The 568,609-nt window shown below is 43.8% G+C and overlaps 2 protein-coding genes and 1 long non-coding RNA gene across 4 annotated transcripts; 2 read left to right on the top strand and 1 right to left on the bottom strand.

Annotated features, from left to right (window-relative positions):
* Positions 1-216,708: 216,708 nt before the first annotated feature.
* ERICH1 (glutamate rich 1) lies at positions 216,709-298,033 on the bottom strand. 2 transcript variants are annotated; one of them, XM_069726919.1, is made up of 7 exons: positions 297,881-298,033; positions 265,522-265,662; positions 255,267-255,389; positions 237,832-238,179; positions 226,646-226,840; positions 220,877-220,952; positions 216,709-218,430 (listed from the first exon to the last, which is right to left on the bottom strand). In XM_069726919.1, exons 1-7 carry the CDS (start codon positions 297,900-297,902, stop codon positions 218,256-218,258), a joined length of 1,080 nt encoding a protein of 359 aa, XP_069583020.1. In that variant the 5' UTR covers positions 297,903-298,033; the 3' UTR covers positions 216,709-218,255. The 2 variants fall into 2 exon arrangements, with proteins under 2 accessions (XP_069583020.1, XP_069583021.1); XM_069726920.1 differs by lacking the exon at positions 216,709-218,430 and having other exon boundaries at positions 220,291-220,952.
* Positions 298,034-298,238: 205 nt separating this feature from the next.
* On the top strand, positions 298,239-453,271 carry LOC138637988 (uncharacterized). The gene is made up of 3 exons (XR_011312430.1): positions 298,239-298,430; positions 405,703-405,810; positions 453,140-453,271. It is a non-coding gene; the product is annotated as an uncharacterized lncRNA (long non-coding RNA).
* On the top strand, positions 338,464-340,381 carry LOC138637987 (uncharacterized). The gene is made up of 2 exons (XM_069726922.1): positions 338,464-339,034; positions 339,376-340,381. Exons 1-2 carry the CDS (start codon positions 338,868-338,870, stop codon positions 340,256-340,258), a joined length of 1,050 nt encoding a protein of 349 aa, XP_069583023.1. The 5' UTR covers positions 338,464-338,867; the 3' UTR covers positions 340,259-340,381.
* Positions 453,272-568,609: the final 115,338 nt, after the last annotated feature.

The raw sequence follows: 568,609 nt of genomic DNA, 5'->3' as shown, positions 1-568,609 counted from the left end.
GGTCTAATTTGTCCACTAGACTCTTTCCTAGAAGGATTTTGGCTTACTCATGTATATTTTGGCAAACTGTGGTCTAGCTTTTTTTAAGTCTCTGTGAGAGCAGTGGGGTCCTCCTGAGTCCTCTGCCATAGCATTTTATTCAAAAGTCAATGGATAGTTTTCACTGACACTGAGGCACCCTGGGCCTGCAGGACAGCGTGCATTTCTTTGGAACTTGATTGGGGCTGCTTATCCACCATCTGGACTATCCTGCATTACAACCTTTCATCAATATTTATCCGCCGTTCACATCCTGGGAAATTAGCTATAGTGTAATGGATTGTAAACTTCTTGATTATGTTGCGCAACGTGGACAAAGGAACATCAAGATCTCTGGAGATGGACTTGTAACCTTGAGATTGTTGATATTTTTCAACAATTTTGGTTCTCAAGTCCTCAGTTCTCTTCTCTTTCTGTTCTCCATGCTTAGTGTGGCACACATAGACACACAATGCAAGGATTGAGTCAACCTCTCCCCTTTTTATCTGGTTTCAAGTATGATTTTCATATTGCCCACACCTGTTACTTGCCACAGGTGAGTTTGAACAAGCATCGCATGCTTGAAACAAAGTTATTTACTCACAATTTTTTGGAAAGGTGTCACGAATTTTCTCCTGCCCATTTTGGGGGTTTTGTGTGAAATTAAGTCCAATTTGCTTTTTTTCTCTATTGTTTTGTTGTTCCAATACACACAAAGGAAATAAACACGTGTATAACAAAATATTTGCAATCATTTTCTGGAACAATTTCAAGGGTGCCAAGACTGTATTTGGTACAAATCAAAAACAGGTAAAAAAACTGCCAATAACTTGAAAAAAAAGCTGGAGAACAGTAAAGAATTTAGGGGCTGATTAATTGAACGTGACATTTTGCACAGCAGTCTTAATTCATTAATCTTCAGTTAGCAGCCGCGCCAAAATACTCTATTAGTCGCGCGCACCTCACTGTGGCAGTTGTAGGCAACGCCGCGTCTCGCGATGCACTGAGGAGGGAGTGGCGCCTCAACTAGGAATCTGCGGGAAACGCAGTTACCGACCTCCCATACTTGCGGAAAAGTGACAAAAACAATCCCGCTTGGGATCCAATGGACCCCACACGACTAACCGAAGGTTCAGAGGCGCACGTGTAAGATACGCCTGCACTTTTCCTGAATGTGACGGACCGCCATTGCCATGCCCACCCCGCCCTCTCCTCAGCTCCACTCAGTTTTGCAGAGCTGCCTAAAATTGGGGCGTAAATGCCAAGAGTCACCCATGTTTGGCACGCCGCCAACATTTGGCAACTTTTCTATGCGTTTTACTCTGGTTTTCTGGTGTAAATTCTTTGATGAATCTGGGCCATAGTGTTTTTTATATGCGCCATGTCCCAAACATCACTTTTGATATCACAACCCTGTTCTGTGTAGTTCACGTGTACCGCTTCTGTATCTCAGAACAACTATTACAGAACACATAAAAAGAGTTAACCCTTTACAAAGCGAACAAATAAGCATGAAAAACTGTTTTCACTTTGAATTGTGATTTGTGGGTTTTGCTGAAATACAGATGATAAAGAATGGAACAAATTCACAAGTGTGAAGTATGCAAAAATGGAAAATGCATGTTTAAATTTGGGCCACTGACTTCTATGGGCTAAAAATGGCCTGATAAAATGTGATGAAAACATGATGCAGGAATAAAATAGTGGAATAAAATATCTATTTTTTTCCAACTAAACATAGATGGAATCAGACTCAGACTGGCCCACTGGAGATCAGGAGAATCCTCTGGTGGGCCCTTATGCAGGAGTGGGCACCACCCTCTTATATGAGCAGTACTGGGCACTATGTTCTCGAATCACTGTACACTGATAAAGGCAGCATCTTATTCATTTAACAATCTATCCAATTTATTGCTATAAACATTTGTGACTAAGGATAAAGTCGTATTTGCATGTAGCTGAAAAGTGGGGCCATGGAGTTGAAGTTACTGGTGGGCCCTTGGCGCCCCTGTCCGACACTGGATGGAGTTGATAACTAGTATACGGGTGACTGAGCCGAGGCTGCATTGCAGCCATGTAATAGTATCAGCATTCCTGACCTTTCATAGCTCTATTATACTAAACTTAGCTCACCATAGGGTGTCTGTAACCGGCTTACAGCTTCATGTACACGGCAGAGCCATCTGCACAGCCCCAGACAAAGCCCCAAATCTCCGTGCTTCCGTATGGCACCATAATCTCTCCTAGAAGCATTGCGTCGGTATTACAGCTGCTAATGGAACATGTCAGATGTTTTTCCCACAATTTATGGATGACTAACAGAAGCAAAAAAAACAACTGAATGCATGGTCCAAAAATACTTTCTACAATATACTGACCTGATAATCTGCATACGATGAGTTTGCATTACAATGGGTGAAATCCACTGCAAATATCGGCAACAGATGAATTGCCGGCTCTGTCTATCTATCTAGCTATCTATTATATATATATATATATATATATATATATATATATATATATATATATATATACACACACATATATATACACAGTACAGACAAAAAGTTTGGACACACCTTCTCATTTAAAGATTTTTCTGTATTTTCATGACTATGAAAATTGTACATTCACACTGATGAAGGCATCAAAACTATGAATTAACACGTGGAATTATATACTTAACAAAAAAAGTGTGAAACAACTGAAATTATGTATTATATTCTAGTTCAAAGTAGCCACCTTTTGCTTTGATGACTGCTTTGCACAATCTTGGCATTCTCTTGATGAGCTTCAAGAGGTAGTCACCGGAAATGGTCTTCCAACAATCTTGAAGGAGTTCCCAGAGATGCTTAGCACTTGTTGGCCCATTTGCCTTCATTTTTTCGGTCCAGCTCACCCCAAACAATCTCGATTGGGTTCAGGTCTGGTGACTGTGGAGGCCAGGTCATCTGGTGTAGCACCCCATCATTCTCCTTCTTGGTCAGATAGCCCTTACAGAGCCTAGAGGTGTGTTTGGGGTCATTGTCCTGTTGAAAAATAAATGATGATCCAACTAAACGCAAATCGGATGGAATACCATGCCTCTGCAAGATGCTGTGGTAGCCATGCTGGTTCAGTAGGCCTTCAATTTTATTATTATTTATTTATATAGCACCATTGATTCCATGGTGCTGTACATGAGAAGGGTTTACATACAAATTACAGATATCACTTACAGTAAGCAAACTAACAATTACAGACTGATACAGAGGGGCGAGGACCCTGCCCTTGCGGGATTACATTCTACAGGATGGTGGGGATGGAGACAATAGGTTGAGGGTTGTAGGAGCTCCGGCGTTGGTGAGGCTGTAGAATCGGAAGTGGTGAGGCAGCAGCGGGGTCAGTGCAGGCTGTAGGCTTTCCTGAAGAGGTGGGTTTTCGGGTTCCGTCTGAAGGATCCGAATGTGGTTGATAGTCGGATGTGTTGGGGCAGAGAATTCCAGAGGATGGGGGATATTCTGGAGAAGTCTTGGAGGCGGTTGGGTGAGGAGCCGATGAGTGTGGAGGAGAGAAGGAGGTCTTGGGAGGACCGGAGATTACGTGAGGGAAGATATCGGGAGATTAGTTCAGAGATATATGAAGGAGACAGGTTGTGGATGGCCTTGTAGGTCAGTATTAGTAGTTTGAACTGGATACGCTGAGGGAATGTGTTGTGAATTCCGCTCTTGGGCTCCCTCCGGTGGTTGTAAGTGGCACTTTTGTGAGTTCTGCTCTTGGACTCCCTCTTGTGGTTTCTAGTGGTATGGCTGCTCCTTGGAGTTGGCTGTCTTCAGCTGCCTCCACTTATCGTCCGCTATTTAAGTCTGGCTCTTTCTTCAGCCTGTGCCACTTGTCAATGTTTCCTGGCTGGATTCACATCTCTGCTTGGATTCTCCTGGTTTCCTGACCAGTTCTGCAAAGATAAGTTCTGGCTTTGCTCATTTCAGTCCACTTGTTGTGGACTTATTGTTCTGTGCATTCTATATTTGTCCAGCTTGTCAGTATGGATTTTTTCTGTTAGCTGGAAGCTCTGGGAAGCAGATTTACCCTCCACACCTTTAGTCAGGTGTGGAGATTTTGTAAACTCTGTGTGGATTGTTTTGTAGTTTTTATACTGACCGCACAGTATCCTTTCCTGTCCTATCTATCAAGCTAGACTGGCCTCCTATGCTAAAATCTGATTTCATTTCTGCGTATGTTATTTTCCCCTCCTCTCACCGTCAATATTTGTGGGGGGCTATCTTTCCTTTGGGGATTTTCTCTGAGGCAAGATAGGTTTCCTGTTTCCATCTTTAGGGGAAGTTAGATCTTAGGCTGTGCCGAGGGGTCTAGGGAGTGTCAGGTACCCCCCACGGCTATTTTTAGTTGCGCTGCTAGGTTCAGGGTTTGCGGTCAGTACAGATACCACCTCCTTCAGAGCTTGTCTCATGTTGTTCCTAAACCACCAGATCATAACAGTACAAGTGGCCAAAAATGAATTAAATGTATCTCAAAAGAAGGAAAAGAAAGTTCTGAACCATTTTTTTTTCTGTGCTTTGGTTTGTCTTTTTTTTTTCCTCTTGATATCTGGGTGGTTCAGGATATATGTTTTGGCATGGATGTTCAGGGTTTGTTTTCTCGTGTGGATCAACTTGCTGCAAGAGTACAGAGAATCCAGGACTATGTTGTCCAGACTCCGGCTTTAGAACCCAGAATTCCTACTCCTGATTTGTTTTTTGGGGACAGATCCAAGTTTTTGAACTTTAAAAATAACTGCAAATTGATTTTTGCTTTGAAACCCCGTTCTTCTGGTGATCCCATTCAGCAGGTGAAAATCATAATATCCTTGCTGTGTGGTGACCCTCAAGACTGGGCTTTTTCTCTTGAAACAGGGGATCCGGCATTATTGAATGTAGATGCATTTTTTCAAGCACTCGGATTATTGTATGATGAACCTAATTCTGTGGATCATGCAGAAAAAACCCTGTTGGCCTTGTGTCAAGGTCAGGAAGCGGCAGAGTTATACTGCCAGAAATTTAGAAAATGGTCTGTGCTCACTAAATGGAATGAAGAGGCTCTGGCTGCTATTTTCAGAAAAGGTCTTTCTGAAACCCTTAAAGATGTTATGGTGGGCTTTCCTACGCCTGCCGGTTTGAGCGAATCTATGTCTCTAGCCATTCAGATTGATCGGCGTCTGCGCGAGCGCAAAGCTGTGCACCATATGGCAGTATCCTCTGAGCATAGTCCTGAACCTATGCAATGTGATAGGATTTTGACTAGAACAGAACGGCAGGAATTCAGACGTCAGAATAGGCTGTGTTTTTACTGTGGTGATTCGGCTCATGTTATCACTGATTGCCCTAAGCGTACTAAGAGAGTTGCTAAGTCTGTTACCATTAGTACTATACAGCCTAAATTTCTCTTATCTGTGACCCTGATTTGCTCATTGTCGTCCTTTTCTGTCATGGCATTTGTGGATTCAGGCGCTGCCCTGAACTTAATGGACTTAGAATTCGCCAGGCGCTGTGGTTTTTCCTTGCAGCCTTTGCAGAGCCCTATTCCTTTAAGGGGCATTGATGCTACACCCTTGGCCAAGGATAAACCTCAGTACTGGACACAGATGACTATGTACATGGCTCCTGCACATCAGGAAGATTGCAGTTTTCTGGTGTTGCATAACCTGCATGATGTTGTTGTGCTGGGATTTCCATGGTTACAGGAACATAATCCGGTGCTGGATTGGAAAACTATGTCGGTGACTAGTTGGGGTTGTCGAGGAGTACATAGTGACGTTCCTTTGATGTCAATTTCCTCTTCCCCCTCTTCTGAGGTCCCTGAGTTTTTGTCGGATTTCCAGGATGTATTTGATGAGCCCAAGTCCAGTTCCCTTCCTCCACATAGGGACTGTGATTGTGCTATTAACTTGATTCCTGGTTGTAAGTTCCTTAAGGGCCGACTTTTCAATCTGTCTGTGCCAGAGCATGCCGCCATGCAGAGCTATGTTAAGGAATCTTTGGAGAAAGGGCATATTCGGCCCTCTTCGTCACCATTGGGAGCGGGTTTCTTTTTTGTTGCTAAGAAGGATGGCTCCTTGAGACCCTGTATTGATTATCGTCTTCTTAATAAGATCACGGTCAAATTCCAATACCCCTTGCCTTTGCTTACTGATTTGTTTGCTCAGATTAAGGGGGCTAGTTGGTTTACTAAGATTGACCTCCGAGGGGCATATAATCTTGTTCGTATTAAACAGGGTGACGAATGGAAAACTGCATTTAATACGCCCGAAGGCCATTTTGAATACCTTGTGATGCCATTTGGGCTCTCTAATGCTCCATCTGTGTTCCAGTCTTTCATGCATGATATTTTCCGCAATTATCTTGATAAATTCATGGTCATATATTTGGATGATATTTTGATTTTTTCCAATGATTGGGAGTCTCATGTGAAGCAGGTCAGGATGGTGTTCCAGATCTTTCGTGATAATGCTTTATTTGTGAAGGGGTCTAAGTGCCTATTCGGAGTTCAGAAGGTCTCTTTTTTGGGTTTTATTTTTTCTCCCTCGTCTATAGAAATGGATCCTGTTAAGGTCCAAGCTATTCATGACTGGATCTAACCCACATCTGTGAAGGGACTTCAAAAATTCTTGGGCTTTGCTAATTTCTATCGCCGTTTCATTGCCAACTTTTCCAGTGTGGTTAAGCCCCTTACTGATTTGACGAAGAAAGGCGCTGATGTGACGAATTGGTCCTCTGAGGCTGTTGAGGCCTTTCAGGAGCTTAAACGCCGATTTACTTCTGCCCCTGTGTTGCGTCAACCGGATGTTTCTCTTCCTTTTCAGGTTGAGGTCGACGCTTCTGAGATTGGGGCAGGGGCCGTTTTGTCTCAGAGGGAGTCTGATGGTTCTTTGATGAAACCGTGTGCTTTTTTTTCCAGAAAGTTTTCGCCTGCGGAACGCAATTATGATGTCGGCAATCGAGAGTTGTTGGCTATGAAGTGGGCGTTTGAGGAGTGGCGACATTGGCTTGAGGGAGCTAAACACCGTGTTGTGGTCCTGACCGATCACAAGAATCTGATTTACCTCGAGTCGGCCAAGCGGCTGAATCCTAGACAGGCTCGATGGTCTCTGTTTTTCTCCCATTTTGATTTTGTGGTCTCGTATCTTCCGGGATCTAAGAATGTTAAGGCTGATGCCCTCTCTAGGAGTTTTTCGCCTGATTCTCCTGGATTCCTGAGGCGGTTGGCATTCTTAAGGAGGGGGTGATTCTTTCTGCTATCTCCCCTGATTTGCGGCGGGTGCTTCAGGAATTTCAGGCTGATAGGCCTGACCGCTGTCCAGTGGGGAAGCTGTTTGTTCCTGATAGATGGACAAGTAAGGTAATTTCTGAGGTTCATTGTTCAGTGTTGGCTGGTCATCCTGGGATTTTTGGTACCAGAGATTTGGTTGCTAGGTCCTTTTGGTGGCCTTCCTTGTCTCGCGATGTGCGTGCTTTTGTGCAGTCCTGTGGGACTTGCGCCCGGGCCAAGCCTTGCTGTTCCCGCGCTAGTGGGTTGCTTTTGCCTTTGCCAGTCACTGAGAGGCCCTGGACGCATATTTCCATGGATTTTATTTCGGATCTTCCTGTTTCCCAGAAGATGTCTGTTATCTTGGTTGTTTGTGACCGGTTCTCTAAAATGGTCCATCTGGTACCTTTGCCTAAGTTGCCTTCCTCCTCTGATCTGGTTCCATTGTTTTTTCAGCATGTGGTTCGTTTGCATGGCATTCTCGAGAATATTTTGTCTGACAGAGGTTCTCAGTTTGTCTCTAGATTTTGGCGGGCCTTTTGTGCTAGGATGGGCATTGATTTATCTTTTTCTTTGGCGTTTCATCCTCAGACTAATGGCCAAACTGAGCGAACTAATCAGACCTTGGAGACCTATTTGAGATGCTTTGTGTCTGCTGATCAGGATGATTGGGTGTCTTTCTTGCCGTTGGCCGAGTTTGCCCTTAATAATCAGGTTAGTTCGGCTACTTTGGTTTCACCTTTCTTTTGTAATTTTGGTTTTCATCCTCGTTTTTCTTCTGGGCAGGATGAGCCTTCTGATTGTCCTGGTGTTAATTCTGTGGTGGACAGGCTGCAGCAGATTTGGACTCATGTGGTGGACAATTTGACGTTGTCTCAGGAAAGGGCTCAACGTTTTGCTAACCGCCGTCGGCGTGTTGGTCCCCGGCTTCGTGTGGGGGATTTGGTTTGGTTGTCTTCTCGTCATGTTCCTATGAAGTTTTCTTCTCCTAAGTTTAAGCCTCGGTTTATTGGTCCTTATAAAATTTCTGAAATTATTAATCTGGTGTCTTTTCGTTTGGCTCTTCCTGCCTCTTTTGCCATTCATGATGTTTTCCATAGATCTTTGTTGCGGAGATATGTGGTGCCCGTTGTTCCCTCGGTTGACCCTCCTGCCCCGGTGTTGGTTGAGGGAGAGTTGGAATATGAGGTTGAGAAGATTTTGGATTCTCGTTTTTCGAGGCGGAAGCTTCAGTATCTTGTCAAGTGGAAGGGTTATGGCCAGGAGGATAATTCTTGGGTTGTTGCCTCCGATGTCCATGCTACCGATTTGGTTCGTGCTTTTCACTTGGCTCATCCTGATCGGCCTGGGGGCTCTGGTGAGGGTTCGGTGACCCCTCCTCATGGGGGGGGGGTACTGTTGTGAATTCCGCTCTTGGGCTCCCTCCGGTGGTTGTAAGTGGCACTTTTGTGAGTTCTGCTCTTGGGCTCCCTCTTGTGGTTTCTAGTGGTATGGCTGCTCCTTGGAGTTAGCTGTCTTCAGCTACCTCCACTTATCGTCCGCTATTTAAGTCTGGCTCTTTCTTCAGCCTGTGCCACTTGTCAATGTTTCCTGGCTGGATTCACATCTCTGCTTGGATTCTCCTGGTTTCCTGACCAGTTCTGCAAAGATAAGTTCTGGCTTTGCTCATTTCAGTCCACTTCTTGTGGACTTATTGTTCTGTGCATTCTATATTTGTCCAGCTTGTCAGTATGGATTTTTTCTGTTAGCTGGAAGCTCTGGGAAGCAGATTTACCCTCCACACCTTTAGTCAGGTGTGGAGATTTTGTAAACTCTGTGTGGATTGTTTTGTAGTTTTTATACTGACCACACAGTATCCTTTCCTGTCCTATCTATCAAGCTAGACTGGCCTCCTATGCTAAAATATGATTTCATTTCTGCGTATGTTATTTTCCCCTCCTCTCACCGTCAATATTTGTGGGGGGCTATCTTTCCTTTGGGGATTTTCTCTGAGGCAAGATAGGTTTCCTGTTTCCATCTTTAGGGGAAGTTAGATCTTAGGCTGTGCCGAGGGGTCTAGGGAGCGTCAGGTACCCCCCACGGCTATTTTTAGTTGCGCTGCTAGGTTCAGGGTTTGCGGTCAGTATAGATACCACCTCCTTCAGAGCTTGTCTCATGTTGTTCCTAAACCACCAGATCATAACAGGAATGGGAGCCAGTGAAAAGATTTTGAATAAATCCCCAACAGTGTCACCAGCAAAGCACCCCCACACCATCACACCTTTTCCTCCATGCTTCACGGTGGGAACCAGGCATGTAGAGTCCCATCCGTTCACCTTTTCTGCGTCGCACAAAGACATGGTAGTTGGAACCAAAGATCTCAAATTTGGACTCATCAGACCAAAGCACAGATTTCCACTGGTCTAATGTCAATTCCTTGTGTTTTTTAGCCCAAACAAGTCTCTTCTGCTTGTTGCCTGTCCTTAGCAGTGGTTTCCTAGCAGCTGTTTTACAATGAAGGCCTGCTGCACAAAGTCTCCTCTTATCAGTTGTTTTAGAGATGTGTCTGCTGCTAGAACTCTGTGTGGTATTGGCCTGGTCTCTAATCTAAGCTGCTGTTAACCTGCGATTTCTGAGGCTGGTGACTCGGATAAACTTATCCTCAGAAGCAGAGGTGACTCTTGGTCTTCCTTTCCTGGGGCGGTACTCATGTGAGCCAGTTTCTTTGTAGCGCTTGATGGTTTTTGCCACTGCACTTGGGGACACTTTCAAAGTTTTCCCAACTTTTCGGACTGACCGACCTTCATTTCTTAACCCCTTCACAACCTTGCCCTTTTTCCGTTTTTGCGTTCTCTTTTTTCACTCCCCTTGTTCCCAGAGCCATAACTTTTTTATTTTTCTGTCAATATGGCCATGTGAGGGCTTGTTTTTGTGAGATAAGTTGCACTTTTCAAAGACATCATTGGTTTTAGCATGTCGTGTACTAGAAAACGGGAAAAAAATTCCAAGTGCGGTAAAATTGCAAAAAAAGTGCAATCCCACACTTGCTTTTTGTTTGGCTTTTTTGCAGGTTCACTAAATGCTAAAACTGACCTGCCATTTTGATTCTCCAGGTCATTACGAGTTCATAGACACCAAAAATGTCTAGGTTACATTTTATCTAAGTGGTAAAAAAAAAATTCCAAACCTTGCTAAAAAAAATTGTGCAATTTTCCGTTAGCTGTAGCGTCTCCATTTTTTGTGATCTGGGGGTCAGGTGAGGGCTTATTTTTTGCGTGCCGAGCTGGCGTTTTTAATTATGCCGCTTTTGTGCAGATACGTTCTTTTGATCGCCCGTTATTACATTTTAATTCAATGTCGCGGCTACCAAAAAAACGTAATTCTGACGTTTCGAATTTTGTTCTCGCTACGCCGTTTGGCAATCAGGTTAATCCTTTTTTTATTGATAGATCGGGTGATTCTAAATGTGACGATACCAAATATGTGTATGTTTGATTTTTTTTTTTATTGTTTTATTTTGAATGGGGCGAAAGGGGGTTGATTTAAACATTTATATATTTTTTATTTTTTTCATATTTTTTAAAACTTTTTTTTACTTTTGCCATGCTTCAGTAGCCTCCATGGGAGGCTAGAAGCTGGCAGAACTGGATCAGCTCTGCTACATAGCAGCGATCTTGAGATCGCTGCTATGTAGCTGAAATGCAGGCTTGCTATGAGCGCCGACCACAGGGGGGCGCTCACAGCAGGCCGGCATCAGTAACCATAGAGGTCTCAAGGACCTCTATGGTTACCATCCTGATGCATCGCCAACCCACGATCATGTGACGGGGTTGGCGATGTGATCATTTCCAGCCGCGCGGCCGGAAGCAGTAGTTAAATGCCGCTGTCAGCGTTTGACAGCGGCATTTAACTGGTTAATAGCAGCGGGTGAATCGCGATTTCACCCACCGCTATTGCGGGCACATCTCAGCTGTTCAAAACAGCTGACATGTCCCGGCTTTGAGGTGGGCTCAGCGCCGAAGCCCACATCAAAGCAGGGGACCCGACCTCCACAGTAATAGTATGGCGGAGGTCGGGAAGGGGTTAAAGTAATTATGGCCACTCGTTTTTCTTTAATTGCTTTTTTCTTGCCATAAGGCCTGTCCCAGACGTCCAGATAATTCCGGTACCGGAAAAATCGGTACCAGAGTTATCCGTGTCCGTGTGCTCACATGGCACATCAGTGTGGCACACATGCGGCAGCCGTGTGCCGTCCGTGTGCCGACTGGGTACCACACGCACCGTGCAGGAGACAGCGCTACAGTAAGCGTTGTCCCCTGCTTTGGGTGCTGAATCCAGAATTCATTCCTTCTTCTCAGCAGCGTTCGCTGGAGCAAAGGAATGAAAAATCATTTATTTTGTTTTGGTTTTGTTTTATTTCCCCTATCGGAGGTGGAGCCGCATATTCATCACTGTTATAAGCGGCACCACGTGACCGCTCATACAGGAAGAGCTGCGACGCTGAGAGGAAGCATTGAGGGAGCTGGGTAATTATTTTAATGCCAGCGGGCGGGCGCACAGGGGGAGGGAGGGGGGAAATTACCAGGAGCTTTATTTTAACAACAAAAAAAATGTAAAAAAATGATTTTTCATTCCTTTGCTCCAGCGAACGCTGCTGGAGAGAAGAAATGAATGGGGCTTCAGCACCACAAGCTGGGGGGACAGCGCTTACTGTAGCGCTGTCTCCTGCACGGCACACGGACTGCACACGGAGAGCATCCGTGTGCGGTACGTGTTTTACACGGACCCATTGACTTTAATGGGTCCGTGTGATCCGTGCGCTCCCACGAACACTGACATGTCTCCGTGTCTATCAAACGGACACACAGTCCGTGAAAACACGCTGACAAGTACAGAGAAACATTGATTTTAATGTGTCTACATGAGTTAGTGTCTCCGGTACATGAGGAAACTGTCACCTCACGTACCGGATCCACTGACGTGTGAAATCGGCCTAATACAAATTCTAATAGTCTATTCAGTAAGATTATCAGCTGTGTATCCACCAGACTTCTGCACAACACAACTGATGGTCCCAACCCCATTTATAGGGCAAGAAATCCCACTTATTAACCCTGACAGGGCACACCTGTGAAGTCAAAACCATTCCCGGTGACTACAACTCATCAAGAGAATGCCAAGAGTGTGCAAAGCAGTCTTCAAAGCAAAAGGTGGCTACTTTGAAGAACCTAGAATATAAGACATAATTTCACTTATTTCACACTTTTTTGTTAAGTATATAATTCCACATGTGTTAATTCATAGTTTTGATGCCTTCAGCGTGAATGTACAATTTTCATAATCATGAAAATACAGAAAAATCTTTAAATATATAAATAGGGTATAGTGTACAGGTAATACGAATATTTCCTTTGCAAATGAGACGATTGCCTTATGTAAAAGCTCATGTTAAAATCGCATTGCAATCGGATAGCAATCGCACTGAATTCGGATGCAAATTTAGTGTTTAGTGGGCCAAAAAAGCATGCTTTACCTTCCTTAGGTTTTTGCACCAAGAACGCAGCAAAAACTGATACCTGTGTTTTTTTGCTGCATTTTTGCACTTACCCATTGTTTTCTATGCGTGAAAAAACGCTGCAAATACGCTGAAAAAAATGTTGAAAGAAGTGACATTCTGCAGTGTTCCAAATCAGTCAGGAAAATAAAATCTATGTGTGGGTATGAGATTTCTGAAATCTCATAGACTTTGCTGGTACTGTAAAAATCAGTAAATCAGCAAAAAAGCTAAAGAAACACTGCAAAAATGCAATGTGTGAACATAGCCTATGTCATACTTACCTTTTATATTAATACCATTCTGCTATTTTCCCCAGTTATAATCACTTTTTGTTTTAGGGTATGTGCTGATGATCCGGAACTGGCAGCGCTTTGGATGCAGCGAATGTTCACTGCGTCCAAATCGCTGCCGTCTATTGAACGCAGGTAAATTTCGCATGTGATCATTAAACCCGTGCGGAATCACCACATCCATTATATTCTTTTGATGTAATTTCTCTGAGACTAGTGTCTCCGCAAGAGAAGTTGACAGGCTGCGGTCTGGAGAGAAGTGCCGCATGTCAGTTTTCCCGAGTGTCTCTGGACGCATAGCGGGCCTGGGATTTCTTGAAATCCCATAATAACTGGATGCTGCACAAGTACACAGCGTCCAACCCACAGCGATTACTGATCGTGTGCCCATACCCATATACACTATGTTCCAAATTATTATGCAGATGACATTTTTTCTCGGATTTTCCTAAATGGTCGGTGCAAATGACAGTCAGTCTAATAAAAGTCATCACCCGCTAGATTATACATCGAATTTAATTGAAGAAACCTCCCAATGATAACAGTATAATCTCCAAAATGAATAAAAACTCAAAATGCACTGTTCCAAATTATTAGGCACAGTAGAATTTCTATACATTTGATATGTTTTAAAGAACTGAAAATGCTCATTTGTGGAATTTGCAGCATTAGGTCACATTCACTGAACAAAAAAGCTACTTAACTCCAAACATCCTAACAGGCCAAGTTACATGTTAACATAGGAGCCTTCTTTGATATCACCTTCACAGTTCTTGAGTTTTTGGAGAGTTTTTGCTTGTACGTCTTTGCATGAAGTCAGAATAGCTTCACAGAGCTGCACTTTTGATGTGAACTGCCTCCCACCCTCATAGATCTTGTGCTGGATGATACTCCAAAGGTTCTCTATAGCAGGGGTCCCCAACTCCAGTCCTCAAGGCCCACCAACAGGTCATGTTTTCAGGATTTCCTTTGCATTGCACAGGTGATGCAATTATTACCTGGGCAAGACTAAGGAAATCCTGAAAACATGACATGTTGGTGGGCCTTGAGGACTGGAGTTGGGGACTCCTGCTCTATAGGGTTGAGGTCAGGGGAAGATGGTGGCCACACCATGAGTTTATCTCCTTTTATGCCCATAGCAGCCAATGACTCAGAGGTATTCTTTGCAGCATGAGATGGTGCATTGTCATGCATGAAGATGATTTTGCTCCTGAAGGCACGTTTCTGCTTTTAGACCATGGAAGAAAGTTGTCAGAAATGCTATTTACTTTCCAGATGTCATTTTCACATCTTCAGGAACCTTAAAGGGCCCCACCAGCTGTTTCCCCATGATTCCGTCCCAAAACATGATTTCTCCACCTCCTTGCTGACGTCGCAGCCTTGTTGCGACATGGTGGCCATCCACCAACCATCCACTACTACATCCATCTGGACCATCCAGGGTTGCTTGACACTCATTAGTAAACAAGACTGTTTGAAAATTAGTCTTCATGTATGTCTGGGCCCACTGCAACCGTTTCTGCTCATGAACACTGTTTAGGGGTGGCCGAATAGTAGGTTTATGCGCCACAGCAAGCCTGTGAGGGATCCTACACCTTGAGGTTCCAGGGACTCCAGGGGCACCAGCAGCTTCAAATAACTGTTTGCTGCATTGTAATGGTATTTTGGCAGCTGCTCTCTTAATCCAATTAATTTGTCTGGCAGAAACCTTCCTCATTATGCCTTTATCTGCATGAACTCTGTCTGTGCTGTGTCTCAGATCTCTTCACAGTATGATGATCACAAAGTTTTTGTTTAATTTTTTCATACCATGTCCAAGGCATTGCACTATTTAATGCTTTTCAGCAGCAGAGAGATCCTTTTTATTTCTCATATTGCTTGAAAACTTTGGCCTGCTTAATAATGTGGAACATCATTTTTAAGTAGTTTTCCTTTAATTTGAATCACCTGGAAAACTAATTATCACATGTGTTAAAGATTGATTTCAGCTATCTATTGAGCCCTGAGACACAATACCATCCATAAGTTTATTTGAAAAACAAAACGATTAAATCTTTATGACACTTAAATCCAATTTGCATAATAATTTGGAACACAGTGTACATGTGCTCTGTTTTATTCATTGTATATACCATTGTGATGTGTGTGCAGCTGTCTAAAGCAGTGCAACAATTATCATAACCATGTATTCAATAAAGGTTTTTTACTTTGATTACAATGGCATGAGTGATGACTAAACATTTTGGGGTTTTTTGGCATTGTTTTTTTTCCGAATGGTCTCTTCTCCTCCATATAGTCTATAGGTACAACTATTTTTCATATTAACGTTACCACATATATTATATGCCTCACCCAAGATTTTTCTCTGACACCAAATTTGTAGCTAGGCTAAGCATTTATTAACCAAGTTACACACATTAGATAGATTAGGGTAAGCAGAAAGCAATGTGCCTCTGCAGACTCCCTTTTCTATTGTCTGTGTAATGATACTTCTTGGATCCACAGTGGATTTGAAGGGTAAGTGCACACATCAGGATTTCTTGCAGAAATTTTCCTGACAAAAAACGGACATTTCTGCCAGAAATCCGCATGCGTTTTTTTTCGCGTTTTTTTCATGCGTTTTTTTACGTTTTTTTCGCATTTTTGGTGCGTTTTTTCCCAAATGCATAGAATAGCGGGAAAAAAGCAGAAAATCCGCAAAATTAATGAACATGCTGCTTTTTTTACTGCGATGCGTTTTTTTCGCGGAAAAAAACCCATCATGTGCACAAAACATGCAGAATGCATTCTAAATGATAGGATGCATAATGTATGCATTTTTAATGAGTTTTTATAGCATTTTTACCGCGAAAAAACCTGAACGTGTGCACATAGCCGAAGCCTCGGATGCTTGAACTTAAAGGAAATCTGTCACCCCATTTTTGGCCTGTTGAGGACAGAGCAAAGTACTGCAGTGCGCAGGCGCTGGGCCTCTCTGACCTTTCTGGCACCTGCACACTGCAGTACTTTGCTCTGCCCTCAACAGGGCAGATAAAGTACGCCTGCGCAGGACCTGCGACAGGAAGCAAAGAAGAGGACAACATTGTATGAAGATGGGAGGCGCTGGACCCGGACCGCGACACCCATCGGACCGAACCAGGACCGCCCCTGGGTGAGTGTAATCTAACTTTCTTTCAGGTTACATCGGGGGCTTGTCTACAGCATTACAGAATGCTGTAGATAAGCCCCTGATGGCGGTGACCACAGCTTATTGGCCAAAAATGGGGTGACAGATTCCCTTTAAAGGAACATAGGCAAAAGAGCCGCCCACTTCTTTACCAGACTTAAATAAGGTCAGTAAAGGCACAGATGATTGGCCTCGGGGAGACCAAAACATCCAACACCGCGGAGACACCATCACGTGTTTCTCAACGCAGTGATTCCAGAACACTGCCCCCATCCCTTATGGGAAATATGCAGATGCAGGTAAAGAAGCTGCGGAGACACCATCACGTGTTTCTCGACGCAAGCAGTGAATAGCCAGGCCTTTCCCCGGGAAGGAACAACCACGGGAAGGGCAGCATCCTATGAAGGAAAGCCACCTATGCCAAGCATGGTATCCATCCACAGACAGCTGTTTCAGGGTTTTTGCCCCTCATCAGTGTGGAGTAGGAATCTGGCTATTAGGAGCAGTGCCTAGTAAAAAGGCTATAAAGGCACAGATGATTGGCCTCGGGGAGACCAAAACATCCAACACCGCGGAGACACCATCACGTGTTTCTCAACGCAGTGATTCCAGAACACTGCCCCCATCCCTTATGGCAAATATGCAGATGCAGGTAAAGAAGCTGCGGAGACACCATCACGTGTTTCTCGACGCAAGCAGTGAATAGCCAGGCCTTTCCCTGGGAAGGAACAACCACGGGAAGGGCAGCATCCTATGAAGGAAAGCCACCTATGCCAAGCATGGTATCCATCCACAGACAGCTGTTTCAGGGTTTTTGCCCCTCATCAGTGTGGAGTAGGAATCTGGCTATTAGGAGCAGTGCCTAGTAAAAAGGCTATAAAGGCACAGATGATTGGCCTCGGGGAGACCAAAACATCCAACACCGCGGAGACACCATCACGTGTTTCTCAACGCAGTGATTCCAGAACACTGCCCCCATCCCTTATGGGAAATATGCAGATGCAGGTAAAGAAGCTGCGGAGACACCATCACGTGTTTCTCGACGCAAGCAGTGAATAGCCAGGCCTTTCCCCGGGAAGGAACAACCACGGGAAGGGCAGCATCCTATGAAGGAAAGCCACCTATGCCAAGCATGGTATCCATCCACAGACAGCTGTTTCAGGGTTTTTGCCCCTCATCAGTGTGGAGTAGGAATCTGGCTATTAGGAGCAGTGCCTAGTAAAAAGGCTATAAAGGCACAGATGATTGGCCTCGGGAGACCAAAACATCCAACACCGCGGAGACACCATCACGTGTTTCTCAACGCAGTGATTCGAGAACACTGCCCCCATCCCTTATGGGAAATACCCTGAAACAGCTGTCTGTGGATGGATACCATGCTTGGCATAGGTGGCTTTCCTTCATAGGATGCTGCCCTTCCCGTGGTTGTTCCTTCCCGGGGAAAGGCCTGGCTATTCACTGCTTGCGTCGAGAAACACGTGATGGTGTCTCCGCAGCTTCTTTACCTTAAATAAGGTCAGTGTCCTGCCTGCTCACCACCATCTATGTTCCTTTCTCATGTGATATATGGAGTTCCTGTGGTTCAGTTTCACAGGGCACTCTATATGCCACCACATGGTACTGTAAGGGTATATGCACACGTCAGAATTTCTTGCAGGAAATTCCTGAAGAAAACCAGACATTTTCTGCCAGAAAACCGCATGCGTTTTTTTCTCGTTTTTACCACTTTTTTTTCCGGAGCTTCCCAATGCGTTATATAGCGGGAAAAACCCGCAAAATTAATGAAGATGCTGCGTTTTTTACCGCAATGTGTTTTTTTTATGGAAAAAAACACATCATGTACACAAAAATTGCAGAATGCATTCTAAATGATAGGATGCATATGTATGCGTTTTTTATGCGTTTTTATCACGAAAAAAATGCAATGTGTGCACACAGCCTTAAGGTACCTGAGGTGGTAGCCGTGGGTGATTGTCATAAGTCTGACACCCTGGCACGTTGCAGAAAAAAGTGTTGCTATTCGAACCTTCACCTTCAGACCAGTCCTGTTCCACTCTTCACCACATCCATTAGACTTCAAGACAAGGACAACAGTGGCATTGATAAAAACGAGGCACTCTTTACTTGGCAACACACTTAGGCCAGTTTCACACGTCAGTGGCTCTGGTACGTGAGGTGACAGTTTCCTCACGTACCGGAGACACTGACTCACACAGACACATTAAAATCAATGTGTCTCTGCACATGTCAGCGTGTTTTCACGGACCGCGTGTCCGTTTGGAAAACACGGAGACATGTCAGTGTTCGTGGGAGCGCACGTATTTACACGGACCCATTAAAGTCAATGGGTCCGTGTAAAACACGTACCGCACACGGATGTTGTCCGTGTGCAGTCCGTGTGCTGTGCAGGAGACCGCTCTACAGTAAGCGCTGTCCCCCAGCGTGGTGCTGAAGCCGCTATTCATTTCTTCTCTCCAGCATAGTTCGCTGGAGAGAAGATATGAAAAATCTTCTTTTTCTTTTTTTTTTGTGTTTAAAAAAAAGATCCCTGTCCCAAACCCCCCTCCCACCCCCTGTGCGACCCCCCCCTGCTGTTAATAAAATACTTACCCGGCTCCCTCGCTGCTTCCTGTCCTCGCCGCAGCTTCTCCTGTATGAGCGGTCACGTGGTTCCGCCCATTACAGTGATGAATATGCGGATTATGTACTCTGCCTGCTCCCAAAATGCATTTAGGGGGTTAAAGTGGGGGAAGGGATGTGGGACCGGTCCTGACACTAAGAGCTGGGTGTCAGCTGTAGGGGTCAGCTGACACCTGGCGGTGATTGTGCGTGCACAGTCCGTGTGAGCGCAAAATCAATGGAACATAGCCATACATCCCATGTCTATAAGGCACAGGTCACAGGGACATATGGATATGTCTCAGGTGGGAAAGAGATTAAGTACACAAGGCAGCAGGCAGTAAACTTTACAACTTCTTCTGTTTCATACAAAGGTACCTTCTGCTGGGGAAGACCCTTCTCTATAGGGCCTCCCACATCTGGCCAACACTGTCTTAATTCTTCCTTTAATTCTCTCACTAATGAGTTTCACCTACTTGCCAGCTAAACTGAATCTCAGTTGCCTCTAAAGCTCTTTTTAATCAATAGATCTTGGAATAATAATAATTTCCACAATTGGATGTGTTTAAATAAAATGTTCCTGTGCCAAGATAATCTTATAAATGTGCCTTTGCTATGTACTATGAGATGGCCATGTCCTGCGTCCGTGCAGGAATATGGTTTGATCATACCACAGCTCCTGGTCTGGGGAGGACGCAAAGGGGTATACAGACTGTCACGGGGTCCTTCTCCGGTACCACACAATCAACAGAGCCAGCGAAGAGTGAATAATCCCAAAACCTTTATTTAGGCAAAAACACAAAAGGTCCATATACGATCCACCACACAAAGGATAAAATAGTCCAGAACATGAATGCAGTTCAGTAACAGGATAAAAGTCCAACAATCCAGCAGACAGAGGATAGCATAGTCCATATACTCTTCTTTCTCTCTGAGATGCTGTGAACACATCATCATTCCACACAGGACTGACTTCCCAGCTCATGTCCTCCCCAGCCCTGTCCTTATGTCCAGGGGTAGTCAGACAGGTTGGGGTGGTTTTCAGGCCTCCCAGACCTGACAAAGGTGCCTTGGGGATTAAGGCACTACTGGGGGTCATTGTTTCAACAAGCTAGTTCAAGATGTCATTAGCATATTAGCAAACAGGATTATTCACTGACCCTGTAAGAAGACAACAATACAGTACTGTGGGGGCTGATATCAGATGGCAACCACAGCCATTCATCAATTAGCAAATAACTCATCCTACAAGAGAACACCATGAAAATAAGTAAAATAGAAATATACACAAAAATGATACCCACATAGCATATCACACCATCACACAGACATTACAGCAAGGGGTGACAAATAATTCTTTCTGTGAGGTAAAATATTGTTTAAAATAGGCAGGGAAATGTTTTACCTCACAAAGAGAATCAGCTGTAGTCCCCTGTTAGCCCCAGTCTGTGATATATATGTGACTCATGGGGAATTATAGGACTTTAGGTTTCAAGTATATTAATATTTGTACTAATTGTCATGGTTTGGACAGGGTTAATGCCCTGCCCTCTCAGGGATAATTGTTCTGGCCTCCTTTTGGATCTGGGAGGGATATTTATACCCAGGCTGGACTAGGATTCTCTGCCAGTTATACAGTCTGTTCTGGCTGTGTGCCTGACCCCCTGGTGTGCATGTGCATTCTGTGTTGTTTGCTCTCTGTGCCTTATCAGATCTGTTTAATGCTCTCAGCTTCCCTGCTTTGTGTTTCTATCCATTTGCTTACTCAGCTTTCTGACCTCTGGCTTCCACCTGACTATCCTTCTGTCTCATGCTCTGGTACCTCGCTTATTCCCTGGTTATTGACCTTGGCACATTTGACTACTCTCCGGCGCCGCTCGTCTCCTTGCACCCTGGCGCCTGGCTCCGCCCCTGGTCATTCCCCCTCAGTCACATGGTTCAGATCCTGCTTGCTACCCGGTGAGTTCTCCGATGTTCTGTTCTGGGCTCCCTTACTGCAGAGAGTAACCTCCCAGCAGTAATTACACCCGGTAGCCTTGACACTAATGTCTAACAACTGATTCCTTTTGTCTGAGCTTCAAGGGTTAATGAAATCATGGGAGAAACTGTACAGGTTGCTGGGCAGAAGTTACTTACCTGGAAACAGCTTTTCCAACAAATTATAGACCAATGGACTTGAAGGTTGCAGCAGGAACGCGTGTCATGTATTTAATGCCTGACAGAGTGCCTGTACTTTAACTATAAGGCTGGTGTCACACTTGTGAGTGCAATGCGAGAAACTTGTGCCAGTCTCTCGCATCAATTCCCAGTACTGCCACTGGCACTCGGGACCGGAGTGTGCGGCTGCATGTATTTCTATGTAGCTGAACGCTCTGGTCCGAACCGCCGGCGGCAGTGCCGGGTATTGAGGCGAGAGACTTGCACGAGTTTCTTGCATTGCACTTTTAAGTGTGACAGCGGCCTTAAAGGGAACCTGTCACCCCCAAAATCGAAGGTGAGCTAAGCCCACTGGCCTCAGGGGCTTATCTACAGTATTCTGGAATGCTGTAGATAAGCCCCCGATGTAACCTGAAAGATGAGAAAAAGAGGTTAGATTATACTCACCTGGGCAGGCGGTCCGATCCGATGGGCGTCGTGGTCCGGTCCGGGGCCTCCCATCTTCTTACGATGATGTCCTCTTCTTGTCTTCACGCTGTTGCTCCGGCGCAGGCGTACTTTGTCTGCCCTGTTGAGGGCAGAGCAAAGTACTGCAGTGCGCAAATGCCGGGCCTCTCTGACCTCTCCCAGCGCCTCTGGTTAGCAGCAATACTAATCATAGCCCTGCTGCCACAGGAAGAGCGAGAATGATCAGTGCAGGATGCCGCGCAAAAAAAAAGAAAAGCGCAAAAAAATGCACCAAAAATACAATTGGGATTGGGGGTGGAGGGGAGAACTGGAACAAGGATTGGTCACACAGCAGCCAGCACACAGGAAGGAGACAGATCGCAGGAGGATCGCACTGGCCACCAATGATACTGTCTTTCTCAGGTAGCACAGGAGACTATACAACCGCTCTGCAATTCACCTCTCAGGTAACGATGGCATGCAGAGTGGTAATCTTTTTTTAGATTAATCACTTTGGTGTGATTATTCAGTAACTACTGTTAGCCAATCTGCAACAAAGGGGTTAATCAGCCGAGGTGACTGCATCCTTTGTGAATGCTGTGATTAGTGCTATTTCAGACAGCACCAATCACAGCATGTCACATTGATTTTTTTTCTTCAAACTTTATTGTGACATCGCTGTGATTGGCTGCTCAGAATTGACCAGCAATCCCTGACGAGGGTTGGCCGTACAACACCCCAGGGCGATGTGCAGCGATGGCCTGCTGTCAGAGACAGCAGCCATCTTAATTTGGTTACTGCGCAATGTAGCGGCATGACTGGAAATAACGGCACCATATATGTACAGTACTTCACTTTGCAGGAATGCAGCTCCCATAGCGCAGCACATATACGACGCATGTCGGGAAGGGGATAAAGCAGGACACCAACAAGAGACAAAAACTGCATACAAAAACATATCTATTTTACATCAGATGTGGGTAAAAAAATACACTCCACTCCTGGTTTTGGTTTACAAATACTGAGGTAAAAAACTCAAGAAATACTGAAAGTGTAAATGTGGCCTAAGTCTACGTTCACATTAGCATTGTGCGGTGCTGCGTCGGGCGCAGCCGTGGCGACGAATGCGTCATGCGCCCCTATATTTAACATGGGGGGGCGCATGGACATGCGTTGTCTTGCGTTTTGTGACGCATGCGTCATTTTGGCGCAAGTGTCAGGGCGCACAGGGCGCTGCATGATGCATTTTTTTCTGTGCCAAAAATCAAGCAAAAATGAACGCATGCGTCGCAAAAAGCTGCGTTTTGCATGCGTTTTTGCATGCGTTGTGCGTTGCAGCACCGCACAACGCAAATGTGAACTTAGCCTAAGGGTGAATTTTGTTACAGATTTTGTTGCAGAAATGTTTGCAACTTAAAATGTGTTCCATATCCCTGAATGGGATTGTCTAAATTGATAAATGGGCCAGTTGCAGAACTTTCTGTGAATTCATCATTGCACTTCAGGGTGTCCTGGCTGCTACATATGGACTAACCCAGTACAGTGCCCACACATGTAGGAGTATTTGCCACACGGCAACAACTGCTACTGTTTACTGTAATATGGCGCAGTTTAATCTTGAGAAGTGTGTGGCCGTCACCCTCAGGAAAACCACAAGTGTTGTCTGTTGTCATCAGACGTGCGGCACAACTGCTGTGTACGGGTAAGAGATGATTTTATTTAATAATGCTGACGTCTGATTACTTGTTCCATGATATCATGTATTTGTGCACAGTTCTACTTCCCAGAGGCCCAGCAAGGTTTTACCGATTTGTCAACTGCAACATTGTAAATCAGGCTTTATTGGTATTAAGCTGTTTAATGACCCAGAACCTTTTATTTGGGAGATCAAACTCTGTAAATGAGGCGTCTCGGTGAGACTGTGGTACCAGCAACAGAAAGTGAAGTAGCAAAGCCAAATATAGAAATATCCTATACTGGAAGTAATGGCAAAGTGTACAGTACAACTGAAATGGAGCAAATGGTGGTAAACCTATTATGGAATAGGACCAGAGGCCACACATGATATACAGTGGCATGTAAAAATGTGGGCACCCCTGGTCAAAATGACTTATTGTGGACAAGTTAAGCAAGTTGAAGATGAAATGATCTCTAAAAGGCCTAACATTAAAGATTAGTGATGAGCAAATATACTCGTTACTCGAGCTTTCCCGAGCACGCTCGGGTGTCATCCGAGTATTTTTAGTGCTCGGAGATTTAGTTTTCATCACCGAAGCTGAATGATTTACATCTCTTAGCCAGCTCGATTACATGTGGGGATTCCCTAGCAATCAGGCAACCCCCACTTGTACTTATGCTGGCTAATAGATGTAAACCATTCAGCTGCGGCGATGAAAACTAAAAGCACAAAGCCACCAGTCATACGGGTTTGTCCTATCCTATCCAGGGGACAGAGAGAGACATAACATCTACAACAGTTGTGAGAACCTTATGAGAAGCTTAGCAGTAAGGGACTACAATATTGCAGCGCTAGAGGAAGGCTACTGATTTCCACCTGGACAGGGGAACTCTGGACTTGCCTCCAAACCGGCCGAACTCTGCCTGCCCTGTGATCTGGTGCTCTGGACTGTGGATGCTGAAGTCTTCAGTAAAGGTAAAGAGACTGCAACCTTGTGTCCTCGTTCTTCTCTGTGCCTCTCACCATCCACCATCTTACACACTGGGAAGCCCTGGGGACATACTTCACCTGTGGGAAGGTATACCATCTAGCTGCCATAACATCACCTCAGAGGACCCCTTAAAGCAGCGTCGGTCACCCTGACCTAATACCACAGGTGGCGTCACAAACACAAACTTTATCCCTTAAAGACCTTTCCCTTTTACACGGACGTCCCAGGGCCACGGACCGGGTTAGCCACCGTGACATCCCCCTGTGAACCACAGGACCCAGTACCGAGTACCCCACGGCCCCATGGGGGGCGATCCAAGTATATTCGCTCATCACTATTAAAGATGACACATTTACTTTGTATTTTAGGCAAAACAATGTATAAACTGCATATTTTCATCTTTTACAATTTAAAAATTACCAAAAGGAAAATGAGTCGATGCCCATTTAAGCACCCTGCATGGTTAGTATCTATATATTCACAGATAATTGCTCAACAATTACTTAATCCCATCTAGCACTGGGCACTGTATCACTAAATGTCATAACATCTCACTATCAGGGTGACCAAACATTAACAGATCTCCACAGTGGTACTTGAATAAAATCAATGTTTATTAAACCAAATTTAAAATGTAATTTACATATTACAAGAAGGGTACATGATCCAAAAAGAGAGGGACTAAACTTCCATAGGATTTTTCTCAACCAGTGGCTAAATAAGTGATGCCTTATAATTATTAACTACCAATAGATTACCCACATTGCTAGCAGGTTTGTGTATGAGCTGTAACTATCAGTACACAAAGCCTTAGCTAAAGTGTCTCTAATCACTACTACTGTATAAGGGTAAGAAAAATCTCATTCCTATAGACAATCTAGAGTATAACAAACTATGGTTGTGAAAATCATTAGGTAAGTAAATGAAGCGTCTCCCGAAGAAGCAGTGCGAAACACGCATCGAGGCAGAGGGACGCCAAGGTTTTTTCACGTGGCCATCTGTGAGGTAACTCATTCATTTACTTACCTAATCCTTGTCCTTGTCGCATAGCATCCTTAGCACCGGAACCTGCCGCTTGCACTGCCGAGGACAGGACGACACGTCGGAGGGTGAGAATAACAATTTTTTTTATTATTATTATTTGTAACAGTAGATCTTTTTACTATTGATGCTGCATACGCATCATCAATAGTAAAAAGTTGGTCACACAGGGTTAATAGCTGTGTAACCGGAGTGCGTTACACCGCGCTCTGGTAACACTGGCATTAACCCTGTGTGAGCGCTGACTGGAGGGGAGTACGGAGCAGGCACTGACTGCGGGGGGGAAGGAGCGGCCATGTTTTCGCCGGACTGCGCCCATTGCTGATTGGTCATGGCAATGGTCGTGGGCGTTTTGCCACGACCAATCAGCGACTTGGATTTCCATGACAGAGGCCGCGACCAATAAATATCCGTGACAGAAAGACAGACAGACAGATGGAAGTGACTCTTAGACAATTATATAGTAGACTAGATTGTGGCCCGATTCTAAGGCATCGGGTATTCTAGAATATGCATGTCCCCGTAGTATATGGACAATGATGATTCCAGAATTCGCGGCAGACTGTGCCCGTCGCTGATTGGTCGAGGCAACCTTTATGACATCATCGTCGCCATGGCAACCATTATGACATCTACGTCGATACTGTGCCCGTCGCTGATTGGTCGAGGCGAATTCAGAGACGCGGGATTTCCAGGACAGACAGACGGAAAAACCCTTAGACAATTATATATATAGATTACTGATTTGTATTCTGTATTTCAAGCCTCATACACTTGTTAAACTAGCCAAAGCATGTACTTGTGGGTGTCTAGTTAGGTATTTCTTTATTAAACATTTTGGCTTAGTCCTTGCAACTCCTGTAATACAAACATCAATGCAATTATTTTCATTGATACTCTTCCAGAAGCTCATCTAATACTACCTGGCATTTCATCTGTGTGTTATCATGAGCCTCTCTGTGTGCATGTTTGTTGTCAATATTTTTCTTGAATGTTGCAGAACATGTACAAGGTAACCATGATCAAACCTGAATAAGTAACCTAACACCATGAATATCCTGCAGAACATGGCTTTCAGATTCACATCTGGATCTCAGCCAGTTAGTGACGGCCTTCTGACGTTTTCCAGGATAGAAGTGAGAATTAATCATACTTAATGAAATACTGTACCTAATCCTTGATTTACTAAAGTGCCTCCACTGATGATTAGAACAAGTTGAGACATGGAGTAGGACCTATTATTGTTGTCTTTAAAGGAACCTACCACATTATTCATGCTGCCAAACCACCGACAACATGAATCAGACTGGCTCCCCTTTGACAAACATCTGTGGTTTACCGTGAAACCCAGGAGCGTTTCAGAGAACACCATAGTTGAAATCGGTGATGATGAAGAGGTGGCTAGTCATATAGTGATGTCCCCACCAGCCTATCCCTGCCCACTCAGGTAGACTGACAGATCTTTCCTTATGTGTTTCTACAGGTATAGGTCTGTCAATTTAGTTGAGTGCACAGCCAGAAGCCGGCGGGTCATAACTCTACAACCAGACACCTCGTTCCCAATCCTATTCAAACTTTTTCTTTCTGAAATTCGGTGGCGTTTCAGAGTACAACACTGTAATGCAGGAGCCAGTCTCCGATTCATGCTGCCCATGGTTTGGGGAGCATAAATTATGTGACAGGTTCCCTTTCAAACTGAATCTGGAGGCTCGATCATAGCTCCTTAAAGTAAGGGTTTATGCACACAACCAATTTTTGTTACCCATGATTATCATGGGTAGTACTCATACCCATGATATTCTATGGGGCTGTGCACGTCTTATTTTTTTTTCCTTCAACTGAGTGGTCTGCAGGAAAAATCTGTAACGTGTCCAATGCAAGTCTATGGGTCCATGAAAAAAAACCGATATCTGAGTGTGGTGCGATTTTCACAGATTGACGGAAAGGATAAGATAGAGAACGTTTTTTATTTTTCTCTCCATGTCCAAGAGAAACTGATGTCACACTGATCAAACTCTGATCAAAGTCTGAGCAGAACAATCAAACCATTTTTCCTGGATGAGGAGAAAACGGTCATGTGACCCTACCCTAAGGGAAGAGTCAGACGGCTGTATAGCTCTGGCAGGTATTGCAACGCGATGATTGGGCTAGCCATTGACTCTCCCGACCCGAGCATGACTGATTTATTTCTACGCAGCTTTCGCTCTCAGGTCGGGAGAGACGACGGCAGACAAAGCAACGCAATCCCGATCCTCGTCTGACTCTTCCCTAAAAAGCATAAATCTACTTGTGTTAGTTATGTTTGAAAAATGTTTGAAAAATCTAACTTTTCCCTCTTTGGAGTACAATTACATAGGGGCCATGATTGAAATGGGAGAATTCCAGGATTAAAATCCATGACAAATGTGCAACAGAAGATCATATTCACATGCTGAGGACTCCGCAGGCCGTGCATGTGACTAAGGGATTTCTATGACCCATTTACATGCTCCAGAAAAAAATCTGTATGGATTCAAGGACATGCCACAGATTTTATAGTCTGCTAAATATTTATTGTTCACAGGAATTTCACACTGAACAACCACAGATTTCCTCCATTAAACCTCAAATACAAGACAGAAATCTAAGTTTTTCCTAAAAATCTGCAATGGATTTGCTTAGCACAATGTGCACTGATATACTTACAGGTATACATAGGAATTACTTTAAAGGAGTTGACCGATCTTCTGCCAAAAGTCTGCAGTCACTTTATATGGCTGATTCCTCTTCTGCATCCTAAAGGTACCTTCACACATAACGATATCGTTAACGATATCGTTGCTATTTGTGACGTAGCAACGATATCGTTAATGAAATCGTTATGTGTGACAGCGACCAACGATCAGGCCCCTGCTGGGAGATCGTTGGTCGCTGAATAAAGTCCAGAACTTTATTTCGTCGCTGGACTCCTGCTGACATCGCTGGATCGGCGTGTGTGACACCGATCCAGCGATGTCTTCACTGGTAACCAGGGTAAACATCGGGTAACTAAGCGCAGGGCCGCGCTTAGTAACCCGATGTTTACCCTGGTTACCATGCTAAAAGTAAAAAAAAACAAACACTACATACTTACCTACCGCTGTCTGTCCTCCAGCGCTGTGCTCTGCTCTCCTCCTGTACTGTCTGTGAGCGTCGGTCAGCCGGAAAGCAGAGCGGTGACGTCACCGCTCTGCTTTCCGGCTCCCAGACAGTACAGGAGGAGAGCAGAGAAGCAGAGCGCAGCGCTGGAGGACAGACAGCGGTAGGTAAGTATGTAGTGTTTGTTTTTTTTTACTTTTAGCATGGTAACCAGGGTAAACATCGGGTTACTAAGCGCGGCCCTGCGCTTAGTTACCCGATGTTTACCCTGGTTACCGGCATTGTTGGTCGCTGGAGAGCGGTCTGTGTGACAGCTCTCCAACGACCAAACAGCGACGCTGCAGCGATCCGGATCGTTGTCGGTATCGCTGCAGCGTCGCTTAATGTGAAGGGGCCTTAAGGTACTGTCACACTAGACGATATCGCTAGCGATCCGTGACGTTGCAGCGTCCTCGCTAGCGATATCGTCCAGTGTGACAGGCAGCAGCGATCAGGCCCCTGCTGGGAGATCGCTGGTCGGGGAAGAAAGTCCAGAACTTTATTTCGTCGCTGGACTCCCCGTAGACATCGCTGAATCGGCGTGTGTGACACCGATTCAGCGATGTCTTCGCTGGTAACCAGGGTAAACATCGGGTAACTAAGCGCAGGGCCGCGCTTAGTAACCCGATGTTTACCCTGGTTACCATCCTAAAAAGTAAAAAAACAAACAGTACATACTTACCTACAGCCGTCTGTCTTCCAGCGCTGTGCTCTGCTCTCCTCCTGCTCTGGCTGTGAGTGTCGGCCAGCCGGAAAGCAGAGCGGTGACGTCACCGCTCTGCTTTCTGGCTGCCCGGCGCTCACAGCCAGACCAGAGAAGCAGAGCGCCGAGGACAGACAGCGATAGGTAAGTATGTAGCGTTTGTTTTTTTACTTTTTAGGATGGTAAGCAGGGTAAACAGCGGGTTACTAAGCGCGGCCCTGCGCTTAGTTACCCGATGTTTACCCTGGTTACCGGGGACCTCGGGATCGTTGGTCGCTGGAGAGCTGTCTGTGTGACAGCTCTCCAGCGACCAAACAGCGACGCTGCAGCGATCCGGATCGTTGTCGGTATCGCTGCAGCGTCGCTATGTGTGACGGTACCTTTACAGCATGGACACCGCACGCAGTCAGGATTCTCCATTATTGCTGCCTAGAGTGGGCGGTCGTGTGACCATAACCATGTGTTTTGCTTACTGCCAGCTTGACCGGACTCATTTAACTTGTATCAAGAGGGAACAAGAACGTCTAGTTGGCATGTTCATGTATGTATGTAAATTGCATATTTGCTGTCACATGACCCACCGCTCTTGGCATAGCACTGTGAGGATTCAGAAGTCTGCCGTCACATATAGTGACTTTTACAGAAGGCCGGAACACCCCTTTAACTCTGCAGCAAAAAACATTTAACGTATCCAAGATGGTAACACTCCTTTAAGGTAGGACAACCCCCAGAATACCTAACTGAAATCCTATGCTACTTTGCCCCTTTTTCTTAAAGTGGTTGTCCGGGACTTTAACCTTAGGACAAGGTCATCAATGTCTGATCGGTGAGGGTGTGATACTCAACACCCCCGTTAGTTAGCTGCTTAGTTACAGACCTGTACAGTATAGCTCCATCGGTTGGCCAGGTAATGCACATCTGCCCCGTATTCACATCGATAGGCGGTGGGTGCACATTACCCTGCGGCAGCCACTGAGCAGTTCTTACCGCTGTTGACATCAGGAACAGCTGATCGGTGGAGGTGCCGATTAAGCATTTATGGTCTATCTTCAGAATAGGTAATCGATCTTAAAGTCCCTGACAACCCCTTTAATATATGGGTACAAATAATACAAATTACTGTATATGAACATTATTTAAGGGAACGTATCATAAAAAAGTGATGATGCTACTTTTTAAAGCCAAAGAAAAGAACATTTGTACTTGTTTTTGCAAACTCAGATTCCCTACTGAAAAGTGTGAATTTCCCCATCGCCTAAATGAATCCATTCCTAATTTCCTGCCCAGCTTTTATCTCTCAGCCCCGTCTGTTTTTCTCACAGTAGAGGTTGTATCTTGTCTATTAGGACAAATGCTCAACATGTTGGATTAATCCAGTCACATATAGCCTACAGGGTTTAGGAGGGAGCAAATGTCTCTGATGCCGACCTCCAGGCTGATTTTTTTTTTTTTTTTGTGCTTGCTTTTCAAAGGGGAGCGCTCGGTGGAATGGATTGTAGTTAATCTATGCAGGGCTTAAAATTCCTGTGACCCATATCCACATGCACTTGTTAGCGTGGTAATAAAATATTAAACCAATACTTAACCAATGCATGAAACCTGGTAACATTATAACAGAATAATGACAAAAAAATTGATTAAAAACTAGAGTAACATTTGGAAAAATGTAATACTGAAGATATTTAAATGCACCTATCCAGCAGGGCTTTTTTATTGCAGGTCTGGAGTGGTGCTTCTAATCTAAGTTCTCTGTCCTTAAGGTACCGTCACATTTAGCGACGCTGCAGCGATATAGACAACGATGCCGATCGCTGCAGCATCGCTGTTTAGATCGTTGTGTGGTCGCTGGAGAGCTGTCACACAGACAGCTCTCCAGCGACCAACGATGCCGAAGTCCCCGGGTAACCAGGGTAAACATCGGGTTACTAAGCGCAGGGCCGCGCTTAGTAACCCGATGTTTACCCTGGTTACCACTGTAAAAGTAAAAAAAAAAAAACAGTACATACTTACATTCCGGTGTCTGTCACGTCCCCTGGTGTCAACTTCCCTGCACTGTGTCAGCACCGGCTAGCCGTAAAGCAGAGCGGTGATGTCACCGCTGTGCTCTGCTTTACGGCCAGCTGGCGCTGACAGTCAGTGCGGGAAGCTGACGCCGGGGGACGTGACAGACACCGGAATGTGAGTATGTACTGTTTGTTTATTTTTAACTTTTACAATGGTAACCAGGGTAAACATCAGGTTACTAAGCGCGGCCCTTAAAGCTCATTTGCCATTTATCAGCCCAAGCTTCTAGTTTACATAAATCATCCTGTAATATAAAATTGTCCTCCTCTGTATTGATTACCCTGCAGAGTTTAGTGTCATCAGCAAATACTGAAATTCTACTCTGAATGCCCCCTACAAGGTCATGAATAAATATGTTAAAAAGAAGAGGGCCCAATACTGACCCCTGTGGTACCCCACTGCTAACCGCTACCCAGTCCGAGTGTGCTCCATTAATAACCACCCTTTGTTTCCTATCCCTGAGCCAGCTCTCAACCCACTTGCACATATTTTCCCCTATCCCCATTATTCTCATTTTATGTATCAACCTTTTGTGTGGCACCGTGTCAAAAGCTTTTGAAAAGTCCATATACACTACATCCACTGGGTTCCCTTGGTCCAATCCGGAACTTACCTCTTCATAGAAACTGATCAAATTAGTCTGACATGAACGGTCCCTAGTAAACCCGTGCTGATACTGGGTCATGAGGTTATTCCTCTTCAGATACTCCAGTATAGCATCCCTTAGAATGCCCTCCAGGATTTTACCCACAGTAGAGGTTAAGCTTACTGGCCTATAATTTCCCAGTTCAGTTTTTGTTCCCTTTTTGAATATTGGCACCACATTTGCTATACGCCAGTCCTGTGGCACAGACCCTGTTATTATTGAGTCTTTAAAGATTAAAAATAATGGTCTATCAATGACTGTACTTAATTCCTGCAGTACTCGAGGGTGTATCTCATCCGGGCCCGGAGATTTGTCAATTTTAGTGATTTTTAGACGCCGCCGCACTTCCTGCTGGGTTAAGCATGTGACATTTAATTGGGAATTTTTATCACTAGACATTTTGTCTGCCATGGGATTTTCTTGTGTAAATACTGATGAAAAAAAGTCATTTAGCATATTGGCTTTTTCCTCATCCTCATCCACCATCTCACCCAGACTATTTTTAAGGGGGCCAACACTATTATTTTTTAGTTTCTTACTATTTATGTAGTTAAAGAATATTTTAGGATTATTTTTACTCTCTCTGGCAATGAGTCTCTCTGTCTCAATCTTTGCTGCCTTGATTTGCTTTTTACAGAATTTATTTAATTTTCTGTATTTATTTAATGCCTCCTTACTACCTACTTCCTTTAATTCTCTAAATGCTTTCTTTTTGTCACTTATTGCGCCCCTTACAGCTCTATTTAGCCATATTGGTTTCCTCCTATTTCTAGTATGTTTATTCCCATACGGTATATACTGTGCACAGGTCCTATCCAGGATGCTAATAAACGTCTCCCATTTTCTTTGTGTATTTTTGTGTCTCAGGATATCATCCCAGTTAATTGCACCAAGATCCTCTCTCATCCGTTGGAAATTTGCCCTCCTGAAGTTTAGTGTCCTTGTAACCCCTCTACTACACATCTTTTTAAAGGATACATGAAAACTTATTATTTTGTGAACGCTATTTCACAAGTGACCCCCAACCCTTATATTTGATATGCGGTCTGGCCTGTTGGTTAATATTAGGTCTAGCAGTGCCCCCTTTCTTGTTGGGTCCTGAACCAGTTGTGAAAGGTAATTGTCTCTCATAGTTGTCAAAAACCGATTACCTTTGCTGGAACTGCAGGTTTCTGTTCCCCAATCTATTTCAGGGTAGTTGAAGTCCCCCATAATAATGACTTCTCCTTGAGTCGCAGCTTCATCTATTTGCTTTACGAGGATATTCTCCATTGCTTCCATTATTTTTGGAGATTTATAACAAACCCTTATCAGTAATTTATTATTTTTCCCCCTCCCCTTATCTCCACCCACAGGGATTCTACATTTTCATTAAATTCACCTATATTATCGCGCAGGATGGGTTTTAAGGACGATTTTACATATAGACACACCCCTCCCCCTCGCTTATCTGTACGGTCATTTCTGAACAGGCTATAGCCCTGCAAGTTAATAGCCCAGTCATGGCTCTCATCCAGCCACGTTTCAGATATCCCCACCATGTCATAATTATGCTCCAACAACATTAGTTCTAATTCGTCCATTTTGTTGGCGAGGCTTCTGGCATTAGTATACATGCAATTTATGTTCCTCTCTGTACTTCTATTTCTTAAATTATTAACTGTTCTGACCCCACCCCCATGCCACCGCCACCCCCAACTTCCTTATTTGTGCCCCGGTCTATGTCTGCACTATCTTCCCCTCCTATAAAATGAATACCCTCCCCCCCAATTCCTAGTTTAAACACTCCTCCAACCTTCTAGCCATTCTCTCCCCCAGCACAGCTGCACCATCCCCATTGAGGTGCAGCCCGTCCCTAGCGTAGAGCCTGTAGCCAACTGAGAAGTCGGCCCAGTTCTGAAGGAACCCAAACCCCTCTTTCCTACACCAATTCTTGAGCCACTTATTAACCTCCCTAATCTCCCATTGCCTCTCTGGCGTGGCACGTGGTACCGGCAGTATTTCGGAAAATACCACGTTGGAGGTCCTTGCTTTCAGCTTGCAGCCTAATTCCCTGAAATCATCTTTAAGGACCTTCCACCTACCTCTAACTTTGTCATTAGTGCCAATGTGCACCATGACCGCTGGGTCCTCACCAGCCCCTCCCAATAATCTGTCCACCCGATCAGCGATGTGTCGGACTCGAGCGCCAGGTAGGCAGCACACCGTCCGACGATCCCTGTCTTTGTGACAGATTGCCCTATCTGTTCCCCTAATAATTGAGTCGCCCACTACCAGCACCTGTCTGGCCTGCCCTGCTCTCCTATTTCCCTCCTTACTGGAGCAGTCACTCCTCCGGCTTTCAGAGGACATGCCTGGCTGCAGCAGTGCTACCCCTGTACTGGCACCCCCCTCATCTGCCAGCTTAGCAAACTTATTGGGGTGTGCCAGGTCAGGACTAGCCTCCCTGGCACTCTTCCCTCTACCCCGCTTCCTAACTGTCACCCAGCTAGCTACTCCACCATCCTGCAGCTCCATCCTACCATCCCCCCCTCATCTGTCCCATTGAGCGTCTGCTCCGTGAGCAGAAGACTGCTCTCCATATTGTCTATGGATCTCAGTGTTGCCAGCTGCACATTTAGAGTCAGAATCTGGGTTTCCAAATGCACAACGTGCTCACATCTCGCACAGCAGTATGCACCCTCGATCGGCTGCTCAAGGACTGCATACATGTGGCAAGATGTGCACTGGATGGCATTAACAAGAGTGGAGCACATTTCCTAATGGGGATTGCACCAGACAGAACAGTTCAATAAAAAAAATAAAAAATAAATACAAAGTATTAATAAAAATCAGACAGCAATTCAGTAATTCCTCCCTTGGAAACTCCCTGACTCCAAAGTCACTGAATCACAAGTCACACTTACCGCCGTCCACACTTACGCTCAGGCCACACTCAGCTCGCTCACACTCGCTATGCTGAAGATTTAAAGATTTTTTTTTTTTCTCTCCCTTAAAGGGACTCTGTCACCTGAATTTGGGGGGACTGGTTTTGGGTCATATGGGCGGAGTTTTCGGGGGTTTGATTCACCCTTTCCTTACCCGCTGGCTGCATGCTGGCTGCAATATTGGATTGAAGTTCATTCTCTGTCCTCCATAGTGCACGCCTGCGCAAAGCAATCTTGCCTTGTGCAGGCGTGTACTATAGAGGAAAGAGAATGAACTTCAATCCAATATTGCAGCCAGCATGCAGCCAGCGGGTAAGGAAAGGGTGAATCAAACACCCGAAAACTCCGCCCATATGACCCAAAACCAGTCCCGCCAAATTCAGGTGACAGGTTCCCTTTAACGGCAATCCACCTTGCTGTCCAAATGCACTTCCAAAAAGTGAAGAAACAGCTTTTCTGATGGATCCAGGAAAAAATGGATGAAATGTGTGGCCGTCAGGCGCAATCCGGCGCTTATACAACTCTATGAGAAAAAAAGGATCCGGCGGAAAAAAAAACGGATATGTTTTTTTCAAAACTCATGGGCAGCCCAATCTACAGACCTGAACCCCATTGAGTACCTCTGGAATGTAATCAAGAGGATGATGGATAGTCACAAGCCATCAAACAAAGAAGAACTGCTTACATTTTTGCACCAGAAGCATGGTGAAAGACTGGTGGAAATCATGCCAAGACGCATGAAAGCTGTGATTAAAAATCATGGTTATTCCACATAATATTGATTTCTGAACTCTTCCTGAGTTAAAACATTAGTATTGTTGTTTCTAAGTGAACTTGTTTTCTTTGCATTATTTGAGGTCTGAAATCACTGTTTGTTTGTTTTTTAATTTTGACCATTTTTCTTTTTCAGAAAAAAAAATACAAAATGTATTGCTTGGAAATTCAGAGACTCGTTGTCAGAAGTTTATAGAATAAAAGAACAATTTACATTTTACTAAAAAATATACCTATAAAGAGAAAAATTAGACAAACTGAACATTTTGCAGTGGTCTTTTAATTTAAAAAAAAACAAGACTATATCACCGCGCTACTCCATACATGTGTAAAGCCAAATTGTGAAGATGTTAAATATGCAAATGAAGAGAAACTTACTGCGGTTATGCCAAAAGGAGGAATCTGATGAGTGGCACTTAGTTTAGTGAGGTGATGATCCCATCAATTGGTGGGAGAGGGTATGATCTCCCCTATGAGAAGAAAAAGGGAGTTTTGCTGTCACCCACAAGACTTTTAACATGAACAGTAAAGAGTACTGATGTGTTCGTAGTTCGTAGTGCTTACTGAATTGCCTTGAGGTGGTGTGACCGCTAGAAGATCAATAGTGGTGGATAGTTGGTGGTGAATCCTTTTATAATGCGTGAATATGCTGTTATTCAGATGTGGATATAGTATCCTGTTAGGTTGCCACTAGTAACAGCACAATAGATATTCGTATGTTGATCCTGGGTGTGGGGACGACAAGTGGTGTCCCTGCGTCCAGAAGACTAACCACTGACGAAGAGGGCTGCTGTGCCTCGAAACGCGTTGGTTTCTTGTTCCTTCTACGCGCCCGTCCTCTCAATCGGTGACGTCATTCCGAAACCCCACCCATCCCTTTTCTGCCGCATACACAGCGTGCTTCCGGCCGGGGCACCTGTGATCATTGTCGGCGTCCAGTGCAGTGGTTCCCGCACACCGACTGCGGTCACCCTCTGCAGCACAGCGGTTAGACTTTCGGACGCAGGCACACCACTTGTCATCCCCACACCCAGGATCAACACAGTGAGTATCGCCTTAAAGGGACACTGTCACCTGAATTTGGAGGGAACAATCTTCAGCCATGGAGGCGGGGTTTTTGTGTGTTTGATTCACCCTTTCCTTACCCGCTGGCTACATGCTGGCTGCAATATTGGATTGAAGTTCATTCTCTGTCCTCCATAGTACACGCCTGCGCAAGGCAAGATTGCACCTTGTGCAGGCGTGTACTACGGAGGACAGAGAATGAACTTCAATCCAATATTGCAGCCAGCATGCAGCCAGCGGGTAAGGAAAGGGTGAATCAAAAACACAAAAACCCCGCCTCCATGGCTGAAGATTTTTCCCTCCAAATTCAGGTGACAGTGTCCCTTTAAACCTGATTAAGCACACTATGTTACTGCCATCAAACCCTGTTAGATCCTCCCACGGACTATTAACCACTGAGTCCACCATATTTTATACAGACAATTCACTACGAATACATATTGTGCTGTTACTAGTGGTAACACAGAAGAGCTGACAGATCCTCTATAATACTACACTGCACAGAAGAGCTGACAGATCCTCTATATTCTACACCACACAGAAGAGCTGACAGATCCTCTATATACTACACCACACAGAAGAGCTGACAGATCCTCTATATACTACACTGCACAGAAGAGCTGACATATTCTCTATATACTACACCACACAGAAGAGCTGACAGATCTGTTATGATTTGGTAATTCAGTACCACAATGGACATAGAAGTCAGAGCACATACAGTGACCTGACAATAACCCAAAAACATAGAACGAGCTCTGAGACGTGGGAACTCTGCTGACCGCAATCCCTAATCCTCTCCAACAACACTAGAGGCAGCCGTGGATTGCGCCTAACGCTCCCTATGCAACTCGGCACAGCCTGAGAAACTAGCTAGCCTGAAGATAGAAAAAAAAGCCTACCTTGCATCAGAAAAATACCCCAAAGGAAAAGGCAGCCCCCCACATATAATGACTGTGAGTTAAGATGAAAAGACAAATGTAGAGATGAAATAGAATTAGCAACGTGAGGCCCGACTTTCTGAACAGAGCGAGGATAGGAAAGGTAACTTTGCGGTCAACACAAAACCCTACAAACAACCACACAAAGGGGGCAAAAAGACCCTCCGTACCGACTAACGGCACGGAGGTACACCCTCTGCGTCCCAGAGCTTCCAGCAAGCAAGAAAGACCAAATAAACAAGCTGGACAGAAAAAACAGCAAACAAAAATAACACAAGAGCAACTTAGCTATGCAGAGCAGCAGGCCATAGGAACGATCCAGGAGGAAGCTAGTCCAATACTAGAACATTGACTGGAGGCCAGGATCAAAGCACTAGGTGGAGTTAAATAGAGCAGCACCTAACGACTTCACCACATCACCTGAGGAAGGAAACTCAGAAGCCGCAGTACCACTTTCCTCCACCAACGGAAGATCATAGAGAGAATCAGCCGAAGTACCACTTGTGACCACAGGAGGGAGCTCTGCCACAGAATTCACAACAGTACCCCCCCCTTGAGGAGGGGTCACCGAACCCTCACCAGAGCCCCCAGGACGACCAGGATGAGCCATATGAAAGGCACGAACAAGATCGGGAGCATGGACATCAGAGGCAAAGACCCAGGAATTATCTTCCTGAGCATAACCCTTCCACTTAACCAGATACTGGAGTTTCCGTCTTGAAACACGAGAATCCAAAATCTTCTCCACAATATACTCCAACTCCCCCTCCACCAAAACCGGGGCAGGAGGATCAACAGATGGAACCATAGGTGCCACGTATCTCCGCAACAATGACCTATGGAATACGTTATGGATGGAAAAAGAATCTGGAAGGGTCAAACGAAAAGACACAGGATTAAGAACCTCAGAAATCCTATACGGACCAATGAAACGAGGTTTAAACTTAGGAGAGGAAACCTTCATAGGAATATGACGAGAAGACAACCAAACCAAATCCCCAACACGAAGTCGGGGACCCACACAGCGTCTGCGATTATCAAAACGTTGAGCCTTCTCCTGGGACAAGGTCAAATTGTCCACTACATGAGTCCAAATCTGCTGCAACCTGTCCACCACAGTATCCACACCAGGACAGTCCGAAGACTCAACCTGCCCTGGAGAGAAACGAGGATGGAACCCAGAGTTGCAGAAAAATGGCGAAACCAAGGTAGCCGAGCTGGCCCGATTATTAAGGGCGATCTCAGCGAAAGGCAAAAAGGACACCCAGTCATCCTGATCAGCAGAAACAAAGCATCTCAGATATGTTTCCAAGGTCTGATTGGTTCGTTCGGTCTGGCCATTAGTCTGAGGATAGAAAGCCGATGAAAAAGACAAGTCAATGCCCATCCTAGCACAAAAGGCTCGCCAAAACCTCGAAACAAACTGGGAACCTCTGTCAGAAACGATATTCTCTGGAATGCCATGTAAACGAACCACATGCTGGAAGAACAATGGCACCAAGTCAGAGGAGGAAGGTAATTTAGACAAGGGTACCAAATGGACCATCTTAGAGAAGCGATCACAAACTACCCAAATGACTGACATTTTTTGAGAGACGTGAAGATCGGAAATAAAATCCATAGAGATATGTGTCCAAGGCCTCTTCGGGACCGGCAAGGGCAAAAGCAACCCACTGGCACGAGAACAGCAGGGCTTAGCCCGAGCACAAATCCCACAGGACTGCACAAAAGAACGCACATCCCGCGACAGAGATGGCCACCAAAAGGATCTAGCCACTAACTCTCTGGTACCAAAGATTCCAGGATGACCAGCCAACACCGAACAATGAACCTCAGAGATAACTTTATTCGTCCACCTATCAGGGACAAACAGTTTCTCCGCTGGGCAACGATCAGGTTTATTAGCCTGAAATTTTTGCAGCACCCGCCGCAAATCAGGGGAGATGGCAGACACAGTTACTCCCTCTTTGAGAATACCCGCCGGCTCAGACAAACCCGGAGAGTCGGGCACAAAACTCCTAGACAGGGCATCCGCCTTCACATTTTTAGAGCCCGGAAGGTACGAAATCACAAAGTCAAAACGGGCGAAAAACAGCGACCAACGAGCCTGTCTAGGATTCAACCGCTTGGCAGACTCGAGATAAGTCAAGTTCTTATGATCACTCAAGACCACCACGCGATGCTTAGCTCCCTCATGCCAATGACGCCACTCCTCGAATGCCCACTTCATGGCCAGCAACTCTCGATTGCCAACATCATAATTTCGCTCAGCAGGCGAAAACTTCCAGGAAAAGAAGGCGCATGGTTTCATCACCGAGCAATCAGAACTTCTCTGCGACAAAACAGCCCCCGCTCCAATCTCAGAAGCATCAACCTCGACCTGGAACGGAAGCGAAACATCTGGCTGACACAACACAGGGGCAGAAGAAAAATGACACTTCAACTCTTGAAAAGCTTCCACAGCAGCAGAAAACCAATTGACCACATCAGCACCCTTCTTGGTCAAATCGGTCAATGGTTTAGCAATACTAGAAAAATTGCAGATGAAGCGACGATAAAAATTAGCAAAGCCCAGGAACTTTTGCAGACTTTTCAGAGATGTCGGCTGAGTCCAATCATGGATGGCCTGGACCTTAACAGGGTCCATCTCGATAGTAGAAGGGGAAAAAATGAACCCCAAAAATGAAACCTTCTGAACACCAAAGAGACACTTTGATCCCTTCACAGACAAAGAATTAGCACGCAGGACCTGAAACACCGTTCTGACCTGCTTCACATGAGACTCCCAATCATCCGAGAAGACCAAAATATCATCCAAGTATACAATCAGGAATTTATCCAGGTACTCTCGGAAGATGTCATGCATAAAGGACTGAAACACTGATGGAGCATTGGCAAGTCCGAATGGCATTACTAGGTACTCAAAATGGCCCTCAGGCATATTAAATGCAGTTTTCCATTCATCGCCTCGCTTAATACGCACAAGATTATATGCGCCACGAAGATCTATCTTGGTGAGCCAACTAGCCCCCTTAATCCGAGCAAACAAATCAGATTACAGCGGCAAGGGGTACTGAAATTTAACTGTGATCTTATTTAGAAGGCGGTAATCTATACAAGGTCTCAGCGAACCATCCTTCTTGGCCACAAAAAAGAACCCCGCTCCCAACGGCGACGATGACGGGCGAATATGCCCCTTCTCCAAGGACTCCTTCATGTAACTCCGCATAGCGGCGTGCTCAGGCACAGATAAATTAAACAGTCGACCTTTTGGGAATTTACTACCAGGAATCAAATCGATAGCACAATCACAATCCCTATGCGGAGGTAGGGTATCGGACTTGGGCTCATCAAATACATCCCGGTAATCAGACAAGAATTCTGGGACCTCAGAAGGGGTGGATGATGAAATAGACAGAAATGGGACATCACCATGTACCCCCTGACAACCCCAGCTGGACACAGACATGGATTTCCAATCTAATACTGGATTATGGACTTGCAGCCACGGCAACCCTAACACGACCACATCATGCAGATTATGCAACACCAGAAAGCGAATAACCTCCTGATGTGCAGGAGCCATGCACATGGTCAGCTGGGTCCAATACTGAGGCTTATTCTTGGCCAAAGGCGTAGCATCAATTCCTCTCAATGGAATAGGACACTGCAAGGGCTCCAAGAAAAACCCACTACGCCTAGCATACTCCAAGTCCATCAAATTCAGGGCAGCGCCTGAATCCACAAATGCCATGACAGAATAAGATGACAAAGAGCAGATCAAGGTAACGGACAAAAGAAATTTTGACTGTACCGTACCAATGGAGGCAGACCTAGCGAACCGCTTAGTGCGCTTAGGACAATCAGAGATAGCATGAGTGGAATCACCACAGTAGAAACACAGCCCATTCTGATGTCTGTGTTCTTCCCGTTCAACTCTGGTCAAAGTCCTATCATACTGCATAGGCTCAGGTTTATGCTCAGATAATACTGCCAAATGGTGCACAGATTTACGCTCACGCAAGCGTCGGCCGATCTGAATGGCCAAAGACATAGACTCATTCAGACCAGCAGGCATAGGAAATCCCACCATGACATCCTTAAGGGCTTCAGAGAGACCCTTTCTGAAAATAGCTGCGAGCGCACCTTCATTCCATTGAGTGAGCACGGACCACTTTCTAAATTTCTGACAATATACCTCTATCTCATCCTGACCCTGACACAGAGTCAGTAAATTTTTTTCTGCCTGATCCACTGAATTAGGTTCATCGTACAGCAATCCGAGCGCCAGGAAAAACGCATCAATATTACATCATGCAGGATCTCCTGGCCCAAGAGAAAATGCCCAGTCCTGAGGGTCGCCACGTAAAAAAGAAATAATGATCCTGACTTGTTGAACTGGGTCACCAGAGGAGCGAGGTTTCAAAGCCAGAAATAGTTTACAATTATTTTTGAAACTCAGAAATTTAGTTCTATCTCAAAAAAACAAATCAGGGATAGGAATTCTTGGTTCTAACATAGAATTCTGAACCACAAAGTCTTGAATATTTTGTACTCTTGCCGTGAGCTGATCCACACATGAAGACAGACCTTTAATGTCCATCGCTACACCTGTGTCCTGAACCACCCAAATGTCTAGGGGAAAAAAAAGGCAAAACACAGTGCGGAGAAAAAAAAAATGGTCTCAGAACTTCTTTTTTCCCTCTATTGAGAATCATTAGTACTTTTGGCCTCCAGTACTGTTATGATTTGGTAATTCAGTACCACAATGGACATAGAAGTCAGAGCACATACAGTGACCTGACAATAACCCAAAAACATAGAACGAGCTCTGAGACGTGGGAACTCTGCTGACCGCAATCCCTAATCCTCTCCAACAACACTAGAGGCAGCCGTGGATTGCGCCTAACGCTCCCTATGCAACTCGGCACAGCCTGAGAAACTAGCTAGCCTGAAGATAGAAAAAAAAGCCTACCTTGCCTCAGAGAAATACCCCAAAGGAAAAGGCAGCCCCCCACATATAATGACTGTGAGTTAAGATGAAAAGACAAACGTAGAGATGAAATAGAATTAGCAAAGTGAGGCCCGACTTTCTGAACAGAGCGAGGATAGGAAAGGTAACTTTGCGGTCAACACAAAACCCTACAAACAACCACGCCATGGGGGCAAAAAGACCCTCCGTACCGACTAACGGCACGGAGGTACACCCTCTGCATCCCAGAGCTTCCAGCAAGCAAGAAAAACCAAACAAGCTGGACAGAAAAAACAGCAAACAAAAATAACACAAGAGCAACTTAGCTATGCAGAGCAGCAGGCCACAGGAACGATCCAGGAGGAAGCTAGTCCAATACTAGAACATTGACTGTAGGCCAGGATCAAAGCACTAGGTGGAGTTAAATAGAGCAGCACCTAACGACTTCACCACATCACCTGAGGAAGGAAACTCAGAAGCCGCAGTACCACTTTCCTCCACCAACGGAAGCTCATAGAGAGAATCAGCCGAAGTACCACTTGTGACCACAGGAGGGAGCTCTGCCACAGAATTCACAACACAGATCCTCTATATACTACACCACACAGAAGAGCTGACAGATCCTCTATATACTACACCGCACAGAAGAGCTGACAGATCCTCTATGTACTACACCACACAGGAGAGCTGACAGATCCTCTATATACTACACTGCACAGAAGAGCTGACAGATCCTCTATATACTACACTGCACAGAAGAGCTGACAGATCCTCTATATACTACACCACACAGAAGAGCTGACAGATCCTCTATATACTACACTGCACAGAAGAGCTCCTAGATTCTCTATATACCACACTATATGGGGGAGCTGACAGATCCTCTATATCAGTGTTCCCCAACTCCGGTCCTCAAGAGCCACCAACAGGTCATGTTTTCAGGATTTCCTTAGTATTGCTCAGGTGATGGAATTATTGCCTGTGCACGTGATGCAATTATCACCTGTGCAATACTAAGGAAATCCTGAAAACATGACCTGTTGGTGGCTCTTGAGGACCGGAGTTGGGGAACACTGCTCTATATACTACACCACAAAGGAGAGCTGACAGATCCACTATATACTACACTATATGGGAGAGCTGACAGATCCTCTATATACTACACCACATAGGAGAGCTGACAGATGCTCTATATCCTACCCCACACGGGAGAGCTGACACATTCTCTATATACTACACTATATGGGAGAGCAGAGCTGACAGATCCTCAATATACTACACCGCATAGAAGAGCTGACAGATCCTCTATATACTACACCACACAGAAGAGCTGACAGATCCTCTATATACTACACCACACGGGAGAGCTGACAGATCCTTTATATACTACACCACAAAGGAGAGCTGACAGATCCTCTATATACTACACCACACGGGAGAGCTGACAGATCCTCTATATACTACACTACACAGGAGAGCTGACAGATCCTCTATATACTACACCACACAGGAGAGCTGACAGATCCTCTATATACTACACCACACAGGAGAGCTGACAGATCCTCTATATACTACACCACACAGGAGAGCTGACAGATCCTCTATATACTACACCACACTGGAGAGCTGACAAATCCTCTATATACTACACCACACAGGAGAGCTGACAGATCCTCTATATACTACACCACACAGGAGAGCTGACAGATCTTCTATATACTGCACCACACAGGAGAGCTGACAGATCCTCTATATACTACACCACACGGGAGAGCTGACAGATCCTTTATATACTACACCACAAAGGAGAGCTGACAGATCCTCTATATACTACACCACACGGGAGAGCTGACAGATCCTCTATATACTACACCACACAGGAGAGCTGACAGATCCTCTATATACTACACCACACAGGAGAGCTGACAGATCCTCTATATACTACACTACACAGGAGAGCTGACAGATCCTCTATATACTACACCACACAGGAGAGCTGACAGATCCTCTATACACTACACCACACAGGAGAGCTGACAGATCCTCTATATACTACACCACACAGGAGAGCTGACAGATCCTCTATATACTACACCACACAGGAGAGCTGACAGATTCTCTATATCCTACACTATACGGGAGAGCTGACAGATCCTCTATATACTACACCACACAGGAGAGTTGACAGATCCACTATATACTACACTTAAAATTATTTTTTTATTGGATCTATAGGTTCCACAACGGGAAGAAGCCAAACAGGACATTGAAAACGAGCAACTAATTCACCTTGTGCAAGAGTGAGTACCGTTGTGGACACCCGTGATCTTCAGCACTCTGACATTGCTGTGATTTGACGACTCTTGGAAGAAGTGGCCAGATCGCTACTGCATGATTGGGACCGTGCCACCCCACATACCAGAAATGATTTTGGTAAGTATTGCAATGTGGTGTGACATGCCAGTGAAACTGTAAATGTAGGTGCATTGTTTTACAATAAATTTTTTCCTTTTTTCCCCCTTCACAGAGAAGACAATAAGAGTGCGTTGGCGCTCGATGAAGGATCGCTTCAACAATGACATGAGACAGGAGAACCAGGATAAAAGTGGTGCTGCTCAAAGGATTCTCAGAAAATACAAATACCACCTTAACCTTCCTTTTCTAAGGCCTTCTCTTGCCAGGCGAATGGGAGTATCTTTTGTGTTGTCTTACTATTATTTAACCTTTTTTTTTTATTTTTTTACTAATGTTTTTCTTTTTTTTTCACCACCGAACCTGGTGCAGCACCACACAACCTGGAATGTCTTCTGTTGGAGCGGACCCTCATCGACCAGCTAACGAACAGGCACAATCCCAATCATCCACCAGCGATGTGTAAGCATTTTATGAGTTCAGCTAGAACGGCTTATTTTAACCCCTTTCTGCCATTGGACGTAATATTCCATCCATGTGGGGTGGGCCTTAATTCCCAAGGACGGAATATTACGTCCAGCGCGATCGGCCGCGCTCACGAGGGGAGCGCGGCCGATCGCGGCCGGGTGTCAGCTGCTTATTGCAGCTGACATCCGACACTATGTGCCAGGAGCGGTCACGGACCGCCCCCGGCACATTAACCCCTGGCACACCGCGATCAAAGATGATCGCGATGTGCCGGCGGTGCAGGGAAGCATCGCGCAGGGAGGGGGCTCCCTGTGGGCTTCCCTGAGACCCCCGCAGCAACGCGATGTGATCGCGTTGCTCCGGGGGTCTCTTACCTCCTCCCTGCAGCAAGTCCCGGATCCAAGATGGCCGCGGATCCGGGTCCTGCAGGGAGGGAGGTGGCTTACCAAGTGCCTGCTCAGAGCAGGCACTTGGTAACGCTGCAGCGCTGTTTGACAGATCGGTGATCTGTCAGAGTGCTGTGCAAACTGGCAGATCACCGATCTGTATTGTCCCCCCCTGGGACAAAGTAAAAAAGTTTAAAAAAAAAATTCCAAGTGTGTAAAAAAAAAAAAAAATCCTAAATAATGAAAAAAAAATATATATTATTCCAATAAATACATTTCTTTATCTAAATAAAAAAAACAAACAATAAAAGTACACATATTTAGTATCGCCGCATCCGTAACAACCCGACCTATAAAACTGGCCCACTAGTTAACCCCTTCAGTAAATACCGTAAGAAAAAAAAAACGAGGCAAAAAACAACGCTTTATTATCGTACTGCCGAACAAAAAGTGGAATAACACGCGATCAAAAAAACAAGCTGCCATACAGCAACATCAGCAAAAAAATAAAAAAGTTATAGTCCTCAGAATAAAGCGATGCAAAAATAATTATTTTTTCTATAAATAGTTTTTATCGTATAAAAGCGCCAAAACATAAAAAAATGATATAAATGAGGTGTCGCTGTAATCGTACTGATCCGAAGAATAAAACTGCTTTATCAATTTTACCAAACGCGGAACGGTATAAACGCCTCCCCCAAAAGAAATTCATGAATAGCTGGTTTTTGGTCATTCTGCCTCACAAAATTCAGAATAAAAAGCGATCAAAAAATGTCACGTGCCCGAAAATGTTACCAATAAAAACTTCAACTCGTCCCGCAAAAAACAAGACTTCACATGACTCTGTGGACTCAAATATGGAAAAATTATAGCTCTCAAAATGTGGTAACGCAAAAAATATTTTTTGCAATAAAAAGCATCTTTCAGTGTGTGACGGCTGCCAATCATAAAAATCCGCTAAAATACCCGCTATAAAAGTAAATCAACCCCCCCCTTCATCACCCCCTTAGTTAGGGAAAAATAAAAAAAAATTTTTATTTCCATTTTCCCATTAGGGTTAGGGCTAGGGTTAGGGCTAGGGTTAGGGCTAGGGTTAGGGTTAGGGCTAGGGTTAGGGCTAGGGTTAGGGCTAGGGTTATGGTTAGGGTTAGGGTTAGGGCTAGGGTTAGGGTTGGGGCTAGGGTTGGGGCTAGGGTTAGGGTTAAGGCTACAGTTAGGGTTGGGGCTAAAGTTAGGGTTAGGGTTTGGGTTACATTTGCGGTTGGGATTAGGATTAGGGGTGTGTCTGGGTTAGAGGTGTGGTTAGGGTTACCGTTGGGATTAGGGTTAGGGGTGTGTTTGGATTAGGGTTTCAGTTATAATTGGGGGGTTTCCACTGTTTAGACACATCAGGGGCTCTCCAAACGCGACATGGCGACCGATCTCAATTCCATCCAATTCTGCATTGAAAAAGTAAAACAGTGCTCCTTCCCTTCCGAGCTCTCCCATGTGCCCAAACAGGAGTTTACCCCAACATATGGGGTATCAGCGTACTCAGGACAAATTGGACAACAACTTTTGGGGTCCAATTTCTCCTGTTACCCTTGGGAAAATACAAAACTGGGGCCTAAAAAATAATTTTTGTGGGAAAAAAAGAGATTTTTTATTTTCATGGCTCTGCGTTATAAACTGTAGTGAAACACTTGGGGGCTCAAAGTTCTCACAATACATCTAGAAAAGTTCGTGGGGGGGGTCTAGTTTCCAATATGGGGTCACTTGTGGGGGGTTTCTACTGTTTAGGTATATTAGGGGCTCTGGAAACGCAATGTGACGCCTGCAGACCATTCCATCTAAGTCTGCATTCCAAATGGCGCTCCTTCCCTTCCGAGCCCTCCCATGCGCCCAAACGCTGGTTCCCTCCCACATATGGGGTATCAACGCACTCAGGAGAAATTGGACAACAACTTTTGGGGTCCAATTTCTCCTTTTACCCTCGAGAAAATACAAAACTGGGGGCTAAAAAATAATTTTGAGGGGAAATTTTTTTTTTATTTTCACGGCTCTGCGTTATAAACTGTAGTGAAATACTTGGGGGCTCAAAGTTCTCACAACACATCTAGATAAGTTCCTTGGGGGGTCTAGTTTCCAATATGGGGTCACTTGTGGGGGGTTTCTACTGTTTAGGTACATTAGGGGCTCTGCAAACACAATGTGACGCCTGCAGACCATTCCATCTAAGTCTGTATTCCAAATGGCGCTCCTTCCCTTCCAAGCCCTCCCATGCGCCCAAACGCTGGTTCTCCCCCACATATAGGGTATCAGCGCACTCAGGACAAATTGCACAACAACTTTTGGGGTCCAATTTCTCCTGTTACCCTCGGGAAAATACAAAACTGGGGGCTAAAAAATTATTTTTGTGGGAAAAAATTTTTGTTTTATTTTTACGGCTCTGCATTATAAACTTCTGTGAAGCTCTTATTGGGTCAAAGTGCTCACCACCATCTAGATAAGTTCCTTCGGGGGTCTACTTTTCAAAATGGTGTCACTTGTGGGGGGTTTCAATGTTTAGGCACATCAGTGGCTCTCCAAACGCAACATGGCGTCCCATCTCAATTCCTGTCAATTTTGCATTGAAAGGTCAAACGGCGCTCCTTCCCTTCCGAGCTCTCCCATGCGCCCAAACAATGGTTTACCCCCACATATGGGGTATCAGAGTACTCAGGACAAATTGTGCCACAACTTTTGTGGTCCAATTTCTTCCTTTACCATTGGGAAAATAAAAAATTGGGGGCAAAAAGATAATTTTTGTGAAAAAAAATGATTTTTTATTTTTACGGTTCTGCATTATAAACTTCTGTGAAGCACTTGGTGGGTCAAAGTGCTCACCACACCTCTAGATAAGTTCCTTAGGTGGTCTACTTTCCAAAATGGTGTCACTTGTGGGGGGTTTCAATGTTTAGGCACATCAGTGGCTCTCCAAACGCAACATGGCGTCCCATCTCAATTCCAGTCAATTTTGCATTGAAAAGTCAAATGGCGCTCCTTCCTTTCCGAGCTCTTCCATGCGCCCAAACTGTGGTTAACCCCTACATATGGGGTATCAACGTACTCAGGACAAATTGTACAACAACGTTTAGGGTCCATTTTCTCCTGTAACCCTTGGTAAAATAAAACAAATTGGAGCGGAAGTAAATTTTTTGTGAAAAAAAATTAAATGTTAATTTTTATTTAAACATTCCAAAAATTCCTGTGAAGCACCTGAAGGGTTAATAAACTTCTTGAATGTGGTTTTGAGAACCTTGAGGGGTGCAGTTTTTAGAATGGTGTCACACTTGGGTATTTTCTATCATATAGACCCCTCAAAATGACTTCAAATGAGATGTGGTCCCTAAAATAAAATGGTGTTGTACAAATGAGAAATTGCTGGTCAACTTTTAACCCTTATAACTCCCTAACAAAAATTTTGGTTCCAAAATTGTGCTGATGTAAAGTAGACATGTGGGAAATGTTACTTATTAAGTATTTTGTGTGACATATCTCTGTGATTTAATTGCATAAAAATTCAAAGTTGGAAAATTGCGAAATTTTCAAAATTTTCGCCAAATTTCCGTTTTTTTCACAAATAAACGCAGGTAATATCAAAGAAATGTTACCACTATCATGAAGTACAATATGTCACGAGAAAACAATGTCAGAATCACCGGGATCCGTTGAAGCATTCCAGAGTTATAACCTCATAAAGGGACAGTGGTCAGAATTGTAAAAATTGGCCCGGTCATTAACGTGAAAACCACCCTTGAGGGTAAAGGGGTTAATATTAGGCATGAACATTTTCCAAAAGGATAATATAGCCATTCTGCCATGGATTTTCAAAATAAGTAAAACCAGCCTCATCAAGTCTAACATATCTGCTTATTAATGCATGCGATTTTTATTGTGCAATCTGGTGATAGATCCCCTTTAACTAAACCTTATCCTCTAAACTGTACAGAGGGTGTCAGGATCTCCTGAGTACTAGGTTACTGTCATTTAACTTAAAGGGGTTTTTCAGGACTTTTATACTGATGGTCAGTTTAGCACATCTGTCCGGCACTGGGAACAGCTGATTGTGGGGGTGCTGGATGTTGCACCCCCATCGATCATACAGTGATAACATATTTTAAGGTACCGTCACATTTAGCGATGCTGCAGCGATATAGACAACGATGCCGATCGCTGCAGTGTCGCTGTTTGGTCGCTGGAGAGCTGTCACACAGACAGCTTTCCAGCGACCAACGATGCCGAAGTCCCCGGGTAACCAGGGTAAACATCGGGTTACTAAGCGCAAGGCCGCGCTTAGTAACCCGATGTTTACCCTGGTTACCATTGTAAAAGTTAAAAAAACAAACACTACATACTTACATTCCGGTGTCTGTTACGTCCCCCAGGTGTCAGCTTCCCACACTGACTGTCAGCGCCGGCCGTAAAGCAGAGCACAGCGGTTAACTTTTACAATGGTGACCAGGGTAAACATCGGGTTACTAAGCACGGCCCTGCGCTTAGTAACCCAATATTTACCCTGGTTACCAGTGAACACATCGCTGGATCGGCGTCACACACGCCGATTCAGCGATGACAGCGGGTGATCAGCGACCAAAAAGAAGGTCCTGATCATTCCCCAGCGACCAACGATCTCCCAGCAGGGGCCTGATCGTTGGTCGCTGTCACGCATAACGATTTCGTTAACGATATCGTTGCTACGTCACAAAAAGCAACGATATCGTTAACAAAATCGTTATGTGTGAAGGTACCTTTAGCTGGCCCTGAGTCTTGGTAAAATAACACCATGTTATCTCAATGTGATTGCATTGTTTCTCTATCAGAAACAAGTACAGAGATCATGTGACCTTTGCATGTAACTTTGTCAGATTGTAGACCTATCCTTAAGGCCACGTTCACATATTCAGTATTTGATCAGCATTTTACCTCAGTATTTGTAAGCTAAAATCAGGAAAACATGTCACCACTTCTTTATTTATCACCCACTCCTGGTTTTAGCTTAACCCCTTTCTGCCATTAGACGTACTATTGCGTCCATGTGGGGTTGGCTTTACTTCCCAAGGACGCAATAGTACGTCATATGCGATCGGCAGCGCTCACGGGGTGAGCGCCGCCGATCGCGGCCGGGTGTCAGCTGCCTATCGCAGCTGACATCCGGCACTATGTGCCAGGAGCGGTCAAAGACCGCCCCCGGCACATTAACCCCCGGCACACCGCGATCAAAGATGATCGCGATGTGCCGGCGGTGCAGGGAAGCACCGCGCAGGGAGGGGGCTCCCTGCGGGCTTCCCTGAGCCCCCCGCAGCAACGCGATGTGATCGCGTTGCTGCGAGGGTCTCACCTCCCTCCCTGCTCCCTCCAGCCCCGGATCCAAGATGGCCGCGGATCCGGGTCCTGCAGGGAGGGAGGTGGCTTCACAGAGCCTGCTCAGAGCAGGCACTGTGAAGCCTGCAGTGCTGCAAGTCAGATCGGTGATCTGACAGAGTGCTGTGCAAACTGTCAGATCACCGATCTGTGATGTCCCCCCCTGGGACAAAGTAAAAAAGTAAAAAAAAATTTTTTCAAATGTGTAAAAAAAAATTTAAAAAAATATTCCAAAATAATGAAAAAAAAAAAAATATTATTCCCATAAATACATTTCTTTATCTAAATAAAAAAACCAAAACAATAAAAGTACACATATTTAGTATCGCCGCGTCCGTAATGGCCCGACCTATAAAACTGGCCCACTAGTTAACCCCTTCAGTAAACACCGTAAGAAAAAAAAAAAAAAACCGAGGCAAAAAACAACGCTTTATTATCATACCGCCGAACAAAAAGTGGAATAACACGCGATCAAAAAGATGGATATAAATAACCATGGTACCGCTGAAAGCGTCATCTTGTCCCGCAAAAAACGAGCCACCATACAGCATCATCAGCAAAAACATAAAAAAGTTATAGTCCTGACTCCTGAGAATAAAGCGATGCAAAAATAATTTTTTTTTCCGTAAAATAGTTTTTATCGTATAAAAGTGCCAAAACATAAAAAAATGATATAAATGAGGTGTCGCTGTAATCGTACTGACCCGAAGAATAAAACTGCTTTATCAATTTTACCAAACGCGGAACGGTATAAACGCCTCCCCCAAAAGAAATTCATGAATAGCTGGTTTTTGGTCATTCTTCCTCACAAAAATCGGAATAAAAAGCGATCAAAAAATGTCACGTGCCTGAAAATGTTACCAATAAAAACTTCAACTCGTCCCGCAAAAAACAAGACCTTACATGACTCTGTGGACCAAAATATGGAAAAATTATAGCTCTCAAAATGTGGTAACGCAAAAAATATTTTTTGCAATAAAAAGCGTCTTTCAGTGTGTGACGGCTGCTAATCATAAAAATCTGCTAAAAAACCCGCTATAAAAGTAAATCAAACCCCCCTTCATCACCCCCTTAGTTAGGGAAAAATTAAAAAAATGTATTTATATCCATTTTCCCGTTAGGGCTAGGGTTAGGGCTAGGGTTAGGGCTAGGGTTAGGGCTAGGGTTAGGGCTAGGGTTAGGGTTAGGGTTAGGGTTAGGGTTGGGGCTACATTTAGGGTTGGGGCTACAGTTAGGGTTGGGGCTAGTTTTAGGGCTAGGGTTAGGGTTAGGGCTAGGGTTAGGGTTGGGGCTACAGTTAGGGTTGGGGCTAAAGTTAGGGTTAGGGTTTAGATTACATTTACAGTTGGGAATAGGGTTGGGATTAGGGGTGTGTCAGGGTTAGGAGTGTGGTTAGGGTTACCATTGGAATTAGGGTTAGGGGTGTGTTTGGATTAGGGCTTCAGTTATAATTGGAGGGTTTCCACTGTTTAGGCACATCATGGGCTCTCCAAACACGACATGGCGTCCGATCTCAATTCCAGCCAATTCTGCGTTGAAAAAGTAAAACAGTGCTCCTTCCCTTCCGAGCTCTCCCGTGTGCCCAAACAGGGGTTTGCCCCAACATATGGGGTATCAGCGTACTCAGGACAAATAGGACAACAACTTTTGGGGTCCAATTTCTCCTGTTACCCTTGGGAAAAAACAAACTAGGGGCTAAAAAATTTTTGTGGGAAAAAAAAAAGATTTTTTATTTTCACGGCTCTGCGTTATAAACTGTAGTGAAACACTTGGGGGTTCAAAGTTCTCCCAACACATCTAGATGAGTTCCCTGGGGGGTCTAGTTTCCTATATGGGGTCACTTGTGGGGGGTTTCTACTGTTTAGGTACATTAGGGGCTCTGCAAACGCAATGTGACGCCTGCATTCTATTCCATCTAAGTCTGCATTCCAAATGGCACTCCTTCCCTTCCGAGCCCTCCCATGCGACCAAACGGTGGTTCCCTCAACATATGGGGTATCAGCGTACTCAGGACAAATTGGACAACAACTTTTGGGGTCGAATTTCTCCTCTTACCCTCGGGAAATTACAAAACTGGGGGCTAAATAATAATTTTTGTGGGAAAAAATGTTTGTTTTATTTTTACGGCTCTGCATTATAAACTTCTGTGAAGCCCTTGGTGGGTCAAAGCGCTCACCACACATCTAGATAAGTTCCTTAGGGGGTCTAATTTCCAAAATGGTGTCACTTGTGGGGGGTTTCAATGTTTAGGCACATCAGTGGCTCTCCAAACGCAACATGGCGTCCCATCTCAATTCCTGTCAATTTTGCATTGAAAAGTCAAACGGCGCTCCTTCCCTTCTGAGCTCTCCCATGCGCCCAAACAGTGGTTTACCCCCACATATGGGGTATTAGCGTACTCAGCACAAATTGTACAACAACTTTTGGGGTCCAATTTCTTCTCTTACCCTTGGGAAAATAAAAAATTGGGGGCGAAAAGATAATTTTTGTGGAAAAATATGATTTTTTATTTTTACGGTTCTGCATTATAAAGTTCTGTGAAGCACTTGGTGGGTCAAAGTGCTCACCACACCTCTAGATAAGTTCCTTAGGGGGTCTACTTTCCAAAATGGTGTCACTTGTGGGGGGTTTCAATGTTTAGGCACATCAGGGGCTCTCCAAACGCAACATGGTGTCCCATCTCGATTCCAGTCAATTTTGCATTGAAAAGTCAAATGGCGCTCCTTCGCTTCCGAGCTCTGTCATGCGCCCAAACAGTGGTTTACCCCCACATATGGGGTATCGGTGTACTCAGGACAAATTGTACAACAACTTTTGCGGTCCATTTTCTCCTGTTACCCTTGGTAAAATAAAACAAATTGGAGCTGAATTAAATTTTTTGTGAAAAAAAGTTAAATGTTCATTTTTATTTAAACATTCCAAAAATTCCTGTGAAGCACCAGAAGGGTTAATAAACTTCTTGAATATGGTTTTGAGCACCATGAGGGGTGCAGTTTTTAGAATGGTGTCACACTTGGGTATTTTCTATCATATAGACCCCTCAAAATGACTTCAAATGAGATGTGGTCCCTAAAAAAAAATGGTGTTGTAAAAATGAGAAATTGCTGGTCAACTTTTAACCCTTATAACTCCCTAACAAAAAAAAATTTTGGTTCCAAAATTGTGCTGATGTAAAGTAAACATGTGGGAAATGTTACTTATTAAGTATTTTGTGGGACATATATCTGTGATTTAATTGCATAAAAATTCAAAGTTGGAAAATTGCGAAATTTTCATAATTTTCGCCAAATTTCCATTTTTTTCACAAATAAACGCAAGTACTATCAAAGAATTTTTACCATTGTCATGAAGTACAATATGTCACGAGAAAACAATGTCAGAATCACTGGAATCCGTTGAAGCGTTCCAGAGTTATAACCTCATAAAGGGACAGTGGTCAGAATTGTAAAAATTGGCCCGGTCATTAACGTGCAAACCACCCTTGGGGGTAAAGGGGTTAAATATACTGATGTAAAATACTGACCAAATACTGAACGTGTGAACATGACCTAAAGGGAATATGTCAGCAGGTTTTAATACAGGTCCCTTGACGAAGCGAGGGTGGAACGCACGTTGGGGCGCCGGGACCACACCTTAGAGAAGCTTTTGTTCAATCAAATATGTAAGTATCTTACTTAGGTCTATGCCTTTTTTGTGAACACTTGTTCCCCTATAATACTGATGTTTTAGGCACAGACTAGCATTTGTTTGTTGTGTAATTTTTTTTTTAAACAATTGATGTACTAAGCATTCATGTGTGGTCATCTATTGTGTGAATCTGCTTTTTAATATTTTCTTTAATTTTAATAATTCTAATAAACATTTTGTTTTATGAGACCTGTGCACCATGTGTTTTTCTGTTGTTGGTATTCATTATATAGGTGGGTTTCAAGGGATAATGTTTTTCATTATATAGCTCCTGTATGTTGGTTTAAATCTGAGAACAGCATAATGTAGGAGCAGAGACACTGATTCCAGTGATGTGTCATTTACTGGGCTCCTTGCTGTAATTTTTATAAAATCAGTGTGGTATCAGCAGGAGATTATCACTAGAGGACTAGTTGGCTTGTTGGCTTAGTAGCTTTTGGCCAATTTTGTGTGTACATATAATGCTGCTAATCAATGTTGTGGACAAGGTTATACAGTGGCATGTAATAGTTTTGGCACCCCTTATCAAAATTACTGCTATTGTAAACAGTTAAACAAGTTGAATATGAAATGATCTCTAAAGTGCTAAAGTTAGATAAAGATGACACATTTCCTTTGAATTTTAGGGAAATTTTTTTTTAATCTGTTACATTTTAAAAATTACAAAAAGGAAAATAGGTCGATGCAAAAGTTTGGGAATCGTGCATGGTTAGTACCTAGTTGCACCCTCTTTTGAAAGTATCACAACTTGTAAACGCTTTTTGTACCCAGACAAGAGTCTTTCAATTCTTGTTGGAGGGATTTTCATCTATTCTTTCTTGGAAAATTCTTTCATTTCTGTGAGATTCCTGGATCGTCTTGCACGTACTGCAATTTTGAGATCTAGCTACAGATTTTAAATGATGTTCAGATCAGGGGACAGTGAGGGCCATTGTAAAACCTTCAGCTTGTGCCTTATGGTGTAGTCTATTGTGGATTTTGATGTGTATTTAGATCATTATCCATTTGTAGAAGCCATCCTCTTTTCAACTTCAGCTTTTTTACAGATGATATGTTTGCATCAAGAATTTGTTGAAATTTCTTTGAATCCATTCTCCCCTCTATGCATGAAATGTTCCAAGTGCCATTGGCTGCAACACAACCCCAAAGTATGATTGATCCATCCCCATGGTTAATGGTTGGCAAGATGTTCTTTTTCTGAAATTCTGTGCCCTTTTTTTCTCCACACATACCTTTGATCATTGTTGCCAAAGAGTTCTATTTTAACCTCATCGGTCCACAGAGTTTATTTCCAAAATGCATCAGGATTGTTTAGATATTCTGATGCTGAATTTTATGGTGGGGATGCAGGAGAGGTTTTGTTCTGATGAGTCTTCCATGAAGGCCATATTTGTGCAGGTGTCTCTGACCAGTAGAACAATGTACCACAACTCCAGAGTCTGGTAAATCTTTCTGAAGGTCTTTTGCAGTCAAATGGGGGTTCTGATTTGCCTCTCTAGCAATCATACAAGCAGCTCTCACTGAAATTTTGTTTGTTCTTCCATACCTTATCTTGACCTCTATTGTTCTTGTTAACTGCCATTTCTTAATCACATTTAGAACTGATGAAACGGCAACTTGAAAATGGTTTGCTAACTTCTTATAGCCTTTTCCTGCTTTCTAGACCTCCACCATTTTCATTTTCAGAGTGCTAGACAGCTGCTTAGTAAAACCCATGGTTACTGCTTTTTGGCACAAGATTAGAGGAGGCTGGGTGTTTATAAAGCTGGCAAATTTGCATCACCTGGCCTTTCCTAACAATGATAGTGAACAAGCCATAACCCTAATGAGCTAATTAAGATCTGAAACCTTGTTCAAAGTTATTTGACCACACAGATCTCCAAGGGTGCTCAAACGTTTGCATTACCCATTTTCCTTTTTGCAATTTTTAAAATGCAAATAGTGACAACATATACAATGGGGGAATAAGTATTTGATCCCTTGCTGATTTTGTAAGATTGTCCACTGTCAAAGACATGAACAGTCTATAATTTTAAGGGTAGGTTAATTTTAACATTGAGAGACAGAATATCAAAAATAAAATCCAGAAAATCACATTGTATAAATTATATTAATTTATTTGCATTTTGCAGTGAGAAATAAGTATTTGATCCCTCTGGCAAACAAGACTTAATACTTGGTGGTAAAACCCTTGTTGGCAAGCACGGCAGTCAGTTTATTGTACTTGATGATGAGGTTTGCGCACACGTCAAGTGAAATTTTGGTACCCTCCTCTTTGCAGATCATCTCTAAATAATTAACCCCTTAGTGACAGAGCCAATTTGGTACTTAATGACCGAGCCAATTTTTGCAATTCTGACCACTGTCACTTTATGAGGTTATAACTCTGGAACGCTTCAACAGATCCCGCTGATTCTGAGACTGTTTTTTCGTGACATATTGCACTTCATGTTAGTGGTAACATTTCTTCGATATTACTTGCGATTATTTATGAAAAAAACGGAAATATGGCAAAAAAATTTAAAATTTTGCAATTTTCAAATTTTGTATTTTTATGCCCTTAAATCAGAGAGATATGTCACAAAAGATAGTTAATAAATAACATTTCCCACATGTCTACTTTACATCAGCACAATTTTGGAAACAAAATTTTTTTTTGTTAGGGAGTTATAAGGGTTAAAAGTTGACCAGCAATTTCTCATTTTAACAACACCTTTTTTTTTAGGGACCACATCACATTTGAAGTCATTTTGAGGGGTCTATATGATAGAAAATAACCAAGTGTGACACCATTCTAAAAACTACACCCCTCAAGGTTCTCAAAACCACATTCAAGAAGTTTATTAACCCTTTACGTGCTTCACAGGAACTGAAACAATGTGGAAGGAAAAAATGAACATTTAACTTTTTTTTGCAAACATTTTAATTCAGAACCATTTTTTTTATTTTCACAAGTGTAAAAACAGAAATGTAACCATAAATTTTGTTATGCAATTTCTCCTGAATACGCCAATACCCCATATGTGGGGGTAAACCACTGTTTGGGCGCACCGCAGAACTTGGAAGTGAAGGAGCGCCGTTTGACTTTTTCAATGCAGAATTGGCTGGAATTGAGATTGGACGCCATGTCGCGTTTGGAGAGCCCCTGATGTGCCTAAACAGTGGAAACCCCCACAAGTGATACCATTTTGGAAACTAGACCCCTTAAGGAACTTATTTAGATGTGTGGTGAGCACTTTGAACCCCCATGTGCTTCACAGAAGTTTATAACGTTGAGCCGTGAAAATTAAAAAATCGCATTTTTTCTACAAAAATGATCTTTTTGCCCCCAAATTTTTATTTTCACAAGGGTAACAGGAGAAATTAGACCACAGAAGTTGTAGTGCAATTTCTCCTGAGTACGTTGATACCCAATATGTGGGGGTAAACCACTGTTTGGGCGCACTGCAGAGCTTGGAAGAGAAGGAGTGCCGTTTTACTTTTTCAATGTAGAATTGTCTGGAATTGAGATTGGAAGCCATGTCGCGTTTGGAGAGCCCCTGATGTGCCTAAACAGTGGAAACCCCCCACAAGTGACCCCATTTTGGAAACTAGACCCCCCATGGAACTTATCTAGATGTGTGGTGAGAACTTTGAATGCCCAAGTGCTTCACAAAAGTTTAGAATGCAGAGTCGTGAAAATAAAAAATATTTTTTTTTTCCACAAAAAAGATTTTTTAGCCCCCAAGTTTTTATTTTCACAAGGGTAACAAGAGAAATCGGACCCTAAAAGTTGTTGTCCAATTTGTCCTGAGTAGGCTGGTTTGGGCGCACGGCAGAGCTCGGAAGGAAGGAGCGCCGTTTTGGAATGCAGACTTAGATAGAATGGTCTGTGGGCGTTATGTTGCATTTGCAGAGCCCCTGATGTACCTAAACAGTAGTAACCCCCCACAAGTGACCCCATTTTGGAAACTAGACCCCCCAAGGAACTTATCTAGATGTGTGGTGAGAACTGTGAATGCCCAAGTGCTTCACAGAAGTTTAGAATGCAGAGTCGTGAAAATAAAAAAAATATTTTTTTTTTCCACAAAAAAGATATTTTAGCCCCCAAGTTTTTATTTTCACAAGGGTAACAGGAGAAATTGGACCCCAAAAGTTGTTGTCCAATTTATTCCAAGTACGCTGATGCCCCATATGTGGGGGTAACCCACTGTTTGGGCGCACGGCAGAGCTCAGAAGGGAGCACAATTTGACTTTTTGAGCGCAAAATTGGCTGTCGCGTTTGGAGACCTCCTGATGTAACTAAACAGTGGAAACCCCCTAATTCTAGCTCCAACCCTAACCCCAACACACCCCTAACCCTAATCCCAACCCGATCCATAATCCTAATCACTAACCCTAACGATAATCACAACCCTTACCCCAAAACAACCCTAATGTCAACCCTAACCATAACCCTAATCAAAACCCTAAATCCAACACAACCCTAATCCTAATCTCAACCCTAACCTCAAACCTAACCCTAATCCCAATACACCCCTAATCACAACCCTAACCTTAACCCTAATCCCAAACCTAACCCTAATCCCAAGCGTAACCCTAATGCCAACCCTAACCCTAATACCAACTCTAATCCAAACCCTAACCCTAATCCCAAATCTAACCCTAACTTTAGCCCCAACCCTAGCCCTAACTTTAGCCCCAACCCTAACCCTAAAGCTACTTTCACACTTGCGTCGTTTGGCATCCGTCGCAATCCGTCGCTTTAGATTTGTATTGCCGACGGATCGTGACGGATGCCCACACGTCGCGTCCATCGTGCACTGGATCAGTTGTGTTTTGGCGGACCGTCGGCACAAAAAACGTTCAATGTAACGTTTTTTTGTATGTCGCGTCTGCCATTTCTGACCGCACATGCGTGGCCGTAACTCCGCCCCCTCCTCCCCAGGACATAGATTGGGCAGCGGATGCGTTGAAAAACTACATCCGCTGCCCACGTTGTGCACAATTTTCACAACGTGCGTCGGTATGTCGGGCCGACGCATTGCGACGGCCCCGTACCGACGTAAGTGTGAAAGAACCCTAACCCTGAATTTAGCCCCAACCCTAACCCTAGCCCTAACCCTAGCCTTAGCCCTAACCCTAGCCCTAACCCTAGCCCTAACCCTAACCCTAGCCCTAACCCTAGCCCTAACCCTAACCCTAGCCCTAGCCCTAACCCTAACCCTAGCCCTAGCCCTAATCCTAACCCTAACCCTAGCCCTAATCCTAGCCCTAACCCTAGCCCTAACCCTAACCCTAGCCCTAACCCTAACCCTAGCCCTAACCCTAGCCCTAGCCCTAATTTTAGCTCCAACTGCTGTTCTCCTGCCGGCCGGCAGATGGAGACAGATGGCGGGCGCACTGCGCATGCGCCCGCCATTTTCTTTTGCCGGCGGCCAGGAGGAGCAGCAAGAAGACCCAGGGACACAGGTGAGTATGGCAGGGTCCCCGAATCCCCCTACTTCTCTGTCCTCTGATGTGCGATCACATCAGAGGACAGAGAATTACACTTTGACTTTTTTTTTTTTGCGGTCGCTGGTAAACAGTTAATTTCCGGCGATCGCAAAACAGGGGTCGGTAAAACCGACCCCGATCATGCTCTTTGGGGTCTCGGCTACCCCCAGCAGCCGAGACCCCAAAGATTCTCCCGGGGCCGGCCGGCGGGCGCATTTTGAAGATGGCGGCGCCCACCGGGAGCCACGAGGTGAGTATCAGGGGGCTATCTGGGACCCCCTTTCTCTGTCCTCTGATGTGCGATCACATCGGAGGACAGAGAAATTAAAAAGAGATCGCGTTTTTTTTTTTTTTGCGATCGCAAATGCGGGGTCGGTAAAAAAAACCCCGAATCATGTTCTCTCGGGTCTCGGCTACCCCCGGCAGCCGAGACCCCGGAGAAAATCCGACTCTGGGGGTTGCTATTCACTTTTTAATTAATTAACTAATTAATTAATTAATTAACGGCGCTGTGGTTTAAGTACCCTTAGCGGCCGCCGTTAAAAGGCGTATCGGCGGGTGCTAAGGGGTTAAGATTCTGAGGTTGTTGCTTTGCAATTTGGAGGTTCAACTCTTTCCATAAGTTTTCATTGGACTAAGGTCTGGTGACTGGCTAGGCCACTCCATGACCTTAATGTGCTTCTTTTTGAGCCACTCTTTTGTTGCCTTGGCTGTATGTTTTGGGTCATTGTCTTGCTGGAAGACCCAGCCACAACCCATTTTTAATGTCCTGGTGGAGGGAAGGAGGTTGTTACTTAGGATTTTACAGCTCATGGCTCCATTCATTCTCCCATTGATGCGGTGAAGAAGTCCTGTGCCCTTAGCAGAGAAACACCCCCTAAACATAATATTTCTCCTCCGTGCTTGACAGTAGGGATGGTGTTCTTTGGGTCACAGGCAGTATTTCTCTTCCTCCAAACACAGTGAGTTGAGTTCATGCCAAAGAGCTCATTTTTTGTCTCATCTGACCACAGCACCTTTTCCCAATCACTCACAGAATCATCATGTTGGCAAACTTCAGACGGGCCTGTACATGTGCCTACTTGAGCAGGGGGACCTTGTGGGCACTGCAGGATTTTAAACCTTTACGCCGTAATGTGTTACCAATGGTTTTTTTGGTGACTGTGGTCCTAGCTTCCTTGAGATCATTAACAAGTTCCCTCTTTGTAGTTTTAGGCTGATCCCTCACCTTCCTGATGATTAAGGATACCCCACGAGGTGAGATTTTGCATGGTGCCCCAGATCGATGTCGATTGACAGTCATTTTGTATTTCTTCCATTTTGTTACTATTGTATCAACAATTGTCTCCTTCACACCCAGTGTCTTACTTATGGTTTTGCAGCCCATTCCGGCTTTGTACAGGTCTATGATCTTGTCCCTGACATCCCTAGAAAGCTCTTTGGTCTTGCCCATGATATAGAGGTTAGAGTCTGACTGATTGAGTCTGTGGACAGGAGTCTTTTATAAAGGTGACTATGTAAGACAGATGTCTTTAATGCAGGTTTTGAGTTGATTAGGAACTGGTCTGTAGGAGCCAGGACTCTTAATGGTTGGTAGTGGATCAAATACGTATTTCTCACTGCAAAATGCAAATAAATTTACATAATTTATACAACGCGATTTTTGTTATGGATTTTATTTTTGATACTCTCAATCTCTCGATCTCGATCTCTCAATGTTAAAATTAATCTACCCTTAAAGTTATAGACTGTTCATGTCTTTGTCAGTGGGCAAACTTACAAAATCAGCAAGGGATCAAATACTTATTTCCCTCACTGTATATTTTTGGCCTAAAATTCAAAGGAAATGTGTCATCTTTAACTTAAGACCTTAAAGAGTTGATTTAATTTTTAACTTGCTTAACTGTTCACAATAACAGTAATTTTGACTTTTTACATGCCACTGTATAGATCTCAGTTTTTAGAGAACTGGTAGATCTGCAGCAGAGAAAACAGTGATTGGTTTAAAACTACAGCAAAGCAGCCTAGGATGTTATACATCCCTGGAATCAAGGTCTATGGCCCTGCAGTGTGCTGCTCTCAGGTTAGGCTGGTGACAAATTGCCTTTAAGAAAATTATACACACTAAATGCAATAGTTGACTCATTTGAGACAATTTGGGCTCCTTCCACGCTCTTTCCCATTACCTTCCCTTCTGTCCATGTCATTTGTCATTAGTTGTTTGCAGCTTTTGCCAAATCTGTTTTTAAAATGTGGAAATTATTTTGTAGCCTAAAATTTAACAGAAGCATCCACACCACTTTTCCTTTATGATCTTGAGTTATCTGTCATATTTTATTTCAGGATATTTCTGAATTGTCTTTAAATTCTGCCAGGAGTAAACGTGTCAGTGATGGGAGTAGATTGGGGTAATCTAGGGCTGTGTTCTTCTTTAAAAGAATGCTATATTTCAGAAAATAACATACGTTTGTGAAACAGGAGCCGATCTCTGATCTAAATTGCCCGCTCTTGGGGCAGTAAGAATCTTGAAAGAGGGATTATATGAATATTGCCTAAAAAACAGTTCTACAACTTATGTATTGTATATTAATAAATGTCAACCTGCCCCAAGCTGAGCGGCCATTTTCCTGAAGCCGAGTTCGCATCTCGGCTGCAGGAAAATGGCCGCCGCGATCTCCATCTGCGCACGCGTGGCATCCCGCGGCCATTTTCCTGAAGCCCCGGGAAGCCGAGAAGAACCATCTGCGCACGCGCGGCCTCACAAAGATGGCTGCGCCCACCGATAAACGGCTGAATAGCGCAGATCGCGCTATTTTCCTTGAAGCTGCGCACTGGATTCGCCTGTTGGGCATGCGCACACCACTACGCCACCAACGGAGATCTGGGGGAGAAACAGCGCTGTCACCACGCCCATATGACCTGACCAGCGTGAGTGACAGCCCAAAACGGCGACTTTACAAAGGTATTTCGGCAGCATAGGTGGGGAATAAAGGCTCCAAAATACACTAATGTAAAGCCCAGCTCTGCCCCTACTAAACGCTATTTTTAGCTCTTCTTGAAAAAACGGGGTGACAGGTTCCCTTTAAGATAAAACACCCTAATGCATTGCCAGTGTTTTTATTTTACATGTAGGTACACGAAAAGTTGTTTCCCACATTGGAGAATATGATGTTTGTTCTTTTTTTAATCTTACATATTTAATACTACAATTGGAATCCATTTTTATACTACAGTCACCATAACGTTCTTATTCTGTACTAGCTGCTGGTAGATCACAACTGTAAGTACACATTTGATTTTCTTCTCCACTTAGCAGCACTTGATGTACAGTTCCTTGTTGATTGAGATTTATTATGCATGTCTGACTACCTCTTTCATCTTGTTACTGTAATGAATATTTCTGATTACTGCTAAAACGCGATATTTGTTGCACAGTAATAGTCGCTGAGGTCATGGTGGTGAGAAAATGTAATAGTTAAGTGAGTTAAAAGCTCTGCAGAATTCAAACCTCTGGAGGGTCTGCTCTTTTACACATTGATGAAATTATATTAAAAAGGTTGTATACCACTGGTGGGATGCCTAAAGTCTTCAACCTGTTGTGGAGCTGTAAACAGTTTTGGAGCAGCTGAAGGGTTGCTGTGCTGTATACTATTTTCTATCTTTTCTAAAGTGTCTAGTAGCTACATGTGCAAATGCAAATATTATGTTACTTTCTTGACACCCAAAAAATTGAGTTCATGGCAGTGGAGTGGTTGGCTACTTTTCCAAATGCTTAATCCAGCTTGCCTGTGAAAGGATTTAGGATGCAAACTGTCCCGTGCCTGCAGTTTGTTTTAAAAACAAACAAACTGGGTTTCGCTCGCCCTCCCCGGGTTTAGCACTGAGTCTCCACTTCTGCTCCTTGAGCCTGTTATTGTCCACAGCACTGACATCACATCAACAGTGTTGCATAGGGCTGCCACCAGGAATTTCTCGGCAAAATTTTCAGGCCCCCTTGAGACTTCACCCAGGCTCCACCCCATCTCCACCTCCACCCCTTGAACCTTGCACAGTCTTACCACCGTCTCTTGGAAAAACTCCACTTCTGCACCAATCTTTACCAATCACACATTAAAAGTTCCCATCGAACACCATATGACATACATAACTATCAGCTTTTGTTTTGGTCAAAAGATTTATTAAGCATAAGTGTTGGCGCCATCAACAGTAAACAGAGATTGGTAGTGTCTGCAGGGTATTTTACAGATGGTAAAAATCACAACATGCAGCTATAATTTACACCAAAAAGTGAATGCCTACTCGGCTTCACAGTTTATCACTGTTTGTGCATCAGTTACATTTTTTAATACTAGTAAAATGTGTATGAAATTATTGTTTGTCATTTACTTGTTACATGTAATAAGTTCTTTCTCTTTATATTTCGTGCTTTTGAAAAGTGGCCTTATTTTCTGATGTCGGAAATATTCTGAAACTCTAGGACGCAAAAGGATTACAACATACTATAAAGATAATTGTGTTTATAAACAAATATGAATTTCAAAAAACTGAACGTCACTTCCAAACATAGACTCAGTGTGAACAGGTGCTGAACCCAGTCGCCAACTCGTATACAGTCAAGTAAATAAGGCAGCACACTGCAGCGCTAAAACATGCAAACATGAAACACGAAAATTGAACTGCATTACTGCACTAGAATTATGAAAAAATGAGAGCGTTTAGTGCATAAATTGGCCAATTCATGTGTACTTGGTAGCCACTTTACGGCATCTCTCTTATACCAGGTCCTACGCTTGCCTTACCTCGCTGAGAATAAACGTCTCCATCTGAATGGGTACATGTGAAACCTCTTCTTAGACTAAACTTCTCTCTCTCTGTGGAGGGGTAATGGACCTGCTGCGATTAAAACACCTGTGGCTAAGAGACAGAGTGCTCAGTCAGAAGTCTAGTGAATACAAATTTCAAATAACTGACCGTCACATCCAAACTAGACTAAGTGTGAAAGTGTAGGACCTGGTATAAGAGAGATGCCCTAATGTGGCTACCAGGTACACATGAATTGGCCAATTTATGCACTAAACGCTCATTTTTTCACATTTCTAGTGCAGTAATGCAGTTCAATTTTCATGTTTCATATTTGCATGTTTTAGTCATTTTTTCTGATCACATGACCGTATAGGTGGTACACCATATCTACACTTTAGTTCATCATTACCAACACATTTTATAATTTATCACATTTTTGTCATCATTACTTATTACTTTTTTTTCCACATATTATCACATTAATTGTATTTGCATACACATTATATTTCTATATTATTTAATACACATTGTGTTCATAAATAATAATTATTTTTTTATTATTTTTTACTTTTTTCACATATATTTTTATCACATCAATTGTGGTTGCATACACATCATATTTTAATTTTTGGCTCTTATTATATATTCATCATACCCTCTTACACTTTGGATTGTCTTTTGTATCCCCTCACATAGTTGTTTTGTATTAATTTCTTTCACTAGTATACACAGTTATTTATTTTTCATATTTTTTAGCTTTTACTTTTATTTATTTTTTCATTTTTTCTGTTATTTTATTATATATATTTTCCATTCATATTATTTTATTCACATTACGCCACCAATTATATATCATTTATAGGTATGACCATATATGGACATGTGTTTAATTATTATTATTGGATCTCATTAAGTTAGACGCAGAAGTAGGCGGAGCTAGCGGCGGAGGTGCAGCCGAGGGCGGGGCTTCACGGAGGAAGTCCGCAGCCCTCCACAGATCAGGAAAACGCTAGTGTGAAACAAGCCTTAGTGAGAACTGGCACCCTGCGGCAATGCCCACGATTGGTACTAGCACCGGTCGCGGACATTTAACCCCTCTGATGACGCTGTCAATAGGGACAGTGATATCGATGGGCAACGCAGATGGCCATTTCTATAGTGATGACAGCATGCCTGATTTTCAGGTGCATGTCTCCAGAATCATGAGCTGGGCACTACCATGTACAGGGCACTACAACATACTAGTGACTACAAGGTACTGGGCACTACAATGGCAGTTTGCAATTTTCACTCTGCAACATCCACTACAGCTTGATTCTGGAAAACACAAGTGAAGTCAAAATCATCACTACACCTGTAGATAAATTCTCAAAGGGTACAATGTACAAATGTGGGTCACTTGAGGGAGGATTCTGCTCTTCTAGCACTTAAGGGCTCTGTATATGGAGTCTTCAAAGTATTCTAGGAAAATCTGCACTCCAGGAGGCAAATAGCACCCTCCTGAGTCTCGCTGTGTGGCTATACAGCCACATATTGGGTATTTCTACATTGAATTTGAATTGTGAGACAAATTTTGGTGCCATTTTTACCCATTTCCCAATGTGAAAATGTAAAATCTGGGGCTAATACTAAATTTTGGTGGTAAAAATATAATTATGTTTTCAACACTGCCCATTGGTATAGAATTCTGTGACACACCTAAGATGTCAATATGATCACTGCACACCTATATGAATTCATTGAGAGGTGTAGTTTGTAATACGGGATCACCTCTGGGAGGTTCTGCTATTTTGGCAGTTCAGGGGCTCTATCAATGGGACATGGCACCCTCAAACCAGTCCAGCAAAATGTGAACTCCAATATCATGCTTCTTCCCTTCTGAGCTTTGCATTGTGCCTCAAAAGTAGTTTTTGACCACATATGTTGTATCGGTGTACTCAGGAGAAATTGCACAGCAAATTTTGGGATCCATTTTCTCTTACTATACTTGTGAAAATAAAAACATTGGGGCATAAAACAACATCTTTTTTGTAAAAATATTTTTCTTTCCTTTTTCACAGATCAATGTTGTAAAATTCTGTGACTCACTTGGGGGTTCAAGGTGCTCACCACATGTCTACATAAATTCCTTTAGAGGTCTAGTTTAAAAAATGTAGTCACTAGTGGGCTTTTTTCACTGCGTAGTCACATCAGGGTCTCTCCAAAAATGACATGACACCAGCAGACCATTCCATCAAAGTCACTTCTTCCTTCCTGAGCTCTGCCGTGCACCTAAACAGTAGTTTTTCTCCATATACGGGGTATCATTGTGCTCAGGAGAAATTGCATAACAAATATTACAGTGCATTTTCTCCTGCTACCCTTGTGAAAATAAAAAATGGGGCTAAAAAACATTGTTGTAAGAAAAGTGTGATTTTTTTATTTTCACGTCTCAATGTTATAAACTTTTGTGAAGCACCTGGGGTTCAAGGTGCTCATGACACATCTAGATAAGCTTGTTGAAGGGTCTAGTATCCAAAATGAGGTCACTTATGTTGGGTTTCCCATCTTTATGCACATCAGGGGCTCTTCAAATGCAACATGGCATCCACTAATAATTTCAGCAAATTTGCATTCAAAAAGTCAAATGGTGCTCTTTCCCTTCCAAACCTTTCCATACGCCCAAACAGTAGTTTTCCCCCACATATTGGGTATCAGCGCACTCAGGAGAAATTGCACAACAAATTTTGATGTTCATTTTCTTCTGCTACCCTTGCAAAAATAAAAAATTTGAGTCTAAAGTAACATTTTTGTGAAAAAAATTAAATGTTCATTATTTCCTTCACATTGCTTCAGTTCCTGTTAATCACCTGAAGGTTTAATAAACTTTTTGAATGTGGTCTTAAGCACATTGGGTGGGGGGGGGGGGGGTGCAGATTTTAGAATGGTGTCACTTTTGGGTATTTTCTGTCATATAGACCCTTCAAAGTCACTTCAAATGTGATGTCCTTAAAAAGAATGTTTTTGTGAATTTTGTTGTAAAAATGAGAAATTGATAACCAACCTTTATAACTTCCTAACAAAAAAAATTATGTTTAAAAAATGTGTTGATGTAAAGTATACATGTGGGAAATGTTAGTTATTAATTATTAACTATTTTGCGTGATATTCCTGATATAACGGCATAAAAATTAAAAGTTTGAAAATTGCTAAATTTTCAATAAATTTCCAATTTTTTTCACAAATTAATGCATATCATATCAAGCCAAATAAATTTTAGGACTATATTGAAGTACAATATGTCATGAAAAAACAGTCTCAGAATCAGTGAGATCCGATGAAGCGTTCCACATCCCCTAGGCAGGGGAGGAAGCAAAATAGATTTTATGGACATTACAGCATGGAATAAAAACTGATTCTCTTTGTGAGATGAAGCATTTCCTTGCCTGTTTTTAAAAAAAATATTATACATCAAAGAAAGAATTATCTGCTATTCTGCGCCATAATGACTGCATACTCCTTTGCTTCCTCCCCTGCCCAGGAGATGTGGTATGATCAAACCATGTTTCTGAGCAGTCAGACGCAGTCATTACACAGTACACAACAGGGGCATGTTTATAAGATTATCTCAGCACAGGAACTTTTTTTAACCCCTTAATCACATATGACGTACTATCCCGTCGAGGTGACCTGGGACTTAATTCCCAGCGAAGGGATAGTATGTCATATGCGATCGGCCGTGCTCACGGGGGGAGCGCAGCCGATCGCAGCGGGTGTCAGCTGACTATCGCAGCTGACATCCGGCACTATGTGCCAGGAGCGGTCACGGACCGCCCCCGGCACATTAACCCCCGGCACACTGTGATCAAACATGATCGCAATGTTCCAGCAGCATAGGGAAGCAGCACGCAGGGAGGGGGCTCCCTGCGTTCTTCCCCGAGACCCTTGAAGCAACGCGATGTGATCGCGTTGCTCCGAGGGTCTCCTACCTTCTTCTCGCAGCAGGCCCCGGAACCAAAATGGCTGCGGGGCTGCATCCGGCTCCTGCAGGGAGGTGGCTCACCAGCGCCTGCTCAGAGCAAGCGCTGGCAAGCCTGCAGCCCTGCTTGTCAGATCGCTGATCTGACATAGTGCACATTAAAGTGTCAGATCAGCGATCTGACCCTATAACATAACGCCCCCCCCCCCCCCCCCCTGGGGTAATGTTGTAAAGTAAAAAAAAAATATTCACATCTGTAAAAAAAATAATAAATTCCTAAATAAAGAAAAAATATATATATATTGTTCCCATAAATACATTTCTTTAAATAATAAAAAAACAGTAAAAGTACACATATTTAGTATTGCCGCGTCCGTAACGACCCCACCCATCTTTAAAACTGTCCCGCTAGTTAACCCCTTCATTGAACGTGGTAAAAAAAAAAGCGAGGCAAAAAAAAAAACGCTTTATCATACCGCCGAACAAAAAGTGGAATAACACGCGATAAAAAACAGATATAAATAACCATGGTACCGCTGAAAACGTCATCTTGTCCCGCAAAAAGCGAACCACCATAAAGCATCATCAGCGAAAAAATAAAAAAGTTATAGTCCTCAGAATTAGGGTTGAGCGAAACGGATCGTTCATTTTCAAAAGTCACCGACTTTTGGCAAAGTCGGGTTTCATGAAACCCGACCCGACCCCTGTGAGGGGTCGGCCATGCGGTACGCGACTTTCGCGCCAAAGTCGCGTTTCAATGACGCGAAAAGCGCCATTTCTCAGCCAATGAAGGTGGACGCAGAGTGTGGGCAGCGTGATGACATAGGTCCTGGTCCCCACCATCTTAGAGAAGGGCATTGCAGTGATTGGCTTGCTGTCTGCGGCGTCACAGGGACTATAAAGGGGCGTTCCCGCCGACCGCCATCTTACTGCTGCTGATCTGAGCCTAGGGAGAGGTTGCTGCCACTTCTTCAGAAGCAGGGATAGTGTTAGGCAGGGTCCATTAACCACCAAACTGCTTGTGCTGTAGCGATTTCCACTGTCCAACACCACCTTTGTTTGCAGGGACAGTGGAAGCTACATTTTTTTTCCTCAGCGCTGTAGCTCATTGGGCTGCCCTAGAAGGCTCCCTGATAGCTGCATTGCTGTGTGTACGCCGCTGTGCAAACCAACTGCTTTTTTCAAAGCACAAATCCTGTTGTTCCTTCCTTTCTGCACAGCTATCTTGTTTGTTTGTCCACACTTTTTATTTAATTTGTGCATCAGTCCACTCCTTATTGCTGCCTGCCATACCTTGCTGAGATTACTGCAGGGAGATAGTAATTGTAGGACAGTCCTTGTGTTTTTTTTTTTTTTTTTTTAATTCTCCCTAAAAAAAAAAACTGTGGGAGATTAAGATTGGCATTTCTGCTCGAGTGCCATCCCTGTGTGTGCCATCTCACATAGTGGGCCATAGAAAGCCTAATTTTTTTTTCTGTTTTTTTTTTTTGTGGGGTTTCTAAATTCTCCCTGAAAAAAAAAAAACAGTGGGAGATTAATATTGGCCTTTGGGCTTGTGTGCCAGTCCTGAGCGTGCCATCTCTCTCTCAAATAGTGGGCCATAGAAAGCCTATTTTTTTTATTTTTATTGGTTTTATAAATTCTCCCTGAAAAAAAAAAAAAAAAAACAGTGGGAGATTAATATTGCCCTTTGGGCTTGTGTGCCAGTCCTGAGCGTGCCATCTCTCTGTCAAATAGTGGGCCATAGAAAGCCTATTTATTATTTTTTCATTGGTTTTATAAATTCTCCCTGAAAAAAAAAAAAAACAGTGGGAGATTAATATTGGCCTTTGGGCTTGTGTGCCAGTCCTGAGCGTGCCATCTCTCTCTCTCAGATAGTGGGCCATAGAAAGCCTATTTGTTTTTTTTGTTTTTTATTTGTTTTCTAAATTCTTCCTGAAAAAATAAAAACAAACAGTGGGAGATTAATATTGACATTTGTGCTTGAGTGACAGTCCTGCGTGTGGCATCTCTCTCATTTGGTGTCACCAAAAACAGAGTGTGTAACATTGTGCCTGCTTTTCCTTGCGATCTCACCCACCTGTAAAGGGGTATCTAAATCATACTGAAGTTATAGCTCACCGTGTAAGTTGTTTGACAGCAACAAATACCGTTAGTTTGGTTACGTTTTTAAAACAATGAGGAAATCTGGTGGAAGAGGTCGTGGCTGGGGGTGTTCATTGTCAGCTGGTAATGAGGGTAGTGGTAGTGGTGGAGCATCAGGTGGTCGTGGGAAAAAAAATATTGCACCTAAGTCTGGAGCTGTGGAGCCAGGTTCGTCGTCTGGCTACACAAGGCCTCGAACGCTCCCTTTTCTGGGAGTAGGAAAACCGCTTTTAAAGCCGGAGCAGCAAGAGCAAGTTTTAGCTTACCTTGCTGACTCAGCCTCTAGCTCTTTTGAAACTGGTAAATGTAAAAGCAGCGCGTCGTTAGTGGATGTTCACGGTCAGGGACAAGTCGCTTCCTTGTCCTCTTCAGAAAAAACAACAACAGAGAAGGATGCAGCAGGCGACAATGGGTTACTCCATGGAGCTCTTTACACATACCGTCCCTGGCTTAGAAAGTGAAGCAGTTAACAGGCCATGCCCATTACAAGTTGAATCTGACATGGAGTGCACTGATGCACAGCCACAGCCAGACTACTATGCTGGTCCTTTGACTCAGACCACAACATTGCCCTCGCAGGGTACTGATTCAGAATCAGACCCTGATGAGACTATGTTGCCCTGTCACGAACACTCTACCACTGACTTACACGGTGACACAGACGGAGTTGTGCACGAGCTAGAAGAGGAGGTTATAGATGACCCAGTTGTTGACCCCGATTGGCAGCCATTGGGGGAACAGGGTGCAGGCGGCAGTAGTTCTGAAGCGGAGGAGGAGGGGCCGCAGCAGGCATCAACATCGCAACAGGTTCCATCTGCCGGGCCCGTATCTGGCCCAAAACGCGTGGCAAAGTCAAAACCTGTTGGAGGACAGCGTGGCCATCCGGTTAAAGCTCAGTCTGCAATGCCTGAAAAGGTATCCGATGCTAGAAAGAGTGCAGTCTGGCATTTTTTTAAACAACATCCAATTGATCAGCGCAAAGTCATCTGTCAAAAATGTTCAACTACCTTAAGCAGAGGTCAGAATCTGAAAAGTCTCAATACAAGTTGCATGCATAGACATTTAACCACCATGCATTTGCAAGCCTGGACTAACTACCAAACGTCCCTTAAGGTTGTAGCACCCTCGGCCAATGAAGCTAGTCAGCAACGCAACATCCCTTCCGGCAGTGTAGGGCCACCATTTTCCGCACCACCTGCAGTATCTGTGCAGGTTTCTTTGCCAGGCCAAAGCAGTCAGGGTCAGGGAATCACCAGTTTCGTAGTAGGAAACACTGCATCTAGGGCACCGGCGGCAACAATACCATCTCCCACCGTCTCTCAGTCTGCCATGTCCACCGGCACCCCCGCTAGTTCCACGATCTCCAGCTCTCCAGTCCAGCTCACCCTACATGAGACTCTCGTTAGAAAAAGGAAGTACTTAGCCTCGCATCCGCATACACAGGGTTTGAACGCCCACATAGCTAGACTAATCTCGTTAGAGATGATGCCCTACCGGTTAGTTGAAAGCAAAGCTTTCAAAGCCCTGATGGACTACGCTGTACCACGCTACGAGCTACCCAGTCGACACTTCTTTTCCAGAAAAGCCATCCCAGCCCTCCACCAGCATGTTAAAGAGCGCATCGTCCATGCACTCAGGCAATCTGTGAGCACAAAGGTGCACCTGACAACAGATGCATGGACCAGTAGGCATGGCCAGGGACGTTACGTGTCCATCACGGCACACTGGGTGAATGTTGTGGATGCAGGGTCCACAGGAGACAGCAATTTTGGGACAGTTCTGCCTAGCCCACGGTCTAGGAAACAGTTGGCTGTAGCCGTTCGCACCCCCTCCTCCTCGTCCTCCTGCAGAAGCGAGAGCTCGTCCACAGACCGCAGTCGCACAACCACTCCATCCACAGCTGCCACTGTTGCACACCAGGTCTCCCATTATGGGGCAGCTACTGGCAAGCGTCAGCAGGCTGTATTGGCTATGAAGTGTTTGGGCGACAACAGACACACCGCGGAAGTTCTGTCCGAGTTCTTGCAGAAAGAAACGCAGTCATGGCTGGGCACTGTAGATCTTGAGGCAGGCAAGGTAGTGAGTGATAACGGAAGGAATTTCATGGCTGCCATCTCCCTTTCCCAACTGAAACACATTCCTTGCCTGGCTCACACCTTAAACCTGGTGGTGCAGTGCTTCCTGAAAACTTATCCGGGGTTATCCGACCTGCTCCTCAAAGTGCGTGGACTTTGCTCACATATCCGCCGTTCGCCCGTACACTCCAGCCGTATGCAGACCTATCAGCGGTCTTTGAACCTTCCCCACCAGACTGTGCGAATAGAGGCGGGCTGTTATGTTTTTGTGGGAGGATACACATACACGGGCAGGCAGTAGGATGGCAGACATGGAGTTGTCAGGTGTGCAATGGTCGAAGATACAAGACATGTGTCAAGTCCTTCAGTGTTTTGAGGAATGCACACGGCTGGTTAGTGCAGACAACGCCATAATAAGCATGAGCATCCCCCTAATGCGTCTGCTGATGCAAAGTTTGACGCACATAAAGGATCAGGCATCTGCAGCAGAGGAAGAGGAAAGCCTTGATGACAGTCAGCCATTGTCTGGCCAGGGCAGTGTACAGGACGAGGTAGTGGGCGAAGAGGAGGAGGAGGATGAGGAGGATGATGGGGATGATTATATTTTTAATGAGGAAGCTTTTCCGGGGCCACTGGAAATTGCTGGCGTGACAAGGCCGGGTTCTGGTTTTTTGAGGGACACAAGTGACGTAGATTTGTCTGAAACTGCCCCTCAACCAAGCACAACCGCAGATTTGACAACTGGAACTTTGGCCCACATGGCGGATTATGCCTTACGTAGCCTCAAAAGGGACACACGCATTACTAAAATGATGAACGATGACGATTACTGGTTGGCCTGCCTCCTTGATCCTCGCTATAAAGGCAAATTGCAAAATATAATGCCACATGAGAACTTGGAACTAATATTAGCAACCAAACAATCAACTCTTGTTGACCGTTTGCTTAAGGCATTCCCAGCACACAGCGCCCGTGATCGTTCTCACACGCTCTGCAGGGGCCAGCAGACCAGAGGTGTTAGAGGGGCAGAAATCAGAAGTGGCGTTGGACAGAGGGGTTTTCTGTCCAGGTTGTGGAGTGATTTTGCTATGACCGCAGACAGGACAGGTACTGCAGCATCAATTCAAAGTGACAGGAGACAACATTTGTCCAGTGTGGTTACTAACTATTTTTCATCCCTTATCGACGTTCTCCCTCAACCGTCATTCCCATTTGATTACTGGGCATCCAAATTAGACACCTGGCCAGAATTTGCAGAATATGCATTGCAGGAGCTTGCTTGCCTGGCAGCTAGTGTCCTATTAAAAAGAGTATTCAGTGCTGCAGGTTCAATATTAACCAAAAAAAGGACTCGTCTGGCTACCCAAAATGTAGATGATCTAACCTTCATTAAAATGAACCACAACTGGATTTCGAAATCTTTTGCCCCACCTTGCCCGGCCGACACCTAGCTTTCCTATGAAAAGGTCTTGCCTGTGGACTATTCTGAATGACTTTTCCAATCTCGTAATTTGCAGCACCTGATTGTCCAGCATACGACATGTTTACACCTCCCTAAATGGCCAAACTCCCCACACGGGGCCATGGTATCGCCACTTGGCGCCAGCACCTGTGAGAGTGCTGTTTGTCTGAAGAGGTGGGTGTGCCCGCTTTTGGTCGACGGCGCTGCCACTGGGTCCCTCATAGTACAATAAAGTGTCTCTGGCGGTGGTGGTGCGCACCCAACGTCAGACACACTGTTGTAACATGAGGGGCCCTGGGCCTGTACCGCCGGCCACAAGAGAGTTCCCCCACCCCCAGCTCAAACATTGCTAAACCACTTGCACAATTATCTCTCACAGTTCCACCAAAGTTTAGTCTATGCGCTGACATCCGTAAATTCCTGCCACTGACAATACCATTGTGTTGACATGTATGATGGTACTTAACATAGTCAGGGGCAGTGTCCTATATTTACCCAAGTAAATACTTTGTGCCGAATTACTAGGTCTGAAACTACGCAGAGGAGCCCACCCCAGTACCGAATGATTGCACCCTTTGGTGGTTTTGGTTTGTTGTCATGCGAGAGATTAACATGTATTTATTGTTTGGGACTACTAACTGGCAGACACTCATTACAATCGGCCTCCGCTGACAACACCAATGCTGCCCGTGTACCCCTGGAACCAATTTAAAATTGCCTACAGCCATGTGTTATTATTTTAGGCCTTCGATGCCTGTCTGCGGTCACTCCTTCCACTAGGCATCCACTGACCACACCACTGCTGCCCGTGTACCCCTGGAACCAATTTAAAATTGCCTACAGCCATGTGTTATTATTTTAGGCCTTCGATGCCTGTCTGCGGTCCCTTCTTTCTACTACTCCTCCACTGACCAGACCAATGCTGCCCGTGTACCCCTGGAACCAATTATAAAGTGCCTACAGCCCAATTTTTTTATGTTAGGCCTTCGAAGCCTGTCTGCGGTCCCTCCTTCCACTAGGCCTCCACTGACCTGTCTACTGCTGCCCGTGTACCCCTGGAACCAATTATAAAGTGCCTACAGCCCAATTTTTTTATGTTAGGCCTTCGAAGCCTGTCTGCGGTCCCTTATTTCTACTACACCTCCACTGCCCAGACCAATGCTGCCCGTGTACCCCTGGAACCAATTAAAAAGTGCCTACAGCCCAATTTTTTTTATGTTAGGCCTTCGAAGCCTGTCTGCGGTCCCTCCTTCCACTAGGCCTCCACTGATCTGTCTACTGCTGCCCGTGTACCCCTGGAACCAATTATAAAGTGCCTACAGCCCAATTTTATTATGTTAGGCCTTCGAAGCCTGTCTGCGGTCCGTTCTTTCTACTAATCCTCCACTGACCAGACCACTGCTGCCCGTGTACCCCTGGAACCAATTATAAAGTGCCTCCAGCCCAATTTTATTATGTTAGGCCTTCGAAGCCTGTCTGCGGTCCGTTCTTTCTACTACTCCTCCACTGACCAGACCAATGCTGCCCGTGTACCCCTGGAACCAATTATAAAGTGCCTACAGCCCAATTTTTTACATGTCCATTACGGCGCACTGGGTTAATGTTGTAGATGCATGGTCCACAGGGGACAGCCTACTAAGTCTGTCTGCAGTCCCAAATAGAAACTGTCCTCCGCTTACCACACCAATGCTGCCTGTGTACCCCTGGAACATTTTATAAACTCCATTGACCAAAATTTTGGGTTTAAAGCCTACTACCAGTGTCTGCCGCTCCAAGGTGTTCTCCGGGTTGCCTTTTCTGAGCTTTGATCTTCAGGCTCTCGTTTAGTAGTTTTTTTTAAATCTAACTGCAGTGGGGCTAGTACTTGGTTTGGGGCCTACCACCAGTGTCTGCCGCTCCAAGGTGTTCTCCGGGTTGCCTTTTCTGAGCTTTGATCTTCAGGCTCTCGTTTAGTAGTTTTTTTAAATCTAACTGCAGTGGGGCTAGTACTTGGGTTGGGGCCTACTACCAGTGTCTGCCGCTCCAAGGTGTTCTCCGGGTTGCCTTTTCTGAGCTTTGATCTTCAGGCTCTCGTTTAGTATTTTTTGGTAAATCTAACTGCAGTGGGGCTAGTTCTTGGGTTGGGGCCTACTACCAGTGTCTGCCGCTCCAAGGTGTTCTCCAGGTTGCCTCTCCATTGCTTCAATCTTCTGGCTCTCGTTCAGTAGTTGTTAATGTTAGACTGCATTTGGCCTACTAGTTGGGTTGGGGCCTACTATTGGTGTCTGCCGCTCCTTGCTGTTCTCCTCCACTGAACAAAGCTGTGCCGCCTGTTTACTACTGTTGCCAATTTCGAACTGCATTTAGACTAATTACTGATTTGGGCCTACTCTCTGTGTCAGCCTCTCATTACAGTTGTCCTCCACTGAACAAAGCAATGCCCCCTGGTTAGTCCTCTTACCAATTTTGAACTGCATTTAAACCACTTTATTCTTTGGGCCTATATCTGTGTTTCCTCCTCATCCTGCCCATTGCCCAGCCATTGATAGATGAGTCTGCTGGTATATTGACCCATAACGCAACATTCCCCGTGCACGCTACACAGCAAGATTGTGACCCTGCTGAAAGTCAGGTTCCTTTTCCCGCATACCATACCACCTTACACGGGGACAAAGAGGAAGGTGCAGATGAAAGTGCAGGTTCCTTCATCAGGTGGAGGGAGGAATACTCGTTGGTGACGTCACTGGCACAGGGCCCCTCATAGTACGCAAAAGTGTCGCTGCCGGTGGGAGGCGCCCCCGCCGTGCAAACACACCGCCGTACTTTGAGGGGCCCTGTGCCAGTGCCAATGCCAACGAGTGGGCCCCCCCTGCTTGCTCAGGATCACAGCACTTGCAAAGTTGAAATACTTACCTTACCTTAACTATTATTATAAGGGAAATTAAGATTGACAAGCTTCATTAAGAAGAATGCATGGTTTTGCCATTAAAATGGGCACTCTAGGTGTTTTCCTGGCCCCCACTCACTGCCGACTATGCTGCCCCATTGACTTGCATTGGGTTTCGTGTTTCGGTCAATTCCGACTTTACGTCATAATCGGCCGATTTCACTCGACCCGACTATTGAGATAGTCGGGTTTTGTGAAACCCGACTCAACTCTAAAAAAGTCAAGGTCGCTCAACCCTACTCAGAATAAAGCGATGCAAAAATAATAATTTTTTTCTATAAAATAGTTTTTATCGTATAAAAGCGACAAGACATAAAACCAGATATAAATGAGGTATCGCTGTAATCGTACTGACCCAAACAATAAAACTGCTTTATCAATTTTACCAAACGTGGAATGGTATAAATGCCCCAACAAAAAGAAATTCATGAATAGCTGGTTTTTGGTTATTCTGCCTCACAAAAATCGGAATAAAAAGCGATCAAAAAATGTCACGTGCCTGAAAATGTTACCAATAAAAACGTCAACTAGTCCCGCAAAAACAAGACCTCATGTGACTCTGTGGACCAAAATATGGAAAAATTATAGCTCTCTAAATGTGGAGACGCAAAAACTATTTTTTGCAATAAAAAGCGTCTTTTAGTCTGTGACGGATGTCAATCATAAAAATCCGCTAAAAAAAACGCTATAAAAGTAAGTCAAACCCTCCTTCATCACCCCCTTAGTTAGGGAAAAATAATAAAATTAAAAAAAATGTATTTATTTCCATTTTCCCATTAGAGTTAGGGCTAGGGTTAGGATTAGGGCTAGGGTTAGGTTTAGGGCTAGGGTTAGGGTTAAGGCTAGGGTTGGCGCTAGGGTTAGAGCTAGGTTTGGGGCTAGGGTTAGGGTTGGGGCTAGGGTTAGGGTTTCAGTTAGAATTGGGGGTTTCCAATGTTTAGGCACATCAGGGGCTCTCCAAATGCGACATGGCGTCCGATCTCAATTCCAGCCAATTCTGCTTTGAAATAGTAAAACAGTGCTCCTTCCCTTCCGAGCTCTCCCGTGCACCCAAACAGGGGTTTACCCCAACATATTGGGTATCAGCGTACTCAGGACAAATTGGACAACAACTTTTGGGGTCCAATTTCTCTTGTTACCCTTGGGAAAATAAAAATTTGGGGGGCTAAAAAAATACATTTTTGTGGGAAACAATGATTTTTATTTTCACGGCTCTGCGTTATAAACTGTAGTGAAACACTTGGGGATTCAAAGTTCTCACAACACATCTAGATAAGTTGCTTGGGGGGTCTAGTTTCCAATATGGGGTCATTTGTGGGGGGTTTCTACTGTTTAGCTACATCAGGGGCTCTGCAAATGCAACATAACGCCTGCAGACAATCTATCTAAGTCTGCATTCCAAATGGCACTCCTTCCCTTCCGAGCTCTGCCATGCACCCAAACAGTGGTTCCCCTCCACATATGGGGTATCAGCGTACTCAGGACAAGTTGGACAACAACTTTTGTGGTCCAATTTCTTCTCTTACCCTTGGTAAAATAAAAAATTGGGGGCGAAAAGATCATTTTTGTGAAAAAATATGATTTTTTATTTTTACGGCCCTGCATTATAAACTTCTGTGAAGCACTTGGTGGGTCAAAGTGCTCACCATACATCTAGATAAGTTACTTACGTGGTCTACTTTCCAAAATGGTGTCACTTGTGGGGGTTTCAATGTTTAGGCACATCAGGGGCTCTCCAAACGCAACATGGCGTCTCATCTCAATTCCAGTCAATTTTGCATTGAAAAGTCAAATAGCGCTCCTGCCTTTCCGAGCTCTGCCATGCGCCCAAACAGTGGTTTGCCCCCACATATGGGGTATCGATGTACTCAGGACAAATTGTACAACAACCTTTGGGGTCCATTTTCTCCTGTTACCCTTGGTAAAATAAATCAAATTGGAGCTGAAGTAAATTTTGTGTGAAAAAAGTTAAATGTTCATTTGTATTTAAACATTCCAAAAATTCCTGTGAAACACTTGAAGGGTTAATAAACTTCTTGAATGTGGTTTTGAGCACTTTGAGGGATGCAGTTTTTAGAATGGTGTCACACTTGGCTATTTTTTATCATATAGACCCCACAAAATGACTTCAAATGAGATGTGGTCCCCCAAAAAAATGGTGTTGTAAAAATGAGAAATTGCTGGTGAATAGACCCCACACAATGACTTCAAATGAGACGTGGTCCCTAAAAAAAATGATGTTGTAAAAATGAGAAATTGCTGGTCAACTTTTAACCCTTATAACTCCCTAAATTTGTTACAAAATTGTGCTGATGTAAAGTAGACATGTGGGAAATGTTAGTTATTAAGTATTTTGTGTGACATATCTCTGTGATTTAAGGGCATAAAATTTCAAATTTGGAAAATTGCAAAATTTTCAAAATTTTCGCCAATTTTTTATTTTTTTCACAAATAAACGCAGGTAAGAGCAAAGAAATTTTACCACTATCATGAAGCACAATATGTCACGAGAAAAGAGTGTCAGAATCATCAGGATCCGTTGAAGTGTTCCAGATTTATAACCTCATAAAGGGACAGTGGTCAGAATTCTAAAAGTTGGCCCGGTCATTAACGTGCAAACCACCCTTGGGGCTTAAGGGGTTAAACACATACAATTGTGTAAATTATTTTTCTTCCAAGATCTATTGATTAGTGATGGGGGAATCATACTTTGGGGGGGATTTTCTGCAAAAGGAACATGATAATTGCACCGTATTGAAGGGTGGATGGATGGGGTCATGTATCGTGAGATTTATGCCAACAACCTCCTTCCCTCAGTAAGAGCATTGAAGATGGGTCGTAGTGAGGGTCTTCCAGCATGACAATGGTATGAAACACAGAGTCAGGGCAACTAAAGAGGGGCTCTGTAAGAAGCATTTCAATGTCCTGGAGTGGCCTAGCCCGCCAGTCTAAAGGCCATAACCAAACAGAAAATCTTTGGGGGCAGCTGAAACTCAATGTTGCCCAACGACAGCCCCGAAATCTGTAAGGTCTGGAGAAGATCTGTATGGAGGAGTGGGCGAAAATCCCTGCTGCAGTGTGCAAACTTGGTCAAGAACTAGAAGAAACGTCTGACCTCTGTAATTGCAAACAAAGTTTTCTGTACCAAATATAAAATTCTGTTTTTATATTGTATCAAATACTTATTTATGAAGTAAAATGTAAATTAATTGCATAAAAATCATGTAATGTGATTTTCTGGCTTTATTTTTAGATTCTGTCTCTCACAGTTGAAGTGTACATGCGATAAAAATTACAGACCTCTCCAATCTTTGTAGGTGGGAAAACTTGTAAAATCGGCAGTGTATCAAATATTTATTTTCCCCACTGTATATATAATTAGAAAAACAATAAAAAAAACATTTTTTTTTAACATTAGCTCTGGCTTTTAAGAAAGCTAGACTGAAGTTTGACTTTCGTCTGTCTTACAATATTAACGGCAATGTGAGACTTCCTGATTCTGAGTTTTGCAAGGGTAGACTGAGAGGGATCTGTGCTGCTGTCTTAATTTGTGCTGGATGCAATTATGTAAAAAGAGATGTAGGATGGATTCATGTCTATTGTCTAAAAGCGAGAGGAGGTGAGAAACAGCGAGGTAAAATCTGTTACAACCTTCTCAGTGTTTACATTCTATGACTGATTCTGTACACAATGAAGTGAGATACTCAAATTAACCTTTAACACACAGCTATGTCCCCTTCTTGCAGATTTAACCCTTTAGAAGCAGCTGAATTCTCATCCGTTATCTAAACTGCATGATGAACAGGTAATTTTTTTAAATTGCTGGTAAATAGCAATATTCTGCAAAGTAAATTTGGTCTGATAAATGTACTCCCGTTTTGCATTTCAGAATTCATTGGTGACTTAAAGAGATTCCACAGACATATTATATTTTTGATCTATCTTTGTGATAGATCATTAATATTAGATTGGTGGGGGTCTGATACACAACACCCATATGATCCGCTATTATTAGCTCTAGCAGCTGGACGTAAACTTGAATGGGAGCTGTTCTGAAGTACTTTTCAGCAGCGACTACATATTGAGCAGCATTGCCCGATGCTGTTCCATATAATGGTTACATCCAGCCATTGCCTTAGCTTCTAGCAGGGGTGCAGATGTATAGACCAGTAAAAATTATGAAATATATCAAATCCTTCCATACAGGTACGGACTGGGGATGAAATTCAGCCCTGGCATTTGAAATCACACAGGCCCTTGGTGTCCTCGTCCCCAATAACCAGATGGGATATATTACTAACATTACCCTGGATGGAGGAAAGAAAGATTTACTACAAGACCAATATTTCTAATTATGCCCACGGCATGCTGACGTAAGTGACCGGCTTTGTGCTCCGTAACAACTGTTACAGTATGGGTGTCTTGAGAACATTGATTCTGTTAACAACGTAGGACACAAGGCAGCCCACAACCAGACCGGCCCTTCTGGCATTTGCCAGAATTGCCAAATGACCAGTCCGGCCCTGCTTCCATATCTGAGAACAATGTTTCACTTTCCTCCTCTATACACTCAGCTCCCCTACCCACCCACAGTGGTCGCTTTCCAGAGAAGAAAATTTTGTCAGATTTTTCAGTCACTCTGATAAAAGTAAAAGTAGAAAAAGCCACTCGTAACACTATTGTAACTAATAGGTCCTCTTTAAAATGTTTGTCAGCTGTTATAAATAATAAATAAGTTATAAATAATAAAAATAATAAAGCAGAACACTGCACCGTTAGTACAAATATTATTTTAATTTTTAGCATTGTTTTCTATTAAACTCTACAGATTAGGGCCCAGTCAAGCATATTTTTTATTTTTCTAGCACTCACAGGTTTTTAAAATCTTCACTAATTTTAGTATTAAAGGGGTGCTCCAAAGTCCAAATTCATTTTCCTCCTTTATTGCTATCTATTTAATGCCAGAATTCCTTATCCATCCCCCTCTTTACACTTAGGGTATGTGCACACGATGCAGATTTAGTTCAGATCTGCAGCGTTTTTTTCTGCAGCAGAAACGCTGCAGAACTGCACTGTGATTTACAGTACAATGTAAATCAATGTGAAAAAAAAAGCTGTGCACATGGAGCAGAAAAATCTGCGCAGAAATGCTGCAGATTTCAAAGAAGTGCGTATCACTTCTTGTGTGCAGTTCTGCAGCGTTTCTGCACCCCTCCATTAATAGAAATCCGCAGTGGTAAAATCTGCACAAAAACTGCACAAAATCCGCATCAATTCCGCACAAAAAAACATACTAAGGCCGGCTTCACACTTGCGAGTTTTACGGACATAAGAGCGCAGAAACTACGTCCGTAAAACTCGCAAAAAATACGGCACAATTATTCTCTATGCCCCTGCTCCTATCTGCCGTATTTTACTGATCAGTAATGGGATATGGGGTAATGAAGGGTTAATGCCACCTTGCTATTGTAAGGTGACATTAAGCCTAATTAATAATGGAGAGCCTGGGAGCTTTCTAGGTAAGTTCCCACGATCTATGAACATCCAGCAGAGAGCGCCTCACCGCAAATGAAGCTAAATATAGCTCATTGATCTATATTTAGACTCATTCCCCGGGGTTTTGCAGCGAGGAGTAGCATTTGATTAGCAAAGCTCCTTGCTGCAAAATGTTTTAACCCCTTCAGAAGGATTTACATCATTGGACGTTACAGATCTGCGGAGGGTAAGTATGTTGTTGGTTTATTATGTTTTTTCTTTCACAGAACGAGGGTCTTCAGTGACTGGATTGGGCGTAGAATAAAATACTCCAACAACCATTGTTTTTATTTCATTAAAATAATTTTAAATAATGTGTTTGTGTTTTATTTAACCCTTTACTACAATTGGATTAATAATGGATAGGTGTCATAATTGACGCCTCTCCATTATTAATTAGGCTTAATGTCACCTTACAATAGCAAGGTGGCATTAACCCTTCATTACCCCATATCCCACCGCTACACGGGAATGGGAAGAGAGTGGCCAAGTGCCAGAATAGGCGCATCTTCCAGATGTGCCTTTTCTGGGGTGGCTGGGGGCAGATATTTTTAGCCAGGGGGGGGCCAATAACCATGGACCCTCTCCAGGCTATTAATATCTGCCCTCAGTCACTGGCTTTACTACTCTGGCGGAGAAAATTGCGCAGGAGCCCACGCCAATTTTTTCCGCCATTTAACCCTTTATTTTAAGAGCTAGAACGGCCAAATTTTGCAGATACACACTACTGACATTAGTAGTGTGGAATCTGCAAAAAAATGGAGAGAAGACATGGTTTACTGTATGTAAACCATGTCTCAAATCATGTCGGGTTTTAGGAAGGAGAAAGAAAAAGCCGGTAATTGAATTACCGGCTTTCAAGCTGTATAGCGCTGGAAAAAATAGTAATATATATACATATATGTGTCTACTGACATATATACAGTGGGGCAAAAAAGTATTTAGTCAGTCAGCAATAGTGCAAGTTCCACCACTTAAAAAGATGAGAGGCATCTAATTTACATCATAGGTAGACCTCAACTATGGGAGACAAACTGAGAAAAAAAATCCAGAAAATCACATTGTCTGTTTTTTTAACATTTTATTTGCATATTATGGTGGAAAATAAGTATTTGGTCAGAAACAAACAATCAAGATTTCTGGCTCTCACAGACCTGTAACTTCTTCTTTAAGAGTCTCCTCTTTCCTCCACTCATTACCTGTAGTAATGGCACCTGTTTAAACTTGTTATCAGTATAAAAAGACACCTGTGCACACCCTCAAACAGTCTGACTCCAAACTCCACTATGGTGAAGACCAAAGAGCTGTCAAAGGACACCAGAAACAAAATTGTAGCCCTGCACCAGGCTGGGAAGACTGAATCTGCAATAGCCAACCAGCTTGGAGTGAAGAAATCAACAGTGGAGCAATAATTAGAAAATGGAAGACATACAAGGCCACTGATAATCTCCCTCGATCTGGGGCTCCACGCAAAATCCCACCCCGTGGGGTCAGAATGATCACAAGAACGGTGAGCAAAAATCCCAGAACCACGCGGGGGGACCTAGTGAATGAACTGCAGAGAGCTGGGACCAATGTAACAAGGCCTACCATAAGTAACACACTACGCCACCATGGACTCAGATCCTGCAGTGCCAGACGTGTCCCACTGCTTAAGCCAGTACATGTCCGGGCCCGTCTGAAGTTTGCTAGAGAGCATTTGGATGATCCAGAGGAGTTTTGGGAGAATGTCCTATGGTCTGATGAAACCAAACTGGAACTGTTTGGTAGAAACACAACTTGTCGTGTTTGGAGGAAAAAGAATACTGAGTTGCATCTATCAAACACCATACCTACTGTAAAGCATGGTGGTGGAAACATCATGCTTTGGGGCTGTTTCTCTGCAAAGGGGCCAGGACGACTGATCCGGGTACATGAAAGAATGAATGGGGCCATGTATCGTGAGATTTTGAGTGCAAACCTCCTTCCATCAGCAAGGGCATTGAAGATGAAACGTGGCTGGGTCTTTCAACATGACAATGATCCAAAGCACAACGCCAGGGCAACGAAGGAGTGGCTTCGTAAGAAGCATTTCAAGGTCCTGGAGTGGCCTAGCCAGTCTCCAGATCTCAACCCTATAGAAAACCTTTGGAGGGAGTTGAAAGTCCGTGTTGCCAAGCGAAAAGCCAAAAACATCACTGCTCTAGAGGAGATCTGCATGGAGGAATGGGCCAACATACCAACAACAGTGTGTGGCAACCTTGTGAAGACTTACAGAAAACGTTTGACCTCTGTCATTGCCAACAAAGGATATATTACAAAGTATTGAGATGAAATTTTGTTTCTGACCAAATACTTATTTTCCACCATAATATGCAAATAAAATGTTAAAAAAACAGACAATGTGATTTTCTGGATTTTTTTTTCTCAGTTTGTCTCCCATAGTTGAGGTCTACCTATGATGTAAATTACAGACGCCTCTCATCTTTTTAAGTGGTGGAACTTGCACTATTGCTGACTGACTAAATACTTTTTTGCCCCACTGTATATATATATATATATATATATATATATATATATATATATATATATATATATATATATATATATAGACAGTATATATATATTTTTTTTTTCTTTTTGGGACACATGGATCATTTCTATAGCGGTATGTTGGTTTTGCAAGCCTGCGAGAAAACCACGCAGTACGGATGCCATACGGATTACATACGGAGGATGCCATGCGCAAAAAACGCTGACACACCCTGCCTACGGAGGAGCTACGGACCACTATTTTCGGGACATTTCAGCGTATTACGGCCGTAATATACGGACCGTATTTTCATACGCTGAGTGTGAAGCCGGCCTAAAACTGCATAAAAACGCATCAAAAACGCACCTGTGGATTCTGCCAGGAGATGCAGATTTAGTGCAGAAAATTCTGCACTACATTTCCTACGTGTGCACATAGCCTAATTGCTTTTTTTTTTTTTCCCCTTCTTCCTTTTTGATGACGCTTCATTTGAGGATCCCTGTCTCTACAAGCCAGGTATTTTAACAAGATAGAAACAGAGGGCACTGCCCTATCTTAACCACGGGATCACCCTAAGGCACGTCAGCAAGACATATGAACATGAGAGAAAGAAACATGACATACAAATGGGAATCGCCTTAAGAAATAAATGTTTATTGAAACTGACACAAGCCATGCAATTAAAAAAAAATGTAAAGGGAACCTGTCACCAGTTTTGTGAAATAGCAGCTAAAAATATCACCTTATTCAACATCTGCTATGCATTCCCTAAATCCTTATATAACCTCCTGACTCACCTTCTATACTCTCAAAACCTTTTTTTAATTTCTCCCGTGCTGTATGGTAATCATCTCAGTCCGGTCTGATGGGTGTGGTTTGGGGCCTATGCATCCCTCCCCCCGGCTTCTGCTCGACGTTCTCCTGACATGGATAATGATCTACATCACCATGCAACATATCGTGCCTGCTCAGAAATATTGCCTTTTGCACCTGCGCCGTATGCTTTGCCCAACTGTGGGGAAAGCTGAAAAAACAGAAGCGCGCATGCGCTGGCAAAAGTAGTTCCGGTACATGAGTTGGAAGTACGTGTGTCGGCGCATGACAGCCCTGTTTTTCAGCTTTGCCCGCAGTTGGGCAAAGCATACTGCGCATGTGCGAAACGCAATATTTCTGAACAGGTGCGAGATGTCGCACGGCGCAAGAGGCATCATCCATAAAGTACGATGGTGGGCAACAGCCAATGGGAGTGATGTAGAGGCCCGAAACCATGCTCATTGGACCGGACTGAGAAGATTACCATACAGCGTGGGAGGTTTTTCCGGGAGTATAGAAGGGGAGTGAAGGGGGTTATATAAAGATTTATAGAATGCGTAGCAGACACTGAATAAGGTGATATTTTAGCTGCTATATCACAAAACTGGTGACAAGTTCCCTTTAAAGGGCACAAAAGGCACAAGATATAAGATTTGCGCTTGTGTTGCCAGCTCGTTGCTGCTCATCTGAGCTGGCAAAAGAGTGCGCTGTCATTGTGCACATCGTGCAGGAACTAGCCCAGCCCATGAAACGAAGGCCACTGCTGACGCTTCCTTTCAGGATGAGGGCTGGACTGCGGCTGTGACCTCATTCTCTGCCCCCTGATTATGCTTCACTTGAGTATCCCAGCATGCACTGGAATTCTCAAATGAAGCCTCATCAAAAAGGAAGTAGGAAAAAAAAGAAACCCAGTTAGATAGTGTAGATAGGGAGATGTTTATTAGAAAATAGGTTATGGCATTAAATATATAGAGATCCTTTTTTATGACTTTTTCTTGGCATTGCATGTATACTATTAGTCTGCCTGAAGCTACACTACGTCACCATGCTACACATATAAGAACTGTTAATCTATTTCCACTAATTATAGCATAACAAAAAATGTCAGTGTTATTGAGGAACTGCATTCCTGCAGTGTTCTGAGGGCAAGGTCAATGTCATCATGTATGCTTCAGTAACCACTTATCCTGCCTCTTTATAAAGGCAGAGGGTCAAAATTACAGTGAGCTTTAATCCTAACAAAAATGAAATATGGGTGGAGGACATCATTAGAGCCCAGTAAATATATATTAGAAGAGGCTGCCTAAAATGGCATCCAAGATTTAGAACTTACTTTAGGTATAACGCAGAGCCTTTCTTCTTCCCGTAGACACCTTCATCCAAGGAGATAAAGTCTGTGATGCAGCCTCAGACATATGCTGTATAATGAATGAAACACTGGCCACCGTTATCCGATCTCAGCCGGATGACATGTTTCTGGAGTGATGGTAATAAGGATAATAATTAATTCATACTGGGAAACGCAGCAGTGCATGCATACAGACCATTTGTTCTGGGTCTGTTAGAGCTGTTAGGCTCAGCTCATCCTGCAGCTGACAGACTGCAATCTCATGCTTTCTAGGCTTCTAGTGCTGAAGATCTGCAGAGGCCTGTACTGAGCATCTGCAGTCCAAGTGCTCAAAAAGAGGTTAAATACACCTAATACCCACTTCCCCTTAACAATCTACAAAGGCAAAAACAGACACATTGATCGCAAAGATTAAAACATAAGGATGATTAAATATGTGTCATTTAAGCAGCTGTAGAGGAAAGGGTTTAGAATCAGAAAGTAAAAATAATTGAAATCTATTGCAAGGGTACATTCCTCATCAGAAGAAATATTGTAAATAAAATGAGCAGGTGAAATCCTAAGGCCGGTTTCACACGTCAGTGGCTCCGGTACGTGAGGTGACAGTTTCCTCACGTACCAGAGCCACTGACACACGTAGACACATTCAAGTCAGTGCATCTGTGCAGATGTCATTGATTTTTTGCGGACAGTGTCTCCGTGTGCCAAACACAGAGATATGTCAGTGTTTGTGGGAGCGCATGGATTACACGGACCCATTAAAGTCAATGGGTCCGTGTAAAACATGTACCGCACACGGACGTTGTCCGTGTGCAGTCTGTATGCCGTGCAGGAGACAGCGCTACAGTAAGCGCTGTCCCCCCCACATGGTGCTGAAGCCGCGATTCATATCTTCTCTGCAGCAGCGTTTGCTGTAGAGAAGATATGAATAATGATTTTTTTTTTGTTTCTCTTGTTTAACATAAAGATCCATGTCCCCATTCCCCTCCCACCCCCTGTGAGCCCGCCCGCTGTTATTAAAATACTCACCCGACTCCCTCGCTGGCGCTGCTTCCTGTCCTGGCCGCACCTTCTACTGTATGAGCGGTCATGTGGGGCTGCTCTTTTACAGTAATGAATATGCGGCTCCACCCCTATGGGTGATTTATTCAGTATTTAACCCCTTTACCCCCAAGGGTGGTTTGCACGTTAATGACCGGGCCAATTTTTACAATTCTGACCACTGTCCCTTTATGAGGTTATAACTCTGGAACGCTTCAACGGATCCAAGTAATTCTGACACTGTTTTCTCGTGACATATTGTACTTCATAATAGTGGTAAAATTTCTTTGATATTACCTGCGTTTATTTGTGAAAAAAATGGATATTTGGGGAAAATTTTGAAAGTTTCGCAATTTTCCAACTTTGAAGTAACATTTCCCACATGTCTACTTTACATCAGCACAATTTTGGAGCCAAAATTTTTTTTTGTTAGGGAGTTATAAGGGTTAAAAGTTGACCAGCAATTTCTCCTTTTTACACCATTTTTTTTAGGGACCACATCTCATTTGAAGTCATTTTGAGGGGTCCATATGATAGAAAATACCCAAGTGTGACACCATTCTAAAAACTGCACCCCTCAAGGTGCTCAAAACCATATCCAAGAAGTTTATTAACCCTTCTGGTGCTTCACACGAATTTTTGGAATGTTTAAATAAAAATGAACATTTAACTTTTTTCACAAAAAATTTACTTCAGCTCCAATTTGTTTTATTTTACCAAGGGTAACAGGAGAAAATGGACCCCAAAAGTTGTTGTACAATTTGTCCTGAGTACACCGATACCCAATATGTGGGGATAAACCACTGTTTGGGCGCATGACAGAGCTCGGAAGCGAAGGAGCGCCATTTGACTTTTCAATGCAAAATTGACTGGAATCGAGATGGGACACCATGTTACGTTTGGAGAGCCCCTGATGTGCCTAAACATTGAAACCCCCCCACAAGTGACACCATTTTGGAAAGTAGACCCCCTAAGGAACTTATCTAGAGGTGTGGTGAGCACTTTGACCCACCAAGTGCTTTACAGAAGTTTATAATGCAGAACCGTAAAAATAAAAAATCATATTTTTTCACAAAAATTATCTTTTCGCCCCCAATTTTTTATTTTCCCAAGGGTAAGAGAAGAAATTGGACCCGAAAAGTTGTTGTACAATTTGTCCTGAGTACGGTGATACCCCATATGTGGGGGTAAACCACTGTTTGGGCGCATGGGAGAGCTCGGAAGGGAAGGAGCACCGTTTGACTTTTCAATGCAAAATTGACAGGAATTGAGATGGGACGCCATGTTGCGTTTCGAGAGCCACTGATGTGCTTAAACATTGAAACTCCCCTGTTGTGAATTCTGTGGCAGAGCTCCCTCCTGTGGTCACAAGTGGTACTTCGGCTGATTCTCTCTGTGAGCTTCCGTTGGTGGAGGAGAGTGGTACTGCGGCTTCTGAGTTTCCTTCCTCAGGTGATGTGGTGAAGTCGTTAGGTGCTGCTCTATTTAACTCCACCTAGTGCTTTGATCCTGGCCTCCAGTCAATGTTCTAGTATTGGACCTGTTTCCTCCTGGATCGTTCCTGTGGCCTGCTGCTCTGCATAGCTAAGTTCCGCTTTGTTATTTTGTTTGCTGCTTTTTTCTGTCCAGCTTGCTTATTTGTTTTTTTCTTGCTTGCTGGAAGCTCTGGGACGCAGAGGGTGTACCTCCGTGCCGTTAGTTCGGTACGGAGGGTCTTTTTGCCCCTTTGCGTGGTTGTTTGTAGGGTTTTGTGTTGACCGCAAAGTTACCTTTCCTATCCTCGCTCTGTTTAGTAAGTCGGGCCTCACTTTGCTAAATCTATTTCATCTCTACGTTTGTCTTTTCATCTTAACTCACAGTCATTATATGTGGAAGATGCCTTTTCCTTTGGGGTATTTCTCTGAGGCAAGGTAGGCTTATTTTCTATCTTCAGGCTAGCTAGTTTCTCAGGCTGTGCCGAGTTGCATAGGGAGCGTTAGGCGCAATCCACGGCTGCCTCTAGTGTGGTTGGAGAGGATTAGGGATTGCGGTCAGCAGAGTTCCCACGTCTCAGAGCTCGTTCTATGGTTTTTGGGTTATTGTCAGAGCACTGTATGTGCTCTGACTTCTATGTCCATTGTGGTACTGAATTACTTCATCATAACAGTACTGGAGGCCCAAAGTACTAATGATTCTCAATAGAGGGAAAAAAGAAGTTCTGAGACCATTTTTTTTTCTCTGCACTGTGTTTTGCCTTTTTTTTCCCCTAGACATTTAGGTGGTTCAGTACACAGGTGTAGCGATGGACATTAAAGGTCTGTCTTCATGTGTGGATCAGCTCTCGGCAAGAGTACAAAAGATTCAAGACACTATTGATCAGAAATCTATGTTAGAACCAAGAATTCCTATTCCTGATTTGTTTTTTGGAGATAGAACTACATTTCTGAGTTTCAAAAATAATTGTAAACTATTTCTGGCCTTGAAACCTCGCTCCTCTGGTGACCCAGTTCAACAAGTTTTGATCATTATTTCTTTTTTACGTGGCGACCCTCAGGACTGAGCATTTTCTCTTGCGCCAGGAGATCCTGCATTAAATAATATCGATGCGTTTTTCCTGGCGCTCGGATTGCTGTACGATGAACCTAATTCAGTGGATCAGGCAGAGAAGAATTTGCTGGCTCTGTGTCAGGCTCAGGATGATATAGAGGTATATTGTCAGAAATTTAGAAAGTGGTCCGTACTCACTCAGTGGAATGAAGGTGCGCTCGCAGCTATTTTCAGAAAGGGTCTCTCTGAAGCCCTTAAGGATGTCATGGTGGGATTTCCTATGCCTGCTGGTCTGAATGAGTCTATGTCTTTGGCTATTCAGATCGGTCGACGCTTGCGTGAGCGTAAATCTGTGCACCATTTGGCGGTATTATCTGAGCATAAATCTGAGCCTATGCAGTGCGATAGGACTTTGACCAGAGTTGAACGGCAAGAACACAGACGTCAGAATGGGCTGTGTTTCTACTGTGGTGATTCCACTCATGCTATCTCTGATTGTCCTAAGCGCACTAAGCGGTTCGCTAGGTCTGCCACCATTGGTACGGTACAGTCAAAATTTCTTTTGTCCGTTACCTTGATCTGCTCTTTGTCATCTTATTCTGTCATGGCATTTGTGGATTCAGGCGCTGCCCTGAATTTGATGGACTTGGAGTATGCTAGGCGTTGTGGGTTTTTCTTGGAGCCCTTGCAGTGTTCTATTCCATTGAGAGGAATTGATGCTACGCCTTTGGCCAAGAATAAGCCTCAGTACTGTACCCAGCTGACCATGTGCATGGCTCCTGCACATCAGGAGGTTATTCGCTTTCTGGTGTTGCATAATCTGCATGATGTGGTCGTGTTGGGGTTGCCATGGCTACAAGTCCATAATCCAGTATTAGATTGGAAATCCATGTCTTTGTCCAGCTGGGGTTGTCAGGGGGTAAATGGTGATGTCCCATTTCTGTCTATTTCGTCATCCACCCCTTCTGACGTTCCAGAGTTCTTGTCTGATTACCGGGATGTATTTGATGAGCCCAAGTCCGATACCCTACCTCCGCATAGGGATTGTGATTGTGCTATCGATTTGATTCCTGGTAGTAAATTCCCAAAAGGTCGACTGTTTAATTTATCTGTGCCTGAGCACGCCGCTATGCGGAGTTACGTGAAGAAGTCCTTGGAGAAGGGGCATATTCGCCCGTCATCGTCGCCATTAGGAGCAGGGTTCTTTTTTGTGGCCAAGAAGGATGGTTCGCTGAGACCTTGTATAGATTACCGCCTTCTAAATAAGATCACGGTTAAATTTCAGTACCCCTTGCCGTTGTTATCTGACTTGTTTGCTCGGATTAAGGGGGCTAGTTGGTTCACCAAGATAGATCTTCGTGGTGCGTATAATCTTGTGCGTATTAAGCGAGGCGATGAATGGAAAACTGCATTTAATACGCCCGAGGGCCATTTTGAGTATCTAGTAATGCCGTTCGGACTTGCCAATGCTCCATCAGTGTTTCAGTCCTTTATGCATGACATCTTCCGAGAGTACCTGGATAAATTCCTGATTGTGTACTTGGATGACATTTTCATCTTCTCGGATGATTGGGAGTCTCATGTGAAGCAGGTCAGAACGGTGTTTCAGGTCCTGCGTGCTAATTCTTTGTTTGTGAAGGGATCAAAGTGTCTCTTTGGTGTTCAGAAGGTTTCATTTTTGGGGTTCATCTTTTCCCCTTCTACTATCGAGATGGACCCTGTTAAGGTCCAAGCCATCCATGATTGGACTCAGCCGACATCTCTGAAAAGTCTGCACAAGTTCCTGGGTTTTGCTAATTTTTATCGTCGCTTCATCTGCAATTTTTCTAGTATTGCTAAACCATTGACCGATTTGACCAAGAAGGGTGCTGATGTGGTCAATTGGTCTTCTGCTGCTGTGGAAGCTTTTCAAGAGTTGAAGCGTCGTTTTTCTTCTGCCCCTGTGTTGTGTCAACCAGATGTTTCGCTTCCATTCCAGGTCGAGGTTGATGCTTCTGAGATTGGAGCAGGGGCTGTTTTGTCGCAGAGAAGTTCTGATTGCTCGGTGATGAAACCATGCGCCTTCTTTTCCAGGAAGTTTTCGCCTGCTGAGCGAAATTATGATGTTGGCAATCGAGAGTTGCTGGCCATGAAGTGGGCATTCGAGGAGTGGCGTCATTGGCTTGAAGGAGCTAAGCATCGCGTGGTGGTCTTGACTGATCATAAGAACTTGACTTATCTCGAGTCTGCCAAGCGGTTGAATCCTAGACAGGCTCGTTGGTCGCTGTTTTTTGCCCGTTTTGACTTTGTGATTTCGTAACTTCCGGGCTCTAAAAATGTGAAGGCGGATGCTCTGTCTAGGAGTTTTGTGCCCGACTCTCCGGGTTTATCTGAGCCGGCGGGTATTCTCAAAGAGGGAGTAATTGTTTCTGCCATCTCCCCTGACTTGCGGCGGGTGCTGCAAAAATTTCAGGCTAATAAACCTGATCGTTGCCCAGCGGAGAAACTGTTTGTCCCTGATAGGTGGACGAATAAAGTTATCTCTGAGGTTCATTGTTCGGTGTTGGCTGGTCATCCTGGAATCTTTGGTACCAGAGAGTTAGTGGCTAGATCCTTTTGGTGGCCATCTCTGTCGCGGGATGTGCGTTCTTTTGTGCAGTCCTGTGGGATTTGTGCTCGGGCTAAGCCCTGCTGTTCTCGTGCCAGTGGGTTGCTTTTGCCCTTGCCGGTCCCGAAGAGGCCTTGGACACATATCTCTATGGATTTTATTTCAGATCTTCCCGTCTCACAAAACATGTCAGTCATTTGGGTGGTTTGTGATCGCTTCTCTAAGATGGTCCATTTGGTACCCTTGTCTAAATTACCTTCCTCCTCTGATTTGGTGCCATTGTTCTTCCAGCATGTGGTTCGTTTACATGGCATTCCAGAGAATATCGTTTCTGACAGAGGTTCCCAGTTTGTTTCGAGGTTTTGGCGAGCTTTTTGTGCTAGGATGGGCATTGACTGGTCTTTTTCCTCGGCTTTCCATCCTCAGACTAATGGCCAGACCGAACGAACCAATCAGACCTTGGAAACATATCTGAGATGCTTTGTTTCTGCTGATCAGGATGACTGGGTGTCCTTTTTGCCTTTGGCTGAGTTCGCCCTTAATAATCGGGCCAGCTCGGCTACCTTGGTTTCGCCGTTTTTCTGCAACTCTGGGTTCCATCCTCGTTTCTCTTCAGGGCAGGTTGAGTCTTCGGACTGTCCTGGTGTGGATACTGTGGTGGACAGGTTGCAGCAGATTTGGACTCATGTAGTGGACAATTTGACCTTGTCCCAGGAGAAGGCTCAACGTTTCGCTAATCGCAGACGCTGTGTGGGTCCCCGACTTCGTGTTGGGGATTTGGTTTGGTTATCTTCTCGTCATTCCTATGAAGGTTTCCTCTCCTAAGTTTAAACCTCGTTTCATTGGCCCGTATAGTATTTCTGAGGTTCTTAATCCTGTGTCTTTTCGTCTGACCCTTCCAGATTCTTTTTCCATTCATAACGTATTCCATAGGTCATTGTTGCGGAGATACGTGGCACCTATGGTTCCATCTGTTGATCCTCCTGCCCCGGTTTTGGTGGAGGGGGAGTTGGAGTATATTGTGGAGAAGATTTTGGATTCTCGTGTTTCAAGACGGAAACTCCAGTATCTGGTTAAGTGGAAGGGTTATGCTCAGGAAGATAATTCCTGGGTCTTTGCCTCTGATGTCCATGCTCCCGATCTTGTTCGTGCCTTTCATATGGCTCATCCTGGTCATCCTGGGGGCTCTGGTGAGGGTTCGGTGACCCCTCCTCAAGGGGGGGTACTGTTGTGAATTCTGTGGCAGAGCTCCCTCCTGTGGTCACAAGTGGTACTTCGGCTGATTCTCTCTGTGAGCTTCCGTTGGTGGAGGAGAGTGGTACTGCGGCTTCTGAGTTTCCTTCCTCAGGTGATGTGGTGAAGTCGTTAGGTGCTGCTCTATTTAACTCCACCTAGTGCTTTGATCCTGGCCTCCAGTCAATGTTCTAGTATTGGACCTGTTTCCTCCTGGATCGTTCCTGTGGCCTGCTGCTCTGCATAGCTAAGTTCCGCTTTGTTATTTTGTTTGCTGCTTTTTTCTGTCCAGCTTGCTTATTTGTTTTTTTCTTGCTTGCTGGAAGCTCTGGGACGCAGAGGGTGTACCTCCGTGCCGTTAGTTCGGTACGGAGGGTCTTTTTGCCCCTTTGCGTGGTTGTTTGTAGGGTTTTGTGTTGACCGCAAAGTTCCCTTTCCTATCCTCGCTCTGTTTAGTAAGTCGGGCCTCACTTTGCTAAATCTATTTCATCTCTACGTTTGTCTTTTCATCTTAACTCACAGTCATTATATGTGGAAGCTGCCTTTTCCTTTGGGGTATTTCTCTGAGGCAAGGTAGGCTTATTTTCTATCTTCAGGCTAGCTAGTTTCTCAGGCTGTGCCGAGTTGCATAGGGAGCGTTAGGCGCAATCCACGGCTGCCTCTAGTGTGGTTGGAGACGATTAGGGATTGCGGTCAGCAGAGTTCCCACGTCTCAGAGCTCGTTCTATGGTTTTTGGGTTATTGTCAGATCACTGTATGTGCTCTGACTTCTATGTCCATTGTGGTACTGAATTACTTCATCATAACACCCCCCACAAGTGACACCATTTTGGAAAGTAGACCCCCTAAGGAACTTATCTAGAGGTGTGGTGAGCACTTTGACCCACCAAGTGCTTCACCGAAGTTTATAATGCAGAGCCGTAAAAAGAAAACAAAAAATTTTTCCCACAAAAATTATATTTTAGCCCCAAGTTTTGTATTTTCCCGAGGGCAACAGGAGAAATTGGACCCCAAAATTTGTTCTCCAATTTGTCCTGAGTGCGCTGATACCCCATATGTGGGGGAACCACTGTTTGGGTGCATGGGAGGGCTCAGAAGGAGAGGAGCGCCATTTGGAATGCAGACTTAGATGGAATGGTCTGCAGGTGTCACATTGCGTTTGCAGAGCCCCTAATGTACCTAAACAGTAGAAACCCCCCACAAGTGACACTATTTTGGAAAGTATACCCCCTAAGGAACTCATCTAGATGTGTTGTGAGAGCTTCGAACCCCCAAGCGTTTCACTACAGTTTATAACGCAGAGCCGTGAAAATAAAAAATCTTTTTTTTTCCCACAAAAATTATATTTTAGCCCCCAGTTTTGTATTTTCCCAAGGGTAACAGGAGAAATTGGACCCCAAAAGTTGTTGTCCTATTTGTCCTGAGTACGCCGATACCCCATATGTTGGAGTAAACCCCTGTTTGGGCTTACGGGACAGCTCGGAAGGGAAGGAGCACTGTTTTACTTTTTCAACGCAGAATTGGCTGGAATTGAGATCGGACGCCATGTCGCGTTTGGAGAGCCCCTGTTTTCCCTAAACAGTGGAAACTCCCCAATTATAACTGAAACCCTAATCCAAACATACCCCTAACCCTAACCCCAACAGTAACCCTAACCACACCCCTAACCCTGACACACCCCTAACCCTAATCCCAACCCTATTCCCAACCGTAAATGTAATCTAAACCCTAACCGTAACTTTAGCCCCAACCCTAATTGTAGCCTTAGCCCTAGGCCCAACCCTAGCCCTAACCCTAACCCTAGCCCTAACCATAGACCTAACCCTAGCCCTAACCCTAGCCCTAACCCTAGCCCTAACCCTAACCCCAACCCTAGCCCTAACCCTAACCCTAGCCCTAACCCTAACCCTAGCCCTAATGGGAAAATGGAAATAAATACATTTTTTTAATTTTTCCCTAACTAAGGGGGTGATGAAGGCGGGTTTGATTTACTTTTATTGTGGGTTTTTTAGCGGATTTTTATGATTGGCAGCCGTCACGCACTGAAAGACGCTTTTTATTGCAAAAAATATTTTTTGCGTTACCACATTTTGAGAGCTATAATTTTTCCATATTTGGGTCCACAGAGTCATGTGAGGTCTTGTTTTTTGCGGGACGAGTTGACGTTTTTATTGGTAACATTTTCAGGGACGTGACATTTTTTTATCGCTTTTTATTCCGATTTTTGTGAGGCAGAATGACCAAAAGCCAGCTACTCATGAATTTCTTTTGGGGGAGGCGTTTATACCGTTTCGCGTTTGGTAAAATTGATGAAGCAGTTTTATTCTTCGGGTCATTACGACTACAGCGATACCTCATTTATATTTTTTATGTTTTGGTGCTTTTATACGATAAAAACTATTTTATAGAAAAAATAATTATTTTTGCATCGCTTTATTCTCAGGACTATAACTTTTTTATTTTTTGCTGATGAGGCTGTATGGTGGCTTGTTTTTTGCGGGACAAGATGACGTTTTCAGCGGTACCACTGTTCTTTATATCTGTCCTTTTGATCGCGTGTTATTCAACTTTTTGTTCAGCGGTATGATAATAAAACGTTGTTTTTTGCCTCGTTTTTTTTTTTTCTTACGGTGTTTACTGAAGGGGTTAACTAGTGGGCCAGTTTTATAGGTCGGGTCGTTACGGACGCGGCGATACTAAATATGTGTACTTTTATTGTTTTGTTTTTTTTATTTAGATAAAGAAATGTATTTATGGGAATAATATATATATTTTTTTCATTATTTAGGAATTTTCTTTTCTAATTTTTTTTTACACATTTGGAAAAAATTTTTTTACTTTGTCCCGGGGGGGACATCACAGATCGTTGATCTGACAGTTTGCACAGCACTCTGTCAGATCAGCGATCTGAGTTAGAGCACTGCAGGCTTACCAAGCGCCTGCTCTGAGCAGGCACTTGGTAAGCCACCTCCCTCCCTGCAGGACCTGGATGCTGTGGCCATATTGGATCCGGTCCTGCTGCAGGGACGGAGGTAGGAGACCCTCGCAGCAACACGATCACATCGCGTTGCTGCGGGGGTCTCAGGTAAGCCCGCAGGGAGCCCCCTCCCTGCGCGATGCTTCCCTGCACCGCCGGCACACCGTGATCATGTTTGATCACGGTGTACCGGGGGTTAATGTTCCGGGGGCGGTCCGTGACCGCTCATGGCACATAGTGCCGGTTGTCAGCTGCGATAGGCAGCTGACACCCGGCCACGATCGGCCGCGCTCCCTGTTATGATCCGGTGACCTTGGAGCAGCATGAAAACTTTCACTGGAGTAGGTGGTAACTATACTGACCGCAAATCCTGATCTTAACACCGCAACTAGAAGTAGCCGTGGGGTGTACCTAACAAACCCTAGACACCTCGTCACAGCCGGAGGACTAGATACCCCTATAGATGGAAATAGGAATACTACCTTGCCTCAGAGCAGAACCCCAAAGGATAGGCAGCCCCCCACAAATATTGGCTGTGAATAGGAGAGGAAAGACAAACACAGGCAGAAAACAGGATTTAGCACAAGAGGCCACTCTAGCTAAAATAGGAAAGGACAGAACAGTGTACTGTGCGGTCAGTATTAAAACCCTTCCAAAAATATCCACAGCAGATCATACAAAAAATTCCTCCATCTAACTAAAGATGTGGAACGTATATCAGCAACTCCAGAGACTCCTACACTCAGAGCAGGAATACAATCAAAAAACAAGCACACAGCTTGTGTGCCATAGAAAAAGAAACAGACACTTATCTTTGCTGAATTGGCAGCTAAGCAGGAGAAGCCAGACAGAGATCCAACACTTCCCAAGAAACATTGACAACTGGAAAGGACTAATGAGTCCTGCAAACCTAAATACCTCAGTCAGAATTGCAATCAGCAGATACACCTGTCCAGGACTGCAGGCCAGGGACAACTGCATTACCACCTACAACCACCGGAGGGAGCCCAAAAGCAGAATTCACAACAGTACCCCCCCCCCTTGAGGAGGGGTCACCGAACCCTTACCAGAGTCCCCAGGCCGATCAGGATGAGCCAGATTAAAGGCAGGAACCAAATCAGCGGCATGGACATCAGAGGCAAAAACCCAAGAATTATCCTCCTGGCCATAACCCTTCCATTTGACAAGGTACTGAAGCTTCTGCCTCGAAAAACGGGAATCCAAAATCTTCTCAACAACATATTCCAACTCCCCATCAACCAACACAGGGGCCGGAGGATCAACAGAGGGAACAACGGGCTCCACATATTTCTGCAATAAAGATCTATGGAAGACATTATGGATCGCAAAAGAGGCCGGAAGCGCCAGTCGAAAAGACGCCGGATTAATAATCTCAGAAATCCTATAAGGACCAATAAACAGAGGCTTAAACTTAGGAGAAGAAACCGTCATAGGAACATGACGGGAAGACAACCAGACCAGATCCCTAACCCGAAGCCGGGAACCAACACACCGACGACGATTAGCAAAACGTTGAGCCTCCTCCTGAGACAACACCAAATTGTCCACCACATGAGCCCAAATCTGCTGCAACCTGTCAACCACGGAATCCACACCAGGACAGTCAGAAGGCTCAACCTGCCCAGAAGAAAAACGAGGATGAAAACCAAAATTACAAAAGAAAGGCGAAACCAAAGTAGCCGAACTAGCCCGATTATTAAGGGCAAACTCGGCCAATGGCAAGAAAGCCACCCAATCATCCTGATCAGCAGACACAAAGCATCTCAAATAAGTCTCCAAAGTCTGATTAGTTCGCTCGGTCTGACCATTTGTCTGAGGATGAAACGCAGAACAAAAAGACAAATCAATGCCCAGCCTAGCACAAAAGGCCCACCAAAACCTAGAAACAAACTGGGAACCTCTGTCGGACACAATATTCTCCGGAATACCATGCAAACGGACCACATGCTGAAAAAACAACGGAACCAAATCCGAAGAGGAAGGCAATTTAGGCAAAGGCACCAAATGAACCATCTTAGAGAACCGGTCACAAACAACCCAGATAACCGACATCCTCTGGGAAACCGGAAGATCGGAAATAAAATCCATAGAAATATGCATCCAGGGCCTCTCAGGGACCGGCAATGGCAAAAGCAACCCACTAGCACGGGAACAACAAGGCTTGGCCCGCGCACAAGTCCCACAGGACTGCACAAAAGAACGCACATCACGCGACAAAGAAGGCCACCAAAAGGACCTACCATCCAAGTCTCTGGTACCAATAATGCCAGGATGACCAGCCAACACGGAACAATAAACCTCAGAAATCACTCTACTAGTCCATCTGTCAGGAACAAACAGTTTCCCCACTGGACAGCGGTCAGGTTTGTCAGCCTGAAATTCCTGAAGAACCCATCGTAAATCAGGGGAAATGGCAGAAAGGACCACCCCTTCTTTCAGAATACCGACCGGTTCTAAGACCTCAGGAGAATCAGGCAAAAAACTCCTAGAGAGGGCATCAGCCTTAATGTTCTTGGAACCCGGAAGGTACGAGACCACGAAATCAAAACGGGAAAAAAACAAGGACCATCGAGCCTGTCTAGGATTCAGCCGTTTGGCAGACTCGAGGTAAATCAAATTCTTATGATCGGTCAAGACCACAATACGGTGCTTAGCTCCCTCAAGCTAATGTCGCCACTCCTCAAACGCCCACTTTATAGCCAACAACTCCCGATTGCCGACATCATAATTGTGTTCAGCAGGCAAAAACTTACAGGAAAAGAAGGCACACGGTTTCATTAAGGAACCAACAGGATCCCCCTGAGACAAAATGGCCCCTGCCCCAATCTCAGAAGCGTCAACCTCAACCTGAAACGGAAGAGAAACATCTGGTTGGCGCAACACTGGAACAGAAGTAAATTGACGTTTAAGCTCCTGAAAGGCAGAGACAGCCGCAGAGGACCAATTCGCTACATCAGCGCCTTTCTTCGTCAAATCGGTCAAGGGTTTAACCATGCTGGAAAAATTAGCAATGAAACGGCGATAAAAATTAGCAAAACCCAAAAATTTCTGAAGGCTCTTCACGGATGTGGGCTGAATCCAATCATGAATGGCCTGAACCTTAACCGGATCCATCTCTATAGACAAGGGAGAAAAAATAAAGCCCAAAAAAGAAACCTTCTGCACCCCAAAGAGACACTTAGACCCTTTCACAAACAGGGCATTGTCACGAAGGATCTGAAATACCATCCTGACCTGTTGCACATGAGACTCCCAATCATCGGAAAAAATCAAAATATCGTCCAAATATACAATCAAGAACTTATCAATATAAGTCCGGAAAATATCATGCATGAAGGACTGAAAAACAGATGGAGCATTAGTGAGCCCGAATGGCATCACAAGGTATTCAAAATGGCCTTTGGGCGTGTTAAACGCAGTTTTCCATTCATCACCCTGTTTAATACGAACAAGATTATATGCCCCCCGAAGGTCAATCTTCGTAAACCAACTAGCTCCCTTAATCCTAGCAAACAAATCGGTAAGCAAAGGTTAAGGGTATTGAATCTTGACCGTGATTTTATTCAAGAGGCGATAATCAATACAGGGTCTCAAGGAACCATCTTTTTTAGCAACAAAAAAGAACCCCGCTCCCAACGGTGAAGAAGATGGCCGAATATGCCCTTTCTCCAAAGACTCCTTAATATAGCTCCGCATGGCGGTATGTTCAGGCACAGACAGGTTGAAAAGTCGACCCTTAGGAAACTTACAGCCTGGAATCAAGTCAATAGCACAATCGCAGTCCCTGTGCGGTGGGAGGAAACTGGACTTGGGCTCATCGAATACATCCTGAAAATCAGACAAAAACTCTGGAATTTCAGAAGAGGAAGAAGAGGAGATTGACATCAAAGGAACATCATTATGAACCCCCTGACAACCCCAACTAGTCACAGACATGGACTTCCAATCCAACACAGGATTATGTACCTGCAACCACGGAAAACCCAGCACGATAGCATCATGCAAATTATGCAACACCAGAAATCGACAATCTTCCTGATGGGCTGGCGCAATGCGCATGGTCACCTGTGTCCAAAACTGGGGCTTATTTTTAGCCAAGGATGTAGCATCAATGCCCCTTAAAGGAATAGGGTTCTGCAAAGGCTGCAAGGGAAAACCACAACGACTGGCAAACTCAAAGTCCATTAAGTTCAAGGCGGCGCCTGAATCCACAAACGCCATGACAGAAAACGATGACAATGAGCAGATCAAGGACACAGATAACAGAAATTTAGGTTGTACAGTACTGATGGTAAATGAACTAGCGATCCTCTTTGTCCGCTTAGGGCAGACTGAAATGACATGAGAAGCGTCGCCACAATAATAACACAACCTATTCTGACATCTGAATCCTTGTCGTTCCGTTCTAGACAGAATCCTATCACACTGCATTGGCTCAGGAACAGGGCCGGCTCCAGGTTTTCGAGGGCCCCGGGCGAAAGAGTCTCAGTGGCCCCCCCCCTTTAACACATACCCCGATTTATGATGCACAGATACGGCAGAGAAATGTATAGTACAATGCCAGATTTCACTTCTTACATGAGTGACAGCTATTGTAAATTCTGCAGTGTATATATACAGGACAGGAGGAGTGGTACTGTGCAGTGTATATATACAGGAGGAAAGGTACTGTGCAGTGTATATATACAGGGGGAGAGGTGCTGTGCAGTGTATATATACAGGGGGAGAGGTGCTGTGCAGTGTACATATACAGGGGGAGAGGTGCTGTGCAGTGTATATATACAGGGGGAGAGGTGCTGTGCAGTGTCGTGAGCAGGGCGTTGTTGTATCAGAAAATCTTTTGTTTTGAGTTTTTCTATGAAACAAAGACTTTTCTACATAAACAATGTTGTTTGGTTTTGCGGCCCCAACAGATCTGTGCTACAAAGTAACAGGCGGCTCAGGCATTAATGAGGGACCTGATGCTGAATCCTTTCCACAAACCCTAATGACCCAATTAGTGCCCCGTCATTAGAACCTCATTAAACACCTCCCTGTCCTGAGTAGTCATGTACAGTATGGGGGGATCCTGCAGCCCACCCCCTGACTGCTCCATACCATACACTGCCCTCTGTCGCGCTCACTATTATCCTGTGCATTTCTCCTTCATCGTTACCCCATGTTACCCTTGTCACCCCCCACTACAGAGTAGCAGGGCAGCCAATGTCACCCCCTCCCGGACCCTAATGGCAGTAGGAAATGTCTGCTCCTCTATTGGGTTGGAACCTGATTTAATGAAGGAATAATGTGGATTTGTTGCCGGTGGCTGCAGGGGAAGGGTTAAGTGATGCCATGTCCTTGGTGGGAGCAGTGGCAGCTGCTGGGACTTGGACAGAGACAACCAATGTTGCTGTGATTGCACAATGTGACCTGGAGGAGAGAAGCTGAGACTCCGGAGCAGAAATCACCCACATGCCAGCACTGGGCAGAGTCCCTCCAGTCACCAGCCTGGGGCCACGGGGCCCCAACGTACAGCCCACAGCTCAATTTTATCCATGGCAGCAGCTCCCCTTCCTCCTGGCATCTGGTTAACCCCATTTATGCGGGTCGGATTGTTATCGTTAAGGTTTAGCAATAACCTTCATACAGATGGGAAGGGGTTAAGCTTCTTCCTACCCCACTGGTGCAGGTTCGGGTGGGGCATGCATGTATTCTGGGAGAGCTGGGTGGCTGCAGGTTGCAGGCTGCACCCCACCAGCTGCTCCTCCAGACATCACCCACATTTTTAGGCAGCGGAGACAGACAGCAGCAGACTGAGCCACAAGTCCATCTGCATTCACTGCTGGATACCATAGTACTCACTCAGTCACTGGTAGGAGCTCCGGAATCTGCCTGATAAACTTCAGCAGCATGCAGCCAGCCAGGGGCCAGAGCAGGAGAAAGTGCTCTCTCCACCCACAATGTCACATTGGCTGCCTTCTCTTAACCCCTATGTGTGCCTGCCTGGCTGCACTGACTGAGTGAGAAGATGCTTGTGTCAGAGCTGGCACATAGGGGTTAAGAGAATGCAGCCAGCAGTGACTTTGTGGGCGGAGAGAGCATGTTATCTCCTGCTCTGCTCTCCCAGCTGTATCTATGACAGCATGAGTGGGCCCCCCCCCTCTCCCCAGGGCCCCGGCATTTGCCCAGGTGCGCCGGGTGCTGACGCCGGCCCTGCTCAGGAATCTGCTCTGAGGACAACGCCACAGCGTGCACAGTTCTGCGCTCCCGCAAGCGCCGGTCAATCTGAGTGGCCAGAGACATAGAATCACTCAGACCGGAAGGCGTGGGAAACCCCACCATAACATCTTTAACGGATTCAGAAAGACCCTTTCTGAAAATTGCCACCAAAGCATCATTATTCCATTTAGTCAACACAGACCATTTTCTGAATTTCTGACAATACAATTCTGCCGCCTCTTGACCCTGAGACAGGGCCAACAAGGTATTCTCAGCTTGATCCACAGAATTAGGTTCATCATATAATAATCCTAAAGTCTGAAAAAAGGAGTCTACATTAAGCAAAGCCGGATTCTCAGATTCCAGGGAAAAACGCCCAATCCTGCGGATCGCCACGCAGCAGGGAGATGACGATTTTAACCTGCTGAATGGAATCACCGGAGGATCGAGGTCTCAAAGCAAAAAACAGTTTACAGTTGTTTTTAAAACTCAAAAATTTGGACCTGTCACCAAAAAACAAATCAGGAGTAGGAATCTTCGGTTCTAAAACAGGAGTCTGAACAATATAATCAGAAATACCCTGTACCCTAGCAGCAAGCTGGTCTACACGAGAAGCTAATTCCTGAACATTCATGCTTGCACCAGGCTCCTCAGCCACCCAGAGATAAAGAGGGAAGAGAAGATAAAGCAGACTGAAGAAAAAAAAATGGCTCAACACCTTTCTTCCCTTCTTCTGAGATGCATTTAACTCATTATGGGCCAGTTGTACTGTTATGATCCGGTGACCTTGGAGCAGCATGAAAACTTTCACTGGAGTAGGTGGTAACTATACTGACCGCAAATCCTGATCTTAACAACGCAACTAGAAGTAGCCGTGGGGTGTACCTAACAAACCCTAGACACCTCGTCACAGCCGGAGGACTAGATACCCCTATAGATGGAAATAGGAATACTACCTTGCCTCAGAGCAGAACCCCAAAGGATAGGCAGCCCCCAACAAATATTGGCTGTGAGTAGGAGAGGAAAGACAAACACAGGCAGAAAACAGGATTTAGCACAAGAGGCCACTCTAGCTAAAATAGGAAAGGACAGAACAGTGTACTGTGCGGTCAGTATTAAAACCCTTCCAAAAATATCCACAGCAGATCATACAAAAAATTCCTCCATCTAACTAAAGATGTGGAACGTATATCAGCAACTCCAGAGACTCCTACACTCAGAGCAGGAATACAATCAAAAAACAAGTACACAGCTTGTGTGCCATAGAAAAAGAAACAGACACTTATCTTTGCTGAATTGGCAGCTAAGCAGGAGAAGCGAGACAGAGATCCAACACTTCCCAAGAAACATTGACAACTGGCAAGGACTAATGAGTCCTGCAAACCTAAATACCCCAGTCAGAATTGCAATCAGCAGATACACCTGTCCAGGACTGCAGGCCAGGGACAACTGCATTACCACCTACAACCACCGGAGGGAGCCCAAAAGCAGAATTCACAACAGCTCCCCCCCCATGAGTGCGACCGATCGCGTATGACGTACTATCCCGTCGGTGGTCATGCGGGCCCACCCCACCTCGACGGGATAGTACGTCAGATGTCAGAAAAGGGTTAATATGAACACCTTGCGCAGAAATGCAAACACTTACAGTTGTGGCCAAAAGTATTGATACCCCTGCAATTCTGTCAGAAATAAACGTGGACATATGAAAATTAAATGTGCTAATAACATCAAATGTCTAATGGCAATTGTAAGAAGCCTTACAAACCAAAGCTATGAAATAGAGTCTCTAATGTCAGCCACAGATTATGATGACATGGCTGGATGACAAATGGCTGGATGAGAAATGTGGAGTGGTACACGGTGTTCAGAAAGGGCACAAAAGATACAAAAGGAGAAACGGGTTAGTATTATTGTGAAATACAATTTAAAGGGGTGGCCCGAAATTATAATATCTATTATAGATAAATGTCTGTCTATATACTGTGTAAGGTAGTGACTCGGGTCACAGGTAGGGGTCGCTGTGTATTCTCCCCAGGCTGTGCATGGAGATGGATGAAGTCCATAGGTGTGCATGGGAGTCACGGATTTCCGGTTTGGGTTTTCCATGTGGCTGAAGGCTACAGGTTTGTGTGTTAAAAACTTTGCAGTAAGGGGTATTGGTGTGTCAGGTGTGAGGTGCAACGTCAGTGTCAGTCTGGTGAGTGCTGGTGTGCAGAGCAGAGGCCTGCAGAGCGCTGGCTGAGTGCATGGAGGCACAGGCCAGCGGAGCCAGCAACCAGGGCAGCTGAATAGCCTGGCACCCGCAGCGTATACAGCAGTGCAAGTTGTCGATGGTAACTGGTCTCGGATGTGGACAGTCCTGTGCCCGGAGGTGGATGTCCTGTGCCCGAAAGAGTCGGATGTGGACAGTCCTGTGCCCAGAGGTGGGTGTCCTGTGACCGAAAGAGGACTGGCATGGGTAACGATTGCAAAGAGGTGGACATGGTGCCCGGCTGCTATTCGGAATATATCCTGGGCTGTGTATGGCTGTGTGAGTAGAGAGACAGCGATGCAGGACACACACGGGAACTAGTCAGAGGAGTGCTGGCGTGTGTAGTGTCTGCAACATGTAAAGCTGTGTGTTTGCAGACTTTAATATGGCATGCGGTCGCCCAGGGAAAAATGGACAAAGGGAAGTCCAGCCTGTTTAGGGACTGCAATCTAAAGCCAAATGATCTGTAGTGCTATGAAACAGGCACTGAGACAAGATGCAACTATGTGTATTGAACTTTGATGTCATGTACTATAAAATGCTATGCATCTTTATGTGTGAAGTGTTTGAACTTTGTGGGTCTTTGCCTCTTCACTGCGTACGATGCTACCGCAGCATGACAACTGTCATAGTCTCAACTCTTTTCTAATATACTCTAACTAAAAATTCTCTATCGTTCCCTCACTACACAGTTTTATTTTTTTACCTACGGTACTTTCTCTCTGATGACGTTTCATTTGAGAACCCCAAGTGCATGCTGGGAAACTCAAATGTGAAAAAATTAACCCAAACCAATACCATAAAAATACAATTATTAATCAAAATTCTTTATCAAAAAATACCTTTAGACAAAACAGGACTTTTAACCCCTTCATGACCGTGGGATTTTTCGTTTTTCCGTTTTCGTTTTTCACTCCCCTCCTTCCCAGAGCCATAACTTTTATATTTTTCCGTCAATTTGGCCATGTGAGGGCTTATTTTTTGCGGGACGAGTTGTAATTTTGAACGACATCATTGGTTTTAGCATGTCGTGTACTAGAAAACGGGAAAAAAATTCCAAGTGCGGTGAAATTGCAAAAAAAGTGCAGTCCCACACTTGTTTTTTGTTTGGCTTTTTTGCTAGGTTCACTAAATGCTAAAACTGACTTGACATTATGATTCTCCAGGTCAATACGAGTTCATAGACACCTAACATGACTAGGTTATTTTTTATCTAAGTGGTGAAAAAAATTTCCAAACTTTGCTAAAAAAAAAAAAAAAATTGCGCCATTTTCCGATACTCGTAGCGTCTCTATTTTTCGTGATCTGGGGTCGGTTGAGGGCTTATTTTTTGCGTGCTGAGATGATGTTTTTAATGATAACATTTCGGTGCAGAGACGTTCTTTTGATCGCCCGTTATTGCATTTTATTGCAATGTCGCGGCGACCAAAAAAACGTAATTCTGGTGTTTCGAATTTTTTTCCCGCTACGCTGTTTAGCGATCAGGTTAATGCTTTTTTTTAATTGATAGATCGGGCGATTCTGAGCGCGGCGATACCAAATATGTGTAGATTTGATATTTTTTTATTGATTTATTTTGATTGGGGCGAAAGGGGGGTGATTTAAACTTTTATATTTTTTTTATTTTTTTTACATTTTTTTCAACTTTTTTTTTTTACTTTTGCCATGCTTCAATAGCCTCCATGGGAGGCTAGAAGCAGGCACAACTCGATCGCCTCTGCTACATAGCAGCGATCTGCTGATCGCAGCTATGTAGCAGAAATGGAGGTGTGCTGTGAGCGCCGACCACAGGGTGGCGCTCACAGCCACCGGCGATCAGTAACCATAGAGGTCTCAAGGACCTCTATGGTTACAATGGAGACACATCGCCGACCCCCGATCATGTGACGGGGGTTGGCGATGACGTAATTTCCGGCCGCCCGGCCGGAAGCGGTAGTTAAATGCCGCTGTCTGCGTTTGACAGCGGTATTTAACTAGTTAATAGGTGCGGGCAGATCGCGATTCTGCCCGCGCCTATTATGGGCACATGTCAGCTGTTCAAAACAGCTGACATGTCCCGGCTTTGATGCGGGCTCACCGCGGAGCCCTGCATCAAAGCAGGGGATCTGACCTTGGACGTACTATCCCGTCCAAGGTCAGAAAGGGGTTAAAAGTATCCACAACACCCAACAGCTTGAATAAAGTGTGGGTCCATAAAAAACCTAGCCAGATTTTTAAATATGGATGGGGGCATATATAAGTGTGTTATCACCCTACTTTTCCCTCTTTTCTCCCTACCTGTCTGTGGAGGTTAACACCCTCTTGGACGCAATATGGCGCCCCCGCTCCTCGACGGCTGGCCCTACCAACCCTAAGAGTCCCTCACCATGTGTCAAACCCTTAAATCCAACAATATAATTCAAAGCCTCCAATGGCTAGAGACCAGGGCCCAATGCCAACAAAAATCAATGCTAGGTACAGATCACCAATGGGTAAAGCAATCTTATATGGTCTGACAGTCATATACAGCAGTCCTACTCTAATGGCTGTTACACCCTAATGAATCCCTAAAAAAGCATCCCTACCTGCCAGCGGAGGTTGCACCCTCTTGAACGCAATATGGCGCCCCCGCTCCACGGTGGCTTACCCTAGTGACCCTACTAGATCCCTCAAATTACACAGGGGCACTACAGGGGAGGGTGCCTAAGGGACTACATTAGTGAACCATAACCACGGACCCCCCATGACCATCAGACCATAACAACAATGAAAATCAAAAAAGAAACCAGGGGTGGTGCAATGTATTGAAAAAAAGCATACAAAGGACACTTGATAGAAATCTTGGAATCAACCAATATGGGTATTCTCTCAGACCCCCCAACAAAAGCATGCCAGATACATAGTTATTACAGCATATTCTTAATTCAATGTGTCTCAATGTGTCGTCGAGGAGCGGGGGCGCCATATTGCGTCCAAGAGGGTGTCAACCTCCGCAGACAGGTAGGGAGAAAGGAGGGATAAGTAGGGTGATATCACACTTATATATGCCCCCATCCATATTTAAAAATCTGGCTAGGATTTTTATGGACCCACACTTTATTCAAGCTGTTGGGTGTTGTGGATGCTTTTAAAAGTCCTGTTTTGTCTAAAGGTATTTTTTGATAAAGAATTTAGATTAATAAAAATTGTATTTTTATGGTATTAGTTTGATTTAATTTTTTGCGTTTGATACTAATCCTAATCATCTGACAGTGTACTTTCTCAAAACTCAAATGTGTCATCATCAGAGAGCAGAGGCTACAGTCACTGCCGCAACCTCTGTCTTCACCCTGAAATGAATCATCATCAGTGTCGTCTGTTTCAGGGGCCATGGGCTGGGCTACTGAGCATGCATCAGTTGTCAATTTCAACGTATTTCAGTAGGATCTTGTTACTGAGCAATATTCTTTTTAATGACAGGGCGCTAACTTGTCGGCTTTGATGAGAAGTGACGAGCTGACAATAGCGTGCACTGTCTGTGCGCATCGTAAGGAGAAGACCCAGAGACCAGCCCTGCCCACAACAAGTGAACTTAGTGATCTTGGAAAATCAGAAATCACTGTGATAAACCAGACTCTATGGCAGAATGGGGAACCTGCAACCATTTGCCCCAAATTTTGTGAAAAAGGTGAGGCTGGTGAAAGTACAGCCATTTCTTATGCATTAATGAGCACAATCCATTCAATTATGATTGGGGACTGTGCCACCAGCCACTTCCTCACCACCACCTTCTTTCCATAATATAGAGATTCTGTAAAAGAAGGTATGCATGTATCTTGACTCAATCTTTCCAAATTAATATGTAAAAAAACTACTGGAATATAAATTGGTGATATATATAAACTCACAGAAAAAAACATGGGTCCCATATAATGCTCAATTGCAGTCAAATTTGACTAGATGTATAAACCCATATATAAAAAGGACTAGTAGGTGTATACTCCCAAAATATGTATAAACACAGAGAGAAATGGAGTTCCATACACAATTTTGATAAAAAGTAAACTTTATTGAAACATATAAAAGACGTACAACAATATAAATGAAGAAAGGACAAAAAAACCTAGTTGGAAGACAAGTAAAGCCTCAGCACAACAATAAATATATGTGTATATTCACACCCAGGTACAAAGTATATACTGCTCAGTAATCATCATATAGCACCCAGTGAGTAGAACAACGTGTGTATCGGAGATCACTGAATGCCTGCATATAAACATGCACCCAGTAAGTAAATCAACGTATTAATAGGGGATCACTGAATGCCTACATGTAAACGTGTGCCCTAGTTATTGTCATGGTGACTAGGTACACAGAGGGAAACCGAGCAGTCTAACTTAATCTAATAAAAAGTTTTCTTACCCATGGTGGAAAAAAGTAAGGTGCCGAGGTACCAAGTCAACCCCCCTGACGCGCGTTTCGCGTAGGCTTGTTCACAAAGAGGGTAGTAAAGGGATATAAATTGGTGTGACCTGGGATATAAATTGGTGTTCATGCAGTGCTTAAGCGCACGTTCACACTAGCCACTGAACAGAAAAAAACAAAGATGGAAGCATAATGATTAAATACCCTGCAATAAATAAATAGCATAGTGCATGAAAACAATATACGGTATTTAATCTTTATGTTTCTGTCTTTGTTTTTTTCTGTCTCTGTCTCTGTTTTTCAGTCTCCTGATTCTGGAGGAGCTGCTCTCTCCTTCTGTCTGGCAGAGACTGATCATTAGGCCGGAGTCACACTAGACCGTAATACGGACGAGTGCAATGCGATAAAAAATCACATAACACTCGGCCCAATGTTAATCTCCTATTATCTGTTGTTTTCTCGGCCGTATTCAGGATCCGAGTGAAATCGCAGTATGCTGCGATTGTCAGCGTATCTCGGCCGAGAATCGTCAATGCAAGTCTATGGGTACAAGAAAAAAATGGATTACACACAGACCATCAGTGTGACTTGCGAGAAATACGCAGCGGTGTTCTACAGAAAAGCCCGCAATTCATTGCGGTGTACAGTAAAATCACACTGACAGATTAGAATAGAACATATAAAATTAATGTATCCACATAGTATAGCTTAAAAGTCAGTAATTCAATTGCCGGCTTTTGCTATCTCCTTATCAAACCCGACAGGATATGAGACATGGTTTACATACAGTAAACCATTTCATATCCCTTATTTTTTTTACATATTCCTCACTAGTAATGTTAGAAGTGTATGTGTGCAAAATTTGGGGGCTCTAGCTCAGGGGTGTCAAACTGCATTCCTCGAGGGCTGCAAACAGGTCATGTTTTCAGGATTTCCTTGTACTGCACAGGTGATAATTTAATCACCTACACAAATAATGAGTTGGTGATTAAATTATCACCTGTGCAGTACAAGGAAATCCTGAAAACATGACCTGTTTGCAGCCCTCGAGGAATGCAGTTTGACACCCCTGCTCTAGCTGTTAAAATAAAGGGTTAAATCACGGAAAAAACTGGTGTGGGCTCCCGCGCAATTTTCTCCGCCAGAGTGGGAAAGCCAGTGACTGAGGGCAGATATTAATAGCCTGGAGAGGGTCCATGGCTATTGGACCCCCCTAGCTAAAAACATCTGCCCAAGCAACCCCAGAAAAGGCACATCTGTAAGATGCGCCTATTCTGGCACTTAGACTCTCTCTTCCCACTCCCCTGTAGCGGTGGGATATGTGGTAATAAGGGGTTAATTGTTGTGAATTCTGTTGTCGAACTCCCTCCTGTGGTCGTGAATGGTACTTCGGTGAGTTCTGTCTATGGGCTCCCTCTGGTGGCTATGAGTGAAGCTGCTGCTTCTGAGGTTCCTTACACAGGTGACGTGGTTTGTTAACTCCTCTCAGATCGTTACTCCATGCCAGCTGTCAATGTTTTTGCATTCGTTCAGTTCGCTCCTGGATCTCTCTGGTGACCTGCTTTCTCCTGCAGAAGCCAAGTTCATTATAGTCTTATTTTGTTCTCTGTTTTCTTGTCCAGCTGGTTATCATGATTTTGTCTTGCTAGCTGGAAGCTCTGGGATGCAGAGTGGTCCCTCCGCACCGTGAGTCAGTGCGGAGGTCTTTTTTGCACACTCTGCGTGGTCTTTTGTAGGTTTTTGTGCTGATCGCAAAGTTACCTTCCCTATCCTCTGTCTATTTAGTAAGTCTGGCCTCCCTTTGCTGAAACCTGTTTCATTTCTGCGTTTGTGACTTTCATCTTTACTCACAGTCAATATATGTGGGGGGCTTCCTTTACCTTTGGGGAATTTCTCTGAGGCAAGATGGGCTTTATTTTCTATCTCTAGGGCTAGATAGTTCTTAGGCTGTGACGAGGTGCCTAGGTCTGGTCAGGAGCGCTCCACGGCTATTTCTAGTGTGTGCGATAGGATTAGGGCTTGCGGTCAGCAGAGCTCCCACATCCCAGAGCTCGTCCTGTATGAGGTTTAACTATCAGGTCATTCCTGGTGCTCCTAACCACCAGGTCATAACAGTACAGCTGGCCCAAAGTATTAATGCATCTCAATAGAGGGATAAGAGAAGTTCTGAGACCATTTTTTTTTCTTTGCACTGTGTTTTGTCCTTCTTTTCCCCTAGACCTTTGGGTGGTTCAGGACACAGGTGTAGAAATGGACATTCAAGGTCTGTCCTCTTGTGTGGATCATCTCACTGCAAGGGTACAAAACATTCAAGATTTTGTGTTTCAGAATCCTATGTTAGAGCCTAGAATTCCTATTCCTGACTTATTTTCTGGGGATAGATCTAGGTTCTTGAATTTCAAAAATAATTGTAAACTGTTTCTAGCTTTGAAACCCCGCTCCTCTGGTGACCCCGTTCAACAGGTAAAAATCATTATTTCTTTGTTACGTGGTGACCTTCAAGACTGGGCATTTTGCCTTGCGCCAGGAGATCCTGCATTGCGTGATGTTGATGCATTTTTTCTGGCGCTTGGATTGCTTTATGATGAACCAAATTCAGTGAATCAGGCAGAGAAAATCTTGCTGGCTTTGTGTCAGGGTCAGGATGAAGCGGAGGTGTACTGTCAGAAGTTTAGAAAGTGGTCTGTGCTTACTCAGTGGAATGAATGTGCCCTGGCGGCAATTTTCAGAAAGGGTCTTTCTGAAGCCCTTAAGGATGTCATGGTGGGATTTCCCACACCTGCTGGTCTGAATGAGTCTATGTCTTTGGCCATTCAGATCGTTCGGCGCATGCGTGAGCGCAAAGCTGTGCACCATATGGCGGTATTCTCTGAGCATAGGCCTGAGCCTATGCAGTGTGATAAGACTTTGACCAGAGCTGAACGGCAAGAACACAGACGTCGGAATGGGCTGTGTTTTTACTGTGGTGAATCAACTCATGCTATCTCCGATTGTCCTAGATGCACTAAGCAGTTCGCTAGGTCTGCCACCATTGGTTCGGTACAGTCTAAATTTCTTTAGTCCGTTACTCTGATTTGTTCTCTGTCGTCCTACTCTGTAATGGCATTTGTGGATTCAGGCGCTGCCCTGAATTTGATGGACTTGGAGTTTGCCAGGCGCTGTGGTTTTTTCTTGGAGCCCTTGCAGTATCCTTTTCCATTGAGAGGAATTGATGCTATGCTTTTGGCCAAGAATAAGCCTCAGTACTGGACTCAATTGACCATGTGCATGGCTCCTGCACATCAGGAGGATATTCGCTTTTTGGTGTTGCATAATCTGCATGATGTGGTCGTTTTGGGGTTGCCATGGCTACAGGTCCATAATCCAGTGTTGGATTGGAAATCTATGTCTGTGTCCAGCTGGGGTTGTCAGGGGGTACATGGTGATGTTCCATTGCTGTCAATTTCGCCATCCACTCCTTCTGAAGATCCTGAGTTTTTATCAGATTACCGGGATGTATTTGAAGAGCCCAAATCTGGTGCCCTACCTCCTCATAGGGATTGCGACTGTGCTATTAATTTGATTCCTGGTAGTAAGTTTCCTAAGGGCCGTCTGTTTAATTTATCTGTGCCAGAGCACGCCGCTATGCGGAGTTATATAAAGGAATCCTTGGAGAAGGGTCATATTCGTCCGTCGTCGTCACCATTGGGAGCAGGGTTCTTTTTTGTGGCCAAGAAGGATGGTTCTTTGAGACCTTGTATTGATTACCACCTTCTTAATAAGATCACAGTCAAATTTCAGTATCCTTTGCCGCTGCTGTCTGATTTATTTGCTCGGATTAAGGGGGCTAGTTGGTTCACCAACATAGATCTTTGTGGTGCGTATAATCTTGTGCGAATTAAACAGGGTGATGAATGGAAAACGGCATTTAATACGCCCGAGGGCCATTTTGAGTACCTGGTTATGCCATTCGGGCTTTCTAATGCTCCATCTGTGTTTCAGTCCTTTATGCATGACATCTTCCGAGAGTACCTGGATAGATTCATGATTGTATATTTGGATGACATTTTGGTCTTTTCGGATGATTGGGAGTCTCATGTGAAGCAGGTCAGAATGGTGTTCCAGGTCCTTCGTGCGAATTCCTTGTTTGTGAAGGGGTCAAAGTGTCTCTTTGGAGTTCAGAAGGTTTCATTTTTGGGTTTCATTTTTTCCCCTTCTACTATTGAGATGGACCCTGTTAAAGTTCAGGCCATTTACGATTGGACTCAGCCGACATCTGTGAAGAGCTTACAGAAGTTCATGGGCTTTGCTAATTTTTATCGTCGCTTCATCGCTAATTTTTCCAGTATTGCTAAACCGTTGACTGATTTGACCAAGAAAGGTGCTGATGTGGTCAATTGGTCCTCTGCGGCTGTAGAGGCTTTTCAGGAGTTGAAGCGTCGTTTTGCTTCTGCCCCTGTGTTGTGCCAGCCAGATGTTTCGCTCCCTTTTCAGGTTGAGGTTGATGCTTCTGAAATTGGAGCAGGGGCTGTTTTGTCGCAAAGAAGTTCTGATGGCTCGGTGATGAAACCCTGTGCCTTCTTTTCTAGAAAATTCTCGCCTGCTGAGCGCAATTATGATGTGGGCAATCGGGAGTTGTTGGTTATGAAGTGGGCATTCGAGGAGTGGCGACATTGGCTTGAAGAAGCTAAACATCGTGTGGTGGTCTTGACGGATCACAAGAATTTAACTTATCTCGAGTCTGCCAAGCGGTTGAATCCTAGACAGGCTCGATGGTTGCTCTTTTTCTCCCGTTTTGATTTTATGGTTTCATACCTTCCGGGATCTAAGAATGTGAAGGCTGACGCCCTGTCAAGGAGTTTGTGCCTGACTCTCCGGGTGTTCCGGAGCCGGCGGGTATTCTTAAAGAATGGGTAATTTTGTCTGCCATTTCCCCTGATTTGCGGCGTGTGCTGCAAAAGTTTCAGGCTGATAGACCTGACCGTTGTCCTACGGAGAAACTGTTTGTCCCTGATAGATGGACTAGTAGAGTTATCTCTGAGATTCATTGTTCAGTGTTGGCTGGTCATCCTGGAATCTTTGGTACCAGAGATTTGGTGGCTAGATCCTTTTAGTGGCCTTCTTTGTCACGGGATCTGCGTTCTTTTGTGCAGTCCTGTGGGACTTGTGCTCGGGCTAAACCCTGCTGTTCTCGTGCCAGTGGGTTGCTTTTGCCCTTGCCGATCCCAAAGAGGCCCTGGACGCATATTTCCATGGATTTTATTTCTGATCTCCCTGTTTCTCAAAAGATGTCAGTCATTTGGGTGGTTTGTGATCGCTTCTCTAAGATGGTCCATTTGGTGCCCTTGTCTAAATTGCCTTCCTCCTCTGATTTGGTGCCATTGTTTTTCCAGCATGTGGTTCCAGAGAACATCGTCTCGGACAGAGGTTCCCAGTTTGTTTCGAGGTTTTGGCGGTCCTTTTGCGCTAAGATGGGCATTGATTTGTCTTTTTCTTCGGCTTTCCATCCTCAGACTAATGGTCAAACCGAACGAACTAAATCAGACTTTGGAGACATATCTGAGATGCTTTGTTTCTGCTGATCAGGATGATTGGGTGTCCTTCTTGCCTTTGGCTGAGTTCGCCCTTAATAATCGGGCCAGCTCAGCTACTTTAGTTTCTCCTTTTTTCTGTAATTCTGGTTTCCATCCTCGTTTCTCTTCAGGGCAGGTTGAGTCTTCGGACTGTCCTGGTGTGGATGCGGTGGTGGACAGGTTGCAGCAGATTTGGACTCATGTGGTGGACAATTTGACATTGTCTCAGGAGAAGGCTCAACGCTTCGCTAACCGCCGGCGTTGTGTTGGTCCCCGACTTCGTGTTGGGGATTTGGTTTGGTTGTCATCTCGTCATGTTCCTATGAAGGTTTCCTCTCCTAAGTTTAAGCCTCGTTTCATTGGGCCATACAAGATTTCTGAAGTTCTTAATCCTGTGTCATTTCGTTTGGACCTTCCAGCTTCTTTTACCATCCATAATGTGTTCCATAGGTTGTTGTTGCGGAGATACGTGGCGCCTATGGTTCCCTCCATTGATCCTCCTGCCCCGGTGTTGGTCGAGGGGGAGTTGGAGTATGTGGTGGAGAAGATTTTGGATTCTCGTGTTTCGAGACGGAAACTCCAGTACCTGGTCAAGTGGAAGGGTTATGGTCAGGAAGATAATTCCTGGGTTTTTGCCTCTGATGTTCATGCTGCCAATCTGGTTCGTGCCTTTCATTTGGCTCATCCTGATCGGCCTGGGGGCTCTGGTGAGGGTTCGGTGACCCCTCATCAAGGGGGGGGTACTGTTGTGAATTCTGTTGTCGAACTACCTCCTGTGGTCGTGAATGGTACTTTGGTGAGTTCTGTCTATGGGCTCCCTCTGGTGGCTATGAGTGAAGCTGCTGCTTCTGAGGTTCCTTACACAGGTGACGTGGTTTGTCCTTTGGTTGGCTGCTCTATTTAACTCCTCTCAGATCGTTACTCCATGCCAGCTGTCAATGTTTTTGCATTCGTTCAGTTCGCTCCTGGATCTCTCTGGTGACGTGCTTTCTCCTGCAGAAGCTAAGTTCATTATAGTCTTATTTTGTTCTCTGTTTTCTTGTCCAGCTGGTTATCATGATTTTGTCTTGCTAGCTGGAAGCTCTGGGATGCAGAGTGGTCCCTCCGCACCGTGAGTCGGTGCGGAGGTCTTTTTTGCACACTCTGCGTGGTCTTTTGTAGGTTTTTGTGCTGATCGCAAAGTTACCTTTCCTATCCTCTGTCTATTTAGTAAGTCTGGCCTCCCTTTGCTGAAACCTGTTTCATTTCTGCATTTGTGACTTTCATCTTTACTCACAGTCAATATATGTGGGGGGCTTCCTTTACCTTTGGGGAATTTCTCTGAGGCAAGATAGGCTTTATTTTCTATCTCTAGGGCTAGATAGTTCTTAGGCTGTGACGAGGTGCCTAGGTCTGGTCAGGAGCGCTCCACGGCTATTTCTAGTGTGTGCGATAGGATTAGGGCTTGCGGTCAGCAGAGCTCCCACATTCCAGAGCTCGTCCTGTATGAGGTTTAACTATCAGGTCATTCCTGGTGCTCCTAACCACCAGGTCATAACAGTTAATGTCACCTTGCTATTGTAAGATGACATTAAGCCAGGTTAATAATGGAGAGGTGTCAATAAGACACCTATCCATTATTAATCCAATAGTAGTAAATAGTTAATAAAACACACACACATTAGGAAAAAATGTTTTATTGAAATAAAGACACAGGGTGTTGTAATAGTTTATTAAACGCTCAATCCAATTGAAGACCCTTGTCACCTGAAACAAAGTTAAAATAAAAAAAACAACAATATCCCATAGCTCTCCGGCGTTACAGTCATGTCCTATGCTGTACTGTAAATCCATCAGAAGGGGTTAAATAATTTTACAAGCAGAAGCTCTGCTAATGCAGCTGTGCTCCTGCCTGTAAAAAGTGGGGAATGAAAGGAAAGCAGAGGAAGGTAGCTACCTAGACTTGCGGTGCTGCGCCCCCTGCTGGCATAAACTCATATGAACTCGAGCGTGAGAAAATATTCTGAAAAATTCCCACGCTCGAGTTCATATGAGTTTATACCAGCAGGGGGCGCAGCACCGCAAGTCTAGGTAGCTACGTTCCCCTGCTTTCCTTTCATTCCCCACTTTTTACAGGCAGGAGCACAGCTGCATTAGCAGAGCTTCTGCTTGTAAAATTATTTAACCCCTTCTGTTGGATTTACATCGTGGGACTTGACTGTAACGCTGGAGAGGTATGAGATATTGTAGATTTTTTATTTTAACTTTGTTTCAGGTGACAAGGGTCTTCAATTAGATTGAGCGTTTAATAAACTATTACAACACCATGCATCTTTATTTCATTAAAATACTTTATTCCTAATGTGTGTGTGTGTGTTTTTTTAACCCTTTATGAACATAGGATTAATAATGGATAGGTGTCTTATTGACACCTCTCCATTATTAACCTCGCTTAATGTCACCTTACAATAGCAAGGTGACATTAACCCTTTATTACCCCATATCCCACAGCGACACGGGAGTGGGAAGAGAGAGGCTAAGTGCCAGAATAAGTGCATCTTACAGATGTGCCTTTTCTGGGGTGGCTGGGGGCAGATGTTTTTAGCCGGTGGGGACCAATAACCATGGACCCTCTCCAGGCTATTAATATCTGCCCTCAGTCACTGGCTTTCCCACTCTTGTGGAGAAAACTGCGCGGGAGCCCACACCAGTTTTTTCCGTGATTTAACCCTTTATTTTAACAGCCCAAAATTTTGCACACATACACTTCTAACATTACTAGTGAGGAATATGTAAAAAAAATAAGGGATATGAAATGGTTTACTGTATGTAAACCATGTCTCATATCCTGTCGGGTTTAATAAGGAGATAGCAAAAGCCGGCAATTGAATTACTGGCTTTTCAGCTATCTAGCGCTGTATGAAATATAAATAAATCTATAATATAAGGCTGGGAGCATCACTCTGTCCGAAGCCTTCATAGACTGCGCAAGCGCCGGCGCAGTCTGGACCCCACAGAGTGACGCTCCCAGGAGATCGCGGTATGCGTAAACACTGAACGCACACCGCGATCTCCAACGGAGAGGCAAAGACGCGCCAGGAGGGTAATTATAAGCTATATTCACCTGTCTGTCCCATTCCAGCGCTGCGTGCGACTCCGTGTTCCGGGTCCTCTGCCTGTGACGTTCACAGTTCAGAGGGCACGATGACGCGCTTAATGCGCGCCGCCCTCTGACTGAACAGTCACAGCCAGAGGACCCGGAAGAAGCGGCACGCAGCGCTGGATCAGGGCCAGGTGAATATAGCAAGTGTCGGGGGCCTGAGCTAGCGGCGACTCTGGCACCTGGCCCCCACAGCGCGCCGGTGTCCCCGCCTGCTCAGGCTTCCCAGCACTCGGCGCCCAGCGACGATAGGTGAGTATGTTATTTTTTTTATATATATATCGCAGCAGCATACGGGGCATATAATACTATGGAGCATCTTATGGGGGCCATCAACATTTATGGAGCAGTAACGGGGCATACAATACAATGGAGCATCTTATTGGGGCCATAAACCTTTATGGAGAAGTGTACGGAGCATATACTATGGAGCATCTTATGGGGGCCATCAACCTTTATGGAGCAGTATACGGGGCATATATTATGGAGCATCTTATGGGGGCCATCAACTTTTATGGAGCAGTGTACGGGGCATATACTATGGAGCATCTTATGGGGCCATCAACCATAATGGAGCAGTGTACGAGGGCATATACTATGGAGCATCTTATGGGGGCCATCAACCTTTATGGAGCAGTGTACGGGGACATATACTATGGAGCATCTTATGGGGGCCATAAACCTTTATGGAGCAGTGTACAGGGCATATACTATGGAGCATCTTATGGGGCCATCAACCATAATGGAGCAGTGTACGAGGGCATATACTATGGAGCATCTTATGGGGGCCATCAACCTTTATGGAGCAGTGTACGGGGACATATACTATGGAGCATCTTATGGGGGCCATAAACCTTTATGGAGCAGGGTACGGGGCATATACTATGGAGCATCTTATGGGGGCCATAAACCTTTATGGAGCAGTGTACGGGGCATATGGATGGGAGCAGCAAATTACAGAATGGTGGCGCAGGATGGGAGCAGCACATGATAGAACGGGGGCGCAGGATGGGAGCAGCACATGACAGAACGGGGGCGCAGGATGGGAGCAGCACATGACAGAATAGGGCAGCACATGACAGAACGGGGGTGCAGGTTGGAAGCAGCACATGACAGAACGGCGGCGCAGGATGGGAGCAGCACATGACAGCATGGGGGCGCAGGATGGGTGCAGCACATGTCAGAATGGAGGCGCAGGATGGGTGCAGCACATGTCAGAATGGGGGCACAGGATGGGAGCAGCGCATGTCAGAATGGGGGCGCAGGATGGGAGCAGCGCATGACAGGATGGGGGCGCAGGATGTAGCAGCACATGACAGGATGGGGGCGCAGGATGGAGCAGCACATGACAGGATGGGGACGCAGGATGGAGCAGCACATGACAGGATGGGGGAGCAAGATGGAGCAGCACATGACACGATGGAGACCATATACCAATATAAATGCTCGCCACCCGGGCATAGAACGGGTTCAATAGCTAGTAAATATATATATATATATATATATGTGTCTCACTGATGCATATATATATATACTGTATCCATTCTATGTCCATTTTGCAAGCCGGCGAGAAAATCTCGCTGTACGGATGCCATACAGATGCCATACGGATGACACACGGATAAAATCTTTGGAGAAAAATCGCATCCTCACATTGAATACGGATCACTGTTCAGGAAATTTTCTGCGTATCTCGGCCATCAAAAACGGACCGTATTTTTATACATTGTGTGTAACTCCGGCCTAACCGCCAGTCTCTGCCAGATCCTCACCCTCATGCTCCAGCCTCCCGCTGCAGCACACAGTGCAAGGCAGCAGGGGAATGACTCAGCTGGTTGGATCAATCAGGAAGGAAAAGGCTTCTACATACTAGTTAGCAACAGTTCACTCAGAAAACTTATCGTGTCCAAGGTCTCCTCAGCCACAGATGTCCCACTGAGCGTTGTAGTCCTTGGTGACAGCTGACAAAATGTCCTCAGATGGGGATCCTCAGCTCCCGGTCCAGCTTCTGGCAGCAACGGGCGGTCTCTGGTTTCACCCATTTGGCCCTTAGTCCATGAACTCGTGCAGCCAAATTCACAGGGTGACCGCAGTGCCGGGTCCCGTACACAGCCCACGTTTCTATGCACGCGTCCGTCCCTAAACTTAACTGAGCCTACGGGTGTGTCTCTGCTCACAGTTCTCATGCCGTGTACGCAGGAGGTCAACTGCAGCCCTTTGCGACTCTGCTCCCCAGAGACCGGAGCACGCTGTGCACGCACCCCGTCTGCCTCAGTCTCTGCCGGCGGGAACACTGTCACTTCACACACTTTTTGCTCTGTTTTTGGCTTAATCGCGCCCCCTCCTCGCGGGTAATGTGAACAGTCTGGTGCTTTATTCCTTCCCCCGGGCAACATGGTACGCAGCCTCAACAGTTCCGGACCCAGCTCAGTACAGATATCCACAGCCCGGTCTTTCTCCTTACAAGTATAATGTGCTGTGTGCATCCATCTCTCCCTCATCCATCAATCCTTCTCTCCCTCATCCATCCCTCCCTCATCCATCCATCCCTTCCTCCCTCATCCATCCAGCCAGCCATCCATCCCTCTCTCATCCACCCCTCATACCTCCCTCATCCATCCAACTCTCCTTCATCCATCCATCCATCCATCCATCCCTCACCCATCACTCTATCCCTCCCTCCATCCATAAATTCATCCATCCTTTGACACACACATTGATAAACACATCACTATAGACTGAAGTTCTGCAGCAGCTGAGGTGTACGTGGTGTATGTGGTATATATGTAGATACTGTATATACAGTGGGGCAAAAAAGTATTTAGTCAGTCAGCAATAGTGCAAGTTCCACCACTTAAAAAGATGAGAGGCGTCTGTAATTTACATCATAGGTAGACCTCAACTATGGGAGACAAACTGAGAAAAAAAAATCCAGAAAATCACATTGTCTGTTTTTTTAACATTTTGTTTGCATATTATGGTGGAAAATAAGTATTTGGTCAGAAACAAAATTTCATCTCAATACTTTGTAACATATCCTTTGTTGGCAATGACAGAGGTCAAACGTTTTCTGTAAAGGTACCTTCACACATAACGATATCGTTAACGATATCGTTGCTATTTGTGACGTAGCAACGATATCGTTAATGAAATCGCTATGTGTGACAGCGACCAACGATCAGGCCCCTGCTGGGAGATCGTTGGTCGCTGAATAAAGTCCAGAACTTTATTTCGTCCCTGGACTCCTGCTGACATCGCTGGATCGGCGTGTGTGACACCGATCCAGCTATGTCTTCACTGGTAACCAGGGTAAACATCGGGTAACTAAGCGCAGGGCCGCGCTTAGTAACCCGATGTTTACCCTGGATACCATGCTAAAAGTAAAAAAAAACAAACACTACATACTTACCTACCACTGTCTGTCCTCCAGTGCTGTGCTCTGCTCTCCTCCTGTACTGTCTGTGAGCCGGAAAGCAGAGCGGTGACGTCACCACTCTGCTTTCCGGCTCCCAGACAGTACAGGAGGAGAGCAGAGAAGCAGAGCGCAGCGCTGGAGGACAGACGGCTGTAGGTAAGTATCTAGCGTTTGTTTTTTTTTACTTTTAGCATGGTAACCAGGGTAAACATCGGGTTACTAAGCGCGGCCCTGCGCTTAGTTACCCGATGTTTACCCTGGTTACCGGCATCGTTGGTCGCTGGAGAGCGGTCTGTGTGACAGCTCTCCAGCGACCAAACAGCGACGCTGCAGCGATCCGGATCATTGTCGGTATCGCTGCAGCGTCGCTTAATGTGAAGGGGCCTTAAGTCTTCACAAGGTTGCCACACACTGTTGTTGGTATATTGGCCCATTCCTCCATGCAGATCTCCTCTAGAGCAGTAATGTTTTTGGCTTTTCGCTTGGCAACACGGACTTTCAACTCCCTCCAAAGGTTTTCTATAGGGTTGAGATCTGGAGACTGGCTAGGCCACTCCAGGACCTTGAAATGCTTTTTACGAAGCCACTCCTTCGTTGCCCTGGCGGTGTGCTTTGGATCATTGTCATGTTGAAAGACCCAGCCACGTTTCATCTTCAATGCCCTTGCTGATGGAAGGAGGTTTGCACTCAAAATCTCACGATACATGGCTCCATTCATTCTTTCATGTACCCGGATCAGTCGTCCTGGCCCCTTTGCAGAGAAACAGCCCCAAAGCATGATGTTTCCACCACCATGCTTTACAGTAGGTATGGTGTTTGATGGATGCAACTCAGTATTCTTTTTCCTCCAAACACGACAAGTTGTGTTTCTACCAAACAGTTCCAGTTTGGTTTCATCAGACCATAGGACAAACTCCTCTGGATCATCCAAATGCTCTCTAGCAAACTTCAGATGGGCCCGGACATGTACTGGCTTAAGCAGTGGGACACGTCTGGCACTGCAGGATCTGAGTCCATGGTGGTGTAGTGTGTTACTTATGGTAGGCCTTGTTACATTGGTCCCAGCTCTCTGCAGTTCATTCACTAGGTCCCCTCGCGTGGTTCTGGGATTTTTGCTCACCGTTCTTGTGATCATTCTGACCCCACGGGGTGGGATTTTGCGTGGAGCCCCAGATCAAGGGAGGTTATCAGTGGTCTTGTATGTCTTCCATTTTCTAATTATTGCTCCACTGTTGATTTCTTCACTCCAAGCTGGTTGGCTATTGCAGATTCAGTGTTCCCAGCCTGGTGCAGGGCTACAATTTTGTTTCTGGTGTCCTTTGACAGCTCTTTGGTCTTCACGATAGTGGAGTTTGGAGTCAGACTGTTTGAGGGTGTGCACAGGTGTCTTTTTATACTGATAAGTTTAAACAGGTGCCATTACTACAGGTAATGAGTGGAGGAAAGAGGAGACTCTTAAAGAAGTTACAGGTCTGTGAGAGCCAGAAATCTTGATTGTTTGTTTCTGACCAAATACTTATTTTCCACCATAATGTGCAAAAAAAAAATGATAAAAAAACAGACAATGTGATTTTCTGTTTTTTTTTCTCAGTTTGTCTCCCATAGTTGAGGTCTACCTATGATGTAAATTACAGACGCCTCTCATCTTTTTAAGTGGTGGAACTTGCACTATTGCTGACTGACTAAATACTTTTTTGCCCCACTGTATATGTACACACACCTCGTTATAAACTCTTCACCTCACAGTACTCATGTGTCAGGGGTAATGTGGGGACATGTGAAGCTCTATCACCACTGTGGATGTAATGTGGGAACATGTGAAGCTCTACCACCACTGTGGATGTGATATGGGGGACGTGAAGCTCTATCACCGCTGTGGATGTGATGTGAGGACATGTGAAGCTCTATCACCACTGTGGATGTGATGTGGGGACATGTGAAGCTCTATCACCACTGTGGATGTGATATGGGGACATGTGATGCTCTATTACCACTGTGGATGTGATGTGACGACATGTGAAGCTCTATCACCACTGTGGATGTGATGTGGGGACATGTGATGCGCTATCACCACTGTGGATGTGCTGTGGGGACATGTGAAGCTCTATCACCACTGTGGATGCGATGTGGAGACATGTGAAGCGCTATCACCACTGTGGATGTGATGTGGAGACATGTGATGCTCTATCACCACTGTGGATGTGATGTGGGGACATGTGAAGCTCTATCACCACTGTGGATGTGATGTGGGGACATGTGACGCTCTATCACCACTGTGGATGTAATGTGGGGACATGTGAAGCTCTATCACTACTGTGGATATGATGTGGGGACATGTGAAGCTCTATCACCACTGTGGAAGTGATGTGGGGACATGTGAAGCTCTATCACAACTCTGGATGTGATGTGGGGCATGTGAAGCTCTATCACCACTGTGGATGTGATGTGGGGACATGTGATGCGCTATCACCACTGTGGATGTGATGTGGAGACATGTGATGCTCTATCACCACTGTGGATGTGATGTGGGGACATGTGAAGCTCTATCACCACTGTGGATGTGATGTGGGGACATGTGAAGCTCTGTTGTGAATTCCGCTCTTGGGCTCCCTCTGGTGGTTGTAAGTGGCACTTTTGTGAGTTCTGCTCTTGGGCTCCCTCTTGTGGTTTCTAGTGGTATGGCTGCTTCTTGGAGTTAGCTGTCATCAGCTGCCTCCACTTATCGTCCGCTATTTAAGTCTGGCTCTTTCTTCAGCCTGTGCCACTTGTCAATGTTTCCTGGCTGGATTCACATCTCTGCTTGGATTCTCCTGGTTTCCTGACCAGTTCTGCAAAGATAAGTTTTGGCTTTGCTCATTTCAGTCCACATGTTGTGGACTTATTGTTCTGTGCATTCTATATTTGTCAAGCTTGTCAGTATGGATTTTTTCTGTTAGCTGGAAGCTCTGGGAAGCAGATTTACCCTCCACACCTTTAGTCAGGTGTGGAGATTTTGTAAACTCTGTGCGGATTGTTTTGTAGTTTTTATACTGACCGCACAGTATCCTTTCCTGTCCTATCTATCAAGCTAGACTGGCCTCCTATGCTAAAATCTGATTTAATTTCTGCATATGTTATTTTCCCCTCCTCTCACCGTCAATATTTGTGGGGGGCTTTCTTTCCTTTGGGGATTTTCTCTAAGGCAAGATAGGTTTCCTGTTTCCATCTTTAGGCGAAGTTAGATCTTAGGCTGTGCCGAGGGGTCTAGGGAGCGTCAGGTACCCCCCACAGCTATTTTTAGTTGCGCTGCTAGGTTCAGGGTTTGCGGTCAGTACAGATACCACCTCCTTCAGAGCTTGTCTCATGTTGTTCCTAAACCACTAGATCATAACAAAGCTCTATCACCACTGTGGATGTGATGTGGGGACATGTGAAGCTCTATCACCACTGTGGATGTGATGTGGGGACATGTGAAGCTCTATCACCACTGTGGATGTGATGTGGGGCATGTGACGCTCTATTACCACTGTGGATGTGATGTGGGGCCATGTGAAGCTATCACCACTGTGGATGTGATGTGGGGACATGTGAAGCTCTATCACCACTGTGGATGTGATGTGGGGCCATGTGAAGCTCTATCACCACTGTGGATGTGATGTGGGGACATGTGAAGCTATATCACCACTGTGGATGTGATGTGGGGACATGTGAAGCTCTATCACCACTGTGGATGTGATGTGGGGACATGTGAAGCGCTATCATCACTGTGGATGTGATGTGGGGATATGTGACGCTCTATTACCACTGTGGATGTGATGTGGGGACATGTGAAGCTATCACCACTGTGGATGTGATGTGGGGACATGTGAAGCTCTATCACCACTGTGGATGTGATGTGGGGACATGTGAAGCTCTATCACCACTGTTGATGTGATGTGGGGACATGTGAAGGTCTATCACCACTGTGGATGTGATGTGGGGACATGTGAAGCTCTATCACCACTGTGGAAGTGATGTGGAGATATGTGAAGCTCTATCACCACTCTAGATTTGATGTGGGGACATGTGACACTCTATTACCACTGTGGAAGTGATGTGGAGACATGTGAAGCTCTATCACCAGTGTGGATGTGATGTGGAGACATGTGAAGCTCTATCACCACTCTGGATGTGATGTGGGGACATGTGACACTATTACCACTGTGGATGTGATGTGGGGACATGTGAAGAACTATCACCACTGTGGATGTGATGTGGGGACATGTGAAGCTCTATCACCACTGTGGATGTGATGTGGGGACATGTGAAGCTCTATCACCACTGTGGATGTGATGTGGGGATATGTGACGCTCTATTACCACTGTGGATGTGATGTGGGGACATGTGAAGCTCTATCACCACTGTGGATGTGATGTGAGGACATGTGACGCTCTATCACCACTGTGGATGTGATGTGGGGGCATGTGAAGCTCTATCACCACTGTGGATGTGATGTGGGGATATGTGACCATCTATTACCACTGTGGATGTGATGTGGGGACATGTGAAGCTATCACCACTGTGGATGTGATGTGGGGACATGTGAAGCTCTATCACCACTGTGGAAGTGATGTGGAGATCTGTGAAGCTCTGTCACCACTGTGGATGTGATGTGGAGACACGTGAAGCTCTGTCACCACTGTGGATGTGATGTGGGGACATGTGATGCTCTATCACCACTGTGGATGTGATGTGGAGACATGTGAAGCTCTATCACCACTCTGGATGTGATGTGGGGACATGTGATGCTCTATCACCACTGTGGATGTGATGTGGAGACACGTGAAGCTCTGTCACCACTGTGGATGTGATGTGGGGACATGTGAAGCTCTATCACCACTCTGGATGTGATGTGGGGACATGTGATGCTCTATCACCACTGTGGATGTGCTGTGAAGTTGTTTCTATTCCCCTTCGGACCGGGACGTTGAGGTCAACGGTTGTAGACGCCTTACTCCTGAAAAAAGACCTTTCATACACCTATTGAATATAGTGGATACATCAGAATGCTTATTCATATGGCTATTCATGTTTTCATGGGAATGGATGGGTCCACCTGTCAAACCGGGAGTTAGAGTGGTGATTATGGTTAATATGTATAGGAACTGTTGAATCTAGATGTATTTGTATAGTATGGTTTCCTCATGTATGGGAACCTATCATTTCTCTGACCCCTCCTGTGTTGACTCTTAAAAAAAACATGTATTTATACCAGTTCTATATCATTTTTTCTAATTTGATAGTGTATGTTTGATCATTGTTGTATTTGGGAACCTATTCACTCCCATTAAGGCTATGGATAATTGGGCACGGTAGATATCAGGTGACAATATTGTGACAGGCATGCTAACAATATATGTATTTCTTCCAAGATTGTCGACATATATGTATGATTGATAACGTATGCAATATAAGGTATGCCAGCATAGTCACAGCACGTGCCATGATATAAAGTCGAATATATTGTCAGGAGTTAGCTTAAAATATGTATATACTGTATACTAACCAAATGTGTGTTCTTATGATCATCATATTGGCGCTAGTTCACACCTTACATTTATCTCCTCCGGTGACAGCGCGGCGGGCCTGTTCACATTTACGCCTTGCCCCGTGACTCTGGGCTGCTTTAGGCATCTAAATGGGTCGGAGGTTGCCATGGTGCTTGCATCAGGCTCCTCCTATGAATGATGCCGATGCTGCCTGGAGTCCTGGGTTGCCATGGCAGTGAATGTGTCACTTCCGGTCCACGGCCCTGCCACTTCCGGTCCGGCAGATATTTATATCTCCGATGCTATTCATTTGTCATGCCCCCTGACGAAGGACATCCGAGACGCGCGTCGGGTGACGCCAGCCCTTCAAGCACATTTGTTTCACTCACTTGAGGTAATTATCTACATCTTGGCACTTACCATTTGATATTCACAATAAGGCAGCTTCTTTGCTTTACCCCACATAAGTGATCCCATTGGATTCTGCTTAGTGTAACTCTGCACCCTTATATTGTAATATTGTTGGATAAATAAGACAGATGCACAACATGGGGTGGGTGATTTTATTGAATTAAATTATGCTTGATTGATTATTTTTGTCTATCTGCCTGTTTGCTCCTTGGGCTGGGGCATCGATTCCAACAGCTGCACGTGTTTTATGGCTGCATTTCATGTTTTCTGTCCCTATCATTAACTTGTGGATTATTTGAGAATCTAATAAAGTACTATCTTTTACTATGGACTTATTGGGTCGCATTTTTTGATTGTGGTTCCCACATTCTCCCCCTCTGTCTATGTTTAGGAGCGATCAGTCCATAATTGTGGTCCAGTTATTGTCACAGCGACAAGAGACAATTGGGAAATAAGACAGAATTGGTATATAGGTTTTTTGACATGTTGTTGCTGCTGTTTTCCTGAGTATTTGTCATATGTGCTGTGAAGTGCAGTGATTTTGCTGCTTTCCACAAAAACACCGCTCTGTTTTTTCCAATACTGTAGTGATGACAGAGGTCAGTGCTGCGGCAGATAACTGACAGCCAAAGAGTATGCAGAGGGCGGGGCTAGACACAATCTGGGCGGTGCCAGCTCAGGCTGTGAGGTTAGATAATAAAGCACAGGGGGCTTTCAAGATTGGTAGCGCCACAGGGAATGAAGTGAAATTCAGGCGGAACGAAAGACAGAAGCAAAAAACAAAATGTATAGGGTTGGTGTATATCACAATACAGCACAGATTAGCTTAAAAGAAAAAATATGATTTGGGGTCTGACAACCTCTTTAATAATCTAATCACTTGCTCCCAAAAAAATATCCATGGGTAGCTCCAAATGATGTGGAAGAAAGTGCCAAGCGTTGAATGACATGTAGGGCATCCATTTAATTAATCAGGTCTAAACCTAGTTAGTCGAGAAGTAGTATAATGCGTCCTATTTAGGATGAACTTTATAATTGTATAAAATGTTTGTTGTGAGTCAAAGAAACTAAATTGGGTGAGGTTATTGCCCCCTACCACTCCTCTTCTGTAGCTTGTCTCACATTTGCTTTCCACTTCACCCTTAAGCGAACAAGGGGATTCTACTACTCCCTCTTCCTTGATTGACAGCTCTGTCTTTAAAGAGCCTAACAAGGGTGTAGTTAGATGGAAAACGAGTATGTGGAAAGCTGTAAGTAAATGTTTGGCCCCGCTATGGGTGCACCATGCATTTTTCATTTGTCTTCACCAATGAACTTCCAGTGTCAGGTATCATTTAGCAAGGCTTCAAACAAAATTCACTATCCAGTATATCTAACTTAGCACAAGAAGAATGCATGCATCTGAGTAAATTAAATATTGATAGAGCCATTCTACCAGATGGCATTCTTCCATGATTAATGATGGACTTGAGATCAGTAATTGACAGACCATTGTATCTCATCTTCTTTGACTCTCTTGAAATAGAGTCCATAAGATTGGAGAACAGCCAATGTGGTACAATCTTCAAGAAGGGTAAGAAGCTGGATCCAAGCAACTGCAGTCTCATAAGTTTAACGTCAGTAATGTACAACATTTTTTATGGCATTACCCGTAAAAGTATATAACATGAAAACAAGTTGTTTCAAGCATGTGATGCTCGTTCAAAGTCACCTGTGGCAAGTAACAGGTGTGGGCTATATGAAAATCACACGTGAAACCAGATAAAAAGAGAAGTTAACTCAATAATTGCATTGTGTATCTGTGTGTCCACTCTAAGCATGGAGAACAGAAAAAGTAGAAGAGAACTGCCTGAGGACTTGTGAACCAAAATTGTTGAAAAATATCAACAATATCAAGGTTAGAAGTCCATCTCCAGAGATCTTAGTGTTTATTTGCCATGGGGTGCAACATAATCAAGAAGTTTACAACCCACGGCACTGTAGCTATTCTCCCTGGACGTGGACGGCAGACAAAATTTGATTAACGGTTGCAATGCGGGATAGACCAAATTGTGGATTAGCTGCCCCTATCAAGTTCCAAAGAAATTCAAGCTGTCTTGCAGGCTTAGGGTGCATCAGTTTCAGTGCAAACTATGCGGACAACATTTGAATGAAATGAAACACTATGGCGCTAAAAAAGCTAGACTGCAGTTTGCCAAAATGTACGTGATTAAGTCAAAATCCCTCTGGGAGAGCATCTTGTGGACAAATGAGACCAAGATAGAGCTTTTTGGCAAATCACATCATTCGACTGTTTACCGAAAACAGAATGAGGCCTACAAAGAAAAGAACACAGTACCTACAGTCAAATATGGTGGAGGGTCAAATAAGTTTTAGGGTTGTTTTGCTGCCCCTGGTACTGGGTGCCTTGACTGTGTGTAAGGGATTATGAAATCTAAATATTACCAAAGGATTTTGGGTCATTGTGTAGTGCCCAGGGTCATAGGTCATGGGTCTTTCAGCAGGACAATAGCGAAAACATACTTCAAGAAGGACCCAGAAATGGATGGAAACAAAGGTCTATAAAGAGTTCTAAAGTGGCCAGCTATAAGTCCAGATCTAAATCCTATTGAACATCTTAAACATTGAACAATCTTCACCCACCTCTCACACTTCCACAGACTGTGGCACCATTCAACCTTCAAATCCTGAAGTAGTAAGAAACAAAGGAAAAACTTTGAAATGTTTCAACTTGTTTGCCCTCCTAGAATCTAGTCGCCTTTTTGAGACTTGTAAGAATTAAGGTTTGAGACCCTTCTACCATAGCTTCTGTACATGACAACAAGGTACAAAAGGCAGGGTTGTAGCAGTGTCAACCAGGTGGCTGTGCCTAATTCAGCCAAAAGGTCCTCTGTGAGATAAGAAGAAACCCTTATTATTAATGTACATGGTATGTGCTTGAGGAGCCCTGTTTCGCATTGCAACTAGAATTCATGTCAATTTGCAGAATCTGGTACATTGGCCGTAACAGTAATCTGTGGCAACTGAATGTGAAACCTGGGAATGGCCTCTTCTCACCTGATGGCATCCCCACCTCTTCTTTTGATTAGTACATGTGACATTGTCAAGCTGGCTAATTAAAAAGAGGAGCCACAATTGTCAGGAGCAAAAACCAAAAGCAGTGAACTGGAATATATAATTAAATAAACAACAGTGCATGAACATAATATAGGGTGCTTGGTTAACATAATGTTGATTAAAAAAAAGTAAAAGCCATTCCACCACGTCACGGTGACCCTATTCGGGACAGTACTAACCTCTAGTATTAAAACCTTACTACGTGTCTAATGATGTAAAAGGTTGGCCTCCATTTTATGTGAGTTGAGCACTATGTTTATAAAGCTCCTCACTGCAGGGTGTCCATTAGTTGGGGTCTTGGTTTTTCTCAGCACTTATCCATATTTACCTTATTAGAAACATAGTAAAGTTTCAATACCAGAAGTTAGGACCATCCCAAAGAGGGTCACCGTGACGTGGTGGGATGGTTTTTACGTTTTTTTAACAAAATTATTTTAACCAATTACCCTTTATTATTTTCATGCACTATTTCTATTTATTTATTTACTCCAAGGTATTTTCTCATTTTGTTTGACAATGAGACAATTGCCAGGAGGTAGTAGGTAGTTCTCATGGCTCTTATCAAGTGACGACAGATTAATGATGTGGTCGATGGACTGGGTTCTGTGAATAGATTCGTAGCAACTCTAATTTTGGTATATGGGCTTCAAACAATGTTTCTGTATGTAGAAGCATTATATACCTACCTATCATTATCTATGGGTGAAGACATAAGTTTGCATACACCTTATACACATTCATTAATACCGAGATTTTCACAATTCTTGACATTTAATCCTAGTACACGTTACCTCTCTGAGGTCAACAATATTTAAAAAATGTGAAATGTATTTCAGTTTTCATCACAATTCCAGTGGGTCAGAAGGTTAGAATTTGGTAGCATTGTTGTTAAAGGAAATTTGTCATCAACAAATGACCTAATGTTTGACCCCTTCCAACCAGGCAATTTTACATTTTTTTTTGCATTTTAATTTTTTCCTCTGCTTCCAAGAGCCAAGAGTTTTTTTTATAGCTTTAGCCACATAGCTGTATGAGGGTTAACTTTTGCAGGTCGAGTTGTAGTTTGGAATGGTAGTATTAATTCTACTATTCAATATATTGGAATAACAGAAAAAAATCCATGTGTGGTGAAATTGAGCACAAAAAATTAATTTCACAATTGTTTTCTAGGTTTTGTTTTTCTGGTGTTCATTGTAGGGTAAAAACAGCAACATGATTCTCCACGTGAGTGCAAGTACAGGGATACCATACTTGTGTATGTCTTTTTTGCATACTTGAGAAATAAATGTGCCCTGTAGCATAGCAAGGTTGCCTGCTGCTACCAACTACCATGATGGATATCTGCTCAGTGCACTGAGTTTATGGACTGTATGATATATTGTCGCCAGGTTATGAGACTGTCTACATGCAGGCCAACATTGCACTTTATTATGTATGAAGACTTCATCTAATACACTATTTGCAAAGCCGAGTCTCCTTATTTATAGATGTATCTCCTCTCTCTCTCTATAGATAGATAGATAAAAACAGGATCCACCATTCATTCCTTCACAATGACCTCTTTACATGCTTCGACACCAAAGCTGTGTGAGGGCTTATTTTTTATGGGAGAAGTTGTACTTTTGAATGAAACCGTTCATTTCATCATGTGATGCACTAGAAAGCTGAAAAAAAAAATCCAAGTGCGGTGGTATGGCAAAAAAAGTGCAATTTCCCAATTGTTGTTTTACATTTACCATATGGTAAAACTATATTATATTACTCTATGGTAAAACTGACCTGGCTATATGATTCTACCAGTCAGTACAATTACGCAGATACCAAACATGCATATTTTCTTTTATTTATCTGGTGAGAAGAAGCAAAAAGGTTGCTTTTGTCGCCTTTTTCCGAGGCCCGTAACGTTTTTAATTTTCGGGATTCGGAGCTGTGTGATGGCTCATTTTTTGCACCCATACTATTTTGAGGTAGATAAGATGTTTTGATCACCCACCTCTTATTGCATTTTATTGTAATGTTGCAGTGGCCCCAAATTTTATTATGGCGTTTACATTTTTTTTCTCGTTGCGGAGTTTACCGATCAGATTAATTCGTTTTATATTTTGATAGATCGGACTTCTATGACTGCTGCAATACCAAATGTGTATTTTTTTGTAATTGTTTCATTTTAAAGAGTAGAAAGGCATGGGGGTTGTAATGTCCACACAGTGTAAGGAATTTAAGAGGGAGTAAGCTTTAACTGTATTTTATTCTTCTCTTTTCCTCCAGCACACAGCATAACAGCAGCATAAGATTTCCTCCTCAGGCCAGGACTGAAACTGAAACTACTCTCAACTCCCGCCCTCGCTTTCTTAAAGAGACAGATCTAATTCTTATACATTACATCATCCCCTTTATATATATATATATATATATTGTAGCATGGCTAAAGGGTTTGTAGTCGATGGGAGGTATGTGCCACATAAATGCCTGGTTGCTGTAATGTAGCCCGGAGTATTCCTTTCTTGCACATAATCTTGTATATGTGTTTCAGGACCTGTGGTAATGTCAGACCACATGGCTAATCATGTGATGGGTTACTGGGTGGGGTTAGCTCTTTATAAGACTGGCTAATCCTTTACACAGGAGATATGTGTGGAGGTGAAACCCTCCTGAGTGTGTTACGGCTTCAGGACTGAGCCGGATGAACTGGACACTTGCTTTTCTTTGCCTGAACCAAAGGCCCATTTTGCTTTCTGTTATTTGCCACATGGTTTATGAAGCAATAAACCCAGTGAACTTTAAAGGAACACGTCTCCTGAGTGTCAGCCGTCGCAGCTGAGTGAGTGAAATCCTTACAATTGGTGGAGACGTGCGAGCAGCGTTCCCAGCGGAGACGTGAGTTTATTTTTGAATGTCCTGGGTCAAGGCTGTTGCAAGCCAGCAAGCATTGCCGGAGAAAATGGAGGACCTGCTGAAACACTTGGTCCAGATGCAGTCACAGCAGGAGAAAAGGCAGAGCCAGCAGGAGCAAAGGCAGCAAGAGACCAACAGGCTGTTGATGCAGCAGATACAACAGAGCCAGCAGGAGCAACGGCAGAGTCAGCAGGAGCAACGGCAGCAGATGCAGCAGAGCCAGCAGGAGCATCAGCAGCAGATGCAGCTTCTGGCAACCGCCATCCAGGGCAAGGCGAGCGCCCCAACCCCAGGTTTGGCTGATGACACCCACGTCCGGAAGACGGTAAGACGCGCATTGCAGAAAATGACTCCCGGGGATGATGTTGAGGCCTTCCTGACGGTGTTTGAGAGGGTCGCTGAGAGGGAAAAACTTCCGCCAGAGCAGTGGGCAGAGGTACTTGCGCCATACCTGACGGGAGAACCCCAGAAGGCGTACTATGATTTGACCTTGCAGGATGCCAAAGAGTATCACAAATTGAAAGCCGAGATTCTCGCACGTTTGGGGGTGACACTGACTGTCAGGGCACAGCGAGTTCACTCCTGGGGCTATCACCGGGACAAACCACCTCGTTCCCAAATGTTTGATCTGTTGCACCTGGTCCAGAAATGGCTACAGCCAGAATCCTCTGCGCCTGCACAGATGGTAGAACGGGTGATGATGGATCGGTTTGTCCATTCCCTCCCGAGGTCTATACAGTCTTGGGTTGCCCAGGGTGATCCCCAGAATGCCGACGAGCTGATCGGACTGGTTGAGAGATACCAAGGGTTGGAAGGCTCCTTCGGGAGGCAGCCCATGCCGTACTGGGGGTCCCAGAAGGCAGCTGAGTCCCAAAAAGGGGTGGTGCGTCCAAGGTCACAAAGGGCGGGGAAGGTGGTGCGCAAGGTCCCCACGGGTGATATTATTTGTTGGAGGTGCCACAAGCCAGGACATATAGCTGCCCGTTGTTCCCAAACCACTGAGCAGATGGACTGCAGCATGGGACGCCGTTGTTCATACTATGCGTATCCAGCCTGTAGCGTGAACTCTCCATCCAACGAGGGACCTCAAGCGTGTCCCGTAAAGGTGAACGGTCGAGCAGTAACGGCACTATTAGACTCGGGGAGCCTAGTGACCCTGGTGAGGGCCACTTTTCCTCTCCACCTGCTCCCAGGAAAGAAGGTCGGAGTGCGGTGCATACATGGTGATGCAAAGGACTACCCTATGGCCAGGGTGGACATTGAAACGGCATGTGGCACTGAGTCCCACATAGTCGGTGTGGTTCAGGACTTGTTGCACCCTATAATTATTGGCCGGGATTTCTGTTTGTTTTGGGATTTGTGGGGAAATGGTTCTGAGCTGCCTGGCAGGGAACCAGTGAACCCTGGAAGGGTATCGCCACACCCAGAGGCAGACAGTTTTCCTTTTTGTGTTCTGGTTGGGGATGAGGAGGAAGTATCCCCTACATCTGACATTCTGGAGTTAGAAGTTACCGGTGAAAATTTTGGGACTGCCCAACATAGGGACCCCACTCTGAGGGAAGCCTTTAATAATGTCACAGTTATTGACGGGGTGGTACAGGAGCCGGGGGCAGACACAAGATTTCCCCATTTTCTGTTGAGGGGGGAGTTGTTGTACCGTGTCACGAAAATACGGGAGGAGTTGGTAGAGCAGTTGATAGTGCCGGGTCCGTATAGACGGAAAGTGTTGGACATGGCCCATTCACACATCTTGGGTGGACACCTGGGGGTGGAAAAGACGCAGGAACGGGTTGTGCAGAGGTTCTATTGGCCTGGGTGTCACCGGGAAATAGTGAACTATTGCAGGTCCTGCCCTACATGTCAGCTAACTGCTCCTACTCCTCATTTCCGGAACCCCCTTGTGCCACTGCCCATTATTGAGGTACCGTTCGAGAGAATTGCCATGGACTTGGTCGGTCCCTTAGTTAAATCAGCTCGGGGCCATCAGTATATATTAGTCATCCTGGACTATGCCACACGCTATCCTGAGGCAATTCCCTTGAGAAATTCTTCCTCAAAAAGCATAGCCCGCGAGTTGGTCCATGTCTTTTCCCGGACAGGTCTGCCAAAGGAGATCCTGACTGACCAGGGTACACCTTTCATGAGCAAGGTGATGAGGGAGTTATGCAAAGCCCTGAAGATCTCCCAGTTGAGGACCTCGGTGTACCATCCCCAGTCAGATGGCCTTGTTGAGAGGTTTAACAAGACACTAAAGAGCATGCTGAGAAAAGCTATAGAGAAAGACGGTAGAGACTGGGATTGTCTCTTACCCTATCTGATGTTTTCCATTCGTGAAGTTCCACAGGCCTCCACAGGGTTCTCACCGTTTGAGCTTCTATATGGCCGACATCCACGAGGACTCCTGGATATAGCCAATGAAACCTGGGAAGCCGAAGTCACGCCCCACAGAAGCGTCATTGAGCATGTGGCCCTGATGCAGCAGAGGATTGCAAATGTGATGCCTATCGTGAAAGAACACCTTCTCCAAGCACAAGAAGCTCAAGCCAGGGTCTACAACCGGTCTGCAAGAGTGAGGCAGTTCAATCCGGGAGACCGAGTTCTTGTGTTAGTTCCAACGGTGGAAAGCAAGTTCTTGGCCAAATGGCAAGGGCCATATGAGGTTGTCGAGAAACTTGGTGAGGTAAATTATAAAATTCACCAACCAGGAAGACGGAAACCATTCCAAGTTTACCATGTCAACCTCATCAAGCCATGGCAAGATAGAGAGCCGACAGCAACTCCGTCATTGTTAAGCAACCCAGAAGGTGAGGTTGGAGCGGTTACTATAGCAGATACGCTATCAAAGACCCAGAAACAGCAGTGCCGGGAGTTACTCCAGAAAAACAGGGACCTGTTTTCAGAATTGCCAGGATACACGAAGGTCATAGAGCACGAGGTCCTAACAGAGCCACATGTGCGGGTGAATGTGAAACCTTATCGTATTCCCGAGGCTCGTCGAGAAGTTATCTCCAAGGAAGTGGAGCGTATGTTGAGGCTTGGGGTCATTGAGGAATCCAAGAGCGGTTGGTCGAGCCCAATTGTCCTGGTCCCAAAACCTGATGGAGAGTGGAGGTTTTGCAACGACTATCGGAAGTTGAATGAAGTCTCCAAGTTCGACGCTTATCCCATGCCCCGTATTGATGAGCTCATCGAAAGGCTTGGGCACGCCAGATATATATCCACCTTGGATTTGACAAAGGGGTATTGGCAGATCCCCATGGCACTTGAAGCCAAGGAGAAGACGGCCTTTTCGACACCTGATGGATGCTTCCAATATGCCCGGATGCCGTTTGGCCTACAGGGAGCTCCGGCGACCTTCCAGAGGGCTATGGATAGAGTCCTTGCACCCCATAAGGCCTACGCTGCTGCGTACCTAGATGATATCGTCATCTTTAGCCCGGACTGGGAGAGTCATCTGGAGAAAGTCCAAGCGGTGTTGGATGCTATAAGAGAGGCCGGATTTACTATAAACCCGAAGAAGTGCGCCTTGGGTAAAGAAGAAGCTAAGTACCTTGGATACATAGTGGGTCATGGAGAAATAAAACCCCAAATCAATAAAGTGGAGGCAATCCAAACATGGCCAAAACCAGTTTCCAAGAAACAAGTTAAAGCCTTCCTGGGAATCGTGGGATATTACAGGAGGTTCATCCCAAACTTCGCCACGATGGCTGCGCCTCTGACTGACCTGCTAAAAGGGACAAAATCAGTAATGGTTAAGTGGTCCGAAGAAACAGAGTCAGCCTTCCAAGAAATGAAAAACGCTTTGTGTAAGCAACCCGTTCTGATGGCCCCAAACTTCAAGAAAGAGTTTATTCTTCAGACAGATGCCTCAGATGTTGGGGTGGGAGCAGTCCTTTCCCAAGAACTACATGGGGAGGAGCATCCTGTTCTCTATCTGAGTAGGAAGCTGTCCTCATCTGAAAAGAACTACTCAGTTGTTGAGAAGGAGTGCTTGGCCATAAAATGGGCAGTGGACACATTGCGGTACTATCTGCTGGGACGTAAATTTAGACTGGTATCTGACCATGCCCCACTTAGGTGGATGAGAGAAACGAAAGGAAGAAATGCTAGAGTCACCCGTTGGTTCTTAGCCCTGCAGGACTTCAGTTTCCATGTGGAACATAGGGCCGGAAAGCTGCACGGTAATGCGGATGCCCTATCGAGAATCCCTTGTTTAGTGGGGGAAAGTGCCAAGCCCCACGGCTTTAGGCAGAGGGGGGAGGTATGTAGCATGGCTAAAGGGTTTGTAGTCGATGGGAGGTATGTGCCACATAAATTCCTGGTTGCTGTAATGTAGCCCGGAGTATTCCTTTCTTGCACATAATCTTGTATATGTGTTTCAGGACCTGTGGTAATGTCAGACCACATGGCTAATCATGTGATGGGTTACTGGGTGGGGTTAGCTCTTTATAAGACTGGCTAATCCTTTACACAGGAGATATGTGTGGAGGTGAAACCCTCCTGAGTGTGTTACGGCTTCAGGACTGAGCCGGATGAACTGGACACTTGCTTTTCTTTGCCTGAACCAAAGGCCCATTTTGCTTTCTGTTATTTGCCACATGGTTTATGAAGCAATAAACCCAGTGAACTTTAAAGGAACACGTCTCCTGAGTGTCAGCCGTCGCAGCTGAGTGAGTGAAATCCTTACTATATATATATATATATATATATATATATATATATATATATATATATATATATATATATATATTTTAACAACCTAAAACAAATATTGACAATGTAACAACACGAAAATGTCCAAGAAAAACCATATGTCTGTATTGTCTTATTCCCCCTTTTTTTAAACTATATCTCTTCAATAAGTCTCAATGGAGCCCTTCTTTCCCGTGTAGGGTAATGTCTGGGTTCATTGGGGGTGTCCAGTGCTGACGGATAAGTCACCTCTTGTTGGTCCTCTCCACCGTCGGGTATCAAATCTTCCACTGGTGGGAGTTCATTACCATTGTTCTGCGGTATGATTTTAAAATGTGAGGAATTTCGAGTGATGGAGTGTCCGTCTCGCTCAGCCGTGACCATACTGTCTTTTCTCTCAGTAACATTATATTTTGCAGGACTATATACAGCTGAGGTTTTGTTGGTTGATTTTTGACGCACAACAACCATATCACCTCTTTTGATGGCACATGGCTGTGCCCGTCGCCTTCTGTCTGCATAATGTTTCATGGCTTGCTTGTTAAAGAAATCCGTTGATCGCACTGAAGAGTCATTTGGTAAGGGATGACTGGTCACATCAGGGATCCGTGTACGAAGAGTTCTGCTGAACATTAGATGAGATGGCGCAGCATTAGTGGTGGAATGTGGCGTGTTGCGGTAATTGCGCAGGAATTTGTATAGTGACTGTTTCAGTGGGGTGTGCTCCAGGCTAGCTGCCTTGATTCGTTTCCCCATGGTGCGCATGAAACGTTCTACGATTCCATTAGCTTGCGGCCAGCAAGGTGTGATTTTTCTGTGGCTGAACCCCAAGTATTCAGAAAACTGTGCAAACACATGTCCATTGAATGGAGGTCCATTATCTGTTTTGACCACTCTTGGAATGCCATATGCAGAGAATATGTCGTCCAGTTCTGGTATGACACTATTAGCAGACGTTGAAGAGATGAATAAAATGACAGGGTATCTAGAATATTCATCAATTGTTACTAGAATGTATTGGCCATTTGGTAATGGTCCATATACAGTGGGGCAAAAAAGTATTTAGTCAGTCAGCAATAGTGCAAGTTCCACCACTTAAAAAGATGAGAGGCGTCTGTAATTTACATCATAGGTAGACCTCAACTATGGGAGACAAACTGAGAAATAAAAATCCAGAAAATCACATTGTCTGTTTTTTTAACATTTTATTTGCATATTATGGTGGAAAATAAGTATTTGGTCAGAAACAAACAATCAAGATTTCTGGCTCTCACAGACCTGTAACCTCTTCTTTAAGAGTCTCCTCTTTCCTCCACTCATTACCTGTAGTAATGGCACCTGTTTAAACTTGTTATCAGTATAAAAAGACACCTGTGCACAACCTCAAACAGTCTGACTCCAAACTCCACTATGGTGAAGACCAAAGAGCTGTCAAAGGACACCAGAAACAAAATTGTAGCCCTGCACCAGGCTGGGAAGACTGAATCTGCAATAGCCAACCAGCTTGGAGTGAAGAAATCAACAGTGGGAGCAATAATTAGAAAATGGAAGACATACAATACCACTGATAATCTCCCTCTATCTGGGGCTCCACGCAAAATCCCACCCCGTGGGGTCAGAATAATCACAAGAACGGTGAGCAAAAATCCCAGAACCACGCGGGGGGACCTAGTGAATGAACTGCAAAGAGCTGGGACCAATGTAACAAGGCCTACCATAAGTAACACACTACGCCACCATGGACTCAGATCCTGCAGTGCCAGACGTGCTTAAGCCAGTACATGTCCGGGCCCGTCTGAAGTTTGCTAGAGAGCATTTGGATGATCCAGAGGAGTTTTGGGAGAATGTCCTATGGTCTGATGAAACCAAACTGGAACTGTTTGGTAGAAACACAACTTGTCGTGTTTGGAGGAAAAAGAATACTGAGTTGCATCCATCAAACACCATACCTACTGTAAAGCATGGTGGTGGAAACATCATGCTTTGGGGCTGTTTCTCTGCAAAGGGTCCAGGACGACTGATCCGGGTACATGAAAGAATGAATGGGGCCATGTATCGTGAGATTTTGAGTGCAAACCTCCTTCCATCAGCAAGGGCATTGAAGATGAAACATGGCTGGGTCTTTCAACATGACAATGATCCAAAGCACACCGCCAGGGCAACGAAGGAGTGGCTTCGTAAGAAGCATTTCAAGGTCCTGGAGTGGCCTAGCCAGTCTCCAGATCTCAACCCTATAGAAAACCTTTGGAGGGAGTTGAAAGTCCGTGTTGCCAAGCGAAAAGCCAAAGACATCACTGCTCTAGAGGAGATCTGCATGGAGGAATGGGCCAACATACCAACAACAGTGTGTGGCAACCTTGTGAAGACTTACAGAAAACGTTTGACCTCTGTCATTGCCAACAAAGGACATATTACAAAGTATTGAGATGAAATTTTGTTTCTGACCAAATACTTATTTTCCACCATAATATGCAAATAAAATGTTAAAAAAACAGACAATGTGATTTTCTGGATTTTTTTTTCTCAGTTTGTCTCCCATAGTTGAGGTCTACCTATGATGTAAATTACAGACGCCTCTCATCTTTTTAAGTGGTGGAACTTGCACTATTGCTGACTGACTAAATACTTTTTTGCCCCACTGTATGTCGACTGCCACTTCCTCCCATACAGCAGTGGGCAACGGAGACATTTGTAATGGCTCTAGAGTTGATGATGGAGTAATTAATTGACAAGTGGAGCAATGTCCAATCTTCTCTTCCACCAATTTATCCATATTTGGGAACCACACTTTTTCTCTGAGTAACTTTTTTGTGCCAACAATTCCTAGATGACCTTCGTGTGCTATCTGTATGACTAGGTTGCGCAAGGCCTTAGGTACAACCAGTTTGGTACCACGAAGGATGAGTTGATCTTCAGTGACTGAATTCCTCACGTACATTTGAAAATAGTTTTAACTCTTTCAGATCAATCCCATCTTCAGGAAATTTTTTCTTTTGAATTTCATGCCACCTTCTATTTTGGATAATTTGTATTAAAGGGAACCTGTCACCCCGTTTTTTGAGATTGAGATATAAATACTGTTAAATAGGGCCTGTGCTGTGCGTTACTATAGTGTATGTAGTGTACCCTGATTCCCCATGTATGCCGAGAAATACATTACCAAAGTCGGCGTTTTCGCCTGTCAATCAGGCTGGTCTGGTCAGGTGGGCGTGTTCACAGCGTTCTTTTCTTCCCCAGGTTTCCGTTGGTGGCGTAGTGGTGTGCGCATGTCCAAGGTCCGGATTCCCTGTGCCCACGTGAAGACACAGCGCGCGATCTGCGCTGTCATTCCTTTCATCGGTGCGGGCGGCCATCTTCCTGGGGCCGCGCGTGCGCAGATGTAGTGCTCTGCTGCACGGGGCTTCAGGAAAATGGCCGCGGGATGCCGCGCGTGCGCAGAAGAGATCGCGGCGGCCATTTTCCCAAAGACGAGTTTGCATCTCGGCTTTGGGAAAATGGCCGCCGCGATCTCTTCTGCGCACGCGCGGCATCCCGCGGCCATTTTCCTGAAGCCCCGTGCAGCAGAGCACTACATCTGCGCACGCGCGGCCCCAGGAAGATGGCCGCCCGCACCGATGAAAGGAATGACAGCGCAGATCGCGCGCTGTGTCTTCACGTGGGCACAGGGAATCCGGACCTTGGACATGCGCACACCACTACGCCACCAACGGAAACCTGGGGAAGAAAAGAACGCTGTGAACACGCCCACCTGACCAGACCAGCCTGATTGACAGGCGAAAACGCCGACTTTGGTAATGTATTTCTCAGCATACATGGGGAATCAGGGTACACTACATACACCATAGTAACGCACAGCACAGGCCCTATTTAACAGTATTTATATCTCAATCTCAAAAAACGGGGTGACAGGTTCCCTTTAAGGCACAGAGTGTCTTGTCACTTGTTGTCGTATTCACAAACTGATCAACATAAAGTGCTTTTGGCACGGCGTGAGCTGCAACAAAGTGGATGTATTCTTCAATGGAGGAATGCACAGGTAAATCATCATTCGTGGGATGTCTTGAGAGATAATCAGCCGGATTGCTGTATTTTCCAGGTTTGTGAACAATTTTGCAATTATAGTCCTGTAGACGTAGACCCCATCGTTCAATCCGTGCTGGCATTTTAGCTCAGGGATTTCCAAAAATTGTAAGGAGAGCTTGATGATCTGTGACAATAGTGAAGGGAGCACCATAGAGAAATAAGTGAAAGTGTTCACATCCCCAGACGACTGCCAAGCTTTCTTTTTCAGGTTGTGAATACTTTCTATCAGTGCTTGTTAAGCTTTTACTTGCATAAGAAATGATGTGGGGACTTTGATTGTCATCCTTGTATTGTGCTAAAATTGCACCCAGTCCCATGGGACTAGCATCCACAATCAGTTCGGTTCGAAGAGCTGGATCAAAATAGGCCATGGTGGTTGTTGAGCAGAGTTTATTTTTGATTGTTTCAAAAGAGGCCTGACAGTCTTGGGACCATTGAAAAACGCAATTTTGTTCCGTAAGTTCCCTTAATGGAGTGCTGATTGTCGAAAAATTTGGAATATATCTAGCACAGTAACTTGCCATTCCAAGAAAAGAGCGCACTTCACTGGCATCCTGTGGAATTGAAGCTGCTCTGATGGATTCCACTTTCTTGGGATCAGGTCGTACTCCTTCCGCCGAGAAAATGTGACCATAGAACTCCAATGAATTTTTATCAAATTCGCATTTTTCTTTGTTTAAAGTGAGTCCAGCAGAGAGCAGACATTCAAAGATAGCATATAGAGCACGATTATGTTCAGCTTGAGTTTTCCCAAAAACCAGTATGTCATCACTGTAATTAAAGGCATTTGGAATATCTTGAATGACGCTCCTTATCGTATCTTGAAAAATTTCTGCTACTGAGCAGACCCCAAACGTCAATCTTTTGTATCTTCTGAGACCCACATGGGTGGAAAATGTTGTTAAGTATCTTGATTCTGGACTCAATTCTAATTGATGATAGCCCTTATTGAGGTCGAGCTTTGAAAAAACAGTTGCTCCATTTAATAAATAATGTCATCAATTGTGGGTGAGATGTGTCTTTCCCTTTGAATAGCAGTGTTGGGCAGGCGCATGTCAACACACAGTCTTACCTGCTCTGGAGTCTTTGGTTTTGGAACTACCACAAGTGGAGAGACCCAAGGAGTGGGACCAGAAACAGTTTCAATGACATCATCATCCATGAGTAATTGGAGTTCCTTTTCTACCTTCTTTCTCAGGTGAAATGGAATATGCCTGTGAGCCTGGGCTACTGGACGGACACTGTCATCCACATGAAGATGCACTTGAGAGTCCTTTAATTTTCCTAATCCACTAAATAGGGAGGGAAAACTATTCACCAGGTCCGCAGGGTCAGTTATGGTATAAACAATCTGGATGAGTCCTAGCTTCAAGGCAGTGTGATAGCTGAGAAGACAGCCTCCTGATCCTTGTAATGTGTGAAAAGTGGTTTTCTGCCTATTTTCTTTATAGCTAAGTTCAGCATCAAATTGTCCCATTGTAACTAGAGGTGTTTTAGATCCATATGGGAAGATTTTAGTATTCACTTGCTGTAAGACTGGCTTTGTGTTCAACTGTTCATAAGTATTGCTGTCTATGATATCCACCGAAGCTCCTGTATCTATTGTAAAGGTGATATCCGTGTTGCAGATGGGGAGTGTAATACATGGAGATTGCACTGAGCCAGTGGCAGACGTCGTGAACACATAGTTCTCAGCCACAGACACTTCTCCTATATCCTGATTTACCATTTTTATATTTGCAGGCTTTGTCATTGGCTGAGGAGACTTGTTGGGCGCTGATTTGCAGACAACTGCAAAATGGTTCCCTTTTCCACATTTACTGCAAGTTTGTCCTATAGCTGGACATTTGTTCATGTGGTGAGGGAAATCTTGTCCACATCTATAACATTTCTTCTGTTGCGGGGCCTGCTTGCCTTGTGCACTGTTATGTTTGAGATTATGCACATGTAAATGATCCCCACTCTCCATTGCACTTGCCTGATGATCTGCTATCTCTATAGCATGGGCCATCTTGAGTAAATCATGCAGAGAGAGATCCTGCTGCAGAGCTTTACGCCTTATGGTATTAGACGAGCAGGTGACAATTACTTGAGTTTGGATTTCATCATCTACGTCAGTAAATGCACACCCATGTACTAGTTCTTTTAGCCGGGTGACATAGGTGTCTATGGATTCTTCTGGAAGCTGCTTAGCAATCCTGAACTTATATCTTTCATATCTGATGTTTTGTTTAGGGTTGAAGTAGTCAGTGAGAGCTTTGGAGCATTTGCTGTACGTGTCTGTCTCCGCTGCTGGTAATGTGCTGTATATGTCATAGACTCCTGTGCCCGCACAATGCAGGAACACGGCTCTTTTTCTCTTCTCCTCTTTTATATCTATTGCTTCCAGGAAATTCTCAAATCGATTTAACCATTTTCTCCAGTTATGAGAGAGATTAGTGACATCAGTCATATCAAACTGTGGGAACATGTGCAAGTATTCAGCCATGTTGGAGTCTCTCAGTGGCGCTGGCGTGTGAAGCAGTAAAGCAGGGGTCAGTACTCACAGTAGCAGGTGATTCCATCCCATCCTCGTCGCCAGTTGTAATGTCCACACAGTGTAAGGAATTTAAGAGGGAGTAAGCTTTAACTGTATTTTATTCTTCTCTTTTCCTCCAGCACACAGCATAACAGCAGCATAAGATTTCCTCCTCAGGCCAGGACTGAAACTGAAACTACTCTCAACTCCCGCCCTCGCTTTCTTAAAGAGACAGATCTAATTCTTATACATTACAGGGGTGATTTGAACTTTTGTGTTTTCAAAAATATGAAAAAATAAAACATTTTTTTCACTTTATACTGCATGTGCAAGTCCCCTTAGGAGACTTGAAGCTGCAATCATGCGATCGCTTGAACTATACATAGCAGTGTATTAGTACTGCTACTGGTGTTTCTCACAAAATTAGAATATAATCAAAAAGTTAATTTATTTCAGTTCTCCAATACAAAAAGTGAAACTCCTATATTAGATAGAGTCATTACAAACAGAGTGATCCATTTCAAGTGTTTATTTCTGTTTATGTTGATGATTATGGCTTACAGCCAATGAAAACCCAAAAGTTATTATTTCAGTAAATTAGAATACTTTATAACACCAGCTTGAAAAATGATTTTAAAATCCGAAATGTTTGCCTACTGAAATGTATGTTCAGTAAATGCACTCAATATTTGGTCAGGGCTCCTTTGGCATCAATTACTGCATCAATGCAGCGCAGCATGGAGGCGATCAGTCTGTGGCAGTGCTGAGGTGTTATGGAAGCCCAGGCAGCTTTGATAGCAGCCTTCAGCTTGTCTGCATTGTTGGGTCTGGTGCCTCATGTATCTCTCATGATTAAATCAGCCATCATCTACTGAAAAAGATGCAGGCTTGGTTTGCACAGTCTACTATGCATTCTACTATGTCTGAGTTTCCACCTCCAGAGGGTATTCACAGCACAAAATGATGCACACCATAATACATGTTCGCTTCGTCGGCACCATTATAGGCTATGACCCTGTCGGTGCATACGCCGGAATCTCGTTTTGTGGGGGATTTGGACATAACCCCAATGGGACCACCGAACGTGTGAAAGCACTCTAAGGTGTAACACATATTCTAGCTTGTCTCCATATGTGTCCCCCCCACCTTGTACTTTTGCTGCCTTCAGTTTGAATCACATTCCAATAAGAGCAAGGAAGACCATTACATGTACAGGAGTGCACAAGCCTGTGACTGGAACTGTGTATGTACACGTACAGTATATACCATATATATGTACAGTGCCTTGCGAAAGTATTCGGCTACCTGGAACCTTTCAACCTTTTCCCACATGTCATGCTTCAAACCTAAAGATACCAAATGTAAATTTTTGGTGAAGAGTCAACAACAAGTGGAACACAATTGTGAAGTTGAACGAAATTTATTGCTTATTTTAAATTTTTGTGGAAATTCAAAAACTGAAAAGTGGGGTGTGCAATATTATTCGGCCCCTTTAACTTAATACTTTGTTGCGCCACCTTGTGCTGCGATTACAGCTGCAAGTCACTTGGGGTATGTCTCTATCAGTTTTGTACATGGAGAGTCTGAAATTCTTGCCCATTCTTCCTTGGCAAACAGCTTGAGCTCAGTGAGGTTTGATGGAGATCGTTTGTGAACAGCAGTTTTCAGCCCTTTCCACAGATTCTCGATTGGATTGAGGTCTGGATTTTGACTTGGCCATTCTAACACCTGGATACGTTTATTTGGGAACCATTCCATTGTAGATTTTGCTTTATGTTTAGGATTATTGTCTTGTTGGAAGACAAATCTCCGTCCCATTCTCAGGTCTTTTGCAGACTCCAACAGGTTTTCTTCAAGAATGGTCCTGTATTTGGTTCCATCCATCCTCCCATCAATTTTAACCATCTTCCCTGTCCCTGCTGAAGAAAAGCAGGCCCAAACCATGATGCTGCTACCACCATGTTTGACAGTGGGGATGGTGTGTTCAGAGTGATGAGCTGTGTTGCCTTTACGCCAAACATATTGTTTGGCATTGCTGCCAAAACGTTCGATTTTGGTTTCATCTGACTAGAGCACCTTCTTCCACATGTTTGGTGTGTCTCCCAGGTGGCTTGTTGCAAACTTTAAATGACACTTTTTATGGATATCTTTGAGAAATGGCTTTCTTCTTGCCACTATTCCATAAAGGTCAGATTTGTGCAGTGTACGACTGATTGTTGTCTTATGGACAGACTGTCCCACCGCAGCTGTAGATCTCTGCAGTTCATCCAGAGTGATCATGGACCTCTTGGCTGCATCTCTGATCAGTCTTCTCCTTGTTTGAGATGAAAGTTTAGAGGGACGGCCGGGTCTTGGTAGATTTGTAGTGGTATGATACTCCTTCCATTTCAATATGATCGCTTGCACAGTGCTCCTTGGGATGTTTAAAGTTTTGGAAATCATTGTGTATCCAAATACAGCTTTAAGCTTCTCCACAACAGTATCACGGCCCTGCCTGTTGTGTTCCTTGGTCTTCATGATGCTCTCTGTGCTTCAAATAGAACCCTGAGACTATCACAGGGCAGGTGCATTTATACGAAGACTTGATTACACACAGGTGGATTATATTTATCATCATTAGGCATTTAGGATAACATTGGATCATTCAGAGATCCACAATGAACTTCTGGAATGAGTTTGCTGACTGAAAGTAAAGGGGCCGAATAATATTGCACGCCCCACTTTTCAGTTTTTGAATTTCCCAAAAAAATTAAAATAACCAATAAATTTCATTCAACTTCACAATTGTGTTCCACTTGTTGTTGATTCTTCACCAAAAATGTACATTTGGTATTTTTATGTTTGAAGCATGATATGTGGGAAAAGGTTGAAAAGTTCCAGGGAGCCAAATACTTTTGCAAGGCACTGTATATAGTACTTTCAGGAGCATGGAATCTGCTGCAAAAACTAGGAACAAAAAACCTGACCGCAGTAAACTCTGCAGAGACAAGCAATGTAATGAATGGGGTTTTTCTTACACTTTGGGTCAAATAGCGTTTGGTGATGCATAAATGGACATCATCCAAGAAAAAATTATGTGCAGTGTGTCCTAGGTGGCGTTTTTTGGGGGGCACAATTTTCCTTATCTGTCTAGGGCACTAAAATGTTTTGTTCCGGCCTTGGTTGTAAGCTCTGTTTTATGCAGATTCAAGTTTTATCATACCTTCTTGTATTATATTCAGTCCAAAAGGACAGTAGAGGTTTGTTGTTGGGGAATAATTTTCACTATATCTATACAGTAGTCCAACAGTGAGCAAAAGAATCAAGCACAAAAACTAGGTAAATGAATAATACTTAGCTGTGTGGACTTGGTGCCACCTAGTGGTCCACATTACTTTTTTGTACCAATTTATAGATCATTTTTTACCTTTTATCTGTGAAATGTTAGTTTGATTTTCTGCAATATGTGACAGCAAAAGTTACCTTAGAATACTCTGGCAGAAGTGCTTTAACCCTTTTACCCCCGAAGGTGGTTTGCACGTTAATGATAGGGCCAATTTTCACAATTCTGACCTGTGTCACTTTTTGAGGTAATAACTCTGGAATCTTTCAACAGATCCTGATGATTCGGAGATTATTTTTTTTCGTGACATATTATACTTCATAATAGTGGTAACATTTCTGTGATATGACTTGCATTTATTTGTGAAAAAAATGGAAGTTTGGTGAAAATTTCAAGACACTTTTTATTGCAAGAATTAGTTTTCGCATCACCACATTTTGAGAGCCATAATTTTTCCATATTTTGGTCCACAGAGTCATGTGAGGTCTTGTTTTTTGCTGGACGAGTTTACGTTTTTATTGGTACCATTTTTAAGCACATGACATTTTTTTTAATCAATTTCTATTCCGATTTTTTCGAGACAGAAAGACTAGTAATTCAGAATTTTTTTTTCTTGGGGGGGGGGGGGGAGGTTATGCTGTTCTGTGTGTGGTAAAATTGGTAAGGCAATTTTATTCTTTGGGTCAGTATGATTACAGCGATACTTCATTTATATTTTTTTATGTTTTGGCGCTTTCACGCAATAAAAACTATTTTATAGACAAAATAATCATTTTTTATTCGCTTTATTCTGAGAGCTAACACTTTTTTATTTTTCTGGTGATAGAGCTGTATCATGGTTTGTTTTTTGCCGGACAAGATTACGTTTTCAGAGGTACCATGTTTATTTTTATCCGACTTTTTGATCGCATTTTATTTCACTTTTTGTTCGGCAGTGTGATGATAAAGCGTTGCTTTTTGCCTTGTTTTTTTATATGTTTTTATGGTGTTTACTACACGGATTAACTAATGGGACTGTTTTATAGGTAGAGTCATTGCGGACGTGGCGATACCAAATATGTTTTCTTTTGTTTTTTTTTTTCATTCAAATATTTAGTTATGAATACAGTATCTTGATTTTTTTATTATTAATTTTTTTTTTTTTACAATTAGTTTTAACTTTTTTACTTTGTCCCACTATGGGACTATCATTTTTTGCAGCATGATTGCTTCTACAGCATAGTGATTTACAGTGGGGCAAAAAAGTATTTAGTCAGTCAGCAATAGTGCAAGTTCCACCACTTAAAAAGATGAGAGGCGCCTGTAATTTACATCATAGGTAGACCTCAACTATGGGAGACAAACAGAAAAAAAAATCCAGAAAATCACATTGTCTGTTTTTTTAACATTTTATTTGCATATTATGGTGAAAAATAAGTATTTGGTCAGAAACAAAATTTCATCTCAATACTTTGTAATATATCCTTTATTGGCAATGACAGAGGTCAAACGTTTTCTGTAAGTCTTCACAAGGTTGCCACACACTGTTGTTGGTATGTTGGCCCATTCCTCCATGCAGATCTCCTCTAGAGCAGTGATGTTTTTGGCTTTTCGCTTGGCAACACGGACATTCAACTCCCTCCAAAGGTTTTCTATAGGGTTGAGATCTGGAGACTGGCTAGGCCACTCCAGGACCTTGAAATGCTTCTTACGAAGCCACTCCTTCGTTGCCCTGGCGGTGTGCTTTGGATCATTGTCATGTTGAAAGACCCAGCCACGTTTCATCTTCAATGCCCTTGCTGATGGAAGGAGGTTTGCACTCAAAATCTCACGATACATGGCCTCATTCATTCTTTCATGTACCCGGATTAGTCGTCCTGGCCCCTTTGCAGAGAAACAGCCCCAAAGCATGATGTTTCCACCACCATGCTTTACAGTAGGTATGGTGTTTGATGGATGCAACTCAGTATTCATTTTCCTCCCAACACGACAAGTTGTGTTTCTACCAAACAGTTCCAGTTTGGTTTCATCAGACCATAGGACATTCTCCCAAAACTCCTCTGGATCATCCAAATGCTCTCTAGCAAACTTCAGACGGGCCCGGACATGTACTAGCTTAAGCAGTGGGATACGTCTGGCACTGCAGGATCTGAGTCCATGGTGGTGTAGTGTGTTACTTATGATAGGCCTTGTTACATTGGTCCCAGCTCTCTGCAGTTCATTCACTAGGTCCCCCCGCGTGGTCCTTGGATTTTTGCTCACCGTTCTTGTGATCATTCTGACCCCACGGGGTGGGATTTTGTGTGGAGCCCCAGATCGAGGGAGATTATCAGTGGTCTTGTATGTCTTCCATTTTCTAATTATTGCTCCCACTGTTGATTTCTTCACTCCAAGCTGGTTGGCTATTGCAGATTCAGTCTTCCCAGTCTGGTGCAGGGCTACAATTTTGTTTCTGGTGTCCTTTGACAGCTCTTTGGTCTTCACCATAGTGGAGTTTGGAGTCAGACTGTTTGAGGGTGTGCACAGGTGTCTTTTTATACTGATAACAAGTTTAAACAGGTGCCATTACTACAGGTAATGAGTGGAGGAAAGAGGAGACTCTTAAAGAAGAAGTTACAGGTCTGTGAGAGCCACAAATCTTGATTGTTTGTTTCTGACCAATATTTAGAATTGAGAGTCCTCAGTGGTTGATACCTTTTAATGGCTAACTGAAAAGATGGTAACAAATTGCAAGCTTTCGAGACTACACAGGTCTCTTCATCAGGCAAAGACTAAAACAAATTCTGAAGAATCACATATTTATGCACAACATAGTATAGGGAAAAAAAAAAAAGAGGGGAAAAAAACCATGTATAAGCCAGGTGACATGAAGCAGAATTACCATGGGTGATAAATTCTGCTTCATGTCACCTGGCTTATACATGGTTTTTTTTCCCCTTTTTTTTTTTTTTCCCTATACTACGTTGTGCATAAATATGTGATTCTTCAGAATTTGTTTTAGTCTTTGCCTGATGAAGAGACCTGTGTAGTCTCGAAAGCTTGCAATTTGTTACCATCTTTTCAGTTAGCCATTAAAAGGTATCAACCACTGAGGACTCTCAATTCTAAATATTTTTCTATCCACTGGCTAACACGGTACCAAGATATATTTCTTTCCTGTTTCTGACCAAATACTTATTTTCCACCATAATATGCAAATAAAATGTTAAAAAAACAGACAATGTGATTTTCTGGATTTTTTTTTCTCAGTTTGTCTCCCATAGTTGGGGTCTACCTATGATGTAAATTACAGACGCCTCTCATCTTTTTAAGTGGTGGAACTTGCACTATTGCTGACTGACTAAATACTTTTTTGCCCCACTGTAGCAGCATCCCCATGCTGTAGAAACTGTCAACTCTGCACTGACAGGGAACGTTGCTGATCATGCACTGCACATGATCAGCAAGTTTCCTAGCTGTGTTGACCCGGACGACATCGGGTCACCATGGCAACGATCGGGACACTGCGTCACACTGCAGGGTCTCCGATCCAAAGGCAGAGAGGCTACCAGTCCTCTGCCGGCTCTCGGAATACTGCAATCTCACTGGATTGCATCATTTGGGGGGTTTAAGTGCTGGTAGTGGTGCGTGACCACTCCTGACACTTAGTGCCGGATGTCACCTGTCAGAATCAGCTGACTCCCGGTGGTGATCACCTGCACACCACCCGTGTGCACGGGCAATCGTATGGACGTAATAATTTGTCCATGGTCAAATAGGCCCATGTCACATGGACGGATTATTACGTCCGATGTCAGAAAGGGGTTAATAGAAGTAACATAGTCATAATTATATTTAACTAGTTGTACAGTAAATCTGTATTTGTTCATTTATCTATGTGGATTTTAAATGATATATTTTTTAAGGGACAGATAGTTATTTTTTTATCCAGTATATTTTAATAAGAGAAGATTGACTTTGTGTCACATTTCATGAATTTCAAAGGTCTCAGCGAAATTTGCTAATCATTTTGCATGAATCTCAAAAAAATTTCATCAGCCAGATCGCAGGCTCACTTGACATTCAGTTCGGCCTACCCCATAATGCCTTGCATCACATGGTGTACCGCAGCCAATCAGGTCGGACTATGACCTGCACTATAGTGGATAAATCAGGGAAAACAATGGCCATTTAAGGGTTTTACAGCCTAGGGATAATAGGTCAGGGAGCACAACCCATCATTACAGAAAGAATGGAAAGGCCTAAATAAAAGTGTAGCGTATTACTGCAGCTCTGAGCAACATAGAAAATAGGAACAGTAGTCTCTGTTTGTGAGTTATAATATACATACAGTATCTACATGATAGGGAGGTGCAGTAGCTGAAGAGTCTGTGTGACTGCGAATTGGTTGATTTGTAATATACTGCCGTACAGTACCTTAATAGCACAATTTTTTTTAATGCTGATGCACTACAAGCACAAATGTTATTAAAGGGAATCTGTCACCACTTTTTTGGGATATCATGTAAAAATATCATTCAATTTATTGTCACCTATGCATTATACCAGTACTTTTGATACCAATTTACTCCCCACCTATGATCCATAAGTACCATTTATAATCCTTCCGTGGTGTAAATCTGCTCAGTTTGGTCCGATGGGCGGGGCTAATTGTCAGTCTCTCCCCTCTCCTGGCTTGTTCTACACATTTCTTTTGGTTAATTATTGCGTTCGCATAGAGTTACCGCGCGTGCGCATTCAAATGATATCTCTGACGCATGCGCAGTATGCTTTGCCCTACTGTGGCCAAAGCAAAAAATCAGTATTGCGCATGCGCCGGCATACTCCATTACGTTCTATGGCCCTGAAGTAATGCAATGAAATTGTGTGTTCCCTCACGCCAGAGACCTGTCAAAAGCCCTGCACATTACACCGGAAAAATCAGAAAGTGAATCTGAGGACTTTCCGATTCTTCCGGTGTAATGTGCAGGGCTTTTGACAGGTTTCAATCGTGAGGGAACACACAATTGCGTTGCATTACATCCGGGCCATAGAACGTAATAGAGTATGCGGGGCATGCGCAATACTGTTTTTATGCTTTGCCTACAGTAGGGCAAAGCATAATGCGCACGCGTGAGAGGACATTTGAATGTGCATGCATGGTAACTCTACGCGAACTGTGATATTCACAGAAAATAAAACGTACAGCAAGCCGAGGAGGGGGTGTGGAGATGGACAATAAGCCCCGCCCATTGAACCAGACCAAGCAGATTTACATGCACGGCGGAAGGAATATAAACAGTATTTATGGATCAAAGGTGGGGAGTCAAGGGGTATCAAAAGTACAGGTATAATGCATAGGTGAGATTAAATTGAATGATATTTTTACATGATATCACAAAAAAGTGATGACAGATTCTCTTTAACATTGCATCTATTTGCTTATACTGTATTTAATTTATAATATAACATAAGTAATTTTCATTTGAATGTCTCATTGTATTTTTTACCCTATGACATAAATCTACTATATAATTGTCTAAGGGTCACTTCCGTCTGTCTGTCTTTCTGTCTGTCTGTCACAGATATTCATTGGTCGCGGCCTCTGTCTGTCATGGAAATCCAAGTCGCTGATTGGTCGTGGCAAAAACACCCACGACTATTGCCATGACCAATTAGCGACGGCCACAGTCCAGCGGCAAAATGGCCGCTCTTTCCTCCCTGCAGTCAGTGCCCGCTCCATACTCCTCTCCAGTCAGCCCTCACACAGGGTTAATGCCAACGTTACTGGAGCGCGGTGTAACGCACTCCGGTAATGCAGCTATTAACCCTGTGTGACCAACGTTTTACTATTGATGCTGTGCATGCAGCATCAATAGTAAAAAGATCTAATGTTACAAATAATACTAATAAAAAAAAAGGTTATTCTCACCCTCCGACGTCGCCCGCTGTCCTCGGCAGTGCAAGCGGCAAGTTCCAGTGCCAAGAATGCTATGCGAGAAGGATCTGCCATGACGTCACGGTCATGTGACCGCGACATCATCACAGGTCTTGCGCTCATACCAACCCTGTGACCGGAAGCTGCCGCGTGCACCGTACACAGGCGCCAGGACTTCAACAGGCCTTCGGAAGGTGAGTATATGTTTATTTTTTATTTTAAGTCTTTTTTAACAATGCATAGAGTGCCCACATTGCTATATACTATGTGGGCTGTATTACATACTGCGTGGGCTCTGTTACATACTACATCTCTGTGCTATACACTATGTAGCTGGGCAATATACAACGTGACTGTGCAATATACAACGTGACTGTCCAATATACTACGTGGCTGTGCAATATACTATGTGCTCTGTGTTATAGACTACGTAGCTGTACAATATACTATGTGGCTGTGTCGGTTCTGTTATATACTACGTCGACTGTGCAATATACTACATGGCTCTGTTATATACTAGGTGGCTGTGCAATATACTATGTAGCTATGCAATATACTACGTGCCTCTACAATATACTACGTGGCTATGTTATATACTATGTCGCTGACCAATTCACTACGTAGCTGTGCAATACACTACGTGACTGTGTTATATACTACGTGGCTGTGCAATATACTACGTACCTGTGCAATATACTACGTGGCTCTACAATATACTACGTGGCTATGTTATATACTACATCGCTGACCAATACACTACGTAGCTGTGCAATACACTACGTGACTGTGTTATCTACTACGTGGCTGACCAATATACTACATACCTGTGCAATACACTACGTGGCTATGTTATATACTACGTGGCTGTGTTATATACGTCGGTTGTGTTATATACTACGTCACTGTGCAATATAGTACGTAGCCTGTGCTAGATACTACCTACATATTCTAGAATACCCGATACGTTAGAATCGGGCCACCATCTAGTACTGTATAAAAGTCCAAGATTTATTACCCAAACAATAATGGAAAACACAGCTCTCTGAAAACTAAACAGATAGCAGTTAGAGGGGATGTCCAGCGATAAAATATTAATGATGTATTTGTAGGGTAGGTCATCAATATCGGATCAGTGAGGGATCTGACACCAAAGCTGTCAGCTGATACCTGTTCCAGCAGATGCTTGATGTCGGCAATGTAAAGAGAAGAACACCACAACCTCAAAAATTATTTTGTGGTTGCTAAAAATTAAAAATGCATCATTGATATGTTACTCCTGGACAACCCCTTTACAGGGAATCTGTCAGTAGGGTCAACCTTTCGAAGCTGTTTGTATGGGCATATAGGTAATAGCAAGCTGATTAAAATGACACCTTGATATCTGCAATCTGATGTCTTAATCCAGAAAAATCCACATTTTTCTTATATGTATATATGTTTCTTTCAGGCTCAGGGGGCGGATGGTGCCTGGAAGATAACTCTGCCTCCAGAGCTTGTTTTACATGAAGGTAAAGTTACCAGTATGAGAGAAGTAACTAAAACAGGACATGAGAAATTAAGTTTGTCTTCTTGCAAGCACGTATTTTGCTTCTCTCTCATCTCTACTGTATTGTAACAATATTACAACCCTGTCTGCCTGTGAGATGGAAGCTGAAGCCGAGAGGAACCTGCAGATGTGTCAGTTATCAGGATAGCAGACAGCGGCCTTTACTCATTACACAGGTAACTCCCCTTCATATAAGATACTGTAAGCTCTGGGAGCAGAGTTATCTTCCAGGCAACATCCCTCCCATAGGCTGGAAGAGGTCATTTACATAAAGTGATTTCTCAACAAAAAAGGCATCTTATATGAGACACACAGGTAGGACATTTTTTAGCAGTGTATATAACCTGTATGCCCATATTAATAGTTTGAATAGGTCAAATGTGGTGACATATTCCCTTTAATATATATCTGCCCCACTCACTTACAATTTCATAAAGGCAAAACAAGTTGTTTAACTGCTTGGGGAGGATGGTGTCTGGAAGATAACTTTGCCTCCAGAGCTTATTTTACATGAAGGTGGTGTTATGTTGTGAATTCTGCTCTTGGGCTTCCTCCGGTGGTTATGAGTGGTAGTGCTGCGGTAGTTGGATCGCAGCATTTATCAGGTGTATCTATTTTTTGCAATTTGGGCTGGGCTATATAGCCTTGCTTGATCCTTTAGTCAGTGCCAGTTGTCCATTGTTTTTGGAGGATTCACATCCCTTCTGGTCTCTCCTGTTTGCTGTGCTTTTCTTCAAAGATAAATCCTGGCTTTGTTTTTGCTGTCCACCTGCTGTGGACCTTATAGTTCTGTGCATTTTCATGTTTTTGTCTTGTCCAGCTTAGTCTGTGAAGGATTTTTTGCAGCCTAGCTATTTCTCTGGAGATGCAGATATACCCTCCATGTCTTTAGTCAGATGTGGTGTTTTGTATTTTCTGTGGTGAATATTTTCTAGTGTTTTAATACTGACTGCATAGTACTCTGTCCTATTCTTTCTTTTTAGCTAGTATGGCCTCCTATGCTAAGTCCTGATTTCATTTCTGCGTATGTTATTTCACTCTCCTCTCACAGTCAATATTTGTGGGAGGCTGTCTATCCTTTGGGGATTTTCTCTGAGGCAAGATAGGTTTCCTGTTTCTGTCTTTAGGGGTAGTTAGTTCTTAGGCTGTGTCGAGGGGTCTAGGGAGTGTTAGGTACAGTACAGGTGCCACCATCTCCAGAGTACGTCTCATGCTGCTCCCAGGCCACCAGAACATAACAGTGTTACCAGTGAGACAAGTAACTAACACAGAACAGGAGAACTGAACTTTGTCTTCTTGCAAACACATTTTTTGCTTCTCTCTGACTTCTGCAGTATTGCAACAATATTCCAACTCTGTCTGCCTGTGAGATGGAAACTGAAGCTGAGTGGAACCTGCATATGTGTCAGTTAGACCGGAGTCACTAGACTGTAATACGAACGAGTTCTATACGATAAAAAAGAAAAAAAAAAATCACATAGCACTCGGACCAATGTTAATCTATGGGGCAGCTCCTATCATCCTTTGTTTTCTCGGCCGCATTATAAGTGCGAGAGAAATTGCAGCATGCTGCGATTTGCACCGTACCGTATATCGGCCGAGAATCGCCAATTAAAGTCTATGGGTGCGAGAAAAACTCGCACACAACACGGACCATCAGTGTGACTTTTGAGAAATACACACCGGTGTCTTATAGAAAAGCTGTCAATTCAGTGCCGTGTACAGTAAAATCACACTGACAGCTTACAATAGAATAGATAAAATAAATGTATACACATAGTATAGGTAGATATATATATATATATATATTGTAGCATGGCTAAAGGGTTTGTAGTCGATGGGAGGTATGTGCCACATAAGTGCCTGGTTGCTGTAATGTAGCCCGGAGTATTCCTGTCTTTCACATAATCTTGTATATGTGTTTCAGGACCTGTGGTAATGTCAGACCACATGGCTAATCATGTGATGGGTTACTGGGTGGGGTTAGCTCTTTATAAGACTGGCTAATCCTTTACACAGCAGATATGTGTGGAGGTGAAACCCTCCTGGGTGTGTTACGGCTTCAGGACTGAGCCGGATGAACTGGACACTTGCTTTTCTTTGCCTGAACCAAAGGCCCATTTTGCTTTCTGTTATTTGCCACATGGTTTATGAAGCAATAAACCCAGTGAACTTTAAAGGAACACGTCTCCTGAGTGTCAGCCGTCGCAGCTGAGTGAGTGAAATCCTTACAATTGGTGGTAGACGTGCGAGCAGCGTTCCCAGCGGAGACGTGAGTTTATTTTTGAATGTCCTGGGTCAAGGCTGTTGCAAGCCAGCAAGTATTGCCGGAGAAAATGGAGGACTTGCTGAAACACTTGGTCCAGATGCAGTCACAGCAGGAGAAAAGGCAGCAAGAGACCAACAGGCTGTTGATGCAGCAGATACAACAGAGCCAGCAGGAGCAACGGCAGAGTCAGCAGGAGCAACGGCAGCAGATGCAGCAGAGCCAGCAGGAGCATCAGCAGCAGATGCAGCTTCTGGCAACCGCCATCCAGGGCAAGGCGAGCGCCCCAACCCCAGGTTTGGCTGATGACACCCACGTCCGGAAGACGGTAAGACGCGCATTGCAGAAAATGATTCCCGGGGATGATGTTGAGGCCTTCCTGACGGTGTTTGAGAGGGTCGCTGAGAGGGAAAAACTTCCGCCAGAGCAGTGGGCAGAGGTACTTGCGCCATACCTGACGGGAGAACCCCAGAAGGCGTACTATGATTTGACCTTGCAGGATGCCAAAGAGTATCACAAATTGAAAGCCGAGATTCTCGCACGTTTGGGGGTGACACTGACTGTCAGGGCACAGCGAGTTCACTCCTGGGGCTATCACCGGGACAAACCACCTCGTTCCCAAATGTTTGATCTGTTGCACCTGGTCCAGAAATGGCTGCAGCCAGAATCCTCTGCGCCTGCACAGATGGTAGAACGGGTGATGATGGATCGGTTTGTCCATTCCCTCCCGAGGCCTATACAGTCTTGGGTTGCCCAGGGTGATCCCCAGAATGCCGACGAGCTGATCGGACTGGTTGAGAGGTACCAAGGGTTGGAAGGCTCCTTCGGGAGGCAGCCCATGCCGTACTGGGGATCCCAGAAGGCAGCTGAGTCCCAAAAAGGGGTGGTGCGTCCAAGGTCACAAAGGGCGGGGGAGGTGGTGCCCAAGGTCCCCATGGGTGATATTATTTGTTGGAGGTGCCACAAGCCAGGACATATAGCTGCCCGTTGTTCCCAAACCACTGAGCAGATGGACTGCAGCATGGGACGCCGTTGTTCATACTATGCGTATCCAGCCTGTAGCGTGAACTCTCCATCCAACGAGGGACCTCAAGCGTGTCCCGTAAAGGTGAACGGTCGAGCAGTAACGGCACTGTTAGACTCGGGGAGCCTAGTGACCCTGGTGAGGGCCACTTTTCCTCTCCACCTGCTCCCAGGAAAGAAGGTCGGAGTGCGGTGCATACATGGTGATGCAAAGGACTACCCTATGGCCAGGGTGGACATTGAAACGGCATGTGGCACTGAGTCCCACATAGTCGGCGTGGTTCAGGACTTGTTGCACCCTATAATTATTGGCCGGGATTTCTGTTTGTTTTGGGATTTGTGGGGAAATGGTTCTGAGCTCCCTGGCAGGGAACCAGTGAACCCTGGAAGGGTATCGCCACACCCAGAGGCAGACAGTTTTCCTTTTTGTGTTCTGGTTGGGGATGAGGAGGAAGTATCCCCTACATCTGACATTCTGGAGTTAGAAGTTACCGGTGAAAATTTTGGGACTGCCCAACATAGGGACCCCACTCTGAGGGAAGCCTTTAATAATGTCACAGTTATTGACGGGGTGGTACAGGAGCCGGGGGCAGACACAAGATTTCCCCATTTTCTGTTGAGGGGGGAGTTGTTGTACCGTGTCACGAAAATACGGGAGGAGTTGGTAGAGCAGTTGATAGTGCCGGGTCCGTATAGACGGAAAGTGTTGGACATGGCCCATTCACACATCTTGGGTGGACACCTGGGGGTGGAAAAAATGCAGGAACGGGTTGTGCAGAGGTTCTATTGGCCTGGGTGTCACCGGGAAATAGTGAACTATTGCAGGTCCTGCCCTACATGTCAGCTAACTGCTCCTACTCCTCATTTCCGGAACCCCCTTGTGCCACTGCCCATTATTGAGGTACCGTTCGAGAGAATTGCCATGGACTTGGTCGGTCCCTTAGTTAAATCAGCTCGGGGCCATCAGTATATATTAGTCATCCTGGACTATGCCACACGCTATCCTGAGGCAATTCCCTTGAGAAATTCTTCCTCAAAAAGCATAACCCGCGAGTTGGTCCATGTCTTTTCCCGGACAGGTCTGCCAAAGGAGATCCTGACTGACCAGGGTACACCTTTCATGAGCAAGGTGATGAGGGAGTTATGCAAAGCCCTGAAGATCTCCCAGTTGAGGACCTCGGTGTACCATCCCCAGTCAGATGGCCTTGTTGAGAGGTTTAACAAGACCCTAAAGAGCATGCTGAGAAAAGCTATAGAGAAAGACGGTAGAGACTGGGATTGTCTCTTACCCTATCTGATGTTTTCCATTCGTGAAGTTCCACAGGCCTCCACAGGGTTCTCACCGTTTGAGCTTCTATATGGCCGACATCCACGAGGACTCCTGGATATAGCCAAGGAAACCTGGGAGGCCGAAGTCACACCCCACAGAAGCGTCATTGAGCATGTGGCCCTGATGCAGCAGAGGATTGCAAAGGTGATGCCTATCGTGAAAGAACACCTTCTCCAAGCACAAGAAGCTCAAGCCAGGGTCTACAACCGGTCTGCAAGAGTGAGGCAGTTCAATCCGGGAGACCGAGTTCTTGTGTTAGTTCCAACGGTGGAAAGCAAGTTCTTGGCCAAATGGCAAGGGCCATATGAGGTTGTCGAGAAACTTGGTGAGGTAAATTATAAAATTCACCAACCAGGACGACGGAAACCATTCCAAGTTTACCATGTCAACCTCATCAAGCCATGGCAAGATAGAGAGCCGACAGCAACTCCATCATTGTTAAGCAACCCAGAAGGTGAGGTTGGAGCGGTTACTATAGCAGAGACGCTATCAAAGACCCAGAAACAGCAGTGCCGGGAGTTACTCCAGAAAAACAGGGACCTGTTTTCAGAATTGCCAGGATACACGAAGGTCATAGAGCACGAGGTCCTAACAGAGCCACATGTGCGGGTGAATGTGAAACCTTATCGTATTCCTGAGGCTCGTCGAGAAGTTATCTCCAAGGAAGTGGAGCGTATGTTGAGGCTTGGGGTCATTGAGGAATCCAAGAGCGGTTGGTCGAGCCCAATTGTCCTGGTCCCAAAACATGATGGAGAGTGGAGGTTTTGCAACGACTATCGGAAGTTGAATGAAGTCTCCAAGTTCGACGCTTATCCCATGCCCCGTATTGATGAGCTCATCGAAAGGCTTGGGCACGCCAGATATATATCCACCTTGGATTTGACAAAGGGGTATTGGCAGATCCCCATGGCACAGGAAGCCAAGGAGAAGACGGCCTTTTCGACACCTGATGGATGCTTCCAATATGCCCGGATGCCGTTTGGCCTACAGGGAGCTCCGGCGACCTTCCAGAGGGCTATGGATAGAGTCCTTGCACCCCATAAGGCCTACGCTGCTGCGTACCTAGATGATATCGTCATCTTTAGCCCGGACTGGGAGAGTCATCTGGAGAAAGTCCAAGCGGTGTTGGATGCTATAAGAGAGGCCGGATTTACTATAAACCCGAAGAAGTGCGCCTTGGGTAAAGAAGAAGCTAAGTACCTTGGATACATAGTGGGTCATGGAGAAATAAAACCCCAAATCAATAAAGTGGAGGCAATCCAAACATGGCCAAAACCAGTTTCCAAGAAACAAGTTAAAGCCTTCCTGAGAATCGTGGGATATTACAGGAGGTTCATCCCAAACTTCGCCACGATGGCTGCGCCTCTGACTGACCTGCTAAAAGGGACAAAATCAGTAATGGTTAAGTGGTCCGAAGAAACAGAGTCAGCCTTCCAAGAAATGAAAAACGCTTTGTGTAAGCAACCCGTTCTGATGGCCCCAAACTTCAAGAAAGAGTTTATTCTTCAGACAGATGCCTCAGATGTTGGGGTGGGAGCAGTCCTTTCCCAAGAACTACATGGGGAGGAGCATCCTGTTCTCTATCTGAGTAGGAAGCTGTCCTCATCTGAAAAGAACTACTCAGTCATTGAGAAGGAGTGCTTGGCCATAAAATGGGCAGTGGACACATTGCGGTACTATCTGCTGGGACGTAAATTTAGACTGGTATCTGACCATGCCCCGCTTAGGTGGATGAGAGAAACGAAAGGAAGAAATGCTAGAGTCACCCGTTGGTTCTTAGCCCTGCAGGACTTCAGTTTCCATGTGGAACATAGGGCCGGAAAGCTGCATGGTAATGCGGATGCCCTATCGAGAATCCCTTGTTTAGTGGGGGAAAGTGCCAAGCCCCACGGCTTTAGGCAGAGGGGGGAGGTATGTAGCATGGCTAAAGGGTTTGTAGTCGATGGGAGGTATGTGCCACATAAGTGCCTGGTTGCTGTAATGTAGCCCGGAGTATTCCTGTCTTTCACATAATCTTGTATATGTGTTTCAGGACCTGTGGTAATGTCAGACCACATGGCTAATCATGTGATGGGTTACTGGGTGGGGTTAGCTCTTTATAAGACTGGCTAATCCTTTACACAGCAGATATGTGTGGAGGTGAAACCCTCCTGGGTGTGTTACGGCTTCAGGACTGAGCCGGATGAACTGGACACTTGCTTTTCTTTGCCTGAACCAAAGGCCCATTTTGCTTTCTGTTATTTGCCACATGGTTTATGAAGCAATAAACCCAGCGAACTTTAAAGGAACACGTCTCCTGAGTGTCAGCCGTCGCAGCTGAGTGAGTGAAATCCTTACAATATATATATATATATATATATATATATATATATACAGTTAGGTCCATATATATTTGGACAGAGACAAAAAAATTTTAATTTTGGTTATAGACATTACCACAATGAATTTTAAACAAAACAATTCAGATGCAGTTGAAGTTCAGACTTTCCTCTTTCATTTGAGGGTATCCACATTAAAATTGGATGAAGGGTTTAGGATTTTCAGCTTCTTAACATGTGCCACCCTGTTTTTAAAGGGACCAAAAGTAATTGGACAATTGACTCCAAGGCTATTTCATGGACGGGTGTGGGCAATCCCTTCGTTATGTCATTCTCAATTAAGCAGATAAAAGGCCTGGAGTTGATTTGAGGTGTGGTGCTTGCATTTGGAAGGTTTTGCTGTGAAGTAAACATGCTGTCAAAGGAGCTCTCCATGCAGGTGAAACAAGCCATCCTTGAGCTGCGAAAACAGAAAAAATCCATCCAAGAAATTGCTACAATATTAGGAGTGACAAAATCTACAATTTGGTACATCCTGACAAAGAAAGAAAGCACTGGTGAACTCATCAATGCAAAAAGACCTGGGCGCCCACGGAAGACAACAGTGGTGGATGATCGCAGAATAATCTCCATGGTGAAGAGAAACCCCTTCACAACAGCCAACCAAGTGAACAACACTCTCCAGGAGGTAGGCGTATCAATATCTAAATCTACCATAAAGAGAAGACTGCATGAAAGTAAATACAGAGGGTTCACTGCACGGTGCAAGCCGCTCATAAGCATCAAGAATAAAAAGGCTAGACTGGACTTTGCTAAAAAACATCTAAAAAAGCCAGCACAGTTCTGGAAGAACATTCTTTGGACAGATGAAACCAAGATCAACCTCTACCAGAATGATGGAAAGAGAAAAGTATGGCAAAGGCATGGTACAGCTCATGATCCAAAGCATACCACATCATTTGTAAAATACGGCGGAGACAGTGTGATGGCTTGGGCATGCATGGCTGCCAGTGGCACTGGGTCACTAGTGTTTATTGATGATGGGACACAGGACAGAAGCAGCCGAATGAATTCTGAGGTATTCAGAGACAGTATGTATGCTCAGTATGCTCAGATCCAGCCAAATGCAGCAAACCGATTGGTCGTCGTTTCATACTACAGATGGACAATGACCCAAAACATAAAGCCAAAGCAACCCAGGAGTTTATTAAAGCAAAGAAGTGGAATATTCTTGAATGTCCAAGTCAGTCACCTGATCTCAACCCAATTGAGCATGCATTTCACTTGGTAAAGACTAAACTTAAGACAGAAAGGCCCATAAACAAACAGCAACTGAAAATCACCGCAGTGAAGGCCTGGCGGAGCATCAAAAAGGAGGAAACACAGTGTCTGGTGATGTCCATGAGTTCAAGACTTCAGGCAGTCATTGCCAACAAAAGGTTTTCAACCAAGTACTAGAAATGAACATTTTATTTAAAATTATTGAATCTGTCCAATTACTTTTGGTCCCTTTAAAAACAGGGTGGCACATGTTAAGGAGCTGAAACTCCTAAACCCTTCATCCAATTTTAATGTGGATGCCCTCAAATGAAAGCTGAAAGTCTGAACTTCATCTGCATCTGAATTGTTTTGTTTAAAATTCATTGTGGTAATGTCCATAACCAAAATTAGAAAAATGTTGTCTCTGTCCAAATATATATGGACCTAACTGTATATATGTCATGGACACGCATATATATTGGGGCATTGGTCCTACTGTTTGTGCTGGGGAACACTCGCTTGGCAGCGGATTAACGTAGTCAGGCACAGTTTTCCTCACAAAAACAGTCTATTTGGTTTATTTATACAGCATAAACCCCATAACAGAAAGTCCGTTTCATTATATCCATGAACATATCACGACCACCAGTCTGTTCATGCAGCAGATAAACCTCTCTGCCTTATGTTACAATCCCCTTGTCCAGGGTTACCTTCCAGGAGCTCTGCCCTCACGCTGTTTCCTTGTCAGTCCTGTCTTTGACAACACAGAAGCCGTCCCAGGCTTCTGCAGGTACATGGTCTCACCAGGTGCTTCCAGGAAGTCTCCACTCACAGGAGCTTCCAACACCGACCATCCAGGTCCACGGTCTCTCCAGGTGCTTCCAGGAAGTCTCCACTCACAGGAGCTTCCAACACAGACCTGACCTTTTCCAGGACCTACAGTACAGACCATTCAGGTCCAAACACTCTCAACCATGTGACCCACACCCTGGTCACATTATGAAACCACCCCCACAGATGAGAGGTGTGTGTGGCTAGTTCGATCCACCCAGCTCTTCAAACTAGACCCTCTATAAACTATGCAAACACTTGTGGGACTACAGGTCCCAGAACAACAATACTGTAGGCTTACCGTGCAGACTTCCTCTGTGACACATATCGGCCATTTACAATCCTGACGGACTTTGTCTCATCACCACAGTTATACCCATGAGTACCATGCATTCTTATGGCCTCAATACGCCTCTGTGCATATTCTGAAGAGACCATGCAGCGCCCCCTACCTGTGACAGGGGTCACTGCATCACATACCCTCTCCTGTTCAAACTTGCGGGGTTGAACACATACCATAAACCAGGGGTCTCGAGATCGGGTACTCAAGTCACCTTGCCCTGCAAGTCGAGAGAACTGTATCAGTCGGTTTTGGATATCATTCAGTATCACACCTTTGATAAGCCTACCCGCCCCCAGCGATCAGTATGTCGGCCTTGGGCTTCAGCCCTTGAGTCACTATCTGTCTGTGTCAGGAGACTCTTTTTAGTCAACCCACTTTCCAAGTGTACCCCTTCACGTGACCTTTCTTTCCATGGCCGGCTTCCCCAGTTGGTACTTTCTTTAGGGACTGTCTGGTCTGTCTGACCCATCTAGTGCATCACAGGAACTACTGTGCAGGTCTCTCAGTCTCATACTGAGAGTAGAAGTGCAACTTGCCGATTCTCAACATTCTTGCCTTGCTGAAAGTCTTCGGCTACCTGCTATTTCCCTTCTGGTCCTTATACCTTGGGTTGAAGGCGGCCGCCATCTCATGTTCTGCAACTGTTTATTGATCTCTAGTCGGTCCAGTCTCAGCTGCTCTATCTCCCTCAGGTACGTTACCTGATCTTCCAGGAGCATTCGGATGTTCCTAAGGCTTTCCACGGAGCCAACCACAATGATTGGAACCATGCCATTTTCACCAGCTACCTGGACTTCACCCTCAGGTGGGATGCTCACTCTCGCCACACCAGATCTATTGACAAGCTCTTGCATCACTTTTCCACGCCTTCCAATGACTTTCCCTAATGAATGTCTAGGTACCGGAATTACATCTTCCAGCCAATTTTTAGCTTCCCCTGCAAGCTCCAGACGTCGAGTGGCTTTCATATTACTCAACACTATCATCTGTTTCATGTGGAGACATAGTGCTTCACTGTGTCTTCCCTGGTCGATAGTACGACCAACTGCTGAGTCTCAGGTGCCCAGTGCACCCTACATGTTTCGACCACTTTTTTTAAAGGCCTCATGCACACCTTCACTGATACATGCATCTAGTACGTCTTCGGGTACCTCTAGCACGCACTTGAAGAACGGGGTCTCACTTTTCATGGACGGACGGCTCCTGCTTTGCCATGGACCTTTCCATCAAGACATCTGCCACGACTGGGTGACTGTCTTGTTCTGTTTTTAGTGCCAATTCTTCCTCTGCTTTACACTCTTCCAGACCAATGGCCAAGATGGGCATTAGCAGCTTCACCTCGTTACCACTCTGGCACTGGCACAGTAAGTCTGCGACCACCACCTATTTCTCTTGTAGAGGGCCTCTTAGTGCTTCTCTAAGCACTTCCACATCTTGCTTTAGGGCCTTGGTCACAGTTTGCCAAGTTGACAGGTGACCTCTCAGCTCAGACATCTTTCTCCAAGGCCCCCACTTGGCACTCAGCAGCCTGTCTCCAAAACTCCTCTTGCTTCAAACGGGCGTCTACTGTTTCCTGGATCCTCCTTAACTCACTTCTCACATCCCCTGACTTGGTTGAGTTTCCATCACACGAGAAGATATCTGCTTCAGGCCCCACACCTCTGGTGGCTTCCTCCACCTCTGCACCCTTGGACTCAGCACGGTCATCTTCAGTCCTCTTTTGGGTCTCAGACGTGCCAATCTTAGCTTCAGCTCATTTCCCTGGGACTATAGAAAACTTCACACACTCCAGGTCCTCAGCATCAGGTTTTCTGGAGCCTACAGCATCTTCCGTCGCCTCACCTTTATTCAAATCTTCACAAGGTGCAACTGGTTCAACCACTTTTTGCCCTCTATGTCTCCGATGACAGGAGGACGACTTGCCGTTTGTACCTGAGTCAGCCATACTGCACTCTTTTCCGCTGGCATCCTCATCTGAATGGAAGTCACCACTACCCGATCGGTCATCCTGGAACCAGCAGTCGCAACTTACACAAGTCATATTTTCTGGTATGGCTGCCCCGCCATCCTGACGTCACCTTGTGGAGCACTGTCGTTCCCCTGTGTCAGTGTTTCTGTCAGCACAACATCGTACTCAGCTCTAGCGGTTGCTACTGGCAATCACATGCCACAGTCACCCCCGGAGTCTGTGTCACACCCCACAGTATGGTGAACCCTCAAGTTCCTCTCTATCTGCGTGTCAGCTCCACAGGTTTTATTTACCACTTTACTAACAGTCATCTTGTGGTACACGTCAGGTGACATCATGTCAGTAAGTTGGGCAGACACACCCTTCTCACTGGTCAACCCGATGTCTGACCCGTCAATTTTGGAAGGTATTAGTCTTAATGTATGCCCCCGCATCAGTAAAGAAACTTCCATCCCCCTTCTGTAGAGGAATGCCCTCCTCCCATAAGGCTGAGAATATCTTAGAGTCCCTGCCTACTATCACCGGACAGGGTAGGTTTGGGACTATGGTGGCCTCAAGATTTGTATAGCCCCTGAGCGTCTCGAGGTGTACTCGGGCCACAGAATACACCTTAGTGTCTCCATAGATGCAGGTGACCTCGATCTTTTCGGACCTTACAAATTGATCCTCTGCAGACCAGGGTCACCGAGCTCTCCAAATCAATCAGACCAAATAGATTCTCTACCTCTGCATCTAACTCCAGAGCACACCCACGTAGCATCTGACTAGGAGGATAGTTCTTATGGCAGATTGGACATGTATAGTAAAGTTCGTGTGTACCACCCCGTTAACTTTGGGAGGCTCCACCCCTTTTTGGCTAACTACCACTTCCCGGGACTCCTTATTGGTCAAGCAATCCACAGCACAGCTTGGACCTACATAGCATGAACTACGTTGTTCTCAGCTACAGTCCAATGGTGCATTCACCGCCGCCTTTTTTTGCCACCACCCCTATTTGGGTTACCGCCCCCTTTTGGGATGCCGCCCCTTTTGGGTCACCACCCCCTTTTGGGACTCCACCCTCTTTTGGGCAACTACTCCCTTTTGGGATACCGCCCCTTTTGGGATGCCGCCCCTTTTTGGCAACCATCCCTGCTTGGGTCACCGCCCCCTTTTTTGGGTCACCACCCCTTTTAGGGACACCATTTCTTCCCTGGGGTACACCCCGTGGACTCCCCACGGTACTTTCAGGCCCAAGTTCGCACAGTACACCAATATGTCTCTTGGCTTGCACTGGCCCTTTAAGAGTTTGCATGATCTGGACCAACAATGTTTTTCTTACACCTCACCAGCTCCTGTTGGTGCTACCACAGCTACCACTGCTGCAGTTACAAACCACCAGCACCTCTGGGTGCTGATCTCAAACAGCTGCTGTAGACACTGCAGCTCCGGCTGCTGCAGAACCTCTTGCTGCAACTGCAGCTACTCTCCACAAGGCTCTGCATGGCTTCACACCGCAGACTTCGTGGACCCGCCGATCCACAGCAACTCTTCGAAACCCCGCCGAGTTACAGCCAGACGCTTGCAAGCTTCGTGGACCCGCTGATCTACAGCAAACTTCGTAACCCCGCCGAGTTACAGCTAGATGCTTGTACTCTTTGTGACCCACCGAGCCACAGCAGGCTGACTTGAGAAAAAACTTGCCTGCAGTCTCGCACCAAACGTGGCGTAGTGCCTACTGTTTGTGTTGGGGAACACTCGCTTGGCAGCGGATTAACGTAGTCAGGCACAATTTTTTTTACAATAACAGTCTATTTGGTTTATTTATACAGCATAAACCACATAACATAAAGTCTATTCATCCAGCAGATAAACCTCTCTGCCTTATATCACAATCCCCTTGTCTGGGGTTACCTTCCAGGATCTCCGCTCCTCATGCCGTCTCTTTGTCAGTCCTGTCTTTGACAACACACAAGCTGTCCCAGGCTCTACAGGGACATGGTCTCACCAGGTGCTTCCAGGAAGTCTCCACTCTCAGGAGCTTCCAACACTGACCATCCAGGTCCACGGTCTCTCCAGGTGCTTCCAGGAAGTCTCCACTCACAGGAGCTTCCAACACAGACCTGACCTCTTCCTGGAACTACAGAACAGACCATTCAGATCCAAACACTCTCAACCATGTGACCCGCACCCTGGTCAAATTATGAAGCTGTATCCACCCCCACAGGTGGGAGGTGTTTGTGGCTAGTTCGACCCGCCCAGCTCTTCAAATTAGCCCAGTAAGCCTCCCTCTATAAACTATACAAATACTTGTGGGACCACAGGCCCCAAAACAACAATACTGCAGGCTTACCGTGCAGACTTCCTCTGCGACACACACCGGCCATTTGCAATCCTGCCAGACTTTTTCTCATCACCACAGTTATACCCACGAGTGCCATGCATACTTATGGCCTCAATATGCCTCCATGCATATTCTGAAGAGACCATGCAGCGCCCCCTATCTGTAACAGGGGTCACTGCATCACAATATTTATATATATATCTTTATATTTCATAGAGAGTTAGATAGCAGAATAGCCGATAATTCAATTGTTGGCTTTTGCTAAATCATTACCGAACCTGACAGAATATGAGACATGGTTTACATGCAGTATTACAAAAAAGGAAAAAAAAAATTTCAGCTCACCCAACAGGGATCCACAAGCGATACAGACATCCGAGCAGGGAAAAACATCCAGCCCAGGACGTGGTAGAAGCACAAAAAGTTCAATAATCCAGCTCCAGGAAAAAGAGAAAATTCAGATGTATTAAAATCCAATAAACTTTATTGAAGCAAATCCATAAAATAGTCGATCCCAATTGGTGGCTAGGCATAGGATCACATATCTACCTGCTGAACCTCTTTCCTCATGCTGAAGACTAAGAACACGTTTGTGTTCGAAACGCGTACAGCGAGAGCTGATATGTGATCCTATGCCTAGCCACCTATTGGGATCGACTATTTTATGGATTTGTTTCAATAAAGTTTATTGGATTTTAATACATCAGAATTTTCCCTTTTTCCTGGAGCTGGATTATCGAACTCTTTGTGTTACATACAGTATTCCATTGCATATCCGTCATATTTCTATATATCCCTCCCTAATAATGTTAGTAGTGTATGTGTGTAAAATTTCGGAGCTGTGTTAACTTGAAGGATTAATTCACGGAAAAAACTGGCGTGGGCTCCTGTGCAATTTTCTCCGCCAGAGAGGGAAAGGCAGTGACTGAGGGCAGATATTAATAGCCCAGAGAGGGACCATGGTTATTGGCCCCCTGGCTAAAAACATCTGCCCCCAGCCACCCCAGAAAAGATGCACCTATTCCAGCATTTAGCCTCTCTTTTCCCACTGCCCTGTAGCATTGGCATATGGGGTAATAAGGGGTTAATATCACCTTGCTATTGTAAGGAGACATTAAGCCTAGTTATTAATGGAGAGGTGTCAATAAGACACCTATCCATTATTAACCCAATAGTCTGAAAGGGTTAAAAATACACACACACATTAAGTATAAAGTCTTTTAATGAAATAAATAAACACACAGGTTTTAACATCTTTATTTCACTTGCAATCCAAGGGAAGCCCTCCCTCTCCTGTAAAAAAAATTCCAAAATAAAAAAGCAACAATATCCCATACCTGTCTGCTGTACAGTCAAGCCCCATGCAGTAATCCATATCTGGGAGCATTTACATTTTACAACCGGGAGCTCTGCTAATGCAGCCGCTCCTGGCTGTAATCGACTGGAGAATGAATGAAATGCAGGGAACGGAGCTTTGGTGACTAGCGGTGCCGTAATCGAAGCTGCACCCCCTGTGGCATGAACTCAAATGAACTCTTCAGCCTGGGAAAATCAGCTGGCATTTTCATGAATATTTGAGCCCATCAGGGCCGTATTTAGAGTTTCTGCTGCCCTAGGCACTTTTAGTGCTGCCTCCCCCATTGGTGAGTATGACACTATCCGCATAGACTTTGGCAAGAATCGCTGTTGTGAAAGTCACCTTTTGCAGCAGATCCGGCAGTTTCTCTGCATCTGCCACGTAACAGATCACTTACGGCAACACTGTGTTTGGTTTCATTCATTCCCTATGGGATTTGCGGTACTTGCTGTGATCTGGGAAATGCGGTGCCATACCTCCCAACTTTTGAAGGGAAAAAGTTCTAAAGGTTGCGGCGCACTATGTGCGCCGCGGCAAATTTTAGGCCATGCCTCTGACCACACCCATTTCACAACTAATCACACCCATATCCAAGTCCCAACCACACCCATTTAGCACTGCTGATCACACTGTTTCATATACAATAATTAAAACAACAAAAAATATGGCCACGCAGTGCTCCTTACTGTATAATGGCCCTACATGATGTTCCATACTGTATAATGGCCACACAGTGCTCCATACTGTATAATGGCCACACATGATGCTCCATACTGTATAATGGCCACACATGATGCTCAATACTGTATAAGGGCCACACATGATGCTCAATACTGCATAATGGCCATTGGCCACACATGATGCTCCATACTGTAGAATGGCCACACATGATGCTCAATACTGTATAATGGCCATTGGCCACACATGATGCTCCATACTGTATAATGGCCACACATGATGCTCCATACTGTATTATGGCCCCACATGATGCTCCATACTGTAGAATGGCCACACATGATGCTCAATACTGTATAAGGGCCACACATGATGCTCAATACTGTATAATGGCCATTGGCCACACATGATGCTCCATACTGTATAATGGCCACACATGATGCTCCATACTGTATTATGGCCACACATGATGCTCCATACTGTAGAATGGCCACACATGATGCTCAATACTGTATAAGGGCCACACATGATGCTCAATACTGTATAATGGCCATTGGCCACATATGATGCTCCATACTGTATAATGGCCACACATGATGCTCAATACTGTATAATGGCCATTGGCCACACATGATGCTCCATACTGTATAATGGCCACACATGATGCTCCATACTGTATTATGGCCCCACATGATGCTCCATACTGTATAATGACCCCACATGATACTCAATAGTGTATAATGCCCCCCTCCCATCTTGTATGCAGAGCTCATCTCCCTCCCATCCCATATGCATGGCTCATATTCCCCCCTCCTCCTGAATGTATGGCTCATAATCCCCCCCTGTATGTATGGCTGATGGCTCATAATTCCCCCCCCCCGTATGCATGGCTGATGGCTCATAATTCCCCCCTGTATGCATGGCTGATGGCTCATAATTCCCCCCCCGTATGCATGGCTGATGATGGCTCATAATTCCCCCCGTATGCATGGCTGATGATGGCTCATAATTCCCTCCCCCCCGTATGCATGGCTGATGATGGCTCATAATTCCCCCCCCCGTATGCATGGCTGATGATGGCTCATAATTCCCCCCTATGCATGGCTGATGATGGCTCATAATTCCCCCCCTATGCATGGCTCATCTCTCCACCCCCTCCCCCGCTCTTTCTCCCGCTCCTTCTACCGGCCATGGCGTGGGCGGCTTACCTTCCTCCTTCATCCCCCCGCCCCCGTCCCTCATACTCACGTGTCAGCTGTCCCACACACCGCTCGGCCGCGCCGGTGCCGACATCCCTCTGGCTCTGTCTCGCCGCAGCGCCTTCTTCCTAAATGAGCGGTCATGTGGCCCCGCTCATTAAGGTCATGAATATGCGCATATTCATTACCTTAATGAGCGGTACCACGTGACCGCTCACTCAGGACGCGCTACAGATGCGATCAGTCGTGTTTGTGACCCGGGACTTTAAAAAAAAAAAACCTTGCTCAGGTGCCACCCCCTGCAATGTCGCCACCCTAGGCACGTGCCCTCGAGTGCCTAGTGGCAAATACGGCCCTGGAGCCCATGGATCCATTTTATGTCCATTTTGACAGCCAGCGAGAAACTCTCGCCATACGGATGTCATATGGCGATCACAAGGATGCTTGCATGCAAGAAAATTGCATCCTCGCACTGCACATGGATGACATACGGATCACTGTTCAGGGAACATTTCTGCGATTCTTGTCTCTGTTAAACGGACCGATTTTTTTTTTATACATTGTGCATGACTCCAGCCTTATAGTCACACACAGCTCTGCAGTGAAAGCAGGAGAGAAGAGAGCGGCCATTACACATCTCACTGGTAACTCCCCTTCATGTAAAATAAGCTCTGGAGGCAGAGTTATCTTTCAGGCACCATCTTCCCCAGAGCCTGGAAGAGGTCATTCATATCAAGTGATAAAAGAAGATTTCTTAGCAACAAGGCATCTGATATCACACACCCAGGTAGGACCTTTTTCAGCATTTTGTATCCTTAACCCCTTCATGACCGGGGGATTTTTCGTTTTTCCGTGTTCGTTTTTCGCTCCCCTCCTTCCCAGAGCCATAACTTTTTTATTTTTCCGTCAATTTGGCCATGTGAGGGCTTATTTTTTGCGGGACGAGTTGTACTTTTGAACGACATCATTGGTTTTAGCATGTCGTGTACTAGAAAACGGGAAAAAAATTCCAAGTGCGGTGAAATTGCAAAAAAAGTGCAATCCCACACTTGTTTTTTGTTTGGCTTTTTTGCTAGGTTCACTAAATGCTAAAACTGACCTGCCATTATGATTCTCCAGGTCATTACGAGTTCATAGACACCAAACATGACTAGGTTATTTTTTTATCTAAGTGGTGAAAAAAAATTCCAAACTTTGCTAAAAAAAAAAAAAAAAAAAAAAAAAAATTGCGCCATTTTCCGATACTCGTAGCGTCTCCATTTTTCATGATCTGGGGTCGGTTGAGGGCTTATTTTTTGCGTGCCGAGATGACGTTTTTAATGATAGCATTTCGGTGCAGATACGTTCTTTTGATCGCCCGTTATTGCATTTTAATGCAATGTCGCGGCGACCAAAAAAACGTAATTCTGGCGTTTCGAATTTTTTTCCCGCTACCTTGTTTAGCGATCAGGTTAATGCTTTTTTTTATTTGATAGATTGGGCCATTCTGAGCGCCGCGATACCAAATATGCGTAGATTTGATATTTTTTTTATTGATTTATTTTGATTGGGGCGAAAGGGGGGTGATTTAAACTTTTATGTTTTTTTTTATTTTTTTCACATTTTTTTAAACTTTTTTTTTTAACTTTTGCCATGCTTCAATAGCCTCCATGAGAGGCTAGAAACAGGCATAGCACGATTGGCTCTGCTACATAGCAGCGATCTGCTGATCGCTGCTATGTAGCAGAATTGCATGTGTGCTGTGAGCGCCGACCACAGGGTGGCGCTCACAGCGACGGGCAATCAGTAACCATAGAGGTCTCAAGGACCTCTATGGTTACCATTCACAAGCATCGCCGACCCCCGATCATGTGACGGGGGTCGGCGATGACGTCATTTCCGGCCGCCCGGCCGGAAGCGGTAGTTAAATGCCGCTGTCTGCGTTTGACAGCGGCATTTAACTAGTTAATAGGTGCGGGCAGATCGCGATTCTGCCCGCGCCTATTACGGGCACATGTCAGCTGTTCAAAACAGCTGACATGTCCCGGCTTTGGTGCGGGCTCACCGCGGAGCCCTGCATCAAAGCAGGGGAGCCGGCATCGGACGGTATAGTACGTCCGATGCCGGTAAGGGGTTAAAGGGAACCTGTCACCTGAATTTGGCGGGACCGGTTTTCGGTCATATGGGCGGAGTTTTTGGGTGGTTGATTCACCCTTTCCTTACCCGCTGGCTCAGAGGCATAGCTAGGGTTTTGGTTCAGGGGGGGGCGAAGCTTCTGAGTGGGCCCCTAACCAGGTAACCTTGATTACAATTTGGTGATGCGCCCTAATAGTGGAGGAGTGGAGGAGATCCAACATGGATATTACCACCATACGGTCAGTGGTAAATACAGTCCTACAGAACATATAAGAGATCACAGCACAGTTACAGATAATGTCTTACCGCTTATGTTTTCTGATGGAGTTGTTCACTTTTCCCGTCTTTTCCATCTGGCCAAGACCGACATGACGTCTTCTTCCAGCTTGGACTCGTCTGCAGAGAATACAACAAAGACACATTTTACTTCTCACATTCCAGCCCCATCACCATCTATTCCCAACCTGCACAAACTCCTCATCCTGCTGATACCCCAATACTGAGCTGCTGCTGCCGCATGTGTCCCTATTACTACACCTGATACCCCAATACTGAGCCGCTGCTGCCGTATGTGTCCCTATTACTGCACCTGATATCCCAATACTGAGCCGCTGCTGCCATATGTGTCCCTATTACTGCACCTGATACCCCAATACTGAGCCGCTGGTGCCGTATGTGTACCTATTACTGCACCCGCTGTGTAAATTCTAAAGCACCTCCTCTATAATATAGTAATGCCAGGTGCAAGTGCCCTAGAAAACACTACCTATATTTTGCCGCTAGAAAGTAATATTGCCCTGTGTGCCCCTTTGATAGTCACAGTAACCAGAGTTCCCCTATAACAATAAGTGCCCACTTTACACTTAATAATGTCCCGAGTCTCCCCCTGTACAGCTCCCCTATACACTGCATGATGCTCCTTCACTGTATAGTACCACCCACACAGTATACTGACCCCTTAGTAGACTCTAAACTGTTTGATGACTCTAACACAGTATGATGGCCCCTTCACTGTAATCCCCACACTGTATGATGGCCCCATAAATAACCTCCATATAGTATGTGCCAGATAGTCCTCAATATAGTACAAGACAGTACCCCTATAGGCAGACCCTGTAGTATAATGCAGTACACCTATAAGCAGACCATGTGGTATAAGGCAGCGCCCCCCCATAGGCAGATCCTGTAGTATTATGCAGCACCTCCCATAGGCAGATCCTGTAGAGTATTAGGCAGCACCCCCATAGGCAGATTCTGTAGTGTATTAGGCAGCAGCCCCCCCATAGGCAGATCCTGTAGTATAAGGCAGCACCTGCCATAGTCAGATCCTGCTGGGACTGCTGGCACCGGGCCCCCCGCCTGCTCAGGGGCCCCATAGCGGCAGAGCAGGAATATTGATTTTCCCTGCTCTGCCACAGAATGTAACTGTGCGTGCCAATGCCGCCGTTACAGTAGCGTAGCTCCATATGGGCCCCCTCAGAGCACGGGGCCCGGGGCGATGGCCCCTTCTGCCCCCCCCCCCCCCGGTAGCTACGCCACAGCGCTGGCTGCATGCTGGCCGCAATATTAGATTGAAGTTCATTCTATGTCCTCCGTAGTACACGCCTGCGCAAGGCAATCATGTTTGATCGCGGTGTGCCAGGGGTTAATGTGCCGGGGCGGTCCGTGACCGCTCCTGGCACATAGTGCCGGATGTCAGCTGCGATAGGCAGGTGACACCCGGCCGTGCTCCCCCCGTGAGCGCGGCCGATCGCGTATGACGTAATATCCCATCGATGGTTATACGGGCCCACCACACCTTGACGGGATAGTACGTCTAATGTCAGAAAGGGGTTAATGGAATGTGGATTTTTTCACAAAAATTTTACTTTAGCTCCAAACTTTTTTTTTCCACAAGAGTAACAGTAGAAAATGAACCATACAATTTGTTGTGCAATTTCTCCTCAGTACGCCAATATCCAATATGTGCAAACTACTATTTGGGCACACGGCAGGGCTTGGAAGGGAAGGAGAGCCATTTGACTTTTTGAACACAAAATTTGCTGGAATAATTAGCAGACGCCGTGTCATGTTTTTTGTGAACCCCTGATGTGCCTAAATAGTGGAAACCCCCCCACAAGTGACCCCATTTTGGAAACTAGTCCCCTCAAGGAATCTATCTAAATGTGTGGTGAGCATCTTTAACCCCCAGGTGCTTCGCAGAATGAAAATAAAGCACATCACATTTTTCTCACAACTGTCCTGCAGACACAAGATGGTTACAGCATGCACTGCACATGATCTAAATAACTTCCTGGTGACACGGATGTTGTTAGGATATCGAGTCACGATGACAACGATCGGCCCCTCACAATATCCCCTCCCTCTGCCTGCCTTCTAAATGCTGTGATCAATAGCCATCTTTTTATTTAGAGGGTTAAAGTGCCCGCACCGCTCCTGGCAGTGATTGCCGGGTGTCAGCTGAACACCCAACGGTGATCGCGTGCAGCTCCTGTGCATGCAAAATCACCACGACGTATCTATACTTCCAAAGTCAGTAAGTAGTTACCAACCTGGACGTATGGATACGTCCAAGATCGTGAAGGGGCTAATGAAGGGCGTGGTGGAGTAAGAGGAACCTGATTAATTAGGAGGCATAAGCTATGTAATGAGTCAAATGCATCTTACAAGTGGACTGTGCCTGTGTGCATCTCACCAGAAATCTTATTCCAGGCATGTAAGGCACAACGTGTCTTGTAATGAATTAGATGGGCAGGGGTTGCTACTTCCCCATCCACTTCAGTGCTTCCCATTTTAGCAGAGTTGGACAGGACTAACCTAAAAACGGCAAAAGTTTTGCACAACCTTGCATTTTGCACAAGTTTTGCTACTTTGGAAATTGGCTGGTTGAGCTTGCGAAAAAAAAATGAGAAGCTGGTTGTAGCGATAGAAACAAGGAAAAATATTGGGTCAAAATTCATTATCAGAGAAAATTAACAGGCAACAAGTGGTTGGGCATTCTATGGTCAAATCAGACGGGGTATCTGGTGCCTGATCTAGAAGTACAAATTGAAATGCTGACATACAGCTTTGATCTAGTACAGGGGACCCCAACCTGTGGCTTGGAAGCCACATGTGGTTTGCCACCCATGATGTGTGGCTTGCACTTACTGAATTTGCACCAGCTCTAGCAATTAGCTATGAAGAACAGGGCTCCAGATGGTGACATTTGTGAGTAGCGCTCACAAAAGAGCACATCTGGATGTACATATATTGGCCATTGAGTTGGAGATATATGGATTGGTAAGTGTTGGAGACCGGATGATGCTGCCAGAGAGAGGGGGTGCTTGAAGCTAGATGCATAGCGTGGTGAGAGTGCTTGATGCAAGAATACACTACAAGGGTAATGTGGGAACCCCTGGATGCAAGTGTACTGCGCTCGTGTGATTTCTGTATGGAAGCTTTGGTTGTCATTATACCAATTGTGGGGGATCTGGATGTCACTAGTATGGGGATGCAGGAGCTGAATGTCACTATTCGGGGGAGCTCTATATGTGGCTCTCAATCCTCTTAGAGCTGAATGTGGCTCTGGGGACCACTGATCTCATACAACCATAGATCCATGTGTAAAAAGTAAACAAGAACGTAAGAAGACAATAGCCGAAACTTGCATTGGGGCAGGCACCATCACCCACAAGAGGTAAACTTAGTACTATTTGATCATTTGCTCTTATAGTCCTTCACCTTCACACCTCTTTGAGAGTTCTCCCACTTGGAATTTTGGTATTTCTTCTGTACACTGTGTGCATAATTATTAGGCAAGTTGTATTTTAGAGGATTATTTGTATTATTGATCAACAACTATGTTCTCAATCAACCCAAAAGACTCATAAATATCAAAGCTTAATGTTTTTGGAAGTTGGAGTGTTTTTTTTTTTTTTAGATTTGGCTATTTTAGGAGGATATCTGTTTCTGCAGGTAACTATTACTGTGCAGAAATATTAGGCAACTTAATAAAAACCAAATATATTCCCATCTCACTTTTTTATTTTCACCAGGTAAACCAATATAGCTGCACAAAATTTAGAAATAAACATTTCTGACATGCAAAAAAAAAAATTAGTGACCAATATAGCCACCTTTCTTTATGATGACACTCAACAGCCTTCCATCCATAGATTCTGTCAGTTGCTTGATCTGTTTATGATCAACATTGCGTGCAGCAGCCACCACAGCCTCCCACTGTTCCGAGAGGTGTAATGTTTTCCCTCCCTGTAGATCTCACATTTTATGAGGAACCACAGGTTCTCTATGGGGTTCAGTTCAGGTGAACAAGGGGGCCATGCCCTTATTTTTCCTTCTTTGAGATGTTTACTGGCCAGCCACGCTGTGGAGTAGTTGGAGGCATATGATGGAGCATTGTCCTGCATGAAAATCATGTTTTTCTTGAACGACACCGACTTCTTCCTGTACCACTGCTTGAAGAAGTTGTCTTCCAGAAACTGGCAGTAGGTCTGAGAGTTGAGCTTCACTTCATCCTCAACCCAAAAAGGTCCCACAAGTTCATCTTTGATACCAGCCCATACCAGTACCCCACCTCCACCTTGCTGGCGCCTTAGTCGGAGTGGAGCTCTCTGCCCTTTACTGATCCAGGCTCTGGTCCATCAAGAATCACTCTCATTTCATCAGTCCATAAAACCTTTGAAAAGTCAATCTTAAGATATTTCTTGGCCCAGTCTTGAACCTTTATCTTATGTTTCTTGTTCAAAGATGGTCGTTTTTCAGCCTTCCTTACGTTGGCCATGTCCCTGAGTATCGCACACCTTGTGCTTTTTGTTACTCCAGTAAAGTTGCAGCTCTGAAATATGGCAAAACTGGTGGCAAATGGCATCTTGGCAGCTTCACGCTTGATTTTCCTCAATTCATGGGCAGTTATTTTGCACCTTTTTTGCCCAACACACTTCTTGCGACCCTGTTGGCTATTTGCCATGAAACGCTTGATTGTTCTGTGATCACGCTTCAAAATTTGGCAATTTCAAGACTGCTGCATCCCTCTGCAAGACATCTCACAATTTTGGACTTTTCAGAGGCCGTCAAATCTCTCTTCTGACCCATTTTGCCAAGGGAAAGGAAGTTGCCTAATAATTAAGCACACCTTATATAGGGTTTTGATGTCATTAGACAACACCCTTCCTCCGTACAGAGATGCACCACCTGATTTACTTAATTGGTAGTCGGCTCTCAAACCTGAACAGCTTGGAGTAGGACAACATGTATAAAAAGTATCATGTGATCAAAATACAACTTGCCTAATAATTCTGCACACAGTGTATACATCATGCTGTGAAGTATTATACTCTACTTGTATGTGCAACCTTTATATAACATGCACCAAAATGGCATCATTTAAAAATGTCATCTCGGCACGCAAAAAAGGCCCTCACCCCAACCCGAGATCATGAAAAAGAAGATGTTACAGGTTTCGGAAATTGGCGCATTTTTTTTTTTACAAACTTTGGAATTATTTTTCACCACTTAATTAAAAGAGAACCTAGACATGTTTGGTATTTACTTTTATAATATTTTTCTCGTTCAAAAGTACAACTCGTGCCGCAAAAAACAAGTCCTCACGTGGCCATATTGATGGAAAAATAAAAACTATAGCTCTGGGAAGAAGGGGAGCAAAAAATTAAAATGCAAATCCAAAAATGCCTCTGGTCGTTAAGGGGTTAATTGACATTTTGGGTATGACAGACTCCCTTTAATTTTTTGCCTTCATACCTCCTTTGGTACATATACAGTAGGTGTGTAGCCTGACCTTGTGCTAAGGTATTTTTCTGATCTTCATAAAACCACTTACTTTGTATTATCTAATATATCTGTCCTGAATCAAGGAAATTGCTATATAAAACTGTAAACTATATTTTTCAGTGGTTTTCAATTGCTTATTTAGAAGGAAACGAGCTATTCCTACGCTCCATATCCTGCAAGCAGTGAATTAAAACAGTTCTGTTTCTCTGTTCTGCTTTTATCACAGCTAGTAAAGAGCTCTAAGGTTATTGCAACAAAAGCTGTGTACAAACAGATATGGATTAGTGTTATTTCTCACTGGGTTTTGTAAATGCATTTATTACAGAGCTGTTCAGCCAAATTCTTTAGTCTGAGCTGTCACTACCCTGTTCGGTTAAAATGCATGAGTTAGTGAATCATTCATGGCTGACGCAAATGCGTTACAAAAATGGAAATATGCGGCTCAGAACTACTTTTGTTCCCTTGAATAATAATCTAATTTTATTTCATTCCCAAAATTCTGGTAAAAAAAAAGAAATCTGTCACCGCTTAACACATTAAAATAGTATTTTGTGTTATTCATATACATTTTACTGAACTGGGAGCACAAATCACGAGAGAGGAGCTTACTGCATAGAAAATACATTTATTTCCACATTAAATTATAGGAGTACACATGTGAAATATTCCATTTTCTTTATACATATTGTTATCTTTATAGTGCAATTAATAATGTATACTATTTATATTACAGTTTATCACATTACCTAATTCCTTACAGTTTACTATAGGCGTATTAGGAAATTTTACTGCTGCTCAGTATTATGGTAGGACAGGAAAGTCTCAGGAAGACAACCCTTTTCCATTTGCCCTGTTAGGACCCTCCTCTATGATCTAGTGTCTAATCAGACAAGTCCTTTAAAGAGAACCTGGATACAACAGATTTAACCTTTAATAAACATATCTAAAAGAGCCAAGCTCAGAAAACACACCTAAATATAATACTGAGCGAAGAACAACAACATACAATATTAACATATAAGTACCCACAAAAAAACACATGCAAGTAAAAAGCTGGGAAGAGCCCAGTGTCCTGGGAAATAGACCGTAGGTTAGCGTTGGAGGCAGGGGAGAAGGTAATTGTAATAAACCTATAATCCCATCATTCCCCATGCGAGTGGTCCTGCCCTAACAAGGGCAGTACCCAAATATAGACCTTAAATGGCACGCAAAGTCCCCCCAAATGTTTCAGTATTGATATAGAGGCCTCATCAGGAGAAAATGCAGTAAAGGAGCAAGGAACATATAGTTCAGAGAATAGTTCCTTAAAAAGGCTGATCCACCAAAAATGTGCCTAATAGCCTCAAAATCATGTGTCAAGAGGCCATGTTACATAGAGACACGTACAATGGGGGAAACAAGTATTTGATCCCTTGATGATTTTGTAAGTTTGCCCACTGACAAGGACATGAACATTCTATAATTTTAAGGGAAGGTTAATTATAACATTGAGAGATAGAATATCAAAAATAAAGTCCTGAAAATCACATTGTATAAATTATATAAATTTATAAGCATTTTGCAGTGAGAAATAAGTATTTGATCCCTACCAACCATTAAGAATTCTGGCTTCTACAGACCAGTTAGACGCTCCTAATCAACTCATTATCTGCATTAAAGACAACTGTCTTACTTAGTCACCATTATAAAAGACTCCTGTCCACAGACTCAATCATTCAGACTCTAACCTCTACAACATGGAGAAAACCAAGGAGCTTTATAATGATGTCAGGGACAAGATCATAGAAATGAACAAAGCTGGAATAGGCTACAAAACCATAAGTAATATGCTGAGTGATAAGAAGACAACTGTTGGTTCAATAGTAAGAAAATGGAAGAAATACAAAATGACTGTCAATCGACATCGATCTGGGGCACCATACAAAATCTCACCTTGTGGGGTATCCTTGATCATGGAAGGAAGGTGAGAGCAGTATAAAACTTCACTGTAGAACTTAAAATCCTGCAGTGCCCGCAAGGTCCTCCTGCTCAAGAAGGCACATGTGCAGGCCCATCTGAAGTTTGACAATAAACACCTGTATGATTCTGTGAGTGACTGGGAGAAGGTGCTATAGTCAGAAAAGACAAAAATTGAACTCCTTGGCATTAACTCAACTCGACATGTTTGGAGGAAATGCTGTCTATGACCCAAAGAACACTGTCCCCACTGTCAAGCATGGATGTGGAAACATTATGTTTTGATGGTGTTTCTCTGCCAAGGGCACAGGACTACTTCACCGCATCAATGGGAGAATGGATGGAGCCATGTACCATAAAATCCTGAGTGACAACCTCCTTCCCTCTGTCAGGACATTAAAAATGGGTCATGGCTGGGTCTTCCATCAATACAATGACCCAAAGCATACAGCCAAGGCAACAAAAGAGTGGCTCAAAAAGAAGCACATTAAGGTCATGGAGTGGCCTAGCCAGTCTCCAGACCTTAATCCCATAGAAAACTTATGGAGGGAGTTTAAGCTCCGAGTTGCCAAGCGACAGCCTCAAAATCTTAATGATTTAGAGATGATCTGGAAAGAGGAGTGGACAAAAATTCATCCTGACATGTGCGCAAACCTCATCATCAACTACAAAAAATGTCTGACTGCTGTGCTTTCCAACAAGGGTTCGGCCACCAAGTATTAAGCCTTGTTTGCCAGAGGGATCAAATACTTATTTCTCACTGCAAAATGCAAATAAATTTATATAATTTATGCAATGTGATTTTCTGGATTTTATTTTTGATATTCTATCTCTCAATGTTAAAATTAACCTGCCCTTAAAATTATAGACTGTTCATGTCTTTGTCAGTGGGCAAACTTTTAAAATCAGCAAGGAATCAAATATTTATTTCCCCCACTGTATATAGCATTCAGCGTCAGTACAGTCTATATTATGGATTTACAGTGAACCCTTGTGGAGTACTTTTATTTTTTTTCTAATAAATGGGAAAAAGAGGGTAATTGTCAGAGTGTGCTTTTTACAATTTAAAATGCTGTGTGTTTATGTTCACTACTAGGTTTGTAATGGGGTGTCTGACTGACACCTCTCCTTTACTAACCCCTGAGTTTGATGTCAGCAGACAAAACACAGCTAACATCAACCCCAAAACACTACCCCGATTGCCACCGCACCAGGGCAGTTCGGAAGATCCAAGGCTAAGCGCCATTTCTGGGTCAGCTGAGGGCTGGTGTTATTAGTTTGGAGGGGGACAATATCCATTCCCCCTTACAAGCCTATTAATATCAGTCTGCAGCTGCTTGCTTTGCCTTAACAATAGAGGGACCCCAGGTCATTTTTTTAGGGCCTCCCATTTTTAATAACCAGTAAAAGCTAAGCAGACAGCGCTGAGCTGCTATTAATAGGCAGGGAAGCTCCATGGATATTGATCCCTTTCCAAAATAATAACAAGCCCACAGCAGTCACGTAGTGACTTGATCCTTTGAACTAGGGTGCACCCTAATCTATCCCTATCCCCCAGAAGTATATGCCGGGGTCACGTACCCTGCTATGCTCCTATCTTTAACCTTATCTGATCCCCCCACACTGGGAGTGTGAGGCTGAAGTGTATAGGATAACACTAACCAGACAGACAGGTAATTAAAGACAGACAGTGATGAAAGAAAACTACAATCATACAAAATTACTCACAAAACAACAGAGTGGAATGCAGGGGAGGAATAGGTAAGAGAAACCAAACAGGAGAGGATGAGGATAAACATGCAAACCAACTTCACACAGCAATCTCCAGAACAACTCTCCAAACACTAAATTGCTCCTCGAGCACTTAACCAGGAAGTAGATCACTGGCAACACCCAAGTGCTAGTAGCAAGCATACATACCAGAGGGGAGTGGCCAACACAGAACAGCTGAGGCAATTCATAATGGAGCGCTCCAGGAGATCAACTGACCTGATTAACCCTTGCAATAACAGAGCAAAGGAAAAACCTGCACTGTTAATTAGTATTTTGAAGCAGTTCTAATCAGTGCAGATTATCTCAATTCAATGCCACTAATCCGCATTGCCTTTCCCACCTGCTTTTTTTGTGCAGTTTGCTACTAATGGATGCTGACATGAATAGAATCCCTGCCAAAATTGGTGTCTAATCCTCAACGCATGAACACATAATACTAAGAAAAATACTTAAACAATGAAAATAAATGTAAAAGCCAAAACAACAAAACCTGTATAGTTTTATTGCTAACAAGAGAACATTTGTTAATGAGATAGAGGTTTTGTTAAAAAGAAAATACCGGGCAATAAATGTCGGCACATGGATGTGATAGAGATGTAGTTCGGTAGCCTGGAATTTAATAATACAAAATATACAAAGCACAACTAAAACTTCTCAATTTGTAAATGATGGTCTCATTTAATCATCTGCTGGGTACTATAACTAGAGATCCAGAATCCTGCAGCACCCAGAAAAATGGCTGCGCGTTCCATTAGTATGTCCGTTCTATGTATAATTATCTTCCTAGCAGCCTGGATCTATTAAAAAGAAAAAAAAAAACAATTACAGAATTAGAATCGATGTCACATGCTAGAGAACACAGAAGAGGCAATTTGGATACATGCTAGAGAACACATTTTTACTTGACAGCTGGTATTTGTAGTACAATGATAGCTTTGGTTAATAAAATTTTATTCACTAAAAACAAAGTGAAAAATGCAGTTGCATTTTTTTGCAGAGTTTTTTTTCATTTTCTAATTACTTTTTAGGGATTAAAAAAACGCTGCAAAAGCGCTCAATGAATTGACATGCTGTAGATTTCTGAAATCTCATAGCTAATGCTGGGACTTTAAAAAGGAACTTAATTTACAGGAAAACTATTTTTGCAAAAATGCAATGTGTGAACATAGCCTATGGGCATGTTACAAAAACAGATCTACTTGTAGAAAGGTGATAAGTAACTGTCAGCAGTACAAGAAAATTATGAGAAAAACTGTAAAACATAAAGTACACTCTACAAGAGCAGCTAAAATAAACCGGTTGTATTTGTCCTTACTGAGGATAAACACGGCTCAGTTTTACCCACTGAGTAATTATATGAAAAAAATGTAAAAAAAAGACAATGTGATAGTAGCTATGTATTTAGGATAAACAGACAGAATTGTTTTTCAGCAAAATATATTTTTGAGCATTTGGATTTTGTGGTGAAATTGCCCAACGGGCAATGCATTGCAGTCCAATCTCAGACCGATTTACATGGACGTCTGAATGAGGCTTAATATAAGGGCTCCCTCACACTGGCTAGTTACCAGCATATAAGGGTATGTACACACGCTGCGGAATGGTGTGTGGATTTTTCTGCACGGATTTTGGTAAACCTGCAGGTAAACCGCACTGCGGATTTACCGCGGAGTTACCGTGGATTTACCGCAGTTTTTGTGCGGACTCCACCTGTGGATTCCTATCATGGCCGGACTGGCCATTTGGCAATTCTGGCAAATGCCAGAAGGGTCGGTCTAGTTGTGGGCTGCCTTGTGTGCTACGTTGTTAACAGAATTAATGTTCTCAAGACACCCATACTGTTAACAGTTGTGACGGAGCACAAAGCCGGTCACTCCGTCACTTATCATAGCATGCCGTGGGTATAATTAGAAATAATGGTCTTGTAGTAAATCTTCCTTTCCTCCATCCAGGGTAATATTAGTAATATATCCCATCTGGTTCTTGGGGACGGGGACACCATGGGCCTGTGTGATTTCAAGTGCCAGGGCTGAATTTCATCCCCAGTCCGTACCTGATCCCTATTATGGAGCAGGTGTAAACCGCTGCGGAATCCGCACAAAGAATTGACATGCTGCGGAATATAAACTGCTGCGTTTTCGCGCGTTTTTTTTCCGCAGCATGTGCACTGCGGATTTTGTTTTCCATAGGTTTACATGGTACTGTAAACTCATGGAAAACTGCTGCAGATCGCAGCGTCAAATCCGCAGAAAAATCCACAGCGTGTGCACATAGCCTTACTCAGATAAGTGCTATCCGATGTTTCATAGCACTCGCTCCAATGTTATACTATGGAGCAGTGTCGACTAGCGTTTATTTTCTTATACCAAGTTGGCATGAGAGAAAAAAATTGCGAGCTGTGATTGACAGTGTATATTGGACGGTGTGCACCAATACAAGTCTATGGGTGCGTGCAAAACATTGGACTGCACTTGGAAGTCCGATATACGCCGACTCACAGAATGGAGAAGATGGAGAAATTACGTTCTCCATCTTCTCCGCGCCTTTTATATGATTCTCGCATGCAGGAGAATCGGATCGCAGTAAAATGACACTCGGCACACACAGCAGAGCTGAGGGTCATTTATATGTAACATCCAATTGAATAAACGCTAAATGAATTGACATATTGCATATTTGAAATCTGCAAGGAAAAAATAGGCAACATGTGCGTGACGCTACAGGGATGTAATTTACTTTGCTTATATTAGGAAAGCCACTGGGGTTTTTTTTTTTAGACAAAACTAGAAAAAAAAACCACACAAAAAACATGCAGCAAATACTTAAGGTGTGCACATGGCCTAATGGAATAATCTATTCACTTGGGAAGTTGAATAAAGTCAATAGCTCATTTACTGTCAGTAATCTGTCCATACAATACATTTACATATGCATCTGATCTGATAAGATTTGGAGATTATAGAGGCAGGAGTGGGGAATATGTTCTGCTCTGCTGACTGGCAGGCACAGATCAGTGCCAATTCTTATCTGTAAATCAACATTATTTAATCCTAGTAGACATCTAATTCCTGATCTGCAAAACCCTTTTAAAGTGTCATTCATCATTAAGGAAAGGCCCTATTCTTGTTTATCTACAGCAATAAGTGCCATGAAGAGCACATCAAGCACATGGCCCATTCTTCAATACTGCCCGAAATGAATACGTTACCAGACTCATAATAGATCGGAACCAGCGTCATTGGATTTGTGCCATATAATAGGCATAAGGATACTAATATGATGGAAGATTATGAGCCTGTGCTCTGCAGGGGATTACCTTGTAAATAAGCATGGGAGGAGAAAATATTGGCTGTTCACATGTGATGGGGTTTTTCACTGCTTTTTGCTGCAGAATTATTTTACAGTACCAGTAAAAGCTATGAGATTTCAGAAATCTGACGCACACGCTTGTTTTTTTTTTGCTTGGTTGAATTTGAGAACTGCAGCATTTTTGATAACAAGCAGCATGTAAAAAAGTTTTTCATCCTTAGAAAGCAATGAGAAGGTTAAAAAACGCTGCAAAATTGCACCTCAAGGCTATATTCACATGCAGCGCTTTTGAGCATTTTTTTCTGCAGACAATACCTGCTCTCTTGCCAGCGCTTTGCTGCGTTTTTTGGCAGATTACGTGCGATTTGTCCACAGTACATGTTTAATAAAGTTAGATTAACACCACTTTATACTTTTCCTCTGATTGATCCACTCCAGGTTTTGGCTTACAAATACTGAGGTCAAATACTGAACGTGTGAACGTGGCCTTAGTCACCAAAAACACATAAAAATGCAGCAACCTGTTTGCTGCATTTCTTGCATTTTTTCACAGCTTTCTTCGAGTGAAAGAACACAGAAAAATGCTTAAGAAATTGACGAGCTGCAGATTTATAAAAATTTGCAATGCTCAAATTCAGTCAAGAACAAACAAACAATGTGTGTGCATGAGATTTCTGAAATCTCATAGCTTTTGCTGGTACTGTAAAATGCAATTTTCTGCAAAAAAAAATTCAAAAATTCTGAGTGTGAACACAGCCTAAAATTTGTGCTGCATTTTTGCAGTGTTTTTGGTGAATAAAACAAACTGTAGACAAATTACATGTAATCTGCCTGAAAAGGGCAGCAAATAAACTCTGAAAAATGCCATACTGTACAAAAATAAGACTTTGTGATAAAACAAACTATGAAGTTTGATACAGCTGTTACCAGTGTATCCATGTAATGACACAACTCATTCAACAGTATTGCCTTAGTGAAATTATATTGCAAACATGGTATTTTAAAAGTTTCCGTACTAAATGAATAAAATTTGAATTGGTTGCCGGTAAATCTGAGTAAATCTGAAAATTACTTCAAGTATTCCAGAAAAACAATTACCTGCAAAAATCGGATGTATCCAGGAGTTATTATCCGGTAGCACAAAACCATTTTCACAAGAGGCTGCCGAAGACTGCTGAAATATTGAACGAGAATGCTTTACATCGCTACCATGGACGGAGCCGTTACTGTAGGCACAATAAGTAGCCAGCTTGTGCGTGTGAACTTTACTCTGACCTTCCCCAGCTCGGCTCATAAGCCCTTTATATCTCGATGTCTTGCTTGTATATAAAGCATATGCTAAACCAAATTGCATAAGCTGTCACATGTTATCAATAAGGAAGGCTTACGTGCTGGCAGAATACTTCAAATGCGATGCCCGAAGCACAGCACCTCTTGAATATTAGATATCTGCAAATAAAATGTAGAAACAGAAGGAAATGAAAGTCTGGCCTCTTCATCACACACATGCCAGTACTCGGGGTCAGTGTAGGGGGTTCTAGGATATGGATCAGTTCATTTATTAGGGCCCACCAATTAACTTGGGGTGCCCACCAACCTCAGTCAAGGATAAGGCCGGCGTCACACTCAGCGTATGAAAATACGGTCTGTTTTTTACGGCCGTAATACGCAGAAATGTCCCCAAAATAGTGATCCGTATCTCATCCGTAGGCAGGGTGTGTCAGCGTATTTTGCGCATGTCATCCTCCGTATGTAATCCGTATGGCATCCGTACTGCAAGATTTTCTCGCAGGCTTGCAAAACGGACATACAATGGATCCATGGGCTCAAATATTCCTTCAAACATATATACAGTCATATATATATATATATATATATATATATATATATGTCAGTGAGACACATATATATATATATCTATATATATCTATATATATATATATATATATATATATATATATAGATATATATAGATATATATAGATATATATATTTGTTTCATACAGCGCTAGATAGCAGAAAAGCCGGTAATTCAATTGCCGGCTTTTCCTATCTCCTTCCAAAACCCGACAGGATATGAGACATGGTTTACATACAGTAAACCATCTTGTATCCCTTCTTTTATTACATATTCCTCTTTTGTAATGTTAGAAGTGTATGTGTGTAAAATTTGGTGTCTCTAGCTATTAAATTAAAGGGTTAAATCGCGGAAAAAATTGGCGTGGGCTCCCGCGCAATTTTCTCCGCCAGAGTGGGCAGAGCAAAGTACTGCTGTGCGCAGGTGCAGGAAAAAGGTAAAAGAGCCCTGGCGCATGCGCAGTGCAGTACTTTGCTCTGACCTCGTATGCAGAGAAGTATGCCTGTGCAGGAGCGCTGTGCCGAGGAGGCTGTGTGGATGATGAAGGGACACGTCATCCACATGAAGCAAGCAGGTGGACGGGGATTATATGAAGATGGAAGGTGCCGGACCAAGACCAGCAACGCCCATTGGACTGGACCGCCCGCAGATAATAAAAGTTATATTTCTTCTCTTGCAGATCGGGCATTCTAGAATGTTGTATAACAGCCCTCAAAGGTGGTGGCCATAACTCGTATAACTGGTGACAGGTTCCCTTTAATCAGCTACAATCTCATGCTGTCCTGTCTATGCACACACAGGTATAGCATGCCCCGGCCCTGATTGAGCGACTAGACTGGCACTCACCACGCTCAGCACACACATGCCTTAGATTGTACAGCTGAGAGGACTATCACAATACTGACAACTTAGCACTCCCATGCCCCAGATTGGGCATCTGAGCTGCCACTCACCACACTGAGAGGAGGAATCGTGTCAAAGATCTATTGATTAAAATGTACTTCGGTTGTCAGATAAACCCTTTAAGCAAGAAACATAATGGAGATTTGTGTTTTAGCCAATAATCCTAAGAACTGTCACACATACAATGTACTGTATGTGTACATATAAGAGCCATACCAGCAGTACATTCATGTTTCATACCTTGAGCTGCTCTCTGGTGGTCGACACAATACTAGCATTGACATTGCCTGATTTCTGGATCTCTTCTGGTTCATGACACATGCCTGACAGAGAGCATACAGTTAGGCTCTTTTCTGAGAGGCACAGGGGTTGACCAATGCACTTGTTTTGTACTGGACAGAGACTCTCTTAAAAACCTATTACTGCAGGTTGTACTTGACTTCCAATGACCGTAGGTCCAATAATGCACATGAAACAATGGGGCATATTAATACATGCAATTTTTTCTGAGGTAAAATAGTTACTTATTCCTGGATTATTTCTTTGCATTATTTTAATGATGATTGTTTTTTTTCATTTCTATTTCTAAATAGTTCTTACTCTAGAAAGGGTGTATTTAGAGCAGAAATCTGGATGAAGAAAGAAAAACCATAACGTTGTGAAATTTGGCACATTTATCGTTATACTGCTAGTGCTACCACATAAAAATCTCCATTTGGATCATTATTGAATAGCAAAAACATAAGCGACAATTCCTTTAAAATGTGCATAGAAGGAGAATCATAATAAAATGCTCATATATCTGAAATAATTTAGGCTACATTCCTACAATGAGCTTTTGGTAACTTTTTCATGTTGCAGGTTTTCTGCAGTATTTCTTCACCTATAAGCAAATTGCTAAAAATTATTAAAATATGATACACATGTAAAATATGTCGTTTTCCTCCATGTGGACAATGGAGGCATGGTGGTAATCCTTGACAGGAAGATATATCAGCTAAAAAATAATAAAATGCTCCACCTATCTCAAATTTTATCTGATTCTACTACTTTTTTCAAACATGATCTGAATAAACTTGTGCGATGGAGTGGCTTTCGGTATTTTTAATAAAAAGGAATCATGATACATAATAATGGAACATCTTGTTGTTGCTATATTTCACTGCTTACCCAAAAGCCACAAAAGTGGGTTTCCACCACTTTTCTGGCCTATTGCAGGTATAAGGTAGACTCAACTAAAATCTTTGAGAGTGGGTGGACGCTTACTCCACTCATTAAATTCATTGCTGGTTACATCCAGGACGCTAATCATGTTCTGTTGGATATTATAGATTTCTAGTGGGAACAGGGATATTGATGGATTACAGCTGATGTCACCTCAGGGCCTCACAAAACCCATTCATACAAAGAAAACACAAACACTAAAGATTTTGGATAAAAATGGCCGTGTAGTTTATTCAGGGTTACATAAGTTAAATAAATACCAATAAATAAATACTTCAATTAAAACTCAAATTCCATATTACTCCAATAAACCAATCCACCCATACATGGGTGATTTTCCCACAATTAAACTACACGACAGTGCATTAAAAACATTAAAAAAGGGGGAGGGAGGGCGGGCTTCTTCTTTTCTTCTTCACCAGCAGAATGAATGAAACCAGGGTTTTTATACACAAATATTTGGGCGCCCAGCACTTCAATAACCAATCAAAACAGTTAAAATTGGGCGCCAGGCAGAACATACACAAATATCTGGGCGCCCAGCACTTCAATAACCAATCAAAACAGTTAAAATTGGGCGCCAGGCAGACCAGAAGGAACTGGATAAAACCAGTTTCTCCTCACCTCATCTGACTGACCTGACCTCTAAATGACCCATAGAAAAATTGTCATATTAAAACCAATAGGGTCTATGAGGCCATGAGACCCCCGCTGTATTTCTTCTGGGTTCACGCGGGGGGGCTAACATTATATAGCTCTATATCGCATGATTAGACCTTATTCTCTGTAAAATGGTTCTTGTACACATACGACTATACACTTGATCTCCGTGATTTTCTTATTCATGCTGTCAGTTTTTTATTGAGACATAATTTCTTTTGTTTTGACTGAATTCTATCTTCATATATCTTTGAATTCGATGGAGGTTAAATTCTCCCCATCGATTGCTATTATCTACATGGCGTGGTGGGAATTTAAATATCTGCACAGCATGGATAATTCAATGCTGTGCAAAATTATCTGGAAAAGTCACTACATAGATGACTAGCTCATCGCTTCGAGAGGTAAAGTGGTGACAAAGCCAGATATTAATTCTACTTGACATAATTTATCATTTACATTTGCTCACCATCTATCTGAGATGGTCTTTCTTGATTTAACCCCTTAACCCCCAAGGGTGGTTTGAACGTTAATGACCGGGCCAATTTTTACAATTCTGACCACTGTCCCTTTATGAGGTTATAACACTGGAACGCTTCAACGGATCCTGATGATTCTGACAATATTTTCTCGTGACATATTGTACTTCATGACAGTGGTAAAATTTCTTTGATATTACTTGCGTTTATTTGTGAAAAAAAAGGAAATTTGGCGAAAATTTTCGCAATTTTCCAACTTTGAATTTTTATGCCCTTAAATCACAGAGATATTTCACACAAAATGCGTAACATTTCTCACATGTCTACTTTACATCAGCACAATTTTGGAGCCAAAATTTTTTTTGTTAGGGAGTTATAAGGGTTAAAAGTTGACCAGCAATTTCTCATTTACAACACCATTTTTTTTTAGGGACCACATCACATTTGAAGTCACTATGAGGGGTCTATATGATAGAAAACACCTAAGTGTGACACGATTCTAAAAACTGCACCCCTCAAGGTGCTCAAAAACGCATTCAAGAAGTTTATTAACCCTTCAGGTGTTTCACAGGAATTTTTGGAATGTTTTTTTAAAAAAAAGGAACATTTAACTTTTTTTCACAAAAAATTTACTTCAGCTCCAATTTGTTTTATTTTGCCAAGGGTAACAGGAGAAATTGGACCACAAAAGTTGTTGTACAATTTGTCCTGAGTACGCCAATACTCCATATGTGGGGGTAAACCACTGTTTGGGCACATGGCAGAGCTCAGAAAGGAAGGAGCGCCGTTTGACTTTTCAATGCAAAATTGACTGGAATTGAGATGGGACGCCATGTTGCGTTTCGAGAGCCCCTGATGTGCCTTAACATTGAAACCCCCCACAAGTGACATCATTTTGGAAAGTAGACCCCCTAAGGAACTTATCTGGATGTGTGGTGAGCACTTTGACCCACCAAGTGCTTCACAGAAGTTTATAATGTAGAGCCGTGAAAATAAAAAATCTTTTTAGCCCCAGTTTTGTATTTTCCAAGGGTAACAGGACAAATTGGACCCCAAAAGTTGTTGTCCAATTTTTCCTGAGTACCCTGATACCCCATATGTGGGGTGAACCACCGTTTGGGTGCATGGCAGAGCTCGGAAGGGAAGGAGCGCCGTTTGGAATGCAGACGTAGATGGATTGATCTGCGGGCGTCACGTTGCAATTGCAGAGCCCCTGATGTTCCTAAACAGTAGAAACCCCCCACAAGTGACCCCATATTGGAAACTAGACTCCCCAAGGAACTTATTTAGATGTGTTGTGAGAACTTTGAACCCCCAAGTGTTTCACTACAGTTTATAACGCAGAGCCATGAAAATAAAACATCTTTTTCTTTCCACAAAAATTATTTTTTAGCCCCCAGTTTTGTATTTTCCCAAGGGTAACAGGAGATTAAACCCCAAAGGTTGTTGTCCAATTTGTCCTGAGTATGCTGATACCCCATATGTTGGGGTAAACCCCTGTTTGGGCGCACGGGAGAGCTCGGAAGGGAAAGAGCACTGTTTTACTTTTTCAATGCAGAATTGGCTGGAATTGAGATCGGACACCATGTCGCGTTTGGAGAGTCCCTGATGTGCCTAAACATTGGAAACCCGCAAATTCTAACTGAAACCCTAACAACCCAAACACACCCCTAACCCTAACCAAAACCACATGCCCCTAGCCCTAATCCCAACCACACCCCTAACCCTAATCCCAACCATAACCCTAACCACACCCCTAACCCTAATCCCAACTCTAATTCCAACCTTAAATGTAATCCAAACCCTAACTTTAGCCCCAACCCTAACTTTAGCCCTAACCCTAACTTTAGCCCCAACCCTAACTGTAGCCCCAACCCTAACTTTAGCCTTAACCCTAACTTTAGCCCCAACCCTAATTCTAGCCCCAACCCTAACTGTAGCCCCAACCCTAACTGTAACCCCAACCCTAACTGTAGCCCTAACCCTAACTGTAGCCCCAACCTTAACCCTAACCCTAGCCCTAACCCTAACTTTAGCCCCAACCCTAACTTTAGCCCCAACCCTAACCCTAATGGAAATTGGAAATAAATAATTTTTTTAAAATTTTGTTGTTTTTCCCTAACTAAGGGGGTGATGAAGGGGGGTTGGATTTACTTTTATAGCGGGTTTTTTAGCGGATTTTTATGATTGGCAGCCGTCACACACTAAAAGACGTTTTTTATTGCAAAAAAATTATTTTTTGCGTCTTCACATTTTGAGAGCTATAATTTTTCCATATTTTGGTCCACAGAGTCATGTGAGGTCGTTTATTGCGGGATGAGTTGACATTTTTATTGGTACCATTTTCGGGGACGTGACTTTTTTTATCGCTTTTTATTCCGATTTTTGTGAGGCAGAATGACCATAAACCAGCTATTCATGAATTTATTTTGGGGGGCATTTATACCGCTCCACGTTTGGTAAAATTGATAAAGCAGTTTTATTCTTCGGGTCAGTATGATTACAGCGATATCTCATTTATATCATTTTTTTGTGTTTTGGCGCTTTTATACGATAAAAACTATTTTATATAAAAAATAATTATTTTTGCATCGCTTTATTCTGAGGACTATAACTTTTTTATTTTTTCGCTGATGATGTTGTAAGGTGAGTCTTGTTTTGCGGGACAAGATGACGTTTTCAGCGATACCATGGTTATTTATATCCGTCTTTTTGATTGCGTGTTATTCCACTTTTTTGTTCGGCGGTATGATAATAAAGCGTTGTTTTTTGCCCCGTTTTTTTACTAGTGGGACAGTTTTATAGGTCGGGTCGTTACGGACGTGGCGATACTAAATATGTGTACTTTTATTGTTTTGTTTTTTTAATTTAGATAAAGAAATGCATTTATTGGAACAACATTTTTTTTCTTTATTTAGGAATAATTTTTTTTTTCTTTTACACATGTAATTTTTTTTTAAAAACTTTTTTACATTGCCCCAAGGGGGACATCACTGTATAGTGACAGATCGCTGAGCAGCGATCTGAGATCTGACAGGCACTGCAGGGAGGCTTCCTGGCGCCTGCTGTGAGCAGGCACTTGAAAGCCACCTCCCTGCAGGACCCGGAAGGCCCCCCTCAGCCATTTTGGATTCGGGGCCTGCAGGGAGGAGGAGGTAGGAGACCCTCGGAGCAATGCAATCACATCGTGTTGCTCCAAGGGTCTCAGGGAATCACGCAGGGAGCCGTGATCATCTTTGACCACTCCTGGCACATAGTGCCAGATGTCAGCTGTAATAATCGGTATGATAATAAAGCATTGTTTTTTGCCTCTTTTTTTACGGTGTTCACTGAAGGGGTTAACTAGTGGGACAGTTTTATACGTCGGGTCGTTACGGACGCGGCGATACTAAATATGTGTACTTTTATTGTTTTGATTTTATTATTTAGATAAAGAAATGTATTTATTGGAGCAATATTTTTTTTCTTTATTTAGGATTTTTTTTTTTTTTTTTTTTTACATTGCCCCGGGGGGGGGGGGGGGGGGGGGGGGGAAACATCACTGTACAGTGACAGATCGTTGATCAGCGATCTGAAATGCACTGCAGGGAGGCTTCCCGGTGCCTGCTCTGAGCAGGCACTTGAAAGCCACCTCCCTGAAGGACCCAGAAGGCCCCCCGCAGCCATTTTGGATCCGGGGCCTGCAGGGAGGAGGAGGTGGGAGACCCTCGGAGCAACGCAATCACATCGCGTTGCTCCGAGGGGCTCAGGAACGCTGCAATCATCTTTGATCGCAGTGTGCTGGGGGTTAATGTGCCGGGAGCGGTCCGTGACTGCTCCTGGCACAGTGCCGGATGTCAGTTGTAATAATCAGCTGACACCCAGCCGCGATCGGCCACGCTCCCCCCCGTGAGTGCGGCCGATCAACTATGACGTACTATCCCGTCACTGGGAATTAAGTTCCAGGTCACCTCGACGGGATAGTAAGTCATATGGGATTAAGGGGTTAAAAAGAAGTGATGTTTACTCGCAATCTATTACAGCTACATCTTTCCATAAGGCGACAGTGTGTAATGTAACGCTCTTTGCTACCTCCTGTCATCCAAATCATGTCATAAATAACACCCAAATGGGAGACTATACCTGAATTAATTGGAATTGTTCCAGTGAGGCATTGCACGCCAAAAGTAAGCAGTTGGACCAAAGATTTAGAGAAATTATCCAGCATGGCTCATTAACAGACCTAAAATAATTGCAGACAAAAAGGACAATCCCTTCTAAAATATAAAAGTAAATGTCATGTGGAGAGAAAGCCAGTTGTATTCTCAACCATGCTTATTGAGTTTTTCCGGTGTTTGTAATATTATTTGAAGATTCCTGCCTATTTTATATCAGGATCCCATAGTGGAAAAGATTTTAGAACCTTGTTTGAGATGTGTATCTCGTAGGGCTAAAGCATTGGGAGACACTCCTTCACCTAGTCTCTTTCTTACTACTGAAACTAAATCATCCACATGGCTTCATGTACTTGTAACTTGGTGCGGGACATCAGATATGGGTGAGGTATTCATCTTTTGCGCCCTGGAACGTTACATGAAGGTGGGGGTCCTGGTTGGGAGTGTGGACTTGTGCTAGGGAGACGCTATGCCCTTGCAGGAAGCATGATGCTGGTGACTTGGACTGGCCAGGGACAGATGTTTGACAGTTCAATGAGTGATACCACCTGTCAATAATAAACTTTTTATAAAACAATAAATTGCTGGGGATTACATATAGTAGATAGTGGGTACACATCTTTATGGACGTTTCCTTTACAACATGAAGCATTTTTCACACACAGTTCCAATTCTTTCCTTTTTATTCACTCGTTCTCAATCTTCTCTGTTCCTCTCAGCTTCATAACAAGCCAGTTTAGCACTACAGTCCAGGTAGCAAGAGTCCTATTCTGAACCATCGGTTTTGTGTCTTCTTTTCCCTCTAGGGAACCATATTGCCAGTACGGCCGGTACTTAACTTTTCTGGCACTGGTGCATTGGAACTCCCACCCAGGGGCACTGTCTTTGTCTCATGTACTCTGTCTCATCTTGGTCCATTACCTCTCTGAGGTATAAACTCTGGTCCGAACTGCTAGGCATCCTCTCCTAGGACCAGTCTTCGATCACTATATCTTGGTCACTTCTCTGCTTCTTTTCACTAGAATCTTGCTATCCTCTGTCATGGTCTCCTCTCCTGCTAGAGACACCCACAACATGTGGCACAGCTCACTGACCAGACCTTAGGTTTGCTTTCTATGCACACTGGTCCCAATCTGACTTCTTGTCTCTTTCCCTTCAGCTTCGCCCCTCTCACTTTGGACTAGTCCCAACCATTAACTCTAACTCTCCCTATTATCTAGCAAAACACAATACTAACACTATTAAGACATGTCTCAAATAACATTGCACAATACATTACACTTGTTCTTTAAGGGGATCGTGGGCAGTATGTCCATCTCCTTAAATACTCACAAATGTAGAAATAAAGTACAGTATATACTCGAGTATAAGCTGAGATTTTCAGCCCACTTTTTTGGGCTGAAAGTAACCCTCTCGGCTTATACTTGAGTCATACGCAAGGGTCAGCAGGGGAGGGGGAGCGGAGCTGTGTAATAATACTCACCTGCTTCTGGCGCGGTCCCTGCACGTCTGTTCCCCATAGGGGTGGAGTCGCATATTCATTACTGTAATGAGCGGTACCATGTGACCGCTCACTACAGGAACAAGCTGCCGGCGCCGGGTAACAGACGTGCAGGGACTGCGCCAGGAGCAGATGAGTATAACAAACTGTGCTATATTCACCTGCTCCCCGTTCCACCGTCGGCGCCGCTGTGTCTTCCGCGTCCTCTGCAGTGACGCTCAGGTCAGAGGGCGCGGTGACGTGATTAATGTGTGCGCCGCCCTCTGCATGAGCGTCAGTGCACAGGACAGAGAAGACACAGCGTTGGTTGGTGGTGGAATGGGGAGCAGGTGAATATAGCAAGTTCCGGGGGCCTGAGAGGTATGTGATTTTTTTTTTTAATCACAGCAACAGCATATGGGGCAAATATCTGTATGGATCATCTTATGGGGCCATGTGCAGCATTATATGGGGCAATTATCTGTATGGAGCATCTTATGGGGCCATGTGCAGCATTATATGGGGCAATTATCTGTATGGAGCATCTTATGGGGCCATGTGCAGCATTATATGGGGCAATTATCTGTATGGAGCATCTTATGGGGCCATGTGCAGCATTATATGGGGCAATTATCTGTATGGAGCATCTTATGGGGCCATGTGCAGCATTATATGGGGCAATTATCTGTATGGAGCATCTTATGGGGCCATGTGCAGCGTTATATGGGGCAAATATCTGTATGGAGCATCTTATGGGGCCATAATCAGCATTTGTGCAGCATTATATGGGGCATTTATCTGTATGGAGCATCTTATGGACACATGTGCAGCACTATATGGGGCAATTATCTGTATGGAGCATCTTATGGGGCTATGTGTAGCATTATATGGGGCAAATATCTGTATGGGGCCATGTGCAGCATTATATGGGACAAATATCTGTATGGAGCATCTTATGGGGCTATGTGCAGCATTATATGGGGCAAATATCTGTATGGGGCCATGTGCAGCATTATATGGGGCAAATATCTGTATGGAGCATCTTATGGGGCCATGTGCAGCATTATATATGGGGCAAACATCTGTATGGAGCATCTTATGGGGCCATGTGCAGCGTTATATGGGGGCAAATATCTGTATGGAGCATCTTATGGACCCATGTGCAGCACTATATGGGGCAATTATCTGTATGGAGCATCTTATGGGGCCATGTGCAGCATTATATGGGGCAAATATCTGTATGGGGCCATGTGCAGCATTATATGGGGCAATTATCTGTATGGAGCATCTTATGGGGCCATGTGCAGCGTTATATGGGGCAAATATCTGTATGGAGCATCTTATGGGGCCATAATCAGCATTTGTGCAGCATTATATGGGGCATTTATCTGTATGGAGCATCTTATGGACACATGTGCAGCACTATATGGGGCAATTATCTGTATGGAGCATCTTATGGGGCTATGTGTAGCATTATATGGGGCAAATATCTGTATGGGGCCATGTGCAGCATTATATGGGACAAATATCTGTATGGAGCATCTTATGGGGCTATGTGCAGCATTATATGGGGCAAATATCTGTATGGGGCCATGTGCAGCAATATATGGGGCAAATATCTGTATGGAGCATCTTATGGGGCCATGTGCAGCATTATATATGGGGCAAACATCTGTATGGAGCATCTTATGGGGCCATGTGCAGCGTTATATGGGGGCAAATATCTGTATGGAGCATCTTATGGACCCATGTGCAGCACTATATGGGGCAATTATCTGTATGGAGCATCTTATGGGGCCATGTGCAGCATTATATGGGGCAAATATCTGTATGGGGCCATGTGCAGCATTATATGGGGCAAGTATCTGTATGGAGCATCTTATGGGGCCATGTGCAGCATTATATATGGGGCAAACATCTGTATGGAGCATCTTATGGGGCCATGTGCAGCGTTATATGGGGGCAAATATCTGTATGGAGCATCTTATGGGGCCATAATCAGCGTTTTGTGCAGCATTATATGGGGCAATTATCTATATGGAGCATCTTATGGGGCCATGTGCAGCATTATATGGGGCAAATATCTCTGGAGCATCTTATGGGGCCATAATCCACATTTGTGAAGCATCATAAGGGGCAAATGTGTCTATGGAGCATCTTATGGGGTCATAATCAGCATTTGTGCAGCATTATATGGGGCATATTTTATATGAAGCATCGTAAGGGGCCCATCATATACTGTATGGAGCATTATATGGGGTGTATTTTGTATGGAGCATCTTATCGGGCCAACATGAACTGTATAGAGCATTATATGGGGCTCCTGATTCAATATGGATATTCAAAAACACAACCTACTGATTAATTTTACTTTTATTGGTATCTATTTTTATTTTTGAAATTTACCAGTAGCTGCTGCATTTTCCACCCTAGGCTTATACTCGAGTCATTAAGTTTTCCCAGTTTTTTGTGGCAAAATTAGGGGGGTCGGCTTATACTCGAGTCGGCTTATACTCGAGTATATACGGGTATGTGCTTTTTGTTCTGTTATGAACACCTCTCACTTGAAGGGTAAGTTTTTTTTTCTCTCTAATTAAGTTTATTACTTAAATTAGGCTAGTTGCATTTCTTAAATTTTCATCTTACGTTTTGCAAAAAGGAATATAAATACAAACACAGGGCACTAATTGTGCCGTAGGTAGTGAGAAACAAGGCCATGTGAAACAAACAGTATTTTCAAGCATTTAAAACAAGATAAAGAAATGTATACACAATCCAAGGTAGAGTCACTGGTTGTACATTGGTTCAATGCGTTATAGAATATACCAGCGTAGGTGGCTCAAACTTAAACATTAACTCATTACATTCTCATGTAGATGGACAAAAGGGGGTCAGAAAGAAAAAATGCAAGAGAAGAAGATAAACCAAAAACACAAATTCACACAAAGACAAAGGGGGAGGAAATGTATGGGAATAAGTGAGAGGGGAAAGTTAGAGAAGCTCCTAAATAGTTGACTTAGTTTTCCCCTATGAGCGCAAGGTAATCAGAGGAAGATTTAAACTCCATTTAAATTTATCATGGGAATTATTGATCATGGACGTGAGCTCCTCTGTTATGAAAGGCAATTCAGTACCACAATGGACATAGCGGTCAGAGCACATACAGTGATCTGACAATAACCCAAAATCATAGAACGAGCTCTGAGACGTGGGAACTCTGCAGACAGCAATCCCTAATCCTCTCCAAACAACACTAGAGGCAGCCGTGGATTGCGCCTAACTCTGCCTAGGCAACTCGGCACAGCCTGAGAAACTAACTAGCTTGAAGATAGAAAATAAGCCTACCTTGCCTCAGAGAAATACCCCAAAGGAAAAGGCAGCCCCCCACATATAATGACTGTGAGTTAAGATGAAAAGACAAACGTAGAGATGAAATAGATTCAGCAAAGTGAGGCCCGACTTTCTTAACAGATCGAGGATAGAAAAGGTAACTTTGCGGTCTACACAAAACCCTAAAGAAAACCACGCAAAGGGGGCAAAAAGACCCTCCGTACCGAACTAACGGCACGGAGGTACACCCTTTGCGTCCCAGAGCTTCCAGCAAAAAATTAGACAAGCTAAACAGAAAAAATAGCAAACAAATAGCAAAGAAGAACTTAGCTATGCAGAGCAGCAGGCCACAGGAATGATCCAGGGAAAAGCAAGTCCAACACTGGAACATTGACAGGAAGCCAGGATCAAAGCATTAGGTGGAGTTAAGTAGAGAAGCACCTAACGACCTCACCAGATCACCTGAGGGAGGAAACTCAGAAGCCGCAGTACCACTTCCCTCCACCAACAGAAGCTCACAGAGAGAATCAGCCGAAGTACCACTTGTGACCACAGGAGGGAGCTCTGCCACAGAATTCACAACAGTACCCCCCCCTTGAGGAGGGGTCACCGAACCCTCACCAGAGCCCCCAGGCCGACCAGGATGAGCCACATGAAAGGCACGAACAAGATCGGGAGCATGGACATCAGAGGCAAAAACCCAGGAATTATCTTCCTGAGCATAACCCTTCCATTTAACCAGATACTGGAGTTTCCGTCTAGAAACACGAGAATCCAAAATCTTCTCCACAATATACTCCAATTCCCCCTCCACCAAAACCGGGGCAGGAGGATCAACAGATGGAACCATAGGTGCCACGTATCTCCGCAACAATGACCTATGGAATACGTTATGTATGGAAAAAGAATCTGGAAGGGTCAGACGAAAAGACACAGGATTAAGAACCTCAGAAATCCTATACGGACCAATGAAACGAGGTTTAAATTTAGGAGAGGAAACCTTCATAGGAATATGACGAGAAGATAACCAAACCAGATCCCCAACACGAAGTCGGGGACCCACACGGCGTCTGCGATTAGCGAAACGTTGAGCCTTCTCCTGGGACAAGGTCAAATTGTCCACTACATGAGTCCAAATCTGCTGCAACCTGTCCACCACAGTATCCACACCAGGACAGTCCGAAGACTCAACCTGTCCTGAAGAGAAACGAGGATGGAACCCAGAATTGCAGAAAAATGGCGAAACCAAGGTAGCCGAGCTGGCCCGATTATTAAGGGCGAACTCAGCCAAAGGCAAAAAGGACACCCAGTCATCCTGATCGGCAGAAACAAAGCATCTCAGATATGTTTCCAAGGTCTGATTGGTTCGTTCGGTCTGGCCATTAGTCTGAGGATGGAAAGCCGAGGAAAAATACAAGTCAATGCCCATCCTACCACAAAAGGCTCGCCAAAACCTTGAAACAAACTGGGAACCTCTGTCAGAAACGATATTCTCTGGAATGCCATGTAAACGAACCACATGCTGGAAGAACAATGGCACCAAATCAGAGGAGGAAGGCAATTTAGACAAGGGTACCAGATGGACCATCTTAGAAAAGCGATCACAGAACACCCAAATGACTGACATCTTTTGAGAAACGGGAAGATCAGAAATAAAATCCATAGAGATATGTGTCCAAGGCCTCTTCGGGACCGGCAAGGGCAAAAGCAACCCACTGGCACGAGAACAGCAGGGCTTAGCCCGAGCACAAATCCCACAGGACTGCACAAAAACACGCACATCCCGCGACAGAGACGGCCACCAAAAGGATCTAGCCACCAACTCTCTGGTACCAAAGATTCCAGGATGACCAGCCAACACCGAACAATGAACCTCAGAGATAACTTTATTGGTCCACCTATCAGGGACAAACAGTCTCTCCGCTGGACAACGATCAGGTTTATTAGCCTGAAATTTTTGCAGCACCCGCCGCAAATCAGGGGAGATGGCAGACACAATTACTCCTTCCTTGAGGATACCCGCCGGCTCAGACAAACCCGGAGAGTCGGGCACAAAACTCCTAGACAGAGCATCCGCCTTCACATTTTTAGAGCCCGGAAGGTACGAAATCACAAAGTCAAAACGGGCAAAAAACAACGACCAACGAGCCTGTCTAGGATTCAACCGCTTAGCAGACTCAAGATAAGTCAAGTTCTTATGATCAGTCAATACCACCACGCGATGCTTAGCTCCTTCAAGCCAATGACGCCACTCCTCGAATGCCCACTTCATGGCCAGCAACTCTCGGTTGCCCACATCATAATTTCGCTCAGCAGGCGAAAACTTCCTGGAAAAAAAAGCGCATGGTTTCATCACTGAGCAATCAGAACCTCTCTGCGACAAAACAGCCCCTGCTCCAATCTCAGAAGCATCAACCTCGACCTGGAACGGAAGAGAAACATCTGGTTGACACAACACAGGGGCAGAAGAAAAATGACGCTTCAAGTCTTGAAAAGCTTCCACAGCAGCAGAAGACCAATTGACCAAATCAGCACCCTTCTTGGTCAAATCGGTCAATGGTTTGGCAATACTAGAAAAATTGCAGATGAAGCGACGATAAAAATTAGCAAAGCCCAGGAACTTTTGCAGACTTTTCAGAGATGTCGGCTGAGTCCAATCATGGATGGCTTGGACCTTAACAGGATCCATCTCGATAGTAGAAGGGGAAAAGATGAACCCCAAAAATGAAACCTTCTGCACACCAAAGAGACACTTTGATCCCTTCACAAACAAAGAATTAGCACGCAGGACCTGAAAAACCGTTCTGACCTGCTTCACATGAGACTCCCAATCATTCGAGAAGACCAAAATGTCATCCAAGTACACAATCAGGAATTTATCCAGGTACTCTCTGAAGATGTCATGCATAAAGGACTGAAACACTGATGGAGCATTGGCAAGTCCGAATGGCATCACTAGATACTCAAAATGACCCTCGGGCGTATTAAATGCAGTTTTCCATTCATCTCCTCGCCTGATTCGCACCAGATTATACGTACCACGAAGATCTATCTTAGTGAACCAACTAGCCCCCTTAATCCGAGCAAACAAATCAGATAACAATGGCAAGGGGTACTGAAATTTAACCGTGATCTTATTTAGAAGGCGGTAATCTATACAAGGTCTCAGCGAACCATCCTTCTTGGCTACAAAAAAGAACCCTGCTCCTAATGGTGACGATGACGGGCGAATATGTCCCTTCTCCAGGGATTCCTTCACATAACTGCGCATAGCGGCGTGCTCAGGCACGGATAAATTAAACAGTCGACCTTTTGGGAATTTACTACCAGGAATCAAATTGATAGCACAATCACAATCCCTATGCGGAGATAGGGCATCGGACTTGGGCTCATCAAATACATCCCGGTAATCAGACAAGAACTCTGGAACCTCAGAAGGGGTGGATGACGAAATTGACAGAAATGGAACATCACCATGTACCCCCTGACAACCCCAGCTGGACACCGACATGGATTTCCAATCTAATACTGGATTATGGGCTTGTAGCCATGGCAACCCCAACACGACCACATCATGCAGATTATGCAACACCAGAAAGCGAATAACCTCCTGATGTGCAGGAGCCATGCACATGGTCAGCTGGGTCCAGTATTGAGGCTTATTCTTGGCCAAAGGCGTGGCATCAATTCCTCTCAATGGAATAGGACACTGCAAGGGCTCTAAGAGAAACCCACAACGCTTAGCATACTCCAAGTCCATCAAATTGAGGGCAGCGCCTGAATCCACAAATGCCATGACAGAATACGATGACAAAGAGCAGATCAAGGTAACGGACAGAAGAAATTTTGACTGTACCGTACCAATGGTGGCAGACCTAGCGAACCGCTTAGTGCGCTTAGGACAATCAGAGATAGCATGAGTGGAATCACCACAGTAGAAACACAGCCCATTCAGACGTCTGTGTTCTTGCCGTTTAACTCTGGTAAAAGTCCTATCGCACTGCATAGGCTCAGGTTTAAGCTCAGGTAATACCGCCAAATGGTGCACAGATTTACGCTCACGCAAGCGTCGACCGATCTGAATGGTCAAAGACATAGACTCATTCAAACCAGCAGGCATAGGAAATCCCACCATGACATCCTTAAGGGCTTCAGAGAGACCCTTTCTGAACATAGCTGCCAGCGCAGATTCATTCCATTGAGTGAGCACGGACCACTTTCTAAATTTCTGACAATATACCTCTATCTCATCCTGACCCTGACAAAGAGCCAGCAAATTTTTTTCTGCCTGATCCACTGAATTAGGTTCATCGTACAGCAATCTGAGCGCCAGGAAAAACGCATCGATATTACTCAATGCAGGATCTCCTGGCGCAAGAGAAAATGCCCAGTCCTGAGGGTCGCCGCGCAAAAAAGAAATAATAATCAAAACCTGTTGAACTGGATCACCAGAGGAGCGAGGTTTCAAGGCCAGAAATAATTTACAATTATTTTGGAAACTCAGAAACTTAGTTCTATCTCCAAAAAACAAATCAGGAATAGGAATTCTTGGTTCCAACATAGCTTTCTGATCAATAGTGTCTTGAATCTTTTGTACTCTTGCCGAGAGCTGATCCACAAATGAAGACAGACTTCTAATGTCCATCGCTACACCTGTGTACTGAACCACCCAAATGTCTAGGGGAAAAAAAAGGCAAAACACAGTGCAAAGAAAAAAAAATGGTCTCAGAACTTCTTCTTTCCCTCTATTGAGAATCATTAGTACTTTTGGCTTCCTGTACTGTTATGAAAGGCAATTCAGTACTACAATGGACATAGCGGTCAGAGCACATACAGTGATCTGACAATAACCCAAAATAATAGAACGAGCTCTGAGACGTGGGAACTCTGCAGACCGCAATCCCTAATCCTCTCCAAACACTAGAGGCAGCCGTGGATTGCGCCTAACTCTGCCTAGGCAACTCGGCACAGCCTGAGAAACTAACTAGCCTGAAGATAGAAAATAAGCCTACCTTGCCTCAGAGAAATACCCCAAAGGAAAAGGCAGCCCCCCACATATAATGACTGTGAGTTAAGATGAAAAGACAAACGTAGAGATGAAATAGATTCAGCAAAGTGAGGCCCGACTTTCTTAACAGATCGAGGATAGAAAAGGTAACTTTGCGGTCTACACAAAACCCTAAAGAAAACCACGCAAAGGGGGCAAAAAGACCCTCCGTACCGAACTAACGGCACGGAGGTACACCCTTTGCGTCCCAGAGCTTCCAGCAAAAAATTAGACAAGCTGGACAGAAAAAATAGCAAACAAATAGCAAAGAAGAACTTAGCTATGCAGAGCAGCAGGCCACAGGAATGATCCAGGGAAAAGCAAGTCCAACACTGGAACATTGACAGGAAGCCAGGATCAAAGCATTAGGTGGAGTTAAGTAGAGAAGCACCTAACGACCTCACCAGATCACCTGAGGGAGGAAACTCAGAAGCCGCAGTACCACTTCCCTCCACCAACAGAAGCTCACAGAGAGAATCAGCCGAAGTACCACTTGTGACCACAGGAGGGAGCTCTGCCACAGAATTCACAACATACACCTTCATGGTAACAGTATTTCCTAATGGCATAGACCTCTTAGAAGTTAGAGTCATCTGGATGGGGCAGCAGCAATTGGCAGTCCGAACTATACTCAATGTCTGGACCGTGCAATCATTTACATTTAATCGATTATATTACTTAGCTAGACTGACAGTCGTTGTGTGTGATTATACATTTTTATTTGTACTATTGGATTTCTTCGTTGTTACATTATGTGCATTATAAAAGTATATTGATAGGAATATTCTTGCTCGCAGCTATTTCAAAGAGTGGGAGTCATGATAAAAGGAGGGTTTTATAAAAGGGTAATCTGTCTCCATAATGCTAATGTCTCCATAATAGTGCACATTTCGTAGAGATTGTTCCTTCCCACATTCATGATAGCCTTTTATTAACCAAAGCACAGTGCTGCTAACAAAGAGCGGCTGTTTGGTTAGTTTAGCAATACAGCCAAATTTGTATTACATTGGTTAAAGGTGAATTTTTGTAGCAATTTATTTATTGTCTAATGACCACTAGTATAATTTAGATAACTGCTTATATCCATTTGGACAGACATACTGTAGTAATGATGTCTTCATTATGGAACATTTGTACATTTTAATATTTACATCTCTTGTGCATTATATTTTACTGTAAACTGTATCCCCATAGAGAGAACATAGAAACTCCATGCATTTAAAATGTAATATGTTTGGTTTTATGTGAGCACTAGCTGTACTACCCGGCTTCGCCCAGGTTAATAACTGCTGTTAGCAAAATAGAATGTGTTAACAAAAATTTATTCTGCACACAAAAACCACAAAACAAATAGACAGAAATGTAATTATTAAAAGGCAAAAACTAAGCTAATAGAAGCATTTCACAACATATAATTCAACACCAGAGATATTCCACACAGATTTAACTAAACTGGCCAAGTAATGTGAAGTAATATTCTAGTACTTATTTGAGAGCCTTTTGATAAACAACATTCTTAGTTTTTCCTTCAGGTGCAAAGATGAATTGATTTTTGGCTGTTCCAATTCTTGAACAGGCCACATAAAGTTGACCATGAGAAAAGCATGGAGATTATAAATCTATTCCAACTACTTTCAAGGACTGTCCCTGAGCCTTGTTGATGGAGCCTTGTTGAAGTTCATTCTCTGTCCTCCATAGTACACGCCTGCGCAAGGCAAGATTGCCTTGTGCAGGCATGTACTACGGAGGACAGAAAATGAACTTCAATCCAATATTGCAGCCAGCATGCAACCAGCAGGTAAGGAAAGGGTGAATCAAAAACCCAAAAACCCCGCCTCCATGGCTGAAGATTGTTCCCTCCAAATTCAGGTGACAGTGTCCCTTTAAACAAGAGTCTTGTTCCATTACACAGCTTTGGTGGATCCAAATTTCTCAACAGCAGAATAGGTGCTCCAGGTTTTAGAAAGAGGTTGTGAGCAGGAAGTCCTTGTGGCTCCAAGGAATTAAGGAACTCAGTTGGATATGGCTCTTGAGGAAGCAGCTGCTGTTCTCATGTGTGTCAGCCTTGTTTCTCATTGGCCTGTAATGCAGCTTTTCTTTTCGCATCAGCTGACATTCGTGCCATGGAATTCCTTTTCTTATGAGGCATTATTGTGGTAAAAATAGTCTGAAACTGGCAGTTTCTAAATCTTCTCACATAGAGGTAATGCGACTGACATCAGCCTTTCCACCAACACACCCTAACTGACATGCTATTACCTCACACAAGCTTTGTTATACTGAGAATGTCCTTTGTTGCCTATATTAACCAATCAGAGCTCAGATTAATTAACTTTAGCAAAATAGAAGCTGAGCTGTGATTGGTTGCTATTGGCAGCCTGATAAATCCCCAGCCAACAGGAAGCCCTCCCCCTGGCAGTATATATTAGCTCACACATACACATAATAGACAGGTCATGTGACTGACAGCTGCCGTATTTCCTATATGGTACATGCTCTTGTAGTTTGTCTGCTTATTAATCAGATTTTTATTTTTGAAGGATAATACCAGACTTGGGTGTGTTTTAGGGCGAGTTTCATGTGTCAAGTTTTGTGTGTTGAGTTGCGAGTGGCAACATGCATGTAGCAACTTTTGTGAGATGAGTTTTGTGAGGTGACATGCGTGTAGCAACTTTTTGTGTGTTGAGTTGCATGTGACAGGTTAGTGTAGCAAGTTGTGTGCAACAAGTTTTGTGCATGGCGAGTTTTGCGCGTGGCGAGTTTTATGAGTGGTGCGTTTTGAGTATGTGCAAGTTTTGTGTAAGGCAACTTTTGTGCATGTGGCAATTTTTCCACGTGTGGCGAGTTTTGAGCGGCGACTTTTGTGTTTCGACTTTTATGTGGCGAGGTTGGTGTATTTGTGGTGAAATGTGTGCTGAGGGTAATATGTGTTCAAGCACGTGGTAGTGTGTGGCGCATTTTGTGTGTGTGTTCATATCCCTTTGTGTGGTGAGTATCCCATGTCGGGAGTAACTGTACGGTATATACTCTTTGGCGCCATCGCTCTCATTCTTTAACCCCTTCAAGACCCAGCCTATTTTGACCTTAAAGACCTTGCCGTTTTTTGCAATTCTGACCAGTGTCCCTTTATGAGGTAATAACTCAGGAACGCTTCAACGGATCCTAGCGGTTCTGAGATTGTTTTTTCGTGACATATTGGGCTTCATGTTAGTGGTAAATTTAGGTCAATAAATTCTGCATTTATTTGTGATAAACACGGAAATTTGGCGAAAATTTTGAAAATTTCGCAATTTTCACATTTTGAATTTTTATTCTGTTAAACCAGAGAGATATGTGACACAAAATAGTTAATAAATAACATTTCCCACATGTTTACTTTACATCAGCACAATTTTGGAAACAAAATTTTTTTTTGTTAGGAAGTTATAAGGGTTAAAATTCGACCAGCGATTTGTCATTTTTACAACGAAATTTACAAAACCATTTTTTTTAGGGACCACCTCACATTTGAAGTCAGTTTGAGGGGTCTATATGGCTGAAAATACCCAAAAGTGACACCATTCTAAAAACTGCACCCCTCAAGGTACTCAAAACCACATTCAAGAAGTTTATTAACCCTTCAGGTGCTTCACAGCAGCAGAAGCAACATGGAAGGAAAAAATGAACATTTAACTTTTTAGTCACAAAAATTATCTTTTAGCAACAATTTTTTTATTTTCCCAATGGTAAAAGGAGAAACTGAACCACGAAAGTTGTTGTCCAATTTGTCCTGAGTACGCTGATACCTCATATGTGGGGGTAAACCACTGTTTTGGCGCACGGCAGGGCTTGGAAGGGAAGGAGCGCCATTTGACTTTTTGAATCAAAAATTGGCTCCACTCTTTAGCGGACACCATGTCACGTTTGGAGAGCCCCCGTGTGCCTAAAAATTGGAGCTCCCCCACAAGTGACCCCATTTTGGAAACTAGACGCCCCAAGGAACTTATCTAGATGCATAGTGAGCACTTTGAACCCCCAGGTGCTTCACAAATTGATCCGTAAAAATGAAAAAGTACTTTTTTTTCACAAAAAAATTCTTTTAGCCTCAATTTTTTCATTTTCACATGGGCAACAGGATAAAATGGATCCTAAAATGTGTTGGGCAATTTCTCCTGAGTACACCAATACCTCACATGTGGAGGTAAACCACTGTTTGGGCACATGGTAAGGCTCGGAAGGGAAGGAGCGCCATTTGACTTTTTGAATGAAAAATTATTTCCATCGTTAGCGGACACCATGTCGCGTTTGGATAGCTCCTGTGTGCCTAAACATTGGCGCTCCCCCACAAGTGACCCCATTTTGGAAACTAGACCCCCCAAGGAACTAATTTAGATGCCTAGTGAGCACTTTAAACCCTCAGGTGCTTCACAAATTGATCTGTAAAAATGAAAAAGTACTTTTTTTTCACAAAAAAATTCTTTTCGCCTCAATTTTTTCATTTTCACATGGGCAGTAGGATAAAATGGATCATAAAATTTGTTGGGCAATTTCTCCCGAGTACGCCGATACCTCATATGTGGGGGTAAACCACTGTTTGGGCACTCGGCAGGGCTCGGAAGAGAAGGCGCGCCATTTGACTTTTTGAATGGAAAATTAGCTCCAATTGTTAGCGGACACCATGTCGCGTTTGGAGAGCCCCTGTGTGCCTAAACATTGGAGCTCCCGCACAAGTGACCCCATTTTGGAAACTAGACCCCCCAAGGAACTTATCTAGATGCATATTGAGCACTTTAAACCCCCAGGTGCTTCACAGAAGTTTATAACGCAGAGCCATGAAAATAAAAAATAATTTTTCTTTCCTCAAAAATGATTTTTTAGCCTGGAATTTCCTATTTTGCCAAGGATAATAGGAGAAATTGGACCCCAAATATTGTTGTCCAGTTTGTCCTGAGTACGCTGATACCCCATATGTGGGGGTAAACCACTGTTTGGGCGCACGGCAGGGCTCGGAAGGGATGGCACGCCATTTGGCTTTTTAAATGGAAAATTAGCTCCAATCATTAGCGGACACCATGTCACGTTTGGAGAGCCCCTGTGTGCCTAAACATTGGAGATCCCCCAGAAATGACACCATTTTAGAAACTAGACCCCCAAAGGAACTAATCTAGATGTGTGGTGAGGACTTTGAACCCCCAAGTGCTTCACAGAAGTTTATAACGCAGAGCCATGAAAAAAAAAAAAAAAATTATTTTCTCAAAAATGATCTTTTAGCCTGCAATTTTTTATTTTCCCAAGGGTAACAGGAGAAATTTGACCCCAAAAGTTGTTGTCCAGTTTCTCCTGAGTACGCTGATACCCCATATGTGGGGGTAAATCACTGTTTGGGCACATGCCGGGGCTCGGAAGTGAAGTAGTGACGTTTTGAAATGCAGACTTTGATGGAATGCTCTGTGGGCGTCACGTTGCGTTTGCAGAGCCCCTGATGTGGCTTAACAGTAGAAACCCCCCACAAGTGACCCCATTTTGGAAACTAGACCCCCAAAGGAACTTATCTAGATGTGTGGTGAGCACTTTGAACCCCCAAGTGCTTCATAGAAGTTTATAATGCAGAGCCGTGAAAATAATAAATACGTTTTCTTTCCTCAAAAATAATTATTTAGCCCAGAGTTTTTTATTTTTCCCAAGGGTAACAGGAGAAATTTGACCCCAATATTTGTTGTCCAGTTTCTCCTGAGTACGGTGATACCCCATATGTGGGGGTAAACTACTGTTTGGGCACATGCCGGGGCTTGGAATTGAAGTAGTGACGTTTTGAAATGCAGACTTTGATGGAATGCTCTGCGGGCGTCACGTTGCGTTTGCAGAGCCCCTGATGTGCCTAAACAGTAGAAACCCCCCACAAGTGACCCCATTTTGGAAACTAGACCCTGAAAGGAACTTATCTAGATGTGTGGTGAGCACTTTGAACCCCCAAGTGCTTCATAGAAGTTTATAATGCAGAGCCGTGAAAATAATAAATACGTTTTCTTTCCTCAAAAATAATTATTTAGCCCAGAATTTTTTATTTTCCCAAGGGTTACAGGAGAAATTGGACCCCAAAAGTTGTTGTCCAGTTTCTCCTGAGTACGCTGATACCCCATATGTGGGGGTAAACCACTGTTTGGGCACACGTCGGGGCTCAGAAGGGAAGTAGTGACTTTTGAAATGCAGACTTTGATGGAATGGTCTGCGGGTGTCACGTTGCGTTTGCAGAGCCCCTGGTGTGCCTAAACAGTAGAAACCCCCCACAAGTGACCCCATTTTAGAAACTAGACCCCCCAAGGAACTTATCTAGATATGTGGTGAGCACTTTGAACCCCCAAGTGCTTCACAGACGTTTACAACACAGATCCGTGAAAATAAAAAATCATTTTTCTTTCCTCAAAAATTATGTTTTAGCAAGCATTTTTTTAGATTCACAAGGGTAACAGGAGAAATTGGACCCCAGTAATTGTTGCGCAGTTTGTCCTGAGTATGCTGGTACCCCATATGTGGGGGTAAACCACTGTTTGGGCACACGTCAGGGCTCGGAAGTGAGGGAGCACCATTTGACTTTTTGAATACGAGATTGGCTGGAATCAATGGTGGCGCCATGTTGCGTTTGGAGACCCCTGATGTGCCTAAACAGTGGTAACCCCTCAATTCTAACTCCAACACTAACCCCAACACACCCCTAACCCTAATCCCAACTGTAGCCATAACCCTAATCACACCCCTAACCCTAACCACAACCCTAATTCCAACCCTAACCCTAAGGCTATGTGCCCACGTTGCGGATTCGTGTGAGATATTTCCGCACCATTTTTGAAAAATCTGCGGGTAAAAGGCACTGTGTTTTACCTGCGGATTTTCCGCGGATTTCCAGTGTTTTTTGTGCGGATTTCACCTGCGGATTCCTATTGAGGAACAGGTGTAAAACGCTGCGGAATCCGCACAAAGAATTCACATGCTGCGGAAAATACAACGCAGCGTTCCCGCGCGGTATTTTCCGCATCACGGGCACAGCGGATTTGGTTTTTCATATGTTTACATGGTACTGTAAACCTGATGGAATACTGCTGCGGATCCGCAGCCAAATCCGCACCGTGTGCACATAGCCTAATTCTAAAGGTATGTGCACACGCTGCGGAAAACGCTGCGGATCCGCAGCAGTTTCCCATGAGTGTACAGTTCAATGTAAACCTATGGGAAACAAAAATCGCTGTACACATGCTGCGGAAAAACTGCACGGAAACGCAGCGGTTTACATTCCGCAGCATGTCACTTCTTTGTGCGGATTCCGCAGCGGTTTTACAACTGCTCCAATAGAAAATCGCAATTGTAAAACCGCAGTGAAATGCGCAGAAAAAAACGCGGTAAATCCGCCATAAATCCGCAGCGGTTTAGCACTGCGGATTTATCAAATCCGCAGCGGAAAAATCCGCAGAGGACCAGAATACGTGTGCACATTCCTAACCCTAACCCTACCCCTAACCCTACCCCTAACCCTAGCCCTAACCCTAACCCTACCCCTAACCCTACCCCTACCCCTAACCCTACCCCTACCCCTAACCCTAACCCTACCCCTAACCCTACCCCTAACCCTAACCCTATTCTAACATTAGTGGAAAAAAAAAAATTTCTTTATTTTTTTATTGTCCCTACCTATGGGGGTGACAAAGGGGGGGGGTCATTTATTATTTTTTTTATTTTGATCACTGAGATAGATTATATCTCAGTGATCAAAATGCACTTTGGAACGAATCTGCCGGCCGGCAGATTCGGCGGGCGCACTGCACATGCGCCCGCCATTTTGGAAGATGGCGGCGCCCGGGAGAAGACGGACGGGACCACGGCTGGATCGGTAAGTATGATAGGGTGGGGGGGGACCACGGGGGGGGGGATCGGAGCACGGGGGGGGGAATCGGAGCGCGGGAGGGGTGGAACGGAGCGCGGGGGGCGTGGAACGGAGCACGGGGGGGCTGGAATGGAGCACGGGGGGGTGGAACGGAGCACGGGGGGGGGTGGATCGGAGTGCAGGGGGGGTGATTGGAGCACGGGGGGGTGATTGGAGCACGGGGGGAGCGGACACGAGCACGGGGGGGAGCGGAGCACAGGGCGGAGGGGAGCCGGAGCAGTGTACCGGCCAGATCGGGGGGGTGGGGGGGCGATCGGAGGGGTGGGGTGGGGGCACACTAGTATTTCCAGCCATGGCCGATGATATTTCAGCATCGGCCATGGCTGGATTGTAATATTTCACCCGTTATAATGGGTGAAATATTACAAATCGCTCTGATTGGCAGTTTCACTTTCAACAGCCAATCAGAGCGATCGTAGCCACGAGGGGGTGAAGCCACCCCCCCTGGGCTAAACTACCACTCCCCCTGTCCCTGCAGATCGGGTGAAATGGGAGTTAACCCTTTCACCCGATCTGCAGGGACGCGATCTTTCCATGACGCCGCATAGGCGTCATGGGTCGGATTGGCACCGACTTTCATGACGCCTACGTGGCGTCAAAGGTCGGGAAGGGGTTAAGTCCCCCTTGTTCACATCTGGCAGCTGTCAATTTGCCTCCTACACTTTTCCTTTCATTTTTTCCCATTATGTAGATAGGGGCAAAATTGTTTGGTGAATTGGAAAGCACGGGGTTAAAATTTCGCCTCACAACATAGCCTATGACGCTCTCAGGGTCCAGACGTGAGACTGTGCAAAATTTTGTGGCTGTAGCTGCGACGCCTCCAACACTTTTCCTTTCACTTTTTCCCATTATGTAGATAGGGGCAAAATTGTTTGGTGAATTGGAAAGCACGGGGTTAAAATTTCACCTCACAACATAGCCTATGACGCTCTCGGGGTCTAGACGTGTGACTGTGCAAAATTTTGTGGCTGTAGCTGCGACGCCTCCAACATTTTTCCTTTTACTTTTTTCCCCATTATGTAGATAGGGGCAAAATTGTTTGGTGAATTGGAACGTGCGGGGTTAAAATTTCGCCTCACAACATAGCCTATGACGCTCTCGGGGTCCAGACGTGTGACTGTGCAAAATTTTGTGGCTGTAGCTGCGACGGTGCAGATGCCAATCCCAGACATACATACACACACACACACACACATTCAGCTTTATATATTAGATTATATGCTTGTGATGGCTGATAATATGTAATATGAAGAATTCCATTGGGTGGCTATTATACACATACTACAAATAGAACGAAAAGTGTGTCCTTCAGGGCCACAGAACATAGCTACAGTATGTCAGAGCTTATCAGAAGAACTGTGCCCCCCCTCCCCACAAATACAGTTTTGATATACCCTATACAAGTACTGACCAATAACAGAAATAAAAATAAAATCAAAAATATACTACTCTCCTAGCCACGATCCACCGCTGATTTGCTCTGTGTACTGAAGCTCTGCCTATCAGGCATGATCTAGTGACGCCATACCATCTGCTGAGACAACAATGCATCGGCTTAATGCTGGAGTGGATTTCACCAATATCTACATTCTGAGGATACAGACACTAGTGAAATTAAAATGCTGGGCAGGCGCCGGTGGCGTAGTGCAGGACACTACTATATTCAGCAGTTTGGGTGTCCAGGTCCATGGGGAGCAAAAAAACAGCCAGGTAGCACGGTTCCTCAGTGGATAGCACTGTTTATTTGTAGCACTGGGGTCCTGGGTTCAAATTCCACCAAGGACATCTCCAAGGAGTTTGCATGTTCTCCACGTGTTTGTGTGTGTTTACTTCTGGTACACTGCTTTTCTCACACTCTCCAAAGACATGATGATAGGAATTCTAGATTGTGAGCCCCATTGGGGACAGTGATGATAATGTCTGTAAAGCGCTGCATAGTATGCTGGTGATATATAAGTAAAGCATAATAAAAGCGACCACTAACTTTATATTAAAAAATAATATATTTAATAAAATATTAGCAGCTTTGGGAATAATTATAAAAATGATGGCTAACTTTGTGAACAGGAACTCCAAGTGAAACGAGATGTAAATAGATCAGCATCAGCCTCTACGCACATTTCTTTATTCTATTGTTATAGCTTTAGCATACAATGAAAAGGTAAGGTTTTACTCACACCAGCTTTCTTGCCTGTGTCAAATCTTGTTCAGGTTTAGAAGATTGTTCCTTCTGTGTAACTGTTGGAGACTTTTATTCTTTGCCGAGGAGTCATCACTACGTCTTCGGAGAGCTGCTGCGATCTGGGTCACCTCTGACCCTGCTGCTTGAGAAGTTATTATCTTATTCTCTTCATGTTTTCTTTCTTTCAGGCTTCACCCAGAGAAGCACAAAGTGGATATTTTAAGGAATGAGTTGATAGAATATAAGCATTGCAGGATACCATTATGCCGTCTATATCAATCATATTTGCATTGAAAATAGACAATGGAGTTTTGTGAATTAATCAGTAAGTCCAGTGCGACAGACAAAACAAATAAAACACTTAAACACATACACCGTCTAGCTCAAAAACTAGCCATAGGAGAAAAACAAATGCACAGTTTTCTGCCTAAAGGTACCGTCACATTTAGCAACGCTGCAGCGATATAGACAACGATGCCGATCGCTGCAGCGTCGCTGTTTAGGTTGCTAGCAGACGTCAAACACCGGCAACAGCAGAACGATGCAGGAGCGATCCAGTGACGTACTTATCTTTCTCGCTGGTTGTTCGCTACATGAAGAAACATTGCTGGCATCGTTGCTTTTGCTGTCAAACATGACGAATCACGCCGACCTGACGACCAAATAAAGTTTCAGACTTTCAGCAACGACCAGCGATGTCACAGCGGGATCCTGATCGCTGCTGCGTGTCAAACACAACGAGATCGCTATCCAGGACGCTGCAACGTCACGGACCGTTGTCGTTCTCGTTGTAAAGTTGCTTAGTGTGAAGGTACCTTTAGTCATTAAATCTGATAAACAAAAAAAGATTGCTGCAGTAAGAAGCCCCAGACACTTATTTGCTGGTGAGCCACAAATGAAGTGTAACAGAAAGGGCCATTATAAGTCAACCCTTCCCTTCCACCCCTTCCATACAGGTTCCATCAGTAATGTTCTCGCAGTCAGGATTCCCTTTTATTAAACAAAGTAGAGAGCTTCCAACCAAGGGTGACTTTGCTCTTTACTAGTCCTGACCCACTTATATTTTTAGACTAGCTGGAACTTATGCTATAGTACATATGATCTGCACATACTCCAAATTCAGACAGTCATAATTCTATAAGTTTTTATGTAGTTGTATGAGGCCTTGATTTCTGTTTTAGTATCCGTAACTAGGAAGACAAGTCATGTGTCAGGGTGGGTTGCAGTCTGAAGAAAGCAATCTCACAGAAAGTCTGTTTCGACTCACAGAGAGTTGTATCATAAGAATACCTCCTGGTGAGCTGCCAGAAGAAAGCAGTGACATTAGAAGAAATAAATCTTCTCCTTGGCTGATTGTGAATGGAGAAGGACCAAGCCTGGAGAAAGAAAATCCTCTGTGCTCAGTCAGCAGAGGAAATTTTTTTCTTGCTACAGCCGTTCTGCGGCGGTTCACTGGTATGTGCACTTATGATGTGGCTTCTCAGTCAGTTGAGACACCGGTCTCGGGATTTCTTCATACTGCAACATGTGACATGACTAATACGGTCAGCCATTTGAATTATGGAATGACAGCCATTTTATTACATTCTTGGAGAAACCCTTTAAGTAAACACATTTTGTGACCCCAACATATCAAGAAGGTCTATTCTGCCCCATTTAGAAGAGCTGATGCAGGCTGTTAAATGAACGCTGATTGGTTATATAAAAGTTGCTCGGCAGTTGTTTACAGGCCTATTTATACAAGCCAACAAAGCAGTAATAGGGACAGAATGATTGCTAAACTATTCTACTATTCCTATTCAGCATTATGTCATCAGAAGTACATCTCGTGCCTACATGCATCTTCAGCTTTTCTCATTTATCAGGTGAATGCTGACCTGTTTAGACAGGATGATAATCAAGAACAAGTGTTCCTAAGAACGGTCATTTGGCGAATATTGGTATGTCGAAATGGGTCATATGTCTTTTCCGTCTCCTCTATAGCGGCTCTCAGAAATTAATAGCACTTCCAGCTTGATTTCTCATGTCTAGCACATTGGATCACTAAAGAAAAGTTAGCATTTTTATTGGGAGACAAACACATGAACAGCCATACTACTACTTCCATTTATAAAGCTACTGATTTGTTTTAACTTTTGAAATTGTTCTTCTTGTACCGCTTATTCCACAGTCACAGATCCAATGGCTTTGATTAGCAGATAGCAAAGTTTACCTCAATATAAAAAAGTGGTGGAGACTCCTTTCACAGTAAGACCACGAAATTAGGGCCATTTATGAGAACCTTTTATCAAAGTTCCAACATTTAACACTGTGATAAAAAGCATTAGATATTATTCATGCATTAATTTGTGAGCACAAACTGTTGTCTACTGTATGTAAACTGTAGAAAGTAATGTTTAAGGTGAACACAACAGCACTATTTACAGTGCTAGGCCTTCTGTAACCAAAAAGTCAACAGGCTGTTAAGAAATAGATCCACCATAATTTTCATTAATTCTTCAAGAAAGGAAGCCATGACTCCAGTGTCCGAGTACAAAGCACGAAGTGTGTGTCTCTCAAAGTTGTATTCTTTCAAATTAGGAAAATGAATGTTAAACTTGCATGAAAAAGAATTAAGTGTTTGAAAAATAATTACTTTATGGGTTTTTTCTTTATTGGTAAGATGTTCGTAATCCAGTAGTCAAATAGAGAACACAGAGCCCTTATGTAATCTGCAAAAGACAAAAGATATCGGGCTGACATAAAAAACAATCGTAGGGTGTTACAATCCAATACATCCTGACTAATGCATGCATCTGCTCTATTCAGTCAACACAATACGAAGAAAGGAAGGCCACATCAAGCTTCATCACTTACCTTCTGTTCATGAGGAGGCAGAAAAATAGAGAGCAAATATTGTATTAACCATCAACCTTGTTCTCAAAAGGTTCTGCACATGTGAATCCCATTAGGGGTTATTTCTTATGGGTAATTCCCAAATTAATTTTTTGGTATTATTGACAGTATGCTTCAATTATGTGATATTACAAGCTTTTGAGCCTTTTTGCGTAGTCTATTGTGGATTTAATCTTCAGCTTGCTTAACTGTTCACAATAACAGTAATTTTGACCAGGGGTGCCAAAAATACATACACTACTCACAAAAAATCAGGATATTTGGCTTTCAGTTGAAATTTATGGAAAACATAAAACGTTCATGCTACAGTGATATTTTATCATGAAAATATGGCATTTAAGTAGACCCATGCAGTGGTGATTTCCTCATTTCAAACTATTTATTGAAAGAAAAGCCAACAACATTGGACAAAAATTGTCAATGTCTCAATAACTTGTCATGTGGCCTTGAGTATCAATTACAGCTTGACAATGATGTCTCATGCTGTTCACAAGTCGAGTTATTGTCTGCTGAGGCATGTCATTCCACTCTTCTTAAAGGGATGTCCTCAGGTCATTGAGATTCTTCGGTAGAGAGTTGCAAGCCTCTAGAGGGTGACTCACCAGATACTAGGTTTCCTATGGGATTCAGGTTTGGAGAAGGTACCGGCCACTCCATTTGAGGTACCCCAGTCTCCAGCAGCCATTCCCTAATGATGCAATGTTGATGAGCTGGAGCATTGTCATCCATGAAGATGAAAATAGGTCTCTGTTATTAATGTAGAGGCACAATGACTGGATTAATAATGGGCTTTAAGTACTAGGTGCTTGTCACTGTACCATTCACAAAGTGAAGGCTACTTCTGTATTGAGTAGAAAAACCTGCCCACACTGTAACATCGCCAACAGCAAAGGCTTGTCTGGTGACAACAGTGGCTGATGCATAGCGCTGTCCTTGATGTCTCCAGTATCATTTGTGGCTATCATTTTTCCTGAGTGGGAATTCACTTTCATCAGTGAACAGTACTGAGACACACTGGTCCCTTTGTCCAGCATAGATGCTCCCTGGCCCATGTCCGTGGCTGGTGGTGTGGTCAGGTACCCTTCCAGGTCCTCCAACACGCAGAATGAATGCTCTGATGTGACACTTGGGTGTCTCTCACTTCCTTCACTTCAAGAAAAATGTACCAGGAGTTGTGTGTACTGTATCATCCAGTTTTGACTGTTCACAATGAAACGGTCATCATTATGGGATGTGACCAAAGGACCTCCACTTCTATGCCTTTTTTGACTTTTCCAGTCTCTCTGTATCTCTGTTGCAACCTGCTGATGACACTCTGTGACACTGAGATTATGTTTGAAGCCTCTAAATGGCGAGATACTGTTGATTAGTTGTTAGGTGTTGTTTTGGCCTCATGATGTTAAAATGTGAACAGCATGATGAGGAAGGACTGCTTAATATCAATTCTAATTGAAACCCGAAATTTATTATGCAATTCATGGATCCAACACCTGTTGTGAATTTTGCCATTAAGCTCCTTGTTAGAGAACAGAAAGTTGTGTGAAAAGCACTGAAACATTGAACAATTGGACAAGTGCATTCAAAAGTTTAGTGACGGTCACATTACGTCCACCTCAAAAGGTTAGAGTGCATTTTAGGGTCATCCTGAAATTTCATCAGAAAGTCAACTAACTTTTTGCAAGTAGTGTATATAGTGTACACTTAGGACATACATTAACCATTTTTGAAACAAATTGGCACATTGTCGGTGGAATGCGGTAAGTAGAGATTAATGTATTCAGAAGCCAAGTATGTTTTCATGACTTATCCCATGTACCTGACCATTCTTATGGAAGAACCCTCTAAGCTGGTTTATAATGTGCACTAAAAAATGGTAGAAAAAAAACATCAAGAAAACAAAAGTTATCCAAAACTGGGTTAGAGGGAAATCATTCAGCAGTCCAGCAATTTTAAAGCTTGACACTAGAAATATCAATCATGAGTGTCCAGTCATCAGGATGCTTCCTTGGTATGACTGGTAGACATCTTTCTGGTCATAATTGTACCCCCACATTGACTGGGTAGTTTTTTGTTTTTGGGTTTTCCTTTTTTCCTCTCCTTTTTCCATGAGCCTTAACTTTTTTTTATATTTCCACCCATTTAATTGTACGAAGGCTTATTTTTTGAGGGATGATTTGTACTTTTGAGTGACAACATTCATATTACCATACTAGAAAATGTGAAGAAAATCTAAGGTGAAATTGCAAAAACCGCCATTCTGCATTTGTGTTTTGTTTTAATGACGCTCATTCTGCCAAAAAATGCAATTGCTTTTGTCGCCATTTTCCTAGACTCAAACCGTTTTTATTTTGTGAAGGATTGTTTTTCGCAGGGCAACACATTGTTTTTAAATACACAATCTTAGGGTGGATACGCTGTGTTTCTTATTGCATATTTTGAGGAATTACGGCTACCAAAAAACCCCCATAATTCTGGAGTTTTGATTCTGTTTTCCTTTACATTGTTTACTTATCAGGTTAATTATTTTTAAATGCCGATAGTTCAAACTTTTATGGAAGCAGTGATACCTCATATGTGTAATTTTTTTCAATCTTTATTTTAATTGAGAGAAAACAGGTATGATTCGAATTTTTATGTTTATTGTTTCAAACCTTTTCTTCCTCATTGTATTGTATTTCTTAGTCACCTTACGGGACATGAACTTGCTATCATCCAATTGCTTGTACTATATACACTAATACTACAGTATTGCTGGATACAGCACAAATCACTGTCTTCTATGAACACCAGTCAAAAGCTGGCGTTCACAGAAGTACCATCGTGACAGGCACAGGGGTCTTCAGCATATTCCTGGCCATCATGGCAACCCATTGGCACCATACGATTGCATTGTAGGATTGCCAATGAGCGGTTAGAACGGTGCACCCCAGGAACCCGCATAGTAAATGCAGATGTCAGAGAATGATAGCGACATTTAACAGGTTAACAGCTGTTCGGAGTTCAGTTCTACTTGTGGCTGTTAAGAGGTAGATGATGGCTGACTCATCTACCAGAAATCAGGCAGGCCGAGATCGTGAGCCCTCTCCATTCATCCTCTGCCGACAAGTGCAATACATGTACAGCACTGGTCGTTAAGCGGTTACCTATACACATTCATGAAGACTAAGAACACTTAATGCACTTTGAAAAATAAACTGGATTTCTTACATTGTTGGGATTTTTTGGTTCGTGTTTTGTACTGGGAATAAGCCAAATGTCCAATGCACATCAATCGTACATCTTGTGCTAGTTCTTTGAACAATTATTTCTTGGCAGAGATCTCCAGTTTGGCTTAATATTTTAAATGAGCAGAATCTTTAACTCCATTAAGTTTGAGCTACAAGGACTATTAAAGAAAATGAACAGGAGTAGGGAACATATAAAGCCCCCATATGAATGACTAAGACGATTTACATTTGTGTTGTACGTTCTGTTTATAAAAGAATCTATATCTTTGGGAGTTGTCACACTATATACACACTAAATAAACACCGTGTGCACTGCTATACTGTGGTGCAGAGACTAGGTTCCCAAACCATCCAGTAAATAATACAAAAGTCTCGCACTCAACTTAAATCTTATTGATTGATGAATTTATTGGTACGAGAGCAGTGAGGCGGTTTCTATATGACGTGCCGGGAATAACCCCGCCTAGGCATAATCTCGTTGGCCACCTTAGATTATAAAATCCTATGATGCCTAACCTTAGACATGCCCCCAGGAGGAAGCAGTCGCGAAACGCGCGTCGGGGTTTTTAGAGGTATAGCGTGCCACCTGGCTTTATACTTGGAGTATGGCACTAAAGACCCAGGTAATATGTATCTATTAGGGGTTTAAAATCTTATTTCATGCTACATATATGGTGACTATGAGGTGGACAATGTTGTAGCAATTTGCTTTCTCACGTTTTGAATCACTATAGTGGGAATTTGTCCTTTGATAGAGACGAGGTCTAGGTGGACATTTTATGCATGAATTCGCCAGTAGTTATCTCTAATTAACATGCATGTGCACCTTTGATATTATGCTCTATCGGTTACTATTGTGCATTGGCACCTTATGATTATAAGGCACTTTATTCAATAAGGAGGTTTCCATGAATTTTGTGGAAAGAAATAAAAATATTTTTTGATTAACTTTTTAAAATGTTTATAGCTAATATTGCATGAAAGGGAGTACATAAAATCGACTTTTTCTGGATATCTGTATATGCCCATTGCTTACCTCTTATTTGTAATTTGTTCTTGTTTAGAGGCACTATTTTAATGTGTGTGTATTGTACTATATGTTAATAAAGGAATACGTTTTTTAATTAAAAGAGACACTTCTTGATTCAGTATAGTTTAATAACTATTTATGTGGTCAGTATGTTTATAACCTAGACATTACCCTACTTCTTTGAGACCTACTCAGTAGTCTGGGCAACTCAAAAAACATAAAATCACTCTACATTTCTCAGGGAACGCTCATAAACAAAGTTCACCTTAGTTTGACATATCCTCAGCTTCCCCATGACATACATCGCTTGTTTAGAAGTGTGAAAGAGCCAATACTCGCAAAGCATAGGGCTGCAGTGAGAAAAATTACATTTCCCATGTTGTCCTGGTTTATAAAAGATGCATACATCTCACTGCATAGAGCATTGCTGCAAACTTTTGCTGGTGTCAAAAAAGGCATAAAAAAAGATACTTCTCTCCAAGAAAAACATCACAGATAGGCGAACATTCTACAGGAAGTACAGGGATTGGACTGCAGAGGATTTAAGTCTCTGATGAAGCCCCTTTCGGTCTGTTTGGGACGAATGATTGTCCAGAGAAGATAAGGTGAGCACTACCATAAATCCTGTGCCATGCCTGTAGTAAAGCATCCTGAGATTAATCATGTATAAAGTTGATTTACATCCAAAGGAGTGGCCACCCTCACAATTTTGCCTAAGAACATTGCCATGAATAAAGTATTGTATCTAAAAATCTTTCAAGAAACTTCTCCCAATGATCCTGGAGCAATTTAGTGATGAACAATGCTTTTTCCGGGATGATGGAACACAACAAAACTTTGAACAAAGCATTGAAATTTTAAGTCCATGGTCAGGAAACTCCCCAGCTTTCAAATTGTGAAACATTCCAAGCACTGAATAGGCAACTATGGGCTGCCATCAGTCAGGATTTGGTCGTGAAAAATAAGGGTCAACACTGTAAATATTAAGTCTTTACATAAACTTAAAGTATTTGTTAATACAAATTTAAAAACTAATGAAATGCTGATAATTGTACTGCACTAACTATAGAAACATCTAAAACACTAAAGGAGCACACTTGGTGAAAATTAAAATTTGTGTCTGAAAACTTTTCGCCATGACTGCCTATTTCTGTTTTTGGTAGTTTTGTTTCAGGCTTCTCATCTATTATATGACATATAGAGTCTAAAGGCTTTAAGTGCTGAATTATACAAAATAGTTATAAATACATACCAGGAGGCATGGAGGATTGCTCTTTGAAGTTGCCCAAGGACTCGTTTAATCTTTCAATATCCTGTAGGAGAAGCAGGCTTTTGAGATGATGTAAGAGCTGAACTTCAGAAAAAGGCACTGCGCCACTTTTGATTTGGTGCAGAATCTCCAGAATCTGTTCCGCCATCACAGCAGAGTCTGCACATCTGGAGCTGCCTGAAAGATATACAGATAATATTCTAATAGAACCGTAACCCAAAACCAAGTTCTAGGACTACACAGAGATCTGCTCATAGTTATAATTTACCTACATCCAATATAATAGGAGAAAAATAGATTGAAACACCCCAGGCTCCAAACACATCAATTCAGAATCCATAATGTCTTTCCACATTACATTTATGCAGCTGTTAAACGCAGTGACAATTGGGTTAGATTTTGTCTGCACCCTTCCAGTGCCACTTTCTGCCAGTAGCTACAATTAATAAAAGTCCACGGATTGAGATTATAAGCCAGTTTTGTGACTTTAAATCGCTATTGATCACATCCTAGTAGCTGAAGTAATATAAAAAAGAAGAGATACCACAGCATTAATTGAATAATGGCACGGATTACCCATTCAAAATAGTAATTCTTAAAAGGTGCACATATTGTGGTAAGCAGTATGTCATATTTCAATGATATATTTTCAAATGTACAGTATGGGTTTGTGCTGCATTCTCCTGGCACAGATCTATTCTAATGACAAAGGTTGTTCTGGGTAAGGTTGATGGCGCAATATAGTAGCCAGCTTCAAAAAAGAAAATGGGGAGCAGGGAGAGAGTTAGCGGAATGATCCTTCCTTAAAAATAGGTTGCAAAGGGGAATATTGACTTTAATTGTAGATGCATCAAGCAAAATACACAAGAACCAACTCTGCAAATAGTGTACAGTTGAAACTAGAAGTTTACATACACTATATAAATAGACACATATACATGTTTTTCTCAATATCTGACATGGAATCAGAATGAACATTTCCCGTTTTAGGTCAATTAGGATTACCATAATTATTAACCCCTTTCTGCCATTGGACGTACTATTCCGTCCATGTGGGGTGGGCCTTACTTCCCTAGGACGGAATAGTACGTCCAGCGCGATCGGCAGCGCTCACGGGGGGAGCGCGGCCGATCGCGGCCGGGTGTCAGCTGACTATCACAGCTGACATCCGGCACTATGTGCCAGGAGCGGTCACGGACCGCCCCCGGCACATTAACCTCCGGCACACTGCGATCAAACATGATCGCGGTGTGCCGGCGGTATAGGGAAGCATCGCGCAGGGAGGGGGCTCCCTGCGGGCTTCCCTGAGACCCCCGCAGCAACGCGATGTGATCGCGTTGCTGCGAGGGTCTCTTACCTTCCTCCTTGCAGCAGCCCCGGATCCAAAATGGCCGAGGCATCCGGGTCCTGCAGGGAGGGAGGTGGCTTACCAAGTGCCTGCTCAAAGCAGGAGCTTGGTAAGCCTGCAGCGCTGTAAGTCAGATCGCTGATCTGACAGAGTGCTGTGCAAACTGTCAGATCAGCGATCTGTGATGTCCCCCCTGGGACAAAGTAAAAAAGTAAAAAAAAAAATTTCCACATGTGTAAAAAAAAAAAAAAAATCCTAAATAAATAAATTAAAAAAAAATATTATTCCCATAAATACAATTCTTTATCTAAATAAAAAACAAACAAACAATAAAAGTACACATATTTAGTATTGCCACGTACGTAACGACCCAACCTATAAAACTGTCCTACTAGTTAACCCCTTCAGTAAACACCGTAAGAAAAAAAAAAAAAAAAAACGAGGCAAAAAACAACGCTTTATTATCATACCGCCGAACAAAAAGTGGAATAACACGCGATCAAAAAGACGGATATAAATTAACCATGATACCGCTGAAAACGTCATCTTGTCCCGCAAAAAATGAGCCACCATACAGCATCATCATCAAAAAAATAAAAAAAGCTATAGTCCTCAGAATAAAGCGATGCAAAAATAATTATTTTTTCTATGAAATAGTTTTTATCGTATAAAAGCGCCAAAACATAAAAAAATTATTTAAATGAGGTATCGCTGTAATCGTACTGACCCGAAGAATAAAACTGCTTTATCAATTTTACCAAACGCGGAATGTTATAAACGCCTCCCCCAAAAGAAATTCATGAATAGCTGGTTTTTGGTCATTCTGCCTCACAAAAATCAAAATAAAAAGCGATCAAAAAATGTCACGTGCCCGAAAATGTTACCAATAAAAACGACAACTCGTCCAGCAAAAAACAAGACCTCACATGACTCTGTGGACCAAAATATGGAAAAATTATAGCTCTCAAAATGTTGTAACGCAAAAAATATTTTTTGCAATAAAAAGCGTCTTTCAGTGTGTGACGGCTGCCAATCATAAAAATCCGCTAAAAAACCCGCTATAAAAGTAAATCAAACCCCCCTTCATCACCCTCTTAGTTAGGGAAAAGATAAAAATAATGTATTTATTTCCATTTTCCCATTAGGGTTAGGGCTAGGGTTAGGGTTGGGGCTAGGGTTAAGGCTACAGTTAGGGTTGGGGCTAAAGTTAGGGTTTGGATTACATTTACGGTTGGGAATAGGGTTGGGATTAGGGGTGTGTCTGGGTTAGAGGTGTGGTTAGGGTTACCTTTGGGATTAGGGTTAGGGGTGTGTTTGGATTAGGGTTTCAGTTATAATTGGGGGGTTTCCACTGTTTAAGCACATCAGGGGCTCTCCAAACGCGACATGGCGTCCGATCTCAATGCCAGCCAATTCTGCGTTGAAAAAGTAAAACAGTGCTCCTTCCCCTCCGAGCTCTCCCATGCGCCCAAACGGTGGTTCCCCCCCACATATGGGGTATCAGCATACTCAGGACAAATTGGACAACAACTTTTGGGGTCTAATTTCTCCTGTTACCCTCGGGAAAATACAAAACTGGGGGCGAAAAGATAATTTTTGTGGGAAAAAATATGATTTTTTATTTTTACGGTTCTGCATTATAAACTTCTATGAAGCACTTGGTGGATCAAAGGGCTCACCACACCTCTAGATAAGTTCCTTAGGGGGTCTACTTTCCAAAATGGTGTCACTTGTGGGGGGTTTCAATGTTTAGGCACATCAGTGGCTCTCCAAACACAACATGGCGTCCCATCTCAATTCCTGTCAATTTTGCACTGAAAAGTCAAACGGCGCTCCTTCCCTTCCGAGCTCTCCCATGCGCCCAAACAGTGGTTTACCCCCACATATGGGGTATCAGCGTACTCAGGACAAATTGTACAACAACTTTTGTGGTCCATTTTCTCCTGTTACCCTTGGTAAAATAAAACAAATTGGAGCTGAAGTAAATTTTTTGTGAAAAAAAGTTAAATGTTCATTTTTATTTAAATATTCCAAAAATCCTGTGAAACACCTGAAGGGTTAATAAACTTCTTGAATGTGGTTTTGAGCACCTTGAGGGGTGCAGTTTTTAGAATGGTGTCACACTTGGGTATTTTCTATCATATAGACCCCTCAAAATGACTTCAAATGAGATGTGGTCCCTAAAAAAAATGGTGTTGTAAAAATGAGAAATTGCTGGTCAACTTTTAACCCTTATAACTCCCTAACAAAAAAAAATGTTGGTTCCAAAATTGTGCTGATGTAAAGCAGACATGTGGGAAATGTTACTTATTAAGTATTTTGTGTGACATATCTCTGTGATTTAATTGCATAAAAATTCAAAGTTGGAAAATTGCGAAATTTTCATAATTTTCGCCAAATTTCCGTTTTTTTTCACAAATAAACGCAGGTAATATCAAAGAAATTTTACCACTAACATGAAATACAATATGTCACGAGAAAATGTCAGAAGCGTTCCAGAGTTATAACCTCATAAAGGGACAGTGGTCAGAATTGTAAAAATTGGCCTGGTCATTAACGTGCAAACCACCCTTGGGGGTAAAGGGGTTAATATTTGCCAAATGCCAGAATAATGAGAGAGACAGAGAGAGAGAGAGAGAGAGAGAGAGAATGTTTGAAGGCATTTTTATTACTTACTGCAAAGTCAAAAGTTTACATACACTAAGATTACTATGCCTTTAAACAATTCTGGACTGCCCATATGATGATGTTATGTGTTGGGAAGCTTCCGCTTTTTTTGTCAATATCTGAGTCAATTAGAGACACACCTGTGGATGTATTTTAATGTACACTTGAAACACACTGCTTCTTTGTGTAGCATCATGGGAAAGTCTAAAGAAATCAGCCAAGATATCAGAAGAGAATTGTGGACTTGCGCAGGTCTGGCTCATCCTTGGGTACAATTTCAAGATACCTGAAGTTGCCTTGTTCATCTGTATAAACAATTATACGCAAGTACAAAATAGATGGGAATATCCAGCCATCATACCGCTCAGGAAGGAGATGGGTTTTGTGTCCCAGAGATTAACGTGCTTTGGTCCGACATGTGCATATCAACCCAAGGGCAAAAGCAAAAGATCTTGTGAAGATGATGTGGAAGCTGGTAAGATTGTGTCAATATCCACAGTAAGACGAATACTGTATCAACATGGGCTGAAAGGCCATTCAGCCAGGAAGAAGCCATTACTCAAAAGAAACATAAAAAGGCAGATTAAGGTTTGCAAATGCACACAGGAACAAAGACCTTAATTTTTGGAGACATGTCCTGTGGTTTCATGAAACTAAAATTTTACTTTTGTGCATAATGACCATCATTACATTTGAAGGAAAAAGGGAGAAGCTTGGAAGCCTAAGTACACCATCCCAACTGTAAAACACGGAGGTGGCAGCATCATGTAGTTAGGTTGTTTTGCTGCAGGAGGGACTGGTGCACTTCACAAAATAGATGGCATCATGAGAAAAGAAGATTATGTGCCAATACTGAAGCAACTTCTCAAGACATCAGTCAGGAAGATAAAGCTTCGGCGGAAATGGGTCTTCCAAATGGACAATGACCTGAAGCATACTGCCCAAATGGTAACAAAGTGGCTTATGGATAACAAAGTCAATGTTTTGAAGTGACCATCACAAAGCCCTGATCTCAATCCTATTGAAAATGAATGGGCAAAGCTGAAAAGGCAGAAGCGAGCAAGACGACCTACAAACCTGCATTACCGTATTTTTTCGGACTGTAAGATGCACCGGACTATGAGACACTGTTAGGGTTGGCGGAACGCACCGAATATATTTATTAAGTAAGATTGGTGCGATCGCCACCCGGGATCCACCGTGCAGGAAAGAACCTGCTGCTAAGTGAATGGCGGCACTATACGGCGGTACAATGTGATTACACACACGGGTTAACTTCACCCTGTGTGAAGGAAGCGATCCCTGTTAAGTCACAGGGTCGCGGTACCGCACAGAGAGTGCAAGCAAGGAACCACAGAACTCTATCCCAGGACACAGGATTAGAGTTAGTGTAGACCTCTTGCGATCAACACCACAATAGGGGTATCAGAGGTAACTATTATGCACAGAAGTGTATGCTGTGCCACACTAGCGGACGCCACTAACCACCCAGACTTGGGTAAGGTAAGTGCACAAATAGCGCACGGCGCTGCACTGGCGGTCACAGCAGTTAGACGCTGCTTCGTGTGTTAAGGCTGTGAGTTCAGTCGGGCGCTAGATTGCAGCCATACACCTTACGCGAACAGTCATACACAAGGGATGGTTTTTTTAAGGAACGACTTGCACTCATCAACACACACACGATAACAATAGTATACTAGCGCATGGCCGTGCGGTCATGCAAAGCTTATATAGCTGCAGCACGTTCAGGACCCTCCAAAGAAGGACCAATGGATTTGCAGCAGTACCTGAGCATGTGACCCTAGATCTCCATTGAGAGATCTTGCCCTGGGCATGCTCAGTGTGTGCAAAGCAGGACTTAGACCCAGAAAAGCCTGCTCGCTGCAGATCAGTGCAGGGTACCATAGCAGAGCCTAGAGAGGCAGTAGTAACCCTTTGCACAGTACCAGTCTCAGTGAGACGCTGGGAGCGACGTCTCCGCCGAGCAGGCTCCACTGCGGCCAATGCAGAATGGGAGACCGCAGCGGACACGGATCGAGATTCCCCCTGTGCAGCAGAGGAAACTCGACTCCTAACAGACACACCCAGGTTTTAGAGGTGGAAAAAAGGGAAAAAAATATTTGAAGCAAAAAATTTGGTAAAATATTTAGTAACATACTATTATATGTGGTGTTATTATATATAATAGTACGTTATTATGTTGGATGCGACGGGTAGAGGATGGTGCTGCGGGACCAGTGTGGTGTTTGTAAAGTACTAGAAGAAGACGCTGGAGGGTGAGTATAAGAATGGGGGCACAGGGCTTATATTTAAAGCACCACTCCAGCACTGAAAAATAATACTGGAGTGCTGCTTTAAGATCCCATGGGAGAACTATAACTCCCAGCATGTCCTGCAGATCATATGGCATGCTGGGAACTATAGTTCATCACCCACAGGAGTGGTAGAGTGCTTTTTTATGTGTTGTAACTACTAATCTTTTAATTCTTACTTGTACAGGCAGTGCAGGTCCCGCAGCCAGCCAGCCAGTGTGGTGACAGGTAATGAAGTGCTGGAGCATCACATGATAGAACTCGCCCTCTTATTGCCTCACCACAGGTCATGTAAGAGGAAGCTGCATTGTTTCCAGTGGGTTCCCTGAAAATTGCCCACAGGAAAATTGCCCACATGAAAAAATGGCCACAGGAAAATTGCCCACATGGAAAAATTGCCCACACGGAAAATTGCCCACACAGAAATTTGGCATACGGAAAATTGCCCAAATTGAAAATTGCCCACATGGAAAATTGACAATTGCAGCATCACAAAGTTTCAGATCTATGATATTTGAGGTGAAAGGTGAGGATGTTCACATGATGTGTGATCAACTTGTGATTTACAGTTGACCTAGTGCAAAACTGCAAACATGCTGAAGATCTGTGGTTTGTAGCAGTCTGTCATTCTCAGCAATAGATAGATCTAGTCTGCTCTCATCTCTCACTGATTCTGCCTTACTCCTCCCACCAGCCCAGAACAGCAGCACATGCAGAACCAGCAGCAGTGTGATCCAGAGGAGCCATCACTGCTATCAGTACTGTTATGATCCGGTGACCTTGGAGCAGCATGAAAACTTTCACTGGAGTAAGTGGTAACTATACTGACCGCAAATCCTGATCTTAACACCGCAACTAGAAGTAGCCGTGGGGTGTACCTAACAAACCCTAGACACCTTGTCACAGCCGGAGGACTAAATACCCCTATAGATGGAAATAGGAATACTACCTTGCCTCAGAGCAGAACCCCAAAGGATAGGCAGCCCCCCACAAATATTGGCTGTCAGTAGGAGAGGAAAGACACACACAGGCAGAAAACAGGATTTAGCAAAAGAGGCCACTCTAGCTAAAATAGGAAAGGATAGGACAGAGTTCTGTGCGGTCAGTATTAAAACCCTTCCAAAAATATCCACAGCAGATTATACAAAAAATTCCTCTAACTAAAGACGTGGAACGTATATCTGCAACTTCAGAGACTCCTACACTCAGAGCAGGAATACAATCATAAAACAAGCACACAGCTTGTGTGCCATAGAAAAAGAAACAGACACTTATCTTTGCTGAATTGGCAGCTAAGCAGGAGAAGCCAGACAGAGATCCAATACTTCCCAAGAAACATTGACAACTGGCAAGGACTAATGAGTCCTGCAAACCTAAATACCCCAGTCAGAAATGCAATCAGCAGATACACCTGTCCAGGACTGCAGCCCAGGGACAACTGCATTACCACCTACAACCACCGGAGGGAGCCCAAAAGCAGAATTCTCAACACAGTACCCACAAAAGAATCACTGTATTATTATCTGTGGAGTTACACGGGGCTGCAGGTCACGTCTAATACATTATCATCTCAGTGGGTGCCCAGCAATATCAGGGTGCTGCTGGCAGAGATAGATGGTCCTGGAAGCCCAGAAGGCACCGCAGAAAGGTGAGAGTCAGAATCTGTCAGAGGAGCGGAAGTGCCATAGCAGCGCCGCTCTCCCATTGACTTCAGTGGCAGTGAATCTGGCGCCTGCACTTCTTTCCCTGTACACTTATGGCTACCAAGAGTAAGGCTGCCGTCACACTAGCAGTATTTGGTCAGTATTTTACATCAGTATTTGTAAGCCAAAACCAGGAGTGGGTGATAAATACAGAAGTGGTGCATATGTTTCTATTATACTTTTCCTCTATTTGTTCCACTCCTGGTTTTGGCTTACAAATACTGACGTAAAACACTGACCAAACACTGCTAGTGTGACGGCAGCCTAAGAGTGAACAGACCCTACCTAGTTATGTATCATACACTTATACTGCAGGTGCAGGCAGGCATAGGATGAAAGAAAATGCAGAGTGGATTTGAATAAGGGTATCTAGGACCAGACACACCACAATGAGAGTGGAATAAGGGTCTCTAGGCCCATACACAGCACAATGAGAGTGGAATAAGGGTCTCTAGGCCGATACACAGCACACAGAGTGGAATAAAGGTCTGTAGGCCCAGACACACCACAATGAGAGTGGAATAAGGGTCTCTAGGCCCATCCACAGCACAATGAGAGTGGAATAAGGGTCTCTAGGCCCAGACACACCACAATGAGAGTGGAATAAGGGTCTCTAGGCCCATATACAGCACACTGAGAGTGGAATAAGGGTCTCTAGGCCCATACACACCACAATGAGAGTGGAATAAGGGTCTCTAGGCCCATACACACCACAATGAGAGTGGAATTATTGTTAGCACAGTGGAATGACCAGAACAGAATCCATACTCTGGGACTAGGGATGAGTCAACCGAACCTGTAGAACCTGGAGAAGTAAACTGGGCCCAGAGACCTTTGTTGAAATCCATTCTGCATTTTCTTTGCTGCCTGTGTTGTACTGTATTGTATTTCAATGGAGCCCATGGAAGTCAAGGACTATCACCCGGCAGCTAATTATTTGCAGGTGTGACATGAATGTTTAATAAACTTAAGTTATTGTTATTAGAACTCCTTAATAAACTGTTCTTAATAAACTTGTCGGTAGTTTTTTATGTGGGCAATTTTCGCCGACATTCTTCTGTGCTGCAGAGCATCTCACCTATAATTCTATACTATTATCTGTTCTGCAGAGCATCTCACGTATACCTGCATACTATCCCCCTGTCCTGCAGAGCATTTAACCTATAGATCTTTGCTATTCTCTATCCTGCAGAGCAACTCACCTATAATTCTACATTATTCTTCTGTCCTGCAGAGCATCTCACCTATAATTCTATATTATTCTTCTGTCCTGCAGAGCATCTCACCTATAATTCTATATTATTCTTCTGTTCTGCAGAGCATCTCACCTATAATTCTATATTCTTCTGCCCTGCAGAGCATCTCACGTATATCTTTATATTATCCCCCTGTCCTGCAAAGCATTTAACCGATAGGTCTTTGTTATTCTCTGTCCTGCAGAGCATCTCACCTATAATTATATATTATTCTTCTGCCCTGCAGAGCACCTCATGTATACATGCATATACTATCCCCCTGCCCTACAGAGCATTTAACCTATAATTCAGTCTGTGGGCAATTTTCTGTGGGCATTTTTCACCTTGCACCTCAAATATCATGGATCTGAAACTTTGTGATGCTGCAATTGGCAATTTTCCATGTGGGCAATTTTCCTATTTTCTGGTCACCCTGTTTTATATCTATAATTGCCATCCATATCAATTAATCTCCATTGTAACAGACAACAATCTTTTGTGTAGGCTCACCTGGAAAGTATATTTTCTTTCATCTGACCCTTTCATATTCCTAATATATTTTTAGATAAGAAAGAAGGGGGTTCAGATATGAAAGAGAATGATTGCAGGATTTGACCACAGTTTGTTATTACCACGGAGCCACATATGACGGCAGAGAAACTATAGACACAACCGGTAGGAACTATTAACCACTTCACGACATGCGCCATTCAGGTATTGCACTTGTCGTATCCTTCCCTTTGATGTGGGCTCTAGTGCTGAGCCCATATATTTCCCGGAACATGTCAGCAACTGTTTTGAACAGCTGACATGTGACCCTAACAGCTGCTGGTGGAATCATGATCCACCCGTGGCTGTAAAGGCCGCTGTCAATCTCTGACAGCGGCATTTAATATGATCGCGCCGGAAGCGTGTCAGTAATCCCGCCCATCGGCGCCAGTGTCACAAGGATTTATTTTCACCATGCAAATAAATAAACAACTTAGACATGTTTGGTATCTACGAACTCGTAATAACCCGGAGAATGATAATGGCAGGTCAGTTTTAGCATTGGTGAACATTATAAAATCAAAACAATTGTGGAATTGCACTTTTTTGCAATTTCACCGCAATTTAATTTTTTTCCCCATTTTTGAGTACAGGATATGATAAAACCAATGGTGTTGTTGAAAAGTACAACTCGTCCCGCAAAAAACAAGCCATCACATGGCCATATTGACGGAAAAAGAAAAAGGGCTGCGGCATGAAGGGGTTAATGAAGAATATTTGCAAAGTTACTTTCCTTTTCTTGAAGATGCATTAGGCAATAAAAAAAGAGATTTGCAGTGTTTTTAAATAACATGTAAGCGTTGAATGGGTATGTCAGGTCAAAACGTAATGAGATGAAGGAGTTATTTCATGAATCATGTTTATACCACAACTCTTAAAAGACAGCCAATTTAAACTATTTTGTAGTACTTCTAGCATTCATCATTTTTTGCTTCTCCACGATGCTATGCGAATGTATGCTGCTGAGGGCTTTCTCTGGACAGAATCGCCCTCCTTCCCCCTCTGGCAGCTGACAATATAGATACTTACAGAAGTAGTCTAAGCTATACTGCCATATTTCTATAGGGAAGACAGTGGCTATTTCTATTGGTTACTCAGCAGTGACCAGAGAATTTTTATGCAGAGAATTGGCCGTGGGGAGAGTGACTGATATGTAATGGTGGGACAACCACACTTATGTAAATATTAATCAAAAACAAAATAATGGAATAAATGGCACCTTCATTCAGACTAGTATGACTGTCGGACAAGTCTTGAAGACCAGTTACAATTTGACCCTATCAGATAAATGACAACTTGAATCAAAACTTTCTGCTTCATTCTCAAACCTTATTCTTCCGTTAGTGATACATACGATCAGAAAAATAAAGCTCTTGCGTTGCTTGAAAGAAATCCAGCAAGTCCTCCCTTTTCTTTCTTTCTTCCTCCTCTGCTTGTTCATCGGATTGCTTCATTGTACAATCTTCCTGGCACACATCGGACTGACATGTTCTACCTTTGGTCCACTTGCCTTCAGCCTTCAGTCTTTCTTTCTGTCTCTTTCGCTGCAATTTCCTCTTTTTGTTTTTATTGATCTTCCCTCCTTCCAATGCTTGAGGAGTGTTTTGGATGCTTTGCTGTCCGTCAGAGGTGGACTCATTCCTAAAGTTTACTGTCCTCTTCTTCTGTCTGCGTCTTTTACAAATTTCCACCGGCTGATCTTCTACAATGACAAGTATACATTGTTACTCAGAGGGTGAACAATTATAGGGAAACACATTCAAATCTAAAAATGAGATTTTTTGAAACAACTTAGGATAATTTCTGAATGTCACACTGTTAAGGACTGGCGGAACGCACCAAGTATAGATGGTAAGAAACTAGGTGCGTTCGCAGTCCGAGGTCCACCGTGCAGGTAAAAGACCCTGCAGCTAGCAAGACGGACAATATGGCGGTACACTAAAGGATACACGCGTGGGTTAAACCTCACCCAGCGTGAAGAAAGCGATCCTGTTAATTCACAGGACCGCAGTACCGCACTAGTGCGCGAGCAAGTGGTCAGCGGACTTAACCCCAGAAGGGATTGGAGCCCGATTAGACCCTTGCTGGCGTAACACCGCAACTGGGTGTGTAGAGAACCTTAGGAAATATAAGTGCACAAGAGTGCGAGCGATGCCGCACTAACGGACGCCACTAACCACCCAGACTCGGGTATGGAAAGCGCAAGGCAGGCGCACGGCGCCGTACTGGCAGGCACAGCTACAGGACGCTGAGATGTGTGTTTAGTGCTGTAGGCTAAGTCGGGCGCTAGATAGCAGCCATACACCTTCCGCGAACAGACATTCAATAGGGTAGGGGTTTCCAAGGACGACTTGCACTCACAACATACACACATTAGCAATTGTTTGACAATACTAGCGCATGGCCGTGCGGTCATGCGCAGTTTATATAGCAGCAGCACAGGAAGTGGCCACAGCACTTTTGCCCTTCTAGGACCTGCCAAGAGGACCAATGGAATGTGCTGCAGAGCCTGAGCACATGACCCTCGATCTCCAACGGGAGACCTTACGCTGGGCATGCTCAGTACATGCAGACAAGGACTTAGTCCCAGAGAAGTCCGCTCGCTGCTGACCAGCACTGACTTTAATGGCAGAGACTGGAGAAGCAGCACTAACTCTCAGAACAGAGTGAGAATGAGCAAGACGCTGGGACCGACGTCCTTGCTGAGCAGGCTCCACTGCGGCTGGACAAGAATGGGAGACCGCAGCGGAAGTGGCTCGAGATTCCCCCTGTGCAGAAGCGGGAACTCGACCCCTAACATTACCCCCCCTCCTAGGGCCCCCCCCCTCCTTGGGCCTCGCTACGTTCGAAGGCAGCAATGAGCTGCGGAGCCCGAATGTGCTCCACAGGCTCCCAGGTTCTATCCTCTGGACCATGACCCTTCCAATCCACCAAATAAAATTTTTTGCCACGTACCACCTTGCTTCCCACAATAGCATTCACCTCAAACTCATCCGTGGATGAACCCGATGTCCCAGCAGATAACTCAGAAAACCGAGACAAACGAACGGGCTTTAAGAGGGAAACGTGAAAGGTATCGGTGATACCAAGGCGTGGAGGAATGGCCAAACGGTAAACCACAGGGTTGACCTGTTCCAGAACCTTAAACGGGCCAATGAAGCGAGGAGCAAACTTAGTGGACTCAACTCGCAGCCTGATGTTACGGGCGGAGAGCCACACTAAGTCGCCGGGAGCAAAGACCGGAGCGGGACGCCGGTGTGTATCAGCCGAAACCCTCATTCTCTCCTTGGAGGCCCGAATGGCATCCTGTGTGCGGTCCCAGATGTCCCGTGCCTCCACCGCCCAGTCTGCCACCCTAGAATCGGTGGATGACACGGGCATGGGCACAGGAACACGCAGATGCTGGCCGTAATTAAGGAGAAAAGGAGTTTGGCCAGTGGAATCGGCTACGGCGTTGTTCAAGGCAAATTCCGCCCAAGGTAGCAAAGATGCCCAGTCATCCTGCCTAGCGGAGACGAAATGTCGCAAATATGTCACCAGAGTCTGGTTGGTTCTCTCCACCAACCCATTCGTCTCGGGATGATATGCAGAGGAGAGGTTTAACTCTATGCTGAGCAAACGGCAGAGCTCTCTCCAAAACCGAGACGCGAACTGGGGACCCCGATCGCTGACAATCTTATCAGGCATACCATGCAATCGGAAAACATGCTTCATGAACAACACCGCCAAGGCCCGTGCTGAGGGTAACCGAGGAAGCGGTACCAAATGTACCATCTTAGAGAAATGGTCGGTGACAACCCAAATAATGGAGCAGCCACGCGACTTGGGTAAGCCCACCACAAAGTCCATTCCGACCATCTCCCAGGGCCTGTCTGCCACCGGTAGAGGGTAAAGCAACCCAGCAGGCCGTTGCCGAGGAGACCGATTCTGGGCGCAAGAAACGCACGCCTGAATATAGTCCTTGACATCTCGGACCATATGCGGCCACCAATATGTTCTCGCCAAAAGCTCAGATGTCCTCTTGGTCCCAAAATGCCCACCCACTCTGGAGGAGTGAGCCCAAGAGAGAACCTCCGGTCGCAAGTTAGCTGGCACGAAAGTCTTGCCCGGGGGCACAGACTCCAGCGAAACCGGAGCTACAGTTCTCAGGCTCTCAGGCGGGACAATAAGCCGAGGCTCCTCCTCCTCCTCCTCAGATGACACTACGGAGCGGGAGAGAGCGTCGGCACGAACGTTCTTCTCCCCGGAGAGAAAATGGAGGGTAAAATGGAACCGGGAGAAAAACAGGGACCATCTAGCCTGGCGAGAATTTAGCCGCTGGGCCGTCTGTATATACACCAAGTTCTTGTGGTCAGTGAAGACTTGGAAGGGAAAGCGAGCTCCCTCCAAGAGGTGTCTCCACTCTGAAAAAGCCAACTTCATGGCTAGCAACTCCCTGTCCCCGATGGAATAATTCCTCTCCGCTGGTGTGAAAGTTTTGGAGAAGAAGAAGCAAGGATGCTTCCGACCTTGAGCATCCTTTTGGAAAAGGACTGCTCCAGCACCAACGGATGAGGCATCCACCTCCAAGATGAATGGTTTATCTACATCGGGGCGATGTAGGATGGGAGCGCTAGCGAAGTGTGACTTAATCGAGAGAAAGGCCTTGGAGACCTCCTCTGACCACAACTTGGGATTTGCTCCCTTCTTGGTGAGGGCGACCAAGGGAGCTACCAAAGTTGAGAAGTGTGGAATGAACTGGCGATAGTAATTAATGAACCCCATAAAGCGCTGCACCGCTTTAAGAGAATGGGGTTCCTGCCAGTCCATTACCGCCTGTAGCTTGGCAGGATCCATAGCCAAACCCTGGGCAGAAATGATATAACCAAGGAAAGGCAAGGACTCCTGCTCAAACACACACTTCTCCAACTTAGCGTAGAGGGAGTTTGCCCGTAAGAGGTCGAAGACTTTGCGAACATCTCTCCGATGGGAGTCTATATCTGGAGAGTAGATGAGAATCTCATCCAGATAGACTACGACCGAGGTGGTGAGCATATCCCGAAAGATGTCATTCACAAAGTCTTGGAAAACGGCTGGGGCATTACAGAGCCCAAAGGGCATCACTAGATATTCATAGTGCCCATCCCTGGTGTTAAAAGCCGTCTTCCATTCATCCCCCTCACGGATGCGGATCAGGTTGTAAGCACCCCGCAGATCTAACTTTGTAAATACCTTTGCTCCCCGTAGCCTATCAAAGAGCTCAGATATCAGGGGTAATGGGTACTTGTTCTTAACGGTAATGGCGTTAAGACCCCTGTAGTCTATGCATGGACGTAAGTCTCCAGTCTTCTTCTGTACGAAGAAGAACCCAGCCCCTGCCGGTGACACTGACTTCCTAATGAATCCTCTTGCCAGATTCTCCTGAATATACTGGGACATTGCCTCCGTCTCCGGGAGAGATAACGGGTAGACTCGACCCCGGGGAGGCTCAGCACCAGGCAAGAGGTCAATAGGACAGTCATAGGGGCGGTGAGGCGGAAGAGTCTCCGCAGCTCTTTTGGAGAACACGTCTGCATGGGACCAATAGTGCTTGGGGAGAGAGGAAAGATCTGCGGGTACCTGTGTAGTAGCAACCTGAACGCACTCCCTCTGACATCTACCCTCACAGGATTTACTCCATCCCAAAATTCTCCCAGAGGACCACTCAATATGAGGAGAATGGTAGCGAAGCCATGGCATCCCCAACAGGACCTCATCAATTCCCTCAGGAATGACTAATAGGGAGATTATCTCCTGATGTGATGGAGACACAGATAGCGTGAAAGGAATGGTTTGGTGGGTAATCTGTGAAGGTAGTGTTGACCCATTTACCACTCGAACGGTCACTAGCTGGGCGAGCATCACCAAGGGTATTGGGTGACGCTGGGCAAAGGCGGAGGACATAAAGTTACCCTCTGCCCCAGAATCCAAGCATAGCTCGACCGTAAGAGTGGATGGGCCTATGGTAATTGTCCCCTTGAAGGACAACTTTGAGGCAAACGTCGCCGTGTCTAGTGTACCTCCTCCAACTGCCACTAGACGCTGACGTTTCCCCGACCGCTGAGGACTCTTGGAGGCAAGACGTCCTGACTGCTGGCAAACATGACGGACCTTATGTGCACGAGCGGACTGAGACTTGGATCCCGCTCGTGTCACCTCCAAGGTCTCATGTGACTCAGATGCCTGGACTGGAGATTCCAAAGGTTTGGCGAAGGTAGGAGCCAGCCGAAACCTCTGCCTACACTGGGCTCGTTCCAACCTCCGCTCGTTAAAACGGAGGTCTATACGAGTAGAAATAGATATTAACTCCTCCAGTGTGGCAGGAATCTCCCTAGTGGCCAGAGCGTCCTTAACATGGTCAGCCAGGCCCCTCCAGAATATGGGGATAAGGGCTTTATCCGACCACTCCAGCTTGGAAGCTAAAGTACGGAATCGGACGGAAAAATGGCTGACCAAGGACTCACCCTGAGTTAATGCCAGTAGTTGGAGCGCTGTATCATGGGTGAGTTGAGGTCCTAGAAAGACCTTTTTCAGCGTGCCCAGAAACAACGGAGCACTCTGCACCACATGATCATCACGCTCCCACAGCGGCGTAGCCCACTCCAACGCCCTGTCCGACAACAGCGAGACAATAAATCCCACCTTAGCCCGCTCTGTAGGAAAAAGTGCAGCCAGGAGCTCGAGGTGGATAGAGCACTGACTCACGAATCCCCTACAAGTTTTGCAATCTCCAGAAAATTTTTCTGGCAACGGGAGGCGGGATAATGTCGGAACAGGGGTGGCAGTGGACAAGGTTGCTGCCGCCACGCCAGCAGCCTTTACAGCAACTGCGGTAACATCCACAGCTGAGGTTGAGTTCTCGAGAACCTTCAACCTACCCTCCAACTGCTGGATATACCGCAAAGATTGCTGAATGTCCGCCATACTAGCCAGACCTTGGCGCTAGTATTATGTTAAGGACTGGCGGAACGCACCAAGTATAGATGGTAAGAAACTAGGTGCGTTCGCAGTCCGAGGTCCACCGTGCAGGTAAAAGACCCTGCAGCTAGCAAGACGGACGATATGGCGGTACACTAAAGGATACACGCGTGGGTTAAACCTCACCCAGCGTGAAGAAAGCGATCCTGTTAATTCACAGGACCGCAGTACCGCACTAGTGCGCGAGCAAGTGGTCAGCGGACTTAACCCCAGAAGGGATTGGAGCCCGATTAGACCCTTGCTGGCGTAACACCGCAACTGGGTGTGTAGAGAACCTTAGGAAATATAAGTGCACAAGAGTGCGAGCGATGCCGCACTAACGGACGCCACTAACCACCCAGACTCGGGTATGGAAAGCGCAAGGCAGGCGCACGGCGCCGTACTGGCAGGCACAGCTACAGGACGCTGAGATGTGTGTTTAGTGCTGTAGGCTAAGTCGGGCGCTAGATAGCAGCCATACACCTTCCGCGAACAGACATTCAATAGGGTAGGGGTTTCCAAGGACGACTTGCACTCACAACATACACACATTAGCAATTGTTTGACAATACTAGCGCATGGCCGTGCGGTCATGCGCAGTTTATATAGCAGCAGCACAGGAAGTGGCCACAGCACTTTTGCCCTTCTAGGACCTGCCAAGAGGACCAATGGAATGTGCTGCAGAGCCTGAGCACATGACCCTCGATCTCCAACGGGAGACCTTACGCTGGGCATGCTCAGTACATGCAGACAAGGACTTAGTCCCAGAGAAGTCCGCTCGCTGCTGACCAGCACTGACTTTAATGGCAGAGACTGGAGAAGCAGCACTAACTCTCAGAACAGAGTGAGAATGAGCAAGATGCTGGGACCGACGTCCTTGCTGAGCAGGCTCCACTGCGGCTGGACAAGAATGGGAGACCGCAGCGGAAGTGGCTCGAGATTCCCCCTGTGCAGAAGCGGGAACTCGACCCCTAACACACACTTTACACATATTCTATACACATGCGCATTTTCTAAACTACAAGTATATGGTTTTGCTTTTATTGTGTTTTACAGGTTTATTATCCATTTGGCTCGGTTTATACAACATGTTAGCATCCGGTTAGGTATCAACAGGCAGAATGTATAAGACACTAACATAGTAACAGTTATTAAGGTTGAAGGAAGATTTTAAGTCCATCTAGTTCAACCCATAGCCTAACCTAACATGCCCTAACATGTTGATCCAGAGGAAGGCAAAAAAAAACCATGTGGCAAATAGTAAGCTCCACTTTGGGGGAAAAAATTCCTTCCCGACTCCACATACGGCAATCAGACTAGTTCCCTGGATCAACGCCCTATCAAGGAATCTAGTATATATAACCTGTAACATTATGCTTTTCCAGAAATGTATCCAGTCCCCTCTTAAATTTGAAGTAATGAATCACTCATTACAACATCATACGGCAGAGAGTTCCATAGTCTCACTGCTCTTACAGTAAAGAATCCACACCTGTGATTTGCTTAAAACTTTTTTCCTCCAGACATAGAGGATGCCCCCTTGTCCCTGTCTCAGGTCTATGATTAAAAAGATCATCAGAAAGGTCTTTGTACTGTCCCCTCATATATTTATACATTAAAATAAGATCACCCCTAAGCCTTTAGCCTTCGTTTTTCCAAACTAAATAGCCCCAAGTGTAATAACCTATCTTGGCATTGCAGACCCCCCAGTCCTCTAATAACCTTGGTCGCTCTTCTCTGCACCCGCTCCAGTTCAGCTATGTCTTTCTTATACACCTGAGACCAGAACTGTGCACAGTATTCTAAGTGTGGTCGAACTAGTGACTTGTATAGAGGTAAAATTATGTTCTCCTCATGACCATCTATGCCCCTTTTAATGCATCCCATTATTTTATTTGCTTTTGTAGCAGCTGCCTGACACTGGCCACTGAACATGAGTTTGTCGTCCACCCATACACCCAGGTCTTTTTCATTGACGGTTTTGCCCAGAGTTTTAGAATTAAGCACATAGTTATACATCTTATTACTTCTACCCAAGTGCATGACCTTACATTTATCCCCATTAAAGCTCATTTGCCATTTGTCAGCCCAAGTTTCTAGTTTACATAAATCATGCTGTAATATAAAATTGTTCTCTTCTGTATTGATTACCCTGCAGAGTTTAGTGTCAAATGCAAATATTGAAATTCTGCTCTGAATGCCCCCTACAAGGTCATTAATAAATATGTTAAAAAGAAGAGGGCCCAATACTGACCCCTGTGGTACCCCACTGCTAATCGCGACCCAGTCCGAGTGTGCTCCATTAATAACCACCCTTTGTTTCCTATCCCTGAGCCAGCTCTTAACCCACTTACACGTATTTTCCCCTATCCCCATTATTCTCATTTTATGTGTCAACCTTTTGTGTGGCACCGTATCAAAAGCTTTTGAAAAGTCCATATACACTACGTCCACTGCGTTCCCTTGGTCCAGTCCGAAACTTGAAGAAATTGATCAGATTTGTCTGACAGGAACGGTCCCTAGTAAACCCATGTTGATATTGGGTCATGAGTGGCGCCATTATTTTAGCCAGATATGTCTAACACTGAAACACTGCGCATTTCAAAGAAGATCGCAGTTTAAACGACACTGGGGGCCAAGCCACACAGGAGACTAATCGGACAAGTGGGTCCTGGGCAGTTTATCTCTGCCCGCTGCCCTCGAGTGACAGGTCAGTCTCTTTACACGCCTGCAAGGATATGGTCCGATATATGCGGCTTATGGATCGGGCAGATTGTATCAGATGTCAGGATCCCTTCCAGTCTCATTGAGACGTCCGTATCTATTATGGTCTATGGAACTGTTCACATGTCCGTGGTTTTTTTTTTTTTAGAAGTGTGTCTGCAAAAAAAAAAAACAAAACAAAACATGGAGACATGTCGGTTCTTGATCAGAGTTACAGATCAAAGTCACCCATAAAGGCCTATGTTCCTGTGAAAAACCACAGACAGCACACGGATGGCATCAGTTTACAATCCATGTGCTGTCTGTGGTTAACATTGTAATGTACAGGAGAAGCTTTGTAATTTTATTTTTTGACACAAGAAAATCAATGATGAAACACTGATGGTAAAAACTGACACGCAGACGAAACACTGATGAAATTCGAATCAAAAACACTGATTAAACTCAGACCTTTCTTTTTTTTACCATGAAAATAACTGATGACTGACTGAGGCCTTAAAGAGTATCACCATTCTACTGCCATTGACCGCTATTGTATTAGATACGAAAAGAAATCTGCATTATTGGAGGATATGCTGCATCTTGTTTCAAGGGTAACGTCAGTCTTGGGACTTGATCCGGTGACCTGTGTGGTCTTGTTTCCCTCTCTGTTGAGCCACAGCTCGATTCATCTCTATTCAAATGGTGTTGGTTCTTTTGTCCTTGCTTTCTTTTTCTTGGTTTGCTTCACTTCAGGTGTTTTCCATTTTCTATTTTGGATCGGTCAAATCACGTTTTGGGATGGGCTTTATATAATCACCTTTCCCTGACTTTCTTTGCTGGCTATACTTCTATGTAGACGTTGTTAGGGGTTCTAACTCCTCAACTAAGGATTATCTTGCTTAATTAAACACAGCTGCTTTTCCTGTGGTATGACTGATTCCTCCTTCCCAGCACCCTTCTCTTCCTTATATGTTTGGGGGTCTTTTGGTTCATTGTTTTTATACTGGTCTATCCTGTGTGAACGTGCTTAGTTTCTTACCCTGGGTTCTCCTGTCTCCCTGCATGCTCTTCCCTTTGTAGGATTTGTGTTGCAGGTCCTCACTGGCATTTGGAGATGTTTTTCTGTTCCGTTAGGGTATGTTCCCACTGCGTAATTTTTTTGTTGTTCAAAATTGTCCGTTTTTCAATCAGAAGATTATGCAAATTGTCTCTTCAGCGAGGAAGAGAACTAGAACTCTAGCGCCAACTATTGGAAATAGCAATCCTACAAGTCAAAGTTGATATGCTTAGCATGTCAATCTCTGCAAGGAGAAACGATACTTCTTTCAATCAGAAGACACATAAGGAATCACCATTTTTCTATCACATTTTCTACTGAACCATCTTTGTTGATGTGTTTGAACGTTTCCTTAACCATTTTGTTATTGCTTTTTTTGTGCATTGTGGTTTGGACCTATTTTTTCTTAACTCAATTAAGCAATTTCTTAAATGCTAGTGTTTGTTTTGCAATGTAAACACTGGAAAACACCCCAGTTGACTTTTTAGTCTTATCATTAAAGGTACCTTCACACTAAACGACGCTGCAGCGATCCAGACAACGATCCAGATCGCTGCAGCGTCGCTGTTTGGTCGCTGGAGAGCTGTCACACAGACCGCTCTCCAGCGACCAACGATGCCAGTAACCAGGGTAAACATCGGGTTACTAAGCGCAGGGCCGCGCTTAGTAACCCGATGTTTACCCTGGTTACCATCCTAAAAGTAAAAAAACCAAACGCTTCATACTTACCTTCCGCTGTCTGTCCCTGGCGCTCTGCTTCTCTGTACTGGCTGTAAGCACAGCGGCCGGAAAGCAGAGCGGTGACGTCACCGCTCTGCTTTCCAGGCCGCTGTGCTCACAGTGAGTGCAGGAAAGCACAGCGCTAGGAACAGACAGCGGAAGGTAAGTATGAAGCGTTTGTTTTTTTTACTTTTAGGATGGTAACCAGGGTAAATATCAGGTTACTAAGCGCGGCCCTGCGCTTAGTAACCCGATGTTTACCCTGGTTACCAGCGAAGACATCGCTGAATCGGTGTCACACACGCCGATTCAGCGATGTCAGCGGGAAAGCCAGCGACGAAATAAAGTGCTGGCCTTCTAGCCCCGACCAACGACATCACAGCAGGATCCTGATCGCTGCTGTGTGTCAAACTGAACGATATCGCTAGCGAGGATGCTGCAACGTCACAGATCGCTAGTGATATCGTTTAGTGTGAAGGTACCTTAAGTTGTCTAAAAAGTTTTGAGTGTCTTCCTAGCTAAAAAAGGCCAGAATAATGGACATATCACCTCTTTTAAAACCTTGAAGCTAATTCAAAATTATCGAAAGCCTGAACGTATGAACAGCCAGTCATATTTCCAATAGATAGGAATAGGAAGAGTCAAAAAGCATAAAAAATGAACAGCATGTCCATTTAAATAGTTCATTTAAATTAATAGGAACTTTTATTTCAGCACTTTATGCCCCAAAAATGCAAGAAAAAGACGCAGTGTGAACACATCCTTACAGTATAATTAACACAAGCAGTGCCATACGGAACTCGGAATGCAGGCAAGAACCCAACATTATACAGATTTGTCTGACCAAAAGATCTGATCCAGTACACCCAGATAATTAATGCCAAATTAGAAGAATTTTATTGTACTGTGACAACAATATCCATTGAGGACGATGTGATGTTGGTAGCAGTTGAGGGACACTCCCTGCATGAAACTTTATGCACTATACATAAAATGTAAGTGGAATATGGATGGATACAGAGCCCACAGATCTTAAAGAGGAATATCCCGGCAAAACATATTTCTTAAAAAAGTTTACATGACTAAAATGAGACTATAGAAAGTAATTGAGTATTCAGGAGCTGCAGTTTCAGATATTTCTCCGCAGCAGGATGTATAATTTACAAACACTTTTATGCTTTTGAAGCTCTCCTTTATCCCATTAGACAGGATGTTATTATGTGTAGTAAAAAAAGGTTAATTGAAAAGGAACAAAATATGTTTCCAAGAAGCATACAGGAAAATAAGAACATGGCAGACGTCATAATGAGGTTTAAATTATGAAATGTGGAAAGAACAGAGGTGTTTAAAGAGGACCTGTCACCAGGAGAAAATAACCAGTTTTTGCTCTTATTTTATTCACGCTGTTGCTAAGAGTATTCTGCTCTTTGTTTAATTTTTTTTTTAATCCACTATTCTGTGTTTAGATGGCTCTGCATTATTACCCTGTGAGCCACACACCACTCCTGATAAACCCTTGAGCCTGTGCTTTGTGGTCAGCTTCTCTATCCACTGAGTCAGGGCAGATACACCTTTTCTCCAGGTGTTTATTTTATGTTATCAATGCTCTTTAGGTTAGCAGGTGTTTTCATTTGTCTGCCCTATCACCTTTCGGGTGTGGATATATATATACTTTCTCCCTGCTGGTGATATTCGCTTTTGGATGTCCAACTATTCTGCCCTTCTTTTATGTCAGTGAAGGTTCAGCTAGGGTTTATCTCTCACGGATTATGCTTTTTTACCCTGCACCTATCTTCTGTTTCTTTTTCGGAAGTAGGCGGCATACTCTCTAGCAGTATATACCTTATCTTTTCATTTAGTATTTCTTGGTTTGTTTTAACTCACTCTGGTATCTCTTTCTGATATCTGAGCACCCCTTCCTTTCTGTAGATAAATTGCATTCTGCTCTGCCCTCCGGTTCCTTAGGAAGAATGTAAAGCGCTCCACAGCCTTTGAGGCAACATAGGTCCGAGCTGCCATTATTTAGTCTGTTATTAGGGCTAGTCCAGTCCATGTAGGAACCACTAGGGACACAAGGGTCAGAATATCTAGTTTGTACAGTAACCAACTGGATCCGTTGCAGTTTTTTTTGAGTGTTTTACCAATTTTTGCGTGTGAGTTGTAACACAATCATAACAGAAAGTAGCACTAAATTAAAAGTGACCCTATATCTATAACCCCCAAAATATATCACAAAAAAAACCCCAAAATACTTCACAGGAGCATCAAGAATAATATAAGAACAAAAACTGGTCAATTTTCACCTGATATTTTTGCAATAGAGAGTTGCAAAATATGGTCAGTTTTTTTCACAACTGCCTTCACTGAAAGAACCACTCCAGCGTTTTTTCATTGCAATGCTGGAGTGGTGCTTTAAGTGTAATTCCCCTGCCCTGTCTCATACTCACCTGCTGCAGACTTCATCATTTTTCAATATCGTTCCCGTTAATCTCTGACAAAAAGTGACCTACCTGCAGTTCCAGTGTTTCATGGAACGGCGCGGAGGTCACTTTTCAATTCAAGTCTATGATCGCCTCGTTCTGGCTCTCACAGACTTGCATTGAGAGCTTGTGACGTAGCTTCTGGCTTCCGGACAGTCCGAAGCTGTGATCACAAGATGCCGCTGCGGGATCGGAGAAGTGCCAAAAATGGTTCAGATGCCGGAAGGTAAGTATATGACCGGAGGCTTACATTTAAAGTGCCATTGCACCACTGAAAAACAAATGCTGGAGTGGTGCTTTAAATAAATAATTTGAAATACATTACTGACTGATGTTTATGACAATACCATAAAAACAGCATAAATATACATATGGGCTCACATAATTCATGTTGTTTAATCTATGGCGTAGTAGCCGGGGTTGACCTTTATACCAAACCATTTTTTTGTTCACTTTTTTATTGTCCCGAGTTCCAGCAGCCATGACATTTTTTTTTTTGCAACACAGTTGTTATTTGTGAGTGGCAACATTCCCGTCTGTAGAGCTGTATGAGGGTTATTTTTTGTGACAAGCTGTAGTTTTAATTTTACATGCAACTTTTTGATCACTTTTTATTACAAAAATGAATAAAAAAACTATAAAACAGTAATTCTATATTTTTTTTATTTTCATAATCACCGTTCAGTATAATTGACATATCTGTAATTTTCAGTTCAATACAATAATGACATGTCCACATTTATATACACTTTTATTATGTTTTAAAACTTTTGCATATGGAGAAAAAAATACCATATTTTGATTCTCAGAAGTTTTTTAGTTTTCTATGTTTCTTATATTGATTTGTGCAGGACAAGCTGAATGTTTTAACAGTATTATTTTGGGGTATATATAAATTTATGATCACATTTCATTTTTTTTCCCGGCTAGTAATAAACAAAAATAATCTGGAATTGTGCTTATAATTTTACATTTTTTTTACAGAGCTCGCTGTGCAGTATAATTGATTATGGGGACATCCAATTTATACCTTTCTTATGTATTACTACGGTACTTTTGCATGAAAAAAAAATCACTTTAAAAAGTTATAGCTCTTAGAACTCATGACAATGAAAAAATGTTTTTTTCTGATTAATGAACTGTACAAAGCCTTAGTCTTAGCACTAATAAAAACAGCTTATTATACCATTTTGGGATACAAATAACTTTTTGATCACTGGAGTAAGAAGAGAGATCAGTGGGTGACCAGGAAGCATCAGTACCGCAATGAAATACGATGCAAATTTTGTGTTTTCCATCCTTCTGATCCTTTTGAAAAACAATTTATGGGTTGGACAACCTCATTTTTCAATAAAATGAAGTAGAAATTTCCGATTTATATTTTTTTACTTTATATTTAACAAAAGAAAGTAAAAGAACTTATGGTAGCTATTAAAGGGGTTGTCCGGCCTTAGGATACAAGTCTGCAGTCACTCTATGTGACTGCAGACTTGTGAATCCTCACATCGCACGCACTGGGAGAATTCTCCAGAGGCAGGAGCGGCAGTCATGTGACCGCAAGTATGCAATTTGGATATGTGTGGTCACGCACTGACTAGACGGTCTTGATCAATTCAAGTGTATTGAGCGAGGCCGGACACGTGTAGTCGCAATGCGGCCGGAAGTATGAAAATCGCATACTTGTAGTCACATGACCGCCAACTTCCAGAAACCGTGGGTGCTGTGAGAATTCACATGTCTGCAGTCACATAGAGTGACTGCAGACTTGTACCCAGAAGCCAGACAACCCATTTTAGGCCCATCTGTTGTAATGTTTAATGACTCTGGATGACACAAAATGCTGCAGTAACACTTATTCCCCTCTCCTCATCTCCAAAGCCAAAAGGATCAGGTCTAAACATTGCAAAATCTTTTGTTAGAATTGAGCAGAAAGCTTTGCAGGACCCTGGTCGAGCTTCCACACTGATAGTGCATGGCTGCCGGTCCAGAGAATTAGGAGCCTCCTCCACCTGGGGAATCCCGTGTGCCTCTTCGGATTACTAGATCCCGCGATGTCAAGTGTGTATCGAGTCACAGTGTAAGGATGTTGAGATCCTACTTATCAGAACAGATGACTAGAATTCTAAGGAGGTTCCGTGTGTTCTGGTCCTGTAGCCATCAACTACTGACAAAGAATCTGGAACTGGGTCCTATGAGACCTGCTTGTTTTTAACTTATTTCTACTCTCCGGACTCCAAGCCTATCAATCTGGTGTATGCTTTTTTTAAAACAGTCTCATCTTAATGCCTTCTGCCCCTATTTCATACTATTATGTATCAATTTTCAGATTCCAATTAATTTCAAGGAAGAGGACAATTGGACAGAAAACAACTATAATCACAAAGTAAAGCAGTCCATTTGTAACAAACACATCTTAGCAGTGCGCCCTGATGCACACCTCTGTATGAAACTCTGAGCAAATAACTGGAAACTCGCGTTAAAAAGAAGCCGACATGTCTTGGCACATTAGATAACACTAATCTGTGCTGCTGAGAAGTCAGATGGCAATATCTCCGAAAGCACACACTAATATAACTGAGAAATTGGAAACCAGGACACACATCACCAATCTCACATTACTGGAGTTCTCCCAGGTATTTGATTCTTATAGTACTTCACCATGAATAAATAATTACAACATGCAAATATAAATTGAAACAATTTCATTTTTCTCTCCTGGCCGAGCTCCATGGCACACACCAACCGTCATGAATATTATAGTAAATCTATGAACTGATTACGGTAATGTAATGTACGCACATTTCCGTGATCACGGTTCCGTGTTTTGATGCATATGATCATTTTGTCATCAATAAACTGAAAAATGACGGGTAGGGATAGAACATGTAGAATTGTAATTTACCCAGCGCCAAGAAGGCTCACTTTGTGACCGATAAGGATCCAACTCCCAGGCCTCGCACAGATTCTGATAGAGAAAAGATCATGTCAGGCTTCGCTTAGGGACCTTAGCCCCGATTCATCAAGACTGGCGGTGTTCACACAGATCCTGATGAGGGAACGTGTTAGAGGCAGACGCTCGCCTGTTAATGAATCGGGAGCGCCAGACAAGTGGCATGAGCAGGTGTGGATACCAGCGCTAATGGTTACACATTAAACAATGAGCACTAACTCTTGTAGGAAAGTGATCATTGGCTACTGAAGGACAGCTGACACGCAGGCAGCCTATAAGGGTATGTGCACACGATGCAGATTTAGTGCAGAAAAATCTGCTGCAGTTCTGCACTAAATCTGCATCTCCTGGCAGAATCTGCAGGTGCGTTTTTGATGCGTTTTTGATGCGTTTTTTGAGCACAAATCTGCACAAAAAACGCATGAAAAACGCATCAAAAACGCATGAAAAACGCATCAAGAACGCACCTGCAGATTTCTATAATGGAGGGGTGCAGAAACGCTGCAGAACTGCACAAAAGAAGTGACAGGCACTTCTTTGAAAACTGCAGCGTTTGTGCACAGCTTTTTTTTTTTCACATTGATTTACATTGTACTGTGATCACAGTGCAATTCTGCAGCGTTTCTGCTGCAGAAAAATCTGCTGCAGTTCTGCACTAAATCTGCATCGTGTGCACATACGGGTATGTGCACACGATGCAGATTTAGTGCAGAATTGGTGCAGAACTGCAGCAGATTTTTCTGCTGCAGAAACGCTGCAGAACTGCACTGTGATCACAGTACAATGTAAATCAATGTGAAAAGAAAAGAGCTGTGCACATGGTGCAGAAAAATCTGCGCATAAACGCTGCAGATTTTAAAGAAGTGCACGTCGCTTCTTTTGTGCAGTTCACAGAAACTGCACAGAAACTGCATAGAAACTGCATCAAATTTGCAGATGCAGATTTAGTGCAGAAAATTCTGCACCACATTTCCTAAGTGTGCACATAGCCTAACTGTGTGACAGATACCAGTGCTCTTCTTCCCTGCAGAGGAAAGATCTGGAGCTCTGCAGGGGCCGGCCTCAGCAAGGTTTACACAGAGGCACAGGTACAACTGATCGCATGGGCCAGAGGGTCAGCTGTGTTTCTGTCCAGTAGATTATTGGTGGCTACAACTAACTTTAGTATGTACTGAAAGATGTGCTCCCCTGGTCCCGTCATTGGTCTCTACAATCACGATTAATGTGAGAAGATGAATTATGGCCTTCCTAAAACCTAGCTAGAGGTAAGATGGGGGGAACTGAAGACTGTGGTCACAATGTGGGTTACGGTACAAAGTACTGCAAAGTGCGGTGCTAAGTACTGCAGTGCGCAGGCGCCGGGCCTCTGACCTTTCCGGCGCCTGCGCACTGCAGTACTTTGCTCTGCCCTCAACAGGGCAGACAAAGTACGCCTGCGCCGGAGCCGCGGCGTGAAGACCAGAAGAGGACGTCATGGAATAAAGATGGGAGGCGCTGTTCCGGACCTGAGACACCCATCGGAGCAGGACCGCCCCTGGGTGAGTATATTCCAACCTCTTTTTCTCCTCTTTCAGGTAACATCGGCGGCTTATCTACAGCATTACAGAATGCTGTAGATAAGCCCCTGATGACGGTGAGCTTACCTCACCATCGATTTTGGGGGTGACAGGTTTCCTTTAAGTATTCCATGTTTATGACACCACTCTACTGTTTGGTTTTACACTACTATTTCCAGTACTTTCTGCAAAGTATTTTTGAGTCAATCACACATATCAATAATTGGGAAATATTATCAGCAGCTTCTCAAAATTTGCAGTTGTAGAAGAAAAGTAATTCAACCATAAAGTCACATACAAAACATGAGATACAGCAACTACTGTAAAGACAATGTCATATGGTACCTTCTAGATCTGAATCTTCTGTAGTGGAAGGTTTGGGATCAGTTTCCGGAGGTGGTATATAGCCATCTGGGGGAAGACTCGCAGTGTATACCTTCAGTGGGGAAATGTTTGATTCTTCAATATCTGCAAGGAGAATATTAACAATATGACTTAGGCCGGCGTCACACACAGCGTAAAACAATACGGTCCGTATATTACGGCCGTAATACGCTGAAAAGTCCCCAAAAAAATGGTCCGTTGCTCCTCCGTAGGCAGGCTGTGTCAGCGTTTTTTGCGCATGGCATCCTCCGTATGTAATCCGTATGGCATCCGTACTGCGTGGTTTTCTCGCAGGCTTGCAAAACCAACATACCGCTATAGAAGTGATCCATGTGTCCCAAAAAGAAAAGAATATATATATATATATATATATGTCAGTAGACACATATATGTATATATATTAATACTTATTCCAGCGCTATACAGCTTGAAAGCCGGTAATTCAATTACCGGCTTTTTCTTTCTCCTTCATAAAACCCGACATGATTTGAGACATGGTTTACATACAGTAAACCATGTCTTCTCTCCATTTTTTTTGCAGATTCCACACTACTAATGTCAGTAGTGTGTATCTGCAAAATTTGGCCGTTCTAGCTCTTAAAATAAAGGGTTAACTGGCGGAAAAAATTGGCGTGGGCTCCCGCGCAATTTTCTCCGCCAGAGTAGTAAAGCCAGTGACTGAGGGCAGATATTAATAGCCTGGAGAGGGTCCACGGTTATTGGCCCCCCCCTGGCTAAAAATATCTGCCCCCAGCCACCCCAGAACAGGCACATCTGGAAGATGCGCCTATTCTGGCACTTGGCCACTCTCTTCCCATTCCCGTGTAGCGGTGGGATATGGGGTAATGAAGGGTTAATGCCACCTTGCTATTGTAAGGTGACATTAAGCCTAATTAATAATGGAGAGGCGTCAATTATGACACCTATCCATTATTAATCCAATTGTAGTGAAGGGTTAAATAAAACACAAACACATTCTTTAAAATTATTTTAATGAAATAAAAACAATGGTTGTTGTAGTATTTTATTCAACGCCCAATCCAGTCACTGAAGACCCTCGTTCTGTGAGTAAAGAAACATAATAAACCAACAATATACTTACCCTCCGCAGATCTGTAACGTCCAACGATGTAAATCCTTCTGAAGGGGTTAAAACATTTTGCAGCAAGGAGCTGTGCTAATGCAGGCTGCTCCTCGCTGCAAAACCCCAGGGAATGAGGCTAAAAATAGATCAATGATCTATATTTAGCATCATTTGCGGTGAGGCGCCCTCTGCTGGCTGTTCATAGATCGTGGGAAATTACCTAGAAAGCTCCCTGGCTCCCTGGCTTTCTAGGTAATTTCCCACGATCTATGAACAGCCAGCAGAGGGCGCCTCACCGCAAATGATGCTAAATATAGATCATTGATCTATTTTTAGCCTCATTCCCTGGGGTTTTGCAGCGAGGAGCAGCCTGCATTAGCACAGCTCCTTGCTGCAAAATGTTTTAACCCCTTCAGAAGGATTTACATCGTTGGACGTTACAGATCTGCGGAGGGTAAGTATATTGTTGGTTTATTATGTTTCTTTACTCACAGAACGAGGGTCTTCAGTGACTGGATTGGGCGTTGAATAAAATACTACAACAACCATTGTTTTTATTTCATTAAAATAATTTTAAAGAATGTGTTTGTGTTTTATTTAACCCTTCACTACAATTGGATTAATAATGGATAGGTGTCATAATTGACGCCTCTCCATTATTAATTAGGCTTAATGTCACCTTACAATAGCAAGGTGGCATTAACCCTTCATTACCCCATATCCCACCGCTACACGGGAATGGGAAGAGAGTGGCCAAGTGCCAGAATAGGCGCATCTTCCAGATGTGCCTGTTCTGGGGTGGCTGGGGGCAGATATTTTTAGCCAGGGGGGGGCCAATAACCGTGGACCCTCTCCAGGCTATTAATATCTGCCCTCAGTCTCTGGCTTTACTACTCTGGCGGAGAAAATTGCGCGGGAGCCCACGCCAATTTTTTCCGCCAGTTAACCCTTTATTTTAAGAGCTAGAACGGCCAAATTTTGCAGATACACACTACTGACATTAGTAGTGTGGAATCTGCAAAAAAATGGAGAGAAGACATGGTTTACTGTATGTAAACCATGTCTCAAATCATGTCGGGTTTTATGAAGGAGAAAGAAAAAGCCGGTAATTGAATTACCGGCTTTCAAGCTGTATAGCGCTGGAATAAATATTAATATATATACATATATGTGTCTCACTGACATATATATATATATATATATACCTATTCTATGTGTACACATTTATTATATCTATTGGACTGGAAGCTGTCAGTGTGATTTTACTGTACACCGCACTGAATTACCGGCTTTTCTCTCTAACAGCGCTGCGTATTTCTCGCAAGTCACACTGCTTGTCCGTGTGTAATCCGTATTTTTCACGCTTCCATAGACTTTCATTGGCGTATTTCTTGCGCAGTACGGTGACAAACGCAGCATGCTGCGATTTTGTACGGCCGTAGAAAGCCGTATAATACTGATCAGTAAAATACGGCAAATAGGAGCAGGGGCATAGAGAATAATTGTGCCGTATTTTTTGCGAGTTTTACGGACGTAGATTCTGCGCTCTTACGTCCGTAAAACTCGCATGTGTGACGGCGGCCTTAGAATAAAGGTTAAACTAGGACTAATGCGGCGTACAAGTACAGTACTGGTAAATAAATAAAAGAAATTATATATATACTAGATGGAGGCCCGATGCAATCGCATCGGGAGGGAGGTAATGTCACGATGGGGCAGGCATGCGGCGCTGTTGTTACCTAATGGCATCCTGTGATAATCTAATGTCTTTTGCATCAGGGGACTCATGTGCTTGACGCCATCGATTATATGCATTGTTTTTGTCCCAGCGATGCTGTTGCTCTTCAAGAGTCTCATTTGCCCTTTATGGTCTTTGATGTTGTGCCTTTGCTGCTTTCCTTTCATTGTCATTGGACTACTTTTTATGAGGAGCCATGTTGGCGTTGATATTTGCTTTTTAAAGTTCATTTTAAAAATTGTCCGTGTCTGACCGTGTACAGAACATACCACAGCTCCTGGGCAGGGAAGGAAGCAAAATACAATACTGAAATTACAGCAGGCGATCGCAGAGGATACATTTTGTGAGGTAAAATATTTTTTAAAAACAGTCAGTGAAATATTTTACCTCACAAAATAAATCCACCGTGACCCCCTGCTATAATGTCAGTATTATCTTTTGCTACCTCCCCTGCCAAGGAGCTGTGGTATGTTCTGTACATGGTCAGACACAAACAATTTTTAAAATTAACTTTCGTATGTGAGGAAACCCTTTTAACCCCTTAACACCCGGAGCTTTTTTTACTTCTTTCCAGAGTGATAACCTTTTTATTTTTCCGTCCATATACTTTTGTACTTTGTACTTTTGAAAAATACCATTGGTTTTAGCATGTCGTGTAACAGAAAACGGGAAAAAAATTCCAAGTGCGATGAAATTGCAAAAAAAAGTGCAATCCCACACTTGTTTTTTATTTGGATTTTTTGCTAGGTTCACTAAATGCTAAAACTGACCTGCCATTATGATTCTCCAGGTAATTACAAGTTTATCGACACCAAACATGTCTAGGTTCTCTTTTATCTAAGTGGTAAAAAAATATTCCAAAATTCAAAAAAAAAAAAAATTGCGCTAACGTTTCTAATGATACCATTTTGGTGCAGATACGTTCTTTTGATCGCCCGTTATTGCATTTTAATGCAATGTCGCGGCGACCAAAAAAACATAATATTGGCGTTTTGATTTTTTTTCTGGCTACGCCGTTTAGCGATCGGGTTAATCCTTTTTTATTGATAGATCTGGTGATTATGAACGCGGCGATACCAAATATGTGTAGGTTTGATTTTTTTTAATTGTTTTATTTTGATTGGGGCGAAAGGGGGGTGATTTGAACTTTTATATATACAGTGTATATATATTTTTTAAACACTTTTTTTATTTTGGCATGCTTCAATAGCTTCTATGGGAGGCTAGAAGCATCCACTACTCGATCACCTCTGCTACATAGAGGTGATGCACAGATCACCTCTCTGCAGCAGAATTACAGGCTTGCTATGAGCGCCGCCCACAGGGTGGCACTCATAGCAATCTGCCATCAACAACCATAGGCGTCTCGTGGAGACCTCAGGTTCTGATGGCAATGCATCGATGACCCCCGATCACATGACGGGGGTCAGCGGTGCGCGCGCTTCTGGCCGCGAGGTCGGCAGCACTTGTTAAAGGCTGCTGTTAGAGATTTACAGCGGCAATTAACAAGTTAATGCAGGCACATGTCAGCTATTGAAAACAGCTGACATGTTGCGGCTTTGAGGTGGGCTCACCGCCAGAGCCCACCTAAAAGCGGGGGATACTGAGAACTGACGTACTATTCCGTCAACTGGCAGAAAGGGGTTCATGTGACCGCTTCCTCTGCCTGTAGACACGTCACGCATCTGCCGCCGGGATCAGCCGAATGATTCACTGCACCTGAGCTTGATTCGCGCAAGCGCAGTAAATCTTTGTGCAGACAGATAGCGGCGGTCACATTAAAACTGCGCATGCGCTCTTCCTGTACAAAGATGGCGGCAGTCAGTGAATCATTCGGCTGATCCCGGTTGCAGTGACTGTGTTCTGCTGGTGGTACCGCGCAAGAGGCTGCGTGAGTGTGTGTGTGTGTGTGGTGCGTATAGAGTGTGTGTGTGTGTGAGTGTGAGAGTGAAAGTGTGAATGTGAGTGTTTTGAAGTGTGAGTGTGAATGTGAAAGTGTGAGAGTGTGAATGAAGGTGTGAGTGTCGTGCATACAGCGTATAGAGTGTGAGAGTGTGTGTGTGCGGCTTATAGCGTGTGTGTGTGTGTGTGTGTGTGTGGCTTATAGTGTGTGTGTGTGTTGTCCCAATATGGCAGTCGGTGAACTTCCTCCGCTTGGAATTTTGGGATATGGTGACATCTGGACAGAACAGGAAATTAAAACATTACAAGGCAATTAAATCTACTATATAATTGTCTAAGGGTCACTTCCATCTTTCTGTCTGTCCTTCTGTCTGTCTGTCTGTCACGGATATTCATTGGTCGCGGCCTCTGTCTGTTATGGAAACCCAAGTCGCTGATTGGTCGTGGCAAAACGCCCACGACCATTGCCACGACCAATCAGCGACGGGCACAGTCAGGCGGCAAAATGGCCGCTCTTTCTTCCCCGCAGTCAGTGCCCGCTCCATACTCCCCTCCAGTCAGCCCATACACAGGGTTAATGCCAGTGTTACCGGAGCGTGGTGTAACGCACTCCCGTAACGCAGCTATTAACCCTGTGTGACCAACTTTTTACTATTGATGCTGCTTATGCAGTATCAATAGTAAAAAGATCTAATGTTAAAAATAATAAAAAAAATAAAAAATCGTAATATACTCACCGTCCGTCGGCCCCACCCATCCAAAACAGGCCTCTCCCGCTCCTTGTGACGCTCCGGTGACCGGTCCATGCATTGCGATCTCACGAGATGATGACATGGCGGTCTCGCGAGACCGCTACGTCATCATCTCGCGAGACCGCAATGCACTCTTCAGACCGGAGCGCGTGAGGAGCGTCGGTAACCACTTCGATCTGGGGGCCAACGGAAGGTGAGTATATAACTATTTTTTATTTGAATTCTTTTTTTTTTTTTTTTAACAGGGATATGATGCCCACATTGCTATATACTACGTGGGCTGTGCAATACACTACGTGGGCTGTGCTATCCGCAATATACTGCGTGGGCTGTGCAATATACTGTGTGGGCTGTGCTGTATACTGCGTGGGCTGTGCAATATACTACGTGGGCTGTGCAATATACTACGTGGGCTGTGCAATATACTACGTGGGCTGTGCAATATACTACGTGGGCTGTGCAATGTACTACGTGGGCTGTACAATGTACTATGTGGGCTGTACAATGTACTACGTGGGCTGTACAATGTACTACGTGGCTGTGCTATACACTACGTGGGCTGTGCTATACACTACGTGGCCTGTGTTATACACTACGTGGCCTGTGTTATATACTGCGTGCGTGGGCTGTTATATACTACGTGGCTGTGTTATATGCTATGCGGGCGGTTATACACTCCGTGGGCTGTGCTATATACTCCGTGGGCTGTGCTATATACTCCGTGGGCTGTGCTATATACTCCGTGGGCTGTGCTATATAATACGTGGCTGTGCAATATACTACGTGGCTGTGCTATATACTACGTGGCCGGCCGCGAACAATCAGCGACTGGCGCAGTCCGGCCGCGAATTGGCGCGGGATTTGAACAACGCTTCGCTAATGGGTCGACCATCTATTGTATATATGTACCTATTAAAGAATGCATACCGCTCAATTTAGCTAAATGATCACAGCTAAAAAAAAAATACCGTAGATAAAAAGATTATTTACAAAAGGCATTTTGTTCTAGATACAGTTGTCCAAAAGGCACAAAGACAGTCAAATGTATGTAAACGCATTGATATTCTTTAATTCTATTGTAAATATAATAGTGTGCACACTTGCATAGAAATATTGTAATGGATCAACTTGTGAACCTTCTGATCTATTGTACAATCTCTGCCAGTAGAGGGCAGTAAAAGTCTTTACACACAGGAAAAGTGCCAAGAACAGCAATTTAGTGGCTGTATTTGGTTTATTATTCATCCTTGTCTTTTCTTGGTGAATTCTGGTCCTCATGTCATACCCATAGGTGTTACCCAAATATCCTGCAGTAGCTACTGAACGTGGGAGTGTTATGTGGTATGGCCTCCTTGTCCTGCCATACATTGCCCCATCGAGTGCTGCATGTATGGAGCAAAGCTTGTGGCAAGAATACTTCTGTACATACACATGAAATCCAACAGAAAAAAATATATATATCCATATACGATAAGAAACCCTGCGAAATCATACGGAGCACTGTTTTTTTGTTTTTACATTTCCTCATTTTTTTTAAATGTTTGGCTTTTTCCTTAATATTCAGTGAATCATTAACAAATTGTCATAATGAGTTTGAAGGGAAAGGGAATTATGCCCAGCCTTCATTTTTCATGCGCAGTCCTGTTATCTAGGCATGGAAAAGCACGATTTATCAGTCACCGAACATCCTGTCTTTTCTGCAGTGTTTCCATTGAATCATCAATCCCTCTTTTATTCTGAACATTTCAATTTTGTTTTGTAAGAGAACACTTTGATCTAATTGTGCGTTAAAGCGGCTTCTCTAAAAAAAATAGAAGTGTGCTGTAATAAGGTCTCCAATATCAAACTATTAGGTAGGTACAGCCTTTACACCCTTCATGGGAGCAGATATGGGTAAATCTGTTAATAAATATATTTATGGCTTTCAGCATTTATGTAATTATAGTACTTAAAGAAAACCTCCCAAGATTTCTTTCTATTCCCTAAACCTGTGTAAATGTAGTGTAAGAAAGTACTAAGGCTGCGTGTCCACGCTGAGGAATAGCAGCGTTTTGGACGGACATTACAAGCACGTGGATGGGATTTGTAGAAATCCCATCCACTGTGCTGATTTTTAAAGGGAACCTGTCAGCAGGATTTGTAGAAATCCCATCCACTGTGCTTATTTTTAAAGGGAACCTGTCAGCAGGATTTGTAGAAATCCCATCCACTGTGCTGATTTTTAAAGGGAACCTGTCAGCAGGATTTGTAGAAATCCCATCCACTGTGCTGATTTTTAAAGGGAACCTGTCAGCAGGATTTGTAGAAATCCCATCCACTGTGCTGATTTTTAAAGGGAACCTGTCAGCAGGATTTGTAGAAATCCCATCCACTGTGCTGATTTTTAAAGGGAACCTGTCAGCAGGATTTGTAGAAATCCCATCCACTGTGCTGATTTTTAAAGGGAACCTGTCAGCAGGATTTGTAGAAATCCCATCCACTGTGCTGATTTTTAAAGGGAACCAGTCAGCAGGATTTGTAGAAATCCCATCCACTGTGCTGATTTTTAAAGGGAACCTGTCAGCAGGATTTGTAGAAATCCCATCCACTGTGCTGATTTTTAAAGGGAACCTGTCAGCAGGATTTGTAGAAATCCCATCCACTGTGCTGATTTTTAAAGGGAACCTGTCAGCAGGATTTGTAGAAATCCCATCCACTGTGCTGATTTTTAAAGGGAACCTGTCAGCAGGATTTGTAGAAATCCCATCCACTGTGCTGATTTTTAAAGGGAACCTGTCAGCAGGATTTGTAGAAATCCCATCCACTGTGCTTATTTTTAAAGGGAACCAGTCAGCAGGATTGTGCACAGAAACCTACAGACAGTGTCAGGTCGGCGCCGTTATACTGATTACAATGATACCTTGGTTGATGAAATCCGTCTTGTGGTTGTTGGTTAATCTTTATTTTCAGTTTTGAGTTAATGGAAGATGAGTAGTCGATACTCATAGGGGATGACACTTTAACGGGACCGAAGGTGGTAAGAGGTATGTCTGTGCTGGGGTATGGTGGCCGAAAACCAGTCAGAAAGAGCTTCAGCCACCATACCCCAGCGCAGACATACCTCTTACTACCTTGAGTCCCTTTAAATTGCCATCCCCTATAAGTATTGACTACTCATCGTCCACTTCAATAACACAGCATTTCTCTGATGAAGGTCCATGCGGAGCGAAACGTTACCCACCAGCTGTTGATTCACAGACTGTAAAGAAAGTCACCTTGTTTTGTAACATATCCTTTTGAGTGCCGAGCTTCATTACTACTACCGGTACGGATTGGGACCCTACTCAGGCACCTCTTCTATCCGCTCTGGAGGGCAGTTTATGATTTTTCTACATAAGCCTAGAGAGTCAGAACAAGGCTCCAATGTATTTACATTGTAAAGTGACTTCCAACTCAGATAAACCACAGTGTGATCCAGTGCTGGAGATTGGGAACTCTGCAATCGATAAGTAATTTATTGCATTTACACAACGCTACAGATTTAGACAGGTCTAGGGAATACCAAAAACTTAGTAAGGCTTCTTTACAGGGAATCTGTTGCTAGTTTTTTGCTGCCTAATCTCAAAGCAGGCATGTAATGTAGAGACAGAGACCCTGATTCCAGTGATGAGTCACTTACATTGCTGCAGTTTTGATCAAAATCACTCTTTTAACTGCTGCAGAACTGGCAGTTCTCTGAATGCTGAGCTCTTTTTGACCCTGCCCCATCACTGATTGGCAGCTTTCTGTGTAAACTGTGAAAATGAAGATAGATGCTAATCAGGGGTGGGTGCAGGGCTATACAAAACTCATGGTTATGGATTACTACAAGGCAGCAGGTTTACTAGTCCTCTAGTGATGATCTCCTGCTGATAAAACTGTGATTTTATCAGGAGGACTAAACTAGTAAACCTGCTGTCATGTAGTTCTCCATATTCATGAGCTCTGTCCCATCACTGTTTATAGTAGAAACATCGAAAATAGGTGTTTATAAAGTAACAAGGGACCCATAAGAAAAATTAAGCAAGACTAGCAATATACCAAAAAATATAACAAACTTTACGAATATATAAATAAAAATCACACTGAAGAAATAAAACACAAGTAAAAACAAGTAGTAGGGGAATACATTCTGTAGACATAAATCACATCTATCTCCAAAGCATAATAGATAAGGAGATAAATACAAACTCCCTTTTTAACCTACTTTTGACTGGGGAATAATACATGAACTGGGGTTGATACCAAAATATGATATAAGGTCTATGCACACATAAGGTACATAAACATAGATGAAACAGACCATAAAAGCATACATGCATAGGGATAGTCATGCATGCTTTCTATACACAGCTATCTCCTATGTTATCATTCCTATCCCCATCACTGATTGGCAGCTTTCTGCCTATGCAGAGTGTATATACGAAGTTACCAATCAGTAATGTGGGCGGGTTATACAGAGCTCAGCATTCAGAGAACTGGTAGATCTGCAGGACATAAAACTGTGATTTTATATAAGCAGCCCAGTAAGTGATACATCACTGGAATCAGAATCTCTGCCCCTACATCATGCCCTCAGATGGGGACAAATAAAACGCAAACATATATCTTTCTCTTTTTCTCCATTGATAGATGGTAAGATTATTAGTCTTCCAGCAGATACATTTAGGCTTCGTGCCTTATGGCTTGTTATACATGAGATCAATTAGATAGAACAGTTACCTGTTGGCTCGGGTATTGAAGGCTGTATAGGTTTTTCAGGTTTTTCCTCTGATTCTCTCTGTAGAGTCTCATTTTTTGATGACAGAGTCTGGGGATCAGCAGTGTTAGGATACAATCTCGCCAAAATCTTGGAAAGAAAGACTGAAAAATAAAGAATATAAATGTAAAATCTGCTCATATTTCATGAAGACAGTAAAAAAATTGAAATTTAAATATTGTTAAATAATTGGATTTGGTAAAACTTGATATTACGCCATCAGACACTGAATTAATTCAAGGCATTTCAGTGATACCTTAGACAAGTACAAGATACTATTGTGAAGAATGTGCTCCTCTCTTGTTAATTGTCATTGATAAAGCCGTCTTCTACAGTCGGTGACTCATATCTCATATTAATTACATTCTTCTTTCGTCTGATTTGGGCAGGCTAACATTGGGGAGATTATATGAGCTTCTATGCAACATTCATTTTGCACAAAAACTATAAAGCATCAAGTTATTTTACACCTTGAAATCGATCAGTGGATATATCTGTATTCAAGCTCAGTGTATAGTAATATCACACAAGAGGGAATGTGAAAGAAATAAGCATTTTACAGTGAGAGTTACAGCTCCATTTTACTTTCTTATTATTCATATCCAAATATGAAACCCATTTAAAGCCTCACCCCAGCGGGTTTTGTTTTTCAGCACTTCAAATGTAAGCCCCCTCCCCCGTTCTTATACTCACCATCTGGCGGCTTCAGCTTTTACTGACGCCGCTCCAGTAGCGGCGCCATCTTGTGCCCGTACTTTCTGACTGGTCAGAAGTCAGAAGTTACGTCACAAAAGCTCAATGCAAGTCTATGAGAGCCAGAACAAGGGTAAACAAGTGGAAGAACGAAACCGATAGATTTCCGAAACGCGTAGGATTTGGTCCCACTTGCTCATCGTACTCGGCCGCATCATTACCACATGACTGTGAGCGTCACGTGACTGAAGACTTCATGCAGGTCCTGCCCGCACCCAAGCACATACACGAGTGAATCATTCAGCTGATCCCGGCGGCGGCGTGTTCGTGACAGTGTTCCGCTGGTGGTACCGTGCAAGAGTTTGCGTGAGTATATGTGAATGTGAGTGTGTGAATGTGAGTGTGTGAATGTGAGTGTGTGAATGTGAGTGTTTGTGTGAATGTGAGAGTGTGAATGTAAGTGTGTGTGTGTGTGAGTGTGAATGTGAGTGTGTGTGTGTGTGTGGTGCGTACGGCGTACAGTGTGTGGTGCGTACGGCATATAGAGTGTGTGTGGTGCATACGGCGTATAGAGTGTGTGTGTGGTGCGACACTCTTCTGCTGGTGGTACCACGCAATAGGTTGGTACCAGCAGCTGTTTCCATATTGAGACACCCATCATTTGGGTGTCCCAATATGGAGGTCAGTGAACTTCCTCCGCTTGGAATTCTGGGATATGGTGACATTTGGACAGAACAGGAAATGAAAACATTACAAGGCAATTATATAAAGTCAGGAATTAGAAATTTGGAGAAAATTGGCTTTTTGTGGGAAGGGGTTAAAATGTTATAACCCCTTAGTGACTACCAATAAATCTTTTACTGACCTGTGATATAAGTGAATAGCTTCCCTTGATGGGTGGAAATGCAGCAGGTGTCAGCGGTGCGCTATAGCTGACACCCTGCTGCATCGGCCAAGACCATTGTTGGCACCAACTATGGCCATCTAATCCCTTCGATGTTGGTGTCACTAATGACAATGGCATCTAGGTGGCTAAAAGAGCATAGGCGCATCCTATTTAAGCCCACTGGAACCCTAAGATCATGACTGTGTGTTCCTTATGTTTGCCCTGGCATGCCAAGACCAAGTCATGGCCTTAGAGTCTGCTGGCCACAGCGGCCTGTTCAGATGTTAGCGACATTTCGGTGTAAAAATAACATTTTTCATTCTTATCACTCCACTCTGTGTTAATTCCTGAAAAGCACCCGAAGGGTTAATAAACTACCTGACAGCAGCTTTGAATATGTTGAGGGGTGCTGTTTAAAAAACCGTATCACTTTTGGGAGGTTTTCCAATATTTGAGCCCCAAAGTCTCTTCAAAACTAAATAATTCCCTAACAAAATAAGTTTTGTAAATTTCCTTGAAAATAATGAAAAATTGCTGCTAAATGTTTAACCCTTCTAACATCCTAACAAAATAAAAAGCCCATTTTACATAAGGTGAAGATGTAAAGTAGGGAAATGTGATGTGTGATGTGACTATCTGGACTGAAGGTATAAACATTCAAGGCTTGAAAATTGATATTTTTTTGTTTAATTTTTGTCAAATGCCTGATATTTTTGTAAATACAGTAAAAGCAAAACATAACTCAAATTTACCATTAACATTAAGTATAATGTATCATAAAAAAAGCCTCAAAATCACTGGGATAGGTTGGAACGTTCAAGAGCTATTGCCACAAAGTCACGCGTCAGATTTGAAAAATTATTAACGGATTAAACTAGAATAGCTCCAAGTTGGCAGAATCAGTGAATGGGCTGTAGTCTATTGTATGGATCACAAGATAATGCAAATACTGACTTCTAACTTGGATACCAGGAAAGAGAATGAAAAACTCTTTACTACTGTATATCCATAGACAAGTTTGACCCTATTGTTGCTTGCAGAATACAAACCATGCAAGTAGAGATGAAAACACCACTACAACAATGCAGGAGATTTACTAAATGACCACTGTAGACATAGTAATGACTGCTCTTACAAAAGTTTCAATTCCTGCAGCTCCAGACAATATCATTTCTTTGTCATAAATGGCAGAAAACATGGTGAGTTACGACATTAAAAATCCCACACAAGCGATGGCTCATAAGCCGTAACCGGCAGCGGTGGGCTCAGACATTCCTAGAAAAGGTAAGTGACCTTTACAATTACATGACTTTTCATTAACATATCCATCACTTGGAGTATAAAGCTTTGGAGATCTTCAAAATGCAAAATTGAAGTTAACGTATTTTACAGAAATGGTGAAGCTGGCTCAGAATGTGCGTCCACTTATCTTCCCTCTGTAGGAAGGAAACAAAAAGACTGAATAATCTGTAGCACTGGCGCTTGGCACTCAATTCAATTCCCAGCTGCCTGTTTGGGCAATATCCACGTGTTGTGAAACATAAATTTCGGTCAAATTTCATATTTATATTGTGTATATATTCGCTCATTCTTTCTGCGAGTGTTCTTTTAATACGACCAATGTACTTTTTTTTTTTACAAGAACACTCAATGCAGTAAATTACCCTGGTGGTTTGAGAAGTAATAAAATCCTTGATTATAAATTACTTTTCTTCATTATTAAATTATTTTTTTGTAGTAGCTAATGGTTGCAAGGAAAAAAGCCTCTAATGTTCACATACGGTATTATTTTTCTACTATTGGAATCTGATTGTTGAACAGTAGGGACCATCAGATTCCCGATACTGCGGGCTTTCTGGAATACAAATCTGGGTTGGTTCAGTGTTAGTTCCCCTATTATTTAGTCTTCCATTAATATGTCCCAATATTTGTTAGACAATGTTTCTCATAAAGTTGTTTTGAAAATTACATTGTTTAATTATTTGTATATCAAGGTTATTGCACGTAGCCCAATTCTGAAACGCGCTGGATGTGTTTCAGCTCAATCAGGATAGTTTGTGACGTCACGCAGGATTTAGTTACCGAGTTCACTGAGCCAGTCAGAGATTTGCTCAGTCAGCTGGATGTGGATTTCAACCGGCAGTGATACGTGATACGTCAGACACACGCCCCCCGGATCTCAAAAAACCACCTCGCGAGACAGCAGCATGTATCATACTCTGACAACAGTACGATGTCCCGGGACTGTGTAGTAAGGTCAGACCTCATAGAGTCTATTCTTCGATTAGTCAAAGCCCTTGTTAGCATAGGGAAAGCCGAGGTTATAAATATTTTTTAAAGCATTTATTTAATTGAATTAGGTTATATTATATAGGGCTGGTTAGGGAGGGAGTTTAATCACAAATAGCTTAATGCTGATGGATTAGAGGGCATGGGGGACCTAACAGGTTATTTAGTTTACGGAAATCGAGGCAAGGAGACAGATTTCCATCTTTCTTAAGGATGGCTATGATCCTTTAATAAATGTTCATTTACATATTCTTTCATGGCGGTACATTCAGGACCCCATAAATTATACAGGCTAGCTTTAGGTAATTTGGCATTAGGGATAAGAATAACAGCGCAATCCTAAGGACAATGGGAAGTATTTCAGGTACCCTGGCAGACCCTCCAGACTTACAGAGCAAATCTGTACAGATCTAAGACATTTCTTATGACTCCAATTAACAATATCCTTCCGATACCAATCAATAGAAGGATTGTGAATATGCAGCCATGGAAACCCCAATACCAACCCAAAAGCAAATTATGCAAAACACAGGAGATGGACTCAGAGTGAAATGTTCCCACTTTAAGTGTGAATTCCTCTGTTACCAGCTGGGCAACGTTCTGGAGTAAGTGAGTCCTGTCAATGGAAACAATTTGAATAGGTCTTGCAGACCCACTACAAATGAAAGCTAGCTCTGATAATGACTGGTTTTGGAAAAGAAGTTCCATGTTCAGCAGTAGTTTATCAGAGGAGTAAAAAAGTACCTTGAAGTCTAGATGACCTTCTCGACAATCACCCGGACTTAGGCGTTTTCATGACGACTTGTCTGCTTGAGAGTGTATCAGGCAGTCCTTGAAAAAATGCTCAGCACGACCACAGTAGGGGCAGAGTCCAAGATTGTGCTGACGTCTCCTCTCAACGGTCTAAAAGCTGGCAGCTCCACCTTCCATCAGCTCTGCCTCAGGTAGGTAGGCAGATTTAGGGAAAATGACCAAAACCTCCTATCGCTCACCACACCTCTCCCGAATCCTGCAATCCAACTGAATGGTCTGAGTAATGGCCTCCCCCAAAGAACAGGGTACAGTATGCGGAGCCAAAGCATTCTTAAATATATCTGAAAGGCCTCAGCGAAACCGATACCCGAGAACTGCATCATTCCACAAAAATTCAGTGGACCGTTGCCGGCGCTCGGCACTATAATTGTTAGCGGTGAAGCCATCATTATGTCAGGTTCATGATCTTTGCCTCCGCAACCTGGATTCTGTCAGGTTCATTGTAGATCAACCCTAAGGTATCAAAATAAGCATCAACAGATAACCATTCTAGGGCTTGGGGGGACATAGAAAATGCCCAAGTCTGAAGACCCTTGCAGTAACCACATGATTATTCCAATCGTAAGGACATGATTATTCCCACCTGCTGAGACTCACTCTCTGATGACCGGGGTCGCAGGGTAAAAAAAATAGCCTACAGCTCTCCCTAAGCAACCTAAAAAGGTCTTTATTCCTGAAAATTTATCAGGAAGGGCAAATACTGGTTTGGGAGAAACCAACTACACATCAGAGGATACTGACTTCACAGCCACTGCCAGCATTGGAAAGCTATGGGAAGTTTTCATCCAACTAATTAGGTCACCCTGCAACTGATATTGCGATGATTCTAAACTCAGGTGTTCCTTAGTCAGATCCTGAATCATGTGCGTCAGATTCACCACCTGGTCAGTGTGTGTGAACAGGATCCATACTGAGAATGGGTAGTCAAGAGGTCTGAGTTCTAAAGTCAGGAGGGTACATCATAGACAGATGGGTGGGACAAAGACATAGTCAAGCAACATTACAAGGTCAGAATTCGGAAAAATAGCGGATCATGACAAAAGGGCTACATAAACAGATGATCAAGGCAAATCCAAGGTCAAGCAGCAAAAATCAGAATACAAGACTAGAAGCACAGTGCAATCACACACCTCTTGAGCAAAGCTTCAATTGGCAGCAATCTAAGGCAGAGAGCTGGCTAAATAGCCAGGTAATTACTCAACAGGAGAAAAAAATGAAGATGAAGCCCTGGCACACTCTGTTCCTGATTGGATGGTTAAACTGTCACTCAAGACACTTTCAGCTCAGTAAGCCACGACATCTGTCAATCACCATACTGACCGCTCAGCACGCCCCTGTCCTATTATAGATTGTAAGGCAGTTCACTGCTTCCAGACACACTGATATGAGGAATCGTGACAATGGTAAAGACATTGCTCATATGGACGATGATCACGAAAATGATACATCATACAGACGTTCGATCCTGATCATTGTTCAATGTAGATATGCCTAGCAATTCAATGACCAATGAAAATCCGTCGGCTACTGCTACTGTAACCGCTATTAAAGATCAATTAATATTCACTGCTCTCCATACCTATGGGAGTGGAGAGCAGTGAATATTAATTCCCTTAAATTGCAGGCACATTTGAATGCCCGGCAGCTGCAGGAAGCCAGCGGCTATGGCTAGCAGTGTGACCTCTATTAAAGAGAAATTAATATTCACTGCTCTCCACTCTCATGAGCGTAGAGAGCAGTGAATATTCATTTATTTTTAGCAGCAGTGACAGGAGATAGCCACAGCAGCCAGCTCCCACCTGTGTGACACGCTGCTCTGCCTGTTGTGAATTCTGTGGCCAAGCTCCATCCTGTGGTCGAGAGTGGTACTTCGGCTGGTTCTGTCTATGAGCTTCCTTTGGTGGATGAGAGTGGTACTGCGGCTTCTGAGTTTCCTTCCTCAGGTGATGAGGTTAAGTCGTTAGGTGCCTCTCTATTTAACTCCACCTGGTGCTTTGATCCTGGCCTCCAGTCTATGTTCTAGTATTGGTCTTGCTTCCTCCTGGATCGTTCCTGTGGCCTGTCTCTCCTGCATAAGCTAAGTTTTGCTTGTGTTATTTTTGCTTGCTATTTTTTCTGTCCAGCTTGCTTTATTGGTTTTTCTTGCTTGCTGGAAGCTCTGAGACGCAGAGGAAGCACCTCCGTACCGTTAGTCGGTGCGGAGGGTCTTTTTGCCCCTCTGCATGGTTGTTTGTAGGTTTTTGTGTTGACCGCAAAGCTATCTTTCCTATCCTCGGTCTATTCAGTAAGTCGGGCCTCACTTTGCTAAATCTATTTCATCTCTGTGTTTGTATTTTCATCTTACTCACAGTCATTATATGTGGGGGGCTGCCTTTTCCTTTGGGGAATTTCTCTGAGGCAAGGTAGGCTTATTTTTCTATCTCCAGGGCTAGTTAGTTTCTCAGGCTGTGCCGAGTTGCATAGGGAGCGTTAGGCGCAATCCACGGCTACCTCTAGTGTGGTGTGTTAGGATTAGGGATTGCGGTCAGCAGAGTTCCCACGTCTCAGAGCTCGTCCTTTGTTTTTGGTAATTGTCAGGTCACTTTGTGTGCTCTGAACTTTAATGTCCATTGTGGTTCTGAATTACCTGTTCATAACAGTACTGGAGGCCCAAAGTACTAATGCTTCTCAATAGAGGGAAAAGAGAAATTCTGAGACCATTTTTTTTTCTTTGCACTGTGTTCTGTCTTTCTTTTCCCCTTTACATCAGGGTGATTCAGAACACAGGTGTGGACATGGACATTCAAGGTCTGTTCTCTTTGATGGATAATCTCGCTATAAATGTACAGAATATTCAAGATTTAGTGGTTCAGAATCCTATGTTGGAACCTAAGATTCCTATTCCTGAGTTATTTTCTGGAGATAGAGCAAAGTGTTTGAATTTTAAAAATAATTGTAAACTATTTCTGGCTTTGAAACCCCGCTCCTCTGGTGACCCAGTTCAACAAGTTAGGATCGTTATTTCTTTTTTGCGTGTCGACCCTCAGGACTGGGCATTTTCTCTTGCGTCAGGAGATCCTGCATTAAGTAATATCGATGCATTTTTCCTGGCGCTCGGATTGCTGTACGATGAGCCTAATTCTGTGGATCAGGCAGAGAAGAATTTGCTGGCTCTGTGTCAGGGTCAGGATGAAATAGAGGTATATTGTCAGAAATTTAGAAAGTGGTCCGTACTCACTCAGTGGAATGAAGGTGCGCTCGCAGCTATTTTCAGAAAAGGTCTCTCTGAAGCCCTTAAGGATGTCATGGTGGGATTTCCTATGCCTGCTGGTCTGAATGAGTCTATGTCTTTGGCCATTCAGATCGGTCGACGCTTGCGCGAGCGTAAATCTGTGCACCATTTGGCGGTATTATCTGAGCATGAACCTGAGCCTATGCAGTGCGATAGGACTTTGACCAGAGCTGAAAGGCAAGAACACAGACGTCAGAATGGGCTGTGTTTCTACTGTGGTGATTCCACTCATGCTATCTCCGATTGTCCTAAGCGCACTAAGCGGTTCGCTAGGTCTGCCACCATTGGTACGGTACAGTCGAAATTTCTTTTGTCCGTTACTTTGATCTGCTCTTTGTCTTCCTATTCTGTCATGGCATTTGTGGATTCAGGCGCTGCCCTGAATTTGATGGACTTGGAGTTTGCTAGGCGCTGTGGGTTTGTCTTGGAGCCCTTGCAGTGTCCTATTCCATTGAGAGGAATTGATGCTACGCCTTTGGCCAAGAATAAGCCTCAGTATTGGACCCAGCTGACCATGTGCATGGCTTCTGCGCACCAGGAGGATATTTGCTTTCTGGTGTTGCATAATCTGCATGATGTGGTCGTGTTGGGGTTGCCATGGCTACAAGTCCATAACCCAGTATTAGATTGGAAATCAATGTCTGTGTCCAGCTGGGGTTGTCAGGGGGTACATGGTGATGTTCCATTTCTGTCTATTTCATCATCCACCCCTTCTGAGGTCCCAGAGTTCTTGTCTGATTACCGGGATGTATTCGATGAGCCCAAGTCCAATGCCCTACCTCCGCATAGGGATTGTGATTGTGCTATCGATTTGATTCCTGGTAGTAAGTTTCCTAAGGGTCGATTGTTTAATTTATCTGTACCTGAGCACGCCGCTATGCGGAGTTACGTGAAGGAGTCTTTGGAGAAGGGTCATATTCGCCCGTCATCGTCGCCATTGGGAGCAGGGTTCTTTTTTGTGGCCAAGAAGGATGGTTCGCTGAGACCTTGTATTGATTACCGCCTTCTAAATAAAATTACGGTCAAATTTCAGTACCCCTTGCCGCTGCTGTCTGATTTGTTTGCTCGGATTAAGGGGGCTAGTTGGTTCACCAAGATAGATCTTCGTGGTGCGTATAATCTTGTGCGTATTAAACGGGGCGATGAATGGAAAACAGCATTTAATACGCCCGAAGGCCATTTTGAGTACCTGGTTATGCCATTCGGACTTTCTAATGCTCCATCAGTGTTTCAGTCCTTTATGCATGACATCTTCCGAGAGTACCTGGATAAATTCCTGATTGTATACTTGGATGATATTTTGGTCTTCTCGGATGATTGGGAGTCTCATGTGAAGCAGGTCAGAATGGTGTTCCAGGTCCTGCGTGCTAATTCTTTGTTTGTGAAGGGGTCAAAGTGTCTCTTTGGTGTTCAGAAGATTTCATTTTTGGGGTTCATCTTTTCCACTTCTACTATCGAGATGGACCCTGTTAAATTTCAGGCCATTTATGATTGGACTCAGCCAACATCTCTGAAGAGTCTGCAGAAGTTCCTGGGCTTTGCTAATTTTTATCGTTAAATAAACAGGGCAGCACACTGCAGCGCCAAAACATGCAAACTTGAAAAAACGAAATTTGAACTGCATTACTGCACTAGAAATATGAAAAATGAGAGCTTTTAGCGCACAAAAATGGCCAATTTTATGTGTACCTCGTAGCCACGTTAAGGCATCTCTCTTATACGAGGTCCTACGTTTGACCTACCTCACTGAGAATAAACGTCTCCATCTGAACGGGTACATGTGAAACCTCTTCTTGGACTCAAATTCTCTCTCTATGTGGAGCGGTATTGGACCCACTATAATCAAAACACCCGAAGCTAGGAGGCGGGGAGTGCACGACCAGAAGGCCAGAGAATACACTTCAAAAACCTGACCTGCACATCCAAACATAGACTGAGTGTGAACAGATGCTGAACCCAGAGTCGCCAACTCGTATATAGTTAAATAAACAGGGCAGCACACTGCAGCGCCAAAACATGCAAACTTGAAAAAACGAAATTTGAACTGCATTACTGCACTAGAAATATGAAAAATGAGAGCTTTTAGCGCACAAAAACGGCCAATTTTATGTGTACCTCGTAGCCACGTTAAGGCATCTCTCTTATACGAGGTCCTACGTTTGACCTACCTCACTGAGAATAAACGTCTCCATCTGAACGGGTACATGTGAAACCTCTTCTTGGACTCAAATTCTCTCTCTATGTGGAGGGGTATTGGACCCACTATAATCAAAACACCCGAAGCTAGGAGGCGGGGAGTGCACGACCAGAAGGCCAGAGAATACACTTCAAAAACCTGACCTGCACATCCAAACATAGACTGAGTGTGAACAGGTGCTGAACCCAGAGTCGCCAACTCGTATATAGTTAAATAAACAGGGCAGCACACTGCAGCGCCAAAACATGCAAACTTGAAAAAACGAAATTTGAACTGCATTACTGCACTAGAAATATGAAAAATGAGAGCTTTTAGCGCACAAAAACGGCCAATTTTATGTGTACCTCGTAGCCACGTTAAGGCATCTCTCTTAAACGAGGTCCTACGTTTGACCTACCTCACTGAGAATAAACGTCTCCATCTGAACGGGTACATGTGAAACCTCTTCTTGGACTCAAATTCTCTCTCTATGTGGAGGGGTATTGGACCCACTATAATCAAAACACCCGAAGCTAGGAGGCGGGGAGTGCACGACCAGAAGGCCAGAGAATACACTTCAAAAACCTGACCTGCACATCCAAACATAGACTGAGTGTGAACAGGTGCTGAACCCAGAGTCGCCAACTCGTATATAGTTAAATAAACAGGGCAGCACACTGCAGCGCCAAAACATGCAAACTTGAAAAAACGAAATTTGAACTGCATTACTGCACTAGAAATATGAAAAATGAGAGCTTTTAGCGCACAAAAATGGCCAATTTTATGTGTACCTCGTAGCCACGTTAAGGCATCTCTCTTATACGAGGTCCTACGTTTGACCTACCTCACTGAGAATAAACGTCTCCATCTGAACGGGTACATGTGAAACCTCTTCTTGGACTCAAATTCTCTCTCTATGTGGAGGGGTATTGGACCCACTATAATCAAAACACCCGAAGCTAGGAGGCGGGGAGTGCACGACCAGAAGGCCAGAGAATACACTTCAAAAACCTGACCTGCACATCCAAACATAGACTGAGTGTGAACAGGTGCTGAACCCAGAGTCGCCAACTCGTATATAGTTAAATAAACAGGGCAGCACACTGCAGCGCCAAAACATGCAAACTTGAAAAAACGAAATTTGAACTGCATTACTGCACTAGAAATATGAAAAATGAGAGCTTTTAGCGCACAAAAATGGCCAATTTTATGTGTACCTCGTAGCCACGTTAAGGCATCTCTCTTATACGAGGTCCTACGTTTGACCTACCTCACTGAGAATAAACGTCTCCATCTGAACGGGTACATGTGAAACCTCTTCTTGGACTCAAATTCTCTCTCTATGTGGAGGGGTATTGGACCCACTATAATCAAAACACCCGAAGCTAGGAGGCGGGGAGTGCACGACCAGAAGGCCAGAGAATACACTTCAAAAACCTGACCTGCACATCCAAACATAGACTGAGTGTGAACAGGTGCTGAACCCAGAGTCGCCAACTCGTATATAGTTATAGCTGCCCTGTTTATTTAACTATATACGAGTTGGCGACTCTGGGTTCAGCACCTGTTCACACTCAGTCTATGTTTGGATGTGCAGGTCAGGTTTTTGAAGTGTATTCTCTGGCCTTCTGGTCGTGCACTCCCCGCCTCCTAGCTTCGGGTGTTTTGATTATAGTGGGTCCAATACCCCTCCACATAGAGAGAGAATTTGAGTCCAAGAAGAGGTTTCACATGTACCCGTTCAGATGGAGACGTTTATTCTCAGTGAGGTAGGTCAAACGTAGGACCTCGTATAAGAGAGATGCCTTAACGTGGCTACGAGGTACACATAAAATTGGCCATTTTTGTGCGCTAAAAGCTCTCATTTTTCATATTTCTAGTGCAGTAATGCAGTTCAAATTTCGTTTTTTCAAGTTTGCATGTTTTGGCGCTGCAGTGTGCTGCCCTGTTTATTTAACTATATACGAGTTGGCGACTCTGGGTTCAGCACCTGTTCACACTCAGTCTATGTTTGGATGTGCAGGTCAGGTTTTTGAAGTGTATTCTCTGGCCTTCTGGTCGTGCACTCCCCGCCTCCTAGCTTCGGGTGTTTTGATTATAGTGGGTCCAATACCCCTCCACATAGAGAGAGAATTTGAGTCCAAGAAGAGGTTTCACATGTACCCGTTCAGATGGAGACGTTTATTCTCAGTGAGGTAGGTCAAACGTAGGACCTCGTATAAGAGAGATGCCTTAACGTGGCTACGAGGTACACATAAAATTGGCCATTTTTGTGCGCTAAAAGCTCTCATTTTTCATATTTCTAGTGCAGTAATGCAGTTCAAATTTCGTTTTTTCAAGTTTGCATGTTTTGGCGCTGCAGTGTGCTGCCCTGTTTATTTAACTATATACGAGTTGGCGACTCTGGGTTCAGCACCTGTTCACACTCAGTCTATGTTTGGATGTGCAGGTCAGGTTTTTGAAGTGTATTCTCTGGCCTTCTGGTCGTGCACTCCCCGCCTCCTAGCTTCGGGTGTTTTGATTATAGTGGGTCCAATACCCCTCCACATAGAGAGAGAATTTGAGTCCAAGAAGAGGTTTCACATGTACCCGTTCAGATGGAGACGTTTATTCTCAGTGAGGTAGGTCAAACGTAGGACCTCGTATAAGAGAGATGCCTTAACGTGGCTACGAGGTACACATAAAATTGGCCATTTTTGTGCGCTAAAAGCTCTCATTTTTCATATTTCTAGTGCAGTAATGCAGTTCAAATTTCGTTTTTTCAAGTTTGCATGTTTTGGCGCTGCAGTGTGCTGCCCTGTTTATTTAACTATATACGAGTTGGCGACTCTGGGTTCAGCACCTGTTCACACTCAGTCTATGTTTGGATGTGCAGGTCAGGTTTTTGAAGTGTATTCTCTGGCCTTCTGGTCGTGCACTCCCCGCCTCCTAGCTTCGGGTGTTTTGATTATAGTGGGTCCAATACCCCTCCACATAGAGAGAGAATTTGAGTCCAAGAAGAGGTTTCACATGTACCCGTTCAGATGGAGACGTTTATTCTCAGTGAGGTAGGTCAAACGTAGGACCTCGTATAAGAGAGATGCCTTAACGTGGCTACGAGGTACACATAAAATTGGCCATTTTTGTGCGCTAAAAGCTCTCATTTTTCATATTTCTAGTGCAGTAATGCAGTTCAAATTTCGTTTTTTCAAGTTTGCATGTTTTGGCGCTGCAGTGTGCTGCCCTGTTTATTTAACTATATACGAGTTGGCGACTCTGGGTTCAGCACCTGTTCACACTCAGTCTATGTTTGGATGTGCAGGTCAGGTTTTTGAAGTGTATTCTCTGGCCTTCTGGTCGTGCACTCCCCGCCTCCTAGCTTCGGGTGTTTTGATTATAGTGGGTCCAATACCCCTCCACATAGAGAGAGAATTTGAGTCCAAGAAGAGGTTTCACATGTACCCGTTCAGATGGAGACGTTTATTCTCAGTGAGGTAGGTCAAACGTAGGACCTCGTATAAGAGAGATGCCTTAACGTGGCTACGAGGTACACATAAAATTGGCCATTTTTGTGCGCTAAAAGCTCTCATTTTTCATATTTCTAGTGCAGTAATGCAGTTCAAATTTCGTTTTTTCAAGTTTGCATGTTTTGGCGCTGCAGTGTGCTGCCCTGTTTATTTAACTATATACGAGTTGGCGACTCTGGGTTCAGCACCTGTTCACACTCAGTCTATGTTTGGATGTGCAGGTCAGGTTTTTGAATTGCTAATTTTTATCGTCGCTTCATCGCTAATGTTTCTAGCATTGCTAAACCGTTGACTGATTTAACCAAGAAGGGTGCTGATGTGGTCAATTGGTCTTCTGCTGCTGTGGAAGCTTTTCAGGAGTTGAAGCGTCGTTTTTCTTCTGCCCCTGTGTTGTGCCAACCAGATGTTTCGCTTCCGTTCCAGGTCGAGGTTGATGCTTCCGAAATTGGAGCAGGGGCTGTTTTGTCGCAGAGAAGTTCTGATTGCTCGGTGATGAAACCATGCGCCTTCTTTTCCAGGAAATTTTCGCCTGCTGAGCGAAATTATGATGTTGGCAATCGAGAGTTGCTAGCCATGAAGTGGGCATTCGAGGAGTGGCGTCATTGGCTTGAAGGAGCTAATCATCGCGTGGTGGTCTTGACTGATCACAAAAACTTGACTTATCTCGAGTCTGCCAAACGGTTGAATCCTAGACAGGCTCATTGGTCGCTGTTTTTCTCCCGTTTTGACTTTGTGGTTTCGTACCTTCCGGGCTCTAAAAATGTGACGGCGGATGCCCTGTCTAGGAGTTTTGTGCCCGATTCTCCGGGTTTGTCTGAGCCGGCGGGTATTCTCAAAGAGGGGGTAATTTTGTCTGCCATCTCCCCTGATTTGCGGCGGGTGCTGCAAAAATTTCAGGCTAATAGTCCTGACCGTTGCCCAGCGGAGAAACTGTTTGTCCCTGATAGGTGGACGAATAAAGTTATCTCTGAGGTTCATTGTTCGGTGTTGGCTGGTCATCCTGGAATCTTTGGTACTAGAGATTTGGTGGCTAGATCCTTTTGGTGGCCGTCTCTGTCGCGGGATGTGCGTTCTTTTGTGCAGTCCTGTGGGATTTGTGCTCGGGCTAAGCCCTGCTGTTCTCGTGCCAGTGGGTTGCTTTTGCCCTTGCCGGTCCCGAAGAGGCCTTGGACACATATCTCTATGGATTTTATTTCGGATCTCCCCGTCTCTCAAAGAATGTCGATCATTTGGGTGGTTTGTGATCGCTTCTCTAAGATGGTCCATTTGGTGCCCTTGTCTAAATTGCCTTCCTCCTCTGATTTGGTGCCGTTGTTTTTCCAGCATGTGGTTCGTTTACATGGCATTCCAGAGAACATCGTTTCTGACAGAGGTTCCCAGTTTGTTTCGAGGTTTTGGCGAGCCTTTTGTGCTAGGATGGGCATTGATTTGTCTTTTTCCTCGGCTTTCCATCCTCAGACAAATGGCCAGACTGAACGAACCAATCAGACCTTGGAAACATATCTGAGATGTTTTGTTTCTGCTGATCAGGATGATTGGGTGTCCTTTTTGCCTTTGGCTGAGTTCGCCCTTAATAATCGGGCCAGCTCGGCTACTTTGGTTTCGCCGTTTTTCTGCAATTCTGGGTTCCACCCTCGTTTCTCTTCAGGGCAGGTTGAGTCTTAGGTTGCAGCTGATTTGGACTCATGTAGTGGACAATCTGACTTTGTCCCAGGAGAAGGCTCAACGTTTCGCTAACCGCAGGCGCTGTGTGGGTCCCCGACTTCGTGTTGGGGATTTGGTTTGGTTGTCATCTCGTTATATTCCTATGAAGGTTTCCTCTCCTAAATTTAAGCCTCATTTCATTGGTCCATATAGGATTTCTGAGGTCCTTAATCCTGTGTCTTTTCGTTTGATTCTTCCAGCTTCTTTTTCCATCCATAACGTGTTCCATAGGTCATTGTTGCGGAGATACGTGGCACCTGTGGTTCCATCTATTGATCCTCCTGCTCCGGTTTTGGTTGAAGGGGAATTGGAGTACATAGTGGAGAAGATTTTGGATTCTCGTGTTTCGAGACGGAAACTCCAGTATCTGGTTAAGTGGAAAGGTTATGGTCAGGAAGATAATTCCTGGGTCTTTGCCTCTGATGTCCATGCTGCCGATCTGGTTCGTGCCTTTCATGTGGCTCATCCTGGTCGGCCTGGGGGCTCTGGTGAGGGTTCGGTGACCCCTCTTCAAGGGGGGGGGGGGTACTGTTGTGAATTCTGTGGCCAAGCTCCCTCCTGTGGTCGAGTGTGGTACTTCGGCTGGTTCTGTCTATGAGCTTCCTTTGGTGGATGAGAGTGGTACTGCGGCTTCTGAGTTTCCTTCCTCAGGTGATGAGGTTAAGTCGTTAGGTGCCGCTCTATTTAACTCCACCACTCCACCTGGTGCTTTGATCCTGGCCTCCAGTCTATGTTCTAGTATTGGTCTTGCTTCCTCCTGGATCGTTCCTGTGGCCTGTCTCTCCTGCATAAGCTAAGTTTTGCTTGTGTTATTTTTGCTTGCTATTTTTTCTGTCCAGCTTGCTTTATTGGTTTTTCCTGCTTGCTGGAAGCTCTGAGACGCAGAGGGAGCACCTCCGTACCGTTAGTCGGTGCGGAGGGTCTTTTTGCCCCTCTGCGTGGTTGTTTGTAGGTTTTTGTGCTGACCGCAAAGCTATCTTTCCTATCCTCGGTCTATTCAGTAAGTCGGGCCTCACTTTGCTAAATCTATTTCATCTCTGTGTTTGTATTTTCATCTTACTCACAGTCATTATATGTGGGGGGCTGCCTTTTCCTTTGGGGAATTTCTCTGAGGCAAGGTAGGCTTATTTTTCTATCTTCAGGGCTAGTTAGTTTCTCAGGCTGTGCCGAGTTGCATAGGGAGCGTTAGGCGCAATCCACGGCTACCTCTAGTGTGGTGTGTTAGGATTAGGGATTGCGGTCAGCAGAGTTCCCACGTCTCAGAGCTCGTCCTTTGTTTTTGGTAATTGTCAAGTCACTTTGTGTGCTCTGAACTTTAATGTCAATTGTGGTTCTGAATTACCTGTTCATAACATCTGCCATTGCCACGCTGCCACATCCCCATCCACAGCAGGTACATCTGGACTATAAGACACACCCACCATTTACCTCCACACTTCTGGAGGAAAAAAAGCGTCTTAAAGTCTGAAGAATACGGTACATCATCGGTCACTTTTCTGACCAGATTAAAGGACTTTCCTGGATGGGGAAAAGGGTTAACAATGTGATAGACATCAACAGAATGTAACATTTCTTATTATTTTACTGATATAGCACTATCATATTCAGCAGGGCCTTACAGGCAATATCAGCACTGTCCCTATTGAGGCTCATAATCTAAATTCCCTATTAGTATGTCTTTGGAATATGGGAAGAAACCAAAGACTCTATAAGAAACCCACGCAAACACGAGGAGCACATACACCATACACATTTTATCCCATACTAATGAAAGTGTTACCCAAAAAGATAATCTGTCAAATGCTACCAAATTTCAGGCTGGACAATTCCTAGAAATTAAGTAGTCAATGTGCCCCAAAATATGCTGCTCGTACCCAAGAATTTTAGCCGTTTTTGTTTTTTTTTACAATAGTTTTTATGGTTTAATACTAAATAAGCTTAAAGGGGTTGTCCAGTCTTATACAAGTCTGCAGCCATGTGAATCCTGCATGCTGCGAGGAATTTCCTGTCTGTGAGGATTGTCCGGGAGCATAAGTCACGTGACCACAAGTATGAGATATGAATACTCCCGGCCACAATCCGACTAGATGGGTGCAACCTCTCTCAATGCCGAAAACAATCTAGTCAGAAAGTGGAGGGGAGTATAGATATCACATACTTGTGGTCACTCTACTGCCGTTCCAGGGACAGGAGAGTCCTCACAGCGTGCAGTGTGCGTGATAAGAGGATTCTCAAGTCTGCAGTCATAAAGAGTGACTGCAGACTTGTAGCTTAAGACCAGAGAACCCCTTTAAAAACTGTCACCTTAGGTCTCGAACAATCTGTGTAGACATCTATCTTGCCAAGTGATAACCTGAAAATGGATCTCTGCAATAAATTCTCAACTAACACATATCAATGACACTACAGAGCCACAAAAAAGCAGGTTAACTTAATAGTGGAAAAAGACAAGCTCTGTGAAGGGGTTTCCTGCTAAGAGACTTATAAATACATAGGAAATGGAAAGGAGATATATCTGGAGTACAATTTTCTTCAATAAATATTTCTCTACAATCTTGTAACACTTGTTTGCAAAACTAAAGCAAACACTCCTAGTAAACAAGTCAAAATGTAGATCAAACTTGGGCAATGGAAAATCCTCCGTACACAAGAGTTACATAGTGACAGATTTCAATGGAAAATTAATTGAAGTTATTTGCGTGAGTGCAAGAAACAAAAATGACAGTGAGCTACTGATCAGAGAGCGCGTACATTGCAGCCCACTGTGGAGACGGCCACATCTCCACCGGTACCTTGCTGTCAGCCTCTCTCCTGTGCTGCCATCTCCACTGCTAGATCAGATATGACAGGAGCATTACCACACCATTATTATAGCCCTGCTGCTTCTTTCTTGGTAATCATTTAGACTGGGGAAAAGAGTTGTGTTTTTTTGTTTTTTACAATAGATTTTTAGAAAATAAACAGATTTTCAATTCCACAGAACAGAGAAAATATAAAGCTAATAAAAGCACATTCCTTGGGGTAGAATTTCCTAAGATTAATGGTTTATGCGCACCACTCCAGGATTTTTCTGTTTATTTAAGCACTGAAGTGTTGCCACTAACGTACGTTCCCCACCCTGCAGCTTCTAACTCACAAGTTCTCAGTGTAAGTCCATGAGACCCTTGTACTGACCCGGTTCTGCCTCTCATAGACTTACATTGAGTAGTGAGTTCTGAAACCTCCCAGCAAACACTGAAGCAATCTGGCAGGTCACAACCTGCAGAAGATGACCGGGGCGGCGCCAAGAATGGATGAAGACGGTGGCTGGTAAAGTACGTTATTAGGGGCAGGGAACGTAGATTTGTAGCGCAACACTACATAAAAATATGCATGCTGGATAGGGGCGGACATTCAATTGGCGCAACCTCTGTAGCTGCATAGGGCCCAAGAAGTAAGGGGGCCGACAACTACCTCCAAAGCAGAATGTGGAATTGTGCATTGTGAGCTATCAGACGACAAAGGGCCCATATATTGTCCTTTGTGGTGCAGTAAAAGGTGTAGTGCTGGACGGAAGATATGTTTCTCCCAGCAGGATAAGTTTTGGCCTGTTATTTCCCTAAGGTTGAGGACCTGCAGTGATGTCACGATCATGTGATCAGCCCATGTGATGGATACCTCACCTGTGGGTATGGCTATAGACTATGTAATGAAGTTTCTTTTGTTTGGCACATGTTATTCTGGGGATGGAACTAGGCTGGAAGGAGCCTGAACTGTCTTCTCTCCCACACATGTCACAAAGGTTGATGACACGACTGTTAGCAGCCCTGGGAATGGCACCTGGCGGAGGCCGCTGACCTGGTAGCCGCTTAGTTAAGCCCGCCCCGTATAAGGGTGAGTCTGAGACCAGTGGTTCTCCAAGCTGGAGTATGTTTGGTTTTTCTCTTACTTTTTGTCACGGACTGTTTAAAGTGCCAATAAACCACTGAAGTTTGGACTGGAAGCCTGTGTGTTGCCTCATTACTGCGGCCCTACCATTGCTCACCTGAGCTAATCCCTACACCTTGCACAAGAGCTCTCTGCCATCTGCGTCTGCCCATACTGCTAGAGCAAAACGTGCTACGTTTATTAATAGGTGCACTCTTCTTTGGTGCATTCTGGGCTATCCGGGGGCCAAAAAAACATTACACCAGCTATGACCTGCCTTTTCTTTTTACACCAGCGATGACCTGCCAATTTCTGCCATAAACATGTAACCCAGATGAAGATGTATACATATGTATGTATGGCACTTCCCAAGCTCAATCTATATATATAATTGCCTAAGGGGTACTTCCGTCTGTTTCTAACTTCCGTCTGTCGCGAAAATCCCGGGTCGCTGAATGGTCGCGGTTGGTTGGCCGCGACCAATCAGCGACAGGCACCGTCCGGCCGCAAATTGGCCCCTTCCTACTCCCCTCCAGTTAGCGGCCACATAGGGTTTTAGCAGTCTGTTAACGCTGCTATTAACCCTGTGTGACCAACTTTTTTACTATTGATGCTGCCTACGCAGCATCAATAGTAAAAAGATATAATGTTAAAAATAATTAAAAAAATAAAAATCATTGTATTCTCACCTTCCGGCGCCTTTCCAGCTCCTCGTGACGCTCCGGTCCCAAGAATGCATTTCGGCAATGACCGGGGATCACGTAGCGGTCTCGCGAGATGATGACGTAGCAGTCTCGTGAGACTGCTACATCATGACGTGTTACTGCCGCAATGCATTCTTGGGACCGGAGCGTCGCGAGCATCGGTAAACGCCTGGGCTGGATCCTGGGCCGAAGGAAGGTGAGTATATAACAATTTTTTATTTTAAGTCTTTTTTTTACCAAGGATATGGTGCCCACATTGCTATATACTACGTGTGCTGTGTTGTATACTGCGTGGGCTGTTATATACTGCGTGCCCTGTTATATACTGGGTGGGCTGTGCTATATACTACATGGCTGTGTTATATACTACGTGGGCTGTGCTATATACTACATGGCTGTGTTATATACTACGTGGGCTGTGCTATATATTACATGGCTGTGTTATATACTACGTGGGCTGTGCTATATACTACATGGCTGTGTTATATACTACGTGGGCTGTGCTATATACTACGTGGGCTGTGCTATATATTACATGGCTGTATTATATACTATGTGGGCTGTGCTATATACTACATGGCTGTGTTATATACTACGTAGGCTGTGCTATATACTACGTGGCTGTGCAATATACTGCGTGGCTGGGCAATATACTACGTGGCTGTGTTATATATTACATGGCCTGTGTTATACAGTACGTGGGCTGTGGTATATACTGCGTCGGCTGTGTTATACACTACATGGGCTGTGTTATATACTATGTGGGCTGTGTTATATACTACGTGGGCTGTGCTATATACTACTAAACATATTCTAGAATACCCAATGCGTTAGAATCGGGCCACCATCTAGTATAAAATAACTACCAAGATGATTTGTAAAATATAAAGTCAGGCCCCTGAGGAAGCCACTTTGGTGGCGACGCGCATTGGGCAGCTTTTTTTGCCTTACTCAACTGACCACTAGTGTGGTTCAGGACCACACTATTTTATGCTTTAGACAAGTTTGATCGGTGAGAGTGGACATTGCTGGTCAGTGAAATGGTCGGCTTTATACTTACCAAATCATCTATGGTGTGCTTTATATTGCGCTTGGGATGTGATAGATATACTTATACATCTACATCTGGATTACTTGTTTATTGGCTTGCCTGCTTCCATTCTATTCTTACTGAGAATTATCACAGCATGGATTTATTCTCTGTAGCTCAATGTTGTATCATATTGTGCCTAGAATAATAGTCTTATAAGTGCATGTTTCTGCTATTTTCTGGCATTACCGGTATATACTTTGCCCACTTTGTTCCTTGTTATCTTATACACTAGGTGCTGATCAGATATTATATATGACTAGCTGAAGAGCCCGGCGTTGCCTGGGCATAGTAAATATCTGTGGTTAGTTATAGCACGTCACTTCTCTTATTTTCCCATCACGCCTCTCATTTTCCCAATCACATCTTTAATTTTCCCCCTCACACCTCTCATTTTCTCCCTCACTCCTTTCATTCCCGCCTAACACTTGTCATTTCGACCTCACATCTGTCATTTTCCGATCACTACACTATTTTCCCTCACTCCTCTCATTTTGCACTCACACCTTTTCATTTTCACCTCACACCTCTCATTTTCACCTCAGTATATACATGTTTGTCATCTCCCTTATATATAGTATACACCTGTATGTCATCTCCTGTATATAGTATATACAGGTCCTTCTCAAAAAATTAGCATATAGTGTTAAATTTCATTATTTACCATAATGTAATGATTACAATTAAACTTTCATATATTATAGATTCATTATCCACCAACTGAAATTTGTCAGGTCTTTTATTGTTTTAATACTGATGATTTTGGCATACAACTCCTGATAACCCAAAAAACCTGTCTCAATAAATTAGCATATTTCACCCATCCAATCAAATAAAAGTGTTTTTTAATTACAAACAAAAAAAACAACAAATAATAATGTTCAGTTATGCACTCAATACTTGGTCGGGAATCCTTTGGCAGAAATGACTGCTTCAATGCGGCGTGGCATGGAGGCAATCAGCCTGTGACACTGCTGAGATGTTATGGAGGCCCAGGATGCTTCAATAGCGGCCTTAAGCTCATCCAGAGTGTTGGGTCTTGCGTCTCTCAACTTTCTCTTCACAATATCCCACAGATTCTCTATGGGGTTCAGGTCAGGAGAGTTGGCAGGCCAATTGAGCACAGTAATACCATGGTCAGTAAACCATTTACCAGTGGTTTTGGCACTGTGAGCAGGTGCCAGGTCGTGCTGAAAAATGAAATCTTCATCTCCATAAAGCATTTCAGCCGATGGAAGCATGAAGTGCTCCAAAATCTCCTGATAGCTAGCTGCATTGACCCTGCCCTTGATGAAACACAGTGGACCAATACCAGCAGCTGACATGGCACCCCACACCATCACTGACTGTGGGTACTTGACACTGGACTTCAGGCATTTTGGCATTTCCTTCTCCCCAGTCTTCCTCCAGACTCTGGCACCTTGATTTCCGAATGACATGCAAAATTTGCTTTCATCAGAAAAAAGTACTTGGGACCACTTAGCAACAGTCCAGTGCTGCTTCTCTGTAGCTCAAAAGTGGCTTTACCTGGGGAATGCGGCACCTGTAGCCCATTTCCTGCACACGCCTGTGCACGGTGGCTCTGGATGTTTCCACACCAGACTCAGTCCACTGCTTCCTCAGGTTCCCCAAGGTCTGGAATCGGTCCTTCTCCACAATCTTCCTCAGGGTCCGGTCTCCTCTTCTCGTTGTACAGCGTTTTCTGCCACATTGTTTCCTTCCAACAGACTTACCATTGAGGTGCCTTGATACAGCACTCTGGGAACAGCCTATTTGTTGAGAAATTTCTTTCTGGGTCTTACCCTCTTGCTTGAGGATGTCAATGATGGCCTTCTTGACATCTGTCAGGTCGCTAGTCTTACCCATGATGGGGGTTTTGAGTAATGAACCAGGCAGGGAGTTTATAAAAGCCTCAGGTATCTTTTGCATGTGTTTAGAGTTAATTAGTTGATTCAGAAGATTAGGGTAATAGGTCGTTTAGAGAACCTTTTCTTGATATGCTAATTTATTGAGACAGGTTTTTTGGGTTATCAGGAGTTGTATGCCAAAATCATCAGTATTAAAACAATAAAAGACCTGACAAATTTCAGTTGGTGGATAATGAATCTATAATATATGAAAGTTTAATTGTAATCATTACATTATGGTAAATAATGAAATTTAACACTATATGCTAATTTTTTGAGAAGGACCTGTACCTGTATGTCATCTCCCCTGTATATAGTATATACCTGCTGTGTGTCATCTCCCCTGTATATAGTATATACCTGTATGTCATCTCCTCCTATATATAGTATATACCTGTATGTCATCTCCTCCTATATATAGTATATACCTGTATGTCATCTCCTCCTATATATAGTATATACCTGTATGTCATCTCCTTCTATATATAGTATATACCTGTATGTCATCTCCTCCTGTATATAGTATATACCTGTGTCTCATCTCCCCTGTATATAGTATATATCTGTGTGTCATCTCCTCCTGTATATAGTATATACCTGTATGTCATCTTCTATATATAGCATATACCTGTATGTCATCTCCTCCTGTATATAGTATATACCTGTAGGTAATCTGCTCCTGTATATAGTATATACCTGTGTGTCATCTCCTCCTGTATATAGTATATATCTGTATGTCATCTCCTCCTCTATATACAGTGGGGCAAAAAAGTATTTAGTCAGTCAGCAATAGTGCAAGTTCCACCACTTAAAAAGATGAGAGGCGTCTGTAATTTACATCATAGGTAGACCTCAACTATGGGAGACAAACTGAGAAAAAAAAATCCAGAAAATCACATTGTCTGTTTTTTTAACATTTTTTTTGCATATTATGGTGGAAAATAAGTATTTGGTCAGAAACAAACAATCAAGATTTCTGGCTCTCACAGACCTGTAACTTCTTCTTTAAGAGTCTCCTCTTTCCTCCACTCATTACCTGTAGTAATGGCACCTGTTTAAACTTGTTATCAGTATAAAAAGACACTTGTGCACACCCTCAAACAGTCTGACTCCAAACTCCACTATGGTGAAGACCAAAGAGCTGTCAAAGGACACCAGAAACAAAATTGTAGCCCTGCACCAGGCTGGGAAGACTGAATCTGCAATAGCCAACCAGCTTGGAGTGAAGAAATCAACAGTGGGAGCAATAATTAGAAAATGGAAGACATACAAGACCACTGATAATCTCCCTCGATCTGGGGCTCCACACAAAATCCCACCCCGTGGGGTCAGAATGATCACAAGAACGGTGAGCAAAAATCCCAGAATCACGCAGGGGGACCTAGTGAATGAACTGCAGAGAGCTGGGACCAATGTAACAAGGCCTACCATAAGTAACACACTACGCCACCATGGACTCAGATCCTGCAGTGCCAGACGTGTCCCACTGCTTAAGCCAGTACATGTCCGGGCCCGTCTGAAGTTTGCTAGAGAGCATTTGGATGATCCAGAGGAGTTTTGGGAGAATGTCCTATGGTCTGATGAAACCAAACTGGAACTGTTTGGTAGAAACACAACTTGTCGTGTTTGGAGGAAAAAGAATACTGAGTTGCATCCATCAAACACCATACCTACTGTAAAGCATGGTGGTGGAAACATCATGCTTTGGGGCTGTTTCTCTGCAAAGGGGCCAGGACGACTGATCCGGGTACATGAAAGAATGAATGGGGCCATGTATCGTGAGATTTTGAGTGCAAACCTCCTTCCATCAGCAAGGGCATTGAAGATGAAACGTGGCTGGGTCTTTCAACATGACAATGATCCAAAGCACACCGCCAGTGCAACGAAGGAGTGGCTTCGTAAGAAGCATATCAAGGTCCTGGAGTGGCCTAGCCAGTCTCCAGATCTCAACCCTATAGAAAACCTTTGGAGGGAGTTGAAAGTCCGTGTTGCCAAGCGAAAAGCCAAAAACATCACTGCTCTAGAGGAGATCTTGATGGAGGAATGGGCCAACATACCAACAACAGTGTGTGGCAACCTTGTGAAGACTTACAGAAAACGTTTGACCTCTGTCATTGCCAACAAAGGATATATTACAAAGTATTGAGATGAAATTTTGTTTCTGACCAAATACTTATTTTCCACCATAATATGTAAATAAAATGTTAAAAAACAGACAATGTGATTTTCTGGATTTTTTTTTCTCAGTTTGTCTCCCATAGTTGAGGTCTACCTATGATGTAAATTACAGACGCCTCTCATCTTTTTAAGTGGTGGAACTTGCACTATTGCTGACTGACTAAATACTTTTTTGCCCCACTGTAGTATATACCTGTTGTCATCTCTCCTGTATATAGTATATATCTGTGTGTCATCTCCCCTGTATATAGTATATACCTGTGTGATCTCCTGTATTAGACCTCGTTAACACGTTATTTGCTCAGTATTTTTACCTCAGTATTTGTAAGATAAATTGGCAGCCTGATAAATCCCCAGCCAACAGGAAGCCCTCCCCCTGGCAGTATATATTAGCTCACACATACACATAATAGACAGGTCATGTGACAGCTGCTGTATTTCCTATATGGTACATTTGTTGCTCTTGTAGTTTGTCTGCTTATTAATCAGACTTTTATTTTTGAAGGCTAATACCAGACTTGTGTGTGTTTTAGGGCGAGTTTCGTCTGTCAAGTTGTGTGTGTTGAGTTGTGTGTGGCGACATGCATGTAGCGACTTTTGTGAGATGAGTTTTGTGTGGCAACATGCGTGTAGCAACTTTTTGTGTGTCGAGTTGCATGTGACAGGTTAGTGCAGCAAGTTGTGTGCAGCAAGTTTTGCGCATGGCGAGTTTTGCGCGTGGTGAGTTTTATGTCTGGTGCCTTTTGAGTATGTGCAAGTTTTGTGTGAGGCAACTTTTGCATGTGTTGCAAATTTTGTGCATGTGGCAATTTTTCCGCGTGTGCAAGTTTTGCGTGTGGCGAGTTTTCCATGAGGTGAGTTTTGCACTTGTGGTAAGTTTTGCGTGAGCCTAGTTTTTGCATGTGGCGAGTTTTGCGCGTGGTGAGTTTTGAGCGGCGACTTTTGTGTTTCGACTTTTATGTGGCGAGGTTGGTGTATGTGTGGTGAAATGTGTGCTGAGGGTGGTATATGTGTTCAAGCACGTGGTAGTGTGTGGCGCATTTTGTGTGTGTGTTCATATCCCCGTGTGTGGTGAGTATCTCATGTCGGGGCCGTACCTTAGCAACTGATCGGTATATACTCTTTGGCGCCATCGCTCTCATTCTTTAAGTCCCCCTTGTTCACATCTGGCAGCTGTCAATTTGCCTCCAACACTTTTCCTTTCACTTTTCCCCATTATGTAGATAGGGGAAAAATAGTTTCGTGAATTGGAAAGTGCGGGGTTAAAATTTCACCTCACAACGTAGCCTATGACGCTCTCAGGGTCCAGACGTGTGACTGTGCAAAATTTTGTTGCTGTAGCTGCGACGCTTCCAACACTTTTCCTTTCACTTTTTTCCCCATTATGTAGATAGGGGCAAAATTGTTTGGTGTATTGGAACGCGCGGGGTTAAAATTTCGCCTCACAATATAGCCTATGACGCTCTCGGGGTCCAGACGTGTGACTGTGCAAAATTTTGTGGCTGTAGCTGCGACGGTGCAGATGCCAATCCCGGACACACACACACACACACACACATACACACATTCAGCTTTATATAGTAGATTTTACATCTAGTAAACTGGTCCTATTAACCCTTCTGAGATATGTTATTATACGTAATATCTTTGTATTGAGTGAGTCATTTGTTAGGCAGATTTCCGCTCTATTATAGGTTCTTGTTGTTTCAATTGTGTTGACTTTTAAATGTTTGTAGTTCTTTTGTACCAATAAAGTATTGATTTTTTTTGTAATGGTGATCTCTGTGTAATGACAGGTTTAATTCATGTTTGACATGTCACAGGCTGATCCCAGTTATTTGGTGGTGCCCTCCGACTTTTGTTGGTTCAGTTGACCAGAGACTAACGATATCCCATACATTAAAAATTTAATTTTTATTTCATAAATTGATAGTACAAGTGAAAATAAAAGAAATATATATTACATTCTGAAATAAAAATTAGAATATCTATATCTCCTGACTGCCTCATACACCAGAGAGCGTGGCCAAGAGCGCCCTCCGTTATTTATGAGAGCCGCTGCCAGACTCCTCTAGTAGCGGCTTATCTTAGGGATGACCAGAAGGACTGGGAATTGATAATAAATATAACAGGCACAATGCTGCTGAAGGAAGGAAGAGTTGGTAAAAAAACAAAAACATTTCATTAAAAGGGGAAGTGCTAAGAGAAAATTACAGTACCTATTGTTTAAATTGGGTTTGTATTTTAAATATATATATATATTTTTTAAAATTTTGATAGCGATTTAGAAATTTGAAATACACATTATCTACTATATAATTATCTAAGGGTCACTTCCGTCTTTCTGTCTGTCTTTCTGTCACGGATATTGATTGGTCGCGGCCTCTATCTGTCATGGAAATCCAAGTTGCTAATTGGTCGCGGCAAAACAGCCACGACCAATCAGCGACGGGCACAGTCCGGAAGAAAATGGTCGCTCCTTCCTCCCCGCAGTCAGTGCCCGGCGCCCGCATACTCCCCTCCAGTCAGCGCTCACACAGGGTTAATGGCAGCGTTGACCGCGGTGTAACGCACTCGGTTAACGCTCCTATTAACCCTGTGTGACCAACTTTTTACTATTCATGCTGCCTATGCAGCATGAATAGTAAAAAGATCTAATGTTAAAAATAATAAAAAAAATAAAAAATAGTGATATACTCACCCTCCGTTGGCCCCCGGATCGAAGCGGTTACCGACGCTCCTCGCAAAGCCCCGGTGACCGCTCCATGCATTGCGGTCTCACGAGATGATAATGTGCGGTCTCGTGAGACCGCAATGCACTCTTCAGACCGGAGCGCGCGAGGAGCGTCGGTAACCGCTTCAATCCGGGGGCCAACGGAGGGTGAGTATATCACTATTTTTTATTTTAATTATTTTTTTTTTTAACAGGGATATGGTGCCCACATTGCTATAGACTGTGTGGGCTGTGCAATATATTATGTGGGCTGGGCAATATACTACATGGGCTGCGCACTGTACTACGTGGGCTGGGCAATATACAACGTGGGTTGCGCAGTATACTACGTGGGCTGCGCAATATACAATGTGGGCTGCGCAATATACTACGTGTGCTGCGCAATATACTACGTGGGCTGCGCAATATACTACGTGACTGGGCAATATACTACGTGGGCTGCGTAATATACTACGTGGGCTGTGCTATCCGCAATATACTGCGTGGGCTGCGCAATATACTATGTGGGCTGTGCAATATACTACGTGGGCTGCGCAATATACTACGTGACTGGGCAATATACTACGTGGGCTGCGTAATATACTACGTGGGCTGTGCTATCCGCAATATACTACGTGGGCTGCGCAATATGCTACGTGGGCTGCGCAATATACTACATGGGCTTCACAATATACTACGTGGGCTGGGCAATGTACTACGTGGGCTGGGCAATGTACTACGTGGGCTGCGCAATGTACTACGTGGCCTGCGCAATGTACTACGTGGCCTGCGCAATGTACTACGTGGCCTGCGCAATGTACTACGTGGCCTGCGCAATGTACTGCGTGGGCTCTGCAATATACTACGTGGGCTGTGCTATACACTACGCATACATATTCCTGAATACCTGATACGTTAGAATCGGGCTACCATCTAGTTTATATATAAATGTCTGCCAGGCCTAATATTAGAGTCCTCTTAAGGCTATGTGCACACGTCAGGATTTCTTGCAGAAATTTCCTGAACAAAACCGGACATTTTCTGCAAGAAATCCGCATGCGTGTTTCTTGCATTTTTTGCAGGCTTTTTTTTCGGAGGTTCTGAGATTCAATAATATAGTGGGAAATCCGCAAAAAAAAATGAACATGCTGCATTTTTTACAGCGATGCGTTTTTTCCCCGCGAAATATGCACAAAAATTGCAGAATGCATTATAAATGATGGGATGCATATGTATGCGTTTTTTAAGTGCTTTTATCGCGAAAAATCCTGAACGTGTGCACACAGCCTTAATGTTCTTTACAGATAACTTCATTATCAACTTGGCCAGGATTAAAATCATTGTGGTGGTTGGAAGGAGTTGATGAAAAGAAACTGCTTGGGTCTTATTGGATGAAATAAGCTGCAGTTCAGAAATGGCATAAACCAATGTTTCACGGATGGTGCATCCCCTTCATCAGGTCTTACCCGTACATGTAGCTGATGAAGAGGATGGACCAACCCCGAAACGCGTAGTCCCTTAAGGTGTTTGATCTCCTTGGATCCAGTTTGTCTCCTCCTTGCAGCACCAGGACATTAGCACTCCTTTTTCATTAGTTTTCCATGGTCCGTGCACAGAGCATTGTGCGCCTGTGATTGGTGCAGCCGCAGTTTGGGGGAGACTCCATGCTGACTGCAGTGTTGTGTACGGTTAGCACAACCACCTTAGGGGGGCGCTGCTCACATTTCAGACTTTTCTGCAGCATTCTATGCAGCAGTATTTAAAAAAGAGATGGTAATATGGGTAACAAGATGGAAGCCAAAATGGGGAGCACCAGCAAGATGCTTCATAAGGAGGGCACAAGGTTTGTTCAGGTGTCACATTTGTACTGAAAAGTTAGTGTCGCATGGCGAATCACGTAAAACAATGTTTCATAAAAGGAAAAATACATTTACCAAACAGACATATCAAGTGACAATTGGTACTTTAAGGCTATGTTCACACCTTGCGTCGGGTCCCTGCGGGTTCTCCCGCAGCGGATTTGATAAATCTGCAGGGCAAAACAACTGCGGTTCTCCCTGCAGATTTATCGCGGTTTGTTCCGCGTTTTCCGCTGCGGGTTTCCGCCTATACTATTGATGCTGCATATGCAGCAATATGCAGCATCAATAGTAATGTTAAAAATAATAAAAATTGGTTATACTCACCCTCTGATGTCCGGATCTCCTGGGCGCTGCACCCGGCGGTCCGGTTCCAAAGATGCTGTGGGAGAAGGACCCTTCGTGACGTCACGGTCATGTGACCGCGACGTCACCGCAGGTCCTGGTCGCACAGCAACTCTGACCGGACGGCCGCGTGCAGCGCCCAGGAGCTCCGGACATCAGAGGGTGAGTATAACCAGATTTTTTATTTTTTTACCCCAAATCTGGTTCCCAGGGCCTGTAGGAGAGTCTCCTCTCCTCCACCCCGGGTACCACCCGCACATTATCCGCTTACTTCCCGCAACGTGGGCACAGCCCCATGCGGGAAGTAAGCGGTTCAATGTATTCCTATGGGTGCAGAATCGCAGCGATTCTGCACAAAGAAGTGACATGCTGCGGGTTGTAAACCGCTGCGTTCCCGCGCGGTTTTTCCCGAAGCATGTGCACAGCGGTTTGCGGTTTCCATAGGGTTTACATGTTACTGTAAACGCTATGGAAACTGCTGCGGACCCGCAGCATCAAAATCGCGGCGGTTCCGCGGTAAAAACCGCTAAGTGTGAATATAGCCTTAGGGTATAGTGGCACTCGCAGGGGGCCTCAGTGGTCCTGCAAAGATGGATCACACCCAGAAGCTGTTAAAGGGAACCTGTCACCCCCAAAATCGAAGATGAGCTACGCCCACCGAAATCAGGGGCTTATCTACAGCATTCTGTAGTGCTGCAGATAAGCCCCCAATGTATCCTGAAAGGTAAGAAAAAGAGGTTAGATTATACTCACCCAGGGGCGGTCCGGTCCGGGGTCTCCCATCTTCTTAGGATGACGTCCTCTTCTAGTCTTCACGCTGCGGCCCTGTTGAGGGCAGAGTAAAGTACTGCAGTGCGCAGGCGCTGGGCCTCTCTGACCTTTCCCGGCTCCTGCGCACTGCAGTACTTTGCTCTGCCCTCAACAGGGAAGACAAAGTACGCCTGCGCCGGAGCCACAGTGTGAAGACAAGAAGAGGATGTCATTGTAAGAAGATGGGAGGCCCCGGACCGGACCGCGACACCCATCGGACCGGACCGCCCCCCCAGGTGAGTATAATCTATCCGCTTTTTCTTATCTTTCAGGATACATCGGGGGCTTATCTACAGCATTCCAGAATGAGGTAGATAAGCCCCTGATGCCGGTGGGCTTAGCTCACCTTCGATTTTGGGGGTGACAGGTTCCCTTTAAGGATGAGGACAAACTTGTGGTTTCTAATGGCAACAAGAAAAACTGCGATTGCGATTCTGAAAGTTAAGCCACGTCATAACTCAGGGGTATGCAGAATTCGGTATGTAAAGGGTTATACCTTATATTGCCCCTATAAACAATGTAATCATATCCTATAAAAGTGTGATCCTCAGTAACATCTCCAACAGCAGCCCCTCATGACATAGTATGTGTGTACATATGTGTGTGTGTGTATATACATATGTGTGTGTATATATGTGTGTTTTACATGTGTGTATACAGTGTGTGTGTGTATATATCTGTGTATACAGTGTGTGTGTATAATGTGTGTGTATGTGTATACAGTGTGTGTGTGTATGTGTATACAGTGTGGTGTGTGTGTGTATATATATATATATAGTGTGTGTATACAGTTTGTGTGTGTATATATCTGTGTATACAGTGTGTGTGTATAATGTGTGTGTATGTGTATACAGTGTGTGTGTGTATGTGTATACAGTGTGGTGTGTGTGTGTGTATATATATATATATATATATATAGTGTGTGTATACAGTTTGTGTGTGTATATATGTGTGTGTATGTGTATACAGTGTGTGTGTGTACGTGTATACAGTGTGGTGTGTGTGTGTATATATATATATAGTGTGTGTATACAGTTTGTGTGTGTATATATGTGTGTGTATGTGTATACAGTGTGTGTGTATATATATATGTGTGTATACAGTGTGTGTGTATAGTGTGTGTATACTGTGTGTGTGGTGTGTATATATATATATGTGTGTATATACAGTGTGTGTGTGTGTATACAGTGTGCGTGTGTATAGTGTGTGTGTATATACAGTGTGCGTGTGTATGTGTATACAGTGTGCGTGTGTATACAGTGTGTGTGTATATACAGTGTGCGTGTGTATACAGTGTGCGTGTGTATACTGTGTATGTATAGTGTGTGTGTGCGTGTGTGTGTGTGTGTGTGTGAGTGTGTGTGTGTGTGTATAGACACACACATGTGCACACAGAGCTATATAGAATGCGTGTAAACATGGAGGCTTCTTTCACCACATGACACTGCACCCTGCTCAGCTGAATTCGTTACCTTCTTTCCTGGCAGAGGACATTGCAGTGAGGCGCCCAACACACCATGAATCAGTGTCCGCTCTGCTATTCCGCACAACTCCACACTACAAAGAAAAGAATATACTACAAGATGAAAGAAGTAATCGATCCACACATTAAACCCCGCCCAGACAAGCCAATAACCAATACACATCTCCCTTTCCGAAATACCACCAATCAGAGCAAAAGTACAATGAGTAACACCACGCCCCATGCTTAGTCTCCACTACCGACCTTTCTGTCATGGAGCTCTGGAAAGGACGTAGGTTGTACTGCGCATGACCCAAAATATTCCTGCCTGACGCATGCGCATATAGTGCAAATCTTTGAAGCGGAGTGAGAGCTCTGTGAAGCAGCTATTGGGACTTGCACACTAATGCTCGCGCACCAGAATGTAGGGAAACGTACAAGTGCGCAGGGAAGAAGGAAAGGCTCATGGCGGAGAGGGAACTGTTGCAAAGTTTTGTGAAGTGCTCAGCAGGAGGAAAAGTGCTGAAGGAATAATGCATTAGGCTAAGGGCTCAGAGCAGGTAAGACGCCTTCATGTCAGTGCTGCCTGCGGGTCATGTGCTGCACGGAGAACTTTCGGCACCTTGTGTTAGTAGGGAGAGGTGATGCCCACCCGAAGTGTGCGGGGACCAGTCACATCAATGCGCTCAACGGCTGGGACCAGGATATCACTGATAGACATACTGTGTATAATGGACTTGTGTAATTATGTATGTAGGCTTGAGAAAGGATACCATGTCCGAAACGTTGCCACACCGTTCAGGCATTAAAACCCTTTTTTCTTTATTTTTTTGTGCTGTTTTCCTTTTTTATTCTTATTATTGGAAGCCATTTGAACATTGGTTTGGAAAGCGCTGCACGACAACTGTGGTAATACTGGATGCTGTTCCAAATTTGATTCTTATACATACATACATACATTTCATATATCTATATACATGTATAACACACACACACCAGTCAGGTTTTACTTTGCTCTCCTGTATAGATATACTTGTGACCTCCATGTAAAAACCACAGTTCATGATGCCTCTGCTGGGTCCCGTGTGCCTGGTGCTCGCCCGCTGGGTCCCTTGTGCCCGGTACTCGCCCGCTGGGTCCCGTGTGCCCGGTGCTCGCCCGCTGGGTCCCATGTGCCCGGTGCTCACCCGCTGGGTCCCGTGTGCCCGGTGCTCACCCGCTGGGTCCCGTGTGCTTGCCCGCTGGGTGCTCGGTGCTCGCCCGTTGGGTCCCGTGTGCTCAGTGCTCGCCCGCTGGGTCCCGTGTGCCCGGTGCTCGCCCGCTGGGTCCCGTGTGCTCGTCCACTGGGTGCTCGGTGCTTGCCCGTTGGGTCCCGTGTGCTCAGTGCTTGCCCGCTGGGTCCTGTGTGCCCGGTGCTCTCCCTCCGGGTCCAGTTTCTCCTGGATGTAGTAAGCATCCCAGTATGTAGGGTTATTGTATCTTCAGCAGAGTATATGGCGACACATTCTTATCCTTCTGCAGCTATAACCTTATGTCACCTCTGTTGCTGCTGATCAGTAACTGTGCCACTAATGAACCATGAAGCGGCATCATTCACTGTCTCTAATGTGATGAAAACAATTACTGTGTTAGTTGGTTATATGTGATAACTTAGGAAAGCATTTTTTTGCTGTGAGATGAAAGAATGAAATATACTGTTCTAGTTTAGGCAGATGTATGCACAATGGGGAACGTTATTTTAAACTGGGGTACTTTTTTATTATATTGATTAGATCTGAAATAACCTTGCTGTACAGTATAGGCTCCATTGTGAAGAATACGTGCTATATCACTACAGTATTGGCAGATTTGGGTATAATATGCCGTATTACTTCATAGATGAAGATCTAATAATTGATGTGCAGTGTAGGCTTAATTATTCATTATGGAACAGTTTATGATAAATTGATAGGCAGCTCATAATACTTTGAGGTTGAATTTACATTAAAGTAGCTGACGATACATTGGGGTTTAGATTATACATCAGTGGTAAATCTGAAGATACTAGGTACAGTTTATAGAACTGATGATACAGTGGAAGATTATTGGGAATAGTCGGGTGCACCCCGCACAGGCTGACCTGGAAGCCCAGGTGTCACAGTTTGTTTCCCGCTCCATTACTACATATTGAAGTGCTAGCATGTGCAGGTCTCTGTTCTCATCAGCGGTTATATACGGACAGTCTGTGTAATGCCATAAGTGGCACTCTGACCCCCAGGCTTGGCTGCTGCTGTCCCTAGTTCTGGCCATGTTCAGATTCAGCACTGCTGTCCATGGTCCTGAGCATATCCCATGAGTGCAGCTGGGTGAGCTGAGCCTCTGGAGAAGCAGTGAATAGATTAGATACCCAGAGAGTGAGTCACTGACATGGAGAACAGCTAAGCTTAATTTTTCTGTCATTCCGGATAAAATAAAGCATCTCGCACCCCCTTCTCACAGGTGCTTCTACCAAAGGAGGATATAATGCACATTTGTCTGAGGGGGAGGCATGTCTTCCAGATGTGTGTCTTCTCAGTGGGTATCATTGGCACCCTAGGGCACAAAGCTGTGTCTGCTGCGTGATTAACTGCACACAAATGTCCTTCAGTACATGGGAGCGCACCTGAGTTTACCCCCTGTTCTGCACAGGCTTGTCCAGGCTCAATCTTTAGTTCAGGGGCTTTGTAATGGGCTTTAACCGATGTATTCGAGGTGACTGCTTTCTAATATTTTGTAGTGTGCAAAGGGTGCTGAAAAAGCCTATGCATTACACCTTGTATTCACTAAGTAGCTCTACAGAAAGCATCAAAGCCTTCACAATGTTACTGCAATTTATCATTAACACCCACATATATTTATTTACACGCCAAAAGTATTAGGGTATGTGCACACGCTGCGGATTCCACTGCGGAATTTTCCGCAGCGGATTTAATTAAATCCGCAGTGCAAAAAGTACTGCTGATTTATTGCGGTTCATTGTGCGGTTTTAGACACCTGCGGTTTTTTAAATATATGGAGCAGGTGCCAAACCGCTGCGGATTCCGCACAAAGAATTGACATGCCGCGGAAAATAAACCGCAGCGTTTCCGCGTGTTTTTTTTCCGCAGCATGTGCACAGCGTTTTTTTTTTCCATAGGTTAACATTGTACTGTACACCGCATGGAAAACTGCTGCGGATCCGCAGCGTCAAAACCGCTGCAGATCCGCAGCAAAAACCGCAACGTGTGCACATAGCCTTAGGGTGCATACACTTTACTCATACAGAAGCTTTTAGGTCTCGCTATTCTACATCCATAGATATTAATTTTGGAATTAGGCCCCCTTTATAATTATTGTTTCCACACCTCTGAGAAAGCGCTCTACAAGATTTTGGGTTGAGTCTGTGGGAATTTTTGCCCATACATCCAAAAGTGAATTTTTGAGGCCAGATATTGATGTTGGATGAGAGGGCTGGACTTGTATTCTCCGCTTTAGTTCTTGCTGAAGCTGCTCAAAGGGGTTGAGGTCATGGCTCTGTTTGATCCAGTCAAGTTTTTCTACCCCAAACTTTACGGACTAGGCCTTGTTCACTGGGGCACAGTTATGCTGCAGCAGAAAGGGGTCTTCCACAAACTCTTCAAACAAAGTTGGAAGCATACAATTGTGCAACATGTCTTTGTTTTCTAAAGCATTAGAAGGGGTTGTCCAAGTTTGAGAGCAAAGTTTACAGTTACTCTGTGATTCCAGACTTTTGAACGATAATAGCGTTCAGTGTACACACCTATAATTCCATGCTCTTGCCAGTGAGTGGTGACAAGACTTTATGTATGCAAAATGCATACTCATGGTCATGTGCCAAGTAGAGCCGTTCATCTTCTCTCAATTTACTTCTATTATATTTTATTAATGACTGCAGACTTTGCTCTCAAAACTGGACAGCTTCTATAAGATTTCCCATCTGGAACTTTACAGTTTGTACAATGCAGTCAGTCAGTTATAATCCGCCGGCATTCACCAAAGCCAGACTCGTTCATCAGACCATACCAGATATAGAAGCGTGGCTCTTCACTCCACAGAACACGTTTCCACTCTGTGACTTTACATGGTCTGCCGCATTGTCAGTCTGCGAATGCTTCCACTTTTCTATAAAACCATTCACTATTGATAGTGGAATATTTAGGAGGTATAGCATTTCATGTGCTGACTTGTTGCAACAGCGGCAGCCTATTACTGGACCACACTAAAATTCAGTGAACTCTTTATAATGCCCCATTCCTTCACAAATATTTGTAATGGCAGACTCCTTGGTGCTCATATATTGTATATATACTGTTACAAAGAATGGAGAGGTATAATCTTTATCACAGATACACTTCAATTGTGAGAGACAGAATCTAAGAAAAAAAATCCACATTGTATGATTCTTAACTAATTAATTTGGATTTTATTGTTTTTATTAATACTGTAATACTGTAACACTGTTGCCAACACCCCTGGGGGCAAAGCCCTGCTCTGTGTGCAGCCAGCGTCCTGAACCTGCTCCCCTGGTCTGTGTGCAGCCAGCGTCCTGAACCTGCCGCCGGCATCCTGAACCTGCTCCCCTCGCCCGTGTGTGGCCAGCTTCCTGAACCTGGTCAGTGTGGCCAGCTTCCTGAACCTGGTCAGTGTGGGGCCAGCTTACTGAACCTGCTCCCCTGGCCCGTGTGCGACCGGCTTCCTGGACCTGCTCCCCTGGCCTGTGTGCGGCCGGCTTCCTGAACCTGCTCCCCTGGCCTGTGTGCGGCCGGCTTCCTGGACCTGCACCCCTGGCCCGTGTGCGGCCGGCTTCCTGGACCTGCTCCCCTGGCCCATGTGCGGCCGGCTTCCTGGACCTGCACCCCTGGCCCGTGTGCGGCCGGCTTCCTGGACCTGCTCCCCTGGCCCATGTGCGGCCGGCTTCCTGGACCTGCACCCCTGGCCCGTGTGCGGCCGGCTTCCTGAACCTGCTCACCTGGCCCATGTGGGGCCGGCTTCCTGAACCTGCTCCCCTGGCCCGTGTGCGGCTGGCTTCCTGAACCTGCTCACCTGGCCCGTGTGCGGCCGGCATCCTGAACCTGGTCCGTGTGCGACTGGCGTCCTGAGCATGCTCCCGTGGTCCGTGTGTGTCAAATGCTTGGACCAGCTCCCCTGGTCCATGTGCAGCCAGAGCTTTAACTTGCTCCCCTGGACTCGGTGCGGCCAGTGTCCTGAACCGAATCGCTGGTCTTGGTGCTGCCAAGCGTCCTGAACGTTGTCCCCTGGTCCCAGCGCAGCCAGTGCCTGAACATTGTCCCCTGATCCGTGTGCAGCCTGTCCGTGATTCAGTGATTCAGTGTGTCTGAATTGAAGTCCATAATCGGTGTCAGCGAACCTGACCGCCGGTGTCAGCAGCTGCAGTCATTCATTAGGAGTTGTACCTGGTGGTTATCTGCAGCCCAGCCTGTCCCCACCATCAGGAGCTCCAGTGAACATCCGATTTAGCTAATTTTATATATTAAACTTTTTGCAGACCTTGTGGTTAGAAGTTCACTGACTAAACAAAGTCTGATATTTAGTTCATTACTATTTTGTTTGCCATTTTTAAGATCCTACCCTTATTTCTGCCAATACCTTCTTCTTTCTTTAGAAAGCTCCATCTCTATGAATCCATTTGTCATATTTGCAGTATGTTGTGATTGATGGATGTAAATATAAGGCTCTGGCTCTTTACTCAGCTACTCTTTGTTTTTTTCCTTGGCTCTAAGGCTACTTTCACACTAGCGTCGTGCACTGCACACCGCAATGCGTCGTTTTGCAGAAAAAACGCATCCTTCAAAGTTGTCTGCAGGATGCGTTTTTCTCCATAGGCATGTATTAGTGACGCATTGCCACATGTGCGACGGTTGCGTCGTGTTGTGGCGGACCGTCCAAACAAAAAACGTTGCTTGCAACGTTTTTTTGAGCGTTGTGTCCGCCATTTCCGCCCTCACCTCCCCGCAACTCACAATGGGGCAGCGCATGCGCTGGAAAAATTCATCCCCTGCCCACGTTGTGCGGCGCTTCCACAGTATGCGTCGGTACGTCGGCCCGACGCACTGCGACGGGCCGAGTACGACGCTAGTGTTAAAGTAGCCTTAGGCGAAGTTCACATGATTGTATTTTCCACCCGGCTAAGTGCTGTCTGTGAAAAAGTGGACAACACTCATTGTTATACTATGGGAGAGTGCAGATGAGCCATTTTTCTCACCCGCCGAATCTGCACATCCAAAAAATTTGCAGCAGGCACTAGCTTACCCATTCAAGCTATGGATGCACCAAAAAATTCATGCTATAAGGAGCCATGTTGTAGCATCAGAGGCAGTGCAATTTTTTTTACATAGGAAACTGTAAATGATTTATGTTTGCTGCTGTAAAAAAAAAAAAAAAAAATCAGATTGCATACTGACTGCACACAGATGAGAAGTAAGATTAGAAAAAAAAAATCGGATTCTGTGACTAGAATACTCCTGGGACATAGTATCTAGCTCACTGAAGATTGACTCCATAGAGTAGTATTAAGCACTCATCTTGAGGGTAGAACTGGTTCTATAATGTTTTCAGCCTTGAGATATCAGCCCAATTGTTCTCATTCATAAAAATGAAGCAAAGATCTTGAAAATAATAGGAACAGAAGCAGAAAGTATACATGAAAGTTTTTGTACTTTTCATTCTAGTGATAGAAACAAGCTTCATTTAGGCTGTGTAAGGGCTCATACTCATTTGCGATAAAAAATCTGATTATACTCTGACCAATGTTAATCTATGATTCCCTGCTCATCTGCAATTTTTATTTTTTCTCAGCTGAAATCCGACTGAGAAAAAAACTGCTCCAATTGTCTCGTGTTTGAAGGTTGCCTTTTCCAAACAGCATGTTACAGCTCTTTCCAAAGATGCTCAATAGGTTTTAGGTCAGGGCTCACAGAAGGCCACTTCAAAATAGTCCAATGTTTTCCTCTTAGCCATTCTTGGGTGTTTGTAGCTGTGTGTTTTAGGCTAGGTTCCCATTGCGTTAATGTGTGCACGCTAACGGACTGCGTTGCACGGCGACAATGTCGCAATTAACGCCGTGCAACGGGTCCGTTAGCGCACCCATTGACAGCAATGTTACTTTTTGCTGAAGCGCATCGCTAGCGCATGCCATTTTCGGCACGCGCTAACGATGTGCCGTTCTTTTGTGACGGACCTCAGACGCTGCTTGGTGCGTCCGAGGCCCGTTCCTCGCTAGCGCAGATCGGGGATCTGCCCTAGCGGTGAGGGAGAACGCCGACCTATAGAAGCATTGCGTTAGCGCAATCCGCTAGCGCTATGCGATTAACGGATTGCCGTAACGCAATGGGAACCTAGCCTTAGGTCATGGTAACACAAAACCCCTTCTTAATTAAAATAAAGACACAAAGCCTCAAATTGGAAATCAATGGCCGTGGTGTTTATTCAGGGTGACATGAAACAAATTAATTGAATATTACCAATAAATATCTTAATAAATAAATTAATACCAAGAATTTCATAAATTTAATTAAATAATACCAATAAATAACTGAAACAATCCACCCAATAGTTGGGCGATTTTACCCTCAAATTAAAAACCACGACAAGGAAAGGAACACAACTAAATAGGGAGGGTGGGCGGGATCTTCTCTCTTCCGTAACGATATGAGGAAACTGAGAGAAAACTGTCTATAGACAAGATTCTTCCCGTTTTTTTACAGCTGACCAATGAAAAGGCATAAAAAGAGCGCCAACAAAAACCAGAAATAACCAGCTCGTGTTACCACAGCTTTACACATCACTCCTTTAACCCTAAAAATTCATATCAGAAACCATCCAAATATAAAAACAAAGTGATATTACCCCCTTTACCCCCAAGGGTGGTTTGCACGTTAATGACCGGGCCAATTTTTACAATTCTGACCACTGTCCCTTTATGAGGTTATAACTCTGGAACGCTTCAATGGATCCTGGTGATTCTGACATTGTTTTCTCGTGACATATTGTACTTCATGACAATGGTAAAAATTCTTTGATAGTACCTGCGTTTATTTGTGAAAAAAACGGAAATTTGGCGAAAATTATGAAAATTTCGCAATTTTCCAACTTTGAATTTTTATGCAATTAAATCACAGAGATATGTCACACAAAATACTTAATAAGTAACATTTCCCACATGTCTACTTTACATCAGCACAATTTTGGAACCAAAATTTTTTTTTGTTAGGGAGTTATAAGGGTTAAAAGTTGACCAGCAATTTCTCATTTCTACAACACCATTTTATTTTAGGGACCACATCTCATTTGAAGTCATTTTGAGGGGTCTATATGATAGAAAATACCCAAGTGTGACACCATTCTAAAAACTACACCCCTCAAGGTGCTCAAACCCATATTGAAGAAGTTTATTAACCCTTCTGGTGCTTCACAGGAATTTTTGGAATGTTTAAATAAAAATGAACATTTAACTTTTTTTCACAAAAAATTTAATTCAGCTCCAATTTCTTTTATTTTACCAAGGGTAACAGGAGAAAATGGACCCCAAACATTGTTGTACAATTTGTCCTGAGTATGCCAATACCCCACATGTGGGGGTAAACCACTGTTTGGGCGCATGGCAGAGCTCGGAAGCGAAGGAGTGCCATTTGACTTTTCAATGCAAAATTGACTGGAATTGAGATGGGACGCCATGTTTCGTTTGGAGAGCCCCTGATGTGGCTAAACATTGAAACCCCCCACAAGTGACACCATTTTGGAAAGTAGACCCCCTAAGGAACTTATCTAGAGGTGTGGTGAGCACTTTGACCCACCAAGTGCTTCACAGAAGTTTATAATGTAGAACCGTAAAAATAAAAAATCATATTTTTTCACAAAAATTATCTTTTCGCCCCCAATTTTTTATTTTCCCAAGGGTAAGAGAAGAAATTGGACCCCAAAAGTTGTTGTACAATTTGTCCTGAGTACGCTGATAGCCCATATGTGGGGGTAAACCACTGTTTGGGCGGATGGGAGAGCTCGGAAGGGAAGGAGCGCCGTTTGACTTTTGAAAGCAAAATTGACAGGAATTGAGATGGGATGCCATGTTGCGTTTGAAGAGCCACTGATGTGCCTAAACATTGAAACCCCCCACAAATGACACCATTTTGGAAAGTAGACCCCCTAAGGAACTTATCTAGAGGTGTGGTGAGCACTTTGACCCACCAAGTGCTTCACAGAAGTTTATAATGCAGAGCCGTAAAAATAAAACAAAATTTTTTTCCCACAAAAATTATTTTTTAGCCCCCAGTTTTGTATTTTCCCGAGGGTAACAGGAGAAATTCGACCCCACAATTTGTTGTCCAATTTGTCCTGAGTGCGCTGATACCCCATATGTGGTGGGGAACCACTGTTTGGGCGCATGGGAGGGCTCGGAAGGGAAGGAGCTCCATTTGGAATGAGGACTTAGATGGAATGGTCTGCAGGTGTCACATTGCATTTGCAGAGCCCCTAATGTACCTAAACAGTAGAAACCTCCCACAAGTGACACCATTTTGGAAACTAGACCCCCCAGGGAACTCATCTAGATGTGTTGTGATAGCTTTGAACCCCCAAGTGTTTCACTACAGTTTGTAACGCAGAGCCGTGAAAATTAAAAAAAAAAATCTTTCCCCCCCAAATTATTTTTTAGCCCCCAGTTTTGTATTTTCCCGAGGGTAAGAGGAGAAATTCGACCCCAAAAGTTGTTGTCCAATTTGTCCTGAGTACGCTGATACCCCGTATGTTGGGGGAAACCACCGTTTGAGCGCATGGCAGAGCTCGGAAGGGAAGGAGCGCCATTTGGAATGCAGACTTAGATGGAATGGTCTGCAGACGTCACATTGCGTTTGCAGAACCCCTAATGTACCTAAACAGTAGAAACCCCCCACAAGTGACCCCATATTGGAAACTAGACCCCCCAGGGAACTAATGTAGATGTGTTGTGAGAACTTTGAACCCCCAAGTGTTTCACTACAGTTTATAACGCAGAGCCATGAAAATAAAAAATCTTTTTTTTCCCACAAAAAATATGTTTTAGCCCCGAGTTTTGTATTTTCCCAAGGGTAACAGGAGAAATTGGACCCCAAAAGTTGTTGTCCTATTTGTCCTGAGTACGCTGATACCCCATAAGTTGGGGTAAACCCCTGTTTGGGCACACGGGAGAGCTCGGAAGGGAAGAAGCACTGTTTTACTTTTTCAACGCAGAATTGGCTGGAATTGAGATCGGACGCCATGTCGCGTTTGGAGAGCCCCTGATGTGCCTAAACAGTGGAAACCCCACAATTATAACTGAAACCCTAATCCAAACACATCCCTAACCCTAATCCCAACAGTAACCCTAACCACACCTCTAACCCAGACACACCCCTAATCCTAATCCCAACCCTATTCCCAACCGTAAATGTAATCTAAACCCTAACTGTAACTTTAGCCCCAACCCAAACTGTAGCCCTAGCCCTAACCCTAGCCCTAACCCTAACCCTAACCCTAGCCCTAACCCTAACCCTAACCCTAGCCCTAACCCTAGCCCTAACCCTAGCCCTAACCCTAGCCCTAACCCTAGCCCTAACCCTAACCCTAGCCCTAACCCTAGCCCTAACCCTAACCCTAGCCCTAGCCCTAACCCTAGCCCTAGCCCTAACCCTAGCCCTAACCCTAGCCCTAACCCTAGCCCTAACTCTAACCCTAGCCCTAATGGGAAAATGGAAATAAATACATTTTTTTAATTTTTCCCTAACTAAGGGGGTGATGAAGGGGGGTTTGATTTACTTTTATAGCGGGTTTTTTAGCGGATTTTTATGATTGGCAGCCGTCACACACTGAAAGACGCTTTTTATTGCAAAAAATATTTTTTGCGTTACCACATTTTGAGAGCTATAATTTTTCTATATTTTGGTCCACAGAGTCATGTGAGGTCTTGTTTTTTGCGGGACGAGTTGACGTTTTTATTGGTAACATTTTCGGGCACGTGACATTTTTTGATCGCTTTTTATTCCGATTTTTGTGAGGCAGAATGACCAAAAACCAGCTATTCATGAATTTCTTTTGGGGGAGGCGTTTATACCGTTCCGCGTTTGGTAAAATTGATAAAGCAGTTTTATTCTTTGGGTCAGTACGATTACAGCGACACCTCATTTATATCATTTTTTTATGTTTGGCGCTTTTATACGATAAAAACTATTTTATAGAAAAAATAATTATTTTGGCATCGCTTTATTCTCAGGACTATAACTTTTTTATTTTTTTGCTGATGATGCTGTATGGTGGCTCGTTTTTTGCGGGACAAGATGACGTTTTCAGCGGTACCATGGTTATTTATATCTGTCTTTTTGATCGCGTGTTATTCCACTTTTTGTTCGGCGGTATGATAATAAAGCGTTGTTTTTTGCCTCGTTTTTTTTTTTTTTTCTTACGGTGTTTACTGAAGGGGTTAACTAGTGGGCCAGTTTTATAGGTCGGGCCGTTACGGATGCGGCGATACTAAATATGTGTACTTTTATTGTTTTTTTTTTTATTTAGATAAAGAAATGTATTTATGGGAATAATATATATATATTTTTTTCATTATTTTGGAATATTTTTTTTTATTTTTTTTTACACGTTTGAAAATTTTTTTTTTTACTTTGTCCCAGGGGGGGACATCACAGATCAGTGATCTGACAGTTTGCACAGCACTCTGTCAGATCACTGATCTGACATGCAGCGCTGCAGCCTTCACAGTGCCTGCTCTGAGCAGGCTCTGTGAAGCCACCTCCCTCCCTGCAGGACCCGGATCCGCGGCCATCTTGCATCCGGGGCTCGAGCAGGGAGGGAGGGAGGTGAGACCCTCGCAGCAACGCGATCACAGCTGCGGGGGGCTCAGGGAAGCCCGCAGGGAGCCCCCTCCCTGCGCGGTGCTTCCCTGCACCGCCGGCACATCGCGATCATCTTTGATCGCGGTGTGCCAGGGGTTAATGTGCCGGGGGCGGTCCGTGACCGCTCCTGGCACATAGTGCCGGATGTCAGCTGCGATAGGCAGCTGACACCCGGCCGCGATCGGCGGCGCTCCCCCCGTGAGCGCCGCCGATCGCGCTGGACGTACTATCCCGTCCATGGTCATAGGGGCCCACCCCACATGGACGGGATAGTACGTCCGATGTCAGAAAGGGGTTAAAGTAAGAAATGAAAAAATAAACTGTAGGGTCTGTGTTCCCATGAGACCTCTCCGAATACTTGGCTTCAGGGGAGGGCTTCCATTATACTGTTGCAAGACACATGACCTGCGACTGAGACCAAGCTTTCTGACCCTGGGTAGCACATTTCTGTCCTTAGGACATTCTCCCAGAAGCTTTGTGGCTTGTCAACATGTAGTTTGACAAATTCCAGTCTAGTCTTGGTCGTCAACCATGAAGTCCTCTTTGGCTCATACAGTGACTGATGGTGCGATCTGACACTGATGTTCCTTCAGCTTGAAGTTCATCATTAATCTGTTTAGAAGGTTTTCTGGGCTCTTTTGTTACCATTCGTATTATCCGTCTCTTTGATTTGTCATCAATTTTCCTCCTGCGGCCACATCCAGGGAGGTTGGCTACAGTCCCATGGATCTTAAATTTCTGAATAATATGTGGAACTGTAGTGTCAGGGACATCAAGCTGCTTGGAGATGGTCTTATAACTTTTACCTTTAACATGTTTGTCTACGCAGTGGTTAGCACTGTAGCCTTTCAGCGCTGGGGTCCTGGGTTCAAATCCCACCCAGGACAACATCTGCAAAGAGTTTGTATGTTCTCCCCGTATTTGCGTGGGTTTCCTCCGGGCACTCCGGTTTCCTCCCACATTCCAAAGACATACTGATAGGGATTCTAGATTGTGAGCCCAATCGGGGACAGTGATGATAATGTGTGCAAACTGTAAAGCGCTGCGGAATATGTTAGCGCTATATAAAAATAAAGATTATTATTATTATTATTATTATAATTTTCTTTCTAATATCCTGAGACAACTCTCTCCTTCGCTTCCTCTGGTCCATGTTGAGTGTGACACACACCATGTCACCAAACAGCACAGTGAGTATCTGTAGCCCTATATACAGGCCCACTCACTGATTCCAAGATTGTAGACACCTGTGATGCTAGTTAATGGACACACATTGATTTAACATGTCCCTTTTGTCACATTATTTTCAGGGGTACCATCATTTCTGTCCAGGCCTATTTCAGGAGTTTTATTTTTTTTTATTCTGTGGAAGCATGGTCGAAAAGCAATGTCTGACTTTCATTTGTTCATATTCATAGATATGTTATTATTACTTTGTCAGATTCAAGTTATTTCTGTGACCATTATGGGTTTTTCTGTGATTAAACGAGGGGTGCCAACAATTTTGACTATGTCTGTATATAATTAGTACAGTGCTTGTGCGGCTTACTGCTCATGTATTTTATTAGTAAATATATTATTTTCTGACAAAAATGGCATGGGGTCCCCAGAAATTTTATTAACCAGCGAAGAAAAATCGTACATTTGGGGGCTGATGTTTATAGCCAGAGAAGGAGGTAATACACATGGAGCTTTCCATGCTATTAATATCAGCTCACAGCTGTATATTTAGGCTTTACTGGTTAATAAAATGGGGGACACCAACAAAAATAAATGACAGTGTCTCCCTGTAATTAATAACCAGCAAAGGCTATGCAGACAGCTGTGGGATGATATTAATAGCCTAGGAAGGGGCCATAGATTCTGCCCCCCCAGGCTAAAAACATCAGTTCTCAGCTGCCCCAGAACTGGCGCATCCATAAAATGCACTTATCCTCGCTCTTCCCACTGGCCCTGGTGTGGTGTCAAGTGGGGTGATAGTATTGGGGTTGATGTCACCTTTGTATTGTTAGGTGACATCAAGTCTAGGGGTTAGTAATGAAGAGGCGTCTATAAAACGCCCCCATTACTAACCCCATGGCCAAATTGTGAAAAAAAACCCACCCATAATAAAGTCGTGTATCTGAAATAATGACACATACTCATATATTCTTGAATCTAAATTTACCAAAAACACTTATACTCGCCTTACGCTCAAGGGCACATTGCCGGCAGCTCTCATCGTGACCAGGAATGTAATGCAGACGCTACTGTGCCTACTTCTCTGTCAACATATCTTTACAGTACAAGTTAGCCTCTCGATCTGTCTACCTAATAAACTGTGGGGGGTGAAACGTGTTGAGACGAACTACATAGCAATGGCAAATCTATATAATTTAGAACAACTCCTATGCCGGTGAATAGTATTATAAGTTTGTCAGCTTTACTGAGGTCCTTTTTGAGGACCAAGTCACTGCAATAGGTATAACTCTATGGAACCAATATTCTTTTATCATCGGTTCAACTCACTACTATATTGATATACGGTGAGGGTTTATAAATCAGTGGCAAAAGTATATGGAAGATTATACATGTGTATTTAATGTATAGTAGAATGACCCATAACTGGTTCTCGTGAACAGATTGATAACCACATGGTGGCCTTGTTATCAAATATTTTTTAACATTATACATATTGATATTGTGTGCCTGTGTTTATCTAAATTATTTCCACCATAATGAAAATTTCCTTTTTGCATATCTTGAATGTGTAATTAGACACACAAGCAAGCTCCTTTGCATGTATCTATTTCATCTTTAGGCCTGGGTGTACAAAGTAGTATTATGTAACTTCAATTAGGTTCTGTACCAATTCAAAACAAATAAGCAAACAAGGAGAACACACTACAAAGGTTCAGTCTGCCGAAGAAATGTATAGTGTTCTCTCCAATGTACACTGAGCATGCTCAGTAACAAGTTGGGTTTCTTTTCAGTGCAGCCTGTCCTTAAGAAACTCCAGACTTCCAAGTGCAATCTGCAGTGGCATAGTAATTTGTCATCTTCAGAGATTAGATCTTTGAAAGCTTTCAGGATTTTTTTTTTGCATATGAAGGAAAGTTATGGAACAGTATTTAATGAATTATAGCAATTCACATCGAAGAACTAACACCACTAGGACTCAGTCCAATAGGAAACAGAATAAATTTTTTTAAAAAAAGGTAATTAATTTATGCTCTCAGAAGGCTTTTGGCTGCATTAGCCTCTTATGCTTTTATTCTATTGAGAATAAATCTTTAGCAAGAGTCTGTTCACACTGGCTCCAAGGATTCTGCTTTGAAAATATGCAAGACTGATAGGATCCCTTTCAAAATGTCATGCAGACCCTAAGTAGTCTGTGGGGACGTAGAATGTTTTCCTTTATGTTTGTGATTCTCCTTGTAGAGAGTGACATGTCAAGCCTGACATGCCAAGGTCATATACCACTTTGCACTGATGAGAGGCAGTACCCCCGAAACACAGTGTCTGCAAATTGAGATTTTGGCTTTGGCTTTTATCCCAAGTCATGTGACGAGGCTCGTTAGAGCGTTGATATTGACTTGTAGGATAGCTACCTTCCAATAGGTGGCACTAGAGTTCTAGTTCTATTCCTCTCTGAAGATAAAATTTGCATATTTCCCCGAGGAGCATTGCAAGGCTTAAAAGTCTCCTCACCGTGGCATACCAGGCTTGCCATGTCACTCTCAGCAAGGAGAAACCCGCAGTGGCAAAAACCTCAGAAAATCCGCATCAATTCCACGGCAAATCCGCATAAAAACCGCGGTAAATCCGCAGCTGCGGATTCTGCCAGGAGATGCGGATTTTGTGCAGAAAATTCTGCACCACATTTCCTACGTGTGCACATAGCCTTATGTTTGTAGCACATGACTTTTCTATCTTTGACCGATATGCATCGGCGTGCAAGTGCACCTTTAAGGTGATTGGCTAATTCTGAACACAACCACACCTCCAATTAAAGGAGGGTGTTCACACTTAGGCTATGTTCACACGCTGCAGATTTTGCTGCGGATCAGCAGCGTTTCCGCAGCGGTGGTTCCACAGCAGTTTCCCATGCGTTTACAGTACAATGTAAACCTATGGGAAATGCAATCCGCAGTGCACATGCTGCCGACAAAAACGCGTGGAAACGCACAATTCTTTGTGCGGAATCCGCAGCGGTTTTACACCTGCTCCATAATAGAAAACCGCAGTGGAATCCGTACAAAAACTGCGGGAAATCCGCAGGTAAAACGCAGTGCCTTTTACATGCTGTTTTCACAAATCCGCTGCGGAAAAATCCGCAGCCCTCAAGAATACGTGTGCACATACCCTTATGCAACCACAATGTTTTAGCTTTGTTGTTTTTATTTTCCTCTTCAAAATGATTTCAGTTTGTTTCTCAATAATGGGATTGTACAGATTATATGTGACATTAAAGGTGGAAAAAGTTCTGAAACAATTCTTCTTGGTATGATTTTTTTTAACATGTCAAACTTGGCATCTTAACAGGGGTGTGTAGACTTGTTATATCCACTATAGATTGTCAGACCATTGGGAACAAAGATTGATGTAAGTGGTGACAATTTCTGCACAGATCTGTAAAATATGTTGGAGCGAAATTCTATTAGCTAAAGAAATAAACAATACAGCACCTTTCTATTTTTAAGTGAGAAGAGAGAATATTGTTGTCACTTTTATGCTTCTATTTTATTTATTAAGTTATGAACCAAAATGTACATTATCTTACTTTGATATTTTAGATTGGATTTTTTTGTAAAATACCGTATATACTCGAGTATAAGCCGACCCCCCTAATTTTGCCACAAAAAACTGGGAAAACTTATTGACTCGAGTATAAGCCTAGGGTGGAAAATGCAGCAGCTACCGGTGAATTTCAAAAATAAAAATAGATGCTCCATACCGTTCATTATTGCCCCATAGATGCTCCATATACAACTGTGCTATATAGAATGCTCTATACCGTTCATTATGGCCCCATAGATGCTCCATAGAAAGCTGTGACATATATATATTGCTCTGCACCGTTCATTATGGCCCCATAGATGCTCCTTATAAAGCTGTGCCCCATATATATATATATATATATATATATATATATATGCTCTGCACCGTTGATTATGGCCCCATAGATGCTCCTTATAAAGCTGTGCCCCATATACGGTATATTGCTCTATACCGTTCATTATGGCCCCATAGATGCTCCATAGAAAGCTGTGCCATATATATATATATATTGCTCTGCACCGTTCATTATGGCCCCATAGATGCTCCTTATAAAGCTGTGCCCCATACAGTTAGGGCCAGAAATATTTGGACAGTGACACAAGTTTTGTTATTTTAGCTGTTTACAAAAACATGTTCAGAAATACAATTATATATATAATATGGGCTGAAAGTGCACACTCCCAGCTGCAATATGATAGTTTCCACATCCAAATCGGAGAAAGGGTTTAGGAATCATAGCTCTGTAATGCATAGCGTCCTCTTTTTCAAGGGACCAAAAGTAATTGGACAATGGACTCTAAGGGCTGCAATTAACTCTGAAGGCGTCTCCCTCGTTAACCTGTAATCAATGAAGTAGTTAAAAGGTCAGGGGTGGATTCCAGGTGTGTGGTTTTGCATTTGGAAGCTGTTGCTGTGAGCAGACAACATGCGGTCAAAGGAACTCTCAATTGAGGTGAAGCAGAACATCCTGAGGCTGAAAAAAAAGAAAAAATCCATCAGAGAGATAGCAGACATGCTTGGAGTAGCAAAATCAACAGTTGGGTACATTCTGAGAAAAAATGAATTGACTGGTGAGCTTGGGAACTCAAAAAGGCCTGGGAGTCCACGGATGACAACAGTGGTGGATGATCGCCGCATACTTAATTTGGTGAAGAAGAACCCGTTCACAACATCAACTGAAGTCTAGAACACTCTCAGTGAAGTAGGTGTATCTGTCTCTAAGTCAACAGTAAAGAGAAGACTCCATGACAGTAAATACAAAGGGTTCACATCTAGATGCAAACCATTCATCAATACCAAAAATAGACAGGCCAGAGTTAAATTTGCAGAAAAACACCTCAAGAAGCCAGCTCAGTTCTGGAAAAGTATTCTATGGACAGATGAGACAAAGATCAACCAGAATGATGGGAAGAAAAAAGTTTGGAGAAGAAAGGGAACGGCACATGATCCAAGGCACACCACATCCTCTGTAAAACATGGTGGAGGCAACGTGATGGCATGGGCATGCATGGCTTTCAATGGCACTGGGTCACTTGTGTTTATTGATGACATAAGAGCAGAAAAGAGTAGCCGGATGAATTCTGAAGTGTACCGGGATATACTTTCAGCCCAGATTCAGCCAAATGCTGCAAAGTTGATTGGACGGCGCTTCATAGTACAGATGGACAATGACCCCAAGCATACATCCAAAGCTACCCAGGAGTTCATGAGTGCCAAAAAGTGGCACATTCTGCAATGGCCAAGTCAATCTCCAGATCTAAACCCAATTGAGCATGCATTTCACTTGCTCAAATCCAGACTTAAGACGGAAAGACCCACAAACAAGCAAGACCTGAAGGCTGCGGCTGTAAAGGCCTGGCAAAGCATTAAGAAGGAGGAAACCCAGCGTTTGGTGATGTCCATGGGTTCCAGACTTAAGGCAGTGATTGCCTCCAAAGGATTTGCAACAAAATATTGAAAATAAAAATATTTTGTTTGGGTTATGTTTATTTGTCCAATTACTTTTGACCTCCTAAAATGTGGAGTGTTTGTAAAGAAATGTGTACAATTCCTACATTTTCTATCAGATATTTTTGTTCAACCCTTCAAATTAAACGTTACAATCTGCACTTGAATTCTGTTGTAGAGGTTTCATTTTAAATCCAATGTGGTGGCATGCAGAGCCCAACTCGCGAAAATTGTGTCACTGTCCAAATATTTCTGGCCCTAACTGTATATATTGCTCTGCACCGTTGATTATGGCCCCATAGATGCTCCTTATAAAGCTGTGCCCCATATACGGTATATTGCTCGGCACCATTATGGCCCCATAGATACTCCTTATAAAGCTGTGCCCCATATACGGTATATTGCTCTGCACCGTTCATTATGGCCCCATAGATGCTCCTTATAAAGCTGTGCCAAATAGAATGCTGCTGCTGGTGCTGCAATAAAAAAAAAAAATCACATACTCACCTCTCTTCGCTCAGGACGCCGGCGCTTTCAATATTTACCTGCTCCTCTGCGGCTCCGTCTCCAGCACTGACGCTCAGCAGAGGGCGTGCACTGACTACGTCACCGCACCCTCTAACCTGAGCGTCACTGCTAGAGGACGCTGCAGACGGAGCCGCACCGGAGCGAGGAGCAGGTAATTATAGCGCTGCGCTCCCCTTACCTGCTCCCGGCGCGGTCCCTGCAGTCCCTGGCTTCCCCAGCGCTGCAGCTTCTTCCTGTAATTGAGCGGTCACAGTTACCGATCACTTACAGCAATGATTATGCGGCTCCTCCCCTGTGGGACGTGGAGCCGCCTATTCATTTCTGTAATGAGCGGTGCCATGTGACCACTCAGTACAGGAAGAATCTGCAGCGCCGGGGAAGCCAGGGACTGCAGGGACCGCAACAGGAGCAGGTAAATATAACTACACAGCCCCCGCACCCCCTCCTCTGCTGACCTCCCGGTATATGACTCGAGTATAAGCAGAGAGGGGGACTTTCAGCCCAAAAATATGGGCTGAAAATCTCGGCTTATACTCGAGTATATACCGAAGTATAGCGAGATTGTGACTACATGGTCTATGTAATCTCCTACAATAAGTTGTACATTAACATAATTACTATGTCTGTGCACTACCTGAGTAATGGGAGGCACAACATTTCCATTAATGTCTGTTTATCTGTTGGAAAATATTCCAATGTTTTGTACTCAGTCAATTCTTTTCTTCATCCCTTAACCCCTTCCCCTTTTGTTTTTTTCCTCTCCTTCTTTCAAGAGCCATACTTTTTTTTATTTTTCCGTCGACATAGCTGTATAAGGGCTTGTTTTTTTGTGGGACGAATCGTCCTTTTGAATGACAACATCTAATTTATCATGTAATGTGCTGGAAAAAATTCCATCTACAGCGAAATTGCCAAAAAGCACATTGTGCAATATGGTACAAATGACCTGGCAGATCAGTGCAATTATGGTTATATCAAATATGTAAAGTTTGTTTTTTCATCACTTAAATTAAAAAAAAAAAATCGGAGTTTTGTAGGGAAAAAAAAAGCTTGTGTTGCCATTTCCTATTTTCAGTCAATGGGGCTGTATGAAATCTTATTTTGTTTTGTGCTTATTTATTGATATTGATACCATGGAGACACAATGTTTTGATCACTTTTTATTGTATTTTTTTTCCAGGTGTTGTGGAGAAAAACTATTGTTCTGGAATTTTGATTTCATTTCTCTTTACAGCATTTACTGTACTGATCTGGTTCATTAATATTTCTATTTTAATAGATCAGACTTTTGCTGATATTTTAATTTTTAATAAGGGAAATGGCTTATTTTAACTTGTATATATATTTTTTTAAACTTTTTTTTATTTCCTACTGTGTTTTGTAGTCCCCTTAAAGGGAAGGTGCCATCAAAAAATTTTTTTTCCAGCGATTGAAAAAATGTAAAGAATTAATGTTTAACCCCTTCCCGACCTGTGACACAGCGTATGCGTCATGAAAGTCGGTGCCAATCCGACCTGTGACGCATATGCTGTGTCACAGAAAGATCGCGTTCCTGCAGGCCGGGTGAAAGGGTTAACTCCAATTTCACCCGGCCTGCAGGGACAGGGGGAGTGGTAGTTTAGCCCAGGGGGGTGGCTTCACCCCCCCGTGGCTACGATTGCTCTGATTGGCTGTTGAAAGTGAAACTGCCAATCAGAGCGATTTGTAATATTTCACCTAAAAAACTGGTGAAATATTACAATCCAGCCATGGCCGATGCTGCAATATCATCGGCCATGGCTGGAAACACTTATGTGCACCCACCCCACCCCACCGATCGCCCCCCCAGCCCCCCGATCTGTGGTCCGCTCCCCTCCGTCCTGTGCTCCGCTCCCCCGTCCTCCTGTCCGCTCCCCACGTGCTCCAATGACACCCCCCGTGCTCCAATCAAACCCCCCCGCACTCCGATCACCCCCCCCCACACAGCGATCCCCCACCCGTGCTCTGATTCCCCCCCCCGTGCTCCGATCCACCCCCCCCCCCGTGCTCCGACGCTCCCCCCGTGCCCTGATCTCCCCCCCCCCCCCCTTATACTTACCTCCCGGGATCCGTCCGTCTTCTTTCCTGGGCGCCGCCATCTTCCAAAATGGCGGGCGCATGTGCAGTGCGCCCGCCGAATCTGCCGGCAGATTCGTTCCAAAGTGAGTTTTGATCACTGAGATAGGTTATATCTCAGTGATCAAAATAAAAAAAAATAGTAAATGACCCCCCCCCCCTTTGTCACCCCCATAGGTAGGGACAATAAAAAAAGAAAGAATTATTATTTTTTTTTTACACTAAGGTTAGAATAGGGGTAGGGGTAGGGTTAGGGTTAGGGTTTCGGTATGTGCACACGTATTCTGTTCCTCTGCGGATTTTTCCGCTGCGGATTTGATAAATCCGCAGTGCTAAACCGCTGTGGATTTATCGCGGATTTACAGCGGTTTTTCTGCGCATTTCACTGCGGTTTTACAACTGCGATTTTCTATTGGAGCAGTTGTAAAACCGCTGCGGAATCCGCAGAAAGAAGTGACATGCTGTGGAATGTAAACCGCTGCATTTCCGTGCAGTTTTTCCGCAGCATGTGCACAGCGATTTTTGTTTCCCATAGGTTTACATTGAACTGTAAACTCATGGGAAACTGCTGCGGATCTGCAGCGTTTTCCGCAGCGCGTGCACATACCTTTAGAATTAGGCTATGTGCACACGGTGCGGATTTTGCTGCGGATCTGCAGCGGATTGGACGCTGCGGATTCGCAGCAGTGTTCCATCAGGTTTGCAGTTCCATGTAAACCTATGGAAACCAAAATCCGCAATGCACATGCTGAAACGTTGCAGTTTATTTTCCACAGCATGTCAATTCTTTGTGCGGATTCCGCAGCGTTTTACACCTGTTCCTCAATAGGAATCCACAGGTGAAATCCGCACAAAAAACACTGGAAATCCACGGTAAATCCGCAGGTAAAACGCAGTGCCCTTTACCCGCGGATTTTTCAAAAATGATGCTGAAAAATCTCACACGAATCCGCAACGTGGGCACATAGCCTTAGGGTTAGGGTTGGAATTAGGGTTGTGGTTAGGGGTGTGATTAGGCTTATGGCTACAGTTGGGATTAGGGTTAGGGGTGTGTTGGGGTTAGTGTTGGAGTTTGAATTGAGGGGTTTCCACTGTTTAGGCACATCAGGGGTCTCCAAACGCAACATGGCGCCACCATTGATTCCAGCCAATCTTGTATTCATAAAGTCAAATGGTGCTCCCTCAATTCCGAGCCCCGACGTGCGCCCAAACAGTGGTTTACCCCCACATATGGGGTACCAGCATACTCAGGACAAACTGCGCAACAATTACTGGGGTCCAATTTCTCCTGTTACCCTTGTGAAAATAAAAAAATGCTTGCTAAAACATCATTTTTGAGGAAAGAAAAATTATTTTTTATTTTCACGGCTCTGCGTTGTAAACGTCTGTGAAACACTTGGGAGTTCAAAGTGCTCACCACATATCTAGATAAGTTCCTTGCGGGGTCTAGTTTCTAAAATGGGGTCACTTGTGGGGGGTTTCTACTGTTTAGGCACACCAGGGGCTCTGCAAACGCAACGTGACGTCCGCAGACCATTCCATCAAAGTCTGCATTTCAAAAGTCACTACTTCCCTTCTGAGCCCCGACGTGTGCCCAAACAGTGGTTTACCCCCACACATGGGGTATCAGCGTACTCAGGACAAACTGGACAACAACTTTTGTGGTCCAATTTCTCCTGTAACCCTTGGGAAAATAAAAAATTCTGGGCTAAATAATTATTTTTGAGGAAAGAAAACGTATTTATTATTTTCACTGCTCTGTGTTATGAACTTCTGTGAAGCACTTGGGAGTTCAAAGTGCTCACCTCACATCTAGATAAGTTCCTTTCGGGGTCTAGTTTCCAAAATGGGGTCACTTGTGGGGGGTTTCTACTGTTTAGCCACATCAGGGGCTCTGCAAACGCAACGTGACGCCCGCAGAGCATTCCATCAAAGTCTGCATTTCAAAACGTCACTACTTCACTTCCGAGCCCCAGCATGTGCCTAAACAGTGGTTTACCCCCACATATGGGGTATCAGCGTACTCAGGAGAAACTGGACAACAACTTTTGGGGTCAAATTTCTCCTGTTACCCTTGGGAAAATAAAAATAGCGGGCTAAAAAATCATTTTTGAGAAAAGAATTTTTTTTTTTAATTTTCATGGCTCTGCGTTATAAACTTCTGTGAAGCACTTGAGGGTTCAAAGTGCTCACCACACATCTAGATTAGTTCCTTTGGGGGTCTAGTTTCCAAAATGTTGTCATTTGTGGGGGATCTCCAATGTTTAGGCACACAGGGGCTCTCCAAACGCGACATGGTGTCCGCTAATGATTGGAGCTAATTTTCCATTTAAAAAGCCAAATGGCGTGCCTTCCCTTCTGAGCCCTGCCGTGCGCCCAAACAGTGGTTTACCCCCACATATGGGGTATCTGCGTACTCAGGACAAACTGGACAACAACATTTGTGGTCCAATTTCTCCTATTACCATTGGCAAAATAGGAAATTCCAGGCTAAAAAATCATTTTTGAGAAAAGAAAAATTATTTTTTATTTTCATGGCTCTGCATTATAAACTTCTGTGAAGCACCTGGGGGTTTAAAGGGCTCACTATGCATGTAGATAAGTTCCTTGGGGGGTCTAGTTTCCAAAATGGGGTCACTTGTGGGGGAGCTCCAATGCATAGGCACACAGGGGCTCTCCAAACGCGACATGGTGTCCGCTAACAATTGGAGCTAATTTTCCATTCAAAAAGTCAAACGGCGCGCCTTCCCTTCCGAGCCCTGCCGTGTGCCCAAACAGTGGTTTACCCCCACATATGAGGTATCGGCGTACTCGGGAGAAATTGCTCAACAAATTTTAGGATCCATTTTATCCTATTGCCCATGTGAAAATGAAAAAATTGAGGCTAAAAGAATTTTTTTGTGAAAAAAAAGTACTTTTTCATTTTTACGTATCAATTTGTGAAGCACCTGGGGGTTTAAAGGGCTCACTATGCATGTAGATAAGTTCCTTGGGGCGTCTAGTTTCCAAAATGGGGTCACTTGTGGGGGAGCTCCAATTTTTAGGCACACGGGGGCTCTCCAAACGTGACATGGTGTCCGCTAAAGAGTGCAGCCAATTTTTCATTCAAAAAGTCAAATGGCGCTCCTTCCCTTCCAAGCCCCGCCGTGCGCCCAAACAGTGGTTTACCCCCACATATGAGTTATCAGCGTACTCAGGACAAATTGGACAACAACTTTCGTGGTTCAGTTTCTCCTTTTACCATTGGGAAAATAAAAAAATTGTTGCTGAAAAATCATTTTTGTGACTAAAAAGTTAAATGTTCATTTTTTCCTTCCATGTTGCTTCTGCTGCTGTGAAGCAACTGAAGGGTTAATAAACTTCTTGAATGTGGTTTTGTGCACCTTGAGGGGTGCAGTTTTTAGAATGGTGTCACTTTTGGGTATTTTCAGCCATATAGACCCCTCAAACTGACTTCAAATGTGAGGTGGTCCCTAAAAAAAATGGTTTTGTAAATTTCGTTGTAAAAATGAGAAATCGCTGGTCAAATTTTAACCCTTATAACTTCCTAGCAAAAAAAAATTTTGTTTCCAAAATTGTGCTGATGTAAAGTAGACATGTGGGAAATGTTATTTATTAACTATTTTGTGTCACATAACTCTCTGGTTTAACAGAATAAAAATTCAAAATGTGAAAATTGCGAAATTTTCAAAATTTTCGCCAAATTTCCGTTTTTATCACAAATAAACACAGAATTTATTGACCTAAATTTACCACTAACATGAAGCCCAATATGTCACGAAAAAACAATCTCAGAACCGCTAGGGTCCGTTGAAGCGTTCCTGAGTTATTACCTCATAAAGGGACACTGGTCAGAATTGCAAAAAACGGCAAGGTCTTTAAGGTCAAAATAGGCTGGGTCATGAAGGGGTTAAATTTTCTTAAATATTATCATTTGTTTATAATTTAGTAAAATATGAAAAATAATTTTAAAAGGTTTGGCATTTCCACTTTTAAACACTAGGGGGAGCAGCTAATGAAATTTGACAAAAACCTAGTGTACAACTAGCTCACATTACTGCACTGCAGTAATTATGGGCGGAGTCTGCTGACGTGTGTGATGTCACTCCTCTCCTCCCCTCCTGGGTGTTTGCTAAGGGATAAGAAAGGATGATATTCAGGAACCCAGTGAGCAGCCATTTTGTTGGTGACTGCAGATTAAGGCTGGGATCACACATACGCGAGATACGGCCGAGTCTCAAAGGGGAAAACCGAGCTCTGGCGCCGGCACTCCGGAGTGGAGCATGCAGCCGCACAGCAATACATGGAGCTGCACGCTCTGCTCCGGAGTGCCTGAGCTGGGTTTTCACCGTGAGACTCGGCTGTATCTCACGTATGTGTGATCCCAGCCTTATACTGACAAGTTCTCACATAATACCGCCATATAGATCACACATAACGGGAGAGAGGAGTGCATAGGAGAGGATTAGATACATGGCTCAACAGAAAGTATCACACAGGATAGGTTTAGATACACGGGTCAGCAGACAGTATCACACGAGCGGATTAGATACACAGCTCAGCAGTCAGTATCACGCAGGATAGGATTAGGTACATGGGTCGACAGTCAGTATCACACTGGATAGGATTAGATACACGGCTCAGTAGACAGCATCACACAGTGTAGGAATAGATACATGGTTCAGCAGACTATCACACAGGAGAGGATTAGATACACAGCTCAGCAGTCAGTATCACACAGGATAGGATTCGGTACATGGGTCAACAGTCAGTATCACACAGGATAGGATTAGATACACGGGGTCGGCAGACTGTATCACACAGGAGAGGATTAGATACACGGCTCAGCAGACAGTATCACACAGTGTAGGAATATATACATGGTTCAGCTCAGTATCACACAGAATAGGTTTATATACATGACTCGGCACAGTATCACACAGTATAGGATTAGATATATGGGTTAGCAGTCAGTATCACAGTATAGGATTAGATACATGGCTTAGCACAGTATCACACAGAATAGGTTTAGATACATGGCTCAGCACGGTGCAGGAATAGAAACACCATGGTCTAATGTCCTGATGAGCTGCAGTGAGAGGCAGGACAGGAGCAGCACAGAGCCTCTTCTGTTACCTCTGCAGCTCATAAGATCAGCCAGCAGCAATTCATCCTCTCTAGAGATTACAGCCAGCGCAGTAGGCAGCATAGAAGAGACAGGGAATGCCCGCTGATAGTGTGAAGGGGGAGACAGATAGAGCTGCCCCTCCAACATCGCAGCTCTCACGTGGAGCTCACAGATGCACAGCAATCACAGCTCAAGAAAGATGGCGCCGACCTCCTGCCTCTGCTGTGATGTGTGGACACCCCAGGGGGCGTGGCCAGATCACAGCAGGGCACAGCTCAATGATAGGTATGCAGTCGGCATCCGACCGCAGATGTCTATGCTCAGGGCTGCCGTATTTGCAGAGTGTAAGTGTCGTGCAGCTACACTTACACTCCTGCAAAGCAAAATGGCGGCGCCCAGTGGCTGAAAAAATAATTAGTAATAAGAAAGATGTTAAAGTTAAAAAAATTAATTTTGTATTATAAATAATTGTTTATATAAACAATCATTTTTAATGCAGAAAAAAATTGCGGCACCTTCCCTTTAAGTGACTTGAATCTGCGATCATCTGTTAACTATAGTGATGCTGTGTATAGTAAAAATCAGTCTCCTATGAATTCCAATAGGCTGACTTTCATAGGAGTATGGTAATGACATGCACAGGGGTCTTCAGCAGACCCCTGGCTGTGAAGGTAGGCCATTAGAGTTGTATAATCACATGGTGGTGCGCCAATGGACACTTAGAACCGCAAGAACTCCCCCCGGGCTTCATTATGTAAGTACCATTTTGACAGAATGATAATAGCATTTAACAGGTTAACAACTACAGGCTGAGCCCCACTCCACACTCCACTTGCAGCTGTTAGTCAGATGATGGCCCAATATCACAGCTATCACCTCCCATGAAAGATACAGTGTTTAAAAGGAAACTTTCACAATGTTGCAAGTTACCATTTGAAGTCACTCAAAGATGAATAGAAGATTACACAAGCTAAATTGTGTGTTCTTACAAAGAGTGTTTGTGTAAGGCCGGAGTCACTACAGCGAGATACGGCCGAGTCTCGCAGGTTAAAACCAAGCTCTGGCACCGGCACTCCGGAGCGGAGCGTGCAGCCGCACAGCAATACATGGAGCTGCACGCTCCGCTCCCAAGTGCCGGTGCCAGAGGAGGGATTTCACCTGCGAGACTCGGCCGTATCTCACGTATGTGTGATCCCGGCCTTAACCCCTTCATGACCTTGGGATTTTTCGTTTTTCCGTGTTCGTTTTTCACTCCCCTCCTTCCCAGAGCCATAACTTTTTTATTTTTCCGTCAATTTGGCCATGTGAGGGCTTATTTTTTGCGGGACGAGTTGTACTTTTGAACGACATCATTGGTTTTAGCATGTCGTGTACTAGAAAACGGGAAAAAAATTCCAAGTGCGGTAAATTGCAAAAAAAGTGCAATCCCACACTTGTCTTTTGTTTGGCTTTTTTGCTAGGTTCACTAAATGCTAAAACTGACCTGCCATTATGATTCTCCAGGTCACTACGAGTTCATAGACACCTAACATGACTAGGTTATTTTTTTATCTAAGTGGTGAAAGAAAATTCCAAACTTTCCTAAAAAAAAAAAAAAAAAAAAAAAAAATTGCGCCATTTTCCGATACCCGTAGCGTCTCCATTTTTCGTGATTTGGGGTCGGTTGAGGGCTTATTTTTTGCGTGCCGAGATGACGTTTTTAATGATAGCATTTCGGTGCAGATACGTTCTTTTGATCGCCCGTTATTGCATTTTAATGCAATGTCGCGGCGACCAAAAAAACGTAATTCTGGCGTTTTGAATTTTTTTCCCGCTACGCTGTTTAGCGATCAGGTTAATGCTTTTTTTTAGTTGATAGATCGGGCAATTCTGAGCGCGGCGATACCAAATATGTGTAGATTTTATATTTTTTTATTGATTTATTTTGATTGGGTCGAAAGGGACCTCTATGGTTACAATGGAGACGCATCGCCGACCCCCGATCATGTGACGGGGGTCGTCGATGACGTCATTTCCGGCCACCCGGCCGGAAGCGTTAGTTAAATGCCGCTGTCTGTGATTGACAGCGGCATTTAACTAGTTAATAGGTGTGGGCAGATCGCGATTCTGCCCGCGCCCATTACGGGCACATGTCAGCTGTTCAAAACAGCTGACATGTCCCGGCTTTGATGCGGGCTCACCGCGGAGCCCTGCATCAAAGCAGGGGATCTGACCTCGGATGTACTATCCCGTCCGAGGTCAGATAGGGGTTAAAGAAAATATGGCGGAGGTTCAGAGATCTCTTGTGGTTGTTTTGCTGCCTCTGGCTCTGGTTGCCTTGACTGTGCAAGGCATCATGAAATCTAAAGATTACTAGAGGATTTTGGGTTGCAGAAAGCTCTGGGTTTGCTTCTTAGGTCATGGGTCTTCAGGCAGAACAATGCCCCCAAATATACTTCAAGAAGCACCCAGAAATGGATGGAAACAAAGCGCTGGAGAGTTCTGAAGTGGCCGGCAATGAATCTGGCTCTAAATCCCATTGAACACCTGTGGAGAGATCTTATAATTGCTGTTAGGAGATGGCACCCTTCAAATATGAGAGACCTGGAGCAGTTTGTAAAAGAAGTGTGTTCCAAAATTCAAGTTGAGAGGTGTAAGAAGCTTGTGAATGGTTATAGGAAACGATCGATTGCAATTATTTATTCCAAAAGGTGTGGAACCAAATATTAAGTTGAGGGTGCAAACAATTTTGTCCGGCCCATTTTTGGGATTTTATGTGAAATGATGTCCAATTTGCCTTTTTTGGCTTTATTTTTTTGTGTTTCTCCTAAACGCACTAAGGAAATAAAAATGTGTGCAACAAAACAGGTGTAAGGCTGGGTTCCCATTGCGTTATGGGACCGCGTTAAACGGACAGCGTTGCACGGCGAAATTAACGCCGTGCAACGCGGCCGTTAACGCGCCCATTCACGCTAATGGGAACGCGCTACACTAGCGCGTGCCATGTTCGGCACGCGCTAGCGACGCGCCGGAGATTCCTGGCGCGCCGCGGACGCTGCTTGCAGCGTCCGAGGCGCGCCCGCGGTCCGTTCCCCGCTCTCGCAGATCGGGGATCTGCGAGAGCGGGGACGTTACCGCGACCCCGAACGCGGCCCCATAAAAAACATTGCGTTAGCGCAATCCGCTAGCGCTAAACTGATTGCACTAACGCAATGTGACCCTAGCCTAATTGTAGTAATTCTCTAGGAGAAATACTACACTAGTCGCCAAAATTGTGGATACACTTTAAATTTTTGCTATTTTTTTAAAGATTTTAGCATGCGAATCATACAAGGTGTTTATAATAATAATGCCAGAAGTAGTCTAAGGTAGATTAGAACACCTCTACATAGAAAAAAGGTTACCATAATACAAAATAATAGTCGGATCAAAATATGACATCATATTATGTTAATTTCATGCTATCACTGTGTTTTTTCTTTAGTAACAGTAGGGTATCCTTTAGCATCGATAACAGCTTTGCATCTCCTTGGCATTGATTCAACAAAACTTCTCATGTTCTCTGTGGTTATAACATGGTACCAGGAACTGATAACAGCTACAATCAACACACTCTGGAAGACAGCCTTCCTTTGGCATTCGCTGAACATAATCACTACCACAAATTGATATTCTCGTTTCATCGCTCCAGATTACTTTCTTCCAATCTCCAGTTGTCCAGTAAGATGTTCTTTGGCCCCGGAAATTCTCTTAATTCTCTGTTTTAAGATTTAGGAATGGCTTTTTGCTTGGTGTTCATGCTTTCAGACCGGCATCAAGTAATGGGCGACGTACTGTTCTATCAGACACCGAAACTCCTCCATCATGCAAGAAGTGGTTGAGTTCCTTGGTTGATGCTCTCCTGTTTTGCAAGGCTAATCGAACAATTATTCTTTCTTTTTCTGTCATTGTTGCCTTTTTCCTTCCTCTTCTACTCTTTGTTTTGATGCTGCAACTATCAGCAAAACGGGATGAGAACAGGAAAAAACCGGAGTATAAAGTGAAAGAGAAAAAAAAAAGTACAAATTTTATTAAAGTCTAATTACATCCATAAAAACAGAAGTAAATCGGACAAGCCCCAGAAAAAATGGAGTCACGTGCAACAAATATAACACTGCCATAATGTGCATATACCTTATTCTTAAAACAAGGCAATTTTGTAAAGGGCAAATGAGGCAGGTGTAGCCTGATGTAATATACACAGAAATAAAGTTATAGTCCAAGGGGAAACCAATCCCTGAATCACAGTAAAAAATGTACAAAAACACACAGGCACAGCTTACCACAATATGAACACGGACCCAAAGTCAAATGTGATGCACCCCGATGTACGTTTCGCGTCCACGCGCTTTCTCAGCAAAACCCGAACACAGCTTTTGCAAGCCAGGAGCAGAGACTCCACCACCCATCTTCCTAACAATTTCTCTGGAATTGTATCCCTCCTTCCTCAAAACAAATAGCCGTAGCTCTCTTTTCTGGAGACCAAGCAGACCTCTTTGTGGCTGGCATGATTGTGAGCTCAAAATAGACATTCATAATTAACCCCTTTCTGACATATGACATACTATCCCGTCGAGGTGGGGTGGGCCTGTATGACCACCGACGGGAAAGTACGTTATACGCGATCGGCAGCGCTTACGGGGGGAGCGCGGCCGATCGCGGCCGGGTGTCAGCTGCCTATCGCAGCTGACATCCGGCACAATGTGCCAGGAGCGGTCACGGACCGCCCCCGGCACATTAACCCCCGGCACACTGCGATCAAACATGATCACGGTGTGCCGGCGGTATAGGGAAGCATCACGCAGGGAGGGGGCTCCCTGCGTGCTTCCCTGAGACCCCCGCAGCAACGCGATGTGATCGCGTTGCTCTGAGGGTCTCCTTCCTCCTTCCTCGCTGCAGGCCCGGATCCAAAATGGCCGCGGCATCCGGGTCCTGCAGGGAGGGAGGTGGCTTACCAAGTGCCTGCTCAGAGCAAGTAAAACAGTGCTCCTTCCCTTCCGAGCTCTCCTGTGCGCCCAAACAGGGGTTTACCCCAACATATGGGGTATCAGCGTACTCAGGACAAACTGGACAACAATTTTTGGGGTCCAATTTCTCCTGTTACCCTTGGCAAAATACAAAACTGGGGGCTAAAAATAATTTTTGTGGGAACAATTTTTTTTTTTTTTTTTTTTCTTTCACGGCTCTGCGTTATAAACTGTAGTGAAACACTTGGAGGTTCAAAGTTCTCACAACACATCTAGATAAGTTCCTTGGGGGTCTAGTTTCCAATATGGGGCCACTTGTGGGGGGTTTCTAATGTTTAGGTACATTAGGGGCTCTGCAAACGCAATGTGATGCCTGCAGACCATTCCATCTAAGTCTGCATTCCAAATGGCGCTCCTTCCTTCCGAGCCCTCCCATGCACCCAAACGGTGGTCCCCCCCCACATATGGGGTATCAGCGTACTCAGGGCAAATTGTACAACAACTTTTGGGGTCCAATTTCTTCTCTTACCCTTGGGAAAATAAAAAATTGGGGGCGAAAAGATAATTTTTGTGAAAAAATATGATTTTATATTTTTACGGTTCTGCATTATAAACTTCTGTGAAGCACTTGGTGGGTCAAAGTGCTCACCACACCTCTAGATAAGTTCCTTAGGGGGTCTACTTTCCAAAATGGTGTCACTTGTGGGGGGTTTAGGCGCATCAGTGGCTCTCCAAACGCAACATGGCGTCCCATCTCAATTCCTGTCAATTTTGCATTGAAAAGTCAAATGGCGCTCCTTCGCTTCCGAGCTCTGTCATGCGCCCAAACAGTGGTTTACCCCCACATATGGGGTATCGGCGTACTCATGACAAATTATACAACAACTTTTGGGGTCCATTTTCTCCTGTTACCCTTGGTAAAATAAAATAAATTGGAGCTGAATTAAATTTTTTGTGAAAAAAAGTTAAATGTTCATTTTTATTTAAACATTCCAAAAATTCTTGTGAAACACCTGAAGGGTTAATAAACTTCTTGAATGTGGTTTTGAGCATCTTGAGGGGTGCAGTTTTTAGAATGGTGTCACAAATGAGATGTGGTCCCTAAAAAAAAAAAAATGGTGTAAAAATGAGAAATTGCTGGTCAATTTTTAACCCTTATAACTTCCTAACAAAAAAAATTTGGGTTCCAAAATTGTGCTGATGTAAAGTAGACATGTGGGACATGTTACTTATTAAGTATTTTGTGTGACATATCTCTGTGATTTTAATTGCATAAAAATTCAAAGTTGGAAAATTGCGAAATTTTCAAAATTTTCGCAAAATTACCGTTTTGTTTTTTTTTTTTTTTTACAAATAAACGCAGGTAATATCAAAGAAATTTTACCACTGTTATGAAGTACAGTATGTCATGAGAAAACAATGTCAGAATCATCAGGATCCGTTGAAACGTTCCAGAGTTATAACCTCATAAAGGGACAGTGGTCAGAATTGTAAAAATTGGCCCGGTCATTAACGTGCAAACCACCCTTGGGGGTAAAGGGGGTAATCAGTAAAAAATGTTTTTTTAAATATTAATAAAATACAAGAAATAAAATTTCTCAATAACTTGGCCTGTGCAAAATTTTCGCATATTGGTTGTCAGGGGCACAGGCAATTTCAGGATAATCAAGCAGGTCAGATGTAAATGTATTTAATGGGATGATGAACACAGGGATGTATGTGTCTCACTATATATATATATATATATATATATATATATATATATATATGTGTGTGTGTGTGTGTTTTCATGAATATTTGAGCCCATGGATCCATTATATGTCCATTTTGCAAGCCGGCGAGAAGATCTCGCCATATGGATGTCACACAGATGCTTACATGCAAGAAAATCGTATCCTTGCACTGCACACCGATCACGGATGACATACGGATCACTGTTCAGGGAACATTTCTGCAATTGTCGTCCGTGTGAAATTGATTTTTTTTTTTTTAATTTGTGTTGTGTGTGACTCCAGCCTAAAGGAGATCCCCCAACATTAAACATAATGATATTTTACTTACTGATCAGAAGGGGTCGGATTGTCAGGACTTTGCAAAAGAACAGGGGCGGCAGCATTTTTTTCCCCTCCACAGCAGCACTGCCAGCTATTTGCAGTGTAGGGAAGTGCAACACAGCCCTATGTATGTGAGCGGGGCAGCTCACTGTACAGCAGTGCCAATTTGACAGTAAAAATGAGGAAGGAGATTTGACCCCATAACTGAGTGTATTTACACCATTGTATAATAATTAGGAATATCCCTTTAAAAAAAAATTAATATCTGCAGATTATTTTACCCTTTTACCTACAGTTGGATTTTTTTTTTTTTCAATCTTTGCAAGGTTGTTTCCACCAATCTCTCCCATCTGGAAACAATGTACAGTCTGAGTTATGTCAACGCTGTAGTTTTTTACTTGGAACCAACCTCTGGTTTATAACCTCTTAAAGTGACAGTGGTCAGAAATGTAGAAATTGGCCCGGTCATTAACGTGCAAACCACCCTTGGGGGTAAAGGGGCTAAATAAGTTTTAAGTCATCTCGCATGACAGACAAGAGTCTTGCTTCTTCATCAGGTTATTGCCGTTGGTTTACACTGGCCAATAATCAAGAATGAGCATCCTTGGGATTGCTTGCTCACTTTTATAAACCTCTCTAAATGGGCCCTTACAGCACGGGTGTAGAAGTTTAGAGATGTTAATCATTTGAATATGTGTCTCTTCATCAATCCTTGCTTTCTAATAATTTTCTTTAACAGTGGATGGAAATACTCAGAAGATGCATCACCCTTTTCACTCAATGTAAATGAAAGTTGTTGGGCTGTATATCCCAATCTTTAAGGCCACATTCACACGTTCCTTTTTATCCTGCGGGTTCTCCCGCAGCGGATTTGATAAATCTGCAGGGCAAACCCGCTGCGGTTATCCCTGCAGATTTATCGCTGTTTGTCCTTCGGGTTCCGCTGCGGGTTCCGCTGCGGGATTTACCCCTACTATTGATGCTGCATATGCAGCAATATGCAGCATCAATAGTAATGTTAAAAATAATAAAATCATGATGATATACTCACCCTCTGACGTCCCGATCTCCTGGGCGCTGCAGGCGGCGGTCCGGTTCCAAAGATGCTGTGCGACCAGGACCTTCGGTGACGTGACGGTCATGTGACCGCGACGTCACCGAAGGTCCTGGTCGCATAGCAAACCTGAGACCGGACGGCCGCGTGCAGCGCTGAGACTTCAGAGGTGAGTATATCATGATTTTTTATTTTAAATTCTTTTTTTTAATACAAATATGGTTCCCGGGGCCTGGAGGAGAGTCTCCTCTCCTCCACCCCGGGTATAACCCGCACATTATCCGCATTACTTCCCGCATGGTGTGCACAGCCCCATGCGGGAAGTAAGCGGATCAATGCATTTCTATGGGTGCAGAATCGCTGCGATTCTGCACAAAGAAGTGACATGGTCCTTCCTTTTTTCCGCAGCAATTCTGCGCGGTTTTTTTCGGGTTTTTCCGCATCATGTGCACTGCGGTTTCTGTTTTCCATAGGGTAACATTGTACTGTACCCTGCATGGAAAACAGCTGCGGACCCGCAGCGGCAAAATCGCCGCGGTTCCGCAGTAAAAACCGCATAGTGTGAACATGGCCTAAGAGTGAATAGAAGTGCAATATTTCAGCAGTTGGGAAGCATTGCATATAAAGAAACATATTCGTGTATAGACTAGCAATCAATCACACTAGACTAGAGTACAGCAATGTCTTCAGGCTTTGTTAGGTTTTATTTTTTTCAATTTTTGCTGTTATTGGTGTCCAGGGAATGAATGAAACTCTTGCAGTTTGTGTAACTGGTTAGCTGGTTTTTCATCATTGTTTCATGCTTTCATTTTTGACAGGATGACCTATGTTCTCCAGGTTTTTTTGGCATCTGTGACAAAGCTCTGTCTGATTCTTTTCTATAATTACTGTCTATCTCTTACGTGGTGGCGAAACATAGTCAAACTCTTCACACATTTTTCATCTTTAGTTTTCTTTTATGGTTAGGCACATTCATTTATATTATGCTAACTGTAGACTTTGTGTGTTTGTTTTGTCTCTGGCACAGGTTTGTATTTGACTGGATTATTTAGTTTGAATGCATCTGTTTTGGTAGCTTTTCATATGTTCAGGATTTGACACAGATTTTAGCACTGATTCTGCCAGCAAAGCCACATCAACCCTAAAAACAATTCGCCCTTATACGTGCGAGTGAGATTTTTAGAACTTTGGTCAAATGGAGTGAAAAAAAATCTGCTAAAATTATTGTACAGGGCACGTTAAAATAATTCCATGAAAAGTGCATGCTACTTGTTATCGATGATTCTGCACAAAAAAGCTTATGAATTTCGTCACTTGCTGACAAGCCCCATTATACAGTATGTTGCTCATTCTCGTGGATCTGAAGCACATGTTACTGCACATCTGTGGCAGAAATTTGAGTGTCAACCTCAGTTTCTGCCACTGATTCTGGAGTAAATTATAAGGTTTAGTAGTATTAAAAAATGCATGGACCTTCAGAAAGTTCAGTAATAAAAAAATACCTTTGAACTTGCAGACTGCAGTCCCCGTTTTCCTGGTTGTGAGATGTGTTATTGTTCAGAAACCTCATCCCCTCCAAAAGAGTTGTGGTTTCACTCCCTCTGTGTGGAAGGCCATATTCAGACCTCAGTGGTTTTTCTCGTGTGCAAAAATAGGTCTGAGCTTCATCAGTGTTTTTGACTAGAGTCATCAGAAATTGGTCAGTTTATCACCTTTGACCATCAGAGTTTGATCAGAGTTTCATCAATTTTTCTCAGATGTGAAATAAAACTGCTGGAGGTTTCTCAAGCTTCTTCTATCAAATAGTCCATGAAGACAGGAAACGGGAGGGCATACGGGTGTTGTGCGATCTTTTTCACTGATCCATAGACTTGCATTGGTGAAATTGATCCAAGGCATGGATCAAAAGTTGACATGCCTCTGATTTTTTTTTTACAGACCACTCAGGCCGAGGAATAGATGAGGCATGTGAACGAAGTCATAGATTATCAAAAGTACAAGTTCTGTCCGTGAAAAACGCAAATATCACTTGTACAAGAAAAACTAACATCTGAATTAGCCCTAAAATAGCCTGCCGTGAGATGGCAAGATGGAGTACAGGTTGGAAGATTTTGGCTTACTTCCTATTTCCCTAGTTTCACTCGAACAGCGCAGTCAGATGGTCATATAAATTGAAGCAATATCGGAAAGCACAGTGAACGGACAAACCAGCTGAACTCTCGACCTGAGCGTGGCAGCTTCATGTAGTTTTATGTAGCTATCATACTTGCGTCGGGAGAGTCACCAGCCAATCTGCACTGCGTTCCAGTCTTGTTCCAATTTATTCTGCCAACTAACAGCGGCCTAAGACAAACCCCTCATGGCAGATATGGAGAGAAAATAAGTTTTAAGCAGAAATGGAAAGGAATTAAAAAATATTTATATCTGCTTAAATAAGATCTGTCTCTCCTGACATGACTATCTTGGTAAGTTCCTGATTTCCTCATAAAATAGCCTTTATGGATAATTCTTCCTTTGCAATCTGGAGTGTGCTATCCCCCTATTATAATTCAAGGAAATGTAGGAATAAATTGGAAGCAGTTACCATTTCCCTTGTAAATGGGGTATATTCCTTCAGTCTGACATTGTCTAATCGATGCTGACATTGTGTAATATTTTCTATAGATTTCCACAAGGAATATTGTTTTTTTTTTTGTAGAGCATATAAGCATTTACTACCTTATGCCTGTCAGGAGAGATTACAAGTCCTTCATGAAAATGTCTTAAAGCAGAATTTCTATGAATAATGTTTTCCTCCAGGTATGCCTAAAGTTTTCTACTTGTATTGTGTCTATTTTGGGATTCTGGGCTTGCAAACCAGCTATATATTGTACTTACTGTTTAATTGTAGCTTTGCATTTAAAGTTCAATACATTTAGAAGGAATACATAGAGAAAGCTATATATTTTTTATTTAAAACCTATGTGCTTGGAATCAAAATGTTTTACATTTTCAACGAAAACTTAAAAATAGCACTTTGGATTTTTCTTTCATCTAAGAATCATCCATTTGCAGTAATTCCAGCTTTTCACAGTTCTAGCTGTCAGCGTGTTGAGTTTATCTGCAGTAAATGTAACTCCATGTTTTCAGAAGCTTATCCCACAAAATGGCTTGTTGGACAGGTTTTTAATATCGAATAATCAAGCTGCTCCCAAACCATTTCATTATGTTTGAGATGTCTGAATCTGAGTGCCGGCGTAGAGCAGGGTCGGTGGTAGGGGAAGAGAAACTAGGCAATTGCCCAGGGTTCCCACTCTCTTGGGGGACCCCCAGCTTCTATAGCAGCATTGATAATTGCATTAAAACAATCTACTATAATTGTCTAAGGGGTACTTCCGTCTTTCTGTCTGTCCTTCTGTCTGTCGGCAACTTCCGTCACGGAAATCCTGCATCGCTGATTGGTCTCGCGAGCTGCCTGTCCTGGCTGCCGCGACCAATCAGCGACGGGCACAGTCCGGCCGAGAATTAGTCCCTCCCTACTCCCCTGCAGTCAGTGCCCGGCGCCCACATTCTCCCCTCCAGTCAGTGCTCACACAGGGTTAATGCCAGCGTTAACGGACCGCGTTATGCCGCGGTGTAACGCACTCCGTTAACGCTGCTATTAACCCTGTGTGTCCCCAACTTTTTACTATTGATGCTGCCTATGCAGCATAATTTCACAATGCATCCTGGGAACGGAAGATGGCGGCAGCCGCGCGCGCATTGGCACAGCTTTGCTGGATCCCGGCAGGTGAGTATATAACTATTTTTTATTTTAATTATTTTTTTTTTAACAGGGATATGGTGCCCACAATGCTATATACTACATGGGCTGTGTTATTTACCGCGTGGCTGCTGGATACTACCTGGCCAGTGTTAGATACTATGTGGGCTGTGCTATATATTACGTGGCTAGTTGTTGTGAATTCTGCTTCTGGGTTCCCTCCAGTGGTTGTAGGTGGGAATGCAGTTGGCTCTGAGTCGCAGTCCTGGCCAGGTGTATCTGCTGATTGCAGTTCTGACTGGGATATTTAGGTGTGCAGGATTCATTAGTCCTTGCCAGTTGTCAATGTTTCTTGTGAAGTGTTGGATCACTTTCTGGCTTCTCCTGCTTAGCTGCCAATTCAGCAAAGATAAGTGTTTGTTTCTTTTTCTGTGGCACACATGCAATGTGCTTATATTCTGTGCTATTCATTTGTTTTTCTCTTGTCCAGCTTAGACTGTGTCAGTGTTTTCTCAGTCTTATTGGATTCTCTGGAGTTGCAGATATACGCTCCACATCTTTAGTTAGATGGTGGAGTTTTTGTATTTTCTGCTGTGGATACTTTTGGAAGGATTTTTAATACTGACCGCTTAGTATCCTGTCCTATCCTTTCCTATTTAGCTAGTGTGGCCTCATTTGCTAAATCCTGTTTCCTGCCTGCGTGTGTCTTTTCCTCTACTACTCACAGTCAATATTTGTGGGGGGCTGCCTATCCTTTGGGGTTCTGCTCTGAGGCAAGATAGTATTCCTATTTCCATCTATAGGGGTATTTAGTCCTCCGGCTGTGTCGAGGTGTCTAGGATTTGTTAGGCACACCCCACGGCTACTTCTAGTTGCGGTGTTAAGATCAGGGTTTGCGGTCAGTATAGTTACCACCTACTCCAGTGAAAGTTTTCATGCTGCTCCAAGGTCACCTGATCATAACAGCCAGTGTTATATACTGCGTGGGCTGTGTTATATACTGCGTGGCCACTGTTATATACTGAGTGGCCTATATTAACTCATTGGGTATTCCACAATATGTATGTATATAGCAGCCACATAATATATAGCACAGGCCACGTAGTATTTGTCTGCTATATACTACATGGCTCCTATATACTACGTGGCCTGTGCTATATGCTATGTGACTGCTATATACGTACATACATACATGCATACATATTCTAGAATACCCGATGCTTTAGAATCGGGCCACCATCTAGTAAAAAATACACATATTTGGTATCGCTACATTTGTAAAAGTCTAATCTATCAAAATATAAAGTAAATTAATCCGATCAGTAAATGGCGTAATGCGAGGAATATCAAAATGGCAAACTTATTTATTTATTAATTTTTTTGGTCACCTCAACCGTGCAATAAAATGCAATAAGATGCAAAGAAAATATCTTCCCTGCCACAAAATGGTTTAGGTAAAAACGTTAACTTAGGATACAAAAAATAAGCCCTCATACAACACCATATCCCAATAATTAAAAACTTTAGGGTCTCGGAATATGGCGACAAAAGCAAGAAGTGTATTTGTATACAAATTTTAGATTTTTTTCTCATTACTTAACCCCTTTACCCCCAAGGTGGTTTGCACGCCAATTTTTGTGAAAACTAAAATTTAAATAATTTAGCAATTTTAAACCTTTTATGTCCTTAAATCAGAGATATGTTGTTAGGTGTCAAGTTCTCGCCGCTGCACAGGGGGAATCTCGAACCATGTCTACTGCGGTCTCCCATTCTGCATCGGCCGCAATGGAGCCTGCTCAGCGGAGACGTCGGTCCCAGCGTCTGGCTCAGCCTGATATTTTGCCAGCATAGAATTCCCCCATAAGTGACCCCATTTTACAAACTAAACTTCTCAATAAATTAATCTAGGGGTGCAGTGATCATATTGACACCATTGTGCAGTGAAGAGAAAATAATTACATTTTTACCACCAAAATTTTGTTTTAGCCCCAGATTTTACATTTTTACACAAGAAGTGGGTAAAAATTACACCAGAATTTGTCACACAATGTCTATTGAACGTGGCAATACTCCATATGTTGTTGTTCAGTGCTGCTTACACACGGCAAGAGTCGGGTGGGAAGGAGCGCTATTTCCTCACGCCCAGATTTTCCTAGAATAGAATAGTTTGGGGACTCCATATACATAGCTCCTAAGTGCTAGAAGAGCAGATTCCTTCCCTCAAGTGACCCCATTTCGGAAATATACCCCTTTGGGAATTTATCTACAGGTGTAGTGATCATTTTGCCTCCATGGGTGTTTTCCAGAAACACACAGCAATGGATGTTGCAGAGTAAAAATTGCAAATTGTTGCTTGTCAGTTAGACAATGGCATTGAAGCTGATGTTTCTCTCTCTTCTCTTCACACAGGTATTTTATCCATCCATCCATTTGTGTGCTGACTGCATGTGATCTGAACCATATTTCGCAAGGTTTGCACATGGTATTTTATCCATCCATCCATCCATCCATTTGTGTGCTGACTGCGTGTGATCTGAACCATGTTTCGCAAGCTTTGCACATGGTATTTTATCCAGCACTCCTGTGTGTTTTTTCCTGTTTTTGGTTTCTGATTTAAAGTTTTCAAAGCTATTTTTTTTCCTTTTGTCCCACTGCTTTATGGCCTTGTTCAGCATTGGTTGTTTACCCTCCATTGTAATGCCTGCTCTGGCCTTATGATTATTGGTTGATTGCTGATTGTGACCATTTGGTTACTGATGCTAGCAGTCACTCCATTTCATATATATTTAGTCTGGCTGGGATAGCACGCGTGTATGTACATGGAGTTACGGCAGAACCCGGAGAAATTCTATAATTATCTTCGGATGAGGCAGGAGCACTTTGATGTGTTGCTGGAAAAAGTCGGGGATGTCATCCAAAGGCAGGACACACGCATGAGGTCTTCCATTACACCGGCGGAGCGGCTGATGGTGACCCTGCGGTAAGTTACATTTTTTTTTATCAAATTGCTCATATGTAATGCCATGCCAGCATATTTTAACAAATAGAAAACAACATCAGCAGTGAACATGGTCCCCAAAATACAGCGCTGTACACAGCGTTGCATTTTCTGGACCATGTAAATATTTCCCATGTATGGGCCCATGTATACAGAGATGTAAAAATGTTGATGTTTAATGTGCACTGCAACATCATCCCCCCAAAAAAAAGTGGCATTTTAAAATTGGTTAAAAACAAATAAATAAATTTATTTAAATTGCTTTCAAATGTCATTTAGCTGTCTTTACAATCTTTTATAACTCTTGTCTTGCTTTTTCACAGCTTCTTGGCTACAGGAGAATCTCTAACGTCACTACACTACCAGTTTCGACTTGGAATATCGACCATTTCCGGAATAGTGAAAGTGACCTGCCAGGCGATATGGGATACCTTGCACACGGAGTACATTCCACAACCAACAAGGGACATCTGGCTGCAGAATGCAGAACAGTTTGAAAAAGTGTGTCATTTCCCTAATTGCTTGGGGGCAGTCGATGGGAAACACATCCGTATAGCAAAACCGGCAGGAACAGGCTCGGAGTACTACAACTACAAGAAGTACTTTTCTATCGTACTCATGGCCATAGCAGATGCCAACTGCAAATTTCTGGCTGTGGACATTGGAGCCTATGGACGGTCCAACGACTCCCAAGTGTTCAAAACTTCACCGATGGGCCGTTGTTTGTATGGCGATACATACGACTTTCCACTAGTCAGACCACTCCCGGGAACAACAGGACCACCTATGCTGTATGTCTGTGTGGGTGATGACGCCTTTCAGTTGTTCCCACATCTCCTCAAACCGTACTCAAGCCGAAACTTGACCAGAACGAAAAAAGTGTTCAATTATCGCTTAACAAGAGCAAGAAGAGTGGTGGAGTGTGCATTCGGCATTCTCACTTCAAAGTGGCGCGTACTGCTCACCGCCATAACTCTGCACATACGAACTGTGGATGAGGTTGTGAAGGCCTGCGTGATTTTCCATAACTATGTACTTTCCAAGGAGCCCGTTTCCGTGGATGATGAGGATTTGGAGACCACCCTGTGGGATTACCATAGCAGCTCTGTACGTTTTGCCGGTTCTGTTACCAGAATGAGGGACAACTTTGCTGAGTATTTTGTTTCACCTGTGGGTATGGTGCCCTGGCAAGATAACATTGTGTGAACTTTTATTTCAGTTCTTGGTGATAAATGTTTGTGTATTATGTTTTTTTATTACCACCAACTTCATAATTAGTTAAATACACTTTGGTATATGTGGTGTAATAAACTCAATGTTTATACGTTCAAACGTGTGGTGTGTTTTTATTTACAATTATTAAAAACATATCAAATGAATCCACCATAAGCAATTATTTTGTCAACCAAAAACATAATTTATTGAAACATTAAATTAATAACAAACATTTGAAAATATGTAATATAGTTTGGTTGACTGACCAAATAGCGTCAACATTTGTTTTTTTTTTTTGCATTTTTTGTTTTTTAAATTCTTTAGGGTAAAATGTCAATTTCCTTTTTTCCCTTTTTTTTTTTAATCAACATTTTTTTTTTTTGTTTTTTTTGTTTTTTTGCTTTTTTGTTTTTTTACACCAAAAAAAAAATACACAACATAACTTTTTAGTCACAAAAATTATCTTTTAGCAACAATTTTTTTAATTTCCCAATGGTAAAAGGAGAAACTGAACCACGAAAGTTGTTGTCCAATTTGTCCTGAGTACGCTGATACCTCATATGTGGGGGTAAACCACTGTTTGGGCGCACGGCAGGGCTTGGAAGGGAAGGAGCGCCATTTGACTTTTTTAATCAAAAATTGGCTCCACTCTTTAGCGGACACCATGTCACGTTTGGAGAGCCCCCGTGTGCCTAAAAATTGGAGCTCCCCCACAAGTGACCCCATTTTGGAAACTAGACGCCCCAAGGAACTTATCTAGATGCATAGTGAGCACTTTGAACCCCCAGGTGCTTCACAAATTGATCCGTAAAAATGAAAAAGTACTTTTTTTTCACAAAAAAATTCTTTTAGCCTCAATTTTTTCATTTTCACATGGGCAACAGGATAAAATGGATCCTAAAATGTGTTGGGCAATTTCTCCTGAGTACACCAATACCTCACATGTGGGGGTAAACCACTGTTTGGGCACATGGTAAGGCTCGGAAGGGAAGGAGCGCCATTTGACTTTTTGAATGAAAAATTATTTCCATCGTTAGCGGACACCATGTCGCGTTTGGATAGCTCCTGTGTGCCTAAACATTGGCGCTCCCCCACAAGTGACCCCATTTTGGAAACTAGATCCCCCAAGGAACTTATTTAGATGCCTAGTGAGCACTTTAAACCCTCAGGTGCTTCACAAATTGATCTGTAAAAATGAAAAAGTACTTTTTTTTCACAAAAAAATTCTTTTCGCCTTAATTTTTTCATTTTCACATGGGCAGTAGGATAAAATGGATCATAAAATTTATTGGGCAATTTCTCCCGAGTACGTCGATACCTCATATGTGGGGGTAAACCACTGTTTGGGCACTCGGCAGGGCTCGGAAGGGAAGGCGCGCCATTTGACTTTTTGAATGGAAAATTAGCTCCAATTGTTAGCGGACACCATGTCGCGTTTGGAGAGCCCCTGTGTGCCTAAACATTGGAGCTCCCCCACAAGTGACCCCATTTTGGAAACTAGACCCCCCAAGGAACTTATCTAGATGCATATTGAGCATTTTAAACCCCCAGGTGCTTCACAGAAGTTTATAACGCAGAGCTATGAAAATAAAAAATAATTTTTCTTTCCTCAAAAATGATTTTTTAGCCTGGAATTTCCTATTTTGCCAAGGATAATAGGAGAAATTGGACCCCAAATATTGTTGTCCAGTTTGTCCTGAGTACGCTGATACCCCATATGTGGGGGTAAACCACTGTTTGGGCGCACGGCAGGGCTCGGAAGGGATGGCACGCCATTTGGCTTTTTAAATGGAAAATTAGCTCCAATCATTAGCGGACACCATGTCACGTTTGGAGAGCCCCTGTGTGCCTAAACATTGGAGATCCCCCAGAAATGACACCATTTTGGAAACTAGACCCCCAAAGGAACTAATCTAGATGTGTGGTGAGGACTTTGAACCCCCAAGTGCTTCACAAAAGTTTATAACGCAGAGCCATGAAAAAAAAAAAAAAAATTATTTTCTCAAAAATGATCTTTTAGCCTGCAATTTTTTATTTTCCCAAGGGTAACAGGAGAAATTGGACCCCAAAAGTTGTTGTCCAGTTTCTCCTGAGTACGCTGATACTCCATATGTGGGGGTAAACCACTGTTTGGGCACATGCCGAGGCTCGGAAGTGAAGTAGTGACGTTTTGAAATGCAGACTTTGATGGAATGCTCTGTGGGCGTCACGTTGCGTTTGCAGAGCCCCTGATGTGGCTTAACAGTAGAAACCCCCCACAAGTGACCCCATTTTGGAAACTAGACCCCGAAAGGAACTTATCTAGATGTGTGGTGAGCACTTTGAACCCCCAAGTGCTTCATAGAAGTTTATAATGCAGAGCCGTGAAAATAATAAATACGTTTTCTTTCCTCAAAAATAATTATTTAGCCCAGAATTTTTTATTTTCCCAAGGGTTACAGAAGAAATTGGACCCCAAAAGTTGTTGTCCAGTTTCTCCTGAGTACGCTGATACTCCATATGTGGGGGTAAACCACTGTTTGGGCACATGCCGAGGCTCGGAAGTGAAGTAGTGACGTTTTGAAATGCAGACTTTGATGGAATGCTCTGTGGGCGTCACGTTGCGTTTGCAGAGCCCCTGATGTGGCTTAACAGTAGAAACCCCCCACAAGTGACCCCATTTTGGAAACTAGACCCCGAAAGGAACTTATCTAGATGTGTGGTGAGCACTTTGAACCCCCAAGCGCTTCATAGAAGTTTATAATGCAGAGCCGTGAAAATAATAAATACGTTTTCTTTCCTCAAAAATAATTATTTAGCCCAGAATTTTTTTATTTTCCCAAGGGTAACAGGAGAAATTTGACCCCAATATTTGTTGTCCAGTTTCTCCTGAGTACGGTGATACCCCATATGTGGGAGTAAACTACTGTTTGGGCACATGCCGGGGCTTGGAATTGAAATAGTGACGTTTTGAAATGCAGACTTTGATGGAATGCTCTGCGGGCGTCACGTTGCGTTTGCAGAGCCCCTGATGTGCCTAAACAGTAGAAACCCCCCACAAGTGACCCCATTTTGGAAACTAGACCCCGAAAGGAACTTATCTAGATGTGTGGTGAGCACTTTGAACCCCCAAGTGCTTCATAGAAGTTTATAATGCAGAGCCGTGAAAATAATAAATACGTTTTCTTTCCTCAAAAATAATTATTTAGCCCAGAATTTTTTATTTTCCCAAGGGTTACAGGAGAAATTGGACCCCAAAAGTTGTTGTCCAGTTTCTCCTGAGTACGCTGATACCCCATGAGTGGGGGTAAACCACTGTTTGGGCACACGTCGGGGCTCAGAAGGGAAGTAGTGACTTTTGAAATGCAGACTTTGATGGAATGGTCTGCGGGTGTCACATTGCGTTTGCAGAGCCCCTGGTGTGCCTAAACAGTAGAAACCCCCACAAGTGACCCCATTTTAGAAACTAGACCCCCCAAGGAACTTATCTAGATATGTGGTGAGCACTTTGAACCCCCAAGTGCTTCACAGACGTTTACAACGCAGAGCCGTGAAAATAAAAAATCATTTTTCTTTCCTCAAAAATTATGTTTTAGCAAGCATTTTTTTAGATTCACAAGGGTAACAGGAGAAATTGGACCTGAGTAATTGTTGCGCAGTTTGTCCTGAGTATGTTGGTACCCCATACGTGGGGGTAAACCACTGTTTGGGCACACGTCAGGGCTCGGAAGTGAGGGAGCACCATTTGACTTTTTGAATACGAGATTGGCTGGAATCAATGGTGGCGCCATGTTGCGTTTGGAGACCCCTGATGTGCCTAAACAGTGGTAACCCCTCAATTCTAACTCCAACACTAACCCCCCCACACCCCTAACCCTAATCCCAACTGTAGCCATAACCCTAATCACAACCCTAACCACAACCCTAATTCCAACCCTTACCCTAAGGCTATGTGCCCACGTTGCGGATTCGTGTGAGATATTTCCGCACCATTTTTGAAAAATCCGTGGGTAAAAGGCACTGCGTTTTACCTGTGGATTTTCCGCGGATTTCCAGTGTTTTTTGTGCGGATTCCTATTGAGGAACAGGTGTAAAACGCTGCGGAATCCGCACAAAGAATTGACATGCTGCGGAAAATACAACGCAGCGTTTCCGCGCGGTATTTTCCGCACCATGGGCACAGCGGATTTGGTTTTTCATATGTTTACATGGTACTGTAAACCTGATGGAACACTGCTGCGAATCCGCAGCGGCCAATCCGCAGCCAAATCCGCACCGTGTGCACATAGCCTAATTCTAAAGGTATGTGCACACGCTGCGGAAAATGCTGCGGATCCGCAGCAGTTTCCCATGAGTTTACAGTTCAATGTAAACCTACGGGGAACAAAAATCGCTGTACACATGCTGCAGAAAAACTGCACGGAAACGCAGGGGTTTACATTCCGCAGCATGTCACTTCTTTGTGCGGATTCCGCAGCGGTTTTACAACTGCTCCAATAGAAAATCGCAGTTGTAAAACCGCAGTGAAATGCGCAGAAAAAAACGCGGTAAATCCGCCATAAATCCGCAGCGGTTTAGCACTGTGGATTTATCAAATCCGCTGCGAAAAAATCCGCAGAGGACCAGAATACGTGTGCACATACCGAAACCCTAACCCTAGCTCTAACCCTAGCCCTAACCCTACCCCTAGCCCTAACCCTAGCCCTAACCCTACCCCTAACCCTACCCCTAACCCTAGCCCTAACCCTAGCCCTAACCCTAACCCTACCCCTAACCCTACCCCTAGCCCTAACCCTACCCCTAACCCTAACCCTAACCCTATTCTAACATTAGGGGGGGGGAATCGGAGCGCGGGAGGGGTGGAACGGAGCACGGGGGGCGTGGAACGGAGCACGGGGGGGCTGGAATGGAGCACGGGGGGTGGAACGGAGCACCGGGGGGTGTGGATCGGAGTGCAGGGGGGGTGATTGGAGCACGGGGGGGTGATAAGAGCACGGGGGGGAGCGGAGCACTGGACGGAGGGGAGCCGGAGCAGTGTACCGGCCAGATCGGGGGGCTGGGGCGGCGATCGGTGGGGTTGGGTGGGGGCACATTAGTATTTCCAGCCATGGCCGATGATATTGCAGCATCGGCCATGGCTGGATTGTAATATTTCACCAGTTATAATAGGTGAAATATTACAAATCGCTCTGATTGGCAGTTTCACTTTCAACAGCCAATCAGAGCGATCGTAGCCACGAGGGGGTGAAGCCACCCCCCCTGGGCTAAACTACCACTCCCCCTGTCCCTGCAGATCGGGTGAAATGGGAGTTAACCCTTTCACCCGATCTGCAGGGACGCGATCTTTCCATGACGCCACATAGGCGTCATGGGTCGGATTGGCACCGACTTTCATGACGCCTACGTGGCGTCATGGGTCGGGAAGGGGTTAATAAAAAAACAACAAAATTACAAATCAGTAAAATGTTGGGTGGAGATAGTAGCGGAGGGGCTAGAATGTTGGACCACGTCGATAGGTGGGGAACGCGTTTGTGGTGCAGAGTGATGGGGAGAAAAAGCAGTAGCCCGAGCTGGGGAGGGTGTTATAGGGCTAGGGGTAGGAAGAGTAAACGGGGAAGGAAAGCTTGACGAGGAAAACATTGGGAAAGACATTGTGATTTGAGGCCGGGATGGGTTTTGGGACTGGGTTTGGTTTTGGGACTGGGGTTGGTATTGGGACTGGGTTTGATATTGCGACTGGGGTTGGTATTGAGATTGGGGTTGGTATTGGGAATGGGGTTGGTATTGGGACTGGGGTTGGTATTGGGACTGGGGTGGGAAATTTGTAGTGGCAGTGTGGGGAGGTGTGGGAGTGTGGCTCATGACCCGAAGTAGAGCAGCATGGCAGTCGTGCATTACCTGCATCTGCTGGTCAAGAGATAGCTTTTCCATGCTCCTGAGCATTGATTGGAAAAAAGGTTGGCCGGTGATTGACTTACATCTGAATGCAGCCTATCCAAGCGACTGCTGGTTTCAGTGTAGGTTTCACTGATGCGTGCTTGCACCATGCTGAAACCAGCAGTCACTTGCTCTTCCAAAATCTTGAAAGAGTTTTGAAAGGATGTATTCAGATGCAAGAACTCAGGAGCATAGCTCCTTTCCAGACCCCTCTGTCGCTGCCGCCACGAACCTAACGGTGGTCTAGAGGTGGCAGGATCAGAGGGGTGTGGTAAAGGGAACGCTACGTCTGGACCAGCAGATTCCAGTAACGAAGGCTGCGATGCTGCTCCACCGCTGGTGGCTGTGGATGTGGATGGGGTAGATGTACCGTAAGGGCCAGATGAGGGGTCAGAGGGATGTGGCCTACCGACGTGGCCCTCGGTGACGGACTCCTGAGAGATCTCTACAGAGGGGTCCGAGGTTGTTGCAGGCGCCCGGTGGCTGGAGAAGGTGCTGTGAAATAGACAAATAACAATTAATATTGATTTGAGGCAAAGCCCTTACTGAAACCAAACAAGGAAGGTACAATTGGTCATTCGATGCCCTGTTGAATACTTACACTCTTTGCAGCATACTCTCACGTAGGAAGGACAGGGCCGGCCCATGTTTATATGTAGTCCTTCTTTGGCGTCCTGAGCCACTCGGGGCCTGCATCTCCTTGTTGAACTCCCTCTTGTAGCGATCTCTGAGTGACCGCCACCGCTTCCTAACCCTTTCACCTGTAAAGACAAGAATACAATCAAGTGTTAGTTATAATGCATTTCATTCTGTTCAAAACATAACTGTAAACTTCATACTTACATTCTTCAGTCTGCTGGCTTGGATCAAGGTCCTCCCACCTTGGCAAAACATTAAGGCATACTTCCTCCCAAAGCCGACGTGTCACATATGTGTCTGCATGGCGGCGGTCACCCATATGCCAGAGCGGCTGCCGTTCGCGGACCTCCTCAATAAGACGGTCCACATCAATGCCCATTGTGTCCTCTGTGTCTGATATTTATAAAAAAAATAGAAAGAACATTACTACACTGAATCCAAAAAAGATTATAATAGAGGCCCCCCCCCCCCGAAAAAACACACCTGACGGCGACCGCGGCCACGAGAAGTCGGCTCCGGGAGCGGCTGGGAGGATCTTGCTGTGCAGCAGACTGGAAAACATTAACAAGAATTACTTTAAAGTTATGCATATGTTGTATGTGTACTGTTATGTATGTCATGGTTTTCATGTGTTGGTTGCTCAGTGATGCGTGAAGCTGTTTCGACAAAACTTACACTCTGTGCGCCCTGTCCTTGTGTTTCTCCACCCCTCTCGTCTCCTTCTGAGAGTCCCTCAGCAGATTCAGCTTCCTGTGAAAAAGAATAAAGGCATATAGTGATTAAAAAAAAAACATTTTACGTGCAGCTACATCATATGTAAACATTGATAATTACCGCAACATTCTGTCGCTGTGGAGAAGGGTTCTCAGGAGAAGACATCGTTCCTGGACTTGGCACTTCTGTCCCTGTTGGCTCTGCAAGTATAAAAACCCTTGTAATCTACTATACACATTCAAATTGAAGCTGTAGTTGTAAGGTCTTTAATACTTACATCAGCAAAGCGGCTGGGTTCCTTCCGGGCGGCTGTGGTCCCTGGTGGGCGGTGTTCCTGGGTGGGCCTCGGCACTTGTCCCTGTTGGATCTGCAAGTATGACAAGTTTATATGGTTAGAAACAAACCCCCAAAGTCCCAAATGTAAATGCTGTAATAACCACCCTGCTGACATTATCAGAGCAATGTTCATGCAGGCCACCTGCGAAAGTTTGGAGATGCAAAACACCCCAAAAAATAAAAGGCCCTCCAGTCTGAGCTGGATTCCATAATGGTATTGTATGTGCGACCTTTAAATCCATTTACCCCTCACCTCCCCCCCCCCAAAAAAAAAAAAAAAAAAAAATCTTTTATACTTGAAAGGCCTACATACCAGGTCAAAATGTATTGATTATATTTGTGATTTTAAAAGATCCAACTGAACCAGATTTCATTTCCCTTCTTAAAAAAATATTAGATTACCTTTTATCTTTAACCCCTTAGCGACCGCCGATACGCCTTTTAACGGCGGCCGCTAAGGGTACTTAAACCACAGCGCCGTTAATTAACGTGGAAAAAGTAAATAGCGCCCCCCAGAGTCGGATTTTCTCCGGGGTCTCGGCTGCCGGGGGTAGCCGAGACCCCAGAGAACATGATTCGGGGTTTTTTTTACCCACCCCGCTTTTGTGATCGCCGGTAATTGACCGTTTACCGGCAATCACAAAAAAAAACAAAAAAAACAAAAAAACGCGATTTCTTTTTAATTTGTCTGTCCTCTGATGTGATCGCACATCAGAGGACGGAGAAAAGGGGTCCCAGGTAGCCCACCAATACTCACCTGTCTCCCCCAATGCTCCTCGTGGCTCCCGGTGGGCGCCGCCATCTTCAAAATGGCGGGCGCATGCGCAGTGCGCCCGCCGGCCGGCCCCGGTAGAATCTTTGGGGTCTCGGCTACCGAGGGTAGCTGAGACCCCAAAGAGCATGATCGGGGTCGGTTTTACCGACCCCTGTTTTGCGATCGCCGGTAATTAACTGTTTACCGGCGACCGCAAAAAAAAAAAAAAAGGTAAGTGTAATTCTCTGTCCTCTGATGTGATCGCACATCAGAGGACAGAGAAATAGGGGGATTCGGGGACCCTATCATACTTACCGGTGTCCCTGGGTCCTCCTGCTGCTCCTCCTGGCCGCCGGCGTCTTCTGGGGAAAAGAAAATGGCGGGCCCATGCGCAGTGCGCCCGCCATCTGTCTCCATCTGCCGGCCGGCAGGAGAAGAGCAGTTGGGGCTAAAATTAGGGGTAGGGTTAGGGGTAGGGTTAGGGTTAGGGGTAGGGTTAGGGGTAGGGGTAGGGTTGTGGTAGGGCTAGGGTTAGGGCTAGGGGTAGGGTTAGGGGTAGGGTTAGGGCTAGGGGTAGGGTTAGGGGTAGGGTTAGGACTAGGATTAGGGCTAGGATTAGGGTTAGGGTTAGGGCTAAATTTAGGGTTAAGGTTGGGGCTAAATTTAGGGTTAGGGTTGGGGCTAAATTTAGAGTTAGGGTTGGCGCTAAATTTAGGGTTAGGCTTCTTTCACACTTACGTCGGTATGGGGCCGTCGCAATGCATTGGCCCGACATACCGACGCACGTTGTGAAAACTGTGCACAACGTGGGCAGCGGATGTAGTTTTTCAACGCATCCGCTGCCCAATCTATGTCCTGGGGAGGAGGGGGCGGAGTTACGGCCACGCATGCGCGGTCAGAAATGGTGGATGCGACGTACAAAAAAACGTTACATTGAACTTTTTTTGTGCTGACAGTCTGCCAAAACACTGATTCAGTGCACGACGGACGCGACGTGTGGCCATCCGTCACGATCCATCGGCAATACAAGTCTATGGGCAAAAAACGCATTCTGCGGGCACATTTGCAGGATCCATTTCTTGTCCAAAACGACGGATTGCGACGGATGCCAAACGACGCAATTGTGAAAGTAGCCTTAGGGCTAGGGTTAGGGTTGGGGCTAAAGTTAGGGTTAGAGTTGGGATTAGGGTTTGGATTAGGGTTGGTATTAGGGTTAGGGTTGGCATTAGGGTTACGCTTGGGATTAGGGTTAGGTTTGGGATTAGTGTTAAGGTTAGGGTTGTGATTAGGGGTGTATTGGGATTAGGTTTGAGGTTAGGGTTGAGATTTGGATTAGTGTTGTGTTGGATTTAGGGTTTTGATTAGGGTTATGGTTAGGGTTGACATTAGGGTTGTTTTGGGGTAAGTGTTGTGAGTTCTGTTTTTGGGCTCCCTCTGGTGGTTACTGATGGTACTGGGTGACTTGTCTTTCCTGGGTCTCTGGGTTCCACCTGTTCCATCAGGATATGGGAGTTTCCTATTTAACCTGGCTTTGCTGGCATTTCCTCGCCGGTTATCAATGTATCCAGTGTGTCTTGTTACCTCTGCTCCCTGCTCCTAGAACCTTCTGGTCAAGCTAAGTTTGGATTTTCCTGTTTTGGTGTTTTGCTTTATTTGGTTTTTAGTCCAGCCTGCAGATATGTGATTCTTGCTGCTGGTTGCTCTAGTGGGCTGAAATTGCTCCTCATGTACCATGAGTTGGCACATGAGTTCAAGTAATTTCAGGATGGGTTTTTGAAGGGTTTTTCGCTGACCGCGCAGTTCACTTTTGTATCCTCTGCTATCTAGCTTTAGCGGGCCTCATTTTGCTGAAACTGTTTTCATACTGCGTATGTGCTTTCCTCTCATTTCACCGTCATTATATGTGGGGGGCTGCTATTTCTGTGGGGGATTTCTCTGGAGGCAAGAGAGGTCTGTGTTTCTTCTAATAGGGGAAGTTAGATCTTCGGCTGGAGCGAGACGTCTAGGATCATCGTAGGCACGTTCCCCGGCTACTTTTATTTGTGTGTTAGGTTCAGGGTCGCGGTCAGCTCAGGTTCCATCGCCCTAGAGCTTGTTTGTATCTGTGCTTGTCCTTTAGTGATCCCCTGCCATTGGGATCATGACAGTATAACCGGCCCACAAAGTGTTAATTGTATTGGCTGAAGTAGGAGGATAAGTAGTCTGAGGAAGTTTTTTTTTTTTCTTTCGCTTTCCCTCAGAGTTCGCTGCCTAGCCTTATTGCAGCCTGGCTACTTCCTCCTCCTCTTAATCTTTGAATGGCTCTGGTCCCAGCTGTTTATCATGGACGTCCAGAGTTTGGCTTCCAGCCTGAATAATCTTGCCACTAAGGTTCAAAATATACAGGATTTTGTTGTACATGCTCCTATGTCTGAACCTAGAATTCCTGTCCCAGAGTTTTTTTCTGGAGATAGATCTCGTTTTCTGAATTTTAGGAACAATTGCAAGTTGTTTCTTTCTTTGAAATCTCGCTCCTCTGGAGACCCTGCTCAGCAAGTCAAGATAATTATATCTTTCCTGCGGGGTGACCCTCAGGATTGGGCATTTGCATTGGCACCAGGGGACCCTGCGTTGCTTAATGCGGATGCGTTTTTTCTGGCATTGGGTTTGCTCTATGAGGAACCTAACCAAGAGATTCAGGCTGAAAAAGCTTTGTTGGCCCTCTCTCAGGGGCAAGATGAAGCAGAAATTTATTGTCAAAAATTTCGGAAGTGGTCGGTGCTTACTCAGTGGAATGAGTGCGCTCTGGCTGCAAAGTTCAGAGATGGCCTTTCTGAGGCCATTAAAGATGTTATGGTGGGGTTCCCTGCGCCTGCTGGTCTGAATGAGTCTATGACTATGGCTGTTCAGATTGATCGGCGTTTACGGGAGCGCAAACCTGTGCATCATTTGGCGGTGTCGTCTGAACCGTCACCTGAGATAATGCAATGTGATAGAATTCAGTCCAGAAGTGAACGGCAAAAGTATAGGCGGAAAAAAGGGTTGTGCTTTTATTGTGGTGATTCAGCTCATGTTATATCAGCATGCTCTAAACGCACAAAAAAGGTTGATAAGCCTGTTGCCATTAGTACTTTACAGTCTAAGTTCATTCTGTCTGTGACTCTGATTTGTTCATTATCATCCATTTCCGTTGATGCCTATGTGGATTCAGGCGCTGCCCTGAGTCTTATGGATTGGTCATTTGCCAATCGCTGTGGGTTTAGTCTGGAGCCTCTGGAAGTCCCTATTCCTTTGAAGGGAATTGACTCTACACCTTTGGCTATGAATAAACCTCAGTACTGGACACAAGTGACCATGCGTATGACTCCCGTTCATCAGGAGGTGATTCGCTTCCTGGTACTGTATAATTTGCATGATGTTCTAGTACTTGGTCTGCCATGGTTACAAACTCATAATCCAGTCCTTGACTGGAAATCAATGTCTGTGTTAAGCTGGGGTTGTCAGGGGGTTCATGATGATGCACCTCCGATTTCTATCGCTTCATCTACTCCTTCTGAGATTCCTGTGTTTTTGTCTGACTATCGGGATGTTTTTGAGGAGCCTAAGCTCAGTTCGCTTCCTCCTCACAGGGATTGCGATTGTGCTATAAATTTAATTCCAGGCAGTAAATTTCCTAAAGGTCGTTTGTTCAATCTGTCAGTGCCAGAGCATACTGCTATGCGGGATTATGTTAAGGAGTCCTTGGAAAAGGGACATATCCGTCCATCTTTGTCCCCTTTGGGAGCAGGTTTTTTTTTCGTGGCCAAAAAAGATGGTTCCTTGAGGCCTTGTATAGATTATCGTCTTTTGAATAAGGTTACCGTAAAATATCAGTATCCTTTGCCATTGTTGACTGATTTGTTTGCTCGCATTAAGGGGGCTAAATGGTTCACTAAGATTGATCTTCGGGGTGCGTATAATCTTATACGAATAAAGCAAGGTGATGAGTGGAAAACCGCATTTAATACGCCTGAGGGCCATTTTGAGTATTTGGTAATGCCTTTTGGACTTTCTAATGCTCCTTCAGTCTTCCAGTCCTTTATGCACGATATTTTCCGTGAATATCTGGATAAATTTATGATTGTGTATTTGGATGATATTTTGTTTTTTTCTGATGACTGGGAGTCTCATGTTCAGCAGGTCAGGAAGGTGTTTCAGGTCCTGCGGGCCAATTCCTTGTTTGTAAAAGGCTCAAAGTGTCTCTTTGGAGTCCAGAAGATTTCTTTCTTGGGGTCTATTTTTTCCCCTTCTACTATTGAGATGGATCCCGTCAAGGTTCAGGCTATTTGTGACTGGACGCAGCCTACATCTCTTAAGAGTCTACAGAAGTTCTTGGGCTTTGCTAATTTCTATCGTCGTTTTATAACTAATTTTTCTAGTGTTGTTAAGCCTTTGACGGATTTGACTAAGAAGGGTGCTGATGTTGCTAATTGGTCTCCTGCGGCTGTGGAGGCCTTTCAGGAACTTAAGCGCCGGTTTTCTTCTGCTCCTGTGTTGCGTCAGCCAGATGTTTCGCTCCCTTTTCAGGTTGAGGTTGATGCTTCCGAGATTGGAGCGGGGGCGGTTTTGTCACAGAGAAGCTCCGATGGCTCAGTGATGAAGCCATGCGCGTTTTTTTCTAGAAAGTTTTCGCCGGCTGAGCGGAATTATGATGTTGGTAATCGGGAACTTTTGGCCATGAAGTGGGCATTTGAGGAGTGGCGTCATTGGCTAGAGGGTGCTAGACATCGTGTGGTGGTCTTGACTGATCACAAAAATTTGATTTACCTTGAGTCTGCCAGGCGTCTGAATCCTAGACAGGCTCGTTGGTCACTGTTTTTCTCTCGTTTCAATTTTGTGGTTTCATACCTGCCAGGTTCAAAGAATGTGAAGGCGGATGCTCTTTCTAGGAGTTTTGTGCCTGACTCCCATGGAAATTCTGAGCCCTCTGGTATCCTTAGGGATGGGGTGATTTTGTCTGCTGTCTCCCCAGACTTGCGACGTGCTTTGCAGGAGTTTCAGGCGGGTAAACCTGATCGTTGTCCGCCTGAGAGACTGTTTGTTCCGGATAATTGGACCAGTAGAGTCATCTCCGAGGTCCATTCTTCTGCGTTGGCAGGTCATCCTGGAATATTTGGTACTAGAGACTTGGTGGCCAGGTCTTTTTGGTGGCCTTCCTTGTCGAGGGGTGTGCGTTCTTTTGTGCAGTCTTGTGAGGTTTGTGCTCGGGCTAAGCCTTGCTGTTCTCGGGCCAGTGGATTGTTGTCACCTTTGCCTATCCCGAAGAGGCCTTGGACGCACATTTCCATGGACTTTATTTCGGATCTCCCTGTCTCTCAAAAAATGTCCGTCATCTGGGTTGTGTGTGATCGCTTTTCTAAAATGGTTCATCTGGTACCCTTGCCTAAGTTGCCTTCCTCCTCTGAGTTGGTCCCTCTGTTTTTTCAGAATGTGGTTCGTTTGCATGGGATTCCTGAGAACATCGTTTCTGACAGGGGATCCCAGTTTGTGTCTAGATTTTGGCGGACGTTCTGTGCTAAGATGGGCATTGATTTGTCCTTTTCGTCTGCATTCCATCCTCAGACGAATGGCCAGACTGAACGAACTAATCAGACCTTGGAAACTTATTTAAGGTGTTTTGTTTCTGCTGATCAGGATGACTGGGTTACCTTTTTGCCGCTGGCCGAGTTTGCCCTTAATAATCGGGCTAGTTCTGCTACCTTGGTTTCTCCTTTCTTTTGTAATTCGGGGTTTCATCCTCGTTTTTCCTCTGGTCAGGTGGAACCTTCTGATTGTCCTGGAGTGGACATGGTGGTGGATAGGTTGCATCGGATTTGGAGTCATGTGGTGGACAATTTGAAGTTGTCCCAGGAGAAGGCTCAGCAGTTTGCTAATCGCCGTCGCCGCGTGGGTCCTCGACTTCTTGTTGGTGACTTGGTGTGGTTGTCTTCTCGTTTTGTTCCTATGAAGGTCTCTTCTCCTAAGTTCAAGCCTCGGTTCATCGGTCCCTATAGGATCTTGGAAATTCTTAACCCTGTGTCGTTTCGTTTGGATCTCCCGGCATCGTTTGCTATTCATAATGTGTTCCATCGGTCGTTGTTGCGGAAGTATGAGGTACCTGTTGTTCCTTCGCTTGAGCCTCCTGCTCCAGTGCTGGTGGAGGGAGAATTGGAGTATGTTGTGGAGAAGATCTTGGATTCTCGTGTTTCCAGACGGAAACTCCAGTATTTGGTCAAGTGGAAGGGTTATGGTCAGGAGGATAATTCTTGGGTGGTTGCCTCAGATGTTCATGCTGATGATTTGGTTCGCGCTTTTCATAGGGCTCATCCTGGTCGCCCTGGTGGTTCTCGTGAGGGTTCGGTGACCTCTCCTCAAGGGGGGGGTACTGTTGTGAGTTCTGTTTTTGGGCTCCCTCTGGTGGTTACTGATGGTACTGGGTGACTTGTCTTTCCTGGGTCTCTGGGTTCCACCTGTTCCATCAGGATATGGGAGTTTCCTATTTAACCTGGCTTTGCTGGCATTTCCTCGCCGGTTATCAATGTATCCAGTGTGTCTTGTTACCTCTGCTCCCTGCTCCTAGAACCTTCTGGTCAAGCTAAGTTTGGATTTTCCTGTTTTGGTGTTTTGCTTTATTTGGTTTTTAGTCCAGCCTGCAGATATGTGATTCTTGCTGCTGGTTGCTCTAGTGGGCTGAAATTGCTCCTCATGTACCATGAGTTGGCACATGAGTTCAAGTAATTTCAGGATGGGTTTTTGAAGGGTTTTTCGCTGACCGCGCAGTTCACTTTTGTATCCTCTGCTATCTAGCTTTAGCGGGCCTCATTTTGCTGAAACTGTTTTCATACTGCGTATGTGCTTTCCTCTCATTTCACCGTCATTATATGTGGGGGGCTGCTATTTCTGTGGGGGATTTCTCTGGAGGCAAGAGAGGTCTGTGTTTCTTCTAATAGGGGAAGTTAGATCTTCGGCTGGAGCGAGACGTCTAGGATCATCGTATGCACGTTCCCCGGCTACTTTTATTTGTGTGTTAGGTTCAGGGTCGCGGTCAGCTCAGGTTCCATCGCCCTAGAGCTTGTTTGTATCTGTGCTTGTCCTTTAGTGATCCCCTGCCATTGGGATCATGACAGGTAAGGGTTGTGATTATGGTTAGGGTTAGTGATTAGGATTATGGATCAGGTTGGGATTAGGGTTAGGGGTGTGTTGGGGTTAGGGTTGGAGCTAGAATTGGGGGGTTTCCACTGTTTAGGCACATCAGGGGATCTCCAAACACGACAGCCAATTTTGCGCTCGAAAAGTCAAATGGTGCTCCCTCCCTTCTGAGCTCTGCCGTGCGCCCAAACAGTGGGTTACCCCCACATATTGGGCATCAGCATACTCGGGATAAATTGGACAACAACTTCTGGGGTCCAATTTCTCTTGTTACCCTTGTGAAAATAAAAACTTGGGGGCTACAAAATCCTTTTTGTGTAAAAATATATATATATATATATTTTTTTATGACTCTGCATTATAAACTTCTGTGAAGCACTTGGGCATTCAAAGTTCTCACCACACATCTAGATAAGTTCCTTGGGGGGTCTAGTTTCCAAAATGGGGTCACTTGTGGGGGGTTACTACAGTTTAGGTACATCAGGGGCTCTGCAATCGCAACATAATGCCCACAGACCATTCTATCAAAGTCTGCATTCCAAAAAGGCGCTCCTTCCCTTCCGAGCTCTGCCGTGCGCCCAAACAGTGGTTTACCCCCACATATGGCGCATCAGCGTACTCGGGATAAATTGGACAACAACTATTGCAGTCCAATTTCTCCTGTTACCCTTGTGAAAATAAAAACTTGGGGGCTACAATATCTTTTTTGTGGAAAAAAAAATATTTTTTATTTTCATGACTCTGCATTCTAAACTTCTGTGAAGCACTTGGGCATTCAAAGTTCTCACCACGAATCTAGATAAGTTCCTTGGGGGGTCTAGTTTCCAAAATGGGGTCACTTGTGGGGGGTTACTACAGTTTAGGTACATCAGGGGCTCTGCAATCGCAACATAATGCCCGCAGACCATTCTATCAAAGTCTGCATTCCAAAACGGCGCTCCTTCCTTCCGAGCTCTGCCGTGCGCCCAAACAGTGGTTTACCCCCACATATGGGGTACCAGCATACTCAGGACAAATTGGACAACAACTTTTGGGGTCCAATTTCTCTTGTTACCCTTGTGAAAATAAAAACTTGGGGGCTAAAAAATCTTTTTTTGTGGAAAAGAAAAATATTTTTTATTTTCACGACTCTGCATTATAAACTTCTGTGAAGCACTTGGGCATTCAAAGTTCTCACCACACATCTAGATAAGTTCCATGGGGGGTCTAGTTTCCAAAATGGGGTCACTTGTGGGGGATTTCTACTGTTTAGGCACATCAGGGGCTCTCCAAATGCGACATGGCGTCCGATCTCAATTCCAGCCAATTCTACATTGAAAAAGTAAAACGGCACTCTTTCTCTTCCAAGCTCTGCGGTGCGCCCAAACAGTGGTTTACCCCCACATATTGGGTATCGACGTACTCAGGAGAAATTGCACAACAACTTTAGTGGTCTAATTTCTCCTGTTACCCTTGTGAAAATAAAAATTGTGGGCAATAAGATCATTTTTGTGTAAACAAAAGCGATTTTTTATTTTCACGGCTCTACGTTATAAACTTCTGTGAAGCACTTGGGGGTTCAAAGTGCTCACCACACATCTAGATAAGTTCCTTAAGGGGTCTAGTTTCCAAAATGGTGTCACTTGTGGGGAGTTTCCACTGTTTAGGCACATCCGGGGCTCTCTAAAAGTGACATGGCGTCCGATCTCAATTCCAGCCAATTCTGCATTGAAAAAGTCAAACGGCGCTCCTTCACTTCTAAGTTCTGCGGTGCGCCCAAAAAGTGGTTTACCCCTACATATGGGGTATTGGCGTATTCAGGAGAAATTGCATAACAAAATTTATGGTTACATTTCTGTTTTTACACTTGTGAAAATAAAAAAAATGGTTCTGAATTAAGATGTTTGCAAAAAAAAGTTAAATGTTCATTTTTTCCTTCCACATTGTTTCAGTTCCTGTGAAGAACGTAAAGGGTTAATAAACTTCTTGAATGTGGTTTTGAGAACCTTGAGGGGTGTAGTTTTTAGAATGGTGTCACACTTCATTATTTTCTATCATATAGACCGCTCAAAATGACTTCAAATGTGATGTGGTCCCTAAAAAAAATGGTGTTGTAAAAATGAGAAATTGCTGGTCAACTTTTAACCCTTATAACTCCCTAATAAAAAAAAATTTTGTTTCCAAAATTGTGCTGATGTAAAGTAGACATGTGGGAAATGTTATTTATTAACTATTTTTCGTGACATATCTCTCTGATTTAAGGGCATAAAAATACAAAGTTTGAAAATTACAAAATTTTAAAAATTTTCGCCATATTTCCGTTTTTTTCATAAATAATCGCAAGTAATATCGAAGAAATGTTACCACTAACATGAAGTACAATATGTCATGAAAAAACAGTCTCAGAATCAGCGGGATCCGTTGAAGCCTTCCAGAGTTATAACCTCATAAAGTGACAGTGGTCAGAATTGCAAAAATTGGCTCGGTCATTAAGTACCAAATTGGCTCTGTCACTAAGGGGTTAAAAAATAAACCCTGCACCAACACAGTTTTGCCTGTGTGGACATTTGTACATACCCCAGTTACAAATTTACCTTTGTAAAATGATACAACGGAGATATTTCATAAACATTTTATTAATTTTTTTTTTTATTTAATTTTTTTAGTGTTTTATCATCACAATAGAAGCGATACTGCTCTTTATTTTAAATACAAGTACATCACATGGAAATTAATTCAGCAATAAAACACAAAAAATATATGTTGAAAAACAAAGATCACACACGCTTGACACATGCTGACACACGCTCTCAAACTAACCACAGGCTGCACAAATCTCACAACTTGGTAAATAAATCACATTAAAAAAAAAAAACACGTGCATGGACGCATGCACCCGCACAGAGACACATGCACGAAAGCACACATGTGCAGGCATAAAACGCACGAACACACCCAAAAGCACACAGCTGTAAGCAAACAAACACATGCACACACACAAAATAACACAGCCAGCCAAAAGCACAAGGCACACACAGACACGCGCACACACACACACACACACACACACACACACACCCACAGACAAATGCAAAAATGGCAGGAATCAGGCTTGAGCCCAGCTGACTAGATTCACAAGGGCAGGCCTCAGGCTGGAACAGGACTCTTAGTGGATGCTGGCTAGTGCAGTACGATGTCAGGCCTCTGGCTGTATACAGGTTTTAGCTCTGGTTCAGGTTTAGCTCTGGTTTTGGTTTAGGTTTAGCTCTGGTATAGCTCTGACTGTATTCAGTACGTCACAAACACATGCACAACCACACATGCACACAGACGCACGAAACAATTCCAGTATATATACTCACGCTGGAATGCTGCATCTTTAAGGCCTCCGGACACTGGCAGGCAGGCTTGGCACAGGCTGGCAGGCTGCGCAGATGCTGGCTGGCTTCTGGCTCCTGGAAACTGGCTTCTGTCTTCAGTCTTTGGCATATCTGTGGTTGAAGGCTCAGGCCTGGTTTATATATATTGGGTGCTGTCTGGTGAAATTGGCAACAAAATCCAGCTTCTGAGCATGCTCAGTGTAAAAAAACGGATTGCAGCGCTGCATTCCGTCAAAAAACGTGTCCCAACGCATCCGCCGCTCATAGACCGCCATTGTAGCCAACGACGCATTAATAAGGAAGCGTCGCGACACGTTTTTACTGCGCAAACAAAAAACGTTACACTCAAAGTTTTTTCCAGACGACGTGTCGGGACATTCCAACGCATCCGAAGAAAAACGTACACAACACATGACAATCCGTCTCGATGCGTCGCTAATGCAAGTCTATGGGAAAAAAACGCATCCTGCGGGAGATTTTGAAGGATGCGTTTTTTTACCAAAACAACGCTTTTCGACGCCCGGAGAAAAACGCTAGTGTGAAAGTAGCCTAAGGTGCATAAGTTTTTCAAACAATCATGCTTCTTGGTCAGTCATACTACATTATGCATTGATCATATCAATCTGCTTCTTATTTGTTTTTACTTCTGCTTTCTCACAACTCACCCGCCCTTTAACACATTCTGGGCACTCTCTATATCCACCCCTCCCTTCTCCCCTCTCCCATGTATAACTCTGAGGCTCTACTGACATTTCTTACCCACTCCAAACCAGCCACTACCGCAATGCAGCACTCAAATTGTTCATACAAATCATCCCACCACCTGCTCTTTCAGTTTTTTCTCCTTCTACTAGTTGCAGGTGACATCTCCCCCAACCCTGGGCCTCCCTCCACCAGCATACATTACTCTTTTCCAGCTACATATAGAAACCCTGCTAATCTTATTAACATTCAGTGCATGCCTTCTCATATCGCTTTCCACTGTGCTCTCTGGAATGCACTGTCTGTGTGTAACAAACAAACTAACTTACATTCATGATCTCTTCCTCTCTATTTCCCTTAACCTTCTGGCTATTACAGAAACCTGGATCCAGCATTCAGACACCACCGCCGCTGCCGCACTCTCGTTTGGTGGGCTGAAATTTTCACATACCACCAGACCTGAGAACAGACAGGGTGGAGGTGTTGGTTTGCTCCTTTCATCACAATGTGCTTTCCAGGTCATCCCCCCCCCCCCCGGTTCCATCACTCACATTTCCTTCCTTTTAAGTCCACGCCGTCAGACTCTATAAGCCCTTCTCCTTGCGAGTGGCGGTTGTTTATCACCCTCCGGGCTCCTCCCGCTAGTTTCTAGACCACTTTGCCACCTGGCTTACTTTCTATCCTGTGACATCCCCGCCCTCATCATGGGAGACTTTAACATCTCCATCAATGATCCCCTCTCCCAATCTGTCTCATCTTCTTTCTCTAACTAATTCATTCGGCCTCTCACAGTTTACTAATTCTACGCATGAGGACGGGAATACTCTGGACCTGGTTTTCTCCCGTCCTGGCTCGCTGCATAACTTTACTAACTGCCCTCTCCCACTCTCGGACCACAACCTTCTTTCCTTCTCTGCAAAAATTGTCTCCTCACCCGGGACACCCCCACTTACCACACTTATCGGAATACACGTACCATTAATACCCAGCAGCTTGTGGAAAATCTCCACACATCGCTAGCCCTCATCTCCTCCCTCTCCTGTCCAGACTTAGCATTGTCACACTTCAATAATACACTGAAGAATGCCCTAGATGAAGCAGCACCTTCTACACTCAGAAAGACCCGACACAGACAACGGCATCCCTGGCACACTATGCAAACGCGCTTTCTTCAGCGTTGCTCAAGGTGTGCAGAGCGGCAGTGGAGAAAATCTCTTAGCAGAAGACTTCATCCACTATAAGTTCATGCTCAAAACCTATAACTCTGCCCTTTATCTGGCCCAACAATCCTTCTTCACCATCCTCATCACCTCACTATCCAACAACCCAAAAAAACTTTTTGAAGCCTTAAACTCCCTCCTGAAACCTAAAGTTTCTTCAGGTATCTTTCCCTCCTCATTTAAACATGCCATCATTACCCCTTTACTTAAAAAGTCATCCCTGGACCAGAACTGCACTGCTAACTACAGACCTGTCTCTAACCTTTCCTTCATCTCTAAACTCCTGGATCGCTTGGTCCACTCCAGTCTAATCCGCTATCTCTCGGATAACTCTCTTCTTGACCCCTTACAATATGGTTTCCGCTCTTAACACTCCACTGAAACTGCCCTTACTAAAGTCTCTAATGATCTAATAACAGCTAAATCCAAAGGTAATAGCTCTCTGCTGATTCTCCTGGATCTCTCTGCCACATTTGACACTGTGGACCACCAGCTCCTCCTCACTATGCTCCGCTCTATAGGCCTTAAGGACACAGCCCTCTCCTGGTTCTCCTCCTACCTCTCTGACCGCTCATTCACTGTATCTTTTGCCGGCTCCTCTTCCTCTCCTCGTCCCCTTACTATCGGGGTTCCTCTAGGCCCCCTCCTCTTCTCTCTTTACACGGCCCCTATTGGACAAACAATCAGCAGATTTGGGTTCCAGTATCATCTCTATGCTGATGACACCCAATTATACACTCCTCCCGACATCACCCCTACCCTAATTTAAAATACCAAGGATTGTCTGTCTGCTGTCTCTAACATCATGTCCTCCCTCTACCTGAAACTAAATCTCTCCAAAACGGAACTTCTTGTATTTCTTCCGTCTACTAACTTCACTCTACCCAACATCGAAATTACCCTGGAGGGTTCAACCATAACTCCCAAGCAGTATGCCCGCTGTCTTGGGGTCATATTCGACACCAAACTTTCCTTTACTCCCTATATCCGATCACTCACTCGCTCCTGTCACCTGCATCTTAAAAACATCTCCAGAATCCGACCTTTTCTCACCGTTGAAACTGCTAAGACTCTTACTGTCGCTCTCATTCATTCCCGTCTGGACTACTGCAACTCTCTTCTGATCGGTCTCCCTCTTACCAAACTTTCTCCTCTCCAAATCTTCTTGAATGCTGCAGTCAGAGTCATATTTCTGTCCAGCTGCTTCACCGATGCCTCCATCTTGTGCCAGTCATTACACTGGCTACCCATTCGCTACAGGGTCCAGTATAAACTCATCTCTCTCACCCACAAAGCTCTCCACAGTTCTGCACCGCCTTATATCTCCTCTCTCATCTCCGTCTATCGCCCTACACGTGCCCTCCGTTCTATAAATGACCGAACCTCACACCTCCGTCTCCAAGACTTCTCTCATGCTGCGCCAGCTCTCTGGAATGCACTTCCCCAGACGATCAGACTGATACCTAGCCCCGACCTATTCAAGCACGCTTTGAAAACCCATCTCTTCAAACAAGCCTACCACATCAACTACTCAGTATACAAACTTTGCCCTGTTGCCTCCTTCCAAATATTACTCTGAATCTGCACCCTAATATTCATCTGTCTCCACACCCTCCATACACATGATAACTGCACTTGATACTTGACTATTGCACTTAAACACACGGGCTGATGACCGGATCATGCAGCTTTGTATGAAAATCCCTATTTATTATAATTGCCAGACCTGAAATAACAATCACTTTTCACCTATTGTGTCCCCCTATTTCCTTGTAGTTTGTAAGCTTGCGAGCAGGGACCTCACTCCTAATGTCACTGTTTAAATTGTCTTAACTCATACCGAATTTATTGTTTGTACATGTCCCCGCATAATTGTAAAGTGCTGCGGAATATGTTGGCCCTATATAAATAAAAATTATTATTATATTATTATTATTGTAGTGACCAGTACGTTGTAGTGCCCAGTACCTTATAGTGACCAGTACGTTATACCCAGCTCATGCTTTTGGAGACACCACCTGTAAATTAGGTGGGCTCTCACTGCTACAGAAATGCCAAACTAGTTTACGCTATATGTGATTTAGGGTTACTGTGGGGCTCAGAAGGGAGGGAGGTATTCAGATTTGGGAGCTCAGAATTTGCTGAATTTCTTTTGGAGGGTGAGGAGCCATTTTGCTTTTTCAGAGTCTTTGTACTACCAGTAACATTGAAGCCCCATATATTTCCATTGACAGGTGGCAGACCTGTCAATATAAATATTGTAGTGCCCGGAAATTGTAGTGCTCAGTACGTTATGCTAAGCTCATGCTTCTGGAGATGTGCACCCGTAATTTAGGTGGGCTAATCACTGCAGACATGCCAAACGTGGAATCTAAATGTGATTTAGGCACACTGTGGTTCTCAAAACGAGGGGGCATTTAGATTTGAAAGTGCAGAATTTGCTGGATTTCTTTTGGGGTTGAGAAGATATAGCGCATTTCCAGAGCCTTTGTACTACCAGTAACATGGAAGCCCCCTATATTTTCGTTAAAGGGAACCTGTCATCCCCCAGGCGTTTTTAACTAAAAGAGCTACCTTACGCAGCACTAATGCTGCATTCTGTCAAGGTGGCTCTTTTAGTTCGGGTCCCTGCAAACGCTGAAATAATTGCTTTTATAACGTGCCCCACATACCTGCATTTGTCAGGGGGCATGTCTTTTCTCCCCCTGACACAAACGCCTCACAGCCGTCACTCAGGGCCACTCAGGGTAAATGTTAGCCTAGCCTTGCTGCGATGTTTGGGAGGCAGAATGAACAAATCAACAGCAGGTGAAGAATTGTTTTTTTTTATTTTTTTACACTGTTCCTCATGTGGTAAAAGTGATTAGGTGACTTTATTCTTCATGTCGGTGAGATTGCAGCAATACCAGATTTTATATAGTTTTTTATGTTTGGCAGTTGTCACACATTTTTTCTTTTGCCATGACGATATCAGGTCACTATGGCTTCAATCGGGAACCCATTATGTCGTCGTGGAATAGTGGAATAGTGTAGAGTCTCAGGGCAGGGTGGCGTTCTTCTCTCTGCCTGCTCACGATATTCTGCAATCGAATTCGATCACAACATTTAGAGGGTTAAAGTGCTGGGAGTGAATGAGCAGCATCATTGACCAGCAGTGATATCATGGTTACTGCCGGTCAGTGAGGCTGCGTTCCCAGCCGGGCTGAACTGTGGTGACCTCAGCATCATGGGAAAAAGTCAGTGATGAGGTCAGCTTAGTTCAGCTCGGCTGGGCATGCAGCCTTACTGACCCATGGTAACCACGATGACGTCAATGATGCTGCTACAGTGATGGGTCAACATCCTTTCCTGAGGTATACAGTAGGGTCATCATGTGGAGGGTATTTTGGAGTAATTCACTGTGGGGGTATCATAGTGTGTTTGGGGGGGGGCACTTACGTTGGCATCATACTTTAGTATTTGTATTATTTATTAATTCAAGGTTTTTCATCCATTGTTATTACTTATTTAAATTAGGCCATTGGGCCATATGCTTTTTAATTCTCTAACATAAGATCTATTAATTAAAATGTACTTTGTTCGTGGAACAAGCCCTTTAAGTTTGTTTCCACATGAAAAGTTTCATCATTATGTTTGATAAGGAAAAACTACCTCAACATTTCTGAATAAATCTCAAGGTTGGCCCGGAATTTTGTCCAAGTTTTTAATTCTTGCCCTCTCTGTATTTGTGTTTGACATCCCTCATGTAGGGGCAGAGAGCCTAATTCCAGGGATGTGCCATTTATTTGGCTGTGTGTTGTAATTTCAATACAACCAGTATTTTATCAGCAGGAGGTTACCACTGCAGAACTAGGTCCCAGGTACAAGCCAGACCAGCTATTCTGTGTAACCCCTCCTCCGTTACTGATTTGGCAGGTTCCTGACAATGCACTGTATACACAGGTAGCTGCCAATCAGTAGTTAAGGTTATACACAACTCAGCATTCTGACCACTGCTACATCTACAGCAGAGAAAACAGATTCTATCAAAACTGCAGCAAGCAGTCTAGTAAATGATACATCACTGGAATCAATGTCTCTGTCACTATATTATGCAGTTCTCATATTAAGTAGCAAAAACCTGCTGACGGATTCCCTTTATAGTAGATCGATAATCCTAATCCCTGTTAGAACTACTATAATGTTGTGGGTTGTTGAAGGTATACAGATCCCAATGAAGAATCTTTGACGTCAATTTCAGTAACCTGAAGTAATCTGGCACGTTTCCCATCTGCTACATTGTTGTATATCCCGTAGACTCCTAAGTTTAGAGTAGACTACTGCAAGTAGAAATTGTGTTAACAAATGGAACATGAGTCATTTGTAGGCTTACTGTGTGGGATGGGGGAGTGAACGTGAGTTCAGAGATAATTATATCATTGGAATATGTGTCTCTTCAGCTATTCATATATTCTAGTAGTTTAGGGCCATTTTTCATGATGAAAGATTCATGCCAGTTCCAAACGTTTGAACAGTAATGAATCGTGTAGAACAATTGAAATATATGTATGCATGCTGTGGTGAAACGCTACCTGAGTGGGTTGGGGAACACTCGCTTGGCACGGGATTTAAGCACTCAGGCACGATTTCTCCACTTAAACAGTCTTAGGCTAGTTTCACATTTGCATTCGAATCCGCAGCGTTTAATCCGCATCTGCAAGTGCAGGAAAAAACGCATAGAAACACGTACAAATGCAGCGTTTTTTAGACGCATGCGGGAACGCATGCGGTTTATAAAACGCGCGTTTTCACGCTTTTCCATGCGTTTTGTCATGCGTTTGCGTTTTTTGTGCCCATGGTGGAAAATTTTACAGGAGAAAAATCAAGATAACCAAACACCGCCAATAGGACTGCAGACGGCATGTATAATGGGATATCTATATATAGGAATGAATGAAAGCAGCACTCACCAGTAGTCTTCAACAGTATAATAGTCCTTTAATGACCATGGCACAGCGTTCCAAGCTAGGAACCAGACAGGCTACGACATGAGGAGGGAGCGGTGAGGGAGCGTGCAGAGACGAGACAGACATTTACCGGTGATTCAGCTGTTCCTAGTGCATGCGCCTCCCCATCTTCAGAAGAAGCTTGCTCCGTCTGGTCTCCGAGGAGTGTATCGTCGGGGTCTAATTTCGTGAGAGCTCGCTCAGTGCCGGTCGACTGACTTCTTTCTTGTGACTATATCTGTATATAGACCCTAGGACTGCAGAAATCTTAACAGTGTGCTACTGTATCCTGTGTCATGATTAGAGTTGAGCGACTTTTTTACTTTTTTCGGATCGAGTCGGGTTTTGCGAAACCCGACTGTGAAAAGTCGGATCGGGTGAAATCGGCCGATTATTGCGAAAAGTCGGGGGCCGACTGAAACACGAAACCCAATGCAAGTCAATGGGGACTCAAAGTCGGCAGTGAGTGGAGGACAGGAAAACACCTACAGTGCCCATTTTAATGCCAAAAACATAAATTCTTACTTAATTCTTACTTACTTAAGCTTGTCAATCTTAATTTACTTTATAATAATAGTTAGGCATTGAAAACTGGGGGTCATTTGGCTAAAGTTGTGAGGGGTAGGGCTGGCTCAAGATTTTCATGGGCCCAGAAAACACGGAATACGTCACGGCGGTGGAGCAGGGAGAGGTGAGGTAAGTATTTCAACTTTGCAAGTGCTGTGATCCTGAGCAAGCAGGGGGGGCCCACTCGTTGGCACTGGCACAGGGCCCTTTATAGTAGGGAGGTGTGTTTGACGGCGGGTGGCGCCTCCCACTGGCAGAGACACTTTTGCGTACTATGAGGGGCCCTGTGCCAGTGACGTCACCAACGAGTATGCCCCCCCTTACCTGATGAAGGAACCTGCACTTTCATCTGCACCTTCCTCTTTGCCCCCGTGTAAGGTGGTATAGTATGCGGGAAGGGGAACCTGACTTTCAGCTGGGTCAGATTCTGGCTGTGTAGAGTGGAAGGGGAATGTAGTGGTCTGGGTCAATGTACCAGCAGACTCATCTAGCAGTGGCTGGGCAATAGGCAGGATGAGGAGGAAACACAGATATAGGCCCAAATAATAAAGTAGGCTAAATGCAGTTCAAAATTGGTGACAGGACTAAACAGGCGACATTGCTTTGTTCAGTGGAGGAAAACTGTAATGAGTGGCAGGCACAGTTAGTAGGCCCAAATAATAAAGTGGGCTAAATGTCTGCCAAAAAAATTGTTCATAAATAAACAGGTGGCATAGCTAGGTACAGGGGTGGGCTCCTCTGCTGAGTATCAGACAGTGGTAGTAGGCACAAAGTATTAACTGGTCTAAATGGAGGCCAGGGCCCCTGTATATTTTAACTATCATCTGTCATTTCAACAAATTTGTATTGGCAGTGCCATTGAAGGATTTAACAGCACAGACTACACAGTGGTGGAGCAGGGAGAGCTAAGTATTGCAAGTGGTAGAGCACTGTTCGAACTAAGGGGGAACACTCTCTCGTGGGTGGCGGTACTGGCACAGGGCACCTCATATTACGATGGTGTGTCTGACGTTGGTTGTGCACCACCACCGTCAGAGATACTTCATTGTACTATGAGGGACCCTGTGCTAGTGCCGTCGTCCAGGCAAACTGCACTCACACTGGTGCTTGCGCCAGGTGGTGACCACGGTCCTGTGGGGGGAGTCAGCCCATTTAGGGAGGTATAAAAATGGCCTATGGTGGACATTCAGCAGCTGCAAATGGATGAATTGGAGAAGTCAGTAAGAGGAGGCCAAAAGCAAGACATTTTTCAGGCAAGCTACGTGTCAGCACGGGAAGGTGGGGCAAAATAATTTGAAATCCAAGATTGGTTAATTTCAATGAAGGTTAGATTATCAAATCAACATTCTGGGTAGCCAGACTTGTCCTTTTTTCGGTCAGTATTGAACGAGCAGCACTGAAGACTCTTTCTGATAGCACACTAGCATCAGGGCAAGCGAGCTCCTATAATGCATATTCTACCAATTCAGGCCAGGTGTCTATTTTAGATGCCCAGTAATCAAAGGGGAATGACCTGTGAGGGAGAACATCGATAAGGGAGGAAAAGTAGTTCGTAACCATACTGGACAAATGCTGTCTCATGTCACTTTGAATCGATGCAGCACTACCTGTCGTGTCAGCGGTCATTGCGAAATCACTCCACAACCTGGTCAGAAAACCCCTCTGTCCAACGCCACTTCGGATTTGTGCACCTCTAACACCTCTGCCATGTTGTCCCCTACGGCTCGTGTGAGAACCATCACCGCTGCTGTGTGCTGGGAATGCCTGAACCAAATGGTCTACAAGAGTTGCTTGTTTGGTAGCCAATATTTGCTCAAGGTTCTCATGTGGCATGATATTTTGTAATTTTCCTTTATATCGTGGATTCAGGAGGCAGGCCAACCAGTAATCGTCATCGGTCATCATTTTGATAATGCAGGGGTCCCTTTTTAGGATACGCAAGGCATACTCAGCCATGTGGGCCAATGTTCCAGGTGTCAATTCACTGCTTGTGTTGGGTTGAGGAGAACTTTCTTGCAAATCAACATCACTTGTGTCCCGGAAAAAACCCTGTACCTGACCTTGCAACGCCACCAGTTTCTATTGCCCCTGAGAAGCATCCTCCTCCCATAAATATTCATCCCCATCCTCCTCCTCTTTGTCCGCCACCTCGTGCAGGAGAGTTCCCTAAGCAAACAATGGCTGACTGTCATAAAGGCTTCCCTCCTCGGCTGCAGACGCCAGCTCCTTAATGTGCGTCAAACTTTGCATCAGCAGACGCATTAGTGGGATGCTCATGCTTATGATGGCGTCGTCTGCACTTACCAGCTGTGTGCATTCCTTAAAACACTGAAGAACTTGACAGAGGTCTTGTAGATTTGACCACTGCACACCAGACAACTCCATGTCTGCCATCCCATTGCCTGCCCATGTTTGTGTATCCTCCCACAAATTAATTACAGCACGCCTCTGTTCGCACAGCCTCTGAACCATGTGCAGTGTGGAATTTCACCTTGTTGCAACGTTGATTATTAGGCGGTGCTGGGGAAGATTCAGCGATCGCTGATGGTTCAGCATACGGCTGGAGTGTACGGGCGACCGGCGGATGTGCGAGCAAAGACTTCGCACCTTCAGGAGCAGGGTTGGTAACTCCGGATAATTTTTGAGGAAGCACTGCACCACCAGGTTCAAGGTGTGAGCCAGGCAAGTTATGTGTTTAAGTTGTGAAAGGGCTAAGGCAGCCATAAAATTCCTTCTGTTATCACTAACTACCTTGCCTGCCTCAAGATGTGCACTGCCCAGCCATGATTGAGTTTGTTGCTGCAAGTACACGGCCAGTACTTCCGCGGTGTGTCTGTTGTCGCCCAAACACTTCATTTGTAACACAGCCTGCTGATGCTTACCACTGGCTGTTCGATAATGGGACACCTCTTGTGCAACACTGACATCTGCAGATGGAGTGGTCGTGCGACTGCGCTCTGTGGACGAGCTTTCGCTTCTGGAGGAGGAGGAGGGGTGGCGAACGCCTACAGCCAACTGTTTCCTAGACTGTGGGCTAGGCAGAACTGTCCCACTATTGCCTCAGTGCATGGACAATGCGGTCTTTGACATGCTGGTGAGGGGCTGGGATGGCTTTTCTCGCAAAGTGCTGACTGGGTAGGTCATAGCGTGGTACTGCATAGGCCATCAGGTCTTTGAAAGCTTTGCTTTCAACCAACCAGTAGGGCATCATCTCTAACGAGATTAGTATAGCAATGTGGGCGTTCAAACCCTGTGTACGCGGATGAGAGGATGAGTACTTTCTTTTCCTAACGAGAGTCTCTTGTAGGGTGAGCTGGACTGTAGAACTAGCGGTGGTGGTGGTGGACATGGCGGATTGAGCAAGGGTTGGTGATGGTATTCTTGATGTTGGCCTACATACAGTGTTTCCTACCAATAACCTTATGATTCCCTGACTGCTTTGGCCTTGCAATGCTACCTCCACATTTGCTGCTGGTGGTGTCCTAACCGGTGGGCTTACAGTGAGGGAAGCAGCAGGTGCACCAACGGTATGGGACGTTTGGTAGTTAGTCCAGGCTTGCAAGTGCATTCTGGTTAAATGTCTAAGCATGCACGTTGTATTTAAATTTTGAAGATTCTTCCCTCTGCTAAAGGTCTTTGAGCATTTCTTACAGATAACTTTTGAATGATCATTCGGATCTTGGTTAAAAAATTGCCACACTACACTCTTCCTACTATGGAATACCTTTTAAGGCATTGCACGCTGTGCTACTTTCACGGGATGGCCACGCTGTCCTAAAACTGTTTTTGTTTTTGACAAACGTTTTTGGCCTGATACGGGCCTGCCAGATGACAGCTGTTGCGATGTAGATGGCTGCTGCGGATCATCCTCCTCCGCTTCTGAGCTACTGGCAGCAGCCCCCACTTCCCCCAATGGCTGCCAATCTAGGTCAACAACTCTGTCATCTATCACCTCCTCTTCAATGTCATGTGCACCTTCCTCTGTGTCACCGTGTAAGGTGCTATAGCGTTCGGGACGGGGCACCATAGTCTCATCAGGGTCAGATTCTGGCTCAGTACACTGCGAGGGCAATGTAGTGATCTGAGTCAATGGAACAGCATAGTTATCTAGCTGTGGCTGTGCATCAGTGCACTCCATGTCCGATTCATCTTGTAATAGGCAGTTAACAATTTCCCTTTCTAACCCAGGCACGGTATGTGTAAAGAGCTCCATGGAGTAACCTGTAGTGTCGCCTGACGCATCCTTCACTTTTGGTTTTGGTGAAGGACACAAGGAAACGCCTGGTTCCTGACCGGGAGCATCCACTGACGACTCGCTGCTTTTATATTTGGAACTTTCTGAAGAGGACGCGAAAGAGCTAGAGGCTGAGTCAGCAAGGAAAGCTAAAACTTTTTCCTGCTGCTCCGGCTTTAAAAGCTGTTTTCCTACTCCCAGATAAGGCTACGTTCACATTTGCGCCTTTGGGCGCAGCGTCACCGACGCCTGCGTCATGGGCCCCTATCTTTAACATGGGGGGCGCATGGATAAGCGCCGGTATGTGTTGTACTGCGTTTTATGATGCATGCGTTATATAGACGCACAGACAGGGCGCAGAGGATGCTACTTGTAGCGTTTTCCCTGTGCCGAAATTCCTGCTCTGTGCTTTCTTATGACAATGCATGCGTCGCAAAACGCAGCATTGTGCACATGCGTTTTTGGTTGCGTCGCGTCGCCGACGCTGCGCCCAACAACGCAAATGTGAACGTAGCCTAAGGGAGCCTTCGAGGCCTTGTGTAGCCAGATGATGATGCTGGCTCAACACCTCCAGCCTTAGGTGCTATTGTGCTTTTGCCACTACCACCAGATGCACCACCACCACCATCAGTACCAGCTGGTAACCACCGCCCACGGGCTCTTCCACCAGACTTCCTTATTTTTTGGAAAATGTATCCAAAATAACAACCGTTATATGCTACTGTAAAACAAGGTACAAGGTGTATATAAACTTGTTGAGAATTTAAATCTCCCTTTTTTTTTTGGGGGGGGGGGGGAGACTGAACCAAAACTCAAGCCCAGTGTATAAAACAACACAATGTAAGTGGCAGAAAGTGGCTGGCTGATATACGACAAACTAACAGGATTGAAGTATTTCCACTTTGTGAGAATTTGAATCTCACTTTTTTTTGGGGGGAGACTAAACCAAAACTCAGGCCAAGTGTATAAAACAACACAATGTAAGTGGCAGAAAGTGGCTGGAAGATATATGAAAAAATACAAGGACTGTAGTATAATTTCAATCTCCCTACAATGATCTCATGACAAGAATGGCAGCAATAAAAAGGACTGCTGCACACAAAAGTGTGGACAAATAAACAAGATAACTGTGCAGAAAGGAGCAACAGGATTTTTGCTTTTAACAAAGCAGTTGGTTTGCACAGCAGCGTGCAAACAGCAATGCAGCTATCAGGGAGCCTTATAAGGCAGCCTAATAAGCTACAGAGCTGATGCACAAAAATATAGCGTCCACTGTCCCTGCAAAAAAATGGTGTTGTTGGACAGTGGAAATCGCTACAGCACAAGCAGTTTGGGGGTTAATCTTCCATCCCTAACTATATCCCTTCTTCTGATGAAGCTGCAGCAACCTCTCCCTAAGCTAAGATCGGCAGAAGTAAGATGGCGGTCGGCATGCACGTCCCTTTATAGCCCCTGTGACGCCGCAGAAAGCAAGCCAATCACTGTCATGCCCTTCTCTAAGATGGTGGGGACCGAGACCTATGTCATCACGCTGCCCACACTCTGCATCCTTCTTCATTGGCTGAAAAATGGCGCTGAAGGCGTCATATGAAACGCGACTTTTGCGCGCAGGGGAGCAACACAGAAATCGCGAAAGACGGAGAAGGACTCGGCGTAGGCGTTTTTGGCAACACCCCATTATCGAACTACGTGAGAGCCGTAGAGCCTATCACACGCTATATGGCGCTATATTGCGAGCTTAATGCCAACCCAGACAGATTCCCGGAATATACAAGTATGTCGCAAGACTCTTTTCAGGATTTGCTTGGTCGTGTCCAAGGAGCCATCCGGAGACAGGACACCCAGCTCCGTAGAGCGATTCCAGCAGAGGAACATCTGCTGGTTACATAAAGGTACGTAACTATTCTAAACAAATGCCAATCATAATTTTGGTTGGTCTGACATTTATTCTTTGTATTTTCCTTTGTCTTTAGTAGAACAACACCATAAATAGAATTGATTGTAATTTATTTTTTATTTTATTACAGATTTCTGGCAACCGGAGAGAGCTTATCATCCCTCCACTTCCAATACCTGCTTGGAATTTCCACCCTGTCCGGATTAGTTGCGGACACCTGCCAGGCTTTGTGGAATGTTCTCCGGTATAAGTTTATACCCCTACCCACCGAGGACATGTGGATGGGAATTGCAGAAATTCTGGAGTGTGTGTGATTTCCCCAACTGTTTGGGTGCGGTGGATGGAAAGCACATCCGCATTATCAAACCAGCCAGAACAGGATCGGAGTACTTCAACTATAAAAAATATTTTTCTGTTGTGCTCATGGCAATTGCAGATTAGGACTGTTGCTTCATCGCCGTGGACATTGGAGCTTTTGGGTGTGGCAACGATTCCCAGACTTTCAAGAACTTGAATATGGGCCGCTGTGTGTATGGCAAAAATTTTAATTTTCCACGGCCTCTCCCTAACACTGAAGGCCCACCGATGCCATTTGTTATGGTTGGGGATGAGGCCTTTCAGATGTGTGAAAACCTACTGAAGCCATATTCCAGTCGGGACTTGAACCACACTAAAAGTATCTTTAGCTACAGACTGACCAGGGCCCAAATAACAGTAGAGGGTACTTTTGGGATTCTAGTCTCAAAATGGCGCATTCTTGCAACAGACATTAATCTAAAATGGAGACAGTTGATAAGGTGGTCAAAGCCTGTGTGGTTCTCCACAATTACATAATGGCTAAGGAGCAACCCAACATTGAACTGGATGAACCAGTTGCAAACCCATTGCCAGATTACCAGTATCACCTGCTGCGGTCAACTGCTGAAGTTGGCCACATGCACGGACCAATTTGCTGCCTTTTTTTATTCTGATATTGGACGTGTGGCATGGCAGGACAATATTGTGTAAATGTCCTGTTGGGTTTTGGTCTGTACCAATTATGTTTTAAATGTTACTAATATTTGTTGTTAATAAACTTTTTTTTGGTGTCTTGACCGTGTCTCCTATATATTTCCTCTACAAACCACTTAGGTTGTTAGTGGTAAGGTTGTTGACGTCATTGCGTCCTGATTCTGTTCTGCAGTATCTATTGGACGCAGACTGAAGAGCCGATGGCTGTTTAATACAAAACAGATCTATACTCATCAAGTCAGGTGTCAGAAATAATGAATTCTTGATGCACATATAACAGCCTCATGAATTCATTATTTCTGACACATGTCCAGGTGAGTATAGATATGACTTGTATGACCTCCATCGTCCCTTCTCTTTGTGTGAAATAGATTACGTACACAGAAGAGAAAATGGAGGTTATACAAGGCAGTTCTCTACTCACCAGGTCAGGTGTCCTAACTAATGAGTTTTTGGACACATGACCTGTTGCGTATAGTTCTGCATTGTATTGCCGCCATTTTCTCTTCAGTCTGCAACACTAGTCACAGAGTAAGCAGAAGGAAGAGATTATGGAGAAAATACAAGTATAAATTTTTTGGCCCACCTCATATCTCTATACCAAAGACACACAAAGCTGCAGTGTTGTACTTGCTAACTACTGGAGCCATGAGGTGGCCAAAAACTAAAGTGTGCGGCGCAGTGTTTCATTTGGCGCACGGTGTGTGTTGCCGGCGGCGAAATACACAATTAACCAAACATTTTTGGGGGCAAAAAACATTATTTATTTTTAAAACAAAACAAAAATTAACTGCGCCTGCTTGCAGTAGAGTGCTGGAAACGGGGGGCATGTAGCTGGGAAGCTTGACTCACTGTGGACGACGCAGGGGTGGCAGGAGAAGGGGCAATTAAATTACTGGGGTCTGGCAGATCGGGGATGGGGCTCGACGCATGAGAGGGCTGAGACACACTAGAAGGGTGACACAAACCTGACATTACAGACACATTGGGAGGTGAGGGGGGAGGAATAGAAATAGTCCGCTGTTTTTTTTTCCCCTTTTTGGGATCGGCGCTGCGGTCTGGGGAGCCTCAGCGGGCTAATTTCTTGCGGCCTGGTTATAGTGGCCGAACTGTCAGTGTCTTTGTCCCGCTGCTGTTTCTGCATGGATACGGTAGGAGGTTGGAAGGCCGTGCGAGGGTCCTGCTGCATCGTGGTGGCGGATCGGAAGGCCATGCCAGGGTCCTGCTGCATCGTGTTGGTGGAGCGGAATGCCATGCCAGGGTCCTGCTGCTGCATGGTGGTGTCAGTGGAGGAGGTCCAAGCAAGAGCAGCAGTTGTCATGGTGGTGGCGGTGAGCTGTCCAACAGCACTCGGCATGGTGGTGGTGCTGAAGTGGTGTCCGGCAGTGCTTGGAATGGAGGTGGCCGTGCAGTGGTATGCAGCAGAGGTCGGCATTGAGGTCAAGCGTGACAGTGTAGGCACAGGTGGATATGCTGCCACTGTCTGCTGAAAATACCGACTCTGCTGCATAGCCTGCATGTAAGCAGCATTGCAGGCCTGCATGACGCTAAGCTGGAGATCAGGAGTAAGGTATTGTGACATGCCCTGTTTAATTTGATTAAAAAAATGATGTGCTGGCCTCTGGAGGTCGGCTTTTACTTGGTGGCTTTTGGTAACCTCCTGGATACGTGTATTCATATGGCTAATGGCAGTATCCAGGCGGTCACCCAACGCCTTGAGTCCATGGTGAAAAACCGAGCTTAAGTGCAAAAACTCGGGCATGAGTGACCTGTCCGAGGCCCTCTGCCGCTGCCCGGAGGAGCCCCCCAAAAAAGGGACAGAGGCAGAGGACTGGGAAAGGGGAACACCTGATGGACCAGCTTCCTGGTCTCCAGTTATTGTGACAGGCCCACTTGCTGCAGCGCTGCTGGATGGCTGGGACGGGTCCGTGGCTGTCTGATGAAGGACCGCTCCAGAACCAGGGTCAAGAGTGCTGCTCCATGTGCTGTGAAAAAAGAAAAAAAATGAATACCAAACATTTACAAAACACCAACTCCTGTGGAATAGAAACATACAGATTATGGCAACACAACACAACTTAATACACTGAAAAAATACTTGCGTTCTCTGGGCAAGTATCGGTCTTAAAAATGCCAGAATGCGGTGGTATTTATATTTTCAGATCCTTGCTCCAGAACCACTATGAACACGGCTCTCTTGATGAAAGTCCTTGATGAAGCGGTCCTTCATCGAACGCCATCGTGTTTTGACTTTGAGCACTGTTGAAAAAAACAAAAAATAATGGTTAGACAATGGACTTTTGGCCGTGCTCACACAACTGTGTGTGATTAGCGAATCTCCTGAGAGTTTCTGTCATCACACACAGTTGTATGATCCCGGCCAAGGTCTCTGCTGCATCACACTGCATTGCAATACTTACAAAATGCATTTCGGACCCGAGTCGGGGCGTTGTCCCAGCCATCCCACATCGCTTTGGCCACCTCATTCCATAGCCGCCGGATCATCAAGTTGTCCGAGTGCTGCGGAACCCGGGTGTCCCACAACCGGACTCGCTCATGGACCAGGGAGATAAGGAGGTCATTTTCAATGAGGTCCTCATCCCGTTCTGGAACCTAAAAAATAAATTAAGACATTAAGGTTGGAGACATTAACATAAGGAAAAGGAAGAAAACAGAGGCAGAGAAATGGCATGAATAATGAAAGTCAAGGTACAAAAGGAGTCCAGAAGAAAAATGTAAAGAAAGAGGAAAGTAAAGAAAGGAAGATTCAAGAATACTAAAGTGAGGATACAATAAATAGTCAGCCAGGTATACTTACACGCTGCCGCCTTGCCACCTGACCGTGAATCCGCTGCTCCTGCTCAGCCTCTGCCGCAGTGGAAGAAGTGCTCTAAAGAAAAGGGAAAAAAATTGTCACATGTGTAGATGTGACCGTGAATACTTACCAATCTGTGGAGGGGAGTACTCACTTAACTTACATGTTCGGCTTGTGAAGGCCGAGGACGTTGCTCCTCCTCAGAAAAAGATGACATTCTGATGCATGCAGAAAGAAAGAAATGGCAGAAATTAGGACATCTAGAGACAGAAAATAGAAAATAAAGACATTGGCTAGGATATACTCACATTGTTCAGTGTCTTGTTTCCTCCAAGGTTCTTGCCTGCGTCTGCTCTGCTTCTCTGTCTGCTGAATAGTGACCTGCAAATGTCCACTCCCTCCCTTTATCACTTTGTATGTGGGGGGTGGCTAATCAGTGTCTAGACCTGTTTTCCTGTGGTTCAACGCATGCATTGACAAACTCAAGCAAACACATGTGCTTGCGGCCGCATGCGTTCACATAGACAGCAAAGCGTTTTTTTTTTGTCGCATTTCTTCCGCTAACAACCGCATACATTTCTAGGCGGCAAATTGACGCCTCTAAAATTACTACATGTAGCGTTTCCTGCGCCAAACCGCAGACGACAAAACCACACATGCGCCGTCAAACATGGCAAAACGCAACCGATCGCAGACACATGCGTCTCTAATGTTAAATATAGGAATACACAACGCATGCGGATAATTGTGAAAGAAACGCTGCAGACACAACCGCAAATGTGAAACAGGCCTTATTCGGTTTATGAGACGTCATAAACCATAACATAAACAGTTCATTATACACATCAACGGAACACATTTCCCATCGACTGTCTGTTCCAATGGCAGATCCATGTCTGCCCGTGACCCCTTGTTATCTGGAGTTACCTTACAGGAGCTCCGGCTCCACACACTGACTCTTGTCAGTGCTTGTTCACAGGGGAAAGCTGCCTCACTGGGATCACCATCCTTGTGACCTGGGCACCTCAGATAGTCCAGACCCACAGTAGGAACTGTAGATTCCCCAACACAGAAACCGTATCCGGCTCTGTAGATGCAGCCTCTCCAGGGGTGGATTAAGGGTAGCCAGGGCCCCGGGCTGTTCAGACACTGTGGGCCCCCCCCGGTCATGTGACGGGGTCATGTGACGGGGGTCATGATATATTCCCGAACCAGATTATTCCAGAAAAATGGCCGGGCACTACTCTACTGTAACCTATTAAATATTTGTTAGAATCTGCAATACAATTTAGGTATATTTTGACCAATAATATCACATACAAGGAACAAATACCACCGCACCATGACCAGACCACAAATTACAACCACAGTGATCGAATAATATCACATACAAGGAACAAATACCACCGCGCCATGACCAGACCACAAATTACAACCACAGTGATCGAATAATATCACATACAAGGAACAAATACCACCGCACCATGTCAAGACCACATATTACCACCACTTGGTGACCAAATATCACATACAAGGGACAAATAGCACAACACCATTTCCAGACCACATATTACCACCACATAGTGACTGAATACTACAATACTGATCAGTAAAAAACAACAACACAATACTATCACCATAAGTGCCAGTATTCACAGGAGATCTGTACTTAGTATGCAGTGTCTGTGTAGAGGTAATACAGAGATCACTGGTGGTATTATACACAGGACCTCTAGATAGTATACAGTGTATAGTGTCAGTGTATAGGTAACACTGACTCATCAGTGACGTCTCTAGGTGAAGTCCTTCATCTTTCATCCAGCACAGACCGCCATCATTTCTTCCAGCCAGGACTCGTTTCTGCAGGAAATAACAGTTATCTCGAGCTCCGCTTGCAGAACACATTACTTAATTTTTCACAACTTCTACATTACACCACATGAAGAAAAAAAGGCGACATAGTGTCACTCTGCACAGTATCAGGACCGACCCCCATTTAAAACAGTATACTCAAAAAATAAAATAAATACATCACTGCAGTAATAATATCCCTTAATTAGCCCCAATGGTAATAATATTCCACATCCTGGCCCCGTGTGTCTCATTCCTGGCTCCAGCCATATGTTCTCGCATCCTGCCCTCATGAGTATCCATTCTACCCCATATGATCTCCACATCCTGTCATGTCCTTCATTCTGCCCCGTGTCTACATTCTGCCCATGCCTCCAGTCCTGCCCCCCAGTGTGTCCAGCAATCTGCCAGAGTATGTCCAGCATATTGCCCCAGTGTCCAGCAAACTGCCCCAGTGTCTCCAGCATATTGCCCCCAGTGTGTCCAGCATTGCCCCCAGACAGTGTGTCCATCAATCTGCCCCAGTGTGTCCAGCAATCTGCCCCAGTGTGTCCAGCATATTACCCCAGTGTGTCCAGCAATCTGCCCCAGTGTGTCCAGCATATTGCCCCCAGTGTGTCCAGCAATCTGCCCCAGTGCGTCCAGCATTGCCCCCAGACAGTGTGTCCAGAATATTACCACCAGTGTGTCCAGCAATCTGCCCCAGTATGTCCAGCATTTCCCCCAGTATGTCCAGCATTTCCCCCAGTGTCTCCAGCAATCTGCCCCAGTGTCTCCAGCAATCTGCCCCAGTGTCTCCAGCAATCTGCCCCAGTGTCTCCAGCATTCTGCCCCAGTGTCTCCAGCAATCTGCCCCAGTGTCCTCTAGCATTGCCCCAGTGTCCTCCAGCATTGCCCCAGTGTCTCCAGCAATCTGCCTCAGTGTCCTCCAGCAATCTGCCTCAGTGTCCTCCAGCATTGCTCCAGTGTCCTCCAGCAATCTGCCCCAGTGTCCTCCAGCAATCTGCCCCAGTGTCCTCCAGCAATCTGCCCCAGTGTCCTTCAGCATTGCCCCAGTGTCCTCCAGCAATCTGCCCCAGTGTCCTCCAGCAATCTGCCCCAGTGTCCTTCAGCAATCTGCCCCAGTTTCCTCCAGCAATCTGCCCCAGTGTCCTCCAGCAATCTGCCCCAGTGTCCTCCAGCAATCTGCTCCAGTGTCCTCCAGCATTGCTCCAGTGTCCTCCAGCAATCTGCCCCAGTGTCCTCCAGCAATCTGCCCCAGTGTCCTCCAGCAATCTGCCCCAGTGTCCTCCAGCAATCTGCCCCAGTGTCCTCCAGCAATCTGCCCCAGTGTCCTCCAGCAATCTGCCCCAGTGTCCTCCAGCAATCTGCCCCAGTGTCCTCCAGCATTGCCCTCAGTGTGTCCACCGTTATAAAAAAAAAACAAAACAAAAAACAAAGTCTCCTCACCTGTCTGCGCTCCAGCGGTGAGCTCCCTCCAACAGAGCACACTCGCCGGCGACTGACAATGACGTCAGACGCCGGCGACGTGTGCGCCAGCGGCCGACATCAGCCGCCAGCCTCCAATTGGCTGGCGGCTGTTGTTAACTATTGACGTGCGGGCGCGCGCCCGCACGTCAATAGGAAACCGCCGCAGCGCCGGAAGGGGCCCGGTGAGCAGATGAGAAGGGGCCCGATGCGGGCCCCCTCTCTCTGCCCACCGGGTACGGCGGGGGCACATAAATGCCGGCGGCGGCCGCCGGCATTCACAGATGATTATCAGAGGGTCAATCTGTGCGGTAGCCCAGGGCCCCCCCAGACCACTGGGCCCTGGGCTACCCCCCATATTGACCCTCTGATAATCCGCCCCTGAGCCTCTCCATGCGCTTCCAGGAAGTCCAACCACAGGCACTTCCAACACACAGGCCATCAGTCCCTGGTCTCACCAGGTGCTTGCAGGACTGCAGTCCATCCCAGGACAATCCAACACCCTGACCATTCCAGGACTCACACTCTCACCAGGTGCTTGCAGGACTCCAGTTCATCCCAGGACAATCCAACACCCTGAGCATTCAGGTCCACAGTCTCTCTAGGTGCTACCAGGACATCTCCACTCACAGGAGACTCCAACACCGACCGTCCAGGTCCACTGTCTTTCAGGTGCTTCCAGAAAGACTCCACTCACAGGAGCTTCCAACACCGACCATCCAGGACCTTGCACATGGACCACACAGATCCATACACTCTGACCATGTGACCAGACCTCAGTCACATTATATGGTTGTAACCACTCCCCTAGATGCGAGTGTGTGTAATTAGCCAGTCCCACCTAGCTCACCAGCTAACCCTGACAGCCTCCCTTTCCAATTATACAAACAACACATTTACTTTTAGGACTACCGGTCCTAGAACATCCTTACTTCAGGCTGACAGTGCAGAGTATCTTCCTCTGTGACACACATACCGGCCATTTACAATCCTGCCGGACTTTGTATCATCACCATAATTATGCCTCCAAGCGCTTCCTGAAGCACACACACAGTGCCCCCTGGCTGTAACATGGGTTACTGCACCACAGTATGCATGCAAATACTGTATATGGTAATTTTAACATATAAATTGACAAAGCTCAGCAATGGCACCTGAAAAACAGGCGCTGTAAGAGAACACGTAAATATGTGTTTAAAGGGAACCTGTCAGCAGGATTGTGCACAGTAACCTACACACAGTGTCAGGTTGGCACCGTTATACTGATTAAAATGATACCTTGGTTGATGAAATCTGTCTTGTGGTTGTTTAATCTTTATTTTCAGTTAATGATATGTTCGTTCTCCTGGGCAGTCTGTGAGGGGTCTTCATGTGGTGCTCTGATTAGCTATTCATAATGCAGACTACTTGCTCATCACTGATGCCTCAGTGACCTGTTCCCTAGTTTGCATAATAAATATCTATACATACTGAAGAAAAAAACCCTTTCTGCAGGCAAGTGCCAGCTGCACCTTAGATTAAGTCATTGAGAGGTATAGTTTGTAAAATGGTGTAAAATGGGAGTTCTGCTGTTGTGGCATGTCAGGGGCTCTTGAAATGTCCCCAATCTATTCCAGCCAAAATTGTTCTCCAAAATTCAACTAGTGAGCCTTGGCATGCACCCAAATAGTAGTTTTCCCCCACATATCGTTATACTCAGGAGAAATTGCACAACAATGTGGTCCAATTACTCCTGCTTCTCTTGTGAAAATGAAGAATTTGGGGCTAAAGCAATATGTTAGTGAAAAATTTTTTTTTCGTTTTCACTTGACAATGTTATAAAATTCTGTGAAGCACCTGTGGGACATAGAAGCTCACAATACCCATACATGAACTCCTTGAGCTGTGCAGTTTCTAAAATGAGGTTACTTGTGTAGGGGGTTTCCATTGTTTAGGCACATCTGGGGATCTATAAATGCTACATGGCATCTTCTATCTATTCCAGCCAATTGTGCTCCTTCCTTTCCGAGCCCTGAGGTGCTCGCAAAGTGTTTTTCCACCACATATGGGGAATTGGTGAACTCAGGAGAAATTGCATAAGTTTTGGGGTCCATTTTCTCTTGTTACCCTTGTAAAATTGAAAAATTTGGAGCTAAATCAACATTTTTATGGGGGAAAAATTACAATTTTTACTTTTTCCTTCCACATTGCTTTAATTCATGTAAAGCACCTAAAGGGTTAATAAACTTTCTGAATGTGGTTTTGAGCACTTTGAGCGATGCAGTTTTTTTGAAATATCACTTTGGGGTATTTTTTGTCATCTAAACCTCAGTCACTTCACATTTGATATGGCCTCTAAAAAAATTGTTTTGTAAATTTTGTTGAAAAAAATTGCTGATAAACTTTTAATTCTTCTAAAACCATGCTCATGTAAATCAGACATGTGGCATATTTTATTTACCAATTATTTTTACTGGCATGACATTCTGTTTTAAAGGCATAAATGTTCAAAGTTCGAAAATTGCAAATTTTCTTAAAATTTCCAATTTTTTCATAAATGCAGTTCATATCAACCTAAATTATTTAACACTGACCTGAAGTACCATGTGTTCCTTTATCTTTTGATTATGAAGTACCATGTGTCACAAAAAAAAAATTAAAAATAACATGAATATGTTGAATCATTGCAGAGTTATAACCTCATAAAATGACACTAGTCAGAATTAAAAAATTTGGTCTGGTCAGGATGGTGAAAACAGGCTTCCGTGGTAGGGATATTAATGTGCTGCATGGTCTATCCCTTCGTTAATCCATCATCAATAAAGGAGGTTAAGAGTCTTGAGCTGATTTCTGGTGTGGAATTTGCATTTCTAAGCTGTTGCAGATAGCCCACAACATACGGTCAATGGAGCTCTCAATGGAAGAGGAAAAAAAACATCATTAGGCTGCAAAAAAGCCCTCAACATTTCTTCTATGTGAGACATTTAAGAGTAGCCAAATCGGCAATTAATTCAGGAAAAAAATGAGTACACAGATGAGCTTGGGAACTCAAAAATGGGTGGACTCTCCATGGAAGACAACAGTGCTGGATAATCGCACAATCCTTTTCATGGTGAAGAAAAAAACCCTTCACAACATCCACCCAAGTGAAGAACACTCTCCAGGAAGTAGGTGTTTCAGTATCTAAGTCTATCATCAAGAGAAGACTTCATAAGAGCAAATACAGATTAGACTTAGCCAAAAAAAAGATCTAAAGAAGCCAGCCTAGTTCTGTAATAGCATTCTTTGGACAGATAGAACTAATATCAACCCATACAAGAATGATGGGAAGAAGAAATTATGGAGGAGGCTTGGAACGGATCAAAAGCCATAGCGTAATTTGCAATAATTTTGATTGCAACTGTACAGATCTCTAGCGATGGTTGCCACTTACTCTACTCTTGATATCTTTGTGGTACTTTGTGCATGCCACACATGACACAGGTAACTGCCATCCATGTCTTGTCTATAGACCAAAATAACGTAGTTCCGTTATATCACAATTGTGCTGTTTTAATAATTTAATCTATTATCATTTATTCTAAGAAAGTAATGGAATACTAATTATGCTATAGAACAAAATGTGACTGTCACGGAGTGACTGACCCAGTGTGACATGATCTCACGATTGGTCGGTCACCAGACTGCACAACACACCAGGGGACACCAGGGAAACTTTAACAATGGTGGGCCCTGTCGGTAGGGAATGGGGAACGGACACCTCCTGCACTCACCTGAGGATGTGCCCATACAGGTTCTTTCACCTGTCGCCGAGCAGGATACTTAGTCCCTCACTTGCCCTGCTCCTATCCCTAAGTAGGGAACTGGCAGGTGAGAGCACTGGTCTTGCACTAAAGGTACCGTCACACTGAACGATATCGTTAACGATATCGTTGCTTTTTGTGACGCAGCAACGATATCGTTAACGAAATCGTTATGTGTGACAGCGACCAACGATCAGGCCCCTGCTGGGAGATCGTTGGTCACTGGGGAAAGTCCAGCACTTTTTTTCGTCGCTGGATCTCCCGCTGACATCGCTGAATTGGCGTGTGTGATGCCGATTCACCGATGTCTTCACTGGTAACCAGGGTAAACATCGGGTTACTAAGCGCAGGGCCGCGCTTAGTAACCCGATGTTTACCCTGGTTTTCCGTTGTAAATGTAAAAAAACAAACACTACATACTTACATTCCCGGTGTCTGGTCATGTCCCTCGCCTTCAGCTTCCCGCACTGACTGGTGAGCGCCGGCCAGCCGTAAAGCAAAGCACAGCGGTGACGTCACCGCTGTACTTTACGGCTGGCGCTCAGTCAGTGCTGGAAGCTGAAGGCGAGGGACCTGACCAGACACCGGGAATGTAAGTATGTAGTGTTTGTTTTTTTACATTTACAACGGTAACCAGGGTAAACATCGGGTTACTAAGCGCGGCCCTGCGCTTAGTAACCCGATGTTTACCCTAGTTACCCAGGGACTTCAGGATCGTTGGTCGCTGGAGAGCTGTCTGTGTGACAGCTCTCCAGCGACCAAACAGCGACGCTGCAGCGATCGACATCGTTGTCGGTATCGCTGCAGCGTCGCTTAGGCTACGTTCAGACTAGCGTTGTGCGCCGCTGCGTCGGTGATGCAACGCACAACGCACGCAAAAACGCGGCAAAATGCACGCAAAAACGCTGCGTTTTGCGACGCGTGCGTCGTTTTTTGCCGAAAATCGGACGCAAGAAAAATGCAACTTGTTGCGTTTTCTTGGTCCGACGCTTGCGGCAAAAAAGACGCATGCGTCGCAAAATGCAACAAACAAAAACGCATGCGTCCCCCATGTTAAACATAGGGGCGCATGACGCGTGCGTCGCCGCTGCGTCGCCCGACGCTAACCCGACGCACACTAGCACAACGCTAGTCTGAACGTAGCCTTAGTGTGACGGTACCTTAAGACAACACAAGGTAAGTTAAAGGGAACCTGTCACCCCGTTTTTTCTCATATCTTCACAGCATAGACAACTGCCTTCAGATGACCCCAAAGATAAAAGTCTAATGGGGTTAGACCAGTGGTCCCCAACTCCAGGCCTCGAGGGCCGCCAACAGTGCAGGTTTTCAGGATTTCCTTAGTATTCCACAGGGGTTGGAATCATCACCTGTGCAGATGATCACATTATCACTGATGCAATACTAAAGAAATCCTGAAAACCTGCACTGTTGGCGGCCCTCGAGGCCTGGAGTTGGGGACCCCTGGGTTAGACTATTGTAACGCACAGTGCAGGCCCTATTTAACAGTATTTTTATCTCAATCTGAAAAAACGGGGTGACAGGTTCCCTTTAAGACCGACACTGAAAGGGACAGGGTATTAAAATACCACACTTAGCTTTCTGCTGTAAAGCACCACACCGAAAGTTAACAAAACCAGATAAACTGAACACAGCTGTATAACCACTGCTCCCAGAAAGCTCCTTCTCCCAGCATGGTCACTGCAGAATGAACTAACACCGACAGTCAGCTGATGCATCAGGTGACCTCTTGAAGGATGATGGGAGTGGTCACCACCCGCATCAAATGACCCAGAAGCAATGCAATTACACCAGCAGGCCACCGGGGAAAAATGCATTAACCCCCGATGACCTGAAAGGAAAAAAGTTTTAATCTGAGAGGCCAGATCTGCCACAGATCCAAAAATGGATTGTGACAGTGACTAAACAGTTTCTGCATGGTTTAACAGTGTTTTCTCTTTATTTGAAGCAGTCAGACTCATTGTAGAAAGCAGATCATTGCTGGAAAAAAATAATAATATGAAGCTTTCAGTACTAAAAAGTTTTTTGAGTTTATTAGGTTATTTGAGATTAATTCATTACACTCATTGATTTTTTTTTTCTTTAGTTTAAGTCTTGATTGGAAATGTTCTTTAATGTCACTACTTCTATTTTTGTAGTTATAAAACTGTAATATGATTTTGTTATTACAGGTTATTATACTTTTACAGATTTGGCGAGAATCATTATACAGTTATTCTCTAGGTGAGAAGCTATTATGCAGTTCTTTCATTTACGCATTAATGCTGTGTTTATGATGGCGAACATTTATTTGCAAAAACACAAACAATAAAATGTGAATAGGTTAATGTATTTCTCCTGAATTACTTCTTAAGAATTTTTAGTCTTTGTAGGATTTAGCTGGAATGAATAAATGATTTAAGAAAATATATTACTCAAGCAGGCCAGCTCGAAATTAGTGTCCAATTATGCCAAATACATTTTGTGTTGAGCCAAATAATGAATTTAAGCTTAAAATTCTGGCACCTCACGAATGGCTAAATAGACATCTGTCTGAGTTGGTTTACTGAATCCTGCAGTGAGCAGGGGGTTGGACACGAAGACCCTGGAGGTCCCTTCCAACTTTAACATTCTATGATTCTATGAATGAGCATTTTGCTAGTTCGCCTGGTGATTGCCGGCCTGTTGAGAGTAACATACAAGTGTATATTCTTTGATTACAGGCCCAACTATATAGGACTTTTGTAAAGGGGGCTGTGGCGGTAAATTACAGCTGATAGTCACTGATGATGTGAGCACAGCTCCTGTGAGTATATCATACTTGGGCCTTACATTTATAGTTTTGCATGAGAAGTACTTCTTGCCTGTGCTGTTAATGTACAGAATGGTGCTAGAAGGTATTAAATAGATATTTCAAGGGAAAAATGTAACAGTGTGTCATCATAGTCAGTCTTCAAGGACCATAGTACAATCATCCCCTCTATTGTTATTTCCTGTCTTGCATCTAGTGTGTAGAGGGGTATGTGTGCCTTTGTTGTTTTCTGCAGGAGACTTCCCTGATACACAGGCCTGCAGAATGTCAAGACTTCATTGACCTTTCAGTCAATTTCTTTGAGTTAAATGTACTGGATAGTTATTGGGTCAGTTTTTCTATACCTCTGCCCAACTAAGGTCATGATCCCAAAAGGGAAGTAAAAGTGTAAAGAGGGGATGGTTGGTATGTGTTGTGTTTTGGAAGGATGAGAATCGGCTCCTATGACCAGATTCTGGTCCCAGTGCATGGACTATTAGTCTGAAGATCATCTTCCACTTATGGGACTGCTGTATTTGGGGCGTTGCTTTAAGGATCGGTGTGTGTGTTTGGCTTTGGCCGAACATTCTTACATGAACAGTTTCCTGGAAAGTGGATTTGTCATTGTGGGCCAGTTGATTGGCAACCAAAGTCTCCCGATCTAACCCCATTAGACTTTTATCTTTGGGGTCATCTGAAGGCAGTTGTCTATGCTGTGAAGATATGAGATGTGCAGCATCTGAAACAACGGATACTGGAAGCCTGTCCTAGCATTTCTTCTGCGGTGTTGCTGTCAGTGTGACAAGAGTGGGAGAAGAGGGTTGCATTGACAATCCAACACAAAGGGCAGCACTTTGAACACATTTTATAAGTGGTCTTAAACTTGTAAATAACTCATGAAAGAATAAAGTTACGTTAAAACCAAGCACACCATTGTTTTTCTTGTGAAATTCTCAATAAGTTTGATGTGTCACATTACCCTCTTCCCATTGAAAAAAATAAAGTTGGATCCAAAATTGCTGACTTTAAAATGGCCGCCATGGTCACCACGTGTTACGGAACCACTCAGCACCCAGAATATGTTGTACAGTCATATGTATGTATAATAGGTTCCATGTGAGATGCATGTCCCTAATGCATTAACCCACAGGCTGCGCCCCTGGGCAGAGGAGACACGCTATTCCCCTTTTGTCCGCCCCCCACCTTTGTAATTCCCACAGTAAATATCGGCAGGCTCCGGCCACCTGCGGCTATTGTAATGTATGTCTGGCCTGCCGCTTTTCTATTGGCCTGCCCTCTGTATCTGTGTGATATATTCTGTGTCCTGTGAGTAAAGTGTTGTCAGACTGGAAATATGTGGAGAAGCAGTGATCTTTTATATGCGCCCATGTAACCAAAGGAATTCCAGCCAGCGTCCTTCATTCAGACTCCAGCCAAAGCAGAGTGGACCTCCTGAAACATGAGGTGGTACTGAAAGAGGTACCCCAGCTTGGTAGACCCCGTTACACTGGTGGCAGCAGTGGGATATGCATCCGTCACTGTTTTCTCATTGAGCTTACGATAGTCTGCACAAAACTGTGTAGTCCCATCCTTCTTGGGCACTAACACTACGGGGGATGCCCAGGGACTATCTGACTCTTGAATGACCCCTAAACGCAACATCTCTTGTATCTCTTGTCGCATCCCCTCTCATACAGACTCAGGGACGCGGAAGGGGGTCTGATCCTGGGTCTCAACCTTGTGTTGTGCCAGGCGAGTGTACCCTGGTCTCCCCGAAAACATCCTCTGTCGCTGCCTCAACAACTCCGCCTGCTGTCTCTCCCGGTGGCCTAGGTCCTCACCCAAGTGTACCTGGTCCCATGTTTCAGACTGAGTCATTTCCCCTAAGACATCCGGCAAGGGAAGTCCAGCTAAATCCTCTGCTTCAGGAGCACAGATGGCCACTACCTCTTCAGGGCGCTCCCGGTAGGGCTTCAGCATATTCACGAAGAACATGCGGATAACCCTGGGGTCATCACAATCGGCGACATTATAGGTTGTGTTGGCTATTTTCCCCACTACCTGGTAGGGCCCCTGCCATGCAGCTTGGAACTTGTTCTGCCTATTGGGCTCTAACACCAGGAACTTCTGTCCTATTTCCAAGGTGCGCTCTCTGGCCCTCCGATCGTACCATACGCGCTGGTGCGCCTGCATGTTCTCACGTACAGCCTGGGTCAGCTCCTGTAGGCTGTCCCGGAATTCCAGCACATAGGGTACAATAGGTACCTCTTCTATGAGGCCCTCCCCTTTCCAGTGTTCTAGCACTAAGGCTAGGGGTCCCCTTACCCATCTCCCGTATACCAGCTCGAACGGGGAGAACCCCGTGGATTTTTGGGGCACCTCCCGATAAGCAAACAGGAGGTGTGGCAAGAATTTCTCCCAGTTTCTGTAGGTCCTGGTAAAAGTCCCAATGAGCGGTCTTAACGTCCCGTTAAAGCGTTCACACAACCCATTGGTTTTTGGGTGGTACGGGGCGCTTCTAATGGACTTTACGCCACACAGCTTCCATAGTTGGTTGGTCACCTCTGCTGTAAACTGGGTACCCTGGTCCGAGATAATCTCCCGGGGAAATCCAACCCATGAGAAAACCTGGAGCAGGGCGGCCGCCACCGTCTCTGCCAGTATGTTAGGTAACGCAACCGCCTCTGGATACCGTGTGGCATGATCTACCAATGTCAATATATACCTTTTCCCTGACGGACTGGGTTTGGCTAACAGCCCTATCAGATCGACCGCTTCTCGGCTAAATGGTTCCTCCACAATGGGGAGGGGGCGTAATTTGGCCTTGCATCGATCCCCCCTCTTGCCAATGCGCTGGCAACTGTCACAGGTCTGGCAGTACTGACGAACATCATAGGTTACCCCCCGGCCAAAAGTAGTTTTGTGTCAGACGATGAGGTGCGACTGACGCCGAAGTGCCCGGCCAAGGGCATGTCATGAGAGATTCGCAGTAACTCCTGCCTATACTTCTTGGGAACCACTAGCTGTTTTATAGTGGGGCTCGTCCCTGTGTGGTGCTGCTCTGTGATCTGGTAGAGGAGTCCCTGCTTCCATACAAACTGTTCCCCTTCCAGTACCCCTCTCCCCTCCTGTGCCTTCCCACGATATCCCTCCAATGAAGGATCCTCAAGTAACTCCCTCTTAAATTCGTCTGGGGTGGCCCAAGAAATGTGTCTGGCTATGGGAATACGTGTAGGGCTGGGATGTCTTACCTGGGCCTCCTCTGAGTGTGATTCCGCCTCCGCAGCTCGAGCTTGTCTCCGGGTGGTCACAGGAAAGGTCTCAGCCAGACTGGCAACCGAGAAGGCAGACCACATGGGCCCCAAGTCATTTCCCAGCAAGACGTCTGCAGGCAAATCTTGAATCAAGCCGACCTCTTGGTTAGTCGTAGCCCCCAATGCCTGGTCAGCTTCGCCTTGGTAGCAGTGTACAGCAGCCCGGCTGAAGGTAGCTGGTCCCGCCTTTGGCCACTGGGTATGCTGAGTCCGGTTGGGACATTGTCTTTGCAGGTGGCCCAGCTGACAGCAGGTGTGGCATCGTGCCCCAGGGGAACTGTGGTAGGCTGGGTTTCTAGCTGGTCCCCCTACAATCTTCGGTAGTTTGGGGCCCTCGAGGTCCATGTGCGGACCCCTAGTGACCATCTTTGATCCGGACAACTGAGGCCTCCTGGCATCATGATGTTCATCGGCCAGACGAGCGGCTTCCTCAAGAGTCGTTGGCCGCCTGTCCCGAAGCCATTCCTGTGTCTCGGGGGTTAGTCCATTAAAGAATCGTTCTAACAAGAAGAGCTGGAGGATGTCCTCCGTAGTGGTTGCTTGGCTCCCTTGTACCCACTGTAGCAGTGACCGCAGTAATTTACAGGCCCATTCAGCGTGGGTATCGGTTACGCGTTTTATATGTCCGCGGAACTTTTGGCGGTATGCCTCTGGTGTCAGCGCATACCGGGCCAAGATCACTTCTTTGATCCGCTCATAGTCCATACAGTCCTCATCAGGTACCGTGTGATAGGCATCCGCTGCCCGGCCTGTCAGCTTGCTGGCCAGAATCTGAACCCGTTCCTCCGGCTTCACTTGATGAAGGGCACACTGCCGCTCAAAGTCCTGCAGCAAGCCATCAATGTACTCCTCTGCCTCCCCCAACTGTCGGATGGCATTATTCTGGATCTTTTTGTGGCTTACTGTTGAAGGTACCTGGTCGAAGGCCAGAGCTCCCCCTGCTCGCTGACTCTCCTATCTCCGCTCTGCCATCTCCATCTTGGCTAGCTCTATCCTGGTCCGCTCGGCCATCTTTTCCTTGAGATCAGTGCGCACATCAGCCATCACCTCTCGTATGATCTCTACTGTAGAGTTTGGGCCATATAATGCCAGTCGGTTCTTTACCTCCCTCTGGAATTCAGTCTCCTCCACGTTCACATTGGGGGGCGCTGCACTGTCGTGTTCCATGATGGCTGCTATCAAATCCGCTTTTGTTTTGTTGCTGGCGATCAACCCTCGGGCTTCCACCAGATCTTTTAATGTAGTCCTCTTTAACTTCTGGTAGTTTTTTTCCATTCATTCCTTTCCTCCTGTAGAGGGGGTATCATATCCCGCTGTCTCCCACCAGTGTAATGGGGTCTACTAAGCTGGGGTACCTCAGTTCCCCCTCCCATATTCTAATGTGCCACAAACATTCCCATTTTATTTAGGTGTATCCATATAAATGACCCACCCTGTAGTACACAAATATTAGAGATTTTCTTTCCTCTTTAATTTTAATTTAATACATCTATTTTGAAATTTACAGAAATAGCAATACCAAGATTGTTTGTGGATTACTCATCAGCGCTCACAGAACCCATCTATTTTTTGCACTCTAGAACAAAATGTATTTAATAACTTTCAGGATGACTAAATGAGACATTACACTCTACAGCATAACTATACTACCCTTCCTGTGTATAATACTTGATCCAGATAAATAACGTAATTACCCAGCAAACACGTCCATGGAACAACACATGTAGCATTGTCCAATATACACTAGGTAAAAGCAGGAATGAATTAACTACTGAGAAGTATTTTGGATAACAAGTTCACTTATAAAGATAGGAAACATTTTATTCTTTAATGCCTCATGGTGGACATATCGGTTATGGGACGGGAGGTGTGAAGTGGGCTCAAGAGCTGAACATGTACCACATGGAGCAGATACAAGCTTTACTTCTCCTGGGAGCCAATGGCTCTCAATCATACTGGCATGCCCAGAGCAATTAGTCACCGCTCACATTACTGGGAGTGGCGGTTCTAAGCACAACCCAACACTGATTTACAGTCGGCTCTTCACTGATGCGCTGCTGAGCCAGCTGTCAGTTCTGGGTGAGCACTGACTGTAATTACTTCAGGCACAATCGCATGACTGAAAGCCAATGGGTACTGGCAGAAGTTAATTTTCTCTAGGGTGCTGCACTTTTAGTACAGGAGCTATGCCTGCTACAGTGACCGTGAGTGACACACTAGCCAATGAATGGGACAGTAGTAGTCCCATCATCCGGCTATTGTGTTGAATGTAAAAAAATAACACATTCACATTTACAGTGCAAACAACATACATACATTACACACATACAGTACATACGACATACATACAGACATACAACATACATACAGACAAACATACATACAGACACATACATACATACATACAGACATACAGACATACAACATACATACAGACAAAACATACACCATGCAACATGTGACGTGCGACATGCAACATCTGACATGCAGTATGCGACATGTAACATGCAACAGGCAGCATGCAACATGTGACATGCAACATGTGATTTGCGACATGCAGCATGCAACATACAACATGCGAAATGTGACGTGCGACATGCAACATACGACATGCAACATACAACATGCCACATACAGTACATACAGTACATATATACAACATACATATAGACATACAGTACATATAACATAGAGTACATACTCACCATCACTTGTCACTTTGTTCCCCGAGGCCAGTGTCACCTGTAAAAAATATTAAAATAATAAACAAACACTATACTTCCTGATCCGCAGAAATCCAATTAAAATGAGTGTCCCACGACGATCTCCCGTGGAGAGCAGCAACATCAGCTGATGTGACCGCTGTCCAGGGGTGTTGTGAATTCTGTTGTCGGGCTCCCTCCTGTGGTCATGAATGGTACTTCGGCTGGTTCTGTCCATGGACTTCCTCTGGTGGGTGTTTCTGAGTTTCCTTCCACAGGTGACGAGGTTAATTCATTAGCTGGCTGCTCTATTTAACTCCACTTAGATCTTTGCTCCATGCCACCTGTCAATGTTCCAGTATTGGTCTAGTTCTCTCCTGGATCGTTCTTGTGACCTGTCTTCCCAGCAGAAGCTAAGTTCCAGCTTGTATTTCTTTGGTTTACTATTTTTCTGTCCAGCTTGCTATTTTATTTTGTCTTGCTTGCTGGAAGCTCTGGGACACAGAGGGAGCGCCTCCGCACCGTGAGTCGGTGCGGAGAGTCTTTTTTGCGCCCTCTGCGTGGTCTTTTTGTAGGTTTTTGTGCTGACCGCAAAGTAACCTTTCCTATCCTCGGTCTGTTCAGTTAGTCGGGCCTCACTTTGCTAAATCTATTTCATCTCTGTGTTTGTATTTTCATCTTTACTCACAGCCATTATATGTGGGGGGCTGCCTTTTCCTTTGGGGAATTTCTCTGAGGCAAGGTAGACTTTATTTTTCTATCTTCAGGGTTAGCTAGTTCCTTAGACTGTGCCGAGTTGCATAGGGAGCGTTAGGCGCAATCCACGGCTATTTCTAGTGTGTTTGATAGGATTAGGGATTGCGGTCAGCAGAGTTCCCACGTCCCAGAGCTCGTCCTTTATTATCAGTAACTATCAGGTCATTCCGTGTGCTCTTAACCACCAGGTCCATTATTGTCCTGACCACCAGGTCATAACACAGGGGCTCCAGGAATACAATGATGGAAGGTATCCTTCCACAATGTATTCCCCGCAATACATTCCTACACCCCTGTGAGAAAATAGTCCCTAGTCTCACATCTGGCACTGCTGTGTGAGAAAGTTCCCACGCAGCAATGGCATAAAGTGAGACCAGTGAACTAAGGTATCCTCTCAGTGATGCACTGCAGGAGCCATTGTCTCCTATCAGTGTGTCACTGAAGGTCTATAGAGCAGTGACATCTCCCGATGTCACTGGCCTATAGGGGAGATCGTCGTGGAACACTCGTTATTAATTGGACTGCGTCGGACAGGGAGTATACGGTTTATTATTTTTAAGTTTTTTGCAGGCGATCGAGTATGGCAAGTATGGTTAAATTAAGAATAATAAAATACTTTTTTTCTGGCTGTGTCTATTTTTTTTTTTTAACCCTTTCACTACTCTAGGATTAATAATGGATAGGCGTCTTATTGACGCCTCTCCATTATTAACCCGGCTTAATGTCACCTTACAATAGCAAGGTGACATTAACACCTTATTACCCCATATCCCACCGCTACTCGGAAGTGGGAAGAGAGGGGCTAAGTGCCGGAATTGGCGCATCTTACAGATGCGCCATTTCTTGGGCGGCTGTGGGCTGGTATTTGTAGCCGGTGTGGGGCCAATATCCATGGCCCCTCTCTGGGCTATGAATATCAGCCCGCAGCTGTTTTCGTAGCCTTTCTGGCTATAAAATATAGGGGGACCCCACGTCATTTTTTGGGGGGGTCCCCCTAGTTTACTAGCCAGTAAAGGCTACGCAGACAGCTGCGGGCTGATATTCATAGCCTGGGAGGGGGCCATGGGTATTACCATCTTCCTAGGCTACAAATATTGGCCCCGGCCGTCAGCTTTCCCCCTCTGGCGCAGAAAATTGCGCTGGAGCCCACACCGTTTTTTATTTCATTTTTTTTTTTAACTGAAACATATTTTTCATTAACCCCCATTCTGCCAGCTGACGGAATAGTACATCAGCTGGCAGTATCTCTCGCTTTGAGGTGGGCTCCGGCGGTGAGCCTGCTTCAAAGCTGCAACATGTCAGCTGTTTTCAATTAAAAAAAGGATTAACCTGATCGCTAAACAGCGTAGCGAGAAAACAAATCAAAAGCAAAAATTGTTTGTTTTGTCGCCGCGACATTGCATTAAAATGCAATAACGGGCGATCAAAAGAACATATCTGCACAAAAGTGGTATCATTAAAAAAGTCAGCTCAGCGTGCAAAAAGTTAGCCCTTACCCAACCCGATATCTCAGAAAATATAGACGCTACGGGTATCAGAAAATGGCACAATTATTTTATTTATTTTTTAGCAAAGTTTGGAATTTTTTTTCACCACTTAGATAAAAAATAACCTAGATATGTTTGGTGTCTATGAACTCGTAATCACCTGGAGAATTATAATGGCAGGTCAGTTTTAGGCTGTGTGCACACGTTGCAGATTTTGGTGCTGAATTTTCTGCACAAACTTTTCATCCCCTGGCAGAAAACGCAGCTGCATTTTTGATGCATTATTGCACTTTTTTTTTACACGGTTTTGATGCGTTTTTTATGCAGTTTTTGTGCGATTTTGATACGTTTTTTGGTGCGGTTTTGATTCCGTTTTTGGTGCAGTTTTGATGTGTTTCTGCGCGGTTTAGATTAGTTTTTTTATGCAGTTTTTGGTGCGTTTTTTGGTGCAGTTTTTGCGCAGTTTTGATGCATTTTTTTGCGGTTTTGATGCGTTTTTTGGTGCTGTTTTTGCGTGGTTTTGATTCATTTTGGTGCAGTTTTTGGTGCGGTTTTTACACGGTTGTTATGCGTTTTTGTGCGTTTTTTAATGCTTTTTTGTATGCGTTTTTGAAAGCTAAATAAAGATGTATTATTGATAAAAAAAAAAGATTTGTGATGTCATTATTGTCCAACATCCTCTTTTACATTTGTCCAACCCACACTCCATTACACACACACAGATAGACAGATAGATGGATGAGATGGATAGATATACCGTATTTTCTGGTGTATAAGACGACTGGGCGTATAAGACGACCCCCAACTTTTTCATATAAAATATGGAATTTGGGATATGCCCGCCATATAAGATGGGGGTCATCTTATACGCCCAGTCATCTTATACGGCGTGTGGTTCCCAGGGTCTGGAGGAGAGGAGACTCTCCTTCAGGCCCTGGGATCCATATTCTTTAAAAAATAAAGAATAAAAATAAAAAACATGGATATACTCACCCTCGGACGGGCCCTGGCTCACAGCGCTGCTAGCGTCTCCCTCCGTTCCTTAGAATGCGGTGAGTGAAGGACCTTCGATGACGTCGCGGTCACATGAGCGGTCAGGTGCATTCTCAGGAACGGAGGGAGACGCTAGCAGCGCTGTGAGCCAGGGCCCGTCCGAGGGTGAGTATATCCATGTTTTTTATTTTTATTCTTTATTTTTTACATGAATATGGATCCCAGGGCCTGAAAGAGAGTCTCCTCTCCTCCAGACCCTGGGAACCACACGCCGAAATGCAGGATCGCTCCCTGCACACGCCGCACCCGGCGTATAAGACGACCCCTGACTTTTGGGACAATTTTTAGGGGTCAAAAAGTCGTCTTATACGCCGGAAAATACGGTATCTACATATAGATAGATCTATAGATGCAGACATCTATCTATTCATATATCTATCAATAGATATATCTGGATAGATATATCTATGGATAGATACAGGCTCAGACTGGCCCACCGGAGGATTCTCCGGTGGGCCCAGGCACTGAGACCTGCTGGCATACTGGCCAGCAGCTGCCTAGGGCCCCCACTGCTCAATTTCTCTCTTCATTTCTGTCCTGCAGAGAAGAATACCAAAGCTGATGCGCTTTCCAGGTCCTTCCTGTCCGACGACCTTGAAGAGGAGCCTCAGCATAGCATTGAACCATCCAAGATGATAACGGTGACTCCAGTCAGGCTGCTGTAGCTTACCTCCTTTAAGGCCATTGTAACTGAGGAAGGCTAGAAGCAAGTCCTACACTGTGTTCATTCTTCTAAGGTTGCCTGCCACGCCAGTCAAAAGATGATGTTATAGCTAATATCGCGACACTACTGGTGGTCCATCTTGCGCCAAGATATTCTGGACTTTGTTGCAGGCTGTCCCTTCTGTGCTCGTAATAAAACACCCAAGAAACTGCCAGCCGGTCGCCTCCTACTGCTCTGGATTCCGTCTGCTTCCTGGCAATGGATGCCATGCCATGGATTTCATCTCGGATTTGCCAGCATCATCCGGTTGTACAGTAATCTGGGTTGTGGTTGACCAGTTCTCCAAGATGAGACACTTTACTCAGCTGTCTGTCTCCCCTCCGCTCCTAGACTCGCAGAGCTCTTCATCCAGCATTTTCTTCGGCTTCACAGACTTCCACTCCACATTGTTCAATTCATCTCCCGTTTCTGGCGGTCCCCCTGTAATCTGTTGGATGTCACGCTGGACTTCTCCTCGGCCTATCACCCACAAGAGTGAATCAAGTCTTCTTCAACTATCTGCGACACTTCGTGAATGGTCATCAGAGCGACTGGGCCAACATGCTGCTGTGGGCGGAGTTTTTCTACAACAGCCATGTCGGTAGCTCCCCATTTTTCATTGTTTATGGATGGCTAGGATCCCAAAACCTTTGCCTCTTGCTTCCTGCAATCTTGCGACTGAGTTCCTGACCGAGGACTTCACGAAGGTCTAGACAGAGACCAGATCCTCACTGGAGCAGGCATCGGTCCGAACCAAGGAGCATGCGTATGAGACATCTGGATTTGTCACCTTCCAAACCCAGAGATAAGGTATGGCTATCTTCCAGGCACATCAGTTTTAAGGTTCCTTCTTAAAAGCTGGCTCCTCTTTACACCGGTCCCTTTGAAGGGCTCCACCGAATCAACGATGTATGCTATCGTTTGAAGTTGCCTGCCTCCTTACGGATCCATAACTCTTTCAATGTCTCCCTGCTGAAACTAGTTGTTTTAAGTCGCTTCGTCGAGGATCCAGGAAATTTTCCTTCTGTGAGTACCAGGGACGTCTATGAAGTTAAGGACATCTTGGCCATGAAGAAGAGAGGTGGCAGGTCGCTCCTTCTGGTTGACTGTAAGGGATATGGTCCTGAAGAGAGATCCTGGGAGCCTGAGGACAACGTTAATGCCCTGGTCCTCCATAGAAAGTTCCTGGCAGGTTTGAAGGGGGGGGGGGCGTAAGGGAGAGAGTACTGTCATACCCACAGCCGCAGGCCCAGTCTCTCATGGATGAGGAGACCAGCGCTCATCACTCGGTGCTATTCACCTCACCCGCTCTGTCCCTGCTGTGGGTTCGGTCTCCGCTGTGCAGGGAGACCGGCACCTATCACGCAGCTCCACTGGTACTGCTCACCCTGTCCGTGGCTCCAGACGATTGGCGGCTCCTTTCTCTGCTAAGAACCTGCATCCCCTTGACAGGTCTCCTGGGAATGCTCTTAGGAGGCGCACCCCGCTTCCTGCACATTCTTAAAGCAGCAGGGCACCTGTTCTCTATTAGGGCTGTCTGCGCTGTGATGCTCTGTGCATAAAAGGCATCCTCCCCGTAAGTGAGGTGCCTGGGCAACGTGTTCATTCTGTAGGATTGTTGCCTCCTGCTCAGGCCACACTCTGCTGTGCTTTGCGATTTGAAGACTGTTGCTTTGCATTTGCTACCTTTACCTCTGTCTCCTCAGAATACTCTGCTGGCAGTTCCCTATTATGGATCCTTCTGGACACTCTGGATTCCACTCCAAGCTGACCAAGCCTCCTCACTGAACCATCCAGATACGTCTACCGGCTGGATCAGCTTTTCTGGGATTACACAGATCTTCCGGGATTCTTTTCACTGACAGACCCAGCATTCCACAGTCTCTTATATACGATCTGTATGGGTCATCCTTCTGGTCCAGGATTTGCGGCATTTGGGCCTCCTGATGTCACGACCGGGAATCCCTTTATAGGGGTATACCTTGCCCAGTGCTCCACTACGTGGTACAGTGTCGTGCGATCTGACACCATACAGTGGTGTCCCAGGATACAATGTAAAAAAATATATATTCAAAAGTGTAAAAATGTTTTTGTTTTTTTAATCCCCAATAAAGAAAAACAAAGAAACAAATATTTTTCCAATAAATACATTTATATATGTAATTAAAAAATAAACAATAAAAGTGCACATATTTGGTATCGCCATGTCTGTAATGACCCGATCTATAAAACTGTCCAACTAATTAATCCTTTCAGTAAACACCATAAAAAAATAAATAAAAAACGAGGCAAAAAACAATGCTTTATCATCATGCCGCTGAATGAAAAGTGCAATGAAACGCGATCAAAAAGACGAATGTAAATAAAAATGATACAGCTGAAAACTTCATCTTGTCACGCAAAAAACAAGTCGTCATACAGCTCCATCAGCAGAAAAATAAAGTTATAACTGTCAGAATAAAGCGATGCACAAATAGTTAAAATAGTTTTTATTGTGTAAAAGTGCCGATATATATAAATTGGGTATCACTGTAATCATACTGACCCGAAAAATATAGCTGCCTTACCAATTTTACCACACGTGGAAGAGTATAAAAAACATAAAGCAATTCCTGAATTGCTGTTTTTGTTCATTCCGTCTCCCTAAAATCGGAATAGAAAGTGATCAATTGTCATGTGCCCAAAAATAGTACTAATAAAAACATCAGTTCGTCCCACAAACAACAAGCCATAACATGACTCTATGGGCTAAACGATGGAAAAATTATAGCTCAGAAAATGTGGTGATGGAAAAACTAGTTTTCGCAATAAAAAGCATTTTTTAGTGTGTGACAGAAGCCAAAAATAAAAATCCGATATAAATCTGGTATCGCTGTAATCACAACAGCCCAAGGAATAAAGTCGCCTAATCACTGATACTGCAGGATGAATGGCGTAAAAAATTAAACCAATTCTTCACATGCTGTTGATTTTTTTCATTCTGCCTCCCAAAGATCGCAGTAAGGCTCAGTGCACATTTATCCTGCGCTCTGTGTGAGCACTTACACCGGGGTTTCCATGTAAATCTCTGAAATACGTGATTCTGATTGAACCCCTGGCAGAAGATTCCCTTTAATGAGGCAGATGGAAGCACTGTGGACGCCATAGGACCTGTGATCTCACGATGTCCGTCTTTTTAGGATTGTATAAAAGTGCCATCGGTCATAGTTTTGTGCTCTTCTGAAAAGGACACTGCTGAACAGAGGCCAGGCGGAGTCCAGAGTAACTCTGCTACCTCATTATAGTTATAGGGAACCTGTCACCCCCCCCTCAGGCGTTTGTAATTAAAAGAGACACCTTGTGCAGCACAAATGCTGCATTCTGACAAGGTGGCTCTTTTAGTTATGATGCCTGCACACGCTGAAATAAACGTTTATAAAATGTGCCCCCTCATACCCTGAAATGTTCCCGGAGGCGGGTCTTTCCCTCCTAATCAGACGCAGCACAGCCGTCACTCCGGACCTGTGTGCATCGTGCGCTGCCTCTTCTTGCTGCATTATCGTCCCCGGCACCTGCACTGTAAGTACGAAGGGCAGCGCCACTGCACACGCCCGGAGAAAAAAAATTTAATGCGCAGGCGTCAGGGTCGATAGTGAAACAAGGGGAGGCGGCGCCTGGCGCGCACAGGTCCGGAGTGACGGCTGTGCTGCGTCTGATTAGGAGGGAAAGACCCGCCTCCAGGAACATTTCAGGGTATGAGGGGGCATATTTTATAAACGTTTATTTCAGCATGTGCAGGCATCATAACTAAAAGAGCCACCTTGTCAGAATGCAGCATTTGTGCTGCACAAGGTGTTTCTTTTAATTACAAACGCCTGAGGGGGGTGACAGGTTCCCTTTAATGGATGCATCGGGGGTTTCATCTGTCACGTCACTCAGAGATTTAGATGTAAACCCTGATGTAAGTGCTCAGCCTAGAGCGCCGGATAAATGTGATCCCAAATGTTATGTAGAATGTTACTAATAAGCTTCAACTCAGTCCCCACTCAGGACTTGTTACCTGTTAACGGAAATATATGTGCTACTGGTAGCACAAAGGCTCTGGAAAAGGGGGCCATTTTCTCCTGTTACCCTTGTGAAAATACCAAATTTGTAGCTAAAAAAAGATTTTTGCAGGAAATTATAATTTTTTTTTTTAATTTTCACAGCTTAACGTTATAAACTTCTGTGAAACACCTGTGGATTCAAGGTGCTCAAGGTACACATCTAGATGAGTTTCCTAAGAGGTCTAGTTTCCAAAATGGTGTCACTTGTGGGGAGTCTACACTGTTTAGGCACATCAGGGGCTCTCCAAATGCGACATGGTATCTGCTAATTATTCAAGTAAATTTTACTTTCAAAAAGTCAAATGGCGCTCCTTCCCTTCCAAGCCCTGCTGTGCACCCAAACAGTTGTTTTCCTCCACATATTGGTTATCTGCACACTCAGGAGAAATTGCACATCAAATTGCAGAGAGCAACTTCTACTTTTACCCTTATGATAATATATAATTTGGAGCTAAAAAAGATTTATCTGGGAAAAAAAATATTTTTTTTTCTTTTCATGGCTCTACGTTATAAACTTCTGTGAAGTACCTGTGGGTTCAAGGTGCTTAAAATATATCTTGATAAGTTCCCTAAGGGGTCTAGTTTCCAAAATGATGTCATTTGTTAGGGGTTTTAACTGTTTAGGCACATCAGGGGCTCTCCAAACATGACATGGCGTCCTCTATTTATGCCAGCAAATTTTACAGTCAAAAAAATGAAATGGTGCTTCTTCCCTTCTGAGGCCTGCCGTGTGCCCAAACAGTAGATTTTTCCCACATATGGGGTATCGACATGCTCAGGATAAATTGTACAACATGTTGTATTTTCCATTTTCTCCTGTTACCCTTGCAAAAGTAAAAAAAACAATTGGGTCTAAATGAAAATTTTTGTGAAAGAAAAATAAATGTTTATTTTTTTCCCTTCCAGATTCTTGTGAAGCACCTGAAGGGCTAATAAGTTTCTTGAATGCAATTTTGAGTACCTTGAGGGGCGCAGTTTTTATAATGATGTGACTTTTGGGTATTGTCTGTCATATAGGCCCTTCAAAGTTACTTCAAATGTGAGATGGTCCCTAAAAAGATGGTTTTGCAAATTTTGTTGTAAAAATGAGAAATCACTGGTGAACTTTTAACCCTTATAACTTCCTTACAAAAAAAAAAAATTATGTTTCAAAAATTGTGCTGATGTAAAGTAGACATTTGGGAAATGTTATTTATTAACTATTTTGTACGATATGACTCGCTGAATTAAGGGCATACAAATTAAAATTTTGAATATTGCAAAATTTTACGCCAAATCTTTTTTTTTTCATAAATAAACGCAAGTCATATCAAAGAAATGTTACCACTATCATGAAGTACAATATGTCATGAGAACAGAATCTCAGAATCAGTGGGATCCAATTAAGCGTTCCAGAGTTATGACCTCATAAAGTGACGGTGGTCAGAATTCTAAAAATTGGCCTGGTCAGGAAGGTGAAAACAGGCTTCGGGGCGAAGGGTTTTAAAACCCATTTTCTACTTTTGAGCATTTTTAGCTGAATTTTAGGCAATATTCTAAATTCTGTGAACATCAATATTTAGGTTGCTCAATATTTTCATGCTATCCTAGTTTAATGTCACAAAACTCATTAGAGCTACAGTAAGAAGATTATACATTAAATTTATGTCAATTATTCATAACCTTGAAACCTATCTAAACAAGACTTTAATTACCTTTGGAATTATGAGCTATTTAGCAGATATACAATTATAATTACACTTTGAATGGTAGAATAACATTTTTGAATTTTCCATCTTTTTACAACCAAAGTAATAGGTATGTTTATTGCAAATAAAATAAGAGGTGAGAGATCATTTTGTTAACATTCTTATTCCCTCCGGTGCAATAACGTCAGGCATTACAAGAATATAATAAGGTTGTTACCTGCTGCAGAATAAATTACTAGAATAATGTTTGATCAGTCCAGCTAAGTTTCTCCTGTCTTGACAAAGAAGCCTGAGAGAATATTTTTGTTATTTGCTTTTTGTTCTATAAGAAACTATGTAGAGTTTGACTAGGTTTCTAATATGGAGTTGATATAGCTGTAGAATATTACAGCAGGATACTAGCAATGTACATAGGGCACCACTGCAGACCCCTATATTTAGTGGTTACTGCTGGTGTCACGTTGTGACTGTCTTCAGTAAGTCCCTGGACCTGGGACTGTAGCTGTCCTGGTGGTATTCTTAAAGGTAGACAGGCATGAGTCTTGACCTTACTATGCTTCTGTAAAAAATCTAATCTGACCCTTCCCCCACCCCATGAGGCATGAGAAAGAAATGAAAGATAAATCAGACACAAAGACAAAACAGGGATGACAGAAAACCTCTGTCATACAAAAGCACTAGCCAACAATATTGAGGCTATATGGACAAGGAGGCATAAACTAAATGGCAAAAGGGACCAGGAGATAAGCACACATGTACAACAGCAAACTACAGAACACTACAACTCCAAACCTCAACTAATTAGCACTCGGCACAGGAAGAGGAATCTTTTAGCAGCAGCAGGGATTAAACGCCCAGAGGCTGTATATATAGAGGAAGTAAAGGTTAAGTAGTTGAAGCTGAGTACAACCAGGCTGTATGGTCTCAGGCAGCATGGAAAGAGTCCTTAACCCTCTCAGCACTGAAGGAAAGTGAAATCCATGTAAATTAGGACACCATCTGTAAAGAAGACTGTGATTAATTTCTCCACGTGACCATCTTACTTCAAGTTTTCCAGGGGGTATCTTATCTACTGTTCACATGATAGGATATAAGGTGGAACCACCAGCACAAATTTTGCGTAATAGATTTCAGCTGACCTAAGGACAGGTCAGGTTTTGTTTAGTGTCAGACAGCCCCCTTAATAAAGACATTTTACAAATCTTGAGAATCTGGGGGTGACCAGTGTGTGGTAGAGACTTTAAAGGGGTTGTCCGGCCTTAAGGCCCCTTCACATTAAGTGACGCTGCAGCGATACCGACAACGATCCAGATCGCTGCAGCGTCGCTGTTTGGTCGCTGGGGAGCTGTCACACAGACCGCTCTCCAGCGACCAACGATGCCGGTAACCAGGGTAAACATTGGGTAACTTAGCGCAGGGCCGCGCTTAGTAACCCGATGTTTACCCTGGTTACCATCCTAAAAGTAAAAAAAAACAAACAGTACATACTTACCTACCGCTGTCTGTCCCCGGCGCTCTGCTTCTCTGCACTCCTCCTGTACTGGCTGTGAGCACAGCGGCCGGAAAGCAAAGCGGTGACGTCACCGCTCTGCTTTCCGGCTGACCGACGCTCACAGCCAGTGCAGGAGGAGAGCAGAGCACAGCGCCGGGGACAGACAGCGGTAGGTAAGTATGCACTGTTTGTTTTTTTACTTTTAGGATGGTAACCAGGGTAAACATCGGGTTATTAAGCACGGCCCTGCGCTTAGTTACCCGATGTTTACCCTGGTTACCAGTGAAGACATCGCTGGATCGGTGTCACACACGCCGATCCAGCGATGTCCACGGGAGATCCAGCGACGAAATAAAGTTCTAGACTTTGTTCAGCGACCAACGATCTCCCAGCAGGGGCCTGATCGTTGGTCGCTGTCACACATAACGATTTCATTAATGATATCGTTGCTACATCACAAAATGCAACGATATCGTTAACAATATCGTTATGTGTGAAGGTACCTTTAGGCTTCAAGTCTGCAGTCACTCTATATGACTGCAGACTATTGAATCCTCACATCGCACTCACTGTGCGCTGTGAGGATTCTCCTGTGTCAGGAGCAGGGCAGTCATGTGACCACAAGTATTGAATTTGCATACTTCCAGACACATTCCAACTCTTATGTGTCTGGCCTCGTTCAATACACTTGCATTGAGTGAGACCAATCTATTTTGCCTCATGACCACATGTATGGAAGTCACATACTTGCTCGACGCTGGCACCAGAGAATCCTAACAGCACGCAGTGCACTCGATGCGAGGATTCACAAATTGTAGCCTAAAGTCGGACAATCCCTACCTTTAGTGCTTTCTCCCCAATAAAGGGAATTGGAGATACAGAACTATCAAGCAATGCTACTAGTGATGCGCGAACTTGCTTAGGTGTTATCCGAGTATCTTGCTCGGATAATTATTGTCATAATTATAATTATATCATATTACCTGAGCAAGCCAAAGATACTTGGATAACATGTTCGTGGTCCTGCGGCTGCATGTTTTGTGGCTGTTAGACAGCCGCAAAACATGCAGCCACAGAGATTCAAACGTATCTGAGTAGACCCAAGATACTCGGATAACACCCAACTATGCTCGAGAACTCATTTTCTGAGCATGTTCACTCATCACTATATACTGCATAAAATATAATGGAAAGTGATCACACACCTGACTTGGTGCTTAGACCTATGGGGTCCAAGCAGTTATATTTCCTCCACTTAGAGCTCATTCTTATTCTTTTTTTTGTCGTATAAAAAAAGCATCTAATAGGCTTACAACCTAATTCATATAGCTCTAATTTATTAAATGATCGCAATTCTAAACAGCCAAAATCCTCGAGACAGCCCCATAAGGACCTCTCCTATTGGTCTCCCATTAAATACTTGATGTAAGGAAATATGAAGACTCACCACTGATGTGTTCACAAAAGAGCAACTGGTCATAAATATTCTGCATAGTGTCATTAAGAATAATGAGAGAAAATATGCATAAATAAAAATATATGGAAAATACTCATTTTTCAATTCTCCAATGTGGCGAACAATTGGCTTAAAAATGCAATGCATTTCAGAATACCAGCATTCATGTAAAATCATTTGTATGTAAAGGATTAAAAAAACAGAAATATGTAGGAACAAACACCTCCATATTGTCATCCTCTACAGCAGATTGTCCTATGGCAAGAGACATAAGGTTGTGTGTATTTGTAGCTATAAGTTCATGATCATTAATGTAGAGAGTCAGAAAGTGAAATCTGTGTACAACATCACACAATGCTTCAATTATTTGTACATTGTCAAGCTTTGGCTAGCAGGCAACAGCAAAATCTCATCAGGTCATACATACCGGTCTTTGTTCACGAATCAGTTTATTTTATGAGATTTCATCATTTTCTACATTATTTTTTTCTTCATTTTTCTCCATTCCCATCCTAGGTTCTATCAACATATTGAAGCTGGATTGTAAGCGCACATTCTCCCTTCACTGCTGCCTGCGAATGTCTGCATCGTACATCAGGCTGAGACATAATGGGGACTACTCAGGTAATGTTTTATCACTTTCCAAGGATAACCTGCTTTGCTTTTTATGTTTCCCACCCCATTAACTATTGCTCAATGTTCATGTGTCATTTTAAAATCAGAACTGTTCAAGGGAAGTAATTGATCTATGTGAAGACACTATTTTGCGACAATGTGTTGGTATATATATGTAAAAGAACAAAAGAAAAAGCAGCAACAGGCAAATGCCTACCTGGGTGCCCCCCAGGCAAATTCCAAACCTTCAATATAGAAGATAAAAGATGGAGGCAGCCCATCAGTTCAAAGAGAAAAAGTGTTATATAATAGCCCAAAATGGCGACTATTCAGCTCAAGATTGTGAGCCTTTTTCAAGCCTTGAAAAAGCTTGAAAAAGGGTCACGACTTTAAGCCGAAACTTCACCAATTTGGGCTATTAAATAGCTCCTTTTCACTTTGGTGCGCTGCCTTCATTTTTTATTATACATTATATATATATATATATATATATATATATATATATATATATATATATATATATATATATATATATATATATATATATATATATATATATACCACACAAAGCCCCAACCAGCTTCAGTAAAGCAAAATGGGGACAAAAGAGAATTTTAAGACAAATTATTTTAGTATCAATACATGTAGGTATATACAGTCTTGAACAGAATATTCAGGCCGAAGCAGATAAAAAAGGGTCCTAATTATAATTTCATGTTGACGGCATAAGTTATCACATTGGTTTCATTGGAAGAAAAAATTCAATTCAAATTAAAATAGACTAAGTGTCCAAATAGCTTCCAAAGCCAATACATTCCCTAATAGCCAAATTCAGTGGCGGAGTAACCCATTAAGAATTAGTGTGAAAGAGAAAACTCCTACTAACCAAGGTTATATCCTAATTAGGAAGCAGCATTAAGTGTGCTCAATAATAAAGTGCTAGTGCTAAAGTGCCAAAATGCAGCTGTAAACATAAACACAATCATGTAGACCTAATAGGGATAACTAAAGTCGATACTTACTAGTGTACTAAAGCAGTGATTTTCAACCAGTGTTCCGCGGCACACTAGTGTGCCGCGACACATGGTCGGGTGTGCCGCGGGGAACGCCGCCGCCTAATGCAGCGGTCCAAAGTGTCTCCCCCGGCGGCTGCATTCTGCCGCCCCCGCACTGGGAGTCAGCTGTTCTCTGTGCCGACTGTCAAGCTGACAGCCGGCACAGAGAAGCTGCAGCGCGCCGGCTCCCGGAGATCAATTGTACTCACAGACATCTACCAGCTGCGAGTACAATTGAGGCTCTGACCGCTGGGTCAGAGCGATGCCAGCAGCGTGATCAAGTCATGTGATCACGCTGCTGACGTCACTATCCGGCGCGCAGGAGAAAGAAGAGACTTGGTGGTAAGTGCTCCTGTAGTTCTGGAGCTGAAGACACCGAAGATTCAGCGTGGGGCGGGTTTATGGGGAATATTTATTCAGTGTTTGGGGGAGTCAGGATTTAATCAGTGTGTTGGGGGGGGATTTATTCAGTGGGGGGATTTATTCAGTGTGTGGGGGTATTTATTAAATGTGTGTGGGATTTATTAAGTGTGTTGGGGAGATTCAGTGTGTGTGTGGGGGGATTTATTAAGTGTGTGGGGGGATTTATTAAGTGTGTGGGGGGATTTATTAAGTGTGTGGGGGGATTTATTAAGTGTGTGGGGGGATTTATTAAGTGTGTGGGGGATTTATTCAGTGTGTGTGGGGGAGATTTATTCAGAGTGTGGGGGGGATTTATTAAGTGTGTGGGGGGATTTATTAAGTGTGTGTGGGGATTTATTCAGTGTGTGTGGGGGATTTATTCAGTGTGTGTGGGGGGATTTATTAAGTGTGGGGGGATTTATTAAGTGTGGGGGGGATTTATTCAGTGTGTGTGTGGGGATTTTTTCAGTGTGTGTGTGGGGGATTTATTCAGTGTGTGTGGGGGGGATTTATTAAGTGTGGGGGGATTTATTAAGTGTGTGGGGATTTATTCAGTGTGTGTGTGGGGATTTATTCAGTGTGTGTGGGGGGGATTTATTAAGTGTGGGGGGATTTATTAAGTGTGGGGGGATTTATTCAGTGTGTGTGGGGGGGATTTATTCAGTGTGTGTGGGGGGATTTATTCAGTGTGTGTGGGGGGGATTTATTCAGTGTGTGTGGGGGGGATTTATTAAGTGTGTGTGTGGGGGATTTATTAAGTGTGGGGGGGATTTATTCAGTGTGTGTGTAGGGATTTATTCAGTGTGTGGGGGGGGGATTTATTCAGTGTGTGTGTGGGGGGATTTATTCAGTGTGTGTGTGGGGGGATTTATTCAGTGTGTGTGGTGGGATTTATTCAGTGTGTGTGGGGGGAATTTATTCAGTGTGTGTGGGGGGAATTTATTCAGTGTGTGTGGGGGGATTTATTCAGTGTGTGTGGGGGGATTTATTAAGTGTGTGGGGATTTATTCAGTGTGTGGGGGGATTTATTCAGTGTGTGTGGGGGGATTTATTAAGTGTGGGGGGATTTATTAAGTGTGTGGGGATTTATTCAGTGTGTGGGGGGGATTTATTCAGTGTGTGTGGGGGGATTTATTCAGTGTGTGTTGGGGGGATTTATTCAGTGTGTGTGGGGGGGATTTATTAAGTGTGTGGGGGGATTTATTAAGTGTGGGGGGGATTTATTCAGTGTGTGTGTAGGGATTTATTCAGTGTGTGGGGGGGGGATTTATTCAGTGTGTGTGTGGGGGGATTTATTCAGTGTGTGTGGGGGGATTTATTCAGTGTGTGTGGTGGGATTTATTCAGTGTGTGTGGGGGGAATTTATTCAGTGTGTGTGGGGGGAATTTATTCAGTGTGTGGGGGGATTTATTCAGTGTGTTTGGGGGGATTTATTCAGTGTGTGTGGGGGGGATTTATTCAGTGTGTGTGTGGGGGGATTTATTCAGTGTGTACGTGGGGGGCTGGAATTTATTTAGCATGTGTGGGGCAGGGTGCATTTATTCTGTGTGGAAGGGGATGGATTTATTCTATCGGAAGGGGAGTGGATATATTCTGTGGGGGTGAGTGGGGAGATGGGGGTGGACACAGTAGCGAGGGGAAAAATGTGTGCTGACAAAGTATTGGGAGCAACGGTGATGAAATGTGTGAGGACAGTATGGGGAGTCGGGGGAATGTGTGAGGGGGGAATGTGTGAGGAGGAAATATGGAGAGAGCAAAGGGGTATGTTAGCAGGGGGGGGGGGATGTACATGAGGAGGCTATTAGAAATGTGTGCAGACAGTATGGGGGGATGAAAGTGTGAGTGGATACAGAATAGATACTGAGTAGTGTGAGGGTAACAGCCAGGAGGAGACAGTATGCCAAGTAGGAGGAGTGTAATGAAGGGGCACAGTAGAGAGACTGGGCTCTCTATGAGGGACACAGTATGAGAAGGCAGTGTGAAGTATAGAAAAGAGAGAGAGGGTAGTGTGGATGGCATGTACCATAAGAGGGACAGTGAGGGTCATATTATGTGCTGGGAATAAAGTGAGGGGCAATTATTTACTTAGGGGCTCAGCCTAGAGAAGATATTTTTATTCCGGAGCATTATAATTACACTGCTATCTTTAAGGGTGTTGTGTCAGAATGTACTGCAGAAGACAGGAGAAGATGGAAGTCTGCAGAAACGAGCTCTGCCGGTGGATGAGAAGAGTCATCATGGCATCTGGACAAGGTGAAGATGAAAAGAAAGAGGTGACTACACAAACAACGTCATCTATCAGGTACCTGGATGTAAATGTGTTTTTTTTGTGATACTAATTCTCATATTTTTATTTATGTTAGGAACATTAAAGGGGATGTCCAAGGTTGTGATGAGTCTGCAGTCATACTATGTGACTGCAGACTTCTGAATTCTCACAGTGCACACTGCTATCACAATTCTCTGATGTTGGTGATTTACATACATGTGGTCACGTGCTGACTAGACATGTGTGGCCTCATTCAATGAAAATGAATTGACTGAGGCCGGACACGTCTAGTTAGAATGTGGCCAGAAGTATCCAAATCACATACTTGTGCTGTCATGACCGTCCACTCTGGCCACCGGCAAGGGAGAATCCTAAAAGTGTGCAGTGCTTGCGCTGTGAGAATTCAGAAGCCTGCAGTCACATAGAATGACTGCAGACTTTCATCTCAAACCTGGACGCACCATTTTGTGCCATTTTGGTTGGTGGTGTGCCCCGCAATTTTTTAAGTATAAAAAGTGTGCCGCGGCTCAAAAAAGGTTGAAAATCACTGTACTAAAGGACCCAACCTGCCGCCTTTTTTCTCCCAAATATGGCGGGAAAATGGGGGTGCGTCTTATAATGCGGATATACCTTACCGGCCACAATGGAGCGGGGTACCAGGGTCGTGGCTGGAGGAAGAAAGAGTGGAGCGTTGCTGCAGGCCGCAGGGGGTGTTCGGATGTGCGGCGCACTGCTGCAGGTGGTGTCCGCTGCTGCGCTGAGATCTCATCTCCCAAAATCTTGATGCCGAGATCTCCATCTGTGCATGTGCCGCTCTGGCAGCAATGTTCCCGGAGTCCACAGCATAGGAAACCATAGAACTGCGGGGGGACTCTGGCCTTTCACAAAATGTCAGCAGACCCCCCCACCGCTCCGAACACCACCCGCATCACCAGACACCCACAGCAGCGCACTGCACATCTGAACACTCCCTCATCCCAGTCTGCGGCCTGCAGCAACACTCCACTCTTGCCTCCTCCAGCAGCAACCCTGGGACCCCGCTTCACCACAGCCACCACCCACGATAAGCAATAAGTCGCATGGATTATAAGAAGCATAACCATTTTTCAAGCTGGTGTCATAAAGTATTCTAATTTACTGAGATAATGACTTTTGGGTTTTCATTGGCTGTAAGCCATAATCATCAACATTAACCCCTTTACCCCCAAGGGTGGTTTGCACGTTAATGACCGGGCCAATTTTTACAATTCTGACCACTGTCCCTTTATGAGGTTATAACTCTGGAACGCTTCAATGGATCCTGGTGATTCTGACACTGTTTTCTCGGGACATATTGTACTTCATGACAATGGTAAAAATTCTTTGATAGTACCTGCGTTTATTTGTGAAAAAAACGGAAATTTGGCGAAAATTATGAAAATTTTGCAATTTTCCAACTTTGAATTTTTATGCAATTAAATCACAGAGATATGTCACACAAAATACTTAATAAGTAACATTTCCCACATGTCTACTTTACATCAGCACAATTTTGAAAGCAAAATTTTTTTTTGTTAGGGAGTTATAAGGGTTAAAAGTTGACCAGCAATTTCTCATTTCTACAACACCATTTTATTTTAGGGACCACATCTCATTTGAAGTCATTTTGAGGGGTCTATATGATAGAAAATACCCAAGTGTGACACCATTCTAAAAACTACACCCCTCAAGGTGCTCAAAACCATATTCAAGAAGTTTATTAACCCTTCTGGTGCTTCACAGGAATTTTTTGAATGTTTAAATAAAAATGAACATTTAACTTTTTTTCACAAAAAATTTAATTCAGCTCCAATTTGTTTTATTTTACCAAGGGTAACAGGAGAAAATAGACCCCAAACATTGTTGTACAATTTGTCCTGCGTATGCCAATACCCCACATGTGGGGGTAAACCACTGTTTGGGCGCATGGCAAAGCTCGGAAGCGAAGGAGTGCCATTTGACTTTTCAATGCAAAATTGACTGGAATTGAGATGGGACGCCATGTTTCGTTTGGAGAGCCCCTGATGTGGCTAAACATTGAAACCCCCCCACAAGTGACACCATTTTGGAAAGTAGACCCCCTAAGGAACTTATCTAGAGGTGTGGTGAGCACTTTGACCCACCACGTGCTTCACAGAAGTTTATAATGTAGAACCGTAAAAATAAAAAATCATATTTTTTCACAAAAATTATCTTTTCGCCCCAATTTTTTATTTTCCCAAGGATAAGAGAAGAAATTGGACCCCAAAAGTTGTTGTACAATTTGTCCTGAGTACGCTGATACCCCATATGTGGGGGTAAACCACTGTTTGGGCGGATGGGAGAGCTCGGAAGGGAAGGAGCGCCGTTTGACTTTTCAAAGCAAAATTGACAGAAATTGAGATAGAACGCCATGTTGCGTTTGAAGAGCCACTGATGTGCCTAAACATTGAAACCCCCCACAAATGACACCATTTTGGAAAGTAGACCCCCTAAGGAACTTATCTAGAGGTGTGGTGAGCACTTTGACCCACCAAGTGCTTCACAGAAGTTTATAATGCAGAGCCGTAAAAATAAAACAACATTTTTTTCCCACAAAAATTATTTTTTAGCCCCCAGTTTTGTATTTTCCTGAGGGTAACAGGAGAAATTGGACCCCAAAATTTGTTGCCCAATTTGTCCTGAGTGCGATGATACACCATATGTGGGGGGAACCACTGTTTGGGCGCATGGGAGGGCTCAGAAGGGAAGGAGTGCCATTTGAATGCAGACTTAGATGGAATGGTCTGCAGGTGTCACATTGCATTTGCAGAGCCCCTAATGTACCTAAACAGTAGAAACCTCCCACAAGTGACACCATTTTGGAAACTAGACCCCCTAAGGAACTCATCTAGATGTGTTGTGATAGCTTTGAACCCCCAAGTGTTTCACTACAGTTTGTAACGCAGAGCCGTGAAAATTAAAAAAAAAATCTTTCCCCCCAAAATTATTTTTTAGCCCCCAGTTTTGTATTTTCCCGAGGGTAAGAGGAGAAATTCGACCCCAAAAGTTGTTGTCCAATTTGTCCTGAGTATGCGGATACCCCGTATGTTGGGGGAAACCACCGTTTGAGCGCATGGCAGAGCTCGGAAGGGAAGGAGCGCCATTTGGAATGCAGACTTAGATGGAATGGTCTGCAGACGTCACATTGCGTTTGCAGAAACCCTAATGTACCTAAACAGTAGAAACCCCCCACAAGTGACCCCATATTGGAAACTAGACCCCCCAGGGAGCTAATCTAGATGTGTTGTGAGAACTTTGAACCCCCAAGTGTTTCACTACAGTTTATAACGCAGAGCCGTGAAAATAAAAAATCTTTTTTTTCCCACAAAAAATATGTTTTAGCCCCGAGTTTTGTATTTTCCCAAGGGTAACAGGAGAAATTGGACCCCAAAAGTTGTTGTCCTATTTGTCCTGAGTACGCTCATACCCCATATGTTGGGGTAAACCCCTGTTTGGGCACACGGGAGAGCTCGGAAGGGAAGAAGCACTGTTTTACTTTTTCAACGCAGAATTGGCTGGAATTGAGATCGGACGCCATGTCGCGTTTGGAGAGCCCCTGATGTGTCTAACCAGTGGAAACCCCACAATTATAACTGAAACCCTAATCCAAACACATCCCTAACCCTAATCCCAACAGTAACCCTAACCACACCTCTAACCCAGACACACCCCTAACACTAATCCCAACCCTATTCCCAACCGTAAATGTAATCTAAACCCTAACTGTAACTTTAGCCCCAACCCAAACTGTAGCCCTAACCCTAGCCCTAACCCTAATCCTAACCCTAGCCCTAACCCTAACCCTAGCCCTAACCCTAGCCCTAACCATAACCCTAACCCTAGCCCTAACCCTAGCCCTAACCCTAGCCCTAATGGGAAAATGGAAATAAATACATTTTTTTAATTTTTCCCTAACTAAGGGGGTGATGAAGGGGGGTTTGATTTACTTTTATAGCGGATTTTTTAGCGGATTTTTATGATTGGCAGCCGTCACACACTGAAAGATGCTTTTTATTGCAAAAAATATTTTTTGCGTTACCACATTTTGAGAGCTATAATTTTTCTATATTTTGGTCCACAGAGTCATGTGAGGTCTTGTTTTTTGCGGGACAAGTTGACGTTTTTATTGTTAACATTTTCGGGCACGTGACATTTTTTGATCGCTTTTTATTCCGATTTTTGTGAGGCAGAATGACCAAAAACCAGCTATTCATGAATTTCTTTTGGGGGAGGCGTTTATACCGTTCCGCGTTTGGTAAAATTGATAAAGCAGTTTTATTCTTCGGGTCAGTACGATTACAGCGACACCTCATTTATATCATTTTTTTATGTTTTGGCGCTTTTATACGATAAAAACTATTTTATAGAAAAAATAATTATTTTGGCATCGCTTTATTCTCAGGACTATAACTTTTTTAGTTTTTTGCTGATGATGCTGTATGGCGGCTCGTTTTTTGCGGGACAAGATGACGTTTTCAGCGGTACCATGGTTATTTATATCTGTCTTTTTGATCGCGTGTTATTCCACTTTTTGTTTGGCGGTATGATAATAAAGCGTTGCTGCGTGAGCGCCGCCGATTGCGCTGGACGTACTATCCCGTCCATGGTCATAGGGGCCCACCCCACATGGACGGGATAGTACGTCCGATGTCAGAAAGGGGTTAACAGAAATAAACACTTGAAATAGATCACTCTGTTTGTGATGACTCTATATAATATGAGTTTCACTTTCTGTATTGAAGAACTAAAATAAATTAACTTTTGATGTTATTCTAATTTGTGAGAAGCACCTGTATATACTGTATTATATATTATTTTAACATTTACTAACCTTTTCAGTTGTAGTCATCCTGTTACTTCTTACTATGTACACATGCTTAGTTAGGTAGCTGAAATATAAAAGGTTATTTAATTGTATGGGATGGAATATCATCTTCACAGAAGTGCAAAACTTGCATTAACCCCTTTACCCCCAAGGGTGGTTTGCACGTTAATGACCGGGCCAATTTTTACAATTCTGACCACTGTCCCTTTATGAGGTTACAACTCTGGAACGCTTCAACGGATCCCAGTGATTCTGACAATGTTTTTTCGTGACATATTGTACTTCATGATAGTGGTAAAATTTCTTTGATATTACCTGCGTTTATTTGTGAAAAAAACGGAAATTTGGCGAAAATTTTGAAAATTTCGCAATTTTCCAACTTTGAATTTTTATACAATTACCGTATATACTCGAGTATAAGCCGACCCCCCTAATTTTGCCACAAAAAACTGGGAAAACTTATTGACTCGAGTATAAGCCTAGGGTAGGAAATGCAGCAGCTACCAGTGAATTTCAAAAATAAAAATAGATGCTCCATACTGTTCATTATTGCCCCATAGATGTGCCATAGAAAGCTGTGCCATATAGTGCTCTGCACCGTTCATCATTGCCCCATAGATGTGCCATATAAAGCTGTGCCATATAGTGCTCTGCACCGTTCATTATTGCCCCATAGATGTGCCATATAGTGCTCTGTGCCGTTCATTATTGCCCCATAGCTGTGCCATATAGTGCTCTGCGCCATTCAGTATTGCCCCATAGCTGCCATATAGTGCTCTGCACCGTTCAGTATTGCCCCATAGCTGTGCCATATAGTGCTCTGCACCATTCAGTATTGCCCCATAGCTGCCATATAGTGCTCTGCACCGTTCAGTATTGCCCCATAGCTGTGCCATATAGTGCTCTGCACCATTCAGTATTGCCCCATAGGTGCCATATAGTGCTCTGCGCCGTTCAGTATTGCCCCATAGCTGCCATATAGTGCTCTGCGCCGTTCAGTATTGCCCCATAGCTGTGCCATATAGTGCTCTGCACCATTCAGTATTGCCCCATAGCTGCCATATAGTGCTCTGCGCAGTTCAGTATTACCCCATAGCTGTGCCATAGAAAGCTGTGCCATTGCTGCTGCAATTTAAAAAAAAATGCCATACTCACCTCTCTTGCTTGCAGCTCCCAGCGTCCGGTCCCGGCGTCTCTCCGCACTGACTGATCAGGCAGAGGGCGCCACGCATACTATACGCGTCATCGCGCCCTCTGACCTGAACACTCAGAGCGGAGCGACGTCGGGAAGATGGAGCGGCGCCGGGAAGATGGAACGGGGACAGGTGAATATAAAATACTTACCTGGTCCCGGCGTCCCGCTCCCTCTGCGTGTCACACAGCCTTCAGTGCCGCAGCCTCTTCCTCTATCAGCTGTCACTGACACCGCTGATTAGAGAAATGAATATGTGGATCCACCCCTATAGGAGGTGAAGCCGCGTATTCATTTCTCTAATGAGCGGTCCCACGTGACCGCTGAACAGGGGAAGAGCTGCAGCACCGAAGACCGTGGGACGGCAGGGGGAGCACCAGGACCGCCAGGACTAGGTGAGTATGCCTCAGCGCCCTCTCCCCCTCACCCGTCGACCCCACCGCTACCGTGACTCGAGTATAAGCCGAGAGGGGCACTTTCAGCCCAAAATTTTGGGCTGAAAATCTCGGCTTATACTCGAGTATATACGGTAAATCAGAGATACGTCACACAAAATACTTAATAAGTAACATTTCCCAAATGTCTACTTTACATCAGCACAATTTTGGAACCAAAACTTTTTTTTTGTTAGGGAGTTATAAGGGTTAAAAGTTGACCAGCAATTTCTCATTTTTACAACACCATTTTTTTTAGGGACCACATCTCATTTGAAGTCATTTTGAGGGGTCTATATAATAGAACATATCCAAGTATGACACCATTCTAAAATCTGCACCCCTCAAGGTGCTCAAAACCATATTCAAGAAGTTTATTAACCCTTCTGGTGCTTCACAGGAATTTTTGGAATGTTTAAATAAAAATGAACATTTACATAGTAACATAGTTAGTAAGGCCGAAAAAAGACATTTATCCATCCAGTTCAGCCTATATTCCATCATAATAAATCCCCAGATCTACGTCCTTCTACAGAACCTAATAATTGTATGATACAATATTGTTCTGCTCCAGGAAGACATCCTGGAGCAGAAAAATATTTTCACAAAAAATTTACTTCAGCTCCAATTTGTTTTATTTTACCAAGGGTAACAGGAGAAAATGGACGCCAAAAGTTGTTGTACAATTTTTCCTGAGTACGCTGATACCCCATATGCAGGCGCGGGCTGGGCCGGGTGGAAAAGGGGCATGTGCCCCCCGGGCCGGTCACCAAGCAGCTGATTCGGGCTGCTGGTGGCCGGCGCTGTGTTCTCTATGTCCTGGCAGCTGCCTCACAGTGGAGCTGCAGACACGCCCCCTTCTCCCTGTGTGTGCGGCCGGCTCCAGAGGTAGAGAGGGGACACTGCTGCATGTAACTGCTGGAGATCTGCATGTGGATGGCCCAGACATCAGTGAGTACCTTCAGCTCTGTGTGTGGTGAGGAGGTGAACGCTGCTGCTCACCTCCTGATAAGTCCAGGGCCGGTCTCTATAGTATCAGTGGCCGCTCTGCTGATGCTCACAGATTTATTGCAGGAGTCTGAACTTTCACCCTGTCAGTGCCAGGTCATCGGCTCCAGGGTCACCAGACTGCAGGAAAGTTCAGCCTCCTGCAATAAATCTCCCTATACCGAGAGTGAGCACAGACTGTCTACAGAATCCAGCACTGGAGTGATCACGCCTGAACCTGGTGACCAGACATCACATGCTATATACATGGCCCTGTATATATACAGTGCATGTGTGTCCAGGGCCAGGTGCAGGATTGATCCATCCAGTGTATATAACATTGTATATCTGTGCCTATGGTATACCACTATCAGGGGCGTAACTACAGAGGTTGCAGCGGGGCCCGGAGTGTTAAGGGACCCCTAAGCACACAGAACTACAAAATGGGCCACCGGCCCTCTAAATCCTCTGCACAGGCCCTGGTGCGTGCTCTCTTGGTGAACGCGCTGACCAAGGCCGTGGCGGCCCACATGAGCACAGCCCTCATTTGTGCTTGCGTACACGGCTGCAGCTTTTGTCAGTGAAGGCAAACAGGAGAGCGCACGCACCAGGGCCTGTGCAAAGGTTTGAAAAGGCCGCCACCGCACGCAGAGACACCTGAGCCTCACCGTGTCTGACCCTGGCCAGAACCAGCATCAGAGAACAGAGCTCTCCTCACCAATCCCCGTCCGGCATCCGCCCCACGTCCTTAGCACCTCCGATGCCGGCTGGACAGTGGACCCTCCTCATCCTCCACTATCTCAGGTGAGAACCAAGATGAAACCTTTTGTAAGTATATGCAGCATTTGCAGTTTGACCTGTCTAATGTATATTGTATACTGTTGTACATACATTATATAGGTGAAACTGCGGTACGTACATTATATAGGTGATACCACTGTGTGTAATATACTGCGACCGCTGTGTATAGGCCATATAGGTCAGCCGCAGTGTTTATGTGCGTGTGTGTGTGTATATATATATATATATACATACACAGACACACACACACACACATTTGTACACACACAGCGTCTGGCCTTTATGGGCTATACATAGCGGTCGCAGTATATTACACACAGTGGTATCAGCTATATAATGTACATACCGCAGTCGCGGTTTCACCTATATAATGTATGTGTGAGTGAGTGTGTGTGTCTATGTATGTGTGTGTGTGCGCGCGTGCATGTATGTATGTGTATGTATGTATATATATATACCGTATGTGTGTGTGTGTCTATGTGTGTGTGTGCGTGCATGTATGTATGTGTGTCTATGTATGTGTATATGTGTGTGTCTGTGTGTGTGCATGCATGTATATATGTGTGTCTATGTATGTGTATATATAGATATGTGTGTGAGTGTCTGTATGTGTGTCTACGTGTGTGTATGTATGTATGTATGTATGTATGTATGTATGTCACAGAAATACTTATCTTCAGGTGCAGGGCCCCAAGACAATCAGTCCAGCGATCATCCACAATTGCAAGTATCCAAAAACGAGGCAGCACTCCATAGTTCAATATAAAAACGTGCAGGGTTTAATTTACCCACATATTCTGGCAACGTTTCAGCTCACAATGAGCTTTTCTCAAGGCTTGAGAAAAGCTCATTGTGAGCTGAAACGTTGCTAGAATATGTGGGTAAATTAAACCCTGCACGTTTTTATATTGAACTATGGAGTGCTGCCTCGTTTTTGGATACATATATATATATATATACACGTAATTGTTGGATTATAAGACGCTCCGGATTATAAGACGCACCCCAAATTTTGAGGAGAAAAATAAGAAAAAAATATTTTTTAATAAAATGGTGGTGCTTCTTATAATCCATGCGTCTTATTGCTTACTGGGTGCAGTGAAGGGGGGTCTCAGGGTCGTTGCTGGAGGAGGCAGGAGTGGGGTGATGCTGCAGGCCAGGATGAGGGGGGCGCTGATGTGCGGTGTGATGGTGTGGGGGGTCTTGTGCTGGTGCATGTCTGGTGCTGCTGCTGGGTGTCTCTGGATGCCTGGCGGTTGCTGGCCGGTGCTGCGGGTGTCTCCGGTGCCCAGCAGTGCTGCGTGGGTGTCCGGCGCTGCCATTTTGCGACAGGCCAGAGCCCCAGTAATTCCACGGTTCCCTGTGTGTGTGCGGTGGACTCCGAGAATATGGCCGAGAATATGGGCTAATAAAGAGTCCACTGCTTAAAGGGATTGTCTCCCACTAGGACAACCTCGTCTTAAACTAAATGTTCGGTCGTGATAAATTAATAAAGCCTATACTCACCTCCTGTGCCAGCGCCGTTCCCACAGAGGCTGTGATGTGGTGTTATGACACGTGATGCCCGGAACCAATCAGTGCTGGTGTCACTGTCTTCGCCTTCAGACAAACTGAACATGAAGAGGACGTGCAGGGTGAGCTGCTTGATCCCGGACGTCTTCTTCATGTTCAGATTGTGCGAAGATTGAGACAGTGACACCAGCAATGATTGGTTCCGGGCATCACGTGTCATAACACCACATAACAGCCTCTGTGGGAACGGCGCTGGCACAGGAGGTGAGTATAGGCTTTATTAATTTATCGGGGCCGAACATTTAGGGGTTGTCCTAGTAGTGGACAAGCCCTTAAATATTTGGTGCTGCTCAGTTTTATATACTGTATATAGCCTGCGTGGTGTAAATCTAAGTATCTGTGTATATACACCGCACAGTGCCACTCCTCCTGTCCTGTATATATACACCGCACAGTGCCACTCCTCCTGTCCTGTATATATACACCGCACAGTGTCACTCCTCCTGTCCTGTGTATATATACACTGCACAGTACCACTCCTCCTGCCCTGTATATATACACTGCACAGTACCGCTCCTCCTGCCCTGTATATATACACTGCACAGTACCACTCCTCCTGTCCTGTATATATACACTGCACAGTACCACTCCTCCTGTCCTGTATATATACACTGCACAGTACCACTCCTCCTGTATATATACAATGCACAGTACCACTCCTCCTGTATATATACACTGCACAGTACCACTCCTCCTGTATATATACAATGCACAGTACCACTCCTCCTGTCCTGTATATATACACTGCACAGTACCACTCCTCCTGTCCTGTATATATACACTGCACAGTACCACTCCTCCTGTCCTGTATATATACACTGCACAGTACCACTCCTCCTGTCCTGTATATATACACTGCACAGTACCACTCCTCCTGTCCTGTATATATACACTGCACAGTACCACTTCTGTATATATACACTGCACAGTACCGCTCCTCCTGTCCTGTATATATACACTGCACAGTACCGCTCCTCCTGTCGTGTATATATACACTGCACAGTACCACTCCTCCTGTCCTGTATATATACACTGCACAGTACCACTCCTCCTGTCCTGTATATATACACTGCACAGTACCACTTCTGTATATATACACTGCACAGTACCACTCCTCCTGTATATATACACTGCACAGTACCACTCCTCCTGTATATATACACTGCACAGTACCACTCCTCCTGTATATATACACTGCACAGTACCACTCCTCCTGTATATATACACTGCACAGTACCACTCCTCCTGTCCTGTATATATACACTGCACAGTACCACTCCTCCTGCCCTGTATATATACACTGCACAGTACCGCTCCTCCTGTCCTGTATATATACACTGCACAGTACCACTCCTCCTGTATATATACACTGCACAGTACCACTCCTCCTGTATATATACACTGCACAGTACCACTCCTCCTGTATATATACACTGCACAGTACCACTCCTCCTGTATATATACACTGCACAGTACCACTCCTCCTGTCCTGTATATATACACTGCACAGTACCACTCCTCCTGTATATATACACTGCACAGTACCACTCCTCCTGTATATATACACTGCACAGTACCACTTCTCCTGTCCTGTTCTCGGATAGGCGACATTGGTCTTTGGGAGGGTTAATATTGGTTTATTATTTTCAGGAATACTATGGGAAAATAAAAAATATATATATATTGGAAAACACATTTAAATGGATTATACCAAGTAATTCCCTTTCCCGAGAACTTTGTAGTTGCTGGGGTCCGAACGCTGGGACCCCCATGATCTCGAGAACCGGCGCTCTAAAGAAGCGATCAATCGTGCGCACTGCGACGGCATTCAAACATAGCTCTTCCAATAACGCCTTTAAGAGGAGCGTTGAAGAACACAACACAGTATAGGAAAATCCACTGATCGGGTGTCGGGGAGTGTTATAGTCTGTGGGCTGGTGGGGTTTGTGTGGCATTGCTCCTTTTTTGTTCCAGTACGGCCCTGGACAGCTCTGCAGGGAGGCTGCCTTACTTTGTACTGGTTTTATTCCCTGCACATAGTAGGGCAGCTGAAGGGTTCAGGTAGCAGTGTCATCGCCCTGTGTTGTTCTGTAGCCCACATTCCCACCCTGACTATATACAGTGGCAACTAAGGGGTAGACAGCAGTTCCTTATGAATAGTAGGGTCAGTGGGTAAATGTGTCTACCTGTTTTACAATGGTATGGCCCAAATGTGAGCTGAGGTAAAACATTGCCAGAAGCTAAGAGGCACTAACATGTCCATACACAGGCATTAATGCCCTCACACTTCTGCCAGTATGTACTGCCGTGTGTGTGGCAGTAGTTTTTCTAATAGTCTTATCACATCTGTCTGCCATACTTCCTTGAGGCGGGATGGGAACTAAAGTTGACGTGTTCTAATATTGAGCTCCCATTTCCCAGCTCTGGAAATTCACCACTTACGGTTGGAGGATTGGCAGTGATTACATGGTTTAGAGGAGCACACTTCCATTTATAAGGGGTTGACCCCGTCAGGCTGGGTTTACAGGAGGGATACCCTCCGCTAGGCTGGAGGTTGTGGTGTGTATACAGAATGTAAACTTCACTCTTGTGAACCCAGCCTACAACTAATTATGTAATGGTGCATGTATTACTAATGCAGATGACGTTTGCGTGTGTCGCCATTTCTAATTCATCTATATATTTTGGCATGGGGGGACCCCATTTGACAGTTCGCAGCGGGGCCCATAACTTTTGTAGTTACGCCACTGCTCTGTAGTAAGCTCCGTTCTGTTCCCATATGTCTGTAGTAAGCTCTGTTCTGCTCCCATATCTCTGGAGTAAGATCAGTTCTGCTCCCATATCTCTGTAGTAAGCTCTGTTCTGCTCCCATATCTCTGGAGTAAGATCAGTTCTGCTCCCATATCTCATAGTAAGCTCTGTTCTGCTCCCATATCTCTGTAGTAAGCTCTGTTCTGCTCCCATATGTCTGTAGTAAGATCAGTTCTGCTTCCATATCTCATAGTAAGCTCTGTTCTGCTCCCATATCTCTGTAGTAAGCTCTGTTCTGCTCCCATATCTCATAGTAAGCTCTGTTCTGCTCCCATATATCTGTAGTAAGCTCTGTTCTGCTCCCATATGTCTGTAGTAAGATCAGTTCTGCTTCCATATCTCATAGTAAGCTCTGTTCTGCTCCCATATATCTGTAGTAAGCTCTGTTCTGCTCCCATATGTCTGTAGTAAGATCAGTTCTGCTCCCATATCTCTGTAGTAAGCTCTGTTCTGCTCCCATATCTCTGTAGTAAGCTCTGTTCTGCTCCCATATGTCTGTAGTAAGCTCTGTTCTGCTCCCATATGTCTGTAGTAAGCTCTGTTCTGCTCCCATATATCTGTAGTAAGCTCTGTTCTGCTCCCATATGTCTGTAGTAAGATCAGTTCTGCTTCCATATCTCATAGTAAGCTCTGTTCTGCTCCCATATATCTGTAGTAAGCTCTGTTCTGCTCCCATATGTCTGTAGTAAGATCAGTTCTGCTCCCATATCTCTGTAGTAAGCTCTGTTCTGCTCCCATATCTCTGTAGTAAGCTCTGTTCTGCTCCCATATGTCTGTAGTAAGCTCTGTTCTGCTCCCATATGTCTAGTAAGCTCCGTTCTGCTCCCATATGTCTGTAGTAAGCTCCGTTCTGCTCCCATATCTCTGTAGTAAGCTCCATTCTGCTCCCATATGTCTGTAGTAAACTCCGTTCTGCTCCCATATCTCTGTAGTAAGCTCTGTTCTGCTCCCTTATCTCTGGATTAAGATCAGTTCTGCTCCCATATCTCATAGTAAGCTCTGTTCTGCTCCCATATCTCTGTAGTAAGCTGTGTTCTGCTCCCATATCTCTGTAGTAAGCTCCATTCTGCTCCCATATCTCTGTAGTAAGCTCTGTTCTGCTCACTTATCTCTGGAGTAAGATCAGTTCTGCTCCCATATCTCATAGTAAGCTCCGTTCTGCTCCCATATGTCTGTAGTAAGCTCCGTTCTGCTCCCATATCTCTGTAGTAAGCTCTGTTCTGCTCCCTTATCTCTGGAGTAAGATCAGTTCTGCTCCCATATCTCATAGTAAGCTCTGTTCTGCTCCCATATATCTGTAGTAAGCTCTGTTCTGCTCCCATATCTCATAGTAAGCTCTGTTCTGCTCCCATATCTCTGTAGTAACCTCTGTTCTGCTCCCATATCTCTGTAGTAAGCTCCATTCTGCTCCCATATCTCTGTAGTAAGCTCTGTTCTGCTCACTTATCTCTGGAGTAAGATCAGTTCTGCTCCCATATCTCATAATAAGCTCCGTTCTGCTCCCATATCTCTGTAGTAAGCTCCGTTCTGCTCCCATATCTCTGTAGTAAGCTCTGTTCTGCTCCCATATCTCTGTAGTAAGCTCTGTTCTGCTCCCATATCTCATAGTAAGCTCTGTTCTGCTCCCATATCTCATAGCAAGCTCTGTTCTGCTCCCATATCTCTGTAGTAAGCTCCGTTCTGCTCCCATATCTCTGTAGTAAGCTCTGTTCTGCTCCCTTATCTCATAGTAAGCTCCGTTCTGCTCCCATATCTCTGTAGTAAGCTCTATTCTGCTCCCTTATCTCTGGAGAAAGCTCAGTTCTGCTCCCATATCTATGCAGCAAGCTCAGTTCTGTTTCCATATCTCTGTACCAGCATGTTTTTAAAGCCTGTTATGTCTGCTGCTTTAATGCAATGGCCAGAGGTAAGCAGGAAAAAGGAGGGCCACCGCAACTGAAGGGCCACTGCCTTGTGATTGCCCCCCAGGCTGAAAAGTGCCAGCCAGCCCCTGCCCATATGTGGGGGTAAACCACTGTTTGGGCGCATGGGAGAGCTCGGAAGGGAAGGAGCGCCGTTTGACTTTTCAAAGCAAAATTGACAGGAATTGAGATGGGACACCATGTTGCGTTTGGAGAGCCACTGATGTGCCTAAATATTGAAACCCCCCACAAGTGACACCATTTTGGAACGTAGACCCCCTAAGGAACTTATCTAGAGGTGTGGTGAGCCCTTTGACCCACCAAGTGCTTCACAGAAGTTTATAATGCAGAACCGCAAAAACAGCAATATATAATAGTTTAAATGTATCACATGATCCTACCAAAATCTTGAGAACATAGCATAAGCAGGAATTAAAATTAAAACATAAAACTTTTAATGTATAACCAAATAAAGGAATATATTAAATAAACTGTCACCCCAAAAAAAGTGTATCGATGAAAAAGTACTAGTGGGTATACCCTGTCAGGGGACGTGCCATAAAATTTTTTAGTACTTATACAAGATTTTTGTGCAGACGCTGGCAGTGGTCCAGTGTCCTATAACTCAACCCAAGGTACCTGATTAAATGGTGATAATGCCTGTAGAAGAAGCATTTATTAAATGCCAATATAGATAAACAGATAGCCTTGGTTGCATTAATATTAGCAGTTATCACAAAGCATAGGGAGGGGTAAGAGCAATTGGAAAATACATGTACACAAAAGAAATATTGGAACAATCTCACCAATTGCTGAGGATAGGCAAGGTGGAGCCCCAATTCGCTTAGGTGGAGAAATCCTTCAAGCCTAGCATCAGGAGACAATTCCCTGTCAGTCCCTGGAGGGCTATCAATAAAGGTACCGTCACACTAAGTAACGCTGCAGCGATACCGACAACGATGTCGATCGCTGCAGCGTTGCTGTTTGGTCGCTGGAGAGCTGTCACACAGACAGCTCTCCAGCGACCAACGATGCCGGTAACAGGGTAAACATCGGGTTACTAAGCACAGGGCCGCGCTTAGTAACCCGATGTTTACCCTGGTTACCATCGTAAAAGTAAAAAAAAAACAAACAGTACATACTCACATTCCGCTGTCTGTCCCCGGCGCTCTGCTTTCCTGCACTGACTGTGAGCACAGCGGCCGGAAAGCACAGCGGTGACGTCACCGCTCTGCTTTCCGGCTGACCGGCGCTCACAGCCAGTGCAGGAAGCAGATCGCCGGGGACAGACAGCGGAATATAAGTATGTAGTGTTTGTTTTTTTTACTTTTACGATGGTAACCAGGGTAAACATCGGATTACTAAGCGCGGCCCTGCGCTTAGTAACCCGATGTTTACCCTGGTTACCAGTGAAGACACACGCCAATCCAGCGATGTCAGCGGGAAGTCCAGCGACGAAATAAAGTGCTGGACTTTCCTCAGCGACCAACGATCTCCCAGCAGGGGCCTGATTGTTGGTCGCTGTCACACATAACGATTTCCTTAACGATATCATTGCTACGTCACAAAAAGCAACGATATTTTAACGATATCATTATGTGTGACGGTACCTTTAATCTCAATCCCTGAGCTCCTGCCCTTACAAGGTCAGTCCACATCTACCCCTAAAGTATAACATGCCCTGCACTCTCCCTATTTCCAGGTCCCAAAGCGTTTCTTTGCAAGCAGGATCATCAGGGGACTAGCTTGCATGGGAGATAAGGTGCTTCAGTGCTACAAATAGAGCTGCCACCCTCTATACTATAATGCAGAACCGTAAAAATAAAAAAATCATATTTTTTCACAAAAATTATCTTTTCGCCCCCAATTTTTTATTTTCCCAAGGATAAGAGAAGAAATTGGACCCCAAAAGTGGTTGTACAATTTGTCCTGAGTGTGCTGATACCCCATATGTGGGGGGGAACCACAGTTTGGGCGCATGGGAGGGCTCGGAAGGGAAGGAGCGCCATTTGCAATGCAGACTTAGATGGAATGGTCTGCAGGTGTCACATTGCATTTGCAGAGCCCCTAATGTACCTAAACAGTAGAAACCCCCCACAAGTGACATCATTTTGGAAAGTAGACCCCCTAAGGAACTCATCTAGATGTGTTGTGAGAGCTTTGAACCCCCAAGTGTTTCACTACAGTTTATAACGCAGAGCTGTGAAAATAATCTTTTTTTTTCCCACAAAAATTATTTTTTAGCCCCCAGTTTTGTATTTTCCCAAGGGTAACAGGAGAAATTGGAACCCAAAAGTTGTTGTCCTATTTGTCCTGAGTACGCTGATACCCCATATGTTGGGGTAAACCCCTGTTTGGGCACACGGGAGAGCTCAGAAGGGAAGAAGCACTGTTTTTTTAATTTTTCAACGCAGAATTGGCTGGAATTGAGATCGGATGCCATGTCGCGTTTGGAGAGCCCCTGATGTGCCTAAACAGTGGAAACCCCCCAAATTATAACTGCATTCCTAATCCAAACACACCCCTAACCCTAATCCCAACAGTAACCCTAACCACACCTCTAACCCTGACACATCCCTAACTCTAATCCCAACCGTAAATGTAATCTAAACCGTAACTTTAGCCCCAACCCCAACCCTAGCCCTAATGGGAAAATGGAAATAAATACATTTTTTTAATTTTTCCCTAACTAAGGGGGCGATGAAGGGGGGTTTGATTTATTTTAATACCGGGTTTGTTAGCGGATTTTTATGATTGGCAGCCGTCACACACTGAAAGACGCTTTTTATTGCAAAAAATATTTTTTGCGTTACCACATTTTGAGAGCTATAATTTTTCCATATTTTGGTCCACAGAGTCATGTGAGGTCTTGTTTTTTGCGGGACGAGTGGACGTTTTTATTGGTAACATTTTTGGGCACGTGACATTTTTTGATTGCTTTTTATTTCGATTTTTGTGAACCAGAATGACCAAAAACCAGCTATTCATGAATTTCTTTTGGGGGAGGCGTTTATACTGTTCCGCGTTTGGTAAAATTGATAAAGCAGTTTTATTCTTCCGGTCAGTACGATTACAGCGATACCTCATTTAGATTATTTTTTTTATGTTTTGGCGCTTTTATACGATAAAAACTATTTTATAGAAAAAATAATTATTTTTGCATCGCTTTATTCTCAGGACTATAACTTTTTTTTTTTTTTGCTGATGATGCTGTATGGCGGCTCGTTTTTTGCGGGACAAGATGACGCTTTCAGCGGTACCATGGTTATTTATATCTGTCTTTTTGATCGCGTGTTATTCCACTATTTGTTCGGTGGTATGATAATAAAGCGTTGTTGTTTGCATCGTTTTTTTTTTTCCTTACGGTGTTTACTGATGGGGTTAACTAGTGGGCCAGCTTTATAGGTCGGGCCGTTACGGACGCGGCGATACTAAATATGTGTACTTTTATTGTTTTTTTTATTATTTAGATAAAGAAATGTATTTATGGGAATAATATTTATTTTTTTTCCCCATTATTTAGGAATTTTTTTTTTTACACATTTTTTTTTACTTTGTCCCGGGTTGGGACATCACAGATTGATGATCTGACAGTTTGCATAGCACTCTGTCAGATCACCGATCTGACTTACAGCAGTGCAGGCTTACCAAGCGCCTGCTCTGAGCAGACACTTGGTAAGCCACCTCCCTCCCTGCAGGACCCGGATGCCGCGGCCATTTTGGATCCGGGCCTGCTACAGGGAGGGAGGTAGGGAGACCCTCGCAGCAACGCGATCACATCGCGTTGCTGCGGGGGTCTCAGGGAAGCCCGCAGTGAGCCCCCTCCCTGTGCGATGCTTCCCTATACCGCCGGCACACCGCGATCATGTTTGATCGCGGTGTGACGGGGGTTAATGTGACGGGGCGGTCCGTGACTGCTCCTGGCACATAGTGCCGGATGTCAGCTGCGATAGGCAGCTGACACTCGGCCGCGCTCCCCCCGTGAGCGCGGCTGATCGCCCTGGACGTACTATTCCGTCCTTGGAAATTTAGGCCTACCCCACATGGACGGAATAGTACGTCCAATGGCAGAAAGGGGTTAAAGGGAATATGTCACCCTAAAAATCATATATGAGCTAAGGCCACCGGCATCAGGGGCTTATCTACTACATTCTGTAATGCTGTAAATAAGCCCCCGATGTAACCTAAAGGTAAGAAAAACAAGTTAGATTATACTCACCCAGGGGCGGTCCCGCTTTGTTCCTGTCCGATGGGCGTCGCAGTCCGGGTCCGGCATCTCCCATCTTCATACGATGATGTTCTCTTCTTCTCTTCCTGCGGCGGCTGCGGCACAAGCGTACTTTGTCTGCCCTGTTGAGGGCAGAGCAAAGTACTGCAGTGTGCAGGTGTCGGGAAAGGTCATAGAGGTCCGGCGCCTGCGCACTGCAGTACTTTGCTCTGCCCTCAACAGGGCAGACACAGTACGCCTGTGCAGGAGCCGCGGCAAGAAGACAAGAAGAGGACGTGATCGTATGGAGATAGGAGGAGCCGGACCGCGACGCCCATCGGAGCTGAAACGAATGGGGACCGCCCCTGGGTGAGTATAATATAACCTGTTTTTCTTACCTTTCAGGTTACATTGGGGGCTTATCTACAGTATTACAGAATGCTGTAGATAAGCCCTTGATGCCTGTGGCCTTAGCTCATATACGATTTTTGGGGTGACAGAATTTATTTTTGAAGGGAGTCTATGAAATCATATTCCTGACATAGCTAAAATTATAACAGTTTTCTTACATTTTATCCTTAAATAGTTTTTTTAGAGAATAATATAGTTTGACAGCAACTCAATATCTAGCCAATGGCTTTGAAGAAAGATTATCTATCGATAACTCTCCCACACAGTGCAAAGGCTGTGCATTTTTGCAGTAATTACAGTATCTAAAATCATAGCAAAACACTGCAATGGCTGCAAAATTTTAACATAGTTGTACAATGTTCTGTGGGGCTATGTGTTGGGGTTTGCTGAAGCTTGACATCATAAATGGGCATCTCTCAGGCTTCTGCATTCAAAGCTCATTTATTTTGAGCAAAAATACAAATCAAAAGCACAAAGCAAAAAAAATAAAAATCAGTAGTCCATGAAATTAGGGGTTAAATTGCATCTACTTTTGGCTGAAGTAGCTCCCCAGTGTTCATCCCACACAGTCTAAGGCCAGTCTCACACGTCAGTGTCTCCGGTACGTGAGGTGTCAGTTTCCTCATGTACCGGAGACACTGACACACGTACACACATAAAAATCAATGCATCTTTTCAGATGTCATTGATTTTTTGCGGACCGTGTCTCCATGTGCCAAACACGGAGACATGTCAGTGTTCGTGGGAGCGCACGGATTACACGGACCCATTAAAGTCAATGGGTCCGTGTTAAACACGTACCACACACGGACATTGTCCGTGTGCAGTCCGTGTGCCGTGCAGGAGACAGCGCTACATTAAGCGCTGTCCCCCCCACTGGTGCTGAAGCCGCGATTCATATGTTCCTTGCAGCAGCGTTTGCTGCAGGCAACATATGAATATTAGTGTTTAAAATGCAGATCCAGGTCCCCCCCCCTGTGCGCCCCCCCCGCTGTGATTAAAATACTCACCTAGCTTCCGGATCCCTCGCCGCAGCGTCCTCTCCTGGCTGCAGCGTCTCCTGTATGCGGTCACGTGGGGCCGCCGATTAAAATCATGAATATGCGGCTCCGCCTCCCAACGGGGCGGGGCCGCATATTCATTACTGTAATCGGCGGCCCCACGTGACCGCATACAGGAGGCGATGCGGCCAGAAGAGGACGCTGCGGCGAGGGATCCGGAAGCTAGGTGAGTATTTTAATCACAGCGGGTGGGGGGGCACACAGGGAGGGGGACCTGGATCTGCATTTTAAACACTAATATTCATATGTTCCCTGCAGCAAACGCTGCTGCAGGGAACATATGAATGGCGCTTCAGCACGATGCTGGGGACAGCGCTAAACTTTAGCGCTGTCTCCGGCACGCTCCGTGTGGTACCCAGTGGGCACACGGGCGGCACACGTGTGCCACACTGATGTACCACAGAAACGTAGGGCACACGGATAATTCCGGTACCGATTTTTTCCGGTACCGGAATTATCTGGACGTGTGGGACTGCCCTAAACTGAGACTAACACATCTTCCCAACATATCTCTAAAGAGAGTTTGTCACCCGAAACCTGAAATTGAACAATTTACCTTCATAAATGTGACTTGGACTCAATAAGAAATCCTAAAGGTACTGTAGATTGTAGTGTTTTATAAAAAAAAAAAAAGTTTTATTTTATATGCAAATGAGGTTACTCCAGTGCACCTTTCCATATTTGGAGCACCGCATGATCTAACGCACTGACCCTGCACATAATCACACTGGAGCGACCGAGTACTTTCACAGTGTCGGTGTGTGGTGAGGCAAAGTTCTCTTCCCTCCCAGGTGTATAGCAGCCGCATTACACATCAGTAGCAGCAGACAATGTCAGTGTGTCTCCCTCTCCTGTGTATAGTGGCCACATACTGCTGTGTAATCCTGTGTGCAGTGAGCGGCCTCTATATACAGAGGAGGGGATGAGAAGGAGCATAGTGTCAATGTGTGCGCATTGTAATCTCCCTCTCCTGGGAGAGGCTGCAAACGGGATCGCATGCTATACACAGGCGATGGAGATTAGATCGCACACAGAGTGTCATTGTGCTTGTTTTTAACCCTTTCACCACTGGGCCATTTGACTTTTTTTTACATTTTTCGCTCCTTTTCTTCCCTTTTTTATTTTTCAGTCAATATGGCTGTGTCAGGGGTTTTTTTTTGTTTGCGGGATGAGTTGTACTTTGGTACATCATTGATTTTTACCATATAATGCAATGGAATACCGTAAAAAAATTCCAAATGCGGTGAAATTGCAATTCCACAATTTTTTTTTTTTGCCATGTTCACTAAATGCTAAAACTGACCTGCCATTATGATTCTCCAGGTTATTACAAGTTTTCAAATACCAAACAGGTTCTTTTTTATTTAAGTAGCGAAAAGAATAAATATTAAAAAGACCCGTAGCGTCTCCATTTTTCAGGATCTGGGGTTGAGTGAGGGTTTACTTTTTTGCGCAACAAATTGATATATTTTTGATACTATTTTGGGGTAGATACAGTATGATGTTTTGATCACCTGTTATTGCATTTTACTGTACTGTTGCGGCAAACAAAAAAAAACTTAATCCTGGCGTTTTTGAATTTTTTTTTTCTCGTTGTGCCATTTACTGATCGGATTAATTATTTTTATATTTTGATAGGGAGTTTCAGAACATGGCAATACCAAATATGTGTAGTTTTAATTTTTATTTAATTATTGTATTTGGAATGGAGTAAATATGAGGTGATTTGAACTTTTTTTTAAACTTTTTTCTACTTTATACTTGCTTCAATAGTCTCCATTGCAGCTGTGATTGTCTGATTGCTTCTGCTACACATAGCAGGACTTCATCCCTGCTATGTGTAGTAGAATTGATCATGTACTATGAGCGCTGGCCATGGAAGTACTAATACATCATTCATCCCCCCGAGTGGCAAGAACTGCCGAGCTTAGAGATTGACTGCAGTGGTGATGCACACTTTAATCAAATGTCACCGCTGCAGCCAATAGCTAGTGCTTGCGCAGGTAAATTTGAGTGTTGACTCGATTTGTTTTTCAACTACTATCTGATCAGTTCGGGTCCTTCTTTGTAAAAGCGGAAAACCCTTTTAACTCATGTTTCAATATGAAAGTGAAAAACAAGGGGGTTGCGGGCATCACAGATGGAAAAAATATATCAATCAGGGATCAACCCTATGCATACAAAGTGTACATAAAGGACAAAAAGAGCAAAAGAATATGCATAAAGACGGGGATCACCTGAATAACAATAATTTATTTAATTGGATACAAAAAACAACAAAACATAAGCCACACAATAAGAACAATTAAAAATGCCAATGGGCACAAAAAAGAAACCTTTGACCAATGGTGGTCACCCCCAGACACAACTCACAAAGCACAATCATGAAATAACATAATCAAAAGGTAACATTTGACATGGCCAGGATCTTATGCATTCTGGTTGCACAAATGTGGGCAACAGACATATGTCCAATCTATAGCCCAATAGGTGAACCCTATTAGAAGATGATTGGTATGTTGCCAGCCCTAGTATAGAAATCAGTTATTTAAGGGATAAGTAGCATATGGAAAAATCTTCAAAAAGGTACCCAATGAGAAATATCAAAGTTGTTACCAAATAGAGAACCCGCCAATGTGTTCGATAAATGAGGCCATGGCAGCTAGAGATCACCTTGTGGAGCTAAAGTGCTAAGTGCGGCCTGGGGAAAGTGATTACAGATAAAACGCATAATTAGATTAGTAGATCAACACTAGTTTGGAGCTAATTGTGATACATTCATGGCCGAAAGTGTTGGCACACTTTAAATTGTTCCAGAAAATGAAGTATTTCTCCCAGAAAATTATTGCAATTTCATAAGTTTTGTTATACACATGTTTATTTCCTTTGTGGGTATTAAAACATCACAAAAATGTACGGTAATTCAAATGACAACAGATACTTCGCGCTGACACTGATGCACCCTTAGGCTTGATTTTCTTTGAAACTTGATTTGGGCTACTTATCCTCCATCCGGACTATCCTACGCTACGTTGCAACCTTTCATCACTTTTTCTCTGATGTCCACGTCTAGGGAGATTATCTACATTGCCATGGATTGTAAACTTGATTATGTAACGCACCCTAGAAAAAGGAACATCAATATCTCTGGAGATGGACTTGTAAACTTGAGATTGTTGATAATTTTCAACAATTTTTTGTTCTCAAGTCTTCAGACAGTCCTCTTCTCCTCTTTCTGTTCTCCATGCTTAGTGTGGCACGCACAGATACACAGTGCTAAGTTTGAGTCAACTTTTCTCCTTTATATCTGGTTTCAGGTGTGATTTTCATCTTGCCCACACCTGTTGCTTGTTCAAACTGACCTGTGTCAAATATCACATTCTTGAAACAAAGTTGTTTACCTGCAAATTTGGAAAGGTGCGAACAATTTTGTCCTGCTCATTTTGGGGGTTTTGCGTGAAATAATGTCCAATTTGCTTCTTTTTTTCCCCTCTGTTTTTTATATTGTTCCAAGACACACAAAGGTAATAAATGTGTATAATGAAACATGTATTTGCAAAATTTTTTTAGAGAAATTCTTCATTTTCTGGAATAATTTCAAGGGTTCCAACACTTTCAGCCATGACTGTATTTATTCCATTTTCCCTGAAGTAGATTGCAGTAAACAAACCAATATGCCAAAAGAGTTACTTGTTAAAAAGGGGTTGTCTGGGCTGGGCATCCCCTTGTTAAATGCATTATTAGTATGACTGAAGAGTGGTCTGATCTTGATAACTTTATGCTAGAATGACTGTTTCTAAATGACTTCCAGCTTCAATTAATATAAGTGAATATTCAATGGGAGCCAAGTAATGCATTTTATTCTGTACAGTGGCACTACAAACTGGGGCTTTATTCAAACATTATTTGTTTTAAAGATTTTGTGCCCACAATGAGTGTTTGGTGAGTTTTTGACACTGCGCAAAAACATCTTACAGTTTCAGCAAAATACTGTATTTTGGATTTATAGAAACCTCAGGCCCACTCAGCTTTTCTTTTTTTTCCATTTACACAGCGTACACTGACCTACGGTGCGTGTTTCTCATCTACAGCATGACAATTTCTCTTGCGGGTACGCTGAGTTTTATGTGCAGATTTTCCCTATAGAATTGCATTAAATGGAGAGAAATGCACTAAAGATGCATGTAAAGTCTATCAGACTGTATCAATAAAGCTTTGTCAAAGTCAAGTGCCAAGATGCATAAAAAACAAAGCAGCTTTATTTAAAACAGGACATGCCAAAAAGAGACAAAAACCGCTGAGTCAAAAACGGAAAAAAACCTACTTTAACTATTTGGTGCAGAAATACTGCCGAAAATCTGCTCCATCCAAAGCTCACCAAATACTCATCGTGGGAACGAAGCTTAAAGATTTTTTAAGGAACCACATAGTTAAATATTAACTGTGGATATTATTACTGTCCTAATTTCAGACAGCCTAAAACTTGACTTGACAGGCCAAAACTTTCTGGTACTATAATTCATTAATTTATTCCAAATTGCAACTGAGACAACAAGTTATCCAAATTGCCAGACTAACTATATGGACATGATTTACAAAATATCTTTATTAATAATGAGAACCTAATAAAAAAGGGTTAAAATCCTGATGAAGACTTCTTTTTGGTCCAAAATATGTACGTAATCTAGCGTGTAGTACAAATAACATGGTTGGTATAACCAGCATTATGGTTATTAAGTAGTCCTCAAACATTTGTTGTTACTGCAGCAATACATTGTCAGCTATGCAGCATTCCACATAAGTGCCAGCCACACGATGCACCATTACTCTATCTGCCTCTGTTCCCGTAATGCACAGTCACTTTTGAGCATCCAAAAGAAATTTATGATCACTGCAGGAAGGAGAGTACAACGTTGTATGATCATGTATCTATCGACTTTTGACAGCCACATCTTTCTGTACTGCCATCACAAAGAAAGGCATTCCTTGTGTATTGATGATTGAGAGCCTCACTGAACTTGAAATATATGAAGCAGGTTGTACTCCCATGCTTTAACCTCTTACCAACTGCCAATGCACTTTTTATGGTGGTGATTAATTCAATACAATTATTCCTCAGAACCATAGAAAATGAACTCTGAGTTATATGTAAAGAATCAGCCTCGCAGGGTGAAAATAAAGCCTGTGTCAACTGTATAATATAATGACACCCTACTGCATTAGCCCTAATGAGTAATGAGTGTTAGCAATGATTGTAGCCATATACCTTGTTGGGGCAACAATATTTAGATGGTCAACAGGTAGAGGGTTCCTTCTTTAACCTTATCGGCATCTCATGATTGCCGGTCTTGATAGTCGCAATGGCAACCTGAGAACAAGTAATTGCCTTGAGTATTTTGGCCTGTTAAGCCACGTCTTAGGAAGGGTTTAAAAGCTTTTTCATCATACTGACACACAAAAAATGAATGGGATAAAAAGCATCAAGAATCAAAAATTCGCAATAAAAGCAATAAAAAAACTAGTATCTCTCAAAATGACATCTTGTCCTAAAAGATCAAGCCTTCAGCTACAGGTCTGCTAGCAGAAAAATAAGTAAGTTATATCTCTTAGGCTAGGTTCACATTGCGTTAGTGGGTGTCCGCTAACGGAATCCGTTACATGGCGAAATTGGCGCAATTAACGCTATGTAACGGATCCGTTAGCGCACCCATTGACTGCAATGTGCTAACGGATCGTAACGCATCGCTAAACGTATGCCTTTTTCGGCATGTGTCAGCGATGTGCCGTTAGTTTCGGACGGACCTCGAACGCTGCTTGCAGCGTTCAGGGTCCATTCTTCACTAGCGCAGATCGGGCATCTGCGCTAGCGGGATTGTCAAACGCAATCCCTTTTTGGACACTGCGTTAGCGCAATCCGTTAGCGTATCCGCTAAACGGATTGCACTAACGCTATGTGAACCTAGCCTAAGAATAAGCCATGCAAAAAAAGCACTTTCGTATATACTCTAGTATAAGCCGACCTGAGTATAAGCCGAGGCACCTAACTTTGCCACTAAAAACTGGGAAAACGTATTGACTCGAGTATAAGCCAAGTACGCATTGTCCCCTAATCCCTATCTTGGTATGCATGGCCGCTCATCCCTATCTTAGTATGCATGGTTCCTCATCCCCATCCTTGTATGCATGGCCATCTCATCCCCATCCTGGTATGCTCGGCCGCTCATCCCTATCCTGGTATGCATAGTTCCTCATCCCCATCCTTGTATGCATGGCCATCTCATCCCCATCCTGGTATGCATGAGTCCTCATCCCCATCCTTATATGCATAGCAATTTCATCCCTATCCTGGTATGCATGGTTCCTCATCCCTATCCTGGTATGCATGGTTCCTCAGCCCCATCCTTGTATGCATGGTTCCTCATCCCTATCCTGGTATGCATGACTACCTCATCCCTATCCTTGTATGCATGGTTCCTCATCCCCATCTTTGTATGCATGGTTCCTAATCCCTATCCTGGTATTCATGGTTTCTCATCCATATCCTTTTGTATGCATGCCCCCATCAGAGGAGCAGAAAAAAGCCCAAACATCCTACTTACCATACCTGCGCTCCCTCACAGCTTTTTGCTCTGGTACCAGCAGCTGCAGCGGCCGGGGGATCACGTGTCCCCGCTACTTAAAGGAATGAATATTCACTGCTCTCCATGCCTATGTGAGTGGAAAGAGGTGAATATTAATTTCCCTTAAGTAGCTGGGAGACCCTTGATCGCTCAGCCGCTGCTGTAAGTCGCCGGCTGCGGCTGACACTGTGCGAGCTATTCCAGAGAAATGAATATTCACTGCCAGCACAGTGAATATTCATTTCTGTTTAGCAGCGGGCACAGGAGATAGGAGCTATGGCTAACTCTTGTGCCCGCTGCTCCACCGCTGCTGCTCCCCCTCCATCTTCTGGGACAATGATTCGAGTATAAGCCGAGGGGAGTGTCAGCACAAAAAAAAGTGCTGAAAAACTCTGCTTATACTTGAGTATACACAGTATTTGTTTTGTAAAACATTGTCTTTAGAGTAGTGTGTGTAGATAGATAATATATATATATATATATAGGAACCGCACCCGAAAAAATACCCTACAGCGTGCAAGCTTCCCTGACCAGCATTCCAATGGCCTTTCAGACAGTAAACAAAAAGGGAAACGGCACAAAAAGATGTAAAAAGGAGGACTTTAAATGCCCTCTGGCATACATACATACATACATACATACATACAGTACAGACCAAAAGTTTGGACACACCTTCTCATTTAAATATTTTTCTGTATTTTCATGACTATGAAAATTGTAAATTCACACTGAAGGCATCAAAGCTATGAATTAACACATGTGGAATTATATACTTAACAAAAAAAGTGTGAAACATCTGAAAATATGTCTTATATTCTAGGTTCTTCAAAGTAGCAACCTTTGGATTTGATAACTGCTTTGCACACTCTTGGCATTCTCTTGATGAGCTTCAAGAAGTAGTCACCGAAAATGGTCTTCCAACAATCTTGAAGGAGTTCCCAGAGATGCTTAGCACTTGTTGGCCCTTTTGCCTTCACTCTGCGGTCCAGCTCACCCCAAACCATCAGGTCATCTGGCATAGCACCCCATCACTCTCCTTCTTGGTCAAATAGCCCTTACACAGCCTGGAGGTGTATTTGGGGTCATTGTTCTGTTCAAAAATAAATGATGGTCCAACTAAACACAAACCGGATGGAATAGCATGCCGCTGCAAGATGCTGTGGTAGCCATGCTGGTTCAGTATGCCTTCAATTTTGAATAAATCCCCAACAGTGTCACCAGCAAAGCACCCCCACACCATCAAATCTCCTCCTCCTCCATGCTTCACGGTGGGAACCAGGCAAGTAGAGTCCCAGCCGTTCACCTTTTCTGCTTCGCACAAAGACACGGTGGTTGGAACCAAAGATCTCAAATTTGGACTCATCAGACCAAAGCACAGATTTCCACTGGTCTAATGTCCATTCCTTGTGTTCTTTAGCCCAAACAAGTCTCTTCTGCTTGTTGCCTGTCCTTAGCAGTGGTTTCCTAGCAGCTATTTTACGATGAAGGCCTGCTGCACAAAGTCTCCTCTTAACAGTTGTTGCAGAGATGTGTCTGCTGCTAGAACTCTGTGTGGCATTGACCTGGTCTCTAACTGTTAACTTGCGATTTCTGAGGCTGGTGACTCGGATAAACTTATCCTCAGAAGCAGAGGTGACTCTTGGTCTTCCTTTTCTGGGGCGGTCCTCATGTGAGCCAGTTTTTTTGTAGCGCTTGATGGTTTTTGCAATTGCACTTGGGGACACTTTCAAAGTTTTCCAAATTTTTCGGACTGACTGACCTTCATTTCTTAAAGTAATGATGGCCACTCGTTTTTCTTTACTTAGCTGCTTTTTTCTTGCCATAATGCAAATTTTAATAGTCTATTCAGTAGGACTATCAGCTGTGTATCCACCAGACTTCTGCACAACACAACTGATGGTCCCAACCCCATTTATAAGGCAAGAAATCCCACTTATGAAACCTGACAGGGCACACCTCTGAAGTGAAAACCATCCCCGGTGACTACCTCTTGAAGCTCATCAAGAGAATGCCAAGAGTGTGCAAAGCAGTCATCAAAGCAAAAGGTGGCTACTTTGAAGAACCTAGAATATAAGATATAATTTCAGTTGTTTCACACTTTTTTGTTAAGTATATAATTCCACATGTGTTAATTCATAGTTATGATGCCTTCAGTGTGAAATTACAATTTTCATAGTCATGAAAATACAGAAAAATCTTTAAATGAGAAGATGTGTCCAAACTTTTGGTCTGTACGGTGTGTATATATATATATATATATATATATATATATATATATATACACATACATACATACACAGAAGATTGGAGCAGCACCTTGGCAACCGGTGGGTGCACGCCTCCCAGACAAAATATCCAAGACTTGCCTCAATCCAGACATAGAAAAAAATGCAGGCAGCACTCCATAGCTTAAAGGTGAAAAAAATGTGGTTTTATTTCAAACCCACATGCTGTGCTATATATACTGCTCAAAAAAATAAGGGGAACACTTAACCCCTTTATCCCCAAGGGTAGTTTGCACGTTATGGACCGGGCCAATTTTTACAATTCTGACCACTGTCCCTTTATGAGGTTATAACTCTGGAACGCTTCAACGGATCCCAGTGATTCTGACATTGTTTTCTCGTGACATATAGTACTTCATGATAGTGGTAAAATTTCTTTGATATTACCTGCATTTATTTGTGAAAAAAACGGAAATTTGATGAAAATTTCGCAATTTTCCAACTTTGAATTTTTATGCAATTAAATCACAGAGATATGTCACACAAAATACTTAATAAGTAACATTTCCCACATGTCTACTTTACATCAGCACAATTTTGGAACCAAAATTTTTTTTTTTGTTAGGGAGTTATAAGGGTTCAAAGTTGACCAGCAATTTCTCATTTTTACAACACCATTTTTTTTTAGGGACCACATCTCATTTGAAGTCATTTTGAGGGGTCTATATGATAGAAAATACCCAAGTGTGACACCATTCTAAAAACTGCACCCCTCAAGGTGCTCAAAACCATATTCAAGAAGTTTATTAACCCTTCTGGTGCTTCACAGGAATTTTTGGAATGTTTAAATGAAAATGAACATTTAACTTTTTTTCACAAAAAATTTACTTCAGCTCCAATTTGTTTTATTTTACCAAGGGTAACAGGAGAAAATGGACCCCAAACGTTGTTGTACAATTTGTCCTGAGTACGCCGATACCCCACATGTGGGGGTAAACCACTGTTTGGGCGCATGACAGAGCTCGGAAGCGAAGGAGCGCCATTTGACTTTTCAATGCAAAATTGACTGGAATTGAGATGGGACGCCATATTGCGTTTGGAGAGCCACTGATGTGCCTAAACATTGAAACCCCCCACAAGTGACACCATTTTGGAAAGTAGACCCCCTAAGGAACTTATCTAGAGGTGTGGTGTGCACTTTGACCCACCAAGTGCTTCACAGAAGTTTATAATGCAGAGCCGTGAAAATAAAAAATCCTTTTTTTTCCCACAAAAATTATTTTTTAGCCCCCAGTTTTGTATTTTTCCAAGGGTAAAAGGAGAAATTGGACCGCAAACGTTGTTGTCCAATTTGTCCTGAGTACGCTGATACCTCATATGTTGGGGTAAACCCCTGTTTAGGTACACGGGAGAGCTCGGAAGGGAAGGAGCACTGTTTTACTTTTTCAACGCAGAATTGGCTGGAATTGAGATTGGAAGCCATGTCGCGTTTGGAGAGCCCCTGATGTGCCTAAACAGTGGAAACCCCCCCAAATATAACTGAAACCCTAATCCAAACACACCCCTAACCCTAATCCCAATGGTAACCCTAACCACACCTCTAACCCAGACACACCCCTAATCCTTATCCCAACCCTATTCCCAACCATAAATGTAATCCAAACCCTAACCCCAACTTTAGCCCCAACCCTAACCCTAACTTTAGCCCCAACCCTAACTGTATCCTTAACCCTAGTCCCAACCCTAACCCTATCCCCAACCCTAGCCCCAACCCTAATGGGAAAATGGAAATAATACATTTTTTTAATTTTTCCCTAACTAAGGGGGTGATGAAGGGGGGGTTTGATTTACTTTTATAGCGGGTTTTTTAGCGGATTTTTATGATTGGCAGCCGTCACACACTAAAAGACGCTTTTTATTGCAAAAAATATTTTTTTCGTTACCACATTTTGAGAGCTATAATTTTTCCATATTTTGGTCCACAGAGTCATGGGAGGTCTTGTTTTTTGCGGGACGAGTTGACGTTTTTATTTGTAACATTTTCGGGCATGTGACATTTTTTGATCGCTTTTTATTCCGATTTTTGTGAGGCAGAATGACCAAAAACCAGCTATTCATGAATTTCTTTTGGGGGAGGCGTTTATACCGTTCCGCGTTTGGTAAAATTGATAAAGCAGTTTTATTCTTCAGGTCAGTACAATTACAGCGATACCTCATTTATATCATTTTTTATGTTTTGGCGCTTTTATGCTATAAAAACTATTTTGTAGAAAAAATAATTATTTTTGCATCGCTTTATTCTGAGGACTATAACTTTTTTATTTTTTTGCTGATGACGCTGTGTGGCGGCTCGTTTTTTGCGGGACAAGATGTCGCTTTCAGCGGTACCAAGATTATTTATATCTGTCTTTTTGATCGCGTGGTATTCCACTTTTTGTTCGGCGGTATGATAATAAAGCGTTGTTTTTTGCCTCGTTTTTTTTTTTTCTTACGGTGTTTACTGAAGGGGTTAACTAGTGGGACAGTTTTAAAGGTTGGGTCGTTACGGATGCGGCGATACTAAATATGTGTACTTTTATTGTTTGTTTTTTTATTTAGATAAAGAAATGTATTTATGGGAATAATATATATATATTTTTTCATTATTTAGGAATTTTTTTTTATTTTATTTTATACACGTGTGGAAATTTTTTTTTTACTTTTTTACTTTGTCCCAGGGGGGGACATCACAGATCGGTGATCTGACAGCCCTGGGACATCACAGATCGGTGATCTGACAGTTTGCACAGCACTCTGTCAGATCACCGATCTGACTTACAGCGCTGCAGGCACTTATATATATATACTAGGTGGTGGCCTGATTCTAACGCATCGGGTATGCTAGGATATGCATGTCCACGTTGTATATAGCACAGCCACGTAGTATATTGCCCAGCCAGATAGTATATTGCCCAGCCACGTAGAATATTGCCCAGTCACGTAGTATATTGCCAAGTCACGTAGTATATTGCCCAGCCACGTAGAATATTGCCCAGCTACGTAGTATATTGCCCAGCTACGTAGTATATTGCCCAGCCACGTAGAATATTGCCCAGCCTCGTAGTATATTGCCCAGTCACGTAGTATATTGCCCAGTCACGTAGTATATTGCCCAGCCACGTAGTATATTGCCCAGTGACGTAGTATATTGACCAGCCATGTAGTATATTGCCCAGCTATGTAGTATATTGCCGAGTTACGTAGTATATTGCCCAGTCACGTAGTATATTGCCCAGCCATGTGTTATATTGCCCAGTAACGTAGTATATTGCCCAGTGACGTAGTATATTGCCCAGTGACGTAGTATATTGCCCAGTGACGTAGTATATTGCCCAGTCACGTTGTATATTTCCCGGCCACATAATATATTGCCCAGCCACATAGTATGTAGTATATTGCCCAGCCACGTCTTTTTAACAGTAAAAAGAAAGCATTTGCACTACTAAAGCAGGATTGCACCATTGAAGCTCTAAAAAACTATAGGGAGAAAAATACTTTATCTAAAAAACTAGTTAAAGCTGCCAAAAAGGAAACAGAGAAGCACATTGCTAAGGAGAGTAAAACTAATCCCAAACTGTTCTTCAACTATATCAATAGTAAAAGAATAAAAACTGAAAATGTAGGCCCCTTAAAAAATAGTGAGGAAAGAATGGTTGTAGATGACGAGGAAAAAGCTAACATATTAAACACCTTCTTCTCCACGGTATTCACGGTGGAAAATGAAATGCTAGGTGAAATCCCAAGAAACAATGAAAACCCTATATTAAGGGTCACCAATCTAACCCAAGAAGAGGTGCGAAACCGGCTAAATAAGATTAAAATAGATAAATCTCCGGGTCCGGATGGCATACACCCACGAGTACTAAGAGAACTAAGTAATGTAATAGATAAACCATTATTTCTTATTTTTAGGGACTCTATAGCGACGGGGTCTGTTCCGCAGGACTGGCACATAGCAAATGTGGTGCCAATATTCAAAAAGGGCTCTAAAAGTGAACCTAGAAATTATAGGCCAGTAAGTCTAACCTCTATTGTTGGTAAAATATTTGAAGGGTTTCTGAGGGATGTTATTCTGGATTATCTCAATGAGAATAACTGTTTAACTCCATATCAGCATGGGTTTATGAGAAATCGCTCCTGTCAAACCAATCTAATCAGTTTTTATGAAGAGGTAAGCTATAGGCTGGACCACGGTGAGTCATTGGATGTGGTATATCTCGATTTTTCCAAAGCGTTTGATACCGTGCCGCACAAGAGGTTGGTACACAAAATGAGAATGCTTGGTCTGGGGGAAAATGTGTGTAAATGGGTTAGTAACTGGCTTAGTGATAGAAAGCAGAGGGTGGTTATAAATGGTATAGTCTCTAACTGGGTCCCTATGACCAGTGGGGTACCGCAGGGGTCGGTATTGGGACCTGTTCTCTTCAACATATTCATTAATGATCTGGTAGAAGGTTTACACAGTAAAATATCGATATTTGCAGATGATGCAAAACTATGTAAAGCAGTTAATACAAGAGAAGATAGTATTCTGCTACAGATGGATCTGGATAAGTTGGAAACTTGGGCTGAAAGGTGGCAGATGAGGTTTAACAATGATAAATGTAAGGTTATACACATGGGAAGAAGGAATCAATATCACCATTACACACTGAACAGGAAACCACTGGGTAAATCTGACAGGGAGAAGGACTTGGGGATCCTAGTTAATGATAAACTTACCTGGAGCAGCCAGTGCCAGGCAGCAGCTGCCAAGGCAAACAGGATCATGGGGTGCATTAAAAGAGGTCTGGATACACATGATGAGAGCATTATACTGCCTCTGTACAAATCCCTAGTTAGACCGCACATGGAGTACTGTGTCCAGTTTTGGGCACCGGTGCTCAGGAAGGATATAATGGAACTAGAGAGAGTACAAAGGAGGGCAACAAAATTAATAAAGAGGATGGGAGATCTACAATACCCAGATAGATTAGCGAAATTAGGATTATTTACTCTAGAAAAAAGACGACTAAGCGGCGATCTAATAACCATGTATAAGTATATAAGGGGACGATACAAATATCTCGCTGAGGATCTGTTTATACCAAGGAAGGTGACGGGCACAAGGGGGCATTCTTTGCGTCTGGAGGAGAGAAGGTTTTTCCACCAACATAGAAGAGGATTCTTTACTGTTAGGGCAGTGAGAATCTGGAATTGCTTGCCTGAGGAGGTGGTGATGGCGAGCTCAGTCGAGGGGTTCAAGAGAGGTCTGGATGTCTTCCTGGAGCAGAACAATATTGTATCATACAATTATTAGGTTCTGTAGAAGGACGTAGATCTGGTGATCTATTATGATGGAATATAGGCTGAACTGGATGGACAAATGTCTTTTTTCGGCCTTACTATGTTACTATGTTATATGTTACTATATTACCCAGTCACGTAGTATATTGCCCAGCCACTTAGTATATTATATAGCACAGCCCATGTAGTATATTTCACAGCCCATGTAGTATATTGCCCAGCCCACGTAGTATATAGCAATGTGGGCATCATATCCCTGTTAAAAAAAAAAAAAAAGAATTAATATAAAAACTAGTTATATACTCACCTACCGGAGCCCCCTGATCTAAGCGAAGCGGTTACCGATGCTCGTCGTGCGCTCCGGTCTCAAAAGTGCATTGTGGTCTCACATGATGATGACGTAGTGGTCTCGCGAGACTGCTACGTCATCATCTTGCGAGATCGCAGCATGCACCGGTTACCGGAGCGTCGCGAGCGGGAAAGGCCTGTTGTGGATCCGAGGGGCCGACGGACGATGAGTATATAACGATTTTTTATTTTTTTCATTATTTTTAACATTGGATCTTTTTACTATTGATGCGTTGGGTTAATAGCAGTGTTAATAACAGGGTTAATAGCAGCGTTAACCGAGTGCGTTACACAGTGGCATAGCATGGTCGGTTAATGCTGCCATTAACCCTGTGAGCGCTGACTGGAGGGGAGTACGGAGTGGGCACTGACTGTGGGGAGGAAGGAGCTGCCATGTTGCCGCCGGACTGCGCCCGTCGCTGATTTGTCGTGGCAATGGTCGTGGGCGTTTTGCCACGACCAATCAGCGACTTGGATTCCATGAGACAGAGGCCACGACCAATGAATATCCGTGACAGACAGAAGTACATAGAAAGACGGAAGTGACCCTTAGACAATTATTTAGTGTGTGTGTGTGTATATATATATATATATATATATATATATATATATATATATATATATATATACCGTATATACTCGAGTATAAGCCGAGACTTTCAGCCCAAATTTTTGGGCTGAAAGTGCCCCTCTCGGCTTATACTCGAGTCAAGGTGGGTGGCAGGGTCGGCGGGTGAGGGGGAGAGGGCGCTGAGGCATACTTACCTGCTTCCAGCGATCCTGACGCTCCCCCTGCTGTCCCACGGTCTTCGGCGCTGCATCTCTTCCACTGTTCAGCGGTCACGTGGGACCGCTCATTAGAGAAATGAATAAGCGGCTCCACCTCCCATAGGGGTGGAGCCGCCTATTCATTTCTCTAATCAGCAGTAACGGTGACCGCTGATAGAGGAAGAAGCTGCGGCACCGAAGACCAGCTGTGCGGGGGAAGGAGCGGGACGCTGGGAGCAGGTAAGTGTCATATTTACCTGTCCACGTTCCAGCCGCCGGGCGCCGCTCCATCTTCCCGGCGTCTTTCTGCACTGACTGTGCACGTCAGAGGGCGCGATGACGCATATAGTGTGCGTGGCGCCCTCTGCCTGAACAGTCAGAGCGGAGAGACGCCGGGACCGGACGCTGGGGAGCTGCAAGCAAGAGAGGTGAGTATGGCTTTTTTTTTTTTTTTTGTTTTTATTGCTGCAGCAGCAGCAGCAACGGCACAGATATATGCGGAGCATCTATGGGGAAATATGAACGGTGCAGAGCACTATATGGCAGAGCTATGGGGCAATATGAACGGTGCAGAGCACTATATGGCAGAGCTATGGGGAAATATGAACGGTGCAGAGCACTATATGGCAGAGCTATGGGGAAATATGAACGGTGCAGAGCACTATATGGCAGAGCTATGGGGAAATATGAACGGTGCAGAGCACTATATGGCAGAGCTATGGGGAAATATGAACGGTGCAGAGCACTATATGGCACAGCAGTAGTGTAGCATACCCATCATTCATCAAACTCAATCTGACAGGTGCCCCGCCCCTATCAAAGTGTATCAAAATGTGTAACCCCTCCCCTCCCCTTGTCTGACGGCTGGTATCCAGCTGTCCCTCCTTGTTTGATTTCCCCCTTTTGATATAGTTTGATATATTTTAATTTGTTGCATTTTGATATTATTCACGTATTTTGTTTTATATTAGATTTTATACGTAGTTCGAGCTTGATTCTGTAAGCTGTGTTTTATTCACAGTGTACACATATAGTGCAGAACTTTTGTTTTATAACACACCAAGCTGTTTATTTGTGTCTCTACTGACCATTAACTAAATGCTTATTTACACAAACAGAAAAGTTATTTGTGTCTCTACTGACCATTAACTAAATGCTTATTTTCACAAACAGAAAAGACAGATTTTCTGTTTGTACCTGTATTGTACCTGTAGGGTTATGTAGGGTTATCTGCGGGTCAGTGGTTTATAACACCTAGGTCAATTGTTTTTGTATTCGCTTTCTCAGAAAAGTTATTTGTGTTTCTACCTTTCTCAGAAAAGTTATTTGTGTCTCTACTGGCCATTAACTAAATGCTTTTTTTCACAAACAGAAAAGACAGATTTTCTGTTTGTACCTGTAGGGTTATGTAGGGTTATCTGCGGGTCATGTGCACATTATGTATGTGGCCATATTACAACACACGCAAGTAAGAAGCGGTGTGTTTTATACGAATATAAATTTTATTTCTCACAATAAAACAGCATCTCAAATTTTAAGTTAGCTAACAGCATAATGCTGACAAATGCATCTTTGCGGAATCTGATAACAACGCGCTGAACAAAGGGATGAGCCTGAAAATCTTGATGTCACAAAATCTGATACGGTTCCAGGTGTTACTTTTGCACATGTATTACTGGATTCTTTAAAAATATGAATATTATCTAGTTTACTTATGTTACAGTATTTTATTTTCCGTGTGTTACTTATGCCCGTGTATTACTGGCGTCTTCAATGATCCATATCTTTTCTATATAAATATGGGTAAATGAATACACCATTATAGAACCATTTCGAATCCATGTTTTGTTGAAAATAACTGGGCATACACAAGAAACCGTGCAATATATCTTTATAGAAATAACACTTCTGCATCCACGGGCGCTTCTCAGCAACCCCTGCAGCTGGTACTCATCAGTCACTGTGAAATAATGCAAAAATACATCTGTGTGCGGCTGGCGGGATCAACATTTTGCTATCATAAGTTTATGGTTCTGTAAAGAACACACAACACATACAGAACACACACACACACAACACACAACAAGCACATATTATGAAAAAATGACAATCATTGTATGTGATTTAAAAGACTTTAGTCACTCACACGTATCACAGAAAGATTTAGTTTAAAAACTGCTTAGTCATGGGGATTTAGATTTATCAGGGGTGATTTAGTTTGAAAGCACACAGCGCCGCGATAATGTCGGGGGTTGGGCAGGCATTTAACAGTCTTTCATATGTATCACAGAAAGATTTTAGCTCCATCTGTGCGAGTTTGCTTTGAGCGTACTGCGCAGCCATGTCAGTAAACATTTTGACATGGACATCATCCCACGAAGGACGACCTGTGTAAGGTGTATGTACAGCAACTTTCTGTTTTTTACCTACACGGCGACGGGATACTGCGCGTTTCTTTAGAGGTAATACAGGGGCAAAAACGCTGGAAGAGCCTGCAAGAGCAGTATCTGCAGATTGCACAGTCTGACACACAGGTATATTGAGGGGGTCTATGGGTGACCACATACCCTCGGAGAGCTGTTCAATTTCTCTGTTTTCAGGAGTAACTTGTGGTATGGCGACTGCGCTATTGGCGTCCCGAGTTATGCAGGGACTAGCGTTCTGCGATGCACGTCTCTCTCTTGAAACGTTCGTATATTTCTGATGTGGAATCTTGGGGCTTGGATTCCCGGGTTGTTTTGGTGCCGCGTAGCATTCATCACGATCCACAACACAGATGGGCGAAAGTGATGTTGTTCTCACCGCCGTATTAGCTCTTTGTGGATGATTCTCTGCAGCTCTGTAATTACGCCGTTGCAAAACACATTCGCCAGAAGACTCGCTACACTCATCAGGAGGGCGTTAAACTAGAAGAAGGGGGGACGGGAAGAAAAACATTAGACTCGAACAAAGACGACCCAGGAAAACATACTCAGAAGGGAGGTAAGAACATTTCTAAAACAATCCACAGTGAGGAGATTGGAACAAAACAAAATCCTCTAAACTGCATGCTCGCAAACGCCAGAAGCCTGACAAACAAGATGGAAGAACTAGAAGCAGAAATATCTACAGGTAACTTTGACATAGTGGGAATAACCGAGACATGGTTAGATGAAAGCTATGACTGGGCAGTTAACTTACAGGGTTACAGTCTGTTTAGAAAGGATCGTAAAAATCGGAGAGGAGGAGGGGTTTGTCTCTATGTAAAGTCTTGTCTAAAGTCCACTTTAAGGGAGGATATTAGCGAAGGGAATGAGGATGTCGAGTCCATATGGGTTGAAATTCATGGAGGGAAAAATGGTAACAAAATTCTCATTGGGGTCTGTTACAAACCCCCAAATATAACAGAAACCATGGAAAGTCTACTTCTAAAGCAGATAGATGAAGCTGCAACCCATAATGAGGTCCTGGTTATGGGGGACTTTAACTACCCGGATATTAACTGGGAAACAGAAACCTGTGAAACCCATAAAGGCAACAGGTTTCTGCTAATAACCAAGAAAAATTATCTTTCACAATTGGTGCAGAATCCAACCAGAGGAGCAGCACTTTTAGACCTAATACTATCTAATAGACCTGACAGAATAACAAATCTGCAGGTGGTTGGGCATTTAGGAAATAGCGACCACAATATTGTGCAATTTCACCTGTCTTTCACTAGGGGGACTTGTCAGGGAGTCACAAAAACATTGAACTTTAGGAAGGCAAAGTTTGAACAGCTTAGAGATGCCCTTAATCTGGTAGACTGGGACAATATCCTCAGAAATGAGAATACAGATAATAAATGGGAAATGTTTAAGAACATCCTAAATAGGCAGTGTAAGCGGTTTATACCTTGTGGGAATAAAAGGACTAGAAATAGGAAAAACCCAATGTGGCTAAACAAAGAAGTAAGACAGGCAATTAACAGTAAAAAGAAAGCATTTGCACTACTAAAGCAGGATGGCACCATTGAAGCTCTAAAAAACTATAGGGAGAAAAATACTTTATCTAAAAAACTAATTAAAGCTGCCAAAAAGGAAACAGAGAAGCACATTGCTAAGGAGAGTAAAACTAATCCCAAACTGTTCTTCAACTATATCAATAGTAAAAGAATAAAAACTGAAAATGTAGGCCCCTTAAAAAATAGTGAGGAAAGAATGGTTGTAGATGACGAGGAAAAAGCTAACATATTAAACACCTTCTTCTCCACGGTATTCACGGTGGAAAATGAAATGCTAGGTGAAATCCCAAGAAACAATGAAAACCCTATATTAAGAGTCACCAATCTAACCCAAGAAGAGGTGCGAAACCGGCTAAATAAGATTAAAATAGATAAATCTCCGGGTCCGGATGGCATACACTCACGAGTACTAAGAGAACTAAGTAATGTAATAGATAAACCATTATTTCTTATTTTTAGTGACTCTATAGCGACAGGGTCTGTTCCGCAGGACTGGCGCATAGCAAATGTGGTGCCAATATTCAAAAAGGGCTCTAAAAGTGAACCTGGAAATTATAGGCCAGTAAGTCTAACCTCTATTGTTGGTAAAATATTTGAAGGGTTTCTGAGGGATGTTATTCTGGATTATCTCAATGAGAATAACTGTTTAACTCCATATCAGCATGGGTTTATGAGAAATCGCTCCTGTCAAACCAATCTAATCAGTTTTTATGAAGAGGTAAGCTATAGACTGGACCACGGTGAGTCATTGGACGTGGTATATCTCGATTTTTCCAAAGCGTTTGATACCGTGCCGCACAAGAGGTTGGTACACAAAATGAGAATGCTTGGTCTGGGGGAAAATGTGTGTAAATGGGTTAGTAACTGGCTTAGTGATAGAAAGCAGAGGGTGGTTATAAATGGTATAGTCTCTAACTGGGTCGCTGTGACCAGTGGGGTACCGCAGGGGTCAGTATTGGGACCTGTTCTCTTCAACATATTCATTAATGATCTGGTAGAAGGTTTACACAGTAAAATATCGATATTTGCAGATGATACAAAACTATGTAAAGCAGTTAATACAAGAGAAGATAGTATTCTGCTACAGATGGATCTGGATAAGTTGGAAACTTGGGCTGAAAGGTGGCAGATGAGGTTTAACAATGATAAATGTAAGGTTATACACATGGGAAGAGGGAATCAATATCACCATTACACACTGAACGGGAAACCACTGGGTAAATCTGACAGGGAGAAGGACTTGGGGATCCTAGTTAATGATAAACTTACCTGGAGCAGCCAGTGCCAGGCAGCAGCTGCCAAGGCAAACAGGATCATGGGGTGCATTAAAAGAGGTCTGGATACACATGATGAGAGCATTATACTGCCTCTGTACAAATCCCTAGTTAGACCGCACATGGAGTACTGTGTCCAGTTTTGGGCACCGGTGCTCAGGAAGGATATAATGGAACTAGAGAGAGTACAAAGGAGGGCAACAAAATTAATAAAGGGGATGGGAGAACTACAATACCCAGATAGATTAGCGAAATTAGGATTATTTAGTCTAGAAAAAAGACGACTGAGGGGCGATCTAATAACCATGTATAAGTATATAAGGGGACAATACAAATATCTCGCTGAGGATCTGTTTATACCAAGGAAGGTGACGGGCACAAGGGGGCATTCTTTGCGTCTGGAGGAGAGAAGGTTTTTCCACCAACATAGAAGAGGATTCTTTACTGTTAGGGCAGTGAGAATCTGGAATTGCTTGCCTGAGGAGGTGGTGATGGCGAACTCAGTCGAGGGGTTCAAGAGAGGCCTGGATGTCTTCCTGGAGCAGAACAATATTGTATCATACAATTATTAGGTTCTGTAGAAGGACGTAGATCTGGGGATTTATTATGATGGAATATAGGCTGAACTGGATGGACAAATGTCTTTTTTCGGCCTTACTAACTATGTTACTATGTTACTATGTTGCTGAAGATTCGGCGTATCTAAAAGAAAAGATACAAGCGTCGGATAGCAGCGAAACGGGTCAAAATTGGAAAAGCTAAACGGCGACGCATAGCTATGATCCTGCGTAATATTTGAAAAGTTAACGGTGCCAGTTACCCATGAAATCATTGTAACAATATTTACATAAACCTGTATAGAGCAGCCCAGATATATACTTACAAGTATGAAGCGGGAATTGCCCCACAACAGCTCCTGGTTTAACGGTCGGCGCAATGCTCAAACTCGCCGAGATGGGAATATTCTCTTTTTCAAGCTGTATTTTCCGGGCAACTAGATTAGCGGATGTAAGTAAAAATATAACGATTAGCTAACACAGAATTGATTTTCTGCACAAAACTGCAGCGTTGAGACGGATATATATATATATTTTTTCAAAATGAATTTTCTGACAGCTAGTTAGCAGCTGTAAGTAAATATGAGTATTACACAAAAGTGAGAATCGACTGTATTTCAAGTGAACAGATACCTTTTCTATTCTTGAAACACCTGCGTAACGAGCTGCCGCGTCTTTTAGGCGCATCGGGTTTCGATGAAATTGCAGGGTTCTTGACATCTATGATCTCCACGTCTGAACCCAGTGTATCGCATGGTTCGGGAACACACCAGTTTTCAGGCATATCGTCAGATGTCTCCGTGTCAGTATCTGTATGAGAAATTGCGCGTAGTTCGTGTTTACTTACAAAGGATTAAAGCAACTGACATAGTATAATATAGTTTTACGGCATAAACATATTTGCGGTGTAAAATTAATATAGCAAGACTTATGCCGCTATATATTAATAATTCAGTATTATATTGGTGGCTACCGCTATTATTTGTTTTATTAATCTAATCATATATTTATTATGACATAATTTGTGTAATACATTAGTTAATAGCTGCTATAGTTTTACGCCATAAACAGTATATATTAACATAGATAATATATATATATATATATATATATTTAGCTTTCTTACATGTGATACATGAAAGATAAATATCTTTGTACCGTGTTACAATGACATTTTTCCCTATCTAAAAGCAAAATGGCGCGCCTAATTACCCATGATGAGGTGAAGAGCAGGGCCATTATCGGCTATCCGCTCCACGGCTTCAATGCGCTCATAATTCTGCGTTATGAAATTATTGCGCCAATCGGGCGACATACACGGCTCTTAAATAAGAAAGAATGCATGAATATATAAATATATATATATATATATAAAAATCAGCAAATGAAGGCAGCACTCCAAATCCTCATGCAGGTAAAAATGTGACTTTTATTGAACCCACATCTCTGTGCGACGTTTCGGCTCACACTGAGCCTTTTTCAAGCCAGATGTCTGCTGTACTATAGTGGTACAGCCAGTTGTATTTATCCTGAGTGTCAGAAAACAAGCCAGCTGTTAACACCCAGAAACACACCCAGTTACGCCCCCACCACACGCCTTCTGTTAACACCCAGAACACAGGCATACATGCAATTAATGCATGTATTAACTCAGTATTATGCGCGTATAATGTACAGAGTATTGACTCATTCTGATTGAGTCATTATATTATAAGTAATTTATATTAATTATATATTCATGCATTCTTTCTTATTTAAGAGCCGTGTATGTCGCCCGATTGGCGCAATAATTTCATAACGCAGAATTATGAGCGCATTGAAGCCGTGGAGCGGATAGCCGATAATGGCCCTGCTCTTCACCTCATCATGGGTAATTAGGCGCGCCATTTTGCTTTTAGATAGGGAAAAATGTCATTGTAACACGGTACAAAGATATTTATCTTTCATGTATCACATGTAAGAAAGCTAAATATATATATATATATATATATATTATCTATGTTAATATATACTGTTTATGGCGTAAAACTATAGCAGCTATTAACTAATGTATTACACAAATTATGTCATAATAAATATATGATTAGATTAATAAAACAAATAATAGCGGTAGCCAACAATATAATACTGAATTATTAATATATAGCGGCATAAGTCTTGCTATATTAATTTTACACCGCAAATATGTTTATGCCGTAAAACTATATTATACTATGTCAGTTGCTTTAATCCTTTGTATGTAAACACGAACTACGCGCAATTTCTCATACAGATACTGACACGGAGACATCTGACGATATGCCTGAAAACTGGTGTGTTCCCGAACCATGCGATACGCTGGGTTCAGACGTGGAGATCATAGATGTCAAGAACCCTGCAATTTCATCGAAACCCGATGCGCCTAAAAGACGCGGCAGCTCGTTACGCAGGTGTTTCAAGAATAGAAAAGGTATCTGTTCACTTGAAATACAGTCGATTCTCACTTTTGTGTAATACTCATATTTACTTACAGCTGCTAACTAGCTGTCAGAAAATTCATTTTGAAAAAATATATATATATATATCCGTCTCAACACTGCAGTTTTGTGCAGAAAATCAATTCTGTGTTAGCTAATCGTTATATTTTTACTTACATCCGCTAATCTAAAGCAAAAAAAAAAGGGAAGAAGCCAGCACTGCTTATGGTCAGAACGCAATAACTGAAGTGCAATTGCACATAAATTCTAACTGTATTTCAAATATGAGACATTTAGCAAACAATTGATCAATTGTTTGAGCTACCCCGCCACTTCACAGCAATCTCATAATGGGGCAGTCCTAATCTTCGTATTTTATTTACGTTGTGCCATTATGGCTTCCTGAATGTATAAAAAAAAAAAAAAAGGACCACATTAAATGCGAACTGTACCTTGAGCATTTTCAGAATCACTCCCTTGGTGCCAGGAAAGGCAAGCGCAGGTAAAGGCCGATCAGGTCCAGTGCGGACATTTCAGATCTGGCTTCCACACTGCCAAACCCGCACCAAAGATGAAGGGTGAGACAGGCTGAGACACAGGTGAACAATTAACTTGAGCCTGAGGCGGGGCAGGGCTGCTGTGTGTGTGCACAGCAGCCTATCAATCACAGTGAACACAGAAAGAATGGCGCACATTACCCAGCGTGCGCGGCAACAGTGGTGGTCAGCCACATACCAATGCAAAGCAAAAAAAAAGGGAAGAAGCCAGCACTGCTTATGGTCAGAACGCAATAACTGAAGTGCAATTGCACATAAATTCTAACTGTATTTCAAATATGAGACATTTAGCAAACAATTGATCAATTCTTTGAGCTACCCCGCCACTTCACGGCAATCTCATAATGGGGCACTCCTAATCTTCGTATTTTATTTACGTTGTGCCATTATGGCTTCCTGAATGTATAAAAAAAAAAAAAAAAAAAGGACCACATTAAATGCGAACTGTACCTGGAGCATTTTCAGAATCACTCCCTTGGTGCCAGGAAAGGCAAGCGCAGGTAAAGGCCGATCAGGTCCAGTGCGGACATTTCAGATCTGGCTTCCACATTGCCAAACCCGCACCAAAGATGAAGGGTGAAACAGGCTGAGACACAGGTGCACAATTAACTTGAGCCTGAGGCGGGGCAGGGCTGCTGTGTGTGTGCACAGCAGCCTATCAATCACAGTGAACACAGAAAGAATGGCGCACATAACCCAGCGTGCGTGGCAACAGTGGTGGTCAGCCACATACTAATGCAAAGCAAAAAAAAAGGGAAGAAGCCAGCACTGCTTATGGTCAGAACGCAATAACTGAAGTGCAATTGCACATAAATTCTAACTGTATTTCAAATATGAGACATTTAGCAAACAATTGATCAATTCTTTGAGCTACCCCGCCACTTCACGGCAATCTCATAATGGGGCAGTCCTAATCTTCGTATTTTATTTACGTTGTGCCATTATGGCTTCCTGAATGTATAAAAAAAAAAAAAAGGACCACATTAAATGCGAACTGTACCTGGAGCATTTTCAGAATCACTCCCTTGGTGCCAGGAAAGGCAAGCGCAGGTAAAGGCCGATCAGGTCCAGTGCGGACATTTCAGATCTGGCTTCCACACTGCCAAACCCGCACCAAAGATGAAGGGTGAGACAGGCTGAGACACAGGTGCACAATTAACTTGAGCCTGAGGCGGGGCAGGGCTGCTGTGTGTGTGCACAGCAGCCTATCAATCACAGTGAACACAGAAAGAATGGCGCACATAACCCAGCGTGCGCGGCAACAGTGGTGGTCAGCCACATACCAATGCAAAGCAAAAAAAAAGGGAAGAAGCCAGCACTGCTTATGGTCAGAACGCAATAACTGAAGTGCAATTGCACATAAATTCTAACTGTATTTCAAATATGAGACATTTAGCAAACAATTGATCAATTCTTTGAGCTACCCCGCCACTTCACGGCAATCTCATAATGGGGCAGTCCTAATCTTCGTATTTTATTTACGTTGTGCCATTATGGCTTCCTGAAAGTATAAAAAAAAAAAAAAAGGACCACATTAAATGCGAACTGTACCTGGAGCATTTTCAGAATCACTCCCTTGGTGCCAGGAAAGGCAAGCGCAGGTAAAGGCCGATCAGGTCCAGTGCGGACATTTCAGATCTGGCTTCCACACTGCCAAACCCGCACCAAAGATGAAGGGTGAGACAGGCTGAGACACAGGTGCACAATTAACTTGAGCCTGAGGCGGGGCAGGGCTGCTGTGTGTGTGCACAGCAGCCTATCAATCACAGTGAACACAGAAAGAATGGCGCACATAACCCAGCGTGCGCGGCAACAGTGGTGGTCAGCCACATACCAATGCAAAGCAAAAAAAAAGGGAAGAAGCCAGCACTGCTTATGGTCAGAACGCAATAACTGAAGTGCAATTGCACATAAATTCTAACTGTATTTCAAATATGAGACATTTAGCAAACAATTGATCAATTCTTTGAGCTACCCCGCCACTTCACGGCAATCTCATAATGGGGCAGTCCTAATCTTCGTATTTTATTTACGTTGTGCCATTATGGCTTCCTGAATGTATAAAAAAAAAAAAAAGGACCACATTAAATGCGAACTGTACCTGGAGCATTTTCAGAATCACTCCCTTGGTGCCAGGAAAGGCAAGCGCAGGTAAAGGCCGATAAGGTCCAGTGCGGACATTTCAGATCTGGCTTCCACACTGCCAAACCCGCACCAAAGATGTGCGCCATTCTTTCTGTGTTCACTGTGATTGATAGGCTGCTGTGCACACACACAGCAGCCCTGCCCCGCCTCAGGCTCAAGTTAATTGTGCACCTGTGTCTCAGCCTGTCTCACCCTTCATCTTTGGTGCGGGTTTGGCAGTGTGGAAGCCAGATCTGAAATGTCCGCACTGGACCTGATTGGCCTTTACCTGCGCTTGCCTTTCCTGGCACCAAGGGAGTGATTCTGAAAATGCTCCAGGTACAGTTCGCATTTAATGTGGTCCTTTTTTTTTTATACATTCAGGAAGCCATAATGGCACAACGTAAATAAAATACGAAGATTAGGACTGCCCCATTATGAGATTGCCGTGAAGTGGCGGGGTAGCTCAAAGAATTGATCAATTGTTTGCTAAATGTCTCATATTTGAAATACAGTTAGAATTTATGTGCAATTGCACTTCAGTTATTGCGTTCTGACCATAAGCAGTGCTGGCTTCTTCCCTTTTTTTTTGCTTTGCATTGGTATGTGGCTGACCACCACTGTTGCCGCGCACGCTGGGTTATGTGCGCCATTCTTTCTGTGTTCACTGTGATTGATAGGCTGCTGTGCACACACACAGCAGCCCTGCCCCGCCTCAGGCTCAAGTTAATTGTGCACCTGTGTCTCAGCCTGTCTCACCCTTCATCTTTGGTGCGGGTTTGGCAGTGTGGAAGCCAGATCTGAAATGTCCGCACTGGACCTGATCAGCCTTTACCTGCGCTTGCCTTTCCTGGCACCAAGGGAGTGATTCTGAAAATGCTCCAGGTACAGTTCGCATTTAATGTGGTCCTTTTTTTTTTTTATACATTCAGGAAGCCATAATGGCACAACGTAAATAAAATACGAAGATTAGGACTGCCCCATTATGAGATTGCCGTGAAGTGGCGGGGTAGCTCAAAGAATTGATCAATTGTTTGCTAAATGTCTCATATTTCAAATACAGTTAGAATTTATGTGCAATTGCACTTCAGTTATTGCGTTCTGACCATAAGCAGTGCTGGCTTCTTCCCTTTTTTTTTTGATCCGCTAATCTAGTTGCCCGGAAAATACAGCTTGAAAAAGAGAATATTCCCATCTCGGCGAGCTTGAGCATTGCGCCGACCGTTAAACCAGGAGCTGTTGGGGGGCAATTCCCGCTTCATACTTGTAAGTATATATCTGGGCTGCTCTATACAGGTTTATGTAAATATTGTTACAATGATTTCATGGGTAACTGGCACCGTTAACTTTTCAAATATTACGCAGGATCATAGCTATGCGTCGCCGTTTAGCTTTTCCAATTTTGACCCGTTTCGCTGCTATCCGACGCTTGTATCTTTTCTTTTAGATACGCCGAATCTTCAGCAATGCGTTTTGCAACGGCGTAATTACGGAGCTGCAGAGAATCATCCACAAAGAGCTAATACGGCGGTGAGAACAACATCTCTTTCGCCCATCTGTGTTGTGGATCGTGATGAATGCTACGCGGCACCAAAACAACCCGGGAATCCAAGCCCCAAGATTCCACATCAGAAATATACGAACGTTTCAAGAGAGAGACGTGCATCGCAGAACGCTAGTCCCTGCATAACTCGGGACGCCAATAGCGCAGTCGCCATACCACAAGTTACTCCTGAAAACAGAGAAATTGAACAGCTCTCCGAGGGTATGTGGTCACCCATAGACCCCCTCAATATACCTGTGTGTCAGACTGTGCAATCTGCAGATACTGCTCTTGCAGGCTCTTCCAGCGTTTTTGCCCCTGTATTACCTCTAAAGAAACGCGCAGTATCCCGTCGCCGTGTAGGTAAAAAACAGAAAGTTGCTGTACATACACCTTACACAGGTCGTCCTTCGTGGGATGATGTCCATGTCAAAATGTTTACTGACATGGCTGCGCAGTACGCTCAAAGCAAACTCGCACAGATGGAGCTAAAATCTTTCTGTGATACATATGAAAGACTGTTAAATGCCTGCCCAACCCCCGACATTATCGCGGCGCTGTGTGCTTTCAAACTAAATCACCCCTGATAAATCTAAATCCCCATGACTAAGCAGTTTTTAAACTAAATCTTTCTGTGATACGTGTGAGTGACTAAAGTCTTTTAAATCACATACAATGATTGTCATTTTTTCATAATATGTGCTTGTTGTGTGTTGTGTGTGTGTGTGTTCTGTATGTGTTGTGTGTTCTTTACAGAACAATAAACTTATGATAGCAAAATGTTGATCCCGCCAGCCGCACACAGATGTATTTTTGCATTATTTCACAGTGCCTGATGAGTACCAGCTGCAGGGGTTGCTGAGAAGCGCCCGTGGATGCAGAAGTGTTATTTCTATAAAGATATATTGCACGGTTTCTTGTGTATGCCCAGTTATTTTCAACAAAACATGGATTCGAAATGGTTCTATAATGGTGTATTCATTTACCCATATTTATATAGAAAAGATATGGATCATAACTGTTGAAGACGCCAGTAATACATGGGCATAAGTAACACACGGAAAATAAAATACTGTAACATAAGTAAACTAAATAATATTCATATTTTTAAAAGACGCCAGTAATACATGTGCAAAAGTAACACCAGGAAAATAAAATAGTGCAACATAAGTAAACTAGATAATAGGCAGAAAAAGAAAGTCGAGCGGGCACCACCTAAATATTTCTCACCATATATGCCCGGTGCTACCAATGCGCTTATAAATACAGTACTATAAAGAAAGAAGAAAAGAGAAGCGCAAAGAGGTGCACACTGAGCCAATGTAATCAATATAAACAAATCTTTATTGAGACCAAAACTTCAGTGCTAAACTTTAAAAACATACATTAAAAACAGCATAAAACATATGCCTATACACACTACTTTCAATGTCCTCTGTATGGGGACATGATAGAAACCAGACCCCCTAGGAAAAATAATCCTGTGGCGTAGCTCCGTGAGTTGCAAAATAGTATAAAGTCAGAGCAATGCAGATAAGTGTCCTGTGGTGCCGTCCTGACGTGGTTTAATAATGTCCAAAATAGATATCCGGCTCTTGTTATATATAATAATACTATGATATCCCAAGGTTTAGATGACTAATTAAGAACATGCAGATATCCATTTAATATGTCCACTAAGTACTAAACAATGAGCCCTTCATATATTGTGGGCATGGAAATGCACATAAACAATATTATGATACATTTAGAAAAAAAAAAAAAAAAAAAAAAAAAAAAAAAAAAAACAGAAATGGAACCACAGGCATCACCCACTGCATGTGAAGATAAATAAGTAATATACTCACTAGGAGACAGGGTCTGGAGGCTCCAGACCCTGTCTCCTAGTGAGTATATTACTTATTTATCTTCACATGCAGTGGGTGATGCCTGTGGTTCCATTTCTGTTTTTTTTTTTTTTTTTTTTTTTTTTTTTTTTTTTTCTAAATGTATCATAATATTGTTTATGTGCATTTCCATGCCCACAATATATGAAGGGCTCATTGTTTAGTACTTAGTGGACATATTAAATGGATATCTGCATGTTCTTAATTAGTCATCTAAACCTTGGGATATCATAGTATTATTATATATAACAAGAGCCGGATATCTATTTTGGACATTATTAAACCACGTCAGGACGGCACCACAGGACACTTATCTGCATTGCTCTGACTTTATACTATTTTGCAACTCACGGAGCTACGCCACAGGATTATTTTTCCTAGGGGGTCTGGTTTCTATCATGTCCCCATACAGAGGACATTGAAAGTAGTGTGTATAGGCATATGTTTTATGCTGTTTTTAATGTATGTTTTTAAAGTTTAGCACTGAAGTTTTGGTCTCAATAAAGATTTGTTTATATTGATTACATTGGCTCAGTGTGCACCTCTTTGCGCTTCTCTTTTCTTCTTTCTTTATAAACTAGATAATATTCATATTTTTAAAAAATCCAGTAATACATGTGCAAAAGTAACACCAATAGAAATGTAACACCAATAGGTATGTAAAAAAAACATTAAAAGTCCGCATATGTTAGCTGTCTTTGAATAAAAAGGAGTCAAATTATAGGTCGCACAGGCAAAGTGCAAAAACATAATAACATAAATAAGTCCTAAATGTCTATTTCTTGTGTGTGTGTTCTGTGTGTTTGTTGTGTGTGTGTGTGTGTTGTGTGTGCCGCATGTGATGTATGTGTTCTGTATGTTGTGTGTGTATGTTTGTCGTGTGTGTTGTATGTGTTGTGTGTGTTTTGTATGTTATGTGTGTTTGTTGTGTGTGTTCGTGCCTGCCTGACCGAGATTTTACACAAAAACAAGAAAAACAGTAATACGTGTGCAAAAGTAACACCAGGAAAATAAAATATCGCAGCATAAGTAAACTAGATAATATTCATATTTTTAAAGAATCCAGTAATACATGTGCAAAAGTAACACCTCAAACCGTATCAGATTTTGTGACATCAAGATTTTCAGGCTCATCCCTTTGTTCAGCGCGTTATCAGATTCCGCAAAGATGCATTTGTCAGCATTATGCTGTTAGCTAACTTAAAATTTGAGATGCTGTTTTATTGTGAGAAATAAAATTTATATTCGCATAAAACACACCGCTTCTTACTTGCGTGTGTTGTAATATGGCCACATACATAATGTGCACATGACCCGCAGATAACCCTACATAACCCTACAGGTACAAACAGAAAATCTGTCTTTTCTGTTTGTGAAAAAAAGCATTTAGTTAATGGTCAGTAGAGACACAAATAACGTTTCTGTTTGTGAAAATAAGATGCCCATCATTTAGTTAATAGTCAGTAGAGACACAAATAACTTTTCTGAGAAAGGTAGAAACACAAATAACTTTTCTGAGAAAGCGAATACAAAAACAATTGACCTAGGTGTTATAAACCACTGACCCGCAGATAACCCTACATAACCCTACAGGTACAATACAGGTACAAACAGAAAATCTGTCTTTTCTGTTTGTGAAAATAAGCATTTAGTTAATGGTCAGTAGAGACACAAATAACTTTTCTGTTTGTGTAAATAAGCATTTAGTTAATGGTCAGTAGAGACACAAATAAACAGCTTGGTGTGCTATAAAACAAAAGTTCTGCACTATATGTGTAAAGCATAATATATATATATATAAGGACCCCTCACAAATAAACAGCTTGGTGTGTTATAAAACAAAAGTTCTGCACTATATGTGTACACTGTGTATATGGCACAGCTATGGGGCAATATGAACGGAGCAGAGCACTATATGGCACAGCTATGGGGAAATATGAACGGTGCAGAGCACTATATGGCACAGCTATGGGGCAATATGAACGGTGCAGAGCACTATATGGCACAGCTATGGGGCAAGAATGATCTATTTTTATTTTTGAAATTCACTGGTAAATGCTGCATTTCCACCCTAGGCTTATACACGAGTCAATAAGTTTTCCCAGTTTTTTGTGGCAAAATTAGGGGGGTCGGCTTATACTCGGGTCGGCTTATACTCGAGAATATACGGTGTGTGTATATATATATATATATATATATATATTTATTTATATATATAATTTTATTCATATAGCGCCAACCTATTCCACAGCGCTTTACAAATTATAGAGAGGCACAAAAAGAAGCGTAACAAGTATATTAACCAGGCCACAGAATGTTTCAGTTCAAAAGGTAGAAATTTATTAATGATAAATAGAGTAAAAAAAAATTTTCCCTACAAAGTACAAAAAGATGCCTCTAATCCAATGAACCGGCTTTATGTGCGGTGCAGATGTACAGCAATAGCAGGTTTAAAGATATATATTAAACAACACATTTTAATTACTATAACCTGTATCTATGGCTAAAATTGTATATTTATGTCCTATAGGGTTGCTAGAGAAAAAAAAAGCCTATTGTACCAATGTGCATTATATATCCATATACATGACTATAAAATAGCCTATATGGCTTATATCAAAGTACAAAAAGTTCATAAGTATGGCCACATTACCATATATTGTACGGCACCTGAATCATGAGGTATGTCCAATAGCCTATAAGGCTTATATCAGAATATAAAGAGTCGACCATAAACATGGCCACATACCCATATATTGTATGGCACCTGAATGATAAGGTATATCAAATTTACAAGCAATTATTGCGCAAGAATTAACTCCAGCAATTACCTAATCGAGGATCATAATTACCTCTGCACACACTCACAAGGCCAGTAGAATACCCCTACGTGCGTTTCGATATGACTCTTCTTTCGGGGGCGCCACGCCAATTTTTTCCACCATTTAACCCTTTAATTTAATAGCTAGAGCGCCCAAATATTGCACATACACACTACTAACATTAGTAGTGTGGAATATGCAAAAAAATGGGGATATAAGATGGTTTACTGTATGTAAACCATGTCTCATATCATGTCGGGTTTAGGAAGGAGATAGCAAAAGCCGGCAATTGAACTACTGGCTTTAAAGCTGTCTAGCGCTGGAAGAAATGTTAATATATAGACTGGTTTATTTCTTGGGCCTCGCACACCGGTGGATACCTGATTGCTTTAATCATCATTATGCACTTTCTACCGAAGTCTTTGTAACATACTATTGTTGTATTTTTGATACGTGTGTATTATCACAGTATATTTAATAAATTTATATACCCGCAATACTCCTTTATTCTCCTTGCCTTCATCATAAGTATGGACTGGGTTGCCTTCTTTGCAGGCTTTGGGTCTTTTACCACTATTTAGTGCTAACTAGCCCCTCTTTTTCCTCTTCAAAACATGTGCTCTGGTTTTGTTGTAGTGTATGTATATGTATATATACAGTGGGGCAAAAAAGTATTTAGTCAGTCAGCAATAGTGCAAGTTCCACCACTTAAAAAGATGAGAGGCGTCTGTAATTTACATCATAGGTAGACCTCAACTATGGGAGACAAACTGAGAAAAAAAAATCCAGAAAATCACATTGTCTGTTTTTTTAACATTTTATTTGCATATTATGGTGGAAAATAAGTATTTGGTTAGAAACAAACAATCAAGATTTCTGGCTCTCACAGACCTGTAACTTCTTCTTTAAGAGTCTCCTCTTTCCTCCACTCATTACCTGTAGTAATGGCACCTGTTTAAACTTGTTATCAGTATAAAAAGACACCTGTGCACACTCTCAAACAGTCTGACTCCAAACTCCACTATGGTGAAGACCAAAGAGCTGTCAAAGGACACCAGAAACAAAATTGTAGCCCTGCACCAGGCTGGGAAGACTGAATCTGCAATAGCCAACCAGCTTGGAGTGAAGAAATCAACAGTGGGAGCAATAATTAGAAAATGGAAGACATACAAGACCACTGATAATCTCCCTCGATCTGGGGCTCCACGCAAAATCCCACCCCGTGGGGTCAGAATGATCACAAGAACGGTGAGCAAAAATCCCAGAACCACGCGGGGGGACCTAGTGAATGAACTGCAGAGAGCTGGGACCAATGTAACAAGGCCTACCATAAGTAACACACTACGCCACCATGGACTCAGATCCTGCAGTGCCAGACGTGTCCCACTGCTTAAGCCAGTACATGTCCGGGCCCATCTGAAGTTTGCTAGAGAGCATTTGGATGATCCAGAGGAGTTTTGGGAGAATGTCCTATGGTCTGATGAAACCAAACTGGAACTGTTTGGTAGAAACACAGCTTGTCGTGTTTGGAGGAAAAAGAATACTGAGTTGCATCCATCAAACACCATACCTACTGTAAAGCATGGTGGTGGAAACATCATGCTTTGGGGCTGTTTCTCTGCAAAGGGGCCAGGACGACTGATCCGGGTACATGAAAGAATGAATGGGGCCATGTATCTTGAGATTTTGAGTGCAAACCTCCTTCCATCAGCAAGGGCATTGAAGATGAAACGTGGCTGGGTCTTTCAACATGACAATGATCCAAAGCACACCGCCAGGGCAACGAAGGAGTGGCTTCGTAAGAAGCGTTTCAAGGTCCTGGAGTGGCCTAGCCAGTCTCCAGATCTCAACCCTATAGAAAACCATTGGAGGGAGTTGAAATTCCGTGTTGCCAAGCGAAAAGCCAAAAACATCACTGCTCTAGAGGAGATCTGCATGGAGGAATGGGCCAACATACCAACAACAGTGTGTGGCAACCTTGTGAAGACTTACAGAAAATGTTTGACCTCTGACATTGCCAACAAAGGATATATTACAAAGTATTGAGATGAAATTTTGTTTCTGACCAAATACTTATTTTCCACCATAATATGCAAATAAAATGTTAAAAAAACAGACAATGTGATTTTCTGGATTTTTTTTTCTCAGTTTGTCTCCCATAGTTGAGGTCTACCTATGATGTAAATTACAGACGCCTCTCATCTTTTTAAGTGGTAGAACTTGCACTATTGCTGACTGACTAAATACTTTTTTGCCCCACTGTATATATATATATATATATATATATATATATATATATATATATATATATATATTTCTTACTGACATATATATATATATATATATATATACAGTTAGGTCCATATATATTTGGACAGAGACAACATTTTTCTAATTTTGATTAAAGACATTATCACAATTAATTTTAAACAAAACAATTCAGATGCAGGTGAAGTTCAGACTTTCAGCTTTCATTTGACGTTATCCACATTAAAATTGGATGAAGGGTTTAGGACTTCCAGTTCCTTAACATGTGCCACCCTGATTTTAAAGGGACCAAAAGTAATTGGACAGATTAAATAATTTTAAATAAAATGTTCATTTCTAATACTTGGTTGAAAACCCTTTCTTGGCAATGACTGCCTGAAGTCTTGAACTCATGGACATACCAGACGCTGTGTTTCCTCCTTTTTGATGCTCTGCCAGGCCTTCACTGCGGTGGTTTTCAGTTGCTGTTTGTTTGAGGGCCTTTCTGTCTGAAGTTTAGTCTTTAACAAGTGAAATGCATGCTTAATTGGGTTGAGATCAGGTGACTGACTTGGCCATTCAAGAATATTCTGCTTCTTTGCTTTAATAAACTCCTGGGTTGCTTTGTCTTTATGTTTTGGGTCATTGTCCATCTGCAGTATGAAACGATGACCAATCAGTTTGGCTGCATTTGGCTGGTTCTGAGCACACAGTATGTCTCTGAATACCTCAGAATTCATTTGGCTGCTTCTGTCCTGTGTCACATCATCAAAAAACACTAGTGACCCAGTGCCACTGGCAGCCATGCATGCCCAAGCCATCACACTGCCTCCACCGTGTTTTACAGATGATGTGGTATGCTTTGGATCATGAGCTGTACAAAGCCTTCACCATACTTTTCTCTTTCCATCATTCTGGTAGAGGTTGATCTTGGTTTCATCTGTCCAAAGAATGTTCTTCCAGAACTGTGCTGGCTTTTGTAGATGTTTTTAGCAAAGTCCAGTCTAGCCTTTTTATTCTTGATGCTTATGAGTGGCTTGCACCGTGCAGTGAACCCTCTGTATTTACTTTCATGCAGTCTTCTCTTTATGGTAGATTTGGATATTGATACGCCTACCTCCTGGAGAGTGTTGATCACTTGGTTGGCTGTTGTGAAGGGGTTTCTCTTCACCATGGAGATTATTCTGCGATCATCCACCACTGTTGTCTTCCGTGGGCGCCCAGGTTTTTTTGCATTGATGAGTTCACCAGTGCTTTCTTTCTTTCTCAGGATGTACCAAACTGTAGATTCTTCCACTCCTAATATTGTAGCAATTTCTCGGATGGGTTTTTTCTGTTTTCGCAGCTTAAGGATGGCTTGTTTCACCTGTATGGATAGCTCCTTTGACCGCATGTTTACTTCACAGCAAAACTTTCCAAATGCAGGCACCACACCTCAAATCAACTCCAGGCATTTTATCTGCTTAATTGAGAATGACATAACGAAGGGATTGCCCACACCTGTCCATGAAATAGCTTTGGAGTCAATTGTCCAATTACTTTTGGTCCCTTTTAAAACAGGGTGGCACATGTTAAGGAGCTGAAACTCCTAAACCCTTCATCCAATTTTAATGTGGATACCCTCAAATGAAAGCTGAAAGTCTGAACTTCAACTGCATCTGAATTGATTTGTTTAAAATTCATTGTGGTAATGTCTATAACCAAAATTAGAAAAATGTTGTCTCTGTCCAAATATATATGGACCTAACTGTATATATATATATATATATATATAGACAGTATATATGTTTTTATGATTTTTTTGAGCACATGGATCCATTGTATGTCCGTATGTCGGTTTTGCAAGCCTGCAAGAAAATCTCGCAGTACAGATGCCATACGGAGGATGGCATGCGCAAGATACGCTGACACACCCTGCCTACGGAGGAGATACGGACCACTATTTTGGGGACTTTTCTGCGTATTACGGCCGTAAACTACGGACCGTATTGTCTTACACCGAGTTTGACGCCGTCCTAAAAATAAATACATGCATCCCTTCAACTACTGTTTATTTGTACATTCTACCGCTCAAAAATTTGCATTAGGTTAGGTTCACATTTAGACTGTTCGCTGCACGTATCATAAAGTCAGGGTTTTCATCTAAATCCCCCCAAAACTCAAACTATCTGCTCTAATGAAGCAGATGGGGACACTCTAGACTCTGTCTGGCCTCTGTTCCGGCAGTGTGTTTTTAACCTTATTTTTAGCACCCTAAAGTGTGTTCGACCACAGTTGTGTGCATGCCTAAAAAGAGGGACACCCAGAACAAAATGAGTCCATCTGCCTCATTAAAGTGAATGGCTCCATTGAGAATTTCATCTATATTTCATATTTGAAGGTGTAGAAGGAAATCACAATATATGCTCATCATAGTGCACAAGATAAAAGCCTGAAGGTATGTGCACACGATGCGGAAAACGCTGCGGATCCGCAGCGTTTCTGCAACTGCGGGTCCGCAGCAGTTTCCCATGAGTTTACATTACAATGTAAACCTATGGGAAACAAAAAACGCTGTGCACATGCTGCGGAAAAAAACTTGCGGAAACGCAGCATGTCACATTCCGCAGCATGTCACTTATTCATGCAGATTCCGCAGCGGTTTTACAGCTGCTCCTATAGAAAACCGCAGTTGTAAAACCGAAGTGAAATCCGCAGAAAAACCGCGGTAAAGGTACTGTCACACTAGACGATATCGCTAGCGATCCGTGACGTTGCAGCGTCCTCGCTAGCGATATCGTCCAGTGTGACAGGCAGCAGCGATCAGGCCCCTGCTGTGCTGTCGCTGGTCGGGGAAGAAAGTCCAGAACTTTATTTGGTCGCTGGACTCCCCGCAGACATCGCTGAATCGGCGTGTGTGACACCGATTCAGCGATGTCTTCGCTGGTAACCAGGGTAAACATCGGGTAACTAAGCGCAGGGCCGCGCTTAGTAACCCGATGTTTACCCTGGTTACCAGCGTAAAAAAACAAACAGTACATACTTACATTCAGCTGTCTGTCCCTTGCCGTCTGGTTCCTGCACTGACTGCTGGCCGCAAAGTGAAAGTGAAAGCACAGCACAGCGGTGAGTCACACAGCGGTGACTCACCGCTGTGGCTATGCTCTGCTTTCACTTTACGGCCAGCAGTCAGTGCAGGAAGCAGACGGCAAGGGACAGACAGCTGAATGTAAGTATGTACTGTTTGTTTTTTTACGCTGGTAACCAGGGTAAACATCGGGTTACTAAGCGCGGCCCTGCGCTTAGTTACCCGATGTTTACCCTGGTTACCGGGGACCTCGGGATCATTGGTCGCTGGAGAGCTGTCTGTGTGACAGCTCTCCAGCGACCAAACAGCGACGCTGCAGCGATCCGGATCGTTGTCGGTATCGCTGCAGCGTCGCTAAGTGTGACGGTACCTTAAGTCTGCGATAAATCTGCAGCAAAAACACAGCGTTTTTGCCCTGCAGATTTATCAAATCCACTGCGGACAAATCCGCAGTGGCCCATTATACGTGTGCACAAAGCCTTAAAATGATCAAAATATGTTATGGGCTCCAATATGCTACCAATGAAAACTTCAACTCTTCCTGAAAACAAGTCCTAACTCATATCTGCCACCTGAAATTTTTCTTTTACATATAGCTTGACCACTTAAATAATAATTTTTCATTCTTGCGCTATATTTTTTTTCCTCCTCTTCTTCCAAGAGCCATAACTGGATTATTTTTCTATCAACAACCGTATGGGAGCTTGTTTTTTGCAAGACGAATTGTATTTTTAATTGAATCCATTCATTTTAATTTTCATTTTACAAGGCAAAAAAGAATTCCAAGTGCTTTGTAAAGCGTTTTTTTATGCAAATGTAAAGCTGCGTTTTACAGTACCAGCAAAAGCTATGAGATTTCAGAAATCTCATGCACACACATTGGTTTTTTTCTTGACTGAATTGGAAAACTTCATCGTTTTTTACCCATAGCAATGTTTTTTGCACTTACGCATTGATTTCTATCAGTTTTTGATGCGTTTTTAAGGAAAAAAGGAGGTACAGCAGTATGTGAAACCCATTTATATTTGTGATTTTCCCAAGTTTAAACCTTAATGTCTTGGTCTCCTCACTTGAGAATAGCAGTTAGGATTAGTACAGTTTAATTAAATTAGTGATATTTGTAATGTAAATATTGGCTGTGAAATTGAACAATACCTGACCAACTCTATGGACAACCAAAGTGAGAAAGTAAGCAGTGTCCTACAAACTCAATTTTCCAATGTCCCAAGTATACTATTCCCGACAAATTCAACTCCTTCCGCTATTACATTTGTGTGTATTTTTTCATGAACTTTCTTGATCAGAAGTCACTATTTTTTCAGACATTAAGATCTTTTGCCATTTAATAATTTGATCAAATTGGCCTTTTCCAAAAATCGTTTGATAGTTTCACATACAGTTGAAACTAGAAGTTTACGTACACTACGTATATAAAAAGATACACATGCACATTTTTCTCAATATCTGACATGAAATCAGAATAAACCTTTCCCGTTTTAGGGCAATTAGGATTACCATAATTATTATTTGCCAAATGTCAGAATAATGAGAGAGAGAGAGAGAGAATGTTTTATTGTATTTTTATTACTTACTGCAAACTCAAAAGTTTACAAACATTAAGATTGCTATGCCTTTAAAGAGAACCTATCAGCAGGATTGTGCACAGTAACCTACAGACACTGTCAGGTCGGTGCCATTATACTGATTACAACGCTATCTGGGTTGATGAAATCCGTCTTGTGATTGTTGTTTAATCTTTATTTTCAGTTTTCAGTTAATGAGATTCTCGTTCTCCGGGGCAACCTGTGGGGAGGTCTTCATGTGGAGCTCTGCCTATATATTCATCAGTATAGCTTCTGACAGGTCACTGATCCCTCAGTGACCTGCCCCCTAGTTTACATAATGAATATTAAATAAATATATATATATTTATTTTCAGTGTATAGTGAAAATCTTGGTCTCTTTTGAAGTTCAAGCTCAGCGTGTGGCTGAGCTTCATAGGATTACCAAGATGGCAGCAATTGGGGGCATTCAGCATGCCCCTGGCTGCCTTGGTAACCCATCAGAGCATCATGGGAGACTTATAAGACTTGGTGAAAATGAGCAGCGGCGCGCTTTCCATTTAAAAACAGTTGAAAGTCATAGACCGCTTATTTAAATGGTTAATAGCCACGGGCAGACCTCAGCTGTGTCCACATCTGTTAGGCACAGATGTTGGCTATGTAATACAGCCGGTATCTGTCATGTAAGGTGGTAGCTCAACTCATGAGCCTCATCTACTCATGATCATAAACATATATGCAATTATTTGTTAAGGGATTAAACACTAGAAAAGTGACATGGCTCCCCCTAAATAAAATCCCATGGTATCTGCGCTTACAAATCTTTATCACCCCCCCATTTTGACCCTACAATGAGCCTAAAGTGTAGATAGTGCCCTCTTGTATGGCATTACCATGGTGGGAAGGGCCCAGTTAACTTTTACAGCATTGGGCACAATATTTAGCCACTAAGGCTACTTTCACACATCAAGTTTTTTCATTCCAGCCCATTACGGCTATTTTTAGAAAAACCAGAGCCGGCGAAATTAAAAACTGGAACCGGTTTTTCCCCCATGACTGTTATTAGCGCCGGATTGCGCCGCATGGACCAACGTTCCTTCATGTTTTTTTACGGATCCAGTGACAATTTCGATTCTGGCGTCTGGAGCAACGTCTACAGTAACGTTTTTTGTCTGCAGCGAAAAAGCCAGAAAGGCCGGATCGAGCGCATGGATAAGCTATCTCCTGATCAGCAGATGCAAGTAATGCAATCGTGCCAGTCTGCTCTAGCGCTTGTTACTTCTCAAGTCACTGCACCTGCCCCCTATCCTGCACCTGCCCCCCTCCAGCCACTGTCCCTCACTCGAGCCACTACCAGCATCCTGCCCCATCCCAGCATCCTGCCCCATCCCAGCCTCCTGCCCCATACCAACATCCCGCCCCATACCAGTTCCCAACAACATCTTCATGGGCTCCTCTCCCTGCCCACTACCACCAGTCTCCTTCACCCATCATGTCATTATCCCAACCCTCTTCTCCACCCATCACCTCTTCTGCCTCTCAATCCATCAACTACACCCCTCCATCATTTCAAATCCAACTCCGTTTCCTGTCCACCCATCCACTTTTTCTCCACCCCTTCACCGCTACCTACTGATCCTTCACCACCACCACCACATTCCTCTCTCAACACTCCCACTGTCGAAGTGTCCCAATCTGACAGCCCCTCCAGCAATATCTCCACCCCAAATTATACTAACTTATAAAAGTTATTATGGTTTAAAAAAATTGTTTAATAAAACTGTTACTATTAGGGCAGTGAGAATCTGGAATTGCTTGCCTGAGGAGGTGGTGATGGCGAACTCAGTCGAGGGGTTCAAGAGAGGCATGGATGTCTTCCTGGAGCAGAACAATATTGTATCATACAATTAGGTTCTGTAGAAGGACGTAGATCTGGGGATTTATTATGATGGAATATAGGCTGAACTGGATGGACAAATGTCTTTTTTCGGCCTTACTAACTATGTTACTATGTTTTGTTTAAACAAAATTTGTATTTTATTTTTAAGGTATAGTAATACATTTAAGAATGTGGTTAGAGGTTAAATACTTCAAACCGGTACATAACTTGGGTAAAAGAAGGTAAAATACTTTGGGTACAACCCAAACAGGTACACAACTTTGGTAATCTAAGGTTAAAGGTTAAATACTTTGGGGGCAACACAAACAGGTACACGACTTGGGTACAATAAGTTAAAATACGGTTAACAAGGTCCAAGAAAAATTATTCAAACTCTCTCATCCTGCCAGTCTACTCTTCCTTCAGGTGAGATAAAGTATTCTGCGAATTGTTCCCTAATTCGGGAAACTGCCACAGAACTTCTATACGTAATGTTGTTATAATCAGCCAAGGTGGATTCTTCTGAGTGGTCTTCAATGGAAATATGTTCCGTGCATCTCACATAATTGTGCAGGACAACACATGCTTTCACCACCTCGTCAACAGTGTCAGTCTTCAAGTTTAAAGCTGTCAATAGAACTCGCCATTTGGCGGTCAAAATCCCGAAAGCACACTCCACCATTCTCCATAAAAATGAACTGGCACTTCCAATATCCTGCCTCGTGCGCAAACAGTAATTTTCAATGTCACTGTGTTTGGGAAAAGTTTACATGACAGATTGTGGGGTTCTTTTTATCCTATTACATCGCTTGTGAAAATGACTAATTTGTGTCTAAAACATTATTTTACTAGAATTTATTGTTTTGTTTTTACACCCAATTGTTTCTGTGAAGCATCAGTGAGTTCAAAGTGATCACCCCTCCACCTGATAAATTCATTGAGGGGTTTGTTTACAAAATCATGTTACTTGTCAGAAGGTTTCTGTTTTTGTGTCACGTAGTATAAAAGGACTGTGAGCACCTAACCGATCCCACAAACTAGGGCCCCCTTGTCTATTCCAGTCCTTCGGATTACCCCGGATAGTGGAGACACTGGGGTTTTGTACTTAACTAGGCTCTTAACCATTATCTGACAGGGATAAAAGACGGGGTAAACAGACAGGGATAAAAGAAAACTACAATCATACAAAAACACTAGCAAAACAACAGTGTCAAACAGCGGAGTTATAGGAAGGGGAAACCAAATGTGAGAAGCCAAGGAGAAACATGTAAACCAACTTCATGCAGCAATCTCTGGAAAAACTCCCAAACTGCCAACTCCAATCACTGAACTTTGTCCTTCACCACCAAACCACGAAGTAGAACTATCACTGGCAACTCCCAAGTGCCAGTGGCAAGCATAATTACTAGAGGGGAGTGACCAGAACAGCTGAGACAATTCAGGATGGAGAGCTCCAGGACATCAACTGAACTGATTAATCCTTGCCATGACAGAGCAAAGAAAACCTGCACTGTTTAATATAATGGTGAAGCAGTTTTAGTAGGTGCAGGAGTTCATGTAACCAGACGTCGCAATCTTCTGGCCCCTCTTCGTTGCGATATCCCCGTGATACTGTGCATATCTGGCATGGTGCCTGCAATGCAATCTGTTACAGACAAAGTTGTGCTCCAAAAATCACATTTCATTTTTTTCCTTCTGGGCTCTTCTTTTTGCCCAAACGCTTAGAAGTTGTGTGAATTCTGAATTTCGATTTTCCTTTTACTTCTTACTGTCTGAATGAGCAAACTGTTGACACCTGGAACCCCCACTGATAGCTGCTTTTAATTTTGCTTCTGGTTACTGCAGCCAGGCTTCTATGCAAAAGAATAGGAGCTTCATTACAGTAACCGTCAGTGGCTGCTGTGCGCTGAATGAAGCTACTGTTTGCATCTTCTTTTAACCTCTTTCCTATGTTAGACATATCCGTACATCCCCGTGACCAGGACCTTATTGACCTGGAACGTATGGATACATGCCGGCGATTTTGCATGCACAGAAGTTGTGCGCGCGAGATCGCCACCGGGTCTCAGCTAATTCTGACAACTGACACCTGGCACACAGTGTCAGGGGCAGCCCCGCACTGCTCCTAGCACTTTAACCTCATAAATGCTGCGATGAAACTCGATCGCAGCATTTTGGGAGCAGGCTAAGGGAAGACAGCCCCTCTGCCCGTGGATTGGAGATGTTGCAACATTATCGCGGGGTCGCAATCACTACCATGGTGACCCGATGTTGTCATGATGGCATCCAGGTCACCAGAGCTACCAAAGTTGCTTGATCATGCTGAGAGCAATATCAGCAAGTTTGCCTGTCAGTGCTGCAGTTTACATAGCATAGAGATACTCCAGCATCCGTATGCTATACAAGTGATCAGCTTGCAAAATATAAAAGTCCCATAGTGGGACAACGTAAAAAAAAAAAAAAAAGTTTTTTAAAAAATTGTAAATATATATGTACACAGTGGGTACGGAAAGTGTTCATACCCCTTTTAATTTTTCACTCTGTTTCATTGCAGCCATTTGCTAAATTCAAAAAAGTTCTTTATTTCTCAATGTACACTCTGCACCCCATCTTGACTACAAAAAAAGACAAATGTAGTAATTTTTGCAAATTTATTAAAAAAGAAAAATTGAAATGTCACATGGTCATAAGTATAAAGACCCTTTGCTCAGACCCTCATATCTAAGTCACATGCTGTCCATTTCCTTGTGATACTCCTTGAGATGGTTCTACTCCTTCATTGGAGTCCAGCTGTGTTTAATTAAACTGATAGGACTTTATTTGGAAAGGCACACACCTGTCTATGTAAGACCTCACAGCCCACAGTGCATGTCAGACCAAATGAGAATCATGAGGTCAAAGATTCGGCCAAGAAGCTCATAGACAGTATTGTGGCAAGGCACAGATCTGGCCAAGGTTGCAACAGAATTTCTGTAGTACTCAAGGTTCCTAAGAGCACAGTGGCCTCCATAATCCTTAAATGGAAGAAGTTTGGGACCACCAGAAGCCTTCCTAGTCCTGGCAGTCCAGACCAAACTGAGCAATCATGAGCTCCAGAGATACAGTAGGGAGATGGGAGAAAGTTTCACAAAGTCAACTATCACTGCAACCCTTCACCAGTCGTGCCTTTATGGCAGAGTGGCCCGACGGAAGCCTCTCCTCAGTGCAAGACCTATGAAAGCCTGTATAGTTTGCAAAAAAACACATGAAGGACTCCCAGACTATGAGAAATAAGATTCTCTGGTCTGATGAGATGAAGATAGACCTTTTTGGTGATAATTCTAAGCGGTATGTGTGGAGAAAACCAGACACTGCTCATCACCTGCCCAATACAATCCCAACAGTGAAACATGGTGGTAGCATAATGCTATGGGTGTGTTTTTCAGCTGCAGGGACAGGATAACTGGTTGTCATTGAAGGAAACATGAATGCGGCCAAGTATATCCTGGATGAAAACCTCTTCCAGAGTACTCTGGACCTCAGACTTGGCCGAAGGTTCACCTTCCAACAAGACAATGACCCTAAGCACACAGCTAAAATAAAAAAGGAGTGGCTGCAGAATTACTCTGTGACCTTTCTTGACTGACCCAGCCAAAGCCCCGACCTAAACCCAATTGAGCATCTCTGGAGAGACCTGAAAATGACTGTCCACACATTCACCATACAACCTGACAGAACTGGAGAGGATCTGCAAGGAAGAATGGTAGAGGATTCCCAAATCCAGGTGTGAAAAACTTTTTGCTTCATTCCCAAGAAGACTCATGGCTGTACTAGCTCAAATGGGTGCTTCTAATCAATACTGAGCAAAGGGTCTGAATACTTATCACCATGTGATATTTCAGTTTTTCTTTTTCAATAAATTTGAATAACTTTTTTGAATTTACCAAATGGCTGCAATGAAACAAGTAGTGAAAAATGTAAAGGTCTGAATACTTTCCCTACCCACTGTAGTTGGTGTATGAAACCACTTGTTTTTCAGATGTTATTATGGATATTCTATTTAGGTATTGAATAATTTTGAGACTGCGGAAGTCATTAAAAGTGGCATTTTGTATTGGATTTGGAGAAACCACTTTTTATATTAATCGTTGACCTAATGAAATGGAATTTGCCGTTAGGTGTTTGCTTCCCCAATGGAGAGCAATATAACGTGGGGGCAGAGATCCAGTGTCCAGCGATATATCATTTACTAGGCTGCTTGATGCAGTTCTGATAAAATCACTGTACATAGGCAGAAAACTGCCAATTTGTGGTGTGGACGTTTATGTTTTTATTTAGTTTTTGATGTTACATATTTTGTCTGGTTTTGGTATATTATGTTTTAAATAAAACTGTTTTTTTGCTTCCTGTTATTTGGCTACAAAAATACTTATTGATGCAGTCATGTATGAATTTCATGTGTTTTTAGAGCGTTTCTGCAGAGAAGACACACTAATGGTATGAGCACACGCTGCGGATTCGCTCCTGTGTTCCCTGAGTTTACAGTACCATGTAAACCTATAGAAAACAAAATCCACAGTGCAAATGCTGCGGAAAAAAACGAGCGGAAACGTTGCCTTGTTTATTCCGCAGCATGTCAATTCTTTGTGCGGATTCCGCAGTGGTTTACACCTGCTCCATAATAGGAAACCACAGGTGTAAAACCGCAGGTGAAATCCGCGGTAATTCTGCAGGTAATCCGCAGTGCGGTTTACCTGCGCATTTACCAAAATCAGTCCGGAGAAATCCGCAGGACTTTCCGCAACGTGTGCAAAACGTACATGCATTTTTTCCACATGTAAACCAATTCAATGGGGGAAAATTCACACATAAAACTCAGTGTACCTGCAAGCGAAATTGTCAGGTTTTGTATCTCAAAAATACACCATAGTTCAGTTTACTGAGATTTCTATGAATCTCATCCACTTTGCTGGAACTGTAAGATGCTGCGTGTTTTTTTTTTTTTTTTTGTCCACAGTGAAAATAGGCAGCATCAAAAATTAATCTTGGGAACTTAACCTATGATTTAATCTTACTTTTGATGAAATACAGCTATTCAATTGAGACCCGAATGTAGTGTGAAAACTGCCTTGGCTGACACCTTTGCCTACTGAACTGAATTCTAATCATACATCCTGTGGCTATAGAAGTACAAATGGTGTTTAATAATTTTCAACTTACATTTTCTATTATCTATTTTCTGACACTATTTCCAATTCTGTATAGGATTCAAAATGTTCTTCTCACATCTACAAATTACACCCACTGGTACACTTAAAATACTTTTTTAAAGAAAGATAAAAAAAAAAAAATCACAATTTTGTTAAAATGTGTTTGAATCGTGACATATCAATTCCACAAAATGTTCTGCCAAGTTTTCTCTCAACTAGTGTTGAGCCACCTTCTTAGTGTTCGGGTTCGGTTCTGTTCGTCAAACAGGAAGGTGTTCGCCGAACTGTTCGTCGAACATTCGACGAACACCGTTGAATCCCATTGAAACCAATGGCAGGCAAACACAAACACATGGAAAACACATAGAAAACACCTTTAAAAGGTGTCCAAAAGCTGACAAACTGCTCAGAAGACACAACAAACATGGAAAAGTCACAACTACATATAGTTATGCAAAAAGAAAAGAGGTGGAGGAGTAAAAGGAGGAGGAGACACAGATATAGGCATGTCATACCCTTCTAAAATCAAGAAAGGCTGGAGTAAAAATCTAAACTCACGCTACCAACACCCAGACATCTTGACAAAAAAAGTAAAAAAATAAATATCTTTAGGTAGAATGGTGGCAGGTCCATTCAGAACACTTTCCTTAGAAGACGTAGTGGTACCCCCGTTGGGAGTTGTGCCAAAAAATGAACCCAATACATTCAGACTAATCCACCATTTGTCATATCCAGGGGGCATGTCAGTAAACGACAACATCGACGCGGAACCAAGTACAGTACTATGTACTGTACCTCCTTTGACGAGGCAATCAGGCGGGTCAAGAAGTTGATAAGGGGCACCCTAATTGCCAAAACAGACATTGAGGGGGCGTTCCGGTTACTACATGTGCCTCCGAATAGTGTCCTCGCATTGGGCTGCTTCTGTGAAGGAGCATACTACATAGATCGCTGTTTGCCCATGGGGTGCTCCATATCCTGCTCACTATTTGAGGCGTTTAGTTGCTTCCTCGAATGTATCGTCATGGACGTTTGTAAGGCGGCACATATTATCCATTACCTCGACGACTTGTTATGCCTGGGCCCAAAAGATTTGCCACAGTGTGAAAACTCGCGGTAGTCCACCTGTGAGAAGGAGAGAGCTGGAGGGAGAGTGGACACCCCAGAGCCGAGGGGTTAGATTGAGAAAGAAAGAAGGCGGTGTAGCTTGCTTCAGGGGTCGGGTACTCTGCTAAGTAGCAGAAATTGCTACTAGGCCCAAAAGGATTTCCTGGGCCAGATGCCGTTAAAAAATAGTACTTAGGTAAACAGGCGGTGTAGCTTGCTTAATGGGTGGGGTACGCTGCTGAGTAGCACCAAATTCTAGGACCAAAATAATTTCCTGGGCTAGATGCTGTTAAAAAATAGTACTTAGGTAAACAGGCAGTGTATCTTGCTTCATGGGCGGGGTACTCTGCTGAATAGCACAAAATGCTATTAGGTACAAAACAATTTTCTCGGCTAGATGCCGTTAAAAAATAGTACTTAGGTAAACAGGCGGTGTAGCTTGCTTCGTGAGTGAAGTACGCTGCTGAGTAGCACCAAATTCTATTAGGCCCAAAAGGATTTCCTGGGCTACATCCCGTTAAAAATAGTACTTAGGTAAACAGGCGGTGGGTGGCTGGGCTACTCTGCTGACTAGCAGACACTGAAGCTTTGGAGCAGACCTCTGAATCCGAGGCCATAGTATGAGGAAACAACTCTGCAGACGACCCCATCCACCTGGAATTGACGATGGCAATGTCATGTAAAACTCAGCAAGGGGACTAAATAAAAGTCTCCATTTTTTCCAAAACATCGGGCCACAGACACCACTTAAGTGGCATCAATATCGCCAGAGTTTTTTTTAAAACTGTTGGTGAGGTGATTTTCAAAAATCATCAAGCTTTTAGTCTCACCAAAATGACACAGGGGTAGAAAAATCCTTGCGGATCCAGGATTTGTTCATCTTGATGAATGTTAGTCTGTCAACATTGTCACTGGACAGCCGCGTGTGCTTATCTGTCAGCACACCACCAGCAGCGCTGAACACACATTCAGAGAGAACGCTTGCTGCAGAGCATGACAAGACCTCCAAGGCGTGAGTGGCGAGCTCAGACAATTTTTCAAGATTGGAAGCCCAAAATGAGCAAGGGTCCAGTTCCACAGTCATGGCATCGATGTTAACTTGGAGATACTCTTGTACCATCCTCTCTAGGCGTTGGCTGTGCGTCAGACTTCTTGTTTCCTATGGCCTTGCAAAGGATGGCCTAAAAAAATCTTGAAACTATTGGAAAAAATTGCTGTTACCACCAGATACGATGTTACTGTTATGGTTTGAGTGATGACTCGATAGTCCCACGGTTGGCAAGTTAGAACTCACTTTAGAATTCACTTTGTGCACCACTGCTGTTTTGTGGAAAAGCTGATGATAGCTTCTGTAACAGTCTCTGCTGATACTCCTGCATGCGTGAATCCCTTTCTATGGCAGGAATTATTTTGCCAAATTTGCTTTTGTACCGGGGATCTAAGAGTGTGGCAACCCAGTAGTTGGCATTACTTCGGATTCTGACAATCTGAGGGTCATGTTGCAGGTAGTGCAGCAAGAAGGCACTCGTGTCTTGTGCATCCAGGAGGACCAAGTCCTTGTTGTCTTGGTGGTGGTGAGGTGAGAATCATGCTTCCTTCATCTGCCCTCTCACCCCAACCTCGCACAACAGAAATTTGATCAAGGTCTCCTTCATCTGATGAGTCTTCCATGCCCAGTGCCAGTTCGTCCTCCACTTCTTCCTCGCCTCCTGCACCTTCCTCAACACTTTGGCTGCTACCATTCACCCTCGGTAACCCCTCTCCCCTAGCCTCCAATGCCAGCCGCCTTGGTGCTGCCAACCTTCTTGACCTTGGAGATATGATCCCTTCCGCATACGACTCCTCCTGTTCCTCCTCTTGTTCCACCACCTGACTCCGAACACTGTGTAAGGTGTGCTCCAGCATGTAAATCACTGGATTGGTCATGCTGATAATGACATCGTCAGCACTAAACATCTTCGTTGCTATTTCAAAACTGTGCAGAAGGGTGCATAGGTCCCTGACCTGAGACCACTCCTGCAGCGTGATTTGCTCCACCTCTTGATCTCGTTGGCCCAGGCTATATGTCATAACGTATTGCACCAGGGCTCGTCGGTGCTGCCACAGTCGCTGCAACATGTGCAGAGTTGAATTCCATTTCAGCCGGTGAACTGGCAGGCCCAACGACTTCTGTAGAGATGCAAGTTGTCGAGCTGTGGGATGCGAATGGCGGAAGTGAGTACACAGTGACCGTGCCCTCTGCAGAAGCCCATCTAGTCCGGGATAGTGGGATAAAAATTGCTGGACAACCAGGTTCAAAATGTGAGCCATACAAAGCACATGTGTGACATGCCCCGGCGAAGGGCCACACTCAGGTTTGCAGCATTGTTGCACACAGCCTTCCCTGGCTGCAGGTTCAGTGGAGACAACCATTGATGGAACTCGTTCTCCAGAGCTGACCACAACTCCTGCTGTGTGACTCACATTTCCCAGACATTTCAATGTAAACACTGCCTGATGCCTTTGAGCCCTGGTGACAGCATAGTGAGGAGGTGTACAGGATTCCTTCTGCACAGTTACAATGTGGGTGGCATTACCAGACAGGCTTTGGGTGCAGGTGGAGGACCAAGAGGAGGTTGAGGAGGCAGAAGCAGTGGAGGAACTTCTAGATACAGAGGATCGACGAGCAACTCGTGGCGACAGCAAGACTTGGACAGCAACCCCTTCTCCTAATGTCACCGTAGTTACCCAGTGCCCAGTCACCGACATGTAACGCCCCTGTCCATGTCTACTCGTCCAAGTGTCTGTGGTGAAATGCACCCTGTCACACACAGAGTTTCTCAAGGAAGCGGTGATATTGTGTACGACATGCTGGTGTAGCGCAGGCACAGCTTTCTTTGAGAAGTAGTGGCGACTGGGCATCTGGTACTGGGGCACTGCGATGGACATCAGGTCTCGAAAATCCTCTGTGTCCACCAGGCAGAAAGGCAGCATTTCTTTAGCCAACTGCTTGCTGATGAAGAAATTCAACCTCTTAGCTTTGTCATGTCTAGGAAGAAATGGTCTTTTACTTGTCCACATTTGAGGGCTGGCTGCCGTGCTTAGACGGAGTTGAGTAGGGTGTCCCCGGCAAACTGCTGGTTTGTGAGGAAGGTGCAGGTGGAGATGTTATGTTGCCTGTTATGACCTGGTGGTTAGGACAATAATGGACCTGGTGGTTAAGAGCACACGGAATGACCTGATCGTTACTAATAATATAGGACGAGCTCTGAAACGTGGGAACTCTGCTGACCGCAATCCCTAATCCTATCACACACACTAGAAATAGCCGTGGATTGCTCCTAACGCTCCCTATGCAACTCGTCACAGCCTAAGAACTAGCTAGCCCTGAAGATAGAAAAATAAAGCCTACCTTGCCTCAGAGAAATTCCCCAAAGGAAAAGGCAGCCCCCCACATATAATGACTGTGAGTAAAGATGAAAATTACAAACACAGAGATGAAATAGATTTAGCAAAGTGAGGCCCGACTTACTGAACAGACAGAGGATAGGAAAGGTAACTTTGCGGTCAGCACAAAAACTACCAAAAGACCACGCAGAGGGCGCAAAAAGACCCTCCGCACCGACTCACGGTGCGGAGGCGCCCCTCTGCATCCCAGAGCTTCCAGCAAGCAAGACAAAAATCAAAATAGTAAGCTGGACAGAAAAATAGCAAACAATAGAAAAACAAGCAGGAACTTAGCTTCTGCTGGGAAGACAGGTCACAAGAACGATCCAGGAGTGAACTAGACCAATACTGGAACATTGACAGGTGGCATGGAGCAATGATCTAAGTGGAGTTAAATAGAGCAGCCAGCTAACGAATTAACCTCGTCACCTGTGGAAGGAAACTCAGAAGCCGCAGCCCCACTCACAACCACCAGAGGAAGCCCATGGACAGAACCAGCCGAAGTACCATTCATGACCACAGGAGGGAGCTTGACAACAGAATTCACAACAGTTGCCTTGATCAAAATGTGGTGTCGATGTCAGAGAGGGCTCAACACCAGCAGGTGTTTCCACTAGCAAATGTCCTGACGACCTGCCAATCACACTGGCTGTTGCGGGTAAAAAGGTGGAAGGTCTGCATCCAAATCCATGTGCGACTGTTGTCCCCACAGTCACAGAGGATGAAGAGGACGCGGATGCACTTGATGGGGCAGACGGTGGCTGAACCGGCCCACTAGGCCGCATTGTAGCACAGTGAGCTTCCCACTGCAACTTATGCCACATATCCATGTGACGGTTCATTCATGAAGTACTCAAGCTAGTGATTTTTCGGCCTCTACTGAGATTTTGTTGACAAATCTTACAGACAACATGAGTTGGGTCATCCTTTGCGATGTCAAAAAATGCCCAGGCTATGCAAGGCTTAGAGCCCTTGCAACCTGAAGAGCCACCACGACTTCTGGTCTGAGGCGCAGTTGGGGTTGAGGATGTAGCTGTTGACGTGCTTCCAGTACTCCATCTCTGTCCAGGAAGGCGCACTGTTACCTCATCGTCATACTCGTCACTAGCATCCTCCTCCACCTCCTCTGCTGACCTCATGAACTGGCGGACTGGGGGTTGACAGTAAGTGGGGTCTACAACCTCGTCATCATCATCCTGTGTGTTCTCACACCCGTCGTCCTCAGAACCAACCTCTTCCTGCCCCGACCGAAAAGTCAAGTTTTCGTTCCAATCAGGTATCTCAGTCTCATCATCATCTTCCTCATTGTCTCCACCAACAGGAGTTACAGTTTCGGAACGAGGGTCTACATTATGCTCAGAAACTTTTTCATCTGGGCCTGGATCCGACTCACAAAGATTCTTGGCATCAGTGCAGATCATTTCCTCGTCTGGATTCACAGAAGCTCTGGAGCAGACCTCTGATTCCCAGGCTATAGTATGCGTAAACAGCTCTACAGACTCAACCATGTGTGTTACCCCATGCTCAGATGGGCAGCTGGAGACTTGGGAGCTGTGAGGAAGCAAGTGCGATTGGGGTGACAACTCTGAGGACTGGAGTAGTTGTGATGTTGAAGTTGACATGGAGGAGAGCCCACTTGAACGAGCACTTAATAGCCGTTCAAGCACCTGCTGTTTTTGTGCCTCATCTGGAATTTTTGGCGATGCTTGTAGCGATGGTCGTAAGAAAGGGATCATATCAGATTGTCCACGAAAAGAAGTAGACATCTTACTTTGGCTGGAAGATGGTCTTTCTTCTGCAGATGTTACTGTTGCTTTACCACCTACCCAACAGACACAACCTTTTTATCCCTTTCCATCACGCCTATTCCCCTTTCCACCAGCAGCAGGCCTTTTGCCACTCATTTTAGTGCTTAACTAATTGGCAACTCTGTATCTGTAGTTGTTGGCACAACAACCGATGGATGAAAACCGAGCAGAACTGAGTGGCCAAACTGTGGTACTAGGCCCAAAACTAATAACTGGATTAGATGCAGTGAAAATTGAGATACACAGACGGTATAGTTTGTTCACAGGCGAGCTACTCTGCTGACGTGCAGACACTGCTCCTAGGCCCTAAACTATTAACTGGATTAGATGCAGTGAAAATAGAAATACAGAGGCGGTATAGTTTGTTTCACAGGCGGGCTACTCTGCTGACGTGCAGACACTGCTCCTAGGCCCTAAACTATTAAGTGGATTAGATGCAGTGAAAATAGAGATACACAGGCGGTGTAGCTAGCTTCACAGGCGGGTTACTCAGATGACTATCAGGCAATGCTACCAGCCCAAAAGGATTGGCTGAGCTAGATTACACCAAATGCTGTGACAAACATTTGCACAGCACTGGCACAGACCTGCTTGGCAATCAGTGCTATGAACTGCTGTAACCTACCCTGAAAAGGGCTGGTATTACAACTAGTCCCGACTCATCCCGACTCCCTAAACCTATCTCTCTGACAATTCGCTCCAAAAAAACACTCTTTGTCTGTATAGAGGCCACAGCAGCAGCGGTGCCGTCTAACACTAAGCTGCAGCAGAGAAGAAATGGTGGCGACGGGGGAAATGGCTGGTTCTTATAGGGCAAGGACATGTTACATACACAGGCAATTACACATGCCCTTGCTTATGTACATCACATGCACATTGCTGTGTGTGTGTGCGCATTGCTGATTGGCGTTATTTCAGCACAGATCTACACCCCCCGCCCACTATACACTGAAACAGTCTATTAACAGTGATAAACAGTTTTAATGTGCAAATCAAGCGAGGCTTTTGCTGAACGAACAGTTATCAAACAGAAACTCGAACAGCCGAATTTTAAGCAAATTGTTCGTGTTCGTCGAATGACTCGAACACCGCCCAAAACAGCTCGAATTTGAGGTTGGCGAACAGTTCAACTCGAACACCGCTCATCTCTAGTCTCAACCTCCCAATACAGACAAATTTAGCAGCATGCTATATCTGCTGCAAGGGCTCCTGAGATAAGTGAAGATTTTCTGAGCATATTAGAATGTCTTCTGTCAGCCATACATGTGCGATATATCCATATAATTTGGTGAAGGGTTGATAATCTTAATATCGTAGAGGAAGACCATGTTAAGTACAGGGGGCCCTGTCAAGGTTGGTTGCATCCCCCTTGCTTTTAAGTGTTAAACACTGTGAAGCACTCCGTTCTCCATAGTTATCGTAGGTCTAGAAAACATTGAAAGCAAGACGCACAACAAGGGTCATGGAAATCCTTACACAAGGTAAGACTGCCTTTGGAGCACGTTCTGATTTAAAGACGTAATCAGCAGCTACTTGACTGTCCCCTCCTTCGGACAAACTAGGCATCCTTTCACTTCCTCCAGATGTTAGTTATGTCCGAAGGATAGGACAGTGAAGTGACAGCTTATTGGCCACAAGGATCGCGTGACCTAATTATATCACGCAAGCTTTGAGAGAGCCAGTGCTTCCACTGCCAGAACAGTGTCGACATCGGAGGTGAGTATAGGTGTTATTTTCTTAGGGAAATATAGTGATTACGAAGGAGTTATCCAAGTAGTGGGCAACCTTTTTAAGCTGGATTCGTACATTTAGTTGTTGGATGCAATGTTTTCATCCAAACCCAGGGGTGAAAACAAAAGATAGATGTAACAGTTGTTCCTATATATTTGCATCCTGTTGGATCACTCTTAAGGCTATGTTCACACGTAGGAACGGGGCTGCGGGTTCTCCCGCGGGTTTTCCCACAGCGAATTTGATAAATCTGCAGGGCAAACCCGCTGCGGTTATCCCTGCAGATTTATCGCGGTTTGTGTCGCGGGTTCCGCTGCGGGATTTACTCCTACTATTGATGCTGCATATGCAGCAATATTCAGCATCAATAGTAATGTTAAAAATAATAAAAATAATGATATACTCACCCTCTGACGTCCCGATCTCCTCGGCGCTGCAGGCAGCGGTCCGGTTCCAAAGATGCTGTGCGAGAAGGACCTTCGTGACGTCACGGTCATGTGACCGTGACCTCACCACAGGTCCTGGTCACATAGCAAACCTGAGATTGGACATGCGCGTGCAGCGCTGAGACTTCAGAGGGTGAGTATATCATTATTTTTTATTGTAATTCTTTTTTTCTTTTCCACAAATATGGTTCCTGGGGCCTGGAGGAGAGTCTCCTCTCCTCCACCCCGGGTACCACCCGCACATTATCCGCTTACTTCCCGCATGGTGGGCACAGCCCCATGCGGGAAGTAAGCGGATCAATGCATTCCTATGGGTGCAGAACCGCCGCGATTCTGCACAAAGAAGTGACATGCTGCGGGTTGTAAACCGCTGCGTTCCCGCGCGTTTTTTCCCGCAGCATGTGCACAGCGGTTTGCGGTTTCCATAGGGTTTACATGTTACTGTAAACGCAATGGAAACTGCAGTGGACCCGCAGCTGCAAAATCGCCGCAGTTCCGCGGTGAAAAACGCAAAGTGTGAACATGGCCTAATACTAACGTAATTCCTAGCAGGCATCTGATCACTATTAACTCCTTCCCAATATCAACCACAAATATATATGCTCTTCTTTAGCACGCAGTGTCAGAAACCGGCTTCCTGCTGCTGCCGGAGGTCACGTGTGCCGCTACTTAAGAGAAATGAATATTCATGAATATTCATTTCTCTGAAATGGCAGCATATGTCACCACCGACAACAGCGGGAAGCTGGAGGCTGACACTGCGTGCTACGCTCTTTGCGTGCACAGTCCCGGTGAGCATAAAGCAGTTGCTGGCATCGGAGCAGGATGCTGCGAGGTAGTGCCAGGTAGGTGAGTGTGATTTTTTTTTTTTTTTTTAAATGTTTTCTGATGTGGCCATGCATACCAGGATGGGGATAGGGGTGGGGGCCAATTAGAAGGATGGGGGCATGCATACCAGGATCGGGGTTGGGGGAAATGATACCAAGATACTATTATTAAAGAGAAATGAATATTCATTGCCCACCGTGCCCATGGGCGTGGAATGCAGTGAATATTCATTTCTCTTTAGCAGCGGGAACAGGAGTTAGCTACAGCCACCTGCTCCAGTCTTCTGTGACCCCCTGCTCCGCCAATGCCGTTCCCCCACCTCCCCACCACAGCTAGACTATACACCGTACCCCACCGTACATACAGACTATAAGACGCACCCCCCATTTTCCGAGTTAAAAAGTGCGTCTTATAGTCCGAAAAATACGGTAATGTTAGAATTGTGCGGGTGTTTTTTTTTTACTTGCCTTCCCCAAAACTGGAATAAAAAGCACTCAAAAAGTTATATGTAACCCAAAATGGTACCAATGAAAATTACAACTTGCTCTACAACAAGTAACCCTCATGCAGTTCCATCAAGTCAAATATAAAATGGTGATGCAAGTCAAAATGTTTTACTATGTACAGGTTTTTAGTAAAAACACTAAAATCCAGAGGGCAAAATAGATATTTTATACACTGCCAATTTTGCACGTTTTTCCACCTACAAATAATGGACAGGTCTGTAATTTTTATCGTAGGTACACTTCAACTATTAGAGATAGAATCTAAAAATAAAAAAAAAGAAAATCACATTGTATGATTTTTACATAATTAAATTGCATTTTTTTTGCATGAAAGAAGTATTTGATCACCTACAAACCAGCAAGAATTCTGGCTCTCATAGATCTGTTAGTTTTTCTTTAAGAAGCCCTCCTACTCTGCATTCATTACCTGTATTAATTGCACCTATTTGAACTTGTTAGCTGTATAAAAGACACCTGTTCACACACTCAATTACACTCCAACTTCTCCACCATGGCCAAGTGGCTGGGTCTTACAGCATGACAATAATTAGAAACACACAGTCAGGGCAACTAAGTAGTGGCTCCCTAAGAAGCATTTCAACGGCCTGGAGTGACTTAGCCAGTCTTCAGACCTGAACCCAATAGAAAATCTTTGGAGTAAGTTGAAACTCAATGTTGCCCAGCGACATCCCAAAAACTTGATAGATCTGGAGATCTTTTTATTCCTTGATAATAAAGACCTTTATTTATGAACTGCGTTTTGTGTACTTGTGTTATCTTTGTCTAATATTTAAATTTGTTTGGTGATATGGAACATTTAAGTTTGACAAACATGCAAAAGAATAGGAAATCGGGAAGGAGGCAGACACTTTCTCACACCAATGTACATGCCGCATACACCAGGGTGAAGTGACTTTGTCACAATATGCTTATCTGAATAAGCACTATTGCTAAGCTATAAAGTTGTTGTTTTTTTAACAGTAACAGAATACAATAAATACAATAAAGATTTGTTTCATTTGATTTAATCTTTGATATTTTCAGAAAAAAATGCTTATAAATTGTTGTTTCCAAAGAATGCAATTTAGAGTTGCTTATTCGGTCAATTAAATGTCTTAGATTTGAAAGGATTACAAATTACTTATTGATTTAAAAAGTACTAAAAATAAAGACTTCAATAAATGATCTTAACAAGAGTTTGTTTTCTCAGTTGTATTTTTACACTTTTTTTTTTGTTTTCGCCATGTCCTAGCATTCAACACTGTATTGAGCAGTTTTATGCTGAAATACAACAGTAGGACAATCTTGAGAGATTGCAGTAAACAGTAAATGTATTTTAATGGAAAACTGTGTGGAATTGCCTATAACAATTACCGTAGTTTGATGGTAAGGGAATAATAGCTAACAAGCAACTTTTAAAAGCTGTTGAATAATAATTAACATTTATGTGCTAATAAACTTCAACACTTACAGCAGATAATAGAGCTAGTTGAGAAAATTGCCATTGATGTTATTAAGCTTTAGCTTTCTTTAACCACTTTTAACTCCTTTATTATATTTTGGAAAAGAGCACTCAAGCAAGCTGCACATCTGTTAATGTAAATAATCACTATATATACAGACACCGTAAAAATCGTATTGCACTGTTTGTACAATACGATTTTTACAAAACATAAACTTTATGTCCACCTTAAAGTGAAATTCAACTCCTGTTAGTCTTTTAATCTAAAATCTTGTTCTGATATACAATATTTTTTATTATATCTCTATATAAAGTGGTCGCTTTTTTCTCATAGAGACATGTGGGAGAATTTATTTGTGTAGCCATACAACTCTGTGAATCCATTTCATTTATCTACAATGTAGTATTTGTATTGTATTCTAGTTAACAGTTGAGTTTATGCTTGGCACAGTGCGCAGTCTAATCTTATTAACAGTTGTTGCATTTTAATCCCTTCAATGTCTGTATATTGACAGTTCATGTAATAGTATATACATGTTGATGCCGATTGTCATTTTGTATTTCTTCCATTTTCATACTATTGCACCAACAGTTGTCTCCTTCTCACCCAGCTTCTTACGTGTGGTTTTGTTGCCCATTCCAGCTTTGTGCAGGTCTATGATCTTGTCCGTAACATCCTTATAAAACTATTTGGTCTTGCCCATGTTGCAGAGGTTAGAGTCTGACTGATTGAGTCTGTGGACTGGAGTCTTTTATAAAGGTTGGTAGGGGATCAAATACTTATTTCTCACTGCAAAATGCAAATAAATTTATATAATTTATACAATGTGATTTTCTGGATTTTATTTTTGATATTCTATCTCTCAATGTTAAAATTAACCTACCCTTAAGATTATAGACTGTTCATGTCTTTGTCAGTGGGCAAACTTACAAAATCAGCAAGGGATCAAATACTGTATATACTCGAGTATAAGCCGAGATTTTCAGTCTACTTTTTTGGGCTGAAAGTAACCCTCTCAGCTTATACTCGAGTCATACGCAGGTTAAGCAGGGGATCGGGAGCGGAGCTGTGTAATAATACTCACCTGCTCCTGGCGCGGTCCCTGCATTTTATTCCCCGGCGCCGGCAGCTTGTTCCTGTAGTTAGCGGTCACATGGTGCCACTCATTACAGTAATGAATATAGGGGGTGGAGCCGCATATTCAATACTGTAATGAGCGGTACCATGTGACCGCTCACTACAGGAAGAAGCTGCCGGCGCCAGGGAAAAGACTTGCAGGGACCGTGCCAGGAGCAGGTGAGTATAACGCAGTGCGCTATATTCACCTGCTCCCCGTTCCACCATCAGCGCCGCTGCATCTTCCGCGTCCTCTGCAGTGACGCTCAGATCAAAGGGCGCGGTGACTCGATTAGTGTGCGTGACGCCCTCTGCCTGAGCGTCACTGCACAGGATGGAGAAGACACAGTGGTGGTCGGCGGTGGAACGGGGAGCAGGTGAATATAGCAAGTGCCGGGGGCCTGAGAGGTGAGTATGTGATTTTTTTAAAAAAAAAATTTAATTGCAGCAACAGCATATGGGGCAATTATCTGTATGGAGCATCTTATGGGGCCATGTGCAGCATTATATGGGGCAAATATCTGTATGAAGCAGCTTATGGGGGCCATAATCAGCATTTGTGCAGCATTATATGGGGCAATTATCTGTATGGAGCATCTTATGGGGCCATGTGCATCACTATATGGGGCAATTATCTGTATGGAGCATTTTATGGGGCTATATGCAGCATTTTGTGGGGCAAATATCTGTATGGGGCTATGTGCAGCATTGTATGGGGCAAATATCTGTATGGGGCCATGTGCAGCATTGTATGGGGCAAATATCTCTGGAGCATCTTATGGGGCCATAATCCACATTTGTGGAGCATTATATGGGGCAAATGGGTCTATGGAGCATCTTATGGGGCCATAATCAGCATTTGTGCAGCATTATATGGGGCATATTTTAATATGGAGCATCTTATGGAGCCCATCATAAACCGTATGGAGCATTATATGGGGTGTATTTTGTATGGAGCATCTTATGGGGCCGTCATGAACTGTATGGAGCATTATATGGGGCTCCTGATTCAATATGGATATTCAAAAACACTTAACCTACTGATGTCTCAATTAATTTTACTTTTATTGGTATCTATTTTTATTTTTGAAATATACCAGTAGCTGCTGCATTATCCACCCTAGGCTTATACTCGAGTCATTAAGTTTTCCCAGTTTCATGTGGCAAAATTAGGAGTGTCGGCTTATACTCGGCTCGGCTTATACTCAAGTATATACGGTAAATATTTCCTTCACTGTACCTTTGATTATTGTGTACAAACAGTTCTATTTTAATCTCATTGGTCCACAGGACTTGTTTCCAAAATGTATTAGACTTGTTTAGGTGTTCTTTTGCATACTTCTGATGACTCTTCCATGATGAAGGCTATATTTCATCAGAGTCTGCTAAGTCTTTTTGAAGGTCTTTTGCAGTCAAGTCTGATTTGCCTCTTAAGCAATTCTACAAGCAGCTCTCACTGAAATTTTGCTTGGTCTTCCAGACCTTATCTTGACCTCCACTGTTCCTGTTAACTGCCATTTCTTAATTACATTTTGAACTGAGGAAAGGGCAACTTGAAAATTCTTTGCTATCTTCCTATTGCCTTTTCCTGCTTTGTGGACCTCTGCCATTTTTTAATTTTCAGAATGCTGGGCAGCTGTTGGTAGAACCCATGGCTGCTGTTTTTTTGCACAAGTTTAGAGGAGGCTGGATTTTTATAAAGCTGGTAAATTTCAATCACCTGGTCTTTTCTAATGAAGATAGTGAATAAACCATGACCCTAACAGGCTATTTAAACCTGAAACTTTGGTCAAAGTTATCTGAGCACACAAATTTGCAAGGGTGCCCAAACAGTTTGCATAAACTCCTATTCCTTTTTGTAATTGTTAAAATGATAACAAAATGACAAATATATATATATATATATATATAGATATATATATATATATCTATATATATATATTTTCCTAAAATACAAATTAAATGTGTAATCTTTATCTTTAGGCCTTTTAGAGATCATTTCATATTCAACTTGCTAACATGTTCACAATAAAAGTAATTTTGACAAGGAATGCCCAAACTTTTATATGCCACTTTATATTACACACATGTGGACTCCATTTACTAATTGTTACTTCTGGAGGCAATTGGTCATTCAGGGTTTTTTTTAGGAGTATCAATCTACATGGTGCTGAATCCACATGCAAATTGTCACTATATCCAATATGTAGGAGACTAGCGCCACCAGGGCTGCCACTAGGAATTTCGGGGCCCCATACTGATAACATTTTTGGGCCCACCTTTGAGACTCCGACCAGGCTCCACCTCTCAAACTGTCTACAACCCCACCGCTCTCTTGAGAATCTCCACTTCTCGCCAATCACACATTAAAGGGAACCTGTCACCCCCAAAATTGAAGGTCAGCTAAGCCCACCAGCATCAGGGGCTTATCTACAGCATTCTGGAATGTTGTAGATAAGCCCCCAATGTATACTGAAAGATGAGAAAAAGAGGCTAGATTATACTCACCTAGGAGCAGTCCCGCTGCGTTCTGGTCCCATAGGCGTCTCGGTCCGGGGCCTCCCATCTTCTTACGATGATGTTCTCTTCTTGTCTTCATGCTGCGGCTCCCGCCTCTGGCGCAGGTGTACTTTGTCTGCCCTGTTGAGGGCAGAGCAAAGTACAACAGGGCAGACAAAGTACGCCGGAGCCGCAGCGTGAATACAAGAAGAGGACGTCATCGTAAGAAGATGGGAGGCCGCGGACCGCGACGCCCATCGTACCAGGACCGCTCCTGGGTGAGTATAATCTAACCTCTTTTTCTCATCTTTCTGGATACATGGGGGGCTTATCTACAGCATTCCAGAATGCTGTAGATAAGCCCCTGATGCTGGTGGGCTTAGCTCACCTTCGATTTTGGGGGGTGACAGGTTCCCTGTAACAGTTCCCATCACCAGATCACACATATCGCCAGCAGCTTTTGTTTTGACCAAAAACATTTTTAAGCCACCACCATGACAAGGTAGACTCTCTTGGCCGAGTACTACTCTATCCTATTAATCATTTACTAAAATATCCAATACAATTTAGGTATATTTTTATTTATTTTTCAATTTTTAAAATGCCCAATAATATCACATACAAGGGACAAATACCACCGCACCATGACCAGACACCATATTACCACCACATAGCTACCTATAATACTACATACAAGGAACAAATACCACCACACCATGACCAGACCACATATTACCACCACATAGTGACCAAATAACAGCACATACAAGGAACACCATGGCCGGACAACATATTATCGCCACGTAGTGACTGAATACTACAATACTGATCATTGTTTCCTTCATACTGATCATTGTTTAAATCATACCATCCATCTATTGTCTCCATCATACCAACCTGTTGTCAGTAAACAACCAGTGACAATAAAACTAATTAGGAAGTGGACTCCAGTGGCAGAGGAGGCTCTCAAGGTACCTTCACACTGAGCAACTTTTGAACGATAGCGATCCATGACGTTGCAGCATCCTGGATAGCGATCTCGTAGTGTTTGAAACGCAGCAGCGATCAGGATCCTGCTGTGACATCACTAGTCGGAGCTAGAAGGCCAGAACTTTATGTTGTCGCTGGATCACCCCCTGTCATCGCTGGATCAGCGTGTGTGACGCCAATCCAGCGATGTGTTCACTTGTAACCAGGGTAAACATTGGGTTACTAAGCGCAGGGCTGCACTTAGTAACCCGATATTTACCCTGGTTACCATTGTAAATGTAAAAAAAAAAACCACTACATACTCACATTCCGGTGTCTGTCACGTCCCCCGCCGTCAGCTTCCCGCACTGACTGTGTCAGCGCCGGCCGGCCGTAAAGCAGAGCATAGCGGACCTGCACTTAGTAACCCGATGTTTACCCTGGTTACCCGGGGACTTCGGCATCGTTGGTCGCTGGAGAGCTGTCTGTGTGACAGCTCTCCAGCGACCACACAACGACTTACCAACGATCACGGCCAGGTCGTATCGCTGGTCGTGATCGTTGTTAAATCGTTTAGTGTAACGGTACCTTAAGAGACTGCTTTGACCTCACAGACTGGGAGGTGATGTGCGACAGGGGAGAGCATGATGATGTAAATGATATTGTCAGGCGAGTAACGGATTATATACATTTTTGTACTGACACTGTTGTGCCAGCTAAAAAGATTTGATGTTATGCAAATAACAAGCCTTGGATTACAAAAGAATTGAAACACTTAACAAGAAAAAAATGTCATTTAAAATGAAGGATACAAAGAAACTGAAATTGATATAAAGGGATTTAAAAGGGAAAATTAAGAATGCCCGTGAGGCGTTCCGAATTAAATTAGAAAATAAATTGTCACACAATTCCATGGAGGTGTGGTCAGGCATGAAACAGCTAACTGGGTTTAAGACAAAGCCAGAGCATGGGGAAGTGGACCTGCCCTTGGCTAATGAAATGAATGGGTTTTTCAACAGATTCACCAACACAAGCACAGCGTTATCAGGAATGGGGGATGGAGTTGGGAAAACATAAGCAGCATTGACATTGGGGGATAAGCTGCCTGCTTTCACTGTCTCCCAAAGCCAGTGAGAAGACAGTTTAGTAGATTTGTTATTGGCAAAGCAGCTGGGCCTGATGGCCTCTGTCCACGTGTCCTCAAAGTGTCTACAAACCAACTGTGCATTGTCTTCCAGAACCTGTTTAACTGGAGCCTTCAATCAGGGTGTACCAGAACTGTGGAAGACCACCTGCCTGGTGCCGGTTCCTAAGACCACTTTTCCAACTTCCCTACAAGACTATCGTCCAGTGGCCTTAATCTATTACTTGCCAAATTAAATTTTTACAAGTACAGATTTTTCAGAAAAGGGCATCCCAATATTCAATTAAAAATGACAATGACATGATTTCCTATTTTGAAAACATTCATTTTACAAACACAACACAAAAAATTGGACCTAATTATAAAAATTACTAGATGGTGGCCGATTCTAACGCATCGGGTATTCTAGAAGATGCATGTCCACGTAGTATATTGCAGAGTTCCGTAGGATATTGCCCAGTCACGTAGTATATTGTACAGCCACGTAGTATATTGCCCAGTAACGTAGTATACTGCACAGCCACATAGCATAATGCCCAGTCACGTAGTATATTCTCCAGTCACGTAGTATATTGCATAGCCACATAGTATATTGCCAGTCACGTAGTATATTGCACAGCCACGTAGTATATTGTCCAGTAACATAGTATATTGCACAGCCACATAGTATATTGGCCAGTCACATAGTATATTGTCCAGCCACGTAGTATATTGCACAGCCACATAGTATATTGCCCAGTCACGTAGTATATTGTGCATTCACGTAGTATATTGTCCAGCCACGTAGTATGTTGCCTAGTCACGTACTATATTGCCCAGCCACGTTAGTATATTGCCGAGCCCATGTAGTAGCCACGTAGTATATTGCATAGCGACGTAGTCTATAGCACAGACACAGAGTATATAGCACAGCCCACGTAGTATATACTCACCTTCCGTTCGCAGCTGTCACCGCCCAATGTGCTGCGCTGTTTCCTGCTTGCGCAGCCATCATCTATAACTGCGGCCGTCATAAATGACCGCGGCTACAAATTTAGTCCCCGGCTTTTGACGGCGGTAGGCCCAACAGCGCCCATGGTTCCGGCTGGCTCTGCCTTCCTCACGGTGACTCTGCCCCCTTTGCAGCACTTCTGGCTGGGCCTGTACTGGCTGGCCGCGACCCGCAGCCGGTAATTTAGTCCCCGGCTTTTTGGCGCAGTAGGCCCAACAGCTCCCATGGTCCTGGCCATCTCCGCCCTCCTCATGATGACTCCGCCCCCTTTGCAGCGCTTCTGGCCAGGCCTGTACGGAGTGGGCGGGGACTCGCTCTGCATACTTCCTGACCTTCCCTGCACTTATGTGTACGCCCAACGGCTGGCCGCGACCAATGAATATCCGCGACAGACAGACGGAAGTGCCCCTTAGACAATTATATAGATAGATAAAATCTTAGTTGCTAGAAGCTAAAGATTCGGCGTCCTAAAAAAAAAGACATTGGTAGATAATGGGTTAACATCATATGCTATGAAGTCCTTGGAGAGAATAATAGTCGCCTACTTGTGTCCTAGGGTGAGGGCTTTTCCTGACCCCCTACAGTTTGTGTACCAGCAGAGATTAGGGGTGGATGATGCTGTAGTGTCTCTGCTACATACAGTACATTCATTCTTGGACAATAATGGATCTGCAGTGCGCGCCATGTTTTTTGATTTCTCAAATGCTTTCAATACCTTACAGCCGCCCTTACTACGGAATAAGTTGACTGATATGGCGGTAGATGAGGGGATGGTGAACTGGATAAACGACTACCTGACGGACAGGCTGCAGTTTGTAAGGATGGGTGAGGTGGTATCTGGTGGTGTATGGAGCAGTGTTGGATCCCCTCAAGGTACAGTGCTGTCGCCCTTCCTTTTCACTTTGTATACATCTGACTTTCAGTATAAATCAGATTTTTGTCACCTCCAGAGATTCTCAGATGATTCAGTGATTGTAGGGGGCATTGTTGAGGGCCAGGGGGAGGAGGAATAGAGAAGGGTGGTTTCTGACTTTGTGGATTGGTGCCGGACTAACTGTCTTGAACTAAATGTAAAGAAAACCAAGGAGTTGGTGGTGAGTTATAGAAAGAAAAAGGAGGATCACAGGTGGCGGCGTGGACACTGATCTTGACACACTAATATCATGGGTAAGCAATGATTCAAGCTTAGGACCTGGTCCTATATAATGGCATAGCACACAGATTAGTTTAGCCATTTGGATACTTTTAAATCTACTATTTACCTTGGACCTTCTGGTCACTCTCTTGCTGCACTTGAGCACTTTTACCCATGCCAAATATTTAATATCTTTGTCAGGATACCACTGTCTTTTGTTATTACCTTATCCTAGTCTGTTTATATGTTATGTATTACTTTTAATATATTGATATTTTGATTACTTTTTGGACTTTTTGCTCCTATTTTTCTTATGCTTCATATTATGTTTTGGAGTGTCCTTTAGGTGCACCTTTGAGATACCCACATGGGTTTTGGTCTATGTGGCACCACTTATGTTGTTCTGTATGGTATATGTTTATTCACTTACCGATCAATATTGCTGGCCAGGAGGTTGAGATAGTTGAGAGCTACAAATATTTGGGGGTTCGCCTTGACAGTAAACTTGATTGGAGGTGTCATACAGAAAAGGTTTACAAGAAGGGAATGAGCAGTCTGTCCTTTCTTTGGAAGCTCAGGTCATTCAATGTGTGCAGTAAAATGCTGGAAATGTTCTACCAGTCAGTTGCGGCAAGCGCCATTTTTTTTGCTATCATATGCTGGGGCAGTAGTGTGCAAGTAGCTGACGCTAATAAGCTCAACAAACTTATCAATCAAGAAGGCAAGCGTGGCTGTTGGCCTCCATCTGGACTCTTGAGGAGCTATTGGAGGATAGAATTCAGAAGAAGTGTAGGGCTATAATGAACAATAATGCACACCCACTATACAAGCTGTTCTTGAAGCAGAAGAGCACATTCAGCAGCCGTCTTATCCTACTTAAGTGCAAGAAGGAGAAATTCAGGAAATCGTTTGTACCTACTGCTATGGGGATGTATAATAATTTCCTAAGGGTGGTAGACAATAATGACTGATTGCTGGTGTTCTAATGTCAATTAACAATGACTTATATACACCTGAATCACCCACATTTATTTGTTATGTAATGTTGGTATACCTGTGCAAGATTTGTTTCCTAATATTTTATGTACTTCTGTTTGTATTGCTGCTGTAATACTGTAATTTCCCCCCTGGATCAATAAAATGTATTCTATCGCGTTAATAAAAAACAATACTAATATCACCATAAGTCATTATACACAGGAGATCTGTACTTAGTATGCAGTGTCTGTGTGCAGGTAATAGTGATTACCGGTGACATTATACACAGAAGCTCTGTATATAGTGTACAGTGTACAGGTAATACATTGATCAACAGTGACTTTATACACAGGAGCTCTGTATACAGTATCAGTGTACAGGTAATAGTGATCACTGGTGACATTGTACACAGGACCTCTGTATATAGTATACATTGTATAGTGTCAATGTACAGGTAACACACTGACTCACCAGTGAAGTCCTTCATCTTTGCTTTTCATCTTCATCCAGGAAAAAGCAAAAATAAGGAATTTAAAACTTAACATTTAATATGAATCATTAAAATATCATGATAGAATACATATAGAATCAAACCTCACAAGTGACATAGCCAATCAAAGTTGTGTCAAAACTGGGGGCTGATTATACTCAAAAGAAGGCTACCAGTACAACTGAAAATGCAGTAAAGAAAATTACTTAGACATGGGGGAACGTTTAAACCTATCAGTACAACATATTCCTTTACCCCTCTATGTCTCAATATATCCAAAGGAAATTAATTAAAAAGAATATTGGAACAATCTCACCAGAGCCATAGACGATTGAATCTCCATTTTTGCAAAAAAGACGTTTCCTATGGAGCAATAGACAAAGACCCATAAGGGTAAGTATCCATGCCAAAATAAAGTTCACTTTTCCATTCCAAGAGAGGACCACCTTCCAACGCGTTTCATCCACGTAGGACTCATCAGGGCATATGGTAGCCAAAACAGGAGTGCTACACCATTAATAGTATTATTAAAGAGCTTCTCACATCTTCATCCAGTACAGACCGCCATCACTTCTTCCAGCCAGGGCTCGTCTCTGCAGGAAATAAGTTATCTAGAGCACCGCTTGTAGAATACATTACTTAATTTTTCCCAACTTCAGCACTACACCAGATGAAGTGTCGCACTGCACAATAACAGGACCCCCCCATTTAAAGCAGTATCCTCAAAAAATATAATAAATGACTGCAGTAATATCTCTTAATTAGCCCCTATGGTAATAATATCCACCATCCTGTGTCTCATTCCTGGCTCCAGCCATATGTTCTCCCATCCTGCCCTCATTATCCATTCTACCCCATGTAATGTCCCGTGATTCTGCCCCATCTGTCCCATGATACTGCCCCATCTTTCTCCATTGTTTCCATCCTGCACCTTGTGTCTCCATCCTGCCCCATGTCTCCATCCTGCTCCATGATCCTGCACCATGTGTCTTCATACTGCCCCACGATCCTGCCCCATCTGTGTCCATCCTGCCCAATGATCCTGCCCCACCTGTCTCCATCCTGCCGCATTATCAGGGTTCAGGAGGAAAAACCCGAAAAGTGGACCCTCTGGGTCGTGGCCTCAGAGCCCCCGAGGACAAGCGGACCAGATGGATCCACCCCCTATACAGGGAGTGTTTGGAACAGGCCCAAGGGGGATGAAAACCACAACTGCTGGAGCCAAAGGGGTGACTAAGGGCTGTACAGGAACGGCAGAGACACAGGGCTGGCAGGAATGGCAGAGACGCAAGGCTGACGGGAACGGCAGAGATGCAGGGCTGGTGGGAACGGCAGAGACAGGGCTAGCAGGAACGGCAGAGACACAGGGCTGGCAGGCACGGCAGAGACACGGCTGACAGGAGCGGCAGAGACAACTAAGAAACAAAAAGACAAGACTGAGACTAAGCGAAGTAAATAGAGAGAAGGAGCCTAGGTACCAGAGAAAGCGCCAGCAAGAATGCTAGCGTGAGCATAATAGATACTTAGGCATCTTTCCTGAGTAGACGCAGGATTCAAATACCCGATGTGTTAGGTGTCGAGTTCCCGCTTCTGCACAGGGGGAATCTCGAACCATCTCTGCTGTGGTCTCCCATTCTTCTCCAGCCGCAGTGGAGTCTGCTCAGTGGAGACGTCGTTCCCAGCGTCTTGCTCAGTCTCACTCTGTGCATAGGATTACTGCTGCTTTTCCTGCTTCTGCCATTGAAGCCAGTGCTGGGCAGCGGCAAGCAGACGCTTTTGGGACTAAGTCCTGCTTTTTCCCTTCTGAGCAAGCCCAGGGTGAGATCTCCCATTGGAGATCGAGGGGCACGTGCTCAGATGCTGCAGTGGTTCCAATTGGTCCTCCTGGAAGGTCCTGAAGGTGCTAACTTCTGTGGCAGCTTCCCATTGGTCCTTTATTGGAAGGTCCTGAACGTGCTGCAGCTATATAAGCTTTGCATGACTGCACGGCCATGTGCAAGTGTACATTTGTAATCGTGTGTGTGTTGATGAGTGCAAGTCGTTCCTTAAAAAACCCATCCCTTGTGTATGACTGCAATCTAGTGCCCGGCTGAACTCACAGCGTTTACACACGAAACAGCGCCTACTGCTGTGACCGCCAGTACCGTGCCACGCGCCATTAGAGCGCTTTAACCCAAGTCAGGGTGGTTAGTGGCATCCGCCAGTATGGCACATTTCGCACTCTCGTGCTATTTAATTATTAGTTTTATTACGTGCGGTACTGCGGCCCTGTGAGGCAACAGGGTTCGCTTCCTTCACATAAGGTGAAGTTAACCTGTGTGTGTATTCACATTGTACCGCCATATAGTCCGTCATTACTTGGCAGCAGGTTCCATCTCTGCACGGTGGACCCCGGGCTGCGAACGCACCTTAATCTATCTTATTATTTGGTGCGTTCCGCTAGCCCTAACACGATGGCGCCGCCATGTTGGGGTGGAGCCACCGGGTCGCGACCTCCCAGAAACCCTAGCGGCGAGAGGAGCGCATCTGCGCATGCGCGGGCTTCTGAAGTGTCGTGAACCTGAGAACCCAGGCGGAAGACAGTGAGGGACACCGTCGGGAGCACGCCGGCCAGATAGGTAAGTATCCGACGACGAGACAGACGTGACACATATGATCCTGCCACATCTGTCTCCATCCTGCCCCATGATCCTGCCCCATCTGTCTCCATTCCGCCCCATGATCCTGCCCCCTGTGTCTCCATTCTTGCCCCGTGTCTCCATTCTTTCCCCCTGTGTCTCCATTCTTGCCCCCTATGTCTCCATTCTTGCCCCCTGTGTCTCCATTCTTTCCCCTGTGTCTCCATTCTTTCCCCCTGTGTCTCCATTCTTGCCCCCTGTGTCTCCATTCTTGCCCCCTGTGTCTCCATTCTTGCCCCCTGTGTCTCCATTCTTCCCCTTGTCTCCATTCTTCCTCCTGTGTCTCCATTCTGCCCTTTGTGTCTCCATTCGTGCCCCATGTCTCCATTCTTGGCCCCTGTGTCTCCATTCTTCCCCCTGGGTCTCCATTCTTCCCTCCTGTGTCTCCATTCTTGGCCCCTGTGTCTCCATTCTTCCCCCTGGGTCTCCATTCTTCCCTCCTGTGTCTCCATTCTTACCCCCAGTGTCTCCATTCTTACCCCCAGTGTCTCCATTCTTGCCCCCTGTGTCTCCATTCTTGCCTCCTGTGTCTCCATTCTTTCCCACTGTGTCTCTCATCCTGCCCCCTGCTGCTTACATTAAAATTTCTACTTCCCTTGCTGCGCTCCTGCGGCGAAGTTGCCTCCACGCAGTTCAAGCGTGCACTCGCCGTCGAGTGACAATGATGTCATACGCCGGCGACGTGCACGCTGACATAAGCTGCCATCCTCCGATTGGCTGGCGGCTTTTAACTATTGCCTTGCGGACCCAGGCCCGCACGTCAATAGAGTGCGTCTCGGACGCAGGTTCAGTTACTACACTGGCAGAATCCTGCTGCAGTGTCCTGATAAAAAGAAGAGAAGGGGGCCCGATGCGGGCCCCCTCTGGTCATCATGCCCCATACACCAGTCAGGGCAGTAATGCCTTGATGGCGGCCCTGAGCGCCACCCCCGCTAGTGACGCCACTGGTCTCCTGCACTCAGCATATTCTGACACCGCTCTGTTGACGGCTGATTATTACTGATCTGAGCCGGTAATAGAGCGGATGCTGTCATTTTGCAAACTGCATAGTACACAGCTCTCAGAGAGGTACACATTAGGGATGAGCACAGCACCTGAAACTGATGACACTTTTTATGGGTAGGGGCAGAGGCTGTGATAGTAACTGCAGCCTGATTATGCTTTGAGTATCCCTGCATGCACTGGGATATTCAAACAAATTATCACACAGGAAATAGGGAAAAAAATTGAATAGCTGTCAGACAGTGTTAGGAATGGTAGGAAATTTTTAATACAAGTATATTGGTAAATTGCTTAGAATATTACACTAGTTAGCGATTTAGAATGAAATTTAGTTTGACTTTGGACCACCCCTTTAAATGGTTGCACAGAAGTGGATGGCTATACAACTTGACTACAAAATGACTGAACAAATCAACTGACAAGAACTTATGCCAGAGTCATATAGAACCAAGCACAACAACTCTATGTGGAATCAGAACTTCTTGGCTTCGAAGTAGTGATGGGCAAATCCTTGGATGTCCGAGTCTGGTGGGTTCAGCCGGTCAGTTAAAAAAAAAAGTTTGGTTCAGGTACCAGAACAGTACCTGCACTTGCACACCATTCAAATGAATAGTGGGCTTGAACATCCATTGTTTGCCACGCTGTCATCTTCATGTCAGTGCACCAAACATGGTCTTTGATGGGCAGTAAGGTCATTACCGCCAGTCAGAGCACTGAGACTCCCAGGCTGACAAATGACAGCACAAGCCAGCCCCTGTGACCGGAGGTAAAAAGTTTACCTTGTGTCACAAGCATCGGTTGATGGGAGTACTACTCCCATCAGCCTATGCCTGCTGTCACTGATAATAGCGAAAGCAGGCGGCAGCTAATGGAAGTATTCATTAGCCGAGGCTTGCGCTATACATAAAAAAAAAATGGTGTGGGTTGTGTTCTATTTTTGATAAGAGCATGGCAAAACTGACAGTAGTGTGTTGCAACCCTCAGCTGTCAGTTTTATCATGGCTGGTTATCAAGAATAGAGGGGTCCCCGTGCTGTTTTTTTTTAAATTATTTAAATAAAAAATTACCAACCAAGGTAAAGCAGACAGTTGGGGGCTGATATTTACAGGCTGGTATGGATATTGCCCCCCAGTCTAAAAATAGCAGCCCACAGCCGTCCCAGAAAATGCGCATTTATTAGAGTTGTCAATTCCAGGGCTTTTCCTGGCTCTTGCCATTTGCTCTGTGGTGGTGGCAAGTGGGCTTAATACTTGTAGGGTTGATGTCAGCTGTTTTATGGCCGTTGACATAAAGCCCACAAGTTAGTAATGGAGAGGTGTCTATAAGACGCCTCTACATTGCTTACCCATAGTCAGATTATGAACAAACACACAAGATGTGCCTGCCCAGGATAAAGACCATGGGAGAATGAGCTGTTGTGAGCACAGCATCAGTTCCTATAGCGGTGACGTCATCGAGGTTACCGAAGGTCACTGAGTATGTGATTCCAGCTGACTTCACTGTGAGCAATGCGGATGAACTGCAGTGACCTATGAGAGATCACTGCTAGCACCATGAGAAAATGTCTCGCGGTGCACCGCTAAGATTAATGAGTTCACCATAAGAAATTTATCACGGTGAAAACACTAAGCTCAGTGCTCCACTTTGAGACTTTTTTCATAGTGCTAGTGGTGAATTCACTGAGGTCACCTCAGTAAATACACCTGGTTCACAGCGAAGTGAGCTGGGATTGTAACCTCCGTGACCTGCAGTAACCTTGATGACATCACCACTAGTCTGAGCTTGCAGCAGCTCATTTTCCACTTTGGCACATTCGGCACCTCGGTAGCCACTTTGGCCACTTGGTAGCCATTTTAGCACATTCAGCACCTCTGTAGCCACTTTAGCCACTTGGTAGCCACTTTGGCCACTTGGTAGCCACTTTGGCACATTCAGCACCTCTGTAGCCACTTTGGCCACTTGGTAGCCACATTGGCCACTTGGTAGCCACTTTGGCACATTCGGCCTCTCGGTAGTCACAAGTCAGTCTCATTATTCTGATGTTTGACTTTGATAAATGATCATGTCCTAAAATGGACACCGTAAATTTGCATAGCTACCATCTTTGTAAGGTCAGTGCACCTGCGCTGTGGCTTCAATCCATGTCAGTCGGGGGTCATGGAAAGGTCTCCATTCATTCCCATGGGAAAATTTTAACTTAAAATGCGATTTTTTTTTTTTTTTTTAAACTACAAATCGGATCGACTCCGAAAATATATAGCACACCTGTCCCCACCGAGGGCTTCAAAATGCCGTGTGAGAAAACGCGGAAAACGCAGAGAAGAAGTAGTAGAATAATAATAATAATAATAAAATATAAGAAATCGGGAAATCTGATTGCAATATGTTGCTCGAACCTAGAGGGTTCAAGCACCATAATAATCTTAAACAATACAGGTCACAACTGGTACAGGATAAGAGAGGACCCTGGCCGCGAGGGCTCACAATCTACAAGGGATTGGTGAGGATACAGTAGGCGGGCGTAGAGCTGGTTATGCAGCGGTTTGGTCGATCGGTGGTTACTGCAGGTATTCTGGATTCAGTTTTACCTGTATGGTCTGACACCGGTGGCTATTCTTGTTTTTCATTGCCACTCTTTCTGTATTTTTTTACAAAAAACTTTCTGGTCTTATTATTAACTAGCTGAAGAGCCCGGCGTTGACTGGCCATAGTAAATATCTGTGGTTAGTTATAGCACCTCACGTCTCTTATTTTCCCATCATGCCTCTCATTTTCTCCCTTACACCTCTCATTTTCCCCCTCACTCCTCTTATTTTCCTCCTCACTCCTCTCACTTCCCCCTAACACTTGTTATTTCGACCTCACATCTGTCATTTTCCTATCACTCCACTATTTTCCCTCACTCTCATTTTGCACTCACACCTTTTCATTTTCACCTCATACCCCTCATTTTCACCTCAGTATATACATGTTTGTCATCTCCCTTATGTATAGTATACACCTGTATGTCTTCTCTTGTATATTGTATATACTTGTATGCCATCTCCCCTGTACATAGTATATACCTGCTGTTTGTCATCTCCTCCTGTATATTGTATATACCCATGTGTCATCTACTATATTATATAGTATGTCATCTCTTCTGTATATACTAGTATATACCTATATGTCATCTCCTGTTGTGAATTCTGTGGCAGAGCTCCCTCCTGTGGTCACAAGTGGTACTTCGGCTGATTCTCTCTGTGAGCTTCCGTTGGTGGAGGAAAGTGGTATTGCGGCTTCTGAGTTTCCTTCCTCAGGTGATGTGGTGAAGTCGTTAGGTGCTGCTCTATTTAACTCCACCTTGTGCTTTGATCCTGGCCTCCAGTCAATGTTCTAGTATTGGACCTGTTTCCTCCTGGATCGTTCCTGTGGCCTGCTGCTCTGCATAGCTAAGTTCTGCTTTGCTATTTTGTTTGCTTTTTTTTTCTGTCCAGCTTGTCTATTTGTTTTTTCCTGCTTGCTGGGAGCTCTGGGACGCAGAGGGTGTACCTCCGTGCCGTTAGTTCGGTACGGAGGGTCTTTTTGCCCCCTTTGCGTGGTTTTTGTAGGGTTTTGTGTTGACCGCAAAGTTATCTTTCCTATCCTTGCTCTGTTCAGAAACTCGGGCCTCACTTTGCTAAATCTATTTCATCTCTACGTTTGTCTTTTCATCTTTACTCACAGTCATTATATGTGAGGGCTGCCTTTTCCTTTGGGGTATTTCTCTGAGGCAAGGTAGGCTTATTTTCTATCTTCAGGCTAGCTAGTTTCTCAGGCTGTGTCGAGTTGCATAGGGAGCGTTAGGCGCAATCCACGGCTGCCTTTAGTGTGTTGGTGAGGATTAGGGATTGCGGTCAGCAGAGTATCCACGTCTCAGAGTTCGTTCTATGTTTTTGGGTTATTGTCAGGTCACTGTATGTGCTCTGACCTCAATGTCCATTGTGGTACTGAATTACCTTATCATGACAATCTCCCCTGTATATAGTATATACCTGCTGTATGTCATCTCCTCTATATACCTATGTCATCTCCTCTTTTATATAGTATATACCTGTATGTCATCTCCTCCTGTATATAGTATATACATGTTTCATCTCCAGTATATAGTATATACCTGTATGTCATCTCCTCCTGTATGTAGTATATACCTGTGTATCGTCTCCACTGTATATAGTATATATATGTGTGTCATCGCCCCTGTATATAGTATGTACCTGTATGTCATCTCCCCTGTATATAGTATATACCAGGTTGTCATCTCCTCCTGTATATAGTATACACCTGTGTGTCATGTCCTCCTGTATATAGTATATACCTGTATGTCATCTCCTCCTGTATATAGTATGTACCTGTGTCATCTCCCCTGTATATAGTATATATGTGTGTGTCATCTCCTCCTGTTTATAGTATATACGTGTGTCATCTCCTCCTGTATATAATATATACCTGTCAGTCATCTCCTCCTGTATATAGTATATACGTGTCATCTGCTCCCGTATATTATATATACGTGTGTCATCTGCTCCCGTATATAGTATATACATGTGTCATCTGCTCCCGTATATAGTATATATCTGTGTGTCATCTCCTCCTGTATATAGTATATATCTGTGTGTCATCTCCTCCTGTATATAGTATATACCTGTGTGTAATCTCCTCCTGTATATAGTATATATCTGTGTGTCATCTCCTCCTGTATTAGACCGCATTCACACATTATTTTGTCAGTATTTTTACCTCAGTATTTATAAGCTAAATTGGCAGCCTGATAAATCCCCAGCCAACAGGAAGCCCTCCCCCTGGCAGTATATATTAGCTCACACATACACATAATAGACAGGTCATGTGACTGACAGCTGCCGTATTTCCTATATGGTACATTTGTTGCTCTTGTAGTTTGTCTGCTTATTAATCAGATTTTTAGTTTTGAAGGATAATACCAGACTTGTGTGTGTTTTAGGGCGAGTTTCATGTGTCAAGTTGTGTGTGTTGAGTTGCGTGTGGTGACATGCATGTACCGACTTTTGTGAGATGAGTTTTGTATGGCGACATGCGTGTAACAACTTTTTGTGTCGAGTTGCATGTGACAGGTTAGTGTAGCAAGTTGTGTGCAGCAAGTTTTGCGCATGGCAAATTTTGCACGTGGCGAGTTTTATGTGTGGTGCGTTTTGAGTATGTGCAAGTTTTGTGTGAGGCAACTTTTGCATGTGTTGCAACTTTTGTGCATGTGGCAATTTTTCCGCGTGTGCAAGTTTTGCGTGTGGCGAGTTTTCCAAGAGGTGAGTTTTGCACGTGTGGCGAGTTTTGCGTGAGCCTAGTTTTGCATGTGGTGAGTTTTGTGTGTGGCGAGTTTTGAGCGGCGACTTGTGTTTCGACTTTTATGTGGCGAGGTTGGTGTATGTGTGGTGAAATGTGTGCTGAGGGTGGTATATGTGTTCAAGCACATGGTAGTTTGTGGCGCCTTTTGTGTGTGTGTTCATATCCCTGTGTGTGGTGAGTATCCCATGTCGAGGCCCCACCTTAGCAACTGTACGGTATATACTCTTTGGCGCCATCACTTTCACTCTTTAAGTCCCCCTTGTTCACATCTGGCAGCTGTCAATTTGCCTCCAACACTTTTCCTTTCACTCTTTCCCCATTATGTAGATAAAGGCAAAATTGTTTGGTCAATTGGAAAGCGCGGGGTTAAAATTTCACCTCACAACATAGCCTATGATGCTCTCAGGGTCCAGATGTGTGACTGTGCAAAATTTTGTTGCTGTAGCTGCGACGCCTCCAACACTTTTCCTTTCACTTTTTCCCCATTATGTAGATAGGGGCAAAATTGTTTAGTGAATTGGAACGCGCAGGGTTAATATTTCACCTCACAACATAGCCTATGACGCTCTCAGGGTCCAGACGTGTGACTGTGCAAAATTTTGTGGCTGTAGCTGCGACGGTGCAGATGCCAATCCCGGACATACATACATATATACACACACACACACACACACACACACACACACACACACACACACACACATTCAGCTTTATATATTAGATAAACATTATACATTTTACAATTTTACTAGGGCTTAGTACTTCTAATTTTCTGTGTAGGTTTTGCCTTTTTTTTTTTTAAGGTGAGTGATATGGTTTTGTTTTTTGTTTTTTTACTGGAGACCAGGGCCTCAATGGAGTGGATGTTAGGTGAGTATGATGTGATTCATGCTGCCTTTGGTTTGGGCGCAGTAAAGTAGCTACTGGGGGGGCAGAGGAAGAGGTCGCCTAAGACCCCGCTCTTTGAGACCTTGGGCCAACCCGGAGCTAGGCTACTGTAACTGTATCGGAATGCGCAGAACACAATACATTTACATTCTATGGCAAAGCAGGGATAATCGATCTCCCCGCTCTGCCACCCGGCTGATATGGGGCCCCTGAGCAGGCAGGGGAGTCTGGTGCCAGCAGTGGACCCCCTGCCCGTCATCGCAAGTTCAGCTGTATCGGCTAGATGCTGATACAGCTGACCGCATTGATGAGAGAAGGAGCGTTACACTACCTCTCCCATCATCCCCCTGTCAGGATCTGATGTCCCTGATGCAGACTCTGTCAGCGGGCGCGATGACATCACTAATCGGTGCCCACTGTCCGGAGATGTGTGGGAGCTCAGAGCAGCGGAAGAACCAGGAGGAAGAGGGGTGAGTATTGGATTTTTTTTTATGGAGGTGCATTATACTATAGAAGCCTAAGGGGGTGCATAATATTAGAGTCTGCCTATGGGGGCTGCATTATATTAGTCTGCCTATGGTGGGCTGTATTATATTACAGTCTGCCTATGGGGGTTGCATTATAATATAGAGTCCGCCTATGGGGGGCTGCACTATTCTATAGTCTGCCTATGGGGGCTGCTTTATACTATATAGAATCTGCCTATGGGGGCCTGCATTATGCTATAGAGTTGATGCATGTGTGCCATATATTTGATTATCAGACTTTGCTGCAAAGTGGTGCCATCACTTTTTTTTTCTCTCCTTTTTTATTGTGGATACTATAGAGTCTGCCTATGGGTGGTGCACTATACCATATAGAGTCTGCCTATGAGGATGCATTATGCTATATAGAGTCTACCTATGAGGGTGCATTATACTATACAGAGTCTGCCTACTGGGGGTATATTATATTATATAAAGTCTGCCTGTGGGGAGTTCATTATACTGTATAGAGTCTGCCAATGAGGAGTGTATTATACTATATAGAAATTAACTATGGGGAGTGCATTATACTTTATGGAGGATTATATGGAGTGCATTATACTATATGGAGGCCTATGGGGAGTACATTATACTATGTGGAGGATTATAGGGAGTGCATTATACTATATTGAGGACTATCTGGTGCATTATACTATATGGAGGCAATCTTGGGGGCCATCATACAGTGTGGAGATTACAGTGACGGGGCCATCATACAGTTTGGTGGATTCTAAGAGGTCAGTATATATACAGTGAGGGGGCATTATACTGTGTATTGGGAAGCTTTACAGAAGGAGACTTGGGACATTATTAAATGTAAAATTGTGACTTATTGTTATAGGGGAACTTGCACATGGCATTACTGTATTCTAGAGGGTTGTTTTAGAATTTAGAGGGCACATAGAACCACACAGCAGGTGCAGTAATAGGGTCACATATGGCAGCAGCGGCTCAGCATTGGGGTATCAGCAAGATAAGGAGTTTGTGCAGGTTGGGGATAGATGTGGATAGTGCTGAAAATATGAGACGTGAAATGTCGTTGTAGTCTCTGCAGCCGAGTCGTGGCTGGATGAAGTTGTCATGTTGGTCTGGGCCTGATGGAAAAGACATGAAAAGTGAAAGATTCCATCAGAAAAAAAATCAGCTGTAAGTCACCATCAATAACTGTACTGTGATCTCTTGTATGTTCCATAGGACAGGTGACCATATAGCAGTAATATCTATCTTGAGATGGAAATTATTTTCAGTAACAGCGCTGTCATTTGCTGAGGTTTTCCCCACTATTAGGATGTGTCACCGAGTTGTAATCAAGGTTACCTGGTTAGGGGCCCACTCAGAAGCTTCGCTACCCCTGAACCAAAACCCTAGCTACGCCTCTGTTTGGGCAGCATGAATTGACTGACAGGTTCCCTTTAATATCTTGCTGTTTTGTGAATCACTATAATGCCCTGATTATTCAGTGCATTTTTGTTACAATGACATGTTGTTTTTGTTTTTCAGCCAAAAACCAAGATTAGGTGTTTTGTTTCAAATTTTCTTCTAATTCAGATCCAAATTATGGTTGTGAACAAAGTATAATAAATATATACCAAGTTTTCTTTTCCTCCCTTCCACAAAATAATGCAAACACAAATGTTTATATATTTATTATAGCCTGTAATTACATTATTTTGCAATTTCTCGCAATGTGTCCTTATTTATGTTATGTTAGTTTCAATAAAATGTATTAATGCTTCAACTCCACATACTTTGATCCTCTCATGATTTATTATAAAACTCCCTTTACTGGGCAGTTGTTGCACACCACTCACTGATACCCAAAGAAGATCTGATCACATGTATGCCCATTAAACTGTATTAAAAGCTTCAGTAAGTGCTCTTCATATGAATGTAATACCAGTATATTGTCCGTTTTTACGCAAGCTTCTGTGACTGGATCTTTTTATATTCACAGTGGGATCAATTATCCATTTGCTACATTTTATTCCTGCTCCCTCTGTAATACATTTAGAAAGCTACATGTGCCAGAATAAATGGTACAAGGCAAGGGAAATAAATAGAACTTTATTTCATTTTAGAATTTTATTTGAATTTTTCTTTTATTTTGAGGATTTTAGAAATCATAAATTGTGTTAATTGATGGATTTATAATAGATACCAGTTGACTGAAAAGAAGAAAAATAAAGGTATTGAAAAGGCATTGTTTAAGGAAAATCTGTCATAAGATTTTTACAATCCAAAATGAAAACCGCATAATATGGAGACCGAGACCTTGATTATGGCCCCATAAGATGCTCCATAGACACATTTGCCACGTATAATACTCCACAAATGTGGATTATGGCCCCATAAGATGCTTCATAGAGATATTTGCCCCATATAATGCTGCACATTGTCCCATAAGATTCTCCATACAGATATTTGCCCCATATAATGCTGCACATGGCCCCATAAGATGCTCCATACAGATATTTGCCCCATGTAATGCTGCACATGGCCCCATAAGATGCTCCATACAGATATTTGCCCCATATAATGCTGCACATAGCCCCATAAGATGCTCCATACAGATATTTGCCCCATATAATGCTGCACATTGCTCCATACAGATAATTGCCCCATATAACGCTGCACATGGCCCCATAAGATGCTCCATACAGATATTTGCCCCATATAATGCTGCACATAGCCCCATAAGATGCTCCATACAGAATTTTGCCCCATATAATGCTCCACAAATGCTGATTATGACCCCATAAGATGCTCCACACAGACATTTGCCCCATACAATGCTGCACATATGCTGATTATGGCCCCATAAGATGCTCCATAGACACATTTGCCCCGTATAATACTCCACAAATGTGGATTATGGCCTCATAAGATGCTTCATAGAGATATTTGCCCCATATAATGCTGCACATTGCTGCATACAGATAATTGCCCCATATAACGCTGCACATGGCCCCATAAGATGCTCCATACAGATATTTGCCCCATATAATGCTGCACATAGCCCCATAAGATGCTCCATACAGATATTTGCCCCATATAATGCTGCACATTGCTCCATACAGATAATTGCCCCATATAATGCTGCACATGGCCCCATAAGATGCTCCATACAGATATTTGCCCCATATAATGCTGCACATAGCCCCATAAGATGCTCCATAGACACATTTGCCCCGTATAATACTCCACAAATGTAGATTATGGCCCCATAAGATGCTTCATAGAGATATTTGCCCCATATAATGCTGCACATTGCCCCATAAGATGCTCCATACAGATATTTGCCCCATATAATGCTGCACATTGCCCCATAAGATGCTCCATACAGATATTTGCCCCATATAATGCTCCACAAATGCTGATTATGACCCCATAAGATGCTCCACACAGACATTTGCCCCATACAATGCTGCACAAATGCTGATTATGGCCCCATAAGATGCTCCATAGACACATTTGCCCTGTATAATGCTCCACAAATGTGGATTATGGCCCCATAGGATGCTCCATAGAGATATTTGCCCCATATAATGCTGCACATGGCCCCATAAGATGCTCCATAGAGATATTTGCTCCATATAATGCTGCACATGGCCCCATAAGATGCTCCATACAGATATTTACCCTATATAATGCTGCACATGGCCCCATAAAATGCTCCATACAGATAATTGCCCCATATAATGCTGCTCGTGGCCCCATAAGATGCTCCATAGAGATATTTGCCCCATATGCTGTTGCTGCAATTAAAAAAAAATCTCTTACTCACCTCTCAGGCCCCCGGCACTTGCTATATTCACCTGCTCTGCGTTCCACCGCCGACCGTCGCTGTGTTTTCCCGTCCTCTGCACCGAGGTGCAGGCAGAGGGTGGCGCCCTCTGACCGGAGCACCACTGCAGAGGACGCGGAAGACGTAGCGGTGCCAACGGTGGAACGGGGAGCAGGTTAATATCGTGCACTACGTTATACTCACCTGCTCCTGGCGCCGTCGCTGCACGTCTGTTCCCCGGCACCGTCTGCTTCTTCCTGCAGTGAGCGGTCACACTGTACCGCTCATCACAGTAGTGAATACGCGGCTCCACCCCTATGGAAGTGCGGTCCATATTCATTACTGTAATGAGCAGTACCATGTGACCGCTCACTACAGGAAGAAGCTGCCGGCGCTAGGGAAAAGACCTGCAGGGACCGCGCCAGGAGCAGTTGACTATTATTACACAGCTCCCCCTCCCCTGCCGACCCCTGGGTATGACTCGAGTATAAGCAGAGAGGGTTAGTTTCAGCCAAAAAAAGTGGGCTGTAAATCTCGGCTTATACTCGAGTATATACGGTAGTCAGTTTTATTCTGGTAGATAACATATTTTATAAATTGGCTGTAACATCTGATTTATTAATATATGGACATTTTTATTTGGATGGAAATCTCATTAAATTCATGCTGATTGACAATGACAGCATCTTTTGTGATTGCAATGGGCCCTTTAAGTGTTCTTTTCTACCCAATTAGTTTACCATTGTTAGGCGCCACAGGCTTTAATGACCGTGGCTTTGTTAGAATACTAAGTGCACCCTGGCAGCTAATTTGATCATTTTACTGATGTTTTATCTAATTACTACATTTGGCTATTTGAGTTTTATATTGATTTATATTCTTGTCATGCAGTTTCAGACTAGAGAATAATGGTGTAGAGGTGATGGCACACAGGACCACTGTACCTTACATTCAAGGTCATTGGTGAACTGTCACATTAACTCATGAACTTAACTTTTCCTTTCTCCTAGACTGACAAAAGATGATTATTTTTAATAAACAATGACAACCCTTTGGTATAGACAGTTAATAACGAGGTGAGCGTGTCATTTTTTGGTAGTTTAATCTCTAGATCCTGCAAACCACAAATCTAATAAAATACTATGCTTCAATGAAAATAATAGTTTATGATAATGGAAACTCTAGACAAAAACAAGTACCAGATTTATATTTTGAAGACATCTGCAAGTAAATGTTTTTTTCAAAATTGCATTGGATTTATGCTAATTGGATCATCGTGTTGATCTCACTAGTACGGAGAAAGATTGTTATGGAAAGTTGAGAGGCTACCTGTTGCCCAAGCAGTCTAATACATTTGGCACTTTTTTGGCTGGCCGTGCCTCACAGAGTCAAATATACATTTTGTGTTTCAATTTATGCCAATTTCTGTGTAAAGTATAGTGTGTAAGTCTGCAGGAATCATGAACCCTTCTGCTAACCTGCACTCACTATTGAAAGATTAGTGAGAGCAATGTAATGAAATGTCTGCCATAATTTGTGCCTGTTTCATAACAGAAAACTGGTATATAGCTACAAATAAATATGCCGCACTGTAAAATCTCTTCATTGTTACATTTGGAGAAAAAATGTTGAAATTATTCAAATGTATTAACCCTTTAGTACCTCTTGCGCAGTACCACCAGCGGAACACCATCATGAACACGACGCCGGGATCAGCCGAATGATTCACTGACCGCTACCATCTTTGTACAGGAGGAGAGCATGCGCAGTTTTAATGTGACCGCCGCTATCTGTCTGCACAAAGATGGCGGCGGTCTGATTTACTGCGCCTGCGCAAATTCTGATCCTGGCGGCCGATGCACGACGTGTCTACAGGGAGAGGAAGCTGGGAGGAAGGGGGTTTTCCCACGAACGAAAGTTCATTTTAAAAATTGACTGTGTCTAACCGTGTACGGAGCATATCACATCTCCTTGGCAGGGGTGGAAGCAAAAGACAATACTGACATTACAGCAGGGGGTCACAGACGATTCATTTTGTGAGGTAAAATATTTTGCTGACTGTTCTTAAACAATATCTTACCTCACAAAATGTATCCTCTGTTTTCTCCTGCTGTATTGTCAGTATTGTCTTTAGCACTTGGGGAAAGAGAGAGTGGATGGGTGGATTAGCACATCGGGGGGATTCTCAATGCTGCAAAGCCTGCTTCTGTTGTGACATTACCGCCCTCCCGATTCAATAGTGTCCAGCCTCCATCTAGTGTGTGTGTGTATGTGTATATATATATATATATATATATATATATATATATATATATATATATACTAGAGGGTGGCCCGCTTCTAACGCATCGGGTATTCTAGAATATGTATTTATGTATGTATATAGCAGCCACATAGTATATAGCACAGGCCACGTAGTATAAAGGAGCCATGTAGTATATAGCAGACAAATACTACGTGGCCTGTGCTATATACTATGTGGCTGCCATATACATGCATATTGTAGAATACCCGATGCGTTAAAACAGGCCACACAATATAGAACAGTGGCCACGCAGTATATAACACAGCCACGTACTATATAACAGCCCACGCAGTATATAGCAGCCACGCAGTATATAACACAGGCGACATAGTATATAACACAGGCCATGCAGTATATAACACTGGCCACGTAATATATAGCACAGCCCACACAGTATATAGCAGCCATGTAGTATATAACACTGCCCACACAGCATATAGCAGCCACGTAGTATATAACAGCCCACGTGGTATATAGCAGCCACGTAGTATATAACACTGCCCACACAGTACATAACACAGCCCACATAGTATATAACACTGCCTATGTAGTATATAGCAGCCACGGGGTATCTAACACAGCCCACATAGTATACAGCAGTGTGGGCACCATATACCTGTTAAAAAATAATTAAAATAAAAAATAGTTATATACTCACCCCCTGGGATCCACCGAAGCTCCGGCGATACGCGCGTGGCTGCCGACATCTTCCTTTCCCAGGATGCATTGCAAAATTAACCAGATGACTTAGCGGTCTCGCGAGACCGCTAAGTCTTCTGGGTAATTTTGCAATGCATCACTGGGAACGGAAGATGGCAGCAGGCGCGAGCACATCGTCGGATGACGGAGGGTAAGAATAGCAGGTTTTTTGTTTTTTTATTTTTTTTAACATTAGATCTTAAGGAGCGGCCATTTTCTTCCAGACTGTGCCCTTCGCTGATTGGTCGTGGCTTTTTTGCCACGACGAATCAGCGTCTTGGATTTTCATGACGGACAGAGGCCGCGACCAATGAATATCCGTTACAGAAAAAAGGAAAGACAGAAAGACGGAAGTGACCCTTAGACAATTTGTGGCTAAACAAAGAAGTAAGACAGGCAATTAACAGTAAAAAGAAAGCATTTGCACTACTAAAGCAGGATGGCACCATTGAAGCTCTAAAAAACTATAGGGAGAAAAATACTTTATCTAAAAAACTAATTAAAGCTGCCAAAAAGGAAACAGAGAAGCACATTGCTAAGGAGAGTAAAACTAATCCCAAACTGTTCTTCAACTATATCAATAGTAAAAGAATAAAAACTGAAAATGTAGGCCCCTTAAAAAATAGTGAGGAAAGAATGGTTGTAGATGACGAGGAAAAAGCTAACATATTAAACACCTTCTTCTCCACGGTATTCACGGTGGAAAATGAAATGCTAGGTGAAATCCCAAGAAACAATGAAAACCCTATATTAACCCCTTTACCCCCAAGGGTGGTTTGCACGTTAATGACCAGGCCAGTTTTTACAATTCTGACCACTGTCCCTTTATGAGGTTATAACTCCGAAACGCTTCAACGGATCCTGGTGATTCTGACATTGTTTTCTCGTGACATATTGTACTTCATGATAGTGGTAAAATTTCTTTGATAGTACCTGCGTTTATTTGTGAAAAAAACGGAAATTTGGCGAAAATTTTGAAAATTTCGCAATTTTCAAACTTTGAATTTTTATGCAATTAAATCACAGAGATATGTCACACAAAATACTTAATAAGTAACATTTCCCACATGTCTCCTTTACATCAGCATAATTTTGGAACCAATTTTTTTTTTTGTTAGGGAGTTATAAGGGTTAAAAGTTGACCAGCAATTTCTCATTTTTACAACACCATTTTTTTTTAGGGACCACGTCTCATTTGAAGTCATTTTGAGGGGTCTATATGATAGAAAATGCCCAAGTGTGACACCATTCTAAAAACTGCACCCCTCAAGGTGCTCAAAACCACATTCAAGAAGTTTATTAACCCTTCAGGTGTTTAATAGGAATTTTTGGAATGTTTAAATAAAAATGAACATTTAACTTTTTTACACAAAAAATTTACTTCAGCTCCAATTTGTTTTATTTTACCAAGGGTAACAGGAGAAATTGGACCCAAAAATTTGTTGTCCAATTTGTCCTGAGTACGCTGATACCCCATATGTGGCAGTAAACCACTGTTTGGGCGCATGGGAGAGCTCGGAAGGGAAGGAGCGCTATTTGACTTTTCAATGCAAAATTGACAGGAATTGAGATGGGACGCCATGTTGCGTTTGGAGAGCCACTGATGTGCCTAAACATTGAAACCCCCCACAAGTGACAACATTTTGGAAAGTAGACCCCCTAAGGAACTTATCTGGATGTGTGGTGAGCACTTTGACCCACCAAGTGCTTCACAGAAGTTTATAATGCAGAACCGTAAAAATAAAAAATCATATTTTTTCACAAAAATTATATTTTTGCCCCAATTTTTTATTTTTCCAAGGGTAAGAGAAGAAATTGGACCTCAAAAGTTGTTGTCCAATTTGTCCTGAGTACGCTGATACCCCATATGTGGCAGTAAACCACTGTTTGGGCGCATGGGAGAGCTCGGAAGGGAAGGAACGCAGTTTGACTTTTCAATGCAAAATTGACAGAAATTGAGATGGGACGCCATGTTGCGTTTGGAGAGCCACTGATGTGCCTAAACATTGAAACCCCCCACAAGTGACACCATTTTGGAAAGTAGACCCCCTAAGGAACTTATCTAGAGGTGTGGTGAGCACTTTGACCCACCAAGTGCTTCACAGAAGTTTATAATGCAGAACCGTAAAAATAAAAAATCATATTTTTTCACAAAAATTATATTTATGCCCCCAATTTTTTATTTTTCCAAGGGTAAGAGAAGAAATTGGACCTCAAAAGTTGTTGTCCAATTTGTCCCGAGTACGCTGATACCCCATATGTGGCAGTAAACCACTGTTTGGGCGCATGGGAGAGCTCGGAAGGGAAGGAGCGCCGTTTGACTTTTCAATGCAAAATTGACAGGAATTGAGATGGGACGCCATGTTGCGTTTGGAGAGCCACTGATGTGCCTAAACATTGAAACCCCCCACAAGTGACACCATTTTGGAAAGTAGACCCCCTAAGGAACTTATCTGGATGTGTGGTGAGCACTTTGACCCACCAAGGGCTTCACAGAAGTTTATAATGCAGAGCCATAAAAATAAAACAAAATTTTTTTCCCACAAAAATTATTTTTTAGCCCCCAGTTTTGTATTTTCCCTAGGGTAACAGGAGAAATGGACCCCAAAAGTTGTCCAATTTGTCCTGAGTACGCTGATACCCCATATGTGGGGGGGAACCACCGTTTGGGCGCATGGGAGGGTTCGGAAGGGAAGGAGCGCCATTTGGAATGCAGACTTAGATGGAATGGTCTGCAGGCGTCACATTGCGTTTGCAGAGCCCCTAATGTACCTAAACAGTAGAAACCCCCCACAAGTGACACCATTTTGGAAAGTAGACCCCCTAAGGAACTCATATTGATGTGTTGTGAGAGCTTTGAACCCCCAAGTATTTCACTACATTTTATAACGCAAAGCCATGCAAATAAAAAATATTTTTTTTTCCACAAAAATTATATTTTAGCCCCCAGTTTTGTATTTTTCCAAGGTTAGCAGGAGAAATTGGACCCTAAATGTTGTTGTCCAATTTGTCCTGAGTACGCTGATACCCGATATGTGGGGGGGAACCACCGTTTGGGCGCATGGGAGGGCTCGGAAGGGAAGGAGCATCATTTGGAATGCAGACTTAGATGGATTGGTCTGCAGGCGTCACATTGCGTTTGCAGAGCCCCTAATGTACCTAAACAGTAGAAACCCCCCACAAGTGACCCCATATTGGAAACTAGACCCCTCAATGAACTTATCTAGATGTGTTGTGAGAACTTTGAACCCCCAAGTGTTTCACTACAGTTTATAACGCAGAGCCGTGAAAATAAAAAATCTTTTTGTTTTCCCACAAAAATTATTTTTTAGCCCCCAGTTTTGTATTTTCCCAAGGGTAACAGGAGAAATTGGTCCACAAAAGTTGTTGTCCAATTTGTCCTGAGTACGCTGATACCCCATATGTTGGGGTAAACCCCTGTTTGGGCACACAGGAGAGCTCGGAAGGGAAGGAGCACTGTTTTACTTTTTCAACGCAGAATTGGCTGGAATTGAGATCGGACGCCATGTCGTGTTTGGAGAGCCCCTGATGTGCCGAAACAGTGGAAACCCCCCAATTATAACTGAAACCCTAATCTAAACACACCCGTAACCCTAATTCCAACGGTAACCCTAACCACACCTCTAACCCTGACACACCCCTAACCCTAATCCCAACCCTATTCCCAACTGTAAATGTAATCTAAACCCTAACCCTAACTTTAGCCCCAACCCTAACTGTAGCCCCAACCCTAACCCTAGCCCTAACCCTAGCCCTAACCCTAGCCCTAACCCTAACCCTAACCCTAGCCCTAACCCTAGCCCTAACCCTAGCCCTAACCCTAGCCCTAACCCTAGCCCTAACCCTAGCCCTAATGGGAAAATGGAAATAAATACATTTTTTTTTATTTTTCCCTAACTAAGGGGGTGATGAAGGGGGGTTTGATTTACTTTTATAGCGAGTTTTTTAGCGGATTTTTATGATTGGCAGCCGTCACACACTGAAAGACCCTTTTTATTGCAAAAAATATTTTTTGCAATACCACATTTTGAGAGCTATAATTTTTCCATATTTTGGTCCACAGAGTCATGTGAGGTCTTGTTTTTTGCGGGACGAGTTGACGTTTTTATTGAAAACATTTTTGGGCACGTGACATTTTTTTATCGCTTTTTATTCCGATTTTTGTGAGGAAGAATGACCAAAAGCCAGCTATTCATGAATTTCTATTGGGGGAGGCGTTTATACCGTTCCGCGTTTGGTAAAATTGATAAATCAGTTTTATTCTTCGGGTCAGTACGATTACAGCGATACCTCATTTATATCATTTTTTTATGGTTTGGTGCTTTTATACGATAAAAACTATTTTACAGAAAAAATAATTATTTTTGCATCGCTTTATTCTCAGGACTATAACTTTTTTATTTTTTTGCTGATGATGCTGTATGGCGGCTCTTTTTTTGCGGGACAATATGACGCTTTCAGCGGTACCATGGTTATTTATATCTGTCCTTTTGATTGCGTGTTATTCCACTTTTTGTTCGGCGGTATGATAATAAAGCGTTGTTTTTTGCCTCGTTTTTTTTTTTTTTTCTTACGGTGTTTACTGAAGGGGTTAACTAGTGGGCCAGTTTTATAGGTCGGGTCGTTACGGACGCGGCGATACTAAATATGTGTACTTTTATTGGTTTTTTTTTTTATTTAGATGAAGAAATGTATTTATGGGAATATTTTTTTTTTTTTCATTATTTTGGAATATTTTTTTTTATTTTTTTTTACACATTTGGAAAAATTTTTTTTTACTTTTTTACTTTGTCCCAGGGGGGGACATCACAGATCAGTGATCTGACAGTTTGCACAGCACTCTGTCAGATCACTGATCTGACATGCAGCGCTGCAGCCTTCACAGTGCCTGCTCTAAGCAGGCTCTGTGAAGCCACCTCCCTCCCTGCAGGACCCGGATCCGCGGCCATCTTGGATCCGGGGCTCGAGCAGGGAGGGAGGTGAGGAGACCCTCGCAGCAACGCGATCACATCGCGTTGCTGCGGGGGGCTCAGGGAAGCCCGCAGGGAGCCCCCTCCCTGCGCGGTGCTTCCCTGCACCGCCGGCACATCGCGATCATCTTTGATCGCGGTGTGCCAGGGGTTAATGTGCCGGGGGCGGTCCGTGACCGCTCCTGGCACATAGTGCCGGATGTCAGCTGCGATAAGCAGCTGACACCCGGCCGCGATCGGCCGCGCTCCCCCCGTGAGCGCGGCCGATCGGCTATGACGTACTATCCCGTCCAGGGTCAGATAAGCCCAGGGCACCTCGACGGGATAGTACGTCTAAGGTCACAGAGGGGTTAAGGGTCACCAATCTAACCCAAGAAGAGGTGCGAAACCGGCTAAATAAGATTAAAATAGATATATCTCCGAGTCCGGATGGCATACACCCACGAGTACTAAGAGAACTAAGTAATGTAATAGATAAACCATTATTTCTTATTTTTAGGGACTCTATAGCGACAGGGTGCCAATATTCAAAAAGGGCTCTAAAAGTGAACCTGGAAATTATAGGCCAGTAAGTCTAACCTCTATTGTTGGTAAAATATTTGAAGGGTTTCTGAGGGATGTTATTCTGGATTATCTCAATGAGAATAACTGTTTAACTCCATATGAGCATGGGTTTATGAGAAATCGCTCCTGTCAAACCAATCTAATCAGTTTTTATGAAGAGGTAAGCTATAGGCTGGACCACGGTGAGTCATTGGACGTGGTATATCTCGATTTTTCCAAAGCGTTTGATACCATGTCGCACAAGAGGTTGGTACACAAAATGAGAATGCTTGGTCTGGGGGAAAATGTGTGTAAATGGGTTAGTAACTGGCTTAGTGATAGAAAGCAGAGGGTGGTTATAAATGGTATAGTCTCTAACTGGGTCGCTGTGACCAGTGGGGTACCGCAGGGGTCGGTATTGGGACCTGTTCTCTTCAACATATTCATTAATGATCTGGTAGAAGGTTTACACAGTAAAATATCGATATTTGCAGATGATACAAAACTATGTAAAGCAGTTAATACAAGAGAAGATAGTATTCTGCTACAGATGGATCTGGATAAGTTGGAAACTTGGGCTGAAAGGTGGCAGATGAGGTTTAACAAGGATAAATGTAAGGTTATACACATGGGAAGAAGGAATCAATATCACCATTACACACTGAACGGGAAACCACTGGGTAAATCTGACAGGGAGAAGGACTTGGGGATCCTAGTTAATGATAAACTTACCTGGAGCAGCCAGTGCCAGGCAGCAGCTGCCAAGGCAAACAGGATCATGGGGTGCATTAAAAGAGGTCTGGATACACATGATGAGAGCATTATACTGCCTCTGTACAAATCCCTAGTTAGACCGCACGTCCAGTTTTGGGCACCGGTGCTCAGGAAGGATATAATGGAACTAGAGAGAGTACAAAGGAGGGCAACAAAATTAGTAAAGGGGATGGGAGTACTACAATACCCAGATAGATTAGCGAAATTAGGATTATTTAGTCTAGAAAAAAGACGACTGAGGGGCGATCTAATAACCATGTATAAGTATATAAGGGGACAATACAAATATCTCACTGAGGATCTGTTTATACCAAGGAAGGTAACGGGCACAAGGGGGCATTCTTTGCGTCTGGAGGAGAGAAGGTTTTTCCACCAACATAGAAGAGGATTCTTTACTGTTAGGGCAGTGAGAATCTGGAATTGCTTGCCTGAGGAGGTGGTGATGGCGAACTCAGTCGAGGGGTTCAAGAGAGGCCTGGATGTCTTCCTGGAGCAGAACAATATTGTATCATACAATTATTAGGTTCTGTAGAAGGACGTAGATCTGGGGATTTATTATGATGGAATATAGGCTTAACTGGATGGAAAAATGTCTTTTTTCAGCCTTACTATGTTACTATGTTACAATTATATAGTATATATATATTATTATTATTTTGGGACTTTTTGTTTTATTCACCGACATAAAGCATTATATACAAGACAATTAACTAAGCACAATAAAACTTAGCATTTAATAAATCATATAATAAAATAAATACCACATCACACATACGACCATTAAACAATGTCTATTGTTTGGCTGAAAGATACAGGGTGCACAATATCCCTGGTTATGTCCTTAAGTCTCTCCCCATACAAGGACCTATAGGGCTTATCAGGGTTAGACGACGATGAGCGGGGGTGCCACTTGCGCAGGATTATAGGGTGCCAACCTCTGCTGGCAGGTAGGTCAAACCTAAGTGCAGTGTATAGGTGAACCGCTATATTCCCCATTGCTCATTATAATATTTATAGGAATCGGTGCAATAATAGAAAGTGTGCAATATATTTGAGCACACAGTATTGCACTGGGAAATGTGCAATATATCTGAGCACACGTTATTGATTATTATTGTTGACAATTCCGTTTGTTTTTGTCTGAATTGAATGGTCTGTTGTTTGAATTGCTGTCTTTTCCTACACAACAGGACCCATTAGGGTGAATTAGGGAGAGCCTACGTTGAGCGGAGGCGCCACTGCGCAGGATTTAAGGTGCGATCCTCTGCGGCAAAGTAGGGTACAGATAAGTGTACCAGGGATTCAAGCTTCAGGAGGCTAATTTGCATATTCCAGGTGCCTTCTGGGAGAAGCGAAGTCTCCCTAAGCTAGAAGATCGTTGGGTACAGCCGGGACCAGCTGCTTCGAAAGCATCACCAAACCAGGGATTCAAGCTTCAGGAGGCTAATTTGCATATTCCAGGTGCCTTCTGGGAGAAGCGAAGTCTCCCTAAGCTAGAAGATCGTTGGGTACAGCCGGGACCAGCTGCTTCGAAAGCATCACCAAACCAGGGATTCAAGCTTCAGGAGGCTAATTTGCATATTCCAGGTGCCTTCTGGGAGAAGCGAAGTCTCCCTAAGCTAGAAGATCGTTGGGTACAGCCGGGACCAGCTGCTTCGAAAGCATCACCAAACCAGGGATTCAAGCTTCAGGAGGCTAATTTGCATATTCCAGGTGCCTTCTGGGAGAAGCGAAGTCTCCCTAAGCTAGAAGATCGTTGGGTACAGCCGGGACCAGCTGCTTCGAAAGCATCACCAAACCAGGGATTCAAGCTTCAGGAGGCTAATTTGCATATTCCAGGTGCCTTCTGGGAGAAGCGAAGTCTCCCTAAGCTAGAAGATCGTTGGGTACAGCCGGGACCAGCTGCTTCGAAAGCATCACCAAACCAGGGATTCAAGCTTCAGGAGGCTAATTTGCATATTCCAGGTGCCTTCTGGGAGAAGCGAAGTCTCCCTAAGCTAGAAGATCGTTGGGTACAGCCGGGACCAGCTGCTTCGAAAGCATCACCAAACCAGGGATTCAAGCTTCAGGAGGCTAATTTGCATATTCCAGGTGCCTTCTGGGAGAAGCGAAGTCTCCCTAAGCTAGAAGATCGTTGGGTACAGCCGGGACCAGCTGCTTCGAAAGCATCACCAAACCAGGGATTCAAGCTTCAGGAGGCTAATTTGCATATTCCAGGTGCCTTCTGGGAGAAGCGAAGTCTCCCTAAGCTAGAAGATCGTTGGGTACAGCCGGGACCAGCTGCTTCGAAAGCATCACCAAACCAGGGATTCAAGCTTCAGGAGGCTAATTTGCATATTCCAGGTGCCTTCTGGGAGAAGCGAAGTCTCCCTAAGCTAGAAGATCGTTGGGTACAGCCGGGACCAGCTGCTTCGAAAGCATCACCAAACCAGGGATTCAAGCTTCAGGAGGCTAATTTGCATATTCCAGGTGCCTTCTGGGAGAAGCGAAGTCTCCCTAAGCTAGAAGATCGTTGGGTACAGCCGGGACCAGCTGCTTCGAAAGCATCACCAAACCAGGGATTCAAGCTTCAGGAGGCTAATTTGCATATTCCAGGTGCCTTCTGGGAGAAGCGAAGTCTCCCTAAGCTAGAAGATCGTTGGGTACAGCCGGGACCAGCTGCTTCGAAAGCATCACCAAACCAGGGATTCAAGCTTCAGGAGGCTAATTTGCATATTCCAGGTGCCTTCTGGGAGAAGCGAAGTCTCCCTAAGCTAGAAGATCGTTGGGTACAGCCGGGACCAGCTGCTTCGAAAGCATCACCAAACCAGGGATTCAAGCTTCAGGAGGCTAATTTGCATATTCCAGGTGCCTTCTGGGAGAAGCGAAGTCTCCCTAAGCTAGAAGATCGTTGGGTACAGCCGGGACCAGCTGCTTCGAAAGCATCACCAAACCAGGGATTCAAGCTTCAGGAGGCTAATTTGCATATTCCAGGTGCCTTCTGGGAGAAGCGAAGTCTCCCTAAGCTAGAAGATCGTTGGGTACAGCCGGGACCAGCTGCTTCGAAAGCATCACCAAACCAGGGATTCAAGCTTCAGGAGGCTAATTTGCATATTCCAGGTGCCTTCTGGGAGAAGCGAAGTCTCCCTAAGCTAGAAGATCGTTGGGTACAGCCGGGACCAGCTGCTTCGAAAGCATCACCAAACCAGGGATTCAAGCTTCAGGAGGCTAATTTGCATATTCCAGGTGCCTTCTGGGAGAAGCGAAGTCTCCCTAAGCTAGAAGATCGTTGGGTACAGCCGGGACCAGCTGCTTCGAAAGCATCACCAAACCAGGGATTCAAGCTTCAGGAGGCTAATTTGCATATTCCAGGTGCCTTCTGGGAGAAGCGAAGTCTCCCTAAGCTAGAAGATCGTTGGGTACAGCCGGGACCAGCTGCTTCGAAAGCATCACCAAACCAGGGATTCAAGCTTCAGGAGGCTAATTTGCATATTCCAGGTGCCTTCTGGGAGAAGCGAAGTCTCCCTAAGCTAGAAGATCGTTGGGTACAGCCGGGACCAGCTGCTTCGAAAGCATCACCAAACCAGGGATTCAAGCTTCAGGAGGCTAATTTGCATATTCCAGGTGCCTTCTGGGAGAAGCGAAGTCTCCCTAAGCTAGAAGATCGTTGGGTACAGCCGGGACCAGCTGCTTCGAAAGCATCACCAAACCAGGGATTCAAGCTTCAGGAGGCTAATTTGCATATTCCAGGTGCCTTCTGGGAGAAGCGAAGTCTCCCTAAGCTAGAAGATCGTTGGGTACAGCCGGGACCAGCTGCTTCGAAAGCATCACCAAACCAGGGATTCAAGCTTCAGGAGGCTAATTTGCATATTCCAGGTGCCTTCTGGGAGAAGCGAAGTCTCCCTAAGCTAGAAGATCGTTGGGTACAGCCGGGACCAGCTGCTTCGAAAGCATCACCAAACCAGGGATTCAAGCTTCAGGAGGCTAATTTGCATATTCCAGGTGCCTTCTGGGAGAAGCGAAGTCTCCCTAAGCTAGAAGATCGTTGGGTACAGCCGGGACCAGCTGCTTCGAAAGCATCACCAAACCAGGGATTCAAGCTTCAGGAGGCTAATTTGCATATTCCAGGTGCCTTCTGGGAGAAGCGAAGTCTCCCTAAGCTAGAAGATCGTTGGGTACAGCCGGGACCAGCTGCTTCGAAAGCATCACCAAACCAGGGATTCAAGCTTCAGGAGGCTAATTTGCATATTCCAGGTGCCTTCTGGGAGAAGCGAAGTCTCCCTAAGCTAGAAGATCGTTGGGTACAGCCGGGACCAGCTGCTTCGAAAGCATCACCAAACCAGGGATTCAAGCTTCAGGAGGCTAATTTGCATATTCCAGGTGCCTTCTGGGAGAAGCGAAGTCTCCCTAAGCTAGAAGATCGTTGGGTACAGCCGGGACCAGCTGCTTCGAAAGCATCACCAAACCAGGGATTCAAGCTTCAGGAGGCTAATTTGCATATTCCAGGTGCCTTCTGGGAGAAGCGAAGTCTCCCTAAGCTAGAAGATCGTTGGGTACAGCCGGGACCAGCTGCTTCGAAAGCATCACCAAACCAGGGATTCAAGCTTCAGGAGGCTAATTTGCATATTCCAGGTGCCTTCTGGGAGAAGCGAAGTCTCCCTAAGCTAGAAGATCGTTGGGTACAGCCGGGACCAGCTGCTTCGAAAGCATCACCAAACCAGGGATTCAAGCTTCAGGAGGCTAATTTGCATATTCCAGGTGCCTTCTGGGAGAAGCGAAGTCTCCCTAAGCTAGAAGATCGTTGGGTACAGCCGGGACCAGCTGCTTCGAAAGCATCACCAAACCAGGGATTCAAGCTTCAGGAGGCTAATTTGCATATTCCAGGTGCCTTCTGGGAGAAGCGAAGTCTCCCTAAGCTAGAAGATCGTTGGGTACAGCCGGGACCAGCTGCTTCGAAAGCATCACCAAACCAGGGATTCAAGCTTCAGGAGGCTAATTTGCATATTCCAGGTGCCTTCTGGGAGAAGCGAAGTCTCCCTAAGCTAGAAGATCGTTGGGTACAGCCGGGACCAGCTGCTTCGAAAGCATCACCAAACCAGGGATTCAAGCTTCAGGAGGCTAATTTGCATATTCCAGGTGCCTTCTGGGAGAAGCGAAGTCTCCCTAAGCTAGAAGATCGTTGGGTACAGCCGGGACCAGCTGCTTCGAAAGCATCACCAAACCAGGGATTCAAGCTTCAGGAGGCTAATTTGCATATTCCAGGTGCCTTCTGGGAGAAGCGAAGTCTCCCTAAGCTAGAAGATCGTTGGGTACAGCCGGGACCAGCTGCTTCGAAAGCATCACCAAACCAGGGATTCAAGCTTCAGGAGGCTAATTTGCATATTCCAGGTGCCTTCTGGGAGAAGCGAAGTCTCCCTAAGCTAGAAGATCGTTGGGTACAGCCGGGACCAGCTGCTTCGAAAGCATCACCAAACCAGGGATTCAAGCTTCAGGAGGCTAATTTGCATATTCCAGGTGCCTTCTGGGAGAAGCGAAGTCTCCCTAAGCTAGAAGATCGTTGGGTACAGCCGGGACCAGCTGCTTCGAAAGCATCACCAAACCAGGGATTCAAGCTTCAGGAGGCTAATTTGCATATTCCAGGTGCCTTCTGGGAGAAGCGAAGTCTCCCTAAGCTAGAAGATCGTTGGGTACAGCCGGGACCAGCTGCTTCGAAAGCATCACCAAACCAGGGATTCAAGCTTCAGGAGGCTAATTTGCATATTCCAGGTGCCTTCTGGGAGAAGCGAAGTCTCCCTAAGCTAGAAGATCGTTGGGTACAGCCGGGACCAGCTGCTTCGAAAGCATCACCAAACCAGGGATTCAAGCTTCAGGAGGCTAATTTGCATATTCCAGGTGCCTTCTGGGAGAAGCGAAGTCTCCCTAAGCTAGAAGATCGTTGGGTACAGCCGGGACCAGCTGCTTCGAAAGCATCACCAAACCAGGGATTCAAGCTTCAGGAGGCTAATTTGCATATTCCAGGTGCCTTCTGGGAGAAGCGAAGTCTCCCTAAGCTAGAAGATCGTTGGGTACAGCCGGGACCAGCTGCTTCGAAAGCATCACCAAACCAGGGATTCAAGCTTCAGGAGGCTAATTTGCATATTCCAGGTGCCTTCTGGGAGAAGCGAAGTCTCCCTAAGCTAGAAGATCGTTGGGTACAGCCGGGACCAGCTGCTTCGAAAGCATCACCAAACCAGGGATTCAAGCTTCAGGAGGCTAATTTGCATATTCCAGGTGCCTTCTGGGAGAAGCGAAGTCTCCCTAAGCTAGAAGATCGTTGGGTACAGCCGGGACCAGCTGCTTCGAAAGCATCACCAAACCAGGGATTCAAGCTTCAGGAGGCTAATTTGCATATTCCAGGTGCCTTCTGGGAGAAGCGAAGTCTCCCTAAGCTAGAAGATCGTTGGGTACAGCCGGGACCAGCTGCTTCGAAAGCATCACCAAACCAGGGATTCAAGCTTCAGGAGGCTAATTTGCATATTCCAGGTGCCTTCTGGGAGAAGCGAAGTCTCCCTAAGCTAGAAGATCGTTGGGTACAGCCGGGACCAGCTGCTTCGAAAGCATCACCAAACCAGGGATTCAAGCTTCAGGAGGCTAATTTGCATATTCCAGGTGCCTTCTGGGAGAAGCGAAGTCTCCCTAAGCTAGAAGATCGTTGGGTACAGCCGGGACCAGCTGCTTCGAAAGCATCACCAAACCAGGGATTCAAGCTTCAGGAGGCTAATTTGCATATTCCAGGTGCCTTCTGGGAGAAGCGAAGTCTCCCTAAGCTAGAAGATCGTTGGGTACAGCCGGGACCAGCTGCTTCGAACGCATCACCAAACCAGGGATTCAAGCTTCAGGAGGCTAATTTGCATATTCCAGGTGCCTTCTGGGAGAAGCGAAGTCTCCCTAAGCTAGAAGATCGTTGGGTACAGCCGGGACCAGCTGCTTCGAACGCATCACCAAACCAGGGATTCAAGCTTCAGGAGGCTAATTTGCATATTCCAGGTGCCTTCTGGGAGAAGCGAAGTCTCCCTAAGCTAGAAGATCGTTGGGTACAGCCGGGACCAGCTGCTTCGAAAGCATCACCAAACCAGGGATTCAAGCTTCAGGAGGCTAATTTGCATATTCCAGGTGCCTTCTGGGAGAAGCGAAGTCTCCCTAAGCTAGAAGATCGTTGGGTACAGCCGGGACCAGCTGCTTCGAAAGCATCACCAAACCAGGGATTCAAGCTTCAGGAGGCTAATTTGCATATTCCAGGTGCCTTCTGGGAGAAGCGAAGTCTCCCTAAGCTAGAAGATCGTTGGGTACAGCCGGGACCAGCTGCTTCGAAAGCATCACCAAACCAGGGATTCAAGCTTCAGGAGGCTAATTTGCATATTCCAGGTGCCTTCTGGGAGAAGCGAAGTCTCCCTAAGCTAGAAGATCGTTGGGTACAGCCGGGACCAGCTGCTTCGAAAGCATCACCAAACCAGGGATTCAAGCTTCAGGAGGCTAATTTGCATATTCCAGGTGCCTTCTGGGAGAAGCGAAGTCTCCCTAAGCTAGAAGATCGTTGGGTACAGCCGGGACCAGCTGCTTCGAAAGCATCACCAAACCAGGGATTCAGGAGGCTAATTTGCATATTCCAGGTGCCTTCTGGGAGAAGCGAAGTCTCCCTAAGCTAGAAGATCGTTGGGTACAGCCGGGACCAGCTGCTTCGAAAGCATCACCAAACCGCGCGCCGTAAGAGAGCTTGGCTGAGTAGATTACACAAGAAGGAAAACACACAGCAAGTCAGCAGGATCTAGGAGCAACATGGCAGATGTGACAACCTACATGGTGAGCTGCAGCATGTGCTACATGTTCACAGATCGACCAGAAGAAGAATCCAATTTCACCTGTCAGAAGTGTAGACTAGGGGCCCTTTTAGAAGAAAAGGTGCGGGGTCTGGAAGAAAGAATAGCAACTTTGAAACTCATCAAAGAGAATGAAGACTTTCTAGACAGAACAGAAGCATCTCTACTGGTCACAGAAGGTGAAAAAAGTGTCAGAGAACCTCCAAAAGCAGATGAGTGGAAGCATGTGACCAAAAGAAGCAAGAAGACCATGGAGAAATCACCAACCACACAACTGAAGAACCGATATCAAATCTTTGTAGAGGATGAAGATGGCACACCTAAGAATGAAGCAATACCAGCAAGCAAAAAAGAAAAGGGCACACAGCAACAAGTGACAGCAAAAAGTACAGCCAAGAAGCAACGAAGAGTGGTGGTGGTGGGAGACTCACTACTGAGAGGCACAGAAGCAGCCATCTGCAGACCGGACATAACTGCAAGAGAAGTATGCTGCCTTCCAGGTGCGATGATCAAGGATGTGACCGATAGGATACCAAAGCTCTTCAGCTCCAAGGACGTCCACCCATTTCTTCTGATACATGTTGGCACCAATGACACGGCAAGGAAGGACCTACCGACAATCTGCAAGGACTTTGAAGAGTTGGGGAAGAAAGTAAAGGAACTGGATGCACAGGTAGTTTTTTCTTCTATCCTTCCAGTAGACGGGCATGGCACCAGGAGATGGAACAGGATCCTTGATGCAAACAACTGGCTAAGACGATGGTGCAGACAACAAGGATTTGGATTCCTGGACCACGGTGTGAATTACTGGTATGATGGACTCCTCGCCAGAGACGGACTACACCTCAACAAACCTGGGAAACACACATTCGCCAGAAGACTCGCTACACTCATCAGGAGGGCGTTAAACTAGAAGAAGAGGGGACGGGAAGAAAAACATTAGACTCGAACAAAGACGACCCAGGAAAACATACTCTGAAGGGAGGTAAGAACATTTCTAAAACAATCCACAGTGAGGAGATTGGAACAAAACAAAATCCTCTAAACTGCATGCTCGCAAACGCCAGAAGCCTGACAAACAAGATGGAAGAACTAGAAGCAGAAATATCTACAGGTAACTTTGACATAGTGGGAATAACCGAGACATGGTTAGATGAAAGCTATGACTGGGCAGTCAACTTACAGGGTTACAGTCTGTTTAGAAAGGATCGTAAAAATCGGAGAGGAGGAGGGGTTTGTCTCTATGTAAAGTCTTGTCTAAAGTCCACTTTAAGGGAGGATATTAGCGAAGGGAATGAGGATGTCGAGTCCATATGGGTTGAAATTCATGGAGGGAAAAATGGTAACAAAATTCTAATTGGGGTCTGTTACAAACCCCCAAATATAACAGAAAGCATGGAAAGTCTACTTCTAAAGCAGATAGATGAAGCTGCAACCCATAATGAGGTCCTGGTTATTGGGGACTTTAACTACCCGGATATTAACTGGGAAACAGAAACCTATGAAACCCATAAAGGCAACAGGTTTCTGCTAATAACCAAGAAAAATTATCTTTCACAATTGGTGCAGAATCCAACCAGAGGAGCAGCACTTTTAGACCTAATACTATCTAATAGACCTGACAGAATAACAAATCTGCAGGTGGTCGGGCATTTAGGAAATAGCGACCACAATATTGTGCAGTTTCACCTGTCTTTCACTAGGGGGACTTGTCAGGGAGTCACAAAAACATTGAACTTTAGGAAGGCAAAGTTTGAACAGCTTAGAGATGCCCTTAATCTGGTAGACTGGGACAATATCCTCAGAAATAAGAATACAGATAATAAATGGGAAATGTTTAAGAACATCCTAAATAGGCAGTGTAAGCGGTTTATACCTTGTGGGAATAAAAGGACTAGAAATAGGAAAAACCCAATGTGGCTAAACAAAGAAGTAAGACAGGCAATTAACAGTAAAAAGAAAGCATTTGCACTACTAAAGCAGGATGGCACCATTGAAGCTCTAAAAAACTATAGGGAGAAAAATACTTTATCTAAAAAACTAATTAAAGCTGCCAAAAAGGAAACAGAGAAGCACATTGCTAAGGAGAGTAAAACTAATCCCAAGCTGTTCTTCAACTATATCAATAGTAAAAGAATAAAAACTGAAAATGTAGGCCCCTTAAAAAATAGTGAGGAAAGAATGGTTGTAGATGACGAGGAAAAAGCTAACATATTAAACACCTTCTTCTCCACGGTATTCACGGTGGAAAATGAAATGCTAGGTGAAATCCCAAGAAACAATGAAAACCCTATATTAAGGGTCACCAATCTAACCCAAGAAGAGGTGCGAAACCGGCTAAATAAGATTAAAATAGATAAATCTCCGGGTCCGGATGGCATACACCCACGAGTACTAAGAGAACTAAGTAATGTAATAGATAAACCATTATTTCTTATTTTTAGTGACTCTATAGCGACAGGGTCTGTTCCGCAGGACTGGCGCATAGCAAATGTGGTGCCAATATTCAAAAAGGGCTCTAAAATTGAACCTGGAAATTATAGGCCAGTAAGTCTAACCTCTATTGTTGGTAAAATATTTGAAGGGTTTCTGAGGGATGTTATTCTGGATTATCTCAATGAGAATAACTGTTTAACTCCATATCAGCATGGGTTTATGAGAAATCGCTCCTGTCAAACCAATCTAATCAGTTTTTATGAAGAGGTAAGCTATAGGCTGGACCACGGTGAGTCATTGGACATGGTATATCTCGATTTTTCCAAAGCGTTTGATACCGTGCCGCACAAGAGGTTGGTACACAAAATGAGAATGCTTGGTCTGGGGGAACATGTGTGTAAATGGGTTAGTAACTGGCTTAGTGATAGAAAGCAGAGGGTGGTTATAAATGGTATAGTCTCTAACTGGGTCGCTGTGACCAGTGGGGTACCGCAGGGGTCAGTATTGGGACCTGTTCTCTTCAACATATTCATTAATGATCTGGTAAAAGGTTTACACAGTAAAATATCGATATTTGCAGATGATACAAAACTATGTAAAGCAGTTAATACAAGAGAAGATAGTATTCTGCTACAGATGGATCTGGATAAGTTGGAAACTTGGGCTGAAAGGTGGCAGATGAGGTTTAACAATGATAAATGTAAGGTTATACACATGGGAAGAGGGAATCAATATCACCATTGCACACTGAACGGGAAACCACTGGGTAAATCTGACAGGGAGAAGGACTTGGGGATCCTAGTTAATGATAAACTTACCTGGAGCAGCCAGTGCCAGGCAGCAGCTGCCAAGGCAAACAGGATCATGGGGTGCATTAAAAGAGGTCTGGATACACATGATGAGAGCATTATACTGCCTCTGTACAAATCCCTAGTTAGACCGCACATGGAGTACTGTGTCCAGTTTTGGGCACCGGTGCTCAGGAAGGATATAATGGAACTAGAGAGAGTACAAAGGAGGGCAACAAAATTAATAAAGGGGATGGGAGAAATACAATACCCAGATAGATTAGCGAAATTAGGATTATTTAGTCTAGAAAAAAGACGACTGAGGGGCGATCTAATAACCATGTATAAGTATATAAGGGGACAATACAAATATCTCGCTGAGGATCTGTTTATACCAAGGAAGGTGACGGGCACAAGGGGGCATTCTTTGCGTCTGGAGGAGAGAAGGTTTTTCCACCAACATAGAAGAGGATTCTTTACTGTTAGGGCAGCGAGAATCTGGAATTGCTTGCCTGAGGAAGTGGTGATGGCGAACTCAGTCGAGGGGTTCAAGAGAGGCCTGGATGTCTTCCTGGAGCAGAACAATATTGTATCATACAATTATTAGGTTCTGTAGAAGGACGTAGATCTGGGTATTTATTATGATGGAATATAGGCTGAACTGGATGGACAAATGTCTTTTTTCGGCCTTACTAACTATGTTACTATGTTACTATGTTACTATGATAGTCTGTTAACCAGGGATATTGTGCACCCTGTATCTTTCAACCAAACAATGGACATTGTTTAGTTGTCGTATGTGTGATGTGGTTGTTATTTTATTATATGATTTATTAAATGCTAAGTTTTATTGTGCTTGCTTAGTTTATTTTTTGTATATAGTGCTTTATGTCTGTGAATAATTATAAGGTTTTTTGGCACTTTTATTCTATGTTCTGTGAAATATTACGAATTTTTGTTTTTAAATTATTTTATTTTATTTTTTTTACTTAGTCCCTTTACTTTGACTTTTTGCAGTCTAATCGCAGTTATGAAGCGTTGCAGTGATATATAAACTGCCAGTGCTGCACCGACACAAGCTTGTTAGACCATGCTGTGCACATGATCTAGCAATGATCTTTGTAACTTTGCTGCCTTCCTGGTTCGAACCCAACAAACTTGATTTCACTCACTTCTGGTTCACTGCTCCGGCTAGCAGCCACTCCATGGAAGCAATCCATTGGACCTGTTGTAAGACTAGTTGGTTCCTCTGGAATTTGTGTAAACTGCCAAACGATGTGGCTATCAGGAACTCTGTCCAAGGATTTTTGTCCTTTGACAGATATTGCAGCTATGCATTGACGATGTCTACAATGAATGCCCCCAAATTTTTTACCATGCTGCAAATTTGAAGATCTGTGTCATATGTGGAAAATATGAGACTTGGCTATGCTCATCTTCGAGGTTGTGCCTGAATTATGCCGCAGCTTTGCCACTGGAAGATCTGCTAGTCAAATATGCAACTAATTTTCAATGTATGCATTTACCTTTAAACTGTAAATGTTCGGGCTGTCCCAATTTTGTCGAAGTCTCTTTCTAGGGCAGCAGTATTTTGGGGAAAATATTTAGGGGACATAGGTTGCACATAAGGCTATTATGCATTTTCCCCACACTTATGTGTACTTCAAACTAAAATGTTGCAGACTATTTGGAGACATCATACATTTGTCTTACTATGAATGACATTTTTTACAAAATATTTTTTGCTGTAGCAACATAAAAATAGCACAAACTGCTTTTTGTATATGGCAGAATGATGTATGATCAGCAATAAAACATGAGTTATGACATTTCCCATTAGCTTCTAAGTGTAAAATTGTAAAAGTCAAAATGCCAAAAGGCAGCAAAAAGTTGATTTCAAGACCAGCATTCCTGTTCTACTGTCAGGAATATAGTTATAACAATAGTGTTATAGTTAAAGGCTGACGTTATTCAGTTAAACCAAACAAGATAGTACTGCCATGTCCAATTACATTTTATTAAGTAAAATAAAACTAGAGGATATAGTGAAAAAAACTTGAAATAGTACAATTTTCACATGTATTTTTTTTCTTTATTTCAGTAAAAGTGTAACCTTCTCCCAGACACAGCTGTTTGAGGCAGTGGAATGAACTAAAGGAGTGTGGAGGCAGCAGCTTTAGCTGTGTAATTAGTTACTTTTATTAGGTCACTTTCTGTAGAAAAATAAAACACAAAGGAGAAATAGAACAGAGAAACAAAAGAAAATGAATACCTTGAAGACAATCCAGGCATTAAAGGACCCATAGCAAGTAGATGCTTGGTGAATCATCACCTCTCTATTTTTAAGTATACTAAGGCCGGGGTCACACTAGAGAGTTTTACGGACGTATGAGAGGCGCAAAAACAACACATTGCACACGGACCAATGATTCTCTATGGGGCAGCTCCTATGCTGCGTTTGTCAGCGTATTGCGCAAAAAATGAAATGAAAAGTTTATGGGGGCGAGAAAAATACGGATTACGCATGGACCATGCGTGTGACTTGCGAGAAATACGTAGCGATGTTCTATAGGAAAGCCGGCAATTCAGCGCGGTATACAGTAAAATCAGACTGACAGGTTAGAATAGATAGAATAAATGTCTACACTATATATATATATATATATATATATATATATATATATATATATATATATATATATATTTAATACAGAGCTAGATAGCTTAAAAGCCGGTAATTCAATTGCCGGCTTTTGCTATCTCCTTATCAAACCCGACAGGATATGAGACAGGGTTTACATACAGTAAACCATTTCATATCCCTTATTTTTTTTACATATTCCTCACAAGTGTTGTTAGAAGTGTCTGTGTGCAAAATTTGGTGGCTCTAGGTGTTAAAATTAAGGGTTAAATCACGGAAAAAACTGGCGAAAGTGGGAAAGCCAGTGACTGAGGGCAGATAATAATAGCCTAGAGAGGGACCATGGTTATCGCCCCCCCCCCCCTCCCCCCCGGCTAAGAACATCTGCCCCCATCTGCCCCCAGCCACCCCTGGCACTTAGCCACTCTTTTCCCACTCCCGAGTAGCGGTGGGATATGGGGTAATAAAGGGTTAATGTCACCTTGCTAATGTAAGGTGACATTAAGCCTGGTTAATAATGGAGAGATGTTAATAAGACACATATCCATTATTAATCCAATAGTAGTGAAGGGTTAATAATACACACATTAAGAATAAAGTATTCTAATGAAATAAATACACATGGTGTTTTAAAATCTTTATTGTACGCTTAATCCACCTGACGATCCTCGTTCTTTAAAAAAAAAAACACATAAAAAAGCAACAATATCCCATACCTCTCCGGCATTCAGTCATGTCCCACGCTGTAAATCCTCTGAAGGGGTTAAATAAATTTACAACCAGGAGCCTGCTAATGCAGCTGTTGCTCCTGGTTGTAAAAACTAAGGAATGAATGGAACTCAGGGGAATGTAGTATCGTAGACTTGCGGTGCTGCGCCCCCTGCTGGAATAAACTCATATGAACTCTAGCGTAGGAATTTTTTTGAATATAGACTGTATATATGTTTTCACGAATATTTGAGCCCATGGATCCATTCTATGTCCATTTTGCAAGCCGGCGAGAAAATATCGCAGTATGGATGCCATACGTATTACATTCGGAAGATGACATGCGTAAAATACGCAGCCACACCCTGTCTACGGATGACATATGGATCACTGTTCAGGGAACATTTCTGCGTATTACATCTGTAAAAAATGGACCGTATTTCCCTACGCTAAGGGCTCATACTTGCGTGAAATACGGCCGAGTCTCGCATGGTAATACGTGGCTCTGCTGCCGGCATTTGGGAGCGGAGCGTGCAGCTCCATGTAATGTATTGCTATGCGGCCGCACGCTCCGCTCTGGAGTGCTGGCGGCAGAGCCAGGTTTTAACATGCGAGACTCGGCCGTATTTCACGCAAGTGAGTTTGAGCCGTAAGTGTGACGCTGGCCTAACAGTTTTTATCAACTTATTGCGTCCTTATAAAAGTATATACAGGTGCGTCTCACAAAATTGGATTATCATCAAAAAGTTAATTTATTTCAGTTCTTCATTACAAAAAGTGAAACACATGTATTGCATAGTCATTACAAATAGAGTGATGTATTTCAAGTGTTTATTTCTGTCAATGTTGATAGTTAAGGCTTACAGCCAATAAAAACCCAGAAGTCATTACCTCAGTAAATTAGAATGCTTAATGACACCAGCTTGAAAAATTTTTTTAAAATTAGAAATATTGGCCTACTGAAATGAATGTTCAGTAAATGCACTCAATACTTTTTCGGGGCTCCTTTTGCATCAATTACTGCATCAATGCGATGTGGCATGGAGGTGATCAGTCTGTGGCACTGCTGAGGTGTTATGGAAGCCCAGGTTGCTTTGATAGCAGACTTCAGCTCATCTGCATTCTTGGGTCTGGTGTCTCTCATCTTGTCAAGATACCTTCTATATGGGGTTAAGGTCAAGCGAGTTTTCTGGCCAATCAAGCACAGTGATGCTGTTGTTTTTAAACCAGGTAGTGGTACTTTTGGCAGTATGAGCAGGTGCCAAGTTATGCTGGAGAATGAAATTTCCATCTTCAAAAAGCTTGCCGGCAAAGGGAAGCATGAAGTGCTCTAAAATTTCCTGGTAGACGGCTGTGCTGACTTTGACCTGCCTTCGACTGCGCTGACCTACACCTTCAGATGACATGGCTCCCCAAACAATCACTGATTGTGTTAACTTCACACTAGACCTCAAGCAGCTTGGATTGTGTGATTGTCTACTCCTTGTGAATCTCCCACAAATTTTTGAATAGCGTTTTCTTAACAATCCTTTCAAGGCTCCTTTTCTAACACACTTTTTCCTTCCACTCAACTTTCCATTAATATGCTTTGATACAGAACACTGTGAACATCCAGCATTTTTAGCAATGACCTTTTGTGGCTTACCCTCCTTGTGGAGCATGTCAATGACTGCCTTCTGGACATCTGTCAAGTCAGCAGTCTTCCCAATAATTGTAGAGCCTACTGAAACAGATTAAGGGACCTTTTTAAACCCTTATTAAGCCTTTGCAGGTGTTTTTTGTTAACTATTCTTATTTATTGAGTATATTACTTTTGAGTAAAATCCTAAGTGGCAACCTCCTTCCCTCCTCCAGGATATTAAAAATGTGTCATGGCTGGGTCTTTCTGCGAGACAATGACTCAAGACATACAGCCAAGGCAACAAAGGAGTGACTCAAAAATAAGCACATTAAAGTCACGGAGTGGCCTAGCCAGTCTTCAGGCTTTAATTCCATAGAAAACTTATGGAGGGAGTTGAAGCTCTGAGTTGTCGAGCGACAGCCTCAAAATCTTAATGATTTAGAGATGATCTGCAAAGAGGAGTGGACCAAAATTTCTCCTGACATGTGCGCAAAACCTCATCAACTACAAAAAACATCTGACTGCTGTGCTTGCTAACAAGGGTTTTGCAGCCAAGTATTATTTCTCACTGCAAAATGCAAATACATTTTTATAATTTATACATTGTGATTTTCTGCATTTTATTTTTGATATTCTATCTCAAAATGTTAAAATTTACCTACCCTTAAAATTATATACTGTTTATGTCTTTGTCAGTGGGCAAATTTACAAAATCAGCAAGGGATCAAATACTTACCGTATTTTCCAGCGTATAAGATGACTTTTTAACCCCAGAAAATCATCTAAAAAGTCGGGGGCCGTCTTATACGCCGGGTACGGCGTGTGCAGGGAGCGGTCCTGGATGGTTCCCAGGGTCTGGAGCAAAGGAGACTCTCCTTCAGGCCCTGGGATCCATATTCATTTAAAAAAAAGAAATAATAGAAATAAAAAATATGGGATATACTTACCCTCCGACGGCCCCAGCGACGTCATCTAAGGTCCTTCGCTCAATGCATCCTTAGGAACGGAGGCCACCACTTGCACTGTTGAGAGCTGGGGGCCGTCGGAGGGTAAGTATATCCCTTTTTATTCTCCTTTTATTTTTATTCTTTTATTTTTATTCTCCTTTATTTTAGTCTCCTCTCCTCCAGACCCTGGGAACCATATTCATGTAAAAGAAAAGAATAATAAAAAAAAAAATATGGGATATACTTACCCTCCTACAGCCCCCGTGACGTCATCTAAGGTCCTTCGCTCAATGCATCCTTATGAACGGAGGCTGCCGCTTGCACCGCTGAGAGCTGGGGGCCGTCAGAGGGTAAATATATCCCATATTTTTTGTATTCTTTTTTTTACATGAATATGGATCCCAGGGCCTGAAGGAGTGTCTCCTCTCCTCCAGACCCTGGGAACCATCCTCACCGCACACGCCGTATAAGATGACTGGGCGTATAAGATGACCCACGTCTTATATGGCGAGTATATCCCAAACTCCATATTTTATATTGGAAAGTTGGGGGTCGTCTTATATGCCTAGTCGTCTTATACACCAGAAAATACGGTATTTCCCCCACTTTGAGCGTGGAGCCTTATAAAGAGAATAGATATGGAACAAAACAAGCCCTGTATGTATAGCTCAACATGATATACCTAACAATAGGAATACTTTTAGAATATTGCAGAGTTCATTAATATTAATGACAGAGTACCATTATATTCTCTGGTGATATGTCATGCATCCAATAGAGCAGTGGTCCCCAACTCCGGTCCTCAAGAGCCACCAAAAGGTCATGTTTTCAGGATTTCCTTAGTATTGCACAGGTGATCGAAGTATTGCCTGTGCAGATGATGCAATTATCACTTGTGCAATACTAAGGAAATCCTGAAAACATGACTTGTTGGTGGTTCTTGAGGACCGGAGTTGGGGAACACTGCAATAGAGGAAGCAATATCCATGCAGGTGCAGTTACAATGACAAACATTTGTAGACTGCTCATGAAGAAATTGCAAGATAGAAATGAAAAGATAGAACTTCCTATATGAGTGTTACTAGTTATACTCCCTCACGATGATCTTATAGTGTAAACAGGATGCTGATCACCCAATAATTTGAAAAAGAAACACCACTGGTTGAAATGATTTTTGTGCTTCCCAAACGATTACCCTTCTTATCAGTGCATCGTCCGGTGCATTGCAGTCCTGAGAACTATGGCAGCCTATGAGCACTGAGTGATCTATTAAAGACCGTCAGTTTGCATCATTTACTGTGGTAAGCCTGTGTTAACAGAAATTAATACAAAGAAAAGGAAAAATAAACCTATTTCTATATTAAGATAATTTCAAATCTCAAGGATACCTACTGTACATATCAAAACCTCTGTCCCAAGAAGACATAAAGAAACATCTAATACGGTGTATCAGATATAATTATAGATACAAACTTTATTTAATCAAAAAGATATACATACATAACAAAAAAAATCCCATACATAAACCTTAACCCCTTAATCCCATATGAGGTACTATCCCGTCGAGGTGGGGTAGGCTTTAATTCCCACCGACGGGATAGTACGTCATAGGCGATCGGCCGCGCTCACGGGAGGAGCGCGGCCGATCGCGGCCAGGTGTCAGCTGCCTATCGCAGCTGACATCCAGCACTATGTGCCAGGAGCGGTCATGGACCACCTCCGGCACATTAACCCCCGGCACACCGCGATCAAACATGATCGCGATGTGCCGGCGGTATAGGGAAGCATCGCGCAGGGAGGGGGCTCCCTGCGGGCTTCCCTGAGCTCCCCGCAGCAACGCGATGTGATTGCGTTGCTGCGAGGGTCTCCTACCTCCTTCCTCCTTGCTGGACCTGGATCCAAGATGGCCGCGGCATCCGGGTCCTGCAGGGAGGGAGGTGGCTTACCAAGTACCTGCTCAAAGCAGGCACTTGGTAACGCTGCACTGCTCTCAGACAGATCGGTGATCTGTCAGAGTACTGTGCAAACTGGCAGATCACCGATCTCTACTGTCCCCCCGGGACAAAGTAAAAAAGTAAAAATAAAATTTTCCAAATGTGTAAAAAAAATTAAAAAAAATATTCCTAAATAATGAAAAAAAATATATATATTATTCCCATAAATACATTTCTTTATCTAAATAAAAAAAAAAACAATAAAAGTACACATATTTAGTATCGCCGCGTCCGTAACGACCCGACCTATAAAACTGGCCCACTAGTTAACCCCTTCAGTAAACACCGTAAGAAAAAAAAAAAGAGGCTAAAAACAACGCTTTATTATCATACCGCCGAACAAAAAGTGGAATAACACGCGATCAAAAAGACAGATATAAATAACCATGGTACCGCTGAAAGCGTTATCTTCTCCCGCAAAAAACGAGCCGCCATACAGCATAATCAGCGAAAAAATAAAAAAGTTATAGTCCTGAGAATAAAGCGATTCAAAAATAATTATTTTTTCTATAAAATAGTTTTTATCGTATAAAAGCGCCAAAACATAAAAAAATGATTTAAATGAGGTATCGCTGTAATCGCACTAACCCGAAGAATAAAACTGCTTTATCAATTTTACCAAACGCGGAACGGTATAAACGCCTCCCCCAAAAGAAATTCATGAATAGCTGGTTTTTGGTCATTCTGCCTCACAAAAATCGTAATAAAAAGCGATCTAAAAATGTCACGTGCCCGAAAATGTTACCAATAAAATCGTCAACTCGTCCCGCAAAAAACAAGACCTCACATGACTCTGTGGACCCAAATATGGAAAAATTATAGCTCTCAAAATGTGGTAACGCAAAATATATTTTTTGCAATAAAAAGAGTCTTTCAGTGTGTGACGGCTGCCAATCATAAAAATCCGCTAAAAAACCCGCTATAAAAGTAAATCAAACCCCCCTTCATCACCCCCCTAGTTAGGGAAAAATTAAAAAAATGTATTTCCATTTTCCCATTAGGGTTAGGGCTAGGGCTAGGGTTAGGGCTAGGGTTGGGGTTAGGGCTAGGGTTAGGGCCACAGTTAGGGTTGGGGCTAAAGTTAGGGTTCGGGTTGGGGCTAAAGTTACGGTTAGGGTTTAGATTACATTTACAGTTGGGAATAGGGTTGAGATTAGGGTTAGGGGTGTGTCAGGGTTAGAGGTGTGGCTAGGGTTACTGTTGGGATTATGGTTAGGGGTGTGTTTGGATTAGGGTTTCAGTTATAATTGAGGGGTTTCCACTGTTTAGGCACATCAGGGTCTCTCCAAACGCGACATGGCGTCCGATCTCAATTCCAGCCAATTCTGTGTTGAAAAAGTAAAACAGTGCTCCTTCCCTTCCGAGCTCTCCCGTGTGCCCAAACAGGGGTTTACTCTAACATATGGGGTATCAGCGTACTCAGGACAAATAGGACAACAACTTTTGGGGTCCAATTTCTCCTGTTACCCTTGGGAAAATACAAAACTGGGGGCTAAAAAATAATTTTTGTGGGGAAAAAAAAGATTTTTTATTTTCAAGGCTCTGCGTTATAAACTGTAGTGAAACACTTGGGGGTTCAAAGCTCTCACAACACATCTAGATGAGTTCCCTGGGGGGTCTAGTTTCCAATATGGGGTCACTTGTGGGGGGTTTCTACTGTTTAGGTACATTAGGGGCTCTGCAAACGCAATGTGACACCTGCAGACCATTCCATCTAAGTCTGCATTCCAAATGGCGCTCCTTCCCTTCCGAGCCCTCCCATGCAGCCAAACGGTGGTTCCCCCCACATATGGGGTATCAGCGCACTCAGGACAAATTGGAAAACAACTTTTGGGGTCGAATTTCTCTTCTTACCCTCGGGAAAATACAAAACTGGGGGCTAAAAAATAATTTTTGTGGGAAAAAAGTTTTGTTTTATTTTTACGGCTCTGCATTATAAACTTCTGTGAAGCTCTTGGTGGGTCAAAACGCTCAAAACACATCTAGATAAATTCCTTAGGGGGTCTACTTTCCAAAATGGTGTCACTTGTGGGGGGTTTCAATGTTTAGGCACATCAGTGGCTCTCCAAAAGCAACATGGCATCCCATCTCAATTCCTGTCAATCTTGCATTGAAAAGTCAAAAGGCGCTCCTTCCCTTCCGAGCTCTCCCATTCGCCCAAACAGTGGTTTACCCCCACATATGGGGTATCAGCGTACTCAGGACAAATTGTACAACAACTTTTGGGGTCCAATTTCTTCTCTTACCCTTGGGAAAATAAAAAATTGGGGGCGAAAATATAATTTTTGTGAAAAAATATGATTTTTTATTTTTACGGTTCTGCATTATAAACTTCTGTGAAGCACTTGGTGGGTCAAATTGCTCACCACACCTCTAGATAAGTTCCTTAGGTGGTCTTTCCAAAATGGTGTCACTTGTGGGGGTTTCAATGTTTAGGCACATCAGGGGCTCTCCAAACGCAACATGGTGTCCCATCTCGATTCCAGTCAATTTTGCATTGAAAAGTCAAATGGCGCTCCTTCGCTTCCGAGCTCTGTCATGCGCCCAAACAGTGGTTTACCCCCACATATGGGGTATCGGTGTACTCAGGACAAATTGTACAACAACTTTTGGGGTCCATTTTCTCCTGTTACCCTTGGTAAAATAAAACAAATTGGAGCTGAAGTAAATTTTTTGTGAAAAAAAGTTAAATGTTCATTTTTATTTAAACATTCCAAAAATTCCTGTGAAGCACCAGAAGGGTTAATAAACTTCTTTAATATGGTTTTGAGCACCTTGAGGGGTGCAGTTTTTAGAATGGTGTCACACTTGGGTATTTTCTATTATATAGACCCCTCAAAATGACTTCAAATGAAATGTGGTCCCTAAAATAAAATGGTGTTGTAAAAATGAGAAATTGCTGGTCAACTTTTAACCCTTATAACTCCCTAACAAAAAAAAATTTTGGTTCCAAAATTGTGCTGATGTAAAGTAAACATGTGGTAAATGTTACTTATTAAGTATTTTGTGTGAAATATCTCTGTGATTTAATTGCATAAAAATTCAAAGTTGGAAAATTGCGAAATTTTCATAATTTTTGCCAAATTTCTGTTTTTTTCACAAACAAACGCAGGTACTATCAAAGAACTTTTACCACTATCATGAAGTACAATATGTCCCGAGAAAGCAATGTCAGAATCACTGGGATCTGTTGAAGCGTTCCAGAGTTATAACCTCATAAAGGGACAGTGGTCAGAATTGTAAAAATTGGCCCGGTCATTAACGTGCAAACCACCCTCGGGGCTTAAGGGGTTAAAAACCCATAAAAAAACAGAATAGAGCAGTGTAGTTACAGATCAATAGGGTACATTATAGCTGTTTACATCTACTATATAATTGTCTAAGGGTCACTTCCGTCTTTCTGTCCTTCTGTCTGTCACGGATATTCATTGGTCGCGGCCTCTGTCTGTCATGGAAATCCAAGTCACTGATTGGTCGTGGCTGTTTTGCCGTGACCAATCAGCAACGGGCACAGCCCAGCGGCAAAATGGCCACTCCTTCCTCCCCGCAGTCAGCGTCTGCTCCATACTCCTACCCAGTCAGCGCTTACACAGGGTTAATGGCAGCGCTAACGGACTGCGTTATGCCGCGGCGTAAAGTACTCCGTTCACGCTGCTATTAACCCTGTGTGACCAACTTTTTACTATTGATGCTGCCTATGCAGCATCAATAGTAAAAAGATCTAATGTTAAAAATAATAAAAAATATAAATCGTTATATACTCACCGTCCGTCGGCCCCTCGGATCCAGAACATTCATTTCCAGCTCCTCGCGACGCCCCGGTGACCTCTCCATGCATTGCGATCTCGCGAGATGATGACGTATCGGTCTCGCCAGACCGCTATGTCATCATCTCGCGAGACCGTAATGCACTCTTGAGATCGGAGCGTGCGAGGAGCGTCGGTAACTGCTTCGCCTGGATTCGGGGGCCAACGGAAGGTGAGTATATAACTATTTTTTATTTTAATTCTTTTTTTAACAGGAATATGATGCCCACATTGCTATATACTACGTGGGCTGTACAATATACTACATGGGCTATGCAATATACTATGTGGGCTGTGCAATATACTGCGTGGGCTGTGCAATATACTGCATGGGCTGTGCAATGTACTACGTGGGCTGTGCAATGTACTACGTGGGCTGTGCAATGTACTACGTGGGCTGTGCAATGTACTACGTGAGCTGTGCAATATACTACGTGGGGTGTGCAATATACTACGTGGGCTGTGCAATATACTACGTGGGCTGTGCAATATACTACGTGGGCTGTGCAATATACTACGTGGCTGTGCAATATACTACGTGGCTGTGCTACATACTGCGTGTGCTGTGCTATACACTACGTGGGCTGTTATACACTACGCATACATATTCTAGAATACCCGATGCGTTAGAATCGGGCTACCATCTAGTACATACAATAACAATCTAATAAGTCATATAACATTAATCTAAGGCAGGAATAAGTGCATATATAGTATATCCCCCTAGCCATAATATAAATACTAACTTTTTAATATTTAAAATAATATATATTTTTTTACTTTTGGCATTCTTCAATAGTCTCCATGGGAGACTAGAAGCTGCCTTAATCCGATCGACTGCTACATACAGGCGATGATCAGATCGCCTGTGTGTAGCAGAATTGCTCACTTGCTATGAGCGCTAACCACCGGGCGGTGCTCATAGCAATTCGGCAGTGACAACCATAGAGGTCTACTGATGATCTCTGGTTGTCATGCCAACCCATCGGCGACCACAGGTGCCGATGGCTGGGAATTCTGGTGTGCTTCCCGGAAGTGCATGTTAAGTGCTGCTGTCAGTTTGATAGCGGCATTTAGTTATTTAACAGATGTGGGTGTATCGCGATTCCACCTGCAGCTGTTTAACATGTCAGCTGTTCCAAACAGCTGACATGTGCCAGAAAAGGTATGGGCTCAGCGCCGAAGCCCACATCAAAGGGAGTGAGTCCGAGATCGGTGTACTATTTCGCCCGATGTCGGAAAGGGGTTAAATTGCGATCATTTGTTTGCATGAACTATACACAGCATTACTATAATACTACTGTTTATACCAGGAATCGTGTCCTCATTTTTCAGTCTTTACAAGTGGGCGTGGCTCACAGGATTCTCATGAGACATGTCTCTAGGCTGATCGACATTATTACCATATGAAACACACCCCCTTGGTAAACACAAAAATTAGTGCAAAATAAAAAGACCCATATCTCTGGAACAATATACGGTACTGGATTTAAAAAAAAGAAAGAAAAAGAATACTCGGGGGAGCAGCTAGAATAAAATAAGACTGTCCACTTTTGATCTGGTTACAGGTTATTCTTCATAATAATTGCCGTGATGAAAAGTTTACATATATAGTGCTTGAATGTTTAGGCTGACAGTATACACTCCACAGTATGTTTGATAGTTTTTGTCTGGGTCTAAAAGATCAGTGAGTTTCTTGGCGCTTTTGCATTTCCTTCAGGTTGGGCTGACTTTGCTGCTTCCTGAAGCATTAGGAAGAAATAGAAAGAGTTGCTAAAGTATCTGCGAGAAAAATTATTGTAACTTTATAAATTTGGAAGTGAATATAAAGAGATATTTAAAATTTTAAACGTGGTAATGCTGTTCAAACTCTGACAAAGAAGTAAAAAAGGATGGGTTCTTATCATTCCAAGTTACAGTCAAATAAACATGTAAAAATTTCTGACACCTGCTAGGAAAATTTGGACAATATAAAGAATAAACAATAAGCACTTTGCAACAAAAAAAAATTCTCAAAGCCTGTTGAAATAAAGATAATTTATTGCTAAATTTTGGTGAATTACCGACTCATTGGTTGTTAGGATCGCGCCCGAATTTTCACTTTCATCTGGCTCCTAATGCATTTGGAAAAGGAGTCTCAACTCTTATTGAGAGCTGTGCAGAGAAGGGAACAGATTAAACTGAGTGCCTCCGAATGGAACACACTGACTTTTGCAAAAAAATAAGAAATGAGTTATGTACCGTAAATGAAACTTGCAAAGAAGTGGGGTCTTTCTTGTGCTTAAAACTTAAAAAAACAAAAGTGTCAGAACACCAGTTTTATTATTAGCCGTATCTTTGTTCATATGCTTTCCGAGTTTAAATTGTGCCACCCTCTTCTTCATATGAAGCATATTAATACCATTGAGCAGGAGTTTACTACCCACTGTCATGTTTTTCATTTGCCGGGCAGATTCCTGGGGACTGCAGTGCTTTTATCACCGTTTTGCTGTGTGCACTTTAATTCTTCCTTGTGCTGTGAAGACGTGAACGTAACATTCACTACTAAACGCTGTGGCACATTCAATGAAGAACTACGTCCTGATGCTGGCCAATTTCAGGACGTTCTTTGTGGGCGAAGTTAGCCTGCTCAGCACTCTTGATCCTCTGATTATGAAGCCAGCATTCAGTGTCTCCTTTGTGATATGTGCACCAGCGCCAATGTCTCCTATTTAATCTATATACCATCCCCATTGTCTCCTATTTAATGTATATGCCCCAGCCTCACTGTCTCTTATGGCATGTATTTGCACCAGTCCCACTGTCTTCTATGTAATGTATACTCCAGTCCCACTGTTTCCTGTGAAACTGATACACCAGCACCACTGTTTCCTATGTAATGTATGCTCCAGCTCCACTGTTTCCTACGTAATGGAGGCACCAGTACCAGTGTATCCTATGTGATGTATATGCACCAGTCCCAGTGTCTCCTGTGTGATGTATACTGCAATTTTGCTGTTTCTTATGTGATGTATTCAGCAGTCTGTGTCTCCTGTGTAGTGTTTAACCCCTTTGCGACCCAGCCTGTTTTCACCTTTCTGACCCCGCCAATTTTTACAATTCTGACCAGTGTCCTTTTATGAGGTAATAACTCTGGAATGCTTCAATGAATTCCACTGATTCTGAGTTTGTTTTCTCGTGACATATTGTATTTTCTGATTACAGTAAAATTTCCTCGATATGACTTGCGTTTTTTTGTGTGAAAAAAATGGAAATTTGGCGAAAATTTTGATATTTTCCAACTTTGAATTTTTATGCCCTTAAATCAGAAAGTTACATCACACAAAATAGTTAATAAATAACATTTCCCACATGTCTACTTTACATCAGCACAATTTTGGAACCAACATTTTTTTTGTTAGGAAGTTGTAGAAGTTGACCAGCAATTTCTAATTTTTCCAACAAAATTTACAAAACCATTTTTTTTAGATGCTACATCACATTTGAAGTGACTTTGAGGGATCTATGTGATAGAAAATACCCAAAAATGACACCATTATAAAAACTGCACCCCTTCAAGGTACTCAAAACCACATTTAAGAAGCTTATGAACCCTTAAGGTGATTCACAGGAATTTTTGGAATGTTTAAGAAAAAAAGTGAACATTAAACTTTTTTTCACAAAAAGTTTACTTCAGATCCAATTTGTTTTATTTTACCAAGAGTAACAGGAGAAATTGAACCCCAAATGTTGTTGTACAATTTGTCCTGGGTATGCTGATACTCCATATATGCAGGTAAACCACTGTTTGGGTGCATGGCAGAGCTCAGAAGGGAAGGAGCACCGTTTGACTTTTTCAATGCAAAATTTGCTGGAATTGAGATTGGATGCCTTGTCGCATTTGGAGAGCAACTGATGTGCCTAAACAGTGGAAACCCCCACAAGTGACACTATTTTGGAAAGTAGACTCCCTAAGGAACTTATCTAGATGTGTGGTGAGCACTTTGAATCCCCAAATGCTTCAAAGAAGTTTATAATGTAGAGCCGTAAAAATAAAAAAAATCAAATTTTTTTTCACAAATGATCTTTTCGCCCCCAATTTTTAATTTTCCCAAGTGTAACAGGAGAAATTGGACCACAAAAGTTGTTGTGCAATTTGTCCTGAGTACACTAATACCCCATATGTGTGGGGAACCACAGTTTGGACTCATAGCAGAGCTCAGAAAGGAAGGAGTGCCATTTTGGAATGTAGACTTTGATGGAATGGTCTGCGGGCGTCACGTTGCATTTGCAGAGCCCCTGATGTACCTAAACAGTAGAAACCCCCTACAAGTGACCCCATTTTGGAAACTAGATCCCCCAAGGAACTTAACTAGATGTGTTGTGAGAACTTTGAACCCCCAAGTGTTTCACTAAAGTTTATAACGCAGAGCCGTGAAAATAAGCATTTTTTTCCCACAAAATGATTTTTTTTTTAGCCCTCTAATTTTTATTTTCACAAGGGTAACAGGACAAATTGGACAACAACTTTTGCAGTCAAATTTCTCCTGAGTACCCCATATGTGGGGGTAAACCACTGTTTGGGCACACGGCAGAGGTCGGAAGGGAAGGAGCACCGTTTGACTTTTTGAATGCACAATTGGCTGGAATTGAGATCGGACGCCATGTCGCGTTTGGAAACCCCCTGATGTGCCTAAACAGTGGAAACCCCACCAATTCTTACTCCAACCCTAACCTCAACACACCACTAACCATAACCCTAACCACACCCCTAATCCCAACCGTAACCCTAACCACTCCCCTGACACACCCTTTACCCTAATCCTAACCGTAAATGTAATCCAAACCCTAACCCCAACTCTTTTCCAAACCCTAACTTTAGCCCCAACCCTAATCCTAACTTTATCCCCAACCCCAACTTTAGCCCCAACGCTAACCCTAACTTTAGCCACAACCCTAACCCTAATGGGAAAATTGAAATAAATACTTTTTTTTAATTTTATTATTTTCCCTAACTAAGGGGGTGATAAAGGGGGTTTGATTTACTATTTATAGTGGGTTTTTGTTTGGCAGCTGTTACACACTAAAATATGCTTGTTATTGCAAAAAATAGTTTTTGCATCACCACATTTTGAGAGCTATACTTTTTCCATATTTTGGCCCACAGAGTCATGTGAGGTCTTGTTTTTTGCAGGACAAGTTGACCTTTTTATTGGTACCTTTTTCAGGCACATGACATTTTTTAATCACTTTTTATTCAGATTTTTGTGAAGCAGAATGAAGAAAAACCAGCAATTTGAATTTCTTTGGGGGGAAGGGGGGAGGGTCGTTTTTACCGTTCCACGTGTGGTAACATTGATAAGCAATTTTATTCTTCGGGTTAGTACGATGACAGCGATACCTCATTTATATCTTTTTTATGTTTTGGCAAGTTTATACAATTAAACTATTTTATATAAAAAAATAATTATTTTTGCATCGCTTTATTTTGAGAGCTATAACTTTTTATTATTTTACTGATGGAGCTGTATGGTGGCTTGTTTTTTTGCAGGACAAGATGACATTTTTAGCGGTACCACATTTATTTATATCCATCTTTTTGATCGCGTGTTATTCCACTTTTTGTTCGGCGTTATGATGATAAAGCAATGTTTTTTTTGCCTTTTTTTTTGTAATGGTGTTCACTAAAGGGGTTAACCAGTGGGACAGTTTTATAGGTCAGGTCGTTACGGAAGCGGCGATACTAAATATGTGTACTTTAATTGTTGAGATTTTTTTTATTCAAATATTTATTTAATAGAATAAATATAGATTTTCTTTAAATTATTATTTTTATATCTTTACAGTTATTTAAAAAAATTAAATTCATTCTAAAACTTTTACACTTGGTCCCACTATGGGACACTCATTTTGTGCATACTGATCGCTTATATCTCTCTGTGCACACTGACCTCAGAGACTTCCTGACATGCACTGCGCTTGACAGGAAGTCTCTCAGCTCTGGTAAACTGGATGTCGCCATGATGACATCAGGTTACCATGGGAGTGATCGGGACTCTGCGTCCTGCCACGGGGTCACCGATCCAAAGGCAGAGTGGCTGTCAGCCCTTGTGCCAGCTCCAGAATGCTGCAATCATGTTTGATCACAGTGTTTCTGGGGTTAAAGTGACAGGAGTAGTCCTTGACCACTCCTGGCGCTTAGGACTGGGTGTCAGCTGTGGGAATCATCTGACACACGGCGAGATCGGCCGCGCTCTCCCCGGGAGCACGGCTGATCGAATTGGATGCACTGTTCCGTCCATGGGAATTAAGTCCCAGATCACATGGATGGAATAGTACGTCCGATGGCAGAAAGTGGTTAGTCAGGAGTCTTAGTGTATCCCGCTATAAATATCGAAATGGTGCTAAGAAGAAAAAAAATGTTCCCTAACCGTGAGTGTGGTCTCCTTGTGTCAAAGCGATTCTGAGTACACTTGCCAACTATGCTGAAGTACTGCTGTTGCCCACTTTGATGAATATTCAACATCATTTAGGCACTTTGGGGAGTACATGCATGACAACTAAAGTATTTACAGAATATTGATAAATTTTACTACAGGAATGGATGATCCACATGATGAAATACAAGGTTTCATGCACAACTATCAAAAAAGATTGAAATTTGTCATCAATATACAGCTCTGGCAAAAATTAAGAGCACCACATCAAAACCCTGTCATGGGCAGCCCAATCTCCAGACCTGAACCCCATTGAAATCCTCTGGAATGTAATCAAGAGGATGATGGATAGTCACAAGCCATCAAACAAAGAAGAACTGCTTACATTTTTGTACCAGGAGCAGTGTGAAAGACTGGTGGAAATCATGCCAAGACACATGAAAGCTGTGATTAAAAATCATGGTTATTTCACAAAATATTGATTTCTGAACTCTTCCTGAGTTAAAACATTAATATCGTTGTTTCTAAATGATTGTGAATTTGTTTTATTTATATTATTTGAGGTCTGAAAGCACTGTTTTTTTTTGTGTAATTTTGACCATTTCTCCTTTTCAGAAAAAAAATACAAAATTTATTGCTTGGAAATTCGGAGACACGTTGTCAGAAGTTTATAGACTAAAGAACAATTTACATTTTACTCAAAAATATACCTATAAAGAGAAAAAGCAGGCAAACAACATTTTTCAGTGGTCTCTTCATTTTTGCCAGAGCTGTAGTTGGAGAATGCATTGTGAAGAACTAAACATTTAAATAAGACTATGCTATTACCGTATATACTCGAGTATAAGCCGACCCGAGTATAAGCCGACCCCCCCTTATTTTGCAACAAAAAACTGGGAAAACTTATTGACTCGAGTATAAGCCTAGGGTGGAAAATGCAGCAGTTACCGGTAAATGTCAAAAATAAAAATAGATACCAATAAAAGTAAAATTAATTGAGACATCAGTAGGTTAAGTGTTTATGAATATCCATATTGAATCAGGAGCCCCATATAATGCTCCATACATTTCATGATGGGCCCCATAAGATGCGCCATGCAAAATACACCCCATATAATGCTCCATAAAATTTATGATCAACCCCATAAGATGCTTCATATTAAAATATGCCCCAAATAATGCTGCACAATTGCTGATTATGGCCCCATAAGATGCTCCATACGGATATTTGGCCCATATAATGCTGCACAAATGCTGATTATGGCCCCAGAAGATCCTCCATATAACAATGTGCCACATGTAATGCTCCATACAGTTCATTATGGCCCCATAGATGCTCCATATAACAATGTGCCACATTTAATGCTCCATGCAGTTCATTATGGCCCCATAGATGCTCCATATAACATTGTGCCACATATAATGTTCCATACAGTTCATTATGGTCCCATAGATGCTCCATATATAACAATATGCTCCATATATAATAATGTGCCACATGTAATACTCCATGCAGTTCATTATGGCCCCATAGATGCTCCATATAACAATGTGCCACATATAATGCTCCATACAGTTCATTATGGCCCCATAGATGCTCCATATAACAATGTGCCACATATAATGCTCCATACAGTTCTTTATGGCCCCATAGATTCTCCATATAACAATGTGCCACATATAATGCTCCATACAGTTCATTATGGCCCCATAGATGCTCCATATAACAATGTGCCACATGTAATGCTGCTGCTGCAATAAAAAAAAAAATGACATGCTCACCTCTCGTTGCTGCTCCTCAGCGTCCCATCTCTCCACACTGCCTGTTCAGGCAGAGGGCGGCGCGCACACTAATACGTCATCAGGTCATCTGACCTGAACAGTCACTGCAGTGGACGCGGAAGACGGGGTGGCCGTGGAACGAGGAAAGGTGAATATGAAATACCTGCTCCCGGCGCTGTCCCTGGATCTTCTCCCAGACAGATGGTCTCCGGCGCCGGCAACTTCTTCCTCTGTTCAGCAGTCACTGGTACCGCTCATTACAGGAATGAATATGCGGCTCCACCCCTATGGGAGTGGAGTCCATATTCATTACTTTAATGAGTGGTACCACGTGACCACTGAACAGGGGAAGAAGCTGCCGGCACCGAAGACCATGGGACATGCAGGGACCGCGTCAGGAGCAGGTGTGTATGTGACCGTCTTTGCTCCCCCTCACCCGCCGACACCCCCCACCGACCATGACTCGAGTATAAGCCAAGAGGGGCACTTTCAGCCCATTTTTGGGGCTGAAAATTTCAGCTGATATTCGAGTATATACGGTATATCATTTATTTTAATTATTGTGCTTTTCTATGATGCATTATGTTTTTTTTTTATTTGAAACAGAATAAATATAAGACTTTTGTTTTACCTTTACAGCTCATGTATTCTGCTCCTATGGTACGTAATGTTTTTAGTAAAACTATAGAAGGAAATATTCAACTACAATATTCAATTGCTAAAGCAAATATACACCAGAAGTTTGTCACTTTGTCATGTTTTTTTTAGCACCTTCTTTGAGTCCATGTGCACACATTCAGGATTTTTCGCGTTTTTTTGCCGCTGCAAAAATGCTAAAAAAAAGCTTACATTAAGCATCCTATTATTAGAATACAATCCGCAATTTTTGTGCACATGTGTTTTTTTCCGCAAAAAAACGCGTTGCGGAAAAAAGCAGAATATTCATTAATTTTGCGGACAATCTCTGGATTTGCCACTCTATAATATAGTAGTGGAAAGCTCCGGAATAATCCGCATAAAAACACGAGAATACGCTATGAAAATGCGAGCTGATTTCCTGCAGGAAAGGTCCAGTTTTGTTCAGAAAAATTCTGCAAGGAATCCTGAACGTGTGCACATAGCCTTAAAGTTATCTGTCCTGTCACATTAAAATGCAAAGTCTGTGAAAGCTGCACAGTTTTCTGATTCAGCACAATTGATAGTCTAAAATTTGGAAAATATCTCATGTGTTCCAGCATGAATATGCCACAATGAGGTAGCCACGTAAGTGCCATGTGGCTATTCTGAAAATTCAAAGCATTAGTTTATGAAAAAAATGCTAGGATCAAGAAAACATAAAATTTGTCATGGGTAATTAATCAGTTTGAAAATCTACATTCAGTTTACTCTGTCTTGTATAACAGCTTTTTCTATTGACTGTAATCTTTTCCAATACATTCCAAAGCATTTTGTTAGACTTCTTTTCTTTGCTCTTCTGCAACGCCTGACTGTCCTAAAAATGAGTTGTGTTCTATCAGTTCACATGATGTTTTGATAACATTCTTTAGAGAGCTTCTTGTGAGATCCATATTCAATTTCTTAAAAAGTCTGGCAGACTAAACAGTAACTATTTATTCTGATATTTCTGTGTAGTTTGCTGATAGGAAAAAATATATATATTTTTCACTGCTTATTGTAAATCATTTATAACTTTAGTGTTTTTTTTAAATATCACAAACTCAAACACTTTTCATCTGACACTCAAAAATGTTTTTCTATGTTACATAAATAAACTTAAAAATGGTGATATTGGGTCTAATATGGCTGTGAATAACAGTTACCTACTTCGAATAAATTCACATCTGTATTAACCCCTTTACCCCCAAGGGTGGTTTGCATGTTATGGACCGGGCCAATTTTTACAATTCTGACCACTGTCCCTTTATGAGGTTATAAGTCTGGAACGCTTCAACGGATCCCAGTGATTCTGACATTGTTTTCTCGTGACATATTGTACTTCATGATAGTGGTAAAATTTATTTGATATTACCTGCGTTTATTTGTGAAAAAAATGGAAATTTGGCGAAAATTTTGAAAATGTCGCAATTTTCCCATCAGACTTAGATGGATTGGTCTGCAGTCGTCACATTGCGTTTGCAGAGCCCCTAATGTACCTAAACAGTAGAAACCCCCCACAAGTGACCCCATATTGGAAACTAGACCCCCCAAGGAACTTATCTAGATGTGTTGTGAGAACTTTGAACCCCCAAGTGTTTCACTACAGTTTATAACGCAGAGCCGTGAAAATAAAAAATCTTTTTTTTCCACAAAAATTATTTTTTAGCCCCCAGTTTTGTATTTTCCCAAGGGTAACAGGAGAAATTGGACCCCAAAAGTTGTTGTCCAATGTGTCCTGAGTACCCTGATAACCCATATGTTGGGGTAAACCCCTGTTTAGGCACACGGGAGAGCTCGGAAGGGAAGGAGCACTGTTTTACTTTTTCAACACAGAATTGGCTGGAATTGAGATTGGACGCCATGTCGCGTTTGGAGAGCCCCTGAAGTGCCTAAACAGTGGAAACCCCCCAATTACAACTGAAACCCTAATCCAAACACACCCCTAACCCTATTCCCAATGGCAACGCTAACCACACCCCTAACTCTGACACACCCCTAACCCTGTTACCAACCGTAAATGTAATCCTAACCCTAACTTTAGCCCCAGCCCTAACTTTAGCTCCAACCCTAGCCCTAACCCTGGTCCGAACCCTAACCCTAGCCCTAACTCTAATGGGAAAATGGAAATAAATACATTTTTTACATTTTTTTATTTTTCTCTAACTAAGGGGGTGGTGAAGGGGGGTTTGATTTACTTTTTTAGGGTTTTTTTAGCGGATTTTTATGATTGGCAGCCGTCACACACTGAAAGACGCTTTTTATTGCAAAAAATAATTTTTGCGTTACCACATTTTGAGAGCTATAATTTTTCCAGATTTGGGTCCACAGAGTCATGTGAGGTCTTGTTTTTTGCGGGACGAGTTGACGTTTTTATTGGTAAAATTTTGGGGCACGTGACATTTTTTGATCGCTTTTTATTCCGATTTTTGTGAGGCAGAATGACCAAAAACCAGCTATTCATGAATTTCTTTTGGGGGAGGCGTTTATACCGTTCCGCGTTTGGTAAAATGGATAAAGCTGTTTTATTCTTTGGTTCAGTACGATTGCAGCGATATCTCATTTATATCATTTTTTATGTTTTTGGCGCTTTTATACGATAAAAACTATTTTATAGAAAAAATATTTATTTTTGCATCGCTTTATTCTGAGGACTCTAACTATTTTATTTTTTCTTTGATGATGCTGTATGGTGGCTCATTTTTTGCAAGACAAGATGACTTTTTCAGCGGTACCATCGTTATTTATATCCATCTTTTTGATCGCATGTTATTCCACTTTTTGTTTGACGGTATGATAATAAAGTGGTTTTTTTTTACGGTGTTCACTGAAGGGGTTAACTAGTTTGACAGTTTTATTGGTCGGGTCGTTACGGACGCGGCGATACTAAATATGTGTACTTTTATAGTTTTTTTTATTTAGATAAAGAAATGTATTTATAGGAACAATATATTTTTTTTTAGGAATTTTTTAAAATCTTTTTTACACATGTGAATATTTTTTTTTTTTACTCTATAACATTGCCCCGGGGGAACATCATGTTATAGTGCAAGATCGCTGATCTGACACTTTGCTGTGCACTGTGTCAGATCAGCGATCTGACGTGCACTTCTGCAGGCTTACCAGCGCTTGCTCTGAGCAGGCGCTGGTAAGCCACCTCCCTGCAGGACCCAGATGCAGCCCCGTGGCCATTTTGGATCCGGGCCTGCTGCAGGGAGGAGGAGGTAAGAGACCCTCGCAGCAACGTGATCACATCGCTTTGCTCCGGGGTCTCAGGGAAGCACGTAGGGAGTCCTCTCCCTGCGCGATGCTTCCCTATACTGCCCGAACACTGCGATCATGTTTGATTGCAGTGTGCCGGGGGTTAATGTGCCGGGGGTGGTCCGTGACCGCTCCTGGCACATAGTGCCGGATGTCAGCTGCGATAGTCAGCTGACACCCGGCCGTGATCGGCCGCGCTCCCCCCGTGAGCGCGGCCGATCGCTATGATGTACTATCCCGTCGGTGGTCATACGGGCCCACCCCGCCTCGAAGGGATAGTACGTCTAATGTCAGAAAGGGGTTAAAGGTTCTGTTTGGTACCTCTATTGTAGGTTCTATAAAACATGTTATGCCCCTTTCACACATCAGTTTTTTGCCGTCAGTCACAATCAGTTGGCTCCACGGATCCGTTGCAGATTGTCAAAAACTGATGTGACGGATTTGTTTTTTCGAGGGATCTGACTAACGGATCCGGCAGTAAAACAAATCCGTCGCATAAGTTTTTTTCATTAGTTTCTTCCGTTTTTTGACTGATACGTTTTTTAAAAACGCCCAATGGGAGGCTCCCAAACATTATTGGCTACTGAAAACCTTGTAGAGCAAGTGGCAAAAATGGAAGGTGTGATTACGAACATTGTGAAGATCTATCTGGATTTTACTTTTGAGGTGAATCGTTTGGAAGCGATAATTCTTGAGAAGGAGTGAGAGACAGCGCATCATGCGTTTGCGCCGGTGTCGTTTTTGGATCCACCCAATCACTGCACTGAGAATGACACGTGGGGTGTATTCTACGTTATATATGGACTTGAGAGGAAATCCTGAAGTTTTTTTTAACTATGTTCGGATGAAAGCGGAAAACTTTGATATTTTGGTTATATGTGTTCGAGACCTCATCTGTAGAAATGACACTTATTGCTGCTTCTCAATTTCACCGGCAGAGCGTTTGATGGTTACTCTTAGGTAAGCCATTTTTATTGTTTCTCCTCCTGTTAAAGCAGACTTATAACTGTAATGTTGTTGCTGGTAGTTTGTAGTAATTATTGCCTTGTCTTTTTAACAGATCCCTTGCAACTCGCTTTCCTCATTTAATTTCCAATTCCGACTCGAGATTTCCACCATATCGGGGATTGTAAAACAAACCTGCCACGCATTGTGGGACTGTTTACTTGAGGAATATATTCCCCCTCCCACAACGGAGAGTTGGCTGGACATTGCTGAAAAGTTTCAAAAGATTTGTCAGTTTCCCAATTGTTCGGGTGCAGTGGATGGTAAACATATATGGATTGTCAAACCAGCTGCATCTGGCTCTGATTATTTTAATTATAAGAAATATTTCTCCATCGTGTTTATGGCCATTGCAGACTCACAATATAAGTTCATAGCGGTCGATATTGGGGCCTATGGCCGCTCCAATGACTCTCAAGTATTTAAATTGTCTGCAATTGGGCGCCATTTATATGGAAACAGCTGCCAATTTCCACCAGCAAGACCTGTTCCTGAAACCTCTGGGTCACCAATGCCGTCTGTATGTGCTGAGATGAAGCGTTCCAACTCTCGCAACACCTGCTGAAGCCATACAGAAGTAGTGGCTTGACACCAATGAAAAGAGTGTTTAATTATTGCTTAACACGCGTGCAAAGAATGTTTGAGTGTGCTTTTGGTATTCTCACATCCAAATGGCGAGTTCTGTTGACCGCTATTAATCTGAAGACTCACACTGTGGATAAGGTGGTGAAAGCTTGTGTGGTCCTGCACAATTTCCTAATATGCAAGGAACAGATTGCCATGGATGACAATTTGGTGGAAACCTCATTATCAGAACATTACTTTTCTAAGTCCTGTGGCAGTTTCAAGAACGAGGGACAAAATCTCACTTTATTTCACCTCAAGGAAGAGTAGAATGGCAGGATGAGATGGTTTGATATCTTTGTCTTTTGATATAATGTATTGCAATTTTCATATTTGTGATTACACCATGAATTTATTTTATTAACGAAAGTTTTGTACCTTGTTACCCCAAGTACTGTAACTTGTTACCCAAATTATTGTACCTTGTCACCCAAAGTATTGTACCTTTATCATTAAATAAATGAAAGACAATAAAGCTTTTATAAAAAAAATATATATTTTTATTTGTTAAATAATTATAAATTAAGATAGTTTGAGGTGGAGATAGTACTGGATGGGCTGACAGATCGGACCACTTTGACAGTGGGAGTATGGAGAGTGGATTGTGGTTGTGACGGATCGGAAAGTAAAACAGAAGGTGAAGGGGTGGAGAAACCAAGAGGATGGGTGGACAAAAAAACAGGAGTAGGGATGGGATTTTTTAAGGTTTGAGGAGTGGAGTGGAGGGATTGGGAGACCGAAAAAGTTGTGAGTGGAGAAGAGGGTTGTATTTGGGACTTGATGGGTGTGGAAGGAGACTGATGGTAGTGGGCAGGGAGTACAGGTTGGGCAGCGAGTGAAAGCACAGATGCTGTGGTTGGGAACTGGTACGGGGCAGGAAGGTAGTATTGTACAGGAGGGGAGGAGGGAAAGAGGCTGGAGGGGGGCAGGTGCAAGAGAACTACTGGGGCGGGTGGAGGGGCTTGGGAGCTAACCTGCGCTAGAGCAAACTGACAGGCTTGCATTACATGCATCTGCTGGTCAGGAGATACTGTAGCTTGTCTATGCTATGCGCTCGACTACTGCCTGGAAAAAGGAATGATTGGGCGATTTACTTGCATCTAAATGCGTCCTATCCAGACACGTGCTCAATTCAAGCATACTGTTGTGCATGAGGTTGAATCCAGCACTCATTTGCTTGGACAACAGTTTCATCGAGTTCTGTAAGGATGCATTTAGATGCAAGATCTCGGGTGTATAGTTCTTTTCCTGACCCCTCTGGCACTGCCACCCAGAACCCAAAGGTGTTCTATAGGTGGCAGCAGTGTCAGAGGAGTGGGGTAAAGGAAAAGCTACCTCGTCACCAGTAGCTTCATGTAACGAAGTCTGCCAAGATGCTCCAGCACTGATTTATGGGACCGAGGGACCAGATGTGAGGGAAGACAGGGAAGGTGCAGATGGGGTTGGGTATTTCGAAGTGGTCCCCGGTGGCGGACTCCTGTGGGATCGCTCCAGAAGTGTTCAACTCTGCAGGCTCCCTAGTGCTGCAGACGGTGCCGTGGTACAAAGAACAAAAATGTAATTAATATATTGCTATTGCTTGGACCTGGCTGAAACAAAAAAAAAAAAGGTTACACATGTAAACATTTTTACTTAGTAAATGAGTTGGGGAATATTTACCTTCTGCTCATCATAGTCGACCGGAGGAACGACAGAGCTCTAACATACTTATACTTTGAGCTCCTGCGTCCTCCTGATCCACTCGGGCCTGTATCTCTTTGTTGAACTCCCTCTTGAAGCGATACCTGAGTGACCGCCACCGCTTGATAACTCTTTCCCCTGTAAAGTGAAAGCACAAATTGGTTAGTATGCAACACAATACATCCTGCAACATAGCTTACTGAACTGTGAATACTTACGCTCTTGATTCTCGGCCTGAGCATCAAGGTCCTCCCAATCTTCAACAACTTCATGGCATACTTCCTCCCAGAGCCGACGGGTCAACAACAACATCAGCTTGGCGGCGGACCCCATGTTCCACAGCTCTCGGACTAGATCGATAAGGAAATCGATGTCTAGACCTGCCTCCTCACCATCAGAGTCTTGAGCATGCTGTGAAGCCTGTTAAAAAGACTAAAAACAAAAACATTACACTCAAATCATCCACATGAAGTTGAAAAATACAAAAAAAAGTACTTACTCTCTGCTGACTGCCCCGATGCTCACGCCGACTACCCTGGGAGGCGCTTTGAGGACCTCTATGTTGAGCCCCAGAATTGGAAGACTATAAAAACATTTAAAAAAGAAATATTATGTGTTTGGATGCAGGCTTATGTGTTGTGTGTACTGTGATGTCTGTGATGATCTGTTTTTTTATGTGTTGGGTGTAGTGTGATGTCTGTGATGAACTGTTTCTGCGATGCATTTAAGAAACTTACACTCTGCGAGCCCACTCCGTGTCTTTCTCCACCCCGTCTGTCTCCTTCTGGAAGCACTTCTGATGCTGCAACTTCCTGTTAAACAAGAATTAATGCATATAGGGTTTGTGTACAAAAAATTTTAACATCGCTAAAAAGAAAAAAAAAAATATTTACCTCAGTTCGCTGACTATGTGAGGGAGGGCTCCCAGAAGAAGACATGATAACTGAGACTGGCTGGCCTGGCTGTGTGGCTGGTAGGCCTGGTTGTGTCGCTGGTAGGCCTGGCTGGGTTGCTGGACACTGCAACTCCTACTGGCTGAACTCCAGCTGGCTTGCTTGCTGGGACATGGATGAGTGAAGCCGACCTGGCAAGTTTATATACCTTTCCTAATTGGGGGCTCGCTAATTGGATCCTAAATAATTCGAAGCATGCTATTTAAAAAAAACGGAATCTGTCACCGGATTTTGTCATTTGATGGATCCGGCGCCCATAGGCTTCCCTTCGAGCAAACGACGTACGGCGACGGATCCGTCAATGTCAGATTTTTCGACATACACAAAAAAGCATTATTTTGTCTGTCGTCTCCGGCCCCTGGACAGACAATTTTCGACGGATCCGGCTAACGATGGATGAAACGTGAGGCCATCCGTTGCTAATACAAGTCGATGAGAAAAAACAAATCCGGCGTCATCAGTTGCCGGATTCGTCTTTTTCTAAATTCAACGGATTGCAACTGATAGCAAAAAACTGATGTGTGAAAGGGGCCTTAGACAAAATAAAGTTCCTACTTGCTGCTTTGCAGTTAACCATTTGTCTGCTGTAAGCATAAGAAACACTTTTCTGCTTTTATTGGTGCTGTACACAGTACAACTTTGCTACAGCAGTGTGATATTTTCTCTGCATTCAAGTATCTAGTTTACTTCTTCATAACTGCTGCCTGTGGTTGACCATCTGTCTGCTAATAGTATACAACACTGGCTTTGAATATTTAGATTTAAAAACAGAGGCTACCCGACCAGAGACATCGCCAGGGGTTATTCTCGTGCCTTGCGTGAAGACAGATCTAATTTGTTGTTTAAACCCACTGTAGGGATTTCACTCACTCAGCTGCGACGGCTGACACTCAGGAGACGTGTTCCTTTAAAGTTCACTGGGTTTATTGCTTCATAAACCATGTGGCAAACAACAGAAAACAAATAGCCTTTGGTTCAGGTAAAGAAAAACAAGTGTCCAGTTCATCCGGCTCAGTCCTGAAGCCGTAACACACTCAGGAGGGTTTCACCTCCACACATACCTACCTGTGTTAAGCATTAGGCTTTCTTTTATATGTCTAACCACACCCAGAACCCATCACATGACCAGACATGTGGTTGTGACATCACCACAGGTCCTGAAACACATATAGGTAGCCATGGTTACATCACAGCAACAAGCCATCTATAAGACACATATCTCCCATCGATTAGACATCCTTTAGCCACGCTACATACCTCCCCCTCTGCCTAAAGCCGTGGGGCTTGGCACTTTCTCCCACTAGACAAGGGATTCTTGTCTAGTGGGAGGTTATATACAGATGATCAGGTTTTTAAATACATCAGATAGGGATTGCATACATTAGTTAGGACTGCTCTGATAAGGGTATACCGTGAAGATTGGTAGAGCAGCTTAGTATACATTTTTTGCAAAAAACGTATCAACCAAATACCCTGTTTTTTACATCTTTTACTAGCACTTGCGGATTACTGCAACATTTTTTCAAACTGAGTGTTTTTGGTTTTACTACTCTCTTTTGTGTCTTCAGGTTTCTTGGTGGTGTGTGAACATGATCATACAGACTTGTTCACTGTGCAAGTAGCCCATGTGTTCCTGTTTCCATAATTGTTCTCTTGTGTCTACAAGACTGGGGAGTTCCACCACTCCTCTTGGGCTATCTGCACAAATGCTGTTCTACCCTGTATGCACACATGGATTTTTCCTCTCTGAACCCTGTTCACACAGGTTATATACAGATGATCAGGTTTTTAAATACATCAGATAGGGATTGCATACATTAGTTAGGACTGCTCTGATAAGGGTATACCGTGAAGATTGGTAGAGCAGCTTAGTATACATTTTTTGCAAAAAACGTATCAACCAAATACCCTGTTTTTTACATCTTTTACTAGCACTTGCGGATTACTGCAACATTTTTTCAAACTGAGTGTTTTTGGTTTTACTACTCTCTTTTGTGTCTTCAGGTTTCTTGGTGGTGTGTGAACATGATCATACAGACTTGTTCACTGTGCAAGTAGCCCATGTGTTCCTGTTTCCATAATTGTTCTCTTGTGTCTACAAGACTGGGGAGTTCCACCACTCCTCTTGGGCTATCTGCACAAATGCTGTTCTACCCTGTATGCACACATGGATTTTTCCTCTCTGAACCCTGTTCACACAGGTTATATACAGATGATCAGGTTTTTAAATACATCAGATAGGGATTGCATACATTAGTTAGGACTGCTCTGATAAGGGTATACCGTGAAGATTGGTAGAGCAGCTTAGTATACATTTTTTGCAAAAAACGTATCAACCAAATACCCTGTTTTTTACATCTTTTACTAGCACTTGCGGATTACTGCAACATTTTTTCAAACTGAGTGTTTTTGGTTTTACTACTCTCTTTTGTGTCTTCAGGTTTCTTGGTGGTGTGTGAACATGATCATACAGACTTGTTCACTGTGCAAGTAGCCCATGTGTTCCTGTTTCCATAATTGTTCTCTTGTGTCTACAAGACTGGGGAGTTCCACCACTCCTCTTGGGCTATCTGCACAAATGCTGTTCTACCCTGTATGCACACATGGATTTTTCCTCTCTGAACCCTGTTCACACAGGTTATATACAGATGATCAGGTTTTTAAATACATCAGATAGGGATTGCATACATTAGTTAGGACTGCTCTGATAAGGGTATACCGTGAAGATTGGTAGAGCAGCTTAGTATACATTTTTTGCAAAAAACGTATCAACCAAATACCCTGTTTTTTACATCTTTTACTAGCACTTGCGGATTACTGCAACATTTTTTCAAACTGAGTGTTTTTGGTTTTACTACTCTCTTTTGTGTCTTCAGGTTTCTTGGTGGTGTGTGAACATGATCATACAGACTTGTTCACTGTGCAAGTAGCCCATGTGTTCCTGTTTCCATAATTGTTCTCTTGTGTCTACAAGACTGGGGAGTTCCACCACTCCTCTTGGGCTATCTGCACAAATGCTGTTCTACCCTGTATGCACACATGGATTTTTCCTCTCTGAACCCTGTTCACACAGGTTATATACAGATGATCAGGTTTTTAAATACATCAGATAGGGATTGCATACATTAGTTAGGACTGCTCTGATAAGGGTATACCGTGAAGATTGGTAGAGCAGCTTAGTATACATTTTTTGCAAAAAACGTATCAACCAAATACCCTGTTTTTTACATCTTTTACTAGCACTTGCGGATTACTGCAACATTTTTTCAAACTGAGTGTTTTTGGTTTTACTACTCTCTTTTGTGTCTTCAGGTTTCTTGGTGGTGTGTGAACATGATCATACAGACTTGTTCACTGTGCAAGTAGCCCATGTGTTCCTGTTTCCATAATTGTTCTCTTGTGTCTACAAGACTGGGGAGTTCCACCACTCCTCTTGGGCTATCTGCACAAATGCTGTTCTACCCTGTATGCACACATGGATTTTTCCTCTCTGAACCCTGTTCACACAGGTTATATACAGATGATCAGGTTTTTAAATACATCAGATAGGGATTGCATACATTAGTTAGGACTGCTCTGATAAGGGTATACCGTGAAGATTGGTAGAGCAGCTTAGTATACATTTTTTGCAAAAAACGTATCAACCAAATACCCTGTTTTTTACATCTTTTACTAGCACTTGCGGATTACTGCAACATTTTTTCAAACTGAGTGTTTTTGGTTTTACTACTCTCTTTTGTGTCTTCAGGTTTCTTGGTGGTGTGTGAACATGATCATACAGACTTGTTCACTGTGCAAGTAGCCCATGTGTTCCTGTTTCCATAATTGTTCTCTTGTGTCTACAAGACTGGGGAGTTCCACCACTCCTCTTGGGCTATCTGCACAAATGCTGTTCTACCCTGTATGCACACATGGATTTTTCCTCTCTGAACCCTGTTCACACAGGTTATATACAGATGATCAGGTTTTTAAATACATCAGATAGGGATTGCATACATTAGTTAGGACTGCTCTGATAAGGGTATACCGTGAAGATTGGTAGAGCAGCTTAGTATACATTTTTTGCAAAAAACGTATCAACCAAATACCCTGTTTTTTACATCTTTTACTAGCACTTGCGGATTACTGCAACATTTTTTCAAACTGAGTGTTTTTGGTTTTACTACTCTCTTTTGTGTCTTCAGGTTTCTTGGTGGTGTGTGAACATGATCATACAGACTTGTTCACTGTGCAAGTAGCCCATGTGTTCCTGTTTCCATAATTGTTCTCTTGTGTCTACAAGACTGGGGAGTTCCACCACTCCTCTTGGGCTATCTGCACAAATGCTGTTCTACCCTGTATGCACACATGGATTTTTCCTCTCTGAACCCTGTTCACACAGGTTATATACAGATGATCAGGTTTTTAAATACATCAGATAGGGATTGCATACATTAGTTAGGACTGCTCTGATAAGGGTATACCGTGAAGATTGGTAGAGCAGCTTAGTATACATTTTTTGCAAAAAACGTATCAACCAAATACCCTGTTTTTTACATCTTTTACTAGCACTTGCGGATTACTGCAACATTTTTTCAAACTGAGTGTTTTTGGTTTTACTACTCTCTTTTGTGTCTTCAGGTTTCTTGGTGGTGTGTGAACATGATCATACAGACTTGTTCACTGTGCAAGTAGCCCATGTGTTCCTGTTTCCATAATTGTTCTCTTGTGTCTACAAGACTGGGGAGTTCCACCACTCCTCTTGGGCTATCTGCACAAATGCTGTTCTACCCTGTATGCACACATGGATTTTTCCTCTCTGAACCCTGTTCACACAGGTTATATACAGATGATCAGGTTTTTAAATACATCAGATAGGGATTGCATACATTAGTTAGGACTGCTCTGATAAGGGTATACCGTGAAGATTGGTAGAGCAGCTTAGTATACATTTTTTGCAAAAAACGTATCAACCAAATACCCTGTTTTTTACATCTTTTACTAGCACTTGCGGATTACTGCAACATTTTTTCAAACTGAGTGTTTTTGGTTTTACTACTCTCTTTTGTGTCTTCAGGTTTCTTGGTGGTGTGTGAACATGATCATACAGACTTGTTCACTGTGCAAGTAGCCCATGTGTTCCTGTTTCCATAATTGTTCTCTTGTGTCTACAAGACTGGGGAGTTCCACCACTCCTCTTGGGCTATCTGCACAAATGCTGTTCTACCCTGTATGCACACATGGATTTTTCCTCTCTGAACCCTGTTCACACAGGTTATATACAGATGATCAGGTTTTTAAATACATCAGATAGGGATTGCATACATTAGTTAGGACTGCTCTGATAAGGGTATACCGTGAAGATTGGTAGAGCAGCTTAGTATACATTTTTTGCAAAAAACGTATCAACCAAATACCCTGTTTTTTACATCTTTTACTAGCACTTGCGGATTACTGCAACATTTTTTCAAACTGAGTGTTTTTGGTTTTACTACTCTCTTTTGTGTCTTCAGGTTTCTTGGTGGTGTGTGAACATGATCATACAGACTTGTTCACTGTGCAAGTAGCCCATGTGTTCCTGTTTCCATAATTGTTCTCTTGTGTCTACAAGACTGGGGAGTTCCACCACTCCTCTTGGGCTATCTGCACAAATGCTGTTCTACCCTGTATGCACACATGGATTTTTCCTCTCTGAACCCTGTTCACACAGGTTATATACAGATGATCAGGTTTTTAAATACATCAGATAGGGATTGCATACATTAGTTAGGACTGCTCTGATAAGGGTATACCGTGAAGATTGGTAGAGCAGCTTAGTATACATTTTTTGCAAAAAACGTATCAACCAAATACCCTGTTTTTTACATCTTTTACTAGCACTTGCGGATTACTGCAACATTTTTTCAAACTGAGTGTTTTTGGTTTTACTACTCTCTTTTGTGTCTTCAGGTTTCTTGGTGGTGTGTGAACATGATCATACAGACTTGTTCACTGTGCAAGTAGCCCATGTGTTCCTGTTTCCATAATTGTTCTCTTGTGTCTACAAGACTGGGGAGTTCCACCACTCCTCTTGGGCTATCTGCACAAATGCTGTTCTACCCTGTATGCACACATGGATTTTTCCTCTCTGAACCCTGTTCACACAGGTTATATACAGATGATCAGGTTTTTAAATACATCAGATAGGGATTGCATACATTAGTTAGGACTGCTCTGATAAGGGTATACCGTGAAGATTGGTAGAGCAGCTTAGTATACATTTTTTGCAAAAAACGTATCAACCAAATACCCTGTTTTTTACATCTTTTACTAGCACTTGCGGATTACTGCAACATTTTTTCAAACTGAGTGTTTTTGGTTTTACTACTCTCTTTTGTGTCTTCATACCTCCCCCTCTGCCTAAAGCCGTGGGGCTTGGCACTTTCTCCCACTAGACAAGGGATTCTTGACAGGGCATCAGCATTACCGTGCAGCTTTCCAGCCCTATGTTCCACATGGAAACAGAAGTCCTGCAGGGCTAAGAACCAACGGGTGACCCTAGCATTTCTACCCTTCGTTTCCCTCATCCACCTAAGTGGGGCATGGTCGGATATCAGTCTAAATTTACGTCCCAGCAAATAGTACTGTAATGTGTCGACTGCCCATTTTATGGCCAAGCACTCCTTTTCAACGACTGAGTAGTTCTTTTCAGACGAGGACAGCTTCCTACTCAGATAGAGAACAGGATGCTCCTCTCCATGTAGTTCTTGGGAAAGGACTGCTCCCACCCCAACATCTGAGGCATCTGTCTGAAGAATAAACTCTTTCTTGAAGTTTGGGGCCATCAGAACGGGTTGCTTACATAAAGCCTCTTTCATTTCTTGGAAGGCTGAATCTGTTTCTTCGGACCACTTAACCATTACTGATTTTGTCCCTTTTAGCAGGTCAGTCAGAGGCGCCGCCATTGTGGCGAAGTTTGGGATGAACCTCCTGTAATATCCCACGATTCCCAGGAAGGCTTTAACTTGCTTCTTGGAAACTGGTTTTGGCCATGTTTGAATTGCCTCCACTTCACTGATTTGGGGTTTTATTTCTCCATGACCCACTATGTATCCAAGGTACTTAGCTTCTTCTTTACCCAATGCACACTTCTTCGGGTTTATTGTAAATCCGGCCTCTCTTATAGCATCAAACACCGCTTGGACTTTCTCCAGATGACTCTCCCAGTCCGGGCTAAAGATGACGATATCATCTAGGTACGCAGCAGCGTATGCCTTGTGGGGTGCAAGGACTCTATCCATAGCCCTTTGGAAGGTGGCCGGAGCTCCCTGTAGGCCAAATGGCATCCGGACATACTGGAAGCATCCATCTGGTGTAGAAAACGCCGTCTTCTCCTTGGCTTCCTGTGCCATGGGGATCTGCCAATACCCCTTCGTCAAATCCAAGGTGGTTATGTACCTGGCGGGCCCAAGCCTTTCGATGAGCTCATCAACTCGGGGCATGGGATATGCGTCGAACTTGGAGACCTCATTCAACTTCCTATAGTCGTTGCAAAATCTCCACTCCCCATCAGGTTTTGGGACCAGGACAATTGGGCTCGACCAACCGCTCTTGGATTCCTCAATGACTCCAAGCTTCAACATACGCTCCACTTCCTTGGAGACTATTTCTCGACGGGCCTCAGGAATTCTATAGGGCTTCACGTTCACGCGCACATGGGGCTCTGTCAGGACCTCATGCTCTATGACCTTCGTGTACCCAGGCAACTCGGAAAACAGGTCCCTGTTTTTCTGGAGTAACTCCCGGCATTGCTGTTTCTGGGACTCCGATAGCGTCTCCGCTATAGTAACCGCTCCAACCTCATCTTCTGGGTTGCTTAACAACGATGGCGTTACTGTCGGCTCTCTATCTTGCCACGGCTTGATAAGGTTGACATGGTATACTTGGAATGGTTTCCGTCTTCCTGGTTGGTGAATTTTATAGTTTACTTCACCAAGTTTCTCGACAACCTCATATGGCCCTTGCCATTTGGCCAAGAACTTGCTTTCCACTGTCGGAACTAACACAAGAACTCGGTCTCCCGGATTGAATTGCCTCACTCTTGCAGACCGGTTGTAGACCCTGGCCTGAGCTTCTTGTGCTTGGAGAAGGTGTTCTTTCACGATAGGCATCACCTTTGCAATCCTCTGCTGCATCAGGGCCACATGCTCAATGACGCTTCTGTGGGGCGTGACTTCGGCTTCCCAGGTTTCCTTGGCTATATCCAGGAGTCCTCGTGGATGTCGGCCATACAGAAGCTCAAACGGTGAGAAACCTGTGGAGGCCTGTGGAACTTCACGAATGGAAAACATCAAATAGGGGAAGAGACAATCCCAGTCTCTACCGTCTTTCTCTATAGCTTTTCTCAGCATGCTCTTCAGTGTCTTGTTAAATCTCTCAACAAGGCCATCTGACTGGGGATGGTACACCGAGGTCCTCAACTGGGAGATTTTCAGGGCTTTGCATAGTTCCCTCATCACCTTGCTCATGAAAGGTGTCCCCTGGTCAGTCAGGATCTCCTTCGGCAGACCTGTCCGGGAAAAGACATGGACCAACTCGCGAGCTATACTCTTTGAAGAAGAATTTCTCAAGGGAATTGCCTCAGGATAGCGTGTGGCGTAGTCCAGGATGACTAATATATACTGATGGCCCCGGGCTGATTTAACTAAGGGACCGACCAAGTCCATGGCAATTCTCTCGAATGGCACCTCAATAATGGGCAGTGGCACAAGGGGGTTCCGTAAATGAGGAGTGGGAGCAGTTAGCTGACATGTAGGGCAGGACCTGCAATAGTTCACTATTTCCCGGTGGCACCCAGGCCAATAGAACCTCTGCACAACCCGTTCCTGCGTTTTTTCCACCCCTAGGTGTCCACCCAAGATGTGTGAATGGGCCATATCCAACACCTTCCGTCTATATGGACCCGGCACTACCAACTGCTCTACCAACTCCTCCCTTATTTTCGTGACCCGGTACAACAACTCCCTGCTCATTAGAAAATGGGGAAATCTTGTGTCTGCCCCCGGCTCCTGTACCACCCCGTCAATAACTGTGACATTATTAAAGGCTTCCCTCAGAGTGGGGTCCCTATGTTGGG

This window comes from Ranitomeya imitator, chromosome 5 (assembly GCF_032444005.1).
Source record: "Ranitomeya imitator isolate aRanImi1 chromosome 5, aRanImi1.pri, whole genome shotgun sequence".
Taxonomy (NCBI): domain Eukaryota; kingdom Metazoa; phylum Chordata; class Amphibia; order Anura; family Dendrobatidae; genus Ranitomeya; species Ranitomeya imitator.
This window is presented reverse-complemented; position numbering and strand designations above follow the sequence as displayed.

What these genes read in the sequence shown, in the direction of transcription:
- ERICH1 (XM_069726919.1), bottom strand. Translation starts at nt 297,902, where the DNA reads ATGTCCTCTGCCAGGAAAGAAG. An exon ending in AGAAGATTCAGATCTAGAAG is followed by an intron (nt 238,180 to 255,266) that starts GTACCATATGAC and finishes TTGTCATTGTAG; the next exon opens with AAGATCAGCCGGTGGAAATT. An exon ending in GCAATCCTCCATGCCTCCTG is followed by an intron (nt 220,953 to 226,645) that starts GTATGTATTTAT and finishes TGTCTTTTGCAG; the next exon opens with ATTACATAAGGGCTCTGTGT.
- LOC138637987 (XM_069726922.1), top strand. Translation starts at nt 338,868, where the DNA reads ATGTACATGGAGTTACGGCAGAACCCGGAGAAATTCTATAATTATCTT. An exon ending in CGGCTGATGGTGACCCTGCG is followed by an intron (nt 339,035 to 339,375) that starts GTAAGTTACATT and finishes GCTTTTTCACAG; the next exon opens with CTTCTTGGCTACAGGAGAAT.